At 40.9% G+C, this 576,716-nt stretch overlaps 2 protein-coding genes across 10 annotated transcripts; one reads left to right on the top strand and one right to left on the bottom strand.

The window, feature by feature from the left end:
• The first annotated feature begins 14,772 nt into the window (after positions 1 to 14,772).
• On the top strand, positions 14,773 to 219,413 carry NTNG1 (netrin G1). Of its 4 annotated transcripts, XM_030573668.1 has the most exons (10): positions 14,773 to 15,715; positions 22,484 to 23,196; positions 96,953 to 97,593; positions 138,330 to 138,502; positions 149,794 to 149,820; positions 159,884 to 159,949; positions 162,052 to 162,111; positions 166,653 to 166,820; positions 172,880 to 173,017; positions 217,455 to 219,413. In XM_030573668.1, the coding sequence occupies exons 2-10, from the start codon at positions 22,951 to 22,953 to the stop codon at positions 217,679 to 217,681; spliced, it is 1,746 nt and encodes a 581-aa protein (XP_030429528.1). In that variant the 5' UTR covers positions 14,773 to 15,715; positions 22,484 to 22,950; the 3' UTR covers positions 217,682 to 219,413. The 4 variants fall into 4 exon arrangements, with proteins under 4 accessions (XP_030429528.1, XP_030429529.1, XP_030429530.1 ...); XM_030573669.1 differs by lacking the exons at positions 166,653 to 166,820; positions 172,880 to 173,017; XM_030573670.1 differs by lacking the exons at positions 162,052 to 162,111; positions 166,653 to 166,820; positions 172,880 to 173,017.
• Positions 219,414 to 266,187: 46,774 nt separating this feature from the next.
• Positions 266,188 to 514,776, bottom strand: VAV3 (vav guanine nucleotide exchange factor 3). Of its 6 annotated transcripts, none has more exons than XM_030574176.1 (27): positions 514,424 to 514,776; positions 455,967 to 456,083; positions 420,861 to 420,919; positions 417,287 to 417,352; positions 415,604 to 415,712; positions 410,588 to 410,680; positions 410,411 to 410,479; positions 402,199 to 402,302; positions 400,255 to 400,354; positions 398,795 to 398,890; positions 397,253 to 397,321; positions 395,303 to 395,389; positions 394,789 to 394,874; positions 394,241 to 394,373; positions 393,744 to 393,853; positions 362,514 to 362,615; positions 359,959 to 360,059; positions 347,039 to 347,061; positions 343,173 to 343,218; positions 317,634 to 317,770; positions 302,676 to 302,741; positions 291,138 to 291,172; positions 288,867 to 288,983; positions 288,091 to 288,178; positions 282,604 to 282,733; positions 270,896 to 271,047; positions 266,188 to 269,066 (listed from the first exon to the last, which is right to left on the bottom strand). In XM_030574176.1, exons 1-27 carry the CDS (start codon positions 514,625 to 514,627, stop codon positions 269,025 to 269,027), a joined length of 2,541 nt encoding a protein of 846 aa, XP_030430036.1. In that variant the 5' UTR covers positions 514,628 to 514,776; the 3' UTR covers positions 266,188 to 269,024. The 6 variants fall into 6 exon arrangements, with proteins under 6 accessions (XP_030430036.1, XP_030430038.1, XP_030430037.1 ...); XM_030574178.1 differs by lacking the exon at positions 514,424 to 514,776 and adding an exon at positions 502,511 to 502,567; XM_030574177.1 differs by lacking the exon at positions 514,424 to 514,776 and adding an exon at positions 474,379 to 474,491.
• Positions 514,777 to 576,716: the final 61,940 nt, after the last annotated feature.

Here is a 576,716-nt window from a genome sequence, read left to right as displayed (position 1 = left end):
TAAATATTTCATATGAGCTGGAGTTAATACAATTTATTTATCATGCACGAGAGCCTGCAATGGGTTTATAAAAAATAATGGGTGCTAACATGCAGTAGTGATTTAATAATCACAGTGATTTCAGAAAATTAATTAATAAATAATGGAGATTAGCTGGCTCAGGTGACTGATAATAGGACATAGAGGTTTGGTTCTGGAGAGATGGCTGAGGTGTACTTGGCACAGCTTAGTAGGAGATGCAGCAGTGGCTTAGAGTCACAAATGCACACCCCCAGCATCCTGAGGTCATCTGAGTGTTAGCCCAGTACTCAATGAAAATTAGAGTAACCACCACAAAAGCCATTCTGCTGACCAGGGATCATCAGGGTACAGGGTCACCCATGTATGCTTCCCTTTTCCTGACCATACCCCCTCTTCCAGAATCTGGGAGGGAAAGATGATGGCATAGAATTTGCTATGGGTGGTGCTGTACCACCTGAGGGTTCTCCCGGTGCTGGGCCAAGTCCCTTCTGTCATGGAACTACTAAAGAACTATTCTGCTACGTGTGGTTTTGTATCTCTGTTGACTAATTCACAAATATAAGGGAAAGTTCTTCTTTCCAATCCACTGTGTGGATCTTTCTCGTGCTCCTCATTGCAGGTGGGAGAGGAGAATCTGGCCTGCAAAATCCTACAGATGGGGATATCAGATGGATTATGACTTAAGATTTGGGATCCATACATCAATAAATGGATTCCAGTACTGCATAAATTATGACTATTTGTATTGTTATAGCACAATGGGGACCCAGTTGCTAGGCACTGTATAAGCACACAACACAGACAGTCCTTGCCCCAAAGATCTTACTTATTATTTTCATCAGTTAGAGGCATCTTGATCCTCCTGTAATATTAAGTTCAAAACCTTGTGTACATGAGAATACAAAATAGAAATGGCTTATACTGTGCAGGTATTCATTCTGGCACTATTGTTTTGATATTAATAGTCATATGAGTTCACAGTTTCTGGTCATACATATGCTTAGATCATGCAGTTTCAGCTACATATTCTTTATTATACATTACCAGACTCTAATCACAATTTCTAAGATGCTCCAGTGATGAAATGACACTTGCATTTTCTCACGATTTCTGCACTGCTCAGCACGAATAAGCTGTGAAATGTATTGGGAAACAATGTTTTTAATGACTTTATTTTAAAATACATTTCAGGTTATTCATGCTGAGAAATGCTTATCTTCTGAACTCTCAGACTGCTGGGCAGAGCAAAATGGGGCCAGTTTTCTTTTAACTGTTTCAGATCCCAAAGCTTCAATGAGAATTTCTTATACAAAATGGGAGATGGGTAGGCAGCCATTTCGTAGTATGTGGGTCAAGTTTCTCAGAAGTAAAAGGAACCTCAGATGACTTGTGATATGACCTGACTCAAAAAGCTGCAATTCCCATTGCCAAAGGTCTGATTTTAAGTATCTTGTGTGTTCAATTACATTTAAATATGATTATAAAAACCACTAACATTAATTGACTGTAATAAGTTACCCACAAGCGTAAGTGCTTTCAGGATCATGGCTATGATATATACTGTGCCACCCAAACAATCTCATAAGCCTGTTCTGCTTATTCTCGTCTCCTGCCCTCTATTTTCTCTCTTCCCTCCCTCCCCCCCACACTAACCTGTTATTTCCCATAGTGTCTTGTCTTGGTGTGATCCCTTTAGACTCTAAACAGGTCAGGAACTATGTAACTACTGGATGTGTAAAGCATCATTCAAATCCGTGGTGCCAAATAGATACAAATGTTTAATAAAAAAATATATTTATGGTGCTGTATAAATAATGCATAGAATAACGTAATATATATAAGTCAACCACATGGTATTACTGTTCTGGATGCAATTTTTGGTTTGAATAATAAGGCACAGCCTATGAAAAATGGGGAACAATATTTTAGTTAATGTTTCCACATATGTGGCTAAGCTTTTTGGGCTCTGCAGTTTCAGCGAGCCCCTGTTTGTTCCTCACATAATTTAATCACTGTTGTTATTTTGGGGGGAAGGAAGAGGAAATAACTAAGACGATCATTATGGACAGGACAACCAGAAAGATACACATGATCAACACTAAAAAATTACTGTGAACACTCATGTGTGGAATCTGGTATGAACTGACCATTTTTTTAACAAGGGAGATATGGAAAGTAAAGGCCATATTCTCATTTGGTGGAAGTGGCATTAATGTCAATGGAGATTACACCAGGTGAAGATCTGACCCCAGATCTGCAAACAAAGCTTCAAATTTCAAATTAAATGTGATAGTAGATCCACTGAAATATGGAAGTTGAGTCTCTGGATCTTCAAAAGAGACAAATAACGGGGTCTGCATGTACTGAAATTATTGGTAGTTCTGGCATTGACTGCAATGAATGCTGGATGTAGCCCTGCCCTTGGCATTTAGTTCTCTTAGTTTCCAAAATTCCTGTTTCAAAACCTTTCTCTTTAAAAGTTTATGTATGATGCATGATTCTAAGTAAAATTAAATTATGACCAGTCATTTCTCTTCTACAGGTCCTTTCACTTTTCTCTTTTATTAATTATGGCTAAACTATAAACCTCTACAGTTAATGATGCCTTTGTTATAACCTGGCCCAATATCCCACTGTACAATCAGCTGTCTGCTGCAGGTGGACCCAGTCACTGAGCCCCATATGCTTCCATGCCAATTATGCCTATATGGAACTGAGTCACTTTTCTAGTTCTGGGTTTACATGGCACACTCTAGGGCTCAGCCATGCTAGACCCTGAAATCAGCATTTGAGGCCTACAAAGCCCCATGGTTGCTTACACACGCTTCCTCAGAGCTGTGGGCAATCTGAGCTTCAAGTTTAACCCTTGCGGAGACATCGTGGCAGGAAAGCAAAGAACTCAGGCTTGGCAAAGTAATTCCTCAACCATGAAAACTACTCTTGAAAGCACTTGGGAGTTGCAGATCTTTGAAACAACATAGAGTTCTGAGAGCTTCGTTTTCTAGTCTGTCCCAGTCCTAGAAAAGAAGGTAGCAATTTTAAATTGTTGTCTCTTGGGACCCAATCCAACACTCATGGTCAGTGGAAGTGAAACCAAGCCCTCAGAAAACAGAAAGTTCCCTTGGGTAATGGGAGTTCAAATTGCCTTTTCAGCTATGTATTCAGGTAGTGTACCACACTGTTAATGTAATGGAAATAAATAATAATGATGTAACATAATAATAATAGATCTCTGCATCTATTAATATCTTTCCTGGGAGAGCATAAATATGAAATGTAAATATCAATCTGGACCTTCAGTTCAGTTCCATTTATTGTCTATGATGGTTTACTCTTTCTAAAATTTTCGACATGGTCTCTCTGTCTTGGGAATCTGAAAATATTCCCTTCACGGACCATAATCTGTCCATCAGCTGGTCAGAAAATGTTACTATTTTAATTTAATACAAGAAGTCTTGGGGAAATTCTATAGGATCTTCTTTTAAACCTTCCAAAGAACCATTATTCTCCCCCGTCCCCGGATGAGTTTCATGATCTAATGTGAGTTAAGAACTGAACTGTAGGTTGGAATGTTAATGAAGTTTGAACACATGATTAAATTCAAATGATTTGTTACAAGGGCAACATTTACCACGGTTCACATTCAAAACTGAGCACTTTGCATTCTCTGTAGCTGACTGTGGCACTAGCATGGAATTGACACCATCACTTGAAGGCCCTTCACACCATTAAAATTATGTAGTACCCCACCATTAGGTGAGAGGGACTGGCAAAGAAACAACATGCAGACCCTTCCAAGCCATCTATAGCCTCTTACAAGGGCTATCACAATTACACTAAGACAGTGGTCTGGGATTCCTGTGGAGGCGTTATGTAGGGGAAACTCCTAGGCTGGAACAGAATGCAATGTGAGGCTGGATTGAAATCCCATAGTTTATCCATGCTTTTGGGAAGTTGATGCTTCCCCATTTTAGTCCTCACTAAATTTACCTTTTTAACATGGCTTTTTAGGGACAGGGATACATTTCACCCTTTAAAGCAAACTTCTCCTGTTCTCCATTCTGCACGGCAGATTTCTGTTGTAAATTTTGCTGGTATTCTATATAGCGAAGATGCCTGCAGACTTGAGAGGAAAGTTTCGCATGAGCCACTTAGAAAATAATTTGTTTTATACTGTGATCTGAAAATGTCTAGCATCATTCAAATGAGTGAATACTGTAATGAGGCAGTCTGATGGTTGCAACATTTCTGCCTGAGAAAAGCTAACCTCTGCCAGTGTCATTCCAGGTGTCCATCCATTTATTGCTCCACTATTGACAGATTATACATAACCCATTAAGTATTTTTATTACAACATCATCTTAGCTTCTTTTTTAATAATTTCTATTCCCAGCAGTCTGTGATATTGAATTTAGAAACTAAAGCAAGCTAGAAATCCTGATGTTTTTGGCTAGTAAATGCATGGCCCTGTCTATTAACAAAAAGGAAAAGGAAAAAAATAATAAAAGGCCAGTTCAACCATTCCCATGGGAAAACCCAAATCAGCACCATTCCTCTCAGTTTGTCCCATAATATTCTTCTGGGGTAGGCGGTTGGCTTCCCATATAAATTAAGGGGAGGGGCCTGCCCACAGACCTTGTGGATCTTCCCTCCCTCCTTGCCTCCCACCCCACCCCTCATGGCTGCTGGAAACTTAGGATCTGTATAGAGTTCATGTGCCTGAGCCACTTTTTGGGATTCTTCTCATACTCCAAGACTGAGGAATGCAACTCCATTAGACCCATCCACTGGCAGTTGCCCCTACAGCCTCGTGTTAAGGGTATATAACTTTAATATGGATTTTCCAGGGACTCTGATGGGTTAATGCATTTCCCTCTGACCTTTGCTCCTTGGATCCACAATTTCTTCCTGGAAATCCGGGTGCCCTTTACCTACCTGGCCAGTGGCAGATCTATTTGTGGAGGGTCACCTTAGCTGCAGATTCAGGGGCTACGATCTGGTTTTAGGTCTTCCTAGAAGGAAATGCCAATAAAGAATCAGAAAAAACTGCTACAGAAATACCACTGAAAATAGTAAATTGGGCAAATCAGTTGAGAATTATTGCTTCAAAAAGTTGTAAGTACAAATTTATTGCATGATGTGAACTGACTTTTAAAAGTTTTAGACATAAAAGTAAAAAAAAAAGAAGCTTTTATTCACCAAGTAGCAAAAGTTTCTACTGACTTCAGTGGGAGAGTGGGTGTGCAGTGAATGTTGCATTCCTTGTTTTCACAACAGACATAATAATAATTACTCATAAATCTGTTATATGCCAGAACTTCTAAGGTTAACATAGAACCTTTTGGATTAATAGGCAATGGCTTGACTTGTGGTTGGGCTTTACACTAATCTTTATCATGTGTCTAAAATGCTAATCTGTGGCATGCCATCCAAAGGCTCAGTAGAAATTATGAGTCAGAACTGGCGGTGGGGTTGTAAGGTGCTGTGTCTTTTACTCAGGAGCGGCGCCAGGGTTTTTGGCACCCTAGGTGGGGGTCCTTCCGCGCTCCCCGTCCTTGGCAGCAGTTCTGCGGTGGGGGGGGTCCTTCCGCGCTCCTGGTCTTTGGGGCACTTCGGCGGCAGGTCCTGGAGCGAGTGAAGGACCCGCCGCAGAATTGCCAATGACGACCCAGAGCGCGGAAGGACCTCCCCGCCGCCAAATTGCAGCCGAGGTCAGCAAAATGCCGCCCTCCCAAATCCTGGTGCCCATATTTGGGGATAATGCTGACTCTATGTGGCTCTACCTCAGAATGGTTGAGTTTCCTAAAGCTACAAAGGACAGCAGGAAAAGAGAAAGTAAGAATGAAAGCATGTGAGTGCTTAGTATACATGAACTGAACCACAACAACTTTTTGTTCTTCAGCTCTAATAATGTTTTTTTCCAGTGATAGAATAAAATATTGTTGGTTGTTAAAGAAACTGTGCTACAATGTAATATTACTGAAAGCAGTTTGAAAGTAGATAGCAGCCATAGACTTGATCACTTCTTCTTGGCCTTTTTTTCTGCCAAGTGTAATACTGTATCAATCTAATATGTGATGCATCTTTTATATGGGGACTATCCCATGTCTGCACTTAAGGCTCTAACAGGACTTGTATATCTCTACATTTTATACTCATGACAAATCTTTCAAGTGATATATTTTTGATTTTTAGAATGGTGCATATTTATTATTTTTACAATTAAATAGGTGCAGCTAATTATGAAGAACCTAAAATTACAAACAAAACATAACAGCTCTCCTGGTGTTAGAACCAAGGGCCTCTTTTCATATATTCCTGTGTTAAAAGAATTTATAAAATTCACATTGAAGAAGAGCCACTTTTTGTCTCCCAAAATATATTTCTTATCACAATTCTATATATTTAATTCATTATTCCCTCTCAAACACCAGGATAAAGAACATAGCATTTTAAAAGTTCACACCAATTCATTTAATCATTTACAAACATAAATAAAATATGCAAGGACTGATGTCAATTCTTTACAATGTAATTCATGTTTGAGAGTGCATGTGTGTACTCTACAGTATATGCCATGTCTGGTTCGTTCAAGTCATGTTATTTCTAAAAAAAAAAGCTGTTTGAACTTAGACTCGAAGACAATTGCACTAATCTAATTTACCAGTTTATTTGCAAATAAAGATTACCAGCAACATTTCAAACACATTTAGTCTTCAGATGTTTGAGATTATGAGTTACTGTCCTATCTAAACCATTGTATGATTTTGCTATGTAGATTTTATGGCATAATCTAATAAAGCAATTAAAGTGACCACTCTGTCATAATAAGAGAGCTTTAACTTCTCAGTAACTGAAATGCCCTTAATAAAAGTTCATTATAACTAAACTGCTCATTTGTAGCCTTAGTTTTTCTCTTTAAAGATTATAGAAGACTCTTAAAATTGATATTCAGCACTAAGATAGAAAGACACTAAATTAATTGTAAATCCAATCAAACCATAGATGTATACATTATTTAAAACTTAAAAACAATAATTAGTGGTTTTTTTTAGTTACTTAAAACAGTTGGTTAGTGCTGCCCTTTACTGGTTTGTAATGGTATATCACAAATCAAAAATAATGGTTAATTGACAAAATATTATGCAAACCTACAAAAGCTAAATGAGTATTATGTATTTCCGTCTAGTGCAATTCCATAACCCCTCACAGAAATTAACAAAACCTCTCCTCTTAATCCAGCCTCTCCACTACTAAATATATTTATTTATTTATTGGGTAAAACTTTTTCAAATAGTAGCTTCCACTGATTCGTCTGATGTTCTTATCCCACTCCACCATTGTGTTATAACCCACTGGTGAGGTTAAATTGTTTTTCTTTCATTAAAGAAACTCATCACTAATAGGACAATGAAAAACATTCCCAAAGTATTTTTTTAATTCTATGTTAAAATAAAAATCTGTTACTATCTAGTTATGTCCATGTCCTGTGCATGTGTAAATACCTAACATTACTAGGTCCACTTCTGCTTTTATTTCTTTCTATACGTAACATAAACATTTTTAAAGAATTCTTAAAAAGAAATGGAAAATGCACACCTTATTATATTCCATTATTACTGAGCTTGATTTGGCAGTTAAATTCTTAGTTTTTAGCTAGTTATCAGTATGATACAATAAGTTTGGGACATTTTAATTGTAAAGTGCTATTTAGAATAAGGAAAGATGCTGTGCATGCCATTTACACTCAAGTGACACCAGGTGACAGAAGGACCTGTTCAATTATTATTACTTATTATGTATATTGCAGTAGCACTTGGATGCTCCAAATTAGATCAGAATCTCATTGTACTAGGCAGTGTACAAACACATAATAAGAGGCAATCCTCACTCTAAAGAACTTGCAGTTAGAGCTGGTTGAAAAACAATTTCAAAAGATTGAAACTTTCTTTTGCAGGGTTCAAAATTTATTCATTTTCTGGTTTTTGAAAAAAAAATCACAATATTTTTAGTCAAAATATTTATCAAAATGTTATTGAATTTTTATTAAAATCATTATTGAAAACTTGCTTAGAAAAAACACATTTTCTTTCTGAAAACTGTTTTTTCAGTAAATGAAACATTTAAATAATTAAAATTAGAAAAAGATTTTGGTTATGTTGACAAAATGTTGAATAGGAAAGTCCATGGAAAATGTCACAAAAATAGAATTTCACTAAAGATGACAATTTTTCATAAAATTTAAAAAAATAACTTTCTGTGTGACAAATGTGGATCATCTCTATGTACAATGTGAGGTCCCAATTTTGTACTGCACTTCCTTTGGAGTCCCATTCACTTCAGTGAGGCGCCACACTGGTACAGAGGTCTGATAGCATGAAGCTCAGTGCAAAATCAGTGCCTAAATAGACAAGACAGACATAAGATTAGAGAACAGAAATACTGGCCTCTCCATTTTACAACTGGTGAACTGGGGCACAAGGAGACTAATGAGGAGTTTTTCAAAAGAGGCACTTAAGGTCTTTCACAATCTTCCGCCATATGACTTGGCTGAGGTCAGACAGCAAGCCTGTGACTGTAAGCATCGACTGAATCAAGATTTCTTGATGTCCAGTCCAGTGCCTTAACAACAAGACCATCCTTGCTGTCAAACCATGTTTTCTCTCAATTAACAGGGTTTGGTCCATGCTCCCTTAAATATAGCATGCAAAATTGGGCTGGTGCACTTTTATGATGCATAAAAAAGGCCTGAAAAGGTTTCATTTTTAGTGGGGTTTTACCTTAGGAATGTCGTCTGACCTTTCCTAGCTTTGTTGGGGAACTGTATGGGGTTCTCAGAATATTTGTTAGCACGTGCATCTTAATTGAAAGGGATAAGAAATCTTTAACAAAGACATCCTTTATCCAAAACATTCATTTCAGTTAAATAGATAGTAATTAAAACTGTTTTTTGCTTGATTTTTTTTTAACAGTCAAAAATCCCTTCCTCTTTCAGTAGTTCAGGTTTCATGTCTCCTGTAATGTCACTATTTCACTAGTTTTCCAGTAGTCATAGGCTTGGTCTACACTTGAAAGATGATCCTTTGGCAACAACAGATTTCCGTGATGTGTGCAGCTGAACATAGTTTAGCTGCAGATGTAGACAAAAAAAAATTGCAGTCAGCTCTGTTTCAGAAACTGAGGTTAAACCATGGTCCAGCCATGGTTGGTAAGGAAAAGGGATATCCCAGATGCTAGGGCAAACACCAGGCCAAATGTCAAAGCATGCTCTAAAGCATGGAAGTGCTAGAGGTTCTCAACAGTACAGTTGTAAGAATTTTTTAACTTGGGAAAACAATGTATTTCCCCCTAACCTTGTTCTAAGAAATGGCTGAACCATTTTTGCTAAAAGTAAAAAAATTAGGCTGAGATGAGTGCTTCTATCAGTATAGCTAATGTAGTTCAGGGAAGTGGTGCTACTGCACCAACAGAAAAATGCCTTCTGTTGGCATAAGCTGCATCTACATTGGTGGGCACTGCTAGTATAGGTATGCCAAAATAACTATACCAGTAACATATTTTTAGTGTAAATGAGGCCATAGAGTGTTTCTGTCTCATTGTGCACAAGCATGCTGAAATGGAGTTAAATCATTGGATCTCTTTAGCAGGGTTTTTTCCCTTTATTTTTGTGTTGCCTTTCATATTAAGGTTAAAAATAATGTGTGTACGTGTATATAATTATATAAATAATTACTAAAATAGAGCAATAAGTAGTATTAGAAATGTAGACTCAGAGTAAAGCCACCTGGGTGAAAGATCAAAGTTTCACCAGCTAAGAACTTTTTTCACTTTCAGAATAATAAGGTACACTGTGGTTTGGCACAAGCCCTGTACGTGAGGCAGCACAGAATTGCATTTACCTAGCAGCAGACTGGGAAGCAGATTGTGTTTCAATCTGCTTCCTGATTTCTCCTAATTCCAGAGAAGGGAAGGGCAAGCCCTGCACATAGCACAATATCATTCATCCCTGGTACAGTTGGGCCTGCACATGGGAAGAACGGAACCCCTACCTGTCCACTTCCAACCAACCTGTCTGAGAGGTGAAGTGTGGCTCTGTGGAGGCTGTTTCTTCACCACCTAGCAGATATTTGGTCCAGTAGACAAAGGATTGTCTTATATCTCTTTACTCCTCTATGCATATGCACAGTATGGGATCCCTAGATTTATATCCTGTTTTTAATTACAAAGATTGTGTTCCGAGCATGATCTTTTTTTTAAAATGATGGTTGACTGTTTTTTTTTTTAAAGATGAATTGAAGGGTAAATTCACTCTTTTAAAAGAAAAACAGTCATATTAATGGAATATTTGTTGAGACACCTTCTTAGTATATGTGCAACATATGTCAGGTGGCATGTGACCAGGATTCATCACCCAATTTGTTTCCACTGGTTGGATCATTAGCTTCCCCCAGCTTTGGTCGGGTACTGACGGGGAGTATGATATGAACACTGATCCATGCTCCCCATTGAAAGTGGCATTGCTGTACTACACGAGTTAAGCAAAGTGTTTTCTATCTGTTGAGATGAGACACCAAACCACCACAGACAGAAAATAGAATACATGCTACAACTTTGCTTAAGTCAAGTATAGTACAGAAATGCCTCTTTAGAAGACACATGTATGTATATCTGGAATTTGATTTTGCAATTATAGGCATGTGAGATTTTATTAATTGTTGCAATACAAACAGAAATGTATTCACTGGAAAACAAACTGCTAAAGCAAAATCTGAAAAATTGTCAAGTCTTTGTACATAGTGTCATGTGTTTGTTATTGGACACTTCAGGGATCCATTGTTTATTATTAGAATAAGACACTTTTTCATTGATATTTTGGGAGTAGAAATCAAATCTTTATATGTATTTTTTGTGAAAAAAAAATTAATTTTAACCCTTTGTACACTGAGCTTGATTTCTCCATTTCTCTAAAAGTTTAATTTATGGAATTTCTTGGGCCTTATACTCCAGTGAACTGCATAAGAATAAAAAACCATTTGTTCCAATAGGTCTGAAATGGTTCATTTTCTATCCAAACTCTAGAAATGAATAATAATGTCCCATGCTGTCCCAATGAGAAAAAACAGACTGGAATGAAAAATAAGGTTTATTAGACAGTCTTTCTTGGGGTTTCTGCATGCCCAATGTAGAGATCTCACACCAAGATGTCCAGCACACAGAAACTCTCATCCCTGAAACAAGATTGGGAAAGATCTTTTTTCCCTCTCAGGGGAAAAAGTCGTTATCAAACTGCATGAAAATATAGGAAGGAGTAAAGTGTCAGATTCATGCACCTCTTTATGTATTGTGTGCATCAGTGCAATATCATACTCCCAGCTGGCCAGACAGATTAAGTTACACATTGGCTGGAAGGCTTTCAATAGCACTCTGTGCCTTTTCCATTAAAATTTCCCAGCATTGTTAACACTGGTCATCTCTGACAATGGTAGCAAAGATGGGAGCCCTATTCTACAGAAGGTACTTGTGGCCTCCAGCATTTGTCATTGTCATCTATCCCTTTTTCCAAAGCATATCTGTGTGATGGAGGTTTCCACAGGCAGAGATGAGGTATATCTTTCCGTCCCCTGCCCTGTGGTGGCAATGGGGTGGTAAATGTCTTTTTGAGTGTTGTCTGTTCTGCTGTTTCACTGAACAGTTTTAGGGGGTTTGTGTCCTTCCTACTGAATGCAGTAACCTCTTGATTTTGCTCACGTATCTCCAGTGCAATTTTTCAAACATTCCTCTTCCACTGGGAGCTAAAAATGAAGCAGCTGGAGGTAGTAAAGGTGCAAGGCCAGATCAACATTCAAATCATCACTGATCAATTGACTGTATTGAAGGTTAAACTACTATGGGCAAAGCAATGAGAAAGTGGACAGGCCAGCTCTGCCCTTGGGGAAATCTGCTGCTGTTTGGAGATTTGCACCCTTTGCCTCAACTATAGCTGGGTGATTGTGGAAAGGGAGCAGGTTAGCAACCCTCCTCCTGCTCTCTCGCACACAGTCTGCCTGCTACTTTGTTCAGAAAAGTCTATTTCAATTGCCAGTTGGAGAGATAGCAGTGTGTGCTCAATGCACTGGAATAGTGTGTGCTCCTTGCATAGAAGGATGTGGAGTAGAAAGTTGCACTGCACAAAGAACCTTAGGACCTGAGCCATTCTTCCAACACAGGGCTTGCCCCTCTAAGGTGCTCACACCTCCTATGAAGTGCTGAGTGCTCTCAGTTCTCATTGACTTCAGTAGCTGTTGAGTTTGCACAGCGTGGGGGAGAGGGGAAATCAAGCCCAAAATGTATACAGCAGTTGCCATTGTGCAGTGCGTCAGTCGGACATCAGCCCTTCTCCAGTGTGAAGGACAGCACCCAGGATACAAGTACCCTGTCACACCATGTCTAATTCTTTCATGGAGCTTTGGGCTTCAAATACAGATAGATTTAAATGCTATTTTTCAGACAACAAAATTCCCAGTGTCCCTAAATACTTATAGGCACAGTAACTGGACATGGGGAATACGCAAATACCTTTACAGTTTCCTTAGAGACAAAGACACAGGATAACTTAGGTAATGGGAGATTCATAATTGCCCATGGGATGACATTTAGAGATGTGTGCAATGGCCACAACACAGCCTGAAATCATGCAAAACTTGATTAGGGTTTTGTTACAAATTCCAAACTCAGCCTAGTTTCACTGAAAGATTTGCAAACAAGGATAGTGGTTCTGTACTCGAGGTGTGTGTTGTTGCAGTTAGGTCATTGCCGTGGATAAATACCCTAATTAAAAGTGCCATACTAGGTCAGACCAGTGTTCTAATTAGTTTAGTACAGTAGAACCTAAGAGCTATGAACACCTCGGGAATGGAGGTTGTAGCTTTGGAATGTTCGTAACTCTGAACAAAACATTATGGTTGTTCTTTCAAAAGTTTACAACTGAACATTGGTTTAATACAGCTTTGACCTTTGACTATGCAGAAGAAAAAATTTGCTTTCTCTTTATTTTTAGTAGTTTAGGTTAACACAGTGCTGTAACTGCTTTTTTTTTGGCGGGGGGGCGGGGTGTCTGCTGCAGCCTGATTGTGTACTTCCAGTTCCAAATGAGGTGTGTGACTGACTGGTCAGTTTGTAACTCTGAGGTTCTACTGTATCCTGTCCAACAGTGGCCAGTACCAAAGGCTTCAGAGCAAGATGTAAGAAACCCTGCTATAGGCAATTATGAGATAACCTAATCTGCAGGGAAGTTTCATCCTATCCCCCCATGATTAGAGGTTGGTTTAAGCCCTAAAGTTCGCACATTTATATACTTCCAAAGCTCTTCAGGGGTTGTTAAAACTCCAGACATTTCTTGTTATCCATATATAAATGTCTCATCTTCTTTTGAATCCTGCTAAACTCTGGTGTTGATGTCTTGTGGCAATGAGTTCCACAGTTTCGGTAGCTATGGTCATTGTTAGACACTATTCACAATGGAGCTGTGTGAAACTCAGCAGTTTTGTTTCACGGGTGTTTATGCAAACATTTTCTTTTTGATTGTGGGTCTTCAATCACATATAGTTTGAGCTTCTAGTTCTAACAAATATAAAAACTCAAAGGGAAAATGAGTCCAAATCACTGGATTTCACCTGCTGTCCTATCACAATCACAACTTGCATGCAGTTTTGACAAAGAACTATACTTTATGCAGCCTCAGGTTTGCCTTCAGCCGATGCTTTAAATAAGGAAAAATTCAATCATTCTAGCTGCAGTAAGGCTCTTCCTGACTCCTTCACAAAAAACCTTGAAGCCCTGCTGGGTCCTTGCCAAAACAGAGAATGTTTAGCTGCTCCTGTTATTCCAGAAAAAGTCCAGTTCTTGAGACTTCCATATTCAACAGAGCTCAGATCCAGCCAGATTCAGTTGCCAGATACCAGGAGGTTGGGATGGGTGTTGATTCAAATCTGGATTATTTTGACAGATTAGGAGAAGCTGCATATGACCTAAATTTAGATGGTAAAACTGGGGAGTATGCAGACCCAGTAAAAGGCAATGAGTGCCAAATTATAGTTTTTGATGCTTTCTTGTCCCAGAATGTTTTGTGGTCCTTCAATGTCTTGTTTTATGACCAAATTTTGCCAGGATCCAGATGCGGAACCTGAGTTTTATGGTACTGTTGTACTGGGAAGCTTCCGAGTCTGTGTTTTTAAGGTGCACTAATAACAGCTAAACATGTTTTCTGTTCAGGCATGAAACATAGGTAGATGGGGCTAAAAACTGCCAGGATCCAGCAGGACCCACCTGATGGATCCAGGGTTTGGCAATGCAACTGAGGTGGGATGTATCAGGGTATTTGGTGCAATTGGAACAGCTAGGCTTGTTCTTCATTTAGGGGGTGGAATCTGGAAGGCTGGGCTAAAAATTGGCAAGATCCAACTTGTACCCTGACCCTTTAGTCCATTTCTGATTAAAGGCTGAGGCTTTAGTGTCTTTTAAGACCAAGATTTTAAAGGCTTTTCCTAAGGAACAAAAAGGAGGTGCAAAGGGGGAATGCAGCAGGAGATATAATCGGTGTCATGAGTTAATAAGGAACTTGTGCGAGTGGCAGGCGCGGAAATGCGGGAGAGAGAGATGGGGGAGAGAGAGAGATGGAGATCTAAACGGCGTTAGGACCGCTCGACGCGCTCAGGTCTGGAGGTGGTATAAGGTTTGCAATCCCTCTACTTGCTGGCAGTTGCAGGAGAAGATTGCTTTTAAGTGAAACGTCCCTGCCATCTCTCTGAGGTTTCATCCCCCTTAATAGTGTCCTGCCCTTAAGTTTCAGAGCTCCTTTTGCGAGCGCTGGGGGTGGGGGCACGAGAGATTTACAGTCCAGAAGAATCGCTGGCATGTATATTTCATCCGACGGACTTTCCATGTGTCTCATCTCCCTGCCATCAACGCTATATGCAGTGAGACTTCTGACTTGAGCAGAGGAATGCGCGGAGGAAGCTCCGGCGAAACTGGTAGGAGAGGATCTCCTCGGCGCCAGTGCTAATTGTCGTGATTTATGTCCCCGCCGAGTACCTTCCACGGCTTCATCTAAAATAAAACCAAAGCTGGGGCCAGCCAGGAGCGCAGCCTTTGCAGAGTGTCTCGTCGCGGAGAGCCAGGGAACGTCCTGCAGCTTCCCGGAGCCCCAGTAAAAGTTTAATGCAAAGAAGTGGCTCAAACAGGCGGGAGACCCAGCGGGGCAGGCAGGAAACCCTGAGCGGTTGCTGCTGACTTGTTCCAGGGGGAGCGTGGGTCCTGGCTCCCCTTCTCTGATCCGCCGGTCGCTGAGCTTTGCGGTGGAGCCAGAGGTGTTCCTCCCCCTTCGCCCCGGGGCGAGCTCCGCGGGGCAGCTCCAGGGCAGTCTGCAGTTCCCGGGGCAGGGGCGGAGAAGGGGGCTGCAACCTGCCGGCTGGCGGGGGCTGCTCTTCTCCAGCCCTTGAACTCTTCGGCGTTACCAGGAACTTTTGTTGGGCGTGCGGCACACGCCTGCCAGGCTCCCCTCGGCTGGGGGACTGGGCACGGCGGGCGGAGCAGCTTCCCACCCCTGCGCCGCTGGCTCCCATGCTCCTGCTGCCGGAGGGGGATGAGGCTGGCAAGGTCCCAGGCAGCGCAGTGTCCGTTCTCCTCCCCGCTCTAACGAGAGGGATTGCTCCGCATGGTGAGTACGGCTCCTTCCCGGCCTCGCTAACGAACCGCTGCTGCCTGCCACCGCCGTGCGACGAGCGGGCAGAAGCCATGGCTGCGGGCGGGCGGGAGAGGAGCTCTGCCCAGCCCCTCGGGCGCGCCGGCTGTGAGTGGCCTGGGGGAAGAGTTGGGGCTGGGCAAGCTGGACTTTGCTTTGAGAAACTTGGCTGCCTGCAGCCGCCGGGTGCTGGCGCGGTGGCTGCTCAAGCTGGGCTGTGGGGATCCCGCGCGCCGCGCTGGGGCAGAGGGCTGGTACCGGCAGGCCGGGGTGCGGTGGAGTGGTCTGTGTCCCGGGGTTTGCTCCTAGCGGATGGGCGCTGGGAGGGTAGGGGGAATTGCATACAGACTCAGTGGTAATTCTGCCTCGCTGTGGGTTTAGTTTGAACACCGCTATAGGTCTCTCCCTCGGAACAGATCTACATGGATCAGGTGGAACTATTGCTATTTTATTGGACCACACGTAACCAATTAAGAGATTTAGCAGGAGGGTGGGGATGGAATTTACAAATAGAAACTGCGCCCTCTGCTGTTGCTGTGGGCTCCTCGCTGGGGAGCACATTTCTGTGCCTGCTTTCTAGTACATTGCCCTTGTGCTTTGCAAAGGGAGGAAAATTACTAGCGCGTATTTCAAAGGCGCTTTCGTTAAAAGAGCAGGCGATTGCTCGGTTTTGTTTTTGCATCCTGAATGGGCACCTGTAGATAGAGGTATTGCTCCTGCCCCTACCCCCACCTACAAGTCGATTAATCCATTTCTGATACATTGTCATGCCATTGAAACTGCTCTGTGGATTGTTTTCCAAATGAGCTACCCTCCTACTTCAAACATCGAATTATATTTTGGTTCACATACAAACCTTCAATCTGTTTTCATCAGTTTCCCGGCATGGAAATCATCTGTGCACTTAGACAAAAAAGATGGAGGGCATTAACTTCAAACAGGGACCTAAAAAAAAAACCAAAAAACTGAAACACATCCGGATTTTACAGAACTCTGGAAATGATTGGTTATAACTTCCTATTTTTTAAAACTAAAAGAGTGTTAAATAGGCCAACAAACTGGCAAAGGAGCGAATGAAAGAGCTTTTAAATGAATTCAGAAGGATTCTGCCAAAAGCGGGTCATTTGCTTCAAACAGTTTGCAGGCTATGAATAAAAATTTTTCTGCAGAAAAATATTATCAGAAATCTAATAAAAAAGAGTGGAATTGATGGTGTATAGGATAACCCCAATCTCCGTGGAACTGACGGTTCACTTATTCAGCTAGGAATAATTCCTTGGTTCATATCAGAAATTACAAGCAGTTTACATAATCATTCAAAAAATAAATGAAAAATCATTCATCAAAAAACAAATGATTTGCTACATGCTGAATAGCTAAGGCCAATAAAATGAATGGTCCTGTATTCTCTCCTAAAGTTTGTATGTTTGTTGGCTTTAATGAACACATTTATATTGCTGTGCATTAGGCTTTTAAATATTTGGTATTTTGTGCACTAAGATTCAGCCTAATTTTTGCAAAGATCCAAAAAGAGGAAGTGAATTAAATAAGTGGTACAGATGCTTTTAAAGAGGCAGCACTTTACAGTTTTGCCTCAAGCATAATGCAACTCAACTTTAGACACTGTGGCCTGGGTAAGACTTCATGTTTTTTTTAATTTACATGGAAAAAAAATCAAAGGTGACTGTTGGTGCTTTAAAGGATGTTTCCCAGACATTTTTCACCAATTAATGGCAGTAGCCTGATCTTTCCTGTTCCTTGTCATCTGCCTTGCAGCACTATTGCATTGATAAGGAGTTGAACCAACTTTCTGATTAGAGGAACAGAATTTGGCAAGAGCACAAAACAAAATAGTGGTCATTTTAGGTTTTTTTCCCCCCAATGGTAAGTCCTTAACATAACTTTCTAAAGCTGCTAAAATTATATTGAGTTTACACCACAATCTGAAGACTTTAATATCATTACACAATAAATGATCTATGAGTAGATTTTGACGAGAGCCTGTTACTTTTTTTGTTAGGAATCTTGTATCTGTAAACTGTTTTGATTGTTAATCGAAAGTGCGTAACACTTGCAAAAGAATGTAATTAGTGCTACAGAGTTGACTTAACCAATAAGAGAGAGTTAAAAAAATTACAAAGGTTTTATATTAAGAACTTACAGCAGTTAAAAATGAAGGCTTTTTAATGAAAGTTCTGAAGATTTTCATTCCACGCTGAATGTTGATGATACACTGTAAGTGGTAATGTTTATGTGCTATTTTACAGGACAAAGAAAGATTTAGGGCAACCTAATTTTTTTGTAGGGTATTTCAGAATCCCTAGTGTTTTATTTGTAGAACTTCATATTCTGTTGTCTTCTATTAATAGATCTTAGAAGTCTTATTACTCCTTTCTCCTAAAAATAGAGAAGAAAATCTTTCCATTTTCATCAGATTTATTTAACCACTTAATAGAAAAAGAATGTGAAGTTCTTCTAGTATAAATACTGATTTTGAAATATCCTAAGAATTTTTCAGGTGTTACATTTCATCAAAGATAGGAGGTAATATAATTAAACACATGAACATATTTAATTTGCATGGATGAATAACTGCATTTATGAAATGCTCAGATTTAATATATCACAGTATGTCAGTATACCACTATATGCCAAGTTTCATAAGTGGTAACAGTGAAAATATATATCAGATACTAGTTGTATCTTGTAGTATACGCCGTATTTTATTCATCTTGGAAAAAAGTGATTTAGAAATTATAACCAAAGCAACCAAAAATCACCTTTACTTGTATTTTATAGGAAATATTAATGTACTCTGATTGTAGATGCAAAATTGCAATAGATTTCACTTTAAAATATTTTATATAGTCCTACTATTATACACAACTGCCATTGACTGAGTTTTTATACATCTAAATGTTATTTCTTACACCAGCAAATACTGGAATATGTTATCAGATAACTGACTTTTCACCTCTTTCTAATTCATGTGCTGCAAAAATGTGTATTTTTATCAAATTCATGGTCTGTACAAGAAATGATCACTAGCTGCCATTTTATGAAATCTACTGCATAACTGAGTTTTTGGGAAAAAATCTATAATGTAAGTACAGCAAGTTCTCACCAAGAGACTTCTGCAACACAGCAAATGCTAAGCTGCTAGGTGACAATTTTTGTAATGAGAAAATTATCATAGTGTGTGTGGGAGGAGGGAAATATTCACAGTGACCAAAACAGAAACAAAGAGCGGTGTTTACTAGCATATCCTAATAAGAATTGACAGCTTCTTTTACCATAATTAATTACTGCTGGAATATACTTTTTGGCTGGAGTTGGGCTGGGTGGGGAGTATAACTGAGCAGTCTACATAATTAAAATGCTGTGTGATATTGGCCTGACTCAAGTTAGCCACCTGGAAACAGATTCATGTGCGTAAGGTCACTTTTACAGACGATTTTAGTCTTGGTCAACTAATGCCCTTCATGTAGAATTGCTGATACAGAGATATACATGAATTTATATTATGTGGTATATATCCACTACTTTACATACAGAGAAATGGCTTGGAAGAAAGCAGAGACAACAGGGACTTCAGCATTGGTGCTCCACAGTTGCCCAGGGAATGCCTGCTGTTTTTCAGACAGCAAGAGTTAAGGCACATGTGAAATTTCAAAAGCCTAAATGTTCTACAATTAATACAGAAAGGTTACCTCCAGTATAGCATGTGCCACAATTTTATTGAATACAGCTAGTATAATCAATTTTTCCAGTAGTTTGCAGTTGCCTTTCTTTCAGTCGATGAAGATGTCAGTCTCTGTATGTCAGACCTTATGGATCATTTCAGTTTAACACAGCAGAATGCATGGTCAGTTGCTGAAGAGAGGACTACAGGGTATAGAGGATTTGGGCACAAGAAATGCATCGGTTATTATGTTTGGTGCATTTTACTCTATAGGGCCAAATGTAAGTGTATTCATGAAAACAAATCTTACCCACAGTTTGCCTGTGCAGTTTAGAGCTACAATTGGTATTGTTTAAAAGTTCAGAAACGTAATTTTAAAATTTTTGCAAGGTAATTTTTTTTTAATTAGATATGTTTGGGAATAGACAACCAGGAACTAGAATGCACATAATGAATGACACTGCAGGCATAAATATAATAAAGACAAATTGTGTAGCTCTATTATAAAAGCCTCAGTGACCCATAGCATATGATATTTAATGTGCTTTGGTCAATATCTTTCTCTGTGTCAATGGGAGCTCATTAAAAGAAGATACTGCAGAGTAACTGAACCATGCCATATTAGTTCTTGCCAAAGCCTGACATTTTTAATGCATTAATAATATATCTGTAATATAATGGAAGACTATTAATCACAACTGGTTATGTGCCAGAAATTTAAGCTGTAATTGGCTGCTTCTTGTCAGGATTGTCCGTCACTCAGTCCTATATCTTTCCAATACTCAAATTTCTTGCACTCCCCTGCACTTTTTCCTTGTCAGTGCGCTAAATTTGATCAGTGTTATAGTCTATAATTCTGTGTAATGACCATCATTATGACGCTGACTTTCTTTCATGAGAATTGGTTATATGATGAGAGTTGTAGCACAGTGGGTGTTGAGATAACGGCTAGCTTCACATTCATTCTCAATAGCTATATTCTCAATTCTAGTTAATACATCTGTTTACAGCCCTGTCTAGTCCCACTTATTTGTAGATTGGCAGTGACAGCAGGTTATAGAGGAAAAGAAAAGAAAAACTAACAAAGAAAATGTTAAAAAAGTGTATATTTCTGACTAAATGAAAAAGGCTAAATTGAAAGGCTGTTTAAACATAGTAACTTGTTATTTCTATACAGTAACACAGCATTCACTTACTGGTTTTACCAGCTTTGCCCAAGCTCAAAATAGTTTTTCTCATCCATCAGTACTGAATATGCACTGATTTGTCATGATCGTTTAAGACACTTTGTAAGTTTTTATTTAGAAACAAAGAACATTTTTTTTCATGTGAGTTCCTTACTTGTAGATGTTGACCTTTGTATTTGAGCTGTGTTTTTTCCCTCCAAAACAATAAAATAGACTGGAAAAAGTGGATAGAAACAGTGTAATTTGTATGCCTTTAAAAAATTACTTTAATTCCAAAATAACAAGTTAAATGTTGCCAATGAAAACAGGAAGAATGGATGGTGGTTAAAAATGCCATGATACTTAATGGTCTGATTTAAAATGTATTTAATTTTTGTAAAGTATCTGAAGTTTCTGGTTTTGTAGCAAATTCAGATTTGTAAGTTTACATGTATTTAGACAAATAGCTAACTATTGCTACATGAAAATTCAGATATTCAACACACTTTCCAGTAGAATACATCACAAATCACAGCTGTATGATAACATTTTATGAAATGAATATAATGGAAAATTGCACTTGCGTCCATAAGGCAATTATTGTAAATTACTTTGCTATGGAAACACACTTCAGCCATCTGTTGGCATTTCGTAGTGTGTGTGGCTTATTTCAGTTTAAGATGGTGCAGTATTTAAATATAGTCAACCCGTTTGTGAAATTGCTTTGAAGACAACTTTTGCTCTTTCTTGAAAATGTGTATTATAAAACAAGGCGTATGTGATAGAATGTCTTTCATATTTTTATGACATAGGAAGATTCATCATACTAACTAGAATATTAGACTACAGACATTAATTGAGCTATGCAACATTATGATTTATAGTTGTCTGTAAACATGAATTTTAAGAGGTTGTTTAGATTGTAAGAGTCAGCTAAAGAGTTGAAAAGTACAGTAGTAGCTGAATGCATCCTTCTTTTCATAAAGGAGCTGATCCTATTCCCATTGAAGTCAGTGACCAAACTTCCAATATCTTCAATTGGAACAGGATTGATCGCAAAATTAGAGAAAACTGCATTGGCTTATATAAATGACTTCTGAATTTGTAACATGTTGTTTTTAAGGTTTATGATTTTATGTCCTGGTATTTTACATCTTACAAAAATATGCAGAACTGTTTGGGGGGGTATTTCTGTTACAGAAATAAACAAGAGGTAGATATGTAAAAATACTTAAGAAAACATGGGGCTCATGTTAAAGGGGAAATTGTTAATATAATAAGCTACAGGTGAGCCAGTTGTTATCTTTATCATTAAATGCAATTTAAAAAAAGGAGCAAAGTTTTTTCAGTACTAATGAGAAAATCCAAACAGACAAATGTGTGCTCCTAATAACTCTCTTATTAAGCTAACAAAAGCATAGAGGCATACGAGGCATTTTGAGGTCTCCGAGGTCCTCATTCCAAGAGACAGAAAGCACACCAGTAATTGTCATCTTTGTCACTGTAATAAAAGATCCGCTCTGCTGTTCTTCTTGGTGGGTTAGATTTCCCCTGCCTCATTGGTTATAAAATACGAGAAATGTTTAAGTTCTGTTGTTTGCCTTTCAGGTTTTGCCAAGATGGAAATGTCATTTTTGAAGCAAAAACCTGTAGCTCACATGAAATGTTATAAATCTGTCTTTGTTAGAGAAGAATTAAATCTTTCATGTTGAAATACTTTTCACTGTGAATGATTTTGATAGTTTGTTCATTCTAGCAAAGCACCCACAGTAAAGGTTATCTATATTACACCAATTTGCTTTATATTGCATCAGACCTCCAAAATGTCAACATTTCATATATTTTATAATGCATTGATTCTTGGACAATAACTCTTACCCTTATTGTTTCTAAAAGGATGTTGGTGCCAGAAGAAAAGAATGATTGATGGGAAACAGACACCAGGCTATAGACACTCATCCTTTTGCTTCAGATGCTGATTTATCAGTGCGTCTAGGTATCCCTTGTGAGCTTTGAACACGGAGGATCACTCGGGGTTATCAACAGTACAAGTGAAGACCTACAGCTTTGCTAAATTAGTATCTGCTCTCGGATATCTTTTACAAAAAGCCCTGATAGACACATGATAAGACAAAGGACAAGCTTCAGATTTCTGTGAAAAGCTGTTCTTTGAATATGTTAGGCTTCCGCCAAAGTCTTCAACTTAGCAAAGCAAGTACCGTACTCAACGTTTCACGTTCAGTTGTGGAATCTGTTTTATAAGATACATACATAAATATACGTGTACATATATTTATCATCTATAGACTATCATTAAATCAATACTGGTTATAATTATCAAGGCGATTTCAAAGGATTTAGAGATGTATTTGTCAAGATTCCTGTCACTTCATGCCCTTTGGGTTACTGTATCTTCAGTGATGCAGCATTATCCTTCAGTGTGGGGACATTATGACGTATGTAAGACTCAAATTTACACAGAAGAAGGAAAAATTTGGGATTACATGGCCTGTCAGCCGGAAGCCAGAGACATGATCAAATATGTGAAAGTGACCCTGGATCCCCCTGATATAACATGTGGAGATCCTCCTGAGACCTTCTGTGCAATGGTAAGGCAAACTTTTCAATGGTCCTTTCCTAGATAGTTTCAGGATGTTTTTCTGTAATAGGCAGAGGCAAAGAAGAAATCCCCAGTTCAGTTACGATCCAGGCAAAACTACATAATATTATGAGCTTGTAAATGTGAAAGGCTTCTGAGAAACAAAGCAATAAGAAATAAGCAATCTTCATTAAAACACATTAGGCAGTAGGATAAATGGTTCATTTAGTTAGAACCCAATGCTGTTTCACTTGAAATTAATGGCAATGCTTGCAGTGGACTTAAATGAAAACAGCATCAAGCTTCTAGTGCACTAATCTTTCACCTGGGTGTCTTTGCATGGGTTATTTGTGAAAAAGAGTTTGGTGGCTTGATTTTAGTATGTTCACATTATGAAACCACCATAATGTGGTGTAATTAGGCAACCTTGCCCAACAGAAGCCTACAATTAGAATACTTAAACTTTATTGCAGGTTTAAGGAGGAGGGTGCATTGACAGCATTTTCGGGGAAGTATGCACAGCTCTAACCATTGTTACTTAATGCTTCGTTATCATGAGCCATAAATGTTCACAGTTGTATTTATGGGCAGCATTAAAAGAAACACCATTAGCTAGGGTCTGATTTTTCGGAGGTGTTGAGTACCTGTATTTTCCTGCGACCTTAATTAGATTTGTGGGTGCCCAGCACTTCTAAAAATCATGTCCAAGGATCTTAAGCCAGGCTTTCTGCATCTGGGGTCCCTAAAATTAGAAGCCAATTGTGAAAATGTTGCCCTTGATAAATAGTTGTGCCAGCTGTGAAGAACAAGGCACTATGGATGCGTCAAAACATTACACCTGAGTAAAGCTGGATGCATAAATGTTTGCCAGGTCAGATCCTAGGAGATTTTTAATGTTGGAAGAAATTTTCAGCTTGTAGAGGACTTCTTTTAGATTACGTTATATAGAAAATTAATTTTCTTTCAGTAGAATGTTAATTTCTGTTGAAAACTATTATTCCTTGATAGGAAAATGTAGTTTTGAAGTATATATCATATTTATAATGTTATACATGGTTCATTTTATTAAGAGATCAGTAAAGCAATAGAAATTTGTGTAATTTTAGCTAATTTAGCTCTGGGAAACTAATGAGTTCTTATAAATAAGTTTACTGTAAATTGAAATAACCTACTAAATATATTTGTTTGCCTGTATATTATCCATATGGAGATCATTATTACGCTGTGACAAACAGGTCTATTCTGGGGAAAATGAACTTTTGAATAGCTTATGGCATCAGTTTCAATGCCTAGAACTCTTAAAGGTGTTCAGGTCCAATCACACACATATTTAGGATGTTGTATGCATGCACATGGACTCACCACATACACTGCACTGATATCATACATGAAGCAATTACATTGGTTTTGTACCTTTTGATTGCACCACTTGCACTCTGCCTACTAATCTATCCCAACTAACACTGTATCAGACAGACACCATTTTTATTTTAATAAACATAACTTGCCAGTGTAATATTTTCTTCTCTCTTCCTACTCAGGCTATCAGGTTGGGCAGCACAGCTACATACCATTGCTTCCTGAGAGGGGATTGATTTGCTAAAATCTAAACCTTATTTATATCACTTTTAATTCCATTACTAATCCCTGGTTCATAATGAAACTCCTCTCAGACTCTTAGCTAAGAAACCGCTACTGGCTGCTGCTGTAGTTTGCATATAGAACTAAGATTGTTATGAACATGCGTATAAAACTGAAATGACAACATAAAAATATGATTTGCTCTTTGTGTTTAGACAAATTTGGCTGTCATAGCCCTATTCAACACCCGAGTGGCTTAAAAATGGTAAAATTATCTGCAATTATCTGCAGCCTGCAGCTAATTTTCTGGATAGGTTAAACGGAAGCTTTGAAAAGAAGCCTACAGACGGAAGAGTCATCCGCGTTTGTACAATTTATGGAGCAGAAGTGCTGATGACAGTAGAAATTCAAGCCCTAGAGTGCTCCTCTGGATTTCATAGTCAATCAAAACTAAATTAAGAAACAAAGATTATTAAAAAGTCTTCTGTGCATGTAATTCTGGCATAATATTATGCGGTGGACATTAAATGTTTCCCTCTGAGACTTTCAGCATCATTAATGCAGCATGTCTTTAATTACAAGTAGGCTCATATTACTAAAAAATAGGGAAAATAAAGTACTCTGTGGTATAGTGAGCAATGCCATTATTATGTTTACTGAAATAATTAAAAGAAGGGATATCATTCTTCTAAGTAACTTATAAGTCAAAATGTGCAATGAAAATGGAAACACTCATATGTATGCAGCATAACTGAGTATAACAATTTAATGCATTATTAAGTATAATTCCACCTAGCAGAATTCCTAGCAGATGTGTTATTGTGAAAAGGTGTTCTCTTCTTTTTTTTATGGATTGTAAATATTAAGGTACAAATTCTACTCTGTTACATCTGTGCTATTCTGTTAATAAGCGTGAGATTGTATGGGTTTATTTGGCTAAAGTTGAGGCTGTAGTGGATTGCTTAATGTGAATCTTCATACATGTACATTTGAAGAGACTATATGAATGTGAAAGGTATTGCTGTCTTTACCTACATTACCTGAATTAATCCATCTATTTTCCATACCTTTTTAATGCTTAGGTTTAAGTAACAGTAATTAAAGTTAGCAGTGTTTTGTAAGCGTATCTTAAGTTCAGATAACAATGTTTTTTGCCTTGGAATTTCCTATTATTTTAAGAAATATTTTATTATATAGCATAATAAAATGAGGAAATACACTATGTGCACCATGCGATTGTAGGGAGCCTTTGCCAACCCCTGTCCCATCTTTCAGCCCCATGTGGAGACCAATCACAATATCATTTCTTGCATTCACTAGAGCATGAGGACTGTGCCAGGGTGAGTCGCTAGCCATTTTGAAGTGGATGAGAAGAAGGTGACTTGTCCAACAGGTCCTGAGTTGGCCAGCCAGTACAGGGACTACACATTGCAGCTTCATCAGGGGTGACACAGCATTGACACTCCCTCACATGCAAAGGAACTCCAAGTGGTGGTGTGCCTCTCTCTCAGCTCCCAATGTGAAAGTGAAACTTTAGTCTTATGAAAGAGAAAAAAGTAAATGTATGTAATGACAGTAGAAACAAAAGATGGCTTGGTGGAACCTGCAGGATGCTTGTTTTCTTTGCAATATAAAGGCAGCTGAAAAAAATATCCTCATAAGTCAAAATTTAAGACTCAGGTTATGGGGATATCTGATTTATTTATTTCATTTATTAACTCATTTCAAGGCTTACTTGTGAATTACTGAGAAGAATCTGTCAATTTGAATTTTTAGCTCCAAATTTACATTTTGTAAAAACAAGTTTTTACAAAACCTAAGCTAAGCAGAAGTGTGCCAGTGAAATTCTTAATATGTTAAACTGTCTTTCAGTGGAAACAGAATTTTCTGAATCAAACCTACCCTTGCATTGTTTGCACTTCCCTTCAATGTTTGCAATGCAGCCACTGCAACAATGTGCCAAGTGCATAAACAAGAACTGGACAGTGTGTTTTAATGTTTGTTTATGCCTATGTTTTTTGTTTTTCTTCAGTATGTCAAATTAGCTTTGAATATTAGATTGTAGCTAACAACTCCCTTCAGTGTCAGTAGATGGTTGCTGCAATAACAAGGTAAGGAACAAGGTAAGGAATTGTAGTGTCACCATGTAAACATTCAGAAGTAATAAGAACAAATTAGCAGAAAATTATATTAGTGCTCTTACCACCTGGAAACAACTGTATAATGTAACAGTTTACTAGAGAGATAGCGGTAGACACATAGATTTTCTTTGGTAGACTTATTCGGACAAGCAACTTAATTCTTACACAGATTGTCTTAAATACCTGTAGGGAACTAGTTTCTATAACTAGAGTTTGGCTCTGTCCACAAATAAGCTTTCAACCATCTTTGTAACCGCTTATGAGCGTGATTGGTTCCAAACATAGGGCATGTCTACACTGAAGTCGAATGTTTGAGTGTAGCCCATGTAGACATAGCTGAGCTAGCTTTAATCAAGTTAGCATGAGTACCAGTAGCCAGGAAACCATGGCAGCAGAGGCTTCAGTGTGGGCTAGGGTGACCAGATAGCAAGCGTGAAAAATCGGGACGGGGTGGGGGGTAATTGGTGCCTATGTAAGAAAAAGCCCTCGAAATCAGGACTGCCCCTATAAAAACGGGACATTTAGTCACCGTAACCTGGGCTACCTGCCAGATAAGTACCTAGGGTCCTAGATGGGCTTGTACAATCCATGCTGCCACAGCTTCATTGCTGTTGGTACTCACACTAGCTACATTAAATCTATCTTGCATATGTCTACACATGCTGCAGTCACACCTCCAAATGCAGTGTAAACATACCTATAGTTTGCATCCACATACAATGTGGTTAGAACTCAGTTCTTAGGTGTGGCAGCTAATCGCATTTCAACCTTGTCATGTGGCACAGAGTTGTCTTCCTGTAACCAGCATATTGTTTTCTTTGCTGGGTGGACAGGACCCTCCCACTCCCAATATGTTGGCTGGTTTTCATTATTCCGTTTTCTGCACACAGGACATTCCAGAATGCATGGTCCCACATGTTGCTGGTGCAGCTCTGAATGCATTCTCTTACCTTCTGAGGCATGATGTATCATGGTGACTATGGATTTGCAAACACAGCATAAGTTTTAAAATAAATAAAATGTATTCCCAGTAAAATAATATTTATTTTAAAAAAACATTCCTGACAGATTCAGTTCCATTCACAGTTGAATTATAGTGGCTCACTGTCAATATAACTGTGTCAGGAATGTCCCCTGAAATCTTAATGTCACCTGTAATAAAAAAATTGATATATAAATGAACCCATTTCTAGTAATATACTGCAACCTGCACTGCTACTGCTTAGGTACAGTTGATCATGAGGCGATGGCTCATGGATTTCAAGCTTTAGGGAGTCCCTAAGAACAGGATTTGCTGTAGAAGAGTAGTATAATCTATATAGTAGTGTCCAAACAAACGCTCACCGTCTGAGGTTATGTTATTATGGCGTAACGTCACTATATGGCTACACTGTGTCAGGATGATGTATCATTAGGAACCTCTACTGTGTGTAGGTGTGCTAGAACACAGCAAACGGTAGACTCTATTTTTGCAAGGGATAGGTGAACCTGAACTGCATCCCAATACAGTACTTGCTTTATGACGTTATTCCATTGTCATGCCAGCCAAGAAAAACTTGTGCTATAAAAGCCCAGTCCTGGATTACAATACCTGCGGAACTCATCTGGCATCTGAGGGGTCTTCAAGTCCTGTACAAAGTCAAAAGAACCTTTACTGTTACACTGTACCATAGTAGGATATTCATATGGGTTCACTTTTAAGATGACATAAGACAGTTTCCAAATATTAACATTTATTAACACATGGGTTTTTGATTTTTTTTCTTTTTAGTCATAAAGTGACCAGTCCAATGCATAGACTAAGGTTCCATGCACTCCCTCCTGAAAACACGTAACTGGGTACATATCTTTATTCATATGAATATCCCCATAGCGTTAAATGGGGCTATTCATATGAGAAGTTATATATGTGCATAAGTATTTCTAGGATCAGAGCCTAAGAGCCATCTCATTCCCTTTGCTTCATGGAACGGAGGAGAGAGGATGAAATGCATGGAAGCACTAGCATACCCTGCTGGCAGTTACAGGTTGTTTGAAACCATTTAAGCAAGTTATCCTTTGCTCCAGGGATCAGCAACCTTTCAGAAGTGGTGTGCCAAGTCTTCATTTATTCACACTAAGGTCTTGTGTGCCAGTAATACATTTTAACGTTTTTAGAAGGTCTTTTTCTATAAGTCTATAATATATAACTAAACTCTTGTTGTATGTAAAGTAAATAAGGTTTTTAAAATGTTTAAGAAACTTCATTTAAAATTAAATTAAAATGCAGAGCTTCCCGGACTGATGGCCAGGATCCGGGTAGTGTGAGTGCCACTGAAAATCAGCTCGCGTGCCGCCTTCGGCACGCGTACCATAGGTTGCCTTTCCCTGCTTTACTCCATGTGGAGAAAAAAATTCATTACATGGCCTTGCTTAAGGGGACTAGGAAATGGTGAGACTGTAGGTGCTGTTAAATTTTCCTCTGAGTTAGTGCCACTCACCTTCATTGTTTCTATTGTGATTCAAAGTGGAAACTGTTTTATGGAGACTGAAATTTCCTGTATGTGAAAATAAGTGCATGTATTTCCAGATTTCTTGCAAGTAGCATAAAGCAGGCCTCAGATACTGGAATTACTTGGCCAAATGTTTCCTCTATCAGTGCAGAGGCCATAATATTCTACCCAGAAAAATTGATAATAGCCCTTGAAGCTGTTATGTTCTTTGACTTATGAGGCAAAGGGGCCTTTGCACTTAAAAATTTAGTCTCGCTAGACTGAGAAGTGCAAACTCAATCTTCTGAACTAATTTACCTGAAGAGACAATGTCCACAGATCTATATTTATACACAGTTTGATTTTTGTATACATTTTTCCTCTGCAGTTTAATATATCCACAACGGTCACATGCAGTGACACCATTTGGATATGTAGGTGTGAGTATGGCTATGGGTAGTAGTCTATGAGGGTATTTTAATAATATTTTTGTTGTGTGAAGCCAATGATTTCATGATTTTTGTTTATTTTTATATTGCTCCTCTCCCTCATCCAGTCCAGTTTCTTCACAGTGAACACTGTATTGCATGGATATTGGAAAGGCCTTGCATTTTCACCATGCAAATACTTATGCATGCAAGTAGTTCTACATCAATGCCGTGGTGTTTTCCATATTCTGTTTTCCATAGAACGTTTCTGTTTCTCATCATTTAATTCTGTAGACAGTTTTTTCTACATGGAATTTATAAATAAAATGAGAAATGAGCTGAAGTGAATTTTAATTGTTTACTCCATATACAAAACAGTTCTCTAGTTGAGACATTTTGTCAAGTTCCAGACCAGAGAGAATTTTTACTGCCAAGTAGTTGTAAGGCCTTTAAAAGGGGACAGCATTATGATAAGAAGAGCATTTTCTTATGTGTAAATACAGTGTCTTTCCTGTGCTTGTTACATTTTTATCTGTAAAACTGTCAAGAGCCATCACTGTAACTCATCAATTTGATTTTTGCCATCTATTCCTGCTCATAAGGCACTTTCTTCCAGTGAAAACTAGAAACAGAGCCGATTATGGATGACATTTACAAATGACTGCAAAAAAACCCAACTAAACAGCAAACAAATTTAAAAAAAAAAAGACATCTTTTAAAAAGCACCCTATGTATAACCAAAAATTACAGAATGTGATTCTTGTAACTACTAAAACAGTTCTTACTATATGTTCCATTTTCTACTTCTATTTTTAGGTGAGCCCTCCAAAGACTGGTAGGCCCCTTGGCTTCATTGCCCAGATGGATCTAACAAGCAGAAACAATACTGTAGGGATAGCCTGCAGAAATATCCTGGAGAAACTCTAACAAGATGCCTCATATACAGAAGTATGTTCAAATTTCCAATGCCATTATGCAACATTTAGACAGTGTACTCCCCTTTCCCTGTCTAAAAATCTGGGAAGCTCATTATTCACTAGAAAGCCAACTTTTTCCTCGTTTAGTTGATTATGAAATAAAAGTAGCTCTTGAACATAATAGGGGCTACGTACAAGCTTTGTGCTCACACCCATCATTCTTCAGTTTGGACATCTCAAATTTTATATTTACAAGCAACCAAGATGAAAATGTTGTGCTTCTGTAGATATCAATATTCGCTACCATCAGCAGGAAAACTTGTCATTTGAAGCTTGAAGAAAAGCTTGGGTTTGGGGGAAGATGATTTAGAAGCAACAATGTAAAGTGAACTTTATTGGTGATGCATTGGTTTTGATTTTTTAAAAAATGCTCTGTCTCATTTTTTCCTATGGAAAAAGATATTTAAGAGTAAAGCATGATCTATACTTACCTTTAAAAGTAAGTGGTTGAAAATTTTTATGTGGTCTGTAGAGGACTCTGGCAGACACTAGCTTAGTCTCCTAAGGGCTGTAATACTCTAATTTAATTCATGTTACTTGGGTCAATACAGAGGTAATTAGGTTTTTAGTGGCCTGTGATGAGCAGGTCAGACTGGAAACTGGAGGTTCCCTCTGTCTTTAAACTCTATGATGGTATAATTCTAGAGGGAGATTTTCAAAACCACAAATAGCCATTAGCATTGAAAATCTCCTCCTTTGAAACATATCTTTCATTAAAATTAATTTGCACCATTTAAGGACCTGAACCAACATTGATTGAAGTAAATGGAAAGACTCTCATTGATGGCCTGATCCAAAAATCTACTTACATATGTCAGTTGTGTAATGAAGATATGTGTCTAAATCCCCTAGATTAGATTGATTGAGATTTCCAAAGCAATCTATTTTAGGTAAAAGCACAATTAGGAATATGCTTTCTGTGTATTTACATTCCATGTCATGAGTATTTTCACTCAAAAGCTCTTTTTCAGTATATTAAACCTGTTTGTTTATTGTGTAAATGTTTGTTTTCGGATATCCTCACCTACAGAACTATTGAAAGCAAGGGTCAAAGTCTCCAGTGGCTGGACAAGATTTGATTACTGGGATACGTTTTGTTCTTTGATACATTTACTGCACTTCTAGCATAGCATATTTTAACAATTTTTAACTGGAAAGTGCCATGTCACACATCCGAGAAAGATAAGGTGGCTTAGGCCCAGACCTGAAGAAGAGCTCTGTGAAGCTCAAAAGCTGGTCTCTTCCACCATTGGTCCAGTAAAAGATATAACCTTACCCACCATGTCTCTCTCTCTTATCCTGGTATCAACACCACTACAACAACAAACAAAACAAACAACAAACAAAAATGTCACTCATATCACAGTCTGGATATTAAAATATATTGTTTTACTTTTATGAGTCCTACAGCTTGTTTATAAATAACAAGAACAGAAGAACCTGTTAATGAATAATCTCCCAATTTTTCTCCATAATTATGTCATCATTAATTGTGGCACTGTATAGTAGTTAAGTGTTTCTGAGCTCATCCTTTATAAGCCCCAATTTTCATGGGTTTAGAAATAGGTCTCAGAACAGGAGTAAATCAAAATACTTTTTTAAAATTAAAAAAGTTGCATTTTTAGCATAATTAGTTGACTATTAATAATGTAAACTGTGTCCTTTTTAACAGTAAAATAATGGCCAAGTTACTGATGTGTGAAAATGCTCGGTATTTTTCATACCCAATTTTTTTTATCCATCCACACATTTCCTTTTCTCTCTTGCACTGTTTCAGGGAACTGAACAAAGTCCCCCTTTGGCAAAAGGCAGAGAATGAAAACTTCTAAGTTTAGAGTGAGATCATTCCCATATGCTTTGATTTTGGTGCCAGCAAAGGATTCAGACCTTGCTGTCTGAACTGGTACCAGTTTTGCTGAGCTGCAGCATAGGAATAGAGCCAGCTCTCTCTCACATATATGTTACCATTGGGTTGGTTCTCTGTGCAGTGTTCTCAGACACTGTGGGCCAGATTCTCAGCTGGGGTAATTGGCATAGCTCCATTGACTTGAATGGAGCTGTGCTAACTTGCATCAGCAGAGGGTCTGTCCCTGTACATCTGCTGCCTCTGTTGAGATTCAGGCCTGATACAATCTGTCTCTCCATTCTTCCCTGGGTACCAGCCCTTCACAAGTTCTTCCTTTGGCCTCACTAAAATAATATCCTCTTCAAAGTGATGAAAATTGAAAAAAACTGTCCTTGTAGAGAATATAAAAGACAGAAATCTGGAGATGCTTCAAAGAATGCAGTGATATTACCTGTGCCCCCCTGACTGTACATGGTGGATTCTGGATCTGAGAATTTTTCCTTCCACACACTAGTTTGAGAAGAAGCCACAACCAAAGGATTTCTCACTCCTTATCCTCTTCCTTCTCTCTATTGGACAACATAATCTTCCACCAGATGGAAAGGCTTCCATCTACACCCTCAGAAGTCTATGTCCCTCCAGACCCAGGTTGTCAACCAGTGGCAGGTACTTAAATCTTAAGGTCAAACACTTCAGTGGCAATATAGTAGAAGTGTGCACTGAAATGTGATCTGTATTATGACATCTCTCACAGAATGCCATCTATGAAGCAGCCACCTTCCCAGTCCGCACACTCAGAGGAAGTAAACATGCTGTGCAGCAAAAGTACATGGAAAGGCCCTGAAAGTTTAGGGTTTTTAATAGGCAATATTTGACTCTTCTGATCAGCACTAATCTGACGAAGAATTTGGAGCAAATATCATTCTGGTCATTTTATATTGTCAAGTGCCAAGTAGTGCTAAAAGGCCAATTTGGAATGATAAAATTAGTGCATAATATTAGACATACATCAGTGAACAGCAAAACAGCACTGAACAGCAACAGAAACCTCTGACATTTTTGTCCCTTTTTCTCAATCCCACTTTCAGAGTAATACAAGGTAGGTAGAGTATGCTAATACAATTTTCCAGAGTCTTGTTCTTTCCCTAGGCCACTTCCTTCTGAAACCTCATTAAAGCAGAGATTCTCAACCGCCATCACAGTTGTCACTAATTGGTGCCCTTGCTGGCCATCTTAGCAGAAGCCCCAAAAACTGAATGTATGTGAGGGAATCTTCACCCCACAGGGGTTTCCCCCACAGGTTAGAATTGAAATACTGCCTGGGAAGCATTGGGAAAACTGTTGGTATTGCTGATTTTACTTTGGATCAGCTCTGGGCTTAGGTTATCAATGCCATAGGTATGAAATCTTTCATAAGCACTAAAACATATTTTTAGAAAAAGATAAAATAACCTAGGTGTAGCAGCATCTTATAAATCTGCAAAATACTTTGCTGTGAAGATGTTCAGGTCCACAGTAAATTGCTGAGAAAGTTTAGTTGCCAATGTTTTGATTTGGGAGTTGAGTACTAGATAGCGCTCTTCCTAGGCAGATAGCCTTAGAGGTCTTTGGTCTCTGTCTCCTATCAGGAGTGGTAGAGCATTGATACAGGGGAGCTTGGTGATAAGTCAGCCTTCATGCTCAAACCTTATGATAGCAGTGCACAGATTAATGTTGATCCTTCTGCCACAGCCTGTTCCCTGCATTCTGTTCCCACAGCAGGGATACAGGGAGCAAGTACAGGTAGGAGACCCAATGAGAACACAGCTCCTAAGCAAGCTGTACTGCTGGAGGGTAGGTGCCTTCAGTGTATATGTTATAGCCTTCAGAACAGTGGGACTCAGATCTACACTTTTCACTACAGATCTCAAAGAGTTTGTAGGTGTGCTCTCTCATCTCCATGAGAAGTCAAATCCCCACTTGTCTTATGTGCAGGATACCTCAGAAATTCTGGCAGTTCTGTCTCATGGAAACTCTGTTGGAGGACACGATCCAGCTCATAAATACTTAAAAGCAAAGAAATTCATAGTTAAGCCTGAAATACCTTCTTGCCTTATGGCATTCCCCGATGCCTAAATATCATATTTCATGGGTCTCCAAATGGTGGTCTTATACTGTTGTTGCTATTATTTATTCCTTTATAGAGTCTTCTGCCCGCGGTTCAGAATGCTTTTCACAGGAAAAGTAGTACTGTAAATAAAGACATATAACACAACCCAGAATATCAGAAACCACTTTACAAATAATGTGCAGGGATTGTAAGTGAACAAAAAATTAGAGTTGTTTCCTACAGTGTGTCCTGGCTTTGGAACTCCTATGAAATCCCATGGGTTGTGAACATGCAGTGGCAGCCATACAACAGAGCCCTTTGTCAGAATAGGGGTTTTTTTTAAATTCTTATTAAGAAATCATTTTAAAATTTACTCTTCTAGGTTTGAGTCAGACTGCAGTATTTTTTTTTTTATAAATTTTGTGTATCTGTGTGCATGTTTGTGTGTGTATGAATGTGATATAACATGACACAACTGAAATTGTAAGGAAATCTAATTTTAACTTGCAGTTGATTTATGAAATGATGCTGAATTCTTTGAGTTTGTAAAAATAACATATGATACTAATAATCCTTTAGAACTGATTTAGCACCAAATCCTACTGGAATGCCGGTAAGAAGCCAAGGATTTGTAACAAATCAATCACTTGTAGTGACATTTTTATTAGTCTTTCAGAAATGCCATGCTTTAATTGTCTCCCCACTTCAAATCAATTGTTTAGTCTGGTTTAGCGAAAGCTTTCTTCCCAGATAGCCTGCTAGTTGTGACTGCCCTAGCTTTTGGAAACCTAAGCTCTATATACCTGCTGGCAGGAGCAGAACCAAGCACCTGTGAGTCAAGTCTCAATGTGCATACAATTTAAGAGAGTGACAATGCCATATTGATTACTAGTCACGTTTTCACTGATTTTTTTTTAAATTACTGGGCCAAATTCTGTGACTTATAGCCCATGGGATTGAAATGGATGTAAGTCAGCTCAGAATTTGACCTTTTTATTTTAAACTATGTGAAATTTTCAGCTGTGGTGTACAATTAAAATGGCTTTGTTTTTATAACAACGGGAAAAATACTTCAGATGCTTTTGCATCCTTTCTAGCCCAAATCCAAAAGATGAACTATAGTGCAACTATAAATAGAAAATAAGCTTTAAGACACTGTTTCAGCAATGATGTCTTTGCCAGCTTGTAATAAAGGGAGTTCTTTTTTCCACAGACCAATTAAAGGATTCCTGATAAAATCTTTCTAGTCTCATTTTTTGCTCCTTACGTAGATTAATCTTTTTATGGTTTACTGAAGCCAAAATACTGATTTGTTTCCAATTGGTTTACAAACTTGTGAGCTGAACAAAAGTAACATGGCACCAAGGTCATGTCATGTAAGTGATAAACCTCATCAACTCTGGCACTCCAGAGGTCAGTGGTTTTGTTAACTCTGAGTTCTTGGCCTTGTGATTCTGACTTCGTGGTATTATTATCTTTTCAAATGAGCAGATGGATTTTTTTTCTGTGTGTTTTTGCAGCCATTGAAATGCTGGCAATTAGCAATACTGAAAGAAAACCATTTCCTGTGTCTTCTGCCTGTGATAATATTGAAAGTCCACACAAAACCAATACAGTAATGGTAGGTCAGGGGCATACACCGTTTGACACCAAAAACTACATCAACAATTTGTCAGGAACTACATGTTAAATAAAATGGGACAAATTGCAACCAACCTCATATTTAATGTATCAGTGCAGACACAAAGAGTCCATGCATGCAATGTTCCATCTCTACGCAAGCAGAAAGCTATTCAAATTAATATGGACTATAGCATGCAGGATCCTGTAGACTCTGCATATCCCATTTCTCTCTTTAAGATGAGGACAGTGAGCAACTCCACTGTAGAACTCCAAGGCATACATTCCACATTTGGGCTGCACTTTTTCCATCCTGTACTAGATGGCTGGGTAATTATTTTGGAAGTGAATGACTCCATTATGTCAAATCTACCTTTATTGTAGTTTGGTAGGACCTTCAGTTTGTGCCACCTTAGAGGACACACTCAAGTAAGATGTGCGGATTCTCAATCTTGGCATCTGATTAAAGGACAAAAAGCTAGGAAGCAAAATAATATGTGTGCCATGAAAGATGTGAATATTCCATGTAAGAAATTCTATGTCAGGTCCAGGGCTGCTTTCTGATGAGAGTAATTAAGTTTGTGCTGAATATGTCATTTAGGGAAAATTAAATTATGATTGTATAAAGAGTGAGTTAGTTTTTTAGGGACTGTATGGCTGTAGGGTTGTTGACACAAGTTTATTTTTGGAAGTTAAGAATAAATTATGGCAAAGCTTGTGATAAATGGATATATACAATGTGCTGTATGGCACCGCTGAAAAAACAACGATGCAGTTGACTTGAGAGAGGTATAATAGCACTAGTGGGTTTTTGAGAGAGGAGAGAAGAGGTTTTATAAAGTTTTTCAGTTCCCATCTTGGAAATGTTGTAGAGGAGCTAAGTAATAGCTGCACAGATAGTCGCAGATTACAGTGTCATACAAGTCCATTAACTAAGTGAAGAAAAAATAGCAACATTTTCATTTTAATGAGATGTCAGGTCTGTCCCTCGCTGTACCATGCATCTTAATGTACCTTGCTGTCTGTACTGACTTGAGGCTCCAAGGCTTTGTCATTACTTGGCAATTCCTTTCTCTAATTTTTTGTGACACATGGTGCTTAAATCCACAAGAAATGTGAGGTAAGGCAGGATTCCTGCAGACTGGCTCACCTTAAGAAGAGCCTTCATTTACATTATTCATTAGATAAAGGCAATGATTTGCATCTCATTTTGGTTGTCTCGATTTCTAGGCAGAGGATGTAGGAGAATTCTCAAGATTGCTAATTTTTTATTATATTAACAGCATTCATGTGGGCATAAGTCTCCATTGTTTGCTGCTCTGTATTTTGTTTTACACTTATCTTAAATGCCTCCAAAAATGATGTGCCATTGGTCCAGGGGAGGGCAAACTTTTTGGGCCAAGGGCCACGTCTGGGTGGGGAAATTGTATGCAGGCCCAGGGCACGGGGTTGGGGGGCAGGAAGGAATGCGAGGTGGGGGAGAGGGTGTGGTATGCAGGAAGGGGCTCAGGGCAAGGGATTGGGGCAGAGGAGGGGTGTGGGGTATATGGCGGGTTAAGGAAAGGGCGTTTGGGGTACAGAAGGGGTGCAGAGTGCAGGAGGAGGCTCACAGCAGGGGTGCGGATTGCAGGAAGGGGCTCAGGGCAGGAGGTTGGGGTGCACGGAGGTGCAGGGTGCAGCAGGGAGCTCAGGGGAGGAGGTTGGGGTGCAGGGTGTATGAGGGGGCTCAGGGCAGGGAATTGGGGTGCGAGGTGCAGGTAGGGGGCTTAGGGCAGGGAATTGGGGTGCAGGGTGCAGGAGGGGTTCAAGCTCCGGCCTGGCACCGCTTACCTAAAGCAGCTCTGGGGTGGCAGCGGCGCGCATAGGGGCCAGGGCAAGCTCCCTGCATGCCTGCCCTGTCCCTGACCCTGTGTCGCTCCAGGAAGCGCTGCGGCCCCTGGGGGAGAGGGAGCAGAGGGCTCTGCATGCGCCGCCCTTGCCATACCTCCAGGTACCTCCCCTGAAATTCCTACTGGACACGGTTCCCCATTCCTGACCAATGGGCACTGTGGGGGAGGTACCTGGTGCCAAGGGCAACACATGAAGGCCTCTGCCGCCCCACCCAAGGGCCGCTTCTGAGAGCAGCACCGGGCCCGCAGCACTACGGGGCAATCCCACGGGCCTGATCCAAAACCCCAAGGGCCCGGATCTGTCCCTTGGGCTGTAGTTTGCCCACCCCTGCATTGGTCCTTTAATAGTAAAATATAGATCTCCACTCTTCAATGAAAGGTATTAAATTGCTATCATTACAATTTTAAAAGTTTATTTATTTGAAGCCTAATTCCATATGTAGTCAATACTTGTAATTAGATTGTAATTATTGTCTGGTTTCTATTTTTATAAGGTTATAAAGTTCAGATGCAGAGGCTTGTATAGCTGCAATGGTTGTGTATAATTTGATAGTATCTGCAGGTTTTTTGCCATTCAGTAGTCTGAAGCAGTAGCATGTTAAGAATGTTACTCATTCTATTAAATAACACAGCTGTTAAGAAACACAGTAACCCAAATAACTTTCATCAGTGCTTTCTTCTCTCCTAAATCTTGCTAACTAATTTGCCTTATACTTAGCTTGCTCTCTCAATGTTTCATTCAGAAAGCCGGATTTCAAAAAGGAGGAGCTAACAGGTTTCACTGTTCTGTTTGCAGTATGTTGTGTGTTTTCATTAGCAGCAGCATTATATGAGCTCTGTCATCCTAAGGTATTAAACGCAGAAAATGGTCTTTTGTTATGAATGATATGTCTCTTGTGAACCGAAGCAGGTTTAGTTATTTGGTATATATTCTTTTAAAAAAGTACAAAAAATACAATTAACCAGAAAAGGCTCTTAATATCCCTTTCCATTCCTTTTTACACCTCCATCAGAGCTAATGATTTCATCATGCATAGGTCTACCCAAGCTAGCTTTAATCAAGTGTGCTAAAAGTAGCAGTGAAGCTGCTATAGCCACACATGCAGTGGCACAGGCTAGTCATCTGAGTATGTACCCAGGGTCCCAGGTGGGATTGTACTCCGGTAGCTACCCTGTGCTGCCACACATGCTGCTGAAATGATGTCACTGCTATTTTGATGAGCTAGCTAGACCAAAGCTAGACCAGGTATGTCTACACTTGCTGCAATTACACCTCCCAATTACAGTGTAGACCAGGAGTTCTCAAACTTCACTGCACCACGACCCCCTTCTGACAACAAAAATTATTACAGGATCCCAGGAGGCCACCCGAGCCCTACCGCCCAGGGTGGGGGAGGGGAACAAAGCCTGAGGACAGGGGGGGCTATAAGCTGAGCCCTATCCAGGGTAAAGCCCTTGGGCTTGGGTTTCAGCCCTGGGCTGTGGGGTCAGGCTTCAGCCCCAGACCCCAGCAAGTCTAACTCCAGCCCCGGTGACCCCATTAAAATGGTGTCATGACCCACTTTGGGGTCTCGACCCACATTTTAAGAACCACTGGTGTAGACATACCTTTAATAACCTACATTCATCTCCTCGGATAGTGGCTCACATGGCTAAAACAAATTATTTATTAGTAGTAGTTTTGGTATTACCACCAAAGACCTCAGTTGGGTTGGGACTCCATTGTGTTAGGCTCTGTACAAAAACACAGGAAGGACAGTATCCTTGCCTCAAAGAGTTTACAGTCTAATTTGAAATGAGCTGCAGCATGAATGTAACAAGCAAAAGGAGGAAAGGGGCAGCAGGATGAGGGCAAGACTCATAAGATCTTGAAGATACATAGACTATTTATGTGCACGATATGAGAGTTCCACATTATTTACAAGATTTTAAAACTAAATAATATGTATTCATGACTGTCACTCAACCGCTCTCAGATGGTTGATTTCTTGGAGGTGTCACTGCAGAAGTGAATCTGGAGGAAGAATTTGAAAGCGGAAACGGTAGTACCTTTGCAGATGAGTTCAAGAAGAGCATTTCAAGCGTAAGAGACAGTATGGTAGAAAGCACAGAGTGCAGATACATTACAGTGATACAATCCCAAAAAGAGACAGGTTTACTTTAGGGCCTTGTCCACATTGTATCTTTTAATTGAATTTGCCTCTAGTTAGTAACTTGGCTGAATCTAAACATAGTTTATATCCACACACAGCATAGTTAATACATGGTTAGTAACCGCATCAGTTCTTGTCAATGATCAAAGCAGGCACATGACTCTCTTTCTGTAACCAGGGCAAAACAGTTATTTTGCTGTGTTGAAGGAACTCCTATCTATCCAGGCTGGCCAGTCTGTCTTTCTCACAATTCTCTGTGCTATAGGAAATCCCTCTGTGTACTGGTGTGTGTCCTTCAGTCCATGCTTATGTCCTCTGGCTGTGCTGAGTATACTGGGGCACTATGGGACAGTTCTCCAGATTTGTCCAGAATGTACAGATACAAACTGGGTTAAGCCTTGTGATAGGTGTGGATATACAAATACAGTTGGCACACAGTTGCATTATATAGACCTAACTGAACAACGTTTTTGTTGTGAGTGAGTAGGATTACCAGGTGTCTGGTTTTTACTGAAATGCCCAGTCAGAAAGAGACCCTGGTGGCTCTGGTCGGCACTGCTGACCGGGCCATTAAAAGTCTGGTCAGTGGCGCAGTGATGGTCCAGGGCTAAGGCTGGCTCCCTGCGGGTCCCAGAAGTGGAGGCTAGGTCCCTACAGCCCTTAGGCGCATGGGCGGTGAGGGAGGCTCCGTGCGCTGCCCCCATCCCCAGAGCCGGATCCGCAGCTCCCATTGGTCAGGAACCAGAACCAGTGGGAGCTGCGAGGGCAGCACCTGTGGGCACGAGGGCAGTGCGTGGAGCCTCCCTGGCTGCCTATGCACCTAGGGGCCACAGGGACCTAGTGGCCACATCCTGGGAGCCACAGTAAGTGCCGCTGCAACCCTGCACCTCAAACCATCCCAATCCCTGCCCCAGCCCAGAGTCCCCTCCCACACCCAGACTCCCTCCCAGATCCTGCATCCCACTCCCCCACACACCCCAAGCCCAGCCATAAACCCCCTCCTGCACCTCAAACCCCTCATTTCCAGCCCCACTCAGACCCTACATTCCCAGCCAGAGCTCTCACCTCCCCCAACACCCCCAACCTCCTGCTGCAGCCTGGTGAAAGTGAGTGAGGGTGGGGAAGAGCAAGCAACGGGCTGGGGGATGGTGTGAGCGGGGGGCATCAGGAAAGGGGCAGAGGTGTTCCGTTTTGTGCGGTTAGAAAGTTGGCAACCTAATGAGTGGGTCTTCTGATGTGGGTTGTACTGGGCCTGGGAAAGAAAAAGGACTTCTGAATTCTAGGCTAGGGCAGTGTGCTATGAGACAGCAAATAGGTTTGATTTTGGATCTAGTTAAGTCAATGGCAAAGTTCTCATTGATGTCATTGTTGCAAGATCAGGTCCACAGAGCACATGGCTGAGCTTGTTGAAGCCAACCAGGGAAAAGGGCAAGGGGATACCATTAATTGCTATGAGAGAGCGTTGTGAAATCTCCTAGTTTGTTTGAAAAACTTAATAGCTGTGTATGGGCTTTATTTTTTATACTGACTCTGGTAACATAGAATACCAAGTTTGGCCAAGAAGTGATCTAAACCATTTTATTATTCACTTGTGTTAACATTCTCAGAATGTTCTTCCCTAACTGCTGTTTGTACTGTCTGGATTCTGTGATTAATACTGTAATGCAAAGTAGATACTTCTCTTCTTTATAGCAGAGTCTGGCACCAGTGCTATATTTAAGGGTCTTCTGACATTTCCATTATAAACTCTGTGTTTGAGGCTGTCCTAGTTTGTATCAGGCTGAAGGTTGGCAAACAAATCCTGGAGGAGATTGGATTGTATTTTTGTAAGTAATAGCAGATTAAGCCAGGTCATCGAAAATATAGGGTTTTATCAGTTCAAGATTCTTATTTTTGTCATGTTTTTTTCCTTAGAAAAGTCTAAGTTTTAAATAATTAAACGTGTCAGGTACTTAGGGCTAAATGCTGCCCTTCACAAGGAAAAAAGTGCTTAAACTGAAGTTGTGGTGACCTACATTCTACACAAACAATAACATTTCTTCCACAATTAGAATATACCTTTTCTTGAACACAGTCCCCCTGATCAGGCAGCCAGATAGTGCTTGCAGAGCTGCACTTGTGAAGCATATAGTCAGTGTTCAGCCAATAACTAGATCCATGTCCATAACTAACAACTTTATAGCAGGTCCTAGTTCGGGTTTCAAAATGTAGAATGGGGTTCCAAGCAGTTTTTTTAACTGACAAGACTCTGTAAAGACTATTTCTAACTAAGAATAGTTTTCTGAAGCATATTTTGAAGTCAACATATTCTCCAAAGGCTTTTCCACAATGAATTATTCCAAATAATATTTATCAAAAACAAAATGTCCTATCACAGCTTGGCCAGTGCAGAGCGAGCAGAGCAGCTGTTCAATATTTATTTTTATCTTTGCTCTTCAATGAATGCCCATTCCTTGACCTTTACTGCATTTACTGAATAGGCCTGCCTCATTTGCTACAAACCTGTCCACTGATGGCTTATCTGTGCTCTCAGCTACACCTGTGTAAACTGGGAGTAAGTCCATTGAAGTGACTAGGTTCAGTCCATGGCCCCTGATCTGGCTGCCCTGTGCTGCCTTAGCAGCATGAAGTAGCTGGAAACAGCCTTAAAAAGGCAGCAAAGGATTTTTTTCCTTTTCACAGGTAGATTCCTGAGGTGGCATAGAGCTGGCAAAGCCATTTCTCTACCATCTGTTCATCTGGTTTCTCTCCACCTAGGAAGCATGTCAGGGTAGGGGCCATGCCAGAGTGGGAAGATGTGGAGCAGAGCACATGGCATCCTGCCAGATCTATAGTCAATGTGGCAATTCCACAGGGTTGCTCCAAGTTATGCCAGAGGCTGTTTCACACCCTAGCTAGTCTTATCCAACCTGTACACTGAATGAGGCAGAGAGAGTTGTATGTAATCATGCCGTTAATGACTGTATTGTAAAGGATACTGTGATGGGGTGTCTACCCCTAGTGTTAGCAAAGGGCTAACATGAGTCAGAGATCTCAGTTAGCCCAGTTGGTTGCACCTGGAGGGTTAGCCATGCATAATTAATGATGAAACCTAGCTGGGGATGGGCTGGGTGTTCTTAACAGAGGAAGCTTGGAGCAGAAGGGATCTGCAGGGAGAAACTCTGCAGTCATTCTCCCTATAGTAGGGCAAAGGGATCTGGTAGGAATAGGAATAGGAAGGCTCTGGCAGGGCAAGGAGAAAGCCCAGAGAAAATCTTGGCAGGAAGAAATTCAGGAAGATGGCAGCAAACAATCAAATTAAGCGCATCTTGACTGCCTGTACTAGAGTCCTTGGACTGGAACCCAGTGTAGATGGTGGGCCTGGATTCCTCTACTAGCCACTTGTAATGTGGTATCAATCCCCTCAGAAGGGGATGTGGACTATAGGAAGCCCTGAGGAAAAAAAACACAAACCTCTGAGACCAGAACGGTAGGTGGAAATGCAAGTGAAGGGGTTGGACATTCCATTGGTCGGGTTTGGAGTTGTTGTTGTTGGGTTTTGTTTTTTTTTTGTCTAGTTGGTTTGTTGTTGTTTTTTTATGGGGGTTGCTTTTTTGTTTGTTACTAGGGAAGGGGTGGGGACTAAAATGTGACCTGACTGGAGAGCTGAGTCATGCAAACAGGCAGACCACAGCAGACTGGGCTCAGAAGGGGGTCCTACATGGGAGAGAACTGCTATGCCACACCCAGCCACAAGAGCGTACTTTAGTGGTGAATCCTCTTCTACACACACACAGAGGGGCACAGTTCAAGCTGCATAGGTAGCCTTAACTTTGCTTTTCCCTGATTCTGAAGAGTATATTCCTTCACTCCAGGATGAAATATAGTCCAAGGACAGGAAAAAAAAGATACTATCCAAAATTTTCAAAATGACTAGTGATTTTGAGTGTCTTCATTTTTTGGGTTCACAACCAGACACGTTACAGAAGCCATATTTTTGATAAAATAAATAGATAGGTAGATAGATATGCTGCAAATAATGAACCATGAAATTGTACTTTATACCAGAGTTAAAGAAAATGAGGATTGGAATAAAGGCATCATACTCTAGCAGCAGTAAGCTGTGCCAGAGTGTATGTAGGGCACTTGTTGGCTGTCTGAAGGCACCTGACCTTCAGCCTTGTGTTCATTGAATACACAATAGTACACCTGCCTACTAGTGCCTTACTAGTACAGTACATCCTTGTTATAACAAGCCCCTTGGGATCCAAGTCATTTGTTCGTTATACCTGTCAGCCCCTGCTGCAGCCACAGGTCTTGAGGTGGGATCCAGGGGATGGGTTCATTATATCTGGAGGTTCATTATTATGAAGGGTGTTATAGCAAGGGTGTACTGTATTATAGAAAACTGTCCCCAATGTGTTCACCCTAAAAGCTGGAAGTTTTGAAAGCTAATTCCAAATTTAATTGTCAAATATATTTTTCAGTTTATTCTGAGAGGAACTTCTTATCTATAGAAAATTCAGAGAACTCATCTGAGAGAAACCATATTAGCAACATTGCAGGGAGAGCATATCTGTTACAGTGTTTTGGAAATCCACATAATGTACCTGAGTGCCACATTCTGCATTTGGAGCTCTGAGAGGGAGGAGGAGGGAAAGAAAATTCATGTAGCCAGAGACCTCCCTATTGTTTACACATCTGAGAAGGATCAAAAGCACAAGTCTTTCAAGCTAAGACAGGATTATCGTAAACTCAAAATATACACTCCATGCGTTCCCTGTTTCAGTTTAGAGCATATAAATAAGTGTTGCATTTGGCTCATTTCACCCACTTTACTAAACTAAACTACTTGGGATAGCAAAACCCCTGTATATGTGGAAGACATGAGCATTTGGATATGCACACCTTTTTGGGCCAATTGATATTTGTGTAACTGATACATGCATATATAAAGCCAAGGACAAAGGCAGGGAACATGGATCTAAAAGTGGCAGCTGATCACACTGTAAGTCCTTACTGTGAGCCAGAGCCTCTCGTGTTTTTAAAAAAGCATAAAGCTGCTACTTTTGAAGAACAGCTACAGTGTGCACAGAATTTCTCTGTTTCCTAATGACTTTCATTACTCTTACAATTCATGTAATGGATTGTATGTGTGGTATAAAACTCCATCACTTTCTTGGGACTTTTTATTATGTGATTTACATTGTCATAATTCTATTCACATCATATTTGTCTGATGTAAACAGACATATCTTGCAAATTCACAGTATTCATAGTATGCAGCATATTGTGACTGAAAGGCCAATTCCTACATCCTTTCTCATGCAAACTACCATTGAAATCACTGGCATCTTTGGCTTATTAAAGAGTTCAGAAGCAGGCCTACAATATACAAAACGCTAGTGAATGCTGTGATTAGGGTGTCCATGAAGGAAAATTAATATAAAAGGAAGATGGCAGACTGTAATTCAGCTCCCCTGCTGACTCATTGTTCACTTCCTATTCCTTTACAAATCTAAATATATGTTAAAAAAAATTAAGGAATATTCTTTAAATTCTGAAGCAACTGTTGCATAGAAGCCCCTGACTCATTATGTGGTTCTTCTAGCGCCCAACCCCTTCAGCAATTCTCAAAGAGTACCTTTATTTAATTGCCATGTAAGGAATCAAAATTAAAATAATAAGATTTTTAAGTAAACACCACAAAAATCAGGCAATGCTCAAGCTATAGTTAAAAGGATTGATTTACAAGCAATTTTTTTAATGCCTCTTTCTTATCACTTCTTATATTTCTCCTCTGTAAACTAAACAGTCCTAGTCTTTTCATCTCGGGCTTGGCAACACTCGAAACTCCAAAGTGCTGCCGCAGGAGCGCTCCCGCGGCAGCGCTTTGAAGTGCAAGTGTGGTCGCGGCACCAGCATTGGGAGAGAGCTCTCCCAGCGCTGCAGGTACTCCGCCTCCCCGCGGGGATTAGCTTACAGCGCTGGGAGCCGCGCTTCCAGCGCTGGGTCACGGTTTACAGTGGCGCTTTACAGCCCTGTAACTTGCTGCGCTCGGGGGTGAGGGGAGTGTTTTTTCACACCCCTGAGCAAGAAAGTTGCAGCGCTGTAAAGCACCAGTGTAGCCAAGGCCCTGGAGTCTTTCAATGCCTCTAGTGATTTTTGTCACCCATCTTTAGAAAGGAATCTGAGTTGTCTGAGCAATCAGAGTAGTATTAGGAGGACTGACTACAGTGGGATGTGAAGGGTTGTGGGAGTTTGCAGGATAGGGTAAGGGCTGAATAAAGAGTGTAAATGGCATGAAAGAGGCACCAATAGAGTGAGCTTAATGGAGGCTAGTGGTAGTCAATGCTAAACTGCTGTGCTTGACTGTGTATTCAGTGAGCAGTTCCCATGGTAGCATGGAAACCATAAATCATCTGGCGGTTAAGATGATGCATTGCTTTCCAAATCCATCCACCTAATGTGCATAAGGATCATGGGATTCTGCTTGTTTTAATTCATTCTGTGCACCACACATTTCCTGTTCCTTTGATTGTCTTCTTCATCTGCAGCACAACCCTTTTTTCCTCAAGCTCCAACTGTAGTCTCAGTCTCTCATTCAACTTTTGCAGTCTCTGTGATTGCTGCCTCTGTAGCCACATTCTCTGCTTTTCCAGGGTCAGACAGAGCTTTCTCTACATTTTAAATGGAGGATCAAAGAAGCTCTCATCCTTCAACATTCAAGTTGTGTTTCCCTTATCTATCAGTTACATCTCTGGAGGAACAGATAGGCCACTCAGATGGCATCTTCAAGACCATGTGTATTCAGGGAACCCAGTTGTGACTGCACAGACTACCAAAGAAAAGCAAAATTAAGATTATATTAAAGTTTAATACAGCAGAAAGTTGCAAATTTGTACTGCAGCTGTGCTAGTCAGAGAGAGGGCTTTCCAGAGGCCACTGCTTGGTGTGGCCCCAGAAGGATCACCAAGAAAACTCAATGTACATTTACCTGAATTCTTCCAGTTTTACTATATTTCCAAAGCTCATATCACCATAGAACTATACTCTAATAAGATAGTAAGGGGCCTTTAATCAAGTAAATCATATTTGTTTTACTTTTGGGAGGTGATGAGCCTTACAGTGGGGTCTGACCAACATATCAGCCAAGGAAACTGAATGGAAGATAACAGGCCCTTCCCACAAACTTCGGTGAGAATTATTCCTCTGACACTCCTGTCACAGAGTTACCTTTTACAGTGGTCAAAATAAATTTGGACTCAAACATATCAAATAATAGATGATCATGGCTGATTCCCTAGCACAGTGGAATGAATATGGCAGTTCAAAAGTGACTTAGAGAAAAGTGGCATGAGTTGGAAGTTGGCTTAGTGAATGGCTGAGAGAATCACCACTCTGACTGACAGTGGGATATTGAAGAAATCATAAATCCAGGATCACTTTTATCCATTCCAATCATCTGTCCCAGTTTTTCCCATAAGCAGTAATGGGTTTATTGCCAGATTAGTAATTTGTTGCCTGTGCCATTGATGCCCCCTGTAGACATTAGTGCAATAAATAGATTTGGCTGTTTGATTGGCTTTAATACTCTTTTTGTCCATTTGATAATACTGTTTATCAAATTAGGCAGAGTTTGGTCACCGTTTGAAGACCAGTGGGAGTGGGGTATCCATGGCGTATCTGCCCCCATGGGCCACCGGTTCCTTCAGAACAGTAACAGCAGCTAGGATTCAGGTTCACAGCAGAGGTGGAAAAATAACTGCCAGCAATACAATAGGAACATTATGTTTAGCGGGATTAATACAGCATTTTAAGGCAAGGGAGAAAGCAGCCGGGGAGTAATGGGTGCTCTCGTTGCACATGTTTGAGAGCCAGAGAACTTAAGTTCTTACTAGCAGTACTATCCACCATTTCAAGATGAATAATAGTGGTGACCAGTGGTTCTAGCCCCAGTGACCTGATTTCACCTACTCTCATCCCTCAGATACCCACAGTAAAACATTGAGAAATAAATTGAATAACTCCTTTATACCGTGTCATGAGGGCCCAATATCTCTCAATAGCTTGGCTCTGTCTTCATTGGGTTCCTCTGCTGACCGGTCTGCAGTCTCTGAGACAGCCCCTTCCTGTGACTTGCTCTGTCCCTTGTTCTCTTTGTCAGGCTCCTCCTATCTCGTGTTCACGTAGACAGTCATCTCACTGGATGGCCTGCCTGTGAGGATCAAGTCCAGCTCCTCATAGAAGTGGATGGCCTCTTTCAGCCTGTTTAATTTATGTCTCTACAGGAGGGCACTGCATTCAGTGCTACCACCTCAGTGAGTCACTGAAACAGTTGGATGTAGATCTGTGTGTTGTAGATACGAACTCTTCTTGGATCTGATCACCTCATCACTCCAGATTCCAAGCAAGGCCAGCAGGCAACCTGGTCAAAGGCATTCAATGAAATTCGGCATTACTAGAAGCAGAGCAGTTAGCACAGGAGTTAGTGACTTCACAGAAGTGGGTCGTGGTGACTAGGCGCATGGCCAGGGGCGGCTCTAGGTTTTTTGCCGCCCCAAGCAAAAAAAAAATTTTGTCTGCCCTCCATCCCAGCCCTAGGCCCTCCCCCACCCACACCCCCTGCCGCCCCAGACCTGGGCTCCCCCCACCAGTGCTGACTCTGCCCGCTCCCCCCTCGCCTTCAGCTGGTCTGACATTGGCAGCGTTGGGATAAGCAGTGGGGCTCCCAGGCCGCGCCTCAACCCAGGGTCCCACCAGCCAGGGCTCCCGCCTCCAGGACCGTCCGGGAGCAGGGAGGGCAGAGCCGGGGGACCGCCCCAGTAGGGGGCTGAGGAGCTGGGGGACCGCCCCGGCAGGGGGCTGAGAAGCCAGGGCAGGGTAGCCTCAGAGGGAGCAGATCCCCGGAGAGCGGGACGCCAGCGCCGCATAGCAGCGTCCCGCCAGCCTCGCGTGGCAGCGTCCTGCCCTGTATGGCCCTGCTGCTGCTGCTGCTTCTGGCCACTCTGCCGCAGTCCCTGCACAGCTCGGGCCGCTTTGCTCAGCCCTGGCTGCAGTGCTGGGGGGTGGCCGCCCTGCGGCACCTGCAGGCGGCTCTGTGTGCCCCGCAGGCGGCCCCCAGCCCAAGTGTCCCCAGCTCAGAGCCTGCCCAGCTCAGTCACAAGGTGTGGGCGCTGCTCCGCTGCAGCATGAACTGCAGCGGCTCCAGGGTGCCCCCTGCACATGACTGCAGCTGCCGCCAGGGCCAGCTCTAGGCTTTTGCCACCCAAAGCAAAAAAAAAAAAAAAATGGCCAGAATGCTGCCCCTGAAAATGTGCCACACCAAACACATGCTTGGCTTGATGGTGCCTAGAGTCGGCCCTGCGCATGCATAGTTAATTGCAGTGAGTGCTGAGCATTACATACAAATAAGGGGCTTCCTGAACAATTGCTCTATGAGATGTCTGGGGCATAGGGCACAGGATGTTCTCTCTCCCTTGTGCAGAGCAGTTGCTGAAAGGTAAGATGTTTCTTTAAGAAATGGGGTGGTGGGGGAGAAGGGGGACTGACTGAACAGCAGTAGCTGTCATAGCTGAGCTTTCTTGCTCCCATTATTGGAAAGTGGTGTAAACTGCACAGCTTCAGCTGGACTGAAGCCTAAAGACTGGCTTCCAGGTGGTACAGTGATTTGCTGGTGGCAGCACTGCCTAAGATGGCATTTTTGTGTGGTCACAATCTCTGTTGGTACAAACAGTTTCTTTTGCAAGGGTAGAAAGACCCCAGCAACCAAATCTGTTCACTGTAAATAATCTTACTGTATTTGAATGCTTGAGCCTTACCTTGATACCAGTTGATATATTTAGGAGTAAGGTAAAATGGAGACGCAATCTAAACAAAACCACCCTGAAAATGATGAAATCTTTCTGATTTTACCAAAATTCTGTGGTTTCCTATGCCTCAGGCTATCACCAGAACGTATGAATTCCGGTGAATTGCCAAGTTACAGTATTTTCTTTCAAATATTTCTTGTGGTTACTTGTGTGGAATGTTCAGTACGCCATCTCCAGATGTTAAATCTTTGAAGCAAAAAATTGAAACAAGTGTAATGTGCTCGATTGTGCAAAATAAGACCAATTCAAATGCGTATATAAACTTGCTAAACATTAACAGTCAGTGAGTTTACAAGAGATTGAAGCTACGTTCAGTGCAAAATATGAGAAATGTAATGGCTGAAATGAAAGTAAAATCCTCCCTGCCTGTGAAAAGTCTTCCAGCCTGGAAGAGTTCAAATGACCTTACAAACTGTGGCCATGTCCATCAACCCAAGTAGCTAAACTAACAGAAGGGAGCTCTGCAGAGGCTGATGGGGAAGCCACCACTGCCCCTACATACCCACTCTGCCCTGAGCAGTGCCTGGGGGTACTTTGGGGGATGGGGGGAGATAGGTTTACCACTATCATCTTCACTTCTTCCTTAGTCTGTCCAAGCTCTGCCTCCACACTTGCTTTCTTGAAGAAACAGAGAAGGCTCCAGTGGACTTTGGCCCTGCATCATGCTGTGGGTGTGGAACCTTGTTTGGACTCCTCAAATACTTCCTCTTCCCTGCAGAGCAGAATTGTACTAGGTCTTCTGCATCTGAGGACTCTGCAGCTGAACAGGGAGCAAAATTTGGCCCTTTATGAGCAATGTGAGTATGTATATCTACCTCTTCCTCCCACGCTTTTTCTTTCTTCACAATACCCAGTATCCAGTTCGTTCTTCTTGCCCTCCATTGCATTGTCATTTATCGCCGCCTGAGCACCTCCCCCTCCTTTCTCTTTGACTTTGATTGTGCTCAATCTCTCTCTAATCTTCATCCTTGGGGATTTCAGCCTCCATAGTGATGACCCCACTGCCTCCTGCTTTCTCTCATTAACTTTCTCAGTATGTTTGCTCTCTGCTCCTTGCAAGGGGTAACTTCCTTGAACCTCATCTTTACCAATAAAACATGTACATAGATAAACAATCCCTGCATCTTAATTGTAGGTCTTGTCCTCCCTTCTCTCTTTTGTCTGTTGTAATGTAGTATCTAAACTCTGAATGTTCGCAGTTTTGTCTATATTCTGTAATATAATAGTCACTTCACCAGACACTACTGAAATGCAGCCAGTGCTGGGGTAAAAGAGGACAACTGTTTAAAAGTGTGCAGCAACATTACACAGTAGTTTAGGACAGTGAAGAGCATAAATTGTAGAAAGGTCAAATGCAATGTACAGTTAGTAAATGGACCATATCCAGGTCTCCATTTTTACTTGCTTTGGGAAGATTGTGCCTGACTCTTGCATGAGTCCGCACAGAAATGGGAGTAGAGGGTGCATGGAACCTTTTTTCACATTCCACATGATCACAGAAACTAGGCACAAGCTCAGGCCCTGCACTAGGCAGTGCAGAAACTACTGTGTTGGACACAAGTCACCCTAGAAGAGGCAAGGATGAAAGAGGATTATGATCTCTGCCTCCTCCTTCAATGCCCAGGAGAGCTGGCTTGGGGTGATATGGGGAGCATGCTGCACAATTATAATGGACAGTGCAGCATGCCTACCACCCAGGTGCTCCAGGAATTACTCCTTGAGGCACACTTCTTCCAGGAGCTTCTCTGGGATGGGACGGCTCTGTATCACCCTTTACTTTGGGCACTGTCTTAATAGCACGGTTGAGAGACCTGTTTTTGCAATCAAATTTTTGGCAGGTTTTTTTTCAGTGTGATAATTTGAAGGCGCTCAGTCTCCAATTCTAGATGAGTCATGGGACTAAATGATCAAGATATTAGTTTATACTGTTAGTTTTAGAAAATACAAGAAAGTGATTTTTACTACAAATCTACTAGGTGTGCCTGAGAAACAAAACTGTTTCGTTAATCTTTTTAAATTGAAAAGGCAGTGTTGTATGACTTGAGATGAGGGAGTTTGCATCATGGCTTGAGTTATAATAATTACAATTACAGGGCTGTATTTTCCCAAATACACCCTTTTTCTCTAATTAAACCCATGGAAATGCTTCATTTTCTGGTTATTGCCAAAATGAATTTGAGTCCTATAGAAGGGCTTGATTGTACTTCCATTAGGATTCGGTTTCTTCAGGCCATACAGGTGCAATGAAAGAAATAAAATTAATTAAAACTGTTGACATGTTTATCCCCTCCAGGTGTCATAAAATGTACTGACTGAGACATTTTTCAAGTAATTAAGTAGACAGTTCTGTGTTTTCTAATGAGGTATTGCCCTTCCTTCCTCAATCTGTATAACAGATTTCATCATCTAGCTATTGTCAAATGATGGAATAATTCCTATTATTCTTCAGATCAGCCTTCCACTCTCACCACAGTGTATTAATCGAAATCAGAGCATTGCTGCAAAGAGGTAGTGACATGCAGGTGGCACATTTCCAAACCCAGGTTTCATATGCCAAGAATTTTCCATAATATAAGCTAAAAAGTGGATAACACCATTTCACTTTAACCATATGTGGTTTAAATAGATTGAGCTTTTATTCAAGGCACAGTAGAGCTTCTGCATATGCAGCTCCCTCCCCTGCAATGAAAGGAGCGGATCAGCAGAATTTTACATATTGCTCTGTTTACAGGTTTTTCTGTATTGTTTTTGTATTCGTATTTATGCTTTCTTATTTAGTTAGAATAATCACATATTTACCGGGGACATTTTGGGTCAGATTGTGTCACAGTCATATCATGAGGGATAGTTCAAGTTACGTGTACAGCCTTAATAGTGGCATTGTCTGGCTGCTGAATGTTGTGAGGGTCAGCTTGTGGCCCATTCTGTTTGTGCATCCTGGGGTTTGACCTAAACTCCCTGGTGCCTGCTCCCCATGTGGTAGGAGGCTGTACAGAGTGGTGGAAAGTGTAGCTTCCATGGGAATGCTATTCCCACATCCCCAACCCAGCAGGAGCATGGAATGAGGGGAGCCTTGGCTCAGTTTTCCTTGCATACCTACCTGCACACCACGAGATGTATACTGCACCAGGTATATGGCTCTTGCAGGTTAAGCCTGTATGTAGTTGGGAGGCCATAGGGGATATTAAGGCAGTGTTGTGACTCTTGAGTAACAGCCTGCTTCCTATTCTGTTCCTGGGGCAGAGCAATGACACACTGCCCCTTACACAGGGCTTGTGATGAACCGACATTAAGCCCTTAATCTTCTCTTACCGTAAATTCTGATTTTCAGAGGGGCTGAACACCCTCAAGTCCGAAGTTATTGGGACATGAGATTGTTTTGTACTTCTGAAGATCAGGCCATTTTTAGTTCGGTGGCTATACATGGTTTTAGGTAGGTGACCAGATAGTAAGTGTGAAAAATCAGGATGCTTTTTGGGGAGGGCGGGGGTGTAGTTGCCTATATAAGACAAAGCCCTTAATATCGGGACGTCTAGTCACCTTAACTTTAGGTGCTTCAACATAGGCACTTCTTTTGTATGGAATTTATTTTCCCTTTTTGCAGTTTATCTTAAAAGTACTGGGCTAGATTCTCAACTGCATTTCACTTAATACAGTGATTTACACCTGTGCAAAGTGGGTGTAAATGGTGCTGTTCTGATCTGGGAGAGTTTATACTCCTTGTGCACACAGGTTGCATAGAAGTATGACAACTCATGGTGCGAGGCAATGGAGAATCATTATATTTGAATAGTTAGAAGAAGTAATTAATCAAGTTTAATTTTCTTTCTCCCCTGGATACTTTGATTTTTGTAATCACTATTGATTGCATGCTTCCTAGTCAAAATCAATATGAGTAAATATAAAATTGCTCAGTCTTATATTTTATACACTATACAAAATGCAGCACTCTAATTGTATTCAGCTACATAGACATGATATGATCATGCAAAAAAATTTAGAAAGTTCATGTCTGAAACAAAATTGTTAAGGAAGTAGTTCCATTTAGAATTAGTATTCTGCTCAAATCACTTAAGAACGTGTGTTTTTGCTGGTTGATATTTAATGTTCTAATTTTATTAACTTGGTATAATTTTAATTATAATATAGTAATATTCTCCTACTCTCTACAAAGTTATCTCTTGCAAGGTCATCTCTGATATGACTAATGTGTTTGACTAAAATGCACAAATATTATATTATAGTCATACTACAGGCACATGAGAATGTACTGAGAGTAACAACTCTGAACTAAAATCAGTAAAACCTTGGAGATAAAAGATACACATAAACTTTCAGAGCCATATTTAGCCTTGGTGTAAGTGGCACTTGCTACTCCAGGTATGATTTTGGCCCTCAGAGACTTTGTACATTGTTTTTAAAGACAGTTAGCTATTTTAAAGGGATTTTTAAAAACTATTCTAAAACTATTTTTTATTCTTACTGCCAAATTCTACTTTCCTTTAAACTAGTGCAAATCCAGAGTACCGGCTTAAATGGAGTTACTCTCTCCTTCCTGCTACTGATTGGTTTCTGCCCAGAGCATTTTAGTAAGTTCTTGGCCTCAATGAGATATTGTAGCAATGAGTTCCACAGGTGGATTGTGCATTGAGTAAAAAGTATTTCCTTTTATAATTTTTAAATTTGTTGCCTTTGAGTGAATGGGGCCTCGTTGTATTATGAAAAAGGGTAATTGGAGCACTCTATTTATCCTCTTTGTACCATTCCATCAATTTACCTTTGCCATATTCACTCTTATTTATCTCCTCTCTTAACAGAACCAGTCTTTTCGGTTACTCTTCAAATGGAAATCTATCCATGCCTTTAATAATTTTCATTGCCTGTCTCTGAACTTCCTTTACTTCAGTTATGTCCTTTCTTTGAGATAAAGTAAGCAAAAGTGTACACAGCATTCCGTGTGAGGGCATTTGAGTGATTTATATAGTGGCGTTACAATATTTTCAATATTATTTTCTATCCCATCTCTCTGGCATCCTAACATTGCATTTGCTTTTTTGATCTCTGCTGCACATTAAGCAAAGGTTTTCATTGTGCCTGATATTGTTCTACGTGGGGTTTTTATTAATGTCTCTGCACTTGAGTTTACCCTGGAAAGTATTCCCAAAACTGTTTAATAATATCTAAAGTTTAAGGGTATTTGGTAATACGTATTAAATGAAATAGTGTGAACACTTTCAAAGTCCATCAACTTTTTCTGAGAAAATCAGTTTTAACAATTGGAATGTGTTAATCCCTTATTGGAAGAGAAATATGCTTGTTGCATCCTGGAAAACATTCAGTATGGTAGTCGAGTTATTTTAGAACACTCACTGACAAGCACAACCTCTTGCTGTAAAAACTCACACATAGAACCCCTTTCTGTAGGCAAGTTTCAGGTACCGGGGGCACCCTTGTTAGGGATCAAGTTTACTAAGGAATAAGGGCTTGTCTACATGAGGAAATTGCCTGATATTACAATTGAAGAGTAAAGTATTCTGCTATTCTGGCTTTCCATGTAGATATTCTATTCCAGCATAAAAATCACTTTGTTCCAGAATAATTAGTGTTCCTCCAAGCAGGCTAATTATTCTAGAAGAAAATCACTTTTATTTAGAAAAAAATGTGCACGTGGTGAGCTATTCCAAGGTAGCTATTGTAGAATAGCCTGTCTGCTTCTCTGTATAAACTAAGAACTTTCAAGATAATTAGTAATTAGAGATGGTAGGGAATAAAAATTTCCTGGGGAAAATTAAACTTTTTGGTGAAAAATCAAAACTGAAATATTTTGACTGTAAACAAAAATATTTAGCTTTGGAAATGTCACTTCAGTGCCTTATGTAGTTTAGGTTCCTCATGTTCCCATTCTTCTCTATAGCCCAGGCTTCCTGTTCAGACCACAGTTTTCATTGTGCCCTATGATCTTCCCTCTTGATGAGGGGAGGCAGGGCATCATGGGAGTCCCTAGCTCTGGTGTATTATGGGAGATGTTGTCTGTCCACAGAGCCCTACCCATAAAGGAGAATGTGATATGAGGCAACCAAAGTACAACTCCTGTGATGCACCCCGACAGCATACCAAAATGGAATATTTCAGGTTTGGTGTTCTTGTTTTTTCAATGAATAATCAATATTTCCTTCAAAAAGCAGACAATTTTCACAAAAAAATTAGTTTTGTCAAAAACCCAATTTTCAGTTAAATCTGTTTTGATAAAAAATTTTTGACCAGTCCTATTAACATAATAGGAGATGTAATTGTTCTTCATTTTTTTTATGCGCATAAGTGAGCCTGTGCATTCTGTTGCAGTTCATGAGACCATTTGCACTGTGGGATATACCAAGCTCCACACTTCCCCTTTTCATTATGCGATGTTAACACTACCATTTCAGGGACAGTATCGTGGTACTGTGCATTACAGGAGACATTCTGGGAATCACCTTGCTGTATGCTTCTGGAACTGTACATTGCCTTCACGCATTTGGCAATGGCAGCTCCCACTCACTTTTCGCTTCTGCCAAAATATGTGGACGACATGGAGCAAGTCCATGAAGGTGTGGTTCTGCTGCTCGTGGGACAAACATTCATGCAGTGCATTTCCAGATACTGGGGGGAATTGGTCCAGAAATATCTGAGATGCTGAAAACAGCTAGCCAAGAGGGTGAATCAAAATCCAGTGGGGTCTCAGGGAACAGATGTCTTCAGTGCCAGGATTGCAATGCTATACCCGTGGATGGACTGCTGCATCTTGTTCTGGAAAAGCAGCATGATGTGGTGGGACCACATCATCTTGGAAACTTGGGATGATAACAAATGGCTGTGGAACTTCAGAATGAGGAAGCATACCTTCATATAGTTGCATGAGCAGCTTGCACCAGCCTTTCCAGTGTCTCACCGCTCATTTTCGGAAGCCCATACCGGTGCAGAAGCTGGTGGCTATTGTCCTTTGGAAGCTGGTAGACCTGACAGCTGCCAGTCAGTTACAAACCAGTACAGGATTGGGAAGTTCCAGTCATGATTGTACCATGGGGGGAAGAAGGGATTGATTCTCCAAAAACAACATGGTTTTGTATCCACAGTTATTTTGGGGGACCCCACATAGCCATTCTTAACTTGCTCACAAAGTCTTATCCTGACATTACCAACTCAAGAAAAATGGAGTTCTCCAGGCTGAGTAGTTGCAGAATGGTGGTTGAGTGAGCTTTTGGGCAGCTGAAAGCACATTGCTGATGCCTGTAGATCCATCTCAGTACAGCACGGTTTGCATAATCATGGCTTGTTGTGCCTTGCACAACATATGTGAAACAAAAGTGAACCTGGAACTTGCATTATGAGGAATACAACAAAAAATACTTGATATGGTAATATACTGGCCTAGGCATATGATTATCTCCCTATTGCCTGGCCCCGTGCTACTGTCTCTCAGCTGATGGAATTACTTATTTACCATAAGTGGTAGGGGCTTGTGCTTCTGCTGCTGAAAACCCTGGGTTCAGTCCCTATGATGATCTTAGGATGCCTATGTGCATGTAGGTACAGTTCACTATGCTAGTCTTAAATTGTGCATTTTTCTAATTGGATTGTACAACACAAACACTTTCTTCCCTCATTTCACTAGTTTTATCCACAATGGCATTTTGCAGTAAAGCTTTTCTGCCGTACAGCATTGTTGATCACGCTATTTTATCATTGCCTTTTCACACACTTCAGAAATTATGATTTTCCTTTGGGAGCATTTGTTGAAGTTTGATAGTCACTGGACTGGGAGCCTGACCTCAGAGTTTTATATTTTCAAGTTTTCTAAAGCCATCAGCATTTGGGCAACCAAGGATTACTATGACTGACAGTTCAAAAATACAATAATCTGTTGTGTCTAGCCTATGTCTTTCTGGGGAATATTTAAATCAATAATAATGCTATCGGAACTGAAAATCAAATGCAAAATAATTCCCCTGGTTTCCTGTGTATAATGACATTTGCTCTTTTGATGAATTGCTAATGTGTTCTTGGACAGAAGAACTGGCAGAACAGCCAAGTCTAGGATATAAATGGTAGGGCTGCGATAGTGGTGCTGTTATTGCATTTACCACTATTTACTCCTAGTAAACAATAGGCCATTCTGCATATGCTGCGTCTCTTTATTATAAATAATTCCATTTCTAAAAAGTCTATATAAAATGTAAAGCTACTCCTTTAATCTTACAGAAATTGTTTTCTTAAAGTAAAAATTAGCCCTTTTAAATCAACTTGAAATTTAATTAATTAAAAATTAAAAAGTAGTTTGTTACATAATCCTCCTGACAATTTTTGTGATTTTACAATCATATTTCCCTATTTTATTACATTTGTTTCTCTTCCCTGTTGATATGTGAGGGAACCACATTAACAACAAGGGAAAACTGCCTGACTGTAGGTTGGAAACAATGAAACCTACTATATTCAATGTATTATCAAATGTGCTACATAACAAACTTGGGGAAAAAATTTCTAATCTTTTTCATTTAGAATCATAGATATTTGGGTTTGAAGAGACCTCAGGGGGTTATCTAGTCCAATCCCCTGGGGGTATATGGTAAATTGTATCATTGCTAATAATTCTGTTGTAAAACATAAATCATAGGTGTTAGCTATACTACAAAACCACAATAAGTGATGTCAGCATTTGAAAAAGTAGTTCTGAGATTTTTCTGAAAGGAATACTGTAGTATGATTTCTTTTTAAACTGGAAACAATTTTAAAAAGCATAAATGATTTGTGGCTCCCCAGTGATTCCAAGTTTGCTAAACATGTTGTTAGAAGATTGTAGTGAGAGTGGGTTTTTTTCCCCCCATGTGGCAGTCTAATAAATATTTGGCAGACTGCATTCTTTGATCTTGCGGTAGGAAAGTCTTGTCATTCTGGATTCATTCTTTATACCTCATTGATTATATGTAGTTCCTTATTTAAACCAGGAAAATGGTTTACATCATATTTTATAGATTTGTTAGGACTATAATGTAGCCACATCTAATAGGTTTGGTGTAGAAGAATTGAAAACCCTCTTAACCTTTTTCGAGAGCAAATTTTACTTTGATTGAAATGTTTTCTACTGTGTATATAAAGTTTTCAGTAGTGGGAAATAAATTACACTTTCCTCTTTACACACATTTACTTCTTCATTTTCCTTGACTTTCAATTTAGACATCATTAAGTTTTTGCTATGTATTAGAGTGATGGTCACACTGCAACATCTCAGATAGAAAATTTAAAATAGATTCATTTCAAAATTAAAATAGAAGATCAGCAATATTTTGTTTTAGTTCATTTTCAAATGAATATGTGAGAGGGAACACTTTTTCACGCTTAAGGGTTAAATGCATCTGGGATATAAATGAGTAGAAACCTTATGTGAGGGGAAATAACCCCTTACAGTGAGAGGTTATTATACATCAATGCATTATATACAGGCATAGCAAGATTTTGATTACCTAGAGTTAAGGTTGCCAGAGGGCTTCTGATTTAAATTTCTAAAGCTTGATCGCAGCATCATGGGGATTGTTGGAAATTCCATTTCCCCTTACTCCTGCTATCTTGCAATCTCTAGTTCTGTGCTTCAGAAAAATTACACAGTATTTTCCTCCTTTCCACTTATCCATGCATGTAGGAGGATTTCTCACTGTGGCTTTACAGTTGTTTTTGCAATGCCGGCCCTTTTTAGAATATCATTTTCATTGAGTGGAGTTGTACAGTGGGGCCTTACTCAGTTGGGGGCAGCTATGCCAATAATTAATAATAATAATAATTACATGAATGGAAGCCTCATCCATTTGGGAAAAAGAATTTATGATGAAATTCTGGCTCCAATGAAGTTGATAGCAAAACTCCCCTTGACTTCATGAGCTCATGTTTTCTCCCTTAGTGTGATGCTGAAAATTTAAGAATTCCCATTTACATTCAGGTCCTGATGAAAGCAGTTCCTGGTGCCCGAGACATAGCACAAAGGGCTTCCTGTAACTCCACCCCTGCCCCGTGGCTCTGCCCCACCATTTGGAGGATGGCTTCCATCTCAAGGAGCTAGAGGTAGTGGTATGACAGGTATAGCAGCAGGGGCTTGTATTGCTTTATCAGACGTGTGGGCTCTGACCCCTGTGTACTTTTCTACTTTGCTAGAATGGTGTTGGTGTGAGGAGGGTGCAGAGCAATGAGTTTTGGAGCTAGCACCGCACTGATATGCATGGGACAATGCACAGTTTTCAGAGCTGTTGTTTCATGCACTCTGCAGAGTTAGGCAGATACTCTGTCCCTGTGTTGATTTCACTTGTCTGCCTTCACTAGCACTTTAATGTGGCTGTGCAGTCACGGCACCATGAGGGGAGTAGCTGTCTACGCTGTCTGCGCTGCCATTTTGCAGCACTGAAACTTGCAGCGCTCAGGGGTGTGTTTTTTCGCACCCCTGAACAAGAAAGTTGCAGCGCTGTAAAGTGGCAGTGTAGACAAGGCCTAGTCTCAAGCTTTTCTTTGCATCCATCAGGGCTACAATTTAATTTTTTGTAAAGGAAAGTTGAGATTCTGATGTTATCACATAACTTCAGCAGCTAGGGCCCTAAGCACTGCAGTGCCTATGCCATAATCCAGTCCTTATTACAGCCATTTAACTGTAGAAGTTTATGTTAACATCTACTTAATTCCCTAAACTTGTGCTAAAGAAACACCAACCCTTCTGTACAAGACCACAAACAGCTCTGACCTACAAATTGTGGGGTCAGAATATACCAGAGAAACAAAGTTTTCTTTAATGATTGTCAGAATTGCTAATTTGACTCACAAATGTGAAAGCAACATAGTAGTGACTCTAATATGCTCATATCAGGGATGAATTCCAGCCTGTGTGCAATAATGGTCTGATCCTGAGAGGTAGTGTCCTATGAATCACAGCATCTCAGAATCAATCCCCAAATTCTCACATTAGAAGGCCTAGAAAACTCCATTTTTAATTCAAAGGAACCATCCTGGTGTGTGTGGGTGGGGGTGAGGGGGACTATAACATATATTTCACTGCAATAAAGATCTACTGGATATACCAATCCACTGGAGGCAGCATGTACATTCCTGAACTAGGTGTAGTTTGCATATTTGGAGAGACAGAGACATCAGTAGATGAGCAGTCAGGCAAAGCATGAACTTGCATTCTGTACCTCTGTGCTGTTAAAGTGCTAACACTGAGCAATTAGTAAACAAAAAAAATGTTTTAAGCATGGTGCATTCATTTTACCCCCACTAATTTGTAATATAGTAGTTCCATCATTTTCTCTTTCATTTGGCAAAACAAGGGAGTGGTGGCTGCTTGATTTATTTCTTTGCTTACATTTTTTCAATGAGCTTGAATTTCATCACACGAAGGACCAGATCCTCAGCTGGTGTAAGGTGGCATAGCTCAAAATGTCTTGAATTTTGTATCTACATCAGAGACTACAATACACACTGGTGTTGCTTTCTTACCACTGAAAGACACCCTGTTTGTCTCCTAATACAAGTGCAGACTTTACCAGTGTGGATTTTCACTTAAAAATTCTTTTTCAGTTTTCTCCACTGATTCATTGTTTTGAAGGATCCATTCTCTCTCTAATTTTCTGTGCCATCCTGCAAAAGGTCATATTATTGTTTTTTGGAATGTTTTGAGGAAGAAATCTGTGGGTTGTTTTTTTTTTCCCCGAATCAAAAAAATATTTTCACTGCTGTTGCAGGAAAGGTTAAGCCTGTACCAGCATCTAAAACAGTTAGTACAGGATACTTTGTGTGATGGTTCCTAGAGAGCTAGTATACAGTACTGAGATTTTTAAAGGTTTCATTTTGGATTCTGGCAAAAATTATGCATACTGTGCCTAAGAAAAAGTGCTTGGTATCAAGCAGTTTTACTAATAAAGTCCTACCTTCTTTCCCCCCCCCCACTCCACTGATATTGATAGAGCTTTATTAAGGCAAATAGTAAATAAAAGATTTATTGTGTATTGACTACATCATCTACCATTACATATACAAGGAAATACCCAGCACCTCCTTGTATTTTTAATAATTAACTATAGGCCACAAGGAATTTCTTTAACTGACAGGCTTTGTAAATCTTCATTTTAGAAACTGAACATTTTGTGAACAATTTGTTAGATTTAAATATATTGCTGCACATTTGAGGGTTTTAATTATCAGCTGCGCCTGTAATATGCACCTGCATCTAATGAATCAACAGCCTTAAGCAAACTGTATGCAATAGTTTGTCTAGATTAATTGAGCATACATAATTTACCATTTCAATTCATACAAAAAGCATATTTTCCTCATTCAAGCAAATATACAAGCCATCTTTGTTGGGGAAAATAAATGATTTTTACTTTAAAATTCAAGGGATACTGTCAATGTCATATTAATATATTTTTAAAATTATTTACGTATAATCCACGATGATTAATGAAAGAATTGTTTTTAATCTAATTTACTTTACAATATGATTTATGTTTCCATTTTGCTTTTTATTCAATGTGGATAATAAAAATAGACTGCTCAATTTCAAATACATTTCAGGTTAGTTTCATTTTCTAATTCTAAAGCGGTAGTAAAATGTTGATGTCCTTGTAAAATAAATCAATGCAACAATGTTAGATTCACAGAATCACACAGAAATCTTGAGATTAAACATTTATTTTCATTGAAAAAGTTTTTTTTTCAATTTATTAAAATATATTTACTCATACTGTAACAGATTTTTAAAAGTTGGAGACCTGGCAAACATAGGGCATGGTTCTGGCTGAACTCTTGGAGGAGCTGCCCCATCCTAATAATGGTGCCTTGAAAGTGCCTACGTTCCTATGGGACTTTGGTCTGGTCTACATTACAGAGTTTGGAAAGAGCAAATAGTTAAGGCCATAGAGGTGAACGGTAATTGGGATAAAATACAAGATGGTTTTATAAAGGTAGATTGTGCCAGACCAACCTGATCTTCTTTGATTTTTAGACAAAGGAAATGCAGTAGATCTAATCTGCCCAGATTTCAGTAAAACATTTGATACAGTTCCACATGGGAAATTATTAGTTACATTGAAGAAGACTGAGATTAATATGAGAATTAAAAAGTGTATAAGGGACTGGTTAAATGCGTGACTGCAGGAGGTTGTACTGTCAGGCTAGAGAGAGGTTACCAGTGGAGTTCCTCAGGGATCGGTTTTGGCACCAATTTTATTTAACATTTTTTTATTGATCTTGGCACAAAAAGTGAGAGTGTGGTAATAAAATGTTCAAATGACACAAAGTTGGGGGGTATAGCCAATGCGGAGGGGGACCGGAATATCATACAAGAAGATCTGGATACCTTGTACACTGGAGTAATAGAAATGGAATGAAAAGTGCAAGATCATGCATTTAGCGACTAACAACAAGATTTTTTGCTGTTAGCTGGCAATTTATCAGTTGGAAGTGACAAAGGAAGAGAAAGGCCTTGGTCACAGGATGACTATGAGCCGTCAGTGTGAGGCAGCCATGAACAAGGCTAAAGCAGTCCTAGGATGGATCAGGCAAGATATTATACAAGGCACTGGTGAGACCTCATCTGGAATACTGTGTGCAGTTCTGGTCTCCCATGTTTGTGAAAGATAAATTCAAACTGGAATAAGTGCAGAGAAAGGCAACAAAGATGATGAGAGGAGTGGAAAACCTATCTTATGAGAGAAGACTCAAAGAGCTTAGCTTGTTTAGCCTAACCAAAAGAAGGCTGAGGAGAGATATTATTGCTCTCTATAAATACATCAGAGGGATAAATACCCTGTCGGGAAAGAAGTTATTTAAGTTCAGCAGCTGTGTGTACCCAAGAACAAATGGCTATAAACTGGCCATCAATAAGCTTAGGCTTGAAATTAGACAAAGGTTTCTAACCAGCAGAGGAATGAAGTTCTGGAACAGCCTTCCAAGGAGTGCAGTGGGATCAAAAAACGTATCAAACTCAATTTTGAAGTCAGTTACGTTTATGGAGGGGATGGTATAACACGACTGCCTAGACATATGGCCTATCAACAACTGCCAGTAGCAGAAATCCCCAGACACTAGATGGGGAGGGCTCAGAGTTACTACAAAGAATTATTTCCCAAGTACCTGCCTGGCAGATCTTGCCCATGTGCTCAGGGTCTAACTGATCACCATATTTGGTGACAGGAAGAAATTTATCCTGGGTCAGATTGGCCGAGACCCTGGGGTTCTTTGCCTCTGTCCTCTGCAGCATGGGCCTAGGTCACTTGCAGGTTTACACTAGTAGGAATGGTGATTTCTCTGTAGTTGAAGGCTTTGATTTGAGGACTTCAGTAACTCAGCCAGAGGTTAGCAATCTATTACAGGAGTGAGTGGGTGAAGTTCTGTGGCCTGCAATGTGTAGGAGGTCAGACTAGATCAGGGGGAGGCAACCTATGGCATGTGAGCTGATTTTCAGTGGCACTCATGCTGCCCAGGTCCTGGCCACTGGTCCGGGGGGCTCTGCATTTTAATTTAATTTTAAATGAAGTTTCTTATGTTTTAAAAACCTTATTTACTTTACATACAACAATAGTTTAGTTATATATTACAGACTTCTAGAAAGAGACCTTCTAAAAACATTAAAATGTATTACTGGCACGCAAAACCTTAAATCAGAGTGAATAAATGAAGACTCGGCACACCACTTCTGAAAGGTTGCTGACCCCTGGACTCGATGATCACAATGGTTCCTTCTGACCTCAAAGTATATGAGGTCTGTCAGTACTTTTCTCATCTCAGGAACCATGGCCCTGCCTAACTACAACCCCACTGGGGCCACTGAAACAGGTGGCACAGTCTCCAGCTCATTCAATGCTAGGCTGGACTCTTAGCCAAATTATGCAGCACTGGCATATAAACTCCCTGTGCCTTCTCTTCTCCCCTCCATTAGGTTACCTTTATTTGGCCCATAATGTGTAAAGAAATGAAGCAATCATCATGCACTCCTGAATAGCTCACACACAGCTTCACCCTCTAGAGCCTGTTTCAATGAGGGGGAGGGATGTTGACCAGGATACAAGAGTTGTTGCATACTTTTTTTCATATTGTCATAGGAGTTTTTTTTTTCTCCTGAGCTGTCCCTAGAGTTGGACATGGGACCTCCCTTTCACTTCTCAGCTGAAGGAAAGTACCTCATTTCAGCACCTCCTCCCTGACCTGTAGTGCCATTCTCCATAGCAGTGTTCTCACTGGGTACAAACCTAAGATGATCTGGGCCAGAGATGAAGGAGCTTCCACCTCTTCCATTTCAAAAGCTGTAGACATCAAGCAGGCATGTGCAGCCTCTCCAGATAAATAAGCATGTGCTTATAAAATCTAAACAACCCTATTATAAACATAAATTATATTTTCAACTTTTGTTCATACATGTTATTAATTGATATCTGAAATCTTTACAACACATACTTCATTAGTTCCTCACAATTGTAACTATGTTTGAAATATAGACGTTCCTTGGAACTAGATAAATGGATTAAGGAACTGTTACAATTCTTAGTTTTATCCTTTATGGCTTGAAACTGCCTTTTGGATCAGTAAGTATTATTTTCTAGTTATTCAGGTTCACATTCTGTTCTCATTTGCTTTCATAATATAAATTTAGAACACCACTAAGTAAAGCTACTCCAGATTTACACTTGTTACCATTATTATTATTATTGTTATTTACTATTTCAGTAATAATACAAGTAAAAAAACTAAGGGCCTCAGTCAAGGATCCAGGTCCCACTGTGCTAAGTTTGTGTAAACACTTAATTACAAAGATAGTCCTTGCCCCAAAGAGCTTACAGTCTGGGTCACAACAGAATTTAACAGGTGGATGAGACTAACACAAAGGGAGTGTGGGAGGGAGTCTTGCTATGGCTGAGAAGTAGGAGGGAAGGAAATTAGTCTGTCATGCCATGTGGAGAAGAGGAAAACAGAATTTTTTTTTAGGCTGAGTGAAAGAGAAGGAAGGGGAGTGCTCTGAAGCTGTGGAGAAGAGGGGAGGGCGATTTGAGAGTGAGGAAAGAGAATATGAGTGTAGAAAGAAAAGAGAGAGGCTCTGAGATACAAGAAAAAATAATTGTAATGAAAAATATCTAAGGTGATGTGTGGGCTTTATTATTTTGTTTGTGCTGGAGGACTGTCCTGTGATCCTCTTTCAGTCTCCAGATGCTCTCTCCTCTAGTCACCATACAATTTCTGCTGTTTCTTTCTTTGTGAGTGATTGAGGTTGTTATTAATAATTGATTTTCCATTGAAATGTGACTCCTCAAGGTGTACCCGTCAGATTTCTTGGCCCTTGGGCCAGGTCTGCCCTATCATGTACAGTATCAAACTGGTATATTATGCTTCAGGTGAACTTGGATTTAAAACCATGGTTATAATGGACCACATGACATGAATTTTCATTGTAAGTTGAGAATACTGTTACGAAGAACATTCATCCAGTTTCCCCTCGGGAGTGTCTGCCCATTGCCAACTATTACCAGCTTTCAGGAAGGAAAAGGCAAGGGATTCTTTTTTTCTTCACCTTCAAATATAGAGACAAGCTTAAGAAACAAGCGCAGTGAAGTAAATCCCATTCTTGAATGCATCCAACATTGGAAGGCAGTGAGAGTTGCATAAACTCATGGAAGGAGGAACTTTGCTCTGCAACATGTTGTTTGTTTTGTGTTGTTTTAAAGATCGCTGTCTGGTTGATTTCATGCCAGTATTTAGATTTTCTGAAAACAAAGGTTTTATAAAAGTTAAGATCAATAGAAGCAACACGTTTCCATGGGTTATTGTTTCTATTTTTAATACTCATGGAAACTGTGTTTTTGTTCATATTTAAGGAACCCTCTGCATTTCACGCAATACAAACACTCCTGTGCCTGCTAATGCAGGAGAACAAAAAAAGAAACTGCTTTTATTGTCCAATCGTAGTGAAAAGTAAGGTAGACTTTTGAAATTGCTCACTTTTAAAAATCCAAGGTATTACTATATCATTCAGAACAGGACATTTGCAGTCTCTTTTTCAAAATCTATGCAGCTGATCCTCAGCTGGTATAACTCCATTGAAATGAACAGAGCTAGGCTGATTTATGTCAGCTGAAGAGCTGACCTATGATTCTTAAAATGACAGGGTCCCTTTAATTAAAAAAGGAAAAAAATGTGCATCTGCCTGTGTTGAGACTGTGGCTAAGCAAAAGCTTTCCCCACCATTAATCTCCCATTTTATGTTCACAGACCACAATGGCTTGTCTGCTGTTTTGTGGTTAGAAGTCTAGTTTCAGAGCACTTGTCCTTTTTGTTCTGCTTTGACATTGACATTGTGTTTTGCTTTAGTCTGAACACAAAGGAACAAACAACCTGCTCTGCATAAACATTTGTGTCACCTTTTCCTCCTAAAATTAGTATTCTTCAAAATGGGCCAACATATTTATACTGCATATGACATCCTAACTAAGACAACTAAGAAACAAAGTAATGTACAGTAAGCATGCCAGTTGAAGCTGATTATATTAATTGCTATTCAGGTCAGCGCTTAGATTAATTATTTTGGTTATGTAGTATGTTCGTTAAGTGGTTGCCTGATTGCTGTTCAGTAGATTGATTACTTGTTACATTTACCTTGTGGTTTCTGCGGGAAGAACGTCATTTAGATTCATCATTTCCAAACATACTGGGGGCAGGGAGGAAAAAGGGAGATGCGGGTGTTCATTCCTTAACATAACTGCATTAATATCAAGCAGGAAATGGAAAACGGGCCTCATGAAGCAAGCATTTTTAAATGTGCCCAAGCTTAGAGATAATAATGCACCCTATAGATTCTGATGTACCTAGAGCAATTATTGGGAAAGAAGAGAAATTAAAAACCATGCTTAAAATACACACAATGGTGAATGGGCAGAGTCAACATTGTGTCAACTGAGAATGGGCAAAGTGATTTGGTTCATATACGAACCACTGCCATGTCCTTTGCACAGACCAAAACCCAAACCTCTGAGTAGGGGGAGCCCCAGGATATGGTGAACCTGGGTAGCAGAGGATCTGCATGGATGCCCTTTTTCGCCTTTGGAGACTCTGAAATCTGTGGCTTAATGGGACAGAACCCACAGCAACCCCATCTCCTTGACATATATTTTCATATAACAGATATTTGATCATGACAAACCACTTACCACAGTGGAAATATGAAGAGCTCAATGGAAGGCAGGAAGGAGAAAAGGAAACAATAAATAAATAAACACAGAAAAGGAGATTTAGACCCTACATGGTCTAAATGTCCTTGGGAACATGTTTTTTTCAAGACTGTCTATTGTCATTTCAGGATATAAGACTAATTTGTAAGAAACCAGGGATAACCATGAACTTTTATTTTTTATTTATGTGTTTATTTATTCCCCTTCCTGCTTTTCATTCACCTTTCTTTGTTTCAAATGCAATTGGTGTTTGATCAAACCTCTTGTAATTGAAAGAATAAAATAAGTTAATTTAAAAAATGTAGCCAATTGAAAGCTCTTAGCAAACAAGTAGCACCCCAGAGACCCTGACATAAGCCTTGATCCTACAGACCCATCCCAGTGGAGTGAGTAGACGTTCCAGTCACAAAGCGTTTATAGAAGCAGGCCCGAGTATATTATGTCACTGATCTTATTAACAGCTTGATGAGCTGGATTGTTATTCCTTCATAAATTAAAGATAGCAGCCTTATTTGATATATGTCACCAGAATGGAGATGTCCAGATGCTATGTGATGGGCGTGCTATAGCTGCCTAAAATAGATAAATAACATTGACTTGTTTTGATATTCAATCCCTATATACTGCAAATCAATCTCATGGAGTGACAGCCCAGCTTTTCTGAAAGTTGTAGATGCCTAGTGTTTCCCCACTGACACTTGTCCGTCTGAATGAATTGGGATTGAATGTTGATGCCTTTTTCTCTGCTGAAAATTTTATATAACAGGTGCTCAGTTTTGCCAGTTTGTCAGACTCCTTAAGAACAGCCCTGCTGTACCCCTGGAGTTGTCTCAGATGGGAAGAATATTGTGTCGCTGGTTCTTGTTTCAGTGGAAAGACATAAATCTTCTTAACCATGTTTACTGTATCTGTCGAGCTCTTCTTTTTCCATGCTGTTAGTTTTGGGCATCTGGTGGGGATCTTACTCTACAATGCAAGACTTCAGAAAATAATATGTGCTCTGGTTCCCTTAGGATCCTTTCCCATAGATGCTTCAGACATGCACACTACACTGTATAAAGGCATATCTAGTCTTTTGAGGGCGGGGAGATGAGTGGAAGAAAGAGCCTTTGGATGAGGGCTGTGCTCGTGGCAACTGTGAGAGAAATAATCTTCCTTACTGCTTGTTACATCGACTTAGCACAATGTCCTACAGGATGAGGAAAAGTGAAGATATTGGTGAAGGGCATGGGAGTGAGTAACTTAATGGTAATTCTCTCGAGTAGTCTTCTTTTCCCATCCTAGTTCATCCAACCACTCCTCTAAGGTGTTTTTTTAAGTTGTGAGCCCTTTATTTTCTCAATACTTTTTTTTTTTACTAGAAATTTCTTGTTTGAAGTAGAAGTGGGAAGGCTGGTGTTTTTGCTGGACTTGACTGACAGCTCTTTTGCATCATAGTGTTATGGTGGAGGTTGGCTAAAACCTCACTGAAGCTGGTGGGCCTAACAGCTGCCCTTCATTCAGGATGAATGTAACAAATAGTTAAGCTCCTTTTTGGAGTAAGATAGCTAAAACAATAGGAATCACCATCCAAAAGACAAGTCACATGCTAGACAGGTAAGAAACTGAGCTATACAGAAGGAAGAGTTTTTTGGGATATTGTTTGATGGACATGTTTGTGTCTGAAAGCAGAAGCAGCCAGACAACAAGCAGAGAGAAAAAGTCAATCAGACAGCTAGTGGAAATGTGACCCTGAGAGAAAGTGAAGAGGGAGAGAGCTTTTTGAGCAGAGTGCTAGCTGGAAAGACGCTTCGAACTGTGAGCAAAGAAACTGCCTGCTGTTGTTTAATTAATGCTGTGTTCTGGGGAACAGACTTTACGTACATTCTTTGTAAGTAAACCAGATTGTCACAAAGAAATACCTAACTCTGTCATCAATTTCTCCTCCTCACGGAAATATCAGACAAGACATAGAATACTTGGCGCCGGTCAAAAGGGATAACAATAGCTTCCTAGTAGATAAAACCATAATGTTGAGAGCAATGGCTTGTAAGTGTTATAGGATTAAGGAGGAAAACAAAGACAGGCAGAATTGCCATGAAGTCATTTCCCTTGTTTTTAAAACTTCTCTCCTTTTTTGCCTTTTTCTCACCCTCAATTCTTCACACCTTCCCTTTTCAGCTTCATACCATTATCACCTCTCTAGTTTAATCTTAGCCAAAGTTGCTTATCACTATTATGTTCCGGAACCTCATTCTACTGTTTCCCAATAACTTTCTTTTCAGGCTAAACCTTCAAAAAAGGGCATGAGTGCAACTGTAAATATCCATGAACACAGGTTGTACTGGCTAAAACCTGCATTGCAATGAGCAAATGTGAATATCAAGCTTAGACAACTGAGCCCGTACTAGATTTGTGAATACTGTCACTCCCTGTTCACACTGGTTGCTCACAGGAGTAGCTCCATTGATTTCAATGAGGCTACTCTTGTGAGTTAATGCTCACTGTTGTGAACAGGGGATTCACAATTTGGGCCTTAGTTTTTTGGGGGCACAGGAGTTGCTGCAGCATTTTTCAATATGCACCTCCTATTTACTGTAATTGAAAATGACTCCTTTTGAGTTCTGATCCACTGTCCATGAAGTTTTACACATTGAGGAACCTATTCTATAGTCCTTCCACAAACGGAATTCCAAATGATATTAGTAGTGTTGATGTTAGTTCACTGGTATCAGTAGAAGTTCTGAGCGCTAAAGGACAATGTAGACCGGGGGTTCTCAAACTGGGGGTTGGGACCCCTCAGGGGATTGTGAGGTTATTACATGGGGGGTCGTGAGCTGTCAACCTCCGCCCCAAACTCCGCTTTGCCTCCAGCATTTATAATGGTGTTAAATATATAAAAAAGTGTTCTTAATTTATAAGGGGGGTGGCACTCAGAGACTTGCTATCTGAAAGGGGTCACCAGTAAAAAAGTTTGAGAGCCACTGGTGTAGACTATAGACCAAATTGTGTTCTTGTTTGCACCCATGTCAGCGTTAAGTAGAGACAGTTGAAATTTTCTGAAATTTGAATTTTTGACTACTTTTTTCATAGGAAAAATTATTTTCCAACAAAACCCTCTCCCAAGAAATCTTCAATTATGAACATTCCAGTGAATTTTTAACTATTTTTTACCAGCTCTAATGTGGAAATCGTTCAGTGAAGTCAAAAAAATTGTCAGATTTACACCAATGTATCCAATAGCATTTAACTAAAAATGAATACAAGCAAAACAGTCCAGATTTAGATCTAATCTTCCCCAACACTTAGGGATGTTCAAATCCAGAGGTTTCATTCAGCTATTAGAGAGAGAGAAGCCAGCTGTAAATTTTCAGTCCGGATTTGGATTCAGATCTGAACTTCCCCACAGTTTGGACATAGTAATATCTGGTGTTTTGGTTCAGACCCATTTCTTCATATAATTTCTGCTATATTCTGTCATGTGACAATGGTAGAGCATCACTTTCATTTAAAACTGAACAAGGAACTTTATCAGTATAAGGAAAACAGTATTATCCCTAAAGCTACTCAGCCTTGCTGCTTCATTGCAGAGCTGCTGTATGTAATCTTCCCCAGCCTCCTTCCTTGTTTGGCCTCCTGCTACAGTTTAAAAAAAAAAACAGTACACATACCCTCATACATTTCTCTCCGCATTTTCTTGACTTTTACGTTTTCTTCTGTACTGGGTCCACACTCTTATTTTAAAAAGTTCTGAGCTCCAAAACAGTAGATATGAGGAAGCATTTGAAGCTATTATTAGAATACTATAAAATTTTTACAAGGACACTTTTTTATGTTGGATGATTATTTTTCATTATTTCACAAAGTCAGAAAGTTTAATATCCAAAATATGGCTTAGATTCATCATTAGCATCTATTCTACTAACAGTTGCATCCAGCAGACTAACAAGAGTACTAGTTATATTTGCAGAACATTTTGTCTGTTCATATTTTAATTAAACACACTTTGCTGAATTATTTTAAATTTCGTCCATGATCATTTGTGGATTTTTTAAAAATGCAAATAGAATAATAAGGAATACTTAATTTTACATAAAGTAAAATTCCAGTAAATTCCAAGCTATATAAGGCAGTGGGATAAATGTCTTCATTTACAATGAATTAAGGGGGCACATCACCTTTTATCAGTATATCATTCTTCTAACCTTTAGGGTTATGTACCACTAAAGGACTGATATTCAGTAGATCTCTGTTCTCCTCCCCACTCCTATTTAACACATGCACTGTATCTTCCCTCCTAGCACTAGTTACCTCCCTTATCCAAAAGATTTCCCACTTACCAAGAATCCTGCCATTATGTACGCACCTTGCAGAACTGAGGCCCAATTCAACTTCATTTAAGTCAGTGCAAAGCGTCCCACTGACTTCAGTAGAAGTTGGGTAAAACCTTAAATTAGAACAAGGTATCTGACTGTCCAGTAGTAGAGAAACCATACCAAATGTGTACAGGCTCAGACTCCCTCCTCCTCCTCTCTGTGCGTATGCTTTCTTGCTGCTTGAACTTTAATTTCAGTTCCAACTCTGTTACTGGGTCACTGCTAAGCACCCTTTTGCAAGGCATGGGAAAGTGCATGCTCACAGACTCTTCAGAGAGCAGCACATGCGAGTGATGCCATCATGGTAGTGCATGAGACAAGAAGACTGCTTTCTGTATAGACTCTGTCTGCCTGAGTTGACAGGATAACACAGGCATTGGCAGGATAACACAGGTGAACATTCAATATGATAATCCACTTCATATTTGACCTACGGTTTGACCTAGGCTTCAATTTCTAGGGCTTTTCCTTGATATTTTTTTTAATGAACTAGAAGATATCACAATAACAGAGATTAAATAGTCTGAAAATAATTTTATTTTTTGTTTCTTTTGGGGCTGAGTGTACTGTGAAACAGAGTGTGGGGAAGAAGGTGTTTAGCATATTTTCTCAGCTAAAGATTATGGTAATCCCAAACTTCCTGTGAGTAATTATAAAGTAATAAATCATACTGAGTCAAGACCAGGGTGCACTAGCCATCTTTGTACTCCTCTGCTGAGACACTCTATGATAGGCCAGTCCCCCAGGTTCATGCTGCTGTAAGGGCCATTAAAGCAGTTGGGGATTATTAGGGAACAGGAGAGTCCCGGTTAGGACTCGTTTCTCACAACCAACCCCCCTGTACCGACTGTAGGAATGGGAACTGGCATAGGAGATGCAACAGTGACAGTGTGACACTTGAGAATCTCCCTATGCTGGGGTCATCCGCTACTGGCAAATTCAGCAAGTCACCCTTAGGCACTAGACGATATGGGCCCTCATAAATGATGGGACAACTCCTGGAGCCCTTAGTAGTTCAATTCTTCATCAGTCAGAATGACCACTGATGTCAATGGATTTTTGCTTGAGTAAGCAATGAATTAAATCTCAATGTGGACTTCAGGATTTCATTGTAAAAACCTTCAGATTGCTGAAATAACAAGAACGTACAGACCTAATAAAAGTATTTTCTAGCATGCTACCATTTTACAATATGATAAATATTTGAATATCTCATCACATAGTCACCATGGTTGCTGATTAACAATAGCTTCTTTTGATATGCTGGCAATGTTACAAGAAAAAGTCAACAGTTTCTTATTTTGAAGAAACCAAAATCTGGATATTTGGTCAGTTTCTAGTCCTCTCTGAACACATAGTCTTGCTGAGATTCCTAATAAATAGGGAGAAGATGGGAGTTAATACAAGAGCAGAGATGAAGCTTCTTTGCAGAATCTTGATTCTGAATTTCCTGGCTTTCAAATGTTTGTCTCCAAAATATCATGCCTGATTAATCTCAGTATTTGGGGTGGGAGGGGTGTGGTCTCTAGAGAACCTGCATGAGAAAGTTCAGGTAAAAAGGTGAGGGAGTGGAAGAATTGGTTTAATTATAGAAAGCTAGTTACAACTTTAACCTCAACATCTATATCTCTATAGTATATATAAATAAGAATAGATATATGTTGATGGAGACACAAATGTTTGTTTTTGAGAAGGAGGTAGGAATGAAACAGCAGATTTTTTTAAAATAGCTTCTGTAACAGACACATTTTTTCAGCTTTTATTGTAAAGTTACATTGCTGAGTTATTTAAAATCACCTTAATAAGCTGATATCAGTTATAACAGTTGCAGATAATTAAAAACTTTGTATCTTTTTATGTAAGTTTTTAATGGTTTATCAAGCCTTTACAGTTCACAATGTTCCCGTAGAATGACTATTTATTACTTATTATTGTTTATTGAAATGTCATGTTTTCAGATGATAGAATAAAATTCACAGAAGGAATTTTAAATCTGTTTGAGATGACTTTGGGTTTGTGCTGACTTCAGCCATCAACTAGGTTTAATGTTATATTTTTACATTGATTTCTGTGAGGCATATATAGTAGATGCCCTATCAAAAATTAGCAGCAATTAAGACCATAAATATTTTAAAGTTTGCTGCATTAACAGATCACAGATGTCCACATTCATTAGGATTATTTTGTATACTATGTAAAGATGCTGAGTTGTTATAAACATGAAGTAAATCTACACATCTTCTTACTTATAAAACAGATTATTAGGGTTGCAATGTATTAGTTCTTAGAGGTTAAATACAAGTATCTTTGTATAAAGATAACTTATAAACCGTTAATGTGACATCTTTTCCAAGAAAGATACACAAGGTTTTGGTTTACAGTATAGTATAGGACTAATTTATGGGTCCAAAGACAGGCTTGCTTGTCTTTCCCTACATCTTTTAATTTTGCTCCCTTATAAATAAAACAACCCCTTTTCCAGACAGCCAACTTTCAATCTCATAAATACAGTGCAATACAAATGTATTTGATGTAGCGCCTTTCATGCAAACTAAAATGCTTTACAGAAATAAATGTTATATAACAGTATATTGGTTTAAATTACTGAGCAGTGGTAGAAAGACATTGGCCCAGAACTTCCAGCATGTTATAGCAATTTTGTACCATTTTGGCCTCAGAAAGCTGCCTTATCCAGCCAGAAGGGGACATTGTCCATTGACATAGCTGCTGCCTCTTGGAAAGGTGGAGTACAGATGTTGACGGGAGAATGCTCTACCGTCAACTTAGTATGTCTTAACCAGACCTGCCAAATCAACACCGTTGCATCAATCGCAGCAGTGCCGATTTAGCCAGTAATGTAGACATTACTAAGGGGCATAACCATCATTGGAGGCAGCAAGGAACTGACTACATGTAGTGCCCTGTTTGCCTAGTCACATCCACACCTCCTCCTGCTACTCCTACCTTATCCTTCTAGGGGGGCTAGTGTCCTAGAGCAGTGGTTCTCAAAGCCGGTCTGCCACTTGTTCAGGGAAAGCCCCTGGCGGGCCAGGCCAGTTTGTTTACCTGCCGCGTCCGCAGCTTTGGCCTATTGCGGCTCCCACTGGCCGCGGTTCACTGCTCCAGGCCAATGTGAGCTGTGGGAAGGGCGGCCAGCACATCCCTCGGCCCATACTGCTTCCCGCAGCCCCCATTGGCCTGGAGTGGTGAATCGTGGCCGGGGGAGCTGTGATTGGCCGAACCTGTGGATGCGGCAGACAAACAAACCGGCCCGGCCCGCCAGGGGCTTTCCCTGAACAAGCAGTGAACCGGCTTTGAGAACCACTGCCCTCGAGTACAAGTAGGGACTTAGAAACACCTGGACTGCAGATATACCTGGTTTTTGCATGGAAGCATAAGAAGGGAGGTTCTTTCTCATTCTTTCTGATTCTGTAGCAGCTAAGCACCCATTTTGGCCCATGGGATTTTTCACAATTGCATGTGTTTTAAATGTTAGCCAATTATTCATAAGCATAATGGATAATATAAACCAAAAAAACCAGCAACCCAGGAATATAAAATTCTATACCAGTATTCCAAAATACAACCATATCACTAGTGCAAGCTGTTTTGTTTTAGGTCTTTACTATATTATAATATAGTAATTTTTCAAGGGTGCGCAATTATTATTTTTATTACACTTCTATGTGAATGTACATGTAACTATGCCTCCAAAGGCTCTTGGAAAGTTAATAGTGTGTTCCTGAGTATCACAAGTTTGGTTATCCTTGCTCCAAGGATATTGAATTGCTTTTCTTTCACTAAAATTAGTCACTTTTCTGCAGTAATCTAATGTGGATTTGATGAGTGCCTTTGTTCCGTTGAAAACTGTGTATTCTATAATCCAAACATGTAGAGATGGCAAACTATTCTTTGTGCATGCTAATAAGAGATCATTTGTCTGGGTGATGGGATACAATTTTTTAATTTGTTTTTATGGAAATCCTAGATTATAGAGGTGTTCATTGTGATTCATTAAAACAATATTTATTTTATCCTCAAGACAAACACAAGTGGAGGCAAAATAATCTACCTCACTTTTTAAGAGAAGTGAAAAGGAAATTGCATTTCATTTACAGTTGTCAGTTTTATTTATGTTACCTTTCCTTCTCCGTTTAAATGGTTCATATACACATAAGGATCCTCAGAGTATGGAAATTTTGCAACAAAAATGATCAAATACAACAGAAACAAGTGCTGAATTTTGTGGCAATAAGAAGACAAGAGTTTTTTATATTAAAAAACAGTGTTCCTGCATAACATCAGCAATTCTAATTGTGGTGCTTGGCATTCAGTGCTAATCCACGGCTCTAAAGTTTATTAAAAATGTCAGTCGACACGTTGGTAGCATAGGAGCATGTCAGAAATTGGCCAGAATAATACTAATGTTAAGAATCCGAGATAAAATAATAGATGCTGTAGAAATATGATTTTACATATAATCGACAGGCACAGAATCAATAATACACCGGAGTAGAATGAATAGTGCCCACAAATGCAGACAGCCCCAGCAGCACAGCTGAGAGATCCCCAACAAGAAAAGAACGTCTTTTGTCTTTTTAGCATCTTTCATTTCTTGGCTGGTTCTGCAGTTTCTCTTCTCTGTGGAATTAGCAATAGAATTAACAAAGAATAAAAAACAATATTTGTTCATAAAAGAAACAGCCCCATAGGGTCTTGGAATGGGAGTCCGGAGATCTGGATTCCATTCACGGCTCAGCCACTGATTATCTCTGTGCAAACTACATCACCATTCCATGCCTCCATATCTACATCAAGGGTAATGATATTTACCTCCTTGTAAAACATTTTGAGAGCTACAGATTAAAAGTTATAGAGTGAATGTTTTAATATTATTTCTAAAATGAATGGACTGGAAAGGGTTTCCAGTGATTTATAATGACCCAGTGTTACCGTTCTTATTCATCCATACTACACAAGCAGGAGTCCTCTTGAAATCAATAGGACTCTGTGTGTACTAGGTACTATTCAGTGTGAGGAAGGGTGGCCCAATTTTGCCCAGTATATGGTCATGAGTAATCCACCTTCAATAATCCCAAAGAGAAGGAACCTTATGATTTGGGACTGTTTGTTTTTTTATTTTGAGTATTCAGGAATGTCTTCGTGCAGTTTAGTAAAGTGTTCATTCATTATTAATTCAGTAGTGCTCTTATGAACTGGATGTCCTCTATTGAGTACAGTCTGCTGAGGGTATTAGATTGGGTCATTTATTTTGAGGTGACACTTTTCTTTTAATATAAATAATTAAAGTAGAGGGACACTTCTAGGATTTTGTAAGTCTCTCTGTCAGTTTTGCATCAGATTTGACAAATAAGTCATCTCACTGTTGCCACCACTCATGAGTCCTCCCTAGCAATCTTAAAAACCTCCCACTGAGTAAGCAGGAACCATCCCAAGAAAAAATAGTAAATTAAGGCTGACACTGGCTTGTCACAAGCAGCCATTAGTGAATACCATGGAGGATTGCATGCCTTTCTGTTCGTTGTCTTTCTGTAATTTATATCTAGTATCCCACGGATTATGCAGAGTAGATGTATGAATACTTGTAGCTGCACATTTAAGCAAGCAAATAGGATTTTATGAATTGGTGGAAGTAAGAAGTGAAAAATAAATTCTAGAGTCTGCTTCCTGAGGGTGAATATTTAAACAAAGTATGTATCTTTGAAAAGGCTCAGGGTTTTATCAGTGTTGGTATTCTTTGGTTTCATTGCATGCAAAGGGTTCAAGATAAACATTTAGTGCAGTATAGGTTGGTATGATGCATTATGACGCATAATTTTTGTCATGATAATTCACAGATATTTCACTAAGCATATATAAAACCCAGAATTACATTTATGTAAAATAACATAATGTAACTACCAGCAAAAGAGATGTACTTTCAAGCTACAGTGCATTCTGCATCTCTAGATTTCTTTCATTTTAAGAGAGAGAAAAAAATTCATAGGTAGCGAAAAGAAAAAAGCTGAACACACAATACAGAGGGAGAAAATTAGGGTATTCAGAGAAGAAAATTAGGATTCTTTACAGCTGAATTCAGCTTGCATGGATATTACTGGGTTTCTTCCCCTAGCAGTGCACATATAAATTCTGTTGGTGCTTATAGGAGTTATGTTTGCATATGTGAGGAAGAATAGACCCAAATGCTGTAGGGTCAAATCTTACAGTCCTTAGTAAGGTCAAAATCCTAGTGATGCATCCAAGGGACGTTTGTGGTGAAAATGATTGTTTTGGGAGCACAGATCCATGGTTTATGGCCACAATCATTGTGTCTGTCTTTGAAAATATGAAGGTTTTCTAACCTATGAACTCAAATCCTGTAGATCTCACGCGGCCCTTACAAAAACACTCTTCCCACTGATGTCTGTGAGTCCATTATATAATGCATTTGTGCCCCCCAAAACAGTCTCTTACACAATAAATGGTACTTGAGCACACAGTTAACCATTTTTATGGGCAGATGTTCATATTGCAGGGATAAAAGGATATGCCGAACACATATTTTGCATGTGTAGCCACTTTAAATATGTGCCCTCAAAATCTGTTTTCAATATACTTACAATTAATCATAACTTAATAGGAATATGGTATACTCTGTGCTACTGTTCTGTATAGATATTTTGGGCTTCATTAAATATGTAAAATAATTACATTATACAAAATACTAATTGCACAGAATATTAGCTGCTTCACTGTCATGTACCTGATCTGTAAGCCAAAAACAATGCACATCCAGTGCTGACACCTGTGCCAGGTACTGTAAATCAGTTTTAAAGGGGTGTCATTTAATGGGTTATTAGCACTTCAGAGGAACATTATCACATTCCAAAGCGTCACATAAGCCAGCGGCATAAAGGTTAAATGGGTATTTTTTGAAAACCATTTTTTTCTACTTCATATTATTTGCATCTATTAACACGGGCTTGTCTTTAGTGGGAACAATTAAAAGTGTGTGTTTGTTTGTGTCATTCCAACTCGCCCCCACCAGCAGTGGTTGGGTCTCTTGCCAGTCTCCTACTCTGCCTCCTGTGGTCCCTCATTCCTGTGATCTTGTTCTGCTTGTCCTGTAACACCCTGTAACTTCCGAACTGCTGCTGACACAGCTCGTGTTGTAACAGCACACATAACGTCAATTAATTCCTGTCCTGCCTCCCCAGTCCTTAATGCTCATTGCGCTGCACAGGGCAGGTTTGTCCCCTGACAACCCTGCTACTCACATGTGGAAAAGGGTCTCCTGTCTCCAGATGGGTTCATCTCCCTTTCATGCTCCATGCTGCCCACAGTCCCCACCCCCAATCAACCCCACATGCTTGTGGGGGGACCACTTCTTCTCCTTCTGGATCAGGCCCCACCTGCTGGGAGAGGGGGATTGCTTTCCCCCCTTTCTGATCTCACCACTCGGTTACAAAAAGCAAGCATCTGGCATTGCTGGCAGGCTGCTTACACATGTAGATGCTGCTAACGCTGGAAGCCTGCAATCCATGCTACTGCTGGTACTCCGTTGCTGCACAGGCTATAAATACCTCTCCCATACACACTCTTCCAGTCAGCAGGAAGGGCAATGCAGTGACCTTGCCCAGACCTGCTCCAATTGCTTCCTGTTGATCCCGATAAACTGTCTCCGTTTGTCCCCATCTACTATAAGGGAGCACTTTAAGGGGAAATCAGTCTTTTCTTCCAGTTAGTTGCACAATGACCTACTCGAATAAAGGTTGTAGTGGGCACATTATATCACTCAAGGTAGCCATACCTTTCAAATGGAAACAAATGTTTAAAGTGCCCTCGCTTTACTGTAATCATCCTTCACATCAGCGGTAAAACATAGGTCCTGGCCACTTTCATAAAAGTTTGGCTGTTAACCGTAGTGTGCCAGCCAAGTTGCTATATACATATTTATTTATATATATGCCTCTACTTTGTATCTCTTCAGAAATACAGGTTACTCTGACCACATCAAACCTGTCCTCTGCTCATTGCACAGGCTTCCCATAGATAATGGGTGAACTTCAAGATCTAGGTCCTTATTTTCAAGGTGCTCAATGGCCTGAACCCAGGACATCTAAATGACCATGTAAACCTCTGGGAGGCATGGTCCACTCTGCTACCGTGGCACAATGGAACTTTGTATCGTAAGGGTAAAACTTGTCTATTTGGAAGGCAACTTTCTCAGGAGCCGGTCCAAGATGGTGGAATGAACTCTTCCAGGAACTAAGGACCATCACAAACCTTCGCATGCTCTGCTCAGAAAACAAGGAGCATTTATTCAACCTGTCTTCTCCTTCTACAATAACTTATAGCAGCACGTACATTAAAATAATAATAAAAAACTCTACCAAACCAAAACACTCCATTCTGCATATATTTTTCCCCTAAGGAGAGGATAAGCAAAAGAATGAACCATATGACAGATATTAGTCACATTGCTAAATGCACCACTGTGAACTGCTCAGTCATTGGTAAAAATCTATATAAGATAGAATAGAACAGAACTGAATAATCTACACTAAGGCCATCCCTTTTTCAAGAATGATTGCTGGCAAACTAGCTCATTCATTCTCCACTCTCTATTTATGTTCTCTTCCTACTTTTTTTCTTCATTGATATGCTATGAAGTACATTACTATTCTGAACCCTTCTGCTGTCTCCTAAATCTAGTTATTTACTCTTCCATTTCTGTTACTTCCATCTCCTATTCATTCCGCATTCCCCAAAAGATTTCTCTGTTTTTTTTCTCATCCTTAGACTTTATTGTTTATCAAATAATCTGAATCCAGTACACAGAGAACACTGGTTTTTTAGGGAAAAAAAATTTTTTTTCAGTACTTCCTCCAATGTTCCAGTTCCCTCTTCCAATGCTGAGATCATCTCTCAGTAATATTGCTGCCTGCATCAGCTCTGCTTCCTGCTCTCTCTGTTGCTGCTCCTGCTATGTGCTCATATTGATTCCTGCCAATTGCATTGTTCTAGATCGGGGTGGGCAAACTTCTTGGCCCAAGGGCCACATTGGGGAATTGAAATTGTATGGTGGGCCATACATGCTCACAAAATTGGGGTTGGGGTGTTGGAAGGGGTGAGGGCTCTGTTTGGGGGTACGAGTTCTGGGGTGAGGCTGGGGATGAGGAGTTTGGTGTGTAGGAGGTGCTCTGGGCTGTTTCCTGTTAATTATCATTCTAAATCATGGATATTTGTAAAATTAACAAGACATGAGTACTGTGATTATTTGTATCCAATCAAAAATGTAAAGCAAGGAATACCAGACATTCTTATAAGTGACAAAGGAACCAGTTTTCCACTGCAGAATTTTAAGAATTCACCAAGACCTCCTTCATCTCCTTGCCAACATTCCCACAGAATAACAGAATGGCTGAGAAAGTTATTCAGACAAAAATATGTTAAAGAAAACTGCATAACAATAGAGATCAATATCCACTGCTCTTTGGTTTAATAAATGCACCAGTAGAAGGATTGGCTTCCCCATCACAGATGCTAATGTACAGACAGACAATAATATTGTGTCCCGTATGAGCAAAAATAGGGATAATCTGCTCAACATCTTAGATGTCTATACACAAATGCAAGGAGTAGGGGGAATAAACAGGAAGAACTGGAAGTATTAGTACATAAGATAAATATGACTTAACTGGCATCACAGAGAGTTGGTGGGATAAGTCTCATGACAAGAATATTGGTATAGAGGGGTATAACTTATTCACGAAGAGTAGACAGGGTGAAAAGGGAGGTGTTGTATTATATATCAAGAATATATAGACTTGTTCTGAAGTTCAGATGGAAATGGAAGGCAGACCACCCAGAGAATCTCTAGGTAAAGATAAAAGGGGTAAAAATAGAGGTGATGTCTTGGGAGGGATCTACTATAGATCACCAAATCAGGAAGAGGAGGTGGATGAGGCATTTCTAGAATAAATATTAGAAATATTCCAAAAACAAGTTCTTGTAGTAGTGGGGGACTTTAACTATCCAGACATCTGTTGGAAAAATAATATGGCAAAACACAACATTTCCAGTAGGGTTCTTAGAACATATTGGGAACAATATTTTGATCCAAAAAGTGGAAGAAGTAATCAGGGTGATGGCTATTTTAGATTTGATTCTGCCCAATGGGGAGAAATTGGCAGAAAATCTGAAGGTGGAAGGCAATTTGAGTGAAAGTGATCATGAAATGATAGATTTCATTATTCTAAGGAAACAAAGGAATGAGAGCAACAGAATAGGACAATGGACTTCAAAAAAGCAGACTTTAAACAAATTCGGAAAACTGGTAGGTACAGTCCCATGGAAAGAAAATCTAAGGGAAAAAGAAGTTCAGGACAACTGGCAGTTTCTCAAGGAGACAGTATTAAAGGAACTGCAAACTATCCCAATGCAAAGGGAAGATAAGAAGAATAGTAAGAAGCCAATATAGCTCCATCTTTAATGACCTGAAAATCAAAATGAAATCCTACAAAAATTGGAAACATGGACAAATTGCTAAATAGGAGTACAGAAGAATAGTACAAGCATGTAGGAACAAAATCAGAAAGGCTAAGGCAGAAAATAAGTTACACCGAGCAAGATACATAAAAGGCAATAAGAAGAGGTTCTTTTAATACATCAAGAGCAAGAGAAAGATGAAGGAAAATGTAGGTCCTCTACTTAGTGTGGATTCAGAGTGAGAGCTAATCAGGGCCGGCTCTAGCCATTTCGCTGCCCCAAGAACAGTGGCGTCTGCCGCTCGCCAGTCCCACAGCTCTGGTGGATCTCCCGCAGACGTGGCTGTGGAGGGTCCGCTGGTCCCGCGGCTCAGGTGGACCTCCCGCAGGCATGCCTGCGGATGCTCCACCGGAGCCGTGGGACCAGTGGACCCTCCGCAGGGACACCTGCGGGAGGTCCAAGGGAGTCGCCTGCCATCCTCCCGGCAACTGGCAGAGCGCCCCCCCCCCCCGCGGCATGCCGCCCCAAGCACGCACTTGGCATGCTGGGGCCTGGAGCCGGCCCTGGTGCTAATAACAGGTGACATGAAGAAAGCTGAAGTTTTAATGCATATTTTACTTCAGCCTTTACTAGAAAGGTCAACCCAATATCAACAACAAGGAAGAAGGAATGCAAGCCAAAATAAAGAAAGAACGGGTTAGAGAATATTTAGATGTATTTAAATCAGCAGGGCCAGATGAAATTCTTTCTAGGGTACTTAAGAAATGAGCTGAAGCAATCTTGGAACCATTAGCAATTATCTTTGAGAACTCCCAGAGGATAGGTGAGATCTCAGAAGAATGGAGAAGGGCAAACATAATACCCATCTTTATCTGGCTAGGTAGTACCACTGAAAAGAATCTAGGGGCAGGATATAGTGGATCACAAATTGAGTATGAATCAACAATCTGATGCAGTTGAGAAAAAGCTAATATCATTGATGTATATTAACAGGCTTGTCTTATGTAAGACATGGGAGGTAACTGTCCTGCTCTGCTTGGCATTGTCGTGAGGCTTTAGCTGGAACATTGTCCATTTTGGGGCACTACATTTTAAGAAAGATGAGGATAAATTGGAGAGTCCAAAGGTGATCAACAAAAATGAAGAAGGGTTAAAAAAAACCAAAACTGGGCATATTTGGTCTTGAGAAAAGAAGACTGAGAGGGTACCTGATAAGTATTCAAATATGTTAAGGGCTGCTATAAATAAGACTGTGATCAATTGTTCTCTGTGTCCACTGAAGGTAGGCCAAGAAGATATGGGCTTAATCTGCATCAAAGAAGATTTAGGTTAGCTATTAGGAAAAGCTTTCTGGCTATAAGGGTAATTAAGCTCTGGAATAGGCTGCTAAGGGAGTTGATGGAATCCTCATCATTGGAGGTTTTCAAAAACAGCTTGGACAAACACTTGTCAGGAATGATCTAGGTTTACTTAGTCCTGCCACAGTGCAGGAGTCGGGACTTTATGGCTTCTCATGTTGCCCTTTAGCACTGCATTTCTATGATTCTATTACTTTGGTTACTCAAACTTAAACACTAGACCAGGAGTTGGCAACCTTTCATAAGTGGTGTTGCCAAGTCTTAATTTATTCACTCTAATTTAAGGTTTCTCATGCCAGTAATACATTTTAACGTTTTTAGAAGGTCTCTTTATCTAAGTTTATAATGTATAACTAAACTATTGTATGTAAAATAAATAAGGTTTTAAAAATGTTTAAGAAGCTTCATTTAAAATTGAATTAAAATGTGGAACCTCCCCCAGACCGGTGGCCAGGACCTGGGCAGTGTGAGTACCACTGAAAATCAGTTTACATGCTGCCTTCAGCACGTGTGCCATAGGTTGCCTACCCCTGCACTAGACAGAGGAACCAGAGAAATCATAGATGATTTTCTTGACACGGTTGAGACATATGTTTGGCAGCACCTACCAATAGGATCCCAGTCTTATTGGCCTCTAGGCATTGCCCCAATATAAATGTTAATAATGATAATCTCAGATACTTGCTGATACAAAAGGAAAAGGCAAATAATTCATTCTTCAGGGAACAGAAAAGAGCATAACAGAATCTGTATTAGTCCCAGTAGATTTGTTAAAAGGCACCGATAATTCCAAAATCACCAAGTGACAAATCATAGCTGGAATAGCATGAGCAAGGTTGCCAAGTAAAAGTTAGCACTGCTACACGCAGTACAATCCACTCAGAATGAGTAGGCTGTGTCTGAGAAAGCAGCTAGAGACCTGGGAGTGAAATAGTCTCTTTGTCTAATCAAGTGACTTGAAAAGTGTGTCAAAATGTATTATCCATGGGTTTTTTAAAGATAAAAGTGCAATTAAAGTAGCTAAAACCAGAGAATGTACAGACAGGCACAAAGTGGCTATGCTAGTGTGATGATGTATATTAATGTGGGAGTAACACTACTAATCTGTATTAAATTTCTGAGTATGCCTGGTGTGAACTAGAAGTTTTCAGAAGTCTAAGCAGACTCAGACTGAGCAAGATACTCGCTCAATTAACATTTGCTCTGTCTTTTCTCCTGACAAACTAGAACCCTTAGTTACTATTTAGCATCGCAGAATAGGCACAATGGGAGGGAAATATATTTAATCTTTTTAAACGGAAACACAAACATTAAAAGGTTGTTGCTATATCTGTGGCCCATAATATTTAAGAGAGGCATGGTCTAGTGGCCAGTGGAGCCAGGAATGCTTCCGACTGAATGGCATTGGGCAAATCATTAGGATCTAATCTGGAAAGATGCAGACTTCAACCTGCAAGGTGATGTGTGCTCCTTAGTTTCCATTGATTTTAATCTCTTTACTGCTTTCTCCTTCCTATGTAAATTTGGCATAAGACGTATTTGCTTGTATCACACAATAACATTTACCTCACAGAGGTCAGGGGTGTTATGAGGATTAATTAGTTAAATATTGCAGGATGTAGGCCCCAAGGGCCAGATCTTTAGGCACCTAAATATGTTTAATATCTGCCCTCCTCCCGGACCTACCCACATGGATTCCACTGTAAGATTAGAGCCTTAGTTTGTAATACAATTTGAAGATAAAAAGTGCATGGAGGTGATAAGTATTACTATTAATATTTTGCAAACCAGTCTTCCCTAGTTTAATCTTTTAAAATCTCTGTAAAAGCTATTGATGTAGAAACTTCCTTTTTTGAAGAATTCATGTGGCTCAGCTTGTGGCTCAAAGTTCAAAGTGTTTGTCTGACCCTCCAAATCCTTCTCACTTGGGAGCTCTGTGGAACAGCATCAATCCTCCATTGAGATTCTAATACTTAAATCACTTTAACTTAAAATGCTGACAACCAAGGCAGTGTTTAAAAGGTTATTGATGCTGAAGTGCTCTTATCTATAACCATCCCTGTTCTCATAATATCAACAATAATTCTTAGCACTTAAATAGCGCTTTTCCTCGTGAAAGCTCATGACACGCATTCACTAGTGTACTATCAACTAGCTAATGTTTGCAGGGTGCTTTGAAAATGTAAGGCATGATGGGTAGTCACATTGAGTACTACCTCACTGAGTAATGTACCTTGCAGCCTGAGTGAAGGTATCATAATCTAGCACTATAAAACTGAAAATATTATCTATGTTTATAGTCACTTTGAAGATGTAAAGTGCTGCATAAGTGCAATTGTTGCTATTAATTAAGTAATTAATCATCCACTAGGTACAGCATGGTACTTAATGTCTTTCTCTTGTGATGACCTTTCGGGAAAGTAATAAATAATGACTATCCTATTATTTATTTTAATGCAATATTTTACTACAGGATCTGACTTTAAGTCTTGCTTGATTCAGTCTATATTTATTCCTTGTCTAGTATATCCGAGCTAACTACTTGGAGACAGCAGTATAAAAATCAGCTTCTGTGACTGGCTTCTTGAGAATTTATTTCGCTCTTTCTTAAAATCTTGGCCTGCTTGACCTCTGTGGCCTTCACCAGTTTGAAAATCCAAGCCATAATCCTCTGTAGGGATTTAGCCAGGTGTCTAATACAGCATGTAATCTGTGATACAGCTTCCAATATTCACGCTGCAGAAAGGTTAAGCCCCCTGTCTTTGTTCCTGAGTAAAAAAAGTCCACAAGGTGTTAGTGTGTACAGGGAGCAGATTGAAACAAGCAACAGCTTCAATCAAGTCCTAAGCCTGTGTATATGCCACAGAAGAATCTTTGTGATGAGAGGAGGGAGGCCCCTCATCTGAGAAGGAGCAATCAGATTTTAACCCTTGAGAAGCAACTGCAAAACCCCTTTTCACTGGTACGTCCATTATAGCTCAACTACTGAATTGCTGTAGATCTTTGCCTTTAGCATGAATACTTATTTCAAGGTCATTTTCCCATTTGTTGCCACGTTCTCTAGTGTTATCAATGGCAAGCCGTGGAAATTTTCTAATGAGAAGAATAAAATGTCAGCTGTAGTTCAGCTCTCAATGCTTCTGTCTGTGAACTACAGTCTGTGCAGCCAAGAAAAGCAACCTGAGGGGTTTTTTTCAGCCTTGTCTACTTCACAAAATGTTATTGTGTTCAAACACCACTGTGGAGATTCAAGTTCTCTGACATAGAACAGACCAAAACTAACCAGTCAGTGTAGACCAGAACAAATTGTATTCAGCTAATCATGATGAAACCCTGCTGGGATCAGTCAGACCTGGACAGCATTGTGTCAGCTAACCCAGCTCTTCTCAATCATGTGTGAACATGATCGTATTTTGTAAGAGAGAGAAGCCCCATAGAGTGCTGCTTTAGTATAGAACAAGTCCAGTGCTCTTTTAAAACTTTCCAGTGTGTCAGAATGTTTTGCTAATATCCTGACTTCCCAGAGTGTCAGGAGGCAAAATAATAACAGCATTGTGTGATTGGTTTTCAGGTGCTAATTAATAACAACGTTAGAGAGGTGCTGTAAAATAATACACTTCCTTTAGAAGGTGATAATATAGGGAAAACCTTCATCATCCTTCTATTCTTATTATCAGGAAGTATTTAGAGGCATTATTTGTTTAATTATTTAGAAAATTCAAATGGTTTAAATATTGCTTTAAAAAGTTGTAAGTATTGTCCACCTTGTCCAGCTGAAGAGCTGTTGCATGGAGCTCTTACATTACAATGTACTTAATACTGCCTGTTGGTCACAAAATAGTTACTCAATGCTATAGGCTGTTAGATGTTGGTAACAAAGAATTTTCTTAGCTTTCACAAATAAGAGAAAGTTCCTGTTTGATGTATCCATTTTATTGTTAGTGGTGTTAAGGAGGATTATCACTGAGATGAAGATATTAAACTTTGTAATTCATCTTTTTAATGGTGATTGTTTTCATACTAACTTCTTCTAAGGTCCTGATTCTCATTTACACTAGGACCCCTTTATTCCATTCTAGGAGCATAAAAGGGGGCTTAGAGTGAGGGAGTAGAATGGTCCCACCCCTAGTCTGACAGCCTCTATGCTGTTGAGGAGGATGACAGTCTCAGGGAAGGAGAACATCGAAGTGGAGCAGAGGGAAACAGTCCCATACTTGGGACCCTCCTTCCAGATGACGTTGTGGTATTCTCCTGCACTTAGGGTACCTCTCTGGGGGAGGGAACTCCAGATATTAGGAAGAGACAGGTATTAGTTATGGGGGATTTGATCTTTAGAAACATAGATAGCTCGATTTGCGATGACCAGGAGAACCGCATGGTGACTTGCCTGCCTGGTGTGAAGGTTGCAGATCTCTTGAGACATCTAGACAGACTTATGTGTAGTGCTGAGGAGGAGCCGGTGGTCATGGTACATGTAGGTACCAATGACATAGGGAAGGGTAGAAGAGAGGTCCTGGCCAAATTTAGGTGGCTAAATAAGAGATTGAAGTCCGTGATCTCCATGGTAGCATTCTCTGAAATGCTTCCAGTTCCATGTACAGGGATAGTTAGACAGGAAGAACTGCAGGGTCTCAATGTGTGGATGAGACAATGGTGTAGGGAGGAGGAGTTTAGATTTATTAGGAACTGGGGAAACTTTTGGGAAAGGGGGAGCCTATACAGGAAGGATGGGCTCCACCTAAACCAAAATGGAACCAGATTGCTGGCACTTAAAATTAAAAAGGTCATAGATCAGTTTTTAAACTACGGGCCAGGGAAAAGCTGACAGGTGCAGAGAAGTATGTGGTTCAGACAGAGATATCCCTTAGAGGAGGATCTATTAAAGGAGATTCTCTATGTTCTAGTAAGGAGAAGAGGATGGAAGATGATAAAATATGGGTAGAATCTGATGAAACACAGTCAAATGAAAGAGAGTCCCATTCAATTACATCATGTAATGGTAGACAGCTAAAAAGTGACAAGTTTTTAAAGTGCTTATATACCAGCGATAGAAGTCTAAATAATAAGATGGGCGAACTAGAGTGCCTCGTATTAAATGAGGCTATTGATATAAGAGGCATCACAGAAAGTTGGTGAAATGAGGATAATCAATGGGACACAGTAATACCAGGGTACAAAATATATCAGAAGGACAGAACAGGTTGTGCTGGTGGAGGAGTGGCACTATATGTGAAAGCATAACCAAACTGTTCCATAGAATCTCTATGGATAGGAATTCCATGCTCTCTTAATAAGAATATAGCAGTAGGGATATATTACTGACCACCCCGATGGTGATAGTGACTGCTCAGGAAGATTAGTGAGGCTATAAAAATAAAAGCCCAATCATAATGGGGGATTTCAACTATCCCCATATTAACTGGGTACATGTCATCTCAGGACAGGATCCAGAGATGAAGTTTCTTGACACATCAAATGATTGCTTCTTGGAGCAGCTGGTCCTGGAACCCACAGGAGGGAGAGGCAATTCTTGATTTAGTCCTAAATGGAGCACACAATCTGGTCCAAGAGGTGAACTGGACCGCTTGGTAATAGTCACCATAATATAATTATATTTAACATCCTGGTGGTGAGGAAAACACCACAGCAGCCCAACAGTGTAGCATTTAATTTCAGAAAGGGGATCGCCACAAAAATGAGGAAGTTAGTTAAACAGAAATTAAAAGGTATAGTGCCAAAAGTGAAATCCCTGCAAGCTTCATGTAAACTTTTTAAAGGCACCCTAATAGATGCTCAACTTATATGTATACCCCAAATTAAAAAACATAGTAAGAGAACCAAAAAAGTGCCACCGTGGCTAAACAGCAAAGTAAAAGAAGCAATGAAAGACAAAAAGGCATCCTTTAAAAAGTGGAAGTTAAATCCTAGTGAGGAAAATAGAAAGGAGCATAAACTCTGGCAAACAACGTGAAAAAATATAATTAGGAACGCCAAAAAGAATTTGAAGAACAGCTAGCCAAAGACTAAAAAGCTAATAGCAAAAAAAAATTTCATTACATCATAAGCAGGAATCTTGTGAAACAAAGAGTGGGGCCACTGGACAACTGAGATGATAAAGGAGCACTCAGGGATGATAAAGCCATTGTGGAGAAACTAAATTAATTATTTGCATTGGTCTTCATGACTGAGCATGTGAGGGAGATTCCCAAACCTGAGCCATTCTTTTTAGGTGACAAATCTGAGGAACTGTCCCAGACTGAGGTATCATTAAAGGAGGTTTGATAAACTAAACAATAATAAGTCACCAGGACCAGATGGTATTCACCCAAGAGTTTTGCAGTCCGTAACCTATCATTTAAATCAGCTTCTGTAGCAAATGACTGGAGGATAGCTAATGTGATGCCAGTTTTTAAAAAAGGCCTCCAGGGGTTATCCTAGCAATTACAGCTGGTAAGCTTGATTACAATACCAGGCAAACTGGTTGAAACTATATTAAAGAACAAAATTGTCATACACATAGATGAACATAATTTGTTGGGGAAGAGTCAACATGATTTTTGTAAAGGGAAATAATGTGAATAAGGGGAATCCAGTGGATATAGTGTATTTAGATTTTCAGAAAACCTTTGACAAGGTCCATCACCAAAGGCTCTTATGCAAAGTAAGCTGTTATGGGATAAGAGGGAATGTCCTCTCATGGATCAGTATCTGATTAAAGGATAGGAAACAAAGGGTAGGAATAAATGGTCAGTTTTCAGAATGGAGAGAGGTAATAGTGGTGTCCCTCAGGGAACTGTACTGGGACCAGATCTATTCAACATATTCATAAATGATCTGGAAAAAGGGAGTAAGGTGGTAAAATTTGCAGGTGGTACAAAACTACTCAAGTCACAGGCAGACTGTGAAGAGCTACAAAAGGATCTCACAAAACTGGGTGACTGGGAAACAAAATGGCAGATGAAATTCAATGTTGATAAATGCAAAGTAATGCACATTGGAAAACATAATTCCAACTATTCATATAAAATAATGAAGTCTAAATTAGCTGTTACCACTCAAGAAAAAGATCTTGGAGTCATTGTGGATTGTTCTCTAAAAACATCCACTCAATGTGTAGCAGCAGTCAAAAAAGCGAACAGAATCTTTTGAATCCTTAAGAAAGGGATAGATACTATGACAGAAAATATCATATTGTCTCTATATAAATCCATGGTACACCCACATCTTGAATACTGTATGCAGATGTGGTTGCCTCATCTCAGAAAAGATATGTTGGAGTTGGAATTGGAAAAGGTTCAGAAAAGGGCAACAAAAATTATTAGGGATATGGAACTGAGGAGAGATTAATAAGACTGGGACTTTTCAGCTTGGAAAAGAAACAACTAAGGAGGGATATGATCGAGGTCTATAAAATCATGACTGGTGTGGAGAAAGTAAATAAGGAAGTGTTATTTACTCCTCATAACACAAGAACTAAGGGTCACCAAATTAAATTAATAGGCAACAGGTTTAAAACAAACAAAAGGAAGTATTCTTCACACAATGCAGTTACCTGTGGAATTCCTTGCCAGAGGATGTTTTGAAGGCCAAGATTATAACAGCACTGAGAGTAAATTAGAAAAAGATTTATTTTATTGTAATATAATCAGACACCCTGAATTTTAACATTATCTTAAAAACATAGGGACAGGAAGACAAATCACAAACAGAGGCAAGTTCCCCATTGCCTGAACAGAAGTGAGGGAAATAGGATATTCATATTTCATGAAACTATAGCTATCCAGACTCAGTCTGATTCTTATTTACACTAGTGCCCATTTAAACCGCTGCTCTGGCTGTGTAAAGGGGTCTTAAAATGGGCATCAATATAACTATGGCCTACCAAATTCACTGTCCATTTTGGTCAATTTCACGGTCATAGGATTTAAAAAATCATAAATTTCATGATTGCAGCTATTTTAAAAACATAAGAACAGCCATACTGGATCAGACCAAAGGTCCATCTAGCCCAGTATAGTCAATGGCTATTAGCCAGACTGGGCAGTGATGGTGTCAGATGGTGTCTGTTTGCCAGAAGCTGGGAATGGATGACAGAGGATGGATCACTTGATGTTTACCTGTTCTGTTCATTCCCTCTAGGGTACCTGGCATTGGTCACTGTCAGAAGACAAGATACTGGACTAGATGGACCTTTGGTCTGACCCAGTATGGCCGTTCTTATCTTCTTAAATAGCTGCAATTATGTAGTAATTTTTGTGGTCAGAATGGGGTCGCAGTGCAATTAAGTTTGAGAATTGCTGATTTAGATATTTTATTGTTGCTAGCTTCATGATTTTATTCCAAGTCCTGTGGTATTTAGTGTTTCCTCCAAGTTCCAGCTCCTGGAGTCTTGTGAAAATATGAGGCTCTCAGCCTTCATTTAAAAAAGAGTAAGCTCCTAGTCCTGATAGTTGTTGGGAAAAACTTGAAAATGTGAGCCAAGTGCACCCTAAAGATTCAAAAACCAAAAGGCAAATAAAAAGAAGCCAACGGATGAATGGAGATTTTAAGTCAATCTTATGTTTTCTTCAGGCCATGATTTTTGAACACTTGGAGTTGGCAGTTCTGACAGTGGAAATGATTACTCTTTGTTTTCAGTGAAAAAACTCAGAGGGGGTGAAATCTGGTCCATTGGACCAGGCTTGCCTGAAAATAGGTTTTAATGAATATGAAGTGGTCCATAGGATTTTTACTGACCCTCAGCTCAGGATAATTTCATCCCCAATGAATTGAGATCTCATTTGGACTTTTCACAGAATCAGTATCTGTTTGGTATAAACCCAAAGGATCCAATATTTAACATCTAGTGGATTTTTATAAGGTCAGTAATAACTTGAATTTATACATCATCTTCTATCCCAAAGCACAATATAAACAGATAGGAATTAAAATGCAGCTCTCTCTCTTGTGAAGAATAGCAGCACTGGCGACACAGAGAGTTCCATTAATTATGGACTATTTTATTTGCATTGTGCATGGAAGCCTGGAGAGAGCAATAATACAACAATCCGAGATCTCACAAACAGGATTAGGGTGGCTTGGCAGCAATCAGACTACGTCTACACTAGGAGCACTTTACTGATATGGAAATACCAATATACTGTACTGGCAAAGTGTTCCTAATACGCATGCAGCAATACCAGAAGCTGCACTTTGTACTAGTATAGTAGAGTACAGTTTTGCTGGCATTACTGCGTCTATACTACTAGTTTCTGCCAACACAGCCATGTTGGTTAGAGAACCACACCTCTTCACATCCCTGACAGATATAGCTCTGCCGGCAAAAGTCTGTAGCATAAACCTGGTCTCAGCAGCACATTACAGTATTTGCCAACAAACAAGATCAGCCTTAAATCTTTTGGTGGCCCAACCACATTAGACCCTGCTGATCTCTAAAATGTAGAGATGGGAGAGTTTGTTCCAGTAAAGTTTGTCTGACTACCTTGAAGTTACCTGTTTTGATTGTCTCTAAGGCAAGCCCTGTCGCTGGAAGGACATTGCATTCACTGACTACATCTGCTACATACATTATTAGCAATCATACAGTTTTGTGAAGCCTCTTCACCTGCCCAAAGATTGATCTGAAAACAACAAGCAAAGTTCAATCTTTTCCCACCCAATCATCTAGTTAATTTCATTGTACGGTTACTGCCTGCTCCAGTTACTGTAAGGTAAATAGCCTTCCTTTATCCATTCTGGTACATGAAACATAGTCTCTGCTGGTATCCTGGGACCAGTGGATAGTTTATAACATAAAAATGACAACAGATCCACATGTGTGCTTTCCAGCTGCTGTAGAAGACCAAAGCCATCTTTCTGTTCTGCTTAATATAAATGTCTTTAACTTGCTATCCAGTAGCTTTGATTTTCTCTGTTTTGATAGTCCTGAACTCTAGATGAAGTAACTTTTGCCACAAAGGAGATTGTAGCATGCATGTTCATGGCTATGCTGATAGCTTCATGTGGACAGACTGAAGTGACTATATTGTTCGAGTAAATTTCCAGTGATAACGCTGACCTCTTTCTGTAAAGTGCACATTTACATATATTTAAAATATATAAATCCTGACAGATTCCACAGTATTTATAGGCTTCCTGAAAAAAGCCCGAGCAAGGTTGCAGATCTTTGCATTTGTGTCTCTGAGTATGTTTTTAAACTAAGTGTAAATAATAAAAAACTTAGTGGCTTATCCATCCTGCTTAGAATATATTGTTATTTTCCCCTCTGCTTTATTTTGTCCCTTCTAACTCTATGATTCTATGATGGAAATAGTGATCCTGAGCTTGAAAGCAGGAAAACTGTAACAAGGATCTTCTCAGTTACAGCTGCATGTTTAGAGTCTGTCAATTTAATAAGCAGTGTTCTGTTTTTCAAATAACCCGTTTTCTTCTCTTGTATTATATTTGAGTCTCAATGAATTGTTGTCGGTTTTGGGATTCAGCTACATTAATGGGAAAGAGTGAGAGAGAGTATTTCTCTGAGCAGGAAGGAGAAAGTTGCCTCTAGGGATGTCAGAGTAAGTGCTTAAGACCTTTTTCTTGCATTTGACTTGAGTATGTCAGGGACTGTGGCAGTGACCAAGGTGGAAATTCCAGCTCATTCAGTGGGTGTGATTGCAAAGCTTCAGATCCATATGGTCTTGAGATGGAAAGAAACATAATTGCAATGATAAGAAAAAAAAAGAAAATTAATTACATAAGGATCTATTCTCCCATCAATATGTGAGTCAAACTTCTGTTAATGTGAGGAAGAGGAACTTTTATGCATAGAAGGGACAGTATAGATGCCCAGCCGCTGCAATTTAACTCTTAAAAATACAAGCAGTAATTGCAGCAAAGAATCCTGTGGCACCTTATAGACTAACAGACGTTTTGGAGCATGAGCTTTCGTGGGTGAATACCCACTTCGTCGGATGCATGTAATGGAAATTTATGCATGTAATGGAAATACATGCATCCGACAAAGTGGGTATTCACCCACGAAAGCTCATGCTCCAAAATGTCTGTTAGTCTATAAGGTGCCACAGGATTCTTTGCTGCTTTTACAGATCCAGACTAACACGGCTACCCCCTGATACAGAGCAGTAATTGTTTTCTGAAACAAATAATGAATGATTAAGTAGCCAGATATTAATGTACTGATGAAAGCCTCTAAAGTAGGTAGACATGATCCAGGACAGCTTAAAGTAGCCAGTAGCTTGCAATGGTTTATCAAGTTATCCCCAGCCTCCAGATGAAGTAGCTTTTGTGAGGAGGAGGAAGAAGATTGTAGTGTGCAAGTTAATGCGTCAGAAGGCCCAGAGAAGAATAATTCGCTTTCACCTTGCTATAGAAAACAAGTACTAGCAAAAGCTACACATTATTGGTAAGTTTATGTGGTGATGGTGTTTTTTTAAACTTGACACACAATTCAAACCTCCAGCCACGTCAGCAGCCTTCCAGCTGGACCTGCTGACATCTCCCACCCAATCAAGTGGTGGATTATCTTGTCCTGATAAAATGGAGCCCATGTCTGGTAAAAAGTCTTTCCTGAAGTACTTCGCTAGCCTGTAGCTAATAGGGTGGTAGGTGTCTGGATCAAACTCCAGAGCTTGTAGTGCACTGTGTTTCTAATGATTTGTAGTGAACAGTGTAAACATTTTAAGGGAAGCCATTACTAAACAGGAACACAGTTAAGTATGATAAATTTGAGGCCAGGGGAAAAGGAAGTATGAAAGCTGTTGTGGGTATTGTTTCATATTGCACACATAGAGAATGTATTGCTGATTCTAAAGCACTTCTCCTAAAAGTGACTTTTTTATTAACCGTGCTCCTGAGGAATGTGCTTGTGTTAAAAAGAAATTCTCCTTGCTTCGCTGCTACATCTTTCTAAGAAGAATCAGTTATTGAGCCTTTAGACATTTGCTCATTGTCCTTGTGCTTTTGTGACTAGATTACTGGCCCAACAAATTCAGGATAAATAAACTGTTTTCTTTCTCTAAAACCCACTGAGAAAGCCACATAAATTACAAAGGCAAAGAACCTGTGTGGGGGTGAGTGGGAGGGGAAGTAATTTAATAAATAAAGCAAACAGGAGAAATCTAGTTAAGATAAACAAAGGTATTCCCTACAAACATTTATTTTCTTTCTTAGCTTTGCTCATAAACAACAGAAAGGCAATTCTGATTTGTCAAACAAAGAATGCCTTTATGTACTGTAGTCATTCATATAATGCTACTTGTAAAACTGTTTTGTTCTTCTTTCATAGGGAAATCCCTACATGTGCAATAATGAATGTGATGCAACTACCAATGAACTGGCACATCCACCTGAACTGATGTTTGATCTTGAAGGAAGACATCCCTCCACATTTTGGCAGTCTACAACTTGGAAAGATTATCCCAAACCTCTCCAGGTTAACATTACCCTCTCTTGGAACAAAACCATTGAACTAACAGATAACATAGTTATCACCTTTGAATCTGGCCGTCCAGACCAAATGATCCTGGAGAAATCACTTGACTATGGGCGATCATGGCAGCCATACCAGTATTATGCCACAGACTGCTTAGATGCTTTCCATATGGATCCCAAATCAGTGAAGGATTTATCACAGCACACAGTCCTAGAAATCATTTGCACAGAAGAATACTCGACTGGGTACATGACAAATAGTAAAATCATCCACTTCGAGATCAAAGATCGATTTGCATTTTTTGCTGGACCTCGGCTTCATAATATGGCTTCCCTGTATGGCCAGCTTGACACAACCAAGAAGCTGAGAGATTTCTTTACCATCACAGACCTGAGGATAAGATTGCTCAGACCAGCAACTGGGGAAATATATGTAGATGAGCAACACTTGGCACGCTACTTTTATGCAATCTCAGACATAAGAGTATATGGAAGGTAAGAGAATATGAGTCTTTAAGAATGGGTGAATATGTCCGTCCTTAAAGGACATCAACAATTTTCTATCCTCCCTCAAAATGTCAGCAATTTTTACTGAAATGTTTTCCCAGAAATGTAGCTCAGTAAAAACCAGTTTCTGAAAGCATTAGACACTTTTGATTCAGCAATTCTAAGTCATCAGAGTTCTACTGTCACTAAACTTGACAAATCTCTGTACATCTTAAGAGTGGAATACTTTTAACAGCTTCTTACACTAGGTCAAGGATGCCCAACCTTTTATGTCTGAGGGTGAAATTCATCCCAGTTTAACTACAAGGAGTCCGGTGGCACCCTAAAGACTAACAGATCTTTTGTTTTTGTGGATACAGAGTAACACGGCTACCTCCTGATATTTGATCCCAGTTTAAGGGACACTCCACAGGGCTCTCCAGGCCAGGATAGCTTTATGCCTTTATGGCCTAAAACCACTGAAATCACTGGGCTTTAATTCAGGCCCTTACTGTAAGGTGTAATTGGTCTGAAGGGCCTTGGATGAGACCTCTGCAGTGGGGTGAATTTCACCCTTTCTGCAGGATATAGTTCTGTTTGAAAGAATGAACGCCATGCAGGTTAGTGTTCCTTACAGATGCTTTAGATTGTTCTAGAATGGAGTGAAGATTAAGTGTAAAAAATAAACCAATGGTTTGAATAATACAAGACTAATTTGGATAGGAACATAGGCATTGCCACATTGCTTTAGACCAGGGGTTCTCCAACTGTGGGTCAGGACCGCAAAGTGGGCCATGACCCCATTTTAATGGGGTTGCCAAGGCTGGTGTTAGACTTGCTGGAGTCCAGGGCCCAAGCCCAAGCCCCGCTGTCCAAGGCTAAGGTTATATGCCCTCCACTCAGAACAGAAGCTCTTGGGCTTCAGCTTTGGCCCCTCCCCCACCCACCCTCGGGTGGCAGGGCTTGGGCTTTGGTCCTCTTCCACACACACACACACACACCCTCACCCCCCGGGATGGGTCATATAGTAATTTTTGTTGTCAGAAGGGGGTCATGGTGAAATGCGGTTTGAGAACTGCTGCTTTAGACAGGTGACCATCCTGTGTCCAGCAATGGCTAGTACCAAGTATAAATGTCTCATAATAGACATTTGTACAAAAAGTGCCTATGCAGAAAGTGTCTTCCTAATACCAGGAAGTTAGAGGTTAGTTTATTATCTGAAGCATGAGGACTGATATCCTCTGAAAACGTTAATCACTGCTACAGTACTGTAGTTGTTAGAGATGCTTTTTTTCCCCCCTGACTGTCTAAACCTTTGTTTTTTAATCCCACTAAGTTCTTGACCTTATTATATTTTGTGGTAGCAATTTTCACAGTTTTATTTCCCATTGTATAAAAAAAGTATTTCTTTTTGGCAATTTTGTGTGTGTTATCTTTAAATATGTTAGGTGTCCCCTTGTATTATCAGATGAGATAAACTGGACCTTTTCCATATATTTTATTATTTTACTTACCTCTTTTATGCACCTTGTGCCTCTTATCCATATCCTCTTTAAACTAAAGAGTCCAAAATGTCTTTTTTAAACAACTTTATTTTCAGAGTTTATTGAGGACTGATGTAATATCAATAATCTTTGATTGCATACAAACAAAAATCCACTTAACTTACTGGAAGGATAAAGAATATCATGTAAATTATGTAGTAAGCAAAAGATAATTGACGTTAATGCAGTAGACAAGGAGATTATATAGCACTCTATTGACTGTGTTTGTTGCTGCTGTTTAGTGGATTACTTAAGTGGGTATTTTTAGTCTCTTTTATATGGAAGACATTGCATGTCTCTAAGCATTTTCATACATGCAAGGAAATCAATTTTATATGTTGCCAAAAATTCCTGGCAGAATTAAATGAAAATTTTTGGCCAACTTTGCTTGGATGTATTCCTGAAGGTTTCATCACGACATAATCTTTAATTAAAGATAAATTTTTAATTCCTGGAGACTCCAAGACAGTGGTGGGCAACCTGCGGCCCGCATGCGGGTAATCCGCTGGCGGGCCACAAGACAGTTTGTTTACATTGACCAGCTGCAGGTACGGCCACCCACAGCTCCTGGTGGCCACAGTTAGCTGTTCCTGGCCAATGGGAGCTGTGGGCTGGCTGCCATTTCCCACAGATCCCATTGGCCAGGAACAGCAAACCACGGGCTGCAGACGGTCAATGTAAACAAACAGTCTCGCGGCCCAGCAGCAGATTACCTTGAAGGGCCGCAGGTTGCCCACCACAGCTCCAGGACTATCTTGGAGGATTGGCAACCCTACTGTAGTACCACTGCCATCCTTCATCAGGGAAAGACAGCTTTAAACATCACCAATGCTCTGCAGAAGATCACTGACAGAGGCTGGCCTGAAGATTCTGTGAATCAGCAGTACTCCCAGTTGCCTTGTCTCTTACCTGACTGCTGGCCTCACTGGGCAACTCGGAACCCTGAGTTTTACTCCACTATGTATCCAATCCAGGTGGATTTTCCACTAATAGTACCTGAACCCAACAGGTTATTTGGGCCTTAAAGTTTAGCCATGATGTTTGATATTCTGGGCTTAGAAATTTTTCTGGATATTGAAGAGCTAGTCTGGGCTATTCCATAAGGATAACATGCAAAGAGAGGTTACCGAGTAACTTGACATGCCTTGGATGAGTGATGCTAATAGACTCTTTTTAATGCTGTAGCTTATGCTGTAACATTCATCTGTAGGTTGAGGATGGTTAAAATAACCAGTCATCTTAACAGCATATTTTTAAAGGAAGCTAAGTTTCTATGTAAGTTGTTTCCTGTTTTAGGGATCAACATCTGTGAAAAGTATTTGTCTTAAAGCTGCCATGTTAAATATGCAGCTTTTTAATACCTCACTATATATTCAAACTAGGAAATTTGCCCATTTAATATATAATTTGTTTTCTCATTCCATTGCATTTTGTTGTGAAATAAGCTTGATGTTTATTGTATTAGAGATGAAAACCTCTTGATAAACTCTTCAGTTTTTCTATTACCAATTGTTTATTCAGCTTTCATTGTGTGTTTGTTAAGATAATGAAAAAAAGAGGAAACATGGCTGTTAGCAATTTCAGCAACCCCATTGCATGTACATTATTCAAGAAACCTAATAATCCTCACGAACTAATTCTGACTTATGGATGGTCTGCTTCACTAAATCAGGGTGATTTTCTCTGGTGAATAATGGACAAGTGTAGTGTGCCAGTACCTTAATTAAAGAAAGCCTCTCTTAGTCTTGATCTCATTTTAATTTACAGGGTAATACTACAATAATATCACTAATGGAAGATACATTAAAGGGCATCAAGTAGCATTAACTGTATTAAATTATGGCACTTGTGTTAATTAACTGCTGAAGCAAGATGGTCCTAATGGCTAGAAAGGTCGACTAATGAATAAATAAAACCTGTGAGGATCGGAAAGTAAGAGAGGGTAGACATTTGCTCTGTTCATCTCTTTTTGAGCGGAAAGAATCAAAGGCTGGTCCATGAGACTAAACTCTAAATTTTTTCTTATTACACTGCTTGAAGAGGAGGATTTTATGGCTCTGAATATCTTTGATTAATTGAAAAGTTATGTCCTGACAGTCACGTGTGAGTGACAGTCACTTGTGCTTTCTGTAGGAAATGTTCATTAAGAGTCTAATACCAAGTCTTTTAAGCCCAGGGAAAGGCGCCTATTGACTGAAAGGGGCTTTGGATCAGGATCCAGAAGGGTAACCATGTTAATTCTTAGAGTAAAGAATAAATAACTGTTCAGTTTTACTGTTATATTTTTAATGGTATGTATGTTATATGCTGTATATTGACTAAAGTTCAGGTTAATAATAGTGGGAAATTATTGCCCCCGTGGTTTGAAAAATGATTGGCAGGTTAAGGTGAAGGACACTTTTGCTCACTGGTGGTTACTTTTTCAATCTAAGAGCCAATACTTTCCTCTAAAAGCTAAAATATCCAGACTCTGTACAATATGTATTGTTACGCCCTTTGGAATTTATTTTTAGACTCTTCCTCTGCTTGAGGCTTCTGTATTTGAGCTCCAGGTTATCTGACCCTGTCTCAGCTCCAGTTTCAGCAGTAATATCAACCTCTGTCTTACATTACGTAAGTGAAAATTTTCCTTAGTTCTAACAATTTCTGTCCCTCTCATTGTCTGTGCTAAATGTAATCCAGCCAAGAGTCTGAATAAATTACTCTTGGGAAAGCATAGTTTCTGTTCTCTTTTGTCAGTCAGTATGCCCCAAAATCTGCTATGGCTCTAAAGTGCCCTCACTGTTTTGGAAGTGGGTGACGGGACTTAAACAACCACTTGAAAAGAGCAGATTTTACTATCCATGGTCTGGGACGTGATGTGCAAATTGCAGTGGATGTTCACAAGAAATGGCTCAGGTCATAATGCTTGTATTTTCTGGCTTATGCATAAGTGCGCTATGCTTCAGAATTTGTCCCCAAGTGGGTTACATCCTCCTCTCCGTTACGTTGTTGTAAATCTGGAAAACACTGTTTACTGTAATGGCATTACTCTGTATTTTACCCAAAAGCAGACTTTGGGCCCCACAGAACTTTAAAATTTTAGAAGTACTTTAGTTAATCAGGAAATTTTCTCATTAAGCTTCAATTCAAGCCTCAAACCCTCAAAATAAAAATATAACAGCAAGATTTTAAGATAATTGAATGCTATTCTTTTTTGGAGTACTGTATGTATTTACTGCACTTGAGGATTTCTTGATTTGCAAAGAGAATATTTGTATGAGCAACTTGTTTTCCTTTGAGGTTTTCACAAGTGATTGGAGTGAATATATCAAATAATTCCTGCAATTAAATTATGAACTTCATTAGAGGACAGGAAAAAACAGCTTATGTACTTAAGAGCTTTTCAGTTTATCCTTAACTCCCAAGTGCCAATAGAAAATGATTTTTGTATATCTACTGTAAAATATATTAAAAGGAGTCTTCATTTTCTGTAAACACTGAGGTTTTTTTAAGCAAAACATCATGAAATAAAGTAATTAAAGGATTTCAGTATTCATTCACCCAGATAAACAGTCTTTCCAAAGGTACATCAATTTATTGTGTACTACCACTCATGTTCTCAAATAGTTTTTGTTCTCAACTTCCATGCTGGTATTTAAGTACTATCAGTTAACTCAAAGGTTAACCAGACAGGCCCCAGTCTTCCAATGACTGCAAAGGGAACCTATGAAACTGAGGGTACAATTGGGTCCTTGATTTCTAGTGTATGGTTTAAGTGCAGGTGTATTTAAAACTTCAATCTACACTAACCACCTTTGTTATTTGATCATCTTCTTTGGCCCGATTTTCTGAGGAGTCAAGAGTTTCCATAAAAACTACTGACCTCCCTCAGCTCCCTTTTGAGGGTGCTCAGCATCCTATAGGATCAATGTTTTTGTGAGAAGTGGAACCAGTCACTTTTGTTGTATAATTCTATCTGTCATTCAACGTTAAAGAGACATAGGGGAAAATCCTAATGAAATTAAATAGAAGTATCCCTACTCTGTACTTTGGAGTCGAATTCATGGTCCAAAACATTCAGAGGGCCTTTGTGAATAACTTCAGGGATTCCAACACAAATCATTTCAGGCAGGAACTTCGTTTTCTTCAAGCTTTTTATTTCAAAGAGTTTAGGCAAACACAAACAGTTAAATAACCTTACAAATCTATTGGCCCATGTGTCTGAAAGGTTAGTGTTCTTCAAAGTTGAGGTTATAGCTACAGTAGTGTAGTTTATTACTGTGTTAAAAGTTGAAAATCTTTCAACTATTTTACAGGTAGCAACAGCAGTGATATCTTCTGTACTGAAGCAAAGCATAGTGTTTTTCATTCTCACTTTCATTTTTCAGCACTTTAAATGCCATAGTAACCAATTCTAAACTTAACACACTGATCCAGAAATAAAGGGACTGATTCTCTGTTCCACTAAGACCCCTTTAGACCATGCTAGTGGCACAGAGGGATCTTAAATGAGACAGGAATGGTCCCTGAAAACATACCCTGCACTGGTGTAAAGCTGCCAGAGCAGCTCTTTAACTGCTGTGCTCCCAGGCTCTGTCATAGTTGGCTTGTAAAGGGTGTGCATTGTTGGGGTACAGTGCTCCAGCTATTCCCTGCTGCCCATGGCCCATAGGAGGCCATGAGAAACAGTGTAAGTTAGATGAGCCAAAGTCAACCTTGTCTCTCTATTCCCACCCTTTGTTCATACATGGAGCACAGGGACAGATTATCTGAGAATCTCAGTCATAGAGACCCACAATGAAAATCACACACAGTATTTGAATATGTGTGTTGTCATTATATCATCACCCCTTGAGGGAGGGGCTGTCTGATAATTAGCACCCTGGTTCTCTTCCCAGCTGCTAATCTGTGATCCCAGTCACCGCTGATAGTGTGCATGCAGTTATTTTATGCATTTCATTAGGGAGAGAATTACACATGCTCAGGAGTCAATTTTTCCAGATACCGATCAGTGAAGGAAGTGCATCAGTGGTTGAGCCCAGAATGTTCACTTGTTTTTCTTGACACAGATGATTATTATCTCTCTTTGTTAATCTCTTTGTTACTTGTAACACATGAGGTATCATTCTGCCACTGTGATTTATGGAAATATTTAAGGGACTTCAAAAAAATCAATCTAATGAAAAAAGTCTAATTTATCTGAGTTCATCTTTAATTGTAATCTATGTTGTTCAAATGGTTAAAAGAAAAAGTTACTCCAGTTGTTAATATTCTGGAAAAGTTAACTTTTCTTCATTTCCTGATGCCACTTTTCTTCATCTGTTACTGTGCTGTGGTAAAATTAAGTATTGAAATAAGAGAGTATGATCTCAGTTAATCTCCATGTAAATCAGAGTTAACTGTACTGAAGTTGATGCACAGCCATAAAACTATCAGAATTATGCAGGAAATTTTTATTCAAAATGTTATAAAAATAATCCAGATGGAGCAAGCTAATGCTGTTTCTATTTCAAGTAAACAAAAACAAAGCTTCTAACCTTCCTATACTTTGATAGCCCAGATCCTAAGATGCTGTAAATTGGTGTCATTCCAATGATTTAAGTGGAGCTGTGCTGACTTACACTAGCTGAAGATATAATCATATAGGAGCAAATTAGAGTCATGCACTTCAGAAGGCAGTAAAATTAATCAAAAAGGGCCAAATTCTGTTTGCCTCACTCAGCAGAGTCATCACATTTGTGGCTCGTGGTAGCTCTTCCTAGCCGTCACTCCTTCTGTGTCCAGTCCAGGGATTTATGAGCCTGATCACTACATCACCCAACAATAACGCAGTCAAAGGGAAACTTTGAGTCAGACTCTTAATTCAACACAGTTAGCCTGGTTCAGAGGCCTGGGTGCAACAGACGTGCCTCAGGCTTTCCTGATCTTGTTTAACTAGGCTGAATGAACAGGCTCAGTTTTCGACACATAGTTTTCATTAACTATAAATAATGTTCATAGAAAACGAGAGCTGAAGAGGTAAAAAGACCTCTGTCAGTGCTATGAATGTAGGTAAGATTCTGTTTTTTGCAAGTTGAGACATGCTAGGAGAATGGGGAAAGAGGCGTTACACTTCAGCCCGATTTCTTCCCCTGGTACTTCATTTAGATTTTTAGCAAACAAGAACGGTATATTGTAGAAATGTAAAACTCCCAATGGTGTTATCTGGATCTAGAAATATTGGCACACAGAAAATCACATAGGAATTGCATTACAGATGTATCTCGTTGACTTATTTGCAGACATTTTTGTGACAAACCTTACCACTGCAAGACAAACCTAAAACCAAGAACATTCAAACATGAGGCTGATAATCAATAATTACCGTCATCATGCCTGCTGTAGATAATCCAAAACATATGGTATATAGTTACGATATGTTTGAAATAATAATGGTCAACCTTCCAAAGTTTGCTTCTGTATCTGACTCCATCCTGACTGATGCTGATTCAGTTACCCACAGCTGACTGTTCCTTCTCTGCAAACTTCTAGTAAGACCTTGGTTCCCCTCTCAAAGTGTCCCACCTCCTCCCATCCACATCCCTAGACTCATTTCAATCTTCCAAGAGGTATCCTGGACCATAGTCCCTCTCTGCTAGCCACCCCCACGCTACTCTCCAGCAGCCACCCAGCCCATAACTTGAGCTCGGCTCTGAGTTACCAGTGCATACAAAGTACTTTGAGATCCTCTGAAGCAAAGTCCTATATAAAAGTGAACAGCGTTGTTATAACCTCCCCTCCCCACCCATCCCCCAAATTCGAGGCTTTTAATGGGAATGCTAGTACAGATGTAATCATAGTAGCACTATCGCAGTGAGAGAGGGATGTCATGGTTCAAATTTAATTGCTGTCAGTATTTCTGTTACACTGCACATTAAACCTGTAAACGATCAAAAAATTAAAATTTGGTTACAACAAGGATATGTACATTGAGAAATGTGTCTTCACACTCAACTAATTAGTTGCCACTGACTGTTTTTTCTTTGCTCAGTGACATGTGGTACATAAATCATTACAATATGTTAAATGCAAATGGTTGGTAATAGGGTAACCATCTGCTCCGTGCTGGAAAGTTTGCAGAAGTATGTAGTAAGCCTTAATTCTAATAATGATGCAAAACGCATGTACCCAAAATACCAAATATCTAAAAACAGCTGCCTGTGGTAATGCCAACATTACTAATACATCTCTTACCCTTTTCATTTTCACAAGCAAACTATGTATTGTAAAAGGTAATTTTGTACTTCAGCTTGAACTTGACTTCAAGGCCAGCTCCTTTGTTGCAGCAATCTGAACCACCATCTCTCAGAGCCTGATTTTTTCCTCAAGTTGCGTTGAGCGCTTTTAAACAGCCAATATATTATACACTCTCCTCAGGACATCGTTTCTTCCACAAATATAATTGAACCTTCTTTCTCCCCTACCCCTGCTGCTTGGCCCTTTTCCACTGATGACATTATTTTGAAAGTGACAGATCATCAGTATGTTGCTGACTGATAATGTATTACACTAGACACAATCTAAGTGCACCTTCCATCTAATAATCTACCATACAGTATTAGTATTAAACAGCACCACTGCAAGAAAGGATTGATTATTTTAAGATAGGCATATATTATTGGAGGCTGTCACTTGCCTTCCTAATGAACACCTCTGGGGACACAAGTGACAAGGTAATGCATGTGGAAATTAGTAGTAGGACAAAAGTGAGAGACTCTACCTGCCTAGGCTAATGTTGCACCTTCAAGCTAAAGGCAAAGCTCCTTTATCCTTGCCTTTCCAATCATTTCCTGGTCAGGGTCGCTATCATGATGCTTAAGTGCAAGCTGCCACATAAGTGATCCATTGCATTAATACCTTAGCAGGGGGATAGATCTGTTCAAATGATTAATACTGTACTCAAAGCATGGCCTTGACCATAAAAGAAGAAGCTCGGAAATTAATTCAATTCACATTGATGGAATAAAATCAGCAGGCACATGACTTCACTGAACTCAGATGCTAGCACTACTGCGCCTTTCTTGACCCTGGTTGTTGTTGGTTTCCATTTGGAAGGCCATGTGTGTGTTACAGTATTTGAGTTAAGATTGTGCTTCTAGGGAATCACCTGCAGAAGAAGAGGCTGCAGGAGAGCTCATTAGCCTAGCAGATTCTGTGTCCTTGGATGAATTGCACAGTACAAAGCTTGCTCCTCAGGATCCCCGAGAACCTGGAGCTTTGTGTAGTTGTGAAGTCCTGCAAAGCCATACAAGCTTTTTAAAAATTAACTATATTTGCTAATAGGAGAGATTTTTGTACTAAACACGTTTTCCTTTGTTGGCTCACATGAAAAGAAAAGCTGTCTGAAGGCTGCACGCATCTGGCAATTCCATTTTGACTCAAAACGAATACTTGTCGGTTTTAAAATGGGGTGGCTGCACTTTAAAGTTACACAGAAACATTCAGAGACAGAGCTCCTGCAATAAGTAGCACTTCAATACCTTAAAGGCATAATGCCACAGTCAGGAATTTGATAAGCTGGGGTATTGAATTGGATTCCAACAATGGTCACATGTCTTAGGAAGTTCTCATTTTAAACTGCAAGCAAGGGAAAAACCAGACTTCCTACCCTTTTAATTGCATAAGTTTTATTGAACTGTAGCACTGCTTCAGTTTCTAGAACACTGTATATATATTTTATGCAAGTTACCAGGGATAGATCAGCAGCAGGAATATTATTTCTGACTTCTATTTTTGATAATGCTGATTTTATTTATTTCCCCGTCTAACTGTCTTGTGCATTAGGAATCTGTAGGCTTTCAGAAGTTAATACAGGCATATTAACCTCCTTGATCTAGTATTACTGCTTTAGTGTTTTCACGTAGGCCAATCTAGAAAAGGCAGAGAGAACTCAAAATCAAACAAAAAGGAATTGCAGAGAGTTGGAATAATCCATCAACATGTATTGAGTCTTTTGTACAGCAGACTGCATTAAAGTCATTGCCTTTGAAAAGGTTTCGTTAGAGAGTCTGCTGGTGTTCACTGACACATGCACCCTGGCAGTGTGGGCAATCAGATACTTTCCAACTACTGTTTTTGGGGGTTACTTTTTAAATGTCTGTCTGTTGTGGCTTTATTTCTGTAGCCTTGTAATGCTGTAATGGGTTCTAGATTCTCTCACTGTGTTTATGAAACTGGGGGCCAGTCCATCTCTCTTACTTAGCATCTGTGATGCCTAGATGCCCCCTCCAGACCGTAGCATGCCCCTGGAACACTCCTTCTAATAGGAGGAGACTGGAGCTAGACAGCATAGACAGCATAAACATCTTGGGATGCCCCTGTGCAACTGGAATGGCCAGTTTCTCTGTGAGGAGGACTCTTCCCCCTTTGCACCACAGGAAGAGAGCTCCAGGTCTGAGCTGGGGCCAGAGCTCTCTTCCTGGAACTATTTATTAAAATGAATAGGTAGACCAGGGAGAGTATAAGAATGTCATTTAACTTCCAACATTCTACAAGTAAAAATCTTGTCCTGCATCTGACCCACCCCACACCGTGATTGTCAAAGCTGTGTTATTTTTCTCCCCTCTTTTGATTTTGCCTGATTGCTGTAGTGATGAATGGTGAATAGAGGAATATAGTAAAAGAGAAACAGCTGCATGGGATGGAGAGGCAAAAATAAGATGTACTTTCTATTCTAAAAGTGTTTTGTCTGAATGGAGGCACCTAAGGCTATTTAATAACCCTGTGAGGGGATGTGGAGCCATAAAGTGGAGAAATCCTCATCTAACCAATTCAAAGATGGTCGTTATGGCAGTGTACTCCTCTTCCCTGAAAGAGAAGCGTTTATACTCAAGTAGTAAAGTCTTTCTCAGAGATTCTTTTTTCAATTAATCCCCCTATATAAACCACATTGGATGTCCTAGTTCTCTAAATTTATAAACATTTCATGCTCTAGATTTGGTCTCTTAAAATATTTGTCTGGGTGTTTCAGTTCTCCTCCTGTTCTTTCAATTTTTACAAACCTGGGATCCAGTAGTTTTGGAGATGGAATGGGTATTATCCATTAACTTCAGCAGCTACTGTTAGAGAATACCTTATACTTAAGCCGCTGTGGACTACGTTGTTGTTTTGTTTTTTGTTTGGTTGGTTTTTGTTTTTTTTGTTATTGCTGTATAAAACACTTTAGATTTGTATGCTAGAGATGGCTTTTCTAACTAGCCTGAATTACCACTAAAATGTCCATGGGTTTTCAATTAACTTCTTGACCCCTCAAAAGTAGATCAGGTGTTCCAGGCCTTAAACCTAGTTTGGTATCTGGTGCAATGTGTTTGCTTTCCCCATGTTTGGCCATGATTGGGACTTGGCTGGGAGTTGGCTGAAGCATAATCTGGGTAAAACTGAGGTGCTGCTAGTGAGCTGGGAGAAGAGCTAGAACAGCTTCTGGAGCCCTGAAGTGGTTACAGGTTGTATATAGGTCATGAAGTACTTAGAGGCGTTTTTGTTTGTTATATGCTTGTATATGCTTGTGTTTTGTTACAGCAACATTTTGGGGACATCCCTTCCAGATTCCAGACCAGGTCCTTAGAACATCCAAAGAAGAGATTGTTCCCCAGTAGTCCATTCCAGGGTGTACATTGACACGAATGTATTCTTTTTTCAGTGCTTTTCATGTAGTGTAAACCTGATCGCGAGTTAAATCCCAGTGCTTTGCATTAAGGAGCTTTCCAGTAGCCTGGGGCATAACACGTAGAAATATATATTTTCTTTATATATTTAAAAGCAAATGGATTTCAGGGATACAACAGATATACTTATAATACATCAAGAGGACAGAGGAAGAATGGCCCTAAGAGAAATCGGTGAGGCTTGAACCTCAGAGACTTGAAGACAGCAGCCAAGGACACTTGTTGGCCCGACAAGCCCCTTGAGCAGGTGACAGTGTCACAGTGAGAGGCATGATGACTGTTTTGTCAAGAGTGTTATCACAGTTCTCTATCCAGAGTACGTTTGTTCCCTGGGGATCTGTGCATCTGCTATATATTGAAAATATTTCTTTTAAAACAAGCTCTTTATCTTTAGAGATACAGTAGAACCTCAGAGTTACAAACACCAAAGTTATGAACTGACCAGTCAACCACACACCTCATTTGGAACTAGAAGTATGCAATCAGGCAGCAGCAGAGACCCCCTTCCCCCCTCCCCCCCCCAAAAAAAAGACGACATATAGAGTACAGTGTTAAATGTAAACTACTAAAAAACTGAGGGGAAAACAGCTTTTTTTTCTCCATAGTAAAGTTTCAAAGCTGTATTAAATCAATTTTCAGTTGTAGACTTTTGAAAGAACAACCATAACGTTTTGTTCAGAGTTATGAACATTTCAGAGTTATGGACAAGCTCTATTCCCAAGGTATTTGTAACTCTGAGTTTCTACTGTAGTTGGGCAGGTGAAAACAGAGACAACCATGGAGTAAAATTGGCTTGAGGCTTTGACATAATGGGGCAAAAATAGACTAAAAGCCATGAGTATGCAGAGAAAGATGAAGAGACACAGTAAGAGTCTTCTGCTAACTGGTTGGCCAAACCATAGCACAGGGGTAGGCAACCTATGGCACAGGTGCCGAAGGTGGCACACGAGCTGATTTTCAGTGGCACTCACACTGCCCAGGTCCTGGCCACTGGTCCAGGGGGCTCTGCATTTTAATTTAATTTTAAATGAAGCTTCTTAAACATTTTAAAAACCTTATTTACTTTGCATACAACAATAATTTAGTTATATGTTATAGACTTCACTACAGAAAATTTGCTATAAGCCTCCCCAGTCACCTCGTTTGCTCTCCATTATAAGGCAGATCTGTGACAGTCTTCAGGACAACATATCCTCTCTTCTTTTCTCTGGCTGCAGAGCTTAGCCCAAGAGTGCCTGCTTTGGGCTGCAGTCTCCTAAAATTTTGTCCCTGGCTGAAAGAATGCCATGACATAGGGACACAAGGTGGGTGAGGTAATATCTTTTACTGGACCAACTTCTGTGGATGAAAGAGACAAGCTTTTGAGTCTCACAGAACTCTTCTTCTTGTCTCTATGACCAAAAGAATACCAGTAAAAGTTATTACCTCGCCCATTTTGTCCTTCTATTATCCTTGAACCGACACAGCTACAACTATGCTACATACGGCATAGGGAAGTGTTTATTTCCTCTTTGACTGTGCACAGCCTCAAGGCAGTGAGTTCAGTAACAGTGGGGGTAAATCAGTTATAGGGTTCATTTTATATTTATACCATGTATAATATTTTGAGTGGTTGGAGTTTTCAGCTTTTTTCCCCTTCAGGTTAGCTCAAATGTTCTTTGAGAACAGACACAGCCTTTACATTTTTCATTGGAGAGTATGATTGTGGGAAGCCTGAATGACATTTAAAAAGGGGAAAGAAGCTAAAGGATTTTAAAAGCTAAGTTAGGCAAGATGGAGATAGAAAGGTTTATTCCTTAATATAAACATATATACATTGTTTCTGTCAGCAGTATTTTACAATTTGTTTTCCCTTATGATTGGAATAAATTATTCATAACAGGCAATCTGTTCCTAAAATTTTCAGTTAGCTATAGTTATGCTGGTAGGGCAATACAAAATGAAGGGAGATATTGATTTGAAACTTTTTAAATATAAATGAAGTTGTTTGATTCTTCTAGTAGTGGAATATTAAAGCAACTGGATCAGATTCAATCTCCCAGCATGTCTGTTTTCAGAATCAAGAAGAACATGCTTGTAACACATTAGTGGACAGTGCAGTTCATTTCTAGTTGTATTCTGCTTCCAAACATTCTTTGATTTACTCATGACTTATTAAAAATGAAACATGACCATCACTGTAACGATATAATATATAACAAATGTATTTCTGGATTTTAAGACCAAAAGGGATCATTATAATCCTCTAGTCTCACCTCAGAACAGAACCCTGAAACTTCAGCTCCAAATTATAGGCCTCTGTCACTTGAGCTAAAGGAATAATAGCATCCCCATTTTGCAGAGAGGGTGCTGAAGCACAGAGACACTTGTATGATATTGCACAGGAAGTCTGTAGCAGAAGCAGAAATTCTGTAGCCACAAGACTCTGCTTCCTCAAATACAGAGACCACAAACCATCTATTAGCTATCATGTACAAAGCCAGATTTATCCATAGTGTAATGCCATTAAATTTGACCCATAACAACTTAGGCACCAATCTTGCTAACACTCAATATTTGTAACTTTACTCCATTTACTTCAACAGGATTATTCTGATGAGAAAGATTGCATATGGGCTTAAGTGTTTGTGGGTTCAAGGCTTCCATACCTTAATGTAGGGAGCAACAAAATTATGTCTAAAATTAAGCAATAATCACATACATTTTTGGAAAAAGAAACAAAATGAGCTTTGAGCTATGGGGACAAAACTGGTCATGGAAAAAGAGTAACTGAAAGAAGGATTGGTTCCCCAGATAACAGAAAAGGACACAGTGGAAGCCTCACTTCCTGGATGCTTTAAAAGTAGACCAAACAAATAACGTGAATGTGCTGTATTTCCGCAGTAGCAGGGCTAGGAAACAAAACAACCCGATAAGTCTTTTCTGTATCTACTGTCTATGATCCTAGGTTGATTTTAATGTACTGTGCGTAGTACAGCAAGTAAAACCATTTTGGTTTTGTCTAATTCTAAATTTGTCAGTGGCAAATAATTCCTATCACAGTTATTTCAGAAGGAATTATACTATGAAAAGATGCTTCAGCGCTTTGGAGTTTACAAATTAAAAAATGCAGATGACTACTTTAGCGTGATAGGCAGTCAGAAATGTTCTTTCATTTCTTTTTATGATTTTGTTTGTTTATTTATTTATTTGTTTTGATTTAAAAATAAAGAAGGTAAGGTCCAAATATTCAAAAGTGCCTGGATTATCAGAGAAAAGAGCATCGAGCGCTCCTATTAATTTTAAATAGAGTTAAAGGTTCTCAGCATTTCTGAAAACCAGGCTGAAGGTAACTCAAGGTAGGCACTTCCAGTGAGAACCCACTTATGAAATTTATCTAAACCCTCATACTGGCAACACATATATAGGGCTCTCTTGTGCCCTTTTGTTCTCGAGCATCTTCCCATTGACTATTTGAATTGATGCTAATTTGAAGAGTATTTCATCAGTCATATAAATTGTGTAACATTGATGAGAGGACTGTCCCTTACTGGAAATGCGTACCATGTTTAGCACAATTTTTATTTATGTTTTTATTTATTTTAAGATTAAAAATGATATCAAGGATGCCAGTCCAAGATTGTGGGCATCTTATGACACCATTAACCCTAACATTAAAACAGTAAAATCCCAGCAGCACTAAAGTAATAATTTCAACAGGAATTCAAGTGGCTACAGTGACACTCTTCCATCCTTACAGTGTTATGGGAAGCAAATCCTCAGCCCTGTCTGACAACCTAGTCCAGGGGTCGGCAACCTCTGGCATGCGGCTCACCACGGTAAGAACCCTGTCGGGCCGGGCCTGTTTGTTTACCTGACACGGCAGCAGGTTTGGATGACTGCAGTTCCCACGGGCCGCGGTTTGCCATCCCAGGCCAATGGGGGCTGCGGGAAGCTGTGCAGGCCAAAGGATGTGCTGGCCGCGGCTTCCTGCCACCCCCATTGGCCTGGGACGGCGAACTGCTGCCAGTGGGAGCCGCAGTCGGCCGAACCTACCGACACGGCAGGTAAACAAACTGGCCCGGCCCAACAGGGAGCTTACCCTGGTGAGCCACGTGCCAGAGGTTGCCGACCCCTGACCTAGTCAAACAGGTATCTTTTGAAAAGTGTCCAGAAAGTCACCAAATTTGGGCTATTTCGGACTGGGGGTCAGGAGGTGGAGCAAGTCTTGGAGCCCTCAGAGAATGCCCTGTCATCCACCCCCTCATTTTTGTAATGAGGGGGATCCAGCGTGGATGCCTGTGCTGACTGCAACTGTGGCATTATGGCATGGGGGAGAGAAGCAAAGACGTCCCTAATCTCAGGGCCTTTTGGTGCTCCTATAACACAAATAGTGATTCCTGGGATAGCAAAACATTGGGGTGAGCAGGAAGAGGATATTTACTATTACTATTAATAATTATTACTTGTATTACTGTAGCAACTAGGAACCCTAGTCATAAACCAATACTGCATTATGAGAGGTGTTATACAAACACAGATGAAATCAATGGGGAGAGAGATATCTCAGTGGTTTGAGCATTGGCTTGCTAAACCCAGGGTTGTGAGCTGAACCCTTAAGGGGGCCACTTAGGGATCTGGGGCAAAATCAGTATTTGGTCCTGCTAGTGAAGGCAGGGGGCTGGACTTGATGACCTTTCAAGGTCCCTTCCAGCTCTATAAGGTAGGTATATCTCCATATGTATATAAATGGTCTCTACCCCAAGAGGCTTACAATCAAAATACCTTCAGCCTCTCCCTTCATTATGATTGCACCACCATTTTTTGGGTATTGATATTAGTACAAACAAATAACCAGCAGGACTTGAAGAGGGGACTGTGAAATAAGATAGCTGTTATGGTTAGAAAAAATAAAGAGATTATACATTTATTTGAGTATAATTCATATAAAACTAGTTAATTACACAAATGAAAAAAAATCAACAGTCCAATTGATTGTGCCATTAGCTGTCTTGTCCGAATTAAAACTCGCAAAGCCTCCACCACCCCACACTCTGCCCTAAGTATCTTGTCAGTATCTATACCTTTCCTGCTGGCATTCACTGAAAATTAGAGCACGATTTTACCATTTGAATTTTCCCAAAAGAAATAAAGAAGTCCATTTTCTTTCTGGGCGAGTTCCAATCCCAGGCTTTTCAGGAACATTGCCTAGATACAGCTCATGTATGACTGTATTTACTGCAGAGCATTAATTGGTGCCAGGACTCAGCCTTGGTACTTGAGTGGTATTTTGTTGCTGGCTGTGTGTTATTGGAACACCTGGAGCAGAAGCTGGCAAGCATATGTAGGGTGAGGGAAAAAATCTGATAGATTCAGTTTTTCTTTTCTCCTTTTTCCAGGAGTGGAAGGCATGGATGTTTCTCACCAACTGCTTGCAGCTTTGGTGCCGTCCCCCAACACCAGTTCTGCCTGCATTTTCCTGGCAGTTTTTTTCTCCACCTGCTCAGTTTGGCCCGCCAAATATTTTCATAAGATCCACTGTGAATCCCCTTGAATGAACTGCTCAGCATTTGAATTTTTCTTTGAAGTGTGAGTGTAGTCGGAGCGCCAGCGCTGGGAGAGAGCTCTCCCAGCGTTGCACGTAAACCACATCCCTTACGGGTGTAGCTTGCAGTGCTGGGAGCCGCGCTCCCATCACTGCAGCACTGATTACACTGAGGCTTTACAGCGCTGTATCTTGCAGCGCTCGGGGAGGGTGTTTTTTCACACCCCTGAGCGCGAAAGTTGCAGCACTGTAAAGTGCCAGTGTAGCCATGGCCTCTGACAGGATTAGTCAACTTGAGTAAATGGTTCTGTTTTGCATTTTCTTTTCTCGTAACCATGGCTCATTATCTCTTTAGAAACAAGTCATTTCCTAGCTGCTGTATATTTGGTTAAATGGAAGGTAGAAGTCTCCTTGTTAGGGTATAAAGTAACAATGGGGTGAAAAGGGAAGAACACAAATGGTAGCAGTAGTGCTAGACACCCAAGAGGGCAGTGACCTGAAGGTGGAACATCCTGTGCCACTCCTGGAAGGGTTCCTTTAGAGCACCAAAGGCATTGTCTCTCCTTTGCAGGCTGATCATCAGTCATTGTAACTAGCAAAGTGCCTCTCTACACACCCTTACTGCAGCAGTGGCTATTAAGGCCCAATCTAATCTTTAATACTTAGGGGGACTCTTACACAGAAATCCTTTAAAATCTATTGAAAAGAGCAACAGACGTACTGCTTCACTCAGCTAGTTTCCCTAGTGTGGGAACACACCACTGATATTCTCCAACACAGCTTTTTCCTTTTGTATCCTTCAGGAAATTATATAAACCAGTATGAAATTAACCTTGCTTGTTTCTCTTGTAGCAGAAATACAGTTCACGTGACATTGATTTTCATTTCTGTTCACAAATGTACTGTATTCCCTATTGTGACACAGTAGTTGCTACTCCATGGCTCTTCTCTAAGCATAAGACAGATAAAGATACTGCCACTTCAGTCAGATCTGTCCAATAATTATGGTTGACACAGATATATAACAACTCACTTGGGTCTCTCTGCATGTAAGAACAAAATTTTCCCCTGGCAGAGAGTTAAGTGACATTTTTGAATGGTGCTGTAACCATGTTCACTCAGATGGTAATATAATCTCCACAATTTTAGACCTCCCACACAACCAATTGGTTTTTTTTAGTGGTGCAGTGGGGGAAAGAGTACAGGATTCCAGCTGGCAGTTGATGCTGGGGAATACTACTTAAAAATAAAGATTGGAAGTTCAGTGTAATCACTTGCATCTTAGAGCAACTTTCTTGGGATTGCTGCTGAGCAGATGTAAGACTGGTGTGAATTAAATAAAAAAAGGGTCACTAAATAAAATTAAAGTGGTAATGCACACTGATTTTAATCCAGAAAATTAAAATCTATGTTCACTTTTGGTCCTTCCTTTCCAAAGCAAAAACTGTGACACTTAAGGATTTTTTAAAGCTGTGATTTAAGGGTCACTTTACTGACTTAATACAACACCTTTTTATAAGAGGATGTCAAGTCACATTTCCAAACAGTTTGGCCAGATTATAATACAGACTTCACTGGTACTGTAATCAATAACTTTTAGCACACAATGGTATCTGAGATACTACAGTTATGCCTTGTGCTTAAAATAGGATCTAAATACGTGATAACTATTGGCAAACACTAACTTTTTAATGGTGACCTCCATATTATCCCTATTCTATACATGGGTAAACTGAGGCACAGACAGATTAGGAGATTTGCCTAGATTGTCTTTAGTGAGCTACGACAATTGCCACCACCTTTTGCAATCAGAAGTTTCACTGGATTATGGCAAACAACAACAAATATATCACAAATGGATAACCTCCTGATAATGGATAGAGGACAAATCACAATTCCCATGCAACTTTGACTTTTCTGTAGTATCAAACAGTTGATCTCAAGGTTCTACCAACCTGTTTACATGATATAGCTGTGTAAACAGCACAACATTACAGTTCCAATAGTAATTCCTCTCAAACAGGACCCACAGAACAGTAATGGGTACTCTCCAAGAGTCCTTACTTGTAAAGTTTGACAGGGTTATTTTCTGTCCCCTTCCTCTTTGGTACCTATACGAAACCTCTGAGAACAGTTAGACACCAGAAGCTGTGCTGTTAGCAATATGTTGATGACATCAGCTTTTATATTTCCTTTGCAATAGATGCAACCATTGCTGTGGATGAAGACCAGTGGCCAGGGGTGGCTCTAGACATTTCGCCGCCCCAAGCACAGCGTCATGCCTCGGGGGACGGCTTCGGTGGACCTCCTGCAGGCGTGCCCTCCCGGCGACCAGCAGAGTGCCCCCCACAGCTTGCCGCCCCAAGCACGTGCTTGGCATGCTGGGGCCTGGAGCCGCCCCTGCCAGTGGCTTATACTGAGTTGGATAAGATCAAAGTGATTCTAGTGAGAAGGGAGAAATGTTTTGAGGAACTAGCTCAGAAGCTGACCTACTGAGGGCATCTATCTATTGCCCTTATACTGAGGGCAAATGATTGGCAAATGATATAAAGCCTGATTTGCCCAGTTAATCATTAACCTTAAATGACTAGTTAGCTACAGTGGCAAGAAATGTTTTTATCCACTCTCAGTTTATTAGGAGACTTTGCCTCTTCTCAGAAGGAAATCTGACCACAGTGGTCCACAAATATGGCACCTCCAGACTAGATTATTGTAATTCCCTGGGGTTAAAGTTTGGAGCAACATGGAGGCTCTAAATAATGCAGAACACAGTAGCTCACCTTCTCAGTAGTCTAACTCCCAAAAGAACATCACTCTTGGATTTTGCACTGTTCACTGGCTCCCAGTTCACATCCTATGTTAGTTCAAGATCTTGGTCCTGACCTTCAAAGCCATCAAAGAATAATCAGAGATCATCTTTCCATCCATGGCCCACTAAGAAAAATATGCTCCACTGGGACAATGCAGCTACCAAAGCCCAGGATGAAAATGTATGGAATCTGCAGATACATTCAACAGACTCTCTCCTTTGAATTAGTTCCATTGAGTTCAGTAGAACCAATAAGCTGCCAGCAAAGACAGACTGATTTTTAGAGTGTGCTGCTTTTCCATCAGAACTGTAATCTTTAAGGAAAAACAAAAATTAATATCCAGTACAGCTTCCTAGATCCTTGGAAAGCCAAAGAGCAGAATTCGCTACAAGATCCACAATGGACACTTCCATGCTGATCTATTTTACCAGCTGAGCACTTAGATGTTGTAATGATTGGCATTATAAAAAAGCAGAGAGGAGTCAGTAACGGAGTCAGTAACGGAATTTGGAATCGAACCCAGGAACCATGATTCCAGTCCATTGCTTAGAGACACTTCCTCACTTGTCCAAATCAGGAAAGTACTTATGCGCTGCAATGGGCCTACAGCTGTGGTTTTCAAACTGCGGGTCACCACCCGTACTGGGTCATGGAATGTAAGGCACTGGGTCACAGTGGCGGTGGTGCTGCCCAGCTAAGGCAGGCTAGTTCCTACCTGTTCCAACACCGTACTGTGCCCCGGAAGTGGCTGGCAGCGGGTCTGGCTCCTAGGTGGGGGGGCCTCTGTGCACTGACTCTGCCCCAAGCACAGGCTCCACACTAGGAGCTGGACCTGCTGTCCAGGCGGCAGTGCTCTCCACAGTGCCAGGACAGGCAGGAAACCTGCCTTAGCACCCTGACTGTGCCACTGACCAGGAGCCGCCCAAGGTAAGCCCATGCCCCAATCCCCTGCCCCAGCCCTGAGCCCCACCCAAGCCCCTCAATCCCGACCCCACCCCAGAGTCTGCACCCCCAGCCAAGACCCCGACCCCTCCTGCACCCCAAACCCCTCATCCCTGGCTTCCAATCCAGAGCCTGCACCCCAGCCCAAAGCCCTGACCCCCTTCCACACCCCAAACCCCTGCCCCACCCCAGAGCCCCGCCACACACACCCTGACCCTCTCAGTCTCAGCCCATCCTGCAGCCCTCATCTCGCACCCCAACCCTCTGCCCCAGCCCTGAGCCTTTCCCAAACCCCTCATCCCCAGCTCTGTTGGGTCACGGGCATCAAAATTTTTCTTCAATTGGATCGCCAAAAAATTTTTTTGAAAACCACTGGCCTACAGCCTAAATGGGAATTATGCATCTACTTAACTTAAGCACCCCTTTACATTCTTTAATGAATAGGCTGGGGGAACTAATAGGAAAGAGAAACTAAAAAGAAAAGTTGAAAAGTCATTGGGTTCAACCCGCTCTGCTAAATAAGTTGGTATTTAATGTGAAAATACATATTTTCTACATGGTAGACCAGAAATGGCTCTGAACTAGCTTTCTGATCTAGTGAGTACATGGACAGGGTTTTTTTTAAAATGCTATTTACTTACCTAAGAGACTGGGATGCTCTGAAGCTGTTCTTTTCTATTGGTAAAATGTATTTCTAATTTTTTTAATGCTTTTTATCTAGTCAATAAATCAGAGTACCTTCAAATACTTAAGTATTTAGATACTTCAAAGAAGTTTACCTAACATGCTACTATCTCTCCTGTGCTCTGCAGTAGTTCTACACTTGCTGGCTCTAAACACTTGCACTATCAAACATTTTCAATTGTTCCTTTAAATAAAAAAATGTCTCACTTGAATGTCACAGTTTGAAACAGGAAAGCTAAAAATTCATGTGAGGATTAGTAACGCTATATGTATTGTAGCAGTCTTCTAAATATGGGTCATATCATGCCACTCATATTTAAGTAGAAATTCCTATTGATCTATGGGGAGGGATCCTTAACAATTGATGGCACAATATGAAACAAAATGTGTGCAATTTATTCATTCATTCATTCATTCATTCATTTATTCAGGGCTTTGGAGCGGAGCACGGAGCTGGAGCACGGAGCAGCTCCGGAACAGTGGAGCTGCAGGTTTTTGCCTGGAGCTGAAGCGGAGTCAGAGCACAGCTCCAAAGCCCTGCATTTATTCATTTTGTTTCACTTCTGAATAGCATGGGCTAATGCTTTGGTGCTTTGTGCCTTGTGTAGTCCTTTACGTCTGTGCACCGTGTATGTACAACACTACTGCATTAGAATTCTCTGGCCCCTAATACACCTCTACCTCGATAGAATGCTGTCCTTAGGAGCCAAAAAATCTTACCACGTTATAGGTAAAACCATGTTATACTGAACTTGCTTTGATCCACCGGAGTGCTCAGGCCCGCCCCCTCTCCCCCCAGCACTGCTTTACCGCATTATATCCAAATTCGTGTTATGTCAGGTGGCGTTATATCAAGGTAACGGTGTACCAGTGGGAGCTTTTTACATGTATATGTATATGTCTATTCAATGTGAAATGCAGGGGAGAATGAGGCCTGATGTCACCATCCTTATACAGCCAAATATGCCATTGATTTTAAAGGGAGTCTGACCTGCATAAAGACTAAGGAATTGGGCCCTCCAAGGCTCTATTATGTATTGTTTACTTGCCAAAAAAATCTAGCTAACATTTGAGTTGTCCAGGTGCTGAAAATCATCTTAAATGGCAGATTTCTTTTTTTCTTCACTTGTGCATGGTAACTCAGATTTCTTAGGCATCCTTTTCACTCAGATCCCTCTCTCTCACACACACTGCTGTCTAAAATCTGTTCAGTTTACATATGTCTTAAATATAACACTAATTCTATACTGAACTGGGAAATCCTCATTTTCATTTCTGAAATATATTATTCAATGACACATCAATTTGGCTTTTACTATATATTCTTCAGTCGTGTAAATGAGCTAATAGGCCTTTACTTTTGTAACTTGTGATTTAAAAGGTAGTATTATGCAACACATCTGATGTTTAAAGTCCCGTAGAAGTAGCGATTCTAATTTTGTGTTGTTCCAAGATCACTTGGGAGACTAAAAATGAACAGTAAACTTCAAGGACTATAGCACAAGCATTTACACACATTGCTATAGTAAGAATACATAGTTTTTTCATCCATAGACTTAAAAGCATTTTACAAACTAGGGTATGTATTCTTATTCCTATATTACATATGAGGAAACTGAGGCTAGTTGAAATGATTTGCCCAAGTCAATGGCATATAAAGAACAGGACCCTAATCTCTTGCTGTCCTGTCCTGTGCTGTCTCTAAAGATTATGGCAGCATGAGGCGGAGCAACTCCGTTGTAGCTTGACTGCTGCGATGGGGAGAGGATGGAGAGGAAGTTAGAGGAGTTGAAGTTGTGGAGTTTCAGGACTTTGTGCCGCATCCTCAGCTGAAAAAGTCAATGGACCTATGCCAATTTACAGCAGAGGAGCTGGCCCTCATATCTGATTTCAGGGTGACTGCTGGATGTGATCATTTTGTTTAGTGAATTGTGTACTTCAAAAGGCTGGAAGTGTAAGTGCAGGATGCCTACTTAGCCAAAGCTTATCTGAATCTCTTGAGTCTGCTGTAACAAGTTTTCTTTCAAGATGTAGGTAGTTCCCATTTTCAGCTGAGCCAGCAACATCATGAGAATGGCCTTTGGCATTTTGCCACTTTCAGTTCCGGTCCTAGCTAAAACCCAAAAGTGCAAAGAAGTTCACAACAAGGGAGGATAATGGACATAACGTACATGGGTCTTTACTAAGGAATGAGCGACATCAACTGATTCAGCTGGGAACTGTAGAAATGGATTGTGCTATTCCTTAAGGTCCCTTTGGTCAGGCCAGCTTCCATTCCTGCAGAAGACTCAGTTGTATTAGGTGTAATAGGATCTGTTCTGGAAGCCCCCTATAAAGAGACTGTGAAAGGAAGCAGCCTGCAGAATCTGAGGGAGGATGGTTTGGAGACTGGTAGGCTCACATTCCAGAAACCACTGCCTGGCATATTAAAGGGATGAGGAGCAGCACCTAACTTCTGCTTTTGAACCCCAAAAGCAGAGATGTTTCTTCTTCAAGGTTTTGCATCTGGTTGGATGATTCAGAGTTCCAGTGCTGCCAATCTCTATAGTTGCTGAGGTGCAAACTAGAAATATCCTAGTTTGACTTTTAGATTCTAAGTTTACAGGGTTGGCTGATAGAAAAAGTTTTTATTTTACTTGTTCACTGAGCTAATTTGATTTTGGACCACTTAGAAAGAACAGTGATGAACCCACTATGCCCTTTTTACAGAATAACTTTTCAGGGTAGAACAAGAGTTCAGAATCTATTGCTTCTTTTTTTCTTTCTCTCTCTCTCTCTCTCTCTCTCTCTCTCTCTCTCTCTCTGCTGTATCTTCCAGTAAACACTTTTATTGCTTGATCTGAGATAAATTGACTCTCACTGTTACAGTATATAGAAGGGACTCATTGGTTGGCATTTTAGAACAGAATAGTATTTCTACCCACTTTAAGGAAGACAGGAAAGGAGGCAATCTCTCTGCTAGTCAGTTACACAAGGAATACTGCAGTCTGTAATATGGAGCAGTGTCAAAGAAGGATCCGTAGATATCATTTGATCTCAGAAAGGTAAAATAGCCTGCACACAACAGACATCACTATATACTTGCAGATATAGGAGGGACGATTGTTCAGCCTGTGACAGATATGATACAATCCTTCAATATCCTGGGCAACCTTATGGAATTAAATTAAACTTTATTGCATTACTTTTAATACCTTTGGGTCCATTGTATTGAAAATGCAAGTGTTTGTGTACTGTTGCAGGATTCTATGGAACTTCTTTACTGGGGACAAGGATTAATACACTCTCTGGGAGATAATCTGAACTGCAAAAGACTAAGTTAAATACATAGCAGATATGATTAATCTTTTGGGGCAATATGTGTGAAGTGGAATTGGTAGAATGTACAGGGGAGGAAGGAATGGCAGCCCCTCCCCCCCACCTAGGGACTCAGCCTTGGAAGCTTTGCACTGACAAGGGACCTTTTGTCTATTGAGAACCTGTTATATGAGGACAGTTTAAAGATCCAATCTTGATTCACCAGGGACCAACAGACAAAGGACTTTTGAATAAATGGCCTGATCTTCAGCTGATTCAGGACCTTCGTTCTGATCCAGCAAACAGACAGAACCTCCGGTCCATGAAGAGCCCCAATCATTAGGGAAGGGTTGGAAGGACTGACGCTAGCCAGAGCCTGTGTAGAATGGGCTGGGAGTGCTCTTGACAATACATGCAGGTTCGTTTATTGTTTTTAATATGTTTTCTTTGTAGTGCTTTTATCGTAAGGATAAAATAGGCTCTCTTTAAAAAACCTGTGTGTTGACTTATAACTGTAGCAAGTACACTGTGTACTGTCTCTGAGGACAGAGCTGGAGGCCTGAGAGTGGATGCCTTTGTTGAACTTCAAAGGGGAAACAGAGGTACAGTTGCCCTGAGCTGTGACTATGCCCTTATTCACATTGGTAAGCACTGAACTCAGGAAAGTAACTCTGTTCCTGTAAGCAGAACTCATGTAAGTGTTCACCAATGTGACCTGCACCGCAGAGAGATAATATTTGTATTTAAATTCAGTGTTGTACAGCCATGTTATTGTGCTGGTTGGATCTGAATCAGGTGCAGCAGCCCAGTCTCCATTAAGTTTTATTTCAGAATCACCTTTTTAGCTATAGGAGGCCCAGGAGTAGTTTTACTCATGAAGTACAGTGGATTGTGCTTGCCCTTTGGGATTTTATTTGTAAAATTTCAAGCTCTCCAAGCTAGTTAAAAGTAGGGCATCAAGAAAGGAAAGTATGCTCCCTTTGCCTGGGTTATACGTTCCCTGCTAGATATATTAAACTCCGCAGAGGGGGAATCAGAAAAAAGCTATTTTCCCCAATTTTCCATACTGCCTGTGGGAATCTAATTCAATTTCCACCCAAATTTAGCAGTGAAAACTAAGCAGTAAAGAATAAGGTTAAAGAGGCTTCTGTAAATCACTGGATTCTAAGGTACTGTACTAAGGTGCAGTAGGATTACTGAGCACAGGTTAAACTTCTTTTTCAGCCACAAAGCTACTTACAGATTTAAGAAGCTTAAAAAGCTGATCCAACATTAGTCCTTGCTTTGCAAATGAAAGAATAATATATCTCTCTATATAAAGTTATATTTAGTATTAGTGAAACAATTGTTTTCTTTAGTTGTGCATGCAAACCCTTTCTACCTAGAATTTCACTTTTAAGAGGAGAGATTCTAATACCTTAAGTGCATTCAGGCAAGGGGACATGGGGGGAAAAAGACCAGTGAAAAAATGAGATTACATACATATATAAAAGACCCACTTTTCCAAGTCTATTTATAAAAATAGCCTGCATTTATTACAGATCTTTAAATATAGCTATTTTTAACAATGGTATATATGACCACGAAGGTCAAGTTCAGAACTGCTGGAGAAGGATGTAACACCATTGGCTTAATAGAAGTTGCACCTCTTACACCAGGTCTGAATTTGCCCTGAGACATTCTTATGGCTCTGAAAATACTGAATAGTCCAAATTAGCTTTTTAACTCTCATGGAGTACAGTAGCTCACTAGACCTGTCCTTATAGCAGATGACCACCAGGGTCATTTGCTGATTGCCAATTGTCCTTAGTTATTTTGAGCCTTTTAGCTGAGAACGTCCTCAGATTGACTGGTCTTGAAGTGAGCAGCGGCAGTGTAGATTGCAGGAATTATCTTGTTGCCTCTTTTAGCTCTGTATTCCCATTGTTTTACCCTGTTACTCTCCAAAAGTTATCTGTAAATCGGTCAGAGATGATTTTATTTCTTCACAGTTGTTACACAGTGCTGAGGCCGAGCACTTGACCCGGCACTCTGGTCACTATTAGTACTAATTAGGTGCCTCTGGAAAAGGCCTAAGTGGACAGAAGTGTACCAGGACAGATTGGGGCTAGTGAGTCAATGATCCAGTTAGCCCATTAACGGGGAAGTTTTATAAAAGGGCACAGGAAGGTGGCCTTGGGAGCTGGGGGCTAGGGAAGAGAAGGAGAGAAATAGAGAGACAGAAGGCTAGGAGAGCCTGACAAAGAGAGTCCTCTGAGTAGAGGTACCTTACTTCCCCTCCCCTTTTGGAGAAGGGGTTAAAAAGTTGAGATACAGTGTAAAGGTGTGGAAGCACTGCTGTATATTAGTGGAAGGATTAAAACACTGTAAATAAACAACACAATGGTGTTTACAAGCAAGAATGTCTCAGAGCAGCCAGTAGTCATGGAAAATATGGGGGTGCGATATGCTGCCCCCATCCCAACAGTAATATGCTGTATACTTTCATCCCTACAAAATGTCCTTAGATAGGGGGTGGGAGTCCCGGGGGAGTTGTCAGGGGGCGAGGGTGTGGATAGGGGTTGGGGCAGCCAGGGGACAGGGAGCAGGGGTGTTGGATAGGGGGTGGGGGTCCCGGGAGGGGGCGGTGAGGGGACAAGGAGTAGGGGGGGTTGGATGGGTCAGTGGTTCTGAGGGGGGCAGGGAGGGGAGGGGGGCAGGCTGTTTGGGGAGGCACAGCCTTCCCTACCTGGCCCTCCATACAGTTGCACAACCTCAATGTGGCCTCGGGCCAAAAAGTTTGCCCACCCCTATGCTAGCTGCTTCTGCCTCTATCTGCAAATATTTGTAAATAACTTTTAGGTAATTTTAGATCGTTATTAGATAATTAGGTAAGTGTAGTTTTTAGTAGTTAGGGCCTTAGGGGGGTCTGCCACTATGTAAACCCCTCCAACCTGTATGGGGTGACTAGCATGCCCAAGATCCCGAGATTCAAGAACTACATTTTATGCCCCCAGGCTTTCCTGATCAGTGACAACCACCTCAAGTGCCTCTGCTACCTTGGAGTAGCTCATGTCCCCTCGAAGTGTACTATTTGCCAATCCTTCCCAAGTGGAACCTGTCAAGCCATCAGTATAAACTTCAGAGACACCTGATAAATCAAACAATGAGGCTCCAATCTGACCATGACCCGTGAGGCCCCCCATACAACAGGTAGAAGTGCTGAAAAACACCCCTTTGAGCACGGTGATCTCCAGCCCTGGGGCTGAGAAGAGCAAAGCTAAGGACCTCTCCAAACAGGGACCTGAGGAGAATGGGAAACACTCTCACAAGAAGCAAGAGAAATCCCCTTCCAGGTCCTCCTCCAAGAAGAAGACCTCTTCTTCGATAACTTCCAAGCTGAGTGAAACTCCACACCCAGTTATGGGAGTATCAGGAGCTCAGGAGAACATGTAAGAGCACCCTGAAACCATCATTAACCACAGGAGAAAGACCATCCCAGTACCAGTGAGAAAGAAATGGAAGTACACACCTCCTTAACTGACGGTACCCTCACACCATGGTAAGGAGTTGTGAGACCACCATTACCATTTGATGACTATAGGCAATTTCAGGACCTACTAAAGAGGATCACAGATCCTCCAAATCCCTCTGGAGGAAGTGCACAAGACTCCTCAAACTCCTGGACATTCTCTGAAGTGAAGTGACATTTTCTATTAATGAGGCCATCTTAGAACTGGCCAGCAAGGTCTGGCACACCCCAGCCATGTGCACCCCCATTCTGAAAAGAATGGAGACATACTTTATACCAGCTAAACTTTAAGGTGAAAAAATTTTATTTACACACACTGCTCCAGATTCATTAGTAATTCAGTCATTGAAAGAGGCAGACAATATCACCCTATATCAACCCCTTACAATAAGGAAGCTAAATGCTTAGATCTCTTCTGGCTAAAGAATTTTATTTCAACCAGCTTACAGTTCTGCATAGCAAACTATCAAGCAGTAATGTCAAAGAATGCTTTTATTAATTATACTAAATTGGCAGAACTCACAGGAGGATAGCCTGCAGTTCAAAGTGCTCGCCAAGGAGGGTAAATTGCTTGCTAGATCATCCATCCAGGCCTCAGTAGATGCAGTAGATACAGCCTCCTGCTTGATGGCAACATTTATCTGCATGTGTCGGGTATCATGGTGTCAATCCTCTGGAGTTCCCAAAGAAGGCCGATCCATGGTGAGGGATCTGCCCTTTGAGGGAAATAGGTTGTTCAGTGAAAAGTCAAATGAGTCAAGGGCAACCCTAAACTCAAGGGCAACAGTCTGCTCAATGGATATCTACCCTCCAGTGCCACCGAGGAAATACCACAGATCTCAACCCGATAAGCGGCAATCAGCCCTTCAAGCTTTTTAATCATCAAAAGGGTTATGAGCCACCCAGGAAACAACAGAGGGTACAGCATGACAAGCAGGACGTCCTCACTTCACTTTCCTTCCAATCCCAGCTTTCCACTAGAAAACACTTTTGAGGGACCTTCAAGAGCTGCAAATCAATCCCTCTACCATATCCCTCTGTTCAGAACTCCAGTACCTAATTTGGTGGCTGCCTAGCTCATTTGTCCCAAACTTGGCATCTCATGTCAACAGACAAAGAGGTTCTGGAGATCACTGATACTGGCTACACCACAGAATTTCTCTCTCTTTCTCCTCCCAATCCCTCTTTCTCTTGAAAGACCTTTCTGATGAGAGGAGGTTCCATCAAGAAGTAGTCTCCCTGTTCCATCTGGGAATCATAGAACTGGTATTCCTCAACACAGGGGAAAAGGATTTTACTTGAAATACTTTCTCATCAGTTTTCCCATTCCATGATGACTGGTTACTGACTGGGAAATCTCATCGGGAGGCGTGGACATCAACTCTATAACTGCTCAATCTTCTGTGCTCATTGGGATCCTGCCTGTACAGCATATTGGGGAACCCTGGACTCTATCAAGGCCAAGGCATACTTTCCTTAGGACAGGTTCCAATCTATGAAGGAGCTTGCTGCTCACAGCTGGGTGAGCCCACGGATGTCAGTCCACTCATGTCTGATCTTTCTGGGTCATATGGCTTCCTGTACCAATATGTGACACCGTTTGCAAGACTTTGCCTTCATTGTCTTTAGGCTTAGCTATGGAAAGTATACATGCCTCGCTGACAGAGTACAGATAAACTAGTCTTGCTCCCCCACAGAGTGCAGGATTCCCTCTTCTGGTGGGAGAACAGGGGTGTATGTTGGGGGTCCCCTTTGTTCCTTCACTAGCCAAGAAGAGACTGATCACTGACACTTCCTTGCTAAGGTGGAGCACCCATCAAGATAAGCATGTAGCAAAGCAGACATGGACTTCTCAAGATTCTTGGATCTACCTAAAATTCCTGAAACTGTAAGCAGTCCATAAAGCCAGCAAACAATTCTCACCATTCATTCAAATCCTGCATGTCCAAGTCAAGTCAGACAACAGTTTTCTACATCAAAATACAAGCGGGGAGCAAGATCCACCCCTCTTTGTATAGAAGTGGTCAGTCTTCGGATACATCTATCCATGCATCTGCATGCAACTCTTCTTGGACCAATTGACCCAGGACAAAGGCCCAGATCAGGCATCCCTCTACCTAACAGCCTGGTGTATGAAAGGGTGATAAATCTAGAAAGGACATGCTCAGAAGCAGTTCAGTCCCTCCTTAATAATAGTAAGAAAGCGTCCACGAGAAAGTACTACACAGTAAAGTGCAAAAAGTTTTCTATCTGATGTCAACATTGTTGGATAACACCAGAGGATTCCAACATTCCTGTCATCTTGGAAAATCTCCTCTCCTTAAAGATTCCATATTTATCTTCATTCCATATAAGTGCACTTAATGGCTGTCGGTGCCAGTCACCGTCCAGTTGACAACCATTCTATCTTCACCCATCCTGTGACAGTCCATTTTCTAAAGATTATCATTAGAACCCTTTCCCCAGTACTAAAACTTACCCTAATTTGGAACCACAGTCTAGTCCTATCAGCGTTAATGAAGACTCTGCTTGCACCTTAGCTACACATTCTTTAGCCAACCTATTGATGAAAATTCCCTTTCTAATGACCAGCATGGCTGGGAGTCCTTATAGCTGGTCCACCTTACATAGTCTTCCATAGAGACAAAGTCTACCTGAAATTACACTGAAAATTCACCCCAGTGTGATCTTGGGACTCCATGTAAATCAGGCTATTCACTTATCTGTCATCTTCCGAAAACTACAGGCCTATACTGAGAATAAGAAGCTTCATTCTCTGGATGTCCTTCAAGAATTGGCATTCTTCCTACAGAGAAATCTTTAGGAAATCACCTAGATTATATACTTTGCAGAGCAGGGATGAAGCAATCTCATCCCAAAGACAGTCTACACGGATTTCAGGTTGCATCCTGCTCTATTACTAGTTAACTGCAACCCCTCCCCCAGAAGAGCTGAGGGCCCATTCATCTAAATTCCACTCTGTATCAGTAGCCTCCCTTTAAGAAGTCCCTCTCCTGGAAACTCTTTAAGATGGGGCTCTGTTCACACTTTCATGAGACATTATGCTCTGGTGCAAGTTTCTACAGCTGATGCAGCCTTTAGCAGAGCAATCCTCCATTCAGTGATACAGCAGGGGTCTTCACACCCTCCTCAGGGGCGGCTCTAGGCACCAGCACGCCCGTGGGGCAGCAAGCCACGGGGGGCTCTCTGCCGGTCGCTGCAGGGGCGGCAGGCAGGTTGCCTTCGGCGGCATGCCTGTGGAGGGTCCGCTGGTCCCGCGGCTTCGGCGGACCTCCTGCAGGCTGCCGCCGAATCCGCGGGACCGGGGACCTCCCGCAGGCAAGCCGCCAAAGGCAGCCTGCCTGCCGTGCTTGGGGCAGCAAAATACCTAGAGCCGCCCCGATCCTCCTCCTCAATAAATACTGCTTGTGAGTCATCCACAGTGAGACTCATACGGTTACTTACCTACCGTAATTAGAGGAGGATGCCTATCTGTATTCCGCTACCTGCCCTCCAACCCCTCTGCTGCATACTTTATCCTAGGTTAATTCACAGTAGAATGATACTGGAGAGGTGATTGGTCCATGTTGTCCCTTATGACCTAACTAGAAGGAGAAAGGCGCAGGCACAGCCCAACAAACGCTGCTAGCAAGAATCTTCCAGTCTCAGGTACATGGAACATATGCATACCTACAATGGAATGCAGATAGGGACCACACATCTCAAAGAACTCCAGTTATTATAAGGTAAGTTACCATTCTTCTCCATTGTTGTTAGAGTGAGTTTCCCACACAACACAATAGAGGAGAGGAAAATATAAAACAAAATAAAAAAAACTGTAATGGTAAAATACAGAAAATAGCAGGGAGTTCAGGGGCAGGTGTTTATCTGAAACTACTTTGAGCTTTTTTTTAAAAAAAAATATTGACGGTGTTCCTTTAAAATTGTGGCCCATCTTCACTCCATCTTCATCCATAACAGGGGGAAACTTGTTACATCATAAATTTCCAGCCTCGTCTACATTAGAGATTGTTGTACAAGATCAAAAAGCCCAGTGTTGCTAAGACTGGTGAAGTTGCCCCATTGTTTGCAACCTTGGCAGCATTCATATAAATGGTTCTCATACTCTACCAGCCATCTTCAGCATGGTGTCGGCTCACGCTTTTCAGAGCAAGCGTAACCAACAAGATGCTGTAAATGGCTGCTGGAGAGTTGCCTACATGAGGACTCACAATGCTGCTAACAACCAGTTATTTTGGTAAAAATTCCCTAATATAGACAATGCCTCCAACGCTTTAACATAGTAGGATACTGTTTATATCCTGTCTACACTACATAAAGGAATTGTGTGGAAACTGGGTTGAGTGTCTCTGTCCTGGCTGGAGTTGTAGCATTAGAAAGGCTCTATACAGAGTCCTGTTCAACTTCAGGGTTGGCTAACAGAATACATAGGGTGAAGAACTGGCTGATGCAGATCTATTTTATGCATGCTTCATTTTGCACAGCAAGTTGTTTTTAAGTTGATTTGTTAAACTTTGGCAATGACATAGAAGGATCCAAAAATGTGTTTAAGTGAGGAACATATGGCTTGTCATTAAAAATGTATCAAAGAGCCTCTCTCTCTTTTGTTGACATGAATGATCCCCTCATGTGACCTCCAGTCTGCTGGTTGGCACTCACATGCAAGTGAATCAGCATGCTGTTAGCAATTACCTCAGTGATATTTACAGCATTTTAATGTCAGTTGTCTATATGTAAATAGAATTTGTGAGAAACTCAGGATGCCAAGGCTTCTTTCTCCCACTAAAGCAGAGCTATTCCTTGAATGCACCAGAATGCTTCCTACACCTGATATAACTGCCAAAAATATCATTTGTTTGAAATTGCTTTATGACAAAATAATGAGTCTGTCAAAGATGAGTGGTCAGAAAAACAATTTTGTTCTCCTACAGAATTAGAGTGGAGTTTATAGTGTTGGACAGTGATATCAATCTCTGGCTAGTCAGAATTAAATTTGCACATTGAAAAGAATTGTATTATTGTGTATGCCCTAAACACGGCATTTAGGCAGTAAACATTCTCACAGGTTGGATAGGAACGATGAAAATCAGCTGAGCTGTAGAAACATCAGGATGTTAAGTTTCCAAATATAGACAACCGTTGTGGAGAGTTGGTATTCACTTTCACAGGCTCAGCTCTGACAAGGTGGCTGCCATAATGACTGATAAAGAGAGGGCTTGAAAAATTGCTTTGTCATCAGATGTAACAGACAAATGAAACCACTCCCTTTGGGCAGACAGCCAGCGTGGGGCCTTTCCCTCCCCCCTTTTCTTCTAATTGCTCCTGAAACAGTCAGTAGCTTATTGAATGGTTATGAAGATGTGGGAAATCATTCAACCTTGCCCTAACCTCTTATTTTAAATATATGCAGTATGAGACTTATGTTTTGCCTTTAACATCTGCTTTATTCTTACATGATGTACAGAGGGCATGGTGTACAGTGGGCTACCGGGTATATCCTCTTCCATTTGCAGCATTTTACCTACATTCTGATAGCTCCTCTGTTTGTTCGCTCTGCCTCTCCCCTAACACACCCAAACACATTACTGCATGGTGTGCCAGAGGTAGCTGGATTTCTTTATATAAAAAGTTATGTGCATATACAAAAGTTTGTGAAGCACTTTGGATTTCTTTGGACTTAAAAAAACCCTGGACGTGAAATTTTATTATAATCATCTAACATTTGCTTTGTAAACAGGATGGGAAAAGACTTTCCAGTTTCTATTACGTCTTCATATATTTGTCAACTGTATCTGTACCAATAATCATGAAGGAAGTAGGTCCAAGAAACACTTTCACCCTTCCTTTTCTCCTTCCAGCGCTCAAGTCTTTCCTATTGCTCTTCTGTGAATTCCCTGCAGTTTATCAATGCACACATCATGAAATGCCCAGAACTAACTGCAGGATTCCAAGTGTAGTCTCACTAGAGCAGGAGTCTCAAACATGCAGCCTACGAGGTTATCTTCTGTGGCCCGCAAGCTCCTTGAGCGGCTCCGGCCCGATGCACACCGGGGGTAGGGCAGGCTCCCTGCCGGCCTGCCTGCCCTGCCCCTGCACCGCTCCGGGAAGCAGACAGAAGCTGGGGGAGGAGAGGCACAGGGGTGTGTGTGTTGATGTTATTTCAGGCACCGCCCCCAGCAGCTCCCTTTGGCCACGGTTCCCTGTCAGTGTCAGTAATGCAGCCATGGGCCAATGTACTAGTCCTCATGTGGCCCTCATGGTCATTTGAGTTTGAGACCCCTGCACTAGAGCAATATAGAAAGAGAATATAGACCCCCTTCTCCAGAATGTGATGTTCCTCTGTGTACAGCACGCAACTTTATTGGCTTTATTTATTTATTTGTAAGCATAATATATTGAAAACTCATGTTTCATGTGCCATCCGCTATTATATTTTGGTCTCTTTTAGTATTATTGCTATCTAAGTTTCACCCTCTCACTGAGTAGGGACCTGTTTCTCACATTGGTTGTTAATCAGGAGTAACTCCACTGAAATCCATGGGGTGACACTGGCATAAAGGGGAAGAGAATCAGACCTTATGTTTTTTCAGATTATCTAACTCACACTTTATTATTTTTCTGCCAGTGTTTCTATTCTCTGGGACAGGTTGTATGATTTCATTGATATTCACTACTCCCAAATTAGTATCCTCTTCCGATTTCATTATCACACAGTTTAGTCCCATTTCTAGATAATTAACAATGGTGTTCCAGAAGATCAGACTCAACACTGACATTATCCCTGCAATAGTACTTCATTAAAGGTCCTTCCACAGAGCAATACAATGCCATTAGTCTTTGGGTTTCTCTACGTGGCCCAACAGCATGGACTACAGGGGTGTGACCTGCAGGCGGCACAAAAGCGTTGTGTAGGCGTGTGTAGATCCCGTAAGTGCAAACTCAAAGATACCTAATTTGTGATAATGTAGTCCAATTTCAAACAGGATTACATTAATGCAAACAACATACCTTGTAGTTCTTGCTAGCAGAGTCTACACAGGGCAGTTATAGTGCAAAAGTTTAGCGCGGTTGCAGTTCACACCACGGTAGTTCACAATGTGGGGCTGGGTAGACAAGCCCTTTAGCTTTTCTTTCTGGTACAGTTTTTCAGCTAGTTTTCCAGTCATGTGAAAGTGTACCAGAGAGTATTTTCTACAATCCAAATGTGCTATACTTGCTGCATCCTCTTCATATTTATGGTATCATTTGGCAGGAAAAGCAGTCAGTTTTTTCTTACATGATCTATCCTTTATAAACATATTGCTGCTTATTGCAGTCATGATTCCTTTATCCTCTAGATGAGGTGGTGATCTTTTTCACGTGATAGTTGTTCCTGTATGTCACTTGGGCTATCCTCTGAGCACTAACTCATTAATTCTTTTTTTTCCAGCCTTTCTCCTTTGCCTGCAAGCCTTAATTGTTTCTGAGTATTCATCTTTTTGACTCTCCCTTTTATAATACCAGTTGTTATTTTTTTAACCTCTGATTTTTAAGTAATCTTTCATGAAGTCACATTAGCCACTTCTTATTCCTTGCAGTCTTCTTCAAGGGAACTGTAGACAGGTCTATCTGAATAACTGTGGTTTTCAGGATTCTTCAACATTGCCTACGCTTTATGTTTAATTATCAATGTTATCTGAATCACAGGTCTTTATGTCTGTCTCCGCTCTGCCCCCATATATTCACTCAGCCCTCTTAGCACTCTTGAGACAGTTTTCATTTCCAGTCATTCAACATTCAAATTTGTTACTGCTTCTGTAATCCAATTAGAATCACTCTTCCTATTCTACTCTTCCCTTTTCCTGTAATCATTTGGTCTTTGTCTGAGATTTTCTTTCATATGTAGGTGCTACATTATTATATTGTTATTTTGTGGGTGATTCTACCATGAGGGTTTTAAACACATGCACTGGACAGATTCTCAGCTAGTGTAAATCTGCATTTTTGTGTCTGGCACTTATATATGTATTATGACAGAGATTGTAATGCCATGTATAGTTAAGGTTACCCAACACTGTCCAGGGGGAAGTTGATCAGAGCTGGAGGCTTGTCGGAAAAGGTGGTGGTGGGCTGGAGTTGTAAGATGTGCAGTGAATGAGACAGGGAATTGCAGGAAGAGAAAAGATGGTCTTATGGTTAGTGCAGATGAATGCCGCACTGTCTTTGCCTCTGCCAGAGTTCCTGTGTGTGCTGGGAAAGTCACTTAAATTAAAATTGTTCAGAGTTGCTCCATACTTGTGTGTTCCTTATTGCCTGAGTACCCAGTGTGAAATACTTGCTGAGCACACACAACTATAACTAAAATCAGTTGGAGCTGTGCCATGAATATGTAAGTGCTATAAAAATGCTAAGTACTCTGAAAAATCAGTTCATAGGTAGGTTCAGATTGGCCACCCAACCATTAGTAGACACTTTTTGGCCATAATATTTCTGTGCTTCAGTTCCCCATCTGTGAAATGGGGATAATAATACTTCTTTATCTCAGAGAATGTTATGAAGGTAAATTCATTAGTGTCTGTGAAGCACTCAGATACTCTGGAAAGGGCACCATAGAACTGTCCATGAGGAAATGCATAATTTAGTATTCAGTACAGGGGCTGAATGGTGTCCATTAAATAAGGCCTGGTGCCATACACTGAATGAGGTGAATAAAAAATATTTAATAACTGCTCATTCACTGAAAGAGGCAGGAATTTTGTGGAATAATAGTATGTCATTAAAGACCCTATCATAATGCATGTACACAAAGGGGCCAAATTAAGACTACACAGCATTTCCTATCTCTTGAATGCTTGACTTTGTAACCTAAACATTCTTTTAACATAGCAGTTTTGGATATAGTACATATATAGGGGACACCATCAAAGAAAGGTGCTAATGTTGTATGAAAAAAGGTCCCTTAAGCAAATTAGCACTACAAGTAATTCACTGCATGCAGTATGTATATGCAGTACACAGCTCATAATTAAATACAGTTTGCTTAACAGTCTCTCTTCTTATTTTTTTTCAGTCATGTTTAAAAAAAAAGATTTTTTTTGCAAATTTTAATTTAAAAGGTGTTGATTACATTTCCAGCTAGAGTTAGCATTGTTTAAATAACAAGCAATTCATTCTGTCTCCTTTCTAACAGTGAGTAGAATGCATATAGCATCTTCTGTATTGTAAATTCTAGTGGCTTTTCTCCAGCTGCCACTTAAGGCAACTGCAAGTTTGTTTTACCCTGGGGATGTGTGTGTGTGTGTGGCCACTTGCTTCAGGTCATATTCCTTTTAAATGGAAGTCAGCTTGGCAGCTGTTAATTTGCACCAGCTAAAAATCTTGGCTATTCCATGTGCTGCTTTGCTGTAATTACTGAGCACTGTATGGAACAGGTAACACATGCCCACATGAGAACCTTTTAAATCACTGGATTTATAATCATTAGGAAAACAAAGAACCAGAGTTGCTAAATACTAGTTTCCTTTCCAGGGCCAATAACAAGGAGATTTTACCCATTTCTGACATCTACTGGAAAGAAATGGATGCCTTAGTGTCTCTGAAACTAGCTTTTTCCATTCCTGAAAATACCAACTTGTCATGGTATAATCCCCCACTCTGAACCTTAGTGTCCAGAAGATGGGGTACCAGCATTAATTCCTCTAAGCTCAATTACCAGCTTAGTACTTGTAGCGCTGCCGCCAACCAGGAATTCCAGTGCCTGGTACACTCTGGTCCCCCAAAAACCTTGCCCAGGGACCCCCAAGACCCAGTCCCTCTGGGTCTTAACACAAGGAAAGTAAACCCTTTCCCTCACCGTTGCCTCTCCCAGGCTTCCTCTCCCTGGCTTACCCTGGAAGATCACTGTGATTCAAACTCCTTGAATCTTAAAACAGAGAGGAAAATCCCCCTTTCCCCCCTCCTTCTCTCTCCCTCTCCCAGACTCTCCTTGAGAGAGAAAGTAATCCTAACACAGAGAGAAATTAACCTTTCTCTCCCCCTTCGCTCCTTTCTCACCACCAGTTCCCTGGTGAATCCAGACCCAGTCCCCTGGGGTCTCACACCAGAATAAAAAAAAGGCAGTCAGGTTCTTAAACAAGAAAAGCTTTTAGTTAAAGAAAGAAAAACAGTAAAAATTATCTTTGTAAAGTTAAGATGGAATATCTTACAGAGTCTTTCAGCTATAGACACTGGGAATATCCTCCCAGCCTAAGTATACAAGTACAAATTAAAATCCTTTCAGCAAAATACAAATTTGAACTCCTTCCAGCCAAATACACATTTGCAAATAAAGAAAACAACCATAAGCCTAACTCGCCTTATCTACCTAGTACTTACTATTCTGGACATATAAGAGACTGCATCAAAGAGATTGGAGAGAAACCTGGTTGCACGTCTGGTCACTCTCAGAACCCAGAAAGAACCACCACAAAAATCTAACAGCACACACAAAAACTTCCCTCCCTCAAGATTTGAAAGTATCCTGTCCCCTGATTGGCCCTCTGGTCAGGAGACGGCCAGGCTCACTGATCTTGTTAACCCTTTACAGGCAAAAGAGATATGAAGTACTTCTGTTCTATTAACTCTTACTTATCTGTTTATGACACAACTATTTTAAAAACAATGTAGTTCAAATTATAATTCATTTAATGGTTTTGATAAGAATTGCAGTTAGTTTATTTCCCATTTTGAAAAAAAACACTTCTACCAAATTATTTTTTCTGCCCTTCAGGTGCTAGAATTTTGTCAAATTAAGGTGTCAAATTAATTGGCCTTTCTGAGCAACTGGGCAGTGCTCAGTACAGTACCAAGTAATAACCTGCCTCTTCAACAAATAAGTTGGCTTCCACAATTTTACATTCAAATAAGATGTGGGTAACATATTTTTGTGGATATTGCATATCCGTTGGTATCTGCTATATATTTCTATCTTATCCACAGCCATAAAAGCAGGATCTTAGCAAAAGTTTTCCAAATATATGTAATGCAGTACTTATTGTTTTGTGTAAACATTTTCTTTCAGAGTAGTTGGGCTTATTTCCTGGAGACTTTCTAATTACTAATTTATCATCCACTGAATCTGTGTTTCAGAACTTAAGCAAGGAATTCACACTAGCTATCTGAGAACCTTTTTTCTGGCACCTCTCGTTCCTTTAAAGCACCATTTTATTGGTCGTATGTATAAAAAATACATCTAAAAAGTGTTTGCATTTACTGTATAACCATTCCTTATTAATAAAGAATGGGTATTGTAGAGTACATTTAATGGAAAACCTGTGCCTGGGATGTGACTCTGATCTCACTTTTGGTCAGATCCAGCAAAGACTGAAGCACACGACTAATTTTATGCATGTGATTAGTCCCACTGAACTCTTTGCAGGATGATATACCAGTGAAAATTAGAAGTAACTCCACTGATTTCAGTAGAACTACACCAGTGTAAAAATGACGTAAATAAGAGGAGATCAGCCCCTTGGAGTTCAGGTGAAGCTATTATTTTCAAAATGCTGCCAAATAGCAGAATACCACAATGTGGCATTTATGCATGAAACCAATTTAAGCTAGATAGATTTCTTTGGAGACATGTTAAAACAATAACACCACAAAGTTAGAGAGAAATGTATTGGTTGCCATAAGGAGTATTTTAGTAGGATCTTAGTAGTCTGACATCAGATGTCAACTTGACATAACACCCTACCTTTTCTCTGATAGGTGCAAGTGTAACCTTCATGCCACTGGCTGTAAAGAAGAAAACAAAAAATTGTTTTGTGAATGTGAGCACAATACTACAGGCCCAGACTGTGGGAAATGCAAGAAGAATTATCAAGGTCGACCTTGGAGTCCTGGCTCATATCTGCCTATTCCTAAGGGCACAGCAAATATCTGTGAGTAGTTTTGTACAGCAAGGCACTATACGTCAATATAATTATAATTCTGGTCCATATATTGATTGTGAGGGAAGAAAAATAGTGCTAGCCAAAGTTTGTCATTTATTTGGGACCCAAATGTGAAACAAGTCTATGTCTATAATTTGATGGAAAGATAAAAATATTTAATTGCAAGTTTGGATTAAACTCTGCCCTCACATGCACATAAATAACTCTGCATGAGAACAGTGTGTTTGCATTACAGGGCAGAACCTGGCCCCCTACAATAAAAGTAAGTGCTATTAGGGTGGCGGAAGCACCCTAAAAGGTGGGAGGGCACTAGCGCCCGAACTGTGGTCCCATATCCTGCTCATTCTTCTCCACAAGATCCTGCCCCCTCCCACTCACTCTTCTCTCCCTAATACCTCCCTTACTCTCCCTTATGGCCAGTAAAAAGTGGGGGCCATGGCCTTCTGGTCCCTCCCTTTACCACACTGCGGATCTTTGGTGCATGTTCTCTACCCTGTTTCCGCGCATGGAATTTCCAGTAGAGAACATGTAAAGTATAGGAGATCCACAGTGCAAACGGGAGAGATTTTTTCCCTAAATATGTAGAAAATAACTGAAATGACAGGGTTGGAGCTTTTGGATTGTTGTGTTGTGAATGGGGCAGATGTTTTCATAAATAAATTTCTTCAAGAATTTTGATGCAGACATGGATACAGTAAGATAAGTATGCCATAGTCTGGTGCAATTTGAAGGTCACAGCTTTATTGAAAATCCTTAACCAATGAGGAACCATTCCCCAAACTACCCAGCAGGACTGTATCAGTGCAGATTCCAGCTGGGAACCAATGTCCTAGTACTACAAACCTGGAAGGCATGAGAGCAATAACACTTTACACAGATCCCTGCCCAGGGATTCGGGCTGGAAGCCAAAGCTGCAAACTGTTCTCCTCTTTCACATAGGAAGTAAGAGAGATGAGATACGTCTCATTGTGTGAGACGTAGTGGAAGCGTAGCCACTCATGGTGCATCATTGTGCTCTTGGCCCATGGGTTATAGGAACCTCAGATTGGACCCACTTTCTCCACCTAGCAGTGTGGGGGCAGGGCTGGGTGTTCCCATTGCCTGCAGGGCTGGGTGTTCCCATTGCCTACAGACCCGTAAAAATGCACACTGGCTCATAAAGTCAGCCTTTTTTTTAAGGTTAAACTTCAGACAAAGTCTTTGTGACCTTGGTGTGTGTAATAATAGGTTTTAAACATTATGAAGGAAAAATGCCAATTTTGAGCTATATTCTCTGCTTTGATCCGGATTCATTTATACGCATGCAACCTCTTTGATTCGTGTGGGATTTCCAGGAATATAGGCAGTGATGGCAGAATGTGACCAGTTGTGTCTGTATATGTCTAGCTCAACAATGGCATAATTGCCAATGTAAGATGCTTAACCAGCATTACGATACAACTTTATAGGCCATCTACTCCTATTTGCTTGATGTTATTGAGAGCCCTGTGCGCAGATTGTAGACAGGATATGGCCCCCAAGGGTGCAATGCTGAGAAAAGGGGCATGAAAAGAAAAATACTGGCATCTATTCTCCTATTTATGCATGCTGAAAATATACACTAACTCAGTTTCCTCTAATTCAAGCTATGCACCTAAATCCCTATGAGGAAAAGAAATAAACTGAAATGAAATCATCAAACCTTTTGGACATAACTTACTAGCTGCTTTAGAAAAAAGGCTGGCATTTTGCCCTGATTAAAAGCAAAAAGCTGGTTTTAGAATATAACCATTCACTGAAAAATTATTTAGAAGAAACAGAGTTATGTACTGCAGTTGAATGAAAAGTTTAAAAACCAGCAGCAATGCTTCAAATGTTATCTAACACTTCAAAGCAGCAGCAGAGAGGAATCAAAACTCAAAAATGAAAATCACAGGAAGCAGGACCTTATCAAGTTAAACCTGAGAGTAATAGACCAAGTAACAAACCATGAAGTGTCAGGCATAACATTATGAAAGCTTCTTACCAGTAGAAAAAATGAACCCTCGAAAAGAAAAGGGTAGGGGTACTTTGTAAGAGTATTCTCATTTTTCCATGTTGTAGAAAAAGTGACAGTCTAACTATGTCCGGCAAAATTTTGAGAGCCACTGTTTTTGATCACAAGCTCTGTACATGCTTCATTCAGCATCCCAACTCCAAACAAAACTTGCTGTGCTTGAGTCTAGGGGTAAAATACATCAGTGTGTGAAATCAGTGTTCCCTCTACCTCCATATTTGCTGTGCCATTTATGTAATCGTACATCAACTGAGCATGTGCCAGCAAAACAATGGCCTTGGCACTTGGTATAGACTATTGACTAGCGCTGGTTGGAGAAACTTTGATGAATATGATTCCATCAGAATGTGCAGTTACATAAAAATGTTTCTTGAAATTGGGTGAAATCCGCCCCCCCCCCATCATCATCAATTGGGTTTCTTGACTGCAAAATATTTCCCCTCTTTGCTTTTGTTCCTTGTGAAAGGGCCTTGGCTAGTCCATCACTTACTGGAATGACTGATAACTCTGTATTTGACTGCCACTTAACATTTCGAGTACCATCCTGTTGATTCTTTTGTGTCTCCTGATGCTGTCACATGCCATAGGCAGTTTTGTTATGTAACATGTTTTGACATTCCAAGTGATCTTACCAGATTTCCCTCATGCCTGCTACAGAATAGCTCTTCTAGTCAGCAGCCACAAATGTCTGACAGCCATTGGTCTTTTCTTTCTCCAATTGTTTAGGTTTTCTTTCACATACAGGTGTTACCTACTTTGCTCAGTTGAATAATGGTATCTAAGACTATTTTGGGCTCCTCGCCACCAAAATGTATCCCATCAGCGAATAAACTGCACCAAACAGTCTGGACGCTTCAGAATTACACATCTCCCAACTTCTGCCAGTCCTTCTCCCAGGTCATAGTCAACATGAAATGAGGGATTGATCAGGACAACATGGACCTAGGTTCCTTCCCAGGCAACAGCCAGCCATAAGCTGTTTGCTAAATTCCATCTGCATTGGGACACTCTCTGACAATAGGACCTGGATCTCAGCAATACTGCCTTAATCCTTCTCTGCCTCACAACTCTTTTTACTTGCAGGGTGTCACAGCTGTTATAGAGAAGGGTTTTGGCAGAAGATACAACACTTGATATGCTGACTTCTCATCCAAACTCATCTGTTTGGCACCCATTCCTATTAAAATGTGATGATATAGTGCCATTTTAATGGAGTGATATGAGTGAAGGGGGCCAAGAGTTTGTATATTAGCAGGATTCCTAGTCATGTCCCTACATAGCTACTCATCTTGTTCATGCATGCCCACAATTAGAGAGAGATCCCATCCCTAATCCTTGTCAAAGCTGAATTAGCTTCACTAAAGTTTGGTTCAAGTGACTGGAAGTAGCTTTCTAAAGAAATCCTACTTCAATCTGTAGGCTGGAAGAAGCCTTTGTGGTATGATACTGATATGAAGTATGGTAACATGCCTGCTTGAAGAGCAGTGTTGTACAATGATGATAGATCCATGATAAGATGAGATAAGTGGGGTAAAATGTTACAAAATAGAAATCCTTCCTGTTGTTCTCACCATGTACAACTTATTTAACTTAGCTAGCTCATGAGGACTTAGAGCAGGTAGTAAGCTGCAAAGAGACGGTGGAAGACCTGATGAAGGGAAAAGAAAATAAATTGCAATGTATTTGGGCTGGGGCATTCAGGGAAAGAGAAATGTCAGGGTAAACTGCAGTTGATAAACTGCCTTCCCTCATATTAGAATCAACTTTAGTGGTTAATAAAAGGTTCCAGATTCACACCTGAAAACCAATACACTGTAAGTAACATTTGCTATATTTTTAAAAAGTGTGACTTGCAAAATTATTCTAATGCAGTGTGCCCTCTCCACTAAGCCTTTGCAATTGTTTTTGATAGTTATAGTGACACCTACTGCTGGGAGATGGAATACTTCAGTTTCCCTGACTGACTTGAAATAAATCTGTGTACATAGAGTGAAATAAACTGCAGCACTAAACAGTCACTAAATTCTAGCATAAGAAATCAAAGTAACTGTTGCACAAATTATTAAGAGTCTGGGAACAGATTGTGTTTTATTTGTGGCTTCCAAAAGGTCTTCATGGATTGTGCTTTCTTAGAAATAAAGTATGCCCAGGCATAAAGTATGCCTCTACACACCAAAACCTCCCATTAACCTCAGTAGGAGCTTCCTGCTGATAGAGACTGAAAGACTGGGCCTGAGAGACTAAACTATCAAGGGAAAAGGGCCTATGTTTTAAAACAGGAGCAGGCAAACTTTTTGGCCTGAGGGCCGCATTGGCTTTTGTATGGATGGCCAGTTAGGGGAGGGGTCATGGCCCAGCCCCAACCTGCTATCTGCCCCCCTCTCCCAGACTTCTGCCCCATCCAACCCCCTCCCCCCGCTCCGTTCCCTGATGGCCCCATCCACCACCACCCCCGCTCCCGGACTCCCACCGCCCCATCCAACCGCTCCTCTTATTCCTGACAGCCCCCCCAGGACTCCTGCCCCCATTCAACCCCCTGTTCCCCCCCGACCGCCCTGACCCCTATCCACACCCCCCACCCCCTGACCACCACCCCAAACTCCCCTTCCCTCTATCCAACCCCCCCTGCACTCTTTCCACGCTGCCTGGAGCACCAATGGCTGGCGGCTGAGCCTGGAGCACCTTGCAGCACAGAGCACCGGGTCAGGCCTGGCTCTGCAGCTGTGCTGCCCCAAGAGCTCACAGCCCTGTGGCCCAGAGCATTGCCCTGGTGGGAGAGTGAGCTGAGGCTGCGGGGGAGGGAGGACGGTAAGGGAGGGGCCAGGGGCAAGCTAGTTTGCCCACCTCTGTTTTACAACATTGATCAAATATTTTCTCATGCCTGTTCAAATGAAATAGAGCCACCTTTCTAGCGATATTGCTTGGAGGAGCATGGACACAGAATAAGTGATAATCTTAACATACACCATTCACATGCGGTGAATTAAAAAATTGTGACTTTCTAAAGCAAACAAATGCAATTTTTACAGTAGCAGGAGTTCTAGGGCTGTTTCAGAGAAATGCATAAGACAGGTTTCCTGAGAAACGTACGTTTTGCTGTGTGTAGTCCTCTGGCTCAATAGAAAACACATGATCATAACTAATCTGTCCCCTTGGAGAATTAGAAAAGGCAAGTTTCTTACAGTATCTCAGGATTTTCAATCACTAGGAAATTTAGAGCTTCTAAAATTGATGCTGAAGTTATGATGCTGTAATCATACCTCAGCAGGGGATTTGAAAAAGGAAAAAAGACTCACTGCCAGGTCATGCTGCAGTACAGATATTCTAGCAAAGCATCAGATGTGGAACTTAACAGCCCTGAACGGACTCCTTGGTACAGGATACAAATTTAGTTCACCTCCAGGTGTTAAAAAATGCACTGTGGAATGCTCCAATAAAAGGAAAGTGTCCTTTTCAAGAAAGATTCAAGAAAGATTCTGGAGAAATCCAAGTTATAAGCCTTTAAAAGGAAAACTCCAGATATTTTCTATCAAATATTGTGGGTATATGTATATATATTTACAGTGAATTTGCTTCTAACATAAGTCAAATCTAAAAATATAGATATTACTAGAGAGCTATCTGTGGCAGTACATGGTTCTGAGCTTTACTTATAGAGGTTGTTAATTTCCCTGTGATCAGATTAACTGACAGAGAGAATCTCTTTCCCATTGATTTCAGAGGGAAAAGCATTCAGATATGAACACTGTATTTAGTTAAATTTAAACGTGTTTTAAAGCGGTGTGTAGGAAAATGCAGTTTTGTTATAAATTAACTTGGTTTTGTTTACTTTTTGTATTTAGATGAGTGGGAGTTCTATATCAAGATAGATAATGGGTCTGATTCTCCATCATTCTACAGCCTATTTGCACCATTCCACTGGTGTAAAGGGGCCAGAATCCCAGTGAATCAGACCAACAAAACATTCTTCCAGTGACATAGAAGCTTTAGGCCAGACTCTCCGCAAAAGCCCTGCCATGAGAATGTGGTTGTCTCTCCACTCCAGCTATTCCTGGATGCCAGAATGGTCCATTAGTGCCACAGACAGTCAAGTGCATAGTAGAGCAGCCATAAGGTGCAAACTCCTACATGACCCCAGGATCAGCAAAAAAACAAAAAAAAAATCTTAAACTTTCCTTTTGCTCATTACCTTAAGTGCTTGCACCAATCACAGCTCAACCAGAAAATCAAGTCTTATATATGCCTCCAGAACTCCTGACAATTGATGTTACTATAAAGCAGGGATTCTCAAACTTCAGTGCACTGCAATCCTCTTCTGAAAACAAAAATTACTACAGGACCCCAGTGCACTGTGTTACTCTGGAACCCTTCCCCAATATAGCCACCAAACTTTTCTGTGATGAAGTAACTGATGGTGCTCAGGTCCCATCTCACCACTCAAAACTCCAAACAGATGTACACTTGTTGAGCTGCTCTTGATTAAGTTGACTGTGTGAACAGCTTCATCATGAACTTGTTTTCGATCGGGTGACTTTTTCTTGTTGTTATTGCAACTAGGACTTGCCTGTGTATAAAACAGTGCTTGCAGTGCAATAGACTGCACTCAGGTGACTGACCCGCGATTTTTTCCAGTTATTGCACAAATGCTGTCACTGCAAATTCCTACACAGCACTGCCGTTCCAAGCCAGAACCAGAGACAGAAGCATTGAAAAGTGCAGAAAGTTGTTCCCATGTAGCATGCTGTAGTAGTGGCCGGTCAGAACAGAAATTCCTCTTGGAGTTTTTCATCGTTCTCAAATTTTCACGTCAGCACCTGAACAGTCCCCAACACATCTGTTGTTTCATCAAGTTGAATGGGGAAAAAAAAGAACTTTGCTTGATTTTGGTGATCACTTGTTCAGTCACATCGTTTGCCATACTGTGAATACACCTGGCAATAGTGTCATTAGACAGGGGAATTGAATCAAGTTGAGTCGTTGCACCTTGCCCCAGTATAATCAAATCATTCCTTGGCACATGGCAGAAAACAAGCTTCTTCTGTAGAGTGTGGTTTCCCGGTTTTACCTATCCAGTATGACACAGCGAAAGATGCCTCAAGGGCTCTCTTATTTGTTGTAGCTGCCAATTTCGGTACTCTCTTCTAGTCCTGTAGTTCTCTCAGCTTTTGCTGAAAAAAGAAATCAAGTGGTTTTTGTTCGAATAGAACTGCACCATGTCTCCAAGTGGGTGCCACATTTTAGATGGTTTTAAGCTCTCCTTTGCCAGAACTTCACCACACACCAGACACTGTGGCCATGGCTCCCCCTCAAAATCAGCCCAGTAAATCCCTATTCCAAATATTTCCAATTGTATTTTTGGTTTCTTGTTTTTTTACTGCTTCTTAGATCCTCATTGTGAGCTCTTCTTTTGCTGCAAGTGGCAACTGACTCCCATTCATTGCCTCCCTTTCTTCTGCCTTTCTTCGGAAAACAGTCTCTTGCTAAAATTATTTCTGCAGTAACTTTTCAAACTGGCTTTAACTACAACACATGCTGATTCCTTCCTAGGTGCTGAGTAGAGGAAGTGGTGCACAGAGCTGGGGTTAAGAGGTGGGAAGCAGGGCAACTGCCTATGGCCCCGTGCCACAGGGTGCACAAAGCTAAGTTGCTCAGGCTCGAAGCCCTGCTGTGGAGGAGCTTGGGGCTCTGGCTGTCAGCCCTGCCATGCACAGAGCTGAAATTTGTGGTATGAAACTCAGGGGGACAGGTGTCCCCTACCCTCCTTAAATGGCCCCTTGTGGCTTCAGTCTAAGCCCCATGATTGCAGGACTCAGGCTGGGGCTTTCTGCCCTGGCTCCTTGCCAATCTAATGCTGGCCCTGACAACCCCCTTAAAACAGGGGACTTTAAGAACAGCTGCTATAAAGCATTTTCCTGTTATGTGCACAATTTATTTTTCTGTCTCCTTCCAGGGCCAAACATATTTTAGGAGACAGAAGTACACTGTCACTCAGAGCTTCTCTTTCCTTATTGAGAAATCTGTATGGAAATAGCAAAAGAAGCTTCTCAAATAGGGAATGTGAAAACAAGCTAACAAGATTAATGCAAAGTCCTTCAGGCAAACAGTTACCTTGTTTTCATTACTCCTCATTGCTAAGGAAATCTTCATTATTTTTCATTGAGATGTTTGCGATAGAGTAAAGGAAGAGAAGTACAAATTAATGAGAAAACCTCTCCCTACCTTGCAACTTGCCTTGGAGAGGAAGAGAAGGGAGGGTGTGTGGGTGTGGGTTTGTGCGCACGCACATAAAAGGGAATATTAAATACCATTTCACAGGGGCGATGTGAGAATATTACCTACCTTTTTATCTGTACAAGTCCCATCTGTGCATAAAGAAAATAAAACATCTTAATTAAAAACATGACTAAACTGCCACAGTGTTAAATAGAAAAGGAACTAAACTTTGAAAACAATGGGAAAGAGATTTTATCATTGTTAATCTGTTTCCAAGAAAAGATGGCCGTAGTGGATTGAGAAATTTTTTATTTCTGTAAATACAATTTTAATTTTCTCTATTTAAAAATATCAGTGTTGTAGTCTTTGATACTAATTATATGATTCTGAAATTTTGAAACATTGCTGGAGTTTCGCTTTAAACATCAGTTTATTTTCAGGAGGAGTAAAATACATGATTTTATAAATAGTGTTTGCATATGGAGCCCAGTCCTGAAAATTGCTGAGAGCCTTCTATAAGGTGATACTCTGCACCTTGCATGACTGAGCACACAGGGTTTCCAAACAGAATATAAAACTTTTGGGACACAATTCTCACAAGTGCCCAGAAAGCACTATCTGTAATTGAGGTGGGGAGTCACAAAGGAGCAATTTATGATTCCCTGACCCTGGAGCTAGTAGTGCTACATGGCCCCAACCATTACATAATTTGGAGCTGCCTTAATATGTACTCCTTTTCCTCCCAGTCATGCTCCTAAACCAGATTGCAGTGGGGAATGTACATGCAGGCCTTAACTTTATGACGTTTGACTTAGGACAAACGCACTTACTATGTTTCCGAATTGACACCCTGATTTGACTTACAACCATTGGTTTCGACTTTATGGTGCTCGGTCCTGCAATAGAGTGTATTGCAGTTACGAGTTACAATGTTTCGACTTACTACGCAATTTTCAGGAACCAATTGTGTCAAAAATCTGAGGACTGCCTGTGTTTGGTTGTGTATTCTACACTCCCAGTGATGCTGCCACCCTGGCAGAATCCCCAGCAGACTTAAGAAGCTCAAGACTCTACTGGTACAAAGAATCTGAAAGAGCCTAGGATATAGCCATAATGCACAGTAGGTTACTACTTAATATATGATGATAAAAATAATCATCATAAAATAAGCCTGATTCTGCAACCCTAGTCTATACTGCGTAATACATACTCCTGCACATCATTCCCTTGAGTAAAGGTTGCAGAATTCGTCCCATAGTTTCTCTGCATTAAGAATTTCAGGAAGGAATTTAAAAGGATAGTAGATGCTAATGGAGAAATAGAGTTCTACACTATAATACCATGCCATCAAAAGTCAATAAAACTTATAAAAGGCGAACTATTTAACTGAGATGATGCAAGTACCAGGGATTTAAATACTGAGCTGCAGTTTGTGCCTTTAGCCTATGGGCCTGTGTCAAGCTTCCTTCCCCACTCTGAACTTTAGGGTACAAATGTGGGGACCTGCATAGACACTTCTAAGCTTAATTACTAGCTTAGATCTGGTACACTGCCACCATCCAGAATTTCAGTGTCTGGAGCACTTTCTGTCCCCACAAAACTTTCCCCTCCCTGGGTTGCCTTGAGGGACTTCACCAATTCCCTGGTGAACACAGATCCAAATCCCTTGGATCTTAAAACAAGGAGAAATTAACCATCACCCCTCCTTTCCTCCCACCAATCCCCGGTGAGTCCAGATCCAATCCCCTTGGATCTTAAATCAAGGAAAAATCAATCAGGTTCTTAAAAAGAAAGCTTTTAATTAAAGAAAGAAAAGTAAAAAAAACCTCTCTGTAAAATCAGGATGGAAAATTCTTTACAGGGTAATCAAATTCATACAGCCCAGAGGAACCCCTTCTACACTTCGGTTCAAAGTTACAGCAAACAGAGGTAAAATCCTCTCAGCAAAAAAGGAACATTTACAAGTTGAGAAGACAAAAATAAAACTAATCGGCCTTGCCTGGCTGTTACTTACAATTTTGAAACATGAAAGACTGATTCAGAAAGATTTGGAGAGCCTGGATTGACATCTGGTCCCTCTTAGTCCCAAGAGCAAACAACCCGCAAAACAAAGAGCACAAACAAAGACTTCCCTCCACCAAGATCTGAAAGTATCTTGTCCCCTTATTGATCCTCTGGTCAGGTGTCAGCCAGGTTTACTGAGCTTCTTAACCCTTTACAGGTAAAAGAGACATTAACCCTTAACTATCTGTTTATGACAGCCTGTAAATAGTCTCATAGGCATGTTTCACTTTAGCTAAGGAGAACTATATTGCAAGGAATATTGCATATCCACATTTTCTACAGCATCCAGTCACACTCTAGAGTGGTTCTCCCACATTAATTCAACTTGAGAATTGAAGTGAGAGCAGAAAAATCAATGAGGGCATGATCAATATGGGTGACCTAATGTGTTGTATTATTTTGCTCAATTAAATTTCTATTACATAGCTTAATCCAGACAACTGACAGGTAAAAGAGGAACAAAAATGATAGCTAGATAAAGTTAACCTAATAAAGAACCAAATGATTTTCAGCAGCCAACTGAAGCAACTAATAATGCGTCTAGCCCTGTATTAAAATAGTTTCCTAGATATAGCTGATATATCATGACCTGTATTTATTGTCCAGAACAGAAACCCTATAACTATTAGTATGAATACAGAACTGGCTCTGAACAACTGCATGAAATTATGAGAGCAGAAAAAACCTGCATGTCTCAGAAATGCTCCAAATGTCATTTTTGAACACAACAAATACCCTCCAAAATTCCCTGCAATCACATATTAAAGAACCCAAAGCTTCTTCAGTTAGAAATAGAAGGCTTGCAGGATGTATGTGCAAGTGCTTGGTTCTAGCTGTTAATTGATACAGGAGTCTGAAATTTATGAGTATGAGAAAATAAGTTCCAAATATTTGATGCAATGCTATAGCCTTTTAGACACCTACAGTAAACCTCTAACTATGCCTTTTTTGCTCTCTTTTTCTACAGGTATTCCCAGTATTTCCAGCATTGGTAGTAAGTAATAAAAAGCAAATCTAGACTAGCTTTGCTATGTTATTCAGCTTCTTAGCTCTATTTTCCCAACATCCATTTCTGTTGTAGCTAATGTTTCACTGAAATGCGCTTTACGGTAAGGGGACTATATTATTGACTTTGCCATACTGCATTTACATGTAACTGCATTATGTGATCAAAGAAAATATGATATGTAGCTCATGACAGTACATCTGTCTGAAAAGACAGCTTCTTGATCAGCAAATAAAAGCACTAGCATTACAAATTGGAACATCAGGATGGCATTGGGTAGGAAAATATTATCAAGTACATTTTCCAAAACACCAAACTCTATTAATACCCAAGAAGAGTAGAGCCCTTAAAGCTGTATATACGAATAGATAAATATAAGGGGAAATGGAGGAATGCACTAAAATGTATTTATTTTTGTTTTTAATCTAGTGAATGTAGTGTATCAATCAGAGTCTTTCAATTGATTCATAGATTCCATAGCCAGACAGGGACAATGTGACATTTAATGTGACCTTGTATAACACAGGCCATAGAGCTAAACTAGAGAATATCTTTTGATTGACATCAGTGGACTCTAGCTCAGGCCTTGAACAAAGTAAATAGGTTCTTTGTTGAGATTCATTTTATTGTATAAAATTAAAACATTTAAAATAGCTAACAAAATACAAAATTGCCTTTTAAAAAAATCAGCTATTATAAATAAAAACAACGTAAAAAATAAGAATATGGTCTTGAGTCAAACCATCCTACAGTTGTGAAGCAGGTACAGTCATGGAATGATAGCTAATTAGAAATAAAGCACTGAAGCAGAAAAGGTATCTTTTGGTTGTTGAGTGAAAGAATGTGCCTGCACAGCCTCTGCTTTGCATAGGCTTTAGGCACAGATTTTGTGCTATGCAGGTCTATCACAATTTAAGCAGTGTCAAAAGAAGATTTGCAATACCTGATATCTGGCTGAAAAGCAATATTCTAATAATTTGGATAAAACAGCTGCCTTGCTTCTTATAAATGCGTGGTCAGGTCTTTCCATTTATAAATCAGTTCAGTTTACTTAAGCGCATGAACAGGCTTAGGCACGGATTTGTTAAGCACTAGACAACATATTAAATGCCATCAAAACTAACCTCTTTGTAAAGGGGAATAGTGTTTCATGCCCATTTAGATGCCAGCTTAATCCTATGGCATCCAGTTTACTACCTTAAATAGCAAAACAGCATCAACAACAACTTGCCAATAAAAGTCTTCAGTTTTGAGAGTCTAATTTTTCTGCTTTAGTGTCTCCCTCGACATTTGCCTCACTGCAAAGGCAAAACGATGTGCTACTTTCACAACCTTGACAATTGCATTTGAACATGTATTTTGTATCCGAAAAAGGAACTAAATAAAAGGCAATAAAAAGAGATTGTCAGACTATTATTATCTGGAATCCTACAGCTGTAAGTAACAGAAATGGAAAATGGCAAAATAGCTTTTTGGAGCTCAGTTGTGCTACTGTTTGTCAGTGCTGTGTTGCATGAACTACATCGTTGTGATTTTCACCTTACGCTCCATACAGCCTTCTTCACCACATTCACCGTCTCTGAGCATCAGCAGATGTTGGCCTTTAAATACTTAATAGGGAAACTCAAATATTTTTTAATCATTGGTGACCTGAAAGGATGCATTGTTGACCTCTTAATTCTGTGAACTTTTACAGTAAGGTGATTAGTGTCATTTACTTATTAAAATGGACAACATTCAGTTTAACATCCCTTAGGAAATACAGTAGTTACTGCAAGTCTGTGTATTATCTTAAATATATGTGGTATAGATGTCCTTTGAATGAGATGAGGCAGGGTTCAACAAATTTTCCTAACCACGTGGAATGCATGAAGCTTGAGCACCAATTTATGAGTACACAAAGAGATGACTGCATTGTTTGTACCAACTACATTCCTTCTCCCCCACAGGGGTATTCAGTAGCTCGGGGGGAAAAAGTGGTTGTTCATGGCACAATTTTGTAAAGGCCATTCCTATATGATAGAAATAACAGAAGTGTCATTAAACAATGGAGAGCCCCTTGACTTCTTGATCCTACTCTACTATGTAGCTATGTTTTAACAGAATTACAATCAATTCTTAAAAAACAAACACGATTAATTACTTGAGGCTGCTTTAATGGATTCTGCATGATTTCTTCTCTTTTTGTCTTTGCTAATACAATATTTGTGTTCATAAGGGTAGATTTCTGTCCTTAGCTGAGGACAGGAAATTATTCTCAGGTGACACCATTTTTTTGCCTGCTATGAAACAATAAACTGTTGTATTGGCTTTTGTGTGCTTCAAGCTTTTCCCAGTTTAATACAGAAAAAATGAACACAAAATGCCAACATACAAAGAAAATGTCACTGGAACAGATGTTCATGTAACACCCATAAGACTTTTATGATCAAAGCATGCCCAAAGAAAAATCAACATTGTATATATTTATCTTTGTGTACATATATGTATAATACTGTGTTCTCTTTGATCTCAAAGCATCTCATATTAAAGCAGCACATAATTAAAGTTTAAACACAAAGAAAGAGTGGTCATTAAGTAAACATCCTTTCTGATCATCTACAAAAAAATAAAATAAAACAGAGCTTTCCCGTTAAGGTCATTTGTACCTGCTGTTGTCTATCAATTGAGTAATAGGTTCTTTGATCATTTCCAGCATACTTGATTCCTGTGCTGGTCTTTACAGCATTTTTCAGCCGTGGCTGGAAAAATATTGGTGAGATTGTTAGCAATTTATGAATCCCAAAACCATTTCATAATTATGTAAGCTTTTATGATCAGTTATACCTTCCTCCAATTTGTAAATATTATACAAAAAGTTACTCTGACTGACTTTAAACAATAATTGTATGTAGGCAAATATATCAAAATGTATTTTATTGTGACCAAATAGCAAAGTTATTAGCTTGTACCTGTATGCCTGACTTTAAAAAACTTTAATCTTCTATCAGATAACTTCAGTCCTTATTCCTATGGAGCATAATTTCACTAATTATGCTAAACAGTTTGTTATAAAGAGTATAATTAGACATGGGATAGGATTGACATGATGTGCAAATAGCTTTGTGTGGGTGATTATCACCTCTGAAGCCTGCTGGTGGCAGATGAGTCAGAGTTTAGCGACAGACCATATACTAAAATGCAAGATGCAATCAAGATAATCAAATGACATTTTATGTTTTGTTTTGTTTGTTTGTTGTTTTTCTAAGTGCCAATTTCAAGTAAACAGAAATCTCTCTTGGAATAATAACCAATTCAAGACACAAAAGTAAAAAGACTGTACTGGCATGACTTTCATGCATTGCTTTCATAACCTTATAATATCAGCAGTGTGTTTTTCAGGCTTCCAACAGTGTCAGGATGAACACTTTATTTTAAGTGGTCTCAGATATGCTTACACAAATTTGGATGTTACCCAAGGTTTTTGCTAACAAACAGTTGAGTTCCAGTTCTCCCATTATTTACATCACTGTAAATATTATCCTGATATCATGCACCACTGAAGTCAGTAAGAGGTTTTGTCATTAACTTTAGTGATTGCATGATCGAGCCCCTTCTGCAGACCCAGGTTCTAGTCCTGAATAGGGACACATGCAATTCCCATTAACTTAAGTAGGAAATTCAGCGTCCATAATGAAGTGCAGAATTTCGCCTTTGTTTATTAATCTCTCTCTATTCTTATTTGAGCCGATCTGTTAGTGCATAAAGAAAAAGTTTCCCCCAGAAATCCATCACCCTGTCAAGAGACTTCTCAGATGTTTTTTTCCTTGAAGACATTTGAAACTGGCTTGATATTATACAGATGTTGGTTTTGACACAGCAACAACATATTCTGATTTAGGTTTTGTTTGATACAAATGTGAATTGTGAATAAAATAACAAGGTTAATCATCTTCTTAGCCAAGCATTATTATTAATCATCATAGTCATAACATCAAGGAAGCTACAGTATTTGTCCCCACACTCCCTCTGCCTTTGTTTTAATACTTCTAAATCACAAAAATAAGTTTAATTTGAATTGCTCTTTAACTAAATAGGTTTTATAGAATATAAAAAATTCATTGTGCAAGTAGAGCATTAATTTGAACTCCAGATCTGGAGGAAAACCTTAATGTCCCATGTGAAAAGAGTTGGAGTCTTTTATACCATTTCTTCAGTAAGTCTCATCACAAATCTATTTTGCATTTGTACAACCTACAGCACTTCCTGAAGTTGAATAAGCAAGGGAACTTAACAACCACTTAACCCTGGAAGAGAAAATTCCCATGTGGGGTGACTGTAGTTTAGGAGAATGTATTTGCTGCAACATTGTGAAAGGTAAACTACAAAAGTTTTCATTGGGGTAAAAAAAAAAAAAAAAAGTATTTTCACCAGATCCACCAGCATAACACATCTGAACAGTCTGGCTTTAGCCACCAGTAGACACAGCCAATGGCACTTCAGTATTTTTCACATTCACCATTTTCGAAGGTGCAACCTTTATCACCTCCAGCTGATTTCAAAGTTACCATGTCAGAAAGATTCTTTTTGCAGCACTATTTTAACTGACTACACTATAGGAACTGCACTGCTGTCTTCAGTTTGTTAGTGAGGTAAAAGCAATCAAATGATGAGACACTGGAGAAAGTATGAGAATGTCAGCAAGCATTTAATCTGTGCCACAACAGCTGTGCAGTGCTGGCTGTTCTTATTGCAAAGCCACAGAAAATGTATAGCTAAAATGACTAAAAGAGTATGAAATTTTTCTCCACCCTTCTTTCCCCACCTCCACCTCTTCCTCCTGCTTCCTAACAATATTCAGTGAATTCCACAGAGTATAGAAGACTGAACTTTCCAAATCATCTCTCTGATTTTTAATCAGATCCTGATTACAGAGTGAGAGAGAGAGATCTCCTGTACCACAGTCTGATACTCCAGGTCTTCAACACTTAACAGCCAATTTCACCAGTTCTGTAATAGACCAAAATAACTCTATTCCATAGGAAAAGATTCAGAGCTCTCCTCCTCCATGAAGTATTTGGATCGACTATGTATTCTTATTACTATTTTCCTTTAGATAACTAGAAAATGCCATCAAGCCTGTTGAATTTGAGAGACACAGACAGTCTGCTGGTTAGAAACAGTGGATTTTTTCTGATTTATGAAAACTTTCCACCACAGGATCATCGGGGCCCATTGAAACCACTTCTGCAGAAGAGTGCTCTCTTTCTGTGAGTGAATAGCTGGACACCCAAGCCACTAATTCAATTCAAATTCTTCCAACAGTTGTAAAAGCTGTTATGGCTGAGGAGCTTCCAGGCCAAATAAAACAACTCCATCTCCACTTTAATGCAGAATTTTCTCCGTCTAAGGAACAGGTATGAGATGTCCTACATTGCCTCAAAAAAAAACAGTCCAGCTAACACTGGTTAACATTTTAAATTTTTGAATTTCTAAAATGAGGGAGATTTAGATTAAATTTTGTAACATTTCTTCTTTTTTTGCTTGGTGTTATTCTATGTATTCTATTAACCTGTGAGAAAAAGCTGATTTCATCCTAAGGTAACCTTATTGCATGAGGTAGGCATCACCCTAATAAGAAATACAATGAGGGGGAAATACTGTTCTCCTTGTCATAGTTTACTCCCCGAGAGTGGTGTTAAAATATCACCTGATCTAATTATAGCCATTTATGCCAGCAATTCATATACAAATCTTCCACTGATTTAAATAGGAGTGACATATAGTTTCATTTATTAATTATTTGTATTACAGTAGCACTCAGAGGCTCCAAGTGAGAGCAGGACTACACTATAAGAGACATGCCTTTAACTCAACTTACAGTCTAAGAAGACAATAGCAGGGCCAAGCCTAAATGAAGCTTTACTTCAACTTGGCATGGTTTAAATGAAATTGGATTGTGATTTTTTTAAGCCTTCATGCTTTTCTTACTTTTTAAATAAAAGTAGTTTAAAAGCTGAAGACTTTAAAACAAATTTTCCCCAATCACAAAATTCTAAATTTCACAGACATTTATGTCACTGCTATTATGTACCAATCAAATGATCACTTGGCCATTCAAGTGGCCCCTGTCAACCTTCAGAGTGAACTAAACTCAAGACTACTTTTTATTAATTATTTTTATTAATAATTGTAAGCAAATGCAATCTTGGTGTAATATTAATAGCTTAGGAGACAAATACTCTGGTTAGGCAAAGAATATGCATAGCACATGAAGAAGTAATATCCTCTTCCACACACTACATCAACAACGTTCCTCAACATTGCTCTGAAAGGACAGCACCTTGGATTGAGAGCACAGTTTAATCCCCATGTCAACTCAGTGTTTGGCCACTTGAAACAGCCAATAAGGGAGATTATTAATTTTTGCTAACTGTGGCAGTGGTTTTTATGTTCCAGCCCATCCAGTTGGAACTGGGCTGAAACTACCAACTCGTTTCACATAAACCCTCCAAATTAAGACCGTACTGTGCCAGTTGGTCCAAATTCTGATTTCTAATGGCCTTTTGATACACATTCGCTCCGTTCCTTTAGCACTACAGATTGTTCTAACGTTATAAAAGAATCCCGTGAAAAGAAAAGCAATAGGTGAAGTTCCTGTTGGCCTTTAAGTCTATGAGTAAATGATTATACTTTTGTTAAGCATCATACAATAGTTTTCTCCTTACTACCTGAGCAAGATGTTGCAACAATGTCCTGTCTGTACCTAGATGGGTTAACCAGCTGTACAGAATTTTTTTTCAAGTAATGTTTAAAATGGATTGTCTGCTAAGCTACATGTCTCATATCCCTCTACACTTAAATGTGCGTAAAGTACTTACATTTTAAAAAAGATATATTCAAAATGTACTTTCTGAGATCACAATTCCATAGCTTTCCTCTTAAGCTAAACTTTGCTCCTTCTGTGTTCTCAGAACTGTTACTGTTAGGTCTGGTCTATACAGGAAAATTGACACAGGGATAGCTATTGTAGGATGAACTATTCTAAAATAGCCTCTATGTGGACACACTATTCTGAAATAAAAGTCACTGTATTCTGGATAAATTATTTAGCCACAAAGTAATTCTTTTGTAACAATGTGATTTTTCTTCCAGATTTGAAGTGCCACATGGAGAGCTATACTGGAATATATCTATCCCAGTCAATTGCCCCATGTAGACAAGGCCTGCCTATTAGTAACTCAGGAGAAAAAAAGATTTTCACAAATTGCTGTAAATGAACAACTGGCTATTAAATAACCTATTAAAAGATTCTGACTGGTGGCTGTTCAGAGGCTGACTTATCTGTTCCAGTATCTAGCTTTTACAGTATGCCTGCAATGGGCTTCTTTGATGACTCAAACTCTTCTACAATTGAGGTAAGAGAGAACCTAACTGCACAGGAAAATATGCAATTTCAGGAATGTGCTCCTACTACTGCATAAAGCCACAGACACAATAAAATACATAATAGAAGGCGCCTGTAGGCTTAAAAGCTTAATTTCTAACATTAACATCTATATTTTTAAACATACATAAAATAATATCACTTTCACATCATTGAATACAGCCCAAACACACTCAAGCCCAGTCAACACAAACCTTTAACCTGTGGATGTTAAGGGTCTGTACCAGATAATAAGGAGGACAGTCTATATTCTTTGTGAGGTGAGTCTCACATGGAAGTTTTGATAGAGCAATAAAAATTGTACCCAGAAAATAAAACATTGGGTTTCAGAGATGAGAACAAAGCCTCTTCTTGAGAAACTGAAAATTGTGATGATGACAAGTTCCACCAATAGACAGGGAGGTAACAAAATAAACCTTCTACACATCACGGAGTAGTCAAAGGAGATTTTCCTAAAGAGAAGGAAAAAATTCTAAGTAGGAAAACTAAACTGGTCAGTGCATTAGCTATATTACCAAGGTCCAGAAGGTTAATATTTACTTGTACACGTAAGGTGTATCTGTCTGAATACTGAGTAACCTCCAGGCACAAAAATGTTCAAAATTACTTCAATCAGTTATAATACCAACACACATTTATCACTTTCTTGGGCGTCCCCTTGGCAAACTCATCTTACTGTAAATAAGTTTGAAAGGTCAAGTTGTATTCTCTATCCTGGTTCATCCCCTATATGGGGCCAATAGCTTAAATAGGTTTTCTGAAACAAGCTTTCATAATATAATCTACAGCACTTGAGTGAAAACATCCTGTACTGCTATCAGCAATATTGCTGAGAGAACTGTAAATTGATATCGCTAGTCATGTGACTAGAAGTCTTATTCAGATGAGAGACTGAAAATATAGGTCTCAAAGTAGAAATTGCTCTGATTACTGTGATAAGGCATATATTTTAGTTAGTGACAGATTCTCAGTAGGGCTGGTCTGAAATGTATTACAGAGCTTTAGGGAAACAAGGTGGGTAAAGTAATATCTTTAATTAGACCAACTTCTGTTGGAGAGAGAGAGGCTTTTGAGCTTAGGCAGAGCTCTTCTTCAAGTCTGGGAAAGGTACTCATGTCACAGCTAAAAACAAGGTGGAACAGATTGTTTAGCTTTCAAGGGGCCATTTAAGGTAAAGTGGCCTTTTAACAGTCCTCCAGTCATAGGGAGGAAGGGAAGGGGGGAAAGCAGCTGGGAGAGGGGTCGTTAGTGGGATAGAGAGAGCATTGTAGTAACCCATAATCCAGTGTCTCTATTCAGTCCATGATTTTTAGTATCTAGCAAAGTTATGAATTTAAATTCCCAAGTTCGTCTTTTGAAAGTGTTGTGCAGATTTCCTTTGAGCTTTGACATAGTATGATGTTATTGCTGATAATACCTAGGCCATTTCAGTTGATGGCCACCTTACTATTCTGATTTTTGGAGGGTACGTGCCAAGAAGAGAGCCATTATGCTAGACATAACTTTAGTCTGTCTCAAAGATTTTTGATGTATTATTACACAGTGGCTAGGAGAGTAAAAGGATCAGATCCTATCAGGGCAACAGGTAAGACAGCTAGGAGATTCCTATTCTCTTTATTCAGACCTCACTTTGTGTGTGTTACATACAGAGGCTATATTCACAGTCCCTTAACATTTTTAGGTCAATCCTCAGTTATTCAAACACAAGACCAAATAAAGTAATTTGTCGACTTGCTTTTGGTGATCCTTTATCAGAGCCATAAATGTCAGTACTCTAAAAAAAAGGGAAGCTATCTCCCGGGTGCTTACAGTTCTAGCCACTCTTTCATCAAATGCTATGGTGATCTCTCTACTTCTACAAATACACATTTTTGATACATTTTATTCATGTGTGCTCTCTTTCCCATTGGCTGCTGCCGTGCACTTTCTATATGTGTGAACTGGTGCATCTGATGAAGAGAAGAGGGATTCATCTTTTATTGGAAAATCTGTGGTTTGGGAACCTACCCAACTAATTCAGAAATCTTTCCCTTTATCTAATGTTTTTAAGAAAAAAATTCCTTATTTATTTAAAAGAAATCAAGCTATAAAAGATATTGATGGGGCAATAGGAAAGAGATACAATACACAAAAGAAAGAACAAAATAACCCACACCTCTAGTAAATATAACTTGCTGATAGCAGAAGCTTCTCTTTATATAAGTATTTGTAGATTTAAAGTCCTTAAAATGAGATGTTATGGTAAGAAATTATGGAATTCGTATGATATTGTCATTTTATCTCTGGACGCTGGGTTTAAAATAATAGCATGAACAGAAAGGTTCCTGGTTTGGGATTAGTGTTAAGAATATATATTGGAAAGATATGTATATTTCTAACACTGCAGTTAATATCTAAAATCCTGAAAGATAAATTGCTATATACAGTATTTAATGTCCATTCAGTGTTTTGGGAATCATCAATTGCTCGTTCTTGTTCAATGTGGGAGTAACGTATTGTTCAAGTGCATCATAGACAAGTCCAGTAGCAGATGTTTGTGGTTTATGTTTTTGTCCATACACTTCTCTGTTTAGAACAATATCACATATGTAAATAACAAATCATGATTTTTCCTGATGCATGCAGATCCACCAAAGTTTGATAAGATATGGCCGAATATTTCTTCCCTTGAGGTTTCTAAACCAAATCAAGGTAGGATTCTGTAAAATTCCTACTGGTCGAAAGTTACTTAAATTACTTAAATAAAATCCCACGTTGGCACAAAATAATAATAATCCAGCTCCTTTTTCTCTTGGTACTAAGTAATGGTATTGTCAGAATCAATCTATTGAGAATTAGTGTAAATGAAATTTTACATGAAAAAGGCTTCTTCTAATATATAGTATCAGAGGGGTAGCCGTGTTAGTCTGGATCTGTAATATATAGATTCTAATATATAGATTCTGGACTAGAAACACTACTGCAAAAAGTATGGAAAAGAAGTTACCAAAGGTGTAAGCAATTTCATAGATTAAATTTAAAGTGAGTCTCTGGAGAAGCCTGGAATTGTATAGACATCACCGTTTGCCTTATGAGAAAGTTTCAAGATTTTTGAGTACCATAGATTTCCATTGTCTACATCAAACCCATTTCTTAATGTCTCTCTTTCACTGAATGTTATTCCCATTCGTATTCAGAGCTCAGCTACATAGTCCAATACAGTTGGACCATAGTCTCCTGGAATTTATTTTAACAATCTTATATACAGTATTTTCAGAATTTGGGTTTTCCTCCATTTTTTTTAAGCAGGTCAGGTCACAGAAGAGATGTTTATAAGTATTCTTCTTTATGCTCTATAAGTTACATTTCCTCTAGCATTGACAGAAATCTCTCTGAAATCCCTAGTGCAATACTTCTGCATCTGAATTCCAATAACACACAAAAAATTACAGTGACAGACTGTGGCATGATGATTACTGCAGAAAGGGATAGAGTGATTTTTAAGAGTAATAAAATATAAAGTAAAATGCTTTTCCATTTGAATTTGTGTTCGTACTAGCTTTTATGATACAAATTTTGACAATCAGATGTAAACCCGTTCATTATTTAACATGAAATCTCCTTGCTCTCCCCAACTTCCCCTACGGCCTCCCCCCAAAATTGCAGAACTCTGCCCTGCAGCTTGCCAAGGTTATGCACAGGATGTTCTTTTTAAACTCTAATGAATACAGATGGAGGAGGAGGAAATGAGCGAGAGGAAGATCCAGGAAATAGCTGTTAAGCTAAACAAAATACATTAGCAATTTGTTGGGGAGTTATATTGTAAGGACTACAGTATTAGTCTTTGATCGTGGTGATGAAACTGAGACTGCCTTAGATACACATAGGTTATTAACAAATAGAATTGTCTTAATCAGCTAGTCCATGTTATATTTTCCAAGTTTCTCCATGTGTTCCTTAAAGAAAAACAAATTGATTTCTGCTCTTCTGCTTTCTTTAAGGATTAGCAGCAAAGTTTAGTTTGTTATTCATATGCATTATCAATCAAAACATCCTCAACAAAATGACACTTAGCATTTCTAATGGATTTCATAGTTTAACAAATTATACTGCAAGTGATTAACATCACTTCACAGTGCATCTTGAGCAGTACAAGATTATGCATTGTTCACACATACAAAAAGTTTTTCTTTAGCTTTTACATGTTAGGAGAGAATACAAAGCACAACAAACTTCAACTATTTTGTAGTCAGATTACTTATTTGGAGCATATTGTTAAAAGTTTAACATTTATCAGAATTAAGATCCTTGAGTCAAGTATTGGAAGAATAATATATGCACATCCTGATTACAGAATGCTGCCTATACCTGTAGAATATTTATAATGTTTTTCTTTATAGTACAATTAGAACAACATCGGTACATACATTTGATAAAAACTATACAGACCATGAGGCATATTGTATAGTCAGTAATTATGGACTTGGGAAGAAACTCCTTAGGTCATGTATAACATCTGAGCCAAAACCAAATAAGAATGCAGATATGACTATTAAAACCGTCTCTCCTTCCTGTTTTAAAACCTTTAATCATTTCCAATACCTTAATCATTGATAGTGTTTCACCCATTTTCACCTCAATATTAACCTTCCCTTTCAGAAGAGTAAACGATAATTTAAAAATACTCACTTATGTTTGAATTTTTTTAAGCTAATTAAAAATGTAGTGACTAAAGTAATTCATTTTTAAGCTATTTTATTTGTTCCTGTATGATATCTTTCTAATTTATTGTTCATGTTTTTAAATCTATCCAGTTGCTCCCAAATTAGCTTTGTCAACTGTTTCTTCTGTTCAAGTTGCAAACCACAAGAGAGGTAGGAATTCTTGGATTCATACAGTGATTTCTTAGTGTTATGTGTTGTGAGAACATTGCACTGTATGAATCTGGAATATCTGTGAAGTGTACCTATCAGTTTATTGGTGAGGCATGTTTATTGACAGCAATAAAAGCATTAAGTATCACAAACAACATAAGCCACAGCGAAGAACAGAATAAATATGCTTCATAGACAATCTCTGCTTGTATATAAAATAGTGGAGCATTTGTTTTTTTTGAAAGAATTAAATGTGAGTAAGAATATGGCAGTCCAGGTTGTTGTTTAGAAAACTAACATGTTAGCCTAACAATTATCTTTATCACTAATTTACACAGACTGTAAATGAGGAAATGTAAACGGATTAGTTGAAGGCAGGCAATATGTAAATGATCTCTTGTTCATATCCTTTAGAATAAAACAAATACCATCTGGTGTAATGATATGATATTCAAAAAAGTCTCCTATTGCCCTGGTAGTGTACCATACATCTCCATTGTGTGTGAATATAGTACAAACTTCATTTATAGGCATGCACTGGATTACATATCAACAGATACGATTTTAATATAAACATTGGAGGAATTATATTGGCATTTTGAAAGGATCGCAATATTGCCTTGATGACTTAAAGACAAGCAGTTGCAGCTAAATATCTGTCATTCACAGTCTGAAATCCATCTGAGAACTTTTTCCTCCATTGTTTTTCCTCATCATTTGATCCATCTGGTGTACGTATAAAAGGTGTTTTGTTTTTTTCTCATTTATCGTTGTCAACACCTCATTATTTATGAAAAATGAGTTACTAAGACATATGTTTATTTAACAAAAATCTGAATTAAGTTTGACCCAGTCAATGAAACTGATAATGAACCATACTGTTTGTTATGAAACTGAAGCAGCTTATTTCTAAAGTTATAATGAATATCTAATTTGCTAGTGTGTAGTGGAGGAAGAGGGAGAGAGAGATCTGTCAGGAAATGAAAAAATGAGACTTTTTTTAAATTCTCTCTTCTTGAAAGTGTCTTGTCGTCTGTTAATTAAAATATGGAAGCAACAGGTGTCTCACGCATCACCTAAGGCATGTCTTTTTTAAAAAATTATGTTTCTCTTCCATATACCTCTACAACTGTTCATGTGACAGTTTCACTGGGAATGTTTCAAGCGTGAGCTGGAGCTAGCCTCCATAGCAAGAATAGTATCATTTCACACATGTGACTGCATAGCTGCATTTCCTCATAACGGAATGAGAGGTATTAAAACTAGAAGCGGAGAAGAATAAAATGATTGATGGTTGATATTTTATGCATTTCCTTTAAACTGCAATTTGTATCTTGATTTTATAGTATTGATGGGATTGTTTTTATAGAAAAGCACCTTTAATGGGTCTTCTCGTTCATCCCTTTGCATCTTGATAAGGGATTTGATAATTCCTGATTAATCCAGAGAGATTGTTATGAAATCTGGTCTTGACTATCTCTGCGCTCCTTTTCTTTGCACTAAATATACCCATCTATCTTAACCTTTCCTCTGAGATTTTATTTTCCAAACCATTTACCATTTATTGTTACTTAACTTTAAACTCTCCAATTTGTCTGTCTTTTCTGACATGTGGTGCTCAAAACTGAAAGCAGCATATGGCAGCATTGTAAGCAAGTCTCTCTTTTTTTTTTTTTGGTTACTGCATTAGCACCCTAGGTTTTACCACCTTTTCCCCCTCTGTATTAGTGATTGAACGGCTTTGTCTATGATGGAATTCTGCTTTGGCTTCCAGATAGACCTGTGTGTCTAAGAAACTAAAGTTGTATTTCAGCCTATACTAATCAGAGGATAATAATGTCATACTCTGGTCTTTCAGTGTAAGGATTAGGTGACTCACTTGTTCCTATGCCAGAAAGGTGAGAAAGCTGCAACAGTGGCAATATGCATTATCTTTAGACCTGGACAGATTAATTTTTTATTGCCAAATGTCAGTAAACTTCAATGACACTGTACACGCATACAAAAAAAAGTCCCTCAACAATGAAAATATACAGATTAGCAAAGTAAGAAAAATGGTGCTTAAGAACTTATTAAAGTTTGATGTAACGATATTTATTGTGTATATTTTGACATGTGATTTTGACAATTTGTGTTTTAATGCATATAAAGTTTTAACTCTTGGAATCTCAGTGTCTACTACCATTAAATAGATATTGTCTGACCCTCCCATTGTCTGATACTCATTCCCATAATTTCCAACTGTGAACATTTAAACTGATAAAAAATGAACAGTGTTATTCACCAAAAATATCAAAAAACAAAAACTGAATTCTGCCAACCCTGTTTTATCATCCCAGCTTGTATGATGTAGCATGCAATTCTAGGTACTATGTTCTACTGGGCTGTGATAACTGGCCTAATGTTACCAGTGGAGAAATTACCTGATCCTCATTTACATGAAGACTCCTTTACACCGTTTTCACAATGTAAGCCCATTTTAGGGCACCAGAGCAGTGTGAAAGGAAATTAGTGTAAATGAAAATCAAGCCCAATGGCTACAGGCCAAGGCAGAATGCTCATTACTGTATTAGCAATTATCTTATTTAATGATAAAGAAGCAGTGGTTATTTCTTTCTCTTTCCACCACAGCTGACCCTTAATCAGACACTAGATTGTCTCTGAGGTTAAGTTATATCAAGTAACACTATCAGTCTAATGGCCAAGGTTCCCAGTTCTTCACCTAACCTTAACGTAGTAAACTATCAGGGCTTGGCTACACATGCAGCACTGGAACACTTAGTGAAGATTCTATCTACACCAAAAGGAGAGCCTCTTCCATTGATGTAGGTATTCTACCTCCCCGAGAGGCGGTAGCTGGGTTGACAGGAGAAGCCTTAACTCACAAAGCTATTTCTCTCATGTAATAGAAATATCAGGGTCCATGTTAGTGTTGTTAAGTACAAGGCACAGTTTCATTTTTTCTTTAGTACTGATGAAACAAGAACAAGTGCATGGAGTCACCTGCTATGATATGTCTGTCTGAGAGTGTGTGAAAAAGAGGGAGAGAAAATGACTCAGCCATAACTACAGGATGTGCTTCTTTAGTCCAAACTATATTTTGGACCAAGTTCTTTTACAACAATTTAATGAATTTTTATGCAGCGTTGTTTTTCCTAGCTTTGTAAGAGTTTATGATATTATTGTATTGAAAGGTTACATCACAGGGCCATGCGGGTGAGTTTGGCAGTCATTCATAGCACATTCATTAGCTTCCTCTCTGCTCACTGATAGATATTAGCAATTGTACCGTCAGATTCCCTACTCTCATTATCTAATGATCTGCTATTATACAACGGCTCGTTGGAAGTTGGCAAAGCAAGGTAAATTATTTCTTCCAAATCCACCTACAATATGACTTCATTGATTGGCCAGCTGGCTTGATTGTAGGCTCAGTATGTTTGATGTCCTCATCCCACAAACTAATTATGCCACAATAGCAGACCACAGAGTCTCTGTCAGACCAGAGAGAAGGGTACAGGACTGCTTCAAAATCTTGTGTTGCTAGCAGGTCATTACAAAAGCTAAGGACAAACTGAACAGACATCTTAGCCTTATGTGTCATGCTTAGTTACAACAACAACAAAAAATTGCTAATAAAAGTTTAGGATGACTTTTTTGTGCCAAGCCATAAATTGGTTTTATAAATAAAGACATAATTCCAACGCCTGTTATATTTTTTCAATACAATTATAGTGGCTAAAGTGGGCACTACACGTTAGATAGCTATGGTAACCATTCTTCCTATTCTACACAAACGGAATAATTTTCCATGATATTTTTGAAATGCTAAAAGTTTTCTCATCGGTATAAAGATAGGTTGGGTATTGACTCAAGATGGCAGTTTAACTGGCATTTAAATGGCACTCATCTCTGTTCCTTTCTGTTCTTCCAAATTAATTGTTTTGAGAATGCTGGCCAAAATTTTCAAATTTGGGCATATTATGCATCTCAATGAAATAGCCTGATTTTCACAGGTATTCAACATCCACAACTTTTATTTACTTAAGCACAGGTTATGCTTATTCAGCATCTCTAAGATTGGTTTACTTTGGTGCTTAACTGTGGATTTAAATGCCTGACTTTGGGCACCCAAGTTTGACAATTTTGTCCTACGTATTTAACATTTTCTAATTTTTTTTAAAGAGTAAGAAAGTTTTGCACATATTTTGAGTATTTCCATCTCAAATGTGCAAAAGATATGCATTTGTAAACCGAGCCTTCAAAACCCTTGAAAGGTTTACAACTGCAAATGCTTCATTTCCATCAGCTCTTCTGAGGAGAAGCAATCTTCAGAGTCATGAATGTCTGATCATTTTTAACCTGCCTGAAACAGATGTCATGTTCATGCCAGTCAAACATCTGTTGTTGTCCATGTGTTACACTAACATGTATGTACTCCCATTCATCTTCTATGCATAGTTCATTTTAACCAAGCATGTAATGTGCTATTACTCTGCTACTGTATACATTTTGTATACATTTCTGTTCTTCCTTGCAAGACTGTGAATGCTTCGGCCACTCCAACCGGTGCAGTTACATCGAGCTGCTAAATACAGTCATTTGCGTGAGCTGTAAACACAACACTAGAGGGCAGCACTGTGAGTTATGCAGGCTGGGCTACTTCAGAAATGCTTCTGCAGAGCTGGACGATGAAAATGTATGCATAGGTCAGTTTCATTATAATTCTAGCTTTTGTTCTTTGCCTTTTCAGCTATTGGGAGCTACTAGTGAGTCAGGTAGCAATTTGCACCACCGCTATATATTGGCCAGCTGAACCAGAATGAGCTTTTTCAATGGATAAGAGTGTCTCCTGTGTAGACATTTAATGCATTTGCCCCAGTTTAATTGTGGCCTTGGGGCTGTATTTTGAATGTCTATAAGAACGTAAAGCAGCAAAATCATTGCTAAAGCTTTAGGAAGCTCTTTACAGGAGCTCTGGGATAAACTGATTGTGCAGTGCTTCCACACAGAAGAAATCGCATGGGAGTTGCAAAACGTAAGGACTGAGCCTTAAGTTATAAGCTCAGATCTTGCAGTTGGGCCAATGCGTGCAGACCCTTGCACCTACAGGGAGACCCATAAGAGTTAATCTGGGGGCAAGACCAGTATCTATATTTGTAACAACATTTTTATGCATCCAGATTTAAAAAATAAAACATACTATGCCCAATTGTCTTCTCAGATAAAAGGGTATAAATTCAGAGTTAATTCCCTTCACTTTTAATGTATGCCCTTGTAGCTGAGAGCATAATTTTTCAAATCAGTTATAGCCAACAAAATAAGTCAGATGCCAAAACTCACCAAAAAAATTCTATGAGCCATATCTGAAAGTTTTGAAGAAAACTCAAATATGTATACATTATAATCCCAAACAGCTAACACCAGGAGAATGCCAGAACAGAATACCATTAATAAGAATGACATACAGAAGAGAATATAAGACATTTGTTACACTGAGGCATACTTCCATTATTTCAAATACTGTTTAGTGAGAGGTTGGACTATCTGGATGAAAAGTTAACAGATAGTATGTTGAAAGTACAGGCTCATTCTATGGCTATTAGTTAACAAGATTGTTCCAATTATAAACAGAGCTAGAGTGTGTTTTACAATATTGCTTATAACTATGATCCCCATTACAGTCAGTCATGGATTTTGACTGTATCCATTCACCCCATCTACAAAGCAGGATGCTTTCTGTCATTAATCAGAGAGTAACCAAAGAGTTAATATAGGATTGAAAAAGTGCAGTTCAAAAATAGACTGTGGACAAATTTTCATAGTAAGTCACGTTTCATGTGACTTTTTAATTCATTGGAAAGATTCAGCCAAAACCTATTTAGATTATCATTTGTTCCAATCTGCAACTTATCGATATATTTTTTATTTAATGAAAAACAAGACACATGCATACTGTATTTCATGTGTCCTTTTTCTTCAGAAAATAAAAATATACAGAGCATTTCCTGACCTTCACACCCTAACGTAAGCAAAATTCTCATGGGCTCCTATCAGCATTGTACCCTGTGGGATGACTGCAAAAAGGGCAAAATAGTATCTATCAGACAATGTCATTTTAAATATAAAATATAGAACAGTTCCTCAGGTTTGCAGTTTATCATACTCCATATAAAATCTACATATGCTGACTGATGCCCTGACTCAGGAACACTTCCTTAAAGTCAGTGTGACTAATGCCAAGTCTACACGACAGACCTATAGCAGTATAACTACATTGCTCAGAGATGTGGAATACACACCTAACCCCATCCTCCCTCTTCCCCCCCAAATGTAGACAGCACTATGTCAATGGGAGAGCTTCTCCCTCTGACATAATCCACCTCCGCTAAAGGGGGTAGCTAACTACACCAACAGGAGAAGCTCTCCCACCAGTGTGTAGGAGCATCTTACTAAAGCGCTACAGAAGCATCTGTGCTGCTTTAGTACTGTTCAAGAAGACAAGCCCTTAGGCACACTCTGCAATACTTTCCTGAAAAGGGTTGGACATAAGCATGTGCTTGAGTGCTTCCCTGTGTTGGGGCTCTAGAGACTTGATCCTCCAAGCTGCTGCGCACTCTCAACTCCCCTCAATTTCAGTGAGAGTTAAAGATACTCAACACTTCTGAGACTCAAGCCTGCAATGTGTCTCACTCTATTGGAAATGCTCATTTGATTACCCAGAGCCTGACAACCACTCAGTGTTGTGGGTTTTAATTACACATTTAGTAGATCGGTGGACAAGCTAATAAGGAGATTTGCATTGATATTTATGTATGAATATCTTATTTTTCCAGTGCAGTGGTTTTTCCCATTTCCAGACAGAGGGTTTAGGAAAATTAAAAATGTTTGGCTAAACTAGCTTTATCAAGGGAAATATTTATTGACATTATTCAAACTATGTAAAAAATATACATGGTAGGAGTATGGATAAAAAAAATGACAGCTACATAATATACATTAGTCAAGATTAGACCAAATGGAGGAAACATACGATGTCTTGCTTTTAGAAATGACAGCGATACAAATAACTGAGATACTGAGAATGTTTTTAGGTGTGAACTCAAATAAGAAGATATTATACAGTGGGCTTACCTCTGATTAAACAAGCTCTTACACTGAAGGAACAGTAACAGTATTTGAAAAATTACACTTAAATATAATTTATACAAGATCTCAAAAACCATATAATGCTTTATTTTGCAGAGGCCATTGGCTACTTTGTACTGCATGTACGTGGTGATTAGTTGTTTTGTAATTACTGATGAAGCACTTGGTTTTTCTACATAAACTTCAAATACAAGTACCAGGTCTTTAATTATTATGCAATTACTCTGTGGCGTGATACCATAAGTACATGAAGGTAACACATTTAGTGTCATGTGAATGAATCTTTTTAAGCAAGAAGCTGTGAGCTACATAAAACATGCAGTTCCATATGTCATACCATGGAGCATACATAACCATATGAATACAGTGTAGTTACAGACCAGACACCAAGTATAGCCGTTTATTTTGCCTCAGAAAGAGATACTGAAATGATTTTTTTAAACTTTCTCAGATAATTGCCAGTCCTGCAGACATTAGGCACATGCTTAATTTTACACATGGGAGTAATCTTACAACCGCCATGAGACTATGCAAATGCACATAGTTAAGCACATGTCTAAGTGTTTGCAAGATTGGGGAAATAATTTGTTGAGCTGCACTTTAATTATTTTTTTTTTGTAATACCCCTTTATTGTATTTTTTTTTAAAGAGGTTGTCAGAACACATTTATAAGGAGCTTTGTCATAACAGCTTTTTTAATCCAATATATATTGTCCCCTTTAGTCGCAAAATATAAGCCTGATAATCTTTACTTATTGATGTGATTCAAGACAATGGGAGTTTTTCATTGACCTTTAGATCAGGCTTTCCATTTTGTGGGGCAATATATTATATACACATAGCCTATTCCATGCTTGATTCTTCTCCCACTTATACTCATTTTACATCAGTGTAATTCCACTTTGTTCAGCTGAGTTACTTTCAGTTCAGTGAAAGGAGAATCAGGCCATTTCCTTATAATATACAGTGCTGTTCGCTTTTGACTTACACTTCTTTAAATAAACGTGACTGTCTGCATTTAGTACCTCAGCCGTATGCCTATTTACATAAAGATTTCCAATGTCTGATTAACATCAGGAGTTCCAGTTTTTTTATATGGCACCCACTGAGGCATAACTCTGCTCAATGTTCCACAACGTTTTTTTGGGAGTATGTCAGTATTCAACTTCATTAATTAATGTTGTTAGCTAATTGACTGGATTATTATTCTGGAACTGTGTTTGCCAGAGGTAACTATTCTTCTCTAGCATACCAAATGTTTGAAATGTCCTCTTTAATTTAAAATTAATAAGCAGTAAGGCAGCAGGTGACAAATTTGTTACTGGTAATTTTCCTTTCCCCATAAAAAAAAATTCCATTGGATTTTAAAATATTTTAATGCTTTTTCCTCTTCTGTCATTTGTAATATTGCTGCAATATAATGGAGTCCTAGCGAACAATAGCAACAGGGTAGCTTGATTAAAAGGAAAAAAATAAACAATGCACTCAGCAAGGATTTGTATCTCTTGCCTTTGATAGCAGCAGAGATCAGACGTGTGGACAAAATTATTGTTAGAGGTAGAGTGTGGCCTCAGATACAACAGAGAAGTTACTGCAGATTTATATTGGTGTAAACAAGATCAGAATTTGGCCCTTAGGCTTAGAGAAAATATACAGCTGATCCACAGCAGTGCCAGAAAACTCAATACTGCTATCAACTATCTTCCTTCTTTGAAGGGCTCTCACCTGCCCTGGAGCCCAGAGCTGAGCACTGAATTTGTGATGGTGTTAAAGAGAGAGGTCTCCCCACTTAATGTCCTGTCGCTTAACATTGTTTCAATCTTATGTCCCTGCTCAATTACAGAACATGCTCCATTTAAAGTTGAGCAATGCTTCGCTATAACATCATTTGCCTGGTTTGTCCACAGCTGGCAGCCCCGCTATCAGCTCCCCTACGCCCCAGCGCCTCCTGCCCTCTGGCAGACCCCGCGGATCAGTGCCTTCCCCCTCGTCCCTCTGCCTCCTGTCCGCAGCAATCAGCTGGCTTGTGGCATTCAAGAGGGAGGGGGAGGAGTGAGGACTCTGGGCACAGGCTCCCCCTCCCTCTCCTGCCTCCTGAACCCTGCAAACCAGCTGATTGTTGCAGGCAGGAGGCGAGGGAGGCGAGAGCCTGCACGCTGAGTCCTCGCTCCTCCCTCCTGCTCCCTGAATATCGCAAGCGAGCTGATTGCCACAAGCAGGAGGGAGGATGCAGTGCACCTCCTCTCTTCCTCCCCCTGCCTCCTGCCCATGGCAATCAGCTGGCTTGCAGTGTTCAGGAGGGAGGGGGAGCCTGGGCACTGTGTCCTTGCTCCTTCCCCCTCCCTCGTGAATGCTGCAAACCAGCTGATTGCCACAGGCAGGAGGCAGGGGAGGGAGGGGTTAGGAGCGAGGACACAAAGTGCAAAGTAAAGGGGAAAGAAGAGGCAGGTGAAGGATGGGGACTTGGGGGAAGGGGTGGCATGGGCAGGCCGAGGGTTGAGCTTTCCACCCTCGTGCTTGCAGAGAAGGGGAAGCTGTTGCTGCTGCTGTTGCGCAATGTGGTTCTCCTAGCCTACAGCACCTTCAGCCTCCTTGCTTGCCTCATTGTCTCCACTGCCAGTGGGCTGTGCCTGTGTGAGGTAAGGCAGGGACACCTCCCAACTATACTACTGTACTGTATGGCAAAAAAAAATTTCCCTGGAACCTAATCCCCCCATTTACATTCATTCTTATGGGGAAATTGGATTAGCTTAACATCATTTCACTTAAAGTCGCATTTTTCAGGAACATAACTACAACGTTAAGTGAGGAGTTACTATATTTCCCTCGAATAAAGGCTGTGGAAATAAAGGGGTCATCCCAAACCACCACAATTTACTACAGTCTTTGGTCAGGTTCAGGCACGTGAGAAAAAAAATCTATATTTGGGTGCTGGAGTGCATCACTGGATCTTCCATCCTCACATCCCCCCTCCACATCCCCCATGGGAGTGGAAGAAGAGAGGTGGAATGAAAATGACAGCTAAAAGTCAGTACTGACCAAGTCTTGTAGTATTTTGCTCCCCACCTCAAGGTTGTTTTGGAATATGTGAAAGATGCATTGTAAATTCTCATCACTACAATGGCAAGTACCTACATAAATTAACATACTACTCCTAAATATAAAGGGAAGATTATCTTGGAAATAAGTAAAGTGCATTTATATGGCACTTTAAAAATGTTCAGCAGAACTCAAAGTATTGAGTGATACAGCTACACCTATTTTAATAATTTAAAACAGATTTCATCCTGATGGCATATCGATTTATCCTTGCTATACAAATCTTCCCTTCTGTTCATTAAGCTATACAAAACCTCCTTACTAAAATGGAATATCCATTATGATCAGTTATCTTTTTACTCTACATCTTTTCTCTTTGATTTTCCCCATCACATAAATCAGACAGAGGTCTGCTCTTAAAAAGACCAAACAAATGAAAAGTGGACCTGTGGTAATTATTCTTTCTCCTCCAAATGTCATTAATAGACAGTCTTCCTTTACTTTTAAATACTAGAATTGCTTCCTTTATTGCTATTGTTTGAATTATGGCCAGCGTATGTGTGTTGTCTTGTTTCTGCAGACTGTAACTGTAACCCTTTTGGCTCTGTCCATGATCGCTGTAATGACACAGGATTCTGTGAGTGTAAGGAGGGAACATCAGGGACTAAATGTGATAAGTGTCTGCTGGGATATATCTGGCACAGCTTAGGCTGTCAACGTAAGTAACTGAGAGCTGCCCTTTTCCTGCACCTTTGCTGCCTGTGCTTCTGTATCCCAGCATGTGCAGCTACTTAGAGTTGAAAAAGAGCAAAACTTTTACAAGCTTTAAAAATGCCTTACTGCCTGAACCTTTATGGATACTCCCAAATGAGGGCAGTAAATTGACTGTGCAGTCCATTTATTTCATTACGCTTTTAGTGCCCTCTCCCCTTTTCTCTGTTAATGCCTGGAGGAGCTTGTACTGAAATATGCAGATGTGTGTGTCTTGCCCGCTATCAATTAATTTGTGTGAGCTAAACTACAAGTGCAACTTTCCAAACTTAAAAATTCTTACTGAAAGACAAAAGGTGATATCTAAGTGTATTAACATGTTTCTGTGACTGAACTTCTGCCTTTTTGAGTAGCTTAAAAATCTGAGTTCATAAATTAAACTACATCTATATAATATATAGAGAACAGCGTACTAACTCATTACTTAGTATTATAGTGCCTAAACCAAAAATACAGAGTTAATAAATCTAAAGATTTTAACAAAATAGCAATTAATATTAACTTTTAGTAGCAGATGGTGATCAATATTTTGCTATACCACTATACACAAGCAAATGCCACACCATTACATATTGGGCTAGGCTGCTGCTGCTGGAATCTTTGTATTAGGTCCTCAATATTCTAATCTCTATAACTACTACTTTTGAAGATTTAATTCTACAAACTCTTGAACACCCTTTTATTTGTTTCTTTCACCTTTTCCCCCTGGTTCTCAGCATTTCTCTCTCTCTCTCTCTCTCTCTCACACACACACACACACACACACACACACACTCTTTCTGCAAAAAACACTTGCTCCTGGTTAGTAAGATCTAGAAACTCATGAAAGATAAGAAGAAGAAGAAGAATTATTGGCATAGTGTCTTAGCTATAGACTCTAAAATACTCTACAACCAAATACAAATGATATATCCTAAGATTACTTCGCCTCCTAAAATACAACTACCTGGAAGGGGGGTGATGGGGGGAGAGAGAGAAAGAGAGAGAGAGACCTTGGCCTTCAAACAAGCAGACGACAGTTCCAAAGCGAGGAACTTGAAAAACTATCAGGAATTGCAGGTGCAAAGACTATAATTCCCGAAATAGAATGTATCAGCTACTGAAGGTTTGCCATAGGCAGTCTATAGAGAGGAATGACCTATTCACAGTAAACATTTTATTCAATGAATTTGGCCTGTTTCTACATTTGTGAATTATATACACACAGATTTGATTTTAACATGTTTGTTATTCAGTAACTGGTTCATGCAAACATATCTGATAGCAACTTTCAAGGTTTTGAAATTTGGTTTCCTTCCACTGGAACTGAAACAAAATTTTTCAAATGCTTTTAAGGAAAACAGAATTGTGTCGAATTGTCCATTTTGAGGCTGAACCCTGAGGTTTTTGATTTGGGTATCAGTTTGTGTCCCCGTGCCTTGGTTCAAGTCCCTGCTCAGCCTGATTAAGAGTGGTCCGGGATGAAAAAAAAAACTGTAGTGAATCAAGCAGAGCAGGGACTTGAGTCTCCTGTATCCTAGCCCAGTTCCCTAACTATTAGACTGTGAACCATGTAGGAGCTCAATTTTCTCATCCCTCTAGTGCTGGTTCACACAGATTATGACAACGTACTGTGTTGCTTTCAATTATTCCTTTAGCTCAAGTGCCCAAGGTCTGTGCAGTGAATCTAAAGGTACAAACTCTCTTGATGAATCATCTGGGGGTCAATATTGTGCTGCATGATGGAATTTCTGTTTTCTCAGTTTGCTTTTTTTGAAAACCTAGGAAATTAGGCTCAATAAACTACATTAAAGGAAAACTGAGGCTGCAAAATCAACCACTCAAAACCTTAATTTGCCCACCTTCTGCATACATTATCATACAGACTTTAATTACGTGATCACGTACTGTTTTTCCACAGGATCCCTGCCTTACTTAGTGCACAGGATGGACTTGCTCTGGAAACGATACAGGAGGGAAGGAAAGGAGGTTGTTCAACTTCTGCTTAATTTGTTGCAGAAGTTGGAAGCTGTATAGTGAATGAGCCAGGGGGACTACAATAAAAGAAAGAATGATCTCACAATTAAAGCAGTTGACTGCTGCCCTGGTGAAATAGATTCTCTCCCTGTCTCTGCCAGAGCGCTTATGTGATTTTAGTCAAATCATTTATATCAAACTTTTCTCACATGGTCAGTAATTGTGTATATCTTATTTCCTGAGTGCTTGTCCTGAGACCCTGGGGCCTGATTTGCAGCAGTGCTGTGCACTCACATCTGTAGTTGAAGTCAGTGGAGAGTTGTGCTTTGAACACATAAAGAGCTATGTAATGAAAAATAAGTTTCTAGGCATCTCAAATTGGACACCCAAAATTAGTGGATACTTCTGACCTTAATCTTTCTGTGACTCAGTTTCACATCTGTAATACAGGGATAATACAATTCCTTTATTTCACCAGGGTGTCATGAAAATAAATTCAGTAATATTTGTGAAGCTTTGAGGAGAGATTAGAAAGACTGAGATTGTTCAACTTGGAAGAGAGAATATGACAGGGGTCTATAAAATCACAAAGGGTGTGGATAAAGTAAATAGGGAGGTGTTGTTCACTGCTTTAAATAACACAAGAAATCAGAGGTCACCCAATGAAATTAGTAGGCAGCAGGTCTACAATAAACATAAGAACATAAGAATGGCCATACTGTCTACTGACAGTGGCCAATACCACGTGCCCCAGAGGGAATGAACCTAACAGATCAAGTGATCTCTCTCCTGACATCCATCTCCACCCTCTGACAAACAGAGGGGAAGGACACCATTCCTTACCCATCCTGGCTAATAGCCATTAATGGACTTAACCTCCATGAATTTATCCAGTTCTCTTTTAAACCCTGTTATAGTCCTAGTCTTCACAACCTCCTCAGGCAAGGAGTTCCACAGATTGACTGTGTACTATCTGAGAAGAACTTCCTTTTATTTGTTTTAAACCTGCTGCCCATTCATTTCATTTGGTGGCCCTTAGTTCTTATATTATGGGAACAAGTAAATAACTTTTCCTTATTCACTTTCTCCACATCACTCATGATTTTATGTACCTGTATCATATCCCCCGCTTATTCTCTTCTTTTCCAAGATGAAAAGTCCTAGCCTCTTCACTCTCTCCTCATATGGGACCCATTCCAAACCCCTAATCATTTTAGTTGCCCTTCTCTGAACTTTTTCTAATGAATCTTTTTTAAATGAGGAGACCACATCTGTACGCAGTGCTCAAGATGTGGGCATACCATGGATTTATATAAGGGCAATAAGATATTCTCCATCTTATTCTCTATCCCTATTGTAATGATTCCTAACATCCTGTTTGCTTTTTTGACTGCTGCTGCACACTGCGTGGACATCTTCAGAGAACTATCCACAATGACTCCAGGATCTCTTTCCTGATTAGTTGTAGCTAAATTAGCCCCCCATCATAGTGTACATATAGTTGGATATATGTATAGTTTATGTTCTTATGCAACCCCATGCTCTTGGTGTCCCTGAGCTTCTGAGTGCCAGATGCTGGGAGTGGATGGATCACTTGATAATTGCCCTATTCTGTTCATTCCTTTTGAAGCACCTGCCATTGGCTGCTGTTGGAAGACAGGATACTGGCCTAGATGGACCATTGGTTTCACCCAGTAATACCATTCTTATGTTCTGTGTTCAGAACAGGATTGGAATAATTAGTGCAGCAAATAACACATGAGGCCTCATGCTGAACAACAAGGAAAAAACAAAACTATTGAATTGCTGTTCTACTCTGGAAACTTACCTTGGCATAGCTCTCTCTCTCAGGCATATGAAAAATCCATCCCTCTGGGAGACGTAGGTATTCTGACCTAGCCCTCAATATAGACAGTATTACTGCCACTTGGGCAGCTGGATTAACTACAGCGATGGCAGAACCCCTTCCTTTGGTATAGATAGTGTCTACACTGAAGTGCTATAGCAGTGCAGCTGCTGCTGTACCATTTCAAGTGTAGACTTGCCCTAAATGAGCACTGCCCATCCTATGGACTGAATGAGGAAGGAGTTCTGTGGGGAAAAAATATTATGTGATCATATAATTAAAGATGTATCATAATGCACATGCCCAAGAGGCAGCATTAGGATTAAACAGGCAACCTTAATTCTGGCATTTCCTACCATTTGAGTGCCTGAGTTTGCAACCTCAATTTTCTTTTAACATAGTGTTGGCGTTCCCTTCGATACCTTAACCTCCCAGCAACTCAACTCGACTCTGAACTAGTCATTTAGGTTTCTTTACTGGGATACAGTAAAACTACACTGATCAGACTCTGCTAGCACAGGGGTTGACACAAGTCCAAAGTACATAATCATTAATCTAATTATATACACATTCCCGAAAGAGAATGCCGCATGCATATTTTATTTTACTTCATATCACGCACTCTGTGATTGGTTCATTAATTTCTGGGAACCATACTCCATACAAATCATGAACTGTTCACATGCCACACATCTGCCATCCATTACACATTAATCACTACTCTACTATTCCCTTATCTAATAGTTACATATTTATATGTACTGTGAACGCTGCTGTCAATTCATGCTTTGTTCACAGTCTCATGTCCTTGGTCAGAATAGACTTTTTCATAGTGGTTTTTGTGTGTAATACATAGTTAAACTACATTTTGTTGAATCAAAGTTCCCACAAAATATTTTTCAGGATATCTAGTTAGAACACTAGAAGACTGATATATTCAGAAAGTTAAAATGCAGCAAGGGATATTTAATAAGTTTCTTTACTTGGCACAAAGGAAATAAATACCAACGCTCATCTATTCAAAAGTCAGAAAACAACTTGTTTCTGAATGCAATTGTCAGGGTTATAGGCAGGGCAGCTCCAGGCACCAGCGCAGCAAGCGCATGTCTGGGGTGGAAAGCCGTAGGGTGGCAGCCTGTTGGTTGCTGTGAGGGAGGCAGGCAAGCAGCTTTCAGCAGCGCCTGCAGAAGGTCCACTGGTCCTGCGGCTTTGGCAGCAATTCGGTGGCGGGGACGCTGATGGCGCAGCACCGGTGGACCGCCCGCAGGCACGCTGCCAAAAGCCGCCTGCCTGCCGTGCTTGGGGCGGCAAAAAAAAAGAGCTGCTCCTGGTTATAGGATGGACATCGGATTGCCATGTATTCAATATATCAAGCTGAGTACACACTGATTAAAATCCATTCTGATATTTCAGTTTGCAGCAGAGGAGTCCATGATCTAGCTGCTTTTGCAATTGGCCCATTTTTTTCCAATTAATTTCTGTCTGGAAGATTTTATTTACTGTCTTTTTCTAGAAAATTACATGAAAACGAAAATCACTGCATTGCATTATCAAAACTCTGGAGGGATTATTTGCCTGAGCATGCCAACGGTGGTGTTGATATAATTCCCTGTAACAGCTTTCTCTGAGCCATGATGCTACAGAAATATATATATAAAGGGACTTTTTCCTTTTTAAAAAATATGGCTTATTTACAAAATTAGACATATTAATGTTTAGGGAGCTTTCCCAGTGTGTAGTATTGACCTACTGGAACCAGAAATTTGACCTGCTATCACAAAATCCATATTCTTTGTCACGTCAGTTCATAGTGTAGATTTAAAGTACTAAAAAAAATTGTTATACATACCAAGTGGATAACGTTCCACAGTTGTTAATCCATTTCTTAAAAAAAAAAAAATATGCAAAGGCCTATTCTGTTTTATGGACCAAAGTGCTGCAATATTTTTTATAAATTAAGGTCCAGATTGTTCTTAGTACTGCATGGACACAAGTGGGAAGAAGGCATAGAGACACCTAGCTCGCCCCTTGCATCCCTGTTCATACAGGGGCCAGATACAATCTTGGTCCTTGCCTTCCAGATCATAAGTACTAACATTAGCAGCAGTAACCTCAGAGTTCAGGGATTCCACCACACAGACACAGCATCTAGCAGAGGTGTATTGGTTCAGGGAGAATGCTTGTACTAAATAAAAGGGTGCAGCTGATGTGACTGCTGTGTGCCAATCACCCATTTCCATCTAAGGCGCACATGCACACACACACAATCAGGGAACAGAAAGAATACTTTGGTAGTGATTCTTTCCACCAGTGACAAATTAGCAACACAGTTTGATCAACTCACAGAGTTACAAAAAGATAAAAATCAAACAATGGATACAATTTAAAAAACAAACAAACCAGCAATCTGCTCCCAGATATTTTGTGAGCAGGCAAAGCGGCTACTGCAATGAGATCCTGGCAAGCAGATCTTTGACTTGTCACTGAGCCCAAGTGGGGATTTGGGGAGGTGTAGCGGTCCTCCTCTGCAGATCTGATTACATTATTGTTGTGAAGTATTGGATCAGCTCTGTTTATCATCTGTTGATTTAACGGTACAAATCTTAAACAATTAGTAAGCATAACATTCCTTTCAGAAGTGTGGGTTTTCAGTCAGATACCTCATGTTAAACTTTTAATTCTAATTCAAGTAGATGCAGATGTGTATTCCAGGTAGGTGTGTGTGCGCCTCTGGATCCAAAGATTTTGCCTACCAGTACAGGGCATAGAGGGGTGCCTTGTTTCTATAGCCCTTCCCCTGACTATATGAGGCAGGGCCACCCTGACCCCTCTCAGTTTCTTCTCAGCACACATCAGCTGGAGTCAGATCTCAGTGTGGTTGCTGTCTCACAAACTTGCATTCATCCTTCTTAGCCTAGTTCATTGTACATAGTTAGTAGTTAGTGTTAGTTTAAAAAAAAAAGTGAGAGTAATGTTAGCGGTAGTGATGCCCTCACCAGGGTCCAAGCATTGCCCTTCCTGTGGAGTGGCAGTTTCCAACTCCGACACAAGATGCTTGCTCTGCTTTGGTAAAGCACACCTTAAAGTGCGCTGTTCAATCTATAGATCATTCAAAATAGAGGGCTCAGGGGACACGGGACCTTCGCCTCAAGCAGCATCTGCTTGGACAGGCCATGTGGCCTGACTCAGTATCAAGGCTTTTCTCGGGTTACAGATCGCCCTCGGAATGGCTCCTGAAGGAGGATTGTTTCTGCAGCATGGGAAATTCACACTATTGACCTATTTGCGACCAGGGAAAACAAGAAGTGTCGCCATTCTGCTTTAATGGGGAAGTTCAGCCGGGCTCCATTGCCAAATGCTTTCCACTGCAGGAAAAAGTTCAAGGTGGATCACCTCTATGTGGCCATGATAGCTGGTTCTGGGGCCTCCTCACCCTGTCAATTCATCCTCCCATACTGCTTCCTCACACACGATTACGACCACACCCTTAATCTGATGATCAGCTCCCTGCACCTTATGGAGGAGGTACTGCATGGCTGAATGAAGAAGAGCATTGCTTGGAGGCAGACCGACCTGTCCTACTTAACAGTAGGAAGCCTTCTAATAAGATGGCCTATTTGATTAAGTGGAAATGGTTCTCAGTGTGGTCCTTGGGGCCTATCTGGCTGGAACTTCAATCCAGAACATCTTGGAGTACCTGCTACACCTTCAAAATAGGTGTTGGTAGCAATATTGGCATTTCATCCCTCTATCCAAAGGGGATCAGTTTTTTCCAATGCCACAGTGACAAGATTTCTGAAAGGACTTCTTTGCTTGCATCCTCTGGTCCAAGAGCCAGTCCTTTTCTGAGACTGGAACATGTATTTTGCAGCTCTAATGAGGCCTCCATTCGAGCCCCTTATATCCTGTCCACTGCCCCTCTTGTCTCAAAGAACTACATTCTTCATAGCCATTGCCTCTGCTAGAAGAGTGGATGAGTTGCAGACGCTTGAAGGCAGGGCCTCCTTACATGCAGCTCTCCAAGGACAAGGTAACATCCCAGTTACAGCCAAAGTTCTTATCCAAGATGGTCTCTCAGTTTCATTTGAACCAAGCGGTGTATTTCCCTGTATTTTTTGCTAAGCTGCATTCCTCTCCAGAGAAGCAATGTTAGATGTTAGATGCTGCCTAGCCTTTTATCATGAATAGTTGCAAACAGGAAAGGCGAAGCATGAATTACATGCAGACCACATGAAGGGACAAGCCGTCTCTGCGCAGACCATCTCTAGATGGATAATGTCTTATATCAAGACAGTGTATGAGATAGTGTGGGCTGTGCCTCCTCAGCAGATATTGACTCATTTCAATGAGAGCACAGGATACATTGGTACATTTCTCAGTGAGATATTTCCATATGGACATTTGAAGGGTGGCCACATGGTTGTCCATACATAGGTTAACGCAATCACTGCTTCTTCCAGAACAGACACTAATGTTAGAGAAGTGGTCCTGCAATCCCTACTCACATAGACTCCAAGCCCCACTCGAACAGAGTGTGCTGCTTCTGTGTCACCTACCTAGAATACACGTCTGCATCTACTCGAAGAAGAAACAACGATTACTTACTGTAACGGATTCTTTGAGATGTGATGCATGACCTGCCCTCCATCCCCTCTGCATTGGAGCCTTAACCTGGATGTTCAATGCGAAGGAACTGGGGGTGGGGGAGGCAGTGTACCTTATATAGTCAAGGAAGAGGCAATACACACAAGATGTGAATGCTGCCTTTCTACAGATACTGCTAGGCAAAAGCCTCTGGCTCCAGTGTGCAGGACACAAACATGCCTACCTGGAGGACATATCTGCATCACATCTTGAAGAACCACAATCACAGTAAGTAGCCGTTTCATATATTATTTGATTTTGCCCCTTTTTCCATTCTTTAATAATTTTCATTAAGGCAGGCAGAGGATTACACTTGAATTCTTATCTCTGATGTTCAAACTATACAAACTGCATGCATCTGTCTTGTGGACTGACTTGCATCATTCCATAGAATGCCAGATTATTCTGTCAGTTATCCTTCTATGTATTACCTGATTATTTAAATATAAATAAGCTTCTTTTATTGTCTGAATTTTGCCATGAATTACAAGTGTTAGCAGCTAAAGCATTTTATGAAAATCATCATGCAGGATGAATTTCCAGAGAAAATCAAACATGAAACCGTGAGCCAATGAATTATATAAACATTTCTTATAGGAAGTGAACACTTGCAATACAACAAAAAAATCTTTTGCTACTGAGAACTTCCAAAATTGTCATTCTTAAAAGACAAATTACAACCTTCTTTTCTTTCTAAACAGTTCAAATAAATAAATGCAGTTGTCCTATAAAAATCTCGCCTGCAGGGATACTTATCATGTTTATATATATCTGTGTAGGAAGATACACATTGTACATCACCCTAAATACATATACATGAATCTCATGCGTATTAGGAAGTATACTGAAGAGGAAGAAGCACACAATTCAGAATCAGGAAGCCTTGATTTCTAATGCAGCTCTGACATGGTCCTGCTATGTACCTTGGGCAAGTCACTTACCCTCTCTACTTCAGTTTCTCCATCTGTTATGATGGGGATAATATTTACTAACCTACTTCACAAGCCTGTTATGGTGGTTCATTAGGTCATGTTTTGAATATACCAGGCCAAATTACACCAGTTTAAATTCAGAGTAACTTGACTGAAATCAATCTAGAATCACACTGATGTCCCAAGGAATACTATTATTGAAACATGTAAGGATGTGCACTCCAAGAACAAACATGGCAAAATTATAAATCCTCACAGAGTTATTGGGTCAGATTCTCAGCTGGTATAAATCAATGTACTTCAGTGAAGGTCTATCAATTTACCAGCAGAAAGTATGCCTCATAATTCCATATAGCCCCCTATCACTGTGGATCTTTAAAGACAGAAAAGACAAGAGCCAAACCTTGTTCAGGCAAATATAACATATGGGATAACTATACAGGTGCAACATCATAGAACGGACAAAAGCACTCAGGTCAAAGCATGGTTTCATGACAGACGCATGTTTTAGTGTGGGATTTGATTTGACGATGGAAAGGGAGTGTACTTAGCATGAAAAACGTGAGATGTTTCAAATGTTGAGATTGCAGTATAGAATGTAATGAAATCAGTGGATATATATTGGTAGCATTGGTAGTGCTGGCATAGGCTAAGGAGCGGTGCTGAAACACCATTTTACACTCTACAGTGATTTTGTTTGCAATCTTCTCTGACCTACAGAGAAAGTGGCATTGATGGGCACTGGAGGGAATTGTGTCTGCTCCTCTCCATGGAGGAAAGGTTTCCATAACAATGCATGACCAAGACATTGGTTGTAAACACAATGGTCAACAGCTAGTGATGTCTGCGGGCATTTCGAAGAAAGTCCCAGGAAGATGACAGCCCACAGACAACTGGAGAGGGAACTGAGTAAAGAGTTAGCATAACACTGCTAGGCCATTGGGTTCTAGTGAGCAATAACTCTCCGTTTAAAAGGGCTAATGTGATCACCTGGTGCATTTCCCCCCAAAATCAGAGCACATTATACATGAACAGCATTTATAAAACCACAGCACCAATCTGGCCATTTAAGAAAGGAAAAGAGCTCCCTTACCATCATGATGCTATGTTTTTTTCTACTCCAATTGCCTTCACAAATGTCTCAGCTTTCAGGTCTTTCAGCCTTACTAGGATAGCAACTATTTTTTTTTATTTCATCATATGGTTATCAATATTGTCAGCTGTCAAGCTAACTATTGGAATTTTAACCAAACTAAATCCATTTTAAGTGGTTGAGAAGCAAAATGCAAAAAATAGGGAGGCTCACAAAGACCTAACCACTGAAAAAAAGATAAAATACTAATTTAATAAAAATAGACAGTGCTGCAGGAATTATATTGTACAGATGGGAAATTAATAACCTTTTAATGAATACATACATAGTATTACAGTAGAACCTCAGAACTGACCAGTCAACCACACACCTCATTTAGAACTGGAAGTACAACAATCAGGCAGCAGCAGCAGATGAAAAAAAAAAGGCAAATACAGTACCGTACAATGTTAAACATAAACTACTATAAAATAAAGGGAAAACAGCATTTTTCCTCTGCATAGTAAAAGCTGTATTAAGTCTGTTAGTTGTAAACTTTTGAAAGAGCAACTGAACAAAATGTTATGGAATTATGAACATTCCAGAGTTATGAACAACCTCCTTTCCCAGCGTGTTCATAACTGAGTTTCTACTGTATATGTAAAGAGCTAAAATAAATCATGCTGGTGGATATAATAGCAGTGCATTTCAAAGCAGCACTCTTTAAAGAGTGTGCATACAATTTTTTTGGTTCATCAGTTTTTGTTGGCGGTGTATTATGGAAGTTTTCTGCATATCTAAATATTAGGAAATTCATAAAAAAGTTAAAGTATCCTATTTGTTTTCTTTAGTCAGTATAATTTTAAAACGGTTAATATTTGATAGGTTAATAATAAATATTTTAATATAGTATATTGCAGTCAGGAGTAGATCAAAAGGAGCTACAAAGTAAGCTCCAAAAGATAAACTTTTATTAGGAACATGAAATAGAACAGAAAGCTTGATAGCAATTACCATTTAATCTATTCATATTTGGAAACATTGAATAGGAAGCATATAATTCAGTGAATTGTTATGAATTATTAATTGCTCATTTCAACTGTGATGAGCAGGGTTGCTCTTATTGTGAAAACCTGTCATGCTTCTCTTTTAAACCTACTCAGTGGCCTTCACCTTTGTGTAATTTGCTTGCTACCATTTCATGAGAACAAAAAGAAAAGATCCATTCAACCAGTACTGAGGTTTTGATCACATGGCTCTAAAGGGGACAATATAGGTTGAAATAAAACAATCATCATGTTTAATTAGAGATAAAAAAAATATTATTGACCTGAGTTAATCAAAGGTACTTGACATTTCCTTGCCATCCATGTTATTGATGCAGTACTGACACAAGTACACACTAACATGCACAAATATTTCCATCAGTGCCTCGTGTCGCCAGCAAGTTTTTCCTGTTCATGATAACACTTGTGTGAGAACCAAAGGTTAATTTAAAGGGAGCTGATTAGGCTCCTAGATGGACTGGCTGACCTCCAGCTGATTCTGAAAGGTTTTGGACCATATTTCTTATTGAGAAAATATGACATTTTATGAATGTTAATAAACAAATAAAATCAAGAAAACATATCACTATAACTCAACTATTAACACTCCTAAACTTAGAATTAAGCAATACAGTCATCAAGTCACAATTAAGGTAAAATCAACAAGTTAACAGTAAGATTGGATTAGAATTAAATCATCAATTTAGTCAAATCATCAGATGAATATAGCAGATAATCAATCCTTATAAGTCCTAAAACCAAATTATAGAACTTTCCCTGTGGCACTACTATCAAAATTGTAATTTAATATCTTAAGTGACAACCTCACAGCCAGTGAAAGCTTAAGTGGATTTTACTGCAATGTGATGGCTAACTCCTTTCATTCCCTCCAATACTGACAATGGAAGCCTTAATAGGACCCTTTGATGAGCAGAAGTTTAACAAATCTTACTTAACAGTTTACAGCTGACAATTTGAAGGTTTTTTTTGGAGGCTTGCACAGAATGAAGAACACTCGTAGCAAGTATTTTTATAAGGTCTGTTTATACCTGGGAAACCTTACTGGTGCCTTCCCTCTGGATTTTACGAGTGCTCACACACACACATGCAGACAACCACCCTTCCACATCCTAAATCAATAAAAGGTTGGGATGTGTCTCCATTAATAAAACAAAGGACAAAAATAGCAAAAGGATAAATAATATACTTAAGATAATAAGGGTTATCGCTTCAGAACTTAGAGTCTATTGATTCACATGGTGTAGGAGCTGGATCTGGAGTGACAGTCAAACTATATGGTGACAGGGCTGGAACAGTGCTTCATGTTAGTGGGGCCTTTCAGGTGCTGGGAGACTTGTCAGAGACTGGCGTAACTTGTTCATTGTTGCCTTCTCGTTCCCCTCAGGAGGCTTTCCTCAGGAATCAGAAGCATCTATCTCCCCTCAAGTCCCACTTGAGGAAGCATTTTTAAAAAATATTCATTGTTGCACACCATATGCACTGTGGTCTTGTGACCCCCAACATAAAAAGGCACAAGCCTGGTTTTGAGGTAGTTGCCATAGCCCCTGCTCCTTTTAGGGTGACACTAACATCTGCCCCCAACTTGTAGGGAAAAGAGCCCTAAACATCCTACGAGTTGCAGAAGACTCTCAGAGAAACACCAACCACTCAACATGCATCCATCAGCAGTGCTAAAAATTAATATGGACATCTCATGACCGATGTCACCATCTTTTCTTGCAAACAAGACAATTTGGCAACCATCATCTTCTAAAACTGTGTCAGAGGTTACACAGCTTGTGCCTGGAATTCCCATCGTAGAGCAGCAAGTTACTTTAAAGCTTATCAAAATAACCCATTTAAAATAGAAATAATTAAAGTTTGTACAAGGTCTGTATTCTCATATATAATGTTTCTCTCACACTTAAGTGGTCGAGCGTGCAAGATGCTGAGGGCCTCATGAGATGAGCTCCCTTCAATTCTTGCTGAAGCCAGTGTTTTTACACTGTTTATTAACATTATACTTTTTACATTCCTGCAGCCTTCAAAAGACACTATCTGGTCTAGTTCACCTGAAAACTGAATGGTTTGCAATTGGCTTTTTAAGTTCTTTTAAGTTCAGGAGGCATAATTAATGTTATGGTGCACTGACCACTGACCTGGACTTGAACATACTAAAAGGATGTAGTCCTTAAGTATCCAGAAATTCCTTTCCCAGGCTGATTCTCTATATATTTATATTGGGCCCAATACTGTGGTACCTGAACATTTGATGAACCATATTACTTCCATTTGGGGCATTTTCTGAGAGACTTTGGACTTTTTCACCCATGCACAATATTTGTTATGAATACCCAAAAAATCTTCTGAAACAGAATACCTATTTTATTAAATGTGAGCTAAAGGATTTATTGCTTGGTGTCAGTAGATTAACTATTTTATATATAAATGATCTCCTGAAAATGAATGAAGGCCTGTCATTATTTGCTTGTTTTATGGAATACAAGAGATTAACTTTCACATATCCTTATCTGATTCCTACCTCAATGTATTTTCCCCAGAACCACTATCTATCTAAGCCAAACTATTTTAAGGACCTGATTCTGAAAACCTTTACTCATGCAAGAAGTCTGTCTGTCTTCAAACTCATTTGGACCCCAGTACCTGTAGCACCGTTAATGAATGCATCGGCACAACACTGCGCTGAAATAGGCACATTAGTAGGCTCGTTGACTTCAAGTTTTGCTGACAGTTAATCATATGAGTGTTTTCAGGATCAAGGCAACGTCACACAGAAATTCAACCACAGAGCTGGGAACCAAAGGCATCTCTCGAGTGCCAGAATCCAGTGTCTTCATCAAAAGTCTCATAGATTCACAGACTTTAGGGTCAGAAGCGACTCTCTCTCCCTGGTATTTATCCCTCTGATGTATTTACAGAGAGCAATCATATTTCCCCTCAGCCTTTTTTTGCTTAGGCAAACAAAGCCAAGCTCTTGTCTCCTCTCATAAGGTAGGTTTTCCATTCCTCTGATCATCCTTGTAGGCCTTCTCTGCACCTGTTCCAGTTTGAGTTCATCTTTCTTAAACACAGGAGATGAGAACTGCACACAATATTCCAGATGAGGTCTCACCAGTGCCTTGTATAATGATACTAACACTTCCCTATCTTTTCTGGAAATACCTCACCTGGTGAATCCTAAGCCTGCATTAACCTTTTTCATGGCCACATCACATTGACAGCTCATAGTCTTTTTATTGGTTGATCACAGGATGACTGTCATTCCTCCCATGATTTCAGTGGAACTCTTCATCTAAGTAAGGACTACTCACATGAATAAAGATTTGCAGGCATCCACACAGCACATACATGTTAAAATGTTCTGCAAGATATTAATATTATTAACACCTTTTGTTTTCTTTCATCAATATGATTTCAAGATACACATCTTTTGATTACCAGTTACTGTTTTCTTACATTGGACCAAAGTTAGTGGCAGAATAACTAAGAGAGACTTCACTGGAAGCCAAATCCACCTTCAGTACCATTATCTTCTCTTATAAAGAAAATAATTAAATCAAAAATAAAACCTTAACCTATGATCATGAGAGGAGATGAGGAAGATGACTTACAGTACAGTACACTACACTACATTACAGAAGTTACAGGATCTCTACAGAAAAAGGGAAGGAGATTGATTGATTATGAACCTATCTATTACTGGAAATTGGTGCTTTCTGAAGATCACTAAGGACAAGTCTACACTACTGACTTATATTGGTATAACGGGGTGTGGATTGAAAAATCCAAACCCCTGAGCGATGTAATTATACCTCGGTGTAGATTGTCCTGGTCTACAAAGAACAGAAGCACAAAAGCTAGATCTTAATACTCATTTGAGTGAATAAACTAAAATATTGATCTGTTCTGGGGTGCTTGGATGTAAACTGCAAACGTTGAGCTGGTGTTTCAAAGCTACAGAACATACACCCTGAAGCTGCAGCTAAGCTTCACTTCAGTACATGGGACACAAAAGTGGTTTTAAGCCACATTTACTTTCCATCAGTCGGCCATCCTGTTCTTCATCTGGTCCTTGCTTAAATTAGAGCAACTTTAAGGCTTCTTTAATGGACCCACAGAGTCATTCCAGCAGCAGGGAATTGCCAGGCTATAAGGGAGACTCACCCAGCCACACCTCCCTTTATGGGGGGATCCTTCACTGACTAGTTATGTTGCTTTAGAGCAGCTTTGGAAAGCAGTGCTGAGCAGCCCTGAGGGAAGCACTAGGCCTGTAATCTAAAGAGCCACTAGGCTACCTGACATGTGCTTACCATTTTCAGTTTCATTTGTATTGACAGGCAACAATAAATATAAACAGCATCCTCATTAAAAGGAAACAAAAAAGTGTTCACAGAAGACAGTTCAGCAGGGTGTACTGTTAACGAGATGTTGCCTCATAGTGTTTTCTGAATATTATACATATTTTAAGAAGAAAATGAATTTCTCTTTTAATTCAAAAGATCCTTGAAATGGGACTCTTACTTTGAAAAGTTTAGAGTTTTATTTCCCCCTGCGGGAGAAGGAGCTTCATCACATGTAGCTCTTTCTTTCAAGAACTAACATTGAATTTGGATAATGAGGCTATAGAAATTGAATACTGCAGTGAGGACAGGTTCATATCACAGGGTCCCAAACTGCTTCCAGTGGCTAACCTCCTACTGACTTCAAGGAGAGCAGGACTGTGCTCACAATAGGATGTCAACTGGAGTCACTAGTCCAAGGAAATTCTTAGAGCAGACACAGCACACTAAAATCAGTCCCACTGCATCAGTGCTATGCTGCTGGAAGTCCTGGCACAGTCAAAGAACTATGATATGATTGGAATAACAGAGACTTGGTGGGATAACTCACATGACTGGAGTACTGTCATAGATGGATACCAACTGTTCAGGAAAGCAGGGAAGAAAAGGTGGAGGAGTTTCATTGTATGTAAGAGAGCAGTATGACTGCTCAGAGCTCCGGTATGAAACAGCAGAAAAATCTGAGAGTCTCTGGATTAAGTTTAGAAGTGTGAGCAACAAGGGTGATGTCATGGTGGAAGTCTGCTATAGACCACCAGACCAGGGGGATGAGGTGGACGAGACTTTCTTCAGGCAACTAACAGAAGTTACTAGATCGCAGGCCCTGGTTCTCATGGGAGACTTTAATCATCCTGATATCTGCTGAGAGAGCAATACAGCAGTGCACAGACTATCCAGGAAGGTTTTGGAAAGTTTAGGGGACAGTTTCCTGGTGCAAGTGCTGGAGGAACCAACTAGGGGCAGAGCTCTTTTCGGCCTACTGCTCACAAACAGGGAAGAATTAGTAGGGGAAGCAAAAATGGATGGGAACCTGGGAGGCAGTGACCATGAGATGGTCGAGTTCAGGATCCTGACACGAGGAAGAAAGGAGAGCAGCAGAATATGGACCCTGGACTTCAGAAAAGCAGGCTTTGACTCCCTCGGGGAACTGATGGGCAAGATCCCCATGGAAAATAACATGAGGGGGAAAGGAGTCCAGGAGAGCTGGCTGTATTTTAAAGAATCCTTATTGAGGTTGCAGGAAAAAAACATCCTGACGTGTAGAAAGAATAATAAATATGGCAGGCGACCAGCTTGGCTTAATAGCGAAATCCTTGCTGATCTTAAATGCAAAAAAGAAGCTTACAAGAAGTGGAAGATTGGACAAATGACCAGGGAGGAGTATAAAAATGTTGCTCAGGCATGCAGGAGTGAAATCAGGAAGGCCAAATCACACTTGGAGTTGCAGCTAGCAAGAGATGTTAGGAGTAACAAGAAGGGTTTCTTCAGGTATGTTAGCAACAAGAAGAAAGTCAAGGAAAGTGTGGGCCTCTTATTGAATGAGGGAGGCAACGTAGTGACAGAGGATGTGGAAAAAACTAATGTACTCAATGATTTTTTTGCCTCTGTCTTCACAAACAAGGTCAGCTCCCAGACTGCTGCACTGGGCAGCACAGTATGGGGAGAAGGTAACCAGCCCTCTGTGGAGAAAGAAGTGGTTTGGGACTATTTAGAAAAACTGGATGAGCCCAAGTCCATGGGGCCGGATGCACTGCATCCAAGGGTGCTAAAGGAGTTGGCGGATGTGACTGGAGAGCCATTGGCCATTATCTTTGAAAACTCATAGCAATCAGGGGAGGTCCCAGATGACTGGAAAAAGGCAAATGTAGTGCCCATCTTTCAAAAAGGGAAGGAGGAGGATCTGGGGAACTACAGGCCAGTCAGCTTTACCTCAGTCCCTGGAAAAATCATGGGGCAGGTCCTCAAGGAATCAATTCTGAAGCACTTACAGGAGAGGAAAGTGATCAGGAGCAGTCAGCCTGTATTCACCAAGGGCAAGTCATGCCTGACTAACCTAATTGCCTTCTATGATGAGATAATTGGCTCTGTGGATGAGAGGAAAGCAGTGAATGTGTTATTCCTTGACTTTAGCAAAGCTTTTGATATGATCTCCCACAGTATTCTTGCCAGCATGTTAAAGAAGTATGGGCTGGATGAATGGACTTGTCATGGTATAATTCCCCACTCTGAACCTTTGCATCCGAAAGATGGGGTACCAGCATGAATTCCTCTAAGCTTAATTACCAGCTTAGAACCTGTAGCGCTGCCATCAACCAGGAATTCCAGTGCCTGGTACACTCTGGTCCCCCAAAAAATCTTGCCCGGGGACCCCCAAGACCCAGTCCCTCTGGATCTTAACACAAGGAAAGTAAACCCTTTCCCCCACCGTTGCCTCTCCCAGGCTTCCCCTCCCTGGGTTACCCTGGAAGATCACTGTGATTCAAACTCCTTGAATCTTAAAACAGAGAGGAAAATGCACCTTCCCCCCTCCTTCTCTCTTCCCCTCCCAGATTCTCCCTGAGAGAGAAAGTAATCCTAACACAGCGCACGTCCAGACTAACCCGCGGCATCGGCGGGTTAAAATCGATTGCTCAGGGATCGATATATCGCGTCTAGTCTGGACGCGATGTATCGATCCCTGAGCGCGCTTACATCGATTCCGGAACTCCATCAACGCGAACGGAGTTCCGGAATCGACACGGAGAGCCGCGGACATCGATGCCGCGCCGTCTGAACGGGTGAGTACCTCGATTTTAGAAATTCGACTTCAGCTACGTTAGCTACGTAGCTACGAAGTTGCGTATCTAAAATCGATTTTAATGCCCTAGTCTGGACGTGGCCACAGAGAAATTAGCCTCTCTCTCCCCTTTCCCTCCTTTCTCCCTACCAATTCCCTGGTGAATCCAGACCCAGTCCCCTGGGGTCTCAGCAGAATAAAAAAAAACAATCAGGTTCTTAAACAAGAAAAGCTTTTAATTAAAGAAAGAAAAAATAGTAAAAATTATCTTTGTAAATTTAAAATGGAATAGGTACAGGGTCTTTCAGCTATAGACACTGGGAATACCCTCCCAGCCTAAGTATTCAAGTACAAATTAAAATCCTTTCAGCAAAATATAAATTTGAACTCCTTCCAGCCAAATACACATTTGCAAATAAAGAAAACAAACATAAGCTTAGCTTGCCTTATCTATCCAGTATTCATTATTTTAAACTTATAAGAGCCTGTATCAGAGAGAAACCTGGTTGCACGTCCGGTCCCTCTGAGCCCCCAGAGAGAACAACAACTCAATTCTAACAGCACACACACAAACTTCCCTCCTTCAAGATTTGAAAGTATTCTGTCCCCTGATTGGTCCCCTGGTCAGGTGACAGCCTGGCTCACTGATCTTGTTAACTCTTTACAGGCAAAAGAGAGATGAAGTACTTCTGTTCTATTAACTCTTACTTATCTGTTTATGACAGGACTATAAGGTGGATAGAAAGCTGGCTAGATCGTCGGGCTCAACGGGTAGTGATCAAAGGCTCCATGTCTAGCTGGCAGCCGGTATCAAGTGACGAGCCCCAAGGGTCGGTCCTGGGGCCGGTTTTGTTCAATATCTTCATTAATGATCTGGAGGATGGCATGGACGGCACTCTCAGCAAGTTTGCAGATGACACTAAACTGGGAGGAGGGGTAGATACACTGGAGGGTAGGGATAGGATACAGAGGGACCTAGACAAATTAGAGGATTGGGCCAAAAGAAACCTGATGAGGTTCAACAAGGACAAGTTCAGAGTCCTGCACTTAGGACATAAGAATCCCATTCACTGTTACAGACTAGGGACCGAATGGCTAGGAAGCAGTTCTGCAGAAAAGGACCAAGGGGTTACAGTGGACGAGAAGCTGGATATGAGTCAACAGTGTGCCCTTGTTGCCAAGAAGGCTAATGGCATTTTGGGTTGTATAAGTAGGGGCATTGCCAGTAGATCGACATATGTGATCATTCCCCTCTATTCGACATTGGTGAGGCCTCATCTGGAGTAGTGTGTCCAGTTTTGGGCCCCACACTACAAGGAGGATGTGGAAAAATTGGAAAGAGTCCAGCGGAGGGCAACCAAAATGATTAGGGGGCTGGAGCACATGACTTATGAGGAGAGGCTGAGGGAATTGTTTAGTCTGAGATTGTTTAGTCTGCAGAAGAGAATGAGGGGGGATTTGATAGCTGCTTTCAACTACCTGAAAGGGGGTTCCAAAGAGGATGGATCTAGACTGTTCTCAGTGGTACTTGATGACAGAACAAGGAGTAATGGTCTCAAGTTGCAGTGGGGGAGGTTTAGCTTGATGTGACCGAGCAGGAAGCAGGGCGGATTTGACCTGGGAATGTTGCAGGGGAGTTACATTGGATGGGGAACTTCCCTTGAAGGAAGCTACCTGAGCTGTAACCTGAGCCAGGAGGGGGGTTGGGAGAAGTGATATCTTCTGCTTGGGAGACTGAACAAAGGAGAGGAGGAGCTGGGGGGAGGGGTAAGAGAGCGACTGGAGGAGTTTTTGTTTTTCAGTCTTGGGTTGGGTGGTGCAACGCAGGGAACCCCAAGGTGGGGTCTAAGCTCCCTGAACCCCCCAGAAGGACTTGATTGAGGGGTTTTGGCTGTACCTACACACACTGCTTGGGACTGTGCTCCTGTCATCTAATAAACCTTCTGTTTTACTGGCTGGCTGAGAGTCACGGTGAATCTCAGGAAGAGAGGTACAGGGCCCTGACTTCCCCACACTCTGTGACAGTTGGATATTAGGAAAATTTTTCACTAGGAGGGTGGTGAAGCACTGGAATGCGTTACCTAGGGAGGTGGTGGAATCTCCTTCCTTAGAGGTTTTTAAGATCAGGCTTGACAAAGTCCTGGTTGGGATGATTTAGTTGGGGATTGGTCCTGCTTTGAGCAGGGGGTTGGACTAGATGACCTCCTGAGGTCCCTTCCAACCCTGAGATTCTATGATTCTATGAACACACTGCAGTTCTGTGCCATCAAGCTTCAGTTCACAGAAACACATTTCATCCCTCGGAACTTCTTTACCAATAGATTGTAATGCTGCATCACATACAGCTGGTGCACATAATGGCTCAGATATTTCAAAATTCATCTGCCCAATTTGCACGTGCACAAACTCCCATTTGGTGCACAACCTCTCTCTGCATCCCTATATGCATATGGAAAACAAGGGCAGCATGTGTGCAGCAGAATTTGTGTATGTGCAAAGTTTGGAAAATATGGCCCGATATTTGCACCCCTCACGGAAATAGGGCCACATATTGTATGCAGCCTGGTTACCATGTACTGGATCAGAGCAGCCACAGGGTTTCTCTAACTCATGCCAGACTGCAGTGGCGTGAAAGCACAACTAACGATAAATTAGGGCACCTCATTCTCTCCATGCCCCCATTCCCTTGTCTGGCAGCATAGGGTAGCTTACAATGCTGCTGGTAGTCACACCTTTCAGCTCCAGCACAGAGACACCATAGAGACTCAGTAGTGTAAGAACGCATTGTCAACTCTACACCACTGGAGGATCTTCATTGTGTTGTAGATCTGAAACTTTACCACTGAACAGTATGTATGTTATCCCAATGTGCCAGCCAAGATATCTGGCACACTTTTCCTACTGCCCCACCCCCGGCTCCAGTCAGTCTAAATTCCTTCACTCACACTCGCTCTCTCTCTCTCTTTTTCCAGCAGCCATGGGGAGGGATAGCTCAGTGGTTTGAGCATTAGCCTGCTAAATCCAGGGTTGTGAGTTCAATCCTTGAGGGGGCCATTTAGGGATCTGGGGGTTGGATTAGATGACCTTCTGAGGTCCCTTTCAACCCTGATATTCTCTGATTCTTCAGAAAGCCACCATCCCAATCAAATCTGCTACACTGGATCTTGGGGTGTGATTTTGATAAGGAACAGACATTGAAGCCCAGCATGGGCATTGCTACTGAACCCACTGGAGGAGGTGGTGGTGCTACTTCTTTGAGAGAGGGTAAACAGGAAGGCTGGCTGTAGGAGTGAAAAAGGAACGTGGCTGGGTAGAGCGGATAGGCTGGCTGGCTGAGGAGGAAGCATGATCCAAATATTAACAATTTTATTTCCAACTTTTATGTGTCAGAGAAAGATCTAAAAAGATGTAGCCATTTAATAAAGTAGTAAATAATAAAAAGAATAAAATTGGCAGATACATAGAAGAACATAAATTGTTGGGCAAAAGTCAACATGGTTTCTGTAAAGGGAAATCATCTCTTACTAATCTTTTAGAGTTCTTTGAAGGGATCAACAAACATGTGGACAAGGTGGATCCAGTGGACGTAGCACATATACTTAGATTTCCAGAAAGCCTTTGACAAGGTCCCTCACCAAAGGCTCTTATGTCAATTAAGTTGTCATGGCAGAAGAGGGAAGATCCTTTCATGAATTGAGAACTGGTTAAAAGACAGGAAACAAAGGGTAGGAATTAATGGTAAATGTTCAGAATGGAGAGGAGTAACTAGTGGTGTTCCAAGGGTCAGTCCTAGGACAAATCCTATTCAACTTATTCATAAATGATCTGGAGAAAGGGGTAAACAGTGAGGTGGCAAAGTTTGCAGACAATACTAAACTGCTCAAGATAGTTAAGAGCAAAGCAGATTGTGAAGAACTTCAAAAAGATCTCACAAAACTAAGTGATGGGGCAACAAAATGGTAAATGAAATGTAATGTGGATAAATGTAAAGTAATGCACATTTGGAAAAATAACCTCAACCATACATACAATATGATGGGGGCTAATCAATTAATCAGGAAAGAGATCTTGGAATCATCGTGGATAGTTCTCTGAAGATGTCCATGCAGTGTGCAGTGGCAGTCAAAAAAGCAAACAGGATGTTAGGAATCATTAAAAAAGGGATAGAGAATAAGATGGAGAATATCTTATTGCCCTTATATAAATCTATGGTACGCCTACATCTTGAATACTGCATACAGATGTGGTCTCCTCATCTCAAAAAAGATATACTGGCATTAGAAAAGGTTCAGAGAAGGGCAACTAAAATGATTAGGGGTTTGGAACAGGTCCCACTGAGAGACTAAAGAAACTAGGACTTCTCATCTTGGAAAAGAGGAAACTAAAGGGGGTATATGATAGAGCAGGGGTAGGCAACCTATGGCACGTGTGCTGAAGGCGGCACGTGAGCTGATTTTCAGTGACACTCACTGGGTCCTGGCCACTGGTCTAGGGGGCTCTGCATTTTAATTTAATTTTAAATGAAACTTCTTAAACATTTTAAAAACCTTATTTACTTTACATACAACAATAGTTCAGTTATATATTATAGACTTATAGAAAGAGACCTTCTAAAAATGTTAAAATGTATTACTGGCACATGAAACCTTAAATTAGAGTGAATAAATGAAGACTCGGCACACCACTTCTGAAAGGTTGCTGACCCCTGTGATAGAGGTATATAAAATCATGAGTGGTGTGGAGAAAGTGAATAAGGAAAAGTTATTTGCTTGTTCCCATAACATAAGAACTAGGGGCCACCAAATGAAATTAATGGGCAGCAAGTTTAAAACAAACAAACTGAATTCTTCTCAGACAGCACACAGTCTACCTGTGGAATTCCTTGCCTGAGGAGGTTGTGAAGGCTAAGATTATAACAGAGTTTAAAAGAGAACTAGATAAATTCATGGAGGATAAGTCCATTAATGGCTATTAGCCAGGATGAGTCAGGAATGGTGTCCCTAGCCTCTGTTTTCAGAGGGTGGAGATGGATGGCAGGAGAGAGATCACTTGATCATCAGCTGTTAGGTTCACTCCCTCTGGGGCACCTGGCATTGGCCACTGTCAGTAGACAGGATACTGGGCTGGATGGACCTTTGGTCTGTCCCAGTACGGCCATTCTTATGTTCATTTCTTTTCTTTATTTATTTTTCAGAGAGTATTTCTGGGACAAGTACAACATTGTTATAGCAATGCTCAGATGTAAATCTTCCTTACCTAAGTTAAGATAAAGTAGACACAGGCGTTTGTAGTGTTACTACATGTATCCCTCCTAAAATGTTCAGAAACTGTTAACCTAATACTTTGCCACTAATATTGAAAGAAGACAAGGCATTAATGTTTTATCTATGGTATTGTGAGTAGTTTAGAGAGAAAATATTATGAGTATTTTAGTTCTCATTTAAAGCTCTTTATTTGGAGGTATAAGAAAAAATCCTCAAAATCACACTTTCAGAAGGTAGGAGCGGGAGACATTTCCAATACAACAATTAGTCATTATCATCATAACATCTAAGGTATTGGTGCAGTGTTTTAAACATTAAATCATTGATCTTTTTTCCTTCAATATATATCTAATAGCAGTTGAAAATGTTCTTGTTTTTGTCTGTTAACTATATTAATGAGGATGATATAATGGTCTCACTGTTCTTCAGTTCTTTGACACCCAGTGACAATCGTCTAAAATTAGGAACTACCAGGCTAGGAAAAAATGGAAATAAAATGTACATTTTTAACAGTGAGGGCAATTAACCATTGGAACAATTTAACAAGGGTCATGGCGGATTTTCCATAGCTGACAATTTTAAAATCAAGACTGGATGATTTTCTAAAAAGATATGCTCTAGGAATTATTTTGAGGAAGTTCTATGGTCTGTTTTTCACAAGAGGGCAGATCACAGTTATTCTTTCTGGCTTTGAAATCTATAAAAAGCACCAATCATTGGAAATATTTTAAACGGAGCTCTGCAGAGCTTTCCCAAGTTGCAGCACTGCAAAAACTGACCTGTCAGTGTTGTGTCAGCACATCTGTAAACTAAGGGCACTATTGAAACTGACAAGAACCTGGTCAACATAGCCCTTCTGCTGTATTAGCAGGTTGTATATAGCATCCTACATAATGATATCTACCTTTTTGTATGTATGCAGCAACCTTATAAATGTAACTGTGAACCCATCTGTAACTTGCTCTGAAAATACAATAATTAGTATTTTTGAAGAAAGGGATAAAGTAGACTAGAGAGATATAAGTTAATAAAGTTGCAATACAAGGTCTGTGCTTTGATATAGACTTCTTTTGGATATTTATGTTGAATAATACTCAAATTATGAGAAAGTAGAAAATATTGGGCTAAGGCATTGACTATCATGATCTCATTTGGGACATCTTCACTCCATATTGGAAAAGAGAGGTTAGTATGACCATAGAGGATCATGTTAGAATGTATCCCACATATCTTTTGCATCTAGTGACTTCGCCTAGTAAGGCTAAGCACACAAATCTCCCTAGAGCAATCTTGCATGTAACAACAAATGCTGCTGAGAAAAGTTATCCCTAATAGCTAATAGCTCTAATTATCTGATGCATTATTTTATTATTTCTCTTTTTTTTTTCCATTGAATGTTTAACTACAGATGGTTAAGATATCCTGTCACTATTCTGGTAAAAGACAGTATGGAATAATACATCCACCCAAATTGGACTCCATTTACAGTATATTGTGCCAGCATCCAGAAAAAGTTGTTCACAACAGGAATGGTACAATTAAACTAAAAAAAACCTACAACTTTCCTTTTCCTTCAAAATCTGTTTATAGTTAAATTTAATGGGCTAGATGCTCAACTAATTTAGATCAGTGTACATCACTCATGTACCAGCTCATGAGCTTGCCCAGTAGATTTAGCAAATAAAGTGGTTTCCTGCATTTTGATGGAGAGACTACAGTATAATTAATTCTCTTTCTTAATGCTCTGTTTCACTGTAATATTACAAAAAGAACGGTTAGGTAATATTTTAAACACAGAGAAGGCTAAAATGCAGCCCATGGGCAAAAACAGCCAGTGGAAGTTATACAGTGTCCTTCTTATGTTAAGTATGGAGATGCTGAAGCTCTGATTGCCCATGTCAAGCTAAAACATTGCATTCTAGATCCTGTGGTTTAACTCTTTAGCAAACGGGGGTGTCTACCTGTAACCACTTGCAAATGCTTTAAATGGGCAAGATTCGGATACTCCTCTTTTCACCTTGTTCCTTACACTTATACGGCATTTGTCATCTGAGAATCTCAAAATTACTTTGCAAAGATTAATTAACCCTTCCAACACTCCTGTCTGTTAGGCAGTGTGAGCCAGTGAATAAGATGATAGACTGCAAGTCTCAAGACTGGGTTCTTTACCTTGTTTTCCTACTGACACTGGGAAAGTAATGCAAGTTTCCTCTGCCTCAGCTTCCCCACTGGTTAAGTGAGGATAATAATTCTTATCTACTTTTGAAAAGGATTTTCAGACCTACTGGAGACATAGTATTATCCCTGTTCTACCAGTGGTTAAACGGAAGCATTGAGAAGAGTCTTATCCAAGATCACACCACGTATCAGTGATAGAACCAAGAATAGAACATATGAGTCCTGGTAACTTTGCTCTAACCAAGAGATTGCTCTTCATTCCATTTCAGCATATTCCTGTTTTACAGGGAACAAAATACACTGTAATTACTAATGTAAAACGTGTAACTATTAATGATCTGTATGGAAATTCCCAAGAGATCTGGCAATGGGATTTTTGTCTTCTGTACTAGAACATTATCATTAAATTATCTTCACACTTCTGACACAGACAGGCAATCAACAGAAACATATCATTATCCATGTATCTGGTCATTATAATGTAGTAGATTATGATTCACCCCTGTAAAATATAGTGATAAATGTTTAAAATAATTGAAAACCTGTTTCCTTTCATTAGGTTATTCGGCCCTTTCCCATTATAACAGCATTTCTGTTCATGACCCTGTAGCTAAGGATCTATGGATGTTTACATTATACACCCCTATCATATGTGATTTATAATTTGACCATAAAGCCTCATTTCCAGTTCAGAATTTTTTGGCTAATAAATTTTCAAAACAATTAGTTCAGTTGTTTTTAAGCTAAAGAAACATTAAAAAGTGAAGTGTTGCCAACAACAGATTATTTTTTGCTCACATATAACTAAAGAATGCCAATGATTAAAATTTTAAATGGGCATGAAAAATCTATACTGGAATCAGATCCATTTTTTATTCTGTAAAAATATAAATCCAAGGGATTTTGGCTTTAAAAACTGGCTAGTGAAATGCAAAATCATTATTTTCAAAGAAATTTCATAAGCATTTTGCTATGCACAGCATGTGTCCTCAACAAAATTTTACATAACAGACCTGACTTTTTCCTTGGGAGCCGTTCTAAACACTTATTAAAATGTGGCTTTTTCTTAACAAAAAATGCATGCATAGTTAAGCCAGAACTATTCTAACCTCTCAGGCAACAATACAGGTTTAAAATGTGCATTAGTTTGATAGGCATTCGTCATGTTTATTAAATACATAATAAGCATGTTTAAAACTACCTGAATATGTGCGGCTCAAACCAGAAGGGGGCAGAAAAAGCCCACTGCTGTTAAATAGCATTAAGAGGTGGACCCAATCCTACAGTTCTCTCTGCACAAATCTCACTGAAGTTATCTCTAGTCTATACTAGAGATCTTAGAGTGGCACAGCTGTACCAATGCAACTGCACCACTGCAAGATCTCTCATGTAGCCACTCTATGCTGATGGGAGAGAGCTCTCCTGCCAGCATAGCACTGTGTACATACCATTCATGCTGGTGAAATTTATGTTGCTCGGGGGGGGGGGGGGAAGGGCGTGGTTTTTTCACCCCCCTGAGCAACATAAGTTTTGCCGACATAAATGGTAGTGTAGACATGACCTTAGTTGAAGTTTTATCTACAAAGCACTGTAGGTTGAGGCCTGTGAATGTTTTAAAGTAAACTAGAAGAATGCCAAGGCATGCCCAAGCAGGGCCCAGATTCTACCTGCAAACTGACATTTCATAACTTTTTATTGGCAGACACACATTCTGCACCAGGGCCATCTTTAGGCATACATGGCTACTTAGGGCATCCAAAAATTTGGGGCACCCCTGGGTCTTAGTGTCCAGCCTTCCGCCTCTTCCTATCCCTGTTATGACCCTTTGTGCAGGCTCCCACAGCTGCCTGCTGCAGCCTGGTGAGTCTTCCTCCAGAGGGGATCTAATAACTTAAAATGAAAAAGCCTTCCAGCCTGCCAGACCTATTAGCACAACACTGAAACTGTTCAAGAGTCACTCAAGTGGTAATGAAGCCATTTAACAGGCACTTGCCAACCGCCAGATATATACTGTCAGTTTCTGAATTTACTGACAAGAACAGTTGTGCATTACTGTAATATTTACTCAGAACATGTTAGTCTATCTATTGGACTTAGTTTAAATTTTGCTTTAAAAATATTTCATTAGTGTGTTGCTGAAGACAATAAAATCACATCTTTAAAAAATCCTTGCATAGATTTTTAGATGCACAATCTGAGCAGTCATCTTTAGCCTTAAATCTTGGATCTTCAGAGTTTTTTAAAATAAATCCTTCAAAAGACCACTCATCTAAAATACACATTTTAATTACTATAGTTCAAAAAACTTGCTTCCGAAGTCTTCCTGTCCTTTCTGTCCATCCCCTTCTCCCTTCACCCCCTGTTAAACTGATAACACCTCTTTTCTTCCAGATAACTAGACAGACAAGCTTCCCTTTCTTTACTTCTGACTATTTGATTAACTAGTTTTAAGATAATCTTCCAGCAAAACCAGTACCTTAGTAAGATATAAAATCCTTTGTTATGCCTAAAATCTTGGAAACATATTTATGAAATTTCACCAACTTCAAAAAATATGTCTATTGTTATGAAGATCACACAAAGTAAATTAGTGTTCCTTGTTTCTAAGAGCAATGAATGTTGTTCTGAACACACTAAACCTCTGTGACTCATTAATTTAAAATAATGTCTTTGTTTCAGTGAGTTAAATATGTAGTAATCTGGAATGATTACTTTATGAAGGCTTAAGAGTACATTTAAAATATAAAATCAGCTTAGAAATACTGATTAAGAAAACATAAAACAGAAGAGCTGCATGATGTATTCCATAATATTTAATGTTGTATTAAGCAGGACAGCCGACTTGTCCTTACTACAAAGTTTTTGCAAATAAATCTCTGACAAACTTCAGGGTATATCAAAAACCCTGTGACTGACATATTTTATTCCCAAATTTAGTGCTTTTAATTAGGTACCTTCTGCATGCCCAGTCTTCACCTTCTGGCATGCAGTGGAAAACATGCTCCATTTTCGTTAGAAAGAAATTGCAGAGGAGTGTTGTTTTTCAAATGTCATTTGCTTCATTTGGGTTTAGTAATTTGGCTGGAAGAGAGTGAGCAGGGTGGGGAAGGGAAAAGAGGAGGGAGACAATGGGGAGAGGGCAGGGCCTGGGCAGAGTGGGGGCGGAGCAGGGATGGAGTATGGGCAGGGCCACAAGCAGAAGAGGTGGGCTGGGGAGCTAGCCTCTCCAAGCAGCAGCTTCATCAACCACCCATGACAGCAGATAAGAGCGGGGGTGGGGTGGGGAGGGCTTCTGCACACCTAGTATGCGCTGCAGTCTCTTTAGGCACGGGCCATATTCACAGAGCTGAATGCACCAGGGCAGAGCATTCTGCGGGAGGAAGAGGGTACAGGGATCTCTGCAGGAAACTGTGACTCTCTGCTGCCATGAGGTGGGCTGGGTGTCTTGGTATCCTTTGCTGCCTCTCTTCCCCCCCACCCTCTGGGCTGCAAGCCCGGGCTGCCTTCAGACATAGGGGCACCAGTTTAATAATAACTTTGTAGGGCCCCATAAATCCTAAGGACGGCCCTGTTCTGGACACTCCCTCTCACGCCTAGCTACGAAATTTTTGTCAGATGTGATATCCTTCATACTGTTTCACTAATGATGGCCAATTGGGCTGATATTTGGATTATATTTTATTTTAGGGGTCAAATTCAGGAAATAGCTGGATTTGGAAAAACAATGGAAATCAATATGGGTAGAATAGGAATTATGACATGCAGGGTAATGAAGGCTTGTTACAAGAGCAGGCAGAGAACCATTTTTAAGTGACCATTTTCATGAATCCTGCCATGACATCTGTTGCTTCTTCCTGCTGGCACAGTAATCTGTGAATGCTATGGGGCCTGTGTCAGTATCAACAGCAGTGTTTCTGTCATCAGGTCAATCCTATGCAATCCCTTCTTGCCATTCCAGGCAAAGAGTTTGTGGAGCCATCAGCTGAAGTGATGCTAATCACTGAGACAGCCTCTGACATCTGTAAAGTCTGTGACACTGGTGCCATATTAATTCTGAGAGCTAGAAGTGGCATGTCAACTTTTACTTTTTTAAGTATCTTTCTAGCCCTTACCTTTTGTAAATAGCCTGGCAAATTTAAGCAATCACTGAACCAGGAGTGGAGTTATGATCTGACTCGTGAGGTTGCAATGCCACTCACTCAGATTTGTCCTACCTGGACTCCTGCCATCATGATGGCTGAGCTCAGCCTCAGTGGTGCTGGGACCCTTGGACCAGGGAGGTGACCCAGGTCAGCCCTGTGCAACAGGAGCCGCCACGCGACCCTTTGAAACTTTCTGGCAACTCAATTTTGAGTCCCAACAATGAGTTGAGAAACTCTGCTTTTGGGGAGACTCTTCTTACCCTGTAACTTTCATGCTTCCTACATAATGGTGTTGGCATATCTTTCTCCTCCACATACATAACTTTTCCATGACACCGTCACCACATATAACTGTAATTGCTAAGTTGCTGCTAAGAAGAGGAAAACACCACAGAATCCTGGCCTAGCAACATTACCGTGTTTCTTGGAGCTGAATATCTTTTGACTGTATTCCAGTGCTTTATTTGTAATGAAGTGGTGCCAGGGCTTACACAATTTCTTTACGTTCATAACTGATGTGACAAGCCCAGAGGTGCCAGGGCTATAAACTGCCATACCTAGAGACGCTGGGGCTCAGCCCTGGCACAAATCAAACACTGCTGTATTCAGATATTATTTAAGGGTAGGATTTTCAAGAGCACTTAATTGACTGATGAGCACAAGTTTCACTGACTTTCAGTAAGAGTTATGCCCTAATTCACTCGGTGCTTTTGAAAATTCCACTCAAAAAACCAGAAAGGTGATATTAAACATTTATAAACTGATATAAACTATTTACACCTTGTAATCTTCGGGGAAATAAGAGATTCCTTCTTACAAAAAGTGGTCTAGAATGACACTGTAAGCCATGACTATTAAAGCTCAGTAATACTAGTCTTCATACATATATGTATCATAAGTAACCAGGGGCAGTACAAGTGTGACCATTTCAGTAAGGTATTTAAGCACATACATAACTTTAAACATATAAGGAGCCCCACTGATTCCCAGAGGAACTATTCGTGTGCTTAAAGTTAGGCACATGCTTAAGTACTTTGCTAAATCAGAGCCCAAATGAGCCCTGCCATGTGTCTATCAATGGCCTAAACCCAGTAAAGTAGTATTTTTGGAAGCATTAGCAAATAATGAAGAAATGGAATCTGAAGACATTTGTAATACAAACTAACATTATTTTCCAGTACTGTTTGGAGACTGGAGACTTGTGACAGACGAAAGAGAATAAAAAATACATAGAAGATTAAAATCTAACAGAAATTAACAAGCTTTGCACATTCAAAATATATTAATTGCATACATGGGGCAAAACAAAGATCAAAACAACTTAGTTTTCATGATAGGGTCAAAAGAATAGCTGGTGTCACTCAGACTTCATGGGCTTATTCTGCTACAGCCCCTTTGTGCTCCAGTGAAACAGCCATATGGGATTCCCAGTTTAGAGCAGAGCTGTAACAAGGAATTTTTGTGCCCAAGGCAAGGGCCAACTCCAGGCTCTTCGGTGGCAACTCAGCAGCGGGTCCCTGAATCCCTCTTGGAGAGAAGGACCCACCGCCGAATTGCCGCTGAAGAATAAATGAGGCAGTGGCAATTCGGCGGTAGGTCCTTCCCTCCAAGAGGGACTCAGGGACCCGCTGCCAAATTGCCGCCAAAGAAGCAGCGGTGGTAGAGCTGCTGCCGAAGTGCTGCCGATCGCGGTAGACTGCGCCCCTCCACTTTGTGTGCCAGAGGCAGCGCTTAGTCCCCTCCTTTCTATAATGTTACCTCCCTTCTTCTGTCTAACTTGCTGCCAAGAGTTTGCCTGAAGCCTGGTCAATGCCAGTGTGACTAGGGAGTGAATAGGATCCAGTGACATCAAAAGTTATGAGTTAGGGAATAATCTAAAAACTAATTGCCAGAGATCAGTGGAACAAACAAACAAACAATAAAAACAGTCTACTCTGCAGCCCACACTTTCACATACCCAATGTTCTTAAATTGGTAAATAAAACAGCTTCAATTCAATGGAGCATCCAGCAGGAAGACAGGTGCTATCAGTTTTCGCATGCCACTCTCATGTAATTAGTATTCATTTTCCCAGATTTGTTTCTAATGCAATGTAATTAGTCAGGACATTGTTTCATATTTGCACCGGAGACCACCTTCTACAGTTTGTCATCTTATGACCATTATCTTGATGATATAAGATTGTCTCCATAGGCTTCCACTTATGAACACTGATTATTTCTGTCTTGACTCTGGAATGCTGCCTTGATAGATTTGCACAGAAATGGTTTTGTTTTCATCTTATCAAATCACCTACCTTGACTTGATTTGACATTGTCATAAGGGAGTTTTAATGATATGCCCACTGCAGCAAAAATGGTGAATTAGTGTCATTACAAATATATATAATTATGAATAGTTACTGTTGAGCAAGAGCAGTAGCTAGTCTTCATATTTTATCTCTGCTTAAACCTCCTAAGAAAGACTAATCAACATTTAGAATTACTATTCTCAATTATACACACACACACACACACACGGCATCAGAAAAATTAAAATATAAAAAACCACAATCCAAAACTAGAGCCAAGTTATAGTTTTGTTTTTTTCCTATTTTATAAAATCCTTAAAGTCCTTATCAAGCAGGTGCTTGAGGCGGCCACTCTGGAGCGGGGAAGCACTTTTAGGTATTCGGCAGCAATTTGGCAGAGGGTCCCTCACTCCCGCTCAGAGCGAAGGACCTCCCGCTGAATTGCCACAGATCGCAATCGCGGCTTTTTTTTTTTTCCTTTTGGGCTGCCTGGAGCGGCAAAACCCCTGGAGCCAGCCCTGACAGAACACCTAGGAAATATTACAGAAACCAAGGTAATCATACTAAGTTATCTACAATAATTTGGTAAGTTTTTAAATGTATGTCTTAATATGTGATTTGCTGGGAAAAAATTAAAACCTTTTAGCTAAATCTTATAGTTTCATAGACTCTAGGACTGGAAGGGACCTCGAGAGGTCATCGAGTCCAGTCCCCTGCCCTCATGGCAGGACCAAATACTGTCTAGACCATCCCTGATAGACATTTATCTAACCTACTCTTAAATATCTCCAGAGATGGAGATTCCACAACCTCCCTAGGCAATTTATTGCAGTGTTTAACTACCCTGACAGTTAGGAACTTTTTCCTAATGTCCAACCTAAATCTCCCTTGCTGCAGTTTAAGCCCATTGTTTCTTGTTCTATCCTTAGAGACTAAGGTGAACAAGTTTTCTCCCTCCTCCTGATGACACCCTTTTAGATACCTGAAAACTGATATCATGTCCGCTCTCAGTCTTCTCTTTTCCAAACTAAATAAACCCAATTCTTTCAGCCTTCCTTCATAGGTCATGTTCACAAGACCTTTAATTATTCTTGTTGCTCTTCTCTGGACCCTCTCCAATTTCTCCACATCTTTCTTGAAATGCGGTGCCCAGAACTGGACACAATACTCCAGTTGAGGCCTAACCAGCGCAGAGTAGAGCGGAAGAATGACTTCTCATGTCTTATTTACAACACACCTATTAATGCATCCCAGAATCAAGTTTGCTTTTTTTGCAACAGTATCACACTGTTGACTCATATTTAGCTTGTGGTCCACTATGACCCCTACATCTCTTTCTGCCATACTCCTTCCTAGATAGTCTCTTCCCATTCTGTATGTGTGAAACTGATTGTTCCTTCCTAAGTGGAGCACTTTGCATTTGTCTTTATTGAACTTCATCCGGTTTACCTCAGACCATTTCTCCAATTTGTCCAGATCATTTTGAATTTTGACCCTGTCCTCCAAAGCAGTTGCAATCCCTCCCAGTTTGGTATCGTCCGCAAACTTAATAAGCGTACTTTCTATGCCAACATCTAAATCGTTGATGAAGATATTGAACAGAGCCGGTCCCAAAACAGACCCCTGCAGAACCCCACTTGTTATACCTTTCCAGCAGGATTGGGAGCCATTAATAACTACTCCCTGAGTACGGTTATCCAGCCAGTTATGCACCTACCTTATAGTAGCCCCATCTAAATTGTATTTGCCTAGTTTATCGATAAGGATATCATGCGAGACCGTATCAAATGCCTTACTAAAGTCTAGGTATACCACATCCACCGCTTCTCCCTTATCCACAAGACTCATTATCCTATCAAAGAAAGCTATCAGATTGGTTTGACATGATTTGTTCTTTACAAATCCATGCTGGCTATTCCCTATCACCTTACCACCTTCCAAGTGTTTGCAGATGATTTCTTTAATTACTTGCTCCATTATGTTCCCTGGCACAGAAGTTAAACTAACTGATCTGTAGTTTCCTGGGTTGTTTTTATTTCCCTTTTTATAGATGGGCACTATATTTGCCCTTTTCCAGTCTTCTGGAATCTCTCTCGTCTCCCATGACTTTCCAAAGATAATAGTTAGAGGCTTAGATACCTCCTCTATTAACCCCTTGAGTATTCTAGGATGCATTTCATCAGGCCCTGGTGACTTGCAGGCATCTAACTTTTCTAAGTGATTTTTAACTTGCTCTTTTTTTATTTTATCTTCTAAACCTACCCCCTTCCCATAAGCATTCACTATGTTAGACATTCCTTCAGACTTCTTAGTGAAGACCGAAACAAAGAAGTCATTAAGCATCTCTGCCATTTCCGAGTTTCCTGTTACTGTTTCTCCCTCCTCACTGAGCAATGAGCCTACCCTGTCCTTGGTCTTCCTCTTGCTTCTAATGTATTGATAAAAAGTCTTCTTGTTTCTCTTTATTCCCATAGCTAGTTTGAGCTCATTTTGTGCCTTTGCCTTTCTAATCTTGCCTCTGCATTCCTGTGTTGTTTGCCTATATTCATCCTTTGTAATCTGACCTAGTTTCCATTTTTTATATGACACCTTTTTATTTTGTAGGTCATGCAAGATCTTGTGGTTAAGCCACGGTGGTCTTTTGCCACATTTTCTATCTTTCCTGCCCATCGGAATAGCTTTCTTTTGGGCCCTTAATAGTGTCCCTTTGAAAAACTGCCAAATCTCCTCAGTTGTTTTTCTCCTCAGTCTTGATTCCCATGGGACCTTACCTATCAGCTCTCTGAGCTTACCAAAATCCGCCTTCCTGAAATCCATTGTCTCTATTTTGCTGTACTCCCTTCTACCCTTCCTTAGAATTGCAAACTCTATGATTTCATGATCACTTTCACCCAAGCTTCCTTCTACTTTCAAATTCTCAACGAGTTCCTCCCTATTTGTTAAAATCAAGTCTAGAACAGCTTCCCCCCTAGTAGTTTTTTCAACCTTCTGAAATAAAAAGTTGTCTGCAATGCAGTCCAGGAACTTATTGGATAGTCTGTGCCCCACGGTGTTATTTTCCCAACATATATCTGGATAGTTGAAGTCCCCCATCACCACCAAATCTTGGGCTTTGGATGATTTTATTAGTTGTTTAAAAAAAGCCTCATCCACCTCTTCCACCTGATTAGGTGGCCTGTAGTAGACTCCCAGCACGACATCACCCGTGTTTTTTACCCCTTTTAGCCTAACCCAGAGACTCTCAACACTTCCGTCTCCTATGTCCATCTCCACCTCAGTCCAAGTGTGTACATTTTTAATATATAAGGCAACACCTCCTCCCTTTTTCCCCTGTCTATCCTTCCTGAGCAAACTATACCCATCCACACCAACATTCCAATCATGTGTATTATCCCACCAAGTTTCAGTGATGCCAACAATGTCATAGTTGTATTTATTTATTAGCACTTCCAGTTCTTCCTGCTTATTACCCATACTTCTCGCATTCGTATATAGGCATCTAAGATACTGGTTTGATCTTGCCTCCCAGTTTTGCCCTGATCCTCCTTTCTCTCTGCCATTATAGCCCATGCTCCCTCTTGTTTCTGACCCATCTTCCAGGTATTCATGTTCCCCACTTACCTGTGGGCTTTGCTCACCTGTCCCCGTCGAACCTAGTTTAAAGCCCTCCTCACTAGGTTAGCGAGTCTGTGTGCAAATAGGGTCTTTCCTCTCCTCAAAAGGTGAACACCATCTCTGCCTAGCAGTCCTTCCTCGAATAACATCCCGTGGTCGAGAAAGCCAAAGCCCTCCTGGCTTTCTCATGGTATTTCTCATGGCCCTATTAAACTAGTATCAATTTGATCATTTATGGATAAATTCTGCTTCTGCCCCATGCCTGCAGAGGCTCACCTGAATGAATGTGTGTGTGTGTGTGCATGTGTGTGTGAGAGAGAGAGATTGAGAAAGAGAATGTTTATAATAGAGAGAGACAGAGTTTCAGATTTCTCCTTTCTCCATATTCCCACACCACCAATTTATTGACTTAAGTGAACACATTTTTATAGAAGAATGCTTGTAGCAGAGCCTTTACAGTACCTCAAGTTACTCACTGATCTGCATTTGGCAGTAAAGTTAAACCTCTTATATTGCGCTTTGATACAGTGATATTGTTATGCCAAAGTGAAATGAATGTCCCTAATTTTTTCACTGCGTGTAAATGTGCTATCTGCAGTTCCACACAAGAGCCAACTGCTCTTTCTATATGTGGATAAACACACACACATTCTGAAGCCATCTGTGAACACCTTTACTTAAATCTGAGTTCCACTGTAACTGTTCCTCTTCCACTTGATATGGTTTAACAGAACAATCAGTCTGGACGGATGCACACAGGTAAGTATATCAGCATACTGACAACGTATCTTAAACTAAACTATTTAGATTTCTGCAAAGATGATGTTAAATATCATTCTCAACCAGTGAACATGGGACAGATGTGCACAACCTTGCAAGTGGGACTTTCCCAGCCCAGTGGATATGCATGCTGTCAAAATATGCACCAGGCATAAAATCCTAGACCAAGTGAAGTCAGTTGCAAACTTCCAGTGGATCCAGGATTTCATACTTGGACTGTTGAGGAATGGTGTTGCTAACTCACCATTCACAGGGCCTGATCCGTAGCCTATTGAAGTCAAAACCATTAAAGCTGACCAAGATAGGTCCTACAGTATAGTCAGGGCTGTCAATCCATCCACTCTTGAAAGGTGATACTCATATATTTACTCTGTCATGCTTTTACCCTCTACGACTCACTCATCACGTGCATTTATAGGATAAACAATACCTGCACTCCAGCTCCCAAAAAACTGTAAGGGGAGCATGAAGAAGAGGGGACTAACCTCTGGGTGGAGAAATAATTTAGGGAGGTTGCAATGGGAAGGGATTGTGGAAGGAATGCTGTAATAGACAGGGGACAGAGAGTGAGAGAAGATACTGAAAAAAATACAAATAGGCAAGAGACAGATCAGAAAAGAAAATTATCTTGTAGGAAGGGGGGGAGGGGCTGTAGAGAAAATGAGAACTGAAAAATTTTAAAAGGATGAAAAATTCTAAAAAATATAAGGAAAAACTGCAGAGACCTAAAGATGAATCAGGATATAGAAAGAACAAAGGGAAGAGAAAAAAAAATGAGACACTAGCTCTATTTTATCAAAAGTTTGCTTTCCATAACCTTTTTACTCTATCATTTAATGGTCCTTTTAATGTTTCTAGCACACACACACAAAATGTGAAGATTGTCCTAGTTTTGGATGAGGAGAGGCAACTCCCCTTTTTCCTGACTCAAACCTTGTTATCACCTTCATTTTCCTTTTGAAAAACTGACTGTTCTCTCTCATATCTACGTTTCTGACCCACCTGCCATCCTTTTTGGCATTATAATGCTATTTTAAGTAAGCTGCATATAGCAAAAGTAGAAGAAAGTGCCCCAGAAAAAGGAGGGGAACACATTTTCTTCCTTGAACTGACCTTCAGACAGGATGTAGGGGTACAAAGAACTTATAATTGGATCCTGAAGTCCCCACTTGAAAGAAACAAAGTAATTTTGTATATAATTTTCCTCTGAGTTGTAGTAACATCAGCTAACAGCAGTCCTGATAAAATCTATTTGTTTTTTTTAATTGCAAATGCCTGAAAGTTAAACTTTAAACAAACTGAGAAATTCCTCCATGCATTATTCATATGTGAATATTTAAGAATACAGTATGAATGCATGAAAAGTTATCAATTATTCTCTGCTGATAATTAACAATAATGCAAAATCCATATGTTTGATTAAGTGTCCAACTAAATTGTGTGAAATATTCACAAAAATCATTTTTTCAGTATTTATGGAGGTCTTAACCTACAAACTTTTTCAATATTTTATTAATGATCACTTTGTGAAAGATGCCTAGTTTTAACTTAGAGAATTAATCCTCTGAGTTAACTGCAGTGTCTTTTCCCTAGGTTGGAAAAGCTTGCAAACTTTGTCCAATTTTGCAGGTGGCTTTCGTCCATCTAGTGCAGTGATCTGAGAATAGCATAATCAGAAGACTGTAGTCTACATACTAATTGCTGACACGAGGTGGGTGAGGTGGCATCTTTTATTGGGCCAATTTCTGTTGATGAAAGAGACAAGCTTTTTGAGCTCCACAGAGCTTTTCTTCAGATCTCACCCACTTTGTCTGTCTAATATCTTGGGACCAACACAGCTATAACACCACAGCAAAATACTAATTTCTGAGACACCAAAGGCAGCTTTAAATATGCAGGCCATTTCCTCAGGAACCTTGGACACCCTGGTGAGAGGAAGTAATCAATACCCCTGAATGCTGCAGAGATCTCCTGCATAGATCTTCACAGTTCCTATGTGAAGGGTTATTATTTATTTGTATTACAGTAGTGATTAGAGGCACCAATTGAGATTGGTGCCCCATTTTGCTAGGCACTATATATACATATCAGGTAAGAATCCCTCACCTGAAGAATGTACCATGTAAATAGACAAAGCAGACAACAACAACAAAAGAGTATTATCCCCATTGTATAGATGAGTAACTGAGATGCATAAATGTGGAGTGACTTGTCCAAGATCTTGCAGGGCATCTGTAGTAGAGCCAGAAATTGTACCCATATCTCCGAAGAGTCAGTCCAGGGCTTTAACCATAAAACTTCCCTTCTTCTCCAATTCAGGATGGGATAGGGAGTTGACAAGTGGACTTCTGTATTGTGTGGATTCACTGGGCACAAAATCCCATGTAGGATGAGCAAAAGCACACCACACATCCAATACTCCTCCCCCTAGAATCCATTCTGCTCTGCCCATCTCTTTCCTTGTTACATATTAGACTAGACGCTTGTGCCTTAGGATGGATAGACTAGCAGTATATGATCCCATAAATGGTCCTGCAGAGAAAAAAGGCCCTTTTCTTCTCTTACATCGTGAGAGCATTTGCTCTGTGGTGGAAAACAAGCTTGCTTTTTGGGGAGGGAGGGAGAAGGGAGACGTGGGGAGACAGAGAAAAACAAACCTATTTGCCTTTTGGAGGTTGTTTTCTGAAGATGATTTTTTTTTAAAGTAATTACAGTGAGACCAAAAGAAAAAACCCAAACACTATACTGTATTGTGCCTGTATTGCATCTTAAAGATAGGTACATCTGGACTGCCTGTCCCCACAAACACCCCCTACTCGCCACCTTCTTTTCCCCTCTCCCTTCCCCCTGTTTGGGAAGGGGACAAGCTTGCAAGTTCAGAGCCTGGGAGAGAAATTTCCCAAGCTGCTACTGAAACCTGGCCTGGAGTATAAACTGCTGGCGCTGGAGCCGAGCCCCTACCTGCATGCTGTGCTCGGGAGAAGCAGCTCAGTTTTAAAGGGCCACAGCCTGCACCCCGCAACCCGCACCCACTGACACTGCAATGCCCCAGGGTGCCTCATTCATCACCCTTGCAGATGGGGCTAGAACCAGCTGCCTGCAGGGCCACCCGAGGATTCAGAGGGTCTGGGGCAAAGTGGGGGAGCTGCAGCCCTTGTACTCACCCGGTGGCTGTTCAGGTCTTTGGCAGCATTTCTGCTGTGGGGGCCCTTCAGTTGCTCCACGTCTTCGGCAGCACTGAAGGGTTCCCCACCGCCGAAATGCCACCAAAGACCCAGACCGCCACTGGGCCAGGGCTTGCGGTGCATTTTGGTGGCGGGGGCCCTTCATTCGGTCTGCATCTTCAGCAGCACTGAAGGGCCCCCGGCCACCGAAATGCCGCCAAAGACCTGGACCACCACCAGGCCAGGGCTTATGGGGCCCCTACGGGGCCCAGGGCAAATTGCCCCACTTGCCCTCCCCTCTGGGCAGCCCTGGCTGCCTGTCCCCACCCCAACTCACCAGACAGCCAAGCAGTCCACCCTGAGGAGCATCCCATAATGGCTTGCTCAGAGTTACAAACATTTCAGAGTTATGAACAACCTCCATTCCCCATGTGTCCCTAACTGAACTTCTACTGTATCGAAACTGCCTACAATGACTCATTTATTTATTTATTTATTTTTCACACATACCTCCAACACCAAAAGCAAATAGCTAATCTTTCAAGACATTACATATAGTCCTTTTCTCACCACAGGAGAGACAGCAGACCTCTTACTAAGGCATGGCTTATCTGAATGGTGTCAATAAATGGAAGCAAAAGATGGTACCACAAACTCTGAAAATAACCACCACTAATTTAAAGTAGCTGGATGGGTACTTTGTGGATCTTATTCCTAGCCTAATACATACAATTGTTTCCACCTTGACATTTCTTTAATAGAAACAAGAACAAATAGAGCCTTGTTCGTTTCACAGTGTTGGAAGGGGGATGTTAAATTTTTATTATTGTTTGTCATTGGATTTGTTTGATAGGGAGCAAATACATAATAATACAAGTATCAGGGTAAACACTCCTGGCAAAATATTGCATTTAACATTTAAAACGTAGCAGGAAAAAAAATTAAGAGATTTTCCAATCTAACTATAACTAACGTATCAGCCCTTCTCTTGGTCTTTGCAGCAAACTGAGTAGCTTAGTTAAGCGAGCAACTCTGGTCCCAGTTCAAGTACAGATACATAGTTTTGTGCTACTTATGTGCTGGAAACATTATTTGAAGTTAATGCAGGTCTTAAGTCAATAAAATAGTAGCAACATAAATAACGGCAATTTGAATGTAGATAGGGCTTGTCATTTTCAAAGCCATTTGCAAACAATGCATCTTTCCTTCCAACATTGCTATAATGTACGTTAGGATATTAGAACTGATTGGAAAATTACAACAAATATAAAATTATTAGAAACTAGAAATTTCATGAAAACTTTCACAACTGTTTGCTCCCATCCTCCAAAACAATCCTAATTATTATCTATGTAAATGAGAAAATTAAGAAAGAAATTAAATGACTTGCCAAGTTCATAAGAGAAGTCACTGACATTATAAGGATTAGAAACTCAGAATTACTAACATCTAGTACTTTGCTCAAGCCATTAAACTATGCCTTTGTCTTCTTTCATTAGCCTTTGTATGTGGTTTTTGTGAATACACAAAAAAGCATTGATGTTGAAACTTTTTATGCAGCAGTTCTTTTTATGACTTAAGAAAACGTCAGATATTATGAAAGATATTGGGCCTAATTTTGAAAAGCATCCTGTGTGATGTTGCATCTGCAATTTTGTAGGTGCAAATTATTGTGGGGGTATTTTATAGCAGTTAGATTTCTAAGTGCTTTATTGTGTCTGTAGATCAGGTGGAGTTAGCAGTGAATGTATTGTGGAATGCTACCACAATAATTCACACCCAGAAAACTAGGGATAAAATCAGTGTGTCTGTCAAAAACAAAAATTTTAAATAGAAAATGTACTGGTGAATAAACTTGTTTAATTGGCTACTTGGAAAAGGCAAACTTTGGTATATATCTAATTTGGATTCAAAACAAAACATTAAGAAAAAAGATCTCATCTATTTAAAAAGAGTATTTAATTAACTATTGATTTCTACTCAATTAATCAAGATGGCAGGAGGGAATAGCTCACTGGTTTGAGCATTGGCCTGCTAAACCCAGGGTTGAGAGTTCAATTCTGGGGGCGCCGGGATGAAACTGTCAGGGACAGTACTTGGCCCTGCTAGTAAAGGCAGGGGACTGGACTTAATGACCCATCAAGGTCCCTTCCAGTTCTATGAGATAGGTGTATCTCACTTTATTTATTGATATTTCACCACCACTATTGCCCTCATCAAAGAAAACATTACAGGCTTGTTACATTAGAATAAGCAAAGCCCACCAACTTTATCTTTAAATAAGACAGTATTTTGTATTTGATCTTTACTATTGCTATGATTAAGTTAATACTACCTAAATTGTATGATTATATATAAATAGTCTTGGTCTTCATTATAACAGACAACCAAATTTTACTTTGAATATGGAAAACTTTAGTTTACCATTCTGGATTTGGTACCATTGTATGCAGTATTATCCCACACTGTAAGTCTCATCAAATTTACTTTATTATTATTCAGTTAGTTTATATTCATCATGTAAAAATAGCCAAATGTACTATACTAAAGAACACTGAAATGCAGACATACTCTTCCTCTTCATGATATCCTGAATATACTGCATTAGTTGAACTTTGATAATCAGTTGAGACACTTTCTGAACAAAAACTGTGGATGCTTTTCAATGTTATATTAATTGGTCAAAAAGAAAGAATAATTGAGAAAGGTGTTAAGTGCGAAACTTGGGTAGATGTTGCCTTTTGGTTATTTTCATATTACATGCTGGGGAGGAAGCACATCAACATCATTATTTGACTCATTTATATCCACTTTCTAGTTCAGTTCATATATGTGGGAAAGGACATTTAAGGGTGAAAACAACTCATGATGTTTGGGATGGCTGGACTTATTTGTTGTTTTAGTTCAAGGGGATGGTGTTAAGAGGGGGGCAGATAAAACATAACTTTGTTTTTCACAAATCAAAGCCATTTTTAGAAACACTTTGGGCCAGACATTCGTAAAGCTGATGTAAATCAGCATACAGCCTTTGTAAAGCTCTGTAGAGCTTTACCAAACAACATTTGAGAATTTGGGCCACCTGTTTGGATTTTAGCTTTCATGGTATTTATACATTAAAAAAAGCGAAGCATTTATAAATCTATGAATGTAAAGAACAATTAGCATATCTCACAATGGAAAGACTGGGAATAATTTCTTGTTCTACTTTGCCTCCTTTAGGGTGTTCTCTGGATGTTACGTGCTTAAGCAATATGTAATATTGTTCCAAATCCTGGAGGCCTTACACTAGATCCAATTATGTTTTTCTTTATTTAATTCCTAATGATTGCATGGGAATTCTGCCCAAATTAGGAGTGCAGGGTCAGTCCCTTTGTCCTTCTTAAAGTAAAACTAAAATAAACAAAGATTATTTGGAGGAAGCTCTATGGTCTGTATTATAAAGGAGGTCAGACTTGACGATCACAATGGTCCCTTCTGGCTTTTGAATCTATGAACATATTCCATTAAAATGGGAATATAATTTATAGCATATTCTGCTCTATAACATAATCCAGAATTTACAGTGAGACAACACGGTATGCATGTACACGCCTTTATAGGAGAATGTTTCAATCCAGTTTTGTTTAATGAATGGAAAGCAAAAGCCTAATGACCCTTTCTCCCTATCTTCAGTATTTCTAAATTGTGTCTCACCCTGGTACCCAAGCACCATACACAATTAAGAAGAAATACGTAGGCCTGTGATGAAAATGGTGCCCTTTCTCTCTGTTCTCACATTGACATGGTGTGTGAATTTAAACTAACATCATTTAACACCCATAGAGCATGCTGCCTTTCCCATGCCGTATCCTCTACTGCTTTTTGTTTATCTTCCAGAAAGTTAATACATAAAAGTCACTCAGTATCAGGGACAGATTTCTCATACAGTTCTATTCATTTCACCTCATTGTGTTGCATTTTTAATTGCCATTAATGTTTTTCAAGAGCTCTGTGATGCTAGCATACACATTGTCCTTTCAAATAAGGCACTCACCAAGCATTCCAGTTCAATAATAATAAAGACACTGACAAACAGTAAATATTAAGTAACTGAGTATTCAGGTATCTGAAATAGAAGATCATATTCTCTAAGATTAAAGCAAAAAAAAGGTATGGGAAAATAGCTAAATGATAAAATTGTAAACTGCAGTTGTTGGGAAGCTGGAATCACATATCTATTTACATCTCTAGGGAGAAAAAAATGTACGTTCAAAGCTTTCTGTAACAAATGAACTTAAGCTTATTCTGCTCTTCTTCTATCTTTCCCCTTGTTCTGTAGCAAATGTATGTGACAAGGAACTACTGCAATGCCAGAATGGAGGAACATGCCTCAAAAACATGCGATGCCAGTGCCCTCCAGCCTACACTGGCATTTTGTGTGAAAAACTGAAGTGTGAAAGGGATCCAGGAGGTTGCAGCCAAAACTCCGGCAACGTGGCAGTATTACATGGCCCTCTATTACCGCTTACTGCTCTACTAGGAGTAACAGGGCTTCTCGTATTCTAGGCTCCGTCTGGTTGATGGCATCATGTGCAGACTGCTTCAGAAGGAATGTGCCACAGAAAAAAAACAAAACAAAACCCAACCATTTGCTACTAAAATTTTAAGAAAAAGAATAAAACTACGTATAAACTAAGAAGGCCCAACTGAACTAAGCCATATTAATCAATTGTGAACAGCACTCGGAGTCAAGAGACTTAATTTCTGACTCAAGACAAGTTGGCAGCTGCCAAGCCTATTACTACAAACAACAATGCCAGCTGCAAAGAGTACACAGGATTGAAAAGGCTTTGACAAGCCCCCAAAATGGAAAATTATAAACATTTGCCACTTCGATATGGTGCGCTACTGTACCTCTGCCCAGTGTGTGGACCAACCAAATAGAGGCATTCTTTGCTGTCAGTGCATTGTGGGTATAAGGAAATCTGTTAAAGCTGCCATATTGGCCTGCTTCAGTCCCTAAATCCCTTCCAACCTGTGCTTTAGTGAACGTTGCTCTGTAACCCTTGTTGGTTGAAAGGTTTCTTTGTCTGATATTAGTGATGCACATGTGTAACAGCCCCCCCTCAATAAAACTCAAGACAGTCATATCCTTGTATATTTTAGCAGCACCGCATCAGTATGATGCTGTGTTCATCTAGTGTACAAGAGTGGCTATAGGACAAAAAGTGTATTTATCCTTTTGTATTCAAATGAAGTTATTTTTCTTGAAATAATGTACAATGTAGATTTTTTGTATTATTGACAATTTGTGTTACCAGACAATTTATTAATGTATTTAATTCTAATCGGATAAGAAAAATATTACTTTTTATTTAATCTTTTTTTTCTTTTATCCTTTCATTTAATTGTGCAGAGATTTCTCTGTATGGGCAACGTGCTGGCATCAAAGAATATCAGTTTACATATATAACAAGTGTAATAAGATTCCACCAAAGGACATTCTAAATGTTTTCTTGTTGCTTTAACACTGGAAGATAAAAAAATAAAAATTCCTGCATAAACAATTTCAGGAATTTGTATTGCAATTTCTTAAGACAATTTTTTTAAATTATTTTCCTTCATCATTTTACCATCTGGCTATATGGATGAAATACAAATTCAGTGTCAGAATTTAGTTCACAATGAAGTCTGACTAACATGTTTTCTTCTCTATCAAACCACTCTGAATAAAAAGATACCTTTTGTTTGAGGAAAATGTTATAAAAACACTAAATCTGTATTCATTCTAGTCATCGCCAGAATTATTCCAAGGCTAATTTACAAAAGTATTAAAGAATATTTTCTTTAAATCATGCAACTTTTGTGGATTGACAGTAATGAAGTCGATATAGCCCCTGCTTAAATGCGTCTCCTGAAGCTTCATTAAAATGAAATGTTTGTTTATATAGAAATATTAGTCTGCCTCAGAAACTGCAAAAGCAGTGACAACCCCCTACACACAGAAAAAAAAGTGCAGTGATTCAACTTTTAATAAAGTCAGATTTAGTCTTTAGAGGGAGTGTCAAAATATACAGCAGCAAGTAGATAAAAAGTGCTGTTCCAGCAAATAAAAGTTTGTTTTAAGTATTGCTCAAGGTGTAATAAATTCTTGTTTCTACCTTTTATTAGGCCAATTACTGAGTGTGACTGCAAGGGATAGAAAGAAAAGTACAAATAAACCAAAAACCGCGGCAATGTTTCAGAGACAAGGAAAATCAAAAGGCAGCAACACTGTGTGGATTCATTTCCTAGCAGATTTTCATCAGACATAATGTAAATATTTTACCAATATGATAGCCTAGAATGGAAAACAATTTATCAGCACAGGCAAAAATCCTAAGGGCAATAGATTCTACTTGGCTACTTACTCCCCTGTGGTGAATAGACTGTGAATTTGAAAATTACCTTATTTGATAGCCTCTCCACCTCCAAAGGGGAAAACGCCCATTGCTGGCAGATACCTTGTAGGAATATTACATGAGGGAACAGCATATTTTAACAGTTTTTGTTTCTAGAAAAACTCATCTGGAGATTGACAATACAGATAAACAGGTAGTATTTGTTCAAGCTACCACCTCAGCCCCGCCTATGGAATGTTTGCTAATCACACCAGCAGTCTCTTTTAGTTTACAAAACAAGGATGAGATAAATGAAAGGTTTGGCTGTGTGCCAGCACTGCTTACGTGAAATTGTAGATTTATATTAGACGCATACTCAAGACAATAAACAGAAAATTATATTGCACAGTCACTGAGGAATATAAATGCAAATATAGGTGACATACAGATCCAAAGCTTACTTATAATTAAATGGATTTCTAATATTAAAATGTGGAATTTAAGTTGTCTTGAAGTTTATTAGCCCAGACCGAATGCAGACCATGTAATTATTGGAAAAGATGCACTTTAACTGTCATTATACGGTCAAGGCTTTGTGAAAGTGCTCAGGAAGCATGTTGTGCATGTCTGATTATACAGAACTCTGCCAGACAATACTGAAGTATAATGAATATCAGATCTTAATCAGCTCATCTGCATTTCAATTTCATGAAGGTATGATCATCTAAAACTATGTGGAATATGCAGCTTTCCATATATTTATATAGCATTTTCTGCATTTCACCACATGGGTCAGCCTGCTTTTAATAAAACATCAATTTTAGGTACATAGCCAATGGAAAGTGAATTTTCTCTTCAATCATCATTTTCATCAAATCTCATTAGTTTTGCCATTGTACACATACAGGAACTGCAGTACCTGAAGATTTTTGAACGTGAGTTCTGCTATAATATTCAGAGTATATGAATAATTATATAATGCACATACACACAATGAGATTTCTACACTGCTCTGTATTGGTTTAACTCAGTTTCCATTGAAGTCAAAGAGGAATTTAGGGAGGCAGAGTGTATTTCCCACATTGAAAATTGGTCAGAACAACAGACATCTTGCTGAAATTGCCATGGGATCTTTCAGTGATCACAAGTAGTCACTGTGACAGAGATGGCAACTTCCTGCAATATCTGTGAGAGAACTTGCTCTATTAAGAAGTATCATTGTGGGCCAGGGATTCTGTATAATTCCATGGGGGAGGGAGAACCACAGCTCCTCCAGAAGCTAACAACAGTGTGTGGGGGACTTTGGGGTAAAGGACTTTTGGGTAAAGAATCTGAGTTTACACTGACTCAGGGCCTTCTTTCTGTCTAGTAACTGGACCATACATTCTGTCCAAAGGATACCCCAATTCTTCCTGGGAAGGATGGGAAGGACTTTGGCCTACTAAGGTCGCATAAGACTGATGGGTGACATCAGATAAGCCAGGGGTCCCCAATGTGGTGCCTATGGGCCCATGGCACCCACTGGGGCATCTAAATGCGCCCGTGTACTGGCTGGTGGATGAGCATCCGCCGAAATGCCGCCGACAAGCTGCGTCATCTAGAGGCATTGCCACTGAAATGCCACCGGTTTTCGGTGGTATTTCAGCAGCAATGCCTCTGGATGACGCACCTTGTCGGAAGCATTTTGGCAGTGACACCTATTGATGTTGCCGCTTGGCGGAATTTGGGCAGATGCTCATCCACCACCACGGTTCTCCATGGCTCGTCGTCTGGCGCCCACCAGACGATAAAAGTTGGGAACCACTGAGATAAGCTTTTAGCATGCGTACAGGAACTTTTATTATTTTGTATGTTTTCTCCGTAATGCTTTCACCATCAGAATAAATGTGCTTGCTTATAAAGGGCTGTATGGTAACTCATAACTGTCAGCAATTAATTGTTGTAAGACTTCGCAGACAAAGCAAAGCACAAATGTTGGACTGTTTAGCCAGTCTGGGTTGGTGGGAATACCACACTGCAGACAGGGAACTATGCAGCCTGGAAAAACCCTGGATGCAGGTCTCTACCCAAAAGAGGTGATGGCTAAGGAGCCTAGAGTTGGCGCCCTCAAGGAACCATAAAGGGGAGAATATAGGTGCCACTGCCCTGAACTGTGACATATAGGGTGTCAGCATGTGTGGGATCTATGACTAAGTGAATTACCTAAGTCTCAACAGCAGTGAAAGCACGTACCATGGAAGGGAAAAGCAAAAAGAAAAGTCTCCATCTTTTAGGGAAAGGAAGAGAGAAAAGAGAGAGACAGAGAGAATGGATTATGAACAGTTGAAGACAGGTTAGATACTTGATATATGCAAAGAAAGGCAAAGGAAATCTTGGAGCTGACTCCCAGGAAGAAGGCCAGAGAGAAGCTGACAGAGGCAGCAACCACATTCTGTCCAGCCCTAATGCATCACTTCCAGAGACGGTTCAAGTGCCTGCAGACCAGGATGAAATGTGAAATTATGAAAGGTAACGACAAACACTATCCACAGAAACAAACTTGTCCAGGCAATAAGTCAGTGGGTTTCCCTAGGATGTCAGTGAAACACATTAGTTACATCCAGTTCTTTAAGGGGAAGATATTGCAATCTCCTACAATATCTCTGCAAGAACTTACTGTATGAAGTTTATGTATCATTGTGGGTCAGGGATTCTACATAATTCCATGGGAGAGGGTGACCACAGCTCCTCCAGGAACTAAGAACAGTAGGGGGTTGTCATATAACCTAGTCCCAGATTTGGACCTTAGCTTCCAAAATATGGGGGTTAGCATGAAAACCTCCAAGCTTAGTTACCAGCTTGGACCTGGTACTGCTGCCACCACCCAAAAAATTAGAGTGTTTTGGGGCACTCTGGTCCCCCCGAAACCCTTCCCTGGGGACCCCAAGACCCAAACCCTTGAGTCTCACAACAAAGGGAAATAAATCTTTTCCCTTCCCCCCTCCAGGTACTCCTGGAGAGATACACAGACACAAGCTCTGTGAATCTAAACAGAGGGACTCCACCCTCCCCATTCCCAGTTCTGGAGAACAGAATTATCTCCCTCTTCACCCAGAGGAAATGCAAAATCAAGCTAGTAAATCTAACACACACAGAGTTTCCCCTGACTTCTTCCTCCCACCAATTCCCTGGTGAGTACAGACTCAATTCCCTGGAATTTCCCACTAAAGGAAAACTCCAACAGGTCTTAAAAAGAAAGCTTTATATAAAAAGAAAGAAAAATACATAAAAATGGTCTCTCTGTATTAAGGTGACACATACAGGGTCATTTGCTTAAAAGAATATTGAATAAACAGCCTTATTCAAAAAGAATACAATTCAAAGCTCTCCAGCAACTATAAACATGTAAATACAAAAGAAAAACGATAACCCTTATTGTTTTTATGATCTCTGTACTCACAATTTGGAAACAGAAGATTAAAAAGCAGGAAACAGAAATCACTTCTCAAAGCTGAGAGAGAGGCAGGCAGGCAGGCAAAGAACTCAGACACAAACTTTCCTCCACCCAGAGTTGAAAAAATCCGGTTTCCTGATTGGTCCTCTGGTCAGGTGCTTCAGGTTACTTTTTTTTCAGGTGAAAGAGACATTAACCCTTAGCTATCTGTTTATGACAGGGGTGACTAGGCAAATGTATCCAGGTACACCTCCAGAGAAGTACTACTACCTGGACAGGCTCACATATACTAGTTCCAACTGAATTCTCCAGAGACCAACGGACAAAAAGAACTTTTGAATAAAGAGCCTAAGTCTAAACTGACTCAGGGCCTTCTTTCTCATCCAGCAAACAGACAGGACCTTCTGTCGAAAGGAGGCTCCAATCCTTCCCTAACTTCTTGTTCTGTACCTTTCTTATCTTTATTTTGGAAACAAGCATTCCAGGTACTCGTCTGTGAAGGTACCTCCCAAACATTTCCAGCTCTTATTTTGAATACGACAGTCTAAGCGTTGGTGAGCCATAAAAGTACTCCTTAACTGTACGTGGTACAAAGTATTCATGCATCTTTACTTATACAAGTTTCTTATTTTCTAATTCCAAAGCTGACTTCAGTTTTGCAGAGTCTTTTGAGATACCTGACATGAGTGAACAGAATTGTGAGAAGAGAATACTACATTCAGTTAGATTAACTTCACAACACTTATTAATATTAAATTAATATCATGCATATAACACCTATTAATGTGGTGTATACTACACCTGACATATATGTTGGCTAGCTTCTGTAATGCTTTCACCTTAAAAATAAATGTGCTTGATTATAAAGGGCTATGTGGTAACTCATAACTGCTGGCAATTATATTGTTCATAAGCCTGGGAAGAGAAGGCAAAGCACGGATGCAGTCCTGTTTAGACAGTTTGGCCTGCTGGGAACATCACAGTATAAGCAGGGAACCGAGCAGCCTGGAAAAACGCTGGTCAGGAGGGAGAGACACAGGTCTCAGTCCAAGACAGGTGATGGCTGAGGAGCCAAGAGCCTAGAGTTGGTGCTCTTAAGGGACCGCAGAGGGGAAATACAGGAGCAGTTGTCCAGAACAGTCATGACTGCTGTTTATATATCTTATCTGAAAAAGCACACTTTCCAGTTTCCTGACAAAGGAACCTTGCCCTTCTTTTACTAAAAATATGACAGCTCTTTAGTGCTACATAAATTGTAATAATAATACCACCAGTGTTCCCTCTCATTTTTTCCACATGTGCGCCGAAACTTTTTGTTATGTGCACCAATATGGAGGTGATGTGTGAGGCAGGGATGGGACTGAGGGGTTAGGAGTGTGGTAGGAGGCTCAGAGCTGAGGTAGAGGGTTAGGGTTCAGGAGGGGTGATGGGTCCCATCTGAGAATGAGGGGTTTGGAGTGCAGGCTGCCCCGGGGCTATCGTGGGTCTCGGATAGGCGCCTTTCCTCCGGCTGTGTCTGGTCCAGGGGGCTGGGCTAGGGTGCCTCTCCCCCATCTACAGCAGGTCTGCGGGACTGGGCTAGGGCCGGGGGAGGGTCACCATTCCCCAGGCTGCGGCAGGTCCGTCTGCAGTCTGGGCCACCAATGATGGTCTGCCACTTCAGTCTCTGGACCCCAGGAGAGCCCAAAGCGATGGACCATCTGTCACTGGCAGCCCAGAGGAGTGACAGCAGATGTAGGCTCCTTTCCAACCCTCCTGTCCCTCCCACCCCCTGTGCACACCCAGCCGGCAGCTACTGCCTGCTGGTGATGGAGGGTGGGGGTGGAGAGAGGAGCCCGAGAAGAGCGCGGGGGAAGGTCCAGAGAGGAGCCAGTGCTTTGGCCACTGGGTCTCAGTGCATGTGAAGTGGAGCACCAGGCCAGGCTGGGTTGGTGCCTGGGGAGGGGTGCCAGAGCAGATCCAGGAATGGGGGAGAATTTCTCTCTCCCGACTGCAGCTCTGAGTACGTGCATGGCGTTTAATAGGCTGCTGCGCGGCTACACAGCTTAGAGAGAATTTAGAGTACCACCATACTGAGGCTATGGTTCTACACTAGTTCAGAGGGTATAGGGCCTGCTGCTGAATTACCATTATTATTTCCTGCATTCAATAGACATTCCTTGAAGTTTTCCCATCCAAGCGCTGACCAGACTTCGTCTTGCTTAGCTTGTACGATTACAGTCTGAGGTAATGTGACTCTAAACCCAAAATTAATGCACAGGTATGTTAGTTGACAAAACAATCCAAACTTAGTTATTTCTGAACAATTTCTAGGTTTCCTTTCTACTAACTATGAGATCAAAACTGAGTCCAGACTCAGAGACATGCACAAAATAATAATAAAAATAATGAACAAGTTAAACATTTGAGAGTCTGACAACAGTTTCAGCTCAAACCAGGGCCATCCAGAGGGGGAGGTGAAGTGGAGCAATTTGTCCCGGGCCCCCGCAGGGACCCCGTGAGCCCTGGCCCAGTGATGGTCCAGGTCTTTGGTGGATTTTCGGTGGCAGGGGGCCCTTCAGTGCTGCCAAAGACACAGAGCAACTGAAGGGCCCCCCTCCACCGAAATGCTGCCGAAGATCCGGACCACCGCCAGGTGAGTACAAGCACCGCAGCTCCCCCACATTGCCCCAGGACCCCTGAATCCTCTGGGCGGCCCTGCTCAAAACTACCATTTTCCTAAGGGTGCATCAAGAAAGATATGTATGTCTAACATATATCTGTGCTGTAAAAATAAAAATAAAGGGTCAGTTTGACTCACCCAAACTAATAACTTCACATACCCGTTATCTCAATCTTCTTATGAGTTGATGTAAAACCTCATTGAGCTTGACGGGATGTGAATTCATCCTTTACTTAGCATAACTAAGGACAATCTCCTCAGACAAAAGGAGTAAGTGAACCCACTCAGGAGTTTTGGACTGTGTGGGTGGGGACTCAAGAAATGCAAGGAGAAGCCTGGAAGCACAGCAAGATCCTGGGAGACGATAAAGAGAGCGCTTTGGGATCAGATGCTGGCTAAAGAGACTGCAAGCAAAGATGCTATCCCCTGATTTTGGGTCCTTCTGCATTTGGAGCAGGACTTTGTACAATCCTTGTAATTAAACAAGATTGCCTAAAAGAAAATACCAGACTCAGTCATCAATTTCTACTCCTAACTGGAACATAAGAACTGCCATATTGGGCAGACCAAAGGTCCATCTAGCCAGTATCCTGTCTTCTGACAGTGGCCAATGCCAGGTGCCCCAGAGGGAATGAATAAAACAGGTAATCATCAAAATGATCCATCCCCTGTCGCCCATTCCCATCTTCTGGCAAACAGAGGCTAAGGACACCATCCCTGCCCATCCTGGCTAAGAGCCATTGATGGGTCTATCTGCCATGAATTTATCTAGCTCTTTTTGAACCCTGTTATTGTCCTGGCCTTCACAACATCCTCTGGCAAGGAGTTCCACAGGTTGACTGTGTGTCACGTGAAAATAAACTTCCTTTTTGTTTTTTATAGTTTTAAATCTCCTGCCTATTAATTTCATTTGGTGGCCCCTAGTTCTTGCGTTATAAGGAGTAAATTACACTTCCCTTATTTACTTTCTCCGCACCAGTCATGATTTTATAGAGCCCTATCATATCCCCCCTTAGTCATTTCTTTTCCAAGCTGTAAAGTCCAAGTCTTATTAATTTCTCCTCATACGGTACCTATTGCATGCCCCTACTCATTTTTGTTGCCCTTTTCTGACTCTTTTCAAAGTCCAATATATCTTTTTTGCGATGGCATGATCACATCTGCACACAGTATTCAAGATGTGGGCATACCATAAATTTATATAGAGGCAATATGATATTTTCTGTCTTATTATCTATCCCTTTCTTAATGATTCCCAACATTCTGTTTGCTTTTTTGACTGCCACTGCATATTGAGTAGATGTTTTCAGAGAACTATCCACAATGACTTCAAGATCTTTTTCTTGAGTGATAACAGCTAATTTAGACCTCATCATTTTATACATATAGTTGGGATTAGGTTTTCCAATGTGCATTACTTTGCATTTATCAACATTGAATTTCATCTACCATTTTGTTGCCCAGTCACCCAGTTTTGAGAGATCCTTTTGTAGCTCTTTGCAGTCTGCCTGGGACTTAGCTATCTTGAGTAGTTTGGTATCATCTGCAAATTTTGCCACCTCACTGTTTACTCCTTTCTCCAAATCATTTATGAAGATGTTGAATAGGACCGGGCCCAGTGCAGATCCCTGGCGGACACCACTATTTACCTCTCTCCATTCTGAAAAATGACCATTTATTCCTACTCTTTGTTTCTTATCTTTTAACCAGTTACCAATCCATGAGAGAACCTTCCCTTTTATCCCTTGTAAAAGGCTTTCTGAAAATCTAAGTACACTATATCCACTGGATCTCCCTTGTCCACATGCTTCTCAACCCCCTCAAAGAATTCTAGTATATTGTGAGGCATGATTTCCCTTTACAAAAACTATGTTTGACTCTTCCCCAACAAATTGTGTTCATTTATGCTTATGACAATTTAGTTCTTTACTGTAGTTTCAACCAGTTTGTCCAGTACTGAAATCAGGCTTGTAATTGCTGGGATAACCCCTGGAGCCCTTGTTAAAAATTGGCGTTACAGTAGCTATCCTCCAGTCCTTTGGTACAGAAGCTTAGCTATCCTCCAATCATTCGGTACAGAAGCTTCAGAACTCTTGGGTGAATACCATCTGGTCCTGGTGACCTATTATTGTTTAGTTTATCGGTTTGTTCCAAAACCTCTTCTAATGACACCTCAATCTGGAACAGTTCCTCAGATTTGTCACCTAAAAAGAATGGCTCAGGTTTGGGAATCTCTAAATCACATTGTCAGCTATGAAGACCAATGCAAAGAATTCATTTATTTTCTTATCATCCTTCAGTTCTCCTTCAGCATCTCAATTGTCCAGTGGCCCCACTGGTTGTTTAGCAGGCTTCCTTCTTCTGATGTATTTAATTTTTTTGCTATTACTTTTTCAGTCTTTGGCTAGCTGTTTTTCAAATTCTTTTTTGGCCATCGTAATTACATTTTTATGCTTCATTTGCTAGAATTTATGCTCCTTTCTATTTTCCTCACTAGGAATTAACTTCTAGTTTTTAAAGGATGCCTTTTTGCCTCTCATTGCTTCTTTTACTTTGTTCTTTAGCCATGGTGGCTCCTTTTTGCTTCTCATACTATGTTTTTTAATTTGGGGTGTACACTTAAGTTGAGCCTTTATTATGGTGTCTTTATAAGGTTTCAGTGCAGCTTGCAGGGATTTTACTTTTAGTGCTGTACCTTTTAATTTCTTTCAGACTGGTAGCTGTGTGAGTCTGTTTCAGCAAAAACAATGAGAAGTCCTTGTGGCATCTTAAAGACTAACATTTGTTTGGGCATAAGCTTTCATGGGCTTCACTTCCACTTCATCAGATGCAGGGAGATGCATGGAGTGGAAAATACAGTGGCAGGTATAAATACAAAGCACATGGAAAAGATGGGAGTTGCCTTACCAAGTGGGGGGTCAGTGCTAACGAACGAGTTTAATTAAGGTGGAAGTGAGCTATTCTCAACAGTTGACAATTGTGTAGTTCCCTTTGCTGAAATTAAATGCTACAGTGTTGGGCCGCTCTGGTGTTTTCCTCGCCACAGGGATGTTAAATTTAATTATATTCTGGTCACTATAACCAAGGGGCCCAGCTATATTCACCTCTTGGACCTGATCACATGCTCCAAATAGGACTAAATCAAGAATTGCCACTCCTCTTGTGGGTTCCAGGACTAGCTGCTCCAAGAAGCAGTCATTTAAGATGTCAAGAAACTTATCTCTGCATCCCTTCCTGAGGTGATATGTACCCAGTCAATATGGGGATAGTTGAAATCCTCCATTATTATTAAGTGTTTCATTTTAATAGGCTCTCTAATCTCCCAGAGCATTTCACAGTCATTATCACCATCCTGGTTGGGTGGTGGGTAATATATCTCTAACTGCTATATTCCTATTATTCAAGCATGGAATTACTATCCATAAAGATTCTATGGTACAGTTTGGTTCATTTAAGATTTTTACTTCATTTGATTCTACACTTTCACATATAGTGCCACTCCGCCACCAGCATGTCCTGTTCTGTCTTTTTGATATATTTTGTACCCTGGTATTACTGTGTCCCATTGATTATCCTCATTCCACCAGCTTTCTGTGATGCCTCTTGTATCAATAGCCTCTTTTAATACGAGGCACTCTAGTTCGCCCATCTTATTATTTAGACTTCTATCACTGGTATATAAGCACTTTAAAAACTTGTCACTTTTTAGCTGTCTGCCATTACATAATGTAATTGAATGGGACTTTTTCCTTTTGACTGTTTCTCATCAGATCTTACCTGTATTTTATCATCTTCCATCCTCTCTTCCTTATTAGGACATAGGGAATCTCCATTTATAGATTCTCCCCTAAGGGATATCTCTGTCCAAACCATGTACTTCTCTGCACCTGTCCGCTTTTCCCTGGCCCGTAGTTTAAAAACTGCTCTAAGACCTTTTTAATTTTAAGTGCCAGCAATCTGGTTCCATTTTGGTTTAGGTGGAGCCCATCCTTCCTGTATAGGCTCCCCCTTTCCCAATAAATCTAACCCCCTCCTTCCTACACCATCGTCTCATCCACGTATTGAAACCCTGCAGTTCTGCCTTTCTAACTGGCCCTGCACGTGGAACTGGAACATTTCAGAGAATGCTACCATGGAGGTCCTGGACTTCAATCTCTTACCTGGCAGCCTAAATTTGGTCCCCAGGACCTCTCACCTATCCTTCCCAATGTCATTGGTACCTATATGTGCCACAACCACCGGCTCCTCTCCAACACTATGCATAAATCTATCTAGATGTCTCAAGAGATCTGCAACCTTTGCACCAGGCAGGCAAGTCACCATGCAGTTCTCCTAATCATCACAAACTCAGCTATCTATGTTTCTAATGATTGAATCCCCCATAACTAATACCTATCTCTTCCTAATAACTGGAGTTTCCTCCCCCAAAGAAGTATCCTTAGTGCAAGAGGATACCACATCATCGTCTGGAAGGAGGGTCCCAACTACAGGATCATTTCCCTCTGGCTCCAGTTGGATGTTCTCTTTTACTGAGGCTATCATCCTCCTCAACAGCACAGAGGCTGTCAGACGGGGGGTGGGACCGTTCTACCGTGTCCTGAAAAGGTTCATCTATGTACCTCTCTGTCTCCCTTAGCCACTCCAGCTCACCTACCCTGGTCTCCAAAGCCCATACACAGTCTCTGAGGACCAGGAGCTCCTTGCACCAAATACACACATATGGGCAGGTAATCATACATGCTGCACGGGGTGCAATAAACTGGGTAGCCCCTACTTTGTGGCTGGATTTCTGTCTGCATTCTCTTTTTACTCCTGGAGCTGGTTCCTTCTTTTGTTGTTTTATTTTTATCAGAGGATTTTTTTTTAGCTTAAGTTTAAAGAAGTTTAAGGAATGACTCCCCCTGTAAACTCCCTCGCTAGTTGCTCCTGTTCGCTAGCTCCTCTGGTTGCTTAGGAGCGGGCTTTTTAAAGCCCTGGTCTTCCTGGCTAGCCCCCTGGTTAAGGGTTGATGGGTGCTAAAGGGCTTAGGGATCAAAGCCTCATTAAGAAGCTCTCAGCCTTGCCTAGCAGGCTGGTAGGCTCAGCACCCACACAGTCAGCACACGGAACCCCCAAACAGACCACAGTCCAAACACAAGATCCAAACTTTGAGTAGCCACTCAAATCAAAAGGGGGTAAGCAATATATATATTAGTATGGGCAGAGCACATATGAATAGAAAATACTTCATGTAAATGGGTAAAGCACCACACACAATCTTCTCAAATGTGTAATCAAAAGGAGCTGTCCCATCTGGATATAATTTTATATATCTTTCAGCTAACTTGGCAATACCATTCTACTCCTCAGAGACCCATTACTCCTGAAGACATGCTGCACCAAAAATAAAAAATTTGTGCCAAAAAAATTAAAAATCCTGCATACAATATTTTAAAATTCTGCACGTTTTGTCAATAAATGAATGCTGAGACTCCAGCATAGCAGTGGGGAGCACAGGCCATTGGCTGTAAAAAGGTGGGAGATCACCCTGTAGCATCCCCCTCCCCCAACACAGACTCAGTGGTGAAGCTACACCCAACCTTGACACAGCGCAAGGCCTGGGCCTGCCCCAGAAACACTCTGGGGCCCTGCCCCTCTGCAGGTGTGGGGCAGGCAGGCTCAACCAGGCAGGATCCAAATGTGGAGGGGCTCAGTATGGGGGCATCCAGGTGAGGGGTGTGAGAATTCTGTGTGACAATCTGGGTGTTGGCAGCTCAGTGGGGACTCTAGCTCAGGGGGGATCTGGATACACAGAGGCTTGTTGCGGGGGATCCAGGTACAGGGCAATGGGACTCTGTGCGGGCTTCCATGTGAAGGTGGTTGGGCCTTAGTGGAGGGGTACGGGTGTGTCAGTCTCAGCAGCGGGGTCTGGATGCTGGGTTTCATGGAGTCGGGGTCTGGGTAACTAGTTGGGGGCCAGTGGCATGGGGATCTGGATGTGGGGACTCAGGGTGGTGCAGGGAGTGAGGCATCCGGGTAGCGGGTTGAGTGTAGGAAAGTCAGGGGGCAGTGGTCTGCATGCAGGGGTGGTGGTCTGGAGGCAGGGAGGCTCTAGATACAGGGGTTGAAGTTCAGGGAGGGGTATGGTTCAGGTATGGAGGACTAGGGGAGTTCTGGAGGTACTGAGTGAGACTCAGCAGGGGGGTCTGGGTATGGGCAGCATGGATTCAGGGGGACTGGGTGGATCAGGGAGCAGCTCCCTGTACAATGACCCCTCCCCCCTCCCACAGCTGAGGAGTGATGGTGACAGGAAGCAGGGGAGGATGATGAGCTTCCTGAAACTGAGGGAGGTTTCTGTGGGGTGGGTCTGACATAGCCCCAGCCACTCCTTGCAGGGGAAAAGGAAGTCCCCATCCTCTCCTGCCTCTAGCCCAGATGAGACTAGCAGCTGATCCTGGCTCAGGGTAGGAGCTATCATTTTTCTGCAGGGAAGCAAAGAAATCTGTTGAGGACATGAATTCTGCACAGAATTCCCCCAGGAATAAGCCATGTGGATTTGTTATAGCCTCATTGGGATTGTAGGTTTATTAAACAATGAATTAACAACTCATCCAGGCATGGAGTTTATTCACCTGTGAGAGATAATTTGAGTCATCTTTTTCACACAATAAGCGAGACCAGAGTTTCAGCCAGGCCTCAGCCCATGTTTTCTCTTGCAAACATGTAGTCAGAGTTCTAACTACTACTATTTAGTACAGCAATTATTTTAGGTGCACAATTATTTATGAATGCAAAAAGGCACTCTGCACAACACAGTCTAGTGCTTAAAATCTGCTTTATTGTCTAGGTTCTAAATATAGATTAGAAATTAGGGCTGTCAATTAATTGCAGTTACTCAATCAATTAACTCAAAACAATTGTGATTAATGGCACTGTGAAACAATAGAATACCAATTACAATTTATTAAATTTTTTTGGGTGTTTTTCTACATTTTCAAATTATATTTCAGTTACAACACAGAATATAAAGCGTACAGTGCTCACTATATTTTTTATTACAAGTATTTGCACTGTAAAAATGATAATAGTATTTTTCAATTCACCTCATACAAGTACTGTAGTGCAATCTCTATCATGAAAGTGCAACTTACAACTGTAGACTTGCAACTTACAAAACCAAAACAATGTAGAACTTTAGAATCCACATGTCCACTCAGTCCTACTTCTTGTGCAGCCAATCACTAAGAGAAACACCTTTGTTTACATTTATGGGAGATAATGCTGCCCCCCCCCCAGTCCCAATTACAATGTCACATGAAAGTGAGAACAGACGTTCGCATGGCACTGGTGTAGCTGGTGTCACAAGATATTTACATGCCAGATGCGCTAAAGATTCATATGCTTCTTCATGCTTTAGCCATTGTTCCAGAGGACGCTTCCAAGCTGATGACTCATTAAAAAAAGATGTGTTAATTAAATTTGTGACTGAACTCCTTGGGGGAGAATTGTATGTCTCCTGCTCTGTTTTACTTGCATTCTGCCATATATTTCATGTTGTAGCAGTCTCAGATGATGACCCAGTGTTTTTGGCGCCCTAGGCGCATGGCCATTTCGCCGCTCCGCGTGTTGCTCCCCCGGCTCTGGTGGACCTGCCGCAGGCGTTCCTGCAGAGAGTCCGCTGGTCCCGCAGCTCCAGTGGAGCTGCCGCAGGTGTCCCTGCGGGAGGTCCACCAGAGCTGCAGGACCAGCGGACCGTCCGCAGGCATGCCTGCGGTAGGTCAACCGGAGCCGCCTGCCGCCCCCCCCAGCAAAATGCCACCCCCCAATAATCCTGGCGCCCTAGGCGATTGCCTACGTTGCTTAAATGGAAGCGCCGGCCCTGGGCAGGGGTGTGTGTGGGGCTAAATTTATTTTTACTGGAGCAGTCTAGATATACTGTCACAGTCAAACTCATGATATATTCCTAGCATCAAACACATGATCTGATTGTGCTCAGGAAATCCATTAAAGTTTATACTGAAATTTATAAATATGATTACTAATTCTGCTCTATAATTCACTATCAGTTAACATTTCAAATACATGCATATATCCTAAGTATCCTGAATGTCAATAGTTAATCGAGAAAAATTGATCACTGTATTCCCATGACTTCTGTTATCATAACCAATGGGATGAAAATTGATCAATACTGATGTGACAAATGTGGGGATTTTCTGTAATATTTTTATGAACTATCTGTATGACTCTGTACCTATCCACTTCACATTAATGCCCATTGGGGTGGGGTGCATGTGGGGGGGGATTAATTTTCTCCCTGGGAGATGGAGAGATCAGGGCTAGCATTTGAGACATATACCTACTAGGTCTGCCTGGGCTGGAATCAACACATTTGAATGGAAGACCTTACAGAGTCAAAGGAAGCCTCAATAACCACACATTTACTCCCAGAAAAAGTTACTTTCCCCCTCACCTCTCTGCAGAGAAACAGAGCAAAAATTCGCTAGTCAGAGAAAAAAAGGCAGGATGTATCATGTGACTGGATGTTAAGGCTAGTGGTGCAGCCAGAGCAGGGACAGAGGGATTAGGAAAGCCAACTGGGATCTGAAAACAGCACAGATCTTGTGCCAAAGTCCATATTGGTGGAGACCCTGTCTTAAGTTTACCTTTCCTGATCTAACCTAAGGACTCTCCAATGCTGTATTCGAGGTCAATAAGAAAAGCGACTTTGTTTTGAAAAGGCTGCCTTGCATCACTGCAGATACTCACTGTTTGCATTGCTCCTTAAGAAGGAAAAGCCTCTCTCAGGAGTCTGATCTTGGTTGGACTCCTGTTGTGAGCCACTGTGAGAAATAAAAGTATCAGAGGGGTAGCCGTATTAGTCTGGATGCAACCAACGAAGTGGGTATTCACCCACCAAAGCTTATGCTCCAATACGTCTGTTGGTGTATAAGGTGCCACAGGACTCTGTAAGAAATAAGGTGTGACAGCCCAGAATATAACCCAGATCCTGTAAATCCACACAGCTTCTTCGGAGGGTGGAGCAGGGGAAATCTTATGAACATTCATGTTTATGTCCTGCTGTTGTCTTAGTAAAGGCGGCATATTTCTCTTGGAACCCCATGCTGGCCTGTGTGAAAGATGTGGGTCTGAATGGTGGTGCACAGTTAGGGTTTTATGTCATATCATAGCTCTAACCAATATAGTATAAATTGTAATGAAAACATGTCGCTATTAATGACAAAGAATTTTTGCATCAATTTTGAAGGCTTCAGCATCACATTCTACATTCTCTATCTGCTTTTCAAGAATACTCACAATGATGGCAAAGCTTCATTTGACTCTGTAGCTGTTGTGGGATGGTTGGAAACTGATAGTGAAATTCTTGTTCATTAAAGTCAATGGCAGTTTTGTCACTGACTTCAGTGGGGCTGAGATTTCACCGTGAATGTATTCTAGTATCATGTACGTGGAGTGGGTAAAGAGTTCCTGACCCTCCACAGTTAACAGAGAAGACCAGGATGTGTTGCAGCAGGGAGCTTAACAAATATAGGAACTTCCTGGTTATGGAGTTCTCTAATTGCTGCTTAAAACATGGCTCTGTGTTTGCGTCCTCACACTACATGGTATCAGAAGTAGGGTGAACCCTGGTCTCTAAACAAGGAGTAAAGGAAAGAAAAGAGAACTCCCCAACCAGGCAGTTCCCAACAAAATCCCCAAAAGTATGGGGATTTTACTAAATGTCCATTTTCTCTGTTAAAAGATTTGCAATAATGTTTCCATTATTAGCATTATTGTCCTCCAGATGTGTCCCTCTGCACTACATTAACTGTATCTAGAAGAGCAGCTATGAACCATTTTTATGAATATCATTCCTCCACTGGGATCATTCAGGAATCTCCTTTAATTGACATTCATGGATTGCCAAGTGACTGTAGGTAAAGCAGTTCATCATATCACTAATGGGTAAATATCCCTCTCTTGCTTACCTGTTAGATATTTTCTAAGATAATTTGAATTAAATTGGTTTAATGGGAATTATATTAGGTAATGCAAGTGTCATGAGCCATAGCTAAATCTACAGTAGTAACAAACTGGTCTACAGACAGGTTTCATTCATACACTTAGTTTTGGAAACTTGGTGTTCTGAAGACAGAAATATAAATATTCCCTTGCGCTTTTTACCATTCTGCAATTGTTTTAAAAAGGTTACCTCCATCTACTCTTGTAGATGTTCCCCTCCTCTCACATGGCTGACAAGCTCTCTTTGATGGGCACCAAATTCTAGTGTGGGAAAATACTGAAGCTGCTATAGTATAAGTGAGAAATCCATGCATTATTTTTACTTAACATTAAAATATTGGAGATGTGCGAAACAGAAAGAGTGCACTCTGGAATTTCAGATAAACCACTGCACGGAAGCTAACCTTCCCATTAAATAACTTGGGTTTTAAGAGATTCATGTGCACAAAATGTCAAAAACTAGAGTTTGTCTGCACATGTCACAGAAACATACAGACTTGATTTATCACTACATTTCTGAGGACCCAAAAAGAGCCAAAAAATGTTTTGCACATCTATGGCATCTTCCATCCAAGGATAAATTAAAAATACAGTTGCAATCAGCAAGTTCTTATCCCACGAAATAGTGTTCATAACAAGAAAGTAAAATAAGGTACAGAAGTAAAAAAGTAAACAGAAAATGTCCTAATTTGAGGTTTGTCTGTCAGGGGCTAGACAGTACTTTGGAACCTCTCAAAAACTTCCAACATTAATGTCTAAAATTTACCAATACCAATGTGTGGTCCCATATGAGGGTAAAGATTATTAATCCCCATTTTATAGTTTGCAAAAACTATGGTACAGAGAGGCTAAGTTGCCCAAAGTCTGAGGCAGAACCATTTATAGAATTTAGATCTCCTGAAACCTGGTTCTGCGATTGATTCATGTTTGCTAAACTAGTTATGAAGAAGACAGTTAACAATTTTAAGGTTTTTAAAAAAAACAAAAAAACTCAAAACAAAATTGGAGTGGGCAAGTTCTTTGAGATTCTGTAGACAACACAAAAATACCTTCCTAACCGACACAACTGAGTAGAAACAGAAAGATCATCCTAAATGATTGTTCTAATTAGATGAGTCAGGATTACATTAGGCTGGTATAGATCTAGGTTTATTTCATGAGCTGCTTTTAAAATAAAGCAAGGAAGAAAGCATAAAAACAGCCATAAAAATACAAGATCTGAGCAGCAGCAGCTGGAAATATACATAGGGCTGCACAGCATAACATTTATATTCACAAATACCAGTAACTACTGTCAGTTCATGTGTTTGTAAGCCACACGCAGGATGACTTCCTGGCCCTATTGAAGTCAATGGAAGCTAGTAAAATGAGGCAAGAGCAGGAGGCGCTCTGGGATAGGAGAGACCTTCAAGCCTAGGGAAAGGAGAAGAGGGAAACTCACACTCTGCTTTTAGCAAAGGAGGGGGAAACTGTGCTCCTAACATGTTACCCTGACCTTGATCCTGCTCAGCAACTGCAGTTTGCTGGGCAGATATCAAGACAGACTCTGGTGTGACTGAGCCAGCACCTCTAGCCTGTATGAGATGTTTGCACCAGGGATCTTTATAGATTGTTAGTTCAACCCTCTAAATTGCTGGTGAGATTTCCATGTGGATTCATAGGGAAGAACTTGTGAGATAGCTACCTGGTCAGATATTCGCACCCTCGCATTTGGCAATACCAATTAGACCTGTCTTTATCTGCCGCAATTTATTGGCCAGTAGCTGCCCCAAGCACCACTGAATGTTTAGCTTGACTCCTTTGTTTAATTTCTTGCAACATCTGCTGTCTCTAATTGCTGTTGCTCAGTAGGATGGGAGAAGAGGGAAGTACAACAGAAAATATGCACAGGTAATTATTTGTTCTTGTCCTCTCTAATCCCATCCTACATCCCTCTTGCCTCCCTCTCTCCAAATATTTTATGCCCTCGTTATTTTGCTCTAGACGTCTTCTACTAGAAAAGAAGTGGGTGGATTGGTATTTATGTACTTGCCTTGACAGAGATCTTTTGCCTCCCTGCTTCTGGTAGGCAGAGCCATAATAATCTCTGTAATTGTTGGGTAGGGTATGATAAAGTGGTGACTAAACCACGAAAATTTTACTGGTGAATAATTTTCCATAGTGTTAATCATTGTCTGAGTACCTCACAAACATGACTGATTGTCGGCAGTTCACAGATGGGGAAAGTGAAGCAATGAGAGGTTAAGTGACTTAGGCCAGTCACTTAGGCCTGGTCTACATTGGGGGAGGAGGGGTTGCTCTATGTGAACAACATAGCTGAAGTCAATGTACTTAGACCTACTTACCGTGGTGTCTTCACTGTGATGAGTTGACTGCTGCTGCTTCCCAGGCGACTACGCCTGTGCCTCTTGCGGTGATGGAGTACAGGAGTCGATGGGAGAGCACTCAGGTTGATTTATCGTGTCTAGTCTAGACACGATAAATCGACCCCTGCTGGATTGATCACTGCCCACCGGATTGGTGGGCAGTGTAGACATAACCTTAGTGAGTTAGGGAGGGAAATCAGGAGAACACCACACAAGTCTTGACACCCAGTCCCTTCCCCTAACTACTGGGCACAGTGCTTCCTGCTTCACCAAATTCTTTTTCAGTCCAAAATCAAACATCTACAAGCATTTTCCGGCCAAAAACTACTTCAAATAGGCTTACTCCAAATCCATTTTACATTACACTTTCCATGATGTCATCTTTTCCTGTAATGCATGGAGTCTTATATGTATCACAAGATGCTCCGAGTACTTCATATATGTGATTCTAGTCTTCTTTTGCTGGTTTCCATCCTACTCTTGAATCTAAGGCTGGGGGGTAATCCACAGTTAAGGCATCCACTCAGAAATGGGGTAAGAGCCAAAGTAATGCAGATTGTTTTTGTACTTTAGAAAAGTAATAGTAAATGCTCCAAATTTTTGTGAAAGAAATAAGATGGCTATATATTATATTCCACTTTGATTTTTTGTTGGATTTATTAGTGTGCATATAATCATTTCTATAAGCAGCCTCTAAATAAAAATAAATAAATATACAGTGTCTTTTGCAGCTGTAGAATTAAATTTATTCCCAAAAGCCTTGGTTTCTGACACAATTAGGTCTTGATACATGGATGTTTCTGCTTACTAGAAACTTGGTAGTGAAGGACTCTACATTTTGAATGGCCTCATAAATATATATTAAATTTAATTTTTGAAGACACAAAGACCATTTTCCTTGTGTTTGGGTGGTTTGGGGGCTGGTTGAGAGAAACATTTTCTATAAATATTTTTGTTGTGTACAACTAATTAGATCATAAATCAATATGTCCCAGTATGGCGCAGATTATCCAAAAGACAGCAAAAATGGTTGAACATAATTGAATTCTTCAGATTTTTACCTCTCTCTAGTGCATACTTTTTACCAGACTATTAACTTTTCTGTACCTATTTAGGTGGTCAGTAAGCATTTAGTAGTGCCTCTGCATTTTCTCATTCCACTTCCTAAAATTTTATTCCTATTTTTTTCCTTCAATTTCATTCTTTATCCTAATATGTGCACCACTCCAAGCAATTTTAAATAATTACTAAACGTGCTTCAATTATTTTCCGTATTGTGACATCCTGATGTGAAACCATTAAGCAATAATCAATAGTAAGAATCACAGAATGAGCATTTTGCGTCTGTAGTGAAAACTCCCATAATTTTCCCATCTTCAGCTCTCTAGCAAAAGCATCTCTCCATAAGCAGGTGAAAGGAGATATGAAAGCTACAAATATAAGTTCCTGATGGATGGCATCTGTTTCTTTTTTACAGGCTCAGCTGATCAATTTAAGCCCCAGTTCAGGAAGGTACCCCTATTCAGGAAAGGCGCTTAAGCACATGCTCAAATCCCACAGAAGTCAATTTTTCTTTTACGTTTTGTTTTCTTTCTAAATCTATTTTAAAAACTTCCTTTATTGTTGCGAGTGGGATGCAAACAATTTAAGAAGCAGTAATTCCTGTCCTCAAGAAACATCAGTAGTAAATTGCCCACCATTTATTAAAAAACAGAAAAAGGAAATGTTTCAGAAGGACACGACATAGATCTGGGCTATGACGACAGAAATTCCTGACTGGTGGCTGTTTTGAGATTTACCTGCAATGAATTGGCAATCTAAGTCCAGTTACTAAGGGACATGTCCACATCATAAATGGAGAGAGAGGGGAAGAGAGAACGTGAGCGAGCACATGCTGCTCTCTCCTCCTTTAGCACTGGTCCCTCCTAAAACACACCTAAAGCACATTGCTCCATCGATGTTGGGAAATTTAATCCCACCGTCCCTGCTGTTTCAATTCTGTGGAAAAACAGACCCTTCATTCTCCAAAGATTGACTAATCTGCATTCACCAAGGATCTGATCCAAAGTCCATTGAACCCAATAGAAAGCCTTCCATTGACTACAACGGGTTTTGAATCAGGCCTTAAATTAACTTGAACAATAAGAACTCCAAGAATAGATTAAACCACCACCACAGAAGCATTATTCCACTAATGCTACTTCATACACAACATTTGTACAGGTTCAGTTATTGTGCATTATCCTACTCCAACATTGAAATTGTCCTCATCTGAATGTTTTCACAGCCACAGCCACAAACATCTTCATTTTAAAATCACACCTATACAGCAGGCACCATTTCTATGTAGCTGACAAAAGGAATTCCCTAGCTGAAGCTGTTTTCACCTACTGTTTGTTTGCCAGCAGCATGTTTTTCTGTTTAATCTGTGTTAACATTTTGTTCAGTTATCCTAACTCGCATGTATTTTATCTGATAAACATCCCCTTCTTTTCTTTTCTTCCTACACAGAAACATTATTTATGACGTTATTGTTACAGACAACTAAACAGCCAAGAGGAAAACATTTGCTTTCCTACATGTACCAGCACATGCTTTTAAACCTAATTCAGTCTTCTTACAGAAATATATAAAACTTAGTTAAAAGCTTCATGGTGTATCTTTGGACTCCAATGGCGACAGGGAGCAAGAACAGAGAAGTAGCAAGCGTTCAGAACAACAGGAAAAACAATGCCATTTCAGGCTTTTTAGCTAACATATTAGTCAACTTTCTCCTTTTCAGGCCAAATTTGTCATGTTTCAACAGCCAAATGAACTAAACCTGTATTTCATAATATGAATCAAATGGATAGCTGAAAGTATGAGACACTGAAGTCTAATCTCTTTAATTTAGCCACATACTTAAGATTGTGTTTGTGTGAAGAGGGGAAAATTTTTTGATTTTCTCTAATTTGTCATGGTTTTCAATTTCATTTGAATATTTTTTGCTGGAAAGCCTCACTCATTTCATCTCACCTGATCTGCCCCGTCATGAACTCCACCTCATGGTCATTCCCTTCATCCAATCAGGAACTGTTTCACAATGGGGATAGTACAATTAACATTGTTCTTTCTGCCTGGTCTCAGTCCCAGCAACATCCACCAATGACTGGATGTCTAGGAGTCTAATGGACATATCTGGACTCACTAAGACCCAGGAGTCTACTGTGAAGTAGACATCTGTCTCTAAAGGAAAACATCTAACCAATTGTAGAGACTGAATCCAAACACACACTCATAAGCGCACTGCACTGTGTAGATGGCCAGTTTTCTTTCCTCTGTGAAAGCCCCATTTGCCAAGGAACTAAAAGCTCAGTTGTTGTTTTACTTACTAAAGCACAGAAGTCCTTCTGCAGCCTATACACTTTGTATCGCTGCATGGTTAAGATGTAGACAAATGGAGAATAAATCAAAACTCTAGATTCACATGATCACTTACCATGTCACCCAATCAGAGGCTGGAATTTATTTCCTGTTTTACCTCTTCTAAGTGATACATTATGGGACCTTCCACAAGCAAACAGCCTTGGAGATGTACTTTTACTATATATACACACCTAGAATGAGTAATTCATGTTTTCCTCCCTACCACCACTACTTTACCAAGGTGTTTAAGCCCAGAGCAGTAAAAGCAAAGCTGCTGTACAGAACTGATAGTTCTCTCTGCACTTCCACTCAAGCTCTCAATATCTCTGCTGAGACTGCAAACATGGGGGCCAATATCCATGTCAAAAGGAAGTCTGGCTCACAGCAGATCCATGATGAGGTAACAATAGTCACAGCATTACAAGGTAGTGGCACCTACCTGGCCAGTTAATGGCTATCCAGAATGGACTGTCTGTACTCTCACAGAGCTAGAGGAAAGAGACATACAGGAAGATTACAGAAATGTCAGGATCTAGGAGACAAACACCCCAAACAGACTGTCACCAAGTCAATTAGTACCAAATGTTGGTATTTTTTACATGAACACCTGCCACTGGGAAATGGACTCTGAGCACTAAATTAATTTCATTCCTGCCACCAAACAGCCAGTAGACAGTACCAACTTTCAGTCACTACTACCTTGCACTGGATTTGATTATCTATCAAGTGCTCTGGATCCCATTACCAATCCACTTCTATTCAGGATCTATGCCAGTGTGAACATATGGAAAAAAAAACCCTTAACATGTTACCTTTCTATCTTTGTGTCAGCTCTTTGTCTCAAACTGTAAGTTTCTGCGTGCAGGGAATCTCTTCAATCCAACTTGTACAGCTCTGAGCACAGCATTTGTGCTTAATAATTATGTGCTATGAAAGTGCTCACATTGTGCTGGGAATTTTCCTGACATATAGGAAGGAGTGGTTCCTGTGCACAGATGCAGGACAGAGAGGCAGGTGGACAAAAGTTATGGTCAGAGGCATAGTGAACAGCAATATTTTAATATCAGTTAGTTAGATTCACTACTGACAGCAGGGCAGAAATAGCCTTAAGAGGAACTAAAATGAGGACAGAGAAAAGACCTTCACAAATAATAGATACATATTAATATATTGTGTGTGCATTTTTATAAACCCATCAATACTTTGGACTGCTGTCTGCAATCTGAAGATCTCAAAGTGACTTACAAATATTCACACCTCCATGACGTAATATTTATATGCATTACACAAACACAGAGAATAACTGAATCTCTATCCATCCACTCATTTGCAAGGTATTTTTGATAGCACTTGCTTTTTAACCTAACCAATCTTCTCTTTTGTGCACTTCTCTTGTTTAAAGGACTTTTTCCACCCTGCTCCTTACCATGGAGCACCAGGAGGTCTCCCAAGAGCCCTTTGTTAACAGAATCAGCCTTTTATCTGCAGTGTCTCTCCCAGTGAAAAAGAGACAAGACTCAGGTATGGTAAACACAAAAGTGATCCTGTACTGAGGAACACTTGACAGTACTCAGCATCCTAGCTCTGTAATTCAGATAGAGGAGCATAGCTTGTGCTATGTAGTGTAGAGTAGTCACCCAACCACTAGAACGGCCTGGCCCCATACCTGCCTAAGTGCCCAACAATGGGAGTCTGCAGGACAACTTGCTTCCCACCACTGCAACCAGAAGGCACTGGACAGCTCACCCATCTGCATGCCTGCTCAGGAGGGAGACGCATGGTGAACAAACAGATGCTGGGACAAGGGTAGGTGAAAGGATCAGTGAACCGGGATAAGAGAAGAACATGGAACTGATGAGTGTATTCAGGGTGGAGAGGGAGAGGAGTGTGTTTACCCAGAAAACGTCACAAGTATCACTGAGTGATGTGGAAAATCTTTGGAGGAGCCCCTTGTTAAAATTTGGCAGCACATCACATCATCTTCTTAGATTAGCTAAGGTAGCTGATATTTTATAAGCCTTCTTGCTTACAGAACTCTGGAGCAGCTTTCAGAAGTTAGGCTAACCAGACAGCAAGTGTGAAAAATTAAGGCATTTCTTTTTTTCGGGGGGGGGGAGTGGGAGTATAGTTGTCTATATAAGACAAATCCCCTAACATTGGGGTGTCTGGTCACCCTAACGTAAGTATAATGTAAAAACAGCATTTCTGGTTGAAGGTAATATATAATCAGAGCAATGTTGAATGACTTCAGTAAATTTGTGTACAGGTATGTGTCAGTGTTGTTTACAGTATCTTCTGGGCAACATCTAGCATGTATGGATGAGATTTGCAAAATCACTCACTGCTGGCCTAATTCTGCTCCCAACATGACCATTTGAAAATCCCAACCTGTGTCTGCCTGTGGCTAGTACATGTAACTTAACACTTTACTTTTAACCCTGCTACACAGGGTTTTTCTGCAGAACAGTTTCAACAGCCACAATATGTAGGCTTTTCAAAGCACCTTAACTGAGTTAGGTGCCCAAATCCCATTGAACTTCCTGGGAGTTGGGAACCTAACTCTTTTGGCTTATTTAAAAAGTCCAGCTCTAGTTATTCAATTGTCATAATTTAATAAACACCTCAATTCTATAGGTAAAACACTCTCCCTCACTCAGTTTAGCCTGACATCTTGTGGCCACAAAGAACATAACATTCTGCAAACCAAGCATCTGTACACTGTCATTGATGCACATGAGCATGCTAATGACTACATTATAATTCACACAAAAACAAAATAGCTCTGGAGCAATGCAAGATGCAATTATTTCATCTAATTAGATGTGGTGTGGGTCTCAGTCTTGTGCGTTAATGGGACAAGTTGATGCATAATTTTAAAGACAAAATGCAGTTACAAATAATCTGGAGTTCTGGTTAACTAAACTATTTTGGTATGCAGTGTTGTTGTAGCTATGTCAGTCCCAGGAGTGTAGAGAGACTAGATGGATGAATATTGGATATTTTATTGGTCAGAAAGCTTGTCTCTGATATTACCTCATTCTACTTGTCTTTCTAAAGTATTTCAGGTAATATTTTGAAATCCTAAAAATTGATCATATACATTCAAAACTATTATTTATCTAATGTGAGATGTGAATAGCCAAAGCATCTGAAAGTTTTCCTTTGAAATTGTGACTTTTAATACTGCCTTTATTTTTGCCATAGGGACTGAACTGCTCTCTGCAACAAGACTAGAACATGCAGTGCTTTAGTGCCCTGGAGTTAAAAAAAATCCTTCTCAGACAGGATGATAAATGGCTAATAAAAAATAGTTTTCTTGACTACAAACATAGGAACAGTTGGGGGTAGAGGGAACCCAGTGATGAGTAGTTTGTGTTGCTTTTCCCAAAGAGAAGACTATTGATTCAATTTAAAGAAAAATACATTTAATCTTGTTGGGGGGGTGCAGGGGAGAGAGGGGCTCAGACTAGGAAGATTTGGAGCTCTGCCTGAAGAGGTTTGACGCTCGCTGCGACCTCTCCTTTTTGGCATAGCAAAGAACAATTAAGCAATAACACACTGAAAATAAATATATGCAGTTTGATTTCTTTCCATACCAGATGTTCCCACATTTATTCAGATCTCCCCAAGTCTTTTTCTCTAGCCAAGAGAGTGAGCAGCTGTTACTTCTGAAGTCAACACCAAAGCTGGTTAATGCATCTGCTAGCTGGAGATTGCTACATGACAGATTCAACTGCACTTCTCCCCGGGGCCTGCTCCTGTTCCCATTGAAATTAACAGCAAAACACTCATTGTCTTCAGAGGGAGCGGGATAAGATTGCTGGAGAGCAAGGGCATCAGTTAGCTAATGCACCTGTTCTTCCACCAAGCCCCAGCCAATGATTACAGGTTCACTTGCATTCCCTTGGCATTCCAGCTGGTACCATAAGGCTTTGCAGCTCATCAACTGGCCAGCTCCCCTTTTCATTTTTTTAAAATTAGGCCCTCATGGAAAAGATTTTTTAAAAATAATTGCAACATTCAAATTAGGACCACAGGTGGGTTTGTTAGTTTTACGTTAGTAATGAGCATAAAGTTCAAGAAATGGCAACTACAAAGCTGCATCTCATTAGCATCCTGAATAACCTGAAATATTACTGACTACACACAATACTTGGGGCCAGAGCCTCAGCCAGCATAAACTGGAAAAATCTGCATTTTTGACTTCTGTGAAACTACACCGGTGTGTACACCAACTGAGAATCAGGCTGTGGGCCTTTAAAGGGACAATGCTGGCTAATTTACTCCTCCAAGTTAGCTCTTGTTCATCATTTTAAAATAAAGCAAAAGTCTTGTCATGACTTTGCATTGGTACTAAAAGCATTTTTTTAATGTATGTTTTCCTTGGATTTAAGTGTTCAGTGGCCAGCTGCTGATGACAGAGACTACAAGGCCCAAGAGTGGCTGAAAGGAAGATTTGTCCCTACTGCTAGCCCCATGATCTCTCCTTGTAGTTCTGGGAAAAAAGGGATATGTAACTGTTATGCACCTTTATATTTGTAGGAGCTATGCACTTCTGTAGAAACAACAGCCATTTAGTTCTCAGAGTTGTTGCAACCTACTACCTGAGACACACTGTCTCTTTCATGAAGAATTTACTTTAGTTCTTTCTTGTTTTCTGTTATCCAAAATAAAACTATTCATAGGCTGGTGTGTTTTTTCTGTATAGAGCTGGAAGGAACGCATATGGGACAGTGTTACTTGAGATACCCCCTCCACTGCAGGAACATGCCCCACAGGTCCCCAGCCTCAGCTCCCCCTATCAAAAGTCCCTCAGACCAGTGGTTCTCAATCAGGGGCCTGGGGGCCCAGAGCAGGTTTCAGAGAGCAGGGCCAATGTTAGACTTGTTGGGGCCCAGGACAGAAAGCCGAAGCCTGAGCCCCGCTGCCTGGGGCTGAAGCCAAAGCCTGAGCAACTTTCCTTTGTAGGGCCTCATGTGGCATGGGACCCCAGGCAATTGCCCTGCTTGCTACCCCCAACACAGACCCTGGTTTTTAATCGATTGGATATAGGAGAAAAACAGTTGTTGTGGCACTGCTGGGCCTCAGAAATTTTATAGCATGTTGCAGGCAGGGCTCAGAAAGAAAGGTTGAGGACTCCTGCATCAGACCAACTCTCTATAGGCTAAAGCTATCCTTTTTTGCAGGCTTATTTGTTAACATAGAGGCTTCAAAATAACCTAAAAGAAAAGTCCAATATCATAACTCAAAAGTTCTTACTTGGCTCTGTCATTTTGTGCCAATCCAAGCTCTTCTTCTAGCCCACCCCTCCTTCAGAGTGCATAGTCCCCAGACTTCCCCCAGGGGCTCTTAATAGAACTCAAGACTCCAAACAAAGGAGTCAGACAAACAGTACCCACCTGTCCTGGAGCAAAATGGAAGTCCTGTGCAATCAGCATCCACTCCCCTGGGCTTACCCTTCCACTGCATCCTGGATTCTTCCCCCATACTTTGCTCCTGAGCTTTCCTGCTCCCAGAGCTCTTTTCCCCAGCACCTTTCTACTGCTTCCCTTACCATGACACTCTGGCAGGCCACACCCTTCCCCCCTCAATCAGCTGAGACCCCTCCTGCTGCTCATGATGGAGAGCACCTGTTCTCTTCTCAGCTACATCTGATTAGTAAACAGGGCTGGCTGGCTGGCTGGCCTCAGGGACAGACCACCCTGTTACAGACAGCAATACTCAGCCAGCACTCTTGTTGACCTCCCGTGGGGTCTGCCAAAAAAAGAGTAGAACTATCAAACACAAGTAGGAGAGATTATTAGGTGAGGTTTGACAGACAAACCAAAGGGCATGATTCCCATCACCAAACAGCAATAACGATAGTAGAGTGGTTTTGGTGGGATGAGTAAGGTGATAGAGCAACAAAATTACAGCAGCTGCACAGCAAAGAATGTGGGTTTGGCAGATGGTGGAGTGGGTCACCAGGGAGAATAGCTGAAGGGAAGCCGCCTAGCCTACAGAAAGGTAGAGGGTCTTACTGGACAGTGCCACTAGTACTGTGGTAAGGGCGAGAGAGAGGCTGGCATACCTAGTCACAGTATCATGGCTAATTTGCTATGCTAAGGGGCAGGAGGGGATAGAGAAGAGCAGCACAAGTGGGGTAAAGGGAGCAGAGAGAGCATGGTTTGTGTCTGAGCACACTGCCAGTGGCCAGCAAGGGAACCCCACTGGTGCATAGGCATGAGAACTAAGGGTGTGGGGGTGCTCCAGCACCCCCAGGTTTTGCGTAGAGTCCCAGCCGCCAGCTCCCATCCACCCAGAGTCCCGACCACCAGTCCCACACTCAGGGGCTCTGCCTCCAGGTTCGGGCCCAGCTGCCAGCCTTGCACTCAGGGGCTCTGCCCATGGCCCCAGGTCCCAGCTGCCTACCCATGCCCAGGATCCTGGCTGCCGGCCCCACACCCGGGGTCTCGCCCTGCTCCTGGCCCCAGCTCGAGGGGGCGGTGAGGGGCATGGACAAGAGTAAGGGTGCACAGCTCAGCACCCTCATTCTAAAAACTGTTCCAGCTCCATCACACTGGTGACACAGATGGAGCTGTTGCTATGCGTAGCACGCAGGGAGACTCAATGCTAGGATGCATACGTGCACACCTGAGGATGGAAAGGAGTGACATGGGAGGCTGCTTCTGATCATTGGCCAGCCACCACCAAGTCAATCCCATTTCTCTCGAGAGGCACCCAGTCTGGTGAATGGTGGCTTTGTTTCCAAGGAGGGTAGTGCTATTGGTTGGTGAGCACCAGGTGAGAATCTCCTGGGGGAGGGGAAGTTGTTCGCAGGACCTGCCCAAGCAATTTAGTACAACAGTGGTGCCATTTAACAGAAATGCTTTCATGGGCGTGACATGTCACTACATTATAGAGGTTAAACATTCTCCTGGGGTATTAGCAGCCCAAGCAATGTAGCACTGTGCAGGTGCATGAGAGCCAGAGTAACAGTGAAACAGACTAGAAAGATAAGAAAACTGACCAGATGTTTTTTTTGTCCAGGTTCAATGAAGTGAAAGAGGGCAAATGGTGCAAAAGATAACAGGTAAGTGACATGGTAACATTCTTTCACTCTCAATAATTAAATGTCAATTAATAGGCATGGACATTTGGAGTTTAAGTGTAAAATTTTGATCTTATTGAAGTCAACTGGAGTTTGACTTCAATGCAGCCAGAATTTCACCCTAAGTGTACTGAGCTAGATCCTAACATGGTGTACATACATGGAGCTATGCCAATTTACACCCTATGACAGTGTTTCCCAAACTTGGGATGCCGCTTGTGTAGGGAAAGCTCCTGGTGGGCCGGGCTGGTTTATTTACTTGCCGTGTCCGCAGGTCTGGCCAGTCGGCTCCCACCAGCTGCAGTTTGCTACTCCAGGCCAATGGGAGCTGCTGGAAGCGGCATAGGCCGAGGGACATACTGGCCGCCACTTCCAGCAGCTCCTTTGCCCTGGAGCAGTGAACCGTGGCCAGTGGGAGCCGCAATCGGCCGGATCTGCAGACACAGCAGGTAAACAAACCAGCCTGGCCCTTCAAGGGCTTTCCCTACACAAGCAGCGTCCCAAGTCTGGGAAACACTGCCCTATGAGGATCTGCGTCTAGGTTTTTAACCTTTAACTATGCTGTTAAACTGTTTGTATTAATAGGAAAAAATATTTTACCATATTTTTGCTCTGCTTACATCATACAGTTTTGGGGCCAAATTCTTCTGTTACACCGCTACATGCTCCCACCAGAGTCACTGTGGATGAGAGCAGGATTTGTCCTGTTTTGCTTACACTCCTATGGTCAGAATTTTAAAGGTATTTAGACATCTAAAAATGCAGATTGGCACCAAGTGAGATTTTTCAGAAGCATCTAAATACCTTTAGAAATGTGGCCTTCTGTCCACTAGTGATGAAACAAGACACAAGATGTCTTGTGGTGTTGAACAACCATAAATCATCTTTGTTATGTTATGTCTTTGAGAGGTGACAAGTGGAAGTGAGTATTACAGCAAACACATTAGAAGGGTGCAGTAAAATGTAGCATATAGGAAATCTTATATTACCTAATCCAATGCAACCCCCCCCCCCCCAAAAAAAAAACAACAAAACACTTTGCTCCATTTCTCTCAAGGAGAAAACCCCCAAACAAACAGAAACCTTTCTCTTCACCAATGCCTACTTAGAATACATGGCACTCAAATGGCTTTCACCACTCCAACTGCAGCAAGCTCATTTTGGTTACAATTATAAACACAAACACACAAAAAAAGGTATATTCTGTGAACCCAGGAGGGAGCAGATGTTAATTGCAATGAAATGGTATAAAGGCCAAACCTGAATTTGTTTTGTTTTGCATTAGTTCAGCAGCTCTCTTAAACAGCACGAACTGCAGTGTATGCAAATCTTGATAGCTTGACAAAGATATATGTAGCCTTGCCCATTCTATATAGCCAAATGTCACTTATGTAGTTATTAGCAATCGCCCTTAAGCTAATGCATCATATGTCTTTTTGACAAGAAGAATGGCTGGGTTCTGACAAAGAATAATTTTGATTTCAACACCAAAATGTTAAAATGTAACGCTGATCCAGCTAAGTAAAATATAGAAATCAAACATGAAATTATTAGTGAGAAATGTAAGCAGAAGAACAGGACTTGTATAATCTTATTAGAATTGTATGTCTCTGGACTGCCCCTATGTGATAGGAGCACTCACTCTTTAGTGCCTCCTAGTGGCTGAGTGTGGTACCACAGTCCTTTTTTCAACCCTGGCACCCCCTGGAGGCTGCCAGATGACCTTGGTGGATCTTAGTGGGATTGGGTCACAAGTCCAAATAACTAAACTATCTATTTGCCCTTACTAGGGCCTTCAATCCTAGCTCTGAGTCCCTTTAAATACAGCCCTTTTGGGCAGCTCCCAGCTCAATCCTTTCTCCTTCGTAGGGTTTATGCCCCATTTACTTGTGGCTGGTAGGGGAACCTGGGCCTGCCCACTACTCCAGTTCCAACCCAGGGACCCTATACACAGCAGCCACAGACTGCTTACCTCAATCCTTCACTGCACATTCCCTCAGCCTCTTCTGCTGGCCCTTTTATCTCCAGCCCTATCTCAGGGCCAACATCCTCAGGCTCTCTTCTTTCAGCAGTCCCGATTATGTAAATTCAACCAGCGATATCCTCTGACTAGTTGTTGAGCTCCTTTGGCCAGAGAGTACACTTCTGGTTTCCAGCCTGGAACTGACCTGCTAAGGCCCATGACAGGCTTGGAAGACTCACCTTCACTGCTCCTTTTTAGGGGAGACCATGTGGCCTCCAGTAGAGAGATGCCAAGGCCAGGCACACCCTGTCATGCTGTAATATAGTTCTAAACACTGTAAAGTACATGATACAAAAAATGGAAGTTATAGTATTTTGAGACTACAAAATCATTGATGCCCCAGGGAACTACAGTTCTCTCCTTCAGATGTATGCCAACACTTACTAACCAGTCATCTGCAGCACTCTCAGATCACAAGCAGTTTTCCATAGAGAAAGAAATCTGCTCTTCTACAATGTGCTCGACTATGACCAGGAAAGGAAACACTCATCAAAGCAACTGGGGTCAATCTACATAACAGCCAACATATTGAACAATTCACTTGTCATTCGGACAGGATCTTAACAGAAAATATTGTGGGCAAGTTAATTAAAGCTCAGTCCTGCAAAGTGGAGAGCACCCTCAGCTCCCACTGAAGTCGATGGGAGCTGAGGGCACTCAGCAATCTGTTGGTTTGGGCCTTTAACCTCTACCTCAATTTCTCTATTTGTAAAATAAGGCTGCTAATACTCACCTACCTGTGCATTTGAGATCAGTTCACTTCAGATCCATCTAGAGTTTATTCTTCTTCTGTACAATGATTTTATCTGGGCATTCAGAGATCTAAGACTTCGACCAAGACATGTTCTCAAGCATATATACAGCAGGAAACAGTTACCCAATGGGGAGAAAAAAACATATATATACTAGCATCAGCACCTACTCTGTAATAAGCAACCAGCGTAGTAATAAGCAGAGCAATTACTCTTAGTGGCTACAAATAAGCCCATGCATTACAGTTTAAGGTGACAAGTAATTGACCCAAAATTCCAGATTGCTAGTCAAGATAACAAATTCTATTTTTTGAACCCAATTTCCTTTTGTGTATAGAGATAGGCAGAAGTTTAGTGGCACAGGGCAGCCTAAACATAGCTACATTGTAGAATAACTGGTGCTTGAATGGGAAGCAGTCACATTCTGTTATGTCACAGGTTAATCATTGTCATTTTACACAACAGCCACATCACACAGTCTATTAATTATTACTTAATGTCACTTCTCCACTAAATGTTTTGATGAATTCTACTGGTAATTAAAACTTTTCTTCTAGTGACATTCAAATAAAGCTTCTTGATGTTCACAGTGTAACGCTGATGACGAGGCAGAAAGAGAAAATATCTAGTTTTCTTAGTGTCATATTGACTGGATGCATGTTATTTATAGTACAGCTGTTTTCTGTACTTATTGATTCATTTCACTGATAACTACAATATATTCAGGACAAGTCCAAAAATCAAGAAAAAATTCATTTGTGTCTGCTAGATAAGCCGTTGTAGTTATTCAGAATGCAGAAGAGATGATCCCACAAGCCTGAATATTAATTTATGGTAATAATTCTAGGAATAGTCAGTCAATAGGAAGATCTACTTTCATATCTCATACAGAATTAACCAGAGCTTTTTACTTGTTTAAATATTTATGGTAAAGTAATTTATGATAACAATACTCAATATAGGCCAGATTCTGATCTCAGATATGCCATGGATAAACTCTTTTGAGTCCACGGATTTACTGCAGATTAACACCAGTGTGAGATCAGAATCTGGCCCAATAGGTTCATATGGGTAACATTTGTCAGTGATTCTCTTTTTATCTTATCATTCCTTTCTTCACCTAGTCTCACTAAGTATTACTAAAATTAAATTAAATCATAAGTATAAAGTTTTGTTACATCCCAAACAGTAAAGATGAAAATTCCATCATCTTCCTAGAATTGTCCTTGGAAGTCTACTTGGTGTGCTAGGTTATAACAAAGGTTCTCCCCAACAATAAGGATGAACATTATTGGTAAAGGATTGAAGTGCAATTGGTCTTTACACTCTAAGTGCTCTTTTTCCAGAGCCAACCTGGCTGAGCCAATACAATTTGGGAGTTGGGCATACTCAGCTGGGTTTTATTACCTATTACCACTCCTCTCCTAAATACAGTACACTTAGCATTCCCTCACACAGAACACTTCGGTTTTATCTAACTTGAATTGAACCCGCGAGATAATCAGTGAATGGAACACTACAAAAAAAGACGGTTACTCACCTTTGTAACTGTTGTTCTTCGAGATGTGTTGCTCATATCCATTCCAGTTAGGTGTGTACGCGCCGCGCGTGCACATTCGTCGGAAAACTTTTACCCTAGCAACTCAGTGGGCCGGCAGGTCGCCCCCTAGAGTGGCGCCACCATGGCGCTCCATATATACTCCTGCCGGCCCACCCGCTCCTCAGTTCCTTCTTGCCGGCTACTCCGACAGTGGGGAAGGAGGGCGGGTGCGGAATGGATATGAGCAACACATCTCGAAGAACAACAGTTACAAAGGTGAGTAACCGTCTTTTCTTCTTCGAGTGATTGCTCATATCCATTCCAGTTAGGTGAATCCCAAGCCTTACAAAGGCGGTGGGGTCGGAGTGAAATGTGGCAGAATAAAACTGCTGAGCCAGAGGCTACAGCCTCTCTTGACTGTTGAACCAGGGCATACTGCGAAGCCAAGGTATGGACCGAGGACCAATGGAGCTTCGCGACAGATCTCGTGGTTAGAAACACGAGCCAGCAAGGCGGCAGATGAAGTCTGAGCCCTGGTAGAATGCACGGTGATGTGGCTTGGGGAATATGAGCCAAATCATAGCAAGTGGGGATGTCCGCCATCACCCCAGATGAGATCCTCTGAGAGGAAAACAAGCAAGCCCTCACTTTGGCCCGCTACCGGGACAGAGCTGGGGCACCTTAGGAAATGGTTCTGTCAGCACAATATAATGCGAGCACTCCACAGATGTCCAAGGAGTGCAACGGTTGTGCCCATTGCGTTGAACTGTGGGTAACATGAAAAGCCGAAACCACCTTAGGGAGGAAAGCCGGGTGCGGTCATAATTGCACCTTGTCTTTGCGAAACCTAGTGTACGGCGGAACCCCCGTAAGAGCTCTGATCTCCGAGACCGTCTGGCCAAGACTAGGTTGAGGTCCCAGGTTGGGGCTGGGCGGCGCACCCGAGGGTGCAAGCGCTCCAAGCCCTTGAGGGACCTCGAACCCATAGAGCGTGAGAACACTGAACGTCCATCTCAGCCTGCTGGAAGGTAGAGATGGCTGCTGAGTGTATCCTCAGCGTTGATACCGCCAGGTCCTGCCGCTGAAGGCCAGAGGCAGGCCAAATAGAGGGGATTGAGACCTCAGCAGGAGCAAGATCGAGCGAACTGCAGCTGTAAAAGAAACGATTCCACCTGGCCCGGTACGTTGACCAGGTGGAAGGCTGCCTGTCACCCCGACTCAGGAACGCAGCACCCACCGTGAGGTGAAGAGGCTGCAGGTCCGAGTGACGAAGCCTGTCGTTGCCCTGAGTGATGAGGTCTGGGCTGACAGGCCGAGCAACATGGTATGTCAGTGCTGCCTGGACCATTCGGGAGTGATCATGATGATGCACGCTCTGCCCCTGCGGAGTTTGAGCAGGACCTAATGAACCAGTGGGAACAGTGGGAAGGCATAATGCAGTTGGCCTTTCCACGGCATCAGGAATGCGTCCAAGATCGATTCCGAGGAGAGACCTTGGAAGGAGCAGAACACCTGGCATTTCCTGCTCTCGCGGTGAGCGAACAGGTCTGTGTGAGGAAACATCTCCACTTCCGGAAAGCGGGACGCCTCACATGGGGCAGAGTGATCACTCGTAAGGCAGGAAAGACCTGCTGAGGCAAAGAGTTAAGACGTTCCAAACGCCTGGGAGAAAGGACGTCGCCAGCTCCATCGAGTGGGCCATGCAAAAGACCCGGAAATGGATGGCCTTCTGACAAAAAAAGGGGGGGGGACTATGTCCCCCCTGAATACTTATGAAGCACCTGGTCGTTGTGTTGGCTGTAAACACCGAGATACAACGGCCTCGCAGCTGCCGCTGGAACCCCTGGCATGCCAGGCGGACTACTCTCATTTTTGGGGCATTGATGAGGAATTCCAGCTCCCTAGAAGACCAAAGGCCTTAAGCTCAGAGGTGACCATGAGCACTCGAGCAGAGAGATGAGGCGTCCGCCGTCAGGGGCAGTGAGCCGGACTTGGAGAGGACGGAGGCGGAGCTTGGCGTGTTTGGTTACAAACTTGCGGGCAACCATGGACCCAGGAGACTGAGACAAGAACGAGCTGAGGTCGTTGGGAAAGCCGTCAGACCTCAGATGATTGTTGCCATCGCCTAAAATCGCAGTTGCGATAAGCAGGCTCCGGCTAGGTAGGAGACCAGGATAGCCCCTAGGGAGCCCAACCTCTGTGTGGGAACCAGAGTGGATTGCTCTATAATAAACAGCAGGCCTTGACCTGTGAATAAGACCGTGGCGATGCCCACGCGCTGAGTGGTTTGTGTCTCAGAGTCTCCTCGGATAAGCGAATCGTCCAGATACGGAAAAACGCATATCCGACATCAGCGACGGTAGGCGGCGACTATGGCCGTAAACCGGGAGTATTGACTGTCGGCTATAAAGCGGAGGCATCTCCCGTGCGGAGGGAAGATGGCATTGCGAAAGTACGCGTCCTTCATATCCAGGGCGGCACAGTAGCCCCCAGGAGGCAAGGATGGAATAATGGTTCCCAGGGATACCATGCAGAACTCCAACCTTATCCTAACCCGGTTGAGTCCGTGCAGGACCAAGAAGGTCTGAGACCTGTGTTCGAGTGGGGGACTAGGGCATAACGGGGGTAAAACCCCTTACCCCTTTCGTCCGCTGAAGGGGGACAGGGCTGGAGCAAATTAAAGGTGGTACCTATGCTCCATCGTGCGCAGGACCCAGCGATCTGAAAGTAACTGGGGCCATGCCAGGAGAAAGCGGGATCGGGATCCCGTCCTGCGACTGGTACACCGCCCTCAGGTGAACCTTGGTAGGTCCGTCTTTGGTCCCAGTGGTAATTGCGAGGGACCTTGACTTTGGCTCTTTAGGGGTCCTGACGTTCGTCAGCGACCACCTTGGCCTTGCCGTTTGCCAGAGTTCTGCCTCTGGCTAGGCACAGAGTATGGCGGCTGGGGCCAGAAAGGCCTGCGTTTGGTCGCTGGCGTATACATGCTGAGACGCATTAGGACCCTATTGCTCATCAGACTTCGCAGTCTGGGGCTGTCTCTGCCGCGAAGATGCCTTTACCAACAAAGGGTAAATCCTGAATGGCATACCGCAGCTCCGGCCGGGGGTTTAAAACCTGAAGCCATGAAATGCACCTCACGGCGACACTCAAGGCCAGAGTGCTGGCCGCAGAGTCTGCTGCGTCCAACGAGGCCTGGAGGGACGCTCTGGGAACCTTCTTTCCCCCGTCCTCCAAGACGGCAGCGAACTCCAGGTGGAAGCTTTGAGGGAGAAACTCCTTCACTCAGGTGCTATAATTATCGCAGCTAAGCAAGGCTTGTTGCTTTGCTACCCCGAGCTGCAGGGCCCCTGCAGAGTACACCTGGCGGCCAAGCCTGTTCATTCGCCAAGCCTCTTTCTGCTTCGGGGCTGGCGCCCGCTGGCCATCATATCAGGATCGTGGTCCTGAGCATAAAATCTGCGCATATGGGATGACACGGATGCGTGTCCGGACGGCCATGGAGGTACTAAAAGAAGGCACAGGCAGAGTCTCTGACTCACTCGGACCTTGCCCAACTCGGCACCGGGGACCGGCATCGGGAGGCGTATCGGTACCTGGAACGAGATCCAGACCCGCAACCAGGACGGCGTCGGGAGGTCGACCGAGATCTCGAGGCTCGGAGAAGGGCTACAGGAGTCAAGGTACCTGCCCCGGTGCCAGGAGTCGGAACGGTGCCGATAGCGGGTCGGCGAACGGGATACCGACCGGTGCAGCGAGTGTGACCAGTACCGAGGAAAACAGCACCGGGACTGCCAGTGGTGTCCGGCGTGCCGACAGGACTTGGAGTGTCTGCGGGACCGTGATCATGAACGGTGCCGCTCTGCTGTGCTGACAGGGGACAGTCCCCTGAAGAGACTGTATTACCCGTACCGGCGGTGCCGGGGTCAGGCAGCACTGACTCTGTCATGGCACTGAGAGCCCTCGCCGTTGGTAACATCTCCGGCGTGAAGGGAACAGCAGGCTCAACCACAGTACATACTGGGGAGCTGTCAGGCACCGGATTCGACGGCCCTCGTGGGACCGGGATCCACGGTACCGAGGTCATCAGAGCTTCGGTAGGTGTCGGTGACGGGCGATCCGAGTTAGATAAGCTGACTGGCTGCGGTGCCGTCAGCACGGAAGCAGCGGGAGTAATACGCTCAACCACGGCGCGTGCCGGGGAGCCGTCGGGCACCGGATTCGATAGCCCTTGTGGGACCGGGATCGACGGTGCCGACGTCAACGGTGCCGATGTTGTCGGTGCCTCAGAGTCATCGGTGCCGGGCAATCCGACTTAGACTAGCCCTCTGGCTGCGGTGCCGTTGGCATGGAAGCAGCCGGAGCAGTAGCTCAACCACGGCGCGTGCCGGGGAGCCGTCAGGCACCGGATTCTACGGCCCTTGCGGGACCGGGATCGACGGTGCCGACGTAATCGGTGCCGCAGCAGGTGTCGGTGCCGGGCGATCCGACTTAGACTAGCCCTCTGGCTGCGGTGCCGTTGGCACGGAAGCAGCCGGAGCATTAGCTCAACCACGGCGCGTGCCGGGGAGCCATCAGGCACCGGATTCTACGGCCCTTGCGGGACCGGGGATCGACGGTGCCGACGTCATCGGTGCCGCAGCAGGTGTCGGTGCCGGGCGATCCGACGTAGACGAGCTCTCTGGCTGCAGTGCCGTTGACACAGAAGCAGCAGGAGCAGTAGCTCAACCACGGCGCGTGCCGGGGAGCCGTCAGGCACCGGATTCTACGGCCCTTGTGGGACCGGGATCGACGGTGCCGACGTCATCGGTGCCGCAGCAGGTGCCGGTGCCGGGTGATCCGACTTAGACGAGCCCTCTGGCTGCGGTGCCGCTGGCACGGAAGCAGCAGGAGCAATACGCTCAACCACGGCGCGTGCCGGGGAGCCGTCAGGCACCGGATTCTACGGCCCTTGTGGGACCGGGATCGACGGTGTCGACGTCATCGGTGCCGTAGCAGGTGTCGGCGCCGGGCGATCCGACTTAGACGAGCTCTCTGGCTGCGGTGCCGCTGGCACGGAAGCAGCAGGAGCAGTAGCTCAACCACGGCGCGCGCCGGGGAGCCGTCAGGCACCGGATTCTACGGCCCTCGTGGGACCGGGATCGACGGTGCCGATGTCGTCGGTGCCGGGCGAACCATCTTAGACGAGCTCTCTAGCTGTGGTGCAGTTGGCACAGAAGCAGCAGGAGCAGTAAGCTCTACCACGGCGCGAGCCGGGGAGCTGCCAGGCACCGGATTCAGTGGTCCTGTGGGACTGGAACCGACGGTGCCGAAGTCATCGGAGCCTCTGCAGGTGTCGGTGCCGGGTAACGCAACTTAGGCGAGCTCTCTGGCTGCGATGCAGGTGGCACGGAAGCAGCGGGAGCAGGGGGCTCAACCACTGCGTGTGCCGGGGAGCCGCCAGGCACCAGCAGGAATCGTAGGCTCTCTCGACTTCGGAAGAAGGGAGCGGTGCCGAGTCGACATCGGTGCCGGCGACGGTCGGTGCCGAAAAGCCTTGGTAGTACCGGCGGGGTCCGGTGCCGAGGAGGTGCTTCTGCCCGCCGCTTGAACATCGCTCGGCGCCCAAGGTGGAGGGGTAAGTGAAAGTCCCGCACCTTTTTGTTCTCGGCTTAAAAGCCTTGCAAATGGGGGACTTATCTGACAAGTGTGATTCCCTGAGGCACTTCAAACAGGAGTCATGTAGATCTCTCTTCGGCCGCGGCTTCTGGCAGGCCGGGCCCCTTTTAAAACCCGGTGAGCCATGCATGGCTCCGGCACTGGGCTCATGGAAGGGGCTACTTCCTGAACCCCGCTAACTAAACTAACCATGTTAGCAAAGAAAACCCGTATAACCATACAAATATATATATAAAAGGGTTATAACTGCATAACTATATACGAGAAAACGAGTAGCTAGGGAAGTGGAGGTCAGCTAAGCCGCGCTCCACTGTTCCAACGACCGACACGGGCGGTAAGAAGGAACTGAGGAGCGGGTGGGCCGGCAGGAGTATATATGGAGCGCCATGGTGGCGCCACTCTAGGGGGCGACCTGCCGGCCCACTGAGTTGCTAGGGTAAAAGTTTTCCGACGAATGTGCACGCGCGGCGCGTACACACCTAACTGGAATGGATATGAGCAATCACTCGAAGAAGAACCATACAATTTCAAAAAGTTTAATCCTTGAACTTGAGAGCCTTTCCTGGTCTAGTGAAGCTACAGCTTAATTACGGAAAGCAATTATGTAAGGCATTCAGAAATCCATGAGTAAAATTCTGAAACAGAGTGCATGTCTGCACAGGGGAGTAAAAAACCCTTAACTCGACTGTGCTTACTACCTGGAACTTAACGGGAGATGCACATCCACTTGCACTCCAGCCTCCTGAAGAAGGCAGCTAAGGAATAGGCAGAGCATTGTCTCTCTCTTCCCACCCCTAATTCCCATGGGATAGATGAGTGGCACATTACTACCTGCCTAGAGCAAAGTGATGGTGGGAAAGGATCATGGCATCCTGGGTCACAGTTTCTGCTCTGCACCGCCCCTAGGATAGCTCAGTTACATGCTGCTTGTTACTGTGGGCTGGGTGCCCCTGACACACAATCTAGCCTTATGTGTTACCCTCATTAGAGTTCATGGTCACTGCTTGACCTGCAGTACCAGACACTGTAGATCTCATGCCAGGCTCTCAGAGATCTTGATTCACTTTAAAATGTATTTATCCTTCTCTGACATTTAACAATAGTTCTACATTTCCTTCTTAGGAGAAATCTTTCCCTCTGGCGCTACACAGTTTATCTTAAGTAATGGGGAGGAACAGAGCAAGGGAGGTAGGAGAAAGAAAGGAAAGCAACAAGGAAGCAGGATGTAAGCTCGATTGGCAAGAACTCCCTTTTAGAAAGGGCTTATCTATAGAAAGAGTTAATGTGTAGCAAGCTGGAGTGTAAATCTACACGGCAGCCTTGTAAGATTTACACTCCAGCTTGCTGCACACTAATTCTTTCTATAGATAAGCCCTTTGTGACTAGCCTGCCATGCATTTATTGGCCATGTAGATCAGCTACCATTCACTAAAAGTTCCCTTCTGCTCCTTGACAGGAATAGATCAAAATGCACTAAGGAACTTTTAGTGTGCAGTAGATGGGGTTACCAGAGCCAGTGTGTGGCAGGCTACTGTGCTGTAGATTGACACCCTCGCTTGCTGCGCACTAACTCTCCATTTAGATAAGGTCCAAGTGTTTGTATGGTGCCCAGCTCATGACTGGGGTCTCTGGATATAAATGTTATATATGACTAATGGGGGAAAGGGGAAATGGGCTAGAGAAGCAAAAGGGGAAGATTCACATACAGCCAGGAAGGTGGAAGACAGAAATGTCTGGGAAAGCAAATAGGAGGAGGAAAGAGTTGTTTTTATACAGGACCTGGCACAATGGGGCTGGGGCTCTAGATACTAGCGCAATACAAATAATAATAATACTGACTGGCTACAGGGCCAATGGCAGTATAATGTTCAAGAATATTGTCAAGGCTGATTCCCCACTCTGCCACTTCGAGTGCAGAAGGTGGGGGCCCACAAGGATTTTAAAAATTAATACTGGTCACTCCTGGCTTGTTTTAAATTCCCAAGGTTACAGCTTCTCTCTGACCTTGGCTTGGTAAACGCTGCCACCACCCAAATGCAAAACCCCTTTTTTGAAACCCAGGAAGGCGCACTTCAGAATTCCTTCCTGTGGGGATACCCTCAAGCCCCCTCTCCCCCCCATTTGGAGAAGAGCTGAGAAAGGAAACAAAGGAAATTAGCTGATTCCTCCAGCTAATTTAAACATGTGCACATACCTCTTAGGACACCAAATTATCCAATCCTGTCCTTTAAAAAGGTAAATTTTATTAAAAACAAAAAGAAAGAAAATACATCTGGAACTTAAGCTTTTGCTGGATTTTAAAAGAGCAATTCCAAAAATTAAGCACCCAAAATAGATTTCTTGGGGGTTCAGCGTAAAGGTTACACGCAAACAAAAGCATCTGGGGTTAGCACAGAGGAATCCACAAGCCTTACAGAAAATAAAAGAAATAACCCTAATTGCATCTATCTAAACTTTCCCTGTCCCAGTGAATTCTTCTAGGTATGGACGGTGGATTTTCATACCTAGTCTAAACTTTACACAGAATTCCAGCTGCTCACGTCTCTTCAGTCCAGAGAGAACAACAGAGAGACAAAGGGAAACCTTTTTTCCCCCACTTAAAAAAGTTCTAGTCTTCCTATTGGCTCTTCTGGTCAGGTGCCCACTCCCTTTTCTTTACCTGAGGAACTTTTTAACCATTTACAGGTAAAGCAAGCAACCACCAAGAAGGACTTTATAGTGAACTGGCTGGCTGGGTGTCCATAACAGGAAGCTCCCCTCTTCTCCCTTCATTTATCACATGCCCCTCAAATCATAGACAATGCTGGCCAGCCTGGTTTAGGTCAGGTCCACACTGGCTTGGATTTTTTCCTGGAGGTTTAGAAAACAGAGTTAATAAGATACATGCACTTCTAATTTCACTATTACATGAAAAACTAAACAGAACTTTCTACATTTTAAGGACTACAATGACTTAGAATACAGGGACATTTTTACCTGGCTGATTCTGGGAAACCTTCTCGGGAGAGTGCAATAGCCACTTTGTTAGAGGCTCCTGAAACATGTTGTATTTCAAAATCAAAGTCTTGAAGAGTTAACTCCACCAAAGAAGTTTTTTGTTAGTTTCTTTGACTGAGTGAAGCCACTTCAGTGCAGCATGGTCAGTCTGCAGGTGGAGCCGTCGTCCCCAAATGTATGGGCGTAGCTTCTCCAGAGCATACACAATGACATAACGTTCTTTTTCTGAGACTGACCAGTGGCTTTCCCTGTCAGAAAGCTTTTTGCTGAGAAAGCTGTGTCAATGGAGTGGTATGCCCGTTCTGTCCGTCCTGGGGTGGCTGAAAACACTGGCACAAAGCTGTTGCACAGGTCCTGGATTTGCTGTCGCTGCTTACACCCAAGGGTCATGGAAAGGCTTACCTCTTCTATGCCACTGTTGCTTTTTCCTTCATAGTAGACTTCTTCAGACCACTCAGTGTTGTCTTTCTCCTGGGCTGTAAACTGGAGAACCTTGGTTTCTCAGGAATAAAAGGGCTTTAGAGAATTAACATGGTATACTTTAGGTTTTAGGGTAGGGTATGGGAACGCTATGAGGTAATTAATATTACCCAGGTGCTCTCAGACCATAAATGGCCTTTCCCACGATGCTTCCATCTTATTGGCCTGAAGCGCTTTCAGGACCATGACTTGGTCACATACTTTGAAGGAATGCTCTCTGGCATGTCTATCATACCAGGTCTTTTGCTCTTGTTGAGCATCCTGTAGGTTTTCTTGAGCAAGGGCTAGAGAGTCTTTGAGGGTGTTTTGCAGGTTGCTTACAAAGTCCAAAATGTTAATTCCTGGAGAAGATGTAACCCCCTCCCATTGCTGCTCACCAGCTGTAATGGCCCCTTAACTTCGGGGCCATAAACGAGTTAACAGGGTGAAAATCCCAAACTGGGGTGTGGTACAGCCCTCTCAGCAAAGAGCAACTGCTGCAACACTAGGTCTCAATCACTGGAATGCTTATTAATGAATTTATTTATCATGGCCCCCACGTCTGGAACATAGGCTTTTGCTAGATTTTAAAAGAGCAATTCCAAAAATTAAGCACCCAAAATAGCTTTCTTGGGGGTTCAGCTTAAAGGTTACAAGCAAACAAAAGCATCTAGGATCAGGCCCAGTATTCCCCAAAGCCAGTTAATTATAGTATCTGCATTAGTGAAGGTTTCAGATTGCTGAAGCATTAAAGAAGGGGTGGCCAACCTGTGGCTCTGGAGCCATATGCAGCTCTTCAGAAGTTAATTTGTGGCTCCAGGGCTGGAGCTACAGGCGCTAACTTTCCAATGTGCCTGGGGGTGCTCACTGCTCAACCCCTGGCTCTGCCACAGGCCCTGCCCCCATTCCACCCCTTCCTGCTGCCTCCCCTGAGGCTACGTCCAGACTACCCGCCATATCGGTGGGTTAAAATCGATTGCTCGGGGATCAATATATCGCGTCTCATCTAGACGCGATATATCGATCCCCGAGCGCACTTATATCGATTCCGGAACTCCATCAACCCCAACTGAGTTCCGGAATCGACAGGGAGAGCCGCGAACATTGATCCCGCGTGGTGAGGACGGGTGAGTAATCCGATCATAGATATTCGACTTCAGCTACGTTATTCACGTAGCTGAAGTTGCGTATCTAAGATCGATTTCCCCCTGTAGTGTGGACCAGCCCTAAGCCTGCAGTGCACTCACTCCCCCCTCTGAGCCTCCTGCACGCCACGACATAGTTGATCGGAAGGTGTGGGGAGGGAGTGGGAGGTGCTGATCGGCGGGGCTTCCGGTGGGCGGGAGACACCGGGAGCAGAGTGGGGGAGCTAATGGTGGGCTGCTGATGTATTACTGTGGCTCTTTGGCAATGTTCTCAGGCTCAGGTTGGCCACCCCTGCAATAAACAATATCTGGTTCAAAGGCAAAGCTAGCACAGGCATCTGATATATTGGACAATAGTTTTTAAAAAGTTGTCCAGGGTAAGAAATAGTATTAACGTGAAACTTTACACATCAGACTGTAGGATTACAACACACATGGCCTGCTATCAACTTTGGTCTTCTTGTTTCCTGGTTCCCTGTTTCTTTTCAGACAATTTCAGTCCTCTCTAGAGCTACATTTTGCCATAGCAATTTTAGCAAAACCTGATTTTTGAAAGACGCAAACAACCCTTTTAGCAAATAGCCACCTCCTAACCTGTCATTTGTTCTAACTAGGAATTTACTGAAGGTTAAACTGCAACATTTTAAAGTAACTACATAGCTAGCTTTCAAAAGCACAAGATTAAAATTGTAGTCAAAACAAGCGAAGGAAACAGATGTCTCAAACATTTCAGGAGGGTTCTTTTACTAAATAAAATCTAATATATTCAGAGTAAGCAGCAGACATCCTTATAATGAATGGGTGGCATACTGTACAGTGAATCAGGAATTATAAAACTAAATTAAAAACCCAAATCTAATTTGCTATAAAAACAAATAGCTCCTAGCTCTTGAAAAGAAAGTTGCTGAGATATGCAATGAATCAGACTTCTGCATTTGGAATGCTGATGCTTAATTCTTTGTATATTCTGTTGTGGAATTACAAATTTCAACATATTGTGAAAAATATATATTCTTTATCAATAGCTTCATAAAGCTTTTGGCTGTGATGTTAAAGTGACCCACCAGCTACCGATCACTAGTGGAAATTCAGATAAATGTTTAAAATTCTGTGGCCCTTTTCAAGGAGTACTACAGGACAGATTAACATTTGTTCTCATAATAAAACAGATTCTAAGATTCGATGCTGTAAGCAGATGAAGCAATGTTGAATTTGCTTACCCAGTTTGCACCATCATTGTATCCCAACAGTGCTTTAAAAAACAATCAAAGAATCAGAGAAATGTAGGGCTAAAGGTACCTCAAGAAGTCATCTAATTCACCCCTCATGCTAAAGTTATCTGCACAAGGTGTGCAGATAGCATCTGTCCAATATCACCAAAAATACTGTTTTCTGTTAGTAAGTATCCTTCAACAGGATCAGAATAAACTGGCTAAAAACAGTGTGTGTGCATGCACGCATATGATACAGATCACTGCTTTCTAAAAGATAGAATTAGAACTACTTAGCTGTGTGTCATAAACCCTAGCCTGCTGTGATTCATCTTTAGCTCAAGTGGGAGGAGCCAGTGCTTTCAGGGCAGGAGAATCTGAATTCTATGTTCAACATCAATGTGAATCTCTGAGTGGGCATAGTGTGCACCAAAGCCACAACCATGAATGTGCTGCAGTATGAATGTAACACATGCAGCTGGGTGTGAAAGAGCCCTGGGTTACTGCAGTCATTAAAACTGCAATTGCAGCTTGACTGCAAAATACCATTGGTGACAATATCAATGGAAACCAGAGACATGCAAAACATTTGCACTGAACTTAAACCAAGCTTGAGTCTGAGGTTGCATGTGTTCCACAAACATAGGCAGAGAATGTTTGCACAAAGAAAAAGCCCACAATGTTAAGCCAGCAACCTCCCTTCCAAGTGGCACACCTCTCTCCCCCCCGCCCATATCCTGAACAAGCCCTAGGAACCCCACCTCACCTTATTTTTGGAGGAGATTTAGAGCTTGTTTTGGGGTATAGGAAAGACTGATCTTGGCGAGAGTGATTTTCCATGAAGGAATTTGTCTAACTTCAACCTCCAAATCAAGATTCAGTGGCTGGTTCAGTTCTAATTCCTACAAAGCAAACTGTGGCATTCAGAACCCCATCATGAACAGCCCTTACAGATCAATTACAACAGTTTCTCTTAATTTCTTACTCAGCAGAGGGCACGCCTTTCTTCTCTCTCATATAAGTGAAAGGGACGTACGTGTGTGTGTGTGTGTGTGTGTGTGTGTGTGTGTGTGTGTGTGTGAGAGAGAGAGAGAGAGAGAGAGAGATGTTAAGAGCAGAATTTAATTGAAATGCATTCTGTGTCTTTCAAGTTAGGTGTGACTCTTAGATATATGATATGACAGGAAAATTATGCCTTCCATCTGTAGAGATGTGTAAATGCCTCATTAAGTTTAATGATTATCATAAAAGTGGCTCCACAAAGAAAAGCTTTGTTACTGAAAAGCAGAAGTGACACGGTAAAGCCATGTTTGAATTGTGTTATCACTGAACTGGCTACATTAATAAATTGGCACAGTAATTATTCTGTTTGTAAATAAAGGGTTATATTTTCAAAACTTTACGTGAACAGGGTACATTATAAAAAGATAGTTTAGCAGCCCAAGAAATTATGCACACAGCATATTTTCAGACTTGATCTCAAGTTAACTTGAATGCATGTGCGTGTGTGTCTAAGCACTGACGGATGGAGAAAGAGGAGGAGGATGGGCACATCTATAAAACAAGATGGACAAGAGGAATCTCTTTTAAAAGTATATGGTCAGGCAAGAAATTACAAGTGCAGGTTTAGATAGAGGAAAATATACAAATGAACAAGTAACAGCAATATATTAGCTGATTCTGAGTATCCATCCATCCGTATACAAAGCTATTCGGGATATGGCACAAGGGACATTAGTCTAAGAAGAAATCCTCAAAGGAAGGAAGGATATACTGACCTATATATAATGACAACACAATCTTACATATAAACAAGGTTTATACAAGTATGGGTTTGATAAACAGACCATTAACAATTCCGGCTAGTAACAGCAATTATTTAAAAAGCCACACAGGAGCCAGACCATGCCTTTACACTACCAAGTATGAATTCCGACATGTGAATTTAAACAAGAAATTAACCAGTTTATTATATTCACATATGTACAAAATATTACAAATTAAAGTACTGTTCTACGTCATTGCATGACAGCAAGGTCTCCATACAGGCAAAAGAAAGCATGTTGAGAAGGAGCGGCTCTGGAATAGTTACATAAGTCTTTGGTATTAGAAATATAGTTTAAGATGCGGCGTTTAACTCATTCATACAGGGCATTAAACAGAGACAACAAAGATGTACAGTATGAATTCTATGAAAAAGTGTTTAAGTATTACTTTAATTCTTCTCCAAGGTAAATTGCTGGACCCCTGAGTTGCTAAAAAGCACACAACAAATTTAGGGTAACAAGTCTACTTATCAAAATAATGTTAAAAAAACCCTAGGTTACTGAACATAACAGATGTGTTTCTTAATCTGTATTGAATTAAACTGTTTCTCCTCATACAAGAACTATATGCTAATAGCTAAGTACAAAACATTTCACAGAGCTAGAGCCTATTCCTTTACCCCTAGAGCAGGCAAAGCTGCCAAAGAACCAGTGTTGTCCACTTAAGGAGTATAGGATCAGGCCCACAACACATAATAATGCATGGCAAAATATAACCAGACACATACCCAAGTCTAAACTGCTGTACAGATCACTTTATAAAATATCCTTTAAGAATAATTTACACATTTACAAATGCTCTAAATCAGTTCCATCAAATGTATTCAACTCAATCACAGTTACATAATTTTGAGGTAAACTCCCTGAAACTATGCTACTTTGGCAGAGATTCATCCCTAAGGTTAAAATTCACCCATATGTGGAGAATTTCTGAGAGGCTCGCTGCACCACTTGGCCCTGCAAAGGGGTTGCCTGCAGGATGCAAGTGTGTGGAAGGAATGGCTGCACAGGTATGTGTGTATCTCTGCAACCCCCCCTGATGTGAATGGGATGTCTGTGCTGGCCAAAAATAGGCCAGCATAAAAGTGGGGACCACAGGGGAGGGAGGGAGCAGCCCAAGGGAGGGGAGTTGGGGTATGTGCTCATTCTGTGGAGGATCACTGGATATTATTTAATCTATAGGGGTGGATAGCAGTTGCAAAGGGGCTGTATTGCTGGTCTGTGTGCACATTGTGGGAATGGATTCTCCTGCGTTTTATACTGGAAGGAGGAGAGTGTCTCACACGGGAAAAATGCAGTTCAGAATTTTATATATGCAGGAACATTTTGTTAAGCCCAAATTTTACAGGTAAGAGATTAGCTAAATATTAACAATTGTATATTCACACCTGTACAACATCACCACTAACACTTGTTTCACCTTTTTCTTCTGTGAACCAGGACTTTCAAACTTCATTAAAATTCTGACACTCAAAGGAGAGATATCACTTGCTCAGGCCTGACACCAAGGTTACAGGTTTTCATGCTAACTTGGGGGCTCTTTTTCTAAGGATAATAGACACTTATGCATTACATTGTGAAAGGAACAGTCCATACCACTGCATTGCCATAATATCAGTGCCACTCTGGGAGAGAAGTAACAATCAGGGTTAGTGTCCTGAAAAACAGGAAGGCAGGCAACAGGAAAAAAAAAAATCTGTAAGAGGTTCTTTTACTATGCGCCAATGACCAAGAAGGTATACACTGGATGATACATGCTCCTATTTGCTACCAAGGGAAAGAGAAAAAGTCCTTCATGGAGACCTGATGTAGAAAGCTTCCAAAACCAAAATACAAAGGTGCCAGTCGTTTAAGATACAAAGTGCAGTACTACCCTTAAAAATGATACCTTCTTTCCCAGTAGATCGGTTCCTGAGTGTATTTAGGGTGAAATCTCCTTGCTTTGCTCCAAAAATATATTTTTATTACTATTTAATTCTTTCAGCCCTGCAGAGCCAATACACTTATGGGACAGTGAGCAGGTTTCTGTTTTGCTCACACAGGAAACGAACTGTTAACTACATTCCTACTGCAAAGCCAAATTTGCCACATTATAGGCAGAACATGACCTACAAAATGTTTAAACTACTGATGATATATGAGCTATGAAGAACACATTTTGTCTTTAAGATTCCTAGTTGCTTATTTTTAAACTGAATTAGCTCTGGAGTGCACAACAAAACAAAAAGAGAACACCACAATCTCATTTTTACAGTCATTTTTTTCTAGCAGAACCACAGTAAGTAACATGCCACTTTTTAAAACTGCAATCATAAAAACAAATTGTTTGAAAATTTAGGCAGGACTTCAAGTCAGTTATAATCATCCCACACATGTACCTTGGAAGAGAAGGCTATTAATGTTTACTACATTTCTATTTTTCTCAGAATGGTTTGATGAGTGCACAACTGTTTGTCTTGTGATAAGTAACACTGCTTGATGTTCCAAGACAGGTAATACTGACTTTACTTCATGCCCACTGGCATGACTGAACTTTCCTTTTTCTGTATGCAGTGATAAGGAGTAATAAGCTTTCATCTCCTCCTTCTACCATCACAGATGTTAGCTACTAGAAAAAAAGATTTATTAAACATTTACCAATAGGTAGCATTTGCTGTGTACCACCGCGTGAAAAGCAGCATAAAAAAATCTGTTTTGCAAGGATCTTCTGGGAAGGGGAGGTTTGGGCTTTATACTGGTCCCTGATGATGGCAAACTGGCAGGCTGTTTCTTGCATAGCTCTGGGCAAACCATTAATCTGTCAGCACAAATTTCTGTAGAAATTCCAACAAGACTGGAGGGTTTGGACAGACAGAAAACGCTGCTTTTGAAATACTTAACAAGACTAATAATGCTTTGCAGATTGTTGTATTCCACAGTCCCTGAAATTTCTGGTCAACAGTGCAAAGTAAATGTTCAATTCATTCATCTTCTTCAACATAGGTTGATGGAAACCAGCCCACCTAAAAAAGGCAAAAGCAGAAGAAAAATAATACATAAGATGCTAATGACACAGGACAGTTCTTTGAAAGGCCTGCCTAGGCAAAACTATAATGGTTCTGTTTAGTAACAAGAGGACACAAAATTATAAAGAAACGTGATTGAGCCACTACAGCACTTAGTTAGAATAACACCTCTCAACCAAGTGATGCAAATTATTGATCCCATGATTTGGAGATTGCAGCACTAGACATTAAAACCTCTTTTTGGAAGATCAGAACTAACCCACTAGCTGTGACTGTGCTCCAAAGCACTAAAACATGGAAGAAGAAGAGTAAGAGCAGAAACAAGGAGTTTTACTAGAAGCAGGCAGCTGCTATTTCCTCTTTTGGAGGTGAAGGACATCTAAGTATTCTGCAAAGCTACCATCAGGCTCACAAGTCCCCATTACCATTATTTGCCTAAATTAAATAGGAACTGATTTTCTTGTCCTTACACGCACTCAAGTCTCAATGGAGTCAGGAGTCATTTTAAATGAGAAAGAATTGCAGAGCAGAGCCCGAAGTTTTTCATTTATACTGCATTGTTACTAAGTTACTGTATTGCTCATGAAAGAAACCAGACCATTAACCTTGGAGAGTGAAGTCCTATATCTATAGCAGAGTGCAATACAAGGGCAGGCTACTTCATGCTGCCCTGTCAATGTACCCTGTTTTGGATGAACTATTTCTAGAGAAAGAAGAGAACTCAAGTCCCAAAGCCTATCTTGCTGAGACTATCAAACAGAATGCCAGTTCCTAATGTTTTTCTTTAGGATGTGGCTATCTGTCCATTAACACCTGGAATGAGATCATCAACTTATTTCACACAGTACACAGGACCATCAAAAATAGTTTAGGTTTCTATATTGCTTCCAATCTATATGCTTATTTCTTTTTTAAAATGGGCTTGTCTCATGCTCTAGGAAAATGTACAAAAGAAAAAAAAAACCTCAAATAATGTAAAACACAAAATCCCAGCATTCTCCCCACCCTATTCCACAGGACTAACTTTCACTTCCAATCACCATCCAACCCACATCCACCCTCCCTTACCAAAAGCTGGAGAAACAGGTGAGCCTTACAGCATGCCCTGGCCCTGCCACTATTCTCTTCCCATTTAAACCATGACCTTGAGTACCTCCATTTATATCTCCACTGCAGAGGTATTACATGAGCACAGTGGTAGCAACCTAAAGTTTAGGGCTTCTATGACAAAACTAACACTTTGAATTGTACCTGGGAACTACCAGCAACTTGCACAAATCTCCAAGCACAGATGTAACATGCTCCCTCTAAAAATCACTGCTACATAAGCCTCTTGCCACATTTTATACTAGCTGAAGTTTCTGAGTGCTTTTCAGGTGTAACCTAATGTAAATCCTATTGCAGCAATCCAGTCTTATGCTGACAAAGGTATGGAAGGCAGTGGTGAAATGCACATCCAAAAGGAAAGATAGTAAAATGCACTCCTTGCCTTTGCTGCTAGCTGGAAACCAAGAAGCAACCAGGGATCCAACAAGACCCTGATGTTTTGCTGCTAAGGGTTATAACCTCTGCTATTTCCCCCACCAAACAAACCGTCTTATCCACTCTGGACATCAGTCAGTTAGTGCTCATCCATGACCCTAGTTCATTTAGACTCTGGGAAAGGTGATCAAGCATACTGTCTGGATTGTCTGAAACAGAGCTGATGATGTGTCAGATATACTGTGAGAGAAAATACGTGAAAAAGGTTTATGTCTGAAGACTCTGTTTAAAAGACTTACCAAGGAGATAAGTATAAAATGATGCCAAATAAAAGAAAAACCTACCCTTCCATTTACTTCACCTCTCCACCAGCCATTAGCACTCATCTTTGTGTAAATTTTTACCACATCACCTTTCAGTAAGGACAGTTCTCTCATGTCTCTTGCACAGAAGTCATAGCGGGCAATGGCTATGCCTATTGCTTTCGGACTTAGCACTGAAATTGAACACAGGAAATCACTGTTATTATGATCTGTTAATTGCAGACTAATCAATTAAGTCAATACTGTAAAATGTATAGCAATGATTCCATTACAAAATAAGCTGGCAACAATTTTATGTAAATGTAAAAGTAACCACCCAAAGAAATCAAGAAGCCTTCTTTAAAGGTCAATTCAACACAAGGTTGGAGGATTTTATGTAGTTGGCCGGGGGAGTAGGTGGTGGAATGAATTTCTACAGTTTGGGCAAGCCTAAGCCGGCTCTGGTGACCCCATTAAAATGAGGTCGTGACCCACTTTGGGGTCCTGACCCACAGTTTGAGAACTGCTGCTGTAGACCAACTCCTTCCAACTAACAGCAAAAAAGAAATGCATTTCTACAGTTTGGGTTATCTGTTGCATGGCCGCTGGATCACATAAACCACCATTTTTCTGGGGATTACACTGTAAATCAAACATCAAAAATAGTCAGTTGAACCTGGCTCACAAAATTTTACCACAAAGCAAAAATGCCTTGATTCAGCAAAGTCCTAAATATTAGCATAAGTCTAAGCATGTGAGGTGTCCCAACAAAATCAACACTTAAAGGTTTACAGTGATGCACCGACTTAAACCACCTTGCTGAACTGGGGCTTAAATCTTTTAAACTGATATAAAAATTACTTCAAACATTTCTAAATGATATAAGTGCAAAAACTGCATGTCTCTAATATGTTCAGTTAAAAAATGGCTTTAATTGTAGCAAACTGATAATCCTTTTATGAAATCTTATAGAATCCAATCCTGTCATTTCCCATTAGGAGGTAAAAGTTCTCAGCACCTTGCAGGGTGAGATCTATAATTTCGGTATATTAGAAAAAATATACACTGGCTAATGCGTTAGATTCAGAGGTTAGACCAGCAACTGGCAAAGGTGGACGCCTAAGATATGCAAAGGGGCATCCAAACAGTGTTTTCCAATAAAGGCAATTTCCCTTTGCAACTGGTTCTATGAGTGAACAGCTGCTGCAGATAGAAGTGGACTCCCATTAGTTCTGACTAGCTCCTTACAAAGGGAGCTAGGGAGATGAACACACTAAAATCTCTATTTAAAAAGTCCTAGGTGTATTTGGAGTATGGCCAACAACGGTGAGTTGGAGGAATCATCAAAACCATTCTCTTTGTCATAATTCAGAGAACAAGAGAGCAAACACATTATTACTAGAGTTTCCCAAAGAGTTTTAGGAATTGCTATTAACATTCTAGTTTTGAAAATGCAATCAAAATTTCACAGGAAAGAATCAGAGCAAGCTGCCTTCTTTGGTTTAACTCAGGGAAATACGAATCACGGCATATAAACTAGAAAATCTAAACAGCTACGACAAAAATCAACCACTTGATAGCCTTGCTGCATATACTTTTATTTGATATTTATTGTGACCTCCTATGAACAGCAGCTTTTGCATAATGGATACCGTGCATTCAAATAATTACAACTGTGCACACATCAATGATTAAAACTGAAATACCTAAAGTCAAATCATGTCTGAAAATGAATTATGACCTTATATTTCCACAACATCGTAGTGTACTATAACTTCACACTCAGTGTTAGTTTTTAGAATATGCCTATAGGATATAAATAAATTATATAGAAGAGAATTAGCAGCTTGATATATTTTTTATGTGCACAATATGAAGATGCTGAAGAATCTAGACAATCATGGACAGTATATTACTACTTACACTCTAGCAAGTCCAATACCATGACTATTTTCCTATTTACATCAATATTACGTCAAATACCATACTGGGCAGCAAGAATAAGTGGTGATGGGGCAGGAGAAGGGGTGCAGCAGAGGCAGTAACAGACATTTTGTGGGGGAAGAGGGCACTAGTAGCACTTACTGATTTGGGGTCAGTATTTTGGTGGATGGCAATAGCAGTAACTATTTGTAGAAGGGGATCATTGATTTGGGGGTTATAAGGACTAGAAAATGATTGGGGGAGGGGAGGGGAAGGGAAGCAAAGCAGAGAGCCTCTCTGGACTCTAGAAAGAGGATAGGACTTGGGAGAGGTCAAGGGGACACGGTACATTGGGGGAGATGTGGAGGAGGAACAAAAGAAAGTAGATAAGAAAGAAGAGAACAAGGGAAAAGGGGAACTGAGGGAGGAAAAGAACTAAGGAGAGGAGAAATGCAGGGAATAGGGGGCAGTAAAATATTGGGGAAATGGGAGGAAAAGGGGGCAGAATATTTCAAACCCTTTTCAAAGTGGGGAGCACAGGGGAAAGTGAGAAGGAAGTAAGAGGAGAAGGACAGAATCTGGAGATAGGGGAGAGAGGATCAGAGAAATAAGGAAAGAACGAATTGAAACAAGCAGTAGGGGAGATTTTAAAAAGGAAAGAGGCAATTAAAAACCTGCAGCTGCCCCATGCCAGGCTCCTGGGGCTCAGGCTAAGGAGCTGTTTAGTTGCAGTGTAGACGTTTGGGCTTGGGCTGGAGCCCACCAAGCTCTAGGACCCTCCAAGTTAGGAGGGTCCCAGAGCCTGCACTCCAGGCTGAGCTTGAACATCTACAGCATAGTTTTACAGCCTCGTTGCAAGCTCTAGTCAGCTGACACAAGCCAGCCCCGGGTATTTAATTGCACTATAGACATACCCAGAGAGAACTCACTAATGCTTGTAGCCCCAGAGAACTACGACACTTTGGTCTGTGTCAGATTTCTGCCTTTGCTTCCATTTGGGTCAATTTCTCATTAATACAAATTGTAACCAGCTTGATCTCACACTGTGTATTTCTCTTAACTTAGGCTTTATCCCCATAAGGGTTGGTTTTGGCTAGTGGGTTCTCTGGGTCTTCAAGCAATGTACATTTGCTTAATTTTACAAAACTGTACATCAGTTCTCACCCATATGCAAGCATGGATTTTCAAAAGTGCTCACACATTGCTGGCTTAATTCTGCTCTCACTGGCGTTAATGAGAATTTTACTACTGACTTCCACTGGGAGCAGAGATAAGTCAACATTGAAGGTGCTTTTGAAAACCCCACCCATAATATTTAGGGATCATGTTTTTCATTTATATCATTTAGTTGTGAATTTAATGAAGACTCTTTTGGTGTCTTAAAAAGAGATGATTTTATAAATAACGCAAAGAGTCACACACGGTATCTGCCAGAATATGAAATGCCATCCAAGCCGACATGATTAAATTACCTAACACTACCTGATGCCCCATTGCTGCTGTTAATTATTACAAAGACATGCTTTACATCAGATATTGTCGGGATTTCTTTTTGTAGAGGAGACAGAGTGCAGTTAATCCTTACTAATTACCAACATAAACGGCTCTGTTGGGACTAGTGCTATGCACAAGGGTAGAAGACGGGCCAACTTCCATTCCAAAACCTTGCTACCTAGGCCAGATAATCCACCCTCTATAAATGGAAGTGAACCAGCATAAGGAGAGTAAATGCTGCACTCTTTTAGAGGGTGTAGCAGTCGCTGTTGTGTATGCTCCTTCACGGTTCTCAGAGACTTTTTGCCTGCCACAGGCAAAATTACTGGGTGAAAAGTGGTGCAGCCCCACCATAACTGTGGCTTAAAAGTCACAACAGCATCCTTACTTACTGGTGTTTATTAATGGAGTGCAAGTTTGCCATAATGTGGCTGGAATTGAGATTAGCATGGCTGTAAATTTCAATCGTTTTATACAGTCTGTTAGTTCAAAATGTTTTTATATTTTCAAAGCAAGAGAAGGTTAAAAGAGAATAAAGAAAATGTGAGTACATTTGACAAACAGATGAGTAAAATTAACTGAAACAATGGTAGTGCAAAATCTAACATTTGCTACAACAGAACTCTAGCAACAGCATTTTACGTCACTGCCACAATATGGTTTACTGTAGAGATGGGACGAATACTTGATTCATTCATGAACAGTGCAATTTTCAGGTATGCATATTTGTATGAATACATCTATTAAAAAATATAATACTTGCTATAGGATTCCACTACTGAATGGTGAACTAGTGGCGATTTGAGATCTGCTGCGGCTATTCAAATTCTGCTTAAAGTAATGTATACTTTTAAAAGTTTATTTTACAAGAGTTTGATTTTATTGGACTGCAAGAATAACAATTTTCTACCCTCTGATTACCTTGTCTTTATAGCTTATCATGTTAAGTAGTTACTGAGATTTGGAGTCAGTCTTCAGGGTATAGCATTAGCTGCTATTCTGCATTTAGTCAAGAAATGAAAAAGTAGATTCGTCCCTTCCCTAGTTGGCTGCACACAGAAAGAATTTGCAAACAGAAGCAAATTTAGAAGAAATATAAAAGCGGTAAGCAGTACCTGACCAGAAAGGAGTGGAGGAAGGGGGAACAAAGCTGTAGTCTGGAGAAGTTATAAAAGAAAACCCACAGAACAAAGAGGGGGCTTAGAGAAAGAAAGAGAAAAAGAGAGAAGCAAAAGAATGTTGAAATATTGGCAAAAAATAGAAATACTCATATTTAAATAATGTAAGTCATTGGTAATAAGGAAACTACGGTTCCTCACTGAGGAAGTCTGGAAGGAAATTGACTGTGAAAAGTAGAAAATGTAGATCTATGATTTCATTTTTCACAATTATTTTTGAAAAACAAAAAATAAAAAACAAATCCATTTTGGGTTTGGCAGAAAAGAATTTTAAACTGTTTTTTCTTACAAATAAAGTGGTTTCTTTTCTTAATACATTTTAAAATGCTTTTGGCCCTAACTCAGCCAAGTTCTTAAGCATGTGTCTAAGTTCAAGTACATAAGTATTGCTACTGGTATTCATAGGACTATTCACATGCTTAACTTAGGCATGTTCTTAAGTACCTTGTTAAACTGGACCTCACACCATGCATGCAGGGATCACAGCATTCTACTCTGATAACTATTAATATCAATGGGAATTAGATGCATGTTTCGTATCCTTTAAGGACTAAATAATGGTTTGGATCCATATATACTACTCACATTCAGTTCAGTGGAAGTTCTGAGCACACACAAAAGGCAGAATTTGGCTCAGGAACTTAAACTTGTGCAGCCAGTATTCTAGCCCCCACTCTGATGGATAAATGTAATGTATCCTCAGGTAATCAAAGAGTTAAGGACACATTAATTAAATCTCCAACACATTTACAGTACGCAGGTTGCTGGTCACCCAATTGCTGTCCTTTGGGTGGCAGTATGTTTTCTACCAGCAAAAAAGTACATGGCCATTATTGAAAATTAGGACCAAAGAACATACCACACCACTAAAACCCATCTTCGTTTGTTTACATTCATCTAAGAAAAAAGTAAAGTACATCTAGATGTCTTGACATATTTGATAGTTGACTAGGTATCCTCATGCTTACTGAAAGTGTGCAATGAACATCTAAAAAGAGGAGACAAGTCCTGGGACATTGGGAGATTAAAAAGAACCACTGGACAATTTTCTGAAGTAAGTGAAAAGACAACTTAATTTTAGGTATGAAATGATAATTCAGTCCTAACAACCAAGTATTGAGAGAACTGTGACGCAAGCATGCCAGCTTTCAAATCACCCTTTGTCTCATATTCTAAGAAATAATATGGAAATTGTATTGAAAGTCATATCAAAAAAGTACAGGAGAACCTAACATCCATTTAATATTCTGACCTTCAAAGGGGAAATAAATAAAACCATTAAAATAAAACCCTTTTTCCAATCATCTTAGACAAGTAGGTGATTTGGAGCTGCCTTTGGATTTCTCAAGACATTCGGTATTAATACTTGATGGACTTTTGCAATGTCTGCAGTAGAGCTTCTTAAATTTCTAAAAAATGCTCCAAGTCAGAAATGTCTCTCTCTGCTAATGTTACGAAGTTTTGCCCAATGCATACCGAATACTATGAAGGTATCAAAGGACAAAAAAATGAAACTTCTCATTAGAGAAGATGTATTTATTACCAAAAAAAAAAAAAAAATCCAAAACGGATGTTCATATGAGCAGAGCAGTGAAAAATGTTTCTCTCAAACCTCCACTCAGTCTCAGATTGAAGTTGGGAGCTTGACATATTTAATTGCCTCAGCCTGTGCTTGTGAAAATCTGGTGAACATGGGGCTCAGGTTATGCACCCCCCAGCTGGAAAACTGACAAATTGAGGGGAAGGAGGTTTGCCATTCAGACTCCCTCTCAAAAGCTATCCCTTCTATGCCTTCAAAGGAGAGCAGGAGGTGGTCAGAGAGGAACTGGCTGATTGAAGATTCCCTTGGGGAATAAAGTGAATTCAACTCAAATGTCCAAAAAATCTGCAGTGGCTGGTTTGCTTCTGAGGGTATGTCTACACTACGGGACTATTCTGATTTTACATAAACCGATTTTGTAAAACAGATTGTATAAAGTTGAGTGCACGTGGCCACACTAAGCACATTAATTCGGCGGTGTGTGTCCATGGTCCGAGGCTAGCGTCGATTTCTGGAGCATTGCACTGTGGGTAGGTATTCTGTAGCTATCCCATAATTCCTGCAGTTTCCTTCGCCCCTTGGAATTCTGGGTTGAGATCCCAGTGCCTGATGGGGCAAAAATCATTGTCATGGGTGGTTCTGGGTAAATGTCATCACTCATTCCTTCCTCCGGGAAAGCAATGGCAGACAATCATTTCGCGCCCTTTTTCCCTGGATTGCCCTGGCAGACGCCATAGCATGGCAACCATGGAGCCTGTTTTGCCTTTTGTCACTGTCACCGTATGTGTACTGGATGCCGCTGACAGAGGCGGTACTGCAGTGCTACACAGCAACATTCATTTGCCTTTGCATGATAGCAGAGACAGTTATCAGTTGTTCTGTACCGTCTGCTGTGCCATTGTAAATTGGCAATGAGATGATGGTTATCTGTCATTCTGTACTGTTTGCTGCTGTCATGGGTGCCAACGGCTGAGGTCGGCCGGGGGCGCAAAGACAAAAATGGGAATGACTCCCCAGGTCATTCCCTCCTTTATGTTGTATCTAAAAATAGAGTCAGTCCTGCCTAGAATATGGGGCAGGTACTAGAGAACCAGAGAGCACAGCTGCTCCGTGTCAGATCCCGCAAAAATGATGAACTACATGCCATTCTAGGGGGTGCCCCTGCAGCAACCGCATCTGTTGCTTCCCTGCTCCCCAACCCTCCTGGGCTACCGTTGCAGTGTCCCCCCATTTGTGTGATGAAGTAATAAAGAATGCAGGAATAAGAAACACTGAGTTGTTAGTGAGATAAAATGAGGGGGAGGCAGCCTCCAGCTGCTATTAGTCCAGGCAGGACATTAAGCGGTGCCTGGGAGAGGAGCCCAGCATCCTGCTGCTATGATAGTCCAGGTAGTACAGAATCTTTTCTTTACACATGAAAGGGAGGGGGCTGATGGAGCTCAGCCCCCAGTTGCTATGATGTGGACAGTTACCAGCCGTTCCGTACCATCTACTGGGAATGACCGGGAGCCATTCCTATTTTTACCCAGGCACCCCCGGCCAGCCTCATCTGAGGCCAGCCAGGAGCACTCACGGGCTGATGATGACGACGGATAGCAGTCATATTGTACTGTCTGCCACCGGAGAGGGGAGGGGAGCGGATACTGCTCTTCACTGCCGCAGCATCGCGTCTACCAGCAGCATTCAGTAGACATAGGGTGACACTGAAAAAAGTCAAGAAACGATTTTTTTCCCTTTCCTTTCCCGGGGGGGGGGGGGGTAAATTGACAAACTATACCCTGAACTACCCCGGACAATGTATTTGACCCTACAGGCATTGGGAGCCAAGAATGCAAATGCTTTTCGGAGACTGCTGGGAACTGTGGGATAGCAGGAGTCCTCAGTACCCCCTCCCTCCCTCCATGAGCATCCATTTGATTCTTTGGCTTTCCATTACGCTTGTCACACAGCACTGTGCTGTGGACTCTGTATCATAGCCTGGAGATTTTTTTCAAATGCTTTGGCATTTCGTCTTCTGTAACGGAGCTCTGATAGAACAGATTTGTCTCCCCATACAGCGATCAGATCCAGTATCTCCCGTACGGTCCATGCTGGAGCTCTTTTTGGATTTGGGACTGCATCGCCACCTGTGCTGATCAGAGCTCCACGCTGGGCAAACAGGAAATGAAATTCAAAAGTTCGCGCGGCTTTTCCTGTCTACCTGGCCACTGCATCCGAGTTCGGATTGCTGTCCAGAGCGGTCACAATGGCGCACTGTGGGATACCGTCCGGAGGCCAATACCGTCGATTTGCGGCCACACTAACCCATATCCGATATGGTAATACCAATTTTGGCGCTACTCCTCTCGTTGGGGAGGAGTACAGAAACCGATTTTAAGAGCCCTTTATATCGATATAAAGGGCCTCGTTGTGTGGACGGATACAGCGTTAAATCTGTTTAACGCTGCTAAAATCAGTTTAAACACGTAGTGTAGACCAGGCCTAAGTTGCAATCCCTGCTAACAAAATTCCAGAGAACAAATTCTCTAACTGCTTTGCATATCAAACACTGCAGGGTTCACATACCCTAACTATGAGGGTAATGCCAACTTGGAAAAAACTAACAGGGCAGCAGTAAAACTAAAAAGCATGAGTTGCAGATGATCTGCCAACAATACACCTCTACCGCGATATAACACGACCCGATATAACACAAATTCGGATATAACGTGGTAAAGCAGCACTCTGGGGGAGAAGGGGCTGCGCACTCCGGCAGATCAAAGCAAGTTCAATATAACGTGGTAAGAGTTTTAGGCTCCAGAGGACAGCGCTATATCAGGGTAGACGTGTATTTGAGAGGGGCAGAGAAACACTTTTCCTCCAGTGGCCTTGTAACCAAGCAGTGGATCACCTGAGAAAGGGACTTGAAGCAGCTCCTAGTGATCACCTAATAAAGGGGACTGCAACTTCATAAAAAGGGCTCAATTCAGTACAAAGGGAGGGAAAGAGAGTGAGAGCGGCAGATAAGGCTGTGCAGGGGGAGAAAAGGGAGAGGAAAATCCTGGAACCCTGAAAAGTCACTTACCAAATCTCAAAGGACTGTGAGAGTGGTGAGCAAAGTGAGGTTGAGTTTTGTATGCAGGTTTTGTTGTTTATCCATCATCTGTACCATTTGTGCCGTCTAAGAATAAAGTGTGTTTGTTTAGTAATTCCTTTGCAGAGTCTGTGTGTTACTTGCTTACACTGTCACATAGTCCCCCAAAAGGGAAACAGTAAATCAGCTTCAGTGGAACTCTGAGAGCATACTGGTGAGGCCTGGGACAGCTGGAGCTATTTTCAGAGCCTGCCAAGACGGATATAGTGTCTGTATCTGGAGTGTGCGCCTAGCGGCCCAAAGTCAGAAACAATGCCTAAACTCTGCTGAGCCTCAAGAGAACACTAAACTCATGGTTTGGTTCCAGCACTAAAGTCTGGAGTGTCCAGAAGGAAAAGCTCAATCAGATTTATAACAACCTTCAAATCCATTAACCAAAGTGTCATCCAGGATCAAACAATCTGGGTTTTGTTCTTAGCACTGTGGTAATATATTAGGTTTTACATGGGGAATCTGAGAATAGAGAGCCTTTTCATCAATTTGGCCTCAGAGAAATTTTCCAGTTTTCACCAGCAAATGTAGTGAAAAATTGTTCCAATTTCAACATAGCACAAAGCCAAGCCTGCCCAACCTCTTAAGTGGAAAGTGCCCCGCATTCATTTCTCTTGTTCTTCCATATAATCCCTTTTGAACTCCTGTAATGCAGATTTTTTTTCAGGAGTGGAGTGAAGGATGTGAAATATGCACTATATAAAATATTGTATCCTGCAGGAATTTGCAACGGTTGTGATATTTCTCCTATACGTTAATACTCTTACATGTGATACAGATGCCTGCTTCTGGGCCTCCCTCCTATCAACTGGTATAAGAAAGAAGAGGCAGTGCTTCCTTTCTGCTCCTCTGGGAGAATAACTAAAATAAACACAAAGGTAAGGCAGGCAGGGTACACTCCTCCTGCCAGTCAATGCCCTGGCACTCCATGCCAGACAGGGGTGAGGAGAAAAGAGGATAGAGATTGAGAGGGATGGGGAAAGGAAGGGAGAAAGGATAATGGGGGGGGGAGATCATTTGAAAAGAGACAAGGACAGAGAATAACTAGGAACCGGTGTGAAGTCCTGAGAGAATCTAGGATACAATAGGAGGGAGAAAACTCAAAAAACTCATAGTTTGTCTCCACTAAACACCTGCGGCTGGCCCATATCAGCTGACTCAGGCTTACCGGGCTATAAAATTGAAGTGTAGATGTTTGGGCTTGGGGAAGTGGGTGGAGCCCAGAGCTCAGGTTTTAGCCCCAGCCTGAATGTCTACACTGAAATTTTATAGCCCCAAAGCCTGAGCCAAAGTCCGCTGACACAGGCCAGTCACAGGTGTTTAATTGCACGGTATACACCCAGAGGAAACAACGAAAGAAAAAAAGAGAAGAAAGAAAAGAGGAAACAGGATGATACAAAGAAACAAAGAAAAACAATGAAAATGGATGAAAAATAATCTGAAGACAATGTGTCCTAAAATTCCCCTAATGCTCCTGTTTTACCGAAAAAAAATGAGAAAGTCTCTTGGAAATTATATATGCATGTCCATGGAGTATAGCTAAACAAGTGACAATTCAAGAAGAAATCTAGTAAGTGAAAATGATGGAATAGTCAAAATCATTGCTACAAGACACTGGGCTTGACTGTATCTTCATTCACAGCAGTCTTCATATTGTCGAAGTCATCATTAATTTTTACTTTCTTCTTCTTATCTGGTGCAGTGCAAAGATACGGCCATTGCCTGAAATGCTGTGAAGTCTAATATTCTTTCAGGGAAAAATTAAATATTTTCAAGAGACCACATAACAGTTGTTTTAAATAGCACTGAACTTCTAAAAAGGCAACAACAGTTTTATAGACTTTCCTTTAAAATGGAACATGTTACGTGTTCATAAGAGCAGAATTACACATATTGTAGCTATTTACTCCAAAAATACGAAGTCTTCTAACAGATATTTATATGGTATGTATTTTGAAAATTCTTTTAGAAGCGTTGTACAGGCTTGCAAATTATGGCCTTAAAAGATAGGTATAAAAACCAAATGAAATGATTCAACAAATGACATAGTACTTGAAAAACTGTGTGTGTGTGTGTGTCTTTACTGAAACCCTAATTTACAAAAATGCAGTTGTAGTAGATGACTAATCTATTTAAATCTCAATCCAAGATTAGAAATGGTTACTTATTTATACATGTAACTGAAAACAGTGCCGCCTATGTAAACATCTGCAAAAACTAGGCAGCCTCCAAATTAAATCTCTCACGTGCATTTCTAATAGATTTTTGAACACTAACCTGATTTTAAGTTTGGCAGCAAGGAAGTCTCACTATACATGTTCATAAACCTGTTGGCAGATCTGATTATGCTTAGCTGTAGAAAAATCCTAGCTGAACACATTACCATATTAATTGGTTACATGTCAAAAATGCAAAATGAAGATGTTTTAAATATCATTATGCTTTTGGAGTTAAAATAACAGCAAATAATATGAACAATGATAATACTCACAGTTACTGCTTGCTTTATTACTCCTTGGTCCATCTGAATTTTCAGATTCCTTGTATGGAACCTGAAGAGTCGTATCCAAACTTCGGAAACCTTCTTTGAGAGAGTGGTGCTTGTAGTACTCTACAAGTTCCTTTGAGGAAGAGGGAATAAAACATTACTGGAAATTTAATTTGCATCCTTTTCAACAGTAAGATATATAGTTAATGATAGTTTTCTTATACAGGTGAGCTTATCATTAGAGCTGAGCAAATAATTGATTTTTCAGTTCAGGGCTAAACATAAAATAAAACAAAAAAAAAACCACCCTGAAAATAAATGTATTTGGTTTCATTCAAGAAATGGAAATATTTCACTTAGGTCAAATTGGCATTTTATTTTCAAAATGTTGTTTTGACATTTTAAAAATCTTTTTTGCAGATTAAACTTTTTGCTGAATTTTACCTAGATTCACGAACAGTTTCAGTGCCCTGAAAAATGTGTTTTTGGTGAGATTATTAGTTGCTGAAAAACTTCCACCCAACTCTATTTATAATAGATAACTGCACAGTAAATATACATAAAGCCATGTTACCTAAAATAGCTACTCCTTGCATAGATGAGCTCAACACCCTATTTGTATCACCGCCTTCTATTTAGTTTGTTGTACTTGAGTTACTAATGCTTTGATTCAGATTTATAGGACAAAAAAATCATACTTCTCTGTTTGAAAGGAGTATTTACTCCTTTCAATCAGATTGATTAATTAATATTTGCCTTATGGAACAAAAGGTAAAAGGGGAGGTCAGCTGCTTGCTAACTACTCACTGTACCTATCTTTACTTTCTCAGGTTCTTTCTACAGTGATAAATAATGATCATCCACAAATCTTTTTCTGAAAACACAGACACCAGATAACAGTGTGAGCCTTAAAATCAACAGGTGCTTTCTCCTCAGGTATAAGGACTACGTAAATGTTTCGAGATGATTTCATAAGATAATGTGCAGTGTATCAGATGGCATCAGGAATAAGTCCAGAGTACACAGCTTTTCACATTCTCCATGGATCCAATCTGAGACTTTTCCATATGTTTCATAAATGATTGATAAAGTAGAATATGAAAGCTAAGGAGGTAAAATACAATACAGTTCTCATTGTAAAACCTCCAAACATTAAGAACTCATGATATTTCTATGCAGTATTCAAATCTAGTATGCAACTCTTAAGGCTTGTCTGCATGGTAGTACAATGCACACAATGGGTCTGTGATATCTAAAGCACACTAATATACTGTGCATTAAGTGGTCCATGTAGACCCTGTTGGTGTGCATAAGATGTTCCCTACTGCACTTTATGTATGTTTGTGAAAGCTCACTAGTGAACATTTAATGCACACCAGCAGGGTCTACAGAGACCAATAAACGAGCAACACGTTAGTGTGGTTTAGAAATCATACCCCTGCAGTGCACATTACTGTGTAGACAAGACTTAGATTTGAATGAGCCAGTCTATGGATTGGATCAACAGATTTACGTGAATAAGTTCAGCAGAGTGTTTCTCTACAGAGTAAGGAATAAGAGTACATGTTGAGTAGGAAAATCAAAGCAAACCCACTTCAGTTAATTATTCTGTTCCTTCAAGCATGGACATTTTGTTTTTCAAAATCAAATACAGTAATTCATTGTAAACACTTAACTCTCATCGCCAATTCATTCAATAATCCCATTTTGTTCTGCCATGTTTAAGTTTCCAAAAACAAAATCAATCAGGCCAGGCTCCAGTGCAAATAAGGAAAAAGCAATAATTTCATTCTGATTTACCAACCAGCCTACACTCTCCTACAAAAATCTAAAATGGTCCGTGCAATAAATTAATTCCAATGAATAAAATGACCTTAAATCATTCAGCCAAGATCTAGTGCACTAAGTGTAAGTTCATGAATACTGTCTTATTGGTAAACTTCTGAACTGAATTTTGGAGCTCTTCAGTCCCATGCTGTACAGTGTTGTACGTCTCAGTAGCTAGCTCAAAGGTAGAGTCCAAACCAAAAGTAAAATCCACACCTGCTTTTAGTAGTTCACAATCACTGACTTCCAGGCACTACAAGTAAACAGAAAAGCCAGGAACAAAAAGAAATATTTGGGCTTCTGTTATCTTACATTAAACACATCAGGCATGCTACAATGTCAGCATTGCAAGTGGCTTTCACAAATAATCAGTGAGTACCCAGGTATTCAAATTACCAAGACAACAGGCACTAGGAAAGGGTGGTTTGTAGGCAGCATTTGGAAATGGATTCCCTGGTATATGGAACACCAAAATGAATGGTGTATAACCTGGTACAGATTAGTTGGGAGGAGTTGATTATGTTTGGTTAAGACAGAAAGTCTATTGCTATAATAAGACAGATTTTATTAACTGACAAATCAGTGAAACGGCCCCGTGCCTAGCAAAATTTTAAGTCAGGATCACAGGATACCAACTACTTTTAAAACTTTTGTTTGTGTTCATTATTTACACCAAAATGATATGAAAAATGACGACTTTATACATTTGATATACATGTCTACTGTGACAAGTCTAGAGAGAGATGAATGGTCATATCCCCAGACAGTGTAAACCAGGCTCCACTGAAATCAATTGAGATACGACTACACAGGCTGAGGATCTGGCCCTATATTACTGGATTCTTACATGTTACAGCCAGGCACCCTAGGTTCTCCACATGACAGCCGTAGTTTTCACAGTATATTTGATAAATAAAAAGCAGAGTGGGAGAGCTCCTACTTTTGTTTATTACTTAAAAGAAATATACAGTGCCATTACAGGTCATTGCTTTGGGCCCTCATGATAGCTGATTTGGTTTTCCCTACCACTCACAGATCCACTCTAAAAACTAATTCTGTACTGGATTTACTTGCTTCTTCTGGACAGTATTGATGATGTTCTTGATCTCTACAGCAAAGTAATTGGTCTATGGCACATGGCAGTGGTGCTCACATAGATCCACCAGTCTGTTCTACCATTGCATGGCATACTTTATAATGCTACGGTTAGGGAATCAAGCAACTTTTTCACACTGAATGTTAAACATGGCCAAAATGCTACTGATCGGCCTTTTCAGCACAGATTTCTGTTATCTTCCCTGTTTGTCAGCTTTGATGGGAGCTCTATTCTTTTGCTTTCGAAGCTGGCAATCCTGTAGTTATTTCTGATTTGCAGTGTGCTTTTGAGATCTATATCAAACACACTGTAAAACTGTCTCACCATCACCTAAGGAAATTCTGCAGGATCTGACTCCAGATGAGCTGTCTTGACAAGATATTGATATCCCTTTCATTATTTCCCAAATGGACTACTGAAATGTTTGTTTACCCCTTCCCTCATGCATTTGCAAGTTCTACTGAGCTCTCTTGTTATCAAAACTGAGATCTCCAGGCACTCTGCTCTTGTTCTAAGAGAACTTCACGGCCAAGTGAAAACACACATCAGTTTGTGAAATCGGCTTGGAGTGTACTTGCCATGGGGTCTATGCTGCTTGCATTCAAATGAGGATTTCTTCAGTTAAGATCATACTGAGTGTAAATCTTGGTTTAACTCCTTGTGGCTCACAGAAAGTTCTTGATTTAAAGACTGGAACCCTTTTTTTTCAGGTGCTAAATTTAAATCAAGCCTTAAGACTCCCTTGTTTTGCAACATCCCTCCCCATTCTTGCTCTGCATTATCCTTCATTTGAATATATTGTTTGTAGAGTGCTTTGAAGAGGTATGCAGGAAAGGTGCAGTGTAAGTGTTATTTAACTGATTGATCTAAATATATCTATTGAACTAGCTTCCCTTAACACCATACCAGCAAAAGCTTGCTTGGTGAAATTTTACAAATGCACTTGAGGTACTTCATTCAGACTCCTTATATGTATAAGTGTTGTATTACCAAAACAAAATAAAGGGTCAGGATTCTTATTGAGAAAATCGTCCAAAGAAGATTTCAGGATTCAAAAGGTTTTCTCCCCATTACCAGGGGATCCTGGGGAAACATTTTAAATTGGTAACAAAATGAAAACACACTGGACAAGGCAATTATGATGACTTGGGCTCAATTCTTGAGCATGGCTCAGCTGTGCTTGGTGTAGGACCTGAAGGTGGTGGGAGGGACCATTTTTGCACTCCCCCAATCCACGACACTTTGGCTTCCTTCATAAATTACAGCAGCTGTTTTACTTAGACTGGGTGACAATGACCCCAGTGGGCCATTACTCCAGCTAAGTATTTCTTTACTATGTCAGCATTCCAGTCACAGGTCCATTCTCTGGATATGCCCCCTTTGCTATAGACAAGGAGTGGCCAAACTGGGGCTCCCAAGCTGCATGCAGCTTTTTTACAGTAAAGTATAGAACCTCCTCCTTCTCTACCTATCAGACTTGGGCAGAGGGGGGACGGGAGAACTCAGGACCTCTGCCTTGCAGTGGGATGGTGGGATAGGGGCTTCTACCTAGTGGGGAGAAGGGTTTTGGGGCTTCAGCACTGCAGGACATGCCTGCTGGGTCTTGGGGCTTCAGCCAGAGTAGGGCAGAAGCCCCAAGCCCTGGCAGGCGTCTCCCGAGCGGCAGAAGCCCCAAGCCCTGGCAGATGCACCTCAGCTCTTGAAGTTCTGAAGACTGTCATATGTGGCTCAGGGGGTGAGTAAGTTTGGCAACCCCTGTTATAGAGGGACACAACGCTGGTTATACAGCTTGTGGGACTCCTCAGCTGAAAGCCGAACAGTTTGTCAGTGTTGAGACTGCCATGATAGATAAGACACAACACTTAGTCTATATACACAGATATTCTGAACAGGGTTAGACAGAGCTTGTCCCAACAGGGTTAGCCAACACAAAACTGAAAATGCCAAAAACTACCTAGAGCCTTATCAACACTACTACTTACACCGCAAGAGCAGAACCAGTGGTAGCCACAATAAAAAATCTCTTTGGGTAGAGACAACCCAAGCACCAGACTGCGCTTGACAGGCACTGGCCTATATTGATGTGTGACAGAAAAACAAAATTTCTCTACCGGGGTAGCACAGCCCAGGGAACAGACAGAACAACGTCCCTGACATCTAAGGCTTATTTGATGTGCGGGGGTCATTATCCAGCCTACTCCCTGCCCTTTTTGGGGTGGTTAGCATGAAGAGGAATACTACCAGGGAGTAATCTCTACTCTCAGGAGAGTGCAGAGACTTCACCAGTTGCTGACCACGTGCAGGTTTCTTCCCCTCTAAAGCACATCACTGAAGGGGCCCCAAGCTGGCTCTAATTTTACATACAAATATTTTTAAGCATACACCAACACCATCTTCACTGACATCTAAGACTGAACATCACAAATATATAAAGGAACGATGGACACGATTCTAACCTGAAAGTATTTCTGCATACCACATTTCTGCAAATCTGCAGAACCAGCATGTACATCAACAGCAATAGTGGCATGGGAATTGCACACTGAAAAAACCTAATCAATACTTACCATTAAACTTTTAAATTTCTTATTTTCCGCAATGTGAAAAAAGCCATCTCTTGTTAAAATCTTGATGTGTTTCACTTCGTTATTGTACCTGTGGGCAATTAATAACTTCTGAATATAAATGTGTTTTTAATCAGTGGTGATCAATAATTACCTGAGGGCATACCCCAAAAACACTACATGAATAAATTCTTAAGACAAAATGTATATCCATGCCAATACACAGCTGACATCTAATTAAGCAAATATATTTATTAGTGTATGAATGAAGATGTAGCCTGTATTCAGAAAAAAAAAGTTACTTCTAATTAGGGGATCCCACATATTGCTTGCTTTCAAGTTCATATTGAGGATCGATGCAGAAACAAACAAGACTCTCTTAGTAATTTGTACTGATAGAACACACTCTACTGAAATGTATTTGCTAACACACTCTTTACTGAAATATCCTAGAAACTAAAGGGTTGAACTGACTCCCCTTAACATCAATAGGAGCTGAATCAGGACTAAAAGATTGCCTGTTAGTATCCAAGAGGCCACTGTAAACTGGTATCTTTCCATTAACTTCAGTGGCGCTATGCTGATGTACACTTTTTGTCCTATATGCCTGAACTACTTTTCTAGCAACTGATATTTTTATGTACTAAGTGACAGGATATTATATTATCATCTAAGCTGCAATGAGATTCATAATTTTCTGTATTTACTGATTACAAACATCTGCCTAGGCAATAATGAAAACAGGAAATCTATTTCTGTAAAAGTGCTTGTCCACTTACTTAATGCTTATTGCATATTCTCCTGACTCTTTGGTCCTGTGCCGCACCAGGTAAGTTCTATTTACCCTGTTAATAAGTTCACTCTCAGCTTGCAGCCTCTCCATTGCTCCTGCATACCTGTAAGGAAAGCAAATAAATACTAGCCAGGCTCATCTTTGAAGCTGTGCAGCAGGTCTTTCCAATACACAAATTAATGTTCCAGTATTTTACATGAGATGGTGAATGAAAGATATGTCAAAAGCTACTGGTAAATGAACTGTATTTCAAGATTGTGCTGGAAAATAATAAAAAGCATAGAAATTTCTAAGTAATGGTAAAATATGCAATACGCTCTCCCACTTTTGGACATAAAGGACTATGGCTTCTATTCAGAAAAGCACTGAAGCACAAGATTAAGTCCATCCCTGTTTAGAAAAGCACTTATGCATGTGCTAACTTTTAGGCTATGTCTACACTATGGACCTTACAGCGGCACAGCTTTACCACTACAAGTGTGCCGCTGTAAGGTCTCCCACATAGCTGCTCTTTTGCTGGCAGGAAACAGCTCTCCTGCTGGCATAATTAAACCACCCCCAATGAGTGGCATTAGCTATGTTGGCACCAGCAATTTTGCTGGCGAAACTAGGGGTGTTTTTTACCATCAAAAGTGGTAGTGTAGACAAAACCTTAAACATGTGCCTAAACCCCACTGACTTCAAAAGCACTTAAGCACATACTGAAGTACTTTGCTGAACTGGGGCCTATACTGAAAATATAATTAAACGGAGGCCTGGACCAGGTGGTGGAATTTACTTATTTGAAATATTTTGTATATACACTATATTATACCAGTCTTTTACTAGTATAAGTCCACTGACTTCAGGTGAAGTTGGTGTAACAGACTGGAGAATCAGCCAACTGATGCACTAATTTTGTTTTTAAACAAACGAAAATAATTTCATTTGATTCATATTATTTATTTTACTCTAAAGGCTAAAATGTAAATGTGCAGACTAAATCCTAACAGATTAGATTCAAAATCTACTTCAGCCCTCAACTATGGCCAGGTCTGAAATGGTTGAGACAAAAGATTCCATAAGGATCTGCCTGCAGAGATCTGCTTGCAGAATTGGGGTCTACATTTTTAACTGTGGGGGAAAATGTGCATTTATTAAAATGAAATAATTGCTTATTTTTACTTTTTAAAAGCAGAATAATTTCAGTCAATATTTGGAACCAGTACTGTGCACAATTTTTAAAAATGAATACATATAACTATAATACAGTTATATATATAGTTATACTACTTAATCTAGTATTAAAAAAAAATTTAAATATCACAAAAAAATCAAATTTCTACTTTGGGGCTGCTTTTAGTTTTTAAAGAACGTATCAGAGACAATTTTCTTCAAATTATCACAAAATATGAGCTCCCAGGCTTGAGACTTTTTAAGGCAAGTTTCAGCCTAAGGCAATTTCCCACGTTTAAGTTACAAATGCTTAGAAAATAAAGTGTTATCCTGAAAAGGCACAAAGAACCTCAACTTTAGTTTTTGAACACAATGCTATTTTTGTCCTCTCTTCTGTCAAAACTATAAGGAGAATAATTGAAGCTAGAATCAAATTAAAAACAGCAACTTTTCCCCTTCAGGATTTTATTCACTGTCTACGAAAGCTAAGTTTTTGTTTGGATCAGTGGATCTGATTCTGATCTCACTTACTGCAACCCAGTACAAATCAGGAATACATTTGTAAAACCAGGGTAAAAACAGAATCAGTCACTGTGCATTTATAATCCTTTTAAGTCAAATTCACTCCAGAGCAGAGGGTTTACACTACACTATGATTCATTTTGACAGTGGTTGTAGAGTTGATACATTGTCCATTTACATCACTTAATAGATAGCTTTTCTGTCAAACAAAATTTCAGCAGAATTATTCACAAAACAAAATATCACTTTCTTCATTTTGTTTAGCCACTTAAAATGTAAGATCTTCTTGCATAATTCATGTTGTACTGATTTTTTCTTATACCACTTTAGAGACCTCTGGGATACAGACTGTGTATATATAGACTTGTAAACAAAATGTCAAAATCATTAAGCACATTATTATATGAGAAATGCTTTTAGGCAGTGCATATACAGTGTTGTTTTCCAAAACTGCTACACAATACCTTCTTCAGAAACCAAGAAAGGTTAAAATAATTTAAATTAGATTGTAATAAACACAGTTTTCTCTCTATGGCTATCTATTTCAACGTGATTTTCAAAGGTCTAGTCCAGGACTCACCATGGTTGGCAAGAGTAGTCTACTGGTTTAGGCACCTAGGGTGTAAAAAGATATCATAAAATATAATTATTTAAAGAATATTGTTCTAATTAATTCACAAATTAGTTAGCACCGATCTAATGACCAAATACCCTACATCAAACCAGGGGGATAAGAATCAGATTAAGGGATGAAGAAATGTGATCAGTTTACTTTATTCAGAATAAATTAATAAAGTGTGTGAATACCCTGTATAGGTCTGAAAACAGGACAGAATATTAAACTTATGTATTTTGTTGTTATAGCTGGGAAGTTTTTTTTTTTAATTTTTGACAGACAAGTGCTACAAATCCCACATTATTTTTTTTTAATCTATCTCAAGTGGATTTTGGCAGTGCCTCCACTCTCATTTCATCCATAACATGCTCATCTAATAGGGCATATTGTTGCAATGCATCATTAAAGTGTGCAACTCAATGTACAATGATGCACACTAAATTCACTAAGTGCTTTTTGAATTAGATTGCCTTGAAAAGGCACTATTCTTAGTTGAAGTAAAAGCTTAGGTGGCATGTTATATAATCTCTTCAGATGGTTAACTGAATAATCCATACATTTCTGAGGTATTGTATGAATTTATTAATACATTTGCATTAAACAAGTTTTAACCTTAAAATTGGATTTAAATGGTTGTCCTTTCAAAATGTGTTCCTGCTTTATTTAATTTTCAAATAGTTTAAAATAAACTAAAATCAAACATACAAAAAAGGATAGTGTATATATGCATATATAATATGTAAATTGAATGAATATTTCCCCAGCTGACTTCCATGCTCCCCACCAACAGATACCAAAACCCCTGAGACCCTCTTGGAGGGCACAGGTTTGGCTAGCTTGAACTTCCCAACCTGCAGAGTGCTGATTTGCTTCCAACCCTTGTGATCCAAATTATAAGGTTCAGGTTCTGAAATGACCTTTGCAGAACTCACAGAGTCCTGCTTACTGCCCTGGGCATTTTGTGTGATTGCCAATTTTTCCTCCTAAGTGTTTTTATAAAAGGTACTTTGGACAGATAACCAGCCTCTTAATCTTATCTGAATGCATCTGAATCTATGATTTTAATGCTGACAATCTGTATTACATTATCACCGAAAACTGTATTTTCCCCAAAGCACAAAGGCGCCACTAGTGCGAATTTGTTGTCAATATGTTAAAGAGTTCTGCTCTAAGAATAGTGTGACCTATTTATTTGCATGATAATAAATCTCCCACCCAGGAAGGTGTTAAAAAGCAATTAGACTAGGCAGAGAGATTGGGGGAGAGAGGGCAAGAGTTAACCAGAACAATGGAAGGCTTCTGTAAAATGCAAAGAGATCAGGAATGGAATTATTGCTAGCCAAATGTCAATATATGTTGTAAGAGAACAAGAAAGAGAGCAGCTGTGACTCTATAATGGACTCCAAAGCCATGACAGCCTACACAAATTCAAAAAGTGTACTGTCCATTTGTAACACCATTGCATCAAAGCTTAGCGACAACAGACATGGGCTGGGATTTAGTTGGTGACACATTCTCTCATATCCCTACATGAACCTCTGACAAGCACTAGGAAAATAAAGCAGCATTATATCAGAACAAAGCCAGGTAGGCTGTTGCTACCAACAGCATAGTACATAGGGCTCAGGCATCATTCCCACCTGACTGAGAGACGGTCTAAATGTTAAAAATGCTGACAGCTAGTACTCCTACCTTCCTATCATTAGTGAAGCTGCTCCACGCAGAAACTGTCAGGAAAAAGCCAAGTGTATATAAAGCCAGTCTTTATATGGAAGATACTTCTATAATTATGTTAGCCTACAGAATTTTCCATTTTGAATGTTTTGTATTGTTAGAATAAAGTTTGGAAAGTAGTTCAAATTACTTGATGTGAGTGTACCAGTGGCAGGACAGTAGTGGCAATTAGGAAGACCACTACCCTCCTTGTATATTGGCATACAGTCCTATATTGGATGGAATCTGACATTCTAAATTGGTTTGGCTCATCTATCATAGCAGGTCATTTTGGTTGCAGACAGCTAGAACACCAGCAATCATTAATCCTTTTCAACCCTGAACGTGTTGATTTGTGAAATAAAGATTGTCCATTGCAGAGAAAAAAGAAAACAATCAAACATTGTACTAGAAGCTGTTGGCTTGCACTGTATTATACATCCAAATCCAAGCAACTGCAATGAGAAAACCGAACCAAATACACAGACTCTGATACTATTCATACGGTATAAAAATATCAGCTGACAAATACTGCATATTGCAAGAAGAATAAAGCATTTATAGGTATAGCTGAGAAGGGACTGGAATTTGATATTCTGGAACTCAGCAGTTTTTCATTCAATATTCAGTCCTAAAGCCTTTTGATATATGTATTTTATGCTGTTTCTGGGCATTTTTATATTGTCCGGTTGTAAAGACTGTAACATTTAATAATAGTACAAGTTATAATATGTTAAAAATCTGATAGATGTTTCGGTATCTTTAACTGCATTGTTTGTCATAATAAGATGTTTATATTTTGCCCTTCCAGGTTAGCAGTGGTGAAGAATCAATTCATCTTTCTCGTCAGTTTATGCCTCTGGTTGCTAACATGTCAGGAATAATATTTATTCATACTGTAAAATCATGTTATTTTCATCCAATCCCCTGCTTAGTAGTATATTTCTAAATTTAGCAGAAAGCTCTGTCACTAGACACTAAGTAATCTTTGTGTTGCCTTGGTAGCTTTAACAGAAGAGTTTCCTTAACTATGTGAGTTTCCCACTTTAAACTACCGTCGTACTCTCTCAAAATGAGCTGATTTTGCCCGATAAGTAAATATGGTCTCCACAGTATTTACAGTAGCCCTCTATATTTATCTTAGGTACTGCCCTAGAGTGGTGTTTCCAAATCCACAGGGCAGCTCCAATGATTGACACTAGCTCAAGGCATGTGCTGACTGTGCCCAATGCCATCCAGCATGACTGTGGGACACTAAACTGTCACAGCCTTTATGCTTAATAAAATATAGTAATAGGGTTACCAAAAAAGTTAAGCTCTGTTACATAATATTTTGATGAGTAGTATATTATCTTTATCGGGCATCTGCTTTGTCACTCTGTTTAACAGGACTAAGGCTATGTCTACACTGGCAACTGAACAACAAAACCTGACAAACAGCGGCCATACTGCATGTCTTTTAGCAGCATGGCTGTAGTGGCACAGCCGTGTTGCTAAGAGCTGCATAGTGTAGACACAGCCTTAAATGTAAAGTAACAATGGCATGACAAGTACCTCTGTGAACAGGATTGTGAGATTATAAATAGGGCTGTCAAGCGATTATAAAGATTAATCGCACTGTTAAACAATCATACAATACCATTTATTTAAATATTTTCGGATGATTCTACATTTTCAAATATATTGATTTCAATTACAACACAGAATACAAAGTGTACAGTGCTCACTTTATTTTTGCCTACAAATATTTGCACTGTAAAAAACAAATGAAATAGTATTTTCAATTCACCTCATACAAGTACTGTAGCGCAATCTCTTTATCATGAAAGTTGAACTTACAAATGTAGAATTAGGTACGAAAAATAACTGCATTCAAAAATAAAACAACGTAAAACTTTAGAGCCTACAAATCCACTCAGTGTTACTTCAGCCGACTGCTCAGACAAACAAGTTTGGTTACAATTTGCAGGAGATGATGCTGGCCACATCTTGTTTACAATGTCACCTGAAAGTCAGAACAGATGTTCGTATAGCTCTGTTGTAGCCGGCGCCACAAGATATTTATGTGCCAGATGTGCTAAAGATGCATATGTCCCTTCATGTTTTAACCACCATTCCAGAAGACATGCTGATGACGGGTTCTGCTTGATAATGATCCAAAACAGAGCAGACCAATGCTCGTTCATTTTCATCATCTTAGTCAGATACCACCAGCAGAAGGTTCATTTTCTTTTTTGGTGGTTCGGGTTCTGGAGTTTCTGCATTAGAGTGTTGCTCTTTTAAGACATCTGAAAGCATGCTCCACACTCTGTCTGTCTCAGATTTTGGAAGGCACTTCAGATTCTTAAACTTTGGGTTGAGTACTGTATCTATACTTAGAAACCTTACATTGGTACCTTGTTTGCATTTTGTCAAATCTGCTGTGAAAGTATTCTTAAAACAAACATGTGATGGGTCATCATCTGAGACTGCTATAATATGAAATATATGGCAGAATGAAGGTAAAACAGAACAGGAGACACACAATTCTCCCTCAAGGAGTACAGTCACAAATTTAATTAATTTTTTTTTAACAAGCATCATCAGTAGGGAAGCATGTCCTCTGGAATGGTGGCCAAAGCATGAAGGGGCATATGAATGTTTAGCATATCTGGCACGTAAATACCTTGCAACGCCGGCTACAAAAGTGCTATGTGAAAGCCTATTCTCACTTTCAGGTGACATTGTAAATAAGAAGCAGTCAGCAGTATCTTCTGTAAATGTAAACTTTGTTTGTCTTAGCAACTGTCTGAACAAGGAGGAGGACTGAGTGAACTTGTAGGCGCTAAAGTTTTACAAGTGTTTTGTTTTTGAGTGTAGTTATGTAACAAAAAAATCTACATTTGTAAGTTACACTTTCACAATAAAGAGATTGCACTACAGTATTTGTATGAGGTGAATTTAAAAATACTATTTATTTTGTTTATTTTTACAGTGCAAATATTTGTAATAAAAAATAATAATATAAAGTGAGCACTGTATACTTTATATTCTGTGTTGTAACAGAAATCAATATATTCAAAAATATAGAAAAACATCCACAAATATTTAATAAATTTCAATTGGTATTCTATTGTTTAACAGTGCGATTAATCACGAAAAAAATAATAGCAGTTAATTTTTCAAGTTAATTGCGTGAGTTAACTGCAATTAATCGACAGTCCTAATTATAAATAAAAGATATGTTGATCTGCTGTTAAATAATATTATGATATATTACTAATGTAGAGATTTATTTTGGAGCTAAGGTTTGATCTAAACTTTAAAGGCCTATCATAATGTGTCAAAACAATCGTATCCATTAAAAGGTGACCCTACCTAATAACAGTACCATCCTGAATGTTGTAATCAAAGTAGATTAATAGAGTTGAATTTAGTTCTGAACCAAGTTAAAGCATGTGTACAGCCAAGCAAGGGAGCCTGGTTAACCACTGTATTATTCTGGTTTAATACCGATGTAACTCCACTAATTTCAATGGAGTTATACTACATTAACTCTGGAGTAACACAATGGTGATCTGATCCAAAGTATTATGGGAAGTCACAATGAAGGAGTGCACAATATATTAACATGCTCATACAAAAAATTATAAGTACATCATACTCCTGTCAAAGGTAGGGGCCCAGGCAGAGACAAGTGCATAGTGGAGGTGAATGCCTAGCTGCGAAGATGGTGTCACCAGGAGGGCTTTGGCTTCTTCAACCACGAGATGCTATTCCATGAAGGACTGCTAGGCAGAGATGGCATTCATCTTTTGAGGAGGGGAAAGACCCTATTTGGACACAGACTGGCTAACCTAGTGAGGAGGGCTATAAACTAGGTTTGACAGGGGACAGGTGAGCAAAGCCCACAGGTAAGTGGAGAACATGGAGACCTGGGAGATGGGTAGGAAATAGGAGAGAGTGTGGGCTATAATGGCAGAGAGAAAAGAGGGTCAGGGCAAAACTGAGAGGCAAGACTGAATCAGTATCTTAGATGCCTATATACAAATGCGAGAAGTATGGGTAATAAGCAGGAAGAACTGGCAGTGCTAATAAATACAAATATGACATTGTTGGCATCACCAAAACTTGGTGGGATAATACACATGATTGGAATGTTGGTATGGATGGGTACCAGCTTGCTCAGAAAGGATAGACGGGGGAAAAAGGGGGAGGTGTTGCCTTATATATTAATAATGTACACACTTGGACTGAGGTGGAGATGGACATAGAAGACGGAAGTGTTGAGAGTCTCTGGGTTAGGCTAAAGGGGGTAAAAAACAAGGGTGATAGACTCCGACTTTAAGGTCAGAAGGGACCATTATGATCATCTAGTCTGACCTCCTGCACAACGCAGGCCACACAATCTCACCCATCCACTCCTGTAGCAAATCCTTAGCCTATGTCTGAGTTACTGAAGTCCTCAAATTGTAGTTTGAAGACCTCAAGCTGCAGAGAATCCTCCAGCAAGTGACCCGTGCCCCATGCTGCAGAGGAAGTTGAAAAACCTCCAGTGCCTCTGCCAATCTGCCCTGGAGGAAAATTCCTTCCCGACCCCAAATATGCGATCAGTTAAACCCTGGGCATGTGGGCAAGACTCACCAGCCAGACACACAGGAAAGAATTCTCTGTAGTAACTCAGATCCCAGCCCATCTAACATCCCCTCACAGACCACTGGGCATACTTATCTGCTGATAATCAAATATCAATTGCCAAATGAATTGCCAAAATTAGACTATCCCATCATACCATCCCCTCCATAAACTTATCAAGCTTAGTCTTAAAGTTAGATTTGTCTTTTGCCCCCACTATTCCCCTTGGAAGGCTGTTCCAGAACTTCACTCCTCTAATGGTTAGAAACCTTCATCTAATTTCAAGTCTAAACTTCCTAGTGTCCAGTTTATATCCACCTTTGTTCTTGTGTCCACATTGGTACTAAGCTTAAATAATTCCTCTCTCTCCCTAATATTTATCCCTCTGATATATTTATAAAGAACAATCATATTCCCCCCTCAGCCTTCTTTTCGTTAGGCTAAACAAGCCAAGCTCTTTGAGTCTCCTTTCATAAGACAGGTTTTCCATTCCTCGGATCATCCTAGTAGCCCTCCTCTGTACCTGTTCCAGTCTGAATTCATCCTTCTTAAACATAGGAGACCAGAACTGCACACAGCACTCCATATCACATTGGCAGCTCCTAGTCATCCTGTGGTCAACCAATACTCCGAGGTCCTTCTCCTCCTCTGTTACTTCTAACTGATGTGTCCCCAATTTATAACTAAAATTCTTGTTGTTAATCCCTAGATACATGATCTTGCACTTTTAAATTAAATTTCATCCTATTACTATTACTCCAAATTACAAGGTCATCCAGATCTTCCTGTATGATATCCTGGTCCTTCTCTGTGTTAGCAATACCTCCTAGCTTTGTGTCATCTGCAAACTTTATTTGCACATTCCCACTTTTTGTGCCAAGGTCAGTAATAAAAAAATTAAATAAGATTGGTCCCAAAACTGATCCCTGAGGAACTCCGCTAGTAACCTCCTTCCAGCCTGACAGTTCACCTTTCAGTATGACCCGTTATAGTCTCCCCTTTAACCAGTTCCTTATCCACTTTTCAATTTTCATATTAATCCCCATCTTTTCCAATTTAACTAGTAATTCCCCATGTGGAACCGTATCAAATGCCTTGCTGAAATCAAGGTAAATGAGATACACTGCGTTTCCTTTGTCTAAAAAATCTGTTACCTTCTCAAAGAAGGAGATCAGGTTGGTTTGGCACGATCTACCTTTTGTAAAACCATGTTGTATTCTGTCCCTATTACCATTGACCTCAATGTCCTTAACTACTTTCTCCTTCAAAATTTTTTCCAAGACCTTACATACTACAGATGTCAAACTAACAGGCCTATTATTATCAAGATTGCTTTTTTTCCCTTTCTTAAAAATAGGAACTGTGTTAGCAATTCTCCAATCATACGGTACAACCTCTGAGTTTACTGATTCATTAAAAATGCTTGCTAATGGGCTTGCAATTTCATGTGCCAGTTCCTTTAATATTCTTGGATGAAGATTATCTGGGCCCTCCGATTTAGTCCCTCTAAGCTGTTCGAGTTTGGCTTCTACCTCGGATGTGGTAATATCTACCTCCATATCCTCATTCCCATTTGTCATCCTACCATTATCCCTAAGCGCCTCATTACCCTCATTAAAGACTGAGGCAAAGTATTTGTTTAGATATTGGTTCATGCCTAGATTATCCTTAACCTCCATTCCATCCTCAGCATTTAGTGGTCCCACTTCTTTCTTTGTTTTCTTCTTATTTATATGGCTATAGAACCTTTTACTATTGGTTTTAATTCTCTTTGCAAGGTCCAACTCTACTTGGCTTTTGGCTTTTCTCACTTTATCCCTACACGTTCTGAGCTCAATAAGGTAGCTTTTCTTGCTAATCCCGCCTATCTTCCACTCTTTATAGGCTTTCTGCTTTTTCTTAATCACCTCCCTACAATGCTTGCTCATCCAGCTCAGTCTACAACTTCTGCCTATGAGTTTTCCCCCTTTCTTGGGATGCAGGCTTCCGATAGTTTCTGCAACTTTGACTTGAAGTGATGTCATGCTCGGAGTCTACTACAGGTCACCTAACCAGGTGGAAGAGGTAGATGAGGCTTTTTTTAAACAACTAACAAAATCATCCAAAGCCCAAGATTTGGTAGTGATGGGGGATTTCAACTATCCGGATATATGTTGGGAAAATAACACAGTGGGGCACAGACTATCCAATAAGTTCTTGGACTGCATTGCAGGCAACTTTTTATTTCAGAAGGTTGAAAAAGCTTCTAGGAGGAAAGCTGTTCTAGATTTGATTTTAACAAAAAGGGAAGAACTCGTTGAGAATTTGAAAGTGGAAGGCAGCTTGGGTGAAAGTGATCATGAACTCATAGAGTTCACAATTCTAAGGAAGAGTAGAAGGTAGTTCAGCAAAATAGAGACAATGGATTTCAGGAAGGCGGATTTTGGTAAGCTCAGAATGCTGATAGGTAAAGTCCCCTGAGAATCAAGACTGAGGGGAAAAACAACTGAGGACAGTTGACAGTATTTCAAAGGGACACTATTAAGGGCCCAAAAGCAAGCTATTCCGCTGGATAGGAAAGATGGAAAATGTGGCAAAAGACCAGCTTGGCTTAACCACAAGATCTTGCATGATCTAAAAAATGAAAAGGAGTCATATAAAAAATGGAAACTAGGACAAATTACAAAGGATGAATATGGGCAAACAACACAGGAATGCACGGGCAAGATTAGAAAGGCAAAGGCACAAAATGAGCTCAAACTAGCTATAGGAATAAAGGGAAACAAGAAGACTTTTTATCAATACATTAGAAGCAACAACAAAATCATTAGAAGCAAGAGGAAGACCAAGGACAGGGTAGGCCCACTGCTCAGTGAGGAGGGAGAAACAGTAAGAGGAAAGTTGGAAATGGCAGAGATGTTCAATGAGTTCTTTGTTTCAGTCTTCACTGAGAAGTCTGAAGGAATGCCTAACGTAGTGAATGCTAATGGGAAGGGGGTAGGTTTAGAAGATAAAATAAAAAAAGAACAAGTTAAAAATCACTTAGAAAAGTTAGATGCCTGCAAGTCACCAGGGCCTGATGAAATGCATTCGAGAATACTCAAGGAGCTAATAGAGGAGGTATCTGAGCCTCTAGCTATTATCTTTGGAAAATCATGGGAGATAGGCAAATATAGTGCCCATCTATAAAAAGGGAAATAAAAACAATCCAGGAAACTACCAATCAGTTAGTTTAACTTCTGTGCCAGGGAAGATAATGGAGCAAGTAATTAAAGAAATCATCTGCAAACACTTGGAAGGTGGTAAGGTAATAGGGAATAGCCAGCATAGATTTGTAAAGAACAAATCATGTCAAACCAATCTGATAGCTTTCTTTGATAGGATAACGAGTCTTGTGGATAAGGGAGAAACGGTAGATGTGGTATACCTAGACTTTAGTAAGGCATTTGATACAGTCTCGCATGATATTCTTATCAATAAACTAGGCAAATACAACTTAGATGGGGCTAGTATAAGGTGGGTGCATAACTGGCTGGATAACCATATTCAGAGAGTAGTTATTAATGGTTCCCAATCCTGCTGGAAAGGTATAACAAGTGGGGTTCTGCGGGGCTCTGTTTTGGGACCAGCTCTGTTCAATATCTTCATCGACTTAGATATTGGCAGAGAAAGTGCGCTTATTAAGTTTGCAGATGATACCAAACTCTAAGGGATTGCAACTGCTTTGGAGGATAGGGCCATAATTCAAAATGATCTGGACAAATTGGAGAAATGATCTGAGGTAAACAGGATGAAGTTTAATAAAGATAAATGCAAAGTGCTTCACTTAGGAAAGAACAATCAATTTCACACACAGAATGGGAAGAGACTGTCTAGGAAGGAGTATGGCAGAAAGGGATCTAGGGGTTATAGTGGACCACAAGCTAAATATGAATCAACGGTGTGATGCTGTTGCAAAAAAAGCAAACATGATTCTGGGATGCATTAACAGGTGTGTTGTAAATAAGACACGAGAAGTCATTCTTCCGCTCTACTCTGCGCTGGTTAGGCCTCAACTGGAATACTGTGTCCAGTTCTGGGCACTGCATTTCAAGAAAGATGTGGAGAAATTGGAGAGGGTCCAGAGAAGAGCAACAAGAATGATTAAAGGTCTAGAGAACATGACCTATGAAGGAAGGCTGAAAGAATTGGGTTTATTTAGTTTGGAAAAGAGAAGAGAGAGGGGACATGATAGCAGTTTTCAGGTATCTAAAAGGGTGTCATAAGGAGGAGGGAGAAAACTTGTTCCCCTTAGCCTCTAAGGATAGAACAAGAAGAAATGGGCTTAAACTGCAGCAAGGGAGGTTTAGGTTGGACATTAGGAAAAAGTTCCTAACTGTCAGGGTGGTTAATACACTGGAATAAACTGCCTAGGGAGGTTGTGGAGTCTCCATCTCTGGAGATATTTAAGAGTAGGTTAGATAAATGTCTATCAGGGATGGTCTAGACAGTATTTGGTCCTGCCATGAGGGCAGGGGACTGGACTCGATGACCTCTCGAGGTCCCTTCCAGCCCTACAGTTTATGAATCTATAATGTAAATTATTTTTTCTTATTGTTATCCTGCTGCAGTTTTTAGTATTTTGAGAGTATTTGTCCTCTTAACACAAAACACAGGCAGGTCAAAGCATACAGGGACACAAAAATATGTTGAAAGATCTGGTTGGAGGGTTTATTCATTCATTTGTTTGTTCTTCATTCTATTTTTACTTTTATGGGGGGTTTTTTTAAACTCACTATTTATGGTGTAATCTCTCTCTGTAACCCAAAGTGACTGGGAAACAGATTAAAAGCACAGTATTTTCATCTCACTGTAAAAAAAAACCCAACAGCTTTACTGCACAATATATTTGTTCTATGGTCTGATTGTATTTATCTGAAAACTCTTTAGACAATTTAATTTATTAAACTCCCAAAAGTTAAAATCTGTCTCTTGAGCATGTTTCCTTAACACTTACAATTTAAATCCAATAACCAAAAGCATTAGAATGTTATATTTTTAAACAACATCGAATGTAACATACAAGCACAAAAACTAAAATAATGCTTCCCACAAGGTAGGATTAATGAAACCTTGGTATGAACCAGGCAACTTTTCCTATGAATGTTCATGAGGAAACTATTATACTGACAAAGACAATTAAACATTTGTACTTACACATGGGCAAGGCTTTACGGCATCACTTGGAAAGTAGCCAAGCTCCCCTGTGACTAGATTTCTACCCTAGAAATAGACAAAAAGTTCCCATTGTGAGCAAATGACTGTGTAGATTGGAAGCAATCCTGTATGCACAGAGATTCATTTACATAAACAAACAGCAAAAGTTCTAAAATTCAGTGCCAGTCTTACTCAAATTTTGTAAAGTAATAATTTCTTGACTTCTGTAACTAAGTAATAATTACAAATGGTTAAATCTGAATGGTCTGGTAGATAGAGTGAGAGGATTAGACTCCGGAGATCTGGGTTCTAATTCCCAATCCTGTCATTGACTCATGTGGTTAAATCTTCATTGCAGAGTTAACTCGAGTTACCTACATTCGAGTTAACCATCTGAAGTGTGAGCAACCATGTGCTGCAAAGTAACTCTTGAGCTGTACAGTGTGATTGTGTGAGGGCCTGTCTACAAGGGAAGTTAGTCAGCAGCAAGCTAAGATGGTTAGCTTAGTATACTTTAAAACATATTAACCTAAAGCACACAGAGGCACTTCTGATGCATGGTAAGATTGTCCACATGCAGAGTAAGTGCAGGGTAGCTAGTGCTGTAAATTCACATTGTAGCCTGCTGGGCACTAACTTCCCATGCAGACAAGTCCTTAGCAGTTGATGAGTTGTGTTAACTCAAGAAGCAGCCTGTACCCTCAGCCAACTTGATTTAAAAGCACCACCACACTCGAGTGAAGAGTTGTGTATTAGGGGCAACACTTGAGTAAACACTGCAGCAAAGAAAATGTGACCTTGGACAAGTCATATAATCTCTGCTGTGTGACAGTTTCCCCACCGCTAAATGAGGATAACAATACTGACCCACCTAGCACTTTGTGACCCTTGAATGACAAAGCACTGCAGTATGTAAGTGCTATGTACTGCAAAAAGACGATTACTCACCTTCTTGCAATTGCTGTTTTTCAAGATGTGTTGTTCACGCCCATTCCAGTCACGTGTGCGCGTGCTGCATGCACAGTCATCGGAAAGTTTTCCCTTAGCAGTTCCCGTCGGGTTGGCTGTGGAGCCCCCTGGAGTGGGGTCTTCCTGATGCTCAATATATGACCCTGCCAACCTGACTCCCCTTCAGTTCCTTCTTGCCGGCTACTCCGACAGAGGGGAAGGAGGGTGGGTATTGGAATGGACGTGAACAACATCTTGAAGAACAACAGTTATGAGAAGGTGTGTAACTGTCTTTTTTTTTTTTCAAGGACTTGTTCACGTCAATTCCAGTCAGGTGACTCCCAAGCTCTACCCCGAACGTGGGGTCAGAGTTAAGGAATCACTGACTGGAGCACCATCCTGCTGAATGCTGCGTCATCTCTGGCACGTTGGATGATAGCATAGTGAGAGGTAAACGTATGCACCCATGACCAAGTTGTTGCTGAAGATCTCCTGTATCGGGATCTGGGCCGGGAACATAGCTGACGAGGCTTGTGCCCTTGTGGAATGTGCCCTAAGAGTTGGGACTGGGACCTTGGCTAACTTGTAACATGTGCAGATGCAGGATGTGATCCAGGAAGATATTCTTTCAGATGAGACCAAGAGTCTTTCCATCCGGTCTGCTACCACCACAAACAGTTTGTAAGACTTCCTGAATGGTTTTGTGCCCTCAGTGTAGAATGCTAGCACTCTCTGAACATCCAGTGAGTGCAGTCTCTGTTTCTGGGTTCGGTTTGAGGCTTAGGATAGAAGATGGATAGAAAAATGTCTTGACCAGTGTGGAATTGGGACACTACTTTGAGGAGGAAGGCTGGGTGAGGCCTGAGCTGTACCTAGTCCTTGTGAAAGACCGTATAGGGTGGGCCAGAGGTCAGAGCTTTAATCTGATCACCCGTCTGGCTGATGGGATGGCTACCAGGAAGGACACCTTCCATGACAAATAGAGCAGAAGCAAGTCACCAGCAGTTCAAAAGAGGACCCCATGAGCCTGGTGAGGACCAGATTAAGGTCCCATGCAAAAATTGGTTGCCTAATCTGTGGATATAGGCATTCCAAGCCCTTGAAGAAACATCCTACCATGAATTAGCTAATACAGAGCATCCAGACGTTCCTGGGTGGAAGGCTGAGATAGCAGAAAGGTGTACCTTGATAGATGCTGCAGATAGGCCCTGCTGTTTAAGATGCAGAAGGTACTCCAGGATGAATGGTATAGAAGCCTGGAGTGTGGGGGGGTGTTGCTGGACACACCAGCAAGTGAATCTCTCCCACTTGGCTAGATAAGTAGCCCTGGTGGAAGGTTTCCTGCTCTCGAGTAGAATTTCCCTTACCGGCTCCAAATGTAGGGGCTCCATGGGGTTTAACCATGAAGCTTCCAGGCCATGAGGTACAGGGATTGGAGGTGTGGGTGATGGAGGAGACTGTGGTCCTGAGTGATCAGATCGGGGTAGAGTGGTAGCATGATTGGGGTGTCCACTGACAGTTCCAGACGCATGGTGTACCAATGTTGACGGGCCATGCAGGGGCCAGCAGAATCACCTCCACTGTGTCCCTGTGGATCTTGAGCAGCACCTTGTTTACAAGTGGGACCGATGGGAAGGCATATATGAAGTGGTCCCCAGAGAAGCAGAAACATATCCATGACTGAACCCAGGCTGTGTTTCTGGAAGGAGCAGAACATTGGGCACTTCTTGCTCTGGGCAGCGAATGGGTCTACACCCCTGGCAGTTGGCAAAATTGAGGCTGGGGTCTGCCAAACAGTCTTTGTTGTTTTGATCAAAGCAAAGCTACTTGTGATGGACCTTTGGGTGCGAGAATATTCACAACGGGGTCCTCTGCCACCTCCTCCACTTGCAACCCCATGTGATGGGCAATCTGCCTAAGGAGGTCCTGATATGCCCTATGGTCAATCGGAGGAGGGCCCGAAGCTGACGCCCTTGCTGCAGCTTCATCAGGGAAGAGGACAAGAAGGCCAGAGGGGCTACCAGGTCCTCCTACTCCTCCAATTCTCTGACCTCCTCTTGGTCAGTGAACATCTCTGTGGCAGTTACCTAGTGCCTGGGAAGCTGTATCCTGACTCTGTGGCTGGTCCCGTTTTGGGGTCGCCTCTGCTGCGACTGGAGACTGAAGGGGCAGTTGGGACAGAATAGCCTCAGATACCTCGTAGGCCTGTCCCTAGGAGAGTAGGGTGGCTGTTGTTCTGATGCTACTGATCTCAACCCCCTTGAAAATGTACCCTCGGCCTGATGGTAAGCCCAGGGGGTCCAAAAGGGCCACTGCACCGGGGGGCTGCCACTGCAGCTGCAGCGCCTTCCTTCATCGCCTCTTGAACCTATGTCGTCTGTGCATCAAGTTGTACAAGTTGGCATCAGACTCCAAGAAAGCAGATACCGATCGCAAGGACCATGGTGGTGCCGAGGCCCTAGGCACCGACAACCGGTGCCGTGATGAACTGCGGGACTGGTGTCTGGATGACCTTGCTGGGGACCAGTAGCGGGTATCCGGTGCCAGTGATCAAGGATGAAGGCCTGGTGCTGCGGGTCGGTGCTGATCCTCTGCTGGCACCGGGGATCAGTCTGGCCTCAGTGCTGAGGAGGGGAGTGTTGTGTTGCCGGTGTTGGAGGTGCTCTAGTGGGACTCAGTGCCGGTGAGCAGTGCCACGGCGAAGGTGATTGAGAGCGGCACCGTGTATGGCACCGAGCTGGGGACTGTAAGCGCTGCATCATAGCGACCTTGCCTCTAGACTGTACTGGTCTTATTGGCACCGGAGGCTTGTCCCTGAGAGCTGGGGGCTATCCAGCCATCATCTTGATGAGGTCTTTGGCGGCTTCGAAAGTTTCCAGGGTGGAGGATGGCTCTAACACCTCCACCTGGCATTGCCCTGTCAAAGAGTTTCTCCGTTCCGGACTCGATGGTCCCCTGCGGGGTACCAAAGTCAATGGCACCGACTCATGCTGACTCAGCACCGGGTCCTTTCTGGGGTGCGCCCGTGCATCCCCTGACAGTCCTGCAGATATTGGTACCTGTAAGCACCCTCTTTCGGCCTTTTTGTGTCTCTTGTGCAGCACCAGAGAAGTTGAGCGGTGCTGGGCCATTATCCCTGGGTGCGGTGCCAGGAAGTGCTGCTGCCAAGGGTCTCTTGTGGTACAGTCGTTCCTCAGCACCATGTCACGTACGGATGCTGGAGCACTCCATATGGGCGTGCCTGGTGCTGGGTCCTGGCGGTTCGCAGCTGGCTGTGGGCAGAGAGCAGATTCCCTTAATTGTTTTAGTTGGAAATCATGCTCCTTTTTGGATGAAAAGTCCTGTAGATTTTGCACCATTCAGTTTGGTGCACTTTCCCCAGACACGTTAGACAAGAGTTGTGAGGGTGTCATAAACAGATAAGTAAGAGTTAATAGAACAAAACTGCTTCATATCTCTTTTGCGTGGAAAGGGTTAACAAGAACAGCGAGCCTGGCTGTCACCTGAGCCGAGGACCAATCAGAGGACAGGATACTTTCAAATCTTGAGGGAGGGAAGTTTTTGTGTGTGCTGTTAGTGTTTGGTGGTTGTTCACTCTGGGGGCTCAGAGGGAGCAGATGTGCAACCAGGTTTCTCTCCAATCTCTCCAATACAGGCTCTTATAAAATCAGACTAGTGATTTATCTAGATAGATAAAGCGAGTTAGGCTTATGTTTGTTTTCTTTATTTGCAAATGTGTATTTGGTTGGAATGAGTTCAAATGTGTATTTGGCTGAAAGGAGTTCAAATTGGTATTTTGCTGAAAAGGTTTTAATTTGTATTTGTATACTTAGGCTGGGAGGGTGTTCCCAGTGTCTATAGCTAAAAAACCCTGTACCTATTCCATCTTAAATTTACAAGATCATTTTTACTGTTTTTCTCTCTTTAATTAAAAGCTTTTCTTGTTTAAGAACCTGATTGTTTTTTTATTCTGGTGAGATCCCAGGGGACTAGGTCTGGATTCACCAGGGAATTGGTGGGGAGAAAGGAGAGAAGAGGGAGAGAGAGGCTGATTTCTCTCTGTGCCAGGATTACTTTCTCTCAGGAAGAATCTGGGAGGGGAAGAGAGAAGGAGGGGGGAAGGTGCATTTTTCTCTCCGTTTCAGGATTCAAGGGGTTTGAATCACAGTGATCTTCCAGGGTAACCCAGGGAGGGGAAGTCTGGGAGAGGCAACGGTGAAGGAAAGGGTTTACTTTCCTTGTGTTAAGATCCAGAGGGACTGGGTCTTGGGGGTCCCCGGGCCAGGTTTTGGGGGGACCAGAGTGTACCAGGCACTGTAATTCCTGGTTGGTGGCAGCGTTACAGGTTCTAAGCTGGTAATTAAGCTTAGAGGAATTCATGCTGGTACCCCATCTTTTTGGACGCTAAGGTTCAGAGTGGGGATTATACCATGACAGTCACGGATAGGCATAGGTTTATTACAAGCACTGCAGGGCTTAAAGCCTTGTGCTCGTGGCATGCCCCATAGCCCAAGGGGGGCTAGGGATTGAGGAGAGACCCCGCTCCCAACCAACTATCTAAACTAACTATCTGTACTACATTAACTATTACATGAACTATAAGCTGTAATGACTAACAGAAGAACGCTAAGGGAGCACTTGCTCAGTGTGACAGATCCAGGCCAGTGGGGTACAGTAATCTGGTAGAGGGCAAATATACTGGTCACTGGCTGAGTAGTTTTCTGTTCCCTGAGTGACCAGAGCAGGGGCTGCACTAGAGTAATCAGGAGCCTGCTAGAACCAATTCAGGCAGACAAGCTGATTAGAACACCTGCAGCGAATCAAGGCAGGCTAATCAGGGCACCTGGGTTTAAAAAGGAGCTCACTCCAGTCAGGGAGGGGGGAGCCGGAGGAGAGGAAGTGTGTGTGAAGAGCTGGGAGCAAGAGGCACAAGGAGCTGAGAGTGAGAGGGTGTGCTTCTGGAGGACTAAGGAGTACAAGCGTTATCAGACACCAGGAGGAAGATCCTGTGGTGAGGATAAAGAAGGTGTTTGGAGGAGGTCATGGGGAAGTAGCCCAGGGAGGTGCAGCTGTTACAGGAGGCACTATAGACAGCTGCAATCCACGGGGTCCTGGGATGGAACCCGGAATAGAGGGTGGGCCCGGGGTCCCCCCAAAACTTCCAACTCCTGATCAGACACAGGAGAAGTTGACCCAGACTGTGGGGAAGATCACTGAGGTGAGCAAATCTGCCAGTAAGCGCAGAACCCACCAAGGTAGAGGAGGAACTTTGTCACATGAGCAAGTTCCAACGGCCTTCACGGACAGTAGGAAGGAACTGAAAGGCGGGTTGAGGGGGAGTCTGCAGGATCATATATTGAGTGCTATGAAGGCATCACTCAAGGGAGCTCCACAGCCGACCCGATGGGAGCTGCTAAGGGAAAACTATCCAACGACCATGCACGCAGTGCACGCACACCTGATTGGAATGGACGTGAGCAAGCACTCGAAGAACTTAATATTTTGTTGTCCCAGCACTAATCTTTTCAATAATCAGGGAGCCTGAAACAGAAGATCTGGGAGGCACAGAGTGTCTTCCCTGATAGAGATCTGGTAGATTTATGCAGAAATCCTCATTAAAGATAATGGACATTTCCTTTCAAATCCATCACCACCCTCACGTCTTGGGAAAATAAACCATTTCTGACGTCAGCATGATTTGAATTTGCCAGATGATCAGATGGATAAATACAGTCAGTTTAAGAGCTGCATTGATGCAGTAACCCAAAACCAAAGCTTCTTTTCAAAATATCCTGACCTGATTTATATTAAATTAAATGAGCAAGATCTCTCATGTGCCCCTAACATCTAAAAGCTTTCAATAGACCAAAGATGGTTTAGAACAAAGATTCAGATGGAACCACATCCCATGCACAGTGGCAATGAATTTTTAACAACATTCAGGACAGTCAATTCACCAGAAAAATTCAATTTAAGATAATCCACCTAAACTGAGCCCTGGGTTCACAGTCTTCTGGAAAGTCTACTTGGATGGAATTATATTGAAGCAAAGCCAAAAGTGGGCAAATGCTGGTGTAGGGCAACTGAAAGAATGCATTGACTCAGCACAGTATCAGCTGGTGGAACTCCTATACAACCCAACTGCAATTATCATTACCACCTATCCCCATCATGTATCACCACTAGTTAGCGACTAACCAAGATTGCTTTTTATAATGGGCTTTACCTAACTTTAATAAGTATGTCTGCTGAGTCACATACTAGAAGTGGTCCAAGAGTCACAAATCCCTAAACACACATGCACTTGGTGTGTACAGCTGTAACTACATATTTTGGGAATATGTGAAAGAACAGTTCAACAGTTCAACTGAAACAGTTCAACTCATAACCCCTCATATTTCCACTCACTTTCTTATCAACTCTTCATAACCAAATGTAAACTGTTCATTAAAGCACTATACTTTGGCATTTACCAATGGATTGACTGCCTTCTGAAGGTAAGGAAGCTAGAAAAAAAAGCCTTTCAGATCCATAAACTGCACATCTGTGACCAGGTCTGGCAGCCCTTTCAGAACTGGGCTAGGCCTAGCATTCTCAAACATAGGTGCCCAAAGTTAGGCTCCTAAATCTATATTTAGGCATTGAAGGTCAGATTGTTAAAGGTATTCAGTCAATTTAAGATCCAGATTGGTGCCTAGTGTGATTTTCAAAAGTGCCGAGGTGCCTAACTCCCGTTGAAATTAATGCACCATCACACACCACATGAACCATCATTCAGGAATTTAAAACAAGGGTGGAGCTGGAGGTATAAAGGAGCAGAATAAATGAGCATTCTTGAAAAATTGGAAGTTTTCTTGAATTGAAGTGCCGTAAGCATATTCAATGGGAACATTATCTTCCTGGGAAGATTGCTATGCAATTTATCACACCCAGGTAATGATCACAGCAACTGTCACTGATTCCAAATAGAGAGAAATGTGTAGCAAGGTGAGGAAGGGGTAAAGAGCACTAGTCAGAATACAATGTGTGAGAGAACTATTGATATGCATTCCAGTCGAAAACCAGATACCTGGCAACCCGAGGTTGCCTAGAGAAGTACTCCATGTTCTCTTTGCAGTATGGCACACTGCTCCATGGCAGTTCTCTCTCCAGCAATACATAGTGGTCATTTTGCTGGCCTGAGGCAGGGAGGGGATGATCACTGGCTTAGTGAACTATACAAATCTATGTGAATGCAGGAGGACACCAGTTGAAATGGGAGTGGCATCCTGTGAGGAGTGACACAGGCAGGGGCAGGCCCATGCAGGTGAGAGTGGGGACCTCCTGTATTCTGGGGATGTGCCAGTGGCCACTTTAGTGCAGCTGCATTGTATTTTATGGGCTGTGGAGAAACAGTCATCTTCCCACTAGGTCATCCAGGCATGGAAGGAAGATATCACTCTGATTACTTTTTCAAATCAGCTATCAACAAAGTTAGCCAACACAAGGTAGCTGTCATACATATCAGGAAATTAGCATGACCATAGCACCACTCTGCCTGTAGGACTATCTGCACTTCTAAATAAAAGCTTTGCCTGTTTCATATAATTGTGGGAGTTTTAAAAATCCTCAAAAATCTAGTGTATAAAAATTACAGCAGGCTGAAAGGAGCTTTTTGTTTTTAAAATTCTTTGCTGATTATAGGATTGATTTGAATAATTTTTTGTTCATTCCTAATTATGTTTAAAATACTAGATTATTGCTTACTTTTAGATATCCTGCTAAATCCCTCAAGGTCCCATGTCACCTTGAATAAAAAACTGTGATGCATGCAGTCAGGTATATGACTGAGAATTTCTGTACTGAGTGCATAGGCACTAGACCATCGCAACTAGCAGTAGATTTGTCGCACCACTGCACCTCAAGTTTGCTAATCGTTTCTTTCAACTGCACGTCTCTTCCTTGTTAACTGTTTCTCATGCGATGAGTGAGTAGTCAATTTCCTTCTAACAAAAGCCGTAAAGGCCATCCCAAATGCAGTAGTAAATATCTGGGCTAAATTGCTAAAGAAATTATATTACAGAATGCTTGCAGCGTATAAAGAAGCAATGAATACCTTCAGATTGCTACTTTAAATGACACTTGTCAGTGAGATTAGAGGATGATTCATTATTCTTGAACCTGTTTTAATGGGGAGGTTTCCTGGAACCATTTTGCACAGTAGTCCTAAATTTCCAGAGTTCTGCCTGAGGTTTAGATCTGCAACTTCCATTAACTTCAATGGACTCATTCACAGCTAGGACTGTGCAAAGCTGAAAAGTTAACACTAGGTTGTACAGTATCCAGTTTCCATCTTATTTTTTGGCTATGGCTAAATAAATCATCCTCTGATTGAGAAATTGCTAATCTCTCCACAGATTTAGGCAATAACAGTGAAAAGAAACCAGGTTTTATAATTTAAGCTGGTCAAAAAATGTAAAACATTTCTTGTAATCTGAACATTTCCAAGCAAGTCTGCAAATTTAGAGAAGAGGAATAATTTTTCACTGTCATAAACAGATAGCTAAGGGTTAATGTCTCTTTCACCTGGAAAGGAGTAACCTGAAACACCTGACCAGAGGACCAATCAGGAAACAAGACTTTTTCAAATCTGGGTGAAGGGAAGTTTTGGGGTGCGAGTTCTTTGTCTTGTGTCTGTGCCCTCTCGGCTCTGAGAGTGATTTTTCTATCTCCTGGCTTTCTAATCTTCTGTTTCCAAGTTGTAAGTACAAAGATAGTAAGACAATAGGTTTATATTGGTTTTTTGTATTTACATGTGTGTAGTTGCTGGAATGTTTTGAATTGTATTCTTTTTGGATAAGGCTGTTTATTCATTTTTTCCCTTTAAGCAATTGACCCTGTATATTGCCACCTTGATACAGAGACTATATATTATGTCCTTTTTCACTCTTTTTATATAAAGCTTTCTTTTTAAGACCTGTTGGAGTTTTTCTTTAGTGGGGACTCCAAGGAATTGAGTCTGCAGCTCACCAGGGAATTGGTGGGAGGAAGAAGTCAGGGGGAAAATCTCTTTGTGTTAGATTTACTAAGCCTAACTTTGCATACCCTCTGGGTGAAGGGGGAAGAGAGATTAGCTCTCTTGGTACTTGTGTTTCCAGGACTGGAAACAGGGAGGGTGGAGTCCGTCTGTTTAGATTCACACATTCTGTGTTGATGTTTCCAAATGGCCTTCAGAGGTAACAAAGTGTAGAACATGTTACATGCAATATGTGACGTATAAGCAACATACAAAAAGGATAATAAATTTCATATAGCACAAATTTCCACTGACAATGAAAACTGAGCTTCTTTTTAAACATTAAGGCTGAGATCTTCATAACTGCCTACAGGATTTGGATAATTTTAATGGGATTTGGCTGTTCAGATCCCCTAGATAGATTTGAAAATCTCAGCCTAATAGCTCTACCAACCTAACGCATTTTCAAAAAAGACTAACATGACTTGGCCCACACTTATGAACTGACACATTCTGCGAAGTTGCACCTTAAAATGTTTATCCATCAACTCTTCAGCAGGCACCAAAGAAGATTACACTATACAGAGTCTCATAACTTCTGGCAACAAATGGGACCAGAGCTTGGGAAAAATCCTTGACACATCTCCTCATTTGACATCACAACAGATGTCCTCAGATATATCTCAAATCAGCCCTAGCAATATATATCAAACAGATGGCAACCAAACTCATACTAGGACAAAAGCAGTTTGCAGACCTACTTTGGGCTCAGGTTCTATACGAAATTTCTTTCAATTCAATTTCAAGACAAAATAGAAACATTTCATGAGACTGTGCATAGGATCCTCAGTTACTTTCTTCCGGGTCATTTATGGGGAAATTTACTGAATAGTCAATCATAGCAAATAGGTAACTACTCCCTAGAGACCCCCACATGCAGATATCCCCGTTAAGTATAGTATATGTATTTTCATATATAATTCCCCAATACTGGAAGATTTTTTTCCAGGTGAACAATGTTGTTATGCTGGATGTTTTGTTACTGTACATTTGATGTAGACTGTTTTGTTACTATAGATTTCAAGCCAGCAGGTGTCTATCTATTCTCTCTTCTAGCAGTGACCTCACATAACAATACTGTATCTTAGTCCCTGGTGAGTTCTATGTACTACTGGAACACAGAAAATTTCCCCCCAAAAGGTAAAGATTTAATTTTTCATCCAAGAACAAAAGTTCACAGCACAGTTATCGTTCTTTAGGGAGTTACACTGAAAATATAGGGGGACCATCAACAACAGTGGCATTAGCCAGGACTTCTGTAATAGCAATGAATTGCTACAGGTCTAAGTCTGTATCAAATAAGTGTTGTTTTTCACAGTGGAAGAAACTAGAACAGTGCACATTTGTATGCTTTTGGCATCCATGGAAAACACGATTGCCCTGAGGACAGTGTATAATTGCAATGGAAACCTGTAAAACCAGCATTATATCACACTTTATATGATACATCCTGTCACCCCTGAAAGCTTACCCTCAGGTTAAGTAAGTACTTTCCTCTGAACAAACTCAAAAGAAGAGAAAAAGAAACACATCAATAATAAAAATGAGACTGTGCACTATTACAGCTGCACCAACCAGCAGTGTTCCAGATAAGGGTCTGAAATTTCCATTTAAAACACCAAATTTTCCCTCTTTTCCCCTCTCCTTTCTTATTTAATTAACTTTGTGAGTGATTTTACTACGTGTAAAAGTGAAGGATCAGTAGTACCAGCACAAGCCACACACAGATAAGCACTCTGGCTATTCCACTTCTGGACCTTGAGCAAAGAAAGCCTGTCATGCTAACTGCTGTGCCTGAATACTACCATGAAACCACCTCGCTCATTTTCATTTGTGACTGAATCCAGATCTTCAGCTGGAGGCAGTGGACTAAACCACTGCAGCTTGAACCCCCCCCCTTCTCATTTTCAATGTTTCATATTAAGGCAATTTATATTCTCTGGGAATTTGCTTTTGATCGTACAGTTGAGAGAGTACAGGTGCTGGGTTCTCCTCCTTCTTATGCACTGAGACAGGCCAAAAGATGACCTATCACAATTCAGAATTTTGCTATCCTCTAGGACAATTCATGCTTATCCTGCTTGTGAGAGGGAGTAAAGAGGAGGAACCCAGGATGTATACAGCCTTGACTGAGCCAGAGAAAATGACAATAAAAAATTTGCTAAGGACTGAGACCAAGTATACAAATATTTCACTTGGGAAGATTTTCTTAACATTTATCAAAATGTATTTGGTTGGGTTTAAGTTATTAGAGAAGATGAAACCACAGTTTTTATTTTAAAAGCAGCAAAGAATCCTGTGGCACCTTATAGACTAACAGACGTTTAGGAGCATGAGCTTTCGTGGGTGAATACCCACTTCGTCAGATGCATGTAGTGGAAATTTCCAGGGGCAGGTATATATAAGCAAGCAAGCTAGAGATAACGAGGTTAGTTCAGTCAGGGAGGATGAGGCCCTGTTCTAGCTGCTGAAGTGTGAAAACCAAGGGAGGAGAAACTGGTTTTGTAGTTGGCAAGCTACAAATTTTTATTTTATGTTTTTTCTAGGTATGCTATAAAGAACAAAAAACAAAATTGCACATAACTGTGCATACAACTATTTATTTATTACTAACATCTGAGCTTCTGGTCAATTTATGAGTCTATAGTATCCACAATGGTCTTTCAGGTAAAAAAAAAAAACTATTCCAAAATGTCCCTTGAGTAAATGTCAAGATGTTAATAAAAGCTTATGTTTTGCGGTTACTTCTTAATATGCATTACAAATTGACCAAGACATCAGAGTATGTCTTTGACAACATATCCGAGAAAAAAATCACCCAAAGATGCTAATGAGGATGACAGTTCCCATTAAGGTTTAAGGCTAGTAGTAAGATTGCTGTGGAGATAGCTTGTTGGCACACAGCATCACCCACTTACTAGTCTCCTCCCACTAGCCAAACATAACATGTTTCTGCCTAAATCCTTCAACATGACAGATTCAAGTAATATCAAAGAGGCTTTCCAAAAGCCAAAAATGAAAGATATACCAGTGTGTGGCCATGGGATTAATCCTATATGTTGCTGGGAACTCTGGCCTGATCCAGAGAAGCCCTAAAGCATATGCTTAACTTTTAAGTATATGAGTTGGGACTACTTTCATGTTTAAAGCTAAGCATGTGCTTAAGAGCCCCTCTGGATTGGGCCAGAGTGTTCAGCATCTTGCAGGATTGAGCCCTACATGTACACAATTGAAAAACTCCCTACATACAAACATAAGCCAGTGTTTGAAAACACACTTGAATGTCTTTACATAGTACATGTGTTAGCAACCTTTCAGAAGTGGTGTGCCGAGTCTTCATTTATTCACTCTAATTTAAGCTTTCGCATGCCAGTAATACATTTTAACATTTTTAGATGGTCTCTTTCTCTAACTCTATAATATATAACTAAACTATTGTTGTTTGTACAGTAAATAAGGTTTTTTAAATGCTTAAGAAGCTTCATTTAAAATTAAATTAAAATGCAGAGCCCCCCAGACCAGTGGCCAGGACCTGGGCAGTGTGAGTACCACTGAAAATCAGCTTGCATGCCACCTTTGGCATGCATGCCATAGGTTGCCTACCCATGACATAGCATAGCATGTTATGAAGCTGTCATAGTCTATCTGGTAACTGTATTTTTTAGAATTGTTTACATTTCACATGAGAATCTGTGGTCCAGCAGTCCTAAAGACTATGTCCTGCATGAATGTACACAGGTGCTGGGTATTCTTTTGTGATTATGCTTGAGCATCTTGAGTGATCAATTTATAAAAAGTCTGATTCCTGCTGTATAAGGATATCTGTGATAACTCATAGGCAAGAGTCATGTATCTGATCCTAAAAAGAATCAAGGACTCTCAACTGTCACTGAAGCCAGTTAGACTTGAAGGCTTTTGGCACCTCACAGGCTCAATCAATCCTTAAGTGAACAAATATAATCTATAAAAATCAAACATGTCTAAAGACCCCCCCAACCCCCCCCAAAATCTAGCACAGTATTCTCAATATATTATTCATTAGGTCATTGCATTCTCAAAGAAAAGACTCAATAAGAAAACACAGGAACAGCTATACCAGACATCTTTCAGATGCCCTTGCATTTATACCTTTTTCTTTACCATCAGCTTTCCCCCAAATGTTATTAATTTGCAAATTGTCCATTTTGTGCACACACAAACACAACCACTCCCACTTTTTGACAAACTAAAAACAAACAAGAAAATATAATTTGAAAAAATTAAAATTCTTATGCCTGTCTTTAGAGCAAAATGTGAAAGCTGCCGTAGTTTGAATTTTTATTTGGTATGAGTGTTCAATAAAGAAAACAATCTCTGTAACAGAAGTAGCAACTAGAATCATGGGATATTGAGTTGCCACAGAAACAGCCCCTTCATCCAATCAATAGATTATAGTTTTCCTATAAATACAAAACAATCATTATTTGATTTAGGCGTCCCCCAAACAAATTAAAACAATTCTGTCTCCATCTCTGATAACTATTTTATCCACTATTCTCATCCAAGTCAAATATTTTATCAGGTTAGCATGCCCCTTAGTTCTATTGTCTAAGAGGACTTGGGAATTCAACGCACACAGAGTACTCTTGCTGCTTATGTGCCATTCACTTTCTTCATCTTAAATCATTTAAGTAAAATGGTTCACACCAAGGGCCCAATCTTGCAAACTTACTCACTTAAATGTAGAGAGTTGCAAGATCAATCCCTTAGATACAAAAAGCAGTCGGTAAGCACTGCTGGCATCCGAAAGGTGAAATTCTTACATTAGACGTGTATTTTGGGTAAAATGCACAAAAAAATAAAGATTTTGTTGTTGATGATGATGATGATAAACATAAAAACAGGGTATAACAGTAATGAGCAAATAAGAGTTTTCTCTCTCAAGCAATGGAATGTAGCCATTGCTAAGCCCATACCTGCCAAAACCTGCTATGTGCATCTCCTTTGATGAGTTCAATAGTGTCCCCAGTCTGGATGTGTAATGGTGGGCCATCATGTGGCGCTGGCTGCGGTATCCCATTGTAGTTTCTAACGACTTGCATTTTTGGTAAACCTGCCAAAAATTAAATACAGGTTTTTGGTCAATGACATGGCAATCTAAGAAATTCCAATGTGCATAAAATAATATATATAATATATAATTAATAACAATCAACAACAACAACAATAATAATAAAGATAATGTATCAATGTTAGGAGCTTAACTAGGAGCAGTTAGGGGAGGAAGTAAAAGCAGATTTCACCAGCTACTATATTTGATATTTGAACAAATAACGAAATAAGAAATTTCTCTCAGCTCGTCACTATATTTTTTTAGTTCAAGAAAAATATTTCTCTTTAGGCTACTTCTTACTTCAAAAAAGCACAACACATACAGAAAAGAATCATTTTTCCCATCAACTCCATCTCTACCGCCTCCTCCTTTCCTCTTGGGGCACTAGGCTGATTTAATCACTAAGGAGGTTCATCCTTTTCTGTGTATATATAACACTGGCCTTGTATAAGGTTCATATGTTAAGGTTATTTTTGTAATCCAAAACAAAAATGTGATGGATGTGATGAAGTAATACTGAAGACATTGAAATGGAGAACCTCTTCAGGCTTGAATCAATGTTCCATAAATGGCTCTACTAAAAGGAACATGTCTATGAGAATCAGTGTGACAAATATTCCATGCTTCTGATGCAATCTGTTTTAAAAAAAAAACAAAACAAAACTCATTTTTCTTAAGTGTTATTGGATATATAGTTAATATTTCATTTTAAAAAGCAGAGCTCATGGTAGCATTTTGGCCCTATTGCACCAATATTGGCTGCATCTGAATTGTTTTCTTTTTCAAAGGTGAAAATGCCATGTCCTGAGATACAAGCCAATTAAATTTGTCAACTTTCAGGCATTGGATCATGTTACACCTTTCTCTGTTAGACTGAAGAGCTCATTATTAAATATTTCTTCCGAATGTAGTACTTATAGACTGTAACCAATTCAGCCCTTAACCTTCTGATTGTTAAACTACACGGATTGAGCTTCTTGGATCTATCATTATAAGGCAGATTTTCCAATTCTTTAATCATTCTCTTCGCTCTTCTCTGAGCTGTCTCCAATTTTTCAACATTCTTCTTGATGTGTGGACACCAGAACTGCACACAGTATTCTAGCACTGACTGCAGCAGTGCCAAAACAGGGATAATATAAACACACTTCTACTGGAGAGTTCCCTCTTTATGCATCGAACGATCAAATTAGCTCTTATAGTAACAGTGCCACACAGAGAGCTCATGTTTAGCCAGTTATCCACCATCACCCCCAAATTGTTTTCAGAGTCACTGCTTCCCAGGCTAGAGTCTTTCACTGTGTAAACATGGCCTACATTCTTTGTTCCTAGATGTACAATTTAAATTTAGCTGTACTAAAACATACATCGAGGTGGTCAATTATTTTTTGTCAAGGTCCAAATTTCTTGCTCAAGGTATAGAAAAGGTCCAGACTCTAGAGAAAATAATTTTAAAACCCCCAGTAATGATAAGTAAATAAAAGATTTCAGGGTTTGTTTAAAAGCATCTGTGGGTAGTCTAGTGGGAGTTGGAATGCTCAGCAAGCCAACACTGTTCAAGAAATTCCATGTTGTCTCAAACAGTAGAATTGTAAAAAAGATAGCACAGAATTAATAATATTAAAAGAAAGCACAGTGTTAACGACATTAAAATATATCATGCCTGTGCGCCTTGCATATAATTCAAATATGCTTAATTCTGTTAAGACCAAATGCTACAGTAATTACAATGGCAAAAGTGAGTTGTCAACATGAGACTCCAGCACTTGGCCTCCAAGGGGCTGATCTAAAACCCATTGCAGTCACCAGAAAGAAGCCTATTGACTTTCATGGGCTTTGTCTCAGATTCTTATTCTTGAGCCATGTGATTTCATTAATTATTATTGAAACAAAATTCTGTGTGATATTTTCAGTCTCTCATTAATTTTTGGTGCCAAAACTGAAGTTTCCTAAAAGAACTGGCTAACGCGCTGGACTATGGACTAATGATCCCAAGTGACACAGGCACTGAGCACTCTCATTGCCCACTTGAAAACTTCAGCAGCTGTGGGAACTCAGTCATGTCACCTGACTACCTCAAGTCTACTTACCATATTTGCTTATATAAATAATGAATATTTTTTGTTGTTACTTACAAACACCTCATGTTAATTTAACTTCTGAAATTTGCTTTGCAGCTAAAGTAGAATAATTTAAAAGAAATTTTTCAACTCTATGAATATTGGCATTTTAAAACAAAATATAAATTAAAAATGAAACATTTTCCTTAAAGTAGGCTGAAATCAAAGGTTCAGTATAAACTAATGTGCTTTTTACCTGTTGCTGTAATTTTTGAACATAATGTATTTAACACAAGACAGATACAGGGAGACATAAATTTACAATTTGTCAAACTGAAAATATGATGACCAACTATTAAACTTATTTTACCTGGCACATTGCGTATCCTGAATCGCAACAAGTTGGAGAATGTAAAAATATTTACTGCACAAAGAGATACTTTCACAAGGTCTATAAACTGATTTTCATATTCAAGAGGCAGACCTAACATAACAATCTAGTAAAGTCTCTCTTGTGTTAACTCTCCTCCAATAATGGGACTGACTGAGTCACAGAGCATGTTCTCTGGTTATCTCAGCAAATTCAGACATGGCACAGATAGCTTGTATTGATTACACATGTAAAAGCAGTGACTCTATAGGATGTATGCATTATTCATGACCTGAAAAGTTTCAGTGGAAGGAGCTATATCTGAACCATAATTTTAATATATAGAAAAAAGATTATATTTTTCCAGAGAATGAAGACTAACACAAATCACAGAAATTACTCAGAAATGTGCACATGCTTTCTTCCTTCTATAAAAGCTCATCCCACAGAACCTCAGCTATATCTTAATTGGGTGTGGAGAGAAAGATTGGGGTACTTGGAAGCATATAGCAAGGAATGGCAGCAAATGGATGGAGTGTGCAGAAAACTGTGCTTAGCTTTCTCTGTGTCAAATAATGCTGATTTGGTACAGTAACTTAGAAGCATTTCTCGTTGGTTAATACTGAAATGGTGTTTACAGCTGTATTTCAGATCTGGAATCTCGCTGTTTCCTCATTCTCCCCTCACTATGGGAATAAAAACTTCACAAACAAGAGTTCATACAAAGAAAAATATATATATCAAACCCTGCTAAGGAAAGTCCACAAAGGAAAATATAACCCAGTGGTATATGTTAGAGATCCCTTTCTGTGCCCAATCCACAGAAAACAAGAGTCAGCTATGGCCCTAGCTAGAGAGCCTAGGCTTTTTAGCTCAAGCTGTAGCTGCCTGGACATTTGGCTCTGGAGGTCTTGGTGTATCAGCCAAGATGGCAGATATCACAAGAACACTTATGTGTTTTTTGAGATAACAGACAAGGGGCTGAGACACGCTTCACATTATAGCATTGAATTGACAGGCCCCAAAGCTCCACATTCATAAACAACTGAACATGGATTGCAATATTTTAAATATCACTAATGGAAATCTAAAAATTCGTATCCTTCCAAAGTAGTCCTAAACTATTTAATAACTTCTTACACTTGTTTAAAAATACTCCACATTATTAGAAAGGATAGGTTTGTCAGTTAAGTACAAGAGCAATTTTTTGTTGTTAAACACAAACTTCAAGAAGCTTTTCATTTAAAAAAATATCTAAATCAACAAAAGTAAATAATGTTTATAGCTGGGAAATTTGTGTTTTAGAATTATATCATGGCAAAATATATTATAATGCAAGAAAAAATGATGCATTTTAAACATCTATAAATTCTACCACCAAAGCAAATGTTTTTAAAAGCAGTTTGTTCTCAGTGACATTTAATTATAGAACATTCAAAAATTCCTAACAATCACCCAAAATGGGGAATCTACATTTCTCCTTAGCAATCTCAGGGAGAGTGAGGAATAAATAGCATTTGAATGCCAATGACATGAGGAGACATACAGAACAGCTGGAGGAGGGAGCCTGTTTCCACCAATAACTGTATTTTATTTTCTAAAGTTATCTATAGAACCCTATCACTAATTTTAAAAGTGTATATTAGCAGGAATAAAAAATTCAGCTGAGTTTCACGGTAGTACGGGGCAAATTTCTATAAACTCAAACTAAATGTTGGTAACGCCCATTATTTTCAGCAACATATTCTCAAGTAAACCTCACTGAGAGGACTATGAAAGTACAAAACATCTTCAGTAGAAACAGAGAATTAACAACTAAAACTGATGATGTAAAATATAGTTCAAAAGACATTACCACTGTGAGGTATTACAGCTGCAGTACCAAAGAGATCTGGCATATTCACAGAAAACAGTTTGGGAGATATATATCTGGCACATATAAAGTCACGGCCCTTGCCCTATAGAGCTCTCAATCTAATGTAAGATTTTAAAAAAGCAACAATTGAGCATAACAACAACAATGGAGGGAAAGTAGATGGGATAATGAGGGTAACAAGAGATGCGTGTGAATACAGTGAACAGCTATGTTCACAACTTGATGGCTCTGAGACACTTAAAAAAACATCAAAGTCAATAATCTCTATGAGGCAACTACCCAGCCACTATCATTAAAGTGCAGTAATCCAATTTGAAAGGGACATTTAATGCCCAATTCTATTCTGAAAGGTGACTATGCACAAACAAGGCCTTATTGTACTCTACAGATCTGATGATGACTCTTCAGAGTCATGGCTGCTGACTTCAGGGACAAAAATATGTTCTTACTCCATGTTACTTCTGTTTACACTGCACTGATTAACAATACTGAGCCAATATACATGAAACATCCCAACACAATCTTTTAAGGATACTTTTCTGAATAGAATGGGGATTTAAGGAATATAATTAATGTTGGATAAAACTACTGAAGATGTGGGAGTTCCTGCATCAGAAAGAGGATGCCTTAAGAGGATGTTTGGTTCTCTCAGTTCTAAATGTCTTTGTTTCTATGTATCTTGAGTTTAAAAATGTGTAAGATACTTTTCATGAGCTCACACTATGTCCAGGCAAGATGCCTTTTCAACTGAAATACTAACAATTCCTAAAGAATCAGTTTTGAATCTGCCTTTTTTTGTTCTTCTTCTGATTATTTATCCTTCCACTTGTATCATTTACCACAAGTTTTCCTTCACTTGGCCCTACATTCATTATGGTTCATTTGAGTATACAAATTTGCTAAGTCTGGCTTCTTGCATATTTAACATTCAGCTCCTCCTTTCCTCCATTAACTGTTTAAAGTTCCACTCATGGAGGCATTTAAACAGAAAATTCCATGGCAAGGCTCTCCTTGTACCACTGCATTGTTCTCTTGCCTGAGCACAGAATACTCTAGTGGGATATGGGGGAGCGGGGGAGCAGGAGGAGGAAAGGAAGCTGCACCATCCCATTCCCCCACCTCAGCTGACAAATTTACAACATAGCTCCACAGCCTAACTGAAAAATATTTACATTTCTCTTCCCTCCACTTCCACACAGATAAAAGCTTTTAAAGTTCCATCCCCCAGGACAAATAACTGTACTAAAGAAATTCAAATTCTTTGCAATCCTAAATCTATTCCCAGTGACATTCTGATTCATCTTTAATTTACTCACTCCAGTTCTCCTTCAACACTTCCTAGAACAGTATCTCTTTAAATTCCTCCCTGAAGCAGCACTCTAGGTCCCCGCCAATCTCTAGTTTATCCTCTCTAATTGTGGAACTTGGAGCTTTTGTAAGGACTGATTTTCTACCTGTTACCATTTACTGCATTAGCTACTCTTTGGGTAGAAACTTCTGAAAAAAACATATCAGCAAGCAATTAAAGCTCAAGATGTGAGGGGAAAAATTCTCTGCTAACACAGGCTGATCAGCATTCATGTCTTTATTAGAAATGGAAAAAGTTTACAACTTCAAGAAGCCCTTTTGTTATATTGTGTTTACAAGATTTGATTGTTAACAAACAAGTGTATAGAGAATGTATCTTCAGTTTACAGAACTGAGTACAGTGCATACCCATATTGTGATGAGCATATCTTGTCATAAGAATACACCTCATTTTTTAGGCAAAGTTAGAACACACATAGAAACATTTGGGATCTCAAGCATTGATTTCAGTTTTTAGTTTGCATCAACACATTACTTTGGATTGATAAAACAAAGATAAATCCCTTCCAAGGTGAAATTTCCTAGCTTAAGAAAGTCTCGGCACAGGTAAAGATTTTTTGGAGTTTTTTGTTTATTTTTTTGGGGGGGGAGGAGGGCATGAAGCAACCCCTATTACATTTGCTGAAAACTTCTGTAAATCTGGCACATAGGAATCTAACTTTAGCCCACTTACTTTTGAGAATCTAGGTTAGACAGCCTAATCACTGACAACACAGATGGCTCATATGGATAAAGGTGGATTGTAGAGGAAGAGAGACAAGTTAAAGCAATAGAAATTCCATGCAAAACTGAAACTTAGGTGTACATTCTATACTCAACATTCAGACATGTGTGCTCGGAATCTTAATATTCCTCTTTTGTATTTTGGCTTCCCAGTGAATCCTAATACAATACTGGTTGGCTTCAAGAGAAAGAGGAGAAAAACTAGATAACGTGCACGCCTTTGTGCTGTGGTAATGATAATACTCCTAGGCATTCAAATATTACAATGATGAGCATGGTATAAAAGGTGGAGACATTAGACAGTACATAGATTTTCTTCGCTGACTGGCTATGAGTTCTCTTTCATGAAATTTCCTCTTTCAATAAACATGTATTAAGAATAATTTCATTGTACATATTTCATTTCAAACTCACATTCAAACAACCATTTTTTACTTCAAGTGACTTCAATGAGTCTAAGTAAGGGTTTTCAGGGTCATGTCTAAATGTGGAAGAATCTCAGTACTTTAAACTGACAATGGAAATTACTAACTGTTGGGAGTTAACAAGTAAGAACGCAAAAATGAAAAAGAGAACAATACCACAAAACATGCACTTTGTTCATTTACTTTGACAACTGAAAAGTAATTTAAATAATTTATATTGTACTGGTATAGTATAGTTTTACAAATAATGATGTATTAGAAATATAAGCCTTCACTAAAAACTTCTGCAATTAAATCTTTGCTAAGTAGTGAGGAGACTATCTCCTTTGGTATGTGAACTAACAAGTGGGGTTTATTGAGGTGCTATAGCATATGAAAGCACAAAATGGCATTTATTAGATGCTGAACAAACAGAAGATGCTATGCTGACTGTTATTCCTTCTAATATAGTGGCATAGGTGTGCAGGACTTTACAAACACTTTTGTTTAAACAGGTACCTGCCCTGAGGAGCTCACAACTTAAATAGGACAAACAAAATTTAAACAATTAAAGGATGAGCCACAAGGGCATGAGCAGACAGAGTTGTGGATGATCAGTAACGCAAGACTTGGCAACAGAAGTGGGAATGAAGCGTGGAAGAGTTACTAAGCAGATATTCCAGAGGATCTGCCTATATTTTGTGTAGTATGTTTTGTGGGCTGTTCACTTACATGTATATTTTAAAAGAAAAGTATGGTATATAATGAAAGGCGAAAGAAGATTTGCTTTGGCAGACAGGATCTGGAGAATGTGAATGGAAGACTTCACTGTGGAAAACAAAACATTGAATACCATGAGGTGTACAATGCTGTGTGTCTTGTATACAGCCTAAACTTGTGTACCTTGTTGAAGAAAATATCCTGGTACACTTAGACGATGCATGCTTTTGGATGGAGGTTGGTTATTTGCTTGGAGACAAATATAATGATGACAAGGAGTGGCTTCCAAAATGTGTAACAGCAAGAATATGACAGGCAGGGCTTATGGGCAGCGTGACTCAAAGTATATTAAAAGCATGACAATGGGAGAAGGCCCTGTTTTCCAACATGTCAGTTCAGCAAAATGGATGGTTAATCATCATATGGGCAGCACTACACATATATTTAAATAGTACTCATGGAGGGGTGGCCTACATAACTGTGTACAATGAAATCTTTGAAAATGTAGTTTTATGACATTAAGGCTCTCTGACTAGTTTTGCTTTTAATTACAGTTTATAACATTTACACAAATACACACACACGTTACAGAAGATGTATCCACTGATGGTTTATAGAGAACAAATTACAAAACTAAATATTAGAAGAAGTTTACATTCTTCTCTTTTGCACTCAGTTTTTAACAATAGCATCTGCCTTTCCAATAGAAGATTTAATGAGCAGTTGATGTAAATACATTCTCATAAGTATTGTGTGTGTCCAGCAAGGTCCACTGAGAAAGGGTTGTAGCTGTAACACAGGAGGGAAAAAAGTTGGGAGAAACCTGACAAAGTGGACAGGATTCTAGCAAATATTTATAAAATCTAAGACATTCTAAATGACAGAACTGGTTTCATTTGGACACTGGACTTTTCAGTAATGCTTCTGAATGCTTCAATTATGAATTATATTATCATCTGCCTCTTCAACAATCTTTTACTGTGGCCTCCACCTTGATTTTGATATGCATGCCCTTTACCACATACCTGATAGCTGTTACCTTACACACAATGGGACCCATTCTGATCTAGATGGATTTTGCCATATGTACATGGCAGCAACTGTAACTGAATATTGCACACAACACACGAGCAAAGTAATGTACAATAGCTATTCTAGAACACAAGGAAATCAGATCTTCCCTTCATCCAAGTCAGAAATCTGGTCCACTTTAAACTGTATCAGCTTCTAGTGACCTGTTTTCCAGATTTAATTGGTATACCCTGTACAAATGAAGAAAATGACTGCTCAAGAGCAGACAGAGTCTAAGTCCAATTGCCCAGACCATCAGATGACGAGACTGTTGATCTGGATGAATGATCCTGACCTTCTGCTGAGATAGATCTGGGGACAGAAGATGCAAAGACTCTGCCAGACATTTGAAGGAGATCAGTAAACAACGATTGACGTAGCCAAGCCAGGGAAATGAGAATCATCCTTGCCCTATCATGACATATCTTTCTTAGTATCTTCTGGATCAAGGGAAAGGGAGGCAAAGCATATATCAAGCTTTTCCCTCAGTACAGAAAGGAGGCAACTGAAAGGAATTGACTGTCCCTGCTTACACTGCAATAGAAGAGGTGACACTTTTTGGTGGACCTTGTTGTGAACAAGTCTACATCTGGTCAACCCTAGCTCGAGATAGTTTGAACCAACTGTTCTTTAATGGACCATGCATGCATTTGGGAGCTCTCTCGGCTAAGATGATCCCTGACTTCATTGTTTTCCCCTGCTAGATATAGGGCCACAAAATAAACATCATGATGGATACACCAAACCCATAAACTTTGGTTAAGGATATTTCTACTTCTTGAAGCAGCACCAAGGATATCAAACATTGGGTGAGAAGTCTCTTCTACAGACACTGCTGGAAGATTTAAAGAGGACACTATACAAGCCACCTAACTGTGGAAGTGTATGACATCCTTGGAGGAAGAACCAGTTCTTGGAGACCCTATAGGGGTCCTAGAAGGAGGAAGCATAGGATATTCCAGAGTAACTCCAGCAACATCTTCTAGTCTCTTCTTTCTAACAGGGGACAAGGCAGAAGATCTTGAAACTGGAGAAACATACCTTCTTTTGGAAACCCTGTGCTTCCCATTTAGAACTGACAACTCAAAGAGAGCTGAAAGGTGAATCTGGTGAAAGGTGAACCAGAGCTGAAAGGTGAACTATGGTTTCAGAGCTCTCTGGAACTGCGGATGTAATTGGAACTGACCCAGTAATCAACAAAGGATCTGAACAACCTCGGTCTGACATTATACACAAATCCATCTCCCTTGCTACTATAGATGAGTGGAACAGATCTCCACTTCGGAACCATAGCAGTTCTCTCTGAATCATGCAGATGCAACAGCTCTGATGCACAGGAACTGGCACTGCTAAGAATTTTTTCTCTATGCCTCTTTTTTCTTTGGCATCTCAACAGACAGAACCGAAGGTGCTAAAAGCCCAGATTCTGACACACTGATCAATTCCATCTTCCTCAATCTGCAATTGGAAGTCAGGACCAGCCCTGGTCCTGTAGCAGCAGGCGTTCTGTCAGGGCTGGATTACTGGGGGGAAATGAGGTAGCCAAATTGTCTCTTGACCTCTCTTGCAGAACCAGAGCAGATGGACCTGACCACATGGCCTTCAGTTAGTTCAGGCATCTGAGGGCTTGACTGAGGGAGCTGTGGGAATGGAATCCAACCTTGACAGGGCTTGCAACTTCTTGGGATCCTGCAGCCAGTTCACACTGGTAGCCACTGGGGCAGAGACTGACGTCTTAGACCTAAGATCTGAGGCCTTACTGGGTCCAGAGGGTCTAGTCTCAAAGGCTTTCTTTAGAGGAAGAATCTGCAAACAAGTTTCCCTGTCCTTATAGGCTCTGGAAGTAAAGATCTAGCAGATCGAACACCCAGAAAGCAACTGTCCTTCTCCCAGGCACATGAGGCGCCAGACTAAGTCATCAGATGCCAGGAAGACAGCCAGACAGGAAGTGCATTTCTTGAATCCTGGCTTCCTCTGTTTCTTCGATTCCACCATAATCTGGAACTGCTAACTAACTATACTAAATGGACTAACTATTTCTATGCAGAAAGAAACTCCAATTCCAAAGAGCAGTCACATCCATCCAAGCGTGGAAGAAACTGAGGTGGTGAGGGAGCTCTTCCTCTTCATATCCTCACCTTCAGTGTGTCATGATGCTGAGGGGACACTGCTAGAAGTTCTGCCATAAGGCACCACAAGGTGGTCCAGTACCCATAAATGGGAATATGCAGAGCTACTCAAAGAACAGAAAATTAAGACAAAATACGTAATGAATCAACAATAGGCAGTATAAAGGAATACCCCACAACTATACAGTTGGATATTTATAAGATAAGGTCACAATAGACCACTCAACCCCTATGGAGAATAAAATAGAAACTATCGTCTTACCCTCCCTCAAGCAAACATTGGGTAAATCAAAGGGAACATCAACCATGCCTCAAAGGTCAACATACTGACTCCAGCAGTTCAACAAAGGCAATTATCTCCAGAGATCTTTCCATCAAGAACATTCCTCCCCTGAAGTGGTCCCGAGTTCAAATCTAGGAATATGTCCGCAAGAACACCTCAGCTGATCATTGGATGTCTCTTACTTTTCTTGATCTAGACCATATAGGACTTTATGTATTATAATCAACACCACTAGAAGTAGACAGTAGCATATGCAACATACATGCACAGAATCAGTTTTGGATTTAAATCTTTAGATTATGGGATCTTTTTCCTTTTCAGTCTTCCTACCTGCTCTTCATTTAACTCAGTGTTCTGCTAAAGCAAAGGCCCAGAGTTCTACAGTGAACAAGCATTAAAGCAGTGGAAAGGACATCGTATGGCGTGAATCCAAGGTGATTGCTGTGCTGTAATCATAAATTATACTGTACTGATCAGTACATTTTCAAGTAAACCCTCACTAGCCTAGGTCAGGTGTCGTTCTGGAAGGAATGCTGTCATCTACCTATAAAGGCTTTGTTGATATATCATACTTCATACAATTTGCTGCCATCAAATTCAATTAGGGAAGCAATTCAAAAGCAGCTTTAGACATGCAGGTTTACCACCTGAACTAACAGAGTGGCGGACTCCAAATGCTTCCCTCCCCCACATGGGTTGGTTAAAGAATAACCCAAAAGAATAGTGAAAACAGGGTGGTGTTCTCAATGCTTCAGATAATGAAGTTACTATTTAATTCAGTGCTGTGTGTTAAAGATTAAGAAAAAGTTAAACACTTATGACAGAGCTGGAGGGCAAAGTCTGTTTATTCACAGAACAGCAAGGGCTAGAGCAGTACTAGTTTTCCCACATCTCTCTGCAAATGTGCCCCAGCATTAACCTGAAGGTACCATCCTGAAGGGATAAAAGGGTTCATTAATCCACCCTCACATACATTCAAATCAATGACTCTTCTCAGTGATGAGCTGCCAAAATATTAATAACCAGTTCCCTCCTCCTCACCCCACAAGCGGGTCATGCCCCCCAATCCCCCTGGGACTCCTGCCCCATCCAACCCCCCACGTTCCTTGACAGCCACCCCCCGGGACCCCTGCCCCATCCACCCCCCTTCCCTGCCCCCTGACTGCCTCCGGCTGCCCCATCCAACCCCTCCTCTCATTCCTGATGGCCCCCCCAGGGACCCCTGCCCCATCCAACCATCCCTTCTCTCTGTCCCCTGACTGCTCGTGGAACCCCTGCCCTTGCCTGCCCCCCATCGCCCCATCCAACCCCGCTCCTTCCTGTCTGCCCCCCCGGGACCCTTGCCCCCATTCAATCCCCCTGTTCCCTGCCCTCTGACCACCCTGACACTAATCCACCCTCCCAGCTCCCCTGCCCTCTATCCAACACCCCCTCCCTGCTCCCTGCCCCCTAACCACGCTGCCTGGAGGTGGGGGCTGGGCCGGGCCAGGCCAGGCTGCTCAGCCGGGGTTGGGACCAGAGCCGGGGCACTTGGCCTGGGCCAGAGTAGAGGCGCTCAGCTGGCCGGGACCAGGGCCGCGCCTCCCAGCCGGCCGGGCCCAAGGGCCGGGCCAGAGCCGCGCCTCCAGGCTGGCCAGCCATGGTCAGGACCGGGCCGGAGCCATGCCGCCCAGCCGAGGTCAGGGCGGGGCTAGAGCCGCGCCGCCCAGGGACGGGGGTCAGGCCAGAGCCATGAGGCACCTAGATCCCTCCTCGTGCCCCCATCCCCCACCCCAGCTCACCCGCAGGAAGCCGCTGCTTCCTTCTCAGCCCTCCCAGGCTTCTCGCACGAACACCTCATTCGCGGGAAGCTGGGAAGGAGGAGGAGAATCCGGGGGAGCATTCAGGGGAGGAGGCAGAGGCCGACTCAGGTGAGCTGGGGCTGGGGTAAGGGCAGGGAGCTGCTGGGGCTTTTGTTAAATTTAAAAGTCCTTTTCAAATTTAACAACCGGTTCCCGCAAACCGGTGGGAACCGGCTCCAGCTCACCACTGATTCTACTGAAATAAGAAACAGGTTGATTTCACTCTATTCCTGCTTGGGAAAGCTCTGGAGCAGCAGTTTGGGTAGACATTGAGGCTATTCACTGGGGAGAAGTCATCAAAACCTGAGGCTGGGAAAGGAGAAATGAATACACTCCCAATGTTTCAGAAACATGTCTGTGCAACAGCCATGAGGCTCTTCAGAGGTCTTTACATTTATCCAACCCTGCAGCATTGCCAGCTCTCATGATTTTATCATGAAAATCAATATTTAGTGTTTTTCTTAAAGCTCCACCTTCTAGAGTCAAATGATTACTGAGAATCTCAGTTTTCATTTAAAAAAAAGGAGAAAAAATTCTAAGTACTAAGGAATTAGCCCTTACTGTTACAGAGACAAGCTTGAATATATGAACCCCAAAAGCTGAGAAACCAAAAGGCAAATAAAAAACCAAAATGCATAATTTTTTAAATCTCATTATTTTTATTCCAACAGCATTGGAGGGGGAGGGGGAGGAGAAAGAAAGAGGGCTGACTTGTAACTTCTGAATGCCTGTGCTTGGCAATACTGAGACAGCTACTACTCAATAGCTTGTATGAAAGATAGATCCCCTTAACAAGGCCCATTGATAGCATCCTGGTAGGAATCTCAGCAGCCAGAGGAGTGGATGTAAGAAGTTTACAGATTTCTCATCTGGGCATTGCCCTGGACATTAGGGCACCACTACTTTCCATATCACCCTCTGGCTAATAGACTTTTAGCTGTTAGGCGTATCTTGTATACTTTCCACAAAGTAGTACCAAGGAGTGGAGGTGTTTGAGTGTGTGTGTGATGAGTCTATATAGAAATTGAGACGTATGGTACTAAGAAAGAGTCCGTTTTACAAAGATTATGGGGGAGAAATGAAAGAAAGAAAAAAAGAGGAGACACAGAAAGATAGAGGAGGAATAAAAGAACACAGTGTAAGGAAAGGAACTGACATAAGGGAGTGAAGGGAGAGAGACAGAAACCAAGCCAGAAAAAGATGCATCTATAGAAACCAAGCCAGAAAAAGATACACTATAGCAAAAATAAGACAGAAAATGTGGAGTGCAGCCAGGAAAGGGAAGGAGGTCCAACAAAAGGAAGAGAGGGGCACTAGCTAATAAGTGTCAGGTACATTTTTCAGGCCTTGACTATTATGATGGTGCTTCTTGTGACATGGATCCACCATGATCTGAACGGAAAGCACCAAGTTCCTTCTATGTAGACCACAAAGTTGACACCCTCTGATAGTTGTTTTCAGTTTACATAATTGGCACCTGTACAGAAATTCGTTTCTTTCTTTTGGTAACAGATAATGTGCCATGGAAGGGGAAATTAGTTACCAATAATTCTGTTACATAGTCTACCATCTCTCTATCATGTAATGAAAATTAGGCCTCACTTAACACATTACAGGTTCATCTACCAGAAGGAACAGCCATGTAAATGTAATGTGTCCTAATGTAAAGGTAAAGGTAATGAATCCCAAATATTTTTTTTAAATAAGTACATTTAGTAAAAATGTGAAAAGTAAAAACACTAAATAATAATGATCAGTTACACTACACTATTCATTTTAACAAATCAGTCTCCCCACTCTGAGAGGTAGAGATATTAGGTGCCTTACCAAGTTATTTCCAGTTTTAGAGCAATTCCTTATACCTAAAACAAGGAATACTGAGAGAACTGGTAACTTCTCTAGAAACAAAATGACATTTTAAAGCCAGAAAAACTCCAAATTCACCAGAAGGGTAACTGGTGTTTCTACATGCCCCCTATTACCTACAAAAACCTTTTTGGACAAACACCAGGCGGCTAAGAATCCATGAGTTTGCGGGACCTTTGCCATGCTTGACATAGGGGGTAACTATCTTGCCTGCCATGCTTGCCTCAAAACAAACTAACTTTGAAGGTAGACTCAGTGCAGAGGTATTATTGCAACAAGCAGGGGTAGCAGAAAGCCCCAGAAAATGCATAGATCAAGCTCTCTATTGAGAAGCATCACAATTTCTCAGCAGGTTCCCAGGGTTTGAAGGCCATTTCCTCTCCCTGTCACATGGCCACAAAACCTTCCCCTGATGAGGGCAGGGTGCAGCAGCAACTCTGCAAAGTTCTCCTAATTGAGTTTTAGCAGTATTTCTTCTCCCACAGGAGGGGAACATTTAGCCCTTAGAAATGTTTACAGTGTTTCCTACATTCTTTGTGTAAGCATTACTCTCAGTAGTGATCAAATTAAATGAATGAATCACAAAAAATCCATATCTTTTTGAGTAATATTAAAATTCAGTGACTTGTTATGATTATTATAATTCATTGCCTTATTATCTCTGTTTTGCTTTCTGAGAATGCTAGAACTCTAACAATCAAAAACAGACATGGAAATATACAGGTAAGTGACATTTTGCCCTTGCAAATTAATGGGAGATTTACAAGTCCCTGTAAATAACAGTTTTGCTGACATGCCATTCTCTTCTACTGACAATACTAATTAAATTCGTATCTTAAATTCATGACATTGCTAGCTACTAAAAATCAAGGACTGAATAGAGAAACTGGATTTATGCTTATTACAACAATCTATAACCCACTTAAAAACCCTCCCAAGCTCCCTGGACCACGGTGACTGGAGAGGTGTTAACAGGCAACTTCACCTTGAAAGGTCCGTTGAAATATGTGTTAACGACTTTTGCTTGTATTTGGCTGTGACACACTGAGTACATTTCCCAGTGGTGAAGAAGAGCTCTGTGTAAGCTGGAAAGCTTGTCTCTTTCATCACCAGAAGCTGGTCCAGTAAAAGATATTACCTCACCCACTTTGTCTCTCTAATACTAAATAAAAGCAACTCTGGGATATCTTTAATTTGAACACTTGCATTTTTATAGGGAACGTATTGTTCTTTGAAAAGCAATATTCGATGGTTTTCATTGCTTAGACGTGTATGTCCATTTGTGCCTGTTTAATCCTCACCCTCTGTGTGCCAACTCTCTTTTAGGTATCACATTTTGCATGGAACAATCTACATTAATATAGTGTGCTTATGGACGTAAAAGAAGGGTTTTGAAGAACTTTGACCTTGGCATATATTAAAAATGCTGAACACGGGGTAAACATTGCATTCCTTGGGAGGGAACTAAAATCTGTTAGTTAACCAAAGCAAAGTAACAGCTCCAAGGAGAACAACCAAAAGTTAGAGAAAATTACCCACCTGCAGCCTAATCTTGCAATCTAGCCAAAGAACAATGAAAGAGTTTGACAAAATAAATGTGTTTCATCTTTTGGCATCTGGGTCTTCTGATGTTTAATTAAAAGAAAAGGATGTATCCTAGCGGCTATGTTCTGTTCTTAATGCTAGATCACTGCTTAGATACTAAAGCAACAGACACACTGAAAATGCAGATACAGAAAATGTAAGTAAAACGAATGCAAATGGGCAAATGGGAGCTATGCAAATATATTGAAATAAAATACATCCATTGTGCTCAGGTAAATGACATCCCACCCTACCATGAATCTCAAAGTAAATTTTATTTAAAATACATTAACCCAAATAAAGGACAAGAAACCCAGACTGAAACACTTCACATGAAGACAAAACTTTGCATTAGGCAAGTTGGTTCTTGTGCCATCATGATACACTATTCTCGGGAGAGGAAATACCTACACTTAGCATCAGTGCTACAGCAAAAGTAGCAGTAGTATTAAGCCCTGAGATGAGAAATCACAATATAGGTTAGCAACCATCTAGCTCAATATTTAGTTGGGTAAGACAGCAGATACTTTTTTACCTGATGGGTTCAGCATGCTTAGGGGTGGTACACATCCTAACTCCTCTTTTGTTTGCAGAGTGTGAGACACACTACTGTTACAGAACTGTTTGGGGGAATCTATTTGTGCTACAGCATTCAAGGAAATGGGGCTGTAACAATTCACTAAAACAGTTTTAGAGCCATTTTATCCCACCCACATTACACACGAATGTGTCAGAAGACAGCTGACCTTACTACGTTCTGGTAAAGTTACACCTGAAGGGCCAGATCTAAGGGCACCAGAGCACAGAGTTTAATGTCCTGACATATTGTCTTTGGATTTGAGTATTGCACATCAGCAACTGGGCAGGAAATGATTTTCCCATACAGAAAAAGTTTTCTATTTCAAAACATCCCCTCACCACCTCGAACTGGGACAAAAAGTTGAAATCTCAAAGATTTACACAAACCGATGATAAAAAAAAAAATCTGATTGGGTCAATTGAAACATTATGTTTCAGCTTTGACCTTTTTTATTCTAACTTTTTTTAGTATACATTAAAATTTCAAAACAAGATTTTCCAAAGCAAAAAACAAAACTTTTAATTTAAAAAATGCCATAAAGGGACATTTTGACACATTCGAAACTTTTTCCCCAAGTATTTTTTCAAATCAGGGAGATATCTGTGGAAACTGTTCCTTTCCTACAGTTTCATTTTCAACAATTTGTATTATTCCAGTGAAAAAATGTGTCACTGAAAAATTCCCATCCAGCTCTAGCTGTACCCCAGGACAAAGGAAAATGAAGCTATTGCCCAAGCATATTGACAGAGAATCACTTTGAAATAACACACACTGTCTCACTGTTCCAGCTTACAAAAAAGGGTGAAATAAAAGCAGATGTGAAGATTGAAGAGGTAACAAATAAACATGTGGACAAGGAACAACAATAGACTAACACTGGGATTGACTTTTTCCCCCCTCAATAAAATTAGATATTTTGCAAACTTTTCCCTGTGTTACTTCCAGACAGGTTTTCAGGAAAATCACTGCCTAGAATTTTAAACCAACAATATAATTATGTTCCATATTACCTTTCATTCAGTATTTCCTTATGTATAATTGCAACCTACTTGTGATGTTCTATCCATGCTTACAAATGCATACAAAATGTATTGTTAGATTTGTCAATACAAATATTACAGTGAAGTTGAATAATGTTGTATATAGGATAAACCATAAAAGTTAAACAAATTTCTTACATGTGACTCATCAAAGCCCTTTTCAGTTTTAATAGTTTAATCTATTATAATGAAACATTTTAGTGAAGACTTAGCAAATATAAAGCTACATAGTGTGAAAAATTATCTGCAGTGAAACATGCAAATGTATGTGTTCTGTTTTTATCACAGTTGTTAATTATCAGGCAACCTACTCTTCCAAAATAGAAGTTTAAGAATTCCTTCAAGTCTCTACAATGGCCTTGAGAATATTTCCAGTGCTTTCGAAGGGCTTGTCTTCACAGTGCTGGCAAAATGCACTAAAGGTGTGCTCTAACATGTAGTGCAACTGCTCTGTGTACATTCAGCTCTAAAAGGTACTTCATTTGCATTAATGTAGTCCTAGTTCAGGATTACATTAAAGGGAACTAGGTAGCTTTTAGAGCAGTGATACTAAGAACTCAGTGGTTCAGGAGCCAAATTAGCAATCAACACTACCCAAAAGAGGCACAGTAGTGTGAATTCATTGTTTCCTTTACTATGGTACAATATACTCTTATTTAAACAGTAAATATATATTCTCACAGCAAAATATCTAATCAAGTATTTTTTTCAATTGGTCAATAACATAACAAAAGCATCCTGATTGGTTAATAATTAAATCACACAGTGTTTTAATATCATATGCTGCAAAGAGCTGCAAGAAGGGCCACTCTGGCTCGCAAGACTGTGGCTCGCAAGAGTATCAGTGTTTTAGACAGCAAGGTTTACCCTTGGTTTAGAGCATTTTACAGATAACAACCTTGTGGTACATTTTGCCACACCGTGTAGACAAACGCTAACTTTATTCTGTGTTTACCACGATATAAATAGAGCAAAATAGTTGTTTTTAAGATGCCTGTTATTCTAGTCTCCCCTGTTTGGATTGGTAATATTTTGGCAGTAAGGTTTTGTTTATTATCAGACCTACGCAGTATGTTTGAAATACTAGTCTCATTCAGCAATTTGTTTTAGCAGCACTTCTAATTAGTAGCATAGTCTTTTAATTCAAATCAGGGAATTCTGGCATGGTCCTTTGAAAGCCCAAATTATCTAATACAGCATTTCAACAATGCTAAGAACATAAAATTCATTATTAAAAGGTGATATACATTTACAAAGTAGTATCCATATTCATGACCCATGATCTAACTTGTTGAGCAAATTTAAAACATTAAAAATGCCTCAGATTTCTACACCAATGATTCTCCTACTGTGATCCACAGAAATTCATCGTGAAGAAGAATCCATCACTCTTCAGTAAGGATGCTAAGTCCAGCTATTACTCTTAGGGTCAGTCTCTGATCACTGGTATAATGGCATATAGAAGGCTTTAGTTATGTTACTATATATTTATAACAGCGCAACAGAGATTGGAATCTGGCCCTTAGGCTTTCTTGAGGTTTAAATAATAAAACAAGATAAAACAAGCACCTATCTGCGTCCTATATGATTACTTCAGATTTTTGGAGGCACACCCAAGGCCCTCTGAGGCATGATACATAGCACCTTCTAACACAAAATTTCCTCGCTGCTTTCCCTTTGCTTAGGGGAAGAGGGACCTGTAATTTATTGCTGGTTTATTGCAGCAGCAAATCACAACCCTATCACAACAGCTAACCTGTTGTGTTGAGAAGATGCAACAAGCTAAGGTTCCATCAGATTCCTGCCCTTCCCCATCCATTTGTTCTGGGTATGGGGAGTGCTGAGCTCACAGGGGAGTAAGATAGATGGTTTTATTCTCCAGTGTGGCTTTGCAGGCTTTGAATATCAGTACAGAGACCTTGAACTCAACTCTATATTCTATGGGAAGCATGATGGTAACATGTTCACAATGACCCAGGTTAATAACCAGACAGGTTTTGTACCAGTTAAAGATTTTCCATGGTATATGGCTTCATTTTTATCTGTAATGAGTTGCAACAATCAAACCCAGAGGTCATAAATGTGTAGATCACTAGGGATAGATCTGAGTCTGACAGGCTGGATCATAATCTTCTTGTCAGCCACAGACTGAAGTGAGCATCTGTCTTCAGTTACAGCTATTTTCTATTGGATGCTCTTTGCTAAGATCTTGTGCTTGGTGTCCTATGACACTGGCTCTCAACCTTTCCAGACTACTGTACCTCTTTCAGGAGTCTGATGTGTCTTGGGTACCACCAAGTTTCACCTCACTTAAAAACTACTTGCTTACAAAATCAGACCTAAAAGTACAACAATGTCATAGCACACACTTACTAAAAAATTGCTCTCTCATTTTTACCATATAATTGTAAAACAAATCAATTGGAATATAAATATTGTACTTACATTTCAGTGTATAGTATATCGAGCAGTATAAACAACTCAGTCTGTTTGAAATTTTAGTTTGTACTGACTTTGCTAGTGGTTTTTTTCGTAGCCTGTTGCAAAACTAAGCAAATATCTAGATGAGTTGATATACCTCCCTGGAAGACCTCTGTGTATCCCTGGTTGAGAACCACTGTCCAATGATATTCTGCCAATGATATTCCATTTGAAATAAGCTAATTCCTTGTAATGGGATGTGTTGTGTTTGGGGATAAATGGTAAAAGTCTGTACACAGCAATCATCCAGAGCCTTCAAGGGCTTGCTCATTTTTGCCTGGATAGGTCCCGCAGATGAGAGTATCAGATATGCAGAAATTTAGTATTTGTAATGAAAAGTGATAGTTAAATAGAATTCAGCTGTAGCTGCAATTTCAATGCATGTAACAATTGTGTCAATGCTTAGCAAGAGGCTACAGTTAAGTCAGGACATCTAAACATTTGAATAAGCCAGATTTTACTCTTAGATATACCGTGCTGGGGTGAGGCTCCCAATGAAATGAATCAAAATGAATCGGACATACATATCACACGGCAAAATATGTCCCATTATGTTGAAACATGGTATCAAACACTGTAGTATGCTTATGACATATACTTGGAAAGGGCAAACATCATTCAGAATATATTGCAATATTTCTTACTTTTCTAACATGAAAAATAGACATTCACTATAATACATAAAAATAGATGAATATTTCTTTTCATTGCTTATATTTAAAGGGAATTATAATACCACACTCTGATTATGAGATTTCACAGTTTAATGTGCATAAAAACAATTAAGATGCTGTATCCAACCTCCCACTGTATCTTATTATTTAAATAACCATATCTCTGTTACTTTATTTCCAATTGCACAGTTCCCAATGTATGGTCTGCAAGCAATAACCTCACACTTTCCTTCAGTTCCTTTCCTTTATTAACAATGTGTATAATCAGTATTAAAGACTAATTTTGCAAAGCATGTATAGACCAGATATTGACCAGATGCTATACACACACACACACACACACACACACACACGCACACACACACACACACACACTTGTAAAATATCTGGAAATCAGATGAAATGTTACTGTGAATTCTTTAGGTTTTCTTGCAGTAAACTGTAGGATACATATCTTCATTTTGCCCCTCAATCCAAAACTAAGGCTGTTTTCCAAGATTTAATCCATACTTGCAAGAAAATCAGCTATTTTAAAAATCAGAACACGTTTTCCATAGCATTCTTTCACAGATCAGATTTCAAGTTTCTCTGCAACAAATCTGAAATACAAGCTTCTAGCGTTCCCATTTTTGCCAATTTTATCATACTGACATAAAATATTTTTTACAGTTTTAGAAATTAAAGTCCCAATATTTGTATTAGCATAAATGTTTAGGGTAAACCTAGTTTAAAAACACTAAACAGTGAATCCATTACACTTTAGCTCTATTTATACCAGGAAATAAAAGGGACAGCAATATACCACTTCTATATGAAAGAGAATAATTGTGTTTTTACAAATATTGGGGAGCAAGCTATTTATGACAATTTTTCTTATTAACAAAAAGTGTAGCAAAAGACAGACATTAAAGATGTTCAACACAGTGCATGTTTTTATCAAAATAAGCCCTGAGCCACACAAATCCTCATGCACATGGTTACCTTGAAGCATGTCAATAGCATGCTTAAAGTAAAACATGCATAAGGGTTTGCAGGATCTCTCTTCAGAATGCAAAAAATTAGAGTTATTTCAGATTTCCCATTCCAGGCAAAGTTTCCTGCAAACCTAAATCACATCTTAAATCCCCTTTGGTACAAACTTTCATTTAATCTTTTGTATTATAAAGAAAATTCAAACCCTGGGCCAAATTCTTGCTTTCTTCACAGATATGCATAAATATACCAGCAACACATACACACAAACACACACATTTTGATAACTGCAGTGTAATGTGGAGAATGGTTGTCGCAAGTCTGGTACCCATAAAAATCAGTGGATAGACCATCCTCAACTGGACCCACGTGGGAATGCCACAAGGCATGGGGAAAGAGTCAAACAGTAGATCATATGATTTTGCTTTTCAGTTTGCTTTTCTTTTGCACAGGTCTAGGTACACTCCCTTTCTGCTGGCTCTTCCACCTGCTACCAGCTTCTCCCCTTCCTTATCTGTTTGCCCCTCTGGCCCCGTCTCTTATCCTTTCCTCTTATGAAGCAGAAAGAGTGACAAGTGAATATCTTTAACTCTAAAAGGAATCTGCCAAATACAACCACATAATCTTTAAAGAGAAAAACAGGCACTATTCATTTATTGTTTATAGGGCAGCACAGCTGGGCTAGGGATCTTTCTTAACCAAAGTAAGAGCTTTGCCAGAAAAGAAGTAGAATTACTTTAAGCCATGTGAAAATTCCAATACCTTCACACTAATTGTTACTTCCTTAGGGACATATACTGCCCACAGGCTCCCCTCCAACCTTTTAATTGATCTAAATCCCTGTCACTGGGGATTGCAAGTGTAATCCGGGACAGAATTTGTTCCTTACACTCCAAAGACAACTTAGTTTTTATTAAGTTGGGGCGTATCATGACAACTCTTATTTTTAAAATAGCCAGAAACAGAATAGAGGGAGGCTACAGCAGATTTGCAAAAAAAAAAAAAAAAAAAAGTGATGATTACACAGAGTATCTATTGCTGATACCAACTAATATTTGGACATGGCAAGGACATGCTACTGAAAAACCGCAAATATCAGCTTTGTTAAAAATATGGCCCAGGCTTCAGTATTATAACACTGTGGGGAGCAAAACACAGCAGACCTCTCAAACACGTACTAGACTAGGCAATTTTTAAAGCCTGCGTATTAAAATTTAATTGGTAACTTTGACCTTGACTATCACTTTCAACAGAAATATCATAATAGTGCTAGGATTTTCAGAGATTTAGATCCTGTGTTCTTGAAAAGATACTAGCATCACTGTAGTAATGCATGTCTGAAATAAATGATTTGTCCCTTACAAGTGTTGTTCTCTTGATTGCACATTGCCTTGAGAGATAGATGCTGCTATCTGATGGAAACACTATCAGTCAACAGTACATTTAGAAAATGCAAAAAAGATGCCAGGATTCAACTCATAGATGTTCTTGTTTTAAAATGTTAACTTGACCAGATTATTGCAGGAGCCTCCAAGACTGTGTGCTAGAAGGATACAAATAAGATAGGGATTGCCTTGCCATTGTGACTTAATTTGAAAATTGCCACATTGCTTATACAGAAGAATGTGATCAATATGTAGTTTTCAGCTATATTTTGTTAGCTCTTATTTCAAAGATATGTAATAGCAGAATCAATTTTGCAGAAGTATGAAGATTCAAGATCAACATTTTCAACCAGGGGATATAAACTTAGGTACCTAAAAAATAGCAGAATGATTTTCAGAGGTCCTGAACTTCCACTGGCTTCCAAAAAACAATTGAGGACCAGAGTCTGACATCAATACTAATGTTGAATAGACTTCAACCTCCAGAATAAGTTATTCAAAGAATCTGGGCCTTAATAACTTAGGCCCTGATTGAGGAAAGCACTTAAGCATGTGCTTAAATCCCATTGCTTCAGTGGCATTTATACACGGGCTTAAGCCACCTTCCTGAATAAGGGATCTCAATAATTACTGACTTCAGTGGGAGCTGGAAATGCTCAAGTTACTTGCATTAAAGTGCCTACAGAGGGACTTGAGCGCCTAACAGTAGACAGCTAAGTTTAAAAATGTGGGCCTAAATGAGAGCTCACACACAGGAACAATACACCTAATACATCAGTTTATATAATTGAATGAGTAAATGACAATAGCCCCACTAGGCCAATGGCTTGTTACTCTTTATGCTGCACCTTCTGACAGCAGTACATATCAAAAGTTAAACTTGTTTTAAATGGCTTCAAGTTTCCTTGAGTAAAAAGGCATACAGACTGACCTAAGTGCAGAGTGACGCAAGCTTTGGCTAGAGGCAACAAAGCAACTGTAAGGCTTCTAAAACATCTCATAATCTGACATGAGTAAGAAGGGTGTGGATTGTTTCAAGTAGTTACAACCTTTAGAACCTGTGCAGCTGAACATTTGGAACGATGGCAGCCTAACCACCACACTTACTCCTCAGCAAACACACAGCTTCACCAGGTTTTGAGATGGTGCAAGGCTGCTAGCCCATTTAGTGTTCTACTCAAACTGTTCTCGGGTGTCTACATTAAGAAACATTTAACAATAACTTAGTTTTATTAAGAATAGCTATTACCATATGCATAACAAATCTCCAGTAATTAAACTATGAAAAGAAACATACAAAAGACAATCGAATAATTACTTTAAAAAATGTCAGTGTTACATAGATCTATTGAATATTCTATTCAGACAAATAATTGGTCTCCAGAGGAGATGCTAGTACATAGTTTGTAATTAAACCCTTAATTTTCTTAAGAGCCAGTGTCCACGATTCTATAACAACATCTAACAGACTATAGTGAAAAATACAGCCTTTATGAAGGTGTATATAAAATTACAGACTATTTATAGCTTTTTTGGAGAGCAGCTAAAGTCCAGTCCAGCAATGCACAGGTAAATCCCAAGGCAGGTTGAAAGCATCGAGAACTCTGCAGAATCAGAAACTAAGTTTTATACGCAGCTGCCTGTTTTTAACAGCAAAGTACACAAATGTGGAGAAACTGCTAACCAAAAGCCCAGAGGCTTTTCAATGCGCAAACAAAGCTGAACAAGCACTGCTTATAAACATGCATATAAAAAACCTGGAGTTCAGTCAGTCATATGACCATATCTATGAAAACACAGCCAAGCCATTGATTTAGATCTGCAAAACTTTAGGTTCCCAACAGAAAAATATGCAGTGTGTTCTCAACACTGCGTGCAGTGTAATGTTGATCATGATACAGCATGATGTTATAGTTGAAGCTTTCTTTTGCCTTTTTAATTCAAAAGGGTAATTAATAGAAGATATAAAACAAACCTGAGTCCATCTGTCTGGAGTTTCTTCGAATTCCATTGGTTCTTTTCTGCAAAGCAAAAATACAAGTCAAAGACATGTATAAACCGGTTTTCATTTTTAAGTACTGTAGAACCTCAGAGTTAAAAACATCAGAGTTATGAACTGACCAGTCAACCACACACCTCATTTGGAATCAGAAATATACAAACAAGGAGCAGCAGAGACAAAAAGGGCGGTGGGGGGGGGGGGTTCAGTACAGTGCTGTGTTAAACATAACTACTAAAAATAAATTAAGTGAATGCAGCATTTTTCTTCTGCATAGTAAAGTTTCAAAGTTGTATTAAGTAAATGTTCAGTTGTAAACCTTTGAAAGAACTATAACGTTTTGTTTAGAGTTACGAACAACTTCCACTCCCAAGTTGTTTGTAACTCTCAACTAAATTAGTGTTTGTAGTCTATTAGGCAAAGCTAATTTTTAAAAAGTTCTCTTCCATCATACAGTGGGGTTAATACAGAAATATCATGCATTAATATTTATTGTTGGGGTGCAAGTGACACAAAAAGGTTCATGTGTTAGCCTGTCACCTCTTGACATCTGGGTTCAAACTCCGCTGAGATCACATGTGAAAATGATTGTAATAACTCAACCTATTTTATAGCAGAAAAATACACCACACAGTTTGGCACTGTCTGCCTCAGGGAAGATCCAGGACTAGAACAGCAGCAAGAATGCATGTGAATGAAGTTGCAATTTCAATAGGGTGGGAGACTTAGACTGTTCTTGCTTTGTACTAAAGCTCCTTATAGTTAACAATGCCTGTCACATCTCTCAAATGAGTATTTTTTTTTTTTAAAAAACATGAAGTAATAAACTTTTGTTCTATTTTTTTTTAAGTTTAGTTTAGGCAAACTGGAGCTATATGAAATCCCAAGTACACTGTACAAATATGATGGTTTCTTATTTGGCAAGTGCTGATTTGTACCAATTGCACAGACCTCTGCCTTTAAATAAGCCCTGAGGAACTTCAGTGCATAATAAGGTATATCTGTAAGTTAGTCATCTCCTCCTGCTACTTGTTTTAATTAGTAGCTTGCATGAGGGCTCATACAAATCACAATGTTTCACTCAAGCCAAGCAGAGCAAAAACAAAGGGTGCAATCAGGGTTGTTGTTTTTTTTAAATTGAGACTGTATTGTTTATTCACACTGACACAGAGAGGAGAGGAGCCATAAGCTTGGGGTGAGGGGAAAGCTGGGAAAGCTGAGGAGAAGTTATTGTAGTGGGTTGCAAAATGTTTCCATGGCTGAACTGGAAAAAAATATTGTGATAATTTATCAATGTAACAATAAAATTACATATACTAAAGGAAAGAAGAGGGCATAAAAAATATCCAAGGAAGTAAATGTTGGGAGGGTGTGAAAACATACTGAATGCTTCACCTTATATTATCATTATTTTCAGTAGATTGTCACATTTTCTGTAACATAAATTCATCTTTTCTTTAAAACTTGATCTTCATTTACACTAAGTCCCCTTTATACCACTCTGGCAGCACAAAGGGACTTTAAAGACATATTAAATACATTTAAGTCCCCTTTATACTGCCAGAACCATTTAAAGGAGTCATGGCACAAATGAGAATAAGGCTCCAATTTTACATTCTCATTAAAATTAAGGTACAGAAACCTCATCAGGAGAGGAATTTTTTCTTACAAAAATCTCAAGAATCAAGTTAGAGGAAGAGGCATGCGAAGAGGAAGAATAAAATAGAATTAGGATAAATATTATCTCATCCAGCCACATATGTTCATCACTGGTAGTTTTACTCATTTCTGGCAACCTTGTCCATAACATACCATAAGCAATCTGTTTATAGATTCTTCAATACTGTATGCCATGTGTAATGATCAACAGACTTGTAAGTAAACAAACCATGCTATAGTTTTGGTGTTTAAGATGTTCATGTTTAACAATTTACAGAGAGATTTAAAATGTAAAACAAACAAACAGCACATGGCAGAAGGTAAGGTAAGCAAGCTGCTGGTGGGGTTTCTATTAAAATGAGCACATGCAACAGACATTTTAAAGTGAGCTCATAGAATTGGCAACTGAGGTCTTCTACTTAACCGTAAACCACTCCTCCCTCCTCCCCTCAGAGTTCTGTCAATGTTTTTTAATTCTTATAATGTGTGATCCCCTTAAGGAAAACCGAGGGGTTCTATACCCATTAAATCCCTCCCCATCCCATAAACCTATCAAAATAGGGCAAACTAATGTCAACTACAAGAGTTGTTTTATGATATGGACACCTGCCCACTAGGGGTTGAGCTGAACTGAATTCACCATCTCATTACACATAGGCCACTGAACAGTTATCACAAGGTGATCTGTGCCAGATCTTAACATTTAATGGAGCCACCCAGGTGAAAGATTCTGTATCTATTTACCAGTCACCTCAACCATCTGGGGCCCCTAACATTACAGTTTAATTATCCAAAGCGCTAGGTTTTCTAAGCTATATGTGACAGAAACGATATCCTCCATGAAATTCTCCATAAGTCAAGGGAGTAAAAAAACCTGTTACCTGCCCAGTACAGAGGGCTTATATTTTCAGTCCTAGATTTCCTTTTACAATTCATTTAGCCACTAGATTATACAACATTAACATTACTAAAGATGACAGACCTGTATATAACACTTCTGTTCAGGTAAGTGGTGTAAAACAAAACCAATTGTCAGTGGAGTTCTATTAATTCCTCTGATAGGTTTTAAGGAAATTTAAACAGGTCTCTTAACACATGAACTTCCAAATAGCAATTTGACAGTGGAAACTAGCTAAAAATATGCACTATCCTAGGATCTGACTGAGAATACACAGTCTTAATTATGTAACATTTATTAGCAGTCAGCCTTAATCTGTCATTATATTTTTATAATAGTAATAGTTTTCTTTTGATGTGCATTGCCAACCTGAGTCATGGCAGGACAGCATGCAAGTAGAGACAATCACAAACCTGAATAGGTAAAATTATCATCATTATACAAATGTATATGGTGCTCATAACCGTAATGCCTGCTTACAGAATGAATTTACATCCACTGATCTAAAATGGATGCTGGAAACACAATGTAGTGTCCTGGGTTTAAAACAGTCTGTATTTTGTCAAAGTTAGTGGGAAGTAGGACTTTTACTTCTTCCTGTACCATAATGGAAAGATATCAACAATATGCAGCGAGATACTTCACTGTGATTTGCAATATTCTTAGAGCTTTGTCATGACACATCATGCGTATCGACTAACCTCTCTCGACATTAGTAGTTCATTTTACTGTCCTGTCAGAATTAAGCAAATCCCATAGTTGCTGAGTGACACTAAGAAAGAACAGGGTTATGTAAAAAGTCAGTATTCCACTGCAAATTTTGCAGCTTACTGTAGGCTGAAGAATTGCAGATTTATTAGTCCACAGTAGTTTATTATTGCAGAATTTGCTGAAACTTACCTGAGGGTAGTTTTATCTCTGTTGCCAAATTTGGCCTAGAAGCGTTGGAGAACTGTGATCACTGATATTCTGAGTTAAATTAACAACATTGTTTTACTTTTCCCCTACAATTTAAGAAAACCTACATTCTTCCCAGTATCCCAAACACTGAAAATCTCAATGAAAATTAGGTTAATCCTCTGCAATTTAATAGAGATATATCTAATTGTTAGTTCATGTACATGGAGTCACTTCTACTGCCAGAGTTTGCATAACTCTAAATAAATACAAGTTAGCTGCAGAAAAGTACATTATTTATTGCACTGGCACAGCCATATGCAGTAAATGAGCAATTTGTAAGCCATCAAAAAAATAAATCGCATAAAAATTGAAAATGAATCCTTACCTCATGTTTCAGGGTTCCATGTTCTGAAACAAAAGTAAAAATGGGCATTATCAGTGCCTGTCAATCTGTTCTTTTATATAGTAATCTCTGTCTGTGCTGCGCTGCACGAGAACACACTACTGCTTTGTTTTACTAACTGATACCTGTAATATGGTCCAACAGCCCTGGAGCTAAGATAGTTATTGTTTTGCAAACTGTGTTCTTAGAGCTGATTGGCTCTTGTCAGGTAGCACTGAACCAACGCTATAAATGGCCTGTTTCTGAGTTATGCTGAACTTTCCAACAGTTGTATGCCAAACAATCAAATCATTTAAATCTTTATAAATGGTTCTTCCGAGTTTCAAAAACACTATGTAACCACATACATCTTTTGGGAAATTCTATAATTAAGATTCCTATTGCAACTGTAATTTAAACTTCCTCTAATTCCTTTGCACCTAATAATATTCTATATTGCTGTATAATCAGTTCAATGTTTTGCCTACTGGTTGTGGTGAGAACCTTAGCTTTGAAGTTTCCTGGGATTCATGTACTTAAATTCTCAAGTAGCACTGCACTAACATACTGTAGGAGGGGGTTTTTTGCAATGAATTTTCTTGTTTTCTTTTAGTGAAAAAAAAAAGCAGCATGAGAAAAGGATAAAAAAAGGTACTCTTGTGGGTTATCAGAATGGCTGCATCAGTGTGTTAAAGCTGTGTGCATACAGAGCACCACACATTTCTATTAACCCAGCAAGGATTTTGGGAATGGGGAGGAGATTATGGAGTTTGTGATCTGATCAGCATACTTTCTAACAAACACATCACTGCACCCTAGATTTTATTTTACTGCCTTATCACACACCTGTGTTTATTTCTATGTGGCATTCTCCAGGTCCACTCCTGATGTCTAGTAAGGAAAATGATGTATTGCACATGTCCAGTGTTTAGTTTACAACCATAGACAATTTCCAAACTTTTTCAAATACTAGTGTGACAATCAGGGTCCAGATACCTTGTGGGGGGGGGGATCTGAACCCCAAAGAATAAGCAATTGAATCAACTGATTGTATACACTATTATTGTACTGTAAAAGTGTACTGAGTAAGATGTCATAAAAACTGGTGATATGTTGGTCGCGAATATTACTGCATGATCTATGTACGGGTTATGTATAAAGAATTGTGTGTGTGTCCTGGCAATATGTTCTTAAAATGTATTTTAGAAATAGTGCATAAATCAAACCAGCCCTAGACAGATAAATGTGGATTTATCTGTCTGACTGGCTTGATTACAGGTAGAGGAAATAAAAGTACATTTGCATATAGAATAAACAAAGCAATAAAAAAAAAGAACAGGAATACTTGTGGCACCTCAGAGACTAACACATTTATTTGTGCATAAGCTTTCATGGGCTACAGCCCATTTCTTCAAATGCATAGAATGGAACACATAGTAAGGAGATACAGAACATGAAAAGGTGGAAGTAGCCATATCAACTCTAAGAGACTAATTAATTAAGATGAGCTATAATCAAGCTAACTAGCAACAGAGGGGGAACAGAGTCAACACCCCCATGAAGTCATCTGGCTTTTGAGGCAAAGACATTGGACTTTGCAAAACAGAAAGGGAGCAAAAAAACATTCTAGTTTCCCTCACTTAGGGAACACAGTGGTTTATGGTTCTGAGTGTCCTCAGGAGAGCATCCCAGTGGCAAAACACACATTGCTTACCAAGGACCATATATTGAATGAGCCAAATATGAAGTTTTAAATCTAAACATTTTGATTTGCTAAAGCTAAAAAATGTATCCAAGATGGTTCTTATTATACGGAACAAATCTCTTGGTTACTAACATTTTATTTAAAAAAAACAGACAACAAGAACATGAACCAAGAAATCGCAGCAGGAGACTGGAAGGACAGAATGCTACCAAGTAGGAGCAGTATAATTTTCCCCTCATTGATGGAATGCCAGGGAAAACTCTCTTTGTCACACTAAGAGAATTTTTTTAAAAAAAGGTTGTAAAGATTTTTTTTCAGCCTTTCCAAAAATATTCATTCATCTTTGTGTAGTAAAAGAGTAGGGAGAGAGGGAGAAGCAAATGAATAGTTTTGAAGAGATTATTATTAGATTTTCAAAGGAGCCCAAGGGAGTTAAGTATTCAAATCCCACTGAAATTCAATAGGATTTAGGCACTTAACTCACTTGGACTCCTTTGAAAATGCCAACTTATGGTAAGGGCAGGAGGGTAAGAATGCAATTACCTTTTTGGCCTTTACTCCTGTATAGTATCACTACCTTGGCATTATAAATGATTTCAAAACTGAACTAAGTACCATGAAAATGGAATCGTTATAAAAGTTCATTTCCAATCATCAGTTCTGTTAGTGTTTTATCTTCAGTCCCCATATGTCTCAAATATTAGAGCGCACTAGGTGCCTTTCTGTCCTGATGTGGGAGAGTTTATAGGAGGAGACTTGGGTTTTATGGATGACACATGAAAGTCCTGTGAACTGTTTTGCTTTTGAGTGAAGAAAGCACCTTGTCTTAATAGCGGCTGTGGCTTATTGCTGCTTTTTTATGAATATCATAAACACTAATCTTGGAGTGAGTTTCAAAGTTCACTAGGATAAAGTGAGTTCAGTAACCCAATGTTGTGATTTGATATAGAAAGAGAAGTTGAATGATTAACTTCTAATATCTGGGATTCAGAGAGATGCAAAAAACCTGTAACATAGAAAGGCTATAAACACCCCTGATAGGTACCTACGACTTTTACTGAGAGAAGTATTTATGGTAATAGGTCACATTCATGATATTTAGGTTCAAAGTAAATACTATACTACTCCATTACCTCAAACCAGCAGAGATTTTGTTGTTAAAGACTGAGGGCCAAATTCAAACTCAGCATAAGCAAATGCAACTTTACTGAAGTTGACAGTATTTCATCTATTTACTCCATGTCCGAATTAGACCTTAAAACTTTGCCAACACTGGCATACACTGAACTGTTATATGTGAAATTTAACTCAAGAAGCCCCTTCGACATGTCTATAGAACACAGTGAAACTAACCACCTGATATCGATATTGCCAAAAAAGCCTTGTTTATCTGCAGCATATATATACAAATCTCATTCATTATGGTGAGAAGAAAACTGCTGAAGCAAAATCTATAGTCTCCAACAAAGTGAAATCATTACTATTTTAAGGTAGGAAAAACCTTAGGTCTATTCAATTTCACTCTCCGTATATCCAGGAAACTTTGCATCAGATCTTTATGTGAATCAATTCCCCATGGCTTTCTGATTAGGAGTTCAAGAGCAGATTCCTTGCTTCATCTGCACAGAATTATTCCTACTCATGTCCTACAATGCCCTCCCTATTAGGCAAAAGTTCTCTTTTTTCTGGCTCTAAAATTTTCATTTCCATTCTTAGCATTTCCATAGTTTATCATCTTAGACTCACAGTTGTCTTTCAGCTTTATCTTGGAAGTTCACAGTAATCAAACTATGAACCCATATTGCAATTTCAGGAAAAATTTCCAGGCTATCACCTTGCATGGTGACAAGTTTCAGAGTGGTAGCCTCCAGCTTTCATCTAGACAACACCACACAATCCATTGTCTACAGCCAAGCTCTAAGATACAACCGCTCCAATCCCTCAGACAGAGACAAACACCTACAAGATCTCTATCAAGCATTCTTACAACTACAATACCCACCTGCTGAAGTGAAGAAACAGAATGACAGAGCCAGAAAAGTACCCAGAAGTCACCTAGTACAGGATAGGCCCAACAAAGAAAGGAACAGAACGCCACTAGCCGTCACATCTTCAGCCCCCAACTAAAACCTCTCCAGCACATCACCAAGGATCTACAACCTATCCTGAAGGATGATCCCTCACTCTCATAGATCTTGGGAGACAGGCCAGTCCTTGCTTACAGACATCCCCCAACCTGAAGCAAATACTCACCAGCAACCACGCACCACCCAACAAAAATTCTAACCTAGGAACCTATTATTGCAACAAAGCCCATTTCCAACTTTGTCCACATATCTATTCGGGGACATCATCATAGGACCTAATCACATCAGCCACACTATCAGAGGCTTGTTCACCTGCACATCTATCAATGTGATATATGTCATCATGTGCCACTCTGCCATGTATATTGGCCAAACCGGACAGTCTCTATGCAAAAGAATAAATGGACACAAATCAGACGTCAAGAATTATAGCATTCAAAAACCAGTTGGAGAACACTTCAACCTCTCTGGTCACTCAATTACAGATCTCAAAGTCACAATACTCCAACAAAAAAAAACTTCAAAAACAGACTCCAATGAGAAACTGCAAAAGTGGAATTAATTTGCAAACTTAACACCATTAAACCAGGCTTGAATAAAGACTGGGAGTGGATGGATCATTACACAAAGTAAAACCTATTTCCCCATGCTATTTTTTTCCCTACTGTTACTCATGTCTTCTTGTCAACTGTTGGAAATGGGCCACCCTGATTATCACTACAGAGGTTTTTATTCTCCTGCTGATAATAGCCCACCTTAACTGATTACCCTTGTTATAGTTAGTATGGGAACACTAATTTTTTCATGTCCTCTGTGTATATATATCTTCCTACTGTATTTTCCAGTGCATGCATCTAATGAAGTAGGTTTTAGCCCATGCAAGCTTATGCTCAAATAAATTTGTTAGTCTTTAAGATGCCGCAAGTACTCCCTGTTCTTCAGGATATCACCAATATCTTTTGACGAAGATCTTGACATGCTTCCACATTCTTTTGATCACATTCCTCCTCGATAACTGCAGTTAATAATTTGTGGATCTTCCTCTACTTCCCTTAAGTACTCACAGTTTGCACAGAATTGTGCCTGTAGACTCCTCAAAGGAACAATGATCTGTAAACATTTTAGTCTAGCACTGAGAAAACTTTACCTACCTTCAGTGAGGCAGCATGCTAACTTTAAAATATTTTGCAACCTACACAGTAAGCAGAACTCATAACAAGCATGATTCTTCATATCAGGAAAAATTATTGGTCCATATTATGGGATTCATAACCTCCACTCTTGTTCAGAAGGCCTTTGGAGAATTTCTCGAGTAAGGACAGTACCATTTGATTTTATAGAGATTTGGATTTTATTCTTCCTAACAAATTGGATTCTCTGAATTATTATTCACCTTCTAAAACATCTTTGAATACTCATCTTTTTAGCACTGCATTTTCGTAATCTCTACATATCACTATTTTTGTAAAGCATCCAAACCGGCAACAAAGCAAGACAAACTAGTTCCTACACTGCTGCTATATAAAATAAGGTCACAATGTCCACCAGAAGAATTTTTACAAAAGAAAATTTTAATTTAAATATGGACTGGTTACAAACAGGAGAACGTAGCCATTGAGGGTATGCCACACTGAAAAAAAAAAAAAAGCCTCAAGCAGCGAGTCTCAAAGCCTGGGTCAACTGACTTGGGCTCATGGAACGCGTGCTACAAGGCTAAAAATATCAGTATAGACATTCTCGCTCAGGCTAAGCACCCCCCTGCCTACTCCTCCGGGCTGGGTTTCAGAGCCCAGGCTCGAGCCCAAGCAGAACTTGCAGATGATACGAAGTTGGGAGGTATTGCCAATAAGGAGGCAGACTTGAATTTTATACAAGATGCTGAAAAACTGGATAATAGAAATGGGATGAAATTTAACAGTGCAAATAAGAAGTTTTGCTATAAGCAGGTGCAGAGAAGGAATTCTAGGAGATTAGGGAACCTACCCTAGATGAGGAGCCTTAAGAAACTTGGCTTTGTTTGGCCTAAGCAAATGAAAACTGGGGAGAGATATGACTGCTCTGTATAATACATTAGAAGGATAAACATCAAGGAGGGAGAGGAGTTATTTAAGTTAAGGGCCAATGTTGGCACAGGAACACATGGATAGAAACTGGCCATCAACTAGTTTAGGCTTGAAATTAGATAAAGGTTTCTAGCTATCTGGAGTTCTGGAATAGCCTACCAAGGGAAGTAATGGGGGCAAAAAACCCAAGTGGTTTCAAAGACTGAACTTGATAATTGTATAAAGATTTGGATTTTATTCTTCCTAACAAATTGGATTCTCTGACTTACTATTCAACTTCTAAAACATCTTTGAAGACTCATCTTTTTGGCAGGGGATGGTATGATGAGATCGCCTACAACAGCATGTAGCCCATTTGTGACTGCTAGTAGCAAATATCTCCAATGACCAGAAATGGGACACTAGATGGGGAGGGCTCTGAGTAACTACAGCAAACTCTTTCCTGGGTGTTTGGCTGATGGGTTTCACCAACATGCTCAAGGGCTGACTGCCATATTTGGGGTTGGGAAGTTATTTTCCCTCAGGTCAGATTGGCAGAAATCCTGAGAGGTTTTCACTTTCCTCTGCAACATGGGGAATGGGTCACTTGCTGGTTTAAATTAGAGTAAATGGTGGATTCTCTGTAACTTGGATTCCTTACATCATGATTTGAGGATTTCAGTAACTCAGCCAGAGATTACAGATCTATTACAGGAGCAGGTGGGTGAGATTCTGGGCCTGCAATGTGCAGGAGGTCAGACTAGATGATCACAATGGTCTCTCTTGGCCTTAAAGTCTAAGAAGAGTCTAAGTGGGAATAGCTTAATCTTCAGTTATATAGCAGAGCAACTGGGGCTTACATGCTAACTAAATGAACAGTGAAATATGGGGATACAATAGGGGAATACCTGTCTTCTTTTTAAAATATTTTAACTTTTATTTTTAAAATGTAGAAAATGTAAAGTAGTCTACTCTAAAAGGAGGAATGGGGCTATCTGTTCCTTATGGCTCACATTGAGGGCATGTAACCTTACATTGTATATAGATAGGTGTTAGAAGTAGCACCAGCAGTTGCCCAGGACAGGACTTTGCCCCAAAATACCCTGATCCCACAGTAATTGTTATTCAAGCTCAGTATGGATCATTAATTCAACAAAGGCTGAACAATATTATTTAAGTTAAAGAAGAAACAGCAACTCTCCAATGAGCGTTTTGGGACTTGAACATTTGCTGGTCAATGCTGCTGATATGGTGGCTTTGGAGGACAGCTGGCAAATCTGCAGCTACTGAACAAGCCAGGGAAAGGTAAATAGGGAAAGCTGCTGGTTTTATATCACGTCAGAAACCCATCTTGATTATGAATAATCCCATGAGATATAAAAATTATGTGCTGCAACATACGAAAATCTATACAAGTAGCACATGTACTTTTGTACAAATCTCTTATAATAAAAAGTAGCTTCTTTCATTTACAGTTTATACACCTCTAACATTTTTTAACAAGTAATCACATACTATCCATGCATATGAAAGCTATATACCCTTTCCATCTCAGTCTATTTGGCTCTTTCTCAGGCAGAACAATCTGAAATAGAGGAATTTAAATGAAAAAGGAATCAAGCAGAGGCTAGCTTGTTTTGTGGTTTTTGTTTGGTCTGATAAGGAGCAAATGACAATAGACTTTTATCAAGTAATATACAATAAAATTGTATTTTAATCAGAGCTCAAGTGGAAGAGCACTTCTCCTGACGCCATTTGTTTACTAAAAGATGACAGTGTGAAATGGTCCAGTTGTTCGAGTAGCAAATTTGGGGTGCTCAGATCTGCCTAGCTACAGCACACTGTAAAAATGCCAGTTAAGATTTTTCCTATTTATCTATGTCTGAATCTGAGACGATTCTAACATCTATTCTCTGGAGAACCTGGAGACAGCTATAAACAAGAGGCTGTCATGGATTTTACTTTATTTTATCAAATATTTCTGATACTTTTGCCTATTCTCAGGGATTTATCTCATTGAAAGATTAAATTGTCTATGCAACCAGGAAACAATTGTCTGAGACACTCAATCCTATTTTAATGGGAAAGATATAGCAAAAGGGGTGGTCTGGTTGAATTATGATAATGTAATAAAGCAGATTGGTATTCCCCCTGATTTAGATTATTAAAATGGAATCAAGCTCAGTTATTGGCATTCTAGGGTAGTCCTGAGGAACGTCAAGAAACTGTAAGGCCCACAGAGCTGACTCCTGTTACGTGAACAATGAAAGGGGGAACATGAGGTGGCACAGCTTCTCCCCATTTCTTCAAAAAGCACAGGGAGAATCCCACCCTGCTCTCCCGCTCCCTGGCCCCCAAGGAGTGCTGCTGCCCTAGATCCCACTCTTCACTCCATTCATATAGCATCACCTTCCTCTGGTGATAGGAAGATCCCACAATACCAGACTGGAAATCAAGGTGAAATGGCCCTCCTATCCCCTGTTCTGAGCAGCAATGCATATGTGACAGGGACAGGCTTAGGGACTGGAGGTGGAAAGATGTTTGAAGAGCTTAACTTTAGATGCTGGTGAAAAGAAGGACAGTAAAGGAAGGGAGTGAGGGAAGAAATACCAGCCTGTGATGTAGTGGTGGAGAGTTCAAGCTAGTGAGTACAAGCAGTGTGGATAATATATTTTGAGTACCCTAAGTTTTTGATTTGGACAAAGTTAGGTGCATATTCGCAAAAGCCATTAAATTGGGAACCAGTATGCCCTTATAAATGCTCCTGTAATGAAAATATATACATATTTGCTAAAATCTGTGCTTTGTTACAACTATACAACCTCACTGAAGGAATCTGTCAGAATACAAGCAGAAAGGGGAGGTAGAGAGGAGGATGTGATCAGAGAGTTAAGAGTAGAGAAGAGCTTGTGGGGATTGGAAGTGAATTACAGAAGAAACAAAGGATTGCTTGGGCATGAACAAAGCAGCACTGCAGGAAGAAAGGATAAGCTGATAGCGGAGAAAGTGAACACAGCCACAGGACTTCCACAAGCGATGCTCAGTGAAGTAGGGGCAGGAATAACAATAAGAAAAGCCGGGGCTGAATTTGGACATTTTACACCATTCAGCAATTCAACTGATTACCAGTGCACCTTTATCATTGCAACTTCTATAATCTATTGAATCGGCCTTCTTTGAAACAAGACATCTAAAGAACTGGCATATGTCTGCATATAAGTCATTGCTTGACATAGTAGTAATTTATTTTTAGATTTTAGTCACATCTTCCTCATCAGTGTATCATCTAAATCTGACACATTAAATTTGTCATTCTTAAGGTTTCATCTGTCTCTAGAAGTCTATTTTTTGAATTTTCAGTAACTCCAGAGGTCCCTTCCAATCCTGATATTCTATGATTCTAACAGGCTTGGAATACACTATAAAAGGCCTTAAACCACTCAGGGAAAGTTCTAAGCATCATTTCAGACAGCTCAGTGAAAACATCTGCTCAGTGGTCTAAAAGGAAAACAAAATGTTAAACTATATTAAAAAGAAGAGAGAAAATACCGAAATATTAGAATGCCAGTACATAAAATAATGACACACCCTCACCTGGACTATTGTTTTGAATTCTTGTCACCCCATCCCAAAAGGATACAGAAGAAACAGAAGACTAAAGAAGTCACATCCTGCTCCTTAGTGATCAGTCTTAAAACACATTTTCTGATTCTTTGTGTGTGGGGGGTACTTCTGTTTTAAAAAGTTTGTAGTTTGTATAGTAAGTACAGAAACATGGGAGCCTTCATATAGGCAAGGAAAGGGCAAATGGTGAGAAAGAAAATTTAAACAATCAGAATAAATGAAAATAAATAAAGTAATATGCTATAATTACATAATCCAGTTGCACCAACGTATGTTGAGCAACCACTGATTCATGACAGAGTCATATGGTACTTCTATGTTTAAAAAAATTGAGGTAAAACATGCTAAATAAAATCAAAAAGAACATACTGTATCTCTGGATGTTGTAAAATGAAAATTTATTCAGTTCATTAATTCATGAAGTAGCATGTGTGATTATTTTGCCTCCAGCAACTGAAGAGCATTACTTCAGTGTATAGTCAGGAGAATTGAGGAAAAATCGGAGAACCTGAGTTAACTAAACATTATGACTATTATTGTTGATTCACATTGCACCATGTGTATATATAATACTTTTCAGACAAATTGAAATATGACGTCCCTTCCCTTAAGGTGCCTGTAATCCAATTAAGATAAAAATATGAGCAAAATGCTAACAGGTGAAGGTGGGAATGGGGAAGAAAGTGGAAACAGAGAAAGCTGTTCCCAGGGAGTATAGATCTCTAATGGTAAATAGATTGTATACATTGTTTGTTTCAATTAGTTACATTTGATTATTTTAAAATATATTCTAAAATGATGATATAATTTAAAAATCTGACTTTGGCAGCTTATCCTTAGAAGGCTTTGTGGAAGAAGTATGTTTCTGAGAGAGATTTCAATGGAAAAAGCACATGGATCATTTGGTACACAAGAAGTGAGAAACCGTTCTTAGGACAGCATGTAAGAAGACACAGAATTCAGGAAAACCCTCATGAACACACTAAATCCCATGTAAGCACTCACATAAATGCTCTCCTGATTAGGGATCCTTTCCTGAACTGGAGTTTACAGTGAAGAAGAAAACTAAAGGTGAGCAGTTTGGAAGGAGACTTTTGCATAGCAAAGTGAAAAGTTGGAAGAAATGAGAGCAGAGATGTAGGTAGAAACAGGCTTGTGCAGAGCCTTGAAAGCAAAGGCCAGTGAAAGGTTGCATAGAAAGAAATAATCTCTTCCACTGCTTGGACCATATCATTTTTATAAAACACATTTTGCATAGATTGTAAGTAATGAAGTCAGAAAGCAGAAGAGATTACTGCAGCCTAAGTGAGAAATGGACAAGCAACAGAAAAGGTTTTAAGCAGTAAGACTGGAGAGCAAAGAACAGATTTAGAAAGGTAAGAAAAAGAACTGGTCAGAAAAGTTCAGATGAAAAAAAATTTCCCAACAAAATATAGCAAATATTTTATCAGTTAAATTTTTTACAATTTTTTCCCAATGTTCCAATGAGCTCTATGGATGTTTGGAGAATTCTGTCAAACATATGTACATTTCCCAACATCATGATTTTTTTTTCAGAAGAAGTGACAGTAGTTGCTGAGAGCCTGGATGGAGGAAGAGTCAAACATGACACTAAAGTTACAAGCTTGGTTGACAGGGAGGGTAGCAGAATTACTGACAGCAATTGAGTAGGCAGAAAGAAGGAAGGGAAGGAAGAAAGATGAGGAATTAACATTTCTATCCAGTTCTAGACAACAAAAAGATGCTTAGACATGTGGTTACTATTTATTCAATACTCAAAATATATTCACCAAAAAAGTCCTAGTACACCTGTCCAATACTTTTAATATTGATATTTGATATTCATACCTGGTTTGTTAAATGTGTAGTCAGAGATTTCACTCAATTTAATAAAGTCACTAGAAATGACATGTCACGGAAGGGGCATACGGAAAGGAGAGAAAGCAGGGGCATGCCCACTCCCCAATCAGTGTGGGCACAGAACTCCTCCAGGGCCAGGAGAGCAAGCTTCATCGGCCCCAGGGCAAACCAGCTCCTCCAGCCACAGAGGTGGGAGGGAAGCTTCTCCAGCCATCTGGGGCAAAGAAAGTGCCCCTCCAAAAGGTGGCCAAATTTTTATTCCTGTGTATGCTCCTGCAATGTAAAGATGCTTACTCTGTAATAGGGTAACCATGTTAAATAGGGATGACTATATTATTGTATCATGTTTCTCTAAAAGCAAAAGCTCACCATTGTAATGATTATTGTTTTGTTTCTGATATTTATATGGCATGGATCTGTAAACCTGTAAAGTTCCTATAGAAATAAATAGTTGAAAAATTCTGTCAAGTTTTAGTTAGCAGTAGTCCATCCAGGAGGAGATTTCAGAGAGATAAACAGAGATGCAGTACTAAAGAGAGAGACAAGAGGCCAGAGGAAGGGAAAGCTTGAGAGTTGCAGGAGAGAGGCAGTAGCGTAAGTCACAAGAGTGGATGACGTACCCGGGATAAGATGAAAGTGGAAAGAGAAGGATGAAGCTCTGCGGGATCTGAACAGAGGAAACAGAGAAAGCTGTTCCCGGGGAGTATAGATCTCTAATGGCAAACGATCATATACGCTGTTTGTTTCGATTGGGGGGATAGCTCAGTGATTTGAGGATTGGCCTGCTCCCAGGGTTGGGAGTTCAGTCCTTGAGGGGGCCACTTAGGGATCTGGGGCAAAATCAGTATTTGGTCCTGCAAGTGACGGCAGGGGGCTGGACTCAATAACCTTTTGGGGTCCCTTCCAGTTCTATGAGATAGGTATATCTCCATATATTTTAATTATTTAAGAAGGGAGACCCTCAGACAGACACATTGAAGGAATGATTAGAGAGGTAGAAAGAGAATCAGGAAAGCCTAGACAACATAAGTAGGGGAGTAAACCAGGGGGAAGGAGTGACCAGGTGGGATGAGAACAGAAATGAAGTCCTTAGATGTGGACAGTAGTAAGCCATCAATTACATTAGTGAGAACATTTTGAATGGAGTGTGTGGGAACCATGGAAACCAAGGAGATTGGAGAGAGAATTAACAAGGAGAGGAAGGTGAGGCAGCACAAACAAATAGCTCAAGGAGCTGAGAGCAAAAGAGGAAGACTGAGATGGAGACATTGGGGGCGGGGTGTGTCAAAGGATGATTTTCTTTATAACAGATGTTACTTATGAGCAGTTCATGATTAAAACCAGAACAATCTGTTGCTGTACAGGAACACAGGCTAAGGAAACTGCTATGTCCTACACCAGTTCTTTCCTCTCTTACATTTCAGTTTAGCAAGAATAAAAGTCACTATGAATTTTAAATGCAATTCTAATTGTGCTTATAAATGGTAGTTTAAAAAGTATGCATGTTACAATAAACACAAATTAGAGGTAAATTAAACCTTAATTATATCTAGCAAGTTTTACGTCCCAATTAAAAACAGTATTCCAACAATAAAAATGACTTACCACCTGAATTAGCTCTTCCACAATTGTCTAATCTCCCTAAACATTCTTTGTGTGCCCCAGCTCCACACTTAGAACATAAATAGCCTTGATAAAATGTTCCTCTGTAAAGTAAAATTAGATAGTGATATATTAAGTGATAAAAATCTCCGTATATTAAATAATTAGCATAAAAAATACCGTAGATTGCAGTAGAAGTCATTTGCTGTGCTGCACAATGATTGTACCTAAAAGCTTAAGAAGAGTGGCAACAGATCATGGGTAACTTAGAACTCCAGTCTCCTTTTCAGAACTTCATGACATTTAGAGCCAGATATTCTACCAGTAAACCAGGGGAACTAACATTCTTCATATCAATTGGGCACAAAATGGGGTTTGGCATGGTACATGCCAAAATTGTACCAACTATAAACACCACAGTGTCCCTATACTATCATTGATCCATACTCCATTTGATGTCAATAGGAATGTATAATGAACATGCATACTAAGATAGGATTCATTTTGGAGGAATTTTTTATCAGGATAGAAGATTTTATTACCTATATTATTGACTAGAAACTCCTTCCATTAAAAAGAAAAGTACAAGGAAAGATGTTGATGAATGTTAAGAGCCGCTGAGCACACCTCACAGAGCCCTGCACTCTCTCCTGGAGGAATGGAATGCCTACACTGCAATTAGACACCTGCAGCCAGCCCATGTTAGCTGACTTGCGCTCAGAGGGCTTGGGCAAAGAAGGTATTAAATTGCTCTGGAAGCCTCCCACCTTGCAGGGTCATAGAGCCTAGGCTCCAGCCCGTGCCTGAACATTTCCACCACAATTAAACAGCCCCTTAGCCCAAGCCCCACGAGCAAAGGGCCAACCGTGGGTTTTTAATTGCATTATAGATAGAGTACACCTTTCTAATTGCTGGTAACCAGACCCCCTCGAGGCATGGCCCCTGCCCCACCTCTTTCCCCAAGGGCCCTGCCCTCATCATTCATTCTTCTCTCCCCCTCCCCCTGTTGCTCACTGGATTGTCTCCACCTCCCTTCTCACACCCCCGCACATCTGGGCTCCCTCTGCTCCGGGGCTGGGAGCTGCTGCAGCCTGACAAGGAGCCTGTATGCAGGTAGGAGCTGGAGCTGGTGAAGGTTAATAACCTGGCGCTTCCCCCAACCCCACAGTAACTGGACTTTTGGTGTCCAGTCAGTACACTTGACTGGATACAGCCAGGTCTCCTTTTCGACTGGACTTTCTGGTAAAAAACTGGGCACCTTGCAGCTCTAAATGGCACCCACACACAGATGCCAAAAACCAGACTGTCCAGGTAAAACCTGGATGGCTGGCAACCCTAAGTGTAGACATACCCTAACTCTCATAAATTATAAGTTCAGTATTGAAGCCCTTTGAATTTCAAATGGGGTTTAGATTCAAGCCTACCCATGACTTTTATTCCAAGTCTGACCCACTAGGGAAGTAAGTTCATTGGTACATGCTTCGACCACCATTCCAGGAGGACATACTTCCATGCTGATTATGCTCGTTAAAAAAATAATGTATTAAATCAATTTGTGGCTGACATCCTTGGGGGGAGAATTGTTTGTCCCCTTCTCTGTATTTTACCCGCATTATGCCATATTTTGTGTTATAGCAGTCTTGGATGACGACCCACTCACTATATGTTGTTCAATTTAAGAACACTTTCACTGCAGATTTGACAAAACAGAAGGAAGGTACCAATATGAAATTTCTAAAGATAGCTAAAGCACTCAAGATTTAAGAATCTGAAGTGCCTTCCAAAATCTGAGATGGATGAGGTGTGGAACATGCTGTCACAAGTCTTAAAAGAACAACACTCTGATGCATAAACTACAGAACCCAAACCACCAAAAGAGAAAATCAACCTTCTGTCGATGGCGTCTAACTTAGATGATGAAAATGAATGTGTGTCCATTCCGCACTGCCTTGGATCATTATCAAGCAGAACTCATCATCAGCATGTAAGATCTCATTTTATATTGTTTTATTTCTATCTTTTTACAATTCATATATTTGTAATCAAAAATAAGAATACAAAGTGAACACTGTACACTTTGTATTTTGTGTTGTAATTAAAATCAATACATTTGAAAGCGTAGAAAACATTCAAAAAATATTTAAATGGCATGCTATTATTGTTGAACAGTGCGATTAAAACTGCAATTCATCGTGACTATTTTTTTAATCGTGCAATATATCACGATTAATATTTTAATCATTTGACAGCCTTACTAACAACTTATATAAAAATGAAGAGCTGGAATCAGGAAATAGAAGAGGTAAGAGTGGTGCTAAGATGCTTGATAGTGATGGGTCACAATGTTGCAGGCATGAGATTTTAAATAGCCTTTCTGCTCTCATTTGAGGTCTGGTAAAAATTTCAATACCAAAACAAAAACACATAGGTTAGGTTTCTTTTACAGATAGTCGATCTTGAACAGTTCTCTCACCATGTATGTCATTTCCATACTCTTTTTTCCCAGCAAGGTACTTGAATTAAATTAAAGTCAATACTTTACACTATAAAAGACTTACCTCAGAAGCATTTGACAGACTTTGCAGGATGTGACACGAATGAAGGTGTGCATTTTGAACTCATGAAAATTTGTATTTGCATTGTCCGGTCTTATGTTGGATCTAGAGAAAAGTAAAATATATTATATGATAAAACGCTTTTAATTAAAGAAATTTGGGAACACAGTGCACCAAATCTAAACAGGAAATCTGAATCCACACACTGTGAGCCTTATTTTTGCATTGATATTTCTCTAAGAGACACACTCTGTGCCATACACCATGAAACAAAATATTTTATTATCCAAGCCTGTTCCCAAAATGTGTACAGTATAATCCATTTCTTAGATACCATAATAACCGGGAAAACAGCTACACATATCAGAACTATAGTCTGATTTTTCCTTTCTATTCTGAGGACCACTTTCTATGACAAGGATCATCTCATGGACCTGCCTCTCCTTCCAATTCTCCACTGCTTGAGTCTCAAAATGTTTCGTTCTGAGGATCATCAGCAAAGACCATGTAGCACAGACTGAGAAACACCACATTAGAAAATGCGAGCAGCATATGCTGGATAGAGTTGAGTCACAGTTATCCAGCAACAAATTAGATGACTAAAGCTATTTCAAAAGTAATTATAGAATATTTACTGCTCTTTTAGCTAGTGTTCTTTGAATGAGTTTTCTAACGCCTACAGATATCTCTATACATTACTTTAGCCAATAAATTGGAAGACCTCTCGTTATGCTGTTAAAATATCAGCCTGCTTGTGGGAAACGTGTACCTACAGAACTAATACATCTATAAACATGTGTAGACGATCTGTTGTGATCATATGCTAGTTTATCTTCCCCATTGTTTCTCTTTACGCAGTACTAGCTTAGAGAAATTGCATTAATAATTTTGTTGCATTGTTACCTTGCTGAGGGTTTAAAAAAAACAAAAACCGTTACTCACTGTCTCATAACTGTTGTTCTTTGAGATGTGTTGTTCATGTCCATTCCAACCAGGTCTGCACACACCGCGTGCACGCCGGCCGGAAGATTTTTCCTTAGCAGCGTCCATAGGGTCAGCCCGAGTGTTCTCTGGAGTGGCGCCTTCATGGCGCCCAATATAGGGCCCTGCCGACCCTCCACCACCTCAGTTCCTTCTTACACCTCCGGTGATGGCTAGCTGGAACTTCGCTCGCTCCTGCAGCAAGCGCTCTAGCAGTGTCTGATAGCATATAGTGTATACAGTTTCTCAGTTACTTAATAGTTGTTCCTTATAGTTATAATCAGTTGGTTTGGGCCTCCCCTCCCCAACAGCGTTCCCCCTCCTGCGGTATGCCCGGGTCTCCAGGGTTTAAGTTTCCCCGTCCTCTCTGCAAGCAGCTCTGAACACGGTGGATTCAGCCTTGCGCACGCTGGCCACAGGGGTGGTGATGAGGCAAGGCTCCTGGCTACAGGTCTCTGGACTGCCCCACAAGGTCCAGTAGACCATAAAGGACCTCTCCTTTGAGGGATCCTCCCTTTTCTCTGAAAAAAACAGGTAAGAGACTTCACAGTTTGAAGGACTCTAGGGCTACTCTGCACTCACTGGGGCACCACACGCCAGTTACCCAGCGCACGCATTTTAGGCCTCAACATGCCCCTCGGTCTTACCAGCTGCAGAACCACCAGGACACTCCGTGTAGGCGAAACAGAGCTGGAGTGCATGCGGCACACACACACCTGGTTGGAATGGACATGAACAATCACTCAAAGAAGAAAAAACGGTTACTCACTTCCTCCTAACTGTTGTTCTTCAAGATGGGCAGGAGCAGGAGTCGACGAGACCCTAGGTAGAAGTGAGGAGGGGGTGGTCCGTCCTGACACACTCGTGGACACCACAGACCCCTTAGGTTTCGAGAAGGGTGACTGACCGCTCACCGGTCTCTTCTTCTTTACCAGCACCGGGGATGGAGAGCGGTGCCGTGCTGAGGCCGACTTCTAATGGCCCGAGTCGTGGCGGTGCTGGGGGGTGGGGAGCCTTAGAATCCTTAGTTGTGGCCGTTTCACATGCTGTTGGTGCTGGAGTGCTGCGCACCGATGAGGATGTGGTCAGTGCTGGTTCAGTGGTCCCGGGTCGGAATGTGGCCTCAATGCCGCCTCCATCAACAGAAGTTCCTGGTCTTTGAGGGTTCTGAGACAGAAACCCTTGCAGATATAGCACTTCTCCTTCTGGGGACTCTCACCAAGGCACCGCAAGGAGGAAGAGTGAGGATCACTCTTGGGCATAAATTTGCCACAGGCCTTGCAGAGCTTAAACCCTGGAGAACCGGGCATACCCCAGGAGGGGGAATGTTGTTGGGGGAGGCCCAAACCAACTAACTATAACTATAAGGAACAACTATTAAGTAACTGAGAAACTATATAAATGATATGTTATCAGACATGCTAGAGCGCTTACTGCAGGAGCGAACGAAGTTCCAGCTAACTGTCATTGATGGTAAGAAGGAACTGATGGGGTGGAGGGTTGGCAGGGCCCTATATTAGGCACCATGAAGGCATCACTCCAGAGGGTGCCCAGGCCCACCCTACGGACGCTACTAAGGGAAAAATCTTCCAGTTGGCATGCACCAGGTGCACACACACCTGGTTGGAATGGACATGAACAATCACTTGAAGAACAACATCATTTAGCATTTTGTACAGTTTTTCTTCTTCTGTAACTCTTTCCATTTCAAGGAGTTTGTTTGCGCTGCATATTTTTCTCCACTACAGGGTTTTGTTATTAGTTTTGTCTTTGTTGCGGCTGCATTAGTATTCTTATTCATTTTTATGTTCCATATAAAGCTAACAAGCATTTTTAAAAAAATCACATTTAGATTAACATAATGCTAAAAAAACAAGATCATTGATATGCTAAGAATATACTTTGTTTCTAGATAACCTTTGTGTAAATCTATACCAGTGGAAAAGGAAAAATGAAATTAACCCCTCACTAAAATGTTTTATTAACAAAACCAATTACTTTTCACACTGAGGTCTTTAGAATTATGTATGTCTCTGGTGCTTTGTTTGCTAAACTAACACAAGAATTAGGATTGGAGGGAAAATCAAGTAAAGGAAGGGGAGAAAATTTAAGAATTTGAAACACCTAAGGAAGTACTCAAGGTGTTATCAGAGACATCCAACTGGCTGGTAAAGCTGGAGATACTGATAAGATGACATTTCACTTTTTCTATATTATAAGCAATTCCCAGGACAAGATATTTTATAGCGATGAACTGCAGTGATGTGTAACACAGGCAAAGATCCAAACATCAGTATCTTTACTATTGACTGAACACTTACGAAAAATATTCAAAGCAGCCCTTCAGTAGTAAGTATTGATGCAGTGGTGTCAGAAAGGTCAGTCTTTTAACACATCTCCTGAATATGAGTATGCTGAAAATGAAACTGAATTTTAAAGGCAAATGAGACTAGTCTGTTTCTATGCTTGTTAATGACCTTACTTTTAGCATTGTTTTTCCACCATATGACTAATATCTCTTGTTGTCTATGTGTACAAGATACAGTGATGCAATTGTCATGTATATTATCCTCTTAGAGGAGAAAGATACAGATATTCTATTATTTAATTTTGGAGATTATGATTATCCTATCAAAATTACTACGGAGCAATGTGATTTTAGACTGTAAACTCTTCATGGACAAGGACTGTGTCTTAATGCGTGTTTGTATTTGTCTAACACAATGAGGGACACAAATCTGATGGGTATTTTAGGCCATGCTAATAATAATAATGTAAGAATTAAAAACTCTCAAGAATAACTTACAGTACACACTATGCTCCTAAAAAAGCTACTTTTTTCTTTAATATTTCGATTCAGAGCAGGATACAGTTTGTTAAGGTATTTCAAGAGTATCAGCCTCACACACTCAGACTTTGTCTACACTATCGGGGTAAGTCAATCTAAGTTACGGTACTCCAGCTACATGAATAACATAGCTGGAGTCAATGTAGCTTAGGTCAATTTACTGCAGCGTCTACACTGTGCTGCACTGACGGGAGACACTCTCCCATCGACTTACCTTACTCCTCTTGTTCCGGTAGAGTATCAGAGTCGACTGGAGAGCGCTTTGCGGTCTATTTAGTGGGTCTTCACTAAACCCACTAAATTGACCCCCGCTGCAATGATTGCAGCAGCATCGATCCTGGTAAGTGTAGACTGGCCAGAGAGACTCATCATAGTACTTCTAAAAGAGTTTAAAAGCACATCAAAATAAGCCCAAGAGCCTGATCATCTTCCCACTGAAATCTAGGACAAAATTCCCATTAAGTTCAACAGAGCAGAATCAAGCCTCAAAGTAACAAGTATAGTGGGTGAACAGAGAAGGTGACAGTAACTCACGCAGTAGGTCAGCTATTATTATACTGCTTTACCCTTTGCTCTGATACGCATGCAATTGTCCTACGCTCTCCTTTAAGTCTGTCTGCAAAGACTCCAATTTATACAAGCCACTGAAAACACACCAGCTAGTAACAGAACACACAATAACCTTATGCGTATGACCTACACATTGTTATTTTTTAAAATAAAAACTGATTGTCCCAAAATGTTTTTGTATGTCAATTCTAACATGAGTAACACCTATTTTACAGTCCTCAGTAAGAGAAAAAATATTGCCTTCACTATCATGTTAGTAGAGAAAGCAAAAATTTTACAAATTAAATGAACATATTAGTACCATACTGGTAAATATTATATCATCTCTCTCTCTCTCTTTTTTTTTTTAAACTACATACACCAGAAACTCAAGTCTAAATCCCAAATACTTGTGTCAAGGAAGAAAGATCAGTTCCAGAAAACCAAGTATTTTGTTTGAATTTCTTACAGAATGGACTAGACTTGGGCCATTGAAATCCTTCCATTTCCATTGCATATCACGTCTCAGCTTTAAACAGCTTCATGAAAGTGAGTTCTTCAAGGTTTATTATTAACTCACATAATGGTCTAGGTTAGAGGTTCTTTAGATCAACACTTCTGTCTAACTCAAGAGTTAGGCCTATCTTCTCTACGTCAGAGCTGCCCATAGCAATATAAGCTCTCACAGTATTTCCTTTACATAAAAATGTACCTCAGAGTTGCAACCACTTTGGCAAGAGGAGTCTCTGAAATCTTTGTTCTTGAAAGACATGAGCCTCATTGGATCTTCTATGAAAACAAGGTAGCTGTTTGTAAGCCAAAGTAACTTTTAACCAAGGTTAACTCCTCCTTCCCTACCACACAGGAAATCACTCTTCTTTCATTTTGCCCAGGGCCATAACGCCAAAAAGGAAAAGCATGACACATGCTGGACATGAAAAGAGCAGGTAAACTATATGTTAGTACAATCAGTTAGTTAAGGAAAACAGCATCTTTACTCCTCTCTCGCATACATAATGCCTGAGCCTGAGAGCATCTAAAGTCTCCATAGCTAGGTGGATCACGTGCTGTATCACTGAAGTATATCCAGCCACAGATTAAGTGATTCAAGAAGGGATCAGAGCCCACTCAACACATTACACAGAGGCCTCCTGTGAGGAAAAAGGCATATATGAAAAGAGAGGAATACTGTAAAGCTAGAACTGGTCATCTATTAATACTTACTCCAGGCTTGACCTTCACTGCTCTGCAGAAGCTTCCCTATGAAGGAAGATACTTTCAAGCAGTAGTTCCAAAATAGATGAATACCGATATATTTTAGAAAAGTGGGATAAAAGTTTTCTGTTTTCTCTCTCCCTCCCTACTAATTTTTCCTTATTTTTTACAGCATCCTATTTGTCTCAGAATAGGGATGGGACATGTTCTAGAGCAGGAATTTGTTATTTGGTAGTTTCCTTCCTGGGACTGACATTTCCTCCAGTTTACCCACCTGAAATAAGTTTTCAAAGGGTGAAATCAGGACTCCATTAAGTTTCAAACGGGCCAGGATTTCACCCCAAGCAATTACATGATCTTCAAGGTTTATTTACAGTTAAACTACAAAAATTTAGTATTTCCATACAGCCTTGGAAGGACTTATCTGGTGTGATGGCAGAAGGGGTATGGCCATGCCCTGAAGTGTCCTGGTCAAATATTACCTCCAGTATTTGTAGGAAGAAAGACACAGCCCAACTGTCTCAGACTGGGCAAGAGGTAATTTCCAGAAAGGAAATCATCATGTAACAAAATTTCTAGTTTAGTTTAGGGATGCTTTATCAAAAGCAATAGTAGACAATTAACAATGTAACGGTAAAAATAACATTGTTCATACTCTGATGACATAAGGAGGTAAAGTGATCACAGTATGAAAAGCTAACTAAAGATACAGTAACAGATCAGGCAAAAACTGTGGATAATTTTAAAAACCTGATATACAGTAACTCCTCACTTAACGTTGTAGTTATGTTCCTGAAAAATGCGACTTTAAGTGAAACGATGTTAAGCGAATCCAATTTCTCCATAAGAATTAATGTAAATAGGGACAGCTGCAGCAGCACAGGAGACAGCAAACAGAGCTGTAAACAGGGGAGTTTCAGTAGGACTTTACAAGAGGAGTTTGCGGGGGAGACCAAGAGAGCTAGGCAGAGGAATAGACAGGTGAAGGGAGTGGGTGATGTTCTGCCAGCATTCTGGTGCCCATTGGGGGTTTGCTTTGCTGTGGGTGATGGTGGTTTGGTTTGTGTTTCCTGGACTAACAGGTTTTAGGTGGGAAGACTATGTCCAATACAGACGCAGCAGTGGAAGACACAATGAAAATGACTGGATGTGGAAGCTGCAGCATCTACATGATAATGGAGGGTGTACCTGATAAGAGTTTCGTCTGCATGAAGGGCCGCCTGATAGAGCTGATGGAAGAAAAGATCCGAGGATTGGAGATGCAGGTGGAAACTCTGGCTGAGTTTAGAAGGGGGTTTGAGCAGATGATGGAGCAAAGACATGAGGAGGCTGAAGGGAAAAGCTCAGACTTGCAGATGGAAGCAGGACCAAAGAATTCTGAGGGGGAGACTGCTGGGTGAGGAAAGTGGACAGTGGAAGCATGTGACTAAGAGAACCAGGCAGAGGAAAATATGGGCTAGTGAAGGAGAAACAGAGCTCAGGAACAGGTTTGTGGAGTTGGAAAATGAAGAAGGGGTACAGCAGGTTAGAGGGCAAGGAAGAAGAGAAGAGCAGCTAGTCCTAAAGGAAGAAGGGAAGAGTCAATGGAGATAACACCAAACATGAGCCCCAGGAGGATACGGGATGGGTTGCGGAGGATTGCTATGGACAATAGAAATCGAGAGGACTTGCAGCCAGAGGGAACAGGGGATAGACTGGAGAATCGCACCATCACCAGGAAAAGGCAGGTCTACGTGACTGGAGACTACTTACTGAGAAGAATAGACAGGCCAGTAACTAGAACTAATCTGGAGAACAGAAAGGTGTGCTGTCTGCCGGGTGCTAAGATATGGGATGCGGACCTGAGGCTGAAAAGAATCCTAACAAATGATACAGCTAGATTCTAACTGGAACGTATCAAGGGAGACTATGCCCAAGCTGGGGAAGACGCTTAAGGAAATCGAGGCTTTGGTGATCTTCAGTGGGATTCTGCCTGTTCCTAGAGAAGAGCAACAAAGGTGGTGACAAGATTATGGTGATCAACAGATGATTCAGGCAGTGGTGCCATAAGGAGGGCTTTGGGATGTGTGGCCACTGGGAAGCATTCACGGACAGAGGACTGGTCTCTCGGGATGGACTTCACCTGAGTAAGGAGGGAAATAGACTTCTAGGATGGAGGCTGGCACAACTGATAAGGGAGCTTTAAACTAGGAATTTGGGGGAGTTGGTTGGAGTTGGCCCACTATCTAAACAAATACTTTGCCTCAGTCTTTAATGAGGCTAATGAAGAGCTTAGGGATAATGGTCGGATGACAAATGGGAATGAGGATATGAAGGTAGATATTACCACATCCAAAGTAGAAGCCAAACTAAAACAGAAGATGAAATTGCAAGCCCATTAGCAAGAATTTTTAATAAATCAGTAAACTCAGGGGTTGTACCTTACGACTGGAGAACTGTTAACATAGTTCCTATTTTTAAGAAAGGGGGGAAAAAAGTGATCCCAGTAATTATAGGCCTGTTAGTTTGACATCTGTAGTATGCAAGGTCTTGGAAAAAAATTTGAAGGAGAAAGTAGTTAAGGACATTGAGGTCGATGGTAATGGGACAAATACAACATGGTTTTACAAAAGGTAGATCGTACCAAACCAACCTGATCTCCTTCTTTGAGAAGGTAACAGATTTTTTAGACAAAGGAAACGCAGTGGATCTAATTTACCTTGATTTCAGTAAGACATTTGATACGGTTCCAAATGGGGAATTATTAGCTAAATTGGAAAAGATGGGGATCAGTATGAAAACTGAAAGGTGGATAAGGAACTGGTTTAAGGGGAAACTACAACGGGTCATACTGAAAGGTGAACTGTCAGGCTGGAAGGAGGTTACTAGTGGAGTTCCTCAGGGATCAGTTTTGGGACCAATCTTGTTTAATCCTTTTATTACTGACCTTGGCACAAAAAGTGGGAATGTTCAAATAAAGTTTGCAGATGACACAAAGCTGGGAGATATTGCTAACACAGAGAAGGACCGGGATATCATACAGGAAGATCTGGATGACCTTGTAAACTGAAGTAATAGTAATAGGATGAAATTTAATTTAAAAGTGCAAAGTCATGCATTTAGGGATTAATAACAATAATTTGGTTCTAAATTGGGGACACATCAGTTGGAAGTAACAGAGGAGGAGAAGGACCTTGAAGTATTGGTTGACCACAGGATGACTATGAGCTGCCAATGTGATATGGCCACTAAAAAAACTAATGTGGTCTTGGGATGCATCAGGTGAGGTATTTCCAGTAAAGATAAGGAGGTGTTAGTATCGTTATACAAGGCACTGGTGAGACCTCATCTGGAATATTGTGTGCAGTTCTGGTCTCCCATGTTTAAGAAGGATGAATTCAAACTGGAACAGGTACAGAGAAGGGCTACTAGGATGATCCGAGGAATGGAAAACCTGTCCTATGAAAGAAAACTCAAAGAGCTTGGCTTGTTTAGCCTAACCAAAAGAAGGATGAGGAGAGGGATGACTGCTCTTTATAAATATATCAGAGGGATAAATATCAGGGAGGGAGAGGAATTATTTAAGCTTAGTACCAATGTGGACACAAGAACAAATGGATATAAACTGGACATTAGGAAGTTTAGACTGGAAATTAGACGAAGGTTTCTAACCATTAGAGGAGTCAAAATTCTAGAACAGACTTCCAAAGGGAGTAGTGGGGGCAAAAGACATATCTGGCTTCAAGATTAAGCTTGATAAGTTTATGGAGGGGGTGGTATGATGGGATAGCCTAATTTTGGCAATTAATTGATCTTTATTATCAGGTAAATATGCCCAATGGTCTGTGAAGGGATGTTAGATGGGGTGGGATCTGAGTTACTACAGAGAATTCTTTCCTGTGTGTCTGGCTGGTGAGTCTTGCCCACATGCGTAGGGTTTAACTGATCACCATATTTGGGATCAGGAACGAATTTTCCTCCAGGGCAGATTGGCAGAGGCCCTGGAGGTTTTTTCTCCTTCCTCTGCAGCGTGGGGCAGGATCACTTGCTGGAGGAATTCTCTGCATCTTGAGGTCTTTAAACCACGATTTGAGGACTCAATAACTCAGATATAGGTTAGGGGGTTGTTACAGGAGTGGGTGGGTGAGATTCTGTGGCCTGCGTTGTGCAGCAGGTCAGACTAGATGTTCACAGTAGTCCCTTCTGACCTTGAAGTCTATGAGTCTATGAGGGGTTAGGTTCCAAGGCCACTTCCCCTACTCTGCAAGCACCTGGGGGGGGGGTTCAACCCTCAGCTCACCCACTCCACCACTTCCCCCAAGCCCCCACCCTTGACCCGTCTCTTCTCCCCCCACCTCTTCCCCCTTTACTTTGCACGCTGCATCCTGGCTCCTCCCCCCTCCCTTCTGCCTGGGGCAATCAGCTGGCTTGCCGTGTTTGGGAGGCAGGAGAGGGAGGGGGAGCCTACACGCCAAGTCCTTGCTCCTCCCCGCTCCCTCCTGCCTCCAAAACACTGCAAACCAGCTGATTGCCACTGGCAGGACGCAGGGGAGGGAATAGGGAGGCGCGCCAAGTCCTCGCTCCTCCCCCCTCCTTCCTGCCCGGGGCAATCAGCTGGCTTGTTCAGGAGGCAGGGGAGGGAGGAGGAGCCTGCAAGCCAAGTCCTCGCTCCTCCCCACTTCCTCTTGCCTCCAAAAAGCTGCAAGCCAGCTGATTGCCGCAGGCAGGAGGCGGGGGGGAGGATGAGGAAGGTGCTGATCTGCAGGGTCTGCCAGTGGGCGGGAGGCACTGGGAGGTGGGGACGGCATAGGGAGGCTGCCAGCTGTGAGGAAAGCAGGCAGCCAAATAACGTGAGAGTGGAGCATTGCACAACTTTAAATAAGTATGTTCCCTAATTAATCAGCAACATAACAACGAAACAACGTTAAGCAAGACGACTTTAAATGAGGAGTTACAGTATATATCTTATCCATTGTGCTTTCTGCTTTAACAAGGAAAAAACCCCAAAACATCCTTATTTAAACAAAATACTGTTCATCACTAGCTGTGGGTTTGAAAGCTCTTTTCCACATATCAATATCCTGCCCAGTCATATTATCTTGTAACATATTATCTTACAGTGAGTTATGTAGTCATCAGATGGAGACTGACAATAATTGTGATATGAGGTACATAGATACAGCGTATGTCAAGTCCACAAATTTCTAGAAGTCTCCTTTCCTAAACCTGAAATTTGTTGAATTCTTTTCTGATTTCAATGCACTACTTTGCTAATGATTTTTAAAAATTGTTTTGTGTAGTTTTTAGACATTTGGCATTTGACCCATACTAAATAGCTTAGAGCAGTGGTGGGACACCTGCGGTCCACACATGGTCATGAGGTAATCCGCTGGTGGACTACCAGACAGTTTGTTTACATTTGCACGCCACAACTGCAGCTCCCAGTGGCCTCAGTTCACTATTCCCGGACAATGGGAGCTCGCGGGAAGCGGCGGGCCAGAACATCTCTGCAGCCCGCATCATTTCCCATAGCTCCCATTGGCTGGAACGGTGAACCGCAGGCCATTGGGAGCTGCAGGTGGCCATTGAAATGTAAACAAACTGTCTGGTGGCCTGCCAGTGGATTACCCTGATGGGCCGCAGGTTGCCCACCACTAGCTCAGAGGTGAGAACAAATCATGATACATAGAACAGACCCTAAATATTCTAATTTTGGCACATTTTTCCCCTCTTTTTCATTTTTGCTGACTATTCTTAAACCTGCACTTGTTTCTATTCTCTGCTATAACAATAAGGACCCATGGGTGCCAGGTCTATCATTTTTTATGGTGCCCAGAATGGGTCCAAGCAGAGCCGTCCCATCCATAGGACAGACCGGGGAAACCGCTCTGGGCCCCGTGCTTTGGAGGGCGCTGTGCATCAGGGAACATGTGGTCCCAGGTGGCCTAGGGGATTAGTGGGGGGCCTGACACTGGCAGCAGCAAGCAACCCAGACCCAGCCTGCCCCCTCCTTGCCCCCATTCCACCCTTTCCCCCAAATCCCCACCCACCTCCTTTCGGCTTCTACCCCCTCCCCCAAGCGATGCTGGGAGCCAGCAGGGCAGAGCAGGGCAGACTGGGGCCAAGTTGTTCATTGCTGTCAGGCCCCCCACTAAACCCACAGGCCACCCTGGACCTCGCGTTCTCCTGAATCATGGGGCTCCCCAAAGCACAGTAAGCCCAAACATTGATGGAGCTGGGGCCATATTCCTAAATATTGATGAAGCATGGGCACCATGGGCCCATATAACTCGCCGCCAATTAAGGTTATTAACCTTTTGGCATCATAAATCAAGATTTCCACATCCATCCATTTCCAAGGAGTCTCCATCAACCCTAAGCAGCAGGAAGGGGGGAAAAACCCACAAGCAAGCTTTCACCTTTAAAGCAAGTAATAAGTATTGTACTTTCTGGTGCTGTGAAACTGTCGGGCCTATATGCTTACTACACACTTTAGCCCAATCCTGCAAACACATACACATATAAGGGACTATTCACATAAATAAAGTTGTTCATCATCGTGTTTGCAGGATTGAGCCTATTTTACCTCAGGTATCCTTTTTAGCTCAGGATTTGAGCCCTTCTTCAGCCCAGATATCCTTCTTTCTAAACAGATCTTCTTTGCAGTTTGAGACATAAGCAGTAGGCACAACATTCTGCTCAGACTACAAATGAATATGCCAACATGGAGAACCTTTGTTTGAGCTGTATTTGTTTGGGGGTATATTTTTAGCTGAGATTGGCCCAAATACCCCAGTGCTCTAGGAAAGAATAGGACCATCTCTAATTCTTATGACATGTCTTCAGTAAAATGATTGATACAAATACCAAGTGCTGAGTGTAGTGGATTTGGAATTTTCAGTGACATAGATTGGAAAATTCTTATATTTACTTATTATACAGAGAAGCAGTGGTCATAACATAATGTATGCTTTACAAAGTCATTTTTCACCAAGTAAGAATCTCTATCAATGGGCAGTGCCCAGGAACTACTTTAATGGTTTGAGAACAGATATCAGAACTGCCACAACATGGTCTGCCAGTATTGATGCTGTAGATGCTGCAGCTTTTTGGTGCTTGAAAGGATTTTTTTCCCCTTCCACTTCCCAGGGTAGAATCAGCTGACACCTACAGTCTGTGGTAGTGGCAATGATATTCCAGAACATGGGCCAGTGTGAATGTCAAACACAGTTTCTTAGAAGGATGATGTATTGATACAAACAGAAGAGCAGGAATCACAGCACATGAAAGAATACCTCTCAAAAATTCAGACTAATGGTGAAAACAATAATTTGTGTGCGTAGCTCTACGAGGGGGATAGAATCTGGGATTTATTACATAAGTCCTCTCTACCAACTTCAAAGTAACTAGCCAATTCCTTTACAAACTTCTCTTAGGGAAGAGTCCAGACTAACACAGCTGGAAAGTTTCCTCCAGGATAACCTCAATGTTATGCTAAGGTAGGCCACCTCCCCTGACTTCAGGAAGACTTAGTATGAAACTGTTTAATAGGGTGTCTGGGAGGTGTCCAACCGTAAGTCCCCCTGCTTTACGTCCTATAATAGTATGTCATATAATTACACAACAACATTTTACCAGTGACATGAGGTCAGTGTTTTTAAAAGGGGCTCTCACATTTCCCCTTTACTCTGTGAGCCCTATGTAATAATAGTGCATGTTCTTATAAAGAGAAGGAATGTTTCTAATGTTCTCATTTAGACAAACACGCCCTCTAATAGCCACAACAAAAGAAAGAAGCAATATCAATTGATAAACATATTAAACTGCAGTCTCTCGAAATATTTTGGTCCTGAAGAATGTAGAGTATATAGTATACAACAGAGTGTGTCATACTCGCTCGCTCTCTCTCACACACACACACACCCACCCTTGCAGATTGGTGTGAAGATATTCCACCTTGGGAATATATTTAAAAACATAACTGGTAATTTGGTGCACTCTAAAGGAAAAATATTCCTCGTTTTACGTCTTCTAAAAGTCTCAGGGATGTCATCTCCTGCTGGGATGAATTAGCAACATACAAAAAGGGGATGAAACCATAAACAGAGAAATCATCACAATGCTCATTTCAATCAGAGCAGAAACTTTTCAAAGGACAACTATGAGTGCCCGAGAGCTCTCCTCAGCATATTGCTGCATTCCGGTTCCCAACTTTATTTTTCCAGCAGTCTTTGCTTTAATGGCCTTCGGCTGCCCCTCAGCCTTCCTGGTAAAGCCTTTTCTTTCCTAGTGACTTACTGAACATTAGCCCCACTGGGACCAATTCACTGCTACCTGATCAACCCAGAGGACCTTCACATACTTGTCTTGTTATCCTCCCTTGTCATTCAGATAATCTCCTCTCCATCAACCATACAAATAATTGTTCTAGGATCAGAATCTCCATTATCTACTCCAAAGCCTTAGTCTTTGAACAAATCCATTTCCTGCATAGTTCTCATAGTTCTGTATTATCAGCTTCCCAGATATTGCACATGACAAAACCCTCATACCACCAGAGCTTCATGTGTTAAGTCTTTTTGCCAACATCATACTTGTGAAATACTACCACTTTAGAATAATTATAATTCCAGATACTGAGTACTACCTATGCTCTTTGAACCTTACCTGTCAAGAGAGAAATCAATGAACAGGCCATGCTGTCCTCAGCCACCCACATAAAGCTCATCCACTTTCCAAACCATGCCAGAAAGTGTTACTTAGTCCCTCAAGCTTCTGCAACCTGAGTTTCTCCCAGCAATCACTTTGCCTTACATTAAGGGTGAGAGAGACTGGAGGTAATGCTATAGGTTATTTAAGCAGCTCAGTACTACTCTGTCAGAGGGACACACTCTAATTCTTCACATGCCTACACAATATGGAATAAATTCTCATCATCATCAATACCCACTTTAAAATATCCAGTCATCGCTGAAAGAGAAATTATACCAATTGATTGATAAACATGTCTAAAAATACAGTAGTCTAAATATGTTTATGAAAGAAAACTGGGTGAGACAGCAAAACATGCTAACACTTAACATTCAATGCCTAATATAATGTGTTTTTTCTTTTCTGCTATTCCAATTCATAATCCTTTGCTTCAGTTTTTCATGCAACAAAGACCTCAGAATTATAGATGATGTATGTATATACAAAATATAGCTGCTTGAAATACAAATGCAAATGTGAGTTTGATGTATTCTTTTCCCCCCTGGCATGGCAAAGTGGGAGAGTGGTTCAAATCCTGAGAATATTCTAATAACCTGGGAATATGTACTCTCCAAACTCTGACACTCCAAGCAATTTCTTCAAAAATGCATGCCTAAATGAAAACATTGATACTCAAGTCAATATGAGCTGTTGATGTTCAGGAGCCCAGAAAAATCCAGCCACTTATTTAGGTGTCTAGCTTTAGGCACCCAAGTTTGAAAATTTCAGGTCCAACAACTTTTCCATAATGTATGCCACAATGAAGGTGGTACAAGAGCCATATTACATCAGCCATGTTATGACATTTCTTTGCTTAAATGAGGCCATAATCTGAGATACTGTGAACATAAGATGAGAACAGTGTTCTAATAGTGATGGAGTACAGTAGCATTTGGCTTCCGTAGCGGCAATTTAAGTTTTTATTGTCAGTTTTAGGTTTATGTTTATTTTCAACAAGAAAAAAATACCAAGTACCTTTCACAATGGGAGGTCAGAATAAACAGAATAATTGTTATTGAATAATTTCTCTAGTACGTTAAGCAAAAACATGCTTTCCCCTGGCCATCAATTTAACTTCCTCTGCATTAAATCTTAAATAAATTGCATCAAGACTACTACTAAACTGGCAGTCTTAACACTCCATCTTATATATCTCCAGTATGCACTACCCTAAATATGTAATTATTATTGATAGCATGACCCAACAGGCTAGATAAGGAAAGGGCTGAAGCTTACAGTATTCTGGCTTCCCCTACAATGTGGGAATAAGGACATCAAAATCTGTCTTCATTGCTCCGAAAGGTCACATATCTAAAAATATAAATGCTCATACCCCAATTGCAAAAGTTCTGAAACACTGAAAATGTCTCCAATCATGTTATATTTCTAGCAGAAACTCCTGAGAAGGAATTTCAGTCTACAGATTTCAACATTAGCATTACAGACTTGAAGATCTTTTGTTTGCTACATGTCTGAAATTGTTCTGGATGATGCTATTAAAATAAGTATTTACAAAAAATAATGCAAACAAAGTTATAAAAAAAACTTGTTTCTTTAAGGACTGGACACTAAAGCCCTCATTACAAACAAAGAATATCAGCTGCCTACATATCTGCCATAAAAAGAAATATGGTAAGACATATGGAAAGCAACGTGATATGTTCCTAATTAATCTTCCTAAATTCTTACAGATGTATGAAACTTAAAATTTCAAAAGGGGAATGACAAAAGTGACAATAACATGATATAATAGTGAAAGAAAGAAGTGAATGTCTTAGACTAGAAAGCACTGGAAGAAAGAAGCCTCTGAACTCTTTTTATAGGTCTGATAGGCTATACCAAAAGTTACTCTCCATGCAACAACTCTCTCAGCCTAGGAGAAATGAATTGTGATCCTCAGTCCAGTTTGTGGTGGATAAATGTCCACATCACAATTCATACCTCTGCAGGAGGGCAGAGGAGCAAAATCAGGTATTGAATGGCCATGAAGAAGGTATTATATCTTATTTTACATGGAGTTAAAAATGTATTTACCATGACCATTAATGGTACCAGTTAGGATTTTAGTTCAAACAACTGCTGGCCTTGTGCCGTCCTCTGCTACTCAGTGACTGGTTCTCTACCTCGCTCACATACTAAGGGCCATTTCTTTTAATTGCTTCTCTGGCAGCTTTTCAATACTATCTAGGTTTTGGCAATTAAAACCTGTACAGATTCTCACCTCTCTCAGTCCAGGCCATTGTGGAGGTTTTGCTTAAAACCAATACAAACATTTCAATTAATCTTGAAAAATAGCTTCTCTGGGGCACTTAATTAACAACTCAACTTTTCCCTCCAAGATTCCAAATAACTTCAATCTAATTTATTTTCTTCATAACACTAGGAAAAATGTATTACAGAACAAAATAGAGAAAGAGGGTAGACATTTTCTGCGTATCAGATTTCCATGAAGGGAGCAATCACATGTCATACTGCAAGGATCATAGCAAATCTAGGTAACAAAACTAAACACAAATACTTCACAATAAAATTAATAAATGCAGAGGCAACCCAGAATGACCCAGCATGCATCCTAAAGTAGCATAAATGGAAACAGAAATATCAATAAAACAGCCACTGACCTAGAAATTGTGGAATAAGTCATCTCTTCTGCTAAGAGGTACAGAGAGGATGAAAGCAGTGTAAACACTGACCTAATCTAGCCCCTACCCACATGGTAGGAGAAGATGAACCTCAGAGACATCACCCAAGCCCCCTCCTTTCCTATATGGATACCATTCAGCTGGGACCACACAAAATTGTCTACCCCATGGCAGCCCTGCACTCATGGGAGACTCAGGAACCATGCTACGTATGGATAGAAAAACCCACAGAAGCTGCAGCAAGCCCTCAATATGGATGACCTACAGTTTGAGGACTGGTTCCCAATGGATCTTTGGCAACATCTGTGTTATTGGCGGACTAGGCTCCTGCCACCCCATACTTGCCTGCAAAACTCTCTCCTAGAAGGAGATGGTGTGGTGGGATTTGTGAGGTTGTGTCAACTTTTTCTTCGAGTCAGATTTACAAAGGAGGGTATGATTTAGCTTTGTTTGTTGTCTGTTTGTTTTTTGTTTTGAAAAACACCCATATTCCACATCAGCTCCTCCAGTAAATCAGGCTAATTGTTTCAGCAGAAAATACGCTGAAACTTGGATCTGATTTCAAGAAGTTAATAGATATTTGCATATCAACAAATCATTGTCAAAAATATTACATATTGTTTTAAACTGTTGTGCAACTTCACTTGATTAAATCTTGACAGAGGAGAATTCATTTATACATGCCAATCAGTGAGCCCTAGTGGCATATCAAATAAGTATTTATATGAAGTATCAAGCAAGTAGTCTGTGGTGAATTAAAACTGTTGAAGAAGAAATGCTACAGGGAATTAAAAAGAGCTCGTTGCCTTGAACTCTGCTCTACCCTCAACCTTGTGTCAAATCTTCTCATTAAGAGCTCTGTTATTGTTCTGCAGTTAGTGTTTTGCTTATGAAAATTTAAAACACTGTGAACATTATTGGTGTGAATGATGAATACTGAGTTGGCACACTCAGCATAAGCTGCTCAAGCAGTTTAAAGTGTGTTTGATATATGAAGTTGGATATTGTATCTATCATTTTTGGCAGCAATAAAGATCATACAACCTGATAACCAAAGACAACAAAACTTTCCATTCCGTTTGGTCTTACTTATTATCTTAATACTAGGTATCCAATGCAGAAACAAGGTGATTATCTAGATCTGCATTAGGTGTTTCCCAAGGGCCAAGATTTTCAGAAATGGCTGCCTTAAGTTAGGTACTTCAATCATACTTTGGCACCTAAATAAATAAATAGCCTTATCTGCAAAGTATCGAGCACCCTGAAAGTTAGCACTAACTGCAGTGGGAGCTACTGTGTGCTCAGCACTTTTGAAAAATCAAAATATTAATTAGACCCCCAGATATGGACTGAGGAACTTCAGGCAATCAGAGGTAACAGTGGCTGATATCTGAATCTAACCAAACCGCTGAAAGCAGCACACCCTCCACCTTCAGTAAGACTAGAAGTGAGACAAGGACATAAATCTCTCTGAATGGACCCATCAGCATACATACATTCAACACAGCTCTGCCTGTTCAAGCAGACACTTCTACAAGCAAGCAAACGCATCAGCAACAAGACAGCTCAGAAAAATAAAAGGCTACAATACAGCATTAAAAGAAGCAACATTCCAGCCCAGAGTGGTTTCTACAACATTATAACATCACTGAGATTTCATCGCTGGTCAGACGAAGTTTGAAAAAACACTGCCAAGAGAATAGATTTAATTTTTCTTGTAATCGTTTTCCTGGAATATTGAAATGCTATGCAATTTAAAATATTTACAGATTCCTCCAGATTGTTTCGTTTATTGCAGGAGAGGAGACAACATCTAATCTTGTAAACATAAAGAAATAGTGTAAGAATTCTTATAGTAATTAATTTACTCAAGATTTCTCCTTGAAGGTGCTTCTTTCCAATAACTGAGGTAAAACTTTATTTGCTTTCATAGGATTTAGTTAAGATTACCAGCCACTGCTCACTTATTAACTGTTTAAATAATCCATATTAAACCAAACAGGACCCACCAACCCTTAAACAAAATTCCATTTCCCATAGATTCTAGGAATAACATGCTTTCATTTTACTTTACCAAGAGAAGAGAATCCCCAACAGCATAGACCCATTCACAAAGGTAGGATTGCTGTTGAAAGCTCTCCACAGACAGACAAAATAATTGTAACCATTGTTTATTATTTGTATCGGTTTGGACTGTACTTATTTTTACTCCCCCACCCCTTTCTTTACTAATCAAATAATAATTGTGATTCATTTTCTGGTCTTAAACTCTGGTGTCCACTAAGGCACGGAAAGAACCCTATGTGACCAAAACAGTGAGAGTCAAATTCCCAGACTGCTTCAAGGGAGGCAATTATTAAGATCTGGACTCCTATTTCTTGTTTCTCTAGACCAGGGGTCTCAACCTTTTTCCTTAGGAGTCCACCTTCCTCCCCCACCCGCTATCCACGGCCCACCTGTGCCACAACAATTGTTTTCCTGCATATCTAGTAGATTAAAAGCTGTATTAAATTGATAATTATACAGTTAAACCCACACACCTATATAACATAAAAAAGAAAAGGATAATACACAAACAAAATAAAAAACTAAATATTATGGTCAAATATTAATATGCCTGAGCCCTGCCACTCAGGACTAAAGCCAAAGCCCAAGCCCCGCTGCCCAGCGCCCCCTATGTGCGGAGCACCAGGCAATTGTCCGGTTTGTTACCCCCTAACTACACTGGTCCTGCTGAAGCCAATAGGTCTCAGCATATCATGCAGGAAAATTAACATGTTCTCTGATTTAAAAAAAAAAAAAAAGCAATGTGTCCAAATAGTGCAAAGTGAAACAGTTTTACATTTTTGTATGCTCTCTGGTTTATTCTGGCAGACTTCCCGAAATTCTCTCATCGTCCCCCAGGGGCCGCTGACCCCCAGTTGAGAACCGCAGCTCTAGACTACAGTTTTAGTAATTTTGGGGATAAAATTGTGTGCAACTCAACAACTTAAAACACCTCTTTCTTCCCCCGTTTTAGTGCGTAAACTAACACTTAGCTTGAGTTCAGGTAATTTAGGGCCATTGCCTGAATTTTCCATTTTGAAGAAATAACCCTGCCCCTATTTACATTATCGGTGTGGGACCAGCAGAAACACTAGGTGCACCAGGAACTTCCTGAAGACAAGAGAATGCTGATCATTCCAAGTAGTATCATCCTTAAGAAGAAGACTTATGGTGTGGGGAAGGAAGCTGCACTATGTCCATTTACAACACCTATTACCTTGCCCCCAAAATGCCATGAGGCCATGCATCCACAACACTGACAAACCTGGAGATGCCAGGCAAACAGATGGTGATACAGGGCACAGGAGGGAAGTACTGTTCAGGACTGGATAGCAAGCAGTGAAGCCAACATGAGCTCCTCCCTTTTTCCACAGCACGCAGCTGCAGCCTGGGCCACTTTAATCCCTACCCTCTGGGAAGACATCTGAGCTCTCGTTCTGTGGCCCCTCTTCTACCCCCATTGATTCCTGTTTTTTCAAATAAGGTACCATTTGTGGTACATTAGCTGTGATGCATGACTCAAATTAATAATATCTATACCTACAGAGGTAAATAACACAATTCCTTCTTCCATGTCATACCACTTCAAGAAACAGGCAGGATATCAAGGATATCCAGACAGGCATGTTTGTGTTTTGCTTTGGCAAACTAAGCGAACTTAAATCCAGTTTGTTAAAAGTGAAATACTTCTCCAGGCTGTTTGGAAAATGCAGTGTGTAGCTAAAGCTTTTAAAATGCATTGATAGCAACAGCTTTAATTTAGTATGTCAGTGTTCAATATGTCACAGCTCAAATAGTCTCTCAGAAGGAGTTTTAATGCATATGCATTATTCATGCAGTATCTGAGGGAGCAGGTCTATCTGAGTTGGCTTTGACCAATAAGTCATTAGTCACAGAGCATAAAGCAAATTTGAGAAATGGAGATATAATAATAGATAGGAGAACCATTTTCATTTACCCTGTCTCTAGTACTAGTTTAAAAAATAGTCATAAAAAACCCACTCTAGGTAACCAAAGGACTATATCCATGCATTATGCAGCTTGCTTAGTTTAAAATGTAGGTGTGTGCTTATGCAAGGTGTGATGCACATATTTATCAGGTTTGTGTGTCAATGAATCTCAGGATTGTTTTCTTCCATTCAGATGGATGGTTCTGGCTTTCTTGTGTTAGAGAATGACAGCTGGTGTCCAAATTAAAGAATGGGTTTTCAAAACCAGCAGGCTAGATCATGCCTCTACTGCAGCACAAACTACTAAAGAACCTATTAACACCCAAAAAACTGGACACAGTGCTGTTAAAATTAAAAGCACAACATCCAATAGCTCTCTTTCATGAGAGACACAGCTTTCAAATATTTAAGAATGCTGCCCAAAATGAGAGATTTAAGAAAGCTCAGTGAAATATTTGATTCTTCCTAGGACAAAGAAACAGTTTAACATCCAGTTTTAGGCTTATCTGGAACAAGATTCCATAGTCTTGTGAAACTGTTAATATACTAAGCGGGTCCTGCATAAGATGAAGTCAGTTTTATGTAAAAACAAACATACATTTATTTTGGACTCATATTAATACTACACATGGGGACAACTGGCCTATAATATACCCTAAGCACTACAATTGTCAATACAGCACTTACAATTCAAAATCTAACGTTCCTCACCACAAAGAGCATTTGATGATCTTATAATATATGACTCAATGGATCTGGAGAATGTTGAAGATAATAATGTTACATGAGGTACTGCAATATTCTTTGGCTCTGTATATCTTGGAACCTGAGCAGCACTGTTTTATACAGCGTATTCTTAATGACTTGAAAGAAGGTTTGAATAGTGAAGTTGAAGTTTGCTGATGGCAAAATTTACAGTAGATTAGACAGTGAGAAAGGCAATGAGAAACTACAAAAAGACCTAATGAAAGTAGCAAACTGGACATCATGATGACAGATGAAATTCAGCACAGACTGGAGTGCAAAATTTTGCATGTTGTAGGTACACAAATGAGTTCTGAGTTGCTAACTCAATGTGTAAATCTAGTATGCAGTTGTAGTCTTTCAAAGAAAATATCTAGATGTCACTGTGAACACTTCAGTGCACAGTGGTGGCCAAAGAATGCAAATAAGTTCTGCATTAAGAAGAGAACACTGAATAGCACAGAAAATCTAATGCCAATATAAATCAATATTGCACATCCCTGCCTTGCTATCACTATGTAGCTGATCCCTGTGGGTGGAGTAGGCCCATCACCCCTGGATCATATCAGGTGAGTCCAGTCCAGCCAATTAACAGAGTCTGGGCCACAGTTGGAACAGACTACCAACAGCGGTTCCACAATACCAGGTCTTGATGTTTTTAAGAACGGGTTAGACAAACACCTGCCAGGGATGGGCTAGGTTTACTTAATCTCTCCTCAGCCTAGGGGATGGACTAGATGACCTCTCGAGGCCCCTTCCAGCCCTACATTTCTATGATTCTATGAATACAAGAGGATAACTTGATAAAATTATAAAGAAAAGCATACTTAAGTCTGATAAAAAGGGAAAAACATTTTAAGTAAAGCACAGATAACTTTTGGAATTCATTGCCACAGGGTTATGTGAAGAAATTAGCTTGTAAGAATAAGAAATGCAGCTGCAGTAGAAATAGCTAGAATAAAGCTGAAAGAGCCATCGACTCTCCTGCTTTGTAGCACAAAACTTAATACTGACTGATAATGAAAGGGATCTTAACTCTGCATGTTGTATTCTTTTGCATAATTATTAGGTGCATCATGGGGAATTTAACATTTCCACTGAATCAATTAGCACTGGTCACCTTTGGGGGGAAGGAAAATCGACTAGATGGGGAACTGGTGTTTTCTAGAAAAATAATGCCTTCACACTTCTACAATTAGGTTTTTTTTTTAAATAGCTTTATAAGCATAACAAGAAACAGTGGATCTTATCTCCTAGGTCAAAGCTCACTATTATTACTTTACTATACTTACATTGTATGTCATTACTTACGGTGGGGGGAGTGTAATAATTTGGCTGAACACAGCATCAACAGTTTCTTAGATATGCAATGCCTTTCCATTAACATCTACATTATTAGGCATGCTGAAGATTGCATATACCCTACCACTTTCTGTATACTAAATACTTTTTGTAGCACCTTTTCTTTTAAAAATAACAGTACACATTAAATGACATAGCTATAATCTAATCCAAAATTACTAACACAGCTGGAAAAACAAAACACCAACTGATCGGATTTATTACAACTTCTTTTAAGGAGCACAACTTTGTTGAAACAACATGTGACACTACATCCCATATTCATCATAGTAATATTATATTATGGTTATGGCATAATTTTGATGCATTTTGTACAAGTTACATGAGGTGTCATTGGAAAAATTATGATTTGCTGAATATGATTATCCTATTTGTATGCCTGCATCATTTCTGTACCTGAAATTATGAATACTGACTAGGGATCTGTATTTCAAATGGGCTTACTCTGGAAAACGCCCACAGACAGCCTTTCAGGTAAAACAATGAAGGAGCCAGACAGGGCTGATAGCCCATCAGCAAAGACAATAGACTGTGGAATAGCTTAACCTTCCTGTGGGCATTTTGGCTACCCTGTAAACAATGGCTGCTATAAGACGGCAAAGGCATAGGACCAGACCACATGACTCCAGACTCCATCTTGGGATGTCAGTATTTTTCCACAAACGGATCTGGGAACCAAGTTTTGAAACAAAGGGTTCCCACCATATTCTAAAACTATATAAGACGGGGACTGACATCATCTGTTGTTTTCCACTCCCCACACAAGAAGATGCCTGGAAACGCCTGAGGAAAAAACACTGAACCGGGGATAGTGCTGGACCAAGGCTAAAGGGATTTCTTCATGAAGACCTGTATATGAAGACATGAGAAACCCAAGCTCTAAGACTAAAGCTGCTTGTGCCTTAAGAATCTACAAGTCTGCCTGTACCATCAGTTAGGGTGAGAATCTGCTAATTCATATCCAATCTATGCAGTATATTAAGTTTAGTTTGCATTTTTGTTTATTTGCGAAGTAATCTGCTTTGATCTGTTTGCTATCCCTTATAATCACTTAAAATCTATCTTTTGTAATAAATATATTTATGTTATGTTTTAATCTAAACCAATAAGTTTGGAGTGAAGTGTGAGCGGGTGAGGCGAACTCTATGCGCTTACGCTGTACCGTTCTCTGTGCACCACAAAACGGCATAATTTTAGTTTTATGCTCCGGGGGCATGTGCGTGCCTAGGGAGCTGAGAGTTACCTGGGCTTTAGCCTTTCTACTGTTGGTTCGTGTAGTGGCTAGTTAGAGAGCCTGCATGTAACTGCAGCTGGGTATGTCCCTACCTGTGTGAATGCTGGAGGAAGTGTAAGGCCAGGAGCGTGTCTACAGTTTGTCACAGCAGCACAGTGTGAGAGGGAGCCCAGGCTGGTCGGTCAGAGGGCTCGATGGTACCCTAATTCCAGGTGATACCCCAGAGGGGAACCATCACACAACATATGGCTTTGTTCTCCCCCTGTGCATGCACACTTCCCATTAATATCAATGAGAGTTAAGCAAATATACAGAGAACCCTAACCGCCTAAAAATGGACAAGCTACTGTTAAAGCACATCGGACTGCTCTTTGCCAGTTACATTTATTCATGTGCAACACTCTCACAAACAAATCATGCATGTTAGTCTATCAAAAGTTCCAGCTTTAGGAGGCCAATTGTGATTTTTAGTGTGCTGCCCCAGTGGCCCACTTCTTTCTAATGCTGCCACAAAGATACAGCACCCTGAACTAACTGACAATTTTGAAAGGCTGTACACAATAGATTAGATTCAAGGCTAGTTGAGCCAGCCTCAATTTTGTAGATTAGTGTGAATAGGTCAACAGCATCAAATTTAGTGCTGTGGTGTTGCAGTTTATCTTGTCACTGAGGATGTAGAGCATCTGTACTAGCTCTCTTATTAAAAATACTTAGAAAATTCTTATTGGTAATAAAACTTGAGGTGCACAGATTTTAGCCATTTTTCTAAACAAAATAATAGTCTCAGAATAACAGTAAATACAGACACAGTGACAGGAGAACTGCCACATAAATGGAAATAGTTAAAAACATCTTAATGTGTTTTATATCTTCTTGCAGCAGTACCCATTGCTCTCAAGCTTCCCCCACAAGATGACCTGTCACATTACGACAGATCAGGGCTAGAGTTTGGAGTATTCTCATGGGGATAAAAAGTAATTCCCAATTTTCTATGTAAAGAGCCGTTCTAATCTGAAAAGTGACAATACAGGGTTTCATGTTTATTTTTTCTCAATGTTTTCCAGATCAAATCTGCTCAATTTCTTCCAGTCTTGCAAACTCAACCAAGGTTTCTAAGAGAGAAGTTGGGTTCTTTCCATTATATATTTCATCAGTAATGTCAGGCTCTGCACGCAGAGGGCCAAATTCTGATCTCAGTTACACTAGTATAGACCAGGAGCAATTCTATTGACACTTCAGTATACTTAGGATTTGTCAACGAGAAAGCTTATAAATGTGCTTATTCCAATATAGGTTATTCTGACTTGGGAAGTAAAATAAGGTATACCAACATAAGGGACCTTTGTATCAGTAGCTCTGCCTCCATGTTAGGGCTCATACCGGTATAAATATTTTAGTTTAAAAAAAAAAAGAAAAGAAAAAAAACACCCTGAATGGACAGTTATATCAGTAAAACCTTTCTAGGGTAGACTGGGCCCTGTTCTTAATTTAAACTGATGTAAATGGGATCTGAATTTCTCACAAATTAGGTTGTTATAGTAACACCTGGGCAGCCTTATCTTCATTCAAGAAGCTTCTCAGACGGCAGTGGGTTTGCATAGATATAACTGAGTGGGACATAGTAAAATGCTATTTCTGATGCACAGGAAAGAATCCAGCTCACTCCTTTTCAGCTGTGTTGATTTTGCAGTCCTAACAAAAAAGTGCTAAAATACGTAGTTAAAATGTTTTGCCTGTTAAGTCAGCAACTACAATTCTGAATGTGCTGAAGAAACTGTCATTTTATTATAGTAATTTTTCAGAACAGAATCAAACTTTAATAGACACTCTACAGAGAGTGGAAATACAACTGAAAAAAAAGACTCATCAAACAATATGGAAAAACAATGGGGTTAGTTTATTCCCAAAGGCAGACTCCATGCTTCAGCATTTACAATTTCATTAGCACACTATATGCTGAGGTAACTCATGGGAGTGGGAAATCAGGGCTCCCACCAAGGGGAGATCTATAAACCCAAAACCCACAAATAATGAAAAAAATAAAAAGGTATGAGATTACAAAATTGATTAAATGCTGCAAGTTATTTTAAATCTAGTGAGTTTTAGCGGTTATACGAATAAGGGAGCACTAACACTGGCTAGAGCAAAGAATGTTACTATGCAAGGTTACAATTCAGTTCTGCTAATACAACTCAGCCCTGACCTGAAGTAATCCTACTATTCCAGCCCTGTGCTGCTCTAGATTACGACTGCCAATCATGTGGAATAGTGTTAAATTGTGGTGTGGGTTTATGAGGTTGACAAATATCCACAAGGGACAAGGCTGAGACCACCAAACCTCATTTTCACTGGTGACCAAGGCCAGAAGGGAAGCCAGGTGAAAGGCTGTTGTATTAACTCATTGAACTTCCAAGCCCTGTGTTCTGATCATTTATGATAATCAGGAACAATAAATTACCTTTCTCAAAGCACTATTATGAGTAGTGCTGTGCCTTGGCTAACACCTACCATTTTTATAAGTATGTGTGATTGCTTTAGCTCATCATACAGAGAGAGAGAAACAGGAAAATTTGAAGATATGAAAACATCAAAACTTTCATGCAAACATTGGCCAAAATTAAACAAGTCCATGCACAGCATCAAATACACTGGCATTTAAAGTGGAGTCATTGTGATCTTTAGCTGAATCACAATCTGGGGATGCTGGAAATCAGGTTTAGCATGGCTACAAAGAAGTCTGGGAAGGGATAAGGGAGGGAAAGGCAGCATAAAGAACACAGATTGGAAGTGGAGGCCTGGGAACAGGGCCGGTGCAACCATTTAGGCAAACTAGGCGGTAGCCTAGGGCGCCGAGATTTGGGGGCGCCAAAAAGCGCCCCCCAATTTTTTTTTAAATGGTTGACCGGACGCTGCTGCTCGGACAGAGAGGGAGTCTGAGCTGCTGGCGGCAGCCGGTAGCCCAGGGTGTCCCCCGGGTCAGGGCGCCTCCGCAGCAGCCCGCAGCCCAGGGGGTCCCCCTGGGTCAGCGCGCACCGCCGCGGCAGCCGGCAGGCCAGAGGCCCCCTGGGTCAGGGCGCCGCCACGGCAGCCGGCAGCCCAGGGGGCCCCTGGCCCAGGGAAACCCCGGGCTGCTGGCTGCCGCGGAGGCGCGCTGACCCTGGGTCAGTGCGCACCGCCGCGGCAGCCGGCAGGCTAGGGGTCCCCTGGGTTAGGGCGCCACCACGGCAGCCGGCAGTCCAGAGGGTCCGGGTGCCGCCGCAGCAGCTGGCAGCCCAGGGAGTCCCGCTGCGACTGCCCAGAGGTTCAGGCTGCCGGCGGCGCGCTGACCCAGGGGAATCCCTGGGCTGCTAGCAGAGGCTCAGAAATCAGAATCCCTCTCCCTCCTAGAGCAGGGGCTCCAACCTATGCAATTTTTCTCATTGCAGGGGGGGCGGCGGCGGCTGGGCAGAGCTGCGCAGCTCTGCTTAGCGCACGTGGTAGGAGCCTGCAACAGCGTGACACAAGGGCTTCTGGAGGAAAGCGGGGGCTGCCCCCTGGCTCAGCCTCCACATCAGCCCCAGCGATGGGCAGGAGAAGAAAAGAGCCTCAGCGGTGGTCTGGTGGAGTGGAGGAAGAAAGAAGACCCTGACGCTCATGTGCTGGGCAAGGTAAGCAAGTGCTTCCCCACAGCTCGGCCTCAGGCGCCTGTGCTCCTGCCCCCTTGGTCCTTGGCTGGTCCCTGCTCCTGCTCCTCTTGTATGTGGGCGGCTTGAGAGAACAGCAGCCTGCAAAGCTGAGCTGCCCCAGTGCCCCCAGGCACCCCCCGTGACCCCATCCCCCCCACAGCCCTGACCCCCAGCTCTGAGCCCAGCCCCTCTGAGCTGGACACCACTCTGACCCCATCTCCCCACATCCCTGAGCCCAGCTCCCCACCCAGCCCTGGGCAACAACAGCACCACCCCCAGGCAGTGACAGCCCATTGGTACCAACCGTCACAATCACCCATCATCTGCCCATTATGTAATTGCAAATGTATACAGACCATTACAGCTTTTAATGTTTTTAAATAATGTATTTAGTTTATTTTCAAATTATTACAAGTTAATTTTGGAATGTATTTCACTAGTTATTTTTTACATTTCCTAATACATGTTACTATAGTATTGCAAATGTTTTATGGAAGAGGCCTCCAATTTTGCTTTGCCTAAGGCCCCCTGAATCCTCTGGGCGGCCCTGTCTGAGTTTTAAGCCCCGCTGCTGTGTTTTGCCTGCAACAAGCAGGCCTAAGCCTGTGAGTGACCCCCATAGCAGCTTCCTGAAGAAGTGCTTGGGGGAATCATGCAGAAGGAGCGTGATATTTATTTGAGTTCTCTCCTCATGGAGGCTGTGCTCCACTTGGTGCAGGAGAGCAGTCTCAGCAGGACTCTAGGCCCAGCACCTTGCCTCAATTTGTGGACTTGTACTGCACCCATCACCAGGCTCAGTTTGGCACCATTACCCCTCACCAGTGCCCAAGAAGCAGTCAAAAAAGTTGGATGGACTGGTTAGGTTAGTTGTCGTGCTGTTGCTTGGCCAGTGTAGAGACCACTGAATGCATAATATTCCTCTGTGATGTTCTGTCCTGAGCACAATTGGCATGTTACGAGGTAGTGCCTGTGAGGGACAGGTGTCTGTTTATGTCATCCAGCCATCATGTCTTAGGTCTTCTGGGGGGGGAGCTTTTCCATCCTGCTTTCATTGGATCAAAGTCAAAGATTATTTTCACAGGGAAGTTAGTAGGCATTTAGAGCAGATGAACATACCACCACAGAGAGCACTTGGCATCCATTTGAGTGTGTGTGACCTATTTAGTTAGAAAATGGAATTTTTCATTCAAATTGAGTTTGTACCATTTGATGTTTTTAATCATTTGGAGGTGCATAGCTAGTTAGGCAGAATGGGTTCCGCAGCACTCCCAGTCAGATTTTGATATGAAGGAAGGACGTATACATGACTAAAAAAGGTGTATTTCTGATTACAATCAACATTGCTTAATTTTAAGGGAAAGTCATCTTGATCTCTTAATCAATATTTACGTCAAACAGTTGATGAAATTCAAATAGTTAATTATAGTAAGTAACATGCATTCTCTATCCTTTACTTTTAATAGTGAACAAGAAAAAGGACTGATAGGAATAAAATTTCATTTTTTTTCGTTTACAGTTGATGCAGCCTCATGGCAGATTAAAAAAAAAGGTCTAGGGCACAATTTCGTGACCGTGTATTGTGTATAATGTATGTGATTTGGGGGCGGGGGGCGCAAGATGGAAGTTTCACCTAGGGCGCAAAATATCCTTGCACCAGCCCTGCCTGGGAATGGTGCAAGAGGGAGGGTCACAGGAAAATGCGGCATGGAACCATGTTTTCCAGTATCAGCAGGGTGCCTCTGAGACAGGCAAGAGGAGGGACACATGGATTTGGGGGAGGACACTGGTGGGAATAGGATGAAGAGAGTGCAGGGAATCCCAATAACACAGAGAAGGGGACTAGGGAGAAGGGACATGAAAAAGGCATGCAGGGAACCAAGAAAGGTTCTGGAACAAAGCTGTAGGTATGTTCCTGGGACGGGTGTGTGGGGGAGAGGCTGTTTTACTGCTTTGATTTATTAGCTGGCTGGCTGAGCTAATCATTATTTGTATAATTATGGCAGGGTGGGCATTATTTTCAATTATAAGTCTAATTAATTAGGATGTTGCAGACTTTTAATAGGGATATTTTTATTGTTATTGAAATATAAAGAAATATCAACGACAGCATTGGAAGTATATGCAGGGAACCAGAGAGATATGGAAAAGAGCTTAGTTTTCGATGTACTTGGCTGATTAAAAGCCTCTCTGCTCCCCACCTATCACAACCAGGAACAACTCCCACTAGCACACATACTCCTACAAATTTAATAATGTCAGCAGGAAGGGAAACCATAATAGGTGGACCTCAGAACATATGGCAGAGCAAGGCTCTCTTCTTGCATACCTTCTATGCTACCCCAATTTAGACTCTTGGCTCTCATTAAAAGAAAAAGGGGAAAAAAATAAACAAAAAATATAATTAACAGGAATTAAGGTTGTAAGTGTGTTTCAATGGAGTGCAGCTAACGACAACCCTTTCACTCAACCAGAAATTCATATAAGTGATACCCTGTCTTTGCTAATTTCACCATTCTTAGGGGAATATTCCTCCTTCCCCCCCTTTAAAAAAAATGCAGTGACTGCCTCTTTTGCACCTGATTTCTTTGTTCCTGTGTTTTAAATTTAATCAGAATACTTTCAGTACCAATACCCACGTTTGCTTCTCCAACAGAATCAGAAATAAAAATAAAGCTGAAAGCACATAACTATAATGCAATCTGCAGTGCTATATTCTGATATATTACTTTTTGAGACGTCCAACATATTCATGCTTTTTTTTTATGTTAGAAACACATACACACACACACGATGTCAAGCAATGGAAATCAAACTTAATAAACCAAGCAACCTGATCCAAATGCTACATAATAAATTAGTTTAAAGCCACTAGAAAAAAAGCCAACATCCCCATATCTCTTAAAATGTATTTCAATGTACCAAGAAATAAAGATGGAAAAAATCAGTCACCATTATGTTAAATATTTATTGCTAAAACAATTAATATTTTCCCTAGGTGTTTCAGACTGTATTTTTAAAACAATCTTACAGGCTATGCTATAAAGCAAAACATAGCTTAGAGTGCCCTCTATCTTTTCTTAGAAGTGTTTCAGGGAAATACTCACAGATGTCAGCTATGAGTTCTGTTTTCAAAAATGCAAATAAAATAGTTTCCTTGCATGTGCAGAATTATTGTTACAATTTAAAATGCATATTAAAGCATTGTTTAAAATATTCCTATATACTGTTTAAGGAAATGATTTTACATAAGAGAAAAGTATATACTTACAATGCCATTTCAAACTGCTCAAGCCACTTTTTCTTCAAATCTTTAGTTTTGCAATAAAATTCCAACCCATTTTGTCCTTGTATGTGGATGAGGTAGAAGCCATAGGACCACTGTGTGAAAGGTATGGTAATTCACTGGTTAACAATTTAATATTCAGGCAGAACGAAGACAATATTTTTATATTCATTGTATAACACCAACCCGGAGCTGGGAAAAATGGAGGTCAGACTATTTTGCACCTCTGTTCAGTTTAATAATGGCTCATTCATATCTCTTCATTACATCAGAAATTAACATAGTTGAAGCCCTTTAATAGTCATCTACTCTAAACCACAATGTCCAGTGTGGTTTTGATACTATATGGATTTGAAATTTAAAAAAATATATACAAATTGCTGAAGCATGGTTGCAGAATATTTCATACACTTAAGACCTACGGATTTCAAATATTTAATAGTGGCATATATTTTGTATGTAGTAATAATATAAACATTTACCTTTTTATTTTCTTTATCAGTGGTGGGATTATTTGTGATTTTGTACTTCTGAAGATCTATTATTTCCTTCATTTCATAATTATCACCTCGTCGTTTGCACACAATTACAGCTAAATCAAATAAGAAGATATGCCTATGAAAATATAATATATAAAGGGTTAAAAATATTGTCTGTATGGCAGTACACTAATCCTTTTAAAATAATACACTATCATATAAAACATTGCCTGGAGCACTTATGATTTTGAAAGTTAGCAATTAAACTATTGGCTAACAAAACATGAATCACTTAAAGTACTTTTGCAAGAGGTACATAGGGATTTAGATATTAATGTAATGGCTAACTTCTCATTAACCACTTTGAAAATTTACTTCCTTGGCATTAATGTTAATAGGAGCTATGTGTGTACAATGAAAGGAGGATGTATGCACAAGAATTCCTGAACTGATAACAAATTTCACAGGCAGATGCCATGCTGTATTTTACAAGCATTTATCTAATACCAATCTTGTCTTTAGCAACCCAAGTACTGTATCTATATTCTCACCTGTCTTGCCTTGCACGTTTGTCTAATGTAGTTATCCTTATTTCACCATCACCTTGTGGTCTTCCATACATTAAGAGAGAATGGTTCTAAAAACAAAAAAAGGAAATAAATTCATTGTTTATGCCAGCAGAAGAGTAAAGATAATATCTGACATTCAAGTGTCAGTTGGTCATGATACTACAAAGCCAGATTCTCCAAGAGTCAAAAAGAACTTGTCACCTTTTGGTCCTACTAAGGATATGGCATAAACAAACTCCTTTTATTCCACCCTCCAAAGGACTTGGGGCACTGTGCAATAAAATTGATATAGCTGCATGCATCTAAGGAAATGGAGAGGAAGTCACTGTATACAGATATCATTCCAGGCCAGCCAAAAGAACAATATATACACATACCTGAATTTTACCCAGGCTTCTAGTATTATATAAGATGGTAAGGAGCAGTAATTTCAGTAAAGTAGAACAATGGGGAAAAGCTGGGATAAACAAGGGTGTAAATATAGCCTATCACATACCAAATTCTCTATTGATAACTGAAACTGTTTAATTTCACGGAGGGATTCATTATCTCTCTTCACTTCATTTACATATTGAGCCAAGTCCTAAAGCATAAAAAAAGAAGGAGGGGGGAATATTTCAGTCAGAAAAATTCCAATACATTATTTTAAGCAACTGTATTTATCTTCCTTATTTTGCCTAATCTGCACAATAAGGCTTTTTAAAAGTTGTTTTAAGTGTTCAGAAGTTGCTGATATACCTGCCTAAGTATGCAAGCTTTTAAAAAACACTCTCTATTAAAGCTGGGCAGAAAATGATATTCTCATCCTGTAAAAATTTTGAGATTTTAAAAAATATTCACATTCTGCACTAAGAGGAAATCTAGACCTTTGGAATTTTTTGTCAAAAAAAAAAAAAAGAATCCCGGAATAGTCAACAGCCCAATGGTTCAGCAAACTACCTAGGATATCGGAGACTCGGGCTCATGGCTATGCTCCAAAAAATATTTAATTATTTATCCAAAGTGGAAGAGCTCCAATTGGAGAGACTAAGAGCGACCTACCCCCAAATCAGCCAGGCAAAAAGAAACCCTGCTATCAGCTGAGCTAAAAAAAAATTAATAGCTAAATAAGGAATGTCATTTCCACCTACAAGAACCAGCGTTTAAGTTAAAGGTGGTTTACTCCACCCTGATGTAGTGCTTCTTTCAGTCAGGGATTGGGATACCTCCTTTGGTCTTGATATTTGCACATGATTTCAGAGATCTGATGACAACAAGGCCTGCGTAAAAGATGTAACCACGTCAAGGCTCTAATTGCTCCTATATGTAGTAATCATGGCTAGGTTTAGTAGGGTGCCCAAATATCTACAACTTCAAGACCCAGGCATACAATGAGAGAGCAGTAACGTCTGAATAGCAAAACAGAAGGTATATCATAGCATACCAACAGCCAGCTTCCTCAGATCCCATGAACAATAATGTGCCTGACTGGCACTGGGAAATAAATCTCTTGCACCTATGTGTTGGGATCTGGAAAAAGGTTAGGTATGATCTTAAGCTGTAGACTAGTATATCTTCTATATTTGTGCATTGAATGTGCTAGTAAATTTGCCGCTTATCTTTCTCTATTCAACCTAAGGTGTTTATCCTCATTTGTGTGTCCTCAGCAGGATATAATCTGTAATATCTAGGAGCAAAACAATTTTAGGAAATTTGTGCTAAATGGAACAATTTTCTAACATATTAACCAGGAAAAGGACAGAATGGGAAAACACAACGAAAACAATAACTGAACTCAGTGCACAGTGTCAGAAGAAAAGGAAACCAAGAGAGTACAGCTAGTTGCAGAGGGAATTGCAGGCTGCCAAAGGATACAGCACCAAACATGTAAGGAGATACTGCTATTTTAAAAAGCACTTGTTTGTGTCATTTGCAGTAGCATGTGGAGTAATGGTCACTAGGAGAGATATTAATGCCTTCTAGCCTAAGGCAACAAAGACATTACTAGGATATAAGTAAAGGAAAGAGAATTGTATTTATCTCACTGGGAAACTGTTAACCAAAATCTGAGGCGATCTGCAGTAATGGAAGTTTTACCCATTTTGTAAAAGACTAGTAAAACTGGGAAAGGCAAAATTTTTGGTTAGGAGGCTGAAACTATGGGACAGAATGTAAAAGTTAGGATATAACAAGTAAATAGAAGCCAGCCATCTCTACTCCATACCATATAAAACCTATTGACTAAGTTACTAAAAGCTTGTGGCAATATCCTTGCTTTAGCCTCCTTACACAAGAGTTTGTGGCTAGTTAACAAATATTTGCTAGCTCTATTGTGAAGGAGGTCCCGCAATTCAGCAGAAAATTTACTGTGAACTTCACTTCTGCATGCCTGTGTATTCTGAAAAAGGCCCCAACCATTTTAACTGGCAGTGAAGATGTAAACATCTACCTGCCACAGCACACTTACCTTCATTGCATCAAGTGCCAGCTTCAGATTTTCCTTCTCCATTGGGTCAATAGTGTGCTTCACCAGTTCCTATTTTGCAAAATGCAGGGATATTTCTTATAACAACTTTTCAAAATGCAGGGATATTTCTTATAACAACTTTTCAATCAGCCAGCTGCCAATCACTTTATACATTTATCACTCAAATAAAAAGACTACTGTGCACTGCTCATATATTGACAGTATAAGAATGTTAAGCTATCTGCTATATTTTAAAAGATACATAGCCCATCTAGAATCTAGAAAAATTAATGGGTTAATTAAAAGCAAAAAAGAAAATCTAGAGAGAAATCAGAGGACTATATTTTGTAACCAAAAACAATACACAGCCACCTCGATATAATGCCACCCGATATAACATGAATTTGTATATAACATGGTAAAGCAGTGCTCCGAGGAGGCGGGGCTGCGCACTCTGGTGGATCAAAGTAAGTTCAATATAACACTGTTTCAGCTATAACGTGGTAAGATATTTTGGCTCCCACGGACAGCTTTATATTGAGGTAGAGGTGTATATTGCTAGAATACTAGAAAATGGTAGAAATAGATGCTTCTACTTAAAAGTGCAGTTTTTCTAGCAATTTTTGTGGATATTTTTCTCCTGAAAATACTGTAATATATTTTGACAGCCCGTTACATACCCGATTGTAGTTTTATGATGCCTCATACTTTAAAATACTATGAGTGCCATAATCTTTCATATCATTTTTCATAATATACAATTTGATTATATTGCTTTGGTTCCGGTCTCAAATGTTTTAAGAAAGTGGTTCTGTCATCGGTTTGGTTTGTTTGTTTTTTTCATGATTTTCTGTTGATCAGAATATTGATGACTTGCATTTATAGAGATATATTTCAAGAAATGTAATAAGTTTGAATTACACAAAGCACTGCAGAGTCAAAATTATGCTTCACATAAAGGTAGTAGCTCTTTTTAAAATGACATTTTACAAGCATCAGCTGGGCTGACAATCTAATACAGTAACATATTTCTTTGCTGCTGAACTAATGAGTCTCCTGGAACAGCTATCAAATTAAATTTATAAGACTCTCCACCCTCATTATAGGACTAACTGTGGAAGCCAAGAGCTTTGTGGGTTATAATAAGAAGCATTTCAAAATAAATATGGTTTTATTATAATTTACTATAGCAAGGAAGTATCTTAAAGAATGGTATAATCTCGTTCAGCTTAGTCTTTGGGTGTAGTGGTCTACATTACAAAACCACCACTCTCATAGTTTGCCACCACTAACTTTTAAATAAGTCATTAAATGAAGAGTGATTGTTATTCTCAGATAGGCTTCAACTGTGTGGAATGATCACCACAGAGAAGGCTGAACTGCACTGGATTTAACTTCCAGACCGATAAGTCACAATTCACGTCAATAAAAACGTTAATCACTGTCCTTTAATAAAGACACTGAACCCTCATTATAACAATCCTCTGATGATAACCATCGCAGCTTTGCGCTTAATCACTTTAAACTTCAAAAATAAAGTACCTGCAGCAGCAGATGATATTTCAGAACTCGTTGCATAGGAACCACTAGAAGATCCCGCAAAGTAAATTTCCCATTATTGGCCCTCTTGGAACATTCCTAGTTTTTAAAAAATAAAATTAAAGATTGAACTGTGATTCCTGGGAAAAAACAAAAAAGGTACAAAGTACATTCCTAATTTTTTAAAGTAGACATACAAGTTTGCCAGATCACCCAGATATTAGGATACTAAATACTACCATAACGAGGAAAAAAGCATCTCCAGAGTGATAAGCTGAACCAAAACCCTGGTTCAGAACACCCCTGAATTTTGAGGTATCCAAGATCTGGATCCAGAACCAGATCCTATTCGTCAGGGTTCAGTACAGCAGAGTGATGACTGCGGTATAAATACTGTAATTAGAGATAAAAAAACCACACAGAGTTTTGTTGATTTGAAGCTGTGAGTGTCTATAAGAGCAACAGAGATAGCAGTTGGAATCACTCTGGCTAGTGCCCAGCAGGTAGTTCAAGTGCAACACTGCAGGTAAATAGAACACTCTTTGGGCTGGTCTACACTAGAGGGGGGAATCGATCTAAGATACGCAACTTCAGCTACGTGAATAGCGTAGTTGAAGTCAAAGTATCTTAGATCGAGTTACCTACCGTCCTCACAGCGCAGGATCGACGTCCGCGGCTCCCCCTGTCAACTCGCTACCGCCATTCACATTGGTGGAGTTCCGGAGTCACAGGAGCTCGTTCAGGGATCGATATATCGGTCTAGATGAGACGCGATATATCGATCCCGAGAAATCGATTGCTACCCGCCGATACGCCTGGTAGTGAAGACGTAGCCTTTGTCTTATTAGATGTAGGCATAATAGCACAACAAGCATAACAACTGTGTGGATTGAAGGTGACTAGTGAACCTAAAAAAATAGAAGTCCTGTTTATCACAGGTGAGATCATCAAACTCCCACCCCGCACATTCACTTCCCCACCAAAGCTGATGGGCAGTATGCTGTACCCTATAAAGGGCTGTAGCTGATTATCCAAAGAGAAAAACTGTGCTTCCAAGGTTGTCTGAACATCTGGGGTGGTGTGTCTTACACACAATCCCTTGTGCAGAGATGTGCTGAGGGGCAGAGTTTAGTCTTTAAATGTTATTCTAATTATAACATTAATATATTTTACTCTCAGCTACCTTCACATTCACCTAAAACACTACGAGAAAAAAGTGTTCATTGACAAACTACTTCTTGGGTGAAATCCTGACCCCACTGAAGTCATTAGTAGACTTCTTCTGACTTCAGTGGGACCAGGATTCTACCTCTTCTGTCTCTACCTGACAAGTTTAATTTGGTCAGTTACTTCAGGTTAAAAAGGTAAGAAAAGAACGTATAGACACACGTCAGAATGGACAGTTTTCTTCTTGCGGGGGATGGCAGATCTATATTTGTATATAAAAAAATAAACATCAGTACCTCTAGCTTCAATTTAACATCTTCTTTTGTCTTAGAAATGTGGTCTAAGCAGGATATGGCTGTCTCCACTTGACTGCAGTACTGCCCATAAATAACCATTCTAAACCAAAGCAAGAGGAAAAAAAACAAGAGGGAGGGTGTGTGGGTTTTAAAACAAAACAAAAAAAACAAAATAAACAGTCTTTGTTCACACTTCACAAACAAATATATGGGTCACATTCTTCCCTTCAATTGGGAGCTGTACCTACATATCCAAACATCATAACTTGGCCCTAGATGTGTATTACAAAGCTTACCCAAGAATATAATGAGGTGCATGTTTGAAAAATACTAAAGATCATAATCAAAATGCTGTAAAATCATTTCAATTCACTTTAACATTGACATGCATATACTGACACAATAAAGCATTTGTTTCAGGCTGCAAGGCAATGTAACTGCTACTTAACAGCACCAGAGCCATTAGTATTTACAATGTTAAGAAATAGATTTCAAAGGATGCAATGAATAAATTCTGTTACATAGGATTAGCCCAGGATTAATTACATCCACTCTTTTTACAGCAACAGTAGGTTTTGCAAACTGATTTAACAGCTTCTATTGAGTTTACATTCTATGAGGCTTTTGGGTCAAGATAATAGCTAACATATGTAAATACAAGAAATTCTTAACAGCAGTCAGAGATCAGCATGGTATCCACTGGTTGATTTTTGTAAAGTTACTGGAAAGAATCCAGGTTTGTACGAGGAACTTCCTGTTCCCTTCAGTAACAATTAATTCAACTCTTCTCAAACTGTTCTAAATCTTTAGAGATGACTCCTCTTTAAACTGTAAGCTCCATCTTTGGGGATCACAAGCCTCAGTTACCCCCTTGTCTTCTATTTTTAATCTTTCTCCTTCTTGATCATCTTCTGTTTAGCATTAGCTTCCACATCAAAAGTGATGATACTAACTGCACATCTTTCACCTTTAATTATTATTTTAAACTCATACTGCAGTACAAATAGAGCTAGACCCAGTATCTCTCCTCCCTTGACAAAATAAACTTGTCGTTTCCTCTCAGCTTCCTTAAGTTACATTGCTTCTTTTGGAGAAAAGGAGCAGCCTGAGACAACTCCTGGTCCTGTAATTCCCCTCTACACTCAGATCTGCCATTTGCTTTCACTAACCATATCTTTCCAATAATCACTCTTTCCCTCAGTCTGTCACCATCTACCCACACACACGTACCACTGCCAAAAGCTCCTTCTCTGCTGAAACCTTCATATATGGCTTCATTTCCACTCAATGTGATTATGGCAACTTCCTTTCCCATCTTCTCCCCAAAATCCAGCTTTCCAGATTCAGGCGTTTTCTGTTAGCTTATAGCTGCTTTCTCACAAGCATTGTGTGACTGAATCAACCTCTTCTCAAACAACTCAGTTGGCTCCCCAATTATTTCAATTTCCAGTTCAGAAGTGACTTCATTAACACCTTCCATGGACCCCCTAAGACTCTCCTCAGCCTGTTTTACCCTTCTTTCCGTCCTCTGTAATGCCTTGCCTGTATCTTTCTGCCTTATTTTATTTCTCTCCCCATCTCTGCTTATTTTATCTCAGTACCTGTATTGCTTATCTCTATAAAGCATTCGAAGATATTTTTCACAGCTTCTGGCATAAAAACTAAGTTATATGATTTCATATAAAATATGGATGTTATTTTTAAATGAAAAAGCGGTGACAAAAGCACTTTGGGAAAAATGAACAATCCATTCTATAAAATAATAATAGCACTTCCTTCGTACTTTCCACATTCAAAGCCCATTGCATATACTGATGCTGTTACCCATAGATATTCAGTCCAATTATATAAATGCTTATGAAGTATTTAATCATAGAGAAACACTTCAATGGACTGAGTGTAGGTTATCACTAAAGTATGTAAAAGTTAGTGTATAAATATTACCTTTCCTTGTAGTTAATAAAAATTTGATACAGGTTCTGGTCATTTTTGTTTACAATGGAGTCAAAAATGTCCTGCATTAGACTTCTGTGGATTTTCACCAATTCCTTAAAAACAGTAATATAAGAAAAAAATGAAAATGTAAATAGAACCCCTAAAGCTTCCAGAGTGAAGATTTGTGTCTCCATGTATATCTATGAGTTCCAACAAACTAAGACAACAGATCACTTACGAGTAGCTGCTACTTTTAACATTTGCTTTGAAATGCCGGATCTCCCATACAACGTGACAAGGGAAACTAAACTCAGAGACCTATTAATGGCTAATTTATTCCAACTTGAAATGTGCACTGTTAGTTCATCTTCATTTTATAATGATTATTTTAAAATTAAGCAAGTCAAGTTAATGTTTTAGTGACAAGACAAAAGTAATGATTCATTTCCCTGAGCTGTGAAAAAACAGTTCTGTACATTACATCGGTCAATTAGTGGTATCCTGGTACTAAGTTAACTGCAATCACTATAAGTGTCTTGATAAAATGGACCGCTAATGGGCCAGGAAAAAGAAAAGGATGCTGAAGAAATACTTGAGCCAAGTTATACTGCAGCAGAAATTTTAAGATTTTCAGTTCAAGACCAGTATATAAAACACAGTACCTAATGACAGTACAAGATAACAGTCAGAGCTACAAATGCAATATATAGAAATGCTTCAAGGTGAATATATTAAAATAGGGATATATTTTCCCAGACTTGTGCAGGACTTTAACTAAACTGCCATTGAATCAGAGAAACAAGGTGGGTAAAGTAATATCTTTTATTGTACCAACTTCTGTTGGTGAGTGAGACAAGCTTTCGCGCTTACACAGAGCTCTTCTTCAGGTCTTGGAAACGTACTCAGAATGTTACAGCTAAATAACAGTGGAGCAGATGGTGTTTAGTAGTAAACACATATTTCGAGGGACCAATCATGGTGAAGTGACCCATTATTTTCCTTAAAGGACTCAAGAAATACTGTTAGACCATATCTATACTACAAACTGTTTGACACAAGTTACATCAGCGAACAGCCACTGAAGTTAGTACATCACTCATGTGCATATTTGGCTGCTCACGTAAGTGCTGTGCGTACTCACTAGGAATGCTTGTGTCGATGTGAAGTGTGGCGCATCACAAGTCGGTATCCCAATGTGCCACATGCCACTGTCCGACACAATGCCTTTTGGGAAACATTTACAATATGTTGTGGGAAAGAATCAGAGGGTAGCCGTGTTAGTCTGGATCTGTAAAAGCAGCAAAGAATCCTGTGGCACCTTATAGACTAACAGACGTTTTGGAGCATGAGCTTTCGTGGGTGAATACCCACTTCCTCAGATGACATGCATCTGAGGAAGTGGGTATTCACCCACGAAAGCTCATGCTCCAAAACGTCTGTTAGTCTATAAGGTGCCACAGGATTCTTTGCTGCTTTTGTGGGAAAGAAATTACTTTCCCAGGGATCTCTGGAGCTAGAGGTCAAGTTCTCATGATGTAACTTTCTCCATCCAGCAATACCTCCCAAATTTTTGTGCCTTTTTAAAAATCCCCCACACCTGTGGAGGAGGAAGATCCAGGGAACTACAGGCCAGTCAGCCTCACCTCAGTCCCTGGAAAAATCATGGAGCAAGTCCTCAAGGAATCAATTCCGATGCACTTAGAGGAGAGGAAAGTGATCAGGAACAATCAGCATGGATTCACCAAGGGCAAGTCATGCCAGACTAACCTAATTGCCTTCTATGATGAGATAATTGGCTTTAGCAAAGCTTTTGATACACTCTCCCACAGCATTCCTGCCAGCAAGTTAAAGAAGCATGCGCTGGATGAATGGACTATAAGGTGGATAGAAAGCTGGCTAGATAGTCGGGCTCAACAGGTAGTGATCAATGGCTCCACGTCTAGCTGGCAGCTGGTATCAAGCGGAATGCCCCAAGGGTTGGTCCTGGGGCTGGTTTTGTTCAATATCTTTATTAATGATCTAGAGGATGGCGTGGACTGCACCCTCAGCAAGTTTGTAAATGACACTAAACTGGGAGGAGCTGATGATAAGGACAGGATACAGAGGGACCATAGACAATTAGAGGATTGGGCCAAAAGAAATCTGATGAGATTCAACAAGGACAAGTGCAGAGTCCTGCACTTAGGACGGAAGAATCCCATGCACTGCTACAGACTAAGGACCGAATGGCTAGGCAGCAGTTCTGCAGAAAAGGATCTAGGGGTTACAGGGACGAGAAACTGGATATGAGTCAACAGTGTGCCCTTGTTGCCAAGAAGGCTAACAGTATTTTGGGCTATATAAGTAAGGGCATTGCCAGCAGATTGAGGGACGTGATCATTCTCCTCTATTCGGCATTGGTAAGGCCTCATCTGGAGTACTGTGTTCAGTTTTGGGCCCCACACTACAAGAAGGATGTGGAAAAATTGGAAAGAGTCCAGCAGAGGGCAACCAAAATGATTAGGAGCTGGGGCCCATGATTTATAAGGAGAGACTGAGAGAACTGGGATTGTTTAGTCTGCAGAAGAGAACAATGAGGGGGGATTTGATAGCTGCTTTCATCTACCTGAAAGGGGGTTCCAAAGAGGATGGATCTAGACTGTTCTCAGTGGTACCTGATGACAGAACAAGGAGTAATGGTCTCAAGTTGCAATGGGGGAGGTTTAGATTGGATATTAGGAAAAACATTTTCATGAGGAGGGTGGTGAAGCACTGGAATGGGTAATCTAGGGAGGTGGTGGAATCTCCTTCCTTAGAGGTTTTAAGGTCAGGCTTAACTAAGCCCTGGGTGGCATGATTTAGTTGGGGACTGGTCCTACTTTGAGCAGGGGATTGGACTAGATGACCTTCTGAAGTCCCTTCCAACCCTGATATTCTATGATTCTATAGCACTTTTCAGTGTTTGCCCTCTACAGGATGCATGATTCTCCTGTCTTTGCAGGCCTGCAGGAAGTACCACAACAATGGGGCGACATGAGTATTTGTTCAAGGACAGTTTTCTGAGGGGCATAATGAAAAACAATTCAAGGTTCTTGTTGGTATTCATAGAGCAGCTTCAGATGGTAGAGCACCACCTCTGAGCCCAAGAAACAAGCACTGACTGGTGGGATCACATCATAAAGCAGATTTAGGATGAGGAGCAGTGACTGCAGACCTTTTGGATGCAAAAGCCCACATGGATCTGTGTGCTGAGCTCACCACTCAATTCTCCACCGAGAGGTGGTCACAATTTGGAAGCTTGCAATGCCAGATTGCTACCAGTCAGTGAATAAATCATTTTGGAACTGGGAAATCTATAGTGAGGGGCCATTGTCATACAAGTCTGTAGGACCATTAATCATCTGCTATGCAGGACTGTGACTCTCAGCAGTCTTTAGGAAATAGTAGATGAATTTGCAGCAATGTGGTTCCTGAAGTGCATTGGAGCAACAGATGGCATGCTTATCCCTATTTCGGCATGAGCTCACCTTGCTACAGAATACATCAACAGAAAGCATTATTTTTCTCTGGTTATGCAAGCATTGATGGATCACCAGTGGCCAAGGAAGGTGCACAACGCTCACATCTGTAAGAACACAGGACTGTTCAGAGAGCTGCAAGCAAGGTCATTCTTTCCCTGCTGGCAGATTACCATTGCCGAAGTTGAAATGCTGATAGTGATTCTGGGGGACTTAACCTACCCTTTGCACCTCTGGCTCATGAAGTCATACACTGTCCACTTAATACCGCCAGGAAAGATTAACTATTGGCTCAGCAGATGCAAAATGACAGTTGAATGTGCTTTTTCTAGATTGAAGGGGCACTGGTAATATTTACTCATGAGATTGGATCTCAGTAAGAAAAATATCCCAATGGTTATAGCTGCTTGCTGTGTCCTGCATAATATTAGTGAGGCAAAGCTGCCACCAGAGTAGAGAGCAGAAGTGGAGCATCTGCCTGCTGACTTTGAACCTTGTGTCTACAAGGACTATTACAAGATTGCAACACAAAACTATATGGATGAGGGAGGCTTTGAAAGAGCATTTTAACAGTCAGCCACAGCAGTGTTCTCTGGGCCTGGAGCTTTGGTGCTGCTAAGAATTGTAAAGCATTTGCTGTACAATTATGAACACGACTAGGTATTTTCCTGAAATTATGAATATTGTGATGTTAGATGTGCATTTACAGTTACAGTTTGCTTTGATTATCTCTATGCTTTCTGCAGTATTTGTTGTGAATGAAGAAAGATAAATTTCATTCTCCACAAACTGAACTTTACTGTGTGGGGGAAAAACAGTGCAGAAAAATCAATGTGCAAAAATAACTACAGACAACATTACACAAATGTTTAACATAACTTAACAGGGTGATAATTTAAAACTATAAAGGATTTAAATATTTATGTTCATTTGAGTGCACAGATATAGACCACTGTGGCTACAAATAAAGAGACTGTGATTCACAATCTGTGTATGTGAAGCTGTGGTTTTCCTAGCTGTTCTCTGGCATAGAGTGGTAGAGGTACTGATGTCATGCCGTGATGCCATGTGGTATGTTTGGGAGTATGGGAAGCAGTGACTGTGGAGTTCTCCAAGACTGAAAAAGGTGGACATATTGGTTAACCAAGGTCTGCAGCATTTGGTTTGCTGCCTGCCAATTCCCATGCAGTTGGTCATATTGACCCCCCAAGTCCTTTCTTCATTGTCCAATGCAGCATTTCTTAGTCCTCTTCTTTCTCCTTCTCGTCAGGGTCAGGTGTTCTGCAGGTGTGGAAGAGACACTCTCTCAAGGCCACCATGCCCAGAAGCTGCTGAAAAAACAGGCAGATACCACTGGATTTACAGTCACAACAGAAAGGGAAGCATATGTTTCAAAACTCCCTACCCTTATTCCTATGGACACTTTTAACAAGAAACGCTTATTCACACTTAAGCTTTGGGTCACGTCAGCACAAACTGAGTATGGCCTGCCAAAAGTGGTGGGGGGTGAGGCAGATTTTCTGTTGCATGAAGCTATAAAATTTCAGTCTCTATTTCCATGGTTACAGCTATAGAGCAATGGCACTGAATACTGGCACTATTTTTCACAGGCGGTGGTGATTTGAGCTGATATCTCACTCCTGAAGGTGACAAAGGCACAGAGAACACAGCTGTAACTGGCATCCTGAAGCCATCCAGGTCCATACACCTCAAGCCTGTTGATTGTAAAGGTGCCAGCCGAACTCATCGCAGAGTGGCATTGGAAAGTGTCCTGCCATGGAGGAAGAAATAAGACAGCCATCCCTAGAAACCTTGAGGAAAGGATTGCAGAGTATCTTCATGAAATTTGTATTGAGATTGCTCAGAAGGATAAAAGGGACATCCCTACACATGTAAAGTGCTCCACATGGCCGCACTTAATCCATGGAGGAATGAAAGCACATGCAAATTCTACCACTATCTGTAGTAACTCTATCACTTCTTGTATGATTAAAACAGTGAAGAGTCAATGCCTTTTCCCTGTTCATTTGGGGATGGGCCAGGCACCATCTTTAAGGGTAAACATTGTAAGGAAAAATGCATGCACAAACTTACTCAAGTTCCCTTCCCCTTCATTTGGCTCATTCACGTTCACCTGGCAGGATTGGCTACACTGTGGAGGAGTCTTAAACAGGTCCTGATTTGCAGTAAGGTTGGATTCTCCTCCCTGCACTTCACACTCCTCCTCCTCGCTGTTCATGGCATGGATCTGTGTCTCACACTCCTCTGAGGTAACCATAGTAGTCTGTGGAGTCTCCACCAACTGTGACAGAGTTCCTGGTAGAAGCAGCAGATCTGTGGCACAGCATCAGATCTACTGTTGGCCTCCCTGGCAAAATTTCTTAAGTTTCATGCAGCATTGCTGCTGGTCCCTGTCATACCCCGTTGTATGCATCCCTCATGCAATCTACTTGCAGATGTCCACATTTCTGTGGCTGGTCCATAGCCATGCTTGCACAGCCTCTTCTCCCCACAGATCCAGGAGATCCAATACATCCTGTCTACTCCAGGCAGCGGTGCATTTAGTATGTGGAGCCAGAGTGGTCAGTTAGGCAGTTGCATGCAAGAAGGGTGAGTTACTAGGTATGCTTGCCAAGGTGGGAAATCCAAGAAAGGCATTCCAAAAATAGGAGGCTTTAAAGGGGGCAGGGAGGCTTCTGGTCTCAGTGACTCCTGGGCAATGGAGTTTAAAATTGCCACCAAAGCGATCACTGTCGCAGGGAATGGGGCATTATGAGACAGTTGCTAGAGGACCTCCAGGTTCAACACAGGTTCCAATACTCGCACTGTGTCGACCTCAGTCGGGCAGCCATGGTTCTACGCCAATTGGGGAGGTGGTTTTACTTCCTCCTTAAAACAGGGTGCTTACATCAGCCAGAGACAAATTCAAGTATAGACACACGCACACATAGGTCCCCATAAGGTGGCTTACATCGAAGTAACTGTGTAATGTAGAGCAGACCATAGATCAGACCTAAGGCAGTTACTAAATTCCTGCAACTGTAAGTTACCAGCATCAACTTAAAAAAGTATGAATTGCATCTTTTTTCTGAGTATGCTGGATTGCAAAGTCTCCAAAAGTCAATGTGATATCCCAAAGCATATGGAGTTCACACAGGTAACCTCAACACATTTCAACTCAACAGGAAGTTTCTTAGAGACTACAGAATTTTTTTTTATTTTTTTATTTTTTATTTTTTACAACTTTCCCTGTCAAATTCCGAGTATAAGGCTGTAAGCTATATTGATTTTTAAATGTCTTCAGTGACAACACATCGAGGGCAGATACCAATGAGAATCTGAAACCTTGCTATAAAGTCTCTTCAGAAGCATTCCTGCAAATCAAAATACTGTGTAAATATTCTCTACATTGATTCAACGCTCAGGCGTAATAGGCTGATGATGGTCATGTGCTTTGTAAATTTCTGAAGAGACGTTCTCCATCTTATCTACACAAAATATGATCTATGTTTCTCTATTGTGCATAGAAGGATGTGAGGAAATTCATACATGATTTATGTCTAACTTAAATTCAATCAATAAAATACTTGCATAAAATAGACCTTCTAAGAGTTACTGTACGGTTATAGTGCCAGATGCTCAGATGGTGTAAATCAACAAATATACTCCAATGTATACTAGCGGAATATCTGGTTTATTCTGTAGTAAGAGGAGGCCCTGAAATATAAACCTTGGTATCAGAGGCCCGGTATGAGGCCTAAGGCCTGAACTAAAGTAATGGTCAAGGCGTTGCTAACAAAGCAAAGTTAATCTGTGAGCTAGAGGCAGGCCCTGCCCACAGAAGCAGGCAAGGAAAGGGCTGATGTTGCATAAACATATATCTATATAGTGTATTGAATACCAGAAGTATAAACACGGTACCAGGACACTCTGATACTGGAACATTCCACAGATAACAAGGAACAAGCTGACTCATCCCAATGACAGGGCCAAAAGGGTAATATGATGGATAGAGTTGTTTTGTTCTAAACAACATGTACAAGGTGAGAGGCGGCCCCTAGCTACATAAAGGGGTTGCACCTCAATACGTCAGGAGTGATGTGTAACTTGTTTGTACCTGTGTATAAGAATGCATCCACGGGGCGGTGTCTTTGTCCAGCCTAGGGGGCAGTGGAAAGTCCCGCCACTGACTGAGCTGAGTCCATTGCCAGGGAGCACATATGTACTGGCTAGTTGTACCTTAGCAGCACCTTAGACATCGTTTGCCAGGGAGCTGGAGACTGTGTTTCTCTTCGATAATAAACCTGGCCTTCGTACGTCACTAGAGTCTGTGGTCATTGGGGATTCTCTCAGGATCTGCTGTGTCAGCTATCTGAGCAGAGCTGGGACAGCACACAGAGGGAACACACGCATGCAGCCGATTGATATCAACATTGAACAGGGCAGAGCACCACACCGGTAGCATCTGACAACATATACTATTGCTCACAATCTACTGTGGCTGTATGCAAAAAATTTTTCCTCACAGTAACTATAAAAAGATAGATAAGGTCAAAATCATTTTCACTAAGATGTACAGTATCCTACTGCATATTCAAAACAGCTTTGAAGGGAATTTGCACATCACATTTCAAGTCATCACTTTGTTCAATAGCATGTGACTGCACAAAATGATAATCGGACACAAATTCTCTGCCTTTTTCTTTAAGTATATGATTACTTACAGGAATGTTGATGAACACTATATCAAACTCTGATGCTGAGAGAAATCTTTTCAATGGCACCATGAAAAACTGTTAAGAAAAGTGAACATTGACTGGATTAATATATTCTCTATTCCATTATACAATTACACTATTACTATATAAATAACTATTCTATTAGCATAAAGTTCAGCTTACTTTCTCTATTGACTCCAAAGTCTCCGTGTATTTCTCTTCTGTCTGTTTTATTTCAGCAAGGCAACAACTTCTTATGTCATTTTCAGTACATTTCTGCAATTAGAAGCAAGTTAAGTTTAATTCATTTGTGGGCACCTCTTGCACAACACACTCTTTTATTTGTTTACTGTTTGGCTACTAAGACACATTGCTTGTTGGAAATTTCTCAGTATTATAGTTTCAAAAGATTGTAACAACTACAAAGGGAATAGTTTTTAAGAGCACAATTAGCTGGCAACTTCCAGAATTTTAGTAGTCCTTGAATTTTGATAAAATTTGGCTTTCAGTATGTTATATTTTAAGATAGACAATACCTTCATCCTTCTTATATACTTTTTATAATAATATAATGAGATTAAGATGAAACATCAATCCATATTTTATTTAATTTGGGCCTTTATTCACAACAGTGAGCAGTTACTCATAAAAAGAATAGGAGTACCTGTGGCACCCTAGAGATTAACAAATTTATTTGAGCATAAGCTATCGTGGGCTACAGCCCACTTCATCGGATGCAAAGAATGGAACATATAGTAAGGAAATATACACACACACACACACACACACACACACACACACACACACACACACAGAACATGAAAAGGTGGGAGTTGTCCTACCAACTCTAAGAGGCTAATTAATTAAGAGAAAAAACTTTTGTAGTGATAATCAAGATAACCCATTACAGACCGTTACAAGAGATGTGAGAATACTTAACATGGGGAAATAGATCCAATGTGTGTAATGGCTCAGCCATTCAAGCCTAAATTAATGGTGCCTAATTTGCATATTAATTCAAGTTCAGCAGTTTCTCATTGGAGTCTGTTTTTGAAGCTTTTCTGTTGCAAAATTGCCATCTTTAAGTCTGTTACTGAGTTGTCAGAGACATTGAAGTGTTCTCCTACTGGGTTTGGAATATTATGATTTCTGATGTCAGATATGTGTCCATTTATTCTTTTGTGTAGAGACTGTCCGGTCTGGCCAATGTGTATATATATCTCCTTACTATATGTTCCATTCTATGCATCCGATGAAGTGGGCTGTAGCCCACGAAAGCTTATGCTCAAATACATTTGTTAGCCTCTAAGGTGCCACAAGTACTCCTGTTCTTTTTACTCTGAAACCAGTTGCTCGTAGTAGTTAAAATCAATGAGACGCTCATGCCAGTAACTGCTGAGAGAAATGGGCTCACATCTAACTCTTCGTGTTTGTTTATAATTTTTCCTTTTACCTTTTCCTTGCATTTAGGTCCATATTCATAATCTGTTCTGAGTCAAGATCCAGCTACTGTCCTTAGGGCTCTATCCTAAAATCTTTATATGTTGAGGTATTTTTGTTGTTGTTCTTTACCGGACGCTGGGATTGCCTCACCCTAACAGGCCCGCTTCAGTTTCCTGCAGGTGTGCGATCAGCAATATAGTGCAGTTGGGGCATGACACAGAGCAGAAGCTGATGGTCATGTTAGATTTGAACAACATGGGCCCATTGCAACATTGAGCTTATCAAGGCTGAGCACAAAATGCATGCCCTGGAGTTCAGAATACCAAGGCATCAGAATTCTTTTTCCAGGATACTGACAAATATGAAAGAATTTGTTTCAAAAGATTCCTAAAGAAATATTTGGGCAGGTATTGGCTAGCTTGGGGACTGGACACAATTCCTGGATTGCTCCTGCATGGACATTTATTGTTCATGTCATTGTAAGGATTGGATTCTCCACACCCAAAAAACCCCTCAAAAAATAATAAAACAATAATAATGTAACTTGTCTCCCCTAAAGTCTTTCCACCTTTTCTCTGTTTCCTTCCAAATTCTATCCAAGCTCCTCATTCACATCTCCAAGGATTTTCATGACTGCTGCCCTGCCTGTATCTCAGCTCATTGCCTACCGTAATGAATCCATGTGCAGCAGACAAAAACAATTACTAGATACATTTGTTTCACACAGAGGAAGTCAGGACTAGAACCCTGAGACTTTAGCTTAAAAAAAAACCCACCACCACACTGGCCTCTAACCCTTGAGCTAAAGGAAGACTCCTGTAGCTGTTGATCATAGTAGAAAGTCTACATCCACTCCATAGTCTAGTTACTAAAGAGCAATGTCACTCACTCAGACACAAAAAGTCACACTACTATTCCCCAACCCCTTCATGTTGTCTGTGTATTTTCCCCCGCCTATCACTATACATCTTCTTTCAAGTAGTTCCCTATATCTGCCTCCACCCTCCCACACACTAAACCACTTCATTCTCTTCCTGCAAATCCCTCCTTCAAACCTATTTCTTCCAGCCTAGTGGGAAAGATTGAGATAGTGTGGGGAAGATGCTGCGTGTGGTGCATTTCCTTATCAGGTTGAGGCAGAATGAAGTTCTCTGTGAGGATGCAGAGTCTGTCACAGTCAGTGGAAACCTGGTGTGTGGACATGATGTTATGATTAAGAGCTGTCCCCAAATGTGGTATTTCCTAGCTATCCAAGGTTTGTATTAGAGGGAATGTCATACTTTACCTATGTCAGTTCCTTTTAAACAAGTTTTGAGGTTTCAAATTATTATTTTGATTGGAGTCTATCTTTAATCTCTTCTTTGTGAGCTATTTTGTAAATAAAACATGTATGTATTACATTTCCAAAAGTGGTTTGTATAGCTTGGGCCCAACTGTGCAACCCTTATTTATGTTGCTGAGCTCTAATTCATGAGAGCAGCCCCAATGAAGAGCCCGAGTCAACAGGACTGATCTGGTCTGTTGGTGCTCACACAACACATATTAGGGTTGCACAAGCGGGCCCTTTTTGTGAGTGTTACTATTTAACACATCAATTTGCCATCTATAGCAGATGCTATAATAGCTTGAAATTTGAATGCAAGAAGTCATGACAATGGTCAAAGGCACTAAAAAGGGTTGGGAAAAAACCCGACAGTCTGCTCAGTACACTGAAAAAGTTGTTCTGTGGCAGCAGTCTGCTGGTACAGGAAACTTAGGAACATCAAATAAAAAAGGAAGGTATAGTTTTAAACTGATATTTGTTCTTCTCTAACTATTTAGAACACCAAATATATATTTCTAAAGCAGTTTCATTCTTTTAAAATTGATTTGCAATTAAAAGTCACCTCTAAGTCCCCTACGCTAGTGAATTTCATTCAAAGGAATCAAACAAAAGAATTGTGCCAATGTGTAATGTTACTGTGCATCACATTTGCAAATCTAATAGTAAATTATTGCCTACTAAGACAGCCATCAAATCCAACAAAGATATACAGTGCCAATGAAACAAACATAATACATCCATTCTTCTCATATCAGGTATAAAAATATGTGGACATAATGCAGCATGTTTTAATCTACTGTTCTTTTTAATTTGGACATTAATATTAAACATTTTTAGAACTTTAGTATTATTTTTTCTTCCCACAAGCAAATTCACACTATGGCTGCCATTCCCTCCTAAACTCTCCCTGTTATGTCCACTAAAGCTGCATACCCAATAGTATTTCATTTGTAATAGACAAGAAAGAAACAGAGAGTTTGCAAAGTGAGAAATATGTGAGGCATCATCAACTGCTAGGACTGAGAGAAATATCCATAATACCTGAAATTCACATGGTTCTGAGTTCCATTGCAAACTCAGACTAAGATCACTGAAAGATCCACTGTAGTTCACATGCATTTCAAGCAAACAATTGAGCCGAGCTGCTTGATCTGATTTATGGTTATATATTGAAATCATGCAAAACTTGTACTTTTAACTGAGTTCTGGTATAGGTTACCCCAAAACTTAAACCTCAGGAACTGATCAAATCTAAACAAAACAAACCACTACAAACTGAAGCCCTCAAGTTTCACAATATTTTACACATCACTTATTTTACTTTCAGAAACTTGCATCACATCAGTTCCTTAAAGTGAAATGTGCTTAGTATAAAAATGTTAGAAAAAGTAATGATGCTCTTAAATTGTCATTAAGATACATAGTAATTGGCAGAGTCTAGACCTACATGAATCATATTGAAACAAGTCAAAAATCTTTCCAAAGAAATAGTCTTCTCATACCATAATGGTAAATTCTCAGGATCACAACAAAAACACATTGTACGAACTGCATGAGATACCTACAACTTGCTGCTTTCATAACAGCTGAACACAGTAAAACAATCTTCAGACCTTTTCATTTTCTCACTTCTACAAGTTATTATATCACTGGAATTCGATCTGGAAATGTAGATGGTGAGCATCTACCTTAAAACACGCAACTTCCTTAAAAAGTGTGTGTCATCACAACAGCACACTAAAGTTTTGCAAGTAAGCCGAATGAATGCTTGTAAAGAGACGAATAGTAAGTTATTAGAACGGGTTTTGACATCGCTCCTCTCCCAATTACCAGTCCATTAAAAATGGCTAGTGAGTAAATTTTGTGCATAGGCATGTAAATTTTCATGGCAGTTTTGTAAAACTGACACCCTTGTACATCTATATGTACAATATACATGTTAGCTCTCTATTTAACTAGTTCATGACTAATGTTGCAAAATGGCCAAAATTATATGGGGAACACTTTTCTTTTTTAAGTAGCATTCTTTTGAGTATTTTTTCAGATGGTCTTAACTCAAGAAGCTAACAAATCTTACATAAATAATGATTTCTTCTAATTTTCTCTTTTTACTGTTGAAATAGTGTTAGTATTTCTTTCACAGAAAGAATTAACAGAGTGAATCTTTGACCCTTTCTCCATAAGAGAATGTTGGATTTCATAGCAGGATAGTTATGATCCACTGCATATGTTACATGGTCACTGCACACACATGTGAACTCAACCATAACAACAAAGCAGATTTGAAATATCTAAATTTAAAAAAAATTACTTACAGTGTTAGCGAAAACAGCTAACAAGTTATTTAATGAATGCTAGCAAAATTTAACTTTCACACTGCCACTATTTCTTTATGAATATATCTGTAGTCACTCAAAAAATAGAAATCATACAGGTTGATGTGCTGCTTCATCTTTCATTAAGTCTTCATATACTTCCCCACCTTCATCTTCTCCGTAGACACAATCATATAACTCTTCATCCTCATCGCCACCACTTTCACTAAAAGAAAAAAAAGGAAAAGCAATGACATAAAGGATCAGGGATTGAACAGGGATTACAGAGTCAACACTAGGAAACAGAATTTACCAAGTGTCTGGGTTTTTACAGTAAATCTAAAACAGATGAATGAAAAAGAACACTCAAACTGAACTAAACCACAAAGGGAGTATACAATCAATAAGATTTTTTTTTTACCTCAATACATTTAAAATCTGACTTTTTAAAATTAACACAAGTTTGAAGAAACAGAGTTAAGTTTCAAACCATGATAAGACTTGAAATAAGGTTTAAGGAGAAAATGGAGCACTGAGGTCTTGCTACCTAAGTTACAGATGAGCCTCAGCGTCAGGTCAAATTAAAATCTATCCTGAAACGAGTGAATCCCCATGGACTAAATGGGACTGTCAGTTCCTCCAACAGCATTTGGACCTAGAGAGAGATCATTAAGGTGGAATTATTCTTGTAAAATAAATTTCACTAGTTAGGGGGAAACTCAGCTTTCTCAAACTGTTAATATTTCTTAAGAAATACACACTTCTTCCAATTGTTTCCTATCTATATTTTAGAGAGCATCTAACTATTACAATCCAATGTATGGTACATGCTATCTGACATAATAACAAATCCAAAATAAATCCACTGTAAATTTTTACATGTGAATCCTACAACAGTGCATCACAATAGAGGCTATTGCACCTAACACTGTAATAGATTTCTCTTTTAGAAGCATATTTAGGAACTATATTTTTAATGCTGATGCACATATTGCAAAAGACTATAAATCTTAAATGGTAACTTTTGTATGTAATACCAAACTTCTTGTTCTTGCTAAAATCATATTTCTATCCCTTTGTATTAAGATTTTGTGTTTAATAATATTGCCACAAATTTTGGCAGAGCTGTATGATTTTCTGCATTGTAAACTGTTAGACTCAGGAATTTCAACTGCTAAATTTGTGTGTGTCACAACTGAAACATAAGGATTTTTCACAAGATTTTAGTCATTGTAAAGTGAGAGAATGTCAAGGTCTGTTATAGCCTGCTCTGCTACTCAAACAGAAGCAGCAGGATGGCTAAAATATAAACCCTTTTTCTTCTGACTTTACGTTGTATGGTAATGTATTCTGCCCAAAATAGCAAGCATCCTGCAAACCCTTAACTGCATGTGGCAATTTACTCAAGTGACAAGTTCCATTGGATTCTGCGGGACGACTTACATGAATAAAAATACATATACACATAATTATCTGCAGGATCAGGGAAAAGCATTCACTGAGGCTGTCATTTAACGTAAGCATTCTGATGATACAAACAAATAATTCTAGAGAGCGCACTGATACTTCAATTTATCACCAGATCCCCTCATGAAATACCATCTTATTTTCATATGTATGAAAATCAATCATTAAACTAAGGCACTTTTTCTGGACAATTAATTCTTCCTTTCTAACCAATCCTTGGTCAATCAGATAAAATAACTTATTTTATAACAGTGTATTTCATCACGTCATTTAAATATAGCTACATATCAGAAAACTAAAAGCTTTCATTCTGCTTGAAGATTTACAACATACTCTAGTAAATCAGGAAGGCCTTTGTAGATATCTTCATCATCAACACTTTCTTCTGTGGGGAATGGCCTATAAAGACAAAAGACAACAGTATTAATCAAAGACAGAACCAGTCTGGGTGTTCAGTTTGGGTGGTATGCTGCTGAAATTTCAATTTGGATTAATAAGTCTGTCAATCTGTGTGTGTCTCTCTCTCCCTTGATATTGTGGTTTACAGGAGTTAACACTTAAAAAAAATTGCCACGCATGCAGGATGGAACTGTTACATGTAATCATGAATATAAATCAGAGATTTTAAAAGCAAATGTTAAACACTCTATATTTTCAATTAAGTCTAAATTCCATGATTTTCAAAGGATTTTTTGTTCATTTGTGTTTTAAAGCCTTGACTTCTGATATTTTGGGTGGGTGAATGTGAAAAGCTTGAAAGTGACCAAGTCAAAGTGTGGGCTCCGTGGAAAGGTGAGAGAAGGTATAATTATAGCTCCTAGTTTGTCAAAGTGGGAGTATCCAAATGCCATTCTAATTTTAGGAGGGGGCGACCAGAGGGGCTTTGAAGCTTACTATCAGGCACAGGGTGGCTGGCTCTTTAGGGGAATTGGGCCCAGCCTCACCTGTGATTAATCAGCTGCCTTCCAGCTGAGGCTGTGAGGTCAGGGTTCAGGTGGTAACTTGGAACATCGCCTAGTCCTTATAAAAGCCAGCAAGTAGTTGAGTTAAGAACTGCAAGAGTCCCTGGATCAAGGAAAAGAACCCAGTTTGATTCGTATGATTCTGAGGAAGACAGCCTGTAGAGCATAAATCTGTAGGGAGCAGGCTGAGATGGAGATGGGAGTCAGGGGGTTCACTCAGACTCTAAGCAGCTGTCCTGTGAAGTGCAATCCTACAGGGAGCAGATAGGCCTTTGCAGAAGACCCCCAGGAGGAAAGGACATGGTTGATTGTATAACACAAGTTTAACAATTTTGGTTTGAAGACATAAAAGTGAAGCCCTGAAGAAAAAGGAAGAAAAAAATCCTGTGGCTGGAGAGTGTTCTATAGTGCATGGGCCGGTGAGATCCTCCATGCCCCCAAGGCAAACACTTACACAGAGTGTTAAGAGGAATCTGCACAACGCTGCTGCTCCTGCTACCTTTGCAGAAAATGAGGCAGGACAGTAGCTGAGCTCTCACCTATCTGTTTCCTGCACTGTTGCTACAGGGCTCAAACAATAGGCAGTGGGCTATGTACACAGAAGGTTCATATCACTGACATCTATGGGAGCCATCTGTGTACATTATAAGGCAGTCTTTGACCCTTATTATATAGTTATTTTCCCTCCAGAAACTATGTTTCTGTAATTTTGGCCATTCACCAGTTCATCTTCTGCCTTAGCACCATGTGGAAGGCCTAGTGCTCCTCAGCAAACATATAGAAAGGAGAGGCAGAAAATGCCCTAGTAGGCTCCACAGAGTTCAAGGTTCAGAGAGCCTTGGTTACTTGTCCAACAAGGGTCCAACAGGTCATCATCCACAAGGTGCCTAATAATGTCTAAGTTAATGGAGGAAATTTCTTTTCCCTTAGGGGATGCCCTGTATTTCTTGCTTTCCCTTCTTTTTCTCTATTCTCTTTCAGTTTTACAGGTGAGGTGGGTATGGGAATGCACATTGGGAGAAGGAAAACTGTCCGAATGTGTTGAATACCAGTAGCAGATAAATATTGAAAATTCACCAGACACTTATTAGCTGGCCTACTAACCAGAGACAGAATCAAAGAAGGGACCTTGAGAGGTCATCAAGCCCAGATCCCTGCACTGAGGCAGGATCAAGTGTTTGTCCCACTTGTTTTTAAAAACGCACAAAGATGGGGAGTCCACCGCCTCCCTTAGAAGCCTATTCCAGAGCTTAACTATACTGTAGTTCGTAAGTTTATAGTTAGAGCATTAAAGAAAAGGATGTGAGGTGAGGACTCCAGCTGAAAGTGGCGTTGAAATGGGAATGAGCTGGCGAGAAGCACAGCAATGTTGTGCCTAATGCTAGGATTTCTACCAGAATGTCATGTGTTTGAGGGCTCCGTCCTTTGTATCAAGCTCTGACTCACGGGTATCAGATGAACATGAAACTCCATAGTCTCTTTCTCACCTCCTAAGATGCTGGAAAGGAAATGGAGATTTCTGTCTCTTTTCCCCATTCATTATTCCCCAGCTATTGTGAGGGGGGAGGGAGGTCTCTTCCCCAGACTCTCCTTTTTTCTGATCCTCCTCAGCCATTAAAAACTCTAGGCTTGCCTTTGTTGCCATTCGCAGATTTCCCAAGCAGTAGCATGAAATTGATATTCTTGATATTTTAACTACTGCCCATAGGGTTCCAAAGAGCAGTAATGAAAATCGAGTAGAACCTTGTAAATTTTTGCTCTGCTGCTGCTTGAGAAATCTGTCAGCTGCACCAGAGGCGCTGAGAGCTGCCTACTGGCTCAGGAAAACATTTGACTTTGGTTTACATTCAGCTGACATTTGGAAGGTTATCTTCACAGCCATAATTCTTGTAAATATGTTTATTATTATTTGAAAGAGATTTAATATTTCTTAAACTAATGAGCTAAGCCCCAAACATTGTAAGAGAAAGCATCTCAATAGCCACTGGTGAGTGCCATTTTTGAGCCCTACGCAGGAGTATTAGTTCACAACATAAGTAAATATCTTGTGAGGAAGTCTCATTATAACATACTTAAAAAATGCACAATTCCTTTATGCTGTATAACTGAGTACACACATACAGCAGGTTATCAATAGAAACCCAATACAATTTCTTAGAAAAACTTATTTGTCACAAGTTATATTGTTTTAAAACAAATATTTTTGTCAAAATATTAAGAGCAACTGGACTATATATTATAGACAAGCCATTTGATCAATTTCAAATTTTAAATTGCTTACATGCAAAAGAAATAATGTTTTAATAACTTATTTTTTGTTTTATCTACAACTGTTTATAAAGAGCCAAATATATATTTCAAATATGGTTTAAAACAAAGCTGTGAGTGAGACTTACGCTGCTATTTCCATTCCAAAGTGAATTTGAACAGACAAATTATAAACTTTTGAAAGCAAGTGTTTTACTCAAAAATAGATATTGGTCTTTAGATACAACAACAGCACAAATGGCTGTTCCTTAACATAGCTGTTTACTTCTAAACAGAGATTACAGACAAACCCACAAAAAAAGGTAAAAGCAAATTTCCAGGCAATGACAGGGGAAGGGAAAAAGGCACCTTCAGCTCTTAATTCTGGAAAATGTAAAATCTCACCGCACATTGCACAGTAGCGTGAATTAGCATGCTGGAGATTCAGCATGAAGGAGCTTCGATTTGCGGGCTATGTCATAAGGATTTCATTTAAACATGCAGACTTTTAATGTCAGAACTACTGGTAATGCTGCTCTAGACAAGAACAGACCTCTGGATACAATTAGAAGCACAGAAAAAAGAAGGCTAAAACAGTGCAACTAAGATCATAATTCTTTTAATTGTATATCATGGAAAATGTTACAGTACTTGGTTTATAAATGATAAAATGGAAGTTTAGTAGCACAATGTCATACCTTATTCCTGTTGCTAATGCAACAGAAGTGCGAGAAAGTTTTGAAAGTGTTTCTATGACCTGCAGAAAAAGGGAACAGAAAATATTTGTTTAGTTGTGGAACAGAAATTATATTATAGTTTGTACTCTATTTTTCAATTCTGTAATAAATTCCTGCTTAATTTGCATCATACACCACAAATAGTAAGCACTCCAGATCTGGCCCTGCAAAGTGCTTCATGCCCTCAACTCCCAAGGTCTCAGCAGCACCCAAGATTAGGTCTTTAGCACTTTTGGGGGTCAGGGAGGGAGGGGAATGGAGAGAATGGCTGTTGATAAAGAGTAAGTTTAAACAATTTAAATAGATTTCAGAGTAAAAATAAAATAGTATTTTTAAATCCACAACTAGCAGGTTCAATTTGCATTTAGACATGAATGAAATTTTTACTAGATGTTATCCTGGAGACTGCCATGAGGAGACTGTTTTTTAGCCACCAAGAAGAAAGAAAATATTCATTCCAGCTATTCCACCAACTGACCAGACGAGGGAGCCACAAGACAACTCATTTTTAACATGTTTCTCCTGAAGAAGTTGGCAGCAGACAGGAAGCAAGTCCCAGCTCATCTTTAGAAAATGAAAACACTCTTGGAGTTTCATTTTAAGGAGGGTGCTCAAGAACATACATCAAGAAAGAGAAAAATACATGGGAAAGTGGAACAGTTACTTTGATAGTATGTGTGGAATTATTCTCCAGTCATCTGCAATACAAGGTGACCTTGTGGTCTGCCCACCAGTTAAGATTTGCTCTGTCATACATAAGTTCTCCCACTTTGAGCACTGACTGTTGACTGTAAGGCTGGCAATTATCGTTTTCCAGAAAAATTGAATCAAATGAGACCCAATGTAAATGCCTGCAACTCCACTGAAATCATAAGAGCGGCACCCAGTTACACCAGGACTGAATTGGCCTGATTGCTAGTCCATATTAAGCTAAGCCTTGCATATCAGAGGAATATATTTCTAGGAATGCCACATTCTATGAACCTGACGTTGGTTGGACATAACCCTCCACAAATAATTAGTATAGTAGCCTGCTGATAAAACTGCAAATTAAGACCTCATCACCCACAACAGAACAACAATGCAATGTTTAGAGAGAAAAACTATGTGCTAAAACACACAGTAGTTATCAACTCAAGGCACACACTACAGCTAAAAAAAACTCCATAGTTAGTAAGTATGGCTGGTTGAAAAATGTTCGACAAAACTCCTTTCATCTGAAAATGCTGATGCATTGAAACCAAAGCTTTTCATGAAAACATTGGCTTCAATTAAGCTTTAGTCGAGAAGGTTTCTCAGGTCAAAGAGAGATGCCCACCCAAGAATAGCCAACTGTCAGATGGTGAGGGCACTCACCTGAGATGTGGAGACCCAGGTTCAAATTTCTGCTCCAAATCAAGTAGAGCTGTGAACACCAGGCTAGAGAGTCAGTCTCTCTCTCTCAGACCCAATGAATATTTGTACATACAAAGTAGAGGAGCTTCAACATGAGACAGTGAGAGAGAGAGAAAACACTAACTCTACAGCTCAGGGCACTTACCTGGGATGAGGCTCCTATCAGAGCTTTGCTGAAATCATACCACCTCTGTGAAATATTTCACTTTAGACAAATGAAAAAATTCTCACTGGAATTTGTACATCAGAACTTCTCCAACTAGCTCTTGTTAGCAGTACTGGCTATACACACACAACATCTTCTGATTTTGCAATATTTCATATGACAGTAGGTTATTCAAAGCATAGTGCAGGAAGCTACAATACATCTTAGAAGAGGCTCCACACTCAAGGATTACAATGGCCCTATCTTTAATGCCCATTACATGGTATTTCACGCTGTATTTCTTATATCCGTCCTTCATTCTTATTTTTCAGAGGACCTGAATATTCTGTTTAACTGGAACTAAGGAATCTTTTAGGATTCTCAGCTTTCTTCTCCAGAATACTTCCTCCCAGCAAATCATACACACAATAGGCTACATTGCACAACTGGACTTAGCTGGATTTTAGCTCTAGGTGCTAACTTGGATTGTAAGCTCTTTGGGGCAGGGGCCATCTTTTTGTTCTGTGCGTGTACAATGCTCAACACAACAAGGCTCTGGTCCAGGACTGGGGCTACTAGCACTACCGTAACACTAATAAACAACAACAGGAGTGCATGAGACTTTGCTCCCCTCAGAGACAAGTGAGTGGGGAATAGGCCGGGAGAAAGCAGTAAGTTATACTCTTAAAAGGACTGTAACAAAATTATTCATCCAGTATAACTGGGAAGGCACAATGACACAGGGGATCCCTCCAGGGACAGTGCAGGTACAAACTGCCCCTTATTCGGGGTTGATTCACAAATGCACAACCTAGATCTGTTGTTTGCTTGTTTCAAACACTTCAATATTTGTGTATGAGGTTTTTGGGTGAAAAGATTTAATTCAGCAAGTTTACTACAGCTCACTAAACAAGAGAAAAACTCCCTTCTGACACTTTTCTAGCAGAACATGGGAGCCTTCAGGGAAAGAGATAGTCAAACAAATGAAGAGGAAGCTCTGCCTGTATGCTATTTCTACATTTCCTTTACAAGCAACTCTAAATCTTTGAGCATGAGGTTATGCACTGCTTCAGAAGCACTTCGACACATCAAAGCCAAACTCTCATTACTAGAGCATAACACCCAAGACTGTTTTTTAGTGCATGATGAGTTTATGCAAAATAGGGCATGAAATTCAAACACAGGACACTCCAAAAGGAAGTGTATCCTGGACTGTTCCCCAGTGGGTGATGTGTTCTTGATTCATATATTTCAAGCATAGTTGGCAGAGTGAATGGGTTTGCACGAAACATTAACTTTTACTTCATGAAGTTCTCTGACAATAGTTTTTTTGGGACTTAGTCTTTATTATTGTTTCACCTGATTCAAAACCAAAAACTGCAACAACTTGGATACACGTGCTGAACAGTTGTATATTAATGGGTTAAGAAGCCATTCACTTGTTAGCTGTTTGTGTATGCACATCTGTATCCTCTGTTGAAATTTTATTTTGTAATTTCCTGCAGTAATATTCCTCAATAAGTCACATCAGCTATTCCTACGTGTAGTTATATCAACAGTACTGTAGAGTGACTCTTTTTCATCTTTCTCCAGTCATGGAGAGTTCGCCTAGTTTAACTGAGCTATGATAAGGCAAATGTGAGCGTTGTTGTGTTGGTGGTGTATTTTTAACAACACAGTCAACCTACAAGTCCTGCACTTCAAATACAGAATTAAAGTGTCTTCTTAAAACCCTTTCCCACTGATATTTAAGAAGACAACTATAAAAAGAAACCATATTGCAATGTAATACCAAATTTACGTTCATCCTTTAAACAGGCAACAGTTTAAATACACTGAAGCACCTGGCCACACATGAAGAGTATAGGTACAATTAATTAATCATTGTTCATTTACTATTTACAGTATCTCAGCAATTAAATGCTTTTGTTGACTGTAATCTTTGGGCCCAATCCAGTAAATACTACAGATTTGTGTTTACTATGCTGAGTAGGCCAACTGAGGTCAATATAACTAGACATGATCGTAAGCTCTATACACTCAGGGTTGTTTTCAGGATTGGACCCATGTTTGTAATAAATACTGTATTTTAGCTATATAATAAATTAAATGTTTGTTTGTGGTAACTTCATAAACTGGAAGTTGTCTAATGCACTGACATCTTAATAGCTTTGACTAAAAGTACAGTTATTCTGTAACACGTTGGAACAAACAAGACTGGGTCAGATTTTCAAAGTAGCATGGTTCCTATTTAAGCACTTAAATAAGCGTGAAATTTTCACAAATGCCCAGCACCCTGAAACAACCATTATGTAATTTATGGCAGGGCTTTGAAGCTGTGCTCCAGCTCTGCTCCAGCTCCAGGCAAAAACCTGCTCAGGGCTCCGCTTCAAAGCCCTGATTTATGGCCAGATCACATGCTGAGCTTTTTGAAGCCCTGACCCTTAATTCTTCCCCTAAAATGAGTTAAATCTACAGAGATTAGATAGATAGATAGATAGATAGATACCATTTGAGTAGCGACTACTAACATTGTAAAACATTTCCCTTACAAACCTATTTTTACTCTTTTACTCTTTCTGAAACATCATGGTCTTTGCCCAAATGTTTGGGTTGTTTTCTTTTCTTTTCTTTTTAAGTTTTACCTTTTATCTTCTCCTGGATTCAGGAGAAGATAAAAGGTAAATATACATTTTCCCCCATTTTATAAGTAATTTCACCATTTCCATCACACATAAAACTTGAATAACTTGGGATTTGTGCAGTTAACTGCAAGGGCACTGGGAAGTTGCCCCTACTTGCCACAATCTTCAGACAGATAAGAGGTGTACAACACAGCCCATTCACTGCCTCAATTCCTGTCTATGGTTGGAACACTGACCCCAGCCTCTGATACACTCATCTCTTTTTGATACTTCCTCTTGTAGTGCCCTGTGTTTTGGGGTGGGTTTTTGTTTGGTTGGTTGGTTTCCAGAGGTTAGTACTAGGTAACTATCTGCCCTGGGTAACACTCTCACACAGACCATTTATATTTGAAGATGTCACATGGTATAGCGATGACTCCATTATGTAGTTAATACCCAGATCTACCTCTCATTTCCATCAGATCCAGTCAATACAGTTGAAGACTCTTCTAGTGTCAGGTCAAGATCAGTGCATGGGTAAGAGTCATCAGGTTGAGCGTCAGACAACTAAAACCAAGGTAATGCCTGCACCAGAAAAAATGGCATAGCTGCTACGTGCTCCTTCAACTGAGCAAGCATACCTGCTCTCTGTTACCCAGCCAGGAGCACATTTTCCCCATCAGCGCTTGGCAAAGATGTAGCATTCTTTACTTACAAACCTGACAACAACCACCCACGCCTTAGTCACCTCATGCATGGATTCCTCATGGGGCTATGCACAAAGACCACTCAAACTTCAGGGAGCAAAGAATCTACCCACCTGTTTAATGTACAACGAATGTTTTAGACAAGGAACATATTATAATTCTGCTTGCTCCTACAATCAACACTTTATAGGTAAAAAACACAACTGCGGTTCTAAATGACTTAGGTCCTGATTACCAAGAGACCACCTTTCTTCTCATGTAATTGCAATCAGATAAAGTACTTCAGGAAACAGCTCTCTGGTTTAAACCAAAAAAATGGTTTCACTGAACAGCCTTCAACTCTGGACATTTTTCCTCCCCTTCAGCCCAGATGTGTTAATTTTTAGGGCACACATTACATTCTATCTATCTGTGTTTTCCTAGACTTTTACTAATGGGGGAATTTGAAAGGAAGTAAATGGGTTATAGGGAGAGTTTGTTGCTTTTACATGGTGGGAGGGAGGTTCTTAGGGATGTTCAGTGGTTTGAGGAAAATAATTGTTTGATGGGAGGAGATTATTTGGATGTATACATTTATGTTTAGAGCTTTAGTCAGATGCTTGGTACACTGGAATAACTAAAATAAAATTGAAAAATCTAATGCCTTTGAGGAAGCAAAGAGGTTTACATGCTATAGATTGAGCTACTTACACAACCCTCATTCTCTCTCGTGTCTGAGGAACTCCTATGCACTTTATGCAGATAACACGCAAGCAACCATGGCCAATGCTGCCACTCAATCTCACATCTCTGTTCTGTCTTGTTCACTCATGTAAGGTGTTGGGAAAAAAGAGAAAATATTCCCATTTTGCACATCTCAGGAGCATGCAGCTTTAAAAGATAATGCCAAATTGCACTACTTATATATTCTCAGTTGATTCATACTGAGAAACAATTATCCTTTCAAATTTATGACTGCTGTTCTGAGGAAGAAGGCTGGAGTTTCCTTTTACAGATCATGAATAATACTGGGTCAACATTTTATCTGACACAGAAGCGGAAAAATATATTCATATATTATTGTACTCCATTTGTTGACTTTTGGACCCATAGTCCTCCCAGGAAGTGTTACTTTTACATTTGAATCTCTAATTTAGCTGACAGATGTGAAAAATGACATGTAGCCAAATAACTCCATAGTGACTACTCAACTGCTGATGTGAAGAGCACATTATTTCAGCAAAGGCTGCTGTTAACTTATGCTGAAAACTTCTCTTCGTCTGTCTTTCCTGATAATGTAAGACTTAGCATACTGTGCCAATTCAACCTACTTTCAATCCAACCACAATTCTTTGGGGAAGAGGAAAGGGACAAGGGCTCTTTGAAAAACAAACACAGAAGATATGTGCATCTGGGTAAAAATATTTTTTAAAAGAAAAAAATAGTAAGCATGATACCAGATCCTCACTTTGGTGCAAGGGCAGCTCTTAAACAATAAATAAATGCAAATTATGGAAGACCAAATCATGCAAATCTGATAGTATCAAAAAACATGATTAATGGTACTTGAATTCTACATGGGTATATGGAGATGCACAGAGGTAATTAAAACGGTGTACAGATTCATGGTACATTTTAACTCATTCAGATAAAAACAATACATGAGCACCAGGTGTTGCACTCTGATAGCAGCAAAATAAAGGATGTTAGTCTTAAATTTGTACGCTTCCTGCATAAATGACCACCCATTCATAGCGGGTTGCTAGCCATTTCATCAGCGACATATAGTTCTGCCTCATTTAGTATGGTTTTGAAGCCTCCGCTATGTCACATCCAGCCTCAGATCTCCACTCAACTATATCCATTCTCCCTCTCCTCACTGTCTTCTGCCTGAGATGTACCTGGAGAACAATGGGCAGCCAACTTCTCTACACATAAGACTGCTGGTAAGGAAAGAAAATAGTGTGACCAGCTCGCAAGGGCACGGTAGAAAAATTCATTAACTGCACACTGAGCCCTGGCTTCTGTGACTGAGAAAGACCTGCCAATTATATTAGATACAAGCCAGATGCCTAATGCCTTGACACAAAGGGTGATGGCAGAGCTATGACTGAACAAGATGCTTGTAGTTCTTTCAAAAATCTGACTCCAGCTTTTATTTGCAAGGATCCTTCAGAGAAACTGACACATCCATCGAGAAGGAGGATTTCTCAAACCAAGCGATATTTCAGAATTAATACAGGGCAAGTTCGTCATTCTTCTACCATGGTCCTTTATGTGTATATCTGATCCACACGGGCTCTCTTGGACCTGAATCCAGCTTGTTCTTCTCTAAGCTTCTTCCACTGCCTTTTTCGTCCTGTGTAGTATCACCACTTTCCCCACAAAAGGCTTTCTCTACAAAAGGTACTCTCCTTCAGTTCATTACAATCACCTTTTTTGTTTGTTTGTTTGTTTCTGATAATTATTGCATCATGATAGAAGGATTCCATCATAGAAAAATGTATAGAATAGCATGCTCCCCTCTTCATCAATTTAACTGATTTTCAAAAGGCATTTGACAGCCTACACAGATGTACATTCTGGAAGTTTTTCAGTCCTACAGATCCCAGATAAAGTTATCAACATACTTTATCTGGGATACTTTATATGTTTGCATATGTATAGATATGCAAAGTGCTATATAAGTGTGGACAATCAGATAATAGAGTGGTTCAATGTGAACACTTGAATGAATAAAAGGCTGCATTTTATCTCCACTACAGTAGCTCCTCACTTAACGTTGTAGTTATGTTCCTGAAAAATGCAATTTTAAGTGAAATGATGTTAAACTCATCCAATTTTCCCATAAGATTTAATGTAAATGCGGGGGGTTAGATTCCAAGGAAATTTTTTTTTGGGGGGGGGGGGCAGACAAAAGGCATTATATACTGTACAGTACTGTAGTGTGGTTGGGAGGTGCCCCGGCTTACCCCGCACAGGCACAGCCGCTGCAGTCAAGGACTCTAGGAAGCACCTTGCACAGCAGAAGCAGCAGCTTCCCCCCAGAAGAACAGGCACCAACTTTGCCAGGGGATGCTCCAAGCCCACCTCTTCCCATCCCCGCTCCACTCCAGGTCCACCTCTTCCCACTCCCACTCCACCTCCTCTCCGGAGCACATCATGTCCCCGCTCCTCCCCTTCCCTCCCAGAAAGTCCTAAGCGCTTGTTTGGTGGTGAGGGAAGCGCTGGGAGAGAGGGGGAGGAGGCAGAGAAGAGGAACTAGTGCAATGCTCCCTTGTAAAGTCACTGCTGTTCCACAGGATCTTACGAGCAGTGGACAGAGCAGGCGGCCAAACAATGTCATAATGGAGCACTGCACAACTGTAAACAAGCATGTTTCCTAATGGAGCAGCAACGTATCTGCGAAACAATATGAAGCGGGAAGACGTTAAGCGAGAAGTTACTGTATTTGGCTCTGCCATAGGCTGGATAACAAAGAAATATATGAGCAGCACATACACCGGAGACAGCATGAGTAGATGGCAAAAGCTTAGAAGATGTAGACTTTATTGCTGATACTGCACTATTGAGCAACACCCCTGAAAAGTTACAAACAAAGACTGACAACCTGGCAAAAATAGCAGGCTAAGTAGGGCTCAAAATTTGTTATGCTAAAACAAACATCTTTGAAACCCAGACGTTGAGCAGTTACATCATGTCAGAAGGCAAAAATATCAACAACGCAGAACAGTTCATCTACCTGGGCAGCACCGTATTAACCTAACAGAGATCTCAAAAAGAAAGTGACATCAAGGATAGGAAAGGCACCCTCAGCATTTACTAAATTCAGCAATGTAGGGAAATCAAAGATATACAGCCCCAGAACAAAAGCGAGAATTTTCAGTCCAAACACAATCTCAGTGGCAACATATGACTGTGAAAGCTGGACAGCGACTAAAACATCAAACAGAAAACTAATCACCCTTGAAAATAAAGGCCTACAAAAGATTCTGGGTATTGTTGATGAAGTCTTTCTAACCAATGAAGAGATCCGAGAAATCGCCAACCAGCAGATCATTTCCGCCAAAATCATACAAAGCTGTGAAGTGAAAACCAACTAGTCTGAGGAAACGTGGGTGTCCAAAAGCAGCCTTAAGAACCCCTCTTAACAGAGATGGCTGAATAGTCAATCCCAACACCATACAGCAAATGAAAGCGGCTGCAGGTGACACAGAGGAATGGAAAAGACTGGTTTTCACCCTGTGCTCTAACATTGGGCCGTGAAGGACGTAAAAGAAAATAAAAAGGACTCTATGATTTATGACATCTCTTAGGCAGCTTGCACAACATCTGCATTGACTTGGAGAAGTCTCATTTGGCATCTGTTTTCTCCAACAATCTCTTCAATGACATCTTGCATAGAGAAACAGCATTCTTCTCCAAACTTAAACCTTTCACCCTGGAACTTAACATCCACTCTAGGGATATGTCTACAAAGAATAAGCCCACCCCAAGCTAGCAGTGAAGACAACATAGTATGAAATTCAGAATGAACTAGTGAGCCACATACATCCCCAGGGGGCATTTTGGGTTTATACCCAGGGTGGGCAAACTACAGCCCACAGGCCAGATCCAGCACCTCCGGGCTTTGGATACGTCCCGTGAGATTGCTACCCCCATGGCGCTGCGGGCCCTGCGCCACTCCCGGAAGTGGCCGGCGCCACATCCCTGCAGTCCTTGGGGGAGGCGGGAGCAGAGGGTTCTGTGCGCTGCCCTTGCCTGTGGATACCTCCCCCGAAGTTCCCACTGGCCAGGTAAGTGGAGCCGGGCCAGAGCCCAAATCCCTCCTGCACACAACCCCCAACTCCCTGCCCTGAGCCCCCTGCCTGTACCCCAACCCCCTACTGTACCCCTCACCCCTCCTGCACCCAAACTCCCTTCCCTGCACCCCCTGCCTGCACCCAAACCCCCTGCCACACCCCACACCTCTCCTGCACCCCAATCCCCAACCCAGAGCCCCCTCATACACCTCACACCCCTCCTCTGCCCCAACCCCTTACCCTGAGCCCCATCCTGCACACTGCATCTCCTCCCACACCCCGCACTCCCTCCCAGACCCCAACCTCCTGTCCCAGCCCTGCATTCATGGCCCTGCATGCAATTTCCCCACCCAGATGTGGCCCATGGGCCAAAACGTTTGCCCATCTCTGGCTTATACCATCTATGCTGAAGCCTGCGCTGCAGTGTCTTCACTGTTATTGTTACCTGCACTAGCCAGATTCAGGCTAGCTTGGGAAGGCTACGCTCACCATTATAATTACGAAAAAGCTGAGAAATGCAGAACACTGAGTGTTCTGTGACAATTTTAACAGTACAGGACTAAATTAAACACACAAGGAGTAAACCATTAATAAATTAGTATCCAGTTATGAACAATACCTATATATATTTTACTCATTAACAAAGTTGTGCTTAACATCTATTTCCATTTTCAAGTGACAAGATTAAAATTGCCAGTTTTAAAGTACAAAAGCTTTTCCTAGACAGTTGTATGAGACTCAGATAATCAAACTGCATGAAGCAGTATATCCTTGCTGATCTCTAGAGTTCTTTTTCTGTCCAAAAGACTGAGCTGTTTAAAAAAAGAAAGTAATGGGGGAGGGGAGTTTTTACAGCAGTTTCCTGTCTGCTTTTGTGGTTTTGACTCTTATGCAGATCTTCTGAACCTTTACAATACCTAAAGGTTGTTTAGATATTGTTTAAAGAATGGCGACCTTACTTTAAGCACTGTTGTAATAAAACAGAGCACTGGACTGTCCATGAGCATACGGCTGGAAGCTGAAGCTAGACAAAGGTGCAATTTCTTACTTACAAAAGACAATGACTGTGCTGGGCAGTATCTTTAGTATCAGTATTTTGTTTTACACCAAGACTGTACTCATGCTGCATATGACATGAAAATTAAAGATAGACAATTCACAGAAGAGCGTACAGTCCAGTGACAACAACAACAAAAAAGCAGGTTAGACCAGGAAATGCAGAGTAGTAGATTTTGAATTATTGCTGTTTCTAAGTCATATGTTAATGTAAATATATATTTAAATATTCATAATGTGGTAAATACAATACAGGCAAAACAAAATTACATACATAGTGACGTTTTGTAGAAGACCATTTCTTAGCATAATATGTATTTTATGGGTAAGTGCAATAATTTTCTGTTTATGTGAAAAGCAAGACATGAGGGAGAGGATTGATTGTCTCAGGAGGTTGGTAATGAGACACAGAACCTTCATCTAAGGTTGCTGGCTCTAGCTCAGGTTATCAGTGATTGGAAGTCATTACTAGCAGTTCAGTGAAATGCAACTCAACTGAATTCAGCTGGGTCTCAGTCCAGTACACCATGTCCAAATGAGAAATAAATCCACCACAACCAGTATTAATTGGCCCCACTCTTGGCAGTCTCAGCAGAGAGGCCTCACACTGAACTGACATGAAAACTTGACTCCAGGCTTTGAATTGAGTTTCATTGATAGGGCAGTGTGGAAAAGATTGGACTGCTGTTCTCTGTCCTATACATGATCTGTGGATGAACAGAGGACGTCAAGCTGCATGGATTTCAGGCCACATCATCTTTCCCCAGCAGTCAATTTACACAAACATTTATCTTCGAGGTAGCACTGGGAAAATATACAGCTATCAAACTGCTAACACATCATTTGCTCAAACAAAATATAAACTGTATGTGAAACCCTTTGGGGTACAATCTATTAAACACTGTTTGCAAAAGAGAACATTTTCTATTTCTATAAACTGTGCTAATAAGAATTATTGATGATAATGGCCTTATTTAACTAGGGAGCAATACTGAAATGTGTGTCAGTCATTCAATTATACAGTTAACATGTGGTCAGGAAGTGTGGCAACAGCTTGAGCAGATTAGATTTTTATATTCATAACTGCTTTTGGGGAGAGGGGAGCATGTTAATAAGCAATTAAAGCTTCCCAGATTCATGCTATTCATTGCTGCATATTCAAACATAAAAAACAATAGATGTGTTAAAGAATAAAGCAAGTCTATGAATCAATGAACGCTAAGTAAGATCATTGAAACAGTCCAGTACCAAGGCTTCAAAGACACTGTCAACAACTGGTATGTATGTGTTTAGTCTACACTGTTTGTAATATGCTTTTACAAGCTTGACCAAAAAATCCTTTAGTTAACAGATTTTCCCTTTTCATTTTAACAAACATTGATTTTTCCCCACTTCTGTTTCCATCAGAACAGAAATGTCTTGTATTGCACACATCCAACGATACTCACTTCAGGAATGGACTGATGCCAAAACGTGAGTAAAGCACTAAGGCACTGCAATGCTGAATTACACAAAAGCCTACTAGACACAGGAAAAAATATCCTGGTCCTTCTTACTGGGGTGAAGTGGAGGGAGCCAAGTGCAAGGGAGGAAGAGAAAGGAAACAAGGAAGAAAAGGGAGATAAAAGTAGGGTTGCTAACCCTCCAGGATTGACCGGGAGTCTCCACGAATTAAAGATTAATCTTTAATTAAAGATTATGTTGTGTGATGAAATCTCCAGGAATTACACCTAACCAAAATTGGCAACCCTAGATAAAAGGGAGAAAAACAAGAAACAAAAGCAAAGGAGGAGAATGAAGAGGACAAGAGAAAGAAAACTGAAGAGGTAGAAACAGAGCTCTTTTGAATCAGCTTGTATTTCACTGGGTACTACATTGTTACAGCATAACTATGCTATTCTAGATCTATTCCCGTTTCCATTGAGATCAAGGCTCAGTCCTCAGCCCAGTGCTTTTTTGAATAAACATAATACAAAGAGCTGAGATTTTGTTTGCATGGTGCAGTGTGATTTTTTGGTCTCTGCCCATTGAAATTACCTCCGTTGTCCATCCTGCATGGCTATTAGAACAACACACTTGCTGACGTATATCTCATGGGCCTACTGCCATTAATACCATGAACAAGTGGAGCGTGGCTCTACAAAAGCCTCCCACAGCCTATTAATGGTAGTAGAAGAGCAGGAAAGAAAAAGGATTCCAAATGAGATTCGCTGGGTGCTAGTGCACCAGGATCCTCAGGCCATGAGAAGCTTCACACAGAAGAGGATTTTGCCCTGAGGATTTGTCTGCCCAATGTGTGATGAACTCACACCGATCAATGTAAAGCCATCAGACGGTTGGTTTGTGGCATTCTGTCAAATTGATTCTTTTGCACAAAGCCAAGGCAGGCTTAATGAAATTGCACACAGCTCATAGCACTTTTGAAAATGCTAACCTTGCTGTCAACATTTTACTTAACATTACAAAATAGATTTACACCAGGATTTAGCTTTTTCCTCATTTCTAATTAAAAATATATATGAATCAAAAATTCATAGTTCATTCAAAAATAACCATTAATGATCAATTCAAGAGATTCCCCTGACATATTTACTACACAGTTTGAAGAGTGGAGACATGGAGGAGTAGAAACAGAATATAAAATAAAAATATAGTGGGCCCAATACAACTCTTACAATAAGCATAATTTGGTTTTGTGAACAGTTCCATTGAGTTCAGTGGGGTGACTCATGACTAAAACATATTCAACATGAATAAGGATTGCAGTATCAGGTCCAATATTAATTATGTTCAAGTGGTGAAGTAGCCTCATATGCCATCAAACACCCAATATTAATCAGAGTTCTGCCTATTAGGGGATTGAAACATAGCTTTAAATGGTTTTCAACAACTGTTCCCATTGAACCACCGTAGAAAACAGTTCAAGTGCTAATGTAGGCAAAATCATTTAAGAACATATAATTAAGAAATGGTGGCAGTAAGTCTTTCTAAAATGGTACCGGACATGGTTTTGTCCAGTTTCCACAACCACCAGAATCATTTTCAGTTCCAGGTCAGAAGGAATCTTTTGGAAAACTATCATCAATAACATTGATTTCCTTACTTACATGAGTCTTAACTGATCAAAATATCTCCTATGCCTTTATCATCACAATTTATTGTAGATCCTCACTGCATAGATCTTTTTGTTCCATCTGTACAGTGCCTAGCACAATGGGATCCTGGTCCATGACTAGGGCTCCCAGGTACTACAATAATACAAATAATTATTATTAATAATGGATTCTCCCCTCTGCTCCCATTCTGCATTTTTCTCCTCATATTTTCCTTTCTGTGTCTTGCTATTTTCTTAATTTCTCCTCTTTCCTTTGTTTTCATTTCATACAGACTAATAGGGTGTTAATCTTCAGAACTACTAGGGAAGCACTAGCAAAGCTGCAACCTAGAAAGGGAGATAACAGTTTATATTCCACGCCCACCCTTTCGAACTCAACACTCTTATTACTGGGGTACCGTTAATTTGGTACTAACAACACTAGTAAACTAACTAACTATCTGGACTTAGGCAACTGTGCAAGGCAGGTTGAGTATCGCATTTCGAGAGAAATGAAGTGTTCCCACAAAGACCAGAACAATGAGAAGATCTAAACACCTGCTAGCCTCAAATGAAGGACCTAGATCTGCAAGGTGCTGGATATCCTCTCCTCCCATTCAGTTTTGTGCCCAGCCTTTTGCAGGAGGCGCTCTGTCCACTAACAAAGTCTTTCCCTAAATTTCTGCATTAACTCCAGGCTTCAAAATTGAATATACAGTTAATCTAATCCCTATGAAGAGGATGCGAAAACTGTTACTTTTATGTCAGAATGTTCTCTGGTTGTGGCATATGCCATTCCTGAATTACATTAATACTTATGTATGTGTGGAGAATAGCATTAGTATAGATCTCCATCAAGAAACAGGAAATAAAGATGTCAGCTGCTCCATAATCCACATAACCAAGGGACATTTTACTATCAGTATTCCAGCTCTTTTCTATGATTATGTCCTGTGTAACTCCCTTACAAACTTTTGATTAAATTATCTAACATTTGCTGGATAGCAATACCTCTTAAATTTTTTTAGGAAGCAGAAAACACCATTGCTGTGTTTTAGCAGACCTCTTACACAGTAAAATTAATTAATTCATAGTCAGGGTGCGAAATTATGGGAAAGACACTTGATAATGGAAGCAAAAAGGTCGAAAGACCAGAAACTAATACGGTCTCCATAAGCTTTTCCCACTGCAAGGATTTCTTTAGATCTTGTTTTCTGTTGAACTGTTTAGGGTAAATGGAATTAAACCAGTTGCAGATATCTTGAGACTGAACCGTAAAGTCCAAAGATAAATGGAGCCCTTGGGGAGTTGCAAGTTGCACGACTGCAACAAATTGAGCTGTGCAAGGATATAGTAATAGTTACCATGGGTGGCCAGAATGCGCTTTTAGCTCTCCAGAAGTACCTGCTACAGTACTCCACATGAACATAGCGCAGCAACTCTCTCCCATGAGAACCCTCTACATAGCAGTCCCTTGATTCCACATGCTCTTATTGCCAGTTTTAATTGTGGTTTTAATGAAATAGGAACAAGACGCTTGCCCTGTATAAAGCAGAAAGAACAGTGCCTATGCAGGTGACTGTGGAACACTGCAAAGACTCAGCATGTGTTGTGGGAGTTATGAGGAGACCCAGCCCAGAGTTTGCATTTGCAATGATTCAGACTACATACCAAAATGTTATAACTGAGCCTGGCATGCTACCTAATATGAGCACAAACATTTGAATCAATGTTAGACAGATGCTGGGCCAAATTAATTCCTTGGTGATTGCTAGCATAACCAGCTATGGAGCCCCCAAGGATATTAGCCTAGAGGGAGGACACAGCAACATAAGGTTGCCACAGCACGCACTCTACAGATGTGCTGATTAAGTGCTCTTATGGGATTCCATCCAGAACTTCAACTCTCCCTCCTATAGCAAACCTTCCAAAACAGAGAAGTGATAACACTGTCATCTGCCACCTCCCCAGAGCAATTGTCTCAGTGGTGAAGATACCTTGTGAGCTTATGAATTGGTGAGTCAAGCCCATCAAACACGTATGTAACTGAACTCTTCTTTGTAACACAGCTTTTTGTTACAATTAATTAAAAATATTCAGGTTGAATCAAATAAAATAAAATGGAAATCCTATAAATAATCCCCAGAAGACAAAACAGCACCCAAGAAAACCAAAGACAATTTAGCAGCATTCCATCCGAGGAGAAATCAGATTTTACAATATTTATTTTCTGCCTGCAAATCTGCATTTGATAAGATAGATCTGAAAATATAAACGTTATTCTTCAAATAAAAATCTTGCTTTATACCTTTCTTGGGTGCAAGAATGAGCTCTTTGATCAAAAATACACAACAATTTATCAGAAGCTACACTGGGATGTCTAACCTAACTTCATCTTCACTAGTATTGATTAAACTTTTTCTGTTTGTAAAGAAGGATCAAATTTCATCTAAAAAATAGCTGACAGTAAATCCTTAACACCAGAAGCTGTATAGCCTGAATGCCAACTCAATACCCAAAATTCTCAAGTTTATACTGCAACTGATTCTCCACATTATTCACTCTCATGGTGCAAAATTACTATACTGTCTCTCATCGTTATTGAAGAAAGCTGTCTTGTACTTTCACATTCCTTACTTAAATCTAAGCATTTAGGGCCCAATTCTGATCTCATTTAAAATTATGAATCAGGACTAACTTCTTTGAAATCAATGTAGTTACAGTGGAATAAACTCATTTTAAATGAGATCAGAATCAGACTCATAGGATCCTCTCCTGCCCTCAATTTTATGGATGCAACTCCCATTCATTTCAACACAACTTGCTACAAATCTGTGTAACTGAGGGCAGAATTCAGTCGAGTGTTGTCACCTTTCTAATTGCTGGTAACAGGACCCCTGAGGCCACCCCTGCCAATCCTCTTCCCCTAAGGGCCTGTCCCGTTGCTCGCAAACCAATAAATAGCAGAATTATAAATCTGTTTTCGTTTTTACCCAGTGCTAGAAAATAAACCTCCACTAATTGCTGAGTAAACATTATCTATAATGAATATGTTTGTCCATAAGCGTTGGACCCGTTTTGAAATTCTGAACAACAAACTACCAACACCAGAAACTGAATTGTGGGTTTTTCTGAAGCAAATATTGGAAGCAAACTTTCTAAATCCTTGTTTCACTGCGACCTACATTATACTTTTATTCCTCTCTCCCATAAGAGCACCATCAACCAATATTCCCTAAACTCATTTATACAGTTTGGTAAAAGCTGATGAACATCGTGCACAGAATTTCTTTTCTAAGATCAATTTGCTACTGTAGGTAGCACACATCATTCACTCATATGACACTGCTAATGTACTTTTGCTCAAGTCAGTTATATATTAGAAACACTTTAAACCTTTTAAGGTTTTAAATAACCCATGAAGTAGACTTTTGGAGGATTAATTATATAACCAAGAGGATTAGCTCTCAACTATTTTCCTAAACAATTATGTCAACTGTCACTTACAGTAGATGTAAGGGGGGAATAGCTCAGTGGTTTGAGCATTGGCCTGCTAAACCAAGTTTGTAAGTTCAGTCCTTGAGGGGGCCATTTAGAGATCCGGGGCAAAAATCTGTCTGGAGATTGGTCCTGCTTTGAGTACGGGGTTGGACTAGATGACCTCCTGAGGTCCCTTCCAACCATGATATTCTATGATACAGTTGATAATGTTTTCTGCTGCTCATATTCGACTTAAGATAGGTTCATGAATAAAACCTTATTTAACCCTATTTTTTAAAAAACAGTCAAAGCTACATGTAAAATGTGCAAAGCATAGCACCTTCCAGAAATTTATAAATATTGTGCTCCAAGAAATAAATTTTGCTCTAAGTGGCATCATGTACTACACATTTCAAGAAAACTGTGTTTGTGTCCTGAGACTTTTCAGAGTTTTCTCATCATGTTTTTGCAGTTTGTTTCCAAAAATAAAATACTAATATGGCATGAAAGAATTATTCTTGGGAAGACTGAATATTACATTAACCTAAAGTTTGAATCTTCTCCAGCTGTGCTGAAATTTAAACAAGTTGACTACCCATCCATTGTCATTATATGCAAAACATTTATGCTGCTTACTAGTAACCGAAAGCCCACGCCGTCCACCATCTATGCAGTCTCTCTCATACAACCAATGATATTGTTGCATGCAAATTAGCTGCAGAGTAAGGGCAGTGATTTGCTATCTCTGATATGACAATCTAGGACTTTTGGCATGGCACAGATAAATGCCTTACTATAGCTGTACATGCACAGGTGTAATTCATAAGGACAAATGTGAGAGAACTTTTTTGGATGATAACAGAGCTTTGGGCTTTTTCTGTTGTTTTTGTTCGTTTGTTTGTTTATCCAGCCCCAGTGCAAGAAGAATTCATAGATTCATAGATTCAAGGACTAGAAGGGACCTCGAGAGGTCATCAAGTCCAGTCCCCTGCCCTCATGGCAGGACCAAATACTGTCTAGACCATCCCTGATAGACATTTATCTAACCTACTCTTAAATATCTCCAGAGACGGAAATTCCACAACCTCCCTAGGCAATTTATTCCAGTGTTTAACTACCCTGACAGTTAGGAACTTTTTCCTAATGTCCAACCTAAACCTCCCTTGCTGCAGTTTAAGCCCATTGCTTCTTGTTCTATCATTGGAGGCTAAGGTGAACAAGTTTTCTCCCTCCTCCTGATGACACCCTTTTAGATACCTGAAAACTGCTATCATGTCCCCTCTCAGTCTTCTCTTTTCCAAACTAAACAAACCCAATTCCTTCAGCCTTCTTTCATAGGTCATGTTCTCAAGACCTTTAATCATTCTTGTTGCTCTTCTCTGGACCCTCTCCAATTTCTCCACATCTTTCTTGAAATGCGGTGCCCAGAACTGGACACAATGCTCCAGTTGAGGCCTAACCAGCGCAGAGTAAAGCGGAAGAATGACTTCTCGTGTCTTGTTTACAACACACCTGTTAATGCATCCCAGAATCATGTTTGCTTTTTTTGCAACAGTATCACACTGTTGACTCATATTAAGCTTGTGGTCCACTATGACCCCTAGATCTCTTTCTGCCATACTCCTTCCTAGATAGTCTCTTCCCATTCTGTATGTGTGAAACTGATTGTTCCTTCCTAAGTGGAGCACTTTGTATTTACCTTTATTGAACTTCATCCTGTTTACCTCAGACCATTTCTCCAACTTGTCCAGATCATTTTGAATTTTGACCGTGTCCTCCAAAGCAGTTGCAATCCCTCCCAGTTTGGTATCATCCGCAAACTTAATAAGCGTACTTTCTATGCCAACATCTAAATCGTTGATGAAGATATTGAACAGAACAGGTCCCAAAACAGACCCCTGCGGAACCCCACTTGTTATACCTTTCCAGCAGGATTGGGAGCCATTAACAACTACTCTCTGAGTACGGTTATCCAGCCAGTTATGCACCCACCTTATAGTAGCCCCATCTAAATTGTACTTTCCTAGCTTATCTATAAGAATATCATGCGAGACTGTATCAAATGCCTTACTAAAGTCTAGGTATATAACATCCACCGCTTCTCCCTTATCCACAAGGCTCGTTATCCTATCAAAGAACGCTATCAGATTAGTTTGACACGATTTGTTCTTTACAAATCCATGCTGGCTATTCCCTATCACCTTACCACCTTCCAAGTGTTTGCAGATGATTTCTTTGATTACCTGCTCCATTATCTTCCCTAGCACAGAAGTTAAACTAACTGGTCTGTAGTTTCCTGGGTTGTTTTTTATTTCCCTTTTTATAGATGGGCACTATATTTGCCCCCTTCCAGTCTTCTGGAATCTCCCCCGTCTCCCATGATTTCCCAAAGATAATGGCTAGAGGCTCAGATACCTCTTCCATTAACTCCTTGAGTATTCTAGGATGCATTTCATCAGGCCCTGGTGACTTGCAGGCATCTAACTTTTCTAAGTGATTTTTTACTTGCTCTTTCCTTATTTTCTCTTCTAAACCTACCCTCTTCCTGTAAGCATTCACTATATTAGACATTCCTTCAGACTTCTCAGTGAAGACCGAAACAAAGAAGTCATTAAGCATCTCTGCCATTTCCAAGTCTCCCGTTACTGTTACCTCCTCCTCATTGAGCAGTGGGCCTACCCTGTCCTTAGTCTTCCTCTTGCTTCTAATGTATTGATAAAAAGTCTTCTTGTTTCCCTTTATTCCTGTAGCTAGTTTGAGTTCATTTTGTGCCTTTGCTTTTCTAATCTTGCCTCTGCATTCCTGTGTTATTTGCCTATATTCATCCTTTGTGATCTGACCTAGTTTCCATTTTTTATATGACACCTTTTTATTTTGTAGGTCATGCAAGATCTCAAGGGTAAGCCAAGGTGGTCTTTTGCCACATTTTCTATCTTTCCTAACCATCGGAATAACTTGCTTTTGGGCCCTTAATAGCGTCCCTTTGAAAAACTGCCAACTTTCCTCAGTTGTTTTTCCCCTCAGTCTTAATTCCCATGGGACCTTGCCTATCAGCTCTCTGAGCTTACCAAAATCCGCCTTCCTGAAATCCATTGTCTCTATTCTGCTGTACTCCCTTCTACCTTTCCTTAGAATTGCAAATTCTATGATTTCATGATCACTTTCACCCAAGCTTCCTTCTACTTTCAAATTTTCAACAAGTTCCTCCCTATTGGTTAAAATCAAGTCTAGAACAGCTTCCCCCCTAGTAGCTTTTTCAACTTTCTGAAATAAAAAGTTGTCTGCAATGCAGTCCAGGAACTTATTGGATAGTCTGTGCCCCGCGGTGTTATTTTCCCAACATATATCTGGATAGTTGAAGTCCCCCATCACCACCAAATCTTGGGCTTCGGATGATTTTGTTAGTTGTCCCCTCTCAGTCTTCTCCCTATCATGTCCCTCTCAGTCTTCTCTTTTCCAAACTAAACAAACCCAATTCTTTCAACCTTCCTTCATAGGTCATGTTCTCAAGACCTTTAATCATTCTTGTTGCTCTTCTTTGGACCCTCTCCAATTTCTCCACATCTTTCCACTAGAATCTTGTGTTATTCTTTCCTGCTGCCAATGTAGCAAGGAAAAAGGGCTATGGCCACAGCAAAGGGGCCACAGCACCAACACCCCCTACAACGTACAAATACCCAACTCTGATTTTGGCCCCTTGGTGCCATTAGCAGATTATGTTAGAGCAGCGAGGGGGGAGGGGAGGGGAGAGAACTGCTGTAACTCAGAGCATTACGCCCTGGTCCTGCACACTGTGCAACTTTAGCAGCCTTCGCACCTCTTCTCTCAATACGTGCTTTGTACTTCTCAGGCAGAGCTAGGAATCCGGCCTCGGATGTCTGTTAGAGGTTCAGCACACACAACACCTTTCAATTAAGATGTGAAAGTTCACAACATACAAGATTTTGCCCCTATGGAGTCCTCCAAGAATTAGAGTAGATAAGACTTGAAATTTCTAGGGTACAGCAGAAGCAAAAAAAAAAAATAAGCTTAAAAAGTCATCCTGGCCCCCTTAATACATTAAAAAGAACAAAAAGCACAAGCCAAATTATTTTTTAAATGCTTTGCAGATCACTCATTTCAGATAAATTGGATTCTACATTTTAACAGCTGCAGAAAAAAGGATTTTGGTAGGCAATACTTGAACTCAGTTCTCCTAAATAATGGTCTCCAGGTTGCCTAGCTCTAGATAGTCCCTGACTTTTAGTTTTTACTTTTTGCAAAAAGAAAATCTCACTCTTTGATTTATGTCTAGGCAGCGTTAGTCAAAATGAAAAATGTTTTTGTATTTCATTCCCCTTTTTAAGAGATAGCCACTTCATGGAGTGTCGTTTGTCAGAGCATATGTTACTCATGCAGTAGATTACTCATAGAGGAAAGGCATTCCACATCAGATGAGACACAGCTAAGCAAGAGCTAACAACTCCCTAAACAATACTTCAATTAAGTAAGTGTAGCATTCAAGACTATCTGGACATGTGCAATTACATACTATATTAGGATTAAACTACTCTGCCTGACACACCTTACACATTGTAGCTAAACTGGTGCCCATTCTAAAGAGGACATCAAGTTTAATACTCTATTGGCTTTTACTCTTGGAATCAGTATCATAATACCTTACACCTAGTATCACTAAGGCTTGTTTACAGAAGAGTTTAGGGTTTTTTTTCAAAACTGGCTTATTAATTCACTATTTCTCTATCACAAATTAAGCTTCAGCATTTACATAAAACTGTGCTCTTAATTCTCAACTTCTGCGGGAGCAAGTCACATAATTTCTCTTTGCCTCAATTTTCCCATTTGTTCCTCTGTGAAATGAGGATACTACTACTTGCTTACCTATAGGAACGATATGGAGATCGATGTCCACATAAATACTAGGTGTTACTATTAGCATAATAAAAAAAACTGTGTGCTCTTTTTGTTTTATAATTTGTTTTACAGGAGAATTTGGCATGCAATTTTTTTAAAAACAAATTGTTCTGACATTTCAGCATGCTTTACTGATTTCAAAGACAGAAGAACTCCAAAGATCACTCCATATCACAAATGCAGAGAACACCCATATTAGACCTTGTGAGACTTACAAGTAACAGACATCATGGATCAGACATCCAGGATATTATCCACAAGAACAGACTGTAAGCATTGTAATGCCCATATCATTGTAATACAGTCAGAGTCAGGTAACTGGGGACATCATTTCTGTACACTATGCACTGACTTCTCAGTCTGGAGAAATTACGTCCCCAAGTTAAACTTCTGCAAGCTGAAGGAGGATGTACCAAAGCCCTTCTCTTGCAGAGTTCCTGAGAACAGATCAGAGGTGGGCCTCTTCAGCTGGGGTCAACTGGGAGATGATGGACAGCAGGAAGTCTCCCCAATCAACACAGGAAAATAGCACCACCAAAAGAGAAGTTTGGATAGACTTTGTCAGATCCTCTTCCACAAACTTTGCTATAAAATTCTCAAACAGAGGGAACAGACCTAAAACATTTCAAGTGAGTCGGTTCAATCCGAGTTAAGTTAGGGCAAAACCAGAATGTACTTGTACTGAAAAGCTAGTCCTACCCTTGTTTATGAAAAGAATACAGTCTCTCCATAATAACCTGCACTTACACTCACTCCATGCTCTGTGAATTGACACAGGAAGCAAAAGGGAATCTATTCCAAAAGAGGAGAGTCATTCTCTCAAACGTAGGATGTGGTGCTGCATCGGTAGTAGAGATTCTGACACTTTAATCCATTTAATCCATTAGTTATATAGGCCTAAAATGCAAAGATACTGCGCACTTATAGCTTCCACTGACGTCCGTTGAAGCAACAAGTGTTCAGTGCCTCTGAAAATCATGTTCATAATGTATTGCTGAGAAAGGAACTGGCTTCTCACAGGCATCTCCTTGGACACTGGGAGTCCCCATCTTTTCTATCAGTCTTTGGCTCCAAAGGTTAGGCCCTCTGACTATTCAAAATCTGGTAAAAATCTTTAAACCCTACAGTGTTGGTTATGGGACATGCATGTTACAGTATGCACATGGGGGGAGTGAAAAAGAAAGGAGAGACAGAAAATATAAGAAAAGGAGGTAGACAGTACATTGAAGGGAAAGAGACAGATGAAGGACTGAAGGAGACAAGGACATATTATAGAAAAGAGGAAAAACTGAGCAAAGCCAGGAAGAGAAAGAAGGTCGAACAGAGACAGAGCAAGGCAGTAAGTCACATATTTTAACATAATTAGAATAGAATATTGACTAGACAACATTGCAATGAAATACAGTACACAGCAAAGAAAACATTTTATTCCTTTAAACGCACATTGCACCCTGGCTTGTAGGCATCATTTTTCAAGTCCTTTACAAGCCTAATTATCCACTACATTGAAGTGTATCAATATCCAAGCACATCAGAGTCTGCTGCCCATTACTTCTTAAGCAACATAAGACGTGGCACTATCCTAGTATAATAGACAAAGGCACAGAGGATTGCTCTTAGCCTGCTTAAATTTATGCACCATGACTGAATGTTTTCTGAAGCCATGGTTTTGTCATCATTTAACAGTAGAATATCTTGCTTCTGAGGGTGCAATACTAGCCCAGCACTCAAAAATCAACTGAAAAGTTGAGTCCAGCTGGCTTAATGGAACATTAGATTTTAATAATCCTGATATTGAAAATGGAATCTAAACCATTCACGCAATACCCTCACCTGAGACACGAATATAAAATCTGAACACAAAGAGAGCCCTGAACCAATACATGACTTTCCAGCAACATGAGTACATCTTCTCTCATGATCCATAAAGCTTGTGCAGTCAACCCAACCCAAAGGTATCGCTATGGAAAATTAGTATCTAAATGAAAAATACAAAAGATTTAGAACTGACAACAGAGGGCACCTCAGAGGAGGAGTTCAGCCCCGCCTGGGTAAAGCTCTAAAGCATGGTAATTTTCCTCACTGTAAAATGCATGCTCTGCTTGGGTCACAAGCAACCGAGGTGGGGGAAGCCCACTAGTTTTAATGATTATACTTCATCATGGATGTTGAGATCTTGTAGCAAAGTGACATTCTAGCATCTTTGTGCTCTAAGACATGGCACAGGAGACAACAGGGAGAATAGAACAAGCATATCAGAAGGGAGTCAGTACTCCCTATGGCCAGTCACACACAAAGAGCATGGAGCTGTGTAGAGGGACAAAACTGCTCCCACAACAACAATCCAATATGGAAAGGAGTGGAGATTGAACTGTTTTGTTCTGTTTCCCTGCACCCTGGATAGGGAAGAGCAACAAGGTGTCCCTTTTCCCACTGAAATGGGGGAAAATTGAAGGCAACAAGCTTCCCTACTTCCACTCTCTGCCCCCTTGACAGGAGTGGAAATTACCATGAAATACCTGGAAATGAGAGAAGACAAATCGGCAAATCACAGCTTGGACAGTTCTTCCATTAAATAGATGCTGGTGCTACTGGCAGGTAGGTCTTGGAGCCCTACCAACTTCCCTGCTAGGCACCATTTCCTACTGATGCTACCACTTGAAACTCCCCCACCTAAAGAGGCATGAGGAGAGAGAGATCTAAGGGAACTGAGCCTCCCCAGTCCCAGGGGAGTGAGGGGAAGGGAAGCCTCTGCACTCTCCAACGCTCCTCTGTACCTTAACCACTTTTCTGCACATAGAATGGCTCTACACTTCTTTGCTGGTCTGATTTCAAGGACAGGCCACTATAAAGTCAGTGGCCAATCACCTCTAATTTGTTGGATAGATTTCAGGGCAAAGGCTTCTATGGGTTAGACCATCTATATAGTTTTCTGGCCTGATATCAAAGCACAAGGTCACTAGCTCAGCAACTTTAGCATTTTGGGCTAATGTCAAGTCACAGGTATTTGTAAGGCAACTAGATCAACTATGGTGATATGGGGTCCCAGTTGACTGAGCTAGTCCCATGATACTCTATTAATAGGGACCTAGCAAATTCACAGTCCATTTTGGTCAATTTCGTAATCATAGGATTTTAAAAATAGTAAATGTCATGATTTCAGCTATTTAAATCTGAAGTTTCACGGTGTTGTAATTGTAGGGCTCCTGATCCAAAAAGGAGTTGCAAGGAGGTTGCAAAGTTATTGGAGGAGTGGGTTGCGGTCCTCCTACCCTTATTTTTGCGCTGCTGCTGGCAGCGGCACTGCCTTCAGAGCTGAGCAGATGGACAGCTGCAGCTGCTGGCTGGGAGCCTCGTTCTGAAGGCACCCCCCTGAGCAACACAAGTTATAGTGACCAGCACTGTATACACCGGCACTGTTGGTGGGAGATGCTCTCCTGTCAGCATAGCTTCTGCCTCTCATGGAGGTGGAGTAATTATGTGACGGGAGAGCACCCTCCCGTCGGCATAGAGCATCTTCACCAGACACACTACAGCAATGCAACTGCACAGATGTAGTGCTTCTAGTGTAGACCTGTCCTAAAATACAGGCGAATTTTGCCATCAGTGAACTTCTATTACCTTCAATGGGAATTTAAGACATGCAGCACCTAGCGGGATCAGTCTCCTAAGGAGCAAAATTCTATACAATAGAATTATGTCTTCAGCAATGTCTGATAGGCGTTGTCTACTCTTAAAAGTTTTGCAGCTTTAACTATGCCAGCATAGTAAAAGTGGGGAAAAAAAAAAAAAAAACCCTAATGTGGATGCAGTCATACTGGTATAGCTATTCCCATATATGAAGGGGAATATGTTACACCCATATAAGGCACCTTTATTTCATGTATAGCAGCACCCACACTAGGGCTTCTACAGGTATAACTATATCAATAACTATTTCAGTGAGGAGGGTGATTTTTTTCATATTGATACAAAATGTGCGTATAGACCAGGAATTACTAAATAGCATAATTAGGTATAATTAACTGTATTATTTGAACATCCACAAGGCATTACTAACAGCAGGGTGTATTTTCATTGTGTTTAAGTTTACAAAGAAGGCCCTGTCATAAACAGATAGCTAAGGGTTAATGTGTCTTTCACCTAAAGCACCTGACCAGAGGACCAATCAGGAAACCGGATTTTTTCAACTTTGGGTGGAGGGAATTGTGTGTCTGGGGTCTTTGTTTTCTGGCTGCCTGCTTTCTCTGAGCTTTGGAGAAGTAGTTCTGCTTTCTAATCTTTTGTTTCTAAGTGTAAGGACAAAGAGATCAGATAGTAAGTTATATGGTTTCTTTTGCTTTGGTATTTGCATGAATATAAGTGCTGGAGTGCTTTGATTTGTATTCTTTTTGAATAAGGCTGTTTATTCAATATTCTTTTAAGCAATCGACCCTGTGTTGTGTCATCTTAATACAGAGAGAACATTTGTATGTATTTTTCTTTCTTTTTTTATAAAGCTTTCTTTTAAGACCTGTTGGAGTTTTTCTTTACTTCAGGGAAATTGAGTCTGTACTCACCAGGGAATTGGTGGGAGGAAGAAATCAGGGGAAATCTGTGTGCGTTGGATTTGCTAGCCTGATTTTGCATTCCCTCTGGGGGAATAGGAAAGTACTTTTTGTTCCAGGACTGGGAACAGAGAGGGGGAGTCACTCTGTTTGGATTCACAGAGCTTGTGTCTGTGTATCTCTCCAGGAGCACGTGAAGGGGGGAAGGGAAAAAGGATTATTTCCCTTTGTTGTGAGACTCAAGAGATTTGGGTCTTGGGGTCCCCAGGGAAGGTTTTTCAGGGGGACCAGAGTGCCCCAAAACACTCTAATTTTTTGGGTGGTGGCAGCAAGTACCAGGTCCAAGCTGGTAACTAAGCTTGGAGGTTTTCATGCTAACCCCCATATTTTGGACGCTAAGGTCCAAATCTGGGACTAAGGTTATGATTCATAACCCACATCCCACAAGTTTCTTTTACAGTTCTGTCAAACTTCTCTGCTTCACACAATTCTCTCTGATGCACTGCCACATTCCCCCACCTTCTCTCTCTCTCTCTCTCTCTCTCTCTCTCTCTCTCTCACACACACACACACACACCATTAAATAAAAATATAGAGCTATGTACAAGACTGTCTTCATCACAGCAAATCCTAAAGGGATGTAACCTCCTTGCAGATCAAGCACTACTCGGCTTGATCTCTGGCAAGGTACTTTTGGTGGTCTGGCTGTATATTCTGGCTGTATATTTAGTTCATGTTCATCCCTGTCACTCTTGTCATGCTACCAAAGCTTCTGGTGCCCTTCTGACTGTCAGCTGTGTAGCACCGTTCCTTGGTACACACACTTCAAAATTAATTTGTCTTCCATTCTAATATGTCCATACCAACAAAGCTGCCTAAACTGAACAAGTGCTCAGGGAAGTGGCTGTTGGGTTCAGCTTTTGAATATCCTCATTTCTGTTCTTTTCCTGCCACTTGACATGGAATAGCTGACAAAGATGACGAGAATTGAAAATGTCAGTCCTGTGTTCTTCAGTGCCCATGTTTCACTTCCGTTCAATAGAGTGGTATAACCACGGTTCTATAGATCTGGAACTTGGTAGCAAGCCTGATGTCACAATATCCCCAGAGGCCACTGAAGGGCCTGAAACATGACAGCAGCTGCTTCTATACAAGTGTCCATACCTTTCAAGCATCCTTCAGCACAGTTTGTGATGCTGTCCAAATATTTGACAGGTGCCTCCTGAGACCAGGACAGTGGTAGACCTAACACATCACATCATTTTGCTGCTGAACTGCACTTGATTTCTATGCACTGAGATTTAGTTCTTGTCTGTGAATTTCATTGTTTTTATAACCATCAAGCTGCCATACAGATTTTGGCATGTGAATACTCACATCTGTCTGCTCTTCCTGGAATCTTTTGAAAACATACTTGGTGGAATTCCATGATACTTCAGCTTGTTCACAATGTTCTGCTGAATCAGTGTCAGGATTTCCTTAACAGTGACAGAGTAGCTAAAATGACCATATAGTACAAGACTGTTGCTTACAGATTCAGTATTTTCAGAGTACTTTGCTGTGTACTTTGTGCAAATGAGCCTTTTGAGTGTGATGGAGAATGTAGCTGCGCTGGAAGCTGCACTATATGCTTTTTAATAAAACCTAGCCCTTATATAGCATTTTGAATGATCAAATACTTATTTATACCACTTTTGCTTAGTAAATCTAATGCTCTTTTTGATGTCATTCACCAATCTTATATAACAGCATGTTATCAAACACCTATTATGAAAATAAGTTCAAACTTATTAACTTTACAGACTTGACAAGGTAAGAAAACTGAGCTATGCTTGAAGCAAGGAGCACACCTGTGACCAGCACTCTATCCCTTACACTTCCTATGATCAGAGTAAAGATAACTCCAGTCAACAGGACTCCCACTGACTACAGCAGGCCTTTAGATTCCCATTTCATCACAGAGCTATTCTTTATCAAATGAGTCCTATAGTAGGTTGAAATCACCTTTGAGAAGCTATGACAGCTGCAATTGCTGAGACACAAGACACACCAAAGACTGGGGATGCTAGAGGATTATGTGATTCCGGCAGAATTGAAGGCATAAGTATCAAAATTATTTGTTGATTCTGGCACACAGGTATAGCGAGGAAGAACCCAACAGTCCTGGGTTGGTTAAAAATGAGTCTCGGAGATGGAATTTTTAATGAAAACACTGCCTGGCACCAGTGTGTGAGGGGGTGGAGGTTTTCATGCTACATCAGCAAGCTACACACAGCACTGAAATCTACTAGAAGAATAGATAGTGGTGACTAAAAGTGGATGAATCTCATGGAGTTGGAGCTTGGCAACTGTCTCAACTTATTTTTTTCTGATTTTGTTGAACTAGTTCAAGAACTTTCTTTTTTTCCTGCAATTTAAAACCCTTCCCCACTTAAGGCAGATTCAGTTTTAAAAGATAATAAAGGGAAATCTGTGCTATGTGTTTGGAATACTCCCGTCACCTTGATCCCAGAATTAAGGAATGGGTATATGTTTTTCATGCTGTTCACTCTCTGCTTCATCCACATGTAACTTTTTCCTTAGGAACTTTAATCTCCATTCCCCTCACTACTCACACTCTCTTTCACTCTCGCTCTCTCTCACACACACAGAGTCGCTGCAAAGCAGAACATAAATTCAATAACATTAGGGTTCAAGTCAAATTTCCAATCCCATTATGTCATAGTGGGTTCAAACTGGAAAAACCAGTTCACTTGCTCCTACCTGTGTTAGTTTTACTGTTATACCTAACAGTTTGTAACAACTGTTCACCATAGTTAAAAAGCACCAGATTTTTAAAAGTACTGTAGTTACAGCCTGGTATACTACAGAATTGGATTCAGGCTACCCCTGACAGCACTATATCTGCTACTGAAGTTTATAGCTATATGGGGAAGAAAACATGGAGGAAGTATTCAGCTACAACTAGAACCCACCATCTGTGACTGCCGCTGTCTAAACAAGGGAAAATACTTGAAACTTACAAGATGGAAAAGATCAAAACTATGAAACCCTTTTTTCCATCGGAAGACAAAACGGCAATACTAGACATACAAGTCATATCCTACCACTTATTTTTAAAAAATAGGATCTTAATAAAATAACTGCACAACTGTGAAATACTTCAAATGCTAATCACCAGATCTCCTTTTTGTTTCTCCTCTTTTTATCCCTTTCTTTAAAATAAATTATTCATTTGCATCCGACATGTTCTTCCTAATTTGTTTGTTTGCTTAAATGGGTACCATGGAAACCCGTAGTATAAAACTGACTACATTTTTTCTATTATAATAAGTTTAAAAATTCAACAATTATAAAAATGTAATTGCAGAACAAGCAACAAAAACTCAATACATCTGTGATTGTATGTGGTTTCCAGAGTGGTTCCTTAAATAAAAGGAGTTCATGAAAATCAAGACACCTGGGGCTTGTGAAGTTCCCCTCACTTACATGTCTGAATTTGGCCCCTTAAAAGTAGTAAGCACTGGTCAGCATTGCACTACTTTCTTCCAACTCAAATATCTACTTTAAGATTTTAGTGCATTAGAAGCTGTGGAAATATACACACATCCACCTAATCATTCATTTGGGCAGCAGTCTGGAAAATGCCTGTGGTCCAAAAGATCCTCTCTAAACTAGAAATCTTCTCAAAACTAGAGTGATCACACCACTACCAGCCTGCTCTCTGTTTATGCACAAAACTCCTATTAACTATGTCCATGTGCAGGGAGGATGATTCAGAAAATGTTTCTTAAAATAAAAAAAACATAATGGATTTTTTTTAGTTGATGACTAACAGGAAAATCCAGTGGTGCTTATCTTGTAGCTCTTTGCACATGCCTAACTCCTACTTAATTCACAAAGAGATTTGTGGGAGTAAAGACTGTAGGGTTGGGAATGTATACAAACATTTTTTTTCCATTTAGAAAAAAATATACAATTTAAGAACATTTGTTTGACCACAGAAAAATCAAACTAATCAGAGGAAAGCAGCCTTCTCATCACCGTTTCTAGTAACTGGAGACGTTTCCAAACAAATAAAGCATATTCTGTTAGTCTTGTTAGATCAAATCTCACACTGTGTTATACTCTCCTACACATTTTACAACCCAGAGACTACACTATATGTGATATTTTTACAGTGCTCCACTCCTTTTTAATGGTTTCAAATTCACTATCTGCTCTAGAAAGTTGACTATGTCCCTAGGCATTTAAAGAGCCTACTTAAACACAAGTCAATTTATCTATCACTAGAGAGAGCACACAGCAACCTCCAGTCACGTGTGACGAGCTTTCATTCCTCCATGCAGTGAAAACAGATGAACTGCAAACAGAGTAACGGTGAAACTGGAAAGATGCCCATCACACAAAGCTACTGCAAGTATTACATTATCTTTGCTGTTTGGTTTAGCCACACCACTTTTGCTCAAACAGCTGTTATTACTCAAGGGAGACAAGTCTCATTAAATAACCCCATGTGCCTTTGTCACTAGTCACTAGTCTGACTAAGACTATGGAAGCATGTTTGCGTGCACACCATAGCAACTGCTGACTTTTCAGACATTGTCTGTGCTGCTCATTGACAATGAGCAGCACAGACAATGAAATTGTCAAATATTGTAAAGACAGGAATTATCTCTTCCTTCCAATATGTTGTACAGCACCTAGCACATGTTCACTACAATATATACATAAAAGAAATAATGTACTATTAAGGCTAATTTTGTGTTGGGAGAAGAGAAATGCAATAGTTAAAATCTTACATGAAAGAGATAGTATCTCTGCAAATGCCAGCTTACATTATTCTATTTCAGTTTACACAAGATAAAAGTTAATTTTGGAACACAACTTTACAAAGCACAAACCCCAAAAGTTATGTGTCAAATAGCCAGTGATACATTGTGATCTACATTTTTGAGACAGGCCTCAATCCAGCATGTTATTTCACAGGTACAATTTTGCACCAGTAACTAACTGAATCTGCAAAAATTTTCCTTCAAGATTAGTGGCTATCTTAAAAATCAGACCCTTTATGGTCATATTAGAGGAATTATCTGAACCAGGATCTCTCTCAACAACTAACTAGAAACCAATAGTAAGTTGTGCTACACTATCATAAAGCACTTTTTAGCCTATTTAAACAAGTAGCAAAGGCTTGACACAAAGGTCTATATAAGGACCCAACAATTATTGCAAACAACTGGATATCTGGTAGAGCAGTCACTGCAACAGTAGCTGTTAAAAGACTTTGTTTTAATTCCTCTGCTGTTCACAGAACCAAGAAAAAATTGTTGGTATTTTTGAATAGGCAATATAACAAGTTTGAAAGCAAAAGACTGGAAGTACAATACTATAGTTTAACTATTCCTAGCATGGCAAAAAATGTACACTAGCATAAACAGACAGGTGGAATTTCTTGGTTTGCCAATCTCTTTATATTGCACAAACAATCAAACAAAAGTAGTTAGATATGCTCAGTGAGCCACTTCAGTCACCAGTACCAGACAGCAACACCATGGGCTTGATTCTTATTTACACTAAGGTCTCTTTACATCACTTAGGCAGCTTGAAGGGGCCTTAGTGTAAATACAAATCAGGCCTCCTGTCTATTATAAAGTGCGATGTATAAAAAGTAATGGAAATATTGAACCTTCAGATGTTAAAAAGCGGAAATTATTTCAGTGATATTTGTTCTGATTTGGAATATTTTTAATGTGGCATGCATGGTCTTTAGATAATTATAGGCTCTTCTGTTAAACTAGGGGAGTGATGCACTGACTCAGAAGTAGAAATCTGTGCTGAACACATGCTGGCAAGGGCAGAGAGCAGATAAGTATGTAGGATTTTACAAACAATACACTAGCGAAAGCCAGCTCTTGCGCACAGAAAAACTAATCACAGGTTTACATACATAGCTCTTTATAACTCAGAGAAGCCCACAGTAACTAATTATCATTGTGTCTCAGTCTCACGGCAGTAAAAATGGTACTTTGGAGCTTTGTCATGTGTTAAACAGACAAGGAGGATGAGGGGCTAAATCTTAAAACTGTCTGAAAGAAAAAGATGCCAGAGTTGTCAAGCAGTTCGAGACTGGAAGGGCCCCGGCTTGTGGCACTCCACCACTATTTTAACTATGGGTATATCTACATTTGGAGCACCTCCCTCCCTTCCGCTTAACCAGCCTAACTCCTTCATAACTCCATATCCCTCACATCCTTCTTACCCATTATCTTCCCTTATCTGTCCTCTTCCTTTTCAAGCCAAGCTTTCCCTTTCACAGTTCCCAACCCTCTTTTTCCCCTCTCTCATGCCCCTTCTTTTACTTCATTGACCCTCTATTCTCTGTCTCTCATTCACCTTCCCTTCCTCTCTTCCCCACCCTCCTCCTATACTAAATACTTAACCCTTTGGTCATATCTACTTCGTCTCCATCCCCAAATAGCAAGCTAAGTGTGCAATTATCTAGAAAGCAACCAAAAGGAAGACTACTTGTAAGGTTTGCTTTAGGGCGAAAAATGTAGAAAAAACATAAGAAATCCAAAGGTACATGAAGAGCCAACATAGTGGAACTATGTTATGTAGATTACTATTTTCAGTGATCATTTGGTTACATGAATCTATTAAACCATACTTGCCAAAAGCCAGGTCCCACATATGGTGATAAATTGGGCCTCATTTATACTGAACAATGAACATTCAGTTGTAACGACCGGACCGAAAAGGGTTTATTTGGTTTTTGAAAGGCAGAACGCAAATTGCACCTTCGTGAGTGGCACAGGTAGAGAATGTAGTAGCTTGTGGGAGTGCTAATTATAACCAAACTGACCTGTCTTGGCAATAAATTGCCTATTAGAACACTGGCATGGACCTACATTTAGTGTTCATTCAGATGTAATCATCAAAAGAGAGCTTTGCTCAAACAATTCTACTGTATACAATCTTAAAGTCTGTATTTCTTATTAAAATGAACCTGCTATTTTTGGACATAGTTGGCAATTATATCCTTTTCCCAGACTTCAGAGACTGCCTGTTCTGTTATGCAATTGGGACATCCATTATGACACACTAACTGTACGTAACAGATTAGTTCCCACAGACCATAACCCTGAACACCAGTACATTTGCCTGCCAGAACATGTTCCTGCTGTCTGATAGTCTGGTTTGAAAATATTGAAGAAAAGACAAAGAGTGTCTGTACTAAACCTACATCCATTTCTGCGAGCCTAGACAATAAAAAAAATTATAGGTGGAAAGACGGTGATGCTGCAGGTTAGGGACATTCCACTTCCACTGTCATGTCATCTGACTACTGTTACCACCTGTTGTTCATACAAAAACCTCACTTTTCTTTCCCTCCCCATGCTTAGCCACTTTTATCATCCTTTGATTCTTCCCATTACTCCTCTAAGTGCCAAGCCTTACAATTTGCAGGCCCACAGACAACACAGCGGCTTCAAGCAACTAGAAGCGGGGGAACAGAATTCAAATCTTGAGTTGCCTACCACTCCTTTCCCTTCACCATAAGAGGGTGGGGATGAAGGGTCTTAGAGTTACTGTTTCCCCCTCTTAAGTCCCACTGCTGGAGAGAGAGGTACAGTCACTCCAAGAGCTTAAGAGCCTGCATGGGATAGGAGGCTCCTCCCAAAAGATATGGAGCACCAAGTGACTGTTTGATTTACTTGACTTTACAGTCAGCCCAGACTCCTCTTCTCATCACCCATCACTGCTACTCCCTGATCCTCCAGCTGTGCACATTTTTCCTTATGACACCAATCTACTGTATGGTCCTTCTCTGCCCCATAACATGGCTCCTTTTCTGTCTGTAACTTGCTCCCAACAGAACAGCCCTTGTGAGCAAGCCAAACCAAGAGAGGAACCAAGAGGTGAATCCATCAGTAGAACATTAGGTGTTTGACCTCTTTGGCCTCTCTTACACTATACTTTTCCTCTAAAGTCTTCCACCAGTGCTAGCACTAGTGCATCACCAGTAGCACTAATGATGGGAAGTGCTAGTATACATTGGCCACGGCAATTCTAGCCACTGGGTTGTCTGCTCTGAGCTGATCTAAAGGACACAATGGTTAAAACACCCAGGCAGGTGACCTCTGTCAACTATGACTTAAAGAAAAGAAAAATGCAACACAAGTGTGACAAGAACAAAACCAGATCAAACATCTTTTGCATCAAGGTAGTTGCTAAATAAAACCAATGGCAAGTATTACCCAATAACCACTTTATCCAGCCAAAAAAAAGAAGATATTAGTAAACAGGAAATTTTAAATTACCTTTCCAAAATCTCGCACATCAAACAAATCAAATGCTTCAAAAAGTTCATTTTTCTTCATTCCAAATATCTCACAACATGCCGAAAGGAATGTTCTTATATTCTTCAAGCAGAGAAACTAGAGGAAAAAAAAACAAATAATATTGTTAGTGTACAGGCATGTAATTACCAACTGCTTTGTGGTATACTTTGGAAGCTCATGATTATTTTTGCCATTATATATTGTGATAGACCCAGGCCAATTGGATACAGCAGAATAGCAGAAGGCAGATATACTGGCCACTGGATTAACAGTTTTCTGTTCACTGAGGGTATGTCTACATCTACAATTTTGCAGCGCTGGTTGTTACAGCTGTATTAGTACAGCTGTATAGGGCCAGCGCTGCAGAGTGGCCACACTTACACTGCACTGCAAGTGGTGTTAGATGTGGCCACACTGCAGCGCTGTTGGGCGGCTTCAAGGGGGGTTCGGGGAACGCGAGAGCAAACCGCAGGGAAGGAGACCTGCTTGCACGGGGGTTCGGGGAACGCGAGAGCAAACCGGGGAAGGAGACCTGCTTCCCCGCGGTTTGCTCTCGCGTTCCCCGAACCCCCCTGCAAACCGCAGGGAAGGAGACCTGCTTGCACGGGGGTTCGGGGAACGCGAGAGCAAACCAGGGAAGGAGACCTGCTTCCCCGCGGTTTGCTCTCGCGTTCCCCGAACCCCCCTGCAAACCGCAGGGAAGGAGACCTGCTTGCTCGGGGGTTCGGGGAACGCGAGAGCAAACCGGAGAACGAGACCTGCTTGATTACCAGAGAGGCTTCCTCAGGTATGCTGCGATACCTGCTTATTCCACGGAGGTCAAGAAAAGCGCTGCTTAGTGTCTACACTTGATTACCAGCGCTGGATCCTCTACACCCGAGACAAAATGGGAGTACGGCCAGCGCTGCAAAGAGGGAGCTGCAGCGCTGGTGATGCCCTGCAGATGTGTACACCTCCTAAGTTGCAGCGCTGTAACCCCCTCACCAGCGCTGCAACTTTGTGATGTAGACAAGCCCTGACTGACCAGAGCAGGGGCTGCTCCAGGCTAATGAGAACACCTGACTCTAATTAACCTGCAAAAAGTCAGGTGAGGCCATTAAGTTAATGTGACCACCTAACTCTAATTAAGGCCCTGCTGATACTATAAAAAGGGCTCACTCCAGTCAGGCAGGGGACAGCCAGGGAGCCAGAGGAGAGGAAGTGTGGCTGAAGGGCTGATTAAAGAAGACACCCTCAAATCATCGTTAACGGAGCCCCAAGGTAAGGGTGAAGAAGGGAGAAGCAGAAGAGCTGTGGGGAAGTGGCCCAGGAATATGTAGCAACTCTGGCAGTGAAAGGGTGGCTGCCAACAGCTGCTACCATTAGGGTCCCTGGGCCAGAACCCGGAGTAGAGGGCAGGCCCGGGTTCTCCCCAACCCACCACTACAGGAACATCTCCTGGGAGGGGAAGTCAGGTCCCTATGAGGACAGGAGACTAAACTGTTCTGAAACAAGCCCCTAGAGACAACAGAGACTGGGGGAGTTCTCTCACCAACCTCCTTGCTGGCTTATGATGAAAAGGGCTCAGTAGACTGTAACCCTGGCCCTAGAAAGAGAAGGGCTACGTGAAGGGTCACAGTGAGCCATTGAGGCTAGCGTAAACCACCTAGAAGTGCGGGATCCATGAGGGCAAGGTCAGAGCTCTGCCACATGTATAGCAAAACCCACTGCAATATTACCATTTCTAAGGGTTAGCTAGCATCTCTATTAGACATTATTTTCAGGTGGTTTGTAATTCAGTCATTAAAATTCTCTTTAGACTGAAATAGTGTTGTCCAAGGCCTAAAGAGAGGAATTTTGTTCAGCATAATTTATTTAATCTAATTTTATGTTGGCAAAGAGAAAAGCTAAGTTAGCTTTAAAATGGCTTCAGTTTTAAAAAATTGTAAGCAATTAGTGTATAAGAGTGGATCAAACTCTTTAGGTGCTAAAAGAAAAATTACCACTGCATTGAACTTAGAAAAGCAATCAATTTGCAATATACCAAGTATTTTCATTAAAAAGAATTAATTGGAAGTGTAGTTGCAGAGATTTACTGTAAATGCATGCACTGTGTTTACAGATTCAAGACATCTCAAATAATATTGTCAAAAAGCACCATAATTACACACTAGGGGATTATACAATTATGTTTTTATAGTAATTTTTGCACAATTGAGAACTAGATCCCAATTTATCAAGTGGCAAATTAGCTTGATAGAACAATCCTGATTTTTAGGATGGAATCGGAGATTCGATTTGCCTGAATACAGCTATAGCTACCAATCATTTGCATTTCTGAATCATACTCTGCTGAGGAATTGCACTAATGCCTGGGACTGGAGAAAGCTATATCAAGTGAGCATTCTGCTTCCTTGACTCCACTTCTCCCTATATACATCCCGGATGGTCTCCTCTTCAGGCCCTACTCCACATAGCCCTGGTCTACACTACAAGTTTAGGTCGAATTTAGCAAAGTTACATCAACTTAACCCTGCATTCGTTCACACAATGACGCCATTTTTTTCAACTTAAAGGGCTCTTAAAATCAATTTCGGTACTCCTCCCCCGACGAGGGGAAAAGCGCTGAAATCAACCTTGCCTGGTCGAATTTGGGGTAGTGTGGTCGAAATTTGATGGTATTGGCCTCCGGGAGCTACTCCAGAGTGCTCCATTGTGACCGCTCTGGATAGCACTCTCAGCTCCGATGCACTGGCCAGGTAGACAGGAAAAGGCCCTCAAACTTTTGAATCTCATTTCCTGTTTGGCCAGCGTGGCAATTTGCAGGTGAGTGCAGATCTCATCAGCAAAGGTGACCATGATGGAGTCCCAGAATCGCAAAAGAGCCCCAGCATGGACCGAACTGGAGGTACAGGATCTGATCGCTGTAAGGGGAAAAAGAGTCCGTGCTATCAGAACTCCGTTCAAAAAGAAAAATGCCCAAACATTTGAAAAAAATCTCCAAGGGCATGAAGGACAGAGGCTATAGCAGGGACTCAAAGCAGTGCCACGTGAAACTTAAGGAGCTGAGGCAAGCCTACCAAAAAACCAGAGGGGCAAATGGCCGCTCCAGGTCAGCGCCCCCCAGACATGCCACTTCTAGAACAGAATGCAGCTCATCATAAGAGGTGTCCCTACAACTACCCGACCCCTGTGATTGACTCCATCAATGGAGTAGCACACAACAGGAATGCGGGTTTTGGGGATGAGGAAGATAGCTCACAGAAAGCAAGCAGAGAAACCGTTTTCCCAACAGCCAAGAACTGTTTCTCACCCTGGACCTGGAGTCAGTACCCCCTGAACCCACCCAAGGCTGCCTCCCGGACCTGCCAGATGGAGAAGGGACCTCTAGTGAGTGTACCTTTGTAAAATTATACATGGTTTAAAAGAAACCGTGTTTAATGATAAATTGGCATTCACAGCACTGCAGCTACTGGAAAAGTCTGTTAACGTGTATGGGGATGGAGTGGAAATCCTTCAGGGACATCTCCATAAAGCTCTCCTGGATGTACTCCCAAAGCCTTTGCAAAAGGTTTCTAGGGAGGGCAGCCTTATTCCGTCCTCTATGGTAGGACACTTTACTACGCCAGGCCACTTGCACTTAGTCTGGAATCATTACATAACACAGCGTATGGTCCCAGTGTTTCCTGGCATACAAACAACATCCATTCTTTATCTCTCTGTGTTATCCTCAGGAGAGTGATATCATTGTTAGTCACCTGGTTGAAACAGAGTGATTTTATTAAGGGGACATTCAGAGGTGTCTGTTCCTGCTGGGCTGTTTGCCTGTGGCTGAACAGAAATGTTCCCCGCCGTTGGCCACGGAGTAGGGGGAGGGGTGAAGCAATCATCCCAGTGAATTGCAGGGGGGGGAGGTTGTTGGGTTTGTGTTGCATGTCAACTCGAAAACCGCAGCCCCTCCTTTTAAATTACCAACCCATTTTAAATAAAGAGTCTACCCATTGTTCTCTACAATGTCTTGCATAGCATTGGAAGCTGTTTTCTTCTAGATAAGCGGCTGTAATTTGTTTTCACCAAAGCCCAGACATATTATCTTTTGAAACAGCAGTCAAAGTGACAACCCTTGTCAATAATTTTGCAGCAACATGTGAAAGACACATACCTAAAAATAAAAGTGAAAGATGTACCAGTTCTTTTTATGAGAAGATACAACTCCACAAAATTTATTTTTATTAAATCTGATAATTCAATATAAAACAGTACAAAAAAATTTAAATGTTTAAAGGCAACAGTATTACTTCAATCAACACAGCAATCTGCTTGAAATTTTCTTTCAAATGTTATCTTGGGGTATGTCTATACTACCCGTGGATTGGCCTAGACACGATAAGTTGACCCCCGAGCGCTCTCCCATCGACTCCTGTATTCCACTGCCGCGAGAGGCACAGGCAGAGTCGATGGGGGAGTGGCAGCAGTCAACTCACCGCAGTGAAGACACTGCAGTGAATAGGTCTAAGTATGTTGACTTCAGCTACATTATTATTACACTATTATTACACTATTATTCATGTAGCTGAAGTTGCGTAACTTACAACTATCCCCACAGTGAAGACCAGGCCTCAGTCACACAGCAAACTAGGATTAAAACTCAATTCTCCCAATGCCTGATCCATGAGCATAAGGATTACTGAACTGAACCCATGTTTTAAATTAACTTTTGTGTTCATTTAAGTAAAGTGATACACTTGTTTCTTCACAAAGAGAAACTGTGGTACTTATGCCAACATTCTCATATGCAGAACAACAGCCAAATGGTTTATCCGCATGCATACATTTCAGCATTTAGTGGTGTAAATAAGGGAAGAAATAGCGAGGTGGAGACACAGTTTATTGGTTTACTTTTGGGGACTCTGTTTGTTTACAGACTTGCCAGAGTTGGACAAAATGACACTACCAGAGGAAGCAAAAACATCCACATGCTCAGTAGCTCTTTTGAAGCTATACAGGAAGCTCTCCTTGTGGGCAGACCACCTGGCATGACATGACATATCATAGTCACCATCTGAAGACTGAGCCAACTACAGCTCAGTGAGAGTTTGGAGACAGCCTGGTAGAATTCAGCAACTGAACCAAAGAGGCATAAGATGCGTCCACTACAAGGTCTAGGTCTCCAATCTGTGCAAATCTATTTGGATCCAGATGGTGTACTTGCTGTCTCACTGGAAGCCAGCGAAAGAGACAGGAAATGACCACTGCTTGTGAGAGTTTGAAACTGTTGGTGCTGAAGAGATGCAAAGGATTTGGGACAAGGGAGGAATTGCCTACCTGCTCTACCTAAAAGATGTTCAAGGGATATACACACACACACACACACACACACACTTTGAATTGCACACATTGCAAAGAGGATAAGAACTCACCATGAATTAGAGGAAACTGTATGTTCACCATGAATTAGAGGAAACTGTATGTATGTGTGTGGGTAACAAAGTATATGGTCCCTCAACATTTTGTAATAGCAACAAGTGTGGAAATTTGGGTAAGAAATATCACAAAACAATGGTTTATGAGAAATATTTATAGCCTGGGGAGGGTAGGAGGCAAAAACAGATTCTAACAAATCTGTACTCATGTTGTAAAAGCACTCATTCAACATTAGCAACCTTAGGTATTAGAAAATATCTGGGATGGTCATGGAATGTCAGATAAGACAATGGCTGACAAATTCAATGTAATGCACCGTAAAACAAACCACAGCAGTCAAACCATAAACTAAAGGTTTCCGGTAGTTGTGTGTCAGATGTACAATTTATAGAATAAGGAACAGAATAAGAAGATTTGAATCAGACACAAATGTGTGTCAGGTTTACAGAAGACAAGACATTTCATTGGATCTGCATTACAAACTTCTTTCCTGGTTTCAGGGACTTTATGGTTCCATGGAGTGGAATACATGCCTCTTTATCCTGCTAACTGAGGAGGCCAAGCTCATGTACTCCTGCCCCCACCGTAACACTACAATGTGTCTGAAGGAAAGTGGTTTGGTGGAGTCTGAGACTTCCAAGAATTGAGTCACAAAATAACCTACACAGAAATTAATCAGGGGGGAGGGGTTGTTACTTTTTAAAAGTTACAGCCACCAGGTTTGTTCAACAGAGTTTATATTACAGAGTACGCATTACATTTAATGGTGTCCGCACAATAAAATATATACAACACGCTTGTAATCACTGACTAATGCTCTACATGCTAGAAAGGTTAGCAAGGAGGAGCACTTTGTACATTCATCAAAGACAAAATCTGCCAATATAAAGAAAAATTAAAGCCTTGTGAAATAAATCACCTTTAAGGAACTGGAAGCTCAGCGGCAAATGACCTACCTGAAGGAACAGGAGTTGTAATGAGCCTAAAACTTTGCCCAGATTTGCCAAAAGGTTTGAGAACATTTTAGTAAGCCAGAAACACGTTTCATCCAAGACTGATGCCACCCACTTCCTCCCACATCCCTTGTCACAAGTTTTTTCTGTAGACAGGGGTGTGGGGAGGAGGGGGTCTAACTTGCCAGCCCATATGAAGATAAGCCAGATTAGCCACCCTAGAAGAATCTGATGGATAGAGGGAACCAGCCGTCACACAACCTTGACATTGAGGGGGAGGAGGGTTCAGAAATGTCACTAAGATATGTCCTCTAACCCCCCAAGGACAGCAGGAAGCATGTGGCCCACTGGTAGAGAGGAAATCATGGAGGAGGCGAAACAGAGTCTTGGCCTAAGTCAGGGTGGGCAAACCTTTTGGCCCAAGGGCCACATCTGGGTATGGAAATTGTATGGTGGGCCATGAATGCTCACGAAATTGGGGGCCAGGGTTTGGGAAGAGATCATGGCTCCGGCTGCGGGTGCAGGCTCTGGGGTGAGGCTGGATATGAGGGTTGGGGGTGCAGGAGGGTGCTCCAGGCTGGGACTGAGGGGTTCGGTTCTTAGCCAATTGGAGCTGTAAGGGTGGTGCTTGGAGCAGGGGCGGCGTGCAGAGCCCCCTGGCTGCCCCTATGTGTAGAAGCTGGAGTGGGGACATGCCGCTGCTTCCGGGAGCCACACAGACCTACAGCATGTGCAGAACGGGGCAATCCCCTGACCTCGCTCCCTGGCTGGAGCCCCGGAGCAGGGCAAGCCCCGGATCCTGCTCCCCAGTGGGAGCTTGAGGGATGGATTAAAATGTCTAAAGGGCCGGATGTGGCCTCCAGGCCATAGTTTGCCCATCCCTGGCCTAAGTTCTCTTCTGACCCCTTCAAGAAATGAAATGGTTTCTAGAGATCTTCTCCCCATCCAAGCTAGAGGAAATGATGTAGGGATTAACAATTTTGTCTTGAAAGCATGCAAAATTTAGCACTGTTTGCTATGTTTTTCCCCTGAGTGTTTCTGCTCATTCAAACCAGAAGCGCAAAAGCAAAAATACTAGTGTTACAATAAAACAAGACACCTTTAAAAATCAATTGAACAAGGCCAACAGAATGCCCCATGAAACTAAGCAGTCAATTTTTATCTAAATAAATGTACTTGCAATGGGAGAAGATATTAGAACAAACAAGGATATGAACAAAAAAAGGAAATTAGATATTTGAAAACAAAAAGTTTTTTACTTCACTGGGAATTTTGCATGAATAAGGACTGCGAGACTTGGCCTCACCTTGGGGTACAGAGCAAGGACATCATGGTAAACACTGAGACAATCCCTCTACATACACCAATTGTGTGGTCTGCTATAGTCTCACTTTCAAAAGCATTTCAAAAGCTCATTCATATAGATAAATTATCTATTTTATCCATCAATACATTACATATATATCACATATACATCAGGACCCCTGCTACCATTCAACTAGGTTCCTCACCATGAAAATATTCCTACTAAAACTGAAAATAGAAGACTTCAGCATCATATTGCATGATAAAGAACCAACAGTTACGTCAAATCTGCAGAAGACTCTGTGATATCTGCATGTTGTGCATTATATATAATAAGCTATAAAAGCAAATAAAATAGTATTAAACAATCACATCCACCTGGCTTTCTATTTTGAAGGAAATTGTGTTAAGATAAATCACTACTAATATTAGTGGAAATTAAATAAAATTCCTAAGAATATTCTAAATGAATGATTAATGGGATGAAACAATGTATTAAGTACATGAAAATTACAAGAACAAGTAAGTAGATTGGTAAGGGGTAAGTAATGGACCCCGAGTTTGACATAATTCTAACCTCTATTATCTAACATTCAGTAGATATTGTGTGGCAACACAACACATCTATTATCTCTTTGCATGAGTCTGCCTCCGTGACCACACCATTAGTTACACACAACATAATTTCTTCAAAATAACAGGCCCCCTGACAATATGATGAAGTCGCCCTGTCAGCTGAAAGCATACTTAGTAAGTTGGTTTTACACTTAACAGTTCAATAATTATCAATTCTATCGCTCAAATGGATTAAAAGGTTTATCGTCTCTGAACAGTTAAATTGACCATAATAGCTTCCTGACTATAATCTGAAGGTTACTAAAACCAAAAAGACATGCATATTTATTTTCACTTTTGTTTCAGTAAAAGTTATTTGAAATTATATGGAAAAATCCTTTACAAATTAAAAACATAAAATGCTGCATTTGCAGTAAAGATCACATTCTAGAAAATCCACACAAGACATTCAGGATATCTCCTTCAGAGAAAGATTTAAGATAAACTTTTCCCAAACAAATATAAATAATTTGCAATGGACATTTTTCTCTATGAAAAATACATTTTAAACAAAGATGGCCATCATCATGGTAGTTCCAGCAAGGATCAACTGTTAGTATTTCTTGGGTTTCTCTTAATTGGGACTTGAAGCCTGTCACATATTTACAATTCAGATGCTTCTGTAGATAACACTGGACCTTGCTTGCTGGTGCCTCCTCATCCTGGGTGTCAACCTCTGACTAGTAGGTTTAGCCCTCTAGATATAAGGGGCCTTGTGATGTTACTGTGTTTCTTCCAAAAACGCATTATACCTTGCACTCCTCCAGAAATGCACTATGGGGACAACTGTCAACGGCACAAAAGACAGTTAGGTACCTAACTCTCACAGAATTTCACTGAGTTGGGCACCTATCAGCCCTCTGTATCTCTGAAAGTCTCTTCCACTATACACACAGACTTTCAATCCAAACCTGGGTTTCTCTTCTTTCACAATGTTACATAATTTAAAAACACTTAATAAAAAGTTATTACCCTTTACAAACAAACACACTACAATATTTGGACATCATGTTCCAGATCACTATAGTAAGCTTCCTAGTCAATGTAGTGGTGAGTGGAGTGAAGTTTTATTATTAGACTGGAATGATCTAGTGCAGGGGTGGCCAATCTGTGGCTCTTGAGCCGCATGCAGCTCTTCACAAGTTAATATGTGGCTTTTTGCATAGACGCTGACTTCGGGGCTGGAACTCCAGGCGCAAGCTTTCCAATGTGCCAGGGGTGCTCACTGCTTAACCTCTGGCCCTGGCCCTGCCCCAGGCACCCACCCCTTCCAGCACCCTTGCTCCTCCCTCCAACCCCCCAGAGCCTCCTGCACACTGCAAAACAGCTCATGGGCAGGAGGCGTGGGAAGGGAGGAGGAGGCACTGATGAGCAGGGCCACCAGTGGCTGGGAGGCACTAAGAGTGAGCTACTGTGGGGCTGCTGACTTATTACTGTGGATCTTTGGCAGCACATATTGGTAGATTCTGGCTCCTTCTCAGGCTCAGATTGGCCACCCCTGCTCTAGTGTGTTATTTTTACTACGAGTAAAAAAAAATACATGTTTTTCTCCAACACTGCATTGCCTTATACCAGGGCTTAAATTATTATAGAGTATCGCCTGGAGCCCCCCACACATGCTATAAAAACTCCAAGGGAGTTGAAATGTTTACCAGAGCTCCACTCTGGACAGCTCCAGCTGAATTTAAGCCCTGCCTCATATGCCAAGTAAAATGGCCTAATTTTAAGAAGTTAAAGGAAAATTCTGCTTGCTTACTAGACAGTTGCTCCGTGGGGGGAAGGCAAAAGAGCATCATGAGACACACAACCAGTGCTCTCTCATCCTAAGGGGATACTCAATGCCCTAAAAGAGTTAGGAGAACGCAGGACCATGGCTTTGCCATTGTCCCCGCCCCACCCTATCTACCAGCTATATGGAGGATAGTAACCTGCAGAATGCCTCCCATTGTTCCCTCTGCAGCAGTGTGGCTTCACACCAGCCTTTGCAATGGGCTATGCCTATACGGCATAATTGATCCCTAAGTATTACAGATACTTCAGGCCTTTGTGTGGACTGGTATCTTGAAGCAGAGGGAAAGGTTACTCAACAAAACATTTTTAATCAACAAATTACTCACAATGAAATCCTACTCCAGTACATTACTTACTACTCCATTGACAACATTGCAGATACAAACGGTCTGCAAAAACTTGATAATAGAAGCATCTCATTCAACTTCATTTACGTTGTACTGACTCCTAAAGACTGAGCAATGGAGAGGTCTCACACAATTCTTACAGTTCCAGTGACACTTATCAAGTCTAAATTACTTGAGCTCAGTAGGATATCAAAACTGATCTCAGTCTAATATTAACAGAAGCTGTGTCAATGGAAGTGTTCCATACAAGTTCTATTACCACACATATTGAATAAATTCATGACCAAAAGGCAAGTTTCAAAAATTATAATGGGATAAAATTATATTTGTTTTCACATATAAGTTAATTGTGTGGAATTTTCAGTTGTTTTCAGTCTTATAAGCTGTAGCTTTTAATATAATCATATCTGACATCTCTATAGCACTTTTTCCTCTCTGGGGTTCCCAAATTCAGGGGTACTGGAAAAATCTTTATATTGGGGGGTGCTGAAAGCCTTTGAACCAAACTGTAAACCCTGTATATAATGGAAATCACTTCAAGTCAGAGGGTGTGGCAGCAACCCCAGCACCCTAGTTGCAGCACCTATGCCCAAATTATGTGCATACACCAGTACTGACATGCAGACAAACCCAACACATGTACAGCACTGTCAAGGAGACTGGACTACTGGCTAGGACACTGTGGTAAACCCCTATTCTTCTGAAAAGTGACACAAAGGTGTTACAGGCCCCTGTCTACTCTGTGAGGAACTTGATATTAAGAGGTCTGTCATAAACAGATAGTCAAGGGCTAATATATCAGAAGTACTTCATGTCTCTTTTGCCTGTAAAGGGTTAAGTTCAGTGAGCCTGGCTGTCACCTGACCAGAGGACCAATCAGGGGACAGGATACTTTCAAATCTTGAGGGAGGGAAGTTTTTGTGTGTGCTGTTAGTGTTTGGTTGTTGTTCTCTCTGGGTTCTGAGAGTGACCAGACATGCAACCAGGTTTCTCTCCAATCTCCCTGATACAGGTTCTTATAGATTCAAAATAGTAAGTACTAGGTAATAAGGCGAGTTAGGCTTATGTTTGTTTTCTTTATTTGCAAATGTGTATTTGGCTGGGAGGAGTTCAATGTGTATTGGGCTGGAAGGAGTTCAAATTTGTATTTTGCTGAAAAGATTTTAATTTGTACTTGTATACTTAGGCTGGGAGGGGATTCCCAGTGTCTATAGCTGAAAGACCCTGTAACATATTCCATCTTAAATTTACAAAGATAATTTTTACTGTTTTTTCTCTCTTTAATTAAAAGCTTTTCTTGTTTAAGAACCTGATTGTTTTTTTTATTCTGGTGAGACCCCAGGGGACTGGGTCTGGATCCACCAGGGAATTGGTGGGGAAAAAGGAGGGAAGGGGGAGAGAAAGGTTAATTTTCTCTCTGTGTTAGGATTACTTTCTCTCTCAGGGACAGTCTGGGAGGGAGAGAGAGAAGGAGGGGGGAAGGTGCATTTTCCTCTCTGTTTCAAGATTCAAGGAGTTTAAATCACAGTGATCTTCCACGGTAACCCAGGGAGGGGAAGTCTGGGAGAGGCAAGGGTGAGGGAAAGGGTTTACTTTCCTTGTGTTAAGATCCAGAGGGAGTGGGTCTTGGGAGTCCCCGGGCAAGATTTTGGGGGGACCAGAGTGTACCAGGCACTGGAATTCCTGGTTGGTGGCAGCGCTACAAGTACTAAGCTGGTAATTGAGCTTAGAGGAATTCATGCTGATACCCCATCTTTTGGACGCTAAGGTTCAGAGTGGGGGTTTATACCATGACAAGGTCTTAAAAGGTATCTATTTGAAAGAAAAAAATCAGTTTGCACAATTGCTTCTCCACTAGGAAAAGATATGTAATTAGTGTAATTGTTAAGTGATGAGCAACACAGCATCAAAGAACTAAGTGCTACAGACTGGAAGAGTGATCAGTATGGCTTATGATATCCATCTCCACAGGAAGATTATGTCTTTTTCGACCTACAATGTTTGTTACCTGCCACAAACAGAGCATTTTGTTAAAGCTTATTCAATATGGCATAAGCTGATGTGCAGTGACAAGAAATATTTTACAGTAAGCACTGAACAGAAACAGCTAATTAGGCACAAAAACCACAGGCAGGAATTTGTGACTGCCGGCATGGAGAAAGGATTTCTCTGTGCCACATCTCTGATGAAATGATAAATGAAAATGTAAAAGAAAGAACAACTTCACATTTCCTCCATTTATATAAGTTTAAATGATATTTCTCAGGAAAAGTACTTTAATGCTGAAGATCAAAGTACTTTAGTAAGAGCCACGTCTATTATTTATAGACAATATTCTGTATCTGAAATATTTTATATTAGCAGAGGAATTTTAAAGAGGGATGAGACACCAGCATAACCAATTTTAGGGGCCAAACTCTGCCTTAGATATTCATGTTCAATGCCTATTGAAGTCAATGGAAAGAGGAGACTAAACGGTCACAGAAATGTCTGATGTGAGGAATTAGGTACCTAACGGATCTTTTAAGAGTTCATCTTCTAAATTTCATTGTTGGAAAATGGAATACAAGTTTTTTCCTACTCTCTTTTTATTATGATGAGACCATCATTTAGCTGTGCAAGCTTTGCTTCTTGCTTATACTTCCTTACATTTGCTTCTGGTTCACTGAATATTCACTCAGCATTTGGAATAGATTCTGTCCTCAAATATTGATACACAGCTCTCACTGAAGTCTGGGAGTAAATATAAGCAAGAAGCAACCCTTGTACAGCTAGATTACTGTGTCACACCCTACTGAAAAGAGGATAGGAAATTGACTATAATTTGTTCGCCTCCAGCATCAGAATTTAGAGCAGTCTCTTTTAAAAAAAAAAATCTAACATAAGAGATATTATCTCCCTAATCCCATGCAGATCAATGAGATGATTTTTATTTGTTTTCTCATATTACAATATATTTCCCCATCACTTACTGCACTTTAAAAAGTATTTTGTCGGTTTTGAACTGTCATATGAAGAAGTTAACAGATTCCAAATGTATCACAACAGTAGAACTCAGGCAGATGAGTCACAGAGACTAGTATCCAAAAGGGAGGATGTCAGAACCCATAAGGAGAGATTACTGCAGTACAAATAAAGAAATTACATTATTTAACTCTGTGCCCTCTAGATCCATGGTTTTTTTCTTTGAAAATATGGGAAATCATCAACTAAGGGAGAGTTCAGGATACCATCTCTTAACAACTTTCTAGGTACCTACACTTACCCTGGCCTACAGGCTTTCTAACTGCGGTTTAAAAAGTCTTACAAGTGTACACACACAACTGTGGGTTCTGACGTAAGAATCAGCATTTTATATGAGAAAAATTGCAGACCAAATGTGCAGGAGGTCGGACTAGATGATCACATTGGTCCCTTCTGACCCTAAAATCTATGAATCTATGAAAAGAGATTCCAACAAATCGTACATATGACAAAGTGATTGGATAAAAAAAACTGGCTGTTGTCAATCTGTCTTAGAAAGTCTGGTAATTTGTTTTTAAAGAAGTGATGTCACATACATATGATGAGAACCACTACTCAGATAAGCCAGACCAGCGAAGTGGGAGTTGGGGGAGAAAGTGATTCTCCTAACTGCTTCAGAGAAAGAAACCCTGCAACAGAATAACCTGATTCAAGGGAAAGTCTCCCCCTAAGAATCTGGTTTATTCCCAGAGGCTTGAAGGTTTCTCTCTCTCTCCTCTTGCTTGTTTGTTTTAATATTTGTTACAACAAGTCCAACTCTGAAGATTGTTGCTATGCATATAAATGTCTAATCCTTTTTTTAACCCTGCTAAATCTAAATCTTAGACTAGGGCCTGCAAGCCTCACATTTCTTTCTGTGCCACAAAGCTGTCACCTCTTATACAAATGTAATGAATATTCTGTGATGACCTGCCCACAAAGAAAGTCCCAGTTTTGTAAGTGAAACTGTTCCATGACAAGGTTAGGAAAGTTATAATCTGACTTTGTAAGGAAAAATAAAAGGTATGTACCATCTACACATACCTTATACAACTATCAGTGAATGCTTGGGTCTGTCTATCCCGAGTTAACCTTTTCCACCCCCTGCCAAAAAGGAAAAAGTCAGATCCTTACCAAATTCAAAAAAAGAATCCCCCCCTAGATGTAGCTTTCCACATATGCAGTGCTCATCTTCTCTAAAATGATAAAGGTCTGCTCCCTAACATGCATAATCTTCATTCAAACCCAGGGTTCCCAAAATGCAACACGTTGCACTCCCACTACTGGATATGTTCTTTTTAAAAAACCTGCATATTATTTAGCATCAAGATATTTGATATTTAACAATAAGGGGATGATAGCAGACTCCGAAACTTACAGGATTGTTTGTTCAGGGTTAACAATTTTTCCCAGAAATCATTCTTGGCTCCTTCACAAATTTCAGCAGCCAAAACAGATTAAATTAGTTCTGCTCTGCCAACAGCTGTAATTGTCACTACATTCAATAAAGATAGCTGTAAGCATTCTAAATTAATCAAATAGGGACTTCTGATGAAGTCTTAATTCAGCATCTATTAATGCCTTTTCCTGAGCCTGCAAGAGGAAAAATTGCAACACTGAAGTGTTAAAATGGGATTTTAGCAATTCTGGCACCAGAATTGGTGAGGGGAGTGAGCACATATGGCCATTTCCAAATATGTTGTTTCTGGATCACAAAAGGCACCACAATGCAACTTAACCTATGATCATTATTGTTTTCCAACTTCAAATATAATTTACTGGCTTGTTAATGCCCTTAAAAGGACCTGGGAACAGCTGTCTTGGTAATCTAGTAAAAGCACATTGCACCCACCATCCTGCAGATCCAACACTGCATTCCAAATTTGCTCCGTTGTTCTGTGAAATGCCAGGGCTACAAATGCTGTGGAAACAGAATCCTCAGCCTCAGAGACAAGTTATACGGCTCACACAGAATCCTTAAGCTTGCAGTTTCTACTGGACGAAAAATTAAACACACCCATCCCGACTCCTCAAGGGGGATGTTTTGAATGTTTCCCTGTTAGTGTATCGGCCTTGTTATAGATATATACAGTTGACAACGAGGGCTAGAAGGGTTTAAATCATTAGCAGCTAATCAGATGGTTGAAGGCAATATTTTTTTGCACCTTCCATAGCTGAAGACTCATGATGTGAAAGTGAATAATTTCATTTTCAAACAACAAAATGTGGAGTATCAGTACTAATAATAAAGTGCCGGTGCCTTAAAAACACACAAAAACAAGTAGTCCCTGCCGCACGGAACATGCAATCCAAGAAGCAAATCCAGAGAGGATATATGCTGAGAAGTCCCGCAGAGGTAATAACTTGGGAGCTCTGTATTGTATTAACAACTTAACAGTTGTGAGCAAACATGTACAGCTGATGTTTGTAAAACATTTTATTTTACTCTAAATCCATGAAAATATTGTTACTACTACTACTAATAAATATTCCAGAAGACTCTCACTCTCAGGGAATGTAGGAATTAAACATCCTAGGCAAAAACCTCCAGAATATTCATAATAAACTAACAGTCAATGGTGTCTGGGACACTGTGGACAGAGCTTCAGGGAGATTCTTGTTTAAATGCCTTTGTTGTTCTCACTGCTCTGTTCCAGCACCAAGAAGATGAGAACTGATCATCTGTCTTACTTCTCGCCGATGGAGCAGAGGCACATTAGTAGGGTACAGAGCTGCAGACAGCACTGATGGAAGGAGACAGAGCAACATGGGTCAGAGCCCACGTCCAGACTACCCCGCCGTATCGGCGGGTTAAAATCAATTGCTCGGGGATCGCTATATCGCGTCTAATCTAGACGCGATATATCGATCCCCGAGCGTCCTTATATCGATTCCGGAACTCCATCAACCCCAACGGAGTTCCGGAATCGACACGGAGAGCCGCGGACATCGATCCCGCGCCCTCTGGACGGGTGAGTAATTCGATCTTAGATATTCGACTTCAGCTACGTTATTCACGTAGCTGAAGTTGCGTATCTGAGATCGATTTTCCTCCTCTAGTCTGGACGAGCCCAGAGAAAGCTAACAACTCCCCTTCCACTTCTGCAGGAGGCTCTCTCCTTCACTGCACTGGTGCCAGGGTGCTGGAAAAGCAAGGGGGGATTTGAAAGTCTGTCATCTTTGTTCCTATAGCCCAGTGATTCTTAAACTGTAGGTTGGGACCCCAAAGTGGGTCGGGACCCCATTTTAATGGAGTCACCAGGGCTAGCGTTAGACTTGCTGCGGCCCGGGGCTTCAGCCCTGGGCAGCAGGGCTCAGGCTTCAGCTTCAGCCCTGGGTGGCAGGGTTCAGCTTACAGATTCCTCACCCGGGGCTGAAGCCCTTGGGCTTCGGCTTTGCCCCTCCCCCGCCCCTTCCTGGGCAGTGGAGCCTGGGCTTTGAGCTTGGCCCTCTGCCCAAGATGGTGAGACTCAGGCTTTGGTTTTGGCCGCACCACCCAGGGTGATGGGGCTCAGGTGGGCTCTGGCTACAGTTCTCCCCCACCACCACCCCCAAGTCATATAGTAATTTTTGTTGTCAGAAGTGGTTCGCGGTGCAATCAAGTTTGAGAACCATGGCTATAGTCTCAAGTATGGCTAGAGGAACCAGTGTATCACCAGTCACAGAAACATTTGATGAAAAGCATCATCACACACACACACACACACACACAAACCTCCATCCTTTCAATCATGGAGGCATAGGCACCCCTGAAGCAGGAGGGAACCTGCTTTTCCAGAGACCTTACTGCAACTGGAGAAACAGAAGAGGCAGCCTGAGGGGGGGGGGGGAGAGCAGTCACTAAGTAGATAAGGAGGCCCAGACCATAGTCTCCCTCAGGAGAATTAATTGTATCAAGGAAGTACTGGGCATGAAGGGAACTGGGTGGTGCTGAGGTTCTGGATCGTAGGACAAAAAGAGAATTTTTGTGAGAGCCCTTTGTTAAAATGCTGGCAGAATATCACTGAACTGTGCTATCTCACATTGTACAAGAGCATTATTAAACTGCATTATCTCACTAGACCTGCCCGAACAGGCAGTAGGTTTCACATATTTAGTTACCTTTTCTGATAACTAATTATCTACAGCTTAATCCTGTGTATGCACTTCTAAATCATCTTTCCTCTGAGGATCCCAAAGTGGTTTACAAACAGCTAAGAACGGGGGAGGAAGACAAAGGGAAGGAAGAAAACAAGAAAAGGAAAGAATGGGAGCAGCTGGAAGACAGGGGAGGAAGGAGAAAGATAAAAGGAAAACACGAGAATCAGAAGTGATAGAATGGGAAAGGAAAGGGAAGATAGACAATGAGAATAATGTCACGAACAATGGTCTAGAGAAGAAATTAAAAATAGATGCAATGGAAACTAGCAGCTGGAATAGGAAAGGCCTGAATCAATGGTACGAAGATTAGAAAAAAAATCTCAACAGGAAGAGGTAAAAAGAGGCCACATTTGTTTGGCATTAAGATGTTTCCAGGTAAAAGCATTTATGAAACTGTACTTTAACCCAACATATTGATTATTGTCCACTGATCTTACATATTCACAGCTGTGACGTGCATAATGCTTTTTTAAAAGGCATATCTATAATATGCATTGATTTTCTGCTAGACTATATTTTATTGATCCCAAAACAGAGTTTCTAATCACTCACATTTCATTTCAGATGATGAAACATTAGCACTTCCCTGAATATTGCTTACTTTAAAAGTATCCCTGTAATCCACTTGATTTAATCAAGACTGTCAACAACTGGAAGATTTTAATAAATTAGCATTCAAGAGGCTCTGATGACCAAAGAAAAGAAAAATCAAAAAAGACAACAGCTACAATATGAAACACAGCTAAGTCTGTTGGTAAGGCATGCCACTTAGGGGCATTGCTACATTTATTTCAGTTCTTGTGACTGATTCCTGGGGTATAAGAGTGCACTTACTGCTGGAGCATCCCCTCACAGCTTGGCATAGTGTAGCATACTCTCTTCATCTAGTGCCCCCTGCCAACAGCTGCTCTGGCCCTGCAGTGGTCTGCCTCATTTCAAGACTCAGCCCTCCAACAAGTCATATTTCAAATTAACAGAAGGTGTAGCAAAAACAAGTATCTGATTCCTCCATCTAGTCTCCCACCCTCAATTCTGGGCCCAATGGTCTATATATCAGTTTCTCAGGGCTCTCAGAAGTCCTTATCGGCTTAAGTCAGAGGCTTTACATCACCTTCCCTAATGGCTGGTAGGGGAACCCAGGCCTGCCCTGCCCTCTACACTGGGTTCCACTCCAGGGACACTAGAACATGCAGGCAAGGTTCACTCCACTCACTTTCTGCCATCTCTCCGGAGTTCTCCCTACCAAGCATTTCTCTGGGCTTTCTCCTTACCCTGCCAGAGCCCTCCTGTTCCCCCAGGTCTCTTCATTCCCTACTATCGGGAGAGTGACTGCAGAGTTTCTCCCTGCAGCTTCCTTCTGCACTAAACTTCTGTTAACAACATCAGTCAGTCCCCAACTGGGTCACATCATTAATTACACCTGGCCCTCCCTCATCAGGCCACATTAGCCCTTTCATCATCTGCGTGGAATAGGCATCACACCAGGGCATGCTAGATTTCTGCTTGTATGATATTTAGTTGGATTTTATTCATAACTCCATTTTATTTGACAAGGCCCACATATTGCTTTACTGAAATGTTGAGATGTGTAACATTTTCTAAATCCCCAGGCAACATTACCTATTGATATTTCACTTTTAAATATCCAGGCTGCTCATTGGTACAAACCATATATATCAGACAAGAAGCTAAACCAAATATCTTCTATGTTTTTATGTACCCAAACTGCATATTGTAGACATCTACCTTCACGAAGATGGTTTCCGGTTTTGGGGGTGGTCGGGAAGGAGGCATAGGGATCTCATTTTTGACTGGGGAGTGGGAGTTAAAGACGATTATGGTTAGGAGTGAAGGTAGCGTCTTAAAAATGTAAAATGTTATTTTCTTGCTTCATATCAAGAATTGGTCTTTCCCCAAGACCTGTGTCCATGGGATCAGCTCCCAGCAATCACAGAAGATCTATAGGACCTAACACAACTTTCCACATAACAACATCTACCAAACTACCAAAAGTGAAGATTTCTGGTAGTTTCAATAGCTATTTTATAAAAACCTAATCTGTACTATAACCCAAAGGGAATTCCCATGTCTGAAAGACAAATACCATTAGAAGACTTGCAGCACAGTTGTAATTTAAAACCCACTGGCACTGGACATGCACTGTATACAGTATCTACATCTCACAACATTCTCTGGGATTTAGCCAACCATTCCATAAAACATTGATCCTTGTCCCTGCCCTTACACCAGCTGTCAATCTTTCTGGAACCCAATGTGGTAGTACAAGTACAACTGACTTGTTTCTTCTATCAGAGGAACCTGATAAAACCCTAATAAAATTGCTTTTATCTTAATTGCTTAAACCTATACCTGTATCCCTAACTGGTCACCATCTCTGGGGCTGGGAAGGAATTTATGTCTCCTTACACCTGCTACAATTCTACTTGAATAGTAATTCTGTACCCAAGTGAATCCCATCCAGTGCAGGAATTACTATGGAATTCTCAGAGCCCCCTATTTCTTCAGTGACATATAATCTCTCTAATTAAATAATTAATTCAGACTGGAGTAGCTATATAGATTCTTGTTTTACAAATTATAAGTTCTTTGATCAGTTTGAATTCCAGTTTACATCATCTAATTGTATTTAAAAAATTTACTTTTTTTTTTAATTAAACCTATATACAGCAGTAGGTTCCACATCTTGAGAATGATGATGATAAACACAGGGAATTCAGCATTTCCCTCTTTGTTTCTACAACCCTGATAAGGCTATATGGGAAAACAGATTGTTAGCAGGGGCTGCCCAGGTGTATACCAGAACATTCTCCCAGGGATTCCCTATGGGGAATACACCAGGTAGTACTGGCACAGATCAGGAGTGACCAAAAGTTGTTATTCTCTTATGGTTTTGTCCTTGCCAACATGAAATATGTCAGAGAAGCCAATCCAGGTCTTAAGCTATGTCTACACTTATGGCATCATAGAGAGTAACATACACTCCATGCCCTCCTACCAACAGATACAAATAGCAGTTTAGATAGTGAAGCACTGCTAGGGCAAGTAGAGTAAAGACATGTTAGAACACTAGGCTATATACCGTACACAACTCTCTATATATCCAAGCAGTGCCTCCCAAATCTATATCGCTATTTTTAGCAGTGTAGTGTCCCGCTGCCTTCCCACTGCCAGAGCTTTTCCCTACCGTAGGGATAGGCTCCAGCAGGGGAGCGGTTGTGGAGAAAGGCTCCAGTACCTTCCCACTGCTAAAGCCTATCCCCACTGCAGTGAAAGTCTGGCAGTAAGGAAAGGCTCTGGCAGTAAGGAGCTACCAGAGCCTTTCCCCACAGCCTCTCCCCTGCCAGACCCTTTCATTTTTGCATATAGCTATATACCACAGTGTGGACAAAGCTTTTCACTATGGTATGTAGCTACACGTACCCTATATGCTGACACAAGTGTAGACAAGGTCTAAGTGGGGATGTACTAGAACCACAATTTCAGTTGGCATGAACTGATACCTGTGGCAGACTCTGCAGAGGTAAATGATCATATGGACCCGGAAACTAAATTATTGTCACCTCTACAGGTGGCCCTTTCCAGATCAAGGCTGAGCCATGTTGGTGCGAAGAGAGCATTTCTACCTTGTCATGCCTGCAATACATCACCGTCTGATCCATGGATGAAAAGAAGACTTCCCTCTCAAGGGATATCAATTCAGTAACTATCACTAACTTAAAAAAAAAAACTCAGGATGTGCAGGTGTCTTATCAGAAGGAAGGATATTTATGAAATGGAAAAATGTTTAAAACCAAAATCCCATGGTGTATAGCAGACTACACTGGACAGTCTAAAATGGTTAATGAATGGTGAATAAATCTGAGAACACAAACCCTTCTATAGCATGTTTTCAAATTATCTGGACTCAGAGCCTGTTGAGCAATGTTCTGGAGGCCCATAGGTGAAAATGTAGCACAGAAGCCCCAGTTATATAAAAATAAATAAATAAATCAGCATTTACCAACCACACAGTGATAGTCAAGATACCAATTTATTCTCCATTCCAAGCTCAGGATGAAAAACTGTAGATAACGCTTAAGATACTTTCACAAGCATTGCATTACTTATGATGATGACACATTTATAGTACAACAGATTACAATTTAAAAGGTCCAGCCCTTCAAATCCTCTGTAGTGAAGTCAATGGGAGATTTTTGCCTAAACAGCCTTCAATATTAGGTGTTAAAATTGGATTGGCTGCTCATATGAGTGCAATATGTAGCCCAAAAGATGGAAAAAAGGATTATTTTTCAATTTTGCTTTAGATAAACTGTTGCAAAATCCTGTGAGAAATAAATCCTTCAATGCCTAGTGCAGCAGGCAACTGCCATAGTGCTACATGGATTTCTTGTATTTAAAGGGACAGTCACTGTAGCAAGGACAGCTCAGGAAACCAAAAGGCACCAAGAAGGTACAAAATATCCCTTCAGAAATGGAGGCAGGACTAGGCTGGGCAAAGATTTAAGAATCATAAATAAAATGTGGGCTCCACTTAAATAGACCATGTTTGTGCAAGCTAATAGTAACTCATGTTGGTCATGTAGAGTATCCTTGCTGACAGACATTTTCATTGTCGTGATAAATAATTATTCTGGGAGACCAGCCACAGAGTATTATACAAAAGTAAATAATCACTGTTCTTGCTACACCTCTACTTCGATATAATGCTATTCTTGGGAGCCAAAAAAATCTTACACTTTATAGGTGAAACCGTGTTATATCGAACTTGCTTTGATCCACCAGAGTGCACAGCCCCGCCCCCCCAGAGCATTGCTTTTCCACGTTATATCCAAATTCATGTTATATCGGGTGGCATTATATCGAGGTAGCAGTGTACTTTGTTTTGAGATCTACACATGAAAGGGCTATATAAAAGCTAAGTATTATTACTGAAAGTGAACGGAAGATTGTATGAGGGATCATTTTAAATAATCAGACCCAATTCATCCCTGGTATAAAAGTCACTGTGTTTACAAGACAGAGGAGATAGGCCCTGTAGGTTTAACACAGTATTTCTCAAACGTGACCACTGTGGCTGCATGCAGCCCTCAGTGGATATTTTTGCAGCCACGACAGCCTCCAAAGCATGGGCAGAGAATGGGGCGGCAAAGCAGTGGGCCCTCCCTGCAACACCCAGGTGTTGCTACTGACTAGCTGTTACAAAGGGAAGCAAGATGCACTGCCTTGATGGTTATGCTGACACTGCTGGCGGGGATCAGTGCCCTGCACCACAGGCAGCCTCCTCAGGGGCTCTGTGAAGCGCCACTGGAGACACGTGTGGCTGGTGTGCACAGCGCTAGAGGCGGCTCTTGTCAGCAGTGGCAGCTGCAGCATTCGGTTGTCAGGGCACTCCCCTGGGCAGTTCCCTCACTCCCGCCAGGCCAGAGCACTGGGAGCCTGGGAGCAGGTGACCACTGAATTCCTGACCCACTTTCCCCAAGGTGGGTTCTCAGTGAAGAGCTGCAGGACGCATGGATCGAGAGACAGGTTTGTCAGAGCAGCCACCAGCAAGAGTTGCTGGCCACACTCGGAGGCCACCAAAAAGTCTGTTGTGAGAAATCCCAAATTTGAGAATAGTTACAGTTTTAAAACACAGTCATTTAGAAACTTTCCACAGCAGAGGGGATCCTGTAGCTACTATTCTTAATTGAATATAATGCAGCAAATCCCCGTATATAGTATACTCTTCTGATCCTATCAAATGAGGGCTAAATCCTGCTTACTTTACTCACGCAAGTAATCCTATTAAACTTGTTTGTGTGAGTAAGGCAAGCAGAATCTGTTTTTTCATGTTTTAAGCAACAGTGTATGGTATATAATTCAACTTGTTTTTACACACATAAACCTTTAAACGTACTTATGTACTTGGTTACATAAAATTCAAGTTTTTAAACAAAAATATTAAAAATTGGGCTCATATATTGACCATCAGTGTAACATTTCCTAAAGAATCTCTGATCATGCCTGACATAGATAAGCAGCTCAGTCGTTTTTCTGCATGACTGGTAATCTATTAATATTTTTGGCTGCAAAACATACATAAAAAATTGCAGCAGCCTAATGTGGAAGTATGTAAAAGCACAAGCCTGCCTGCAAGGCAAAGACAAAGTACACTAAGCCAGGTTTTTACATAGTGTATATAAAAAACCTGCGCAAACAGTGGCTATAATTTATTTTTCCTTACATCTCCTATAAAAAGAACCACCTTTAAAGGGAAACTATTCACTTGAAAAAAAAAAGTTACCCTGCTGTGAGGGCTGTCAATTAATTGCCGTTAACTCATGCCATTAACTAAAAAAAATTATTCGTGATTAATCGCACTGTTAAACAATAGAATACCAATTGAAATTTATTAAATATTTTTGGTTGTTTTTCTACATTTTCAAATATAATCTATTTCAATTACAACACAGAATACAAGGTGTACAGTGCTCACTTTGTATTATTTTGTATTATCTTTACAGTGCAAATATTTGTAAACAAAAGAAATAGTATTTTTCAATTCACCTCACACAAGTACTCTGATGCAATCTCTTTTTAGTGAAATAGCAAACTTATAAATGTAGGGTTTTTTTGGTTATATAACTGCACTCAAAAACAATACAATGTAAAACTTTACAGTCTACAAGTCCACTCCATCCCACTTCTTGTTCAGCCAATCACTAAGAGAAACAAATTTGTTTACATTTATGGAAAATAATGCTGCCCACTTCTTAATTACAATGCACTGAAAGTGAGAACAGGCGTTCGCATGGCACTGTTGTAGCTGGTGTCACAAGATATTTATATGCCAGATGCACTAAAGATTCATATGCTTCTTCATGCTTCGACCATCATTCCAGAGCACATGCTTCCATGCTGATGATCGTTAAAAAAAAAATGCGTTAATTAAATTTGTGACTAAACTCCTTGGGGGAGAATTGTATGTCTCTTGCTCTGTTTTACCCACATTCTGCCATATATTTCATGTTATAGCAGTCTCAGATGATGATCCAGCATGTCATTAATTTTAAGAACACTTTCACTGCAAATTTGACAGAATGCAACGAAGACACCAAGTGAAATTTCTAAAGACATCTACAGCACTCGACCCAATATTTAAGAATCTGAAGTGCATTTCAAAATCTGAGAGGGATGAGGTCTGGAGCATGCTTTCAGAAGTCTTAAAAGAGCAACACTCCGATGTGGAAACCACAAAACCCAAACCACCAAAAAAGACAATCAAACTTCTGCTGGTGGCATTTGACTCAGATGATGAAAATGACCATGTGTTGGTCTGCACTGCTTTGGATCAATATCGAGCAGAACCCGTCATCAGCATGGACACATCCTCTGGAATGGTGGTTGAAGAATGAAGGGACATATGACTCTTTAGTGCATCTGGCAACGCCGGCTACAACAGTGCTATGCAAACACCTGTTCTCACTTTCAGGTGACATTGTAAATAAGAAGCGTACAGCATTATCTTCTGCAAATATAAGCAAACTTGTTTGGCTGAACAAGAAATAGGACTGATTGGACTTGTAGGCTCTAAAGTTTTACACTGTTTTGTTCTTGAATGCAGGCTTTTTTGTACATAATTCTATATTTGTAAGTTCAACTTTCATGATAAAGAGATTGGATTACAGTACTTGTATTAGGTGAATTGAAAAACACTATTTCTTCTGTTTCTTCTGTTTTATACAGTGCAAATATTTGCAATAAAAAATAGAAAGTGAGCACTGTACACTAGGTATTCTGTGTTGTAACTGAAATTAATATATTTGAAAATGTACAAAACACTGAAAAATATTTAAATAAATGGCATTCTATTACTATTTAACACCACAATTAATTTTTTTAATCAAGTGATTAACTTTTTTAATCGCTTGACAGCCTTATCTGCTATCTGAAATTTTGTTATCTCCTATTGTTACTAGTCACACCTAAAATTTTTGAACAAATTCAAGGGTGCTCTATCAGAAACCAAAATTCAAGTCAACAGTGTCCCTTTCATAAATGAAACTTAGTCGATCATACTATCAACATCAACATACTATCAACTATCAACTTTCAATATCACTTGAATAATTGAAAAGTTACCTGTATATTAAAATTATAAGCTACATAATATTAAAATTCTAATATAAATGATCTCTTAGGACCTTTGTCAAATGTACTGTGTGCTAAATTTGAAGCTAAGCTATAAAAATGTCTTAAATCACCTTTGCCATTCTGACACTGATTACTATTAGAGACACAAGAGGGGTGAGGTAAATCTTTTATTGGACCAACTTCATAATAAAATTCATAACAGATATAACTTCACTCTCCTTATCTCTCTAATATCCTGAGATCAACATAGCTACAATAACATTGCATCCATTGATTATTATTTAACATTACACCCCATTATGCTAGGTGCTATACAAACATAGTACTTGATAGTCCCTTCCCAAAGAGCTTGCAGTCTACAAAAGACAAGACAGAACAGGTGGATGAGACAAGTAAGTCAGTTGGGGTGGGGGATACAGGGTAACAAAAATAAGATGTCTGCAATCCTTAACCAGCGAGTAGTAGCAATCACAGCTTTTCACCTGCCTATCCATTATCAGGTTTTAGTTTCCTGTATAGATTAAGGAAGAGTTGAGTTTTGAGGAGTGATGTGAAGGAGGACAAGCTTGTGGCCTTACAGATTTTGCCAGGCAGCTTTTCCCCTAGTCATACAGGGCAGTATGGAAAAAAAGCATGAATATTCCTGTTGGAGAAGTGGATAACTGAGCCTGGCATCATTGGCAGCGCAAAGGTATGAATCAACCTTGCAACAAGCTAACAGGTCAGATAGACAGGGCTAAATTCTTGAGGTTTTGTACACAAGAATGAGAGGTTTTATTCAATGCACTGGAAGAAAGGGAGCCAATAGATGGACTTAAAGTGGGAGATAATGTAGTCAGAGCAACGAGAGGAGATTTTTGCAGCAAGATTTTGAATGGATTTGAGGGGGCCAAGGTTGCTAGAATCAAGGGAAGAGAGGAAATTACAACAGGCGAAGTGCGAAGTGATTAGAATGTATTTTTTTACAGCTGTCACGTGATTAAAAAAATTAATTGTGATTAATCTCACCATTAATAATAAAATACCATTTATTTAAATATTTTTGGATGTTTGTACATTTTCAAATATATCGATTTCATTTACAACACAGAACACAAAGTGTACAGTACTCACTTTATGTTTATTTTTATTACAAATATTTGTACTGTAAAAACAAAATAAATAGTATTTTTCAATTCACCTAAGACAAGTACTGTAGTGCAATCTCTTTATCATGAAAGTTGAACTTACTAATGTAGAATTATGTAAAAAAGAACTGCATTAAAAAATAAAAAAGTAAAACTTTAGCGCCTACAAGTTCACTCACTCCTACTTCAGTCAAACACTCAGACAAACAAGTTTGTTTACATTTGCAGGAGATAATGCTGTCCCCTCCTTGTTTACAACATCACCTGAAAGTGAGAACAGACGTTCGCATGGCACTGTTGTAGCTGGCATTGCAAGATATTTACATGCCAGATGCACTAAAGATTCATATGTCCCTTCATGCTTCAATCACCATTCCAGAGGACATGCATCCATGCTGATAACGAGTTCTGCTAGGTAACAATCCAAAGCAGAGCGGACCAATGCATGTTCATTTTCATCATCTGAGTCAGACGCCACCAGCAGAAAGCTGATTTTCTTTTTTGGTGGTTTGGGTGATGGAGCTTCCGCATCGAAATGTTGTTCTTTTAAGACTTCTGAAAGCATGCTCCACACCTCATCCCTCTCAGAGTTTGGATTCTTAAACGTGGGTCAAGTTCTGAAACTATTTTTAGAAATCTCACCTTGGTATCTTCTTTGTGTTTTGTCAAATCTGCAGTAACAGTGTTCGTAAATCAAACAACATGTGCTGGGCCATCATCTGAGACTTGAAATATATGGCAGAATGCAGGTAAAACAAAAACAGGAGACATACAATTCTCCCCCAAGGAGTTCAGTCACAAATTTAATTAACTCAGTATATTTTAAATGAACATCATCAGCATGGAAGCATGTCCTCCGGAATGGTAGCTGAAGCATGAAGGAGCATACAAATGTTTAGCATATCTGGCAGGTAAATACCTTGCAATGCTGGCTAAAAAAGTGCCATGTGAATGCCTGTTCTCACTTCCAGGTGCAGGCAGCAGTTTCTCTTGGAAATGTAAACAAACATGTTTATCTTAGTGATTTGCTGAACAAGAAGTAGGACTGAGTGGATTTATAGGCTCTAAAGTTTTACACTGTTTTGTTTTTGGGTGCAGTTATGTAACAAAAAAGATCTACATTTGTAAGTTACATTTCACAATAGAGATTGTACTACAGTACTTGTATGAGGTGAACTGAAAAATACTATTTCTTTTATCATTTTTACAGTGCAAATATTTGTAATAAAAACAAATATAAAGTGAGTACTGTACACTTTGTATTCTGTGTTGTAATAGAAATCAATATATTTGAAAATGCAGAAAAATATCCAAAAATTATTAAATCATTTTCAATTAGTATTCTACTGTTTACCAGTGTGATTAATCACAATAAATTTCTTTAATCACAGTTAATTTTTTTAATTAATTGCATGAGTTAACTGTGATTAATTGACAGCCCTAATTTTTTTTCAAATTGTGCTGTAGCTACATGGTTGTGGTTCAAGAAATATTTGGTCAGGCCATAAAATCTATTTTTAGGACCAAGTAGTTTTCTATTAGTGGCATTAATATGCTACTTAATTAATTTAAGAAGTCCACTAACACTATCCCCTTAACATTAGCATTGTTCCTTGCTTAGAACCACCACAGGAACAATTATGTGGATTATTCTTACATAAGGGTCTGGAACCTCCAAATTTCTGATTCATTATTCCCCGACAGAGAGGGCACAGAAGGGTGTCTCTCTCTCTCTCTCATACACACACACACACACACAAAACTGATGGATTACTGAATTAATGCATAATGAGTCAAATAACTTAATACTTTTGTCTCAAGTAGTTCTGCTACTGTAATGAATCTTGGTTTGGCATCAAAAAAGTCCCTTCTAGATACTCTACGTCCTTCGAAGGAAGGCCTAGAATGCAATTCAAGAAGAAATTCCCCCTGCATAAGCCAATTAATTGGAGGACATGTCTGATTCTTTGACAGCAGTGCAGGCAGCACTAATATAAATCTTTCATTCTACCCCCGAACAACGAGTTTGAGATTCTGCCCAGCCTGATTGCTAAATATAATAACCATTTCTTGACAAGGCTAAGAAATATTACTGAGCCTGAACAGAAAGTCCACTGATCTCCTAATGCAAATACATGCACTTTCCTGGCTATCATAAGGAACAGATGTCTCATCCTTTAATCAACCAGTGATAATTTGAATACTTGAAGTTTGATGAATGATTGGCCATGGCCATTCCTAAAGTCAGCCTGAGAAAGATAAAGGTACCAACCATTCTCTCTATTCCTTTTCATTCTTGGAGGCTCTCTCCCTCTCTCCAGCCAAAGCCTTAAGTTATTCTAATGCACATAATGACTGTGGTGTCTTACTGTTAATACTACAAGGTCAGACATAAACCAAATATTTTTTCTTATGTTTGAAAACAAGTATTTGGCTATTGCATGTGTATTAATCCTTCGTCGACATTTGCAGGCCTGTTTTGTCTTATAATATTAAGGGATTTGCACTCAAATCAGTATTTTCAAAGAACATTTTAAGTGTGAAGTAAGGTGCAATTTCACGCCTCAGTGAGAAGAAATATTTTCACAATGGCATATCCAAAACCTAACACATTTGTAAACAGAATATCTACAGAATGGGAAAACAATAGTAAGCTAGCCTAAGGCTACAGGATATGTTGGCAAACAAGTGCAGCAGTGTCAGGGCATATGTATCATAACATTGATCTATAAAAACTGAGTAAAAATAGCATGGCCATTCCTGACCTGCATTTACTTAGGGGTAAAAAGTATATAAATAATAATTCCAGAAGAACGGCCATACTGGGTCAGACCAAAAGTTATCTAGCCCAATATCCTGTCTTCTGACAGTGGCCAATGTCAGGTGCTCCAGAGGGAATGAACAGAACAGGTAATCATCAAGTGATCCATTCCATCACCCATTAAATTAATTAATTTTAAATGAACACAATTAATATTAAGGATTTGACTAAAACTTCTGCAAAGAAGTACATTCAAGATCAAAGCTGAAAGACAATCCTCACACTCGGGTTTTAACACATTACGAGGAGTTAGCCTTATTTTTGTCAGCAACCAAAAGGCCAAAAATAATGGAGTTAGAAGAGTGGCCCTGAGATCCAGCCACAATGGAGTCAGAAGAGATCTTGGTGACCTTGAGGAGAGGGGAGAAGAGGGAAAGCCAGATTAGAGGGGTCCAGAATAGATTTGGCGGATTGGAACTCAAGGTAATAATAGTAGAGGATACTTTTAAATGAGTTTTGAGGTGAAAGTGGTAGTTAAAGAGGTAGGAGTCGTCAAGGATGGACTTTTTAAGGATGAGAGACCACAACACCTTTGTACTGTGAGAGGAAGAAGCCTAAGCAGAGCAGGGCAGGCTCCAGGCACCAGCATTCCAAGCTGGTGCTTGGGGCGGCATTCTGCAAGGGGCGGCAGTCCCTGCGCCGTTAGGGCGGCAGGCGAGTTTCCACGGTGAGGCAATTCAGCAGCAGCTTCTACGTTTAGCTGTCCGGGGCGGCTTCAGCTAAACACAGAATCTGTCACCGAATTGCCGGCGCTGCGGAAATGCGCCTGCCACCGTAAGGGCACACAGACTGCTCCCGCCATCTGCGGCGGCAAATCAGCGCGCTGCTTGGGGTGGCGAAAACTGTAGACCCGGCCCTGAAGCAGAGTGAGAGTTAAGGAGGAAATTGAAGAAGTGGATAAGAGAAGTGATGTGTGAGGAGGTGATGGAGTTGATCAGTGGGATTTCCACATATGAAGACAGCTTCCAGGATTCACTGTAATTTTTTGTTAAATTTTAACCTCTTGCAGACCAAGAAGTAGTAAACGGTCTGTCCTCAACACCTGGGCTGAAATTGCCTTCTGAGCCCTCCTTGAAACAACTGCCAGCAATAGCAAGCCCACAGAGAGGGCCCTCCAGCTGGAGAAAGCAAGAAAGGAGGAAGCAGGCTTCAGAGAGCTCCTGTCCAAACTGAGAGAGTTTGTCTCCATGGTACTAATGGGTGGGCTGACCAGCTCTTGGCAAGGAACCAGAGCTACAGCCAAGCCTAGCGAGAAAACTTGGAGTGGTCTTTACATTGTCCTATTGTTGCTTAAAATAGTCAAAACTCTGGAAAGGGGATGAGTTTTGACCCAGATAAGGTATGTGGACTGAGGAGGTAAATTAAAAAAGCACAGTTTCCCAGTTATGAGTGGGAATTAGCAAGGTTCTGCTCTAGTAAGTAACAGTTTAGAGAAATTACGGACACTATGCCTAATATTCTCACAATGAGACTTTAGAATTGTATGATAGCGTGTGTTCTGATGACTGTGGTTTTGAAGGCCCAAGAATGCTACTTCACCCACATACAGTCACAGTACCACTCTCCACTGCCACAGGAAGCTATGGCTCCCGCAAGAATGAAAAAGGAGGATATTTTTAAGGGTGAAAGGAGAAGCAGGGAAGGTTCCTTTTTATATTGCAACAATGGATTTATTTTTCATTTCTGAAGTCCAGCATATTGTTATCCTGCTACTACGGAGGCTGATACTTTTAGGCAGAAGATAGCCAATAACTACTTCAATGGTGGCAGAATGGTCTCTAAAGATTCTGATACAAAGATGAAGTTCTGTTAGCTTTCCTAATGCTATCTGATTTTCTCCTCTCTTTGATTTACGTTTGTCATTAGAAAATACTGCCACTAAGCCAGTTCCATGGGGAATCAGTCTTTCTGCAAAGGCTGTTATCTGGCACTGGAGTCATTTTGTTGTGGTTCTAGTCTGTACCCAGACTGAAAATTGTGTGTGTTACCTTATCATATGCAGGGCTAACTTTATTTTTCGATGTGGGATGGAAGGGAAGTTCTACTCTGTTGTTCCTTTCCTTACCCCAAATACATTTTCAAATGAGGGAGAGAGAAGCCAAACTTCAGGGCAAAGTTTTACTTCTAAGTATCTTTCTGCTACCAGTCTAACTAAGTGATAGATAAGTGGATCAACAGCCAGCAGAAAACCAAATACAATTCCCCACAAACTAAGAACTTTCTATTATTTATTGTTCTCTCTACCTCTTTCATCCTCTGCCCACTGGTATTATTATTTGAGTCCACAACACAGTGGGATTTTTTTATGGTCCCTGTTTAGAGCCATTCTCAAACACATAGCAGTGATGCTTCTACATCATATCCTACTAATTATAATAATCATAGATTCAGATAGTTCTTTTCATTCTTTAGGATCCCAAAGTGCTTCACAAAACTATTTACACAAGAATCACTTCATTCACCACTGAAATGTGATTACTTCTGGGGGGCACCTGATATTAAGTCTGATCTCACCTCCCACAACAGGACCACAGGACTGTCACATCTATCACTCATGGCTGATGGGGGATGTAAAGGAACCTCACTAAAAAGGAAGAGAAGTTCCACACAAGTTCTGTTCATGCTCCGCACTGTCCCTTAAAATCTCATTGTTCAGTGTTTCTATACACAGATCACTTACTAGGTCCTTCCTGTCTAACATTCTCACAAATACAGGAAAACAGATTTTAGAGGATTTGCAGAGATACGTTCCCTACTGAGCCAACAGGAACTGTAAAGAGGAAGACAACAGGGAAGGGGAAATAGCTGAAAACAAAGGAATAGCATCAGGGAAGAAAGGGAATGTAGAAAAGGGGAAATAGGTGTATCAAAGCAAGAGGGAAAGAAAATACCTGGTAGAGAGGGGTTTAGAGAAGGTAAAAATAAAGTACAAGGAGGAAACAGATAAAAGGACATGCAGCTAACACAGAGATGAGTCAAAACTGAGAATGGAGAGGTAGAGATAAGAAAACACCAACCAAAAAAAACAGACCTTGTCAGAGCAGCACCTCCAATTAGTCACAGGCTTGGTCTACACTACAATTTTAGCAGCATTACCTTGATTTAAGCCTGGACCTGTACCTGTCCACACAATGAAGCCCCTTTTTTCGACTTAAAAGGCTCTTTAAATCGATTTCTTTACTCCACCAATAAGGGAATTAGCACTGAAATCGGCCTTGCTGGGTCGAATTTGGGGTACTGTGGACGCAATTCGACAGTACTGGCCTCCAGGAGCTATCCCAGAGTGCTCCATTGTGACCGCTCTGGACAGCGCTCTCAGCTCAGATGCACTGGCCAGGAAGACAGGAAAAGGCCTGCAAACTTTTGAATCTCATTTCCTGTTTGTCCAGCATGGCAAGGTACAGGTGAGTGCAGATCTCATCAGATCTCATCAGCAGAGGTGACCATGATGGAGTCACAGGATCGCAAAACAGCTCCAGCATGGACCAAACGGGAGGTACGGGATCTGCTCGCCATATGGGAAGACAAATCCGTGCTAGCTGAACTTCGTTCCAGTAAATGAAATGCCAAAACGTTAGAGAAATTCTCAAAAGGGCATGAAGGACAAAGGCCATTACAGGCACGCACAGCAATGCCACATGAAAATTAAGAAGCTACGGCAAGCCTAGGTAAAAACCAGAAAGGCAAAAGGCCGCTCCGGATTGGAGTCCCAAACATGCCGCTTCTACGATGAGCTGCATGCCATGCTAGACGGTGCAGCCACCACTACCCCAACCCTGTGCTTTGACTCCATCTATGGAGAATCACGCAACAGAGAAGTGGGTTTTGGGGATGAGAAAGATAATGATGAAGAGCTTGAAGATAGCTCACAGGAAGGAAGCGGAGAAACAAGTTTCCCCGACAGCCAAGATATGTTTTTCACCCTGGACCTGGAGCCAGTAACCCCCCGAGCCCACCCAAGGCATGCTCCCAGACCCTGAAGGTGGAGACATGACCTCTGATGAGTGTATCTTTGTAAATATTACACATGGTTTAAAAGCAAGCATGTTTAATGATTAATTTGCCCTGGCATTTGCGGCCAGTACAGCTACTGGAAAAGTCTGTTAACGTGTATGGGGATGGAGCAGAAATCATCCAGGGACGTTTCCATAAAGCTCTCCTGGACGTACTCCCAAAGCCTTTGCAAAAGGTTTCTGGGGAGGGAGGCCCTATTCCGTCCTCCATGGTAGGACACTTTACCACGCCAGGCCAGTAGCACGTAGTCTGGAATCATTGTATAACAAAGCATGACTTTATTGCCTCTGCAAGCAGTGATCAAAGGGAGGAGGGGAGGGTGGCTAGCTTATAAGGATGTAGAGTGAAGGGGGTTCATCAAGGAGAAACAAACAGAACTTTCATGCGGTAGCCTGGCCAGTCATGAAACTGGCTTTCAAAGCTTTTCTGATGCACACCACGCCCTACTGTGCTCTTCTAACCGCCCTGGTGTCTGGCTGCACGTAATTACAGCGATTTGCCTCAACCTCCCACCCCACCATAAATGTCTCCCCCTTACTCTCAGAGATGTGGAGCGCACAGCAAGCAGTAATAACAATGGGAATATTGCTTTTGCTGAGGTCTATTCGAGTCAAACTGCACCAGCGAGCTTTTAAATGTCCAAATGCACATTCTACCACCATTCTGCACTTGCTCAGCCTATAGCTGAACAGCTCCTGACTACTGTCCAGGGTGCCGGTGTATGGCTTCATGAGCCATGGCACTAAGGGGTAGGCTGGGTCCCCAAGGATAACTATAGGCATTTCAACATCCCAATGGTTATTTTCTGGTCTGGGAAGAAAGTCCCTTGCTGCAGCTTTTGAAACAGACCAGAGTTCCTGAAGATGCGAGGGTCATGTACTTTTCCTGGCCATCCCATGTTGATGTTAGTGAAACGTCCCTTGTGATCCACCAGGGCTTACAGCAGCATTGAAAAGTACCCCTTTCGATTTATGTATTCACTGGCTTAGTGCTCCGGTGCCAAGATAGGGGTATGGGTTCTGTCTATCGCCCCACCACAGTTAGGGAATCCCATTTCAGCAAAGCCATCCACTATGACCTGCACATTTCCCAGAGTCACTACCCTGGGTATCAGCAGCTCGGTGATTGCGTTGGCTACTTGAAACACAGCAGCCCCCACAGTAGATTTGCCCACTCTAAACTGATGCCCAACTGACCGGTAGCTGTCTGGCGTTGCAAGCTTCCACAGGGCTATCACCGCTCGCTTCTCAACTGTGAGGGCTGCTCTGATCTTGGTATTCTGGCGCTTCACAGCAGGGGAAAGCAAGTCACAAAGTTCCATGAAAGTGCCCTTACGGAAAGTTTTGCAGCAACTGAGAATCATCCTAGACCTGCAACACTATGCAGTCCCACCAGTCTGTGCTTGTTTCCCGGCCCAGAATCGGCGTTCCACAGCATGAACCTGCCCCATTAACACCATGATGTGCACAATGCTGGGGCCCGTGCTTTCCGAGAAGTCTATGTCCATGTCTATGTCCTCATCACTCTCGCCACTGTGCTGCCATCGCCTCCTTGCCTGCTTTTGCTTTGGCAGATTCAGATATACTCCAGGATAATGTGCATGATGTTTACAGTGGTCATAATTGCTGCGGTGAACTGAGCGGGCTCCATGATCCCAGTGCTATGGCGTCTGGAGTGAAAAAAGGTGTGAAATTATTGTCTGCTCTGACAGAGGGAGGGGCAACTGATGACATGGCTTACAGGGAATTAAAGTCCATAAAGACTCAGACTCATAGACTTTAGGGTCAGAAGGGACCAATGTGATCATCTAGTCTGACCTCCTGCACAAAGCAGGCCACAGAACCCTACCCATCCACTTCTATAACAAACCCCTAACCTATGTCCGAGTTATTGAAGTCTTCAAATTGTGGTTTGAAGACCTCAAGCTGCAGAGAATCCACCAGCAAGTGACCCATGCCCCACGCGCAGAGGAAGGCGAAAAACCGCCAGGGCCTCTGCCAATCTGCCCTGGAGGAAAATTCCTTCCCGACCCCAAATATGGCCATCAGCTAAACCCTGAGCAAGTGGGCAAGACTCACCAGCCAGCACTCAGGAAAGCATTCTCTGCAGTAACTCAGATCCCATCCCATCCCACATCCCATCACCGACCACTGGGCATACTTATCTGCTGGTAATCAAAGATCAATTGCCAAAATTAAGCTATCCCATCATACCATCCCTTCCATAAACTTATCAAGCATAGTCTTAAAGCCAGATATCAAGCATAGTCTTAAAGCCCCCACTCCTCCCCTTGGAAGGTGGTTCCAAAACCTCGCTCCTCTAATGGTTAGAAACCTTCGTCTAATTTCAAGTCTACACTTCCTAGTGTACAGTTTATACCCATTCGTTCTTGTGTCTACATTGGTACTAAGCTTAAATAATTCCTCTCCTTCCCTAATATTAATCCCTCTGATATATTTATAAAGAACAAGCATATCCCCCCTCAGCCTTCTTTTGGCTAGACTGAACAAGCCAAGATCTTTGAGTCTCCTTTCGTATGACAAGTTTTCCATTCCTCGGATCATCCTAGTAGCCCGTCTCTGAACCTGTTCCAGTTTGAATTCATCCTTCTTAAACATGGGAGACCAGAACTGCACACAGTATTCCAGGTGAGGTCTCACCAGCGCCTTATATAACGGTACTAAAACCTCCTTATCTTTGCTGGAAATACCTCACCTGATGCATCCTAAAACCGCATTAGCTTTTTTAACGGCCATATCACATTGGCGGCTCATAGTCATCCTGCGATCAACCAATACCCCAAGGTCCTTCTCCTCCTCTGTTGCTTCCAACTGATGCGTCCCCAGTGTATATCTAAAATTCTTATTATTAATCCCTAAGTGCATGACCTTGCACTTTTCACTATTAAATTTCATCCTATTACTATTACTCCAGTTTACAAGGTCATCCAGATCTTCCTGTATGATATCCCGGTCCTCCTCCGTGTTAGCAATACCCCCCCAGCTTCGTGTCATCCGCAAACTTTATTAGCACATTCCCACTTTTTGTGCCAAGATCAGTAATAAAAAGGTTAAATAAGATTGGTCCCAAAACCAATCCTTGAGGAACTCCACTAGTAACCTCCTTCCAGCCTGACAGTTCACCCTTCAGGATGACCCGCTGTAGTCTCCCCTTTAACCAGTTCCTCATCCACCTTTCAATTTTCATATTGATCCCCATCTTTTCCAATTTGACTAATAATTCCCCATGTGAAACCGTGTCAAATGCCTTACTGAAATCGAGGTAAATTAGGTCTACTGCATTTCCTTTGTCTAAATAATCTGTCACCTTCTCAAAGAAGGAGATCAGGTTGGTTTGGCACGATCTACCTTTAGTAAAACCACGTTGTAATTTGTCCCAATTACCATTGACCTCAATGTCCTTAACTACTTTCTCCTTCAAAAATTTTTCCAAGACCTTACCTACCATAGATGTCAAACTAACAGGCCTATAGTTACTTGGATCACTTTTTTTCCCCTTTCTTAAAGATAGGAACTATGTTAGCAATTCTCCAGTCGTACGGTACAACCCCTGAGTTTACCGATTTATTAAAAATTCTCACTAACAGGCTTGCAATTTCATGCCCCAGTTCCTTTAATATTCTCGGATGAAGATTGTCTGGGCCCTCCGATTTTGTCCCATTAAGCTGTTCAAGTTTGGCTTCTACCTCAGATGTGGTAATATCCACCTCCATATCCTCATTCCCGTTTGTTATCCTTCCATTATCCCTAAGCTCCTCATTAGCCTTATTAAAGACTGAGGCAAAGTACTTATTTAGATATTGGGCCATGCTTAGGTTATCCTTAACCTCCTTTCCATCCTCGGTGTTTAGCGGTCCCTCTTCTTCTTTCTTCGTTTTCTTCTTATTTATATGGCTATAGAACCTTTTACTATTGGTTTTAATTCCCTTTGCAAGGTCCAACTCTACTTGGCTTTTAGCCTTTCTCACTTTATCCCTACATGTTCTGACTTCACTAAGGTAGCTTTTCTTGCTAATCCCATCCTTCTTCCACTCCTTGTAGGCTTTCTGCTTTTTCTTAATCACCTCTCTGAGATGCTTGCTCATCCAGCTTGGTCTACAACTCCTGCCTGTGGTTTTTTTCCCCTTTCTTGGGATGCAGGCTTCCGATAGTTTCTGCAGCTGCGACTTAAAGTAATTCCAGGCCTCCTCCGCATTTAGATCCACAAGTTCTTCAGTCCAATCCACTTCTCTAACTAATTTCCTTAATTCTTTAAAGTTAGCCCTCGAGAAGTCAAAAACCCTAGTCCCAGATCTATTTTTGTTTATCCTTCCATCTAGTTTGAACTGAATTAGCTCATGATCACTCGAACCAAGGTTGTCCCCTACAACCATTTCTTCTATGAGGTCCTCACTACTCACCAAAACCAAATCTAAAATGGCATCCCCTCTTGTTGGTTCTTCAACTACTTGGTGAAGAAATCCACCTGCTATCACATCCAGAAAAATCTGAGCCCTATTATTCTTGCTAGCACTTATCTTCCAGTCTATATCTGGGAAGTTAAAGACTCCCATGATCACACATTTCCCATTATTGTTTACTTCATTAAAAATATTAAAGAGGTCTCTATCCATATCAGATCCCGGCAGTCTGTAGCACACCCCAAGCACTATCTCAGGGGAGGCTCTAGTAGCTTTCTTTCCCAGTGTGATTTTTGCCCAGACAGACTCTGCCTTATCCATTCCATCACTTCTTATTTCTTTACAGTTAACCTCCTCATTGATGTACAATGCTACTCCACCACCTTTGCCTTTATTTCTGTCTTTCCTAAACAGCACATAGCCTTCAATACCTGTACTCCAGTCATGACTACTATTCCACCATGTTCCTGTTATCCCTATAACATCCGGTTTCACTTCCTGCACCAATAGCTCTAGTTCCTCCATTTTGTTCCCTAGGCTCCTCACATTAGTGTACAGACATCTTAATTTTTGCCATTTGGCTTCACTGACATTCTTTACCCTGTTAGGCACAGACATTCTACCACCAGCCTCACCTGTTAGTCTGCTATCTACACTACCCTTCCTCCTTATGCCAGTTCTTCTGTCCACGACTGTATCCCCTCTTACTTTATTTACTTCCCTCTCAAGGTTAAATTCCAGCGTGGAGATCTCCTGGACATCTCCCAACCATCTCCCCCAAATTCCTAGTTTAAAGCTCTCTTAATCAGTTCGGCGAGCCTCCATCCTAGAAGTCTATTTCCCTCCTTACTCAGGTGAAGTCCATCCCAAGAGAACAGTCTTCTGTCCGTAAATGCTTCTCAATAGCCGTACATCCCACAGCCCTCCTTATAGCACCACTGCCTGAGCCATCTGTTGATCGCCATAATCTTGTTACACCGTTGTTGCCCTTCTCTGGGAACCGGCAGAATCCCACTGAAAATCACCTGAGCCTCGATTTCCTTAAGCGTCTTCCCTAGTCTGGCATAGTCTCCCTTGATACATTCCAGAGAGTATCTAGCCATATCATTCGTTCCCACATGAAGGACAATCAACGGATTCTTTCCCGCTCCTGCCAGGATCCTTTTCAGCCTCAGGTCCACATCCTGTATCTTAGCACCCAGCAGACAGCACACCCTTCTGTTCTCCCGATCAGCTCTAGTTACAGGCCTGTCTATTCTTCTCAGTAAGGAGTCTCCAGTCACGTAGACCTGCCTTTTCCTGGTGACAGTGTGTGACAGGGTGTGGCTTTGCATCAAGGAGAAACACAAACAACTGTCACACAGAATGGCCCCCTCAAGGATTGAACTGAAAAACCCTGAATTTCACAGAGGGAGGAAGGGAGGAAGCAAATGAATACAAAACAAATCAGGTCTATTTCTTGTTTTCATCCACTCCATCTATCTTTTACATCTTTAGGGTGGGAGCAGACGGTGGAGTTCGACTGCTAGTCATTGTCATCTCCTAGATGCTCAGCAGAAGATTGGAATGACCTGGCTGAGTCACTCCAGGAGCCCCTGTCTGCCCAGGAGCCCCTGACTGACCACACCGAGGTCGGTTAAAAGAGCACACAGGAATGCGATGTCAACGGCTACCAGTCATAATGCACCATCTGCTGCCAAAAGCATTCGTAAATTGCACTTTCAGGATAAAGACATTGCACTAAAGTACTTGTATGAAGTGAACTGAAAGACATTTTTTTGTTTATCCTTTTTATAGTGAAAATATTTGTAATCAAAAATAATATACACTTTGTTTTCAATTACAACACAGAATACAATGTATATGAAAATGTAGAAAAAATCCAAAATATTTAGTAAATTTCAATTGGTATTCTATTATTTAACAATGTGATTAAAACTGTGATTAATCACAATTAATTTTTTTAGTTAATCACGTGAGTTAACTGCGATTAATCGACATCTCTAATTCCAAGGAAACATTTCTATTTCAACAAAACAGTATTTTCCAACCAAAAACTGTTCAATCAAAAAATTTTCAACCAACTCTAAATGTTACAATAGTTCTTCAAGGGACCAGAACAGGGTTGCGACCATCAGGGTTATTGCACTTCTCCAAACATAAAAGGAAGATTTAAAATATAAAACACACATCATAAAACATAATAGTCCAACAAGCAGAACACTACACAGTGTAATGCATTTTCAAAATTTCCTTTGAGATTTGGAGAAATACTCTATAAAACTGCAGTCCCATATGTCCCATGGCACACAAATGGCAACAGAGCATTCTAGGATCAAGACAGAGCCATCCTCTTTATTTATTTATTTAAATTTACATGCTGACCCTAGATCGTCTGTAGGACTACAGGAAGCACAGGATCAATGAAAAACTCACAATTCAGCTATAAGGCCAGATCTGACCCACAGCAAGACAGTGTTAATCATGAGCCTCATGCATCCACAGCCATGTCACTGTGTTACTGATGGAAGCAGAATCACCCATTAGACTTACTCTTGGCAATGTGTGCCAAAACCACCACTACATATGTCAGGAGATAAACAAATAATGGGGTACTGTGTTTTAATTTCACAGACACCTTCCTATTCTTCTTGTGTGAGCTGGGCAAATGTTATACCTAAAATTCTTACAAAAACTATAAAACATTTGGTTATTGCAACTGAGAACCCCCCCCAAGGACAACAACAGACCATTTAAATTCTTAGAGCGCAGGATGTGTACCACATAAATGAACTAGATTCCGAAGGGATCCATGAATCTGGACAGTTTTAGCTTGAATTATGTTCCAGTTTGCTGCTTAAGAGCTGCACACATAGTATTAACAGCAGGCACTCTGTTCCCTACACCGCTCATCTGTCTTTACATATGTGATCCTCTCTCATCACTGACTGCATTTTGATGCAAATCACACTGTTCCAGCCAGCAAAGGCTTTCATCGAGGCTAATCAATTTTCCAGGGTCTTCTGTAAAAAGGGAAAGCTGTAGGACCCTGCCTCAAATATAGGGATACTCCAACAGGATTATTGAATTCATCTGCTTATAGCCTGTAACTGAACAGCACCATTAGTTACTAAAATTCTCCAAGGCACAATCCTTCCAACCAAAGTCTCCTCAGCAACATTGCTTTTATGTTTTGTCTGAGAACAAGCCAGAAGTGAGGGATTAAAATATCAGTCTTGTTAACAAAGATCATCACCCCGTCTGTTCAGTTTGGTCTTCTGTGAAGCAAGCCAGTGGCATCAGTGCGAGCTCTTAGTGGACGGGAGTCCAAATCAGAGAAAACCACCAGATGTATCGCATTAGCCATGCTGGCTCAAAGACTGAACAAACACAGACCTTGAGCTACCTCATGATTACTAGAGATAGCCCCTCAAAGGAGGCCAAGGCACACTGGTGGAACAGCATGTGAATAAGCTCAAGCTGCTCAAGAACTACCTATTCTATGGATAGGACGGAAGATTTTTCATCTTTTGCAAGGGAACAGGAACTTGGAAGGGGTGTGGTAGGAATTCCAAACAAAATAGTTCTCTAGAAGCAGCAATGAGGTCAAGCCCTAGGCATGGCTCACCGCCTCTTAGAATCTTGCTTTCCTAATGGCCCTCCCACAACCTGAATACACCAACGCCTTCCTGAGAGATGAACTTCAGGCAGCCAAACCCCTCCTAACTGCAACAAGCTTAACACCCACTTTTAGTTGATAAAATAATTGTTTACCAATTTTCTCCGCCCCCCAGCCCACATTAAGCACATGTGCACTGACCTGCTTCCCCCACTTGCTAAAATGCTCTAGTATCTTCTTAATGGCATGCACTCTTGACCTGACGTAGCCCAGCTGCCAGATGTGCTCTGTGGATGATAGAAACCGGCCTAAAGTTCATCAGCCGGTATTTTACTCAGGACCCCAAAAAAACAAGTTGTAGTCCAAAAGAGTATTAACATTTTAACTATTAAGAGAGGGAAGCTCGCTAAGAATTTTAGCTTTTTACTTAAAGATGTGTCATTACTGAATCAGACGGGGTGTAGGATTGAAGTGTACATTACTGCATTAACTTCACATCTCTGAAGACTAAAGTTCAAACCTGTTTCAAGTATCAAGTGAAAATTTATTCTCTAAACCCTTCCACAACTTGGCATGATTTAGCAAAACTGCTGCTGCTCAGCAACTCAAGACTTGCAAAGCAAAGTGGTAACTAGTCAGAGCTAAGGTATGTTAGAGAGTAGCATGATGCAGCTTTCAAAACATCTGCCTAAGCTCTAGACAATTTGATCAGTCTGCCGCTTTCAAAAACTCTACAGAAATACACCATATACTTAAAAGAAATTCAGAGAAAGGCTAGTCAAGAGATGTCATGGTCCAGAACTTCAGCTTATGTAAATCATAATGGTTCCTCTCACTTCAACAGAGCAACCCAAATTTACATCAGCTAACAATCTGGCCCCAAATGCTACTTAAAGTATTAGGATATATTTTATAAATAAAAATCATGATCATTATCATAAAGAAGAACAGGAGTACTTGTGGCACCTTAGAGACTAACAAATTTATCTGAGCATAAGCTTTCGTGGGCTACAGCCCACTTTTTTGGATGCACAGAATGGAACATATATTGAGGAGATATATATATATACACATACAGAGAGCATGAAAAGGTGGGCTCTCTGTATGTGTATATATATATCTCCTCAATATATGTTCCATTCTATGCATCCGAAGAAGTGAGCTGTCGCCCACGAAAGCTTATGCTCAGATAAATTTTTAAGTCTCTAAGGTGCCACAAGCGCTTCTGTTCTTTTTGCGGATATAGACTAACACGGCTGCTACTTTGAAACCAATCATTATCATGGGAGAGAAGGCAAGGAATTAGAAAGAGATGCAAGTTTTTTCTCCTAGAGTACAGGCTGTGAGGAAGCTGTTATTAGTACATTATAATAAGAGTAAGACAATACTGGAATGCTATTCTCAGTGGTGCTAATGTGGAGCAATAGGTAGCAGCAAGCTATATTTAAATAAGGATCATCAATGAATTCCATTGTCATTAATAAGCTGTAATAGCAAAAACACCAATGTGATGACAAGAACACTGAAATAGCCAAATGTGAAATCGGGATTAGTATTTAGGTTCAGAGAGAAATAGAAAAGCTATGATCAAATAAAAGTAATGTTTGCAGATAAAATCATAAGAGAAAGAAACCAAGTTTAAGTCATAATGCAGAACAATTGAAATTCACAGGTGCAGAAAAATCTCTGGCTTAAGAATTTAGAATCTTTATATTAATATCCTGTTGATTGTTCCAAATTGTATGCTAGCACAAACCCTTATGCTCACGCAGGGTATTTCAATGGGACTCCTCACAGATGGAACCTTTGCAGGCTTGGGGTGTAAGACTCCAACTTTTGAATATGCAAACAAACAATTATTCTGTGACTATTCTTTTGACTTTGCAAGGTTACCAAGATAGTTGTTATTGTTCTTAATAAATGTGGTATTTGACTGAATGTTTTCTAAAATATATATTCCCACCGAACTACAAGTTGAGTCAGACTCAACAGTGTTCAGTTACATAGGAGAGAATATCTTTTTCCTTAAAATAAAAAGACATACACTTGCTATTAAGTTATCAGTTTAACTATTATACATATTTCTAAGAAATCACAGGAGGGAAACAAAATAGTATTTCACAACTGTAAGTTTTGGCACTTGTCCTATCAAACTGAAGCAAAAAGGGGGCAAAACAGTTAACTGCAGATGATACCTAATATAACCAGGATGCATAGAAAATAGAGCCAATTTGCCACCAAAAGAAAAACCAAAGTATGCAGATATACAGTCATGTTTTCTTTATGTCACCAAGTCTGGTAATGTATTGAAATGAATGTGAATAGGAATGCTACACAAACAAGCACTGTAATTAGGTTCCATAGAACAAAACACAAGTAAGTTGTGTACATTTAAGGTAAATCTGCACAGAATCGATAAGGAAATTTTATCACTAGTGTAAAGGTAGGACTTCAAAGATAATTGACCCGTTGCTATTTTGTATCCTCATAGTGAACCAAAGATCTTAATAAGAGACAAGTGCTGGTGGTCTAATAAAATAACTATCTCAGTATTTAGAGTCATCTGAACATGGGACAAGAGAAAAACTTCCCTGCTCTTTTGAAGGGCTGCAGTGCACACCCCCCATTTCACGCTGCCTCCCCATTTCCTGGCACATCACAGCAGTGCAGATCAGAAAGCATTTTAGGTGGCCTTTTCCACAGTATAAGATAGCTGGCTGCCCTGAACTCCTTGGTGGTCCACATAACTTCAACACAAAAATGATACTGGCAGGTAACATCACCACCTTTCTAACTCTTTTTTTCTTTTTCTGCTCCTCTCACAATTTTCTCCTCCATCTTCATTTCAGGGCCGCCTAGAGGCTTCAGGGGCCTGGGGCAAAAGCAATTTTGGGGGCCCCTTCCATAAAAAAAATTGTAATACTATACAATACTATATTCTCGTGGGGGCCCCTGCGGGGCCCGGGGCAAATTGCCCCACTTGCTCCCCCCCTCCACGGGCAGCCCTGAGAAAAATAAACCTTCTGCATCTCGGCACAAACCCAGTTTTGAGAAAACTTCTTTACAAGGTATCACTGGTTCTCAGCATCAGCTAGTGCTAAAAGGCACTAAAGCTCATTAAAAGGGTTGGATAAATATTTTCTGTCAAAACTTTTTCTGGATCAAAAACTAGGGGTTTTTAAAAAGCAGAAAAAAATCATAAACAATGTCCGCTTTCCTTCAAAATTTGTTGTGTTTTTTTTTAATTGAAAAGCTGAAATTAGTCTGCCAAAACCTGAATATGGTTTGGGGTTTCAGAAGTATGTGGCCAAATATTTGTTGCTTGCTGTGTTTGATTGTTTAAAGAAACAATAAAAAAAAATTCTGCTTAAAAAAATCCAAAACTTTTGAACCACCTCAGCTTGTGACCAAACGCCTGAGCCCATCCAGTCAGAGATTTTTCCAGGTTTCTCATACTCTGCTGGCTTCCTTGACTCATATCTGTCTCCATAACTTTGGGTTCATTTAGGTTAGAACATAAGAACAGCCATACTGGGTCAAACCAAAGGTCCATCCAGCCCAGTATCCTGTCTACCGACAATGGCCAATGCCAAGTGCCCCAGAGGGAGTAAACCTAACAGGTAACAATCAAGTGATCTCTCTCCTACCATCCATCTCCACCCTCTGACAAACAGAGTCTAGGGACACCATTCCTTACCCATCCTGGCTAATAATCAGTAATGGATTTAACCACCATCCCCATTTATCTGTTTCCTAGAGACTGGCTCCATGGGGTCCCTCACAAACTGGAGACGGTTACTGTGGGTTTGTCTTTAGTATAGCTTATGTACATACTCCACGAACTGAGCATTTGAGCTTGTTCCAGAATCTGGGATGAGCCTATGTTGTGAAAACTGAAATGCTCAAAATAGCACATGCATGTAAATAGACACAGGGTGCTAAAATTAAATTAAACCAGGGGTTCTCAAACTTGCGGTCAGGACCCCTCAGGGGGTCATGAGGTTATTACTGGGGGTCGCGAGCTGTCAGCCTCCACCTCAAACTTCGTTTTGCCTCCAACGTTTATAATAGTGTTAAATATATAAAAAAGTGTTTTTAATTTATAAGGGAGAGGGGTCGCACTCAGGAGGTTTGCTATGTGAAAGGGGTCACTAGTATAAAAGTTTGAGAACCACTGAATTAACCTCTCTGGAGCCTCAGGGAATACAGGGGTGGGGGGGGGTCTCCCTTTGTTAGGGTTGGGAAGGATATTGCTCTTCTCATGTGATCCCTCCTCCAGTGGCTAATTTTAAAAGAAGCTACCTCCCCTGACATGAATCTCCCTATGGCACTGAAATTAAATATAGACTATAATTTGGCATTTGAGAAGTGAAAGGGATGGTAGCCCTAATGGAAAAGCTAACAGCTTGGCTCTTCTGCAAGCCTCAAACTGCGAATGAGCTTTAGGGTAGGGAAGGCTGTGCCTCCCAAACAGCCTAGCCCTGCCCCCTATCTAATCCCCACCCACCTCCTGCTCCCCAACTGCCCTCCCCCCTCAGAATCCCCGACCCATCCTGCTCCTTGCTCCCTCACCGTCCCCCAGAGATCCCCCACCACCACCCCAGGACTCCACCCCTGCTCCCTGTCCCCTGACTGCCCTGACCCCTATCCACCCCCCTGCTGAGTCCTGACAGACCCCCGGATCGCCCACAATCCAACTCCCCCCATTCCCTGTCCCCTGACCGCCTCCCTCCCCCCCACCTCTGCCCTCTCCCTGACTGTCCTGGGAGTTCCTGCCCTTTAGCCAACCCCCCCCGGCCCTGGCCCCTTACCCCCGGCTCTGCCCCTCTCCCGGAGCCTCAGCCCATCTAGGAGCTTCCCTCGACAGCTGCAGAGTGGCTCCAGCGGGGCCTGAGCTCCGCCCCACTCAGAGCCGCATGGTAAGGGGGTGGGGCTGCGAGCTCCAGGCTGAGCTCAACTCCTTCCTCTCAGCCTGGAGCTCGCAGCCCCACCCCTTTACCATGCAGCTCTGAGCGGGGATGGCTCAGGGGCCCTGCCGGAGACACGCTGCAGCGCTATCCAGGGATGCTCCTGGATGGGCTGAGGCTCTGGGAGAGGGCGGAGACGGGGTCGGGTCAGGGCCAGGGAGAGAGCATCAGCCAGTCTCATAGGGGCCCCTGCGGAGCCAGAGGTATGGGATAAATTGCCCCACTTGTCCCCCCTTTTGGGCAGCCCTGCTTCATTTTATCATTCTGCTCTCAAATTATGTACATAATCTTCTCTCTCTCACCAATGTATTATCTGTCTCTCTCTAGCTAATTCCTCCCCTCCTCATTCCCTTGCAAGTCAAGGCTACTCTCAATTACGAAGCTCTGTCAGTTTCCAGGAATTTAATTTATAATTACCAGGTCCCCAAATCATCTCCCAGCATTGCCACTCACTCTGACCCTACCACCAAGCTAGTGCTGACATCACCTGACAATGTTCCATATTCCATAAATATCCCTCTTTTTCTCCTTCTTTCCCCTTCCAATACCCACATATTTCCTTCTCATCTACCAGTCACCTTACTGTCTTTACCTTCACATTTGGTTCTTTACTCCCATAATTTCCTCTTTGCCAGTTTTTTAATTTGACCTTCAGTAAAAGGAAAAGGTTGGAGCCAGAAAACTGAGATCCTTTATCCTTCTGATGTTTAAATCCACAGACAATATAGCTGTAGATTTTCCTGGTGTCAAATACTACTGCCCTTGTAATTAACCTCCTAGAATACAGTCAGCAGGTTATAACAGGTTTCAGAGTCGCAGCCGCGTTAGTCAGTATCCACAAAAAGAGCAGGAGTACTTGTGGCACCTTAGAGACTAACAAATTTATTTGAGCATTAGCTTTCTTGACGTGCCACCATCACTGCATAAAGAGTAACACGGGACATGCAAGATTTGACTCTATGGATTTTTCTTAGCATGAAAAATGATTTTCCTTTTTTCTTTCCAATCTCTCACTTGCTTTCTGATGCCCCTTCTGATCTGTCTCCCTTCTTTTCCTGCCTATTCCCTCTCTAGTGCACATTCTTTTCTTCTGACTGTTTGCCTCCCACTTCTGCTACCTCTCTTCTCTGTGCCCCGTCATCTTTTTTCATTCTTTCCTTTTCACAAGGATTTGCTCTGCCTGCTGTCACCACAGCACTCCCACCCTCTGTCAGCTCAAGAGCAGGTGATAACTCAGTTTCTCTTGCATACTTAGCAGAAAACAACATAGGCCACCCCAACTGAATGTTTCCTCAAGCCTATTTGGATGTTTAATTTAACTCTTTGTTGCTGATACCCACTATAGCTTCTGTGAGAGACCAGTGGCAGCATATTTAGTCAGGGACGCCCAGAGACTTCAGGGGGCCTGAGGCAAAGTGGGAGAGCTGCGGTGCTTGCACTCACCCAGCGGCGGTCCGGGTCTTCGGCGGCATTTTGGGGGTGGGGGGCCCTTCAGTCACTCCACATCTTTGGCAGCACAGAAGGGCCCCCCGCCGCCGAAATGCCGAAGACTCAGAGCGACTGAAGGGCCCCCTGCCACCAAAATGCCGCCAAAGACCTGGACCACCACCAGGCCAGGGTTTGCGGGGCCCTTGCAGGACCCAGGGCAGATTGCCCCCCCACCCCTCTAGGCAGTTCTGTATTTAGTGCTGATATTCTATAGAACATGCAGCACTTTAAACATGGTGCATGGGGCAGTACCTGAGATGAGCTTTGCAACATGACCCTGCTACATTAAGTACTTATTAAGTGGTTATCATGTAAATATAATCCTAAAAAATGTTACAAGTGCATATTCCTTTTTCTCTTCAAAGGAATCAAGTAAAGGATATTTGGAAACTGATCTGATGACCATTTTTATTTCCTTCACTTTCTTAGAATAAGCAGCAAAGAGTCCTGTGGAACCCTATAGACTTACGGACGTTTTGGAGCATGAGCTTTCGTGGGTGAATACCCACTTCGTCAGATGCATGTCACCCACGAAAGCTCATGCTCCAAAACGTCTGTTAGTCTATAAGGTGCCACAGGATTCTTTGCTGCTTTTACAGATCCAGACTAACATAGCTATCCCTCTGATACTTTCTTAGACTAATAAGTGCAATTGGTCACTTTGTCAGAAAGTTACAAACCAAGCGCCAGGTTATTACTCTTCCTGTGTATTTTTTATTTGTTTGTTTGTTTGAGCAAAACTGATCAGGTTACAGCTACATTTTCTTTACAAGGAAATCTCTATTTTTTTAATTTACATTTATTTATTTATTTATTTCATGAAGGCCCCAATTCTGCAAATACTTATGCATGTATTTAACTTGGACTCAATGAGACTAAGCATGTAAATAAAAGTTAAACAAGTGCATAAATGTTTGCAGGATCAGGGGCTAAAATAAATCAAAATATTCGCTTGTTTAATTGGGCATGTTTAATGGGACTGCCTGCTATGTGAATTACAAACACCTTATCCCTCAAATATTGTTGCTTGTGCTCAACAACAGACATTACAAATTAATTAATTCATGTTGTTGTTTCTCTCTCATGTTGTTCCCCTCACCTCATATCAAAGAGTAAATCATTTCCCAACTTTAGCTAAACAAAATGTTTTTATAGTTAGAGAAAAAAGCATCTTTAACACCTAAACATAACCCTTTTAGCATTCTCATAACTCAATAACCCAAGTGCCAAACACAATAGAACCCTGATTTTATGAGCATCAATCTTATGAACAACCAGTTATCTGAATCATTTTTCTGCTGCCAAAGTCATTTTTCTGCCACTGAATGTGACTTCAATCCTTCAGCCAACATTCAAGTAGCTGTTCAGTTTTGAAAAGACTGGCAGCAGGGAAGAGAAGCAATTCTATCAAACAAAGAAACGTCACAGTATACATTAGTTACCATTAGTTATGTATACTGTCATGGGATGAGTAATAAGTTAATTTATGCACTATAAATATTGTAATTCTGATATGTTAAATTTTATCAACTTTTTGATTTTATAAATTCCTAAATCCCCAATAAGTTCATCAAATAGGGTTTCTTCTGTTAACAAAAAAAATTGTTCTCCAGAGCTGATAACTAGTATGCCAAGTTTCAATCTTGTAAGACTCTCTGTCACAGCTCAAAATCCTTGATAAATCAAATTTTATAAGAGATTATAATAAAAATGCTGAGACAATCTTGGCTCCTGGGGACATTAGCAAGGACTACTATAAATTATTTTATATTTTTTCAAAATTCAGATCCTTTGGTCCCCCCTCCTAAGATTTAAGGGAATAGCCAAATCACTTTGCACAGGGAGTTTGGCAAACATATTGCCACTCAAGCATGAAGGAGTTTGTCATTAAATCTTAATTTCTACACTCAAAGATAACTCAGAGTCAGAATGACAACAATAATGTGCTTCCATATTTTTAGGTGATCATATGAAAAAACTACTCCCTTCAAAATAAGGGGTAAAAATTTATAAAACTTAGACAAAATAAACTGTAATTTATTTTATTGTTTTAAGAATGATTACAGGAAATGGTTATTTTAAATAAATATTTTATATAAACATCCCCCTTAGTGAACTCCGATGCCAACTGCTCATCACTTGCCGCTTTCCTGTTTAGCAATTTCTCACAAGTTAACAGAACTCCTTGCAAAAACTATTTCAAAATGAAATTTACGAAGTGCCATAGATAAAGAAGTTGCAAAAAGATAGTCTAATGCAGGTCAACACAGCTAATTTCTTCTAAGGCCCATATTTCTGATGACCATTTATCCAATATCTGTTACAATTAAGATTAAACATTATGATTAGAACTTTCAGTTATGGGTCATTTCTATTTTTATTATTTACACTAGTGTAATCCAGCCCTGGGGAAGCAGTTTGTCATGAAATGGAATTACCACAAAGTTACAATGCAACACTCCGACATTAGCTTGTGTTGTGCAATCCTCATGACTCAAGGTCATCATGTATTGATGCGACATCTCGCGAAAACTTTTGCAACGCAATGTTAGGGCATCATACAATCAGTGGTCTCCGTAATTAAACTAACACAGTCCCTTTCTTAGCCCCCTTTCTGGCTGCTAGGAAGGCTCAGCACTGCTTTACAGTGAGGCGCATGCTTGTAATGGGACAGCTTTGTTTGTTCTGTGCAACACCACACAAAGTATGCACATTACCAACATCAAAGTTCAAAACACATGAGTCAAATCCAAAAATACATATGGGCAAAAAAAATGGATTTTTTAAAGCTTCAATGTGGTTTTTGTTGTCTTCTGAACTCCATCTCCCAGTATGCGCATGACAACTGATGTTGTCAATTCTTGCAAATTTAGAGTAATGTGATTTTGGCCCTCGCTACAGGACCCTCACAGGGTCCCACTGTTAGTCTTCGTGAAAACATATAGCATGGACAGTTTCTGCCCGAAAGAGCTTCTACTCTAGTGCAAAGCATAGTGGTGAATTTGTGACATAGGAGCTGGAACTGGGACCTGTCAGACTCCTCTCACGTAGGGGCTATTAAATATCCATTGATGGGAACAACTTTTAATCCCTGCTGAGCTGGGCACAATTCACACTGGTGCCCTACAGGCAAAAGGCTCTATAGCCCATTAGCAATGCCCTAAGATTTCCAGTCCCTCAGGCTACGTCCAGGATACCCGCCATATCGGCGGGTTAAAATCGATTGCTCGGGGATCGATATATCGCGTCTCATCTAGACGTGATATATTGATCCCCGAGTGCGCATATATCGATTCCGGAACTCCATCAACCCCAACGGAGTTGCGGAATAGACAGGGAGAGCCGCGAACATCGATCCCGCGCGGTGAGGACGGGTGAGTAATCCGATCTTAGATATTCGACGTCAGCTACGTTATTCATGTAGCTGAAGTTCCATATCTAAGATCGATTTCCCCCCGTAGTGTGGACCAGCCCTAATAAGCACTAACGTTAGTCCTTCAAAAATGAGGCTGACTTTCTGAAAAGAGAAGTTTATTAAATCAAGTTCTGGCCTTCTTAGAGCTTGATCACAGTGGGTCTTCCACTCTCTTGACACACACAGAATCTCCAGCATATTGCTGTCAGTCAGCCAAACACTATTCTTAAAAGGGACAACTCCCTGTAACCAAATACAAATAATAAAAATGCAACAGTAAAACAAACATTTGCACAATAACCAAATTTGCTTCTAAATACAATGCTTTGTGATATAAAACCATCAAAACAATGACTCCAGGGGTCCTTACACTGACTTGTACATATACATGTGTTTTTTGACCTCGACATGTGTCATCAGCGGTGTTTGAATCAGGGCCGGGGCAAGGATGTTTCATGCCCTAGGCGAAACTTCCACCTTGCGCCCTCCCCGTCCCCAAGCCCCCTCTCTGAGGTGCCCCCCCCCGCAGCAGCTCTACCTCTCCGCCCTGAGGCACTCCCCCATAACAGCTCCCCCCCTCCACCGTGAGACACGCCCCCCCGCAGCAGCTCCCCATCCCTCACCCTCCGCCCTGATACACACTCCTGTCCCAGCTCACCCCTGCTCCGCCTCCTCCCCAAGCACGCCATCACTGCTTCACTTCTCCCACCTACCAGGCTTGTGGCACCAATCAGCTTAGGCGCCACAAGCCTGGGAGGCAGGAGAAGTGAAGCAGCCACGGCATGCTCGGGGAGGAGGAGGGGCAGGGGTGAGCTGGGGCGGGGAGTTCCCCTGCATGCCACACCCCCCCTTACTTGCTGCAGGCGGCCCTCCCCACACTCCCCTGCTCCAGCTCCCTCCACCTAAATGCCGGTGGTGACCAGGATGGCAGAAGATCTGGCCACCATGGTTGCTGCCGAAGAAAATGCCACCCCCAAATCCTAGCACCCTATGCGACCACCTAGGTGACCTAAATGGTTGCACCGGCCTTGGTTTGAATCCGTAACCTTCAGATCCACAGCACAAAACAACTTCCACTTTAGTTATAGGAGTAACTTGAGTAAGGTGGTGAGTGGTAGAGAACAACATGCTGCTATCTTCTATGTAGCCCAGCCCACACAAGGAGAGACCACACACACCTTGCCAGTGGGTCACACACGTATTTGTGACACAACAGTGGAATGCTTGGTTTCTATTTCTTGCACTGACAGCGGATTATGGTCTAGTGGTTACAGTCATCATAGCCAAATGTAACAACACCCTGTCTGAGTTGTCTGCGGGGACTGAACCCAGGAGCTTTGGATGTAAAAACCACAGTCTCTACCATTTCATCTAAAGAACAAGTTCTCTTACCATGGGAACAAAGTCATAAATCTCTATATGTCGTCTAGTTGCTAAAGGGTGGCATAGAACCACACTGTATTAATGTGGATTACAGAAAGATCTAATTTGCCGTGCTCCTTCTGAAAGCATTATGTGGCAAAATGCAGGAGACTTGACTCTGTAATATTAGAGGCCTGGGGTCTATTCCCAGTTCTGCCTGCAATGCAAGCTATCACTTACCATTTCTCTAAAATTGGTGAATAATAGCTACCTCCCAAGGCATGAAACCTTGGTTCACAACAAGTGATGTGAAGGACACAGAAATGTCAACAGCAGTCAGAGGAAAAGCTGGGAGTAGAATTCATGCTATCTGGGACTTGCAGTTTAATGCACCTCTCACTAGACTACAGGGCATTTCATGAGGCCAGTGTCTTGCTCTATGGTTTTGTTTCCCAAAAATTGTTCGACAACCAGAATTCTTCACATCATCATAACTCTGCTTGTAGCAGAGATCAAATCCATGAGAGTTAACAAAACTGAAGAGGAAAATACCAGTTTGACTCCACAAAAGACACATGCATAACCATAAAGAGCCACATGAGGGTCAAAAATACAGGCAAAATATTACCGCAGGCATCTTGGCTTACAAAGCAATATGCAGTAGGTGGTCTGTGTATGCATCTGGGAGCCAGGACCTCTCAAGTTCTAATTCCCATTCTATCACTGGCACTTTCCCTCTCTGTGCCCATGAGGATAACATACCACTTGCTACATCACAGGAACAGGTGAATTAACTAGTGTTTACAAAGCACTGTGAGATCCTACGATGCATATATTACATAATGCAGAGAATTTATTAGACTACTGACAAGTGTAACTATTTCTGAAAACACTGCAAATGTACAGACCAATCATAAAAATATCTCCCCAAGAGATTCCAAACACCTTCAGCTCACTTAAGCTACAATAGGAGTTGATACTCAGTACCCTTTTAGAATGCTCAGCAACTCACAAGATTAGGCCCTTCATTTTCTATTTGTGCACTGCCGACCTAAATACATTTTTAAACATATCCAAGGTTATAATAATTTCTGAAACTTTCAGGGGATGATTTTCTAATGTGGAAAGTGCCTCCTGTAAAGGTCTGATTGATTTCTTTCATGGAAATCAATGGGAGAAGAGGCTTCTCTTCACTTTGCAGAAGCACTTAGCACCTAGCATAAATTAGCAAGATCTTTACTGGGATCGAGATTTGGCCCTTATAGGTTTTGATCCACAAAGACAAGTCTCTGTACCTACAAGAGCCAGGTTCAAGTCAGTGGGCTTGAAGCAGCTGCAAGTGTTCATCTGCACAAAGCTGCTTGCCGGATCAGGACCTTAGACTGTAAGTTTTTGGGGGCCACAGACTCAGCCTTCTTACCTGTCTATGAAGCATTTCTACATCTCTGACATTATACAAATATATAATATACAGATATCAAGGTTTAATTTCAATAATATGTTATAAATAATCAAAGTAACATTTTAAATCATATTTGAAGGTTCATATTTACAGAGAATATTCACCAAATAGGTATGAATCTGAATAATCCTCAAATGACCCTGCTTTTTTAAGCACATACATACATTACACATTGTAGCTTTCTCCAGAAAGCTCTCTTTGAAAAAGAATGCAGGAAGGTATTTTGCTTTTGTCTGTTAAAAATAAGCATCAAACTACTACCATTTAATTGATCAGAAGTAAAATCAACAAGCATTGGTCTAGACAAGTAGTATTAATTCTGAGCCATTGCTGATCCCAATTAGTCACTGACCCAAAAAATATTATGTGTTATTATGAAGAAACTTTTCTAGTTCATTAACCCAGTAGAATATATTTACATATTTTTATCAATAATGAAATGTGAGTATTATATGAAGCTATATCCAACAGTTGATCTGTAAATTACTTATAGTTTTTCAAGCAATGGAAGTAATCAAAACTAGACCTTATGCATTAGGACACAAAACAGATTGCCTACAAGGATCAGGAAGGAATCATCCACACACATTCTACATACAAGGATGCATAAATGGCTAAATATACTGTATCATGAGTTTGAGAACCAGGATCTGGAGGAAGAAGGAGAATTCTTCCCTCAAAGACTGTCACTGCCAGAAGCTGAATGCCAGAGTAGATGAACTAGTGCTCTCTTCCAATCTACAAAATCCTACTTCGCTTATACTATTACTAAATGTGTGCTAGAAGAGAATTTCATCTGAATTTGCTCCACTTAAAATTCATGTCTTCTGCCATCTCTATGTCATTTAACAAAAGGTACAGAATACTACCTCTTCTGTACAATGTCATATAAATCTTCAAAATCTGAATAGTATAAGTATTTTAGAATGTCTGTCGTAACATTTGCATCTAATATGCTGCTGGTGGTTTTTATTTTGACGGGTTGCAATTTATTCTTGATTTTTTTTTTTATAATGCATTATTGGCTTTTACAGAATATTTTGCAGTAAATCCATTTGCCAAGATGAGAATGGTATAATAAAAAGAAAAAATAACTGACACCAACCAGTGGTTGTGGACTAAATATGTCAAGCGAGCATAGTCCAATTTACATTAATTGTATAGGCATCTATTTTTAATAACACATGAAATAAGAGAGGCTCCTAAGCCTGAGTGGTAATATTGCATTCCCACTAGTCTAAAATGAGCTTCAATAAAAAAAAGTAAAACATTACAAATTATTAGGTCCTCCTGGTATTCTGAAAGTGTTGCAAAATGTTAAAGTCTATTCTCGCTTCAGCAGACATCTACCTAACTTCCGTATACATCAGTGAAATTACTAGTGCATATCAAGTGAGATTAGAAGCAGATCACTTGTACTCAGAATCTCTTCTCATAATATTTTAATATAATGTTAATATTTTACATCACCATATTAAAGATTGGCATTCTTTTTGTCAGCCAGGCAGTGCTGACAGTGCAGGGCTGACAGCGGGAGCCCTGGGTCCTGCTGTCAGCTCCGCACACAGCAGGGCTCCCATCATCAGCCCCAGTCGGCTGACAGCCAGAATCCCGAGTATTAATGACTGTAATATAGTTGCAGCAAAATGTCTAGTTATCAAAAAAAATAGCAGGCATAATATAATCCTTGAGTGTTTATATTGTTCCAGCAAATTTTTCTTAAATAGGTCTTCTCTGAGTTTCCAAATTAACTCACGATTCACATGGCCTAACATATATATTCATACCAAAAATTCAGCCTCTCTTTAAAAAACAAAACACAAGAATGTCTGAAAATGAACGGTGAAGAGACCCAACCAATTCTCCCCAGACATATAATCCTTCATCACTCTTAATCAACCAGCCTTAACTTGCTCCCCTAAAATTGCAAAAATATATGCCAGGGTCAAAACAAGTTACAACTACACCCCACACCATTCCTGTAACCCTCTCATGCCTCCTCCAGTCCCCTGCACACATCCCCTGTGCTTTCCCTGTCCTTTGCAACTTCCATGCCCTTGAGGAGCCCTGCTCTCTGTTTTATGCCCCCATCCTGCCTACCACTCCATGGACACGTATCCTCACCACTACCCCTTCCCTTCAAAAACAGGAAACATGGTATCACGCTACCTCACCAGGTACCTCTCAGTCCTCCAATCATGCTATGTTTACTCTTCATGCTCTCCATATCTCTTCCCAGATTCCTAACTCATCGCAATTCCCACCATGCTCTCACTTCCAATCCATGCTCCTATGTACCTGTTTCTCCAGGTCAATCCAGCAAAACCAGAAACAAAAAGTCAGTTAATCATAAATTGGTTTGTATTAAATACATTTTTCATATTATTAGTTTGAACAGTGCTCTTTATCGCCCCCTATAAGACAAAGAGGAACTTGTCTTCAGCAAAGCCAACAAAGTGTAATCCCAGTTCTGCATGAGTCTCCACAGGAGCACAGAGTTCACCCAAGTAGACTCATTTGCAGGTTCAGGCCCAATTTCAGACTTTTGAGACAAGAGACAAAAAAATCACTAGGAAATTTTTCAGATCTGAAAGACAAGTATTTGCAGTTCCAAACACCATAACTTTATAACTGCTCAGTTTTTAATCCTTTAAAAATTAAAAAAACAATTTCTCAGATAAAATCTACCAAGGTTGAGATGCAGGATGTAAAGCTTCAGGAAGATTAGAGGGAAAAGCAAAGTGTAGTAAAAATCAGGCTTATATTGGGAAGGTAGCTTAACTATAGTTATTACCGCTCCATAAATAAGGATTAACACTATAATTCATACAACTCAAAAAGGAGAATGATACAAAACAAGGCCTTGATGTTGCAAAAGCTTATCCATCTAATTAACCTTCTGCATATTAAACTCAATGTGACTACTCACATGCTTAAAATTAAGCACGTGCTTTTTGCAGGGTCAGTGACTGGACCCCCCTGATCTTTGTAAATTGTTCCACAAGAAAAGACACCTGTGCAAACCCCAGTGACTTCAAAGGAGCTCCCCATCTGTATCATGTGCCTTATAGGATGGGGGCCTCTCAAAAATAAACAAAAAAGAAATTCAAAAACACCAGTGGGGAGGGGAATGAAAGAAGTAACATTAGGTCCAATTTTATCTGACAAAAAGCATGAAGTTTACAGTTGAAACTGAAATCATGTGCTTAGGGTGTCATAGCTTCTGAGATCCAGAAGGAGCCCCTCTGTTCTGAGGTCCCCAATACAACATGTAATTCAAGATATAGGCACACAGGACTGACTGAGAGGGACCCTGAGCTTTAACTTTGATCTTCATGAAGATCAGATGCTTAACAATCTCACACACAGGTTTTGTTATATTTTTTTACCTGTCTTTTAAGGAATGGTTGGGGAAACACTAAAAACACCAGCATGTGATTAGAGCACATGCCCAGAAACCTTCAGAGGGCTGCAGCAGATTTATGTCAAGTTAGTCTTCTTGGGAGTCTTTTCCCCCTAGCTATTGTAATTATACAGAATGGTAATTCAGCTTCCTAGATTCCTCATTCTAAATGACACAGTTCATTTTAAAATTGCTGACCTACTCATCGGGACAGAACTTGACAACAAAACAAAATAGAAATATGTTGGGGAGGGGTTGTGTTTTGTATGGTTTTAGGAAGGTTGCTTGTTGCTTTTAAAAAAAATAGAAGGCATTTCAATATCTGCTTACTTCACAATAGCTACTGTAAATACAGATTAGCTTGAGTACGGTCTCATAAAACGTGCTGTGACTACGGTAGGGGGCATGGAGGGTGGGCATGTGCCCCTCCATACACTATAGCATCTTTCACCTCGCGTGGATTCTCTCCTCCAACACTTTACAGAGTTAAATGCTACCGGTAAGTGAAAGCAAAATACAAGCAGGCTACTTAGAGCATCTCCGCATTTGCACAAAGAAATTAAGCAGCTGATTAATGGGGGATGCGAGCTGGGGTCAGCAGGAGCCCTTGCGGAGCGGCGCCCTTACCTGGGACATCTGAGGCCTGAGGTTGATTTCCTTCAGGTTGATGGATTGGCTGCGCAGGTTGTTGAGCAGCTGGCAGAGCAGGACCCCATCGCGGAGGGTCTGCGCCAGGTCGAACACCTGAGCCGTGGGCCAGGTCACTCGGTGGTTGGGCGGCAGCACCTTGCAGTGGATCAGCCACTGGGCGCACTGCTTCCAGGGCTCCATGCCGGGCTGCAAGCGCCCGGTCCCCAAACGCAGAGAGGCAGGGACGCCCTCGGGGCTCCCCGCTGCCGCAGTGCTCCGCTCCGGCTCGTCTGTCCGCCCCAGCCCTTTGCAGAGCGCGAGCGGCAGCAGCTGCCGGGCGGCGGCGCCTGGAGAGGCTGCGTGCGAGCTTCCCCCTCCCCCTCTGCGCAGACTAGAGGATGGGCTCGGGACAGGTGCGCGCGCATTGTCCCTGGGCGAGTGATGCACGCTCGGCGGCGGGGCCGGTGCTGCGGAGCTGCATGCAGGGTTGGTGGCCCCGGGGGCTCTCCTTTCCGTGCAGGGCCTTCTCCTGTAGCTGGAAGCCCCTGCCATGCAAAAAGACAAACGCTTCTCCAGCCCCGTTGAGCGAAGGGAGCTCGTTATGATCAGATTTGTTCTGATGTAGCCATTTTCCTGTAACTTCTACAAGCCTGCACATTGAGCAGCTTGAACCAGTGGACTGGGACAGCAGGGACCCCGCATACTTCTTCACTGAGTGTTGGCTGAGGGGGGCAGGGCCGGTGCAACCATTTAGGGGACCTAAGCGGTTGCTTAGGACACTGGCATTTGGGGGGGCGCCATTTTCTTCAGCAGCGACCGTGGCGGCCGGATCTTCAGCCACCCCCATCACCACTGGCATTTAGGTGGAGGGAGCTGGGGCAGGGGAGCACGGGGAGGGCTGCCTGCAGCAAGTAAGGGGAGGGCCAGTACGCAGGGTAACTCCCCACCCCAGCTCACCCCTGGCCTGCCTCCTCCCCAAGCATGCCATGGCCGCATCACTTCTCCCGCCTCCCAGGCTTGCGGCGCCAATCAGCTTAGGCGCCGCAAGCCTGGGAGGCGGGAGAAGTGAAGAGGCCACAGCATGCTTGGGGTGCTCGTCAGGGCCGGTGCAACCATTTAGTCAGACTAGGCGGTTGCCTAGGGCGTCGAGATTTGAGGGCACCAAAAAGCGCCCTCAAATTTTTTTTAAATGGTGGAGCAGCCGCTGCTGCTGGGACAGAGAGGGAGTCTGAGCTGCCGCAGTCGTGCCTGCGGACGATCGGCTGCTCGCACGGCTCCAGTGGACCGCCTGCAGGCACCACTTATCACTTATAGTTTTGATGTACTTGATGCATGCTATTAGATCGTCAGTTAGGCATCAACGAGATAATTTAAGAGTAAATGTCTTTTTGTTTGAAGTACCACTGAACACTAATCTGTCCATTGCCCTCTCCCTCCTGTGTTACTGCTTGAAGCAGAATCCTGGGTAACAGTAATGGGGATGCTGATAAAACCTTTTAAAATATTTCCCCTTTATAATGCCACATTTTTAATACAATTTTAAAATTAGATCCCATAATTTCAAGGCATCGATTTTCCCGTTTGGACAATTAAATTGCAATTGTTGGCATGAACATCATTTTAAAGCTGGGTTTTGAAAATCTAATTTAACTTCAAAAATTAATGACCAAAAGATGGGCACGTGAAGTAAGGTAAAAGTAATTAACCGAGGGTCTAGCACTCACTCCCAACACCACAAAAGAGCTGAGAGATTTCCAAAGAACTCCGACACCACTACAGTGTATCATTCAAACGTGAGAACATAGTTACTACAGATAATAAATAATAAGTTACCTGGGTTGGAAATAGATCTTTGTGGAAGGGAAAGCAGGAAACTTGTCTTTTTGATTACAGAATTATTTTGCTTCTGGATCCATTAAAATCATAACCGATTTTTTGGGGGAGGGGATGTGGGGAAGAAACTCTTTTCTCTACTAGGTTTGTTTATAGGCAGCTGAAAAGAAAAGTTAACCGGCTTTGCACAGAACTGAAACCTAAAGGTCTCTCTTCCCTCCTTCTCTACTCAGACTCCTCTGGGCTATTCCAAGTTAATTGTCATCTAATTGCCAAGCAAAGAAAGAGATAGTGGCAGCAATTAGGCATAGCCCCCACCAGTTCAGGAGTCATTAACACAGTACAAAGATATGCTGCATGCTTTACAGGCACCCAAGCCTAATGAGGGACTGGGGGCAAGAGGAGCAGGGCTGAGCCCCTAGGGAGTGAGCTGCAGAGAGCCAGTGCCCAGGAGGTTGAGAGGGCATGGGGCTGCAGGGGCTCCCCGCTGCTATTTAAAATGCAGATCCCGCAGTGGTACCTCTCCATGGGACAGAGCCGGTTCCTCATAGAAGCTTCTGTCCAACAGCTCTTCCTTCTGCAGCTGCTCTTTGTGCTCCAGCTCCATCCATGGCAGCTGAACCCCCTGTCCTGACTGCAGCCAACCCCTCATCCCCTGCCCTGCCTCCAGTCAGCCCCACACCCCTTCCCCTGCCTCCAGCCAGCCCCTCACCCCCTGCCCTACCCGCAGCCAACACTGCTGCACCCCCTGCCCTGCCCTGCCCACAGCCAGCATCACACCCCCTGCCCTGTCTCTAGCCAGCCCCACACCCCTGTATCCAGCCAGCCCCTCACCCCCTGCCCGCAGCGAGCCCTGCATCCCCTTCCCTGCCTCAACCAGCTCGTGCTGCACCCCCTACCCTGCCCGCAGCCAGCCCTTGCTGCACCGCCTGCCCTGCCCGCAGCCAGCCCCACACCTCCTGCCCTGCCCACAGTCAGCCCCACACCTCCTGTCTCCAGCCACCCCACACTCCCTGCTCTGCCCACAGCCAGCCCCTCACTCCCTGCCCTGCATGCAGCCAGCCCCTGCTGCACTCCTTGCCCTGTCCATAGCCAGCCCCACACGACCTGTCTCCATCCAGCCCCTGCTGCAGCCCCTGCCCTGCCTGCAGCCAGCCCCACATCCCCTGCCCTGCACGCAGCCAGTCCCGGACCCCCTGTCTCCAGCCAACCCCACACCCCATCCCCAACCAGCTTCGCATCCCCTGCCCTGCCCAGAGCAGCCAGTCCCACACCCTGTCAGGTTATTCAATTATTTTCATTAAATATGTAGGCTAAATAATGAAATTAATAAATTTTCAAGCTGAATATGTATTAATTCTAATGAACAATGCCACATTATGCAGTATTCATTTTTGAAAGTTTATAATAAGCAATGCTCTGGGGAAAGGGACAGAGGGCGCAAGGTGGAAGTTTCGCCTAGGGCACAAAATATCCTTGCACCGGCCCTGGTGCTCGTGCACAGAGCAGGGGTGAGCTGGGGCGGGGGGATGGATGCCTCAGAGTGGAGGTGGGGAGCTGCTGCAAGGGGGGGTCTCAGGGCAGATGGGGGGAGAGCTGCCACAGGTGGGCGCCTCAGGGTGAGGGCGCAGAGGGGGAGGGCGGAAGGTGGAAATTTCGCCTAGGGCACGAAACATCCTTGCACCGGCCCTGGAGGGGGGCAGCACCAGGCATGTAGGATCAGGCCCTGTGGGGCAGTACACCAGTAATGGAGGATTGGTCCTCAAAATTACCATGTACCTTTTAACTTCATGGAAATGTCCTGCTCCCACAGTCCTGATTAAGATCAGCAGTCTCCCTTGCAGTGGTGCTGGAACAATTTTAATAGTCGGGGTGCTGAGAGCCTCTGAACCAAATTGTAAATCCGGTATATGATGGAAATCACTTCAAGCCAGGGAGTGCGGCAGCACAGCTAGGGTTGCCAAGCATCCAGTTTTCGACCAAAAAGCCAGGTGGAAAAGGGATCCTGGTGGCTTCAGTCAGCACTGCTATTAATAGTCCAGTCAACAGCGCAGCGGGGGCCCAGGGCTAAGGCAGGCTCCCTGCCTGCCCTGTCTCCATGCGGCTCCTGGAAGCAGACACCAGGTCCCTGCACCTCTTAAGATGCATTGGCGGCCAGGGAGCCTCCATGTGCTGCCCCCACCCAGAGGACTGGCTCTGCAGCTTCCATTGGCCGGGAACCACAATCAATGGGAGCTGTGTGGGTGGCACCTGCAGGCACAAGGGCAGTGCGCGGAGCCTCCCTGGCTGCCCATGCATCAAGGGGCTGCAGGGACCTGGCGGCCGCTTCCTGGGAGCCAAGGTAAGTGCTGCCAGGACCCTGTATCCCAAACCCCCTCCTTCACCCCAACCCCTAGCCCAGAGCCCAAACTCCTCATCTCCAGCCCCACCCCAGAGTCCTGAGCCCACACCTCCTTCTGCACTCCAAACCCTTGGCTCCATCCCAGAGCCCCCTCCTGTACCCCAAATCCCTCATCCCTGGCCTCCCAGAGCCCATACCCCCAGCCAGAGTCCTCACCCTCCACACACATCCCAACCCCCTGCCCCAGCCTGGAGCCCTCTCCCACATCCTGAACCCCTCATTTCTGGCTCCACCCAGAACCCACACCCCCAGCCCAGAGCCCATACTCCCCACACTCCAATTCCTTGCCCCAGCCCTGTGAAAGTGAGTGAGGGTGGGAGAGAGTGACAAAGGGAGGGGTGGAGCAAGCAGAGGCAGGGCCTTGGAGAAGGGGTGGGGCCTTGGAGAAGGTGCAGGGCTGAGGTGTTTGTTGTTGTGTGATTAAAAAGTTGGCAACCCTAAGCACAGCATCCCTAGTTACAGCACCTATGCTCACAGGGCTCAGTTCTGCTGTCAGTTATGCCAGTATCAAGCCAGAGTAACTATTGTTTTCATTTCTGTAATGTGATTGAAACCAGTGAATTCTGAGAACAGAATTTAGTGCCAAAAGCTTAAAGGTGACCTACAAGGAAAATGAAGTGAGGTTTGTGCCTTTTGCTTCTATATAATGAATGAAGAATTGTAGAAGTTTGTTTATTGAGGTTTGCCCCTCCCCCCAGTATTAGAAATTCAGGTGTTCTTTACACTGGAAGTCTCTGTTGCTGATTGGAGAACTAGTGAGATTGAAAGAACACAGTAACAAAGGGAATAATATCTAGTTAAACTGAGAAGGGAAGTAATTTTTTTATACAAAATGTTTAAAACTTTTATTTTGGTGGGTTTTTTTATAAACACACACTGGGGAGGAAAGCGCTCCTTTTTTAATTATTCAAACACTCTCCTCTCTAATTAAGAAGGTTCTGAATCAATGAGTCCACCATGAAAAACAGGGGACAAAGTCCCGGATCCATAACATATTTAGACTCCTAATGTCCATAGAAATCAACGAGAGTTAGGTACTTTAATATTGTTGAGGATCTGGCCAAAGTTGCTAATCCTGGTGCTTCCGTTTTAAAAATACAAGCAGAAAAATACTTTAGTATTAAGAGACACTAGTGAGAGAAATATTTCAGGCCTTCTTTTATATATCAAAAAAAACCTAAAAGGGATACAAACTCATTTTTTTCCTTTGTATGTCACCACTAAACATTGTAGGCAGAATTCGGCCTTGAGTTACACCTGTTCAACCTCACTGGCTTCACTGGGGTTTCATAGATGTAACCCAGGGCATAATTTGGCTGTATGTTTCTTTATATGAGTCACTCATGAAATGCATTGGCTATGTGAAAAATTCTGTAGAAAACTTAAATAAATCCTATAGTATATTATAACTTTCATTACTGAAGCCACATAGGGTGTTTAAATAGGCTTAGTTTTAAATATTGCTCATTTTAAAAAATTGAGGGTTTTTAAGATTAGACTGCACTATAAAAATTCAGACGAAATAGAAGTGATATAAATTGATAGCCATGTATTATTCTTACTCTACACTAAGAAAATAAGTTACCTTCAACTTTAATATAAATTACCAGTATATTCTGGAAGGCCATCCATAGCTGTCAATCATACACAGCAGCTTAACCAGATGAGATCAGTTTAAATGCTGTTGAAAAAAATGAACATCAATGTAATACCTCCCAACCAACATACAGGTAATCTGAGTATAAAACATTCAAATTAAACTGTTGCAGTCAACCAAAATATTATTATTTAACTATAAAATGAACAAGAATTATGACTAAGTTCTTATGAGAAACAGTACTAATATCCATCAGAGTTCACAGTACCCTCTGGATCTACTTCTTAAAAGCCATAGCTTCCTCTGGATTTCTGTGACGGTACCTTTTATTTCCTCACAGAAGAGACAAACTAGATGAAGCAAACAGTATGTTTCTGTTAATTAAAATGATATACTTGTTTTGCAACTACAAAACTTTTTAAGAAGCACTAGTATAAAATGAAAAAAAACCTATCTTTTTCCTTCAGTATCTAGGAGATCAGAAATTCTTCCAGCATCTTAATTTGGTTATAAACACCAGCAGGATTACATGAGATAACCCAATGCCACCTGCAGTTTTCAAATGTCCTTTTTGGCAAAATCTTGACTCCTGTTGCTTCTTGAGGTCAGAATACTTCACCTAACCCTTTTAATAACTTATAGACCAGTTAAAATGTTTTCCCCTGAAAATACAGTTTTTAAAAGCTGTAACTTAACAACAAGAGACTTCTGTATTTTGCTAATCATAAAATTCTTTTCACATTTATACAAATGTGCAGTGCTTTCGTGAGTGGTGTTACTTACAGAAGGAGCTACACTGGCATCATAGGAGTTACACAAATAAGTACAGGTTTATCAGATGGGGTCTGTAGTTACCTCACCATTTTGCATAACTGACTGGTGCTGTATCTCCTACCAAAAAACAAATGGGAAAGCCCCTGAATGACTCAAAGCCCCAAGAGCAAGTAGGGTCAAACTCTACCTTTGCAATCACATTGAAGATAGTGGGATTGCACAGGTGTAACTGAGAGCATATTTGAAGAGAGTGGGGTGCTCAAGTGCACTTGAGTGCAGCATTTGACTCTTAGTCATTATTACTGGTAATGATTTATTAACTCTACCACTATTAGCTACAGTGCCTTTCTCAAGGCCGGATAAAAGGAGGATTCTGCAGTTGGATTTGCAACCCACTCAGGTAAAACTTTATTGCAACAGAAATAGGTCAGTTAAACCAAAACTTGAGGACAGTAGATACAGATGGAGCTCAGTGAAATTAAAAAGGAGACTGAGATTTTGAGACATCAAATTTTGATGATCAAATCTGTAACAAGAGTAGGCATATGGAATGCACATACTTTGTATAATAGGGGAAAGCTGGCACAGGTTATAAGAAAAATAAAAAAATACTCTCTGAACATACTGGGTGTCAGTGAGACAAGATGAGCAGGGAGTGACAAGATGGTGTCAGATGGTGCTACAATCTTATAGTCACAAGGATGAATGCATGAAAAAATTATAGGAATTATGCTAGATAATATAGCAAAGACCTTGCTCTCTTGGAAGCCAACGAACAACGGAATAATAGTCAGGCAGCAAACAAAATATGTCAAGTGTACAATAATCCAAGCATATGCACCAACAAATGCATCAGGTAACAGTGCAAAGGACACATTCTATGTGCAGGTGCAGCAAATATTGGATGACATGCCTAACCATGACATCAAGTTGATAATAGGTGACTTCAATGCACAAACCAGCAACGACTCTACTGGCTGAGAAGAATCATAGGGCATCCAAACTGACGATGGTGAACGGCTTTTAAATTTCTATGGCATAAACATCTCAAAGATATGAGGCGATCTCTTCTAGCACAAGAGAATTCACAAGCTTTCAAGGAGATCACCAGACAATGTGACTGTCAGCCAGAGAGATGTAGATGTCTAGATGTAGATATGTAGATGAGCATCATCCTTGAGTAATGTCAGAGTCAGCAGAGGAGCAACGTTGGCTCACATCACTATCTTTTAGTGGCCATGTTTCAATGTAAACTCAAAATGATCATGAAGACAGACAAAAAGAGTGTTATAGCTATAGAGAAGTTCAAGGACAAAGATACATATATCAGATTCCAGACTGTATTCAGCAACCATTCCAGTGTTTTACGGGACTAGGCTGATGAACGTCTGGAAGACAGATCATCAAACTGGAAGAAGATGGTAGTTGAGAAAGCAAAGGAAATAGCGGGCCTCCAAAGAGGATAGAAGAAAGATCCATGGGTTACATCTGGAACATGGGCTATGATTGATGAGCAGAAAGCTCTGAAGGCAAAAAACATAAGAACGGCCATACCGGGTCAGACCAAAGGTCCATCTAGACCAGTATCTGTCTACCGACAGTGGCCAATGCCAGGTGCCCCAGAGGGAGTGAACCTAATAGGCAATGATCAAGTGATCTCTCTCCTGCCATCCATCTCCATCCTCTGACAAACAGAGGCTAGGGACACCATTCCTTACCCGTCCTGGCTAATAGCCATTTATGGACTTAACCACCATGAATTTATCCAGGAACAGTGCAAGAGATAGGCAAGTCTTGGAGGCAGATTTAAGATTCAGCTAAAAAGACAAAAGAAATAAAGACGAGATCCAGGCAAGATAGAAATGCCTGGGTTCAGGAGAAGGCTGTAGAGGCAGAAGAAGCAGCACAAAGGGGACACTTCAAGCAGCAATACTAAATAGTGAAAGTCCTCTCAAGAAGCACCAGACTATCATAGGTGATGTCCATCAGGGGCTCTCATGGATAGATGTTGAAAACACATGAAGATCAAGCCAGACAATGAACAAAAATTTCCATTCCCTATTAAGCTGACCAGAAATGCAAACGCTAAGTAGGAAAGAGAAGAGAAAGCTCTATCATCTGATGAAACTAAACCAACCATCAAAAGCCTCAAACAGGGGAAAGTTCCTGGGGCTGACATAATTCAAGCATTAAAGGTGGGAAGTGAAATTCAAATTCACCAGTTAACAAAACTGTGTAACGAACTATGAATGAAACAACAAGGCCAAAAAGCTGAAAAAATGGTATAATCAGGGAATTTCCAAGAAAGGGTGATGTTACTCCATGAGCTGTAGAGAGATTGTACCACTATCACTCCCAGGCAAAGTATTGGCTACCTTTACATTGAATAGAATGAAGAAGGCAGTGGTATGGAATATTATGAGAAGAACAGGCTGAGTTCTATCCAAGTAGATCATGTTGTGAACAGATATTCACTCTTCGATAGATCTTAGAAAAGCTACTGCTTGGCAAAAACTCATCTTAATCAACTTTATTGACTGTAAGACATAATATTGACATAATTAGGAGCTTATATGATGGAAGTAGTTACATGGTAAGATTAGATATAGCCCTGAGCAAGTGGTTCAGTATTGCAACTGGAGGAAGACAAGGCTGTGAATTATCACCAACCTCCATGCATTAAATAGGCTATGTGATGAAGCAGGCAACAGAAGGTTAGTGGAAAAAAGTTACATGACCTTGACTTTGCTGATGATATTGCTTTACTATATATGATGTGGAATTAAATGATTGCCTTTAAATCAGAGGTAGAATAGGAAGCAGCAAACATTTGATAGAAAGTAAATGCAGAGAAAACCAAGACTATGAAGATAGGAACAGATGCAATGGTGTATGTGGATGGAAAAGAAATCAAAAAGGCAGAAGAGTCCTGGTGTCTGGGGAGCATGATGACCATTGAGGGTGGCTGTGATAAAGATACTCATATGAGATTAGGAAAAACATTACTTTTAGAAAGATGAACAACATCTGGTGAAACAGGTCTTCAAACTGAACTAAAAGTCAGATTTAACCGTGCAATTGTACTGAGCACACTGCTTTATGGAGCAGAAACTTGGCCAATCACAGTGGCTAATAAAAAGGAATTGGAGGCTACCCATTTCAGATGGCTGAGGAAGATATTACACATTTCATGGAAAGACAAAATAACAAATGCAAGAGTTAGGGAGAAGAAAGTAAGACATGTTAGAAAATATTAAAGTGAGAAGGCTCATGTGGTTGTGACATGTACACATATGGAATTGGGTACCCCAGGGAGGAAAAAGCGAGTGAGGAAGAGCTGGCAGAAGGCAGTGGCAGAGGATATTGAATGTGCTGGCATCACATGGGAAGAAGTACCACAATTAGTGAGCGACCATATTCAGGGGAACTGGACTGCCCAATGTGTCAGTGCTACAGGAGGTACTAAGGTCTAAAGATGCATGATCCAGAAAGAACCCAGCTTGAGATCCCTGGTTGCATTAGCAGGAACTGGCAGAAAGAAAAAACATATTTTCAACTTGTAAATATAACATTTGATATGGATTCGGTGAGTGTGGAATTTTATGAAGCCATTCTCACAGAGCAGCTTGTCAGAGTAGAAATACAGTTTAACAATTTGTAAGTTTCAATTAGCAGTAAGTATTTTTGTTTGAAAAAATACAGAACATACTTTTTTTAAGGATTTGTGACAGTGTGGCTGTGCTATTATGTTTTTTCAAAATAATAATTGGTGGGGAAGGTGTAACTTCAGTGGGAGTCCTGCTTGCAGTTCCAATACAATATCCTTGTATTGAGTACTACCTTATTACACAATGGGGTATTTGCATAGTTAAGTACTTCTCAGCATAGACTCAGACCCTTAGTTAGCATTTCAGGATTGGGCCAATGGGTCTGAGAGTAAATAACTGTACTGTAAAGTTATTTATTCAGTGCAATGTATGAATTATTTTATTTTCTGAACAATTGGAAGAGCTATGAGCTTGTAATATCATGTGCTAGCACAGAATCTGAATGCTTGCAACTATGTAGAATTATAGGAAACTTAATTCCTTCATTTAAAATGGAAAGAAGATGAAATTACCAAATTGCACTTTGATCACTTGGATGTCATCACCGATCAGAATGGGTGAAAATGGTTTTGACCAAGAATACAGAAAAAATATGGTTTTATAATTAAATGTTTTTATCTGCTATCTTTAAGTTAACATAAAATGGTTTAAGAAAATGAGTTTCCAACTGTAATCACAAGCTATTTCCTGTTAATGAATTGACAAGAATTGTACCAGTGACGCCAAAAAAATGAAAGAAAGAAATAGAAAGCGAGAGTCACACATCCCCATGTCACCCGCAGCCAGTTGGAATCAATGAGACATCACATATAATTGCAATATAAATGTTGGGTTGCATTTACAAACAATATATGTGATTGAGTGTGTATCATCTGATGTTCTGATTTCTAAATGGCATGTCTAAAATTGCTGCAAGCTAATTAGTGGGATGGATCAAATCCTTTATGCGAAGGAAAATTCCAGTGCTGTTTAATCAAGCCATGAATTGGTAAATAAGTATTTTCTTTAAATGATACCTAACTGAAATCCCAAATATCTTAGAAATCCCTGTTGCAAATTCAGGATGTTTTACAAAGTTAAAGGTTCTGACTTTACTCCATGAGGACTCCCCATGTTGTCTAAAATGTGTTCTCTTAATTTCTATACTGTATCACTTCCTGCCTCTCAGATAACATTTTTACACAAATACACATACCTAAGCAGATCCTGAGCAAATTGGCTTTGATGAAGGAAGTACATGGGAACCTGGGGGAATAGACTCCATGACCTATCTCTGTCCAAGCAGCCTGGTATGGAATTGGAGGCAGTTACCCCTGCACATCCCCTAGAGGGAGAAGGGGAAGAAACAGGACAGGAGGGAGGGCTGTGACTGCTAAGTATAATTTTGTAATTTATCAAAAAAACACTGGACAAGACTGGGCATTGTTAATTGGCCTTATTTGCTTTTCTTATAAACACATGTTATTTGCTGCCCATAGTTCCATTCCCCTCATTTTGCTTGTTATGCCCTGCAACCTCACTAATATTGAGGTTGCAGAGTATAAATGGAGACAGAATTTAGTCTTACAAATTTAAAATTTCCAGTTACATCAGGGTAAATCTATTTACTTCAGTGGAGCTGCTCAGATTTACACCAATGTAATGAAAATAAGAATGGCTGTTGGTGCTTTTTCCCACATCATGTTCCTTTATTTTACTAGAGAAAGAGGTTACAGAGACTGTCAGGATCACTCTTCTTTTGTGAAGATTTGCACAACATTTACTTTCCTCCTGTTTCCTAATACTTTCCCAGTTCTCCCTGATTTTGTAAATTGTCCACAACAGCTCATTTGTAGGTGTTCAGATTTTCCAATATTCTCAAATCTGCTCTATATCAAGAGCTATTTGACAATATCTTCATTATGTCCTAACTGTTCAAAAAAAATTTTTTTCTTGTTAAGCAACACATTTTTTAAGTGAGGGACTCCTGTAAGTTGGTTCTCAAGTGAACCAATTGCTGAAGACTTGTTTGGAGATTGAGTCTGGCTAACTCTATCCTTCAAGGGAACACCCAGCATCCTCTCTTTCTCCCATGCCCCAGGAATCCCTTCTCTCACCAAAGACGTCTTTATGGAGAGAGGGCTCAAATAATCTGAGGAGGAAGGTAGGCCACTTTACTAATCTTCTCAGTCCACATCCTCCACTTTTTCACAAGCACAGATTGAGGTTCACATACCTGAGACGGGAAGCTCAGTTCGAATGGGTTTTAAGGTTCAATGTGAATATTTCACATTGTTCTTATTAACGCTTAATTAACCTGTTCACCTATGGTATTTTTAGCTTCAAATTCCTGTAACAAAACCATTAATACCCCTGCATTAGTCTTGCTTTAAAAAACCTGGACAGCAGCTGCAAAAGAAAAGAAAGATCGTTTCTGTGAGAAGAATGTTACATTTAAGAAAGAATTACACATTGAAATGTCACTGGAAATAGCCTCCAAAGAGTCTCCCACTTCTCTTATTCACTGAAGTTTGCAATGAAATTTCTTTAGTTCTACCCTGTGCTATTTCCTACCAAGATGGCAACCTCCGAGTTCCTTTATTTTTTTGTTGGATTTTGTGTTAAACTATGTTTTTGTAAGGGTGATTTTGGAAATTTTCTTGGATGTTTCCCTCTCATCAAATTTAAAATGAACACCTTAGTTATATTCCAAGTTTTTTTTTAACAATGCATGGTGCATTATTAACTATTTGTACTGCAGTAGTATCTGAGCCCCAGTCCTGGACCAGGACCCTACTGTCTAAGGTGTTGTACAAACACAGAGCAAAGATGGTTCCTTTCCCAAAAAGCACCTCCCCACTTCCTTTCCCTGTCTTTATGTTGTCATCTGTCTAGGCACTACATCCACAATGAGCTCTGCACAGAAGAGCCCCAGCACTTAGCCAGAGCTCTCTGAAATCAGTAGTGCTCCACCCACGCAGAGCTTCTTGTAGGATGAGGACCTTACTACCTAGCATAGCGCTTACTACAATAAGCAGTCCTACTGAAGTGATTGGGACAGTAGGAAGCACTACGCTTGTGTTTGCAGCTCAGCCTATCGACCATGTATTCTTCCAGACAGGCACTTGTCATCCTATATGTCTGTAGGAAACACCTCACACAGTTTTGGTTGCTATATTAAGAAACAAACACAGATCATTTTAATCCTTCCCTGTGGCAGTAAATTCCCATCATTCTGAAATGGAAGAGTGGCCCTGTTGACTGACAAACTTGTCAATTGTTTTGAAGCTTAAAAGCTCTTCTGCTTTCTGAGTATGGCAGTTTCTTGAGTGTGTTTTTGATTAACAGGTGAGAAGCTGCTGCACACTAGAGGTGAAGGCCTGTCATCATTATTTATAGGTAATAAAGGCCTGTGCCTAAACTGAAATAGCCACTGAGCTGCTGCTCAGCATGTCTCGAGTCCACTTGATTACAGTGATAGGGAATTCATTGACATAGAGTGTGAAAGTGAATAAGAGTATGCTTTCAGTGCCTATCGTCATTTATTTTTATCTGTCTCCCATTTGAAAGTCCATTGGGAAAATGTGGCTGCTAGCCAGAGTTTCTCATTGGCTCTGCCTATTTTCAATTGAATGTGAATAGTAGGCATGTGGCCCCTGTCCAACTTTTCTTAAGCAGCCTGCTTACATCCCAGTGAAAATAAATGAGATTAAGAGACCATTGACCAGAATTTTCCAGACTGCCCTCTGTCTACCACTGAAATTAATGTGATCAAGGGTTAGTGCCTCTCCAATAGGTCTGGCTATATTCTAGTTGTTGGCCAGTGTTTCTCAGTTAGATTTGATGCTCCTTAATATCCACTTAGAACGTATACCTTACATTAGTTATTAATAAGGATATGATTCTGTCACAGAGGTCACAGATTCTGTGACTTTCCAGGACCTCCGTGACTTCTTATGGGGCAGGCTGGAGCAGCTGTCAGACATGGGGCCGCTGGAGCAGGAGCCCCAGTGCTGAAGCAACAGCTGGGTTTGGGTCAGCACTCCTGAGGCTGGAGCAGCAGCGTGGCTGAAGCAGCTGCCGGCAGTCAACCCTGGTGCCACCAGAGCAGGAGCAGGAGCCCCTGGGCCACTAGAACAGCAGCTAGCAGTCGCCAGAGCAGTGGCCCCTGGAGCCACCAGAACAGCTGTCTGGTGGTCAGCTCTGAGGCCGCCAGAGCAGTGACTGGGATTGGGTCAGCCCCTCTGTTGCTGGAGCAGCAGTGTTCAGCCCCTGCCACGGGAGCAGCCATGGGGCTGGAGCAGCTGCAAATCCCCAGCAGCCCTCTGTTTGTCATCCCCTCCCCAGAGTATTTTTAGTCAAAGTCAGGGACAGGTTGTGGGGTTCCATGAATTTTTGTTTATTACCCATGACTTGTCCCTGACTTTAACTAAAAATATCCGTAATAGAACCTTAACCTTAGTTATTAATAAATGTTAATGAGATTATGGAGAATATGTTTTGCCATACAAACTAGATAGAATTTGTTAAAATATAGGGTTACAATAATAGTGGATAACATTTTTGTATTTTAGTAAAGCATTTGAAACTATAGCTCATGAAAACTTACATGAAATAATAATTCAAGTTGGCTTAGAGAGGAGCACAATCACAATGGCCTGAAAGCTATCTGAATGTCTGTAAACAAAAGGACAAGTATAAACAGCAATGCGTCAAGCTGAGAAGACATATACAGTTGTATACTATAGGGATCAATATTGGGTCCTCTCTTCAATAGACCTGGAAGATAGCATGCTAATTAAATGTCCAGATGATTCTAAACTGGGAGGAGTTGCAGATACTGTGGAGGGCACATAAATAATACAAAGGGACCCAAATAGTAATGGAATGAAATTTAGCATTGTATAGGCTGAATATATGGAAATACTTATTAACAATCAGATGTAATAAGCTGTGGAAAGCTCTCTCTAAAGAAAGTGATGGAAGTTACACCATCTGTGACATTTAAAATAGCAAACTGGAAAAATACTGTAGCATATCTACATTTCATTGAAATATGTCAGTAAACCAGTTACCAGCATAATAAAATGGACTATCCAAAAACTGAAATAATTGTCCACCATATAATAAACGTAAACCATCAAACCAACTCTCCATTCACTATGATAGACATCCTGACCCCATTGAGGCCAGTGGGAATTTTGTCATGGACTTCAGTGGGCAGGATTTTACTCCATATTCTTAGCAGTTGAGAAAAAGAGATCAGCTTTGTAGCATTCCAGCAGTTTAACAATTCCAAGATCTGGATACATGGTGATACGGGGTGAGGTGTTTGGTTGAGGTTAATACAAGCAAGAATCATAATTTACAATAATTAAGCTCATCTTGTTTCTGGCTGTAAATATGCAGACTTGGCAACTACATATTGAGAAGACCACCTGAGGGCAGAATGGAGAAGGGAATATTTCAAGATTTAGCATTTTAGAAAACCTGCATCTTTACCAGAACACTATCAAAATGGGCTGCTGCTTCATGTTAGGGATCAGAGATGTTTTGTTTTTATAGTTATGTGCTAAGAATCCAAGTGATATGAAACAGCAAACAACGTCCTGATATCACGTATGCCTATCAGGGCTAATTCAACTCTCACTGACCTCAGTGGTAGATGGATCAGGCCCATCTCTAACATAGCACATTATAATATATAATTGTAGGCGTTTGTAAGATTTTATGTTGCTGAGGGGAAATTCCAACCCACCCCTGCCTTTAGGCAACTGACTTTTCTCTCTATTTCTTTCTAACTTTCTCGCTTTAGAATCATAGAAGATTAGGTTTGGAAGAGACCTCAGGTCATCTAGTCCAACCCCCTGCTCAAAGCAGGACCAACACCAACTAAATCATCCCAGCCAGAGGCCTTAAAAATCTCTCTGGATGGAGATACCATCACCTCCCTAGGTAACCCATTCCAGTGCTTCACCACCCTCCTAGTGAAATAGTGTTTCCTAATATCCAGCCTAGACCTCCCCCATTGCAACTTGAGACCATTGCTCCTTGTTCTGTCATCTGCCACCACTGAGAACAAATGAGCTCCATCCTCTATGGAACCCCCCTTCAGGTAGTTGAAGGCTGCTATCAAATCCCCCCTCACTCTTCTCTTCTGCAGACTAAACAAGCCCAGTTCCCTCAGCATCTCCTCATAAATCATGTGCCCCAGCCCCCTGATCAATTTTGTTGCCCTCCACTGGACTCTCTCCAATTTGTCCACAAACTGGGGGCCCAAAACTGGATGCAATACTCCAGATGTGGCCTCACCACTGTTGAATAGAGGGGAATAATCACTTCCCTCTATCTGCTGGCAATGCTCCTACTAATGCAGCCCAATATACCGTTAGCCTTCTTGGCAACAAGGGCACACTGTCAACTCATATCCAGCTTCTCATCCACTGTAATCCCCAGGTCCTTTTCTGCAGAACTGCCGCTTAGCCAGGTGGTCCGCAGCCTGTAGCAGTACATGGGATTCTTCCAACCTAAGTGCAGGACTCTGCACTTGTCCTTGTTGAACCTCATCAGATTTCTTTTGGCCCAATCCTCCAATTTGTCTAGGTCACTCTGGACCCTATCCCTACCCTCTAGCATATCTACCTCTCCCCCCAGCTCAGTTTCATCCACGAACTTGCTGAGGGTGCAATCTATCCCATCATCCAGATCATTAATAAAGATGTTGAACAAAACCGGCCTAAGGACCAGCCCCTGGGGTACTCCGCTTGATACCGGCTGCCAACTACACATCGAGTCGTTGATCACTACCCATTGAGCCCAGTGATCTAGCCAGCTTTCTATCCACCTTATAGTCCATTCATCCAATCCATACTTTTTTTAACTTGCTGGCAAGAATACTGTGGGAGATGGTATCAAAAAAGCTTTGAAGCTTTAAAGTCAAGATATTTTACGTCCACTGCTTTCCCCATATCCATAGAGCCAGTTATCTCATCATAGCAGACAACCAGGTTGGTCAGGCATGACTAGCCCTTGGTGAATCCACATTGACTGTTCCTGATCACTTTCCTCTCCTCCAAGTGCTTCAAAATGGTTTCCATGAGGACCTGCTCCATGATTTTTCTTTCTCCATCAACCCCTATCAATCTCAAGAGTCTTAAGATACTTTTGTGAGATAACCACATGCAGCATCTGCAAGGACTGAAGGACACAATGCCAATGTACTCATAGAGCAGTGTTGCCCAAGTGGAATCACACCATCTGCAGATGGAGTTGCAATCACCATTTTTCTCTACAAAGTGGCATCCTCCATGCTGTCTGAGACTGTGGAAAGCAGTAAGTCTGAAAATGGGATCATGGAGGTAAAAGTTTGCTGCCATGGAGAGTAAAACACCCTCAGAAAGAGTGGGAGAGAGTTCTGACAAAGATGGTTTGTCATGGTTTTAGCTAGCAGGAGAGGACTAATTTTCATTCAGTGTGCCAACATTGTAATAAACAACAATAATACCCCTGGGACATAGGTATTATTATTCCTATTTTGCAGATAAGGCAACTGAGACACAGAGAGATTAAGACACAATTTTTCAAAACTGATCTCTTAGTTTTGGGTGCCTTTATTTCTAGGCACCCAATTTTAGACTCAAGGGTGAACTCCTTACTCCACTGAAGTCAATGGCAAAATTTCCACTCATTTCAGCAGGGTCATGATTTACCCTGAGATCTGATGTTGTTGCTGAGCACCCACAAGTCCAATTGAAGTAAACTGCAGCTGTGGATGCTCATCCCCTGTGAAAACCAGACTCTAGGGCTCTAAAGTGGGGCACCCAAAAATTAGGGTACCCTAAATTGGAGGCCACTTTTGAAAAGTTGGCTATCAGTGACTTACCTCCAATCATACAGGAAATCAGTGACAAAGACAGGCATAATCTTTTATCTCCTAGCCCTAGGACCACCCTAATGTCCCAGTATCCAAAGTTCTTCCTTCATATCTGAAGATGGTCAATCTAGTGGTAAAACTGGCTTCACCATTCATGCAAAATCAAGAATTGAAAGCAAGGAAGTAAAAAACAATTTGGGTTCAGAACTACCATGTAAACTCAAATACCAAAACTGAGACCTGTTGTTTTTGTTGCACTAAAAGCAGTGACAGAAACATGCCACTTTAATATATTTGAGATTTACATTTGGCATTATTGTATAGGTCTTAAAATGCCAAATACAGTTATGAACGTTGGTAGCTGTCCATCTGTTGTACGTTACTATTAAAGGATTTTGTGAGACGTTAGTAAAGGCAGGGATCCATATTGCTCTAAAAAGTTCCCTAGATGTTCATTTGAAGATGCTTTCCATTTGAAAGACAATAAAACTGTTGAAGCATGTAAGTTAACACTCACAGAGTAGATGGAGTTTGCTGTAGTATCAGGGCATGTTTAAAGCTTCATGTAATGTATGACCTAGGTAGATGTTCTGCTGTGGGCTAGGGGAATTAAACTGAATGCATTGTCTCAATTTGACTCATCCTGACAAATTCATCCAATTGCCAACTTGTTATGAAAAAACAGAATCCAGCACAAAAGCTTCTTCTGTATTTATTCTAACCATAAATACTGAATATTGCCCAGAAATGTGAATTATAAAAGGAATATTTTGAAAAGGCAGGAGCTAGATAAATAAATTATAATATTAGTGTGCATTGTTTATATTACTAATCATGTTTCTAACAAATACCTGATGCAGGGTATTTTTGGAATGTGTGAATGGTGAAAGGAAAAGACATGGATGGACCTGGTAAGATTGCATGGATGACCTTACCTTACTGAAAAATTCTAGGGAAAAGATTATTTATTGTTCTTAATATTAAAATGCAAGATTATTGTGATTTGGGAGCATTTTACCTGCACTTTGCACTGGTGTAAATGCCTGTGGTAGGTTTTACAGTAGTGGAAACCCAGGCTCAATAGATTTGCAATAGGTGTAAAGGAGAGCAGAATGTGGCCTGCAGAATCTTGATGGTTGGTGATGGCACATGAGCCAAAAAAATGCAGCCTGAATTTTGGAACTCAGCCTGACTTTACAAATTAGATGCAAACATTGTCTTTCTTGTAAATTCAGCTAGTTCATCCTGGAAATCATAAGAAGAAACAATTTAAAAAGTGGACTCCCATAATGCCCTTTTTACAGAGTCAAAGCTGCACATTATTTGTTATTCAGTTTTTATCTTTCCTTTGCAGTGAAAAAGCGAGAGGGGAGTTTATGTTTCCATGATCAGTTTGGTTACATCTTCTCCAAAATTACAACATTCCAAATGTATTGTAAAAATACAGACCTATGTAAACAAGTTTCACTTCAGAGTAGAAACAGTGTTAAATGGTGTGGGCAACTCTGCATTCTTTTCTCAGGAAAGTTCCCGTTACATCTAGTGAAAATTTTAACCGAATAAAGACTACAGGATCTGGCCTATTATGTTGCTGGCAACCACAACACTCAGTGCTAGATTTCCTGAAAGCTGGATGTAATCCTCTACGCAAAGCGGAGTAATGTGTTCTTCCAAACTGTTCCTCCAGCAGTTCTTGAATATGAGCCAGGCATCATGATAATTTAGGCAGTGAGCCTGGCTGATGTCAGCCTCAGATTGTGCTTTTCCATAAACAGGATTGCACTTTGAAGGTGGTCTCCCTCCCCTGTCTTTGCTGCAAGCTGTGGAATGATATGCAGAATGATGCAGGATTAGCCTACTGCTAAGCCATATTGCCTTGTTGGATGCCATATTTTTCACCAGCCAACATTCAAAAAATAGCAGGGGTAAAGAAGGCTGACAGAATTTGTCCATCTGTTGCTGTAGTCGCCATAAGTGTGTTGTGTAATAGAGCCTCGACTTCTATTTAACTCAAACCAGAGCTTTTCCTGAATTTTATTGTGATATAGGGACTATTTTGTTCTTTAAAACATGTGTAGAAATGTCAATGCCTCTGACAGGTGCTGACCCAGCCTTGGAACCTGAGGTCTTCTCAGAATAGGCTGAGCAAGGGCAGCAGCTGTTTAGTTTTCCCATAATCCCTATCAATGTGCCTTGGCCCATGGCATTTCCCCACAGTCCTCATCAATTCCCCAAGTGGCCAACGCAGCATTTTTTATGTATTTAAATGGCACCCTCAAAGAAAGGGCAAGTGCATGACCATTTTCTCAACCATGTAATTGCATTACGCTCCTTTGCAGCAGTGCACCTGTATTTAATAAGGAGCTTTCACCCATAATTAAACACCCTTGAGACAAATTGATCCCCAGTGAAGACTTTATTTCACTACAGTTGCACTAGGAATGAATCTGACCCTTTTAAAATGAGGGTCCTTTTAAAATGAGGATCCCAGTCCCACATTTGGGATTTACTCAGAGGAATACTTCTAAATACATGCAAAAGTGTGTGCAGGATCAGGGCCTCAAAATGACCCCTATTACAATTTAGAAAAACAAGTGTACTGTATCCCTAACAGGATGCCAGTCAAGCACATCCAAATACACAGCAATTACAGTGATCTGGTCTGTGTAACACTTTCCTGTATATTTACACTGGAAACCTTAAAGAACACAAATCAGCCTTATTTACAGCTCAGAAGAAGTGAATAGCAATTACTCTGAAAGGGCAAAGCATTACAAAAATATGAGCCTTTATATTTGGGAAACTGTTTTACGATTTGTTCACATGAAAATGAGGTTTCTAGCAGATGGTGGAAATTTCAGTCAGTCTGAGGCAGAATATAGATCCTCCAACTATTGAATAATTAATGAAAACATCCTACTCTCCCCCTCCCCCATAATAGCCATTCTAACTGCATAATTGTTCTAATAATCAGTGTTTAATAATATTGCTGCTGTGCATATCCACTAAAATTCACCTGCTATCATTAGTTTTCTGGTGTGTATGATGTACTGAGTACAGTACAGTGTTTATTGCTATTGTTTTCCTCTCCAGCCCTTCCCACAAAACAAATTCTATAGCGCTTAATCAAGTAAAGTTTCCACTGAACTCACTTCAGGTTAGCTTGATTTAAGAGTGCAGCATTTGGCCTTTATGTGTGAAATCCTGGCTCCACTAAAGTTAATGGGAGTTTTGCCATTGACTTCAGTGAGGGCCAAGATTTCACCCTTTTTGTTTTTCCTGCTTATTTGCCTACATTCCTACCCATTTTTACACTGACTCATATGAAAGTTTCCCTGGCAAGTGCTTTAAGATGTAACCCATATTTAGTTATCCAGATGAATTATTTTAGAAAGAGTTACAATAATATTGAAAAACAAAAGTTCTGTTAGCAGCTGATATTTTAAGGAGATTATTTTATCTTAACATTTACATTTCCTTATATTAGTAACTACAATGGATCAATAACTCTCCATTTCTTTTATGTAGAGGGAGGACAACACTGGATTTAAAAGAACCTGGACAAAAGAGGCTGTGGGGTAAAAAGAGGTTATATAAAATAATGATAATCAAGCAGGAGAATAGAACAAGGGGTGCACCCTAATTGGTCTCAAGTGAAACACACTTACCAGGATAATGTGCTTGGCTGACAGAGGATGGAAACTTAAAACCACCAGGTCAATATCTGGCTGCACTGATGAGAGTAAGCAGAACACTGGAACACACAGGAAAAGAGAGCATAAATTGAAAGGATCATTGTGGTTCAGTACAAAGGTCTAATATGACCCTGCCTAGGCTAGACTTTTGAACAAAATATTACCGAACATGGACTGGCCTGCTATCTCCATAGCGCACACAGCCTCTGAAAACCAGAGGAATGAGGGAGACATGTTTGGGCCTGAACTCCACCAGGCATTGGTTTCTCAAATGTGGGCATCGTGGCCACCTGCAGCCACTATGAGGTTTCCCTGCGGCCACAGCAGTTTCCTGGGTGGGGGAGGGGAAAGCAGCAGCCCCTCCAAGTTCCCTGTAAGCTGCGCGGCCATGCAGCAGTCTGTTTAGCTCCACACAGGCACTCAGGGAACCCGGGCGAGGATCAGCAGGGGAGGGGCACCTTTCACCCTGCCCTAACCTAGCCCAGCCCCCAACCTGCCACAGCGGGGGGGGAACCCTCCACCAGCCCCAACTCTGCTGTGGTCGGAGTGGTGCAGCCGGAGAAGCCCAGGCTGGCCCCAGGCACAGCTGGAGCAGCCCAGCCTGGACCCAGCCACAGCCCTGATACGGTGGCCCCAGGCCCGATCTGGGTGCCCCTCCCACAGCCCAAACCTGCTGGGACAATGGGGTGCCTATCCTGCAGCTCCGGTGCTGCTGTAGGCAGAGAGAGCTGGGGGGGGTCCCCTCTCCCCTCCATAGCCCTGAACAACCCTCCTGCACCTCAAGCCCCTCATCCCCGGCCCCACCCCCAGCCGGAGCCCTCAGACCCCTGCACCCCAACCCTCTGTCCCAGCCTCTGAGCTCCTCATCCTCAGCCTGACCCCAGAGCCCACACCTCCATGCAGAGCCCTCACACCTCTGCACCTCAGCCCTCTGCCCCAGCCCTAAGCCCCCTGCCACACTCCAAACCCCTTGGCCCCACCCCCACCACATGAATTTTGTTATTTGCACCAATATTAAGGTGCTGTGTTGCTCAAGATGCTGCCTCTCTGGAGACACAGGTGGGACACACAACAGTTAAGGAGCAAGGTGAGGAGGCGAGGGAGGAGTGGAGATGAGGCAACAAGCAGGGAGGCAAACGGCGGGGGGGCTGGCAGGGGGAGTAAGGAGGCAAATGGCATGCAAGCAGCAGAGTGAGGAGGTGGGCGGAGAGGTCTTTCTGTGAGCAGGGGAGTGAGGAGGCAAGAGGGGGGGCGAGTAGTGGTGGGGTGAGGAGGCGAGCAGCGAGGGAGCAGGGATGAGGAGGCAAACGACAAGGCGAGTGGTGGGGGGCGGGCTGGTGGGGAATAAGGAGGCGAGTGGCAAGCCAGCAGCAGGGTGAGGAGGCAGACTGTGAGCAGGGGAGTGAGGAGGTGAGTGGTGAGCCATAAGCAAGAGGGGGTTCTTGCAGAGGGCAAGGGGGTGCCTGGGGCAGGAGAGTGAAGAGGTGAGTGGCGGGTGGGGGACTGAGGAGGGATGCAGGAGGCAAGCGGCGGGAAGGGGGGGTCAGTAGGCAAGCAGCGGGCACATGGCCAGTGAGTGGAGCCCCCCTTTAAGGAGGCTAGCCCCTGACTCCACCCCTTCCACTCACACCCACCCCGGGAAGCCAGAGCCCCAAGACCCTCTGCCCCCCCCAAAACTGGAGCCACAAGCCCCAGGCCCGGAGAAGCCCTGAGCACCACCACCCCTCAGCTGGAGGAGCCCTGGCTGGCCGAAGCCCTGAGTGTTACACACACACACACACACACACACACACACACACACACACACACCCCTGCCCAGAGGAGCCCCAGGCTGGCTGAAGTCCAGAGCACCCCCACCACCTTTGGCCAGAGGAGCTCAAGACCAGCCAGGGCCCCAAGCTCCACCACCTGCCCAGAGCAGCCCCAGGCCAACTGCATCCACAGCCGTGCCTCCCCTTTTCTCCCCTCCCCGGACCCAAGCAACCCAGGTATGTTTTTCATTATTATTTGGACTTCTATTATGTCAAAGCATTTTAAAATTTACTTCAGAATTATTATACAACCACTTTTACAAAAGAGCAAAAGAAACAATAATAAAAAAAGACAAGAACATGCAAAGCACCTTATTTGTGTTTGTATTCTGTTAGGTCCAGTAAAGAATAGCGATAACTATGAATTATTTTTATTATTGAGTCTGCAAAAAAAACTCCAAAACCTTACATAAATAAATTACAATGATTTGGCTATATATGTGTGTGTGTGTGTGTGTGTGTGTGTGTGTGTGTGTGTGTGTGTGTGTGTGTGTGTGTGTGTGCATAGTACTTTATTAATTTAGGGAAAATACATAATTTTAGGAAAAAGTATCAGTGGGTCCACCAAAAAAATTGTTGCAATAACCCCTGCACTAGAACATCATGCTGGCCCTTTGCATTTTCAGTATTGCCAACCCTGCAAAAATATTTTTTTTAAATTGTGAGTCAGGTCCCCAAACCCCTAAGATCATCTTAAAAATCATGAGAATTTAAAAATATTATATTTGGTGTCTTGATGTTCTTTTCAACCATGCCCAGAATCCCTCGTGAGCAGTTACCTAATACTTAGAGAGGGCCATGGAAAAGTTAATACAGATTTGGACTGCATTTATTTTTCCATATGTACTTACAGCAGCAGAGCCCTCGCAGTTGCCTCAAGGGATTTATGTCAATTGTATCAAGACATATGAACATAAGAATGACCATACTAGGTCAAACCAATGGTCCATCCCCCATCATCCTCTCCCTGCTTCTCTTAGCTAGAGGCTTAGGACACCCAGAACATCCCTGATCATCTTGGCTAATAGCCATTGATGGACCTATTCTTCACCAACTTGTCTAATTCTTTTTGAACCACTGTACTTTTGGTCTTCACAATATCCCCTGGCAACAAGTTTGTTTTTGTTTGTTTTAAACCCGCTGCCTATTAATTTCATTGGGTGACCCCTGGTTCTTGTGTTATCTGAAGGCATAAATATTCCTTCCCCATTCACTTTCTCCGCACCATTCATGATTTGATAGATCTCTATCATATCCTCCCTTAGTCATCTCTTTTCTAAGATGAGCAATCTCCATCTTTTTAATCTCCCCTCATACGAAAGTTGTTCCATACCCCTAATCATTTTTGTTACCCTTCTCTGTACTTTTCCAGTTCTAATATATCATTTTTTAAATGGAGCAACCAGAACTGTACACAGTATACCAGGTGTGAGTGTACCATGGTTGTACATAGTGATATGATGATATTTTCTGTCTTATTATCTATCCCTTTCCTAGTGGTTCCAAACATTCTGTTCGCTTTTTTGACTGCAACTGTACATTGAGCAAATGTTTTCAGAGAACTCCATGATGACTCCAAGATCTCTTTCTTGAGTGCTAACAGCTCATTTAGACCGCATCATTCTGTATGTATAGTTGGAATTATGTTTTCCAATGTGCATTACTTTGCATTTATCAACACTGAGTTTCATCTGCCATTTTGTTAACCAATCACCCAGTTTTGTGAAATCCCTTTGTAATCTGCTTTGGACTTAACTATCTTGAGTAATTTTGTATCATCTGCAGATTTTGCTACCTCATTATTTACCTCTTTTTCAAGATCATTTATGAATAAATTGAACAACACTGGTCCCAGTATAGATCCCTGGAGGAAGCCACTATTTACGTCTCTCCATTCTGAAAACTATTTATTCCTACCCTTTGTTTCCTGTCTTTTAACCAGTTACTAATCCATGAAATGCCCTTCCCTTATCCCATGACTGCTTACTTTGCGTAAGAGCTTTTGGTGAGGGACCTTGCCAAAGGCTTTCTGAAAGTCCAAGTACAGAATATATAATGGATCACCCTTGTCCACACATTTGTTGACCCACCCCCAAAGAATTCTAATAGATTGATGAGGTATGATTTCCCTTTACAAAAGCTGCGTTGGCTCTTCCTCAACAAATCATGTTCATTTATGTGTCTGGTGATTCTGTTCTTTTCGATAGTTTCAACCAATTTGCCTGGTATTTAAGTTAGGCTTACTGGCCAATAATTGCCAAGATCACCTCTGGAACCTTTTTTAAAAACTTGATGTCACAGGAGCTATCCTACAGTCACCTGGTACTGAAGTTGATTTAAGTGATGTGTTACATACTACACTTAGTAGTTTTGCAATTTCTTATTTGAGTTCCTTCAGAACTCTTGGGTGAATACCATCTGGTTCTGGTGACTTATTACTGTTTAATTTATCAACTTGTTCCAAACCCTCCTCTAGTGACACCGCAATCCATGACAGCTCCTCAGATTTGTCATTGAAAAATGCCTCATGTATGGGAATCTCCCTCACATTCTTTGTAGTGAAGACCGATGCAAAGAATTAATTTAGCTTCTCTGCAATGGCCTTATTTTCCTTGAATGCTCCTTTAGCACTTTGATCATCCAGTGGCCCCACTCATTGTTTGGCAGGCTTCCTACTTCTGATATACTTCAAACATTTTTTTGCTGCTAGTTTGTGTGTCTTTTGCTAGTTGCTCTTCAAATTCTTTTTTGGCCTGCCAAATATACTATTACACTTGACTTGCCAGAGTTTATGCTCCTTTGTATTTTCCTCAGTAGTATATGACTTCCAGTTTTTAAAGGAACGCCTTTTTGCCTCTAACTGCTCCTTTTACTCTGTTGTTTAGCCATGGGAGCTCTTTTTTGATCCTCTTACTATGTTTTTTTAATTTGGGTTATACATTTAATTTGAGCCACTATTACGATGGTTTTAAAAAGTTTCCATGCAGCTCGCAGGCATTTCACTCTTGTGACTGTACCTTTTAATTTCCATGTAACTGGTTTCCTCATTTTTTGTGTGTAACTTCCCTCTGTGAAGTTAAATGCTACTGTGGGGGCCTTCTTTGGTATCTCCCTTCCCACAACAATATTAAATTTAATTACTATGGTTGCTATTACCAGGCGATTCAACCATATTCACTTCTTGGACCAGATCCTGTGCTCAATTTAGCACTAAATCAGGAATTACCTCTCCTCTGTGGATTCCAGAACTAGCTGCTCCAAGAAGTCTAGGAACTTTATCTAAGCATCCGTCCTGAGTCAGTATATCTGACCATCACACATTCTTTGCATTTGGGAAGTTATTCTGCCTTAACCCTGCTGAGGTCACTTAAGGTTTTCCAGTAGAGCACAAGTTTGATGGAGGTGAAGTAAATGTTGCTTTTGGATACCTGTGGGAGAGGGCAGTAAAACTCTCATGGAGTGTATTATTGACAGTGTTGCCAGCAATATGAAGGTGGAGAGGATTGTCAAGTCTTTCCACTTAGCTGCTTGACATAAAGCAAGTGCAGCATCAGGTTCTGGGTCTGATGATAAGAGGCAGCACCACATGGCCAACCAGCTCTCTGGATCACCTGCAAGAGCTGTGCAGACCACAATCCTAGAATGAGTTACAGCAGCAAACATCTTTGCTGCTCAGACAAACCCTCCATGTTTCCTTGGACATTTACTTTAAATATCCTCACTTGAGAAGTTATTCCACCTTAGAGGAATGATCATCAGGCTTTGTAAATACGTAATAATAATTTTCAGTTCTGCTCAGACATGGCCATCCCAAAAAAATAAAACATAAGAACGGCCATACTGGATCAGACCAAAGGTCCATTTAGCCCAGTATCCTGTCTTCCAACAGTTGCCAATGCCAGGTTCCCCAGGGGAAATGAACAGAACAGGTAACTATAAAGTAATCCATCCCCTCTTGCCCATTCCCACCTTCTGGCAAAAAAAAAAAGTGATGCAGGCTATGTTTTTCCTGGCTTTGGAAGCCTTGGAGACCATTATTTCAACCACACCACATTAACAGTCTTCCCTGTTAACTGCTGGATGCCTGATGCTGCAAAGAGCTGACTGTGAGGGTCTGTAGATCATAGGTGCCAGTGACCCTGGGCAGTCTGGATTGGTGGTCAGTACGATATTCAAGAACCAGAGGCCCATGGGCATGTGCAGAGCCAGGAGCTAGGTGTCACCGCTGAAAGTCAGACCTGGGGTCAGACAGGAAATAGGAGTCAAAGCTAATGGTCAGCACTGAGTCAAAGGCCAAAGAGCGATAACCTATGGTCCAAGCCTGTCAGGGTTCCCTCCCCACTCTGAATGCTGTCAGGAGCGGTGAGTTATATACACTCATGGTGTCGGGGCTCCACCAATATTCAGGGCCCGGCTTCACCAATGTTTGGGGCTGGGTGTCTCCCCTAGCCCTGCCTGCCGCTCCCACGCACCTCCCCGTGAGTATCCCCTAGCCCTCACTTGCTTCCCCCAATCACCTCCGCCAGGCCCGGGAGCCTGCAGCTAACTCTGACTCTGCTCTGCCGGCTCCCACCATCAACTGCTGCTGCAGGGTCCTAGTACCCCCCCATCTACTAATGGCAGGGCAGGCTGCCCTTACCCTGCCCTTCTGTCCTAGGTCTGAGCCTCTCCAATGCCCCAAACTCCTCAACCACAGTCCCAGACAGAGCCTTCATCCCCCCACACCTGAATCCTCTGACCCAGCCCGGAGCCCCCTCCTGCATCATGAACCCCTCATCCACACCCCAACCCTCTGCCCTAGCCCTGAGCCCCTCCCACACTCCTCATCCTCAACCCCATAGCCCTCACTCCTACACCCCCTCCTTCCCCCAAACTCCCTCCCAGAGCCTGCACTACCTTCATCTGCACTCCCTCCACCCCCAAACTCCCTCCCAGAGCCTGCACCCCTCACCCCCTTCTATGCCCCTACCCCTGGCCCAGAGCGTGCACTCCTCACCTCCTCCTGCAAATCCACCCTCTGCCCCAGTCCAGAGCCTGCACCCCACACCCCCTCCTATATCCCACACCCCTTTCCCCAGCCCAGAGCCTATACCCAAACTCCATCCCAGAGTCTACACCCCTCACCCCCTCCTGCACCCTCATCCTCTGCCCCAGCCCGGAGCCTGCACCCAGCACCCAAACGCCATCCCAGAGCCTGCACCTCAGACCCCCTCCCCCACCCAAACTCCATCCCAGAGCCTGCACCCCTCCTATACCCTAATCCCCAGCCCAGGACATGCATCCCAAACCTTCTACTCCACCCAAACTCCCTCTCAGAGCCTTAGGCGGGGGGGCGGAGTTTGCAGGGGCAGGTTCTAAGCACCACCAAAATTTCTACAAACCTGCCACCCATGAACACTGGGGTACAGATGTGGGACCCACATGAAAGACCCCCTAAGCTTATATTCTACCATCTTAAGTTAAAAACTTCCCCAAGGCACAAATTCCTTTCCTTGTCCTTGGACAGTATTACTGCCACCACCAAGTGATTTAAACAAACATTCAGGGAGGGGCCACTTGGAGCCCTATCTCCCCCAAAATATCCCCCCAAGTCCCTTCACTCCCCTTTCCTGGGGGGGAAGCTTGAGAATAATATACCAACTGATAGGTCAGTGGCTCTCAAAGTTTTTTTACTGATGACCTCTTTCACATAGCAAATATCTGAGTGTGATCCTCTTTTATAAATTAAAAACACTTTTTTATATATTTAACACCATTATAAATGCTGGAGGCAAAGCGGGGTTTGGGATGGAGGTTGACAGCTCGTAACCCCCCATGTAATAACTTCACAACCCCGAGGGGTCCCGACCCCAAGTTTGAGAACCCCTGTGATAGGTTAACAAAGAGAGCACAGACAAATCCCTGGTTTTTAGGATACTGAAAATCAATCAGGTTCTTAAAAGAAGAATTTTATTTTTAAAAAAAAGTTAAAGAATCACACCTGCAAAATCAGGATGGAAGATAACTTTACAGGTAAATAAAAAGATTTAAAACAGAGGATTCCCCTCTAGGCTCAACTTGAAAGTTACTAAAACAGGAATAAACCTCCCTCTTAGCATAGAGAAAATTCACAAGTTAAAACAAAAGATAATCTAACACATTTCCTTGCTATTATTTACAATTTCTGTAATTTTAGATGTATCATTTCAGGATCTTTTTAGGAGATGTTTTTTCCTGCCTTGGTCCCTCTCTCTGTCCAAGAGGGCACACACAAAGAGAGCACAAACAAAACCTTCCCCTCCCCCCATTTGAAAGTATCTTCTTTCCCCATTGGTCCTTCTGGTCAGGTGCCAACTAGGTTAACTGAACTGATTAACCCCTTACAGGTAAGTGATTCTATCTCTCTGGCCAAGAGAGATTTTATATTACTGCATACATAAAGGTTGTTACCTTCCCTTTATATTTATGACAAAGCTAGAGTTGTCAGAAACTAGAGTGACAGGGTTCAGGGACTAGAACAAGACTGAGGGCAGGAGCCAGGAATAGGGCAGGGTCAAAGTCAGGAACTGTGGACAAGGCTGTGAGTCAGGCAGCAGCTGGCACAGTCTTAGCACCAACATGCCAGAATCCACCTTGCTAGATAAACCATTTCCTGTGTCTCTTTCTGGCTTAAATAGCACACCTGGCCCAATCAGAGACTCTGTAGATCTTCCAGTCATGTCTCTTGGGGCAATAGCTTTAGTGGAGTGTAAAGCTTTAGGTTTCCCAATTCTCCAGTCACTAGTAGAGCCATTGAATGGTGCTGTGGATGCAGCAGCAGCCTGAAAGCCAGCATTCCCGGGTTCTGGACCTACTGATCTTCTGCTAGGAGGTGCTCAGTGCCCATTAACTCCCTGGGCAGTTGAGTGTGCTCAGCACTTGTTGAATGCCTTGAAAGATCAACCCGTGTATGATTTAGCTAGACACAGTGGGCCAAGTTCATCCCTGGTGTAACTCCATGTATATGTTCAAAGAACTGTCTTGGTGGCCCCTCTTAAAAAGGTGGATGGCAGCAGCACACTCTCAATGCCTGCCAGGGTATGCCACCAACACAGTATTGCCTATTCCTCAGGCATGTGAGTGCTTCACATCACCCCCATTCATGCCTGTGCCAATAAGACATGATGGAGCCCCTCACTGCAGAAACTGGTTTTCTGTACTATAAAAATAGTCACAGCATGTTTTAATGCTGTGGATCACATAAATGAGTTAGCAGACTCCAGGTTAATTCACACATGTCTTTACTTGTCAGTGATTTGATCATGTTTTTCCATGTTTGCAAGATTCTCTCATCTTTCCTGTGGTGCAAGAAATTTCTTGGCACTCTACAGATGAACAATATGTTTTGTCCAGAACTATCCCAAAGCTGCCCCAGTTCACAGGTAATTGTGAGCAGCACAGACACAAAACACTTATCACTGAATCTATCTATATCTGACTAGCTGAGTATTTGTTACAGTGTGAGTGTGTTCAGTTATGACAAAAGCGAAAGCATTTGATACAAACTGCTTGAGGGGGATTATTACTTTTACTTTAAAATGTGCTTGCTTCTTTTTTTAATTAAACATCCATTTATTTAAAGTTATTTAAAGATAGTATTTTCTATGTGTGAGGATACTGTGACAGGATGTATGTACCTCATCCTCAGCAAAGGCAGGAAAGGGTTATCTCTGGAGGGAAGGAAGATATAATGCCTGCCTCACCCCACAGGAAGTTGCTATTCCTGGAAGGAAGACTGGCAGCTGGTCTTCTTCAGGAAAGCAGGTCTGTAAATGGAGGAAGGCAGGGTACTTGGTTCCAGGAAGAAACAAACCAATCTGGATACTGTTTATGACTAAGATGTGTAGCAAGTAAGAGACTTTCGGCTACATTTATCCCTAGTGAATACGTCATTGTTAATGGAATTATTCCAGAGATTTAATTTGGCCCTCTGTTTACTTTGGGTGTGAACCTACAGTTATGTCAATCCTTGTTATGTGAATCTTCAGCTCCTCTCAACTCCAGTGACCGCTGAGGCTTTTTCAGAAAATAGTTCCTCCTTAAAACAAATAAATAACTGCTTGAGTATTTTGCATTAAATTATTTATAACAAAGTGCTAATGCCTTTAGGTGCTAAGAACTATTTTTAGAGTCTGCAGCTGGGTCTTTTATGTTTTGCTTTGTTTTTCCAAGAAGGTGCAAACCAACCACTGTATATGTGAGCTGGTAACCTAAGTAACATTTTCCCCTCTTAGGTGCTGATTGCTGCTGTTCTTTCCAGTCTCACTTTTTTACTCAATTGTACACACTTCTGTGGAACTGGAGGATAGATAGGCCAAAATAAGATGTAGGACTGTTTTTAAAATATGTGCATTTTAAAACCTTTTTCTTTTCTACTCTCCTCTGTTGACCACTTCCAGGTAAATAGGAAGTCGCCATCCACACCTTCATCAGGGAAATAAACATTTCATTCGAATGAAACCCAATAATAGAACAAGTAAGAAAGTGGAATTTGAACACAGACAAGTGAAAAATTAAGACTGCGATTTTTGAGACATCTAGGGATTTGGATGCCTCGTTCCTAGTTGTTTCAATAGGGATCGGCGGCCAAACCTCTTAAGTGACTTTGCAAATCTCAGCCTAAATGTTCAAGAAGCCTCTATGATGCAGACTAAATAAGCAACAGTTATAAAGTATGTGCTGTTTAAGGGCCTAACGCTTAAGTAAATTAGAGTTTTGCGTCAGACTTTACTGGGAGCAAGACTGAGTCCTAAAGCTATAAAGTCAATGAATGAAAGTGACTAGCTACCTATTTAATAATGAAGTGGTGAAGACAGACCTAAGACCCTTCAGAATAAATATAAACAGATTACATCTGGAATATGTATGAAAGGGGGAGATGGGACAGCTCTGAAGAGACTTCTACAGTTCAACATATATGAATAAGTTGAATTCAGGTAAAGGACCAATAGAATTATCAAAACATAATAATCCTGTAAAGTATAGGAATGAAGTCAGCAGTAAGGACTTATTCTGCTATTTAAACCCCATGCAGTATATACTGATGCAAGATACTGCAGGGTCAGCCAGGAGCATTTGGCATGAGATCTATGGTAGACTAATGCACCATTTAAAAGACCATGATTTGCTTCTATAACTAGAACTGACTAGGCCATCAAATAGACTATTTTATAGATTCAGGAAGACTTTGAGAGTCCTTGATTCTCCACTTTACAAATCTAACCTACAATATGTCTTTCTTCCTACTTCATATTTCCTCAGTATTTCCATCTGCTGTTATTTATTAACAATGTAATTATATTGCTTAAATTTCCTAAGCTATTTGAAATAGAGGCCCAAAGTTTTCACAACTTTTACTCATGTGAGTAGCCCCAATTAAGTCTGATTTGGGTTGGCAGGCTCAGGCCCATATTTTGTGTGGAAAATGCTTCACAAAATAAAGTGTTTTATCTATAGAAAGTGCTGAAGAAATATGAATATGAAAAAGACTAAGGGTTGAATTCTGCTTTGTGCTGTATAGATGAGTGAGGTGAAGGAGAGATCACAGGAAGCTAACTTCTGCTATAACACAACCATCCCCAGTGCAGCAAAGATGGATTCATACTAGAGCACAAGAGAGGATTAGAAGGAATCTGCCTATGGCTTTGGTTGGCACAGTCTAGTCCCAAAAGGATACAGCCTGCTGGCTATGGAACAGCAGGAATGGACTAAGTAAAGAACTATAAATCCAGGCCAGGAGTGGAGTCTGTAGATCCACAAAGTTTGGATCATTATGAGAAGCCTGTTACCCGAGAGAACTGGGGTCTGCTGCAAGGACGGGTAAGCAAGGAAGACCAGTGGAAGGATAAGGGACTAGAAGCAGTAGAGCACAATCAAGGTGCCAGCTGGCTGATAGCATGATATTGTTTTCAGCATATGGTAGGCTGGGGGCACATGCTGCACCTTTTAATGTCCGATCACCTATACTGAGCCATTGTACTCTGCACCAACAAGATGGTTCTTGGATCATATGTACAGAGGTTCTGCTTTTCCTCTTCCCATCTCATCTCTCCCCATGTCCAACCCCCTGTGCATGAATTATATGGATTTTTTTTCGTCCTTCTGTATGCCAAGTTGACTACATCTTTGACACATGGGCCATTCACTCTAAGTGACAGCCACACCAGGGCTCCTTCCATCTGTTGCCAACACAGTGTGTTGCATTATGCTGCTGATACTGTGCATACCTGACAATTAGAGTCACTTTGGGGTGAAACACTCCATTATTTCTGTTTTGTCCTGAAGAGGTCTTCAGTTCTATTAGCCTAGCAACAATAGAAACAATGAAATTATATGATTATTAAGCTTGGTAGAATTCTTTTATATATACAATTTATTTAAGTGGGGTTTTTTTAGATTTTTATCCATTTAAATTTTCAGAGTTTCAGAAAATTATGGGGGAAAGTGTCAGACAATAAATTTCTAATTAATGTAAGCATTCAGATTCAAAAAGTTAAAGCTTTATGAATGCCACATAATTATCTTCAGTTCCAGCTTGGTTAATGCCTGAGCTGGCTATTTTAGCAGAGTTGTAAATACATACTTTATCATAGAATCATAGAATATCAGGGTTGGAAGGGACCTCAGGAGGTCATCTAGTCCAACCCCCTGCTCAAAGCAGGACCAATCTCCAGCTAAATCATCCCAGCCAGGACTTTGTCAAGCTTGCCCTTAAAAACCTCTAAGGAAGGAGATTCCATCACCTTCCTAGGTAACCCATTCCAGTGCTTCACCACCCTCTTAGTGAAAAAGTTTTTCCTAATATCCAACCTAAACCTCCCCCACTGCAACTTGAGACAACTGCTCCTTGTTCTGTCATCTGCTACCATTGAGAACAGTCTAGATTCATCATCTTTGGAACCCCCTTTCAGGTAGTTGAAAGCAGCTATCAAATCCCCCCGCATTCTTCTCTTCTGCAGACTAAATAATCCCAGTTCCCTCAGCCTCTCCTCATAAGTCATGTGCTCCAGCCCCCTAATCATTTTTGTTGCCCTCCACTGGACACTTTCCAATTTTTCCACATCCTTCTTGAAGTGTGGGGCCCAAAACTGGATACAGTACTCTAGATGAGGCCTAACCAATGCCAAATAGAGGGGAATGATCACGTCCCTCCATCTGCTGGCAATGCTCCTACTTATACAGCCCAAAATGCCATTAGCCTTCTTGGCAACAAGGGCACACTGTCAAGTCATATCCAGCTTCTCATCCATTGTAACACAGGTCCTTTTCTGCAAAACTGCTGCCTAGCCACTTGGTCCCTAGTCTGTAGCAGTGCATGGGATTCTTCCGTCCTAAGTGCAGGACTCTGAACTTGTCCTGTTGAACCTCATCAGGTTTCTTTTGGCCCAATCCTCTAATTTGTCTAGGTCACTCTGTATTCTACCCCTCCTCACAGTTTAGTGTCATCTGCAAACTTGCTGAGGGTACAATCCATGCCATCCTCCAGATCATTAATGAAGATATCGAAAAAAACAGCCCCAGGATCGATCGTGGGGGCACTCCACTTGATATCGGCTGATAACTAGACATGGAGCCATTGATCACTACCCATCGAGCCCAATGATCTAGCCAGCTTTCTATCCACCTTATAGTCCATTCATCCAGCCCATACTTTAATTTGTTGGCAAGAATACTGTGGGAGACCGTATCAAAAGCTTTGCTAAAGTCAAGGAATAACACATCCACTGCTTTCCCCTTATCCACAGAGCCAGTTATCTCATCATAGAAGGCAATTAGGTTAGTCAGGCATGACTTGCCCTTGGTGAATCCAGGCTTACTGTTCCTGATCACTTTCCTCTCCTCCAAGTGCTCCAAAATTGATTCCTTGAGGACCTGCTCCATGATTTTTCCAGGGACTGAGGTGAGGCTGACTGGCCTTTAGCCTTTTTTCAGTCATCCAGGACCTCCCCCAATCGCCATGAGTTTTCAAAGATAATGGCCAATGGCTCTGCAACCACATCCAGCCCCATGGATTTGTGCTCGTCCAGCTTTTCTACATAGTCCTGAACCACTCCTTTCTCCACAGAGGGAGGGTTACCTCCTCCCCATACTGTGCTGCTCAGTGTATGTATGTAGCATTCATTACGTACAATACATTTTATACACATTAAGGTGGGACTCTAAAGTTTTTTTTTCACTTTGCCTCTCTATATATTTTGATTATTATTGATGGAAATATTTTTTTCATCGGCTTGTGTGTGTATGGTGAATAGGGTGACCAGACAGCAAGCTTGAAAAATAAGAAAAAGACTGAAAAATTGGGACTGTCCCTATAAAATCAGGACATCTGGTCACCCTGAATCTTACAACTTATTATAATTACTTCAAAATAGAGATAATGTGACCACTTGAAAGAGTTCAATTCCTGTCCCTTACAAATATATAAAATAGACTCAATCTTGATCCCCAGTATTTGGCACCTTGGGTTGTGCGAAGTGGGTCTCAAATACTGCCAGATCCAAATGATAGCATTTTATATCCCCCTTCTACAGGCACAGATAGCTACACAAAGTGCAAATGAGAAGAGAATCAGGCTCCTTGAGAACAGCACAGTCAAAACATTGAGGAGATAGTGTATACCTGCCTTGAGTCTGCCTCACATAGCTTGAATGGCTTGGTATTTGAATGGATCGACTGATGAAGATAGAGGAAGTGCAGCCTCTGGGACGTCAGTGTTTACTGTATATAAATTACCATCGGAAAATGCTTAAGTGTAGGAGGAAGAAACGATGACTACAAAGGAAATAGATGTACATTTGTATATTTTCCACACAGAAATAACCAAAGAGCTTTATAGCTTGCAACAAACTGGAGAGAGGCGCATGATGTGACTTCAGAAGCTACAATGACCCCTTCACCAGCTAAAGTTTGTTAAAGACACTGTATATTGTGATACAGAGGGCATAAAAACATGCTGTTTTCCAAAGGCTTTTGATACTCCAATGTTTCTCAGACAGTAACTGATTTAGAGGTGATGAGTCATTTTTACAGACAGACATTATCTATTAAAATATCTTGGAGTCATGAGCAAATAGTAAAGTAGCACTATGTTGATTATATGTTTACTAGCAGACTTTTTAATTATTCAGAGCAGACTTTTAATTAGAAATTATACACATTGACATAGTCTATCACACATTACTAATACTATTACTATTGCAGCTAATAATATTAATAACTTTAAAAGCGATTAGTCTATCCTTACACTGAATGCTGAGTTGTTTGGTATTTGCCAAACACTGAAGGTTTAATTCCTTCAGGGTTTGGGGGGTTTTTCCAGCTGACAATCTCAGACCCCAGAGTTATCAACTTTCTCTCTTCCCTACTGAACTCCTGCTGGCTTAAAAATAATTGCCATGAAGCTCTTGATTCCCCTAAAGACTGAGGACCCTACTATTATTTACACAATGCCTGAAGAGTTCATGATGCTACACAGAATAAGAACAAGACAGGTGTTTGCTTCAAGAAGCTGACAAACACCGCAAACACTTACATACGTACTTAGCTTTAAACATGACTAAACTCCCATTGGGACCAAGTGACTTCAATGGAACTACTCACATGCTTAAGCCTTACAATTAAGTTTTCAGTTCCTTTCCCCATCTGACCAGCTGCTGCATACACTGGCTTGTCACATGGACTCACATCATTTCTGTGACTGGACCTCGTGTATAAAGAGTCCCTTTTATTTCCCAGAAGAATAATAGACTTAATATTCAAAGTATCAATGAGAAATTGGTGCTCTTTCTCCATGTGAAACCCCAACCAACTCAGCACAGACAGTATATGGAGGGAAGCAAGAATTTAAATGAATTATTTTTAATTAACATATTAATGTTCAAAATTTAATATAGCAAGTTTTATGCTATTTATATGTTGTTAGATTTCTGAAGCCTAAATTGCATTGTGGATGCTAGTACAGAAACTCTTTCCAGCATGGTAACAGATGTGTCATCTCTTTGCAATACAAAGTTAATTGTGCACTTTTCACACATGGAAGATTTTGCCACCTGGATGTAATGTTAGTGCGACCTCTGCCCTTGCATGGAGAGTGGTAACAAAACAGAAAACTGGTCAGCGGTAACCTACCAGTAGTACAACCACTTGTGGAAATACAATTTTTTGCTCTAAGCATTTGCTTGGTTATGTAAAATTTAACATGTACAGCATTCAGCTTTCAACATAGTTAAGAGAGCCTTAAGTACAGCAATGCAACATTTGCATGAGGCTTACTTTAGTTTACTGTACTTCTAGTCCTGTTTTACCTCTTCTATAATTCTATCAATTGGTGATACATTCATACAAACATATGCTCTAAATTCTTCTCAATATTTAGAAAATGAAGAATACATACAGTAAATCCCAGTTTCACTTAAATCATTTTAACCACAAGTCCTCATTATGCAAAATAAGTTATTCTTTTTAGGGCTGTCAATTAATCACTAAGTATACTGTGCCCATTTTATATTATTTTTATTACAAATATTTGCACTGTAAAAAGATAAAAGAAATCGGATTTTTCAATTCATCTCATACAAGTCCACTCAGTCCTACTTCTTGTTCAGCCAATGTCTAAGACAAACAAGTTTTTACATTTATGGGAGATAATGCTGCCCACTTCTTATTTACAATGTCACCTGAAAGTGAGAACAGGCGTTCGTATGGTACTGTTGTAGCCAGTGATGCAAGATACTTATGTGCCAGGTATACTAAACATTCATGGGCCCATTCATACTTGGACTTGTAGGCTCTAAAGTTTTACATTGTTTTGTTTTTTGAGTACAGTTATATAAAAAATAATAATTTGACATTTGTAAGTTGCACTTTCACGATAAAGAGATTGCACTACAGTACTTGTATGCGGTGAATTGAAAAATACTATTTTTTTTACAGTGCAAATATTTTGTAATAAAATAATATAAAGTGAGCACTGTACACTTTGTATTCTGTGTTGTAATTGAAATCAATATACTTGGAAATGTAGATGTTGCGGGACAGTCACCCCGCTCTGGCTCAGAAAGGGTTAAAAGCCAGCCCTTGGGGAGGGCTGGGGCTGAGAGCCAATCAAGAGGCTTTGCTTCCAAGGCCTGAGGAGGTACTGGAGCTGTGAGAAAGCAGCCAGGGAAGGAAGAGGCAGCAGGTCCAACCCCCTTGCTGATGATGAATGGCCATTTCAGACTGCAGTGTGCCCCTGAGGGAAGGAACTAGATGAAGACTAGCAGTGGGTCACTGAGGTGGGCTTAGGGGATTGGGGTTCCCTAGGAAAGGGAAGACCACTGAGTCTGGGGGCACTGCTATGGGGCAGTACCCCAGAGAAGGGGCACCGTGGGCCAGGAGGGACGCGGGGCCTGAAGTACAGTGGTGGAGATTGAAATGAAGCAGGTACTGGTAGGGAGACACTGGCAGAAGGAGGCACTCTGGAGCTGGAAGAGCTAATCCTCGAAGTAACCAGCAGGAGGTGGTGTGGTGGTGAGTGCCTGCATTGCTACAATAGAAAAGCATCCAAAATATTTATAATAAATTTAAATTGGTATTCTATTGTTGTTTAACAGTTCAATTAAAACTGCAATTAATTGTGACTATTTTTTAATCTTGCAATTAATTGCTATTTTTAAAAATCTTTTGACAGCCTAATTGTTTTTCAGGCATTATATTTTTTTGGTATCTAAAGATTTGAAGACAATTAGAAAAGACATGGTCAATTAACGTATACCAACAATTTCTTATTGAAAAAGTAGGTTTTACACATGACAGCAACATTCATTTAAGCTGTTTGCGATAGGGACTATCTTCTACTATATGTGGGACTGTACATATAGGCCTTATAAAATACACAGATCAGCAAGTGAGAATCAATACATGCTGGTGAAGCATAAATACTTGTGTTAATTGACATTGCTCTGTGCTGCTGGGAATGATTAACAATGATACATTTTACAGCTCTAGGAGCAGGAGCGGCTCTAGGAATTGTGCCGCCTCAAGCATGGCGGGCAGGCTGCCAGCCATGGCTCGCCTGCGGATGGTCTACTGGTCCTGAAGCTGCGTCCGACGAAGTGGGTATTCACCCACGGAAGCTCATGCTCCAATATGTCTGTTAGTCTGTAAGGGGCCACAGGACTCTTTGCTGCATTTTAAACTTGATATCACTATTACAACAGTTTGCACAAATGTATTAATTTTTATCTAAGAATATCAACATGCTATACGATGAAGGGTAGGTATTGCTATCCTCATTTTATAAATGGGAAAACTGAAGTGCAGAGAGGTACAAATGGTAAATGGAATATCACATAAAAAGTGAAGAGCAGTTGGAAATAGAATCCAGGTATCCTGCCTCCTAAAATTTGTTTACACAGGGACTTCCAGGAAAATTGATCTGAATTAATTAAAGATGTGAATTTGAAGTGGATTGGTTGAACTGCATTAAATCCTTATGTGAACACTTTCCTTCAGAATTTAAGTAGCCTTAATTTGATTTAGTTTCCTTCACTTGCAAAGTGAATGAAGCTAAACTGAATTAAGGCCACTTTCATTCTGAATATGAGTGTTCACACAGGGATCTAATGCTGTTTAATTAATCTACTTCAATAGTTAATTTGGATTAACTTTCCAGAGATTTGTCTACGCTTGAAAATTAGTTTGATCCAGCTACACTGCTCAGGGGTGTGAAAAACCCACAACCCTGAGCAACATACTTGAGGGGACCTAAATGATTGAACAAACATCACTAGGTTGACAGAAGAATTCTTCCATCAACCTAGCTGCCACTTCTTAGGGAGATGGATTACCTATGCTAACAGGAGAACCCCTCCCATTGGCACAGCAGTGTCAACACTGAAGCACTACAGCAATGTAACTGCAGAGATGCAGCTGTGCTGCTGTAGCGTTTCAAGTGTAGACAAGCCTTGGTTGTCCCTATATAGACAAGGCCTCAATCTTCTTCTGTTGCCACTGGATAACACTGGCTGCCAAACTCAGAGTTTACACAAGATTCTGTTCTCACATTCTATAGATACGAGCACATTCCTGAAAACTAAAGTTAAATCAAAAGGAAATTGGGACATGGGAGGAAATCATAACCCAGACAGCTCATCAGCTGCTTCATCATGGCAAAGGCCCAGAAATATTTCAGAGGTGGCACTTAGCCATTCAGAGAAAACTGCAAAGCCAGCCAATGAAGCATTTACAAACTTAATCTAGTTACTAGATCTTTACCTAGTGTTTTCCACTACAGGAAAACATGATTCCAAAGCTCAGCCCTGATAGCTGCCAGCCATACTCCATGCTCTGCTTCTGCTTTCTGAACCAAGTAGGTAAAGAGACATGCAAGGAGCACAAGGTATAATGACAGGAGAAAGTTACATACCCTGTTGCTTTGTTCATATTAATCACTACATTACATAACATGAGGGAGAGTGGAGCTTTACTTATTTTTCCTTATATTTTGGTCCTGTGCCAACAAAAATAGTGCAAGGATCATACATGGCTGATACATGGATGTGTCACTCAAGTGTAATGCATTAACATGCAATGAGTATACCTAGTAAAGGACACTCTTGCATAATGTAAGGATTGTGTGTGGAATATGCACGTGATCCTTGTACTTTAGCCCATGGTGGGAGGTAGTTGGGAAGGGTGAAACCTCAGGCAAAAGTTCGCTTTCCAAGTTTTTAGCAGCCCTCCACATCTCAGCAAGTGTTTTTAAATTACAGTACAGACCTGTTTACGCATGAATCCACTTAACACACGGTAGTGCCATGCCTCCCAGTGCTACCTATTTAACACGCGAGACTCATTAACATGCAGTACAGGAACTTAATGTGTAGCACTACAGATTTTCTCACTAACTCACTGACATAGAAATTGACAGGAAGTGCAGAGTGGAAATGTGTTGTACGTCTTTACCACCGATGGGGAGCAGGGAGAAGGGGCAGCAACGTTAAAGAGCTGCCACAGCAGCACTTTAAGAATGGTCCTTTGCTGCGGCAGCATTTTAAGGATCCTCAAAGCGCTGCCACAGCAAAGGACCATTCTTAAAGCACTGCCATTGCAGCTCTTTAATGTTGCTGCCGCTCCCCACTCCGCCATCAGCGGCCCTGCCAGTAGGGACCCTACCAGCAGGGCCGCCGACAAGGGAGGCAAAAAGGGCAGGGCCGACGGAAGGAGAGGGAAATGCAGCAATGTTAAAGCACTGCCGCAGCAAAAGACCCTGCAGCACTTTAACGTCCCTGCCCCTTTTGCCCCCCCTTGGCCACCAAAGGGTGGGGGGAGGGCAAAGGGAGCAGCTGCCCAGGGACCGGCAATTGAAAAGGGCCCGGGGCTCCGGACGCCACTACTGCAGCAGCAGCGTCCAGAGCCCCGGGCTCCTTAAATCACATTGGGAACCTCGGGCGGCGCAGATCAGGCGGCCTCTAAGGGCTGGCTGGGGGCTGCTGACCCCTAGCCCCACCCCTTCTGCCTGAGTCCCCGCCCCTTCCGGGGGCCAGAGCTGCCCCTGCCCTGTACCAGTAAGTGTCCTGAGTTACTTTCATCCCTGTGTAGTAGTAATAACGTTTTTATTAGATTACACATTTGAATTTATATTCTTGCAAAGCGCTGTTAACAGATAGGCCTGCAGTATTTGGGACACTGTGAATATGTATGTAATCCTAGATAATTATACGTGTATATATAGATATCTTAAGATATTTCAGCATGGCCCTTTTAACTTGTGGTCCGTTAACACACGGTCATGACGGATTGACTCCCAACATCTGTGCGTAAACGGGTCTGTACTGTACTTTGATGCATCATTTCATTGTGTTTTATATGAGGATGATGTGTATTTATATCCAGAATAAGCATTTCCAACAGAGAGCTCTAGAGAGTGGGATTGTGGGGAAGACTCGACTGAAGAGTCAACAGCATAGTGTCAGTTCCTAGCTCTGCCACAGATTTCCTCTATGACTCTGGGTGAATCAGTTGACTTCTCTAAGTCTCAGTTCCTCATCTATAAAATGAGGATAAAAATATTTCCTGTCCCCACACTTTGTCTGTCTTGTTCATTTAGACTGTAAGCTCCAAAGGCTTGACACTTAGCACAGAGGTCCCCTTAGTACAGAGGTTCCCCTCAGTAGGGTCCTCTGAGAGATATTATGGTAAAATTATTAGTAATAACCCAGTTCTGTGGTTTGGCATCACAGATACTTGGTGAGACAATTCACATGACTGGAATATTTCTATAAAAGGGTACAGCTTGTTCAGGAAGGACATGCAGGGAGAGATGGCAGTTTTTTAAAGAGACATAATTAAGTGTTCAAAAACAAACTATCCCACTGCACAGGAAAGATGGGAAGTATCTGGCTTAACCAGGTGATCTTCAATTACCTGAAATTCAGGAAAAAGTCCTACAAAAAAGTGGAAACTAGGTCAAATTACAAAGGATAAATATTTAAAAAAAAAAACCCACAAGCATGAAGGGACAAAATTAGGAAGGCCAAGGCACAAAATGAAATTAAATTAACTAGGGACATAAAGGGTAACAAGAAAACATTTTACAAATAAATTAGGAGCAAGAGGAAGACCAAGGACAGAGTAGGCTCATTACTCAGTGAGGAGGGAAAGACAATAACCAAAAACACAACAATGGCCAAAGTGTTAAATGCTTTTTTTGTTTCAGTTTTCCCCAAAAGGGTTAGCAGTGATCGGACGACTAACATACTAAACAGCAATGTACATGAGGTAGGATATGAGATAACAGTAGGGAAAGAACAAATTAAGAATTACATGGACAAGTTAGAGGTCTTCACGTTGGCAGAGCCTGACAAAATACAAGTACTCCTTTAGAATACTTAAGAAACTTGATAAAGAGATGAGTCATTAGCGATTGTCTTTGAGAGCTCATGGAAGACAAGAGAGATCCCAGAAGACTAGAAAAGGGAATATATAGTATCTATCTATGAAAAGGGAATTAAGAACAATGTGGGGAACTTTAGATCAGTCAGCTTAACTTCAGTACCCAGAAATATAATGGAGCAAATAATCAAACAATCAGTTTGGAAGTACCTAAAAGATAATAATGTGATAAGCCACAGTCAACATGGATGTCAAATCATGTCAGACCAACCTAATATCCTTCTTTGTTGGGGTAACAAGCTTTGTGGATAGAACAGGAGCTGCTAACAGGGAGTTTTGCAAGGGAGTTCTCCAGGTGAAGGAGGAGCACATACAGCATCTGTGGGGTAAGTGACTGTCTGCAGTGTTTGTGTTTGTGTTTGGGGGCTACTGGCTGTGTGCTGAGCTTGTGTTTGTCAGTCTGTTTGGTTTGTTTGTTTGAAGGACCGTGTGCTGTAGCTGGCAGTTGGAGGCAGAGCTACCAGGAAGGTTTGAAAGCTAGAAGCCTCTGGTAATTGGCTGAGCCTTAACCAGTGGGCGGGTCATTCACTCAGGCCAGGGCTTTATAAAGCTGCGCACAAGCGACCAGGGAGCTTAGCGACCAGGAGCTGCTAACAGGGAGTTTTGCAAGGGAGTTTTGGAAGGGGAGTAGGAAGGGAGTGGGGGTCCCTTGTCGGTCCCATCTGTGACTCATTGGTCCCCTGAACCTATAAACTGAGCCACATCCAAAACCTTTCTGTACGGCAGAGCAGAGCGGACAGGGAGCTGCAGACGGGAATTTGAGAGAGTTTGACAGAGGGAGGCTTACAATGGTGAGGAGGACCCGCAACACCTGTGCCAGCACTGCTTCTGTCTCCTCCACCTGCGCCTGTAGCCAGACAGAGCACCAAAGCATGGATGCTTTTACCCAGATTCTGGTGTGGGCTTGCAAAGACTGTAATTTGCAATTTCCGCTTACTGATATCCAGGCTGGGGGTGGCATCCAATGTGAAAGGTGCCTACTGGTGGAATCTCTCAGGCAGCAGGTGGGAGAGCTACAGGAGGAAGTGGCTAGGCTGAGGAACATCCATATCCATGAGCAATTCCTGGACAGTATCCATGTGGAGACACCTGACGGTGCTGTCCCAGTTCACAGGACTACAGACACACCAGTGGAGGAGGAAATGCCTCAGGGTGTATCTGACACACCAGTGGAGGAGGAGGCTCAGGGTGGACACAGCCAGCTGGTTACTTCTAGCAGCAGGCAGTGCTCCACCCCTGCTGCGAACCCTCCTGCTGTGGTAAAAGATAACCGTTATGCTCTTCTTGATACAGGAGAGAAGGAAACACCCCCAACAGTTAGGGAGGTGAAGCCTCGTACCCCTAAGGCTGGGAGGTCTGCTGCCACCACTGATAATAAGAAACGTAGGGTAGTGGTGGTTGGAGACCCTCTGCTGAGGGGGACGGAGACACCCATCTGTCGCCCTGACCATTCATCCCGGGAGGTATGCTGCCTGCCAGGGGCCCGTATCCAAGATGTTACAGAGGCATTGTCGAGGATTATCCGGCCTTCTGACTACTACCCCATGCTACTCATCCATGTGGGCACAAATGATACTGCGAGGTGTGACACTGAGCAGATCAAGAGTGACTACAGGGTTCTGGGAGTACGGGTTAAGGAGTTTGGAGCGCAGTTGGTATTCTCTTCGATTCTTCCTGTTGAAGGTAGGGGTCCGGGCAGAGACAGATGCATCGTGGAGGTGAATGCCTGGCTGCGAAGATGGTGTCACCAGGAGAGCTTTGGCTTCCTCGACCACGGGATGCTATTCGAGGAAGGACTGCTAGGCACAGATGGTGTTCACCTTTCGAAGAGGGGAAAGGCCTTATTTGCGCACAGACTGGCTAACCTAGTAAGGAGGGCTTTAAACTAGGTTCGATGGGGACAGGTGAGCAAAGCCCACAGGTAAGTGGGGAACAAGACCTGGGAGATGGGTTGGAAACAGGAGGGAGCACGGGCTATAATGGCAGAGAGGAAGGAGGGTCAGGGCAAAGCTGGGAGGCAAGATCAAACCAGTATCTTAGATGCCTATATACAAATGCAAGAAGTATGGATAATAAGCAGGAAGAACTGGAAGTGCTAATAAATAAATACAACTATGACATTGTTGGCATTACTGAAACTTGGTGGGATAATACACATGACTGGAATGTTGGTGTGGATGGGTATAGTTTGCTCAGGAAGGATAGACAGGGGAAAAAGGGAGGAGGTGTTGCCTTATATATTAAAAATGTACACACTTGGACTGAGGTGGAGATGGACATAGGAGACGGAAGTGTTGAGAGTCTCTGGGTTAGGCTAAAAGGGGTAAAAAACACGGGTGATGTCGTGCTGGGAATCTACTACAGGCCACCTAATCAGGTGGAAGAGGTGGATGAGGCTTTTTTCAAACAACTAACAAAATCATCCAAAGCCCAAGATTTGGTGGTGATGGGGGACTTCAACTATCCAGATATATGTTGGGAAAATAACACCGCGTGGCACAGACTATCCAATAAGTTCCTGGACTGCATTGCAGACAACTTTTTATTTCAGAAAGTTGAAAAAGCTACTGGGGGGAAGCTGTTCTAGACTTGATTTTAACAAATAGGGAGGAACTTGTTGAGAATTTGAAAGTAGAAGGAAGCTTGGGTGAAAGTGATCATGAAATCATAGAATTTGCAATTCTAAGGAAGGGTAGAAGGGAGTACAGCAGAATAGAGACAATGGATTTCAGGAAGGCGGATTTTGGTAAGCTCAGAGAGCTGATAGGTAAGGTCCCATGGGAATCAAGACTGAGGGGAAAAACAACTGAGGAAAGTTGGCAGTTTTTCAAAGGGACACTATTAAGGGCCCAAAAGCAAGTTATTCTGATGGTTAGGAAAGATAGAAAATGTGGCAAAAGACCACCTTGGCTTAACCACGAGATCTTGCGTGACCTACAAAATAAAAAGGCGTCATACAAAAAATGGAAACTAGGTCAGATTACAAAGGATGAATATAGGCAAATAACACAGGAATGCAGAGGCAAGATTAGAAAGGCAAAGGCACAAAATGAACTCAAACTAGCTATGGGAATAAAGGGAAACAAGAAGACTTTTTATCAATATATTAGAAGCAAGAGGAAGACCAAGGACAGGGTAGGCCCACTGCTCAGTAAGGAGGGGGAAACAGTAACGGGAGACTTGGAAATGGCAGAGATGCTTAATGACTTCTTTGTCTCGGTCTTCACTGAGAAGTCTGAAGGAATGTCTAGTATAGTGAATGCTTACGGGAAGAGGGTAGGTTTAGAAGAGAAAATAAAAAAAGAGCAAGTAAAAAATCACTTAGAAAAGTTAGATGCCTGCAAGTCACCAGGGCCTGATGGAATGCATCCTAGAATACTCAAAGAGTTAGTAGAAGAGGTATCTGAGCCTCTAGCTATTATCTTTGGGAAATCATGGGAGACGGGGGAGATTCCAGAAGACTGGAAGGGGGCAAATATAGTGCCCATCTATAAAAAGGGAAATAAAAACAACCCAGGAAACTACAGATCAGTTAGTTTAACTTCTGTGCCAGGGAAGATAATGGAGCACGTAATTAAAGAAATCATCTGCAAACACTTGGAAGTTGGTAAGGTGATAGGGAATAGCCAGCATGGATTTGTAAAGAACAAATCGTGTCAAACTAATCTGATAGCTTTCTTTGATAGGATAGCAAGCCTTGTGGATAAGGGAGAAGCGGTGGATGTGATATACCTGGACTTTAGTAAGGCATTTGATACAGTCTCGCATGATATTCTTATAGATAAACTAGGAAAGTACAATTTAGATGGGGCTATTATAAGGTGGGTGCATAACTGGCTGGATAACCGTACTCAGAGAGTAGTTGTTAATGGCTCCCAATCCTGCTGGAAAGGTATAACAAGTGGGGTTCCGCAGGGGTCTGTTTTGGGACCGGTTCTGTTCAATATCTTCATCAACGATTTAGATGTTGGCATAGAAAGTACGCTTATTAAGTTTGCGGACAATACCAAACTGGGAGGGATTGCAACTGCTTTGGAGGACAGAGTCAAAATTCAAAATGATCTGGACAAATTGGAGAAATGGTCTGAGGTAAACAGGATGAAGTTCAATAAAGATAAATGCAAAGTGCTCCACCTAGGAAGAAACAATCAGTTTCACACATACAGAATGGGAAGAGACTGTCTAGGAAGGAGTATGGCAGAAAGAGATCTAGGGGTCATAGTAGACCCGCAAGCTTAATATGAGTCAACAGTGTGGTACTGTTGCAAAAAAAGCAAACATGATTCTGGGATGCATTAACAGGTGTGTTATAAACAAGACACGAGAAGTCATTCTTCCGCTTTACTCTGCGCTGGTCAGGCCTCAGCTGGAGTATTGTGTCCAGTTCTGGGCACCGCATTTCAAGAAAGATGTGGAGAAATTGGAGAGGGTCCAGAGAAGAGCAACAAGAATGATTAAAAGTCTTGAGAACATGACCTATGAAGGAAGGCTGAAGGAATTGGGTTTGTTTAGTTTGGAAAAGAGAAGACTGAGAGGGTACATGATAGCAGCTTTCAGGTATCTAAAAGGGTGTCATCAGGAGGAGGGAGAAAACTTGTTCACCTTGGCCTCCAATGATAGAACAAGAAGCAATGGGCTTAAACTGCAGCAAGGGAGATTTAGGTTGGACATTAGGAAAAAGTTCCTAACTGTCAGGGTAGTTAAACACTGGAATAGATTGCCTAGGGAAGTTGTGGAATCTCCATCTCTGGAGATATTTAAGAGTAGGTTAGATAAATGTCTATTAGAGATGGTCTAGACAATATTTGGTCCTGCCATGAGGGCAGGGGACTGGACTCGATGACCTCTCGAGGTCCCTTCCAGTCCTGGAGTCTATGAGTCTATGAGTCTATATATCACAATCAAGCTGGAATGGCCTATTGAGTGGGGTCTCAATCACACACCAAGGCATAGGCAGTGCGATCTAGTGGTCAGAGCAAGAACCCACTGTAGTGGTTGAAGCAGAATCAGAGGCATGGTCGGGAACAAGCCAGTAGTCAGAACTAGAAGTTAGAATCAGGAGTTCAGAAGCAGGCAGGAACTAAGGCAGGAGTGGAGCAGGCAAAGGTGGAGCAAGGGCTGGACATGAAGCACGTATGGCACAGTTGCTGGCATGGGATGCATTGAGCAGCCACTGTGGTGCTGTTGCTACAAGGCTTAAATGGCAATCTGTTTGGCTGTTTTGACCAATCAAGGGGCAGAGTCATTTAGTGTGTGTTTATTGGGCCCAGCCCAGTTCACTGTGTTGCTAGACAACCAAGCCCAGAGGCAGCTGAATTCCTGACAATCCTGCAGGGATCTGTCCTGGGTCTAGTTCTATTCAATATCTTTATAAATTATTTGGATAATAGCATAGAGAATACACTTATAAAGTTTGCAGACAATACCAAGTTAGGAGAAGTTGCAAGCACTTTGCAAGACCAGCTTAGAATTCAAAATGATCTTGACAAAGTGGAGAAACAGTTTGAAATAAATATGATAACATTCAATAGGGACAAATGCTAACTACTACACTTAGGAAGGAATAATCAGTTGCGCACATACAAAATGGGAAATGACCATCTAAGGAGGAGTACTGCGGACAAGGATATAGGTGTTAGAGTGGATCACAAACTAAATGAGAGTCAACAATGTAATACTGTTGCAAAAAAAGTGAACATAATTCTGGGGTATATTATCAGGAGTTTTGTAAGGAAGACACAAGAATTAATTCTTCCACTCTACTCAGCAGTGATAAGGCTCAACTGGAGTGCTGTGTCCAGTTCTGGGCACCCACGTTAGGAAAGATGTGAACAAATTCGAGGTCTAGAAACCTACGAGGAAAGACTGAAAAAAATGGATTTGTTTAGTCTGGAAAAGAGAAGGCTGCTGAGGGGCATGATAACAGTCTTCAAGGGCTTGTCTACATTACCCATTGGCTCAACAGGCATAGATGCGATAAATCGACTATCGAGTACTCTCCCGTCGACTCCGGTACTCCACCGGAGCAAGAGGCGCAGGCAGAGTCAGCAGGGGGACGTCAGCTGTTGACTTACCACAGTGAAGGCACCGTGGTAAGTAAATATAAATACGTCAACTTCAGCTACGTTATTCACGTAGCTGAAGTTGCATAACTTGGATCGATATCCCTCCTCCCACCCCAAGTGTAGACCAGGCCTAAGTATGTAAAAAGCCATTATTAAGAGGTGGGCGATAAATTGTTCTCCTTATCAATTCAGGACAGGACAAGAAAGTAATGGGCTGAAATTGCAGCAAGGGAGATTTAGGTTAGACATTAGGAAAAACTTCCTAACTGTAAGGATAGTTAAGCAACGGAACAAATTACTTAATGAAATTATGAAATCTCCATTACTGGAGGTTTTTAAGAACAGATTACTCAAAAACCTGTCAGAGATGGTCTAGATAATATTTAGTCCTACCTCAGTGCAGGAGACTAGACTAGATAGCTATTGAGGACCAAGGCCGGATTTACACATTACGTGCCACTAGGCACAGCATCATCAGTGCCCCCCATCTCTTCCAACAGCTGACCTTTGTGTTTTCTGTAAAAAAAGAAACTTTAAATCCACTTTTAACTTTTAGGTGCCCCTAGAACACTGGCGCCCCTAGGCATGTGCCTACTGTGCCTAATTGGAAATCCAGCCCTGTCGAGGACCTTTCCAGTCCTTCTATGATTCTACATATGAGCTCACAGGCTAGAAGGCAGATGACAACAGAATCATATCCATGTTTCATATGCAGTAATATCCCTGGAAGAAGGGCTTGCACATGTCTCTCAAAGTAGTGACTCAGTCATTGGTGGGCTGATTTGAGTGGGATCCTTGAAGTTCTGGGGCCTGTTCCAGTTCCCATATAACTGAATGGAAAAACTCCTATTGACTTTAATAATTCAGCATCAGTTCTTTAATTACCCTGTCATTTTGAACTGTTAAATTCCCCTTCTGGCTCCCTCTCTCAAATTCATTTGCCCTTTGGGAATCCTAAATTTGACCCCAAAATCAGATTTCCCATATATGGACCATCCAAACATCATTAACCAACGCTATTTGTAAAATGACACCAGCCTAGCTGTTGTGTTGGACAGTAAACAACAAAAAATGCATATACAAAAAAAATAATTCAAACAAACCTGCTTGTGATTACAAAGAATAGATGCACAGCAAAAGCATATATACATGTAGTAGATTAAAGTGCCCTCTTTCCCCATCCACACCCATGAGTCATGCTGACTTGGAAAACATTTTATGAATGCTAGTAATTGCATGCCATCTTTTTAATTAGACATGGCCTAATTAAAAAAGGATAAAGCCATTTATAGTTCATGCCTCCCCAGTGCATAGTAGTGATCCCCACTGTCATATTGTTTGGCAAACAGGAAGAGCATTTGTATTATTTAATAGGTATAAGGTCATCAGCAATGTTTTCGTGCAAGATTGTTGGCATACACCCTATTTAGCAGACACTCAGAACTCTAAATGAGATCTCAAAATGAAAACTACGCATAAGGAATATGCTGTATTTTCTGACTCTTTGTTTTGGCCACCAGAAAACTGGTGGGCAAACTGGTTCAGATTAAGTGAGAATTGGCCTAAAATATCAAAGCAATTCAAAATGAACCAAATTCAAATCCTTTTTGAGGTTTTAGTTTTTAAACAAATGTCAAGTTTGGAGCCCCTCCCCCATCCCCTCCACCCTTTTCAATTTGAATTGCCCAGTTCTGTGGAAATAACTGACTCTTAAAGGAATAGAGTCTCTGAGGAACCCCTCAAGGAGGTTCCCTGCAAATCTTTTCTGTGTGAGGAGTGGGAGAGGTAAGAAGTTCTCACCTTAGTGCATGAAGATTCCATGTACCTCAGGCTGATTAACTTTTCTTTAGGGTGTGGGTAGTGGGGAGAGGAGAGAAACATGTTTCCCCCTCAGCCCAGCCACCAGCAGGCCCACAGCCTCTCTCTCTACTTCCCCAGCCATAGATCCTTGATCCTGCAGAGAGCCCTCTACAACGTTGGAGCTAGACAGCACTGCCAAACTGACCGAACACTCCCTCTTCAGCCTACACAGGGACAGCCACGAAAAGGGGAAACTCTGCATGTTATGATGGGGGACTGATCAGGCAGGCCCCTTTGTCATTTCATATGTAGCTGTAACACCTCGGTTCTGTTGGGATGGGAAGCAGAAATGCCACCAGATGAGCACTTTGTGTGATATATCTGATCTGGTCAAACTCAGAAAATACTGGAAAGTAGAGTGTTGTGTGTGCTGTATTATTTATTTCTCCATATTATTTCTATTTCAGTTTTTTCTTGTGTATTTCACAGGTATTTTTAAAATCACAAAGATTTAAATCATGTTAGCCAATATATAGTAAAAACCTCTCTCACTCTTATCAGTGAATTATTTCTTGCCTACAGAAGGAAAATAAATTTAAAATAACAACACTGAATTCAATAAGCTTTAGTAAGCAATAGCCATGCATTCCTCTTGATGTGCCAATTTGAACAGGGATTGATTTATGGAAATAGTATAGATTCTAGCTTAAACTCTAGTGCTAGCCCAACTCATGGATTCCTGTTAATCTTGTCTCACAAAATTGATCAATTCAGCCAAAGTCCTAAAACACCTCCCTGATGATCTGCTGCTTACAGCCTCACCCTGGTTTGGTCACATTAAACACAGTTCCTTGAATCATCCTAAACATGTCTTGTGTCATCAATATTGACTAAAAATGAAGATTCTCAGACCTCCTAACTTCCCCGCCCAGCAAGTTTTTATACTGCAGTACAGTTTGAGTAAAAGAACATATTTGATATGAGTCAAAAGCAGTGGAAAAGACATACATTTTGTTCCCTGATAGACTGTCAGGACATCTATGAAAATGCTGAGCAAAGATTTTAGAATAGGATAGCTACTCCTAGGTGCTTGGAAACCACTGTGGTGGTGGTGCAGTAACCAGGCAAAATATTAACAAACTTCAACAGGACTTTATTTTTTTAGTGGAAACCTCTTTACCAAGCTGCTGCTGCACTCTCGGTAGTTCTCACTCAGCCTCCTCAACTCCTCCCCCCTCCTTCCTGTTTCCTGTCCTTTCAGACTCCCAACAACCAGTGCCCCCAGTTCTAATAATTACAAGCAACATCTAAACACAACATTCCCTCCTCTCTTAAGAAACTCTCTCAATTAAAATAAACATTGTTGTTCTAACCACAGGAACAAATAGGAAAGAAGACACTATATTATTGGCAGAAATATTACACTGAAAACACTGTAGATACTATATAACATAGTCTCTAGTCCAGACAGGTAGTTGTCTGGGTCTTTCAAGCCCCGGTTCCAGTGCAATGTCTTTTTGTATTGATACTACGGTGAAGTTATCCAATGCAGATTGGGTGTTGGCATAATCTCCTCTTGGTGCATAGGCAAGTGCAAGATAAGGAGCATTCCATACTCGCCCACCAGAAAGTCGATAAGTGTAAGATCCCTTCTTCTCTATGATTTTAAGAGGAGCTGTGAATTTATGCTCCCCTTTGCATAAAATTCCAGGTTTTCGTATTCTAATGAAGGAACCACACTCAAACTTTGGTTCCTTAGCACCCTGCTGCTTGTCTGTGAAAGCCTTATACTTTGCTTGGTTCTATTCAACTGTTTTTCTCACATCATCCTTGATTGGGGCCTCAGGTCGTGTCTTTAACAATCCAGCAATGTTCAGTTTAGTATTCATCTGTTTCGCATGCAGTAACTCTGTGGGTGATCTTTGCGTTGTGGCATGTCGTGTAACCTGGTATGCTTGCAAGAAAACAGTAGTGAAGGTAATCCACAATCGTCCTTCCAGCTGAGCCATTTGCAAACTCTTTCAAACTTCTGTTAAACCATTTGATTTCCCCATTGGCTTGAGGATAATATAGGGATGATCTTCTGTGTAAAATGTTCCTCTCTGCTAGAAAAGTTTCAAACTCCAGGGAAGTAAATTGACTACCATTATCTGAGACCAGTTCTTGGGGGTTACCTTCCCTGCTGAAGACTGAAGAGAGGAACTTAATTACTGTAGCAGAAGAGATTTGCGATGTAAGTGCTATTTCAGGCCATTTACTGAAATAGTCTATTGAAGTGATGGCATAATGATAGTCAATTGGAGCAGAATCAAAGGGTCCTACAATGTCAATTGCCACTTTTTCCCATGCAGATTCAGGAAGAGGAACAGGCTGTAATGGAGGGGTACATATCACTGCTGTCTTATCATGCATTTGACAAGTGACACAGGATTTTATGAGTGCTTCAGTTTGAGAGTCCATCCCTGGCCACCAAATCAGATCCCGTAGTCTTTGTTTGGTTCTGACAATTCCTTGATGAGTATCGTGTGCCAGGTGTATGAGTTTTGACTGTAATTCTTCTCGCACAAGTAGGCGGTGTGTACCTCATAGCACATAGCCATCGAGAAAAGAAAGTTCATCCTGAACTCTAAAATAAGACAGCAAAACTGGGTCAAGGTTATTAGGGTTACTGGACCATCTCTTCATCAGAAATTCCCATAGTTTTTGTTGAATTGGACATGCTGAACAAGCAGTTTGAAATTGTTCTCTTGTAACTGCAGTAAGAGTGCTTGTAATAAGCGCCACTACTACATCCTCATCCTCCGGAGGACCATTTGGTGAAGGCAAAGGCAGGCGAGAAAGGCAATCAGCTACCACATTTTTGTTTCCAGGTTTATATTCCAGTTCATAATTGAAAGAGAGTAGTCTCGCAGACCATCTAGCACGATATCCTGCTCTTCCCAGTCCTTTCGTGGTGAGCAACATCGTCAAAGGGCTGTGGTCTGTGCGCAACTTGAACGTGCGGCCCCACAGGTAAGTTCTCCATTTTTCAGTAGCCCAAACACAAGCAAGTACTTCTGTTTCGACTGTAGAATATTTTCTCTCAGCATTACTCAGTGTCCTTGAAGCAAATGCAACAGTCCTCTCTGTGTTGTCCTCATGAAGTTGTGTGAGGAGAGCCCCAAGTCCATAATCAGAAGCATCAGTAGTTACAATTGTGGGCAATGCGGGACTGAATAGTGCAAGTACTGGACTATGTACAATCAATTCTTTCACCGTTTTGAAACTAGCTTGTGCATCCGTTGTCCTCACTAAGGTGGAACTTCTCTGCAGTCATTCTCATAACAGTTCAATGACAGAAGCATAACTGGGAAATAATTTTGAATACCAGGAGGTGAGACCCAAGAAGGAATGTAAGGTTTGCAAATCTATTGGAGGAGGAGCATTTGAAACTGCCAGGATATGATCTGGATCAGGTTTTAGTCCAGCCTGTGAAATTGTATGCCCCAGAAAGGAGAGTTCAGTTTGTCTAAATTTGCATTTGGGCTCTTGAGCTTGAGGCCTGCTTTGCTGATGCAGTTTAGTACAGACTGCAGGTTATTGTCATGCTCCTCAGAAGTATTTCCAAACATGATAATATCATCCAAACAGCACTGAACTCCATGTTGATCCTTCAGAATTAATGACATTTTTTGGAAGACACTTGGGGCTGATGCGAGACCATGTAGAACACGTTTAAAACAAAATAGTCCCTCGTGTAATAAATGCTGTGAGGTATCTGCTATCTTCATGCAACATAACCTGGTGGTATGCGCTCTTCAAATCAAGAGTAGAAAACATCTTTGCTCCATGGAGTTCTGCAAATACTTCTTCTATGTATCAATCACAATAGCTTTATTTGTCTCCCTTAAGTCCACAAAAAGGCAAATGTCTCCACCCTTCTTCTGCATCACTACTATAGGTGAAACCCATTCCGAGGAGTTAATCTCTTCAATAATGTCCTTTTGAACAAATTTTCTAAGTTTCTCTGAAACAGCTTCCCTGACTGAAAATGGTAAGCGCCATAATTTCTGTCGTACAGGTAGGGTGACCAGACAGCAAATGTGAAAAATCGGGATGGAAGTGGGGGATTAATAGGAGCGTATATAAGAAAAAGACCCCAAAATCGAGACTTTCCCTATAAAATCGGGACATCTGGTCACCCTGCATACTGGCATCATATTATTACACATTTTAACTTTATGCAGAAACCCATTAGCACAGCCGAGTTTCTCCTCAACCTGGTGTTGGGTCCCAGCTCAAACTGGTGTGTGTACCAAAACAGTGCTTTGCTGAGGAAGATCAATTCGTCCATTAACTACCCTGAGATTTAAAGCAACCAATAAATCTCTGCCAAGGATAGGAGTGCCTTTGTGGACAATGTAGAACTCTGCAGTTACACAGCAATCACCAAAAGTAACTATTATTGGCAGGCAGCCATGTACTGGAATATGGTTTTTCAAATAGCACACCAGCTGAAGTTTGGGTTCAGTAAGAGGCACATCTTTAAAGTAATGCAAATAGATGGAATCAGGTAGTATAGATACTGCTGAGCCAGTATCCAACACAGGGCCGGCTCCAGAGATTTAGCTGCCCCAAGCAGCCAAAAAAAAAAAAGCCGCAATCATGATCTGCGGCAATTCAGCAGGAAGTCCTTCGCTCCGACTGGGAATAAGGGACCCTCCACCGAATTGCCGCTGAACAGCTGGACCTGCCGCCCCCCCTCCAGAGTGGCTGCCCCAAGCACCTGCTTGCTAAGCTGGTGCCTGGAGCCAGCCCTGGTCCAGTGTTAGCTGAATAAAGTGTGATTTGCCTGAGGGAATGGTGGAAATGTTTACAGTGCACTTTATTTGTTCTGGAATATGTGCAGTAGTGATTTTGTCCACTCTCAGCACAGTAACATCTGGTATTGTAACTGCATGCACCTGTTGATTGAACTGGCTACTGCGACATAGTTTAGCAAAATGCTTGATCTTTTTGCAATGATTGCACTGAGCTACTTTTGTCGGACATCCTGTGTAGCTTGCAAGGTGTTGTGGGGATCCACAGCAAAAGCATGCTTTTACTGTAATTTGCATTTGCTGATTTGGTGGTTTTTCATTAGATTTTTCTCTTGTAATTGTTTGTCTGCAGTGATAGTGAACTTTTCTGCAAAGGAGTCACAGTCTGGACTGTGCCTCCTGTATCCATGCTCATTATTTTGGCTTCAGCTATAGCTGCCTCAAACTGAGTAGCAGTGGTTATTGCTTTTTCTAGTGTAAGTTGTGGTTCTAGAAGTAAGTGTTCTCTTACACGAAGCATGGTTGTTTTCTCAATGAGCTGGTCTCTAATCATCTCATTTGCCATATTCCCAAAGTCACAAGTTACAATCAGACTCCTCAGGGAAGCAATATACTGCATTATAGTCTCCCCTGGTTTCTGCTCAGGCTGGTGAAATCTGTAGCGATTAGCTACTACATTCCCTTTTGGCACAAAAAAGTTCTTTAATGCAGTGAGTGCAGTCTCATATTTATCATCTACAAGAGGAAAAGTGTAAAATATACGCTGCCTAAGGCTCCAAGGCAGTGGATTAGCAGAGCGCGCTTTCTTACTTCAGAAGCACATAGCATTGATTGCAAGCAGATAAGTCTCAAACATATGGATCCAGGCAGTAAAAGCAATTGGAGGTTCACCTGGGCTTTGCAGAAAGGGTTCAGGTGGGTTCAGGTGCAGAAGATCCATCCTCATTGCCAAAATGTTGTAGTAACCAGGCAAGGCACTAGCAAACTTCAACAAGACTTTATTTTTAAACTGGAAACCTCTTTACCAAGCTGCTGCTGCACCTTTGGTAGCTCTCACTCAGCCTCCTAAACTCCTCCCCCCTCCTTCCTGTTTCCTGTCCTTTCAGACTCTCAACAGCCAGTGCTCCCAGTTCTAATAATTACAAGCAACATCTAAACACCACAGGTGGGCACAATACCTCATCTTAGAGGCTGGGGTGGAAGCGCACTGCCTAGCTGGGAGCTCCAACAAGCAATGTGCCTACATTAGGAACCATACCCTTAGAACCCTATGTGATTGCTGCACACTTGAAGTGGCTTGATTGAATTTTTTTTTCCTCCTCTCTACCTGGGCAGTTCCACTAGGCAGCGGGTGTGATCCTTTCTTCTCTACCACCTTTGGAAAGACTAGCACCAGAAATACACAAAGCAGTTATTGAACTCTGTGTAAAATGTGTACTTAGGCCTGTTCCCACAATTGCACACCCACAATCTACTTAACGGCTAGTCTTCTATTTTAGCCAACAGAATATGAGTTTTAACCATCAGAATATGGGTGACCTAGCTCAGATATGCCTGCTGAAATCAAGAACTGTATGTTCAAATGGCCTCAGCAAATCTGCCTTTGTGATGCCCTGGTGACTGTAAGAAAGAATTACCACCAGATTTGTGATCAGCAGCCATGACATGGAGAGCTACTTTCTGCTGAAGTAATTATAATTGTTCCAACAAATAAAATGCTGTGCTTCAGTGAGCTTCAGCAGTAACAGGAACCTTCCTCTCCATTTGATAATGCAATAGATATTCATCTGGTTTGTTAGAATGATGTAAATGTGCACAGGACTCTCCAGAGTCTCCAACACTAAACTATATTAGATTATTAGTGTGTGTGCAGTGCCTAATCACTATGTTTCTCTTGGCTCTGGTGTAAGAGGCCAAAAGCCTGGCCTCAGTGGCGTTCTCCTCGCCACACACACACCCTCCCATCCCCACCCATCCTTTCCTTTACATCAGGGCTGAATTTGGCCACAACACAGCAATAGATGTCATCAACAGCAAAAATATTCAAACCTCAGTGCCTACCTCAAGTTCCTAAATCAGTATTTAGCCACCCAAATAAAAATAGCCAGATTTTCAGAAATGCTGCATGCCCAAAGTTCGTATTGAAGTCAGTGGGAGCTTCAGGGTCTCAGTGTCTTTGAAAACCAGGCCACTTCTATTTATGTGCCCATATGTGGATGTAGACATATTACTTTGAATACCCAGGTTTGAACATTTTGCCAAGAATGGCCCTTGCTGCATTTTGAATTTTAGCTCCATATAATATTCTGAGAGCTGATTTTTCTCTTCCTAAAGGTTGGAAGTTTTCTTCCAAAGCCAGAATTTATTCAACAAAATTAGAGATTCCCCTAAATGGTTGCTGGGTTTATTAAAATAAGTGCAGGGATTATTCCCCAGAAAAAATGAATTAATTAATAGAACTATTGTCACCAACAACCAGTTTCACAAAACTACTGTTCTTCCCTCAGTGCCCAACCACCTCAAAAAAACAGCTGATGTTGCATCACGCAATAGACTTTAGGGGCTGAAGATCCCACAAGAACTAGCCTTCTCATGATATTTCCTGGCTTACAGCTAGGCTTCTCTTCCTCTTTCTGTCTGAGGTTAAGACTGAGTGTCTTTTCCTGGAGTGGTGAAAAATTACCTCAGAAACAGAAAGAGAGAAGGCCACGCATTAGTTTGTCAGACTCCATAGGTTATTCGGGTCCATATGATTACTGCCATTGCAGGTTATACTCGAGTTTGTGCAGGACCCTAATTACCCAATCTATCAGAAAACATTGCCCAAACACCTGATTGCTAGAACAAACTTTTGGTTCCTCATATGCTGTTCTCTTATGTCAATAAATCCAACAACAAACACTGCTGGCCTTTGTTGGTAAATACAAGGAAACTATATGAATTAATAGTTTTCTTTCTGAGAGGTTAGGCTTCTTTTCATTGTTATATATTGTATCACATCGCTCTAGACCATCATGGGTAGTGAAAACACATTAAAATCAAATCAGTTTATGTTAGGTTATTGCTTTGGAATGATGTTCACTCTAAACTGGGAGTACAATTGGCTACACTGAATAATTTGTAAATTGAAGCTCAGAGAATTCCCGAGTCATCTTATAGGCTGCAGGAAATATTTTGATAACTCAATGTTATCACTTTACACTGAATATTATGTGTGACAGATATGGTAATTTCTTGCAATATTCTTGAAAAAAAATATTGTATTAAGTTTATTTATTATTATGGGCTAGGGTTGTATGTAACATCTCTGGGGGGGAGATGTGAGTGATGTAACAACAGGGACTTGAAAAGACTATTGAAAAAATACCAGACGCGTATGCACTTTTTGGACAATAAGTGTTAAATAGATTTCTTGGAGATTCCCTAGGGAGAGGTTAATGCAAATTACCAAACTCTGATTATGCAAAAACCAAGCCTGTTGAAGCTATACTCTGAGGAAAGGATCTTAGTCTGCTGATTACCTGTTACTGAAGGCCAAGATCAAAGGCCCAAGCAGTATAAAGAAACACCTGGTCTACCCAGACTGTGCTCTGAATAGAGATAGAAATGAACCTGTAACCATGGGGAAAAGCCAGGTGTGGGTTTTGAAGGACTGATACCTACCAGTGCCTGAGGTTGGAATTGGAGTGACCTCTGTAAGCTTTTCAGCATGTATGTAGAGTCTTTTATTGTTTTTAATATGATGTAATGTTTTCACCTTAAGAATAAATGTGCTTGCTTATAACAAGTTGTGTGATAACTTATAATTGTGGGAAATATACTAGGCCCAGCCTCTACAGAGAAAGCAAAGCACAGATACTATCCTTTTAGGCAGTCTGGTATGCTGAGAATATCACAGTACAAGCACTGAACTGTGCAGCCTGGAAAATCTCTGGTCAGGAGAGAGAAAGAGACATGGGTATCCACATAGGAGAGGTGATCGCTGTGAGCTGGAAACCTTTAGGTACATCTCCTTGGTGGACCATAGGGGGGAATATAGGTACAGTTGCCCTGAACTGTGACATGTACAATAAAAATCCTGAATTCTCTGCCATCACTGTCTTCATTCTAGAGGACTTTGCAAGCAAATGTCTGTTTTCTTTCATCATTCTGGGCTTGATTCTGTTCCCACTGAAGTTGATTGGAATCTTTCCTTTAATTTTAATGGGAAGTATTTTGGGTTGTTACTTAGAATCTGTTACAAGATTTTCATCATTTCCTTGTTTTAGGGAAACAAACATTCATCTATTTTTTGATGAAGTGTCGGATGATACTTAGTCATCGATTGCTCAAGATACTAAAGAAATGTATCATACAAGTACACAGCACTGTTTTTGGTATAAAGCTAGGAATACTGTCCTGTCCTATAGCAATGCCATTCTAAGAACCTCATTTTTCTTCAGAAATGTGTGTTCAGAAGCCCTACTTACAGTGCCACCAATTACAGCTTCAAAATTTCCTTTTAAATCCTGATTGTTGTTTATTATTTCTTTTGCAGTAGCACCTAAGAAGTTCACTCAAGGATCAGGGCCCTATTGTGCCAAGCACTGTACAGAAAAGTAAAGAGATTATCACTGCCCCAGGGAGCTCACACACTGCATGTCAGATAGGCCATACCAGCAGGATGAAACAGATAAACTCCGTGGGGTAGGATAGGATGGATGACTCAATGATAAAATGAACACAGAGTTAGCAGAAAAGCAGAAGTCACAGCTCACTACTTATTTAACCAATGCCAGGCAGGAGCATGTTAACAGGCATAACAGCAGGGGAAGTTTTTAAAGAAGGATTTAGCTGGTGGCTTTATTAATTATGACATGAACTTTTTCCCATGAAACCAGATGGCAGGGGAGAACTTGAGCTTGAGGGAAAAGCAGGCTGGTGGGTGATTAAGGCTGCCATGATTGGCAGAGCAATGGTTGGAATCCATGACTCCACAAGCTAGTAGATCTGCATTATTCTCTGACGTCTATTGAAAGAACAGATTAAAACAGATTTGAAAAAGTGAAACCTTTCAGTCATTTATTTTAGAAAATTGCCTATTACTTTAAAAGCGAAACCAGGTTTTGTCAACATAGTAAACATATACTGTACTTCTCCGAACTCACCCAAACTGAGAACTGCTTGACCACTCGCCCGCATTAGGTGAGTGCACCTCCAGGAAGGTCTAGGCTGCAAGACAGATTAGGCCTCAAGAGGTACAGTGTTACCCCAAGTTTTGCAGTGCACTTGAGCATATAGGCTGCACTATCCATTAGGCTAGTACAGCTTGCATTATGCTCTGCACTGGCACAGCTCCATGAACTGGGGTGTGTGGATGATGAAAGGACATGCTCTTCTCCCCGCCCCACCCATCGTAGGGTAGATTGAGCACCTGAGGGCATTGGAGAGAGAGAGCAGTCCCTGCAGTCATCCAAATGTAATGACTGCAACTGTCCCTATGCTTTTTATTGGCAGCACAAGGGCAGGGGCGGTGAGTTGTATGGGCCCATGATGCCTGCAAATTCAGGGCCCAGGAGGCCCAGCTCCACCAATGTTTGGGGCTGGGTCTCTCCCCCGGCTACTGCCCCATGCACCTCCCCCAAGGCATCCCTTGGCCCTGCCTGCTGCCCCCATGTGCCTCCCCCAGGCAGCTGCCCCCTGCAGTTCTATGCTGCACTCCCTCACGGGCTGCTGCTGGCCACAAGGGAGCAGTGCCAGGGGAAGGCTGAGGCACTTGCGGAGGGAGGAAGTGCAAGGCAGCACGCCCTCCTGGCAGGCAACTTTGAGGCAACTTGGGATGGGGGGACTTATCCTGGCTGGACCTCCTGAGCAGCAGCCTGGGGGAGCCTGGGGAAGTGTTGTGCCAGGGTAGGGTGGGGAAAGGCCCCTCCTCCCCCAGTGGGAAGAGGGCTGGTGGGGAGGGAGTCCTCTCTGGGCCCCCAGCCCCAGGGCAGCCTGCCTGCTTCACCTCCAAACTCCTCATCCCTGGCCCAGCCTCACACCCCACACTCCCTCCCACACCCCAACTCTGTCCCAGACCAGAGCCCCCACCTTGCACCCAAACTCCCTCCCAAAGCCCACACT

The sequence above is a fragment of the Gopherus evgoodei genome, chromosome 8, assembly GCF_007399415.2.
Source record: "Gopherus evgoodei ecotype Sinaloan lineage chromosome 8, rGopEvg1_v1.p, whole genome shotgun sequence".
Lineage (NCBI taxonomy): Eukaryota > Metazoa > Chordata > Testudines > Testudinidae > Gopherus > Gopherus evgoodei.
This window is presented reverse-complemented; position numbering and strand designations above follow the sequence as displayed.

What these genes read in the sequence shown, in the direction of transcription:
- NTNG1 (XM_030573668.1), top strand. Translation starts at nt 22,951, where the DNA reads ATGTATTTGTCAAGATTCCTGTCACTTCATGCCCTTTGGGTTACTGTA. An exon ending in GGTTTCTAAACCAAATCAAG is followed by an intron (nt 159,950 to 162,051) that starts GTAGGATTCTGT and finishes AAATCTATCCAG; the next exon opens with TTGCTCCCAAATTAGCTTTG. An exon ending in CGATGAAAATGTATGCATAG is followed by an intron (nt 166,821 to 172,879) that starts GTCAGTTTCATT and finishes TTGTTTCTGCAG; the next exon opens with ACTGTAACTGTAACCCTTTT.
- VAV3 (XM_030574176.1), bottom strand. Translation starts at nt 514,627, where the DNA reads ATGGAGCCCTGGAAGCAGTGCGCCCAGTGGCTGATCCACTGCAAGGTG. An exon ending in GCATTAGCAACAGGAATAAG is followed by an intron (nt 417,353 to 420,860) that starts GTATGACATTGT and finishes TTGTCTTTATAG; the next exon opens with GCCATTCCCCACAGAAGAAA. An exon ending in GAATATGCAATAAGCATTAA is followed by an intron (nt 288,179 to 288,866) that starts GTAAGTGGACAA and finishes AATTGCCCACAG; the next exon opens with GTACAATAACGAAGTGAAAC.